Source organism: Podarcis vaucheri, assembly GCF_965113315.1.
Source record: "Podarcis vaucheri genome assembly, chromosome: 3".
Taxonomy (NCBI): domain Eukaryota; kingdom Metazoa; phylum Chordata; class Lepidosauria; order Squamata; family Lacertidae; genus Podarcis; species Podarcis vaucheri.
In genome coordinates this window covers 127,350,270-127,899,909 of record NC_138761.1, presented here as the reverse complement: position 1 = coordinate 127,899,909, position 549,640 = coordinate 127,350,270, and the positions used below count along the sequence as shown (strand labels likewise).

Genomic DNA, 549,640 nt, shown 5'->3' with positions numbered 1-549,640 from the left:
AAGACACCTGAGAGCAGAAGCAGCAAAGCAGGCTGGGAAGTGCTGGGACTGCACAATCATTTGGACCTACTAAAGTTATTCAGGCCTAACTGCTAACTGGGGAGTCACTCTGGCATGGGACTCATTCTCCTTATAAGAGCAGCCATTTTCTCTCTGTGTTCTCTGTAAGATTTCAGTCAGTCTGCCTCAGTTGTGATCAGTATATAATCTCAGTCAAACTGTTTGGAACCATGTTGTTTATGAAGAAGTTTATTTTAATTCAGTAAAGCTTTTATTCTTTAAAACTCTGCATTATTAATTTACACTGCGCATCACACCCAATGAGCAGCAAACAGATTTATTTCTTTTGTCTGAAAAAACTAGTGAGTGACTTTTATCTCTGAGCTTTCTGGATAAGCCCTGTCCTTTGCTTCTGTGTCTGCTGGGCTCCAAAGTGTTTGTCTTCATCTCCAAAAGCCTGTCCCAGTCATAGCTGGGAGCTGAAGGCACAGGCTTGAGGAACAAGACTCAAGGTAGAAGGAATACTAGACATTCATGCGACTCATCCTGGTTCAAATCCCCTGAAGAAGTTCCTGCAATTAGACTAACCTGTCACAAAGGCTGTTGGCAGGCAAATGCCCCAAATGAACCGAGTTCAGTGAGGCTGGTGGGGCAGGATTCCAGGAGCTCAGCAGTAGGTGGTGGTAGAGGCGATGACAGGCAAAACCAAGTGATTCTGGTTTTCCTTAAATCCTCCTCCCTCTGCTGGCTGAGTTCCAGGACTGATAAACAAACCATTTTTCCATGTAGATTTGCTTTCTGGAGTGAGATCTATGAAGGCAGATTCCTTGTCTGCATTGCAGGGCATAGATATTTTGCAATGTGTAACCACTGCCCTGCCCACTTCCTCAGGCTACCGATAACAGCATATTGTAGCACCCTGCTTGTGGTTAACGCTTAGCTGGAATGAAATATTCAACGCAGCAATAGAGAAATTAAAATAATTATTTATTTGTCAGACAAATAAATGAGAGGCACAGTGGTATATGGTTACCAAGCTCTGGCCTGGCCTCCTGCCATTATGGCCAGCACTTATATTCCCTTAATCCAGCCCCCTTTGCTCCTCCTGTGGCTGCCTCTGTCCAATCAGCCTGGTTGAATTTCCTATTGGCTGATTGCTAGAACCAATCCTAGAAGATACACCCATATCCTCCTGTCCTTATATGGAACACAAAGAGCTATATATTGTTACATCTATAAATGACAAATAAGTAGTAATATATCTTACATGTGTCTCAACAAGGCATCTTAATTACCAGCTCACCTCTTGCCCTCCTTGCCCTATTGCCTTCTAAAACAAATGGTTAATCTTAAATTTTTATCTTAAACATATGTCAAGGATCTTGAGTTTCACATCAACATTGAAAGATCTCCTTCATTTGAAGGTTTCTAAACAAATGTCTGACAACTAATATATCAGGACTGCTCGGATGGCGTCTTCCTGTCTGGCAGGGCTAGGCTGGTGGCTGACTTAATTTAACTCTTACAACTATATGAAATCTAGCATTTCTTAAATCCTTTGCATAATTACATTTAAGACAATATATTTAATACATAACATAGGTAGCCTTTTAAAAGGAATAAGGCCTTTGTAAAGTAGAAAAGGAACTCAGTAAAAAGGAACACAGTAAAAAACCGCTTTAAAAGAAGCCTCTTCCCCTGTTTACATTCTCCCCCTTCTCCTGCCAGCTGCTTTTCCCATTAGCTCTTCCCAACATTTATTGCCCTTTAACTCTCTTCAGTTTAAGAAAGAAACAGCTTTAAAAAAAGACTTGCCAAAAAATGCTTTCTTTCTGCCAGCCAGATGCTTCTCCATTTGGTCTTTAACCTTGGAAAGAAGATCTGGCTCATTTTACTGGGAGGCACATTGGCATTATTTTACTATTTACTCATTCCTAATTATTTATTTCTGCCTTTTTTATCTTCTGTAACATATAGGGTCAGTGTCCTCACTCAGTCTGTAATTCCAGCTTTTACGACTTTGAGAATTGTTTTCTGCTATCAATCAAAGGGGCCCTTGTCTAGGAGGATAAACATTACCAAGGTTGTAAACTGCTGGTCTTCTGCCTGGCTTGAAACTTTTGAAAATTTAAGCTCTCTCTTTAATATACAAGTCCTGATCAAACATTAATAAAATGCAGGCTTATGCCTGATGCCTCAATATGATGAGCTCTGGATCACAGCCACGCGTGGCCAGGGGGCATGTGGTGCTGTTTCTTCATCCTTACTGAAGGAATTGACGAAAACTGCACACACAAGTGTTCTCTTGTATTAGGAAACCGGATAATGCTTAGCCAAAATAAGCGCAATACACAAGATTCCATTTGCTTTCCATTGAATAATGAACAGAGAGGAAAAGGGGCTTATTTGAGTAAATGAGTCTGTTTAATATTGTTCAGCATCTGCATAAATGCATCACATAAAGTTAATACTGTAAAAGCTGTCTTTTTTTGAAATGGTCAGAGACTGTCATGGACCAGTTTGCTGCAGAGGAATGGTGGGGGGAACCAGCAGGAGAACCCCCAAGGCAAGAAGGCTCAGAGCCCAGGGTGTCGTGGTGGGAGAACACGGAGTGGTCAGAGGGGGAAGACTGGGAACAAGAGGAGTCAGGAGGGGTTAACGGGTCTTCATCAGCTGGAAGACTCTGGCAACGAGAAGTCAATAATAATAATAATAATAATAATAATAATAATAATAATATATTTATACCCCGTCCATCTGGCTGGGTTCCCCAGCCACTCTGGGCAGCTTCCAGCAGAATATTAAAATACAATGATTCATCAAATATTAAAAGCATCTCTAAACAGGGCTGCCTTCAGATGTCTTCTAAAAGTCAGACAGTTGTTTATTTCCCTGACATCTATTGGGATGGTGTTCCACGGGGCAAGTGCCCTCTGCCTGGTTCCCTGTACCTTCGCTTCTCACAATGAGGGAATCGCCCGAAGGCCCTCAGCGCTGGATCTCAGCGTCTGGGCCGAACGATGGGGGTGAACACGCTCCTTCAGGTATACTAGGCTGAGGCCATTTAGGGCTTTAAAGGTCAGCACCAACACTTTGAATTGTGCCCAGAAATGTACTGGGAGCCAATGTAGCTCTTACAGGTGTTATGTGGTCTTGGCGACTACTCCCAGTCACCAGTCACCAGTCACCAGTCTAGCTGCTACATTAGTTGTAGTTTCCGGGTCACCTTCAAAGGTAGCCCCACGTAGAGCGCATTGCAGTAGTCCAAGCGGGAGATAACCAGAGCATGCACCAATTTGGCAAGACAGTCTGCGGACAAGTGTCTGCGGATGGTGCCTCAGCGTGTGTACCAGATGGAGCTGGTAGACAGTTGCCCTGGACACAGAATTGACCTGCACCTCCATGGACAGCTGTGAGTCCAAAATGACTCCCAGGTTGCGCACCTGGTCCTTCAAACATCCCCTACCATTCTCTGGAAACCATTTGGATCCATCAAGTGATTGGGGTGGACCATCCGAATCGGTCCCACCTCCCTGCAGAGGAGAGGGTCGCAGAGAAGTCCAGAATCAGAAGCCGAAGCTGGCGGGGGAGACGGGGCCAAGAGGCAGAGATGAGTCCTGCAGGTCAAGAGTCACAGGTGTCTCCCCCTCCTGCTGCAACCAGCTCCCCTCCCCTCTTGTCTCCCAGAACTAGAAGAGGGCTGAAATGGGTGGAGGAGAGGTAGGCTGCACACAGACATAGTTTCTGATTGCTTGGAAAAGGCCCTGCAGAGGAGGGGACTTAGACAGTTGTGGGGAGGTGGGGACTTTCAGTCTCAGCAACTGATTCATGGGGTCAGACCTGCTGGGGATGAGCTGCTGTGCTCATTAGGCCTGACACTCAGCCAAGTCTGTGAAGATTGTGCTTCTGCTACTAAACAGTGTGATTTACTGCTGGCTCGCTCTGTGACAAATGCCTTGGGGGTTTCTTTGCAGAGAAGTACTAAGTTAAACTGCCTCAAGTTATGCTGGGGAGACTTGAACCAGTAAGTTGCTTGGGTAGGGACTGAGACATTTTCAACCCTCCATCCCCAGCTTCTCTTTGGCACAGAATGGAAGCTTTGAGTGGTGGTGAGTTCTTCACTGGAGCTGTGGTGTGGTAGAAAAGGGTTAATTCCCATGGCCTTGTCTCGCATTGGGCACCACAGCTGCAGAATGCATGCCACACATTTCAGCATTTGGGCCACGATGCTGGAATCTCTACAGAACTTCTAAATGCATTATAAATGTTGCCAATGGTTCACTTGAATAGTGAGAAAAAGAACAGTCGTCTGGGGAATAAGCCACCCAACACTTCTGTGTGAAGTGTCAGTTTCTGAAATTCTTTCACAGGTTTCCTAAAGCCTAAAATCCCCACAAGATTTGTGATAACATTCTGCATTCAACTTTATAAACTTGTCAACTGAACTGAATCTTAAGATGATGCTGAAACACCCCCCACCCCACGGCACAAAATTTTGCCAGACCCCAGACTAGCAATAGGATAAACTAAATGGGAGAAACTAACTTCAAGGGAAGAGTGGGCACCTGCATGCCAGCCCTGCGCCCAGTGCCCCCCGTCATGCCTGCTCTACCCTGGACCTTCCTGGAAGGTCTCCCCCCCCCCTTGATCAGGAACTGTGCTCCCCTTGGCAAGGGTGGGTGCACATGGGAGAGAGCACCTTCCCACTCCTTCCTAGCTGAAGCTCTCACATATTCTTTAGAATCCTTGAATAGAAGTATATGTTAAATAAAAGCAGGTTAACTTAGATTCAGAGTCCACTCAGCCTTTTTCACACTACCTGCAATACATGGCATTTCTCATCTTTAAATGGAAAGACTTACAGAAGAAGTATATATCAGTTTTGCTACAGATTTTTAAAAATCAAGTAGAATTAATTTGCTAGTCATCTGTTGGTCAATTTTCTTAACAGAAGGCATCCATTAAGAAATAAATAACTTCTGTGTGCTGCCTTGCCTGGTTGAACAAACCAGGGAGTGTTTCACACAAAGGCCTCTGCAGTCCATTTTCAAATTCCCACAGGGTCAATGCAAACCGTCATGAAAAGAAAAACTGCATTACAGTGAAATGACAGTTTGCATTACATTTGCACCTTCCGTGGCTGTCTGGAATAAAATGGCACAGTGCGAACGCAAGGAGAGTGTTGACTTTGTGTAGACCGAAACTCCCTTTATCAAGGTCACAGGCAGCTCAAACTTTGAATGATGCATCTGTAGAGTTGGTCTTTCCTTCTTTATGTTTAAGTACTGCATTACTTAGTGATTTAGCCAAATTAAGCGAAGGAAATCATGGGAAGGAACTTCTCTACTCCCCCACCTCCAGCAGCCGTGGGAACAATATTCCGGGGGAACTGTTCAAATCTGTGGTTTTTTGTTTTGTTCTTATATAATTTTATTAAACAAACATTACAAACATAACATACAAAAAAAGCAAAAACCAAACTAATAGTACATTAGATATTCCTAGATAGTTATTACAGTATACGTAATTGAATTGTCAAGAATCCAAAATAAATATGTATTATATAAAAGAAGTAAAAATAGAGAGAAAAGGAAAAAGGAAAAAAAGAAAACCGAAAAATTAACAAAACTACAACTACCTATTTAAACAAAAATCAATATTTAATTAATTCAAGCTAGTACCAGGGTATTCTACTCACAAAGTCCCTCCTACTGGATTGAGTCCCTTTTTTATTTTGTTGGTTTGTTGATTTCCGTCTACTCTTTGCAGTTTCAATTCAGCCATTTCTATCTTTGATCTGTATTTAATTATTTGTCTCAATCTTGGGATACCTCTATCTGCGAAATTAATCTAAACACAGCCAAGTGTTATTGCTGGAACCATATTTATTCAAGTAATTTTTAAACTATTCCCATTCTTTCTTAACCATATCTATCAATTGATTTCTTATCAACTCTGTCATTTTAGTAAGTTCTAAATACTTGCATAATTTTAATTGCCATTCCTCCCTTGTTGGCGTTAGTTCGTTCTTCCAATATTTCACTGTTAAGACTCTTGCTGCTGTAACTGTGTAGAGGAACACTCTTTTATTTTTGATTGGAATGTTTATTGTGAAAATGCCGAATAAAAATGCTTCTGGTTGGTTTTTTTTGAAATGTGTGTTTTAGCTTTTTTTTAAACTCTTCATAAATCATGTCCCAAAATAATTTAATTTTGAGACAGGTCCACCTGCTGTTCCTACCTGATGTTTACATCTCCAACATTTGTTGTTGTTGTTGCTGTTGTTTATTTTGGCTAATTCTGATGGGGTTAGGTACCATCTAAAGGTCATTTTCATGAAATTTTCTTTAATTAGCACGCTGTAATTTTTAAATTGCTTTCCCACAATTCCTCCCATTTTTGTAGTTCAGTTGGGTATCCAATATCCTGTGCCTTCACCATCACATCTTTAACTTCTTCATCTTTCAAGTTCCAGTCCAGTTGTACTCTCTGTATTTTTGATAATATATTTCTATTGTTTTGTAATAATTCTTTGTCTAAATCCAATATTTTGGTCTCAAAGTCCTTCATTTTTTTGTCTATTTTAAAGATTTCATTTAAATGGTAATTTTGTAACCAAGACATACCTGTCTCTTGGAGTTCCTCTTTTCCTTAAGTTTCAGTTGTTTGTTTCTTCCTCTAGTAGTTCCTTGTATGTTGGCCAGTTATCTTCCATATTATTATTTTTTACTGCTATTGCCTCAACTAGGGACAGCCACCATGGCGTTTTAGGTTCCAATAGTTTTTTGTTTCGTTCCAACACGGTGAATAATAATTTTCTAATTATATGGTTAAGGAATCTTCCGTGGTTTTTAACTTTATCATATCCTAGATAGCCGTGCCATCAGAATCTATTGTCCCAGCCTTCAATGTTGAGTATGTTTACATTTTTAAGAGTCATCCAGTCTTTGAGCCACACCAGGCATGCTGCTTTGTAAAATAATTTAAGATCTGGTAGCGCAAACCTGCCTCTGTCTCTAATTTCTGTTAATAATTTGTGTTTTATTCTTGGCTTTTTACCCTGCCAAATGAATTTTGCCAATCTTTGAAACAATTTACTCCACTAATTATTGGTATTGTTTGGAATAGGAACAACATCTTCAGCAGCACGGTCATCTTAACTGTGGATAACCTTCCCCAAAGGGACAAATTTAACCTTCCCCAGATTTCCATTATTTTTTTTTACTTCTTTCCATGTTTTTACGTAAAGTATCGTTGTAAAGATTTATATTTTTTGTCGTGATCCAAATTCCTAAGAATTTCGTTTATTATTTATCTTTAACCCCATCCTGATTTCTAATTCTTTTTTCTTCTTCATCCAAATTTTTCACTAACCATTTTGTTTTATCTTTATTCACCGGCCTGGGTGATTTCCCCATTTTTGTTTTGTTTTTATTACTTGTCGTAATTCTTCTGTACTTATAGGTGAGTTTAAATACATTTGTTCCTCTTCTATTATTATTGGTAATTTATTTTCATAGAATCATAGAGTTGGAAGAGACCACAAGGGCCATCGAGTCCAACCCCCTGCCAAGCAGGAAATTTTGATTCAAATATTTTACTAGTTTAGTTTCTTCTTTTTCTTCAGTTTTATATAATATTTTGTAATAATTTATGAAGCTCCTTTTTATTTTTTTCTGGATCCTCAATCTCCTCCCTTTGATTATTTATTTTCCCTATTATTTTATCTTTTTGTCTTTTCTTTAGTAACCATGCTAACATCCGTCTAAGCCTAATGCCTAAGCCATTTAATTTTGTTTTCTACTTCTTTGTTAATTAAATTCAAAATGTGTGCTTGTAGGATCTTAATATCTTGTCTGGCCTTTTCATTTTTGGGGTTTTTTGACCAAGTCTTTCTCACACTGTCTGATCTGTTTTGTTATTTGCTGTATATTATTTCCCTCTTTCCCTCTCTTTATTGCTGTCAAATCTGTGTTTGGATCTTAAAACAGGTTAAGTTAGAAAGCATCACAGCCATTTCCCCCGTACCCCATACCTGATTCCACATTGCTCAGGGGGGCTTCTTGGCTGAGCCCAAGTAGACTTTCCAGGGAGATGAATATCTGAAGGAGGAAAGAGGGGGCGAGAAACTTGCAATCCGTCAGTTTCTGTGGGTGACAAGGGTGCAGCATGAGACTCTTCAACTCAGGGTCATGTGTCTGAGTCCCCCATTGGGCAAAAGATTCTTGCATTGCCGGGGGTTGGACCAGATGAGCCTTGTAGTCCCTTCCAACTCTGCAGTTCTGTGATTCTGACTGACATCCAAAGCACAAGTCATGGATGAGGATGTTTTTATGATGGTCCAACCCGAGGGCTTAATGGATGTTGTCATGGGCTCAGGGGCTGAGCCACAGGGGAAGGAGGAGATGGAGAGCGAAGGGGAACAATCTGAGGGGAGTTCAGGAGGGTATGCCAGTGATCAGAGAGATTCCATGAGTCTCTCCAGCGAATCAGAGGATTCCCAGAAGGGGGCCCCCAGAGGCAGGGCAAGGGGGGCCAGTGGGGAGTCTCCAAGCGGCAGCTGGAAATCAGGGGTAGCTTCCCCACCAGAGCGTAGCGAGGGGGAAGAATCCCAAGGGTTAAAACAAGAGCCTCCTGCAGGAGGAGAGAGAGAGGCTGGACTGACCACGCCTCCGTCAGAGAGTGGAGGGGCGGAGGGAAGAGCAGGTCCGGCCAGCCTCCCTGAAGGAGAAAGCAGTGAGGGGAGCAGTGTAGCCGTTAGGAGGAAAGTAGGCAGCTGGGCGCGCGCGCCAAGTTCAAATGTGGAGGCGCGCGGGCCAGCAGAAAACCTGGATTGGGAGCCAGGTCCTAAAGCCCGCCGGAAGGGTGGGGCGGAGTCAGAAGAATCCGCCTCCGAAGAAAGTAGGAAGGAGGTAACCCCAGAGGGCAGGAGGACCCGGAGGAGAAAGGAGCAGAAGGAGGAGAGGAAAAGGTGGAGCAAAGCTCGGGTCTTGAACTGGTGTAGGGGAGGGGAGGAGTCAGACGGAGCTTCGCCGGTCTAAGGACTCAGACGTAGCGCTGCGCGCCACGGATGTCAAACCAACAATGAACCACAATAAAGACTTTTGTTTATAAAGAGCAACTGGCGTTGGTCCTCTGTGAGCTAGGACCTGAGGCAGCGCTGACAGTAAGCTCCGTCTCTCTAAAATTTAACCCTCGCAGCGCGAGTTGGCGCAGCGAGGGGCAAAACTTGGTATTTTGCGAGCTCACGAAGAGAGACAAAGATGACTTCAGAAGGGAAGATGGAACAGCTGGAAAAAGCAGTTGAGGCGCTTTACGCAGAACTGGCAGTTTCCAGGAAGAGAGAGGAGGAAGCAGCGAAGTTCTGAGAGGATCTGCAGACCAGGTGGGAAAGATTGGGCAAGGAGGGGCTGCCGGGACCCAGAGCAACAGAGGGGATTGCCCTCGGAAAGAGGGGGGGCAGCCTAGTAGCCCACTTTGACGGAGACCTGCAGCAGTATCCTAACTTCAGAGCAGATGTAGTTTATGCGCTCAGGCTGCTTCGGAAGGACTTTAGAGATGAGGAGGAGAAAGTAGGATTTATCATAACGCACTTGCATGGAGAAGCAAGATCCTGGCTGCGCAATTTATGGCGCGACAATGATCCAGCCCTCCAGAATGCGGACGCCTTTATGAAGGCTATGGACGCTTGTTTCCAATCAACCACTGATGTAGACGTGGCTAGAAAGGAGATGCACAGTTTGCGGCAGGGGAAGGCAACAGTAAGACAATACCATGCCCGGTTTTTTGCGTTGGTAAATACGCTGCGTTGGGAAAAGGACTCTGTGGTTGTAAGAGATCTCTTCTGGGAGGGGCTAAACGCTTCCGTGAAAGATGAGCTGGCCAGGGGCGATAGACCTAGCACCACTGCAGAAGTGGTCCAGAGAGCACTCACAATAGGAGTGAGAATGGAGGAACGCCCATGGAACAGAGATGAGGGTTGCTTAGCACGCACACTGACCAAAGCACCTCCTTTCATGCCCAGGGAGAGTGGATGCGCCCACTCCACGCCTCCTTTGGGGGAGGGAGTAGAACCAATGGAGTTGGGTGTTGCTAAGGCTCAGACAGCGGCCAGAGCCCTAACGCCAGGAGCAGTCAAGCCGAAAAATCCTAGAGGGAACAGGAAGTGTTTCTTGTGCGACAGTGCACAACACTTGGTCAAAGAGTGTCCCCAGAGGATCCAGCAGCACACTGCAGCCTCCGCAATTATTAGAGGGGGAATTCAGCAGGAGGGGGAGCAGCAGGGAAACGAACAAGCCTGGTTGGAAGCAGAGGCACTGGGGCCCAGCCAGGCAAGGTTTTGAAGCAGTCCCCAGAGATTCTGAAGCCCAAAGACCCCCTCCCGCCCAAACCAGTGGTGCAGCTCACTGCCTCACTTCAACTGCCCAATGGATTCATCTTGGAGGTTCCTATTACCATCGATTCTGGCAGCAATGCAGACTTTGTGGGGGAGGAATTTGTCAAGCAGCACAGCATAGCACTCCTACCTGCCACGCTGCCCCTGAACGTCGTCACAGTCGATGGCAGGAAGCTGCTGGGGGGGCAAGTGGTACAGCAGACACCACCTATGGTGATGCACATTGGGAATCACCGCGAAGTCATCAGTTTCAATGTCACCCACCTAGCCGAAACGCCCATAGTGTTGGGCATGAGTTGGCTGGATAGGCACAGCCCAGCGCTAGCCTGGTACCAGAGGCAACTGACCTTCTGTTCCTCTTACTGCGCGGAACATTGCATCCAGACCAGTCAGGAAGAGGAGGGAAAGGAGGATGCACAACAGCTACATCTCGGCATGGTGCAGGCGGTACCCAACAAGTACAAGGAGTTTTTGGACGTTTTCTGCGAGAAAGAAGCTGACAAGCTACCTCCTCATCGGCCCTACGACTGCACGATTGACCTCATACCGGGAGCGAAGCTACCAACGGGGAAGCTGTATTCCATGTCTGAGGACGAATTGCAAGAACTCAAGGAGTTCATAGAGCTCAATTTGAAGCGGGGATTCATCCAAGAATCCAAATCAGTAGGGGGCAGTCCAGTGTTCTTCGTGAAGAAGAAAGACACGCCCCAACGGAGACTTGTGGTGGATTTCAGAATTTTAAACTCGAGGACAAAGCCCACTGCATTCCCCATGCCCAAGATAGACGATCTGCTAACGGCGGTGAGGAAGGGGAGAATCTTCACCAAGCTGGATCTGCGAGGCGCATACAATCTGATACGCATGCGGGAGGGCGATGAGTGGAAGACGGCCATGTTTACACCCTTAGGCACCTATGAATACAAAGTCATGCCTTTCGGATTACAAAATGGCTCTCACACTTTCCAAAAATTTATGCACCACGTGTTGGCGGGGCTCCTCTACAAGAAGTGTGTCTGCTTCCTGGACGACATCCTGATCTTCTCGGAATCGCAGGGAGCTCACGAGGAGGACGTCAGGGAGGTCCTGCAGAGACTACGGGAGCACAAGCTCTACGCCAAGCTGGAAAAGTGCCAGTTCGACGTGAGGGAAGTGGATTTCCTGGGATACAAGCTGTCGGACAAGGGACTCGCCATGGACAGCGCCAAAGTCCGCTCGGTGCTGGACTGGAAGAGCCCACGCAACAGGAAGGAAGTTCAGAAGTTCGTTGGCTTCGCCAATTTCTACCGCAAATTCATCAAGGGGTTTGCGAAGGAGACGGCGGCTATCACGGACACCCTCAGCTCCAAGAAGAAGAAGTTCATCTGGACGGAACAGGCGGAGCAGTCTTTTCAGAGGCTCAAGCGGCTTTTCGCGTCCGAGGAACAGCTGCTGCACGTCAACCCCGGCAACCCGCTGAGAATTGAGACTGACGCATCAGACAGAGTGGTGGGGGCGGTCCTGTTGCAGCAAGATCCGCAAGAGAACTGGAGGCCCTGCGCATTTTACTCCAGGAAGCTCAGCAAGTCGGAGCAGAACTACACAATCTGGGACAGGGAGTTGCTGGCCATTCATGCAGCCTTCAAAGCGTGGCGGCATTTCCTCGTAGGAGCCCGACACACCGTGTAAGTTTGCACAAACCATAAAAACCTGGAGTACTGGCGCACGGCGAGGTTCCTGAACCAGAGACACATCCACTGGGCGGAGTTCTTTGCGGATTTCGACTTCAGGATAGAGTACATCCCGGGAGACAACAACGTCATGGAGGATGCACTTTCCAGGAAACCGCAGTATCTGGAGGAAGCGGCGCCGGCGGCAGCTAAACACATTTTCACACCGGCAGTGTGGACGTGCTTTGCAGCCACCGTCGACCTGGACGCGGTACGTCGAGCACTACAGACGGATCCATTCGCGCAATCCAAGATGGAGGAGGTGCGACGGGGCACAGCGAAGGACGACGAGTTCCAGATACGTGACGGACTGCTCACCCGCAAAGGGGCGCTCTACGTGCCGGGAGATGACCTCCGCGCGAAAGTCCTGCAGCAGTTGCACGACGTGCCCAGTGCTGGACACTTTGGCAAGGAAAAGACGGCGGAATTGGTGGCCAGAGACTTTTGGTGGCCCCAGATGCGAGGGGAGGTCACAGATTACGTCGCCAGGTGTGACACGTGCCAAAGAGCCAAACCAGTGCACAGGAAACCGGCGGGACTGCTGGAACCACTACAGACGCCGTTCGAACCATGGGAGCAGGTGGCCCTGGACTTTGTCACGGATCTGCCCAGCTCGCGAAGCAAGACAGCGGTTCTAGTGGTCGTAGACCTGTTCACCAAGATGGCGCACTTCATCCCATGCGCGAAGGTAGCCACGGTGGAACAAACTGCCAAGCTGTTCATAGACCACGTGTTCAGGGTTCACGGCTTGCCACGGTCCATTCTGTCTGACAGGGGGCGCCAGTTCATCTCGAGTTTCTGGCAGAAGCTCCTGGGCATCCTGAACGTCAAGATCAACTTAGCGTCGGCGCGACACCCGCAGACCAACGGGCAGGCGGAGAGGGTCAACGCCATCATGCAGCAGTATCTACGATGCTACGCGAATCAACAGCCCTCGACCTGGGTGGACTACCTGCCGCTGGCCGAGTTTGCCTACAACAACACGAAGCACGGGTCCACAGGGGTGACACCGTTCTTCGCCAACAATGGGCGGCATCCCAGAACTTTCCCGGGGTTTGAGAAGAAGGGGGAGGGGGAGTCACGAGGGGGAGCTGAGCACTTGGCAGCAGAGTTACAGGAGGTACATGAGCAGCTCAGGAGGCATTTGGAACTAGCCAAACACGCCTACAAAGTGCAGGCAGACATGCACAGGAGGGTAGGGGAAGACATACAGGTGGGGGACTGGGTATGGCTAGCGGCCCAGGCAGTGCCAGCCAAATCGTTAGCCAAACAGAAGCTAGGACACAAGCAGTTGGGGCCTTACCAAGTGGAGGCACAAATCAATCCAGTAGCTTTCAGGTTGGCGCTTCCGGGGGGGGGGGTTCCAGGATGCACCCGGTCTTTCATAGGTCGGTGCTCACACCCTACAAGGCACCACACAGGTTTCAGGCACAAGGGTCAGCACCAGCCCCAAGCAGAAAATCACCTGAGCGAGGGGAGTCACAGAGGGTGACACCGATCAATGAGGTCACGGAGATTTTGGACTCCAGATGGAGGGAAGAGGGAGTAGAATATTTCCTCGCCAGGGAGGGTACCCCGGCTAGTGCCAACAGATGGGTACCGGACTATGCCCTGGAAGAGAACTATCTCAAGGACGAGTTTCATGCACTCTTCCCCCAAAAACCCATGCCAGCGGATTTTTTTGACGACTGGCTTTTCACACCCACACTTTCCACCAACACGTTCCGAGGGTTTTCGTCGGACGAGGAGGCGGAGCAGGGATGGAGGACGCCGAGGGGGTCTTGTTCGGGGGTCGACACTGACCGCTCCTATTGGTGGGACGATCAACCGGAGGAGCAATGGAGGCGGAAATGGTTGAAGGGACCTTGGCACGCAGAGTCACCCGAGGTATCGGAGGGTGGGACTAACATGGACGAGTGGGGTGAGGAACAGGGGTTTGAGCACGAATGCAAAGAGATGGAAGCGGAGGAGATAGATGTCGATGAACACAGTAAGGACTGGCTGGAGCCAGCGGGAGGGCTGCACGACAGGGGCAACGAACAGTATCCAGCTCTCGCCCCCGAAGCACTGGAGCGCCCGGAACCCACGCCCGGAGAGGGGGAAGGGGGGGCTTCGAGGGGGGGATGGATGTCATGGGCTCAGGGGCTGAGCCACAGGGGAAGGAGGAGATGGAGAACGAAGGGGAACAATCTGAGGGGAGTTCAGGAGGGTATGCCAGTGATCAGAGAGATTCCATGAGTCTCTCCAGCGAATCAGAGGATTCCCAGAAGGGGGTCCCCAGAGGCAGGGCAAGGGGGGCCAGTGGGGAGTCTCCAAGCGGCAGCTGGAAATCAGGGGTAGCTTCTCCACCAGAGCGTAGCGGGGGGAAGAATCCCAAGGGTTAAAACAAGAGCCTCCTGCAGGAGGAGAGAGTGAGGCTGGACTGACCACGCCTCCGTCAGAGAGTGGAGGGGCGGAGGGAAGAGCAGGTCCGGCCAGCCTCCCTGAAGGAGAAAGCAGTGGGGGGAGCAGTGTAGCCATTAGGAGGAAAGTAGGCGGCTGGGCGCGTGCGCCAAGTTCAAATGTGGAGGCGCGCGGGCCAGCAGAAAACCCGGATTGGGAGCCAGGTCCTAAAGCCCGCCGGAAGGGTGGGGCGGAGTCAGAAGAATCCGCCTCCGAAGAAAGTAGGAAGGAGGTAACCCCAGAGGGCAGGAGGACCCGGAGGAGAAAGGAGCAGAAGGAGGAGAGGAAAAGGTGGAGCAAAGCTCGGGTTTTGAACTGGTGTAGGGGAGGGGAGGAGTCAGACGGAGCTTCGCCGGTCTAAGGACTCAGACGTAGCGCTGCGCGCCACGGATGTCAAACCAACAATGAACCACAATAAAGACTTTTGTTTATAAAGAGCAACTGGCGTTGGTCCTCTGTGAGCTAGGACCTGAGGCAGCGCTGACAGATGTGCTTCCTTCAAGAAGGGGGGAGGGATGGACAAGGAACAGATACCAAACACCCAGGTCTCTGCCCAAGATGGCACTCCTGAAATTAGAAAACATATTTGAAACCCCCTGGTACCTGCCCACCCATTTTAGCACCATCATTCAGCATTACCATATACAACTGGGAGATCAGGGCCACAGATGAGAAGCTAGCAGTGTGCTCACCCCACACTCTCAGGAAAAAGGTAGTAAGTCCGCTTCAAGTCTTCCCCCACCAAGTCAAGCTTCCCCTCTGCCAGTCTCTCTCCCCAGGGTCTCACAGGACCGCTCCCATTATGCCTGGCCTACAATTCCATGGCTGGCAGTGGGGGGCGCCCTCCCCTGTGACTGCCACAGGTGCTATCCTGCCACAGCAAAGTCAGGCCCCACACCTCCCACCCCAGCAATATCCATTCAGCCAGCCACCAAACACAGCCCCACCCTGCAACTGCAACCAACACTCTCCTACCTCCAGGCTGGTATCTCAAAGGGCAAACAAACTGATGTGGGCCAAAGACATAATACTCTTCTTGGCTGGGAGAATGGGGACCAGGATGATCCCAACTAGCCTCTCCTGGCTTAGTCCTCTGCCTGTTGGCTACTACAACCCAAGGTACAGCAGAATAGTTGCAGCAAAAGCACTCTAAAACACGCTTTATTGTGATGTTTCTGCACTCACATTTAGGAATGCCACTCCAATTGAAACCCCCCCCCCCCTAGCCACTTGTATGCCTTAAGGACAGCATTTTGTAACTGCTGAGAAGATGGCAAGCCACTAATTAGAGCAAAAACTTCTAATTATCAACACTCTGCGAAGTTAAGACAAATCAGGCTTTTGCTTACATTGTGTACTTTTACATTCAGCCAGATATATTGACGCTCTAGGAGCATTGGGGCCAACTTAAATTATGGTAACATTCTGATAAATGAAAGAGATAACCCGGCAACACAACCTTTATCCTTTCCACCCCAGAGGGAAACTCATAACCAAATTCAGATTGTGAAGAGAGCTGTAGGGGAGTTTTACATTAAAAGTGTTACTTCCAAGAACGAGCATCTGACTGATTTATTTAGCGTTAGGGATTTAATTAAGAACCTATGCACTCATATAAATAGTGACAGAATAGGTCGGGAGATAGATTCTAATTTTGTATTTCCCACACGATACAAATGTCCTCAGGCGGTGTCAGGGATCAGGCTGGGGAGTCCTACTTTGGTGAGAAGTGGTGGGAGCCCCCCCCCCGCACAGAACCAGGATCCTGGGGCTCTACAGGAGCAGGAGAGGAGGACTGACCTGGTATGATGGTTTGCTGAGGGGCACAGTTCAGAGGACGGGAGCTGGGCAGAATTGAGGCAGAACAGGAGGAGAGTTATGTTATGTACTGAAGTTCTCACCCTGGGCCAGCAGGGGGATACTGTAGATAGTTCAAGTCCACATATGCAAATAAGGGATCGAAAGTGATTGGATAGTTACAGAAAATGGTTACTGTTGCGTTCTAGTGGAGCTCTATATAAGCAGGCTGGCTGAACCCTTCAGTTCAGTTCTGTTCTGGCCTCTGAATAAACGAGCTGTTTGGAGAATCGCTGTGTCGTCTGATATATTCACCCACAACTTAACACTGGCAACGAGGATGGGATGGATGGACAACAGAGCACAGCCAGATGCAGCCACCCTCTGAGCGGAGCTGAATCACTGAGCTGAAACATCGAGCGAAATCACTGAACAGAACCAATTCAGAGCTGACTGTTCTGGCTAGAGCACAGTGTTTCATCCATCGCCCTCCATATCGGCATCAGAATCATGGCTTCACTTGTGCCTCTACAGCCGTTTGCTCCAGCCTCTGAATCATGGGACTCCTACCTCGCTCGGTTCGACTGCTACCTCCAAGCCAACAAGCTGACGGAAATATCACAGGACCATAAGCGGGGCCTATTCCTCAGCCTCTGTGGGCCTGAGGTGTTTGAGACGGCTCGAGCATTGGTTGCACCTGTAGCAGTCCAGGCAACACTGTGGGACAAGATTCAAGAGAAGCTCCACAACCACTATGCGCCAAAGCCATCCAAGATTGCTGCCCGCTATGCGTTCTACCACCGGAACCAAGCAGAGGGGGAGTCAATTAACAACTACACCGCTGCTATCCGACAGGCTGTAATGCACTGTGAGTTCCCAAGACTTAGACGATGCCCTGATGGATCGAATTGTCTGCGGGGTCCGGGACATCCATCTGCAACGGCGTCTCCTCGCCAAGCCAGACCTCATGCTGCAGAAAGCCATTGAGGAGGCTGTGGCCTCGGAAGCTGCTGAACGCTCCGCCCAGGAGATCCGCACGGCCAGCAGCCCGCCTCTTGCTAGGAAGCTAGTTCCAGTGCATCACGAAGAGGCCAGCAGTGATGAGGCATCCTCCAGTGAAGATGATGACGTGCACCAGACAAAGCGGGAGCGCAGGAAGTTCCAAAAGAAGTCCAAGGGCCAACCGGAATGTGCCGGCTGCGGAAGCAACCATTCCCGTGCCAAGTGTCGATTCAGAGACGCCATCTGTCGGAAGTGTTCCAGAAGGGGCCACATCGCTAAGGTCTGCCGATCGGCTCCGTCTGACACCCCCCCTTCACCGACTCGCAAGTCCAAGTCTTCACTCCAGTCTGCAAAGGAAAGCTGTTTCGCTCTCACCAACTGCCGTTGCCCGTCTGGAACCACAATTGGCCAAACCGACTCGCCTACGCGATGCAAGCTGAACGTCACGGTGCTCACTGAAGGAGCTCCATGTTACATGGAGATCGACACCAGGTCTGCCCTGTCCATCGTGTCTTGGAGCACCATCAAAAGACTGGTACCCAGAGTGTCCAAAAGGCAACTCGACTCTCACCGCGTACACCTGAGAGACCACCAGGGAAACGACATTCCCGTGGCAGGCGTTGGCTGGTTCCGGATCGCCTTCAAGGATTTTTCAGGCCTGCTCCGACTGGTGGTGGTCGAAGGTCAGTGGCCAAGCCTCCTAGGGCTAGACTGGTTTGATGCCCTTGGCCTGGAAGTCACTGGCATCAACTGCATCTCTAACGCAGAGACTGAGGGTCTGGTCAAAGACTTTGCCAAGGTTTTTGATGGCACTTTGGGTCAATATACAGGTACGCCCATCTCCTTTAGCCTTGATCATAGGCTATCTTATCGATGCCTCCGGCCTTCACCCGACCACATCCAAGATCCGCGCTATCCAGTAGGCCCCCATCCCAAAGAACAAGACGGAGTTTCAGGCGTTCCTGGAACTGCTGAACTTTTATAACATGTTCCTGCCCCACAAAGCCAGGGTGGCTGAGCCTCTTCACCGACTCCTCAGCATGAAGACACCTTGGCCCTGGGGTCATCGGGAGACGGCGGCCTTCAACACGGTCAAGGCTCTCCTTTCATCGGACAGTGTGCTGGTACAGTACAGTGAAGCCAGGCCGCTGGTCCTTGCCTGCAACGCCTCACCTTTTGGCATCGGCACTGTCCTCAGTCACCGTTTTCCAGACAGAAGAGAAGCACCGCTCGCCTACTTTTCCAGGACGCTATCTCTGACTGAACGGAATTACAGCCAGCTCAACAAGGAGGCACTGGCACTTGTGGCTGGAGTGAAGAGGTTCCATGAATACCTCTACAGAAGGACTTTTGACCTCATCACCGACCACAAGCCGCTCCTGGGCCTCCTTGCCGGTGATCGACCAAGTCCACTGGTACTCTCGCCGCGCATGCTGTGATGGACTGTTTTCCTGGTTGCCTACCACTACCTCTATCGCCCGGGTAAATTGATGGGCCATGCTGACGCCCTCAGCCGTTGCCCTCTTCCAGTGTTTGTGGAAGACCCGGCTCCTGCTTCATCGCTCCTCCTGATTGAGGATCTTCCAGCAGCGCCGTATCGGCTGCCACTGTGGCCTCCGCATCTGCCCAGGATCGCATCATTAGTCGTGTGCTCAACTGGGTGTGGAGGGGGTGGCCACAAGGGTCTTTTGCATCGGAGTTCCAGCCCTTTGCAACCAGACAACACGAACTCTTGGCTCATCGCAGCTGTCTGCTGTGGTGATTCCCCAAAGACTCTGTTAACGCGTCCTTGAGGCTATGCACATTGGCCACCCGGGAATCGTCAAAATGAAGGCGTTGGCTTGGTGTTACGTCTGGTGGCCTAACATGGACGATGCCATCACTACCTGGGTTTCCGCCTGTCAAGCGTGCCAAGAATCTAGGCCTGTGCCACCGGCAGCTAAGGGACACACCTGGGAGACTCCCAAGACACCCTGGTCGATGGTGCACATCGATCTGGTGGGCCCCTTTCACGGCCAGAGCTTTATGGTAGTGGTGGATGCCTATTCCAAATTGCTGGAAGTGGCCCTGATGCCCTCCACCCCTACTGAGGCAGTCATCCGGGTGCTTCAAGGCCTCTTTGCAACGCATGGGTGTCCTGATGTCCTCGTCTCCGACAACGGACCGCAGTTCACCTCAGGCACTTTTGAGCAATACCTTTTGGGACTGGGCATCCGCCATGCCCTAACAGCACCATTTCATCCATCCAGCAACGGGCAAGCCGAGAGAATGGTGCGCTTGGCAAAAGAGGCACTGGGGCGCCTGGACCGGGGAGACTGGCATGAGTGGGTCGCTGAATACTTGTTCATGCAACACATCACCTCTCATGCGGCCACAGGGCGGAGTCCTGCTGAACTGCTTATGGGCCGCTGCCTCAGATCTCCGCTCGACCGGCTGCACCCTGACTTTGCCGTGGCCGAACCCCCGGGCTGTGCCAACACGCCACGGTCCTTTGTTCCAGGAAACCAGGTCTTTGCCCGGAACTTTGTGGGGGACATTCCTTGGGTGCCAGCCACAGTAGTGGGAGTCACTGGACCTCGCTCGTATCAGGTGGCACTCAAAAATGGATGTTTCTGGCACCGGCACATAGACCAGCTTAGGCGCAGGGTTGGGGACTTGGACACTACCGCAGTGCCCCCAACTGCACTCGTGGCTCCGTAACAGACACTTACAGATGGCGAGGCTCCACCTACACCTCTCTTGCAAATTGCAGGCACTGAGCCGAACCAAGCCACTTCAGAGGGTCTGCCGGACTTACCACAGACTCAGACCACTGCTGTGCCTGACATTCCACCAATTCCACTTGCAGAGGTTCCACCCACAGCAGCAGATCCAGGGGACTTGATTTCAACACCACCTAGGGTTGCGCCACAGCCTCAGCAAGAATCGGGCGGCCCCCCCAGACCTGGGTACCGGTCCCCGGCAGTCTGGCAGTTTACAAGCACCCAACTTATTTAAAGGACTATGTTGTTGGACATGTAACACTGCCGATCTAATGGAAGTATGTGAAATGTAACCGATATGCTTTTGTGCCTAATTGAACCATTACGTGTAGTGCTGTATATAAGGAAACCATCATAGAATCATAGAATCATAGAATCATAGAGTTGGAAGAGACCACAAGGGCCATCGAGTCCAACCCCCTGCCAAGCAGGAAACACCATCAGAGCACTCCTGACATATGGTTGTCAAGCCTCTGCTTAAAGACCTCCAAAGTAGGAGACTCCACCACACTCCTTGGCAGCAAATTCCACTGTCAAACAGCTCTTACTGTCAGGAAGTTCTTCCTAATGTTTAGGTGGAATCTTCTTTCTTGTAGTTTGGATCCATTGCTCCGTGTCCGCTTCTCCGGAGCAGCAGAAAACAACCTTTCTCCCTCCTCTATGTGACATCCTTTTATATATTTGAACATGGCTATCATATCACCCCTTAACCTCCTCTTCTCCAGGCTAAACATGCCCAGCTCCCTTAGCCGTTCCTCATAAGGCATCGTTTCCAGGCCTTTGACCATTTTGGTTGCCCTCCTCTGGACACGTTCCAGTTTGTCAGTGTCCTTCTTGAATTGTGGTGCCCAGAACTGGACACAGTACTCCAGGTGTGGTCTGACCAGAGCAGAATACAGTGGCACTATTACTTCCCTTGATCTAGATGCTATACTCCTATTGATGCAGCCCAGAATTGCATTGGATTTTTTAGCTGCCGCGTCACACTGTTGGCTCATGTCAAGTTTGTGGTCAACCAAGACTCCTAGATCCTTTTCACATGTACTGCTCTCAAGCCAGGTGTCACCCATCTTGTATTTGTGCCTCTCATTTTTTTTGCCCAAGTGCAATACTTTACATTTCTCCCTGTTAAAATTCATCTTGTTTATTTTTGCCCAGTTCTCTAATCTGTCAAGGTCGTTTTGAAGTGTGATCCTGTCCTCTGGGGTGTTAGCCACCCCTCCCAGTTTGGTGTCATCTGCAAATTTGATCAGGATGCCCTTGAGTCCATCATCCAAGTCGTTGATAAAGATGTTGAATAAGACCGGGCCCAAGACAGAACCCTGTGGCACCCCACTAGTCACTCTTTTCCAGGATGAAGAGGAACCATTGATGAGCACCCTTTGGGTTCGGTCAGCCAGCCAGTTACAAATCCACTGAGTGGTAGCATAGTCAAGACCGCATTTTACCAGCTTCTTTACAAGAATATCATGGGGCACCTTGTCAAATGCCTTGCTGAAATCAAGGTAGGCTACATCCACTGCGTTCCCTTCATCTACCAGGCTTGTAATTCTGTCAAAAAACGAGATCAGGTTAGTCTGACATGACTTATTTTTCAGAAATCCATGCTGACTATTGGTGATCACAGCATTCCTTTCTAGGTGCTCACAGACTGTTTGCTTAATGATCTGCTCCAGAATCTTCCCTGGTATTGATGTCAGACTGACTGGGCGGTAATTATTTGGGTCCTCTCTTTTCCCCTTTTTGAAAATAGGGACAACATTTGCCCTCCTCCAGTCTGCCGGGACTTCGCCTGTTCTCCAGGAATTCTCAAAGATGACTGCCAGTGGTTCTGAGATCACATCTGCCAGTTCTTTTAATACTCTTGGATGCAGTTCATCTGGCCCTGGAGACTTGAATACATCTAAACTAGCCAAATATTCTTGTACTATCTCCTTAGTTATTCTGGGCTGTGTTTCCTTTGCTGAATCATTTGCTCCAAATTCTTCAGGTCGGGCATTGTTTTCTTTATCGGAGAAGACTGAGGCAAAGAAGGCATTGAGTAGTTCAGCCCTTTCTGTGTCCCCTGTTTGCATTTCACCATCTTCTCCTCTGAGTGACCCCATTGTTTCTTTGTTCTTCCTTTTGCTACGAACATACCCATAAAAGCCTTTTTTGTTGCTTTTAACCTCTCTAGCAAGCCTGAGTTCATTCTGTGCTTTAGCTTTTCTAACTTTGTGTCTACACGTGCTGGCTATTTGTTTGAATTCCTCTTTGGTGGTTTCCCCCCTTTTCCATTTTTTGTACACATCCTTTTTTAATCTTAATTCAGTTAAAAGTTCTTTAGATAGCCACCCTGGCTTCTTTAGGCACCTTCCATGTTTCCGTCTCATTGGTATTGCCTGACGTTGTGCTTTTAGTATCTCCCTCTTAACAAACTCCCAGCCATCATGAACTCCCTTTCCTTTTAGTATTGTTGTCCATGGGATCTCACCCAGCACTTCCCTAAGTTTTATGAAGTCGGCTTTCTTAAAGTCAAGAAATTGAGTCCTAGTATGCTTGGCTACTCCTTTCCGCTGTATAGTAAACTTCAGAAGAGCATGATCACTCGCGCCTAATGATCCTTCCACTTCTACCCCACTAACCAGGTCATCAACATTGGTTAGGACCAGATCTAAAATGGCTGTTCCTCTTGTTGCTTCTCCCACTTTCTGGACAATGAAGTTGTCTGCAAGGCCAGTGAGGAATCTGTTTGACCTTATGCTCTTGGCTGAGTTTGACGTCCAACAAATATCTGGGTAATTGAAGTCCCCCATTACTACTATCTCCCTTCCTTTTGCATGCTTGGCCATCTGTTCCAGGAAGGCATCATCTATGTCCTCCGTTTGGCTTGGGGGTCTATAGTAAACTCCCACAATGAGGTCTCTGTTATTCTTCTCTCCCTTAATTTTGACCCAAATGCTCTCACTTTGGCTTTGAGGATCTAAATCTTGGATCTCTTCACAGGTATACACATCCCTGACATATAACGCCACTCCTCCTCCTTTCTTGTCTGGTCTGTTTCTCTGAAATAGATTGTATCCCCCCATTATTACATTCCAATCGTGGGACTTATCCCACCAGGTTTCAGTGATGCCTATTATGTCATATTTAGTTTGCTGTACCAAGAGCTCAAGCTCATCTTGTTTATTTCCCATGCTTTGCGCATTAGTGTACAGACATTGAAGTCCATTAATCATTCCCCCGTGTCTCTTATTTAAGGATTTTTTCCTCCCACCACTAGGTCCGCGTGCTGTTTGCTCCATTTGGTCTATGACATTTGGATGATCATCTTCATTAATTGAGAGACTCCTACCTTCAGGAGCACTGTCTCCCTCCCCCACATTAGTCAGTTTAAAGCCCTCCTGATGAGGTTTCTGAGATTTTTTGCAAAAACATTTCTCCCAACCGTTGTGAGATGCAGCCCATCACTTGCCAGAAGTCCATCTTCAAGAAACTGCAGTCCGTGATCTAAGAATCCAAACCGTTCCTGTTTACACCATTTGCGAAGCCAGCTGTTCACTTCCACTATTTTCCCCTCTCTCCCTGGGCCACGTCGTTCAACTGGGAGGACAGATGAGATGACAATTTGTGCATTTAGTTGCTTCAATTTCCTGCCGAGAGCCTCGTAGTCTCTTTTGATCTTCTGGAGGCTATTGCTTGCAGTGTCGTTGGTTCCCACATGAACCAAGAGGAAGGGGTATTTGTCAGTGGGTTTTATGATTCCTTGCAGTCGTTCAGTTACATCTTGGATCTTAGCCCCGGGGAGACAGCACACTTCCCGAGACATCTTGTCAGGCCCACAGATCACTGCTTCTGTTCCCCTCAGTAGGGAATCCCCTATCACCACTACACGCCTCCTCTTGGGTTTGGTCGGGGTTCTTCCGTGAGCTGTCCGTTCCAAGGTCCCCTGCACATTCCCTGAGGACTGACTTTGCTGCTCGTCTTCATATACCTGATCGACTGTAATGAGGGAGAGATCCTCAAATGGAGTCTGCTCTTCGTCTTCCATGCTAGGGGAGAGGACCTCAAAGCGATTGTGTATTTCTAAGCAATCAGAGTGAACCCTGGGCCTCCTACTTCTTTGAGTCACGTTTCTCCATATATCTGGCTCCTGTGTTGGTGAACTAGACTCCTTCTCAGGGGAGTCCCCTGTCTCCTCCTTGGTGGAGACGGTGTGCTCTGTTGCTTCCAAGAAGAGCTCCAGCTCTCTAATTCTTTGGAGCGTAGCTACACGTTCCTCCAGTTGCTGGACTTTGTCTTTTAAGAGGGCAATCAACATGCAATTGCTGCAGGTAAAGCTGCCTGCAACCTTTGGCAAGATGGCAAACATTGCGCAGGAATCGCAGGCGACTGCAGCTGTTCCCTCCCCTTCCATCTTGAGATCGTGTCGTTGGGGTTGGCTACAGAGGTCCTCCATCATAAAAAGCTTGAAGACAGGACAAATAACTTCCCTCACACAAAAAAACACCTAGATCTCCCCCAACAAACGTTTGAGACTAGCTCCCCTAAATCTAAAAGATGGATCTAACTGCGCGCGCCGGTAGGCGCGCGCTGCTGCCCTACAAACTCTGATAAGCTCCTCCCACAGCTAATCCCCTGCCTCAACAGAAACCCTGCCCCCTCTGACCTTTACACAGGGAAAACAGCTAATCAGCCTCCAAGAAACACACAGACACAAGAAAACCCTTTTTGCTCCTTCTTCAACTGATGCCCTACAAACTCTGATAAGCTCCTCCCACAGCTAATCCCCTGCCTCAACAGAAACCCTGCCCCCTCTGACCTTTACACAGGGAAAACAGCTAATCAGCCTCCAAGAAACACACAGACACAAGAAAACCCTTTTTGCTCCTTCTTCAACTGATGCCCTACAAACTCTGATAAGCTCCTCCCACAGCTAATCCCCTGCCTCAACAGAAACCCTGCCCCCTCTGACCTTTACACAGGGAAAACAGCTAATCAGCCTCCAAGAAACACACAGACACAAGAAAACCCTTTTTGCTCCTTCTTCAACTGATGCCCTACAAACTCTGATAAGCTCCTCCCACAGCTAATCCCCTGCCTCAACAGAAACCCTGCCCCCTCTGACCTTTACACAGGGAAAACAGCTAATCAGCCTCCAAGAAACACACAGACACAAGAAAACCCTTTTTGCTCCTTCTTCAACTGATGCCCTACAAACTCTGATAAGCTCCTCCCACAGCTAATCCCCTGCCTCAACAGAAACCCTGCCCCCTCTGACCTTTACACAGGGAAAACAGCTAATCAGCCACCAAGAAACACACACACACAAGAAAACCCTTTTTGCTCCTTCTTCAACTGATGCCCTGCAAACTCTGATAAGCTCCTCCCACAGCTAATCCCCTGCCTCAACAGAAACCCTGCCCCCTCTGACCTTTACACAGGGAAAACAGCTAATCAGCCTCCAAGAAACACACAGACACAAGAAAACCCTTTTTGCTCCTTCTTCAACTGATGCCCTACAAACTGATGCCCTACAAACATCATGATTGCAACTAACGCCTTATCTCGGTGGGGAGGGGTGTTATGTACTGAAGTTCTCACCCTGGGCCAGCAGGGGGATACTGTAGATAGTTCAGGTCCACATATGCAAGTAAGGGATCTAAAGTGACATTCAGTGACTGGATAGTTACAGAAAATGGTTACTGTTGTGTTGTAGTGGAGCTCTATATAAGCAGGCTGGCTGAACCCTTCAGTTCAGTTCAGTTCTGTTCTGGCCTGTGAATAAACAAGAGATGTACGTTTCTGATGCTGGCAAGAGACTGCTTTATCTTGCATTGCTTATCTACGGTCCAAGTCAGAAGGAATCTGGCCCAAAGCCTGACAGGCATCAGGATTCACAGGGGCAGATCCAGATGTTGATCTTTCTTCCTGCCTTGATCCGAAGGTAGATCTTCCCTCCCCTCTTCTTCCCTGGCAGGGCGTGGGGACACCATTTTGGAGTCTGCCCCAGGTGCCAAAGTGCTTTGGCCCAGCCTTGCACACAGCACCCCCAGGTGGCAGCATCACCCCATTGGCAATTTCTTTTAGTGAAGTATCTCTCACACATAATCCCAGAATATGTTGACGGAGCTTTAGCATTCACATGACAAGTTACCCACCAATCACAAAATTAAGGTAATGGTATTTAAGTATATGCCTGTATTGCAAAGCTGATTTCAACAGATAGAAAAAGCTCAAGGGAAGATGTCCTGCTGTCGTTCCTTCAGAAGAGTCTAAAAGGCAGTGTGCTGGAGAGTAGACAAAGATCTGCAAGATCTTACCCCCTCTTGTTCTCCCAAAATGTCTGCTAAAGGAGCCCCCAAGTATGCCATCTCTGGAGCTCTGGCCACAATTTACCCTTACTTCCCAGTGGGCAAATGTTTTCCCCGGCCTTATGAGGAAAGGTTGAAGGAGCTGCATATATTTAGCCTGGAAAAGAGGAGACTGAGAGGAGATACGATAGCCAATTTCAAATATCTCAAGGGCTGTCACATGAAAGATGGAACAAGGTTGTTTTCTCTTGCTTGAACCCATGGCTTCCAGTTACAAGGAAGGAGATTCCAACTAAACATCAGGAAGAACTTTCTGACAGTAGAGCTGTTAGACAGTGGAGTGGACTCCCTTGGGATGAGATGGGCTCTCCTTTTTTGGAGGTTTGAAGCAAAATCTGTAATGGATGCTCTAGTTGAGATTCCTGCATTGAGGCAGATTGGACTAGATGACCCTTGGGGTCCCTTCCAACTCTACAATTGTATGATCATGTAGCAGGAATAATTAGGAACAGCTGAACTGTTTGGCATTTATTTAAAATGTCATCCAAAGGAGAAAAGGCAATCTTAGTGTTTTATGCTCAAAGCAGCTTTAAGGGAAAATAGTGCTTTGACAACTTCTGTGCAAAACTATCACTGGAGAATAAATTCAGCGCACAGGATTTCCCCCTATACTGTGGTCGGGGAAGTTGGAATACCATAGCAGAACAACTGGAGCATGCAGATGAGCCCCAAGCCATGCCTTGTAAGATAATGAAGAGGAGAAAGTAAAAAAAGCTGGGGGGGGGGAGACTTCACCTTGCTCACTGGCAGGTACCTGTGGGCTCCAGTTCACTATGATCTGAAGGGGCATTAACCAATCAGCTCCATTTGTGTTCCTGCAGTTATCCACAGAGGCAATAATAATAATAATAACTAAAACAATTAATTTTAAACACAGTAAAAAGGATGACAAATAATTATGTATATCACTTTACCAAGGAAGTTTACAATCCAGAATAGCTCGGAGAGCCGGCCCAGGACCGCCTCCGCTACTGGAAAAGTTCCCATTTATATTACACAACAAATGGAACAATGATGTCTCTTGGCACAACGAAGGAAGGGCAAAGGCTCTCACCGGTTTCAGCCAAGGTGTAAAATAGCCCCAGCCGCTTCCTTCTCACCTGCAGGCACCTTGTCCCACTCAGCACACATCCCTTGCCCCACACAGCCCTGTCCTCGGCTGCTGCTCTTCTCTCCAGAGCTGCCACGGGGTGTGCGAAGGAAGTGCCAGCGGAAAGACGGGGCAACATCCCCGGATGCCCATTTCTTTCCAAGTGTGCAGTGCTGGTATTGTTTTGTATGCTTGAACCGCAGAAAGAAAGACATGAGAGGCAAAATGTATCTAAAGAACAGATTAAACATTTTAATAGGCTAATGCCATTTGGCTTTAAGAATATACAGTAAAGGATATTTTCTAACAGTCCCCAGTAGAGCTGTGTTTTTCAAGCTATTACCAAGGGTACTGATCAACAATCCCCTCAAAAGAGAACTTTCTCTCCACTTAAAATCTTGTCATATAGATTTTTTTGTTACATTTAGATTATGAAAACATGCATCTATATTCCTCGTATACAAAAATGAAGGGGCATAAATATATAGCACCACCCTATAGACATCTATGTCTATGGGGAAAGATTTCCAGTTTTGCAGCTAGGTGTATAAATTTGGATTTTTAAAGAAACCCACAAACAAGAAGCCCACGTGACATTGGATTGTCTTTTCCCGTCTGAAAACAAACTGTATGGAGGGCTGGAAATAAGTGAAATGAAAAGAACTCTCACTAGGGATTCTGAAACACCCCCCCCCCCAAAGTTGCACTCAACTTTCTATAGCTTCCAAATGAGAATATTATGGCAGTTAAAAAGGGCAGAACAAAAGAGAACCATAATAGCCATCACCTCAATACAAATAATGAATATCAGTGGTAGCAATATGGTTGAATTATTTCCATATTGCAGTGTGGACTCTTTAAAGCATGGAAATATTTTGTTCTATGTTACATCTAGCTGAATTGCAACTAAGGGGTCTGAATGTTTATGGAGGGAAAATCACATAACATATTAACAGCATATAATTTTATTGTGGAGTTTCAATAGCATGCATAATTTTACAGCACCTGTGAACAAGTCAGTGAAGCATAACTGCTTGAAATAACTTGCATTCTTTGGAATGTCTGCATACGTTCCCTATTCCCATTATACAATATTAATTTAAGACATATCAGTGAGACCTCTATTGCTAAAAATACTCATAGCAGCATCTTTTAGAAGATTATTATTATGAAATCAAGTCATTGCACTTCATCATTTATTGCTGCAGCAAAAAAGGCCATTTAATAATTAACACGTCCGATTTCATTGATTGTCAGGTCCTATTCATCTGCTCTGAGCTTCAAGGCAGACAAAACTGTCATACAACAACTGATAATTAATACCATTTTGCCTTACACTCTGAATTTTATGTGAAGACCACATAAAAGAACTTTTTTCCAGTAGACTCACTTCTTGTTCTGCACAAGAATAAAACTTCAACAAGCTGGGATCAGAGAGGAGCTATTTCATTGCCCATTTATCTGAGACAGCACAGACTAGTATTTCTGATGCAGCTGAACTACCGCCAGGTTGTAAGGACTAGAGGCAAGGGCCCCTTGCCCAGGGCCACGCAAAACGGGTTGGGGGCCCAAACCAGACAGGACAAATGTAGGCCCCATTTCTACACCTATCTATTTTTATCTGCATCAATCTCTTCTGAATCTTTTAAAAATATTTATATTTTGTGCCCTTTACTTTCTTTACAATACCAATTATCTTTACCCAAGGGTCCTCCTTTGCCTCTGCCAGTGGGGCTCAGAGGGCATCCCTTCAAAATCAGAGGCCCAGACCAACTGGCCCCTCTTCTGTTCTGGCCGGCCCTCACCCAAAGTCCGGCAGGTATCTGTGCTTCCACCAAAAGTTCTGTTTGTGGGGAAATACTTCTCCAAGAAAGAACATAAGGATAAGGTGTTTTGCCTCCTACAAATTGGGCTTCTGTTGTTTCTTTCCCCCCTTTTTCTTTTTTTAAAAACCTTTTTGCACCTCATGGTAGTTTTCTGCAAAAACCCAACAGAAATGGAGAGAAACTGTTCCTCTTTTCTTTTCCACAGAGGGTATTTTTTTTGAGAGGCAGTAAAGAAATGCTACTCCTAAAAATTCTTGAAAAGCCTTTTTTATGGCAAAGGAAAGCAGCTGCTGTTTGGCAGGAGACAGCAGGAGAGTGTGGCTGGTGTTTCTAAAAAGGCCCAACTTGCAGTGCAAACAAAATCACCTCCCTTTTCCTTCATGGAGAATAGAGAAGAAAGGAGTGGCAGTTTCAGTCCTGCAAACTGTGCTTTTGTAGAAAGCTCCAGGAGCAAAGTACTCCTGTAGAAATCCCAATGGAAAGGAAAGAAATGGCTCCTTCTTTTTTACATGAACCAGGGCGGTGGAAGAGATGGCTTCTTGCTCCCCCTTTGGGCTTTTCAAGGCTGCAGCAAAAGCACAACCTGTAGGATGGCAGTCACCTGTCTCCTCCGCTTTTCCTTGAGCTTCTGCAGCAGCAACGGCAGGAAGGTGCCGTTTGAACCTTCTGCAGAAAGTCCAACTCTGGGGCAGACGCCCTCCTCCCCACGTCCTCTGTACATGCCAGGAGACTCAGTGGGAGGAGGAATCAATGGCAACACAAGTCACAGGTCTGGCTAGTAAGACAAGACAAAAGTTGTTGAAAAAATTATGAATTAGTACCAGATTAGATTTCCTAGATCTGCCTTTCTTAACCATGGGTCCCCAGATGTTGTTGGACTACAACTGCCATCATCCATAGCCAGCAGCAGTCAGGGATGATGTGAGTCCGGCAATATTTGGGAACTCAAGGTTAAGAAAGGCTGCACTAGACTGATGGTTTGACTAGTAAGTTAGCAAGTGTGAAAAATGGCACAAAAAACCCCCACAAACCATTAACAACTGATTCATTAGATGTTTGTCATTAGTTAAGCACCAATATGGTAACCAAACAGGCATTTTGTTTTTAGACATCCATTTCCGTTCCTACATTTTAATCCACTAATTCACAAGTGATATACCTGCAAGTAGAAATTCAGATTTCTGCACTTGATAACAATTAATAACAATTAATACAACTATGACAAAATACTTTTGTTTAATTAAAGGAGAGCAGATGAACATGAAAACTACTGACACGGGAAAAGTTAAGATTTCACATTATTTTAATTTGGTTAACTAAAAACCACTCTGGAAATATTGCCTTTTTATACTCTTTTAGAAAAGAAATGAAGGAGAAACAAAAGACAGAATGGGTTTTGTATTTTTAGCATTGGCTTGAATGCAATGTGGAGCCTTTTTAGTTTTCCTCCTTTGTAGGAAGAAATGGGGAGGGGCAAAATGACTCCAAAAAGAAGTCTTTTCTTCCAAAAAAAAATCAACTCCTTTCATTTAGGAGCACATTGCAGTACTATGATGTACACAAGAATCCAGTCTCTACGAATCCTCTTGTGCCTTAGTGTAGGTAGCAGCAACCCCGGCAAGATTGCATGTCATCAACAGGTGGGTAGCTCTAAACACTTCACTGTCACATGAAGATTTTAATAATGCTATTATGATTAGTGCTAAAAATCTGTACGAAGCTGTAAGATACTGTAGTGTTAGAATAAAATTTATGAACGTGAAGAATTGCTTAGCATGCCATGTGCTGCAATATTTAGGCACAACAGGGTGAATTACAAGACCATTTCAACCTTATGCCCACATTCCTTGTGGAAATTAAGCATTGACCTGGGTGTGGGGGTTTGTGTGGGGTCCAACCCCAAGTCCCTTTCATGACTCCTATTAGTGCAAGTGACAGAATATTCTTCTCAAACTATTAAGCAGTCGTGACTTTTCTGCTCCATAGCAAGAAAAAACTCCCAGCAACATCCTGAACTATAAAACAGCATATTATTAATACTCTCACTGCAGACAGGCACAACAGTGTAACCCTGGGTAGAAATGCAAAAAAAAATAATTAAAAAAATACAAACATCATATTCCCTTTAGCATTGTGGGGAAAGTAGTGGCTATAATAAGTACAAGGGTAGACCAGGTGCCTCTCTAGAGGCTCCTTTACAGAGTTTCTTTGCAAAGATATACTGCCTTATATATATAGTACAGATCTCTTAAAAATTAGACTATAGATGCTCAATAAAAATCTAATAAGAACCCCTCTTTTTATACAGATTCAGTAGTATTTTCAAGCAAACCAAGGAAATAAAGGTCTGCGATTCCAGCACAGTAAGAAATAAGGCCCCTCCTATATTGCTAAGAAACAAAAAAGCGGTTCATTTTCTTCTCTTAGCTCACTAAATAGAAGATTATATTCATTTATCCTTTTTTATGGAATGCTGCCCATTCATTGGTTTGAAGTAAAAAAAGAAAAGTCAAGTTAGCTTCATTTGTATTTTCTCTGAAGTCCTGGCAAGGCCTATGGCTCTTTCATGTCGTTATGACAGCTTTCTTCAGCTTCTCTATTTCCACCTGTGGATGAGACACATTAAAACTTTTAATACAGAAATGAATAACTTTGTCTGTATTTTCCAGTAATGCTTAAATACGTGCTACATCATCTTTGGTAGGAAAGCTGATCACCAGAGCCGGGATGGGGGAGCCTGTGCCCCCTCCCCAGGTGTGCCCCGACTCCCATCTGCCCCAGGCAGCCTGGCCATCGGTCAGGGAGGAGGGGAGCTGCAGGCCAACAACATCAGGCGCCCACAAGTTCTGTATCTTCTATTGTAGGGCTAGTGAAAAGCTTAAGAATTTCAATTGTATTCATTGAGCCATCCAGCCATTGAAACCTCTTTGTGAAATTAATGTGCATCTAACCTGAGTTAGGTTTTGTACCATAAAACACTCCAGCAGATAAACATATTTGCTCACAACTGAATGCGTTGAATACAAATGTGTATTGAAACTGTGGTTTAAAAAATAATAATTCTAAAGCTTTTCACTAGCACAAATGATAATAATTTCATGTTATTCATTATCTGCTTCTAGACTAATTGCAACTGAGGCTACTTAAGCTTAAGGTGTGATTCATAAAGAAACATGGCAGAAGCCTGGGCTCATCCCCTCAATATTTTGGCACCTAGCACTGTTGGTAGAGCATGAGACTCAATCACGGTCTCGTGGCTTCAAGCCCCCACTTTAGGCAAGATTCCTGCCTTGCAGGAGGCACTAGATGAGCCTCATGGCCCCTCCCAATTCTATGAAAAAACTGTTCCTTAATGCAAACCTACATCAAAGTGATACAGCATAAAATTATGATTTAGTCATGAACAGCTGCTAAACAATCTTAAATGAGGCATATACCGTATTTTTCGCTCTATAAGACGCACCAGACCACAAGACACACCTAGTTTTTGGAGGAGGAAAACAAGAAAAAAAATATTCTGAATCTCAGAAGCCAGAACAGCAAGAGGGATCGCTGCGCAGTGAAAGCAGCAATCCCTCTTGCTGTTCTGGCTTCTGTGATAGCTGCGCAGCCTGCATTCACTCCATAAGACGCACACACATTTCTCCTTACTTTTTAGGAGGGAAAAAGTGAGTTTTATAGAGCAAAAAATACGGTATATACCCAGTTTTCTAGAAAAGGTTTTAGCCATTTTGAATGCCCCCCTTCCTGCTCTCAAAACAACACTCGTGGAAATGGCAACACCTGGATTTCAACCTAAGGACTGGGAGATATCTCAGGAAAAACAATGCTCCATTATTGTTCCCCCAAGTTTCCTATCCAGTCTAGTGTCTCTACTTTGTATTTGGGGGAATTCTTCTCCCCGTCAGCAAAACAATAGAGTCAATGTGTGAAGCATTTTTTAGTGGCAGAGTTGAATTTAGGACAGAGCGAGCCATGCAGTCACACTGGGCATGCCGCCGAGGAGGGCACCTGCTCAAGGCCCAGTAAGTGCTTGCCTGTCTTTGGGAAGGAGGTGTGAGGACTCTGAGAGGGCCCTAGAGTCCTCTTGCTTCCTTCCTCAAGTTGAGCAAGTATTTACCTGTCTTTGGGAAGGAGGTAAATGGCTCTAGGACTCTGCCAGAGCCCCACACCTCCTTCCCAAAGCCTGGCTCTGCAAGGGCAGTGGGAAGCGCATCAAATGGTCTTGCACAGGGCAGCATATTGCCACGGTCCACCCCCTCCCACCCCAATAGGGGCTGCTTTATTAAACAATAGCCCCTCACTCAACTTCTAAAAATAATGGAATTATGAAAAACAAAGCCTCCTACTGCTTCAAATAACTTATTCAAACACATTACCTCTAGGTTACTTCGCATCTGCTTCTCTTTCTCCAACTCCCTTTTCAGTTTTTCCAGTTCCTTCCTTTAAAAGTTAAAGGCAAACCTAGTTAAATTTTGCCATGTGAAATTTTACTTCTTTTTGTGGTTGAAGAAACCTGATAGTATATAAACTGTGCCCAGACTCAAAGCAGAAAGAACGGCCACAGAGGAAAGTTGCGCAAGTGCTTTGCCTCCAGAATTACACAGTGTGGATCTAAATCAGCAAGAACATCGGCTGGTTTAAATCCATCTCATTCATATTGCTTTATATAGTTCCTAAACAATCGTGCAAAATCTGACCACTAAACTATGTTAATTTGCAACTAAAGAGCATTATTGACACTCATTTCATTTTTATAACTGGGCCTTGCACCATAAACATTTTGACTGCTCCCTCCCCTTTTTTTTACCACTAGAGGGAATATATTTAAAATATTACCCTACAGGGTTTCTTATACAAGTAGCACCCATGACAGCTTGTTAGTCAAAAACAATCCTATATATGTTTACACAGAAGTAAGTCCTGATGAGTTCAAGGGGGCTTTCTCCCAGGTAAGAGGGTAAGGGATTGCAGCCAAAGTGTGGGAATATAGGAGCTGGCACACTGGAGAACGGCTTGTCTTCTTTCTGAGGCTGCCCCTTCCTGCTTTCCTCTGTCTTGGCTCAGACCCACCCTCAGAAAAACAAAGAAAGAACTGCCACCACCAACCAATGAAACAAGAAACAAGGAAAACAACCCATGACTGATGGTTCGAAGGAAGGGCTGAGAGGTATGGAGCAAGCTACAGCACAGTAGAATCACATCACATGCAGGAGTTTTGTTCCAGAGGCAGTGCAAAAATGCTTAACGCCAAACTTCTTGGCTGCTGGCTGGCAAGCAGGGGGCAGCCCTGTGTGAATGTCCTACTTGTTTCTCCACTGCCTTTCCTCAGTTCTCCACAACTGCTTTCCCTGCTCCCTGGGTTGTTGAGGCAAGGAGGAGAGAGAGCCAAGAGGCAACCCGGCTCCCTTGGAGAGACACTGAGACAGAAGGGAAGCAAACCCTAAGAAACGCAGGCAGAAGAACAGGGCAGAAACAGATCTGCAATGGAGCTGCACCTTCAGCCTGCATCCCTGTCTTCCTGCCACTCCTCTGCTGCAACCATTGCTTGGAAGTCCACCACAGGAACCAATCACCCCACCACTGCTTCTCTGCTGGCTGTCCCAGCCATGGGAGCCAAGTTCCTGCTCCAGACTCTGTCCTCCTCACTGTGACACCCCAGAGGGGAGGGGAGGGTGCAGAGTGGCCCCCGGCTTCCTCAGCTGAAACAGTGGGAAGCAGCAAGACAAAAAGGGAGCTGGAGGGAGACCCAGGCAGAAGCTGCACTTCCATTCCAGGCTTTTACTTCTGCCTGGAGATCAGCTCGAGCCCAGGAAGTTAAGACTGAATTTGAACAAGTTCAATGTATGTGTGATGTGACTCCACTGTAGTATAGTTTCCTCAAGTCTCAGGGTATCATCTGAAGGCACATGAGACCCACACCTTAAAGCTAAGGACACCTGGGTCTGCTCAGCGTCTCGATGGAGAACCTTAGAAAAGGTCTGCTCCCTTGCAATCCATAAGGGAGCAAAGGTGGAACATTGGGAGGTATTTAAATGGAATGAACAAATAAATGAATAAAATGCTGGCTAGATAAAAGCTGAAGCCTAGCAGGCTAGTGCTTAAATCTTGGGTGGTCATATCCACACACACATCCCAATTTGTCCATTTTATAAAAAAAAATGCAAGATAGATTCTTTTTTAAAACAAACAAACAAACAAACAAACAAACAAACAAACCCTTACTGCCCCTGCTGATCCCCACTTGATGCCAACCCACTCCCCACCCTGCCCTTAAGACATCATATAATATTAATACAGGAGGCTATGCTAAAATCCTTGCCATGACATAAATCTGCTGTATCTTTCATCTACAAATCCAGTGAAATTAGCACTTACCCATGTTCTTTCTTTAGTGTTTCTACGACAGCTAGCAGGTCAAAAACCTGGGACCTGAGGTCTTCCAGAGAAGGCTTCTCCCTTTCATCTATTTCCTGTTTAAGTTTCATTTCCCCAGTAACAGCACCGAGTACAAAAGAATTTGGTCTGGGTGATGAAGTCAGAAGTGGCTGAGCAAAGAGAGATGGCTGAAATAAGAAGGAAGTCATCTAATAAGTAAATGTACACTATGCAAATAATGCAAGCTGTCAAAATTGTATATCGAAGGACAAGCAAAGTCTGCTTAATTGCTGCTGACCCCCACCCCTGCAAAGAAGTGAAGCTTGAAATACTTCCAGTGACCCCTGGGAAGACAGCTGCCGGAGGGAGGGGAGGCTCACCTGCGGCCCTTAGAAGCTGAGGGACTCCCTCCCATCAGCCCCTGACAGCCTGCACAATAACCAAGGGGGGTGGAAGTGGAAGCGCAGCAACATTTGGAGGGCCACAGACTCACTCCTGCCACTCGACAGTGGCTTAAAAAGCTGTTTCTTGTATTTCCCACACAGTGGAAAGCCAGGCTTATTTCAGCGTTTCTTAAAACTCTGTCCATCTGACAAAGAGCATCTCCACAAAAGCAACATATCAGTTATGACCCTCATTACCTTTCCCAAGCAATCTTCTAAGCAAGTTTTAAAAATGTATGTTGCTAACAAAGTTAGTGCTAATACTCTGAGGAAATTTTACTTAGAACAGCAGAGAATACATTCAGCTAAAGTGACTTTTTCTATGAGCCACTCAAAATAAATGTATACCCCTTTTCTGTATAGAATCATATTACATGAGTGGATACAACAAAATTATGACCTGCTATTATTAGATTTCTTATTACAACTAACTTAAGCCATCTTAATTCTGTACCTTTTTAACTTTGGGTGGCTTTACTTTGGCACTTTCTTCCTCCTCTTTATGCTCCTTCCCACTTTTCTCTATGCTTAAATTCTGAGTAGTCTAGAGGAAAAAAGAAAAGGGGAAAATCTGCATTCTGTGTGAAGCAAACCCACCTATTTTAAAAGATAAAAGCACACATTTCCATCTATTACTCCTATTTGTAATATGCATCTAGTACATTCATTCATACATACATTAGACTTGTAAGTGAAAGAATTATGAAACCTGACATTTCTATGTATTATTATTATTACTATTATTATTATTTCCTATTATTGATTAAATTTATGGTATACCCCCCCCCCCAATACACAGAAGACAGACAGAAGACACACAGTTCCCTGTACTCACAGAATTACTGCCGTTGAAGCGAGTGGGAAGCCTCCTGCCAGGCATCTTTGGCCGATTAGCAGTGGGATGTGATAAATTATCTGAGGTAGCTATTATATGATCAAAACTTGAAATTTCTGGAAAAGATTTGAAAACAGAGGTCACAATTAAAGCTCAGAAAACAATCTTAGAGGAGAAGTATAAAATGTTGTCAAAATATATGACAAAAACCATCAACACAATATGACAGCTGGAGACTCTGAAGCTCCACGATGGGCATTGCAGGACTAGATGACCCTCGTGGCCGCTTCCAACTCTACCCTTCTAGGAATCTATGATTCTACCAATATCAGTGCAGAAAATAAAGATTAGAGTGGCAATTAATATGCTAAAAGAGGACTCCATATTAAAAATAAAGGTGACAATGAAAATTGGGAGCAAGACACAAAACTCAACTGACTCTGTAACTTTCTGATCTCTTTCTCAGAATAAGATTGCAATTAAACATTTAGAAAACCATATACAACTACAAGTGTTAAGTAAATGATTCTATGCGATTAAAAAGCTATTCAGCCACTCAAGTCTCAACTTACCGTATCTGTAATGCAGCAACCTGAGTAACAAAAGGATGCATGAATGTATGTATATGAGCAGGGTTGCCACGTAGTGAAAACTATGCGCCTTGAGGAGTTCATTTGTGTAAAGCAGGGGTCGGCAAAGTTTTTGTGGCTTGGGCCAGTTCACGGTCCCGCAGACGCTGCGGTGGGCCGGAGTGTGTATGCGCACATGCGCAAATGCTATTTCCAGTGCTCCTTCCGGCTTCCTGCAGCCAATGGGAAGCGAGCCAGCATCGTGGAAGGCGGTCCCCGCTCTGCTCCGCCCCGGTTTAGCCAGCTGAGCGGGCGGCAGGGGTCCCCAAGCGGCAGCGAGGCTCCACGTGGCCCATGGGCCTTAGGCTGCCGACCCCAGGTGTAAAGTCTATGTGTTAACCTGCTGCAGTAAAAGCAAGCATCATACTATGCCACAGACTAACCCACGCATTTATGTCATTAGCTTTCCTGAACAGAACATTTGTCCAGTTATACTTCCTTTCTTTTTAAAGCTTACCTGCTTCTTTTAAGTTCTTTATTGCAACTGAATCTACCTCTACTGATTTTGGTCTCAGTGGTAACTGTTCAGAATCTAACTTTGGTTTTGTTGCTGGTTCAATTTCCGATTTTGGTCGCCAGGAAACAACATCCCCATTTGTCCTGTGTTTGAAAGAGAAAATGATTTAACATTAGGTATTACAGCAAAATAGGGAAACAAAAAACCCCCAGCATAATTTTGACAATTTAAGGCTTATTTTTTGATACACATGTTCATAAAAATAGGCTCATGAATCTAGTTCTCCAAATCTTGGTTTGGAGGCTCAGGAGTGGATCTGGTCCCACCTGCTTCAGTCTCTCCTCTTGCGCATGGATTCTTCCCTTTCATCATCCTTCTAAAATATTCTCTCAAGGAGAATTACACACAGAATAATTTAAAACAGGTAAAACAACAACAACTACTACTACTACTACATTTAAAGCAAGACTGAAACCCTAACAAATGGATACTTGTGGTAAAGACCCATTTACCCAGCAGGGAAAAGCCTTTGGGACAAAAACATCTTCAAGTGCTTCTGGAAAGAGCAGCTGGCAGTTGCTTGTCATATCTTGACAGAAATGCTGTTCCACAGAACAGGGGCAACCACACTGTAAACCTGCTGAGTTACTGCAGAGGGGGCTTTGGAGAGCTTAGAGCTTGCAGGAGGAGCTCTCCTACAGACTGCAGCGACCTACTGGGTAGATAAGGAATAAGGCAGTGTCTTCAGTAACTGCTAGTTATGACAGCCACCTCCAGGATCAGAGGCTCCCGTCTCCAAATACTGGCCACTGGAGAACAGTGGAAGAGGGCAGTTGCCCTCCTGTTCTACCTGTGGGCTTCCTGTAGGCATGTGGTTGCGGTTGGACTAGATGATCCTTGGGGTATCTTCCAACCCTACAATTCTGTGGCTTTCACATGTAAGGAAAGGGCATACTTACTTAGATATTGGTGGTTGCACAACTGGTTTATCTGGCCATTTTAAAGGCGAAATCCCAGGTCTCAACGCATTATTTGCCTTGTTTGGCGGGATAGGCTTTTTGGGTGGTACTTGAGGAGCTGCTGGTTTAGATATTTTCTGATCCAAACTTGATTTTTCATCTGGCAAATAAAACAGAAATATCTGTCAGTAGTATTTGGGTGACTGGAAGAAAACGACCTTCTACAACTACCATTAGCTATTTCATAAGCTGACATCATACAAAACAATGCAGTTACAATTTATTAGGAGCTTCTCCCAGATATAGGGTGTTCTGTCTGAGCAGAGGGCCCCAAAATGTGTAGCCCTGCTAGGAAGAATTCTGAACAAGGCTGGCTGTGAAAGAAGTAGAGAAAGCCAAAACTGGATTAAGGCCTAAAGCAACAAACTACTCCCTTCTAGTCGGTATTCTCAGATCCAGAAAGTCCCATGGGGACTGAAGCTGGTGTCCAGAAAGTCAAGAGCTGAAAAAAGTTACACTTCTCAAACATCAACATTCATGAACATTATTAAGGTCTCTAAATCAGTAGGTGGGTCAACAAGAGCCCGAGGAAAGGAAGAGCCATCATTTCTAATGGACTCCTTGACTTTTAATCAAAGGATAAAGATGTGTACTGCAAGAATTTCAGAATGATCAGAACAATGAGGAAACTCAAATATATATAAATAGTATCTATATAATACTTAATATAAATTATCAAGAACATTTTTTTTTAAAAAAATCCCACACTCATACAAAATATCCAACAAGAAATACTATGAACCACCAACTACAGGTACCCGGTAAAAAGTCAATTTCAGCTATGAGTCTCTCTCAAGTTTATACAACTGATTGATGGCTTCTAACTTTTTAGGAAATGCTCTTTATCACTTTTCAGCTGGAATCAACAATAAGCCGTAGTCCTTCCAAAATGGCTGTGTAATATGTACAATTCTTCAAACTTGCTGCATCGCTCTTTATACTAAACTGTTTCCTAAAAATGTAATTTTCTCCATAATAATATGCTGCATAATATTAGAATTAGAAATACTAAAACAAGTTTCACATCCAACATACTTGTTATCAACTAGACCTCCATATAAAATGCAAACTGGCTGAAAACCAGTCTTAATTCCACAACCCTAAGGAAGAAAACTCACCCCAAATGTATCTCATTTTACATTAACTGTAACATCCTTAAAATGGCATAGTCTCTATAACAGACATGGCTATTTATTTATTTCCTTTGCCTGTCCCCCTACTCCTGAGTAGGTTGGTGAGGGTCCTGCTGTCCCTGAGGAGAGCCAGGCAACAGCAAAATCCTTCTTGCCAAGGGGCTTCTTCTCTTCTAGGTTTGTGCTGAAACGGGTGGACGTGGTTCATGACAGGCAACGTGCAACAGGCAGCAAGAAATGAGCTAAAGAAGAAGAAGCCATAATCTTTCTCTTATAATGCTTTATAGAAAATTTCTCTAAATTTCGAAAACCTGAGTTTTGTAGTTCTAAAAGCTCTTGGGTCTCCCTAGCTGCTTTGGATACTCACCTGCTAGGAAAGAACAAATCAATTTGCTAAGTGCCCAAAATAAGAGGGTGGAATCTTGTAACTTCTACACGCTGTTGAAATCTCTCCAAGGTTCAGTTTACAAGCTGGCTTGCAGAGCAAGAACCCATAGTTTCTTTGTTTACATGAACATCAGACAATATATTGCCACCAAAAAATACATTTGAAGTACAGAGCCTGCGTGAAGGGGTACATGCCAGCTCAAGGTTGTTAAGTGTTCACATAATGCTTTGATGCTGTGTTTTCATAAGTCCACCATTTGTCGGTCTTGACATATGCGGAGCCCTGAGTTACTATCCTGCCCTTCCTCCCAAAGGAGCCCAGGGTAACAAACAAAGCAGTAGAACACCACACCATGATGAAAAATAAAATAAGGAAAAACATTTAAAAATTGTACGAGCATCAAACAATAAAGACTACTGCATGCCCTTGTAGCTAATACAGTAATCCCACAGTTGCCAGGCTAAGTCTGAGGTCTGAAACAGAACTCGCCCCACCTTCTGGGAGCTACAGTCCAATGGAGCTAAGGTTGGTATGGCAAATAGCAACTGTATCACCACAAAAAAGAGGCATCTATCTCGCCCCCCCCCGCCCCCCGTTCTCTCTCTGCCCTATTCTAATGTTAGGTGACTGGGGGCGGTTTGTCCAAAACACATGGCAGGGCTTACTAGACCTGCAGACTCCCCACTGTTGCCCTTAAGGGCTCACTTCTTCTCTTATGACTGGTTTTAGAATTGGCTTATTCCAGTTTTAGTAATTAACCTTTAATTGTACACCACTGTGAGCATTTTTTAACAGAGTGGCAGACTATAAATGTTTAAATAGAGTAGTGTAAAGTAATTCCATAAAATTCTCAGACCTCTGTAGCACAAAGTCTCAATATAAAATAAACTCGGCATGCTATAAATTAAAATCCTACTATTCAATTAAGAACTTTATTCAAGAGAAGCATTAAAAGGGGGTGGGGGGTGAGAGAAACAGTGAGCATGTGCCAGAAGAGGAAAATAAACCACACTGGATTACTGGTCTTCCTAGCTCTGAACTGGATAAACAAGAAGAGCAAACTTGTCCCGGTGTTGCTTCTGCAGTTGGCAGGCCCTTGAGATGGTTGACAGAGGAGTGACAGAGCATAAAGACAGAATGGCATGTTTTACGAGGCCCTAGTGAGGGGGAAGCCCATGCAGGCGGCGGAGGCACCAAATGTTAAGAATTGGCAAAGATGCAGCGAAGGTTTCCCTGTCAGAGAGCCTTGTGGATGAAGAGGGAAGGTTTCTTGGGGAGTGTAGAGTAGTAGTCAACTACAGAGAAATTGTCAGGCATGGCAGGTTCAGAGACACTGCCCATGTACATTTAAAAAATAAATAAATTATAAACTACTGTGTCAGTCATTTCTTGTCTTGATGTGATCAGGGATCAAACTGGCCTTTACCTTTTTCTTCATTCTTAGGAAGAGGAAACTTCTTCTCTGCCATCAGAAACTCTGGCTTTAAACCTGAATGCAAAGCCAATAATTAACTTAGGAACTATGTTTTTTTCTTTTTTTGGGGGGGGAGGGAGGATCAGAATCCTTATAGTTTTTAAGTTTATACAAAAATGGCAGGCAACACAAGAAAGTAGAAGTATTTCAAAATGTGTGTTAAGTCAACAGTCCTTGTAAAAAAAATAATAAATTGAAATAATTCCATGACATGGTCATGGAAAACCCTTTACAGTGGTGCCTCGCAAGACGAAATTAATTCGTTCCGCAAGTTTTTTCTTCTTGCGAGTTTTTCGTCTTGCAAAGCACGGTTTCCCATAGGAATGCATTGAAAATCAATTAATGCGTTCCTATGGAAACCGCTTGCCAGGCTGGCGGTGCGGAGAAGGGCTTTTCTCCCCACCGCAAGCCTTCAGGACAGGTACGGGAACAGAGGGGAAGGGGCGCAGCGCTTCTCCTCTGTTCCCGGGGCTTGCGGTGGGAGGAGGGTTTTTCCTCCCCACCGCCAACATTCAGAACAGCATTCTGAATGTTGGCGGTGGGAAGGAAAACCCTCCTCCCACCGCAAGTCTTCAGGACAGACATCCGAAGGCTGGCGCGGGGAGAAGGGCTTTCCGCCCCACTGCCAGCCTTCGGAGGAGCCTTCCAAAGGCTGGCGCGGGGAGAAGGGCTTTCCGCCCCACCGCCAGCCTTCGGAGGAGGTCCGAGGACAGTGGGGAAGAAGTGCTGCGCTTCCCCGCTGTCCCGGAGATTTCCCTATGGGCTTTTGTCTTGCGAAGGAAGCCCATAGGGAAATTCGTTTTGCGAAGCGCCTCCAAAACGGAAAACCCTTTCGTCTAGCGGGTTTTCCGTCTTGTGAGGCGTTCGTCTTGCGGGGCACCACTGTATACTATTATATGCATTGCTACAAAGGGAACAGTAGGAAAATGTTGGATACATCACATTCAAGGTATCACACGAAAGCAACTCATGCAACACACTGGTGTTTATGCTTACATACGCACTGTAAGGTAAGAACTCATACAATCTCAGCCATAGCAAGATTTCCCCTACGATCTTTAATACTGGTCAACTGTGTTTAAGTATATTTTAATGTTGGACCACCTTGAGCACTATATTAAACTAAAAGGCAGGGCTTTAGAAACAAACTTGTGTATCTCCAATAGAACAGTGAACCAGCCCCAAATCAATTCTTCTTCTTTTAGTCAAAAGTTAAAGAGATAAAATCTTGGTTTGCATACCTGGACCTTTTGCAGGAGGTGGTGGCTTCTTTGGCTTCTGCAAAGGGGACATGATATCAGTCACCACTGAGGGTCAATTATAATGCTGAATGCTATATGCTGACTTAGACAATGGTCCCCAGGTGTATCCAGCAAGTCCATTTTCTTTGCTGTAGGTTAGCTGCACTTGGATTAAGGACACCTCTGGTTTGCTGGATGTACCCAGGGACAAACTGTGCCATTACTAGTCTGTGAAATGCCACAGGTATTGTAAAATTTTCAAGAGTTGCATATATTTCTGTAACTTAAGTGCTATGACTAAGAAGTAATTTTAAAAGAAATTACCGTATTGCACCTAGGTTTTTTTTTTGGGGGGGGAAATAAAGAAAAAAAAATTATTTCCCCCCCAGGGTAAAATTATTTCCCCTCTCGCTCTCCGGGCTTCAGCAAAAGCCTGCATTCTCCCCATAGGACGCACACACATTTCCCCTTCATTTTTGGAGGGTAAAAAGTATGTCCTATAGGGCGAAAAATACGGTAATAATGAGGCCTAAAGAGTAAAAATGACTAATGAGCTAACTATGTTCAGTATTTGTTCTATCTCTGCCTTGAAGTAGGGGTACATGATTTCTATAAAATGATAGTGAGAACTTACAGGAAAATCTTTATCTGATTCATAAATCTGAACTGCGAAGTTGTCTGGAAAAACTCCTTCTTTTCCACCAAGCTCGCCTTTCCACCACCCAGCCTCTCCAGTATCCTAGAACAACAAACAGTTCTTTGTAAAAACAATTTAAAAAGTTGTAGAATATGTATTTTTCCCCCCAGAAAACACATAGTTTGGAGGAAAATATAATTTACTGCTCAGTTTTCAAAATAAATGCAACTTACACAATGAGAGTCCAGATTTTGTTTCTTTAAAACAACAGCTGTTTAAAAAGCCTGAGCGACTAAGAAAGCCTGGCACCCACAACCGGCCTTTCACTGCCAAGTCTGCTGTATACCTGCCTCAACCTCATTTGGCTGAAACATACAAAGCAGGGACTCTGAATAGGATCTAGAGGTTCAGGCAAGCATATATGGAGGAGAAGGCAATCTCCCAGGTAACCTGGTCCCAAGCCATTAAAGCGTAAACAACAGTACTTTAAATTGGGCCCAGAAATAGGCTGGCAAAACAGGCTCAACCACCCTGTCTGTTAAAAACCTTGTGGTCCTATTCTGGACCAACAGCAGCTTCCAGACCATTCTTGAAGGCAGTCCCACACTCTGAAGGAAATGTGATCAGAGCGCCCAAGCTATTTCCATCTGGCTGTGGTTGCAGCTGGTATATTAGCGAGAAAAGCTGATAAAAAGATCTCTATCTACGAGAGGCCACTTGAGCCTCTAACAACAACGCTGGACCAATAAGCACCTCTAGACAGTGGACCTAATTCTCCAGGGGGAGTGCAAGCCCATCCAGAATGGGCTGAATACCATTCACCTGGGTGGACGACCCGCCCACCAATAGTACCTCCATCTTGTTTGGATTGAATCTCAGTTTGTTCACCCTCATTCAGTCCTTCACGGCACCCAAGCACCGATTCAGGTCATCTACCACCTCACCTGCATCTGATGAAAAAGAGAGATAAAGCTGGGTGTCATCCACATAGTGGTGACACCTCAGACCAAATCCCCAGATGACCTCTCCCAGAGGGTTAAATAGCATGAGGGGCAGGGGGAGAACCAGATCCCCCAGGGCCCCATATCATAAAGGCCAAGGGCTCGATCAGCGTTCCAACAGCACCACCTTCTGCAATCAGCCATGCAAGCAGAAGTGGAACCACAGCTAAGCAGTGCCTCCTACCCCAAACCTCCAGAAGGATACCACGGCTAATGGTACTGAAAGTCACTGAGAGGTTCAAGAGAATCCACAGGGTCTTACTCCCCATCCCTTTCTTGGCAGAGGCCATCCCACAGAGCGGCCAAGGCAGTTTCTGTCCCAAAACCATACTAAAACTCAACTGAAATGATTCTAGAAAAACAGTCTCATCCAGGAGTGACTGGAGGTGGCCAGTCACTTAGGAAGGGAATGTTAGTCACTGGCATAGGATTGTTGACATCCTCTGGGTCCAGACTACATTTCTCCACGAGCAATTATCACTTCCTTTAAAGAAACTGGGGCTTCAGTAACTGATGCACGAGTTGTCATATGAGTGCATATTTATGCATATGCTTACAAGCATTTATGTGAATGCTTACATATTCATATCATGGCAAACAAGTCTAATAGACCAATTAATGAATGATCATCATCATCATCATCATCATCACCACCACCACCACCACAAGAAGTATGTCCAAGCAAACAAAAAATATATATTATAAAGGTTAATTATATAGGGAAGCTCCAATTCAGATGTACAGAAGTCTTAATCATAGTCTCTTATAAAACATATGAACCAAGAATAGTCCAATATTGAATATACTTATTTGTTAGTTTAAGCATTCAAAACTTAATTTTACTGGACAACATCCAAAAACTTTTGAAACTTCACTTTGGCATGCCTAGAACTAACAGAAAAGGAACATGGATTAATGTCTTACCTTGCTTATTATTTGAATAATATCACCTTCTTTAAAACTAAGTTCATCCTCATTAGTACCTTCATAGGCAAATAAGGTCTTGCAATATTCCTTAGCTGAAAAAAGAAGTATAAATATTATGCATGCCCAGTGCACTCCTGTTGCATGAATGCCAGTGTTTAAAGCTCACCAGTAGGACATTGAGGAGATGGATAGCAACAAAATAGCTAGTAAAATATGCTGAATTTACAGTAATTGAACACAAATGTACTTTTAAAATCCAACATGTAATTGCCTAGAACAAGACCACTGTTTAACATTTAGCTGGCAACAATGTGTTGGTGGTTCCTCAGAACATCAGGGATGTGTCCACAAGACTAGTTAGATGGGCAAATAGCAGTGGGAGGGAGCAAGGATTGGTGAGCTGGAGTTGGCGGCGGCGGGGGGTGGGGTGGGGGGAAAGTCCACTGGTAGCAGAAGAGCAGCAAGTAAAATATAGTCAGCTGTGGCTTCTAATTCTGAGTCATAAAGAGAAAGAGGAGGATAGAGGAAGTGAGCTAAAAGGATAAGAAAGAGAACAAGGAGGATATACAAAGATGCAACATGTGGATTTTATATATCGTATTTTTCGCTCTATAAGACGCGCCAGACCACAAGAAGCACCTAGTTTTTGGAGGAGGAAAACAAGAAAAAAAAATTCTGAATCTCAGAAGCCAGAACAGCAAGAGGGATTGCTGCGCAGGGAAAGCAGCAATCCCTCTTGCTGTTCTGGCTTCTGGGATAGCTGCGCAGCCTGCATTCGCTCCATAAGACGCACACACATTTACCCTTACTTTTTAGGAGGGAAAAAGTGAGTCTTATAGAGCAAAAAATAAGGTACCTACCATGTGCTTGCATACATTGTCTTGCAATATTCTCTTTCCTTGAAACCCTCATAAAGCAGAAATGCTGTGTTTGTGTGTGGGTATTTTTCTGTCACCCATAAGCTCCCCCCCCCCGCCAAATTGGTATGGAGACCATGGCGTATGGGGCCCAAGAAGGTGGGCAGCTGCAGGGCTTTTCTTCAGTGGGAACTCCCTGAAACTCAGTCCCGGCACCTCTCAGGTGGGCACCATTATCATTCTAAGAGAACAAGGGAGTCCCAACACCTTTTTTTCTAGAAAAATAGCACTGGGTGGCTGACAGATGGGGGATTAATATGGCAGCAGGAAAGCAGCGTCTTGAGGGAAGGGGTGACGGAAGAGGCAGAATGCTAAACTATAAGCCGAGAGAAGCCTCCCGCGATCAAGTGTGGCAGGCTGGGAGAAAGCCTCCCGCAGAGCCTGGGGCGGGAGGGGCTACATTATCTTGCTGGTAGTAAAGGGACAGAGAGGTGGATGAACAGCCGGACAGGGAGCTATTCCTATTCATCCGTCAAATGAGGAATTCGTGGAAGCGTTTGAGAAAAACACTGGCTTGCTGAAGTTTTGCACAGCCTTAACAGCAAACCTTTCAATAATGGCTTCTATTTTAAAGATTAAACATGAAGATCACAAAACAATATGAAAATATAAAACAATACCTTTCTGTTTGCTTTCTGTTTCTGTTTTTGCTACCTCAGTTGCAATTTCTGTTTTCGTTGCACCAGGAAATTGGGTTACTTTTGGTCCAGATGGATGAGTAAATAATGGCTACACAAGAAATGTGAAGGTTAAAAACGGTCCCTAGGCAAGAGCCAAATATACTTGAATTTGCAATTAAAGCTCCTGCCCATTTGATTAAGAAGGTGTAGAGCAAGCATTATAATGTAATACCTATGGCAAGAATTTTATTCTTGTTTGGAAAATTATTACTTAAGTTTAGGAACAGTAGCAATGTTTCTGACTTGGAAACAGTCACCTGCCAACTAAAATGCTACTACAGTGGTACCTCTAGTTACGAACTTAATTTGTTCTGAGGGTCCGTTCTTAACCTGAAACTGTTCTTAACTAGAGACGTGCTTTCGCTAATGGGGCCTCTTGCTGCCGCTGTGCTACTGGCACATGATTTTTGTTCTCATCCTGGGGCAAAGTTCTCAACTCGAGGTAACTCTTCCAGGTTAGCGGAGTTTATAATCTGAAGCGTTTGTAACCTGAGGCGTTTGTAACTCGAGGTACCACTGTACAGGAATCAAAGCAGTGTTCCTTAAAGGTAATATGCAGACATTTACACAATTTGTACCTGCTTTCTGTGTCAAGCTACCTGGATTTGCATTTATATTTCTATGGCTGCTAGTTTAAGAATTAATCCTCTCCAAATGGAGCACACGAATGTGCTTCCTCCAGCTTGGTCTGTGTTCTAATGGTGCACTCTCTATCCTTAAGAGCTGCCAAGCTCTATGATGAGGCTTCAGCATTCCCAGAGGGAACAGCAGCATTGGCGAATTACAGGTGACAGCACCAGAACCAAGGTAAGTGTCGCATATAGATAATCATGCAGAACAGACAGCTCTCCATTCACTGTCAAATAGCAGAGCAGGAGAAACCTCTATACTACCAGAATGGGATGATGAAACACCCACAGGGGAGAGAGCAAACCTCAACTATGTGAGGGGGTCTTCTCAAGGCAGCTTTGCACCTACACTTACCACATCAGATATCATACATACAAAAACTGCTTTACTACCAAGGAATTCTGGGCATATGGAAAGACTGCACTTTCTCTTTCAAAAGTAAGCCTGGCAGGTTACTGACCAATATACTTCCCGAGGCGAATCTGCCAATTGTGATACGTGTATAGAAGAGAAACAACAGTTTCTAATGCGGCAAGTGCCCACCCAAAATTGCCTTGAGAAAAGCACAGCTACAGCAGGAACTGATTTTATCCAAACGTGTTTCAACAGGCACACTTAGAGGACCACAGATGCGACTCCCTACCCTGACTCTTACCTTGACTATCGGTGGACACAAGAGCGCCAGTCAAACGGGAGGCTGCTCTGCCACCTACAGAAGGGGATTTTTCATTTCATGTAATATCTGAGAACATTTGGCCGTGACTAGTTGATTGGCATCCCAACTTCAGATTTTTTTAAACTGTCACATTTTCAAACTTCTCCCTGTAACGATCAAAGACTAAGGATGTTCCTCTCCCAATGCAAAAAGTGGGATACTGTGCAATTTAACAATTCTGTGCCTGCCACTGCTCTACATAAAAGCCGCCAACAGTAACTGTTGCAGAATGTCGTCTGTGAAGCAGCAACTCTTCAATAGAATAAAAATCTTCAGCAAATAAGTTACAATGCTAATAGACGCTTAAGATGCTGAATAGTAACTAATGTTGCTGTTTTGGAAAAGATGACATCACAAATTACACATGGAAAATAAAATACCTTATCTTGCTTCTTCTCTTCTGAATCATTACTGGGTGATCTTGTCTTAAGCTTCACAGAACCTTCTTTAAAAATATCTCCAAACCCAACTCCTCGGATTTTCTTTGGCTGTGCTATCACTGCAGGCCCAGACTCAGTAATATTCCCTGGTGGGGTTACAGGTGAGAGCGGGTCAGGAAAAACAGGCTCTGTGTGGAAATGTGTGAAAATAGTTAACAAGCAATGTTAAGGAGGAAAATGTCTTAATACGTATGTGACAGCCTGCTTCTAGGACTTGTTTCAAGTTTTACTTTTTGTTTTAACTTGGTTTAAATTTTTGAACTAAAATAGAATTACAGTTGACGGTTGACACCTTTATACATTACAACAGCAAAAAAATCTTGCAGAAATTGTTACATATACCAAGCAACCATTTCCTCAGAAAATAGCAGACCTTTTTCCTTTAGTCTATTAAAATACTGTTTTTATCACTGACCCATTTTGCACGAGTGAAGATTGGAGCTGCTGCCCTCTTCTCCTACCATATAACTGTCTGCAAACACAAGACGCGCTACCTGCATCATCTGGGTCTTCATGGGTTTCTCCGTCATCTATGACCTCCAGCTCTTTTACAAAATTAGAAGGAAATAATCCTAATTTGCCATTTAGTGTTCCGCTCCACCAGCCTTCTTCCACCTGTAGAAAGGATGATTACAAGGGGAAAATTAACTCACAGGTTTTGTAATATGACAATTAAAGAAGACCGTCAGGAATTCAATATTGGATAATATGAATCCAATATTAGCACTGGGGGATCAAACAGAACACAGGTTGCTCACAGCGAGGGTTTCTCCTGCCTTGGTATTCAACAATGGCTTAATATCCTGCACTTGCTTAGGAAGGCAGCAAATAAAGTAGTCTAGCTTTCTGCACTGCAGATTCTGCCATCAGTTCTGCCCCACGACCAAGTTTGAGGCAGAATGCAGAGAGGAGAGAAAAAGAGAAAGAGCCTTAAGCAGGGCAAACCACATGCAGCCCTCGTGAATGGGCTAAAGCAGGGGTCAGCAAACTAAGGCGCTCTGGATTTGGCCCGCGGATGGTCCTGGAATCGCTGCTTGCATCAGCGTGATCGTTCAGGCTGTGCCATTTTTGGGGCATTTTTTTTTCCGGGCGTCAGGGGGAGCTGGGCTTTGATTAGTGCCAGCCAATCTGAAGCCTGTCGCACTGAGGCGCGGCTCAGACTCACCACCCACCCGCCGGCCTCTCCGTCCATGTCCGCGCTGTGGGCATCGTGACGGGCGTTGCGGGGCTTTGGCTGGAGCTTGGCGCGCCTTCTGGCCCCGCGCCAGGGAAAGCTGGCCCGAAAAGGAGAGGCGCCACCACTGTCGCCAAAGTGCAGGCAGAGCAGCGGAGGAGGTAGGAAAGCAAGGGGGAGGGGCCGGGGGGAGAGAGAAGCCCCCCTCCACCACAAGGTCTGAGGGATGGTGAACCGCCCCCTCTCCTAAAAAAGTCCTGACCCCTGTGCTAAAGAGTAGCACCAAAGGCCCATTTCAAGTTGTTTTGTGCCAGCGCCTGAGAGCAGAATATGATCTTGGATACATCCATGCACCTAACCAGAAGGAATCCTCATGGTAAGTAAGTAACAAATGTCCTGTTCTACATTTTAAGTCAGATATCAAATAATCAGGCGCATCACAGTTACATTCTAATTAGGGGGCAGTGGGGGACAGAAAATGAACTTCCTCTGAGGCAAAGAAGCTGATTTTGTGGTGGCCAAGTTGAAATCAGAACACGGAGACAGAGATGTATAAAACTGCTCAGATGGGTCCTCATGATCAACTCACCTGTAAAGGCAGTTCCAAAAGCTAAGGCTGAAGTTTTGTAAGCTTTTTAAAGTGATGGACTAGAGTGTCTCTTGCCCACCAACATGGTGCCGTCAAGTGTTGGATTCCAGCTTGCATCAGCCCCAGCCAGTATGGCCCAGGTATCCGGAATGATGGGAACTGGAGTTCAACCACAGCTGGTGGGCACCGCACTGGCAACTCCTACCTCAAAGTACTTAGAAGTGAGATAAGGCCTGAGGCCAAGGAATGGCTAACAAGGGGAGCAGGAACTTGCTTTGTCCCGGCGGGAAAGAGTCTCCACTTTCACCCTTTCCAAGCTGGATACTGTAACTCAGTGTTTTTCAACGACTGTTCCGCGGCACACTAGTGTGCCGCGAGATGTTGCCTGGTGTGCCGCGGCGGCGGCGAGGAGAGGCCGCCCAGCGCGGGGCTCTCGCCGCCTGCCTGCCTGGCTGCCTGCGAGCTCGGCGGGCAGCGCCTCCATCCGCAGCGCCCGCCTCGCGGCTCTCATCTCTGTTTAACCTTGAAATCCCCCCCCCCGGCGCGCTCTCCTTCCTCGGCGCTCCAAGCGGCGCTCCGGCTCCGGGGGGCGGAGTAAGAAGCTCCCGGGCTCCGGCGTGTCTTCCCGGGCGAGCGCCACTCGAGAGCTGCGAGGCGGGCGCTGCGGACGGAGGCGCTGCCCGCCGAGCTTGCAGGCAGGCAGCCAGGCAGGCAGACGGCGAGAGCCCCGCGCTGGGCGGCCTCTCCGGGGAGCGAGAGGCGCCGAGGAAGGAGAGCACGCGGGGGGGGGGGACTTCAAGGTTAAACAGATGGACGTTGTGACCACAATCAGTTTGAATCCCTCTTTTTTTCCTAAGAAAATAAACATTTTACTGTTTTTAGGTATTCTTGTCTTATACCCATTCATGCAGTCCAGTGTGTTTAAAGAATAATTGGGTAAACAGGGTGGGAGCAAAGCACCCCTTTGGAATTATCCTGTGAGAGGATGTTATTTTAAAGCACCTGTGTGCCAATTTGGGATGTCTGTAGAGTTTATTTTTCCACATTATAAAAATATGATACTCTCTCTTCTCAAAGGCAGATGTAATATTTTTAACAAATATTGTCATGAGTAAAAATAAGCCTAAGGTTTTTTTTTAAAAAAAGTCAAATTTTTGCCCACTAGGCGGGCGCTGGACTGTGTCCACCCTATTTCCCATCTGTCCTGGGTGGGGATCAGATCGGATGGGATCGGATGAGAGCGGACAGGCGGTCTGCTCTCATCCGATTCCCCATAGAGAGCAGCGGGGCTCTGACATCTCCCTCTCCGCACACAGTGGTGGTGTGCCTCGTGATTTTTTTCATGAAACAAGTGTGCCTTTGCCCAAAAAAGGTTGAAAAACACTGCTGTAACTAACACACATCAAACCCGTCCCCTGTCCCTCCATTCACGTTACACCAGAATCGTTCCAGCAATACCTTGCCACAACTTGTATGGGGGAAGCAAATAGCCAGGTGCTGGGGAATTTTAGGCCCACGACCAGACGTGGTCCTCCAGGCTGCTCTCTCTGGGCCTGGAGGCTCTCCCTAGGCCCTGCCTCCAGGCTATGACCCTCGCAGGGTGCTTATCCTACTCTGAATGGGCCTTGAACTGGAGCAGGGGCTCTTGCTTGCCTGGGGGGGAGGATGCCCCTGGAGCTACTAGAAGCTGTATATTCCACGTAGAGGCCCCAAGCCTGTGCCTCTCCCTCTCTACTAAGATTAAACAAGGACCCTCCTTGCTGAACTTCAGGCACACAACTAAGGTTGTATTGTTCCAGCAGGAAGTTTAAGCTAGTGTTCATTTTCATGGTAAGTTTGTGTGTGTGATTTTCTGTAAATTGTTTTTATGCAAACTGCTTAGAAATATGAATAATCAAGCAGGATATAAATGTCTTAAATAAATAAAATAGATAAGCCTGAGGTTTTTTGCAGAGTTCCAATTTATCTTCCTGAGGATGTAGAAATGGAATTATCCAATCTGGTGATTTTAAACAGATTACAAGTGCTTCCTGCATTTTGCCAAGTACTTGGAATCTGTCACGATGGAACACTAAGCAAGTTATTTCCATTATTTTCCCATGACGTTTTATATCCCGAAATGCATTTCAGACCTTCTCAGTCAAGTCTATTTGTTTTATAAAAGAGGCAGCTTCACATCCTCCTCTTATCAAATCTAGCTTCCTCATTATTTCACTATGTATACTACATACTTCCAAAATACTCTAATCCTCTAATTTCTAAGTATCTACTTCTAGGTTATCTTCAACTGTCGACATCTTCATTCTGACTGTCCCATTTGGTTAATTTCCCAATGTTTATGTGGATAGTTCAGTTATTTATTTCTGTGAGAAACAACTTTCATTTTATCCCCCATAATTCTGTAAAATGGCTTACCTCTTCATTAACGTCTATAATATCTCCAAGCTTGAGCTCCAACTCATCTTCATTCTGAGGAACATACTCAAAAAGAACTTTACATCGCCGCTTTTTCGATTCTGTTGAAAGTGAGAAACAAATAACTCAAAGTGAAGTTTACCTTTAAAAACAATTTTATATGTTACATTTTGGAATTAAGTCATTAAGATATGCATTCTTATAGAATGATCAAGGACTCTCATGGCAGCTTAAAGCCTAACATATTGTTTATAGCACAGGCTTTGTGGTCTATATGTACACCATGGCTGAATGTTAAGTGAACAAGCAACAGCAAGCCTTATGGTTCCTGTCCTAAACTAACGGTGATTTGTCATTATGTCCCCAAAGGATGAATTTTTCTTTTTGCATGCAATGATAAACCAGTTAGTTAAAAGCAGGAAGCAGGTGCTTGTAAACTCTTCCTTCTAGTGACACCCTCTGGAAATTATCCTATATATATATGTGCCTTCTTTCTGGTTGCCTAGAACAAGCAATTTTTGTGTGGATCAGTTTGAAATTCATTTGTGAATGCTGAAACGTAGCACAGGTGTTCATTTTAGTTTCATTACTCATTTCTAAACATGAAAAACTGTTGAGAATTGCAAGGGACTCTCAATTCAAGGTGGTGGCTAGGAGACATCTTGAAATTGATGGGGCATTTAACAATGAAAGGAACACAGAACTCATTCAATCAATTGTGTCCTGACTTGCATTTGGAACCAAAATTAAACAGATCTGTAAAAGAAACTATACTTATCATTGCACTTGCTGAAGCTGCGTGTGAACAATGGTTCCTAACTGCAGCTATTCAAGTGCAAATACAGGAAGTGTTATGTGTTGGTTTATTAGCAGAACACATAAATATTTTCAGAAATGGGTGTCCTTAAAATCATTAAAGATGAGTTAGCAGACAGCAGTTTCAATAGAAATTGAGTAAATCCACATGAACAGGCAGATACTTGCAGCACTTAGTATCTGGTTACAAGGCTCCACAATGTAGAGCATAATCCATGTATCTGTTGAAAATGGAATGAAACAAGTTCATGATCTTCTAAAAGTGTGCCTACAAACATGTTTGTTTGGGATCCCTCTAAGGATTTGCACAAACATACTGCCAAAGGGGAAATTTTCTACCCTCTCATTGCAAAGTTGTATGTCATTTGAAGATGCGTTCATTCAGTGAGCCATATTTGTGCATCATCATTATCCTCTAGTCATGAGGCTCTGGAGGAAGGCATTTCAGAACAGTGTCGAGAAATAGCTCTTGATATCAGCACTAATACAGGCCAAATGCAGATATCTGAAGGGATATCTGTAGAGACATTTGGGAAACTTGCTGAAGATCTCTTAAGGACTATTCTCACGGCACCACACACACTTAAGAGAGCAGAAGGAGTGGCATGGAAGAGTTCTGCTAACGGTTCAATAGAAAACATGATGGAAAAAGCAGATACCCTTGCTGGGTGCTGCCAAGCAGATGGAAAATGACTGGAGTCTAGAATGTAAGAAGAGACTGCTGTATCAGGCTAGGAGCCCATTTACCGGGATCCTGTTAATGATTATCTAACTACCAGCACGTACAAAAGGATTTTCCTGTAGTAACTGTACATTCTAACAGCAGTGGGGCATGGCTGTTAGAATTTGTGATCAGATTTCAACTTCTTCCACCAGCTGAATTCAAAAAATAAATGTAAAAAACATGTCAACATGTGAATAAGAAAAGTATGACAGTATTTGAATTATAATGGTTTGAGAGGGCAGTATAATACCTGCCAATGGAGTGACAATGTTATCATATATTAAACAGATATGCTTGCATTATTATTTTTTCTGAAATAATTTAGGAAAACAACCTGCAAGACCTATTTGCACATGATCTGAGAGTACCCCAATGATATCACCACTTAACAAGAGATTTATCTAGCTATGAAGGAAATGATTGCATACTCCTCTTGAAGCTTTTAGACTGGGAAGTGGGCAGGAATCCTCCTGCTGGAAGCCCGTAAGTGCTCATGCGCTGAACAAGGTTGGCAACATTTCCATGCCTTTCCTTCTTGACTGGCAAATCATCATTCTGAGAGTCCGTCTCTTTCTTAACTTCCTAGTAAAGATAAGAACAGGGGGACAGTGGGGTGAGAAGAGAGATTGACTACAGGAGCCTAAAATATTCATAATAAGCTGTAGCCCTGCACTGAAGGAAGGGAAGCCTCAGACAGCTTGCTCCCTCCTCCACGGAACAGCCCTGTAGATATCTGAAGATGTCTCTCATATCTCCTCTCAGCCTCCTCTTTTCCAGGCCAACATACCCGCTCCTTCAACCATTCCTCATAATGTACCAGAAAAGGGTCATTCCTGGTCCAAACCATTTATTTAAACCTCTATATAAACTCAGAGTTATCTAAGATTTGCTTTGCCATAACAAATATAGGAGAGATTTGATTTGAAAACACTTTAAAGGACTGACAAAGGCAAAACCACATTTAGAACTTCTGCACTGACGATAAAAGTAGAGAAGTAAAGTTTTTCCTTACAGCAACTGTCACATTTGGCGCAAGAGTTAAGGAAATAACCAACAACCAGAGTCTATTTGTATTTTCACTTTAGAAGACAGCACCAAAGCAAAATTGTACCAAAAAACCCAGTGCAAGCTTCCTGAACAAAGCAGGAACACTGTGAGGAGCTCCACTCCCCAGTATGTAAATTCAGATGAGCTGCATCTTCATGAGTTCACGAAAAAAATTATTAACAACTTGCCAAAAAATTAAAAGCAGCATCTGAATCCAAGCATAATAAAATTGAACTAAACTAGGCAGTTATGTAAACCTAGGAAACTTCACATAATTTACAGACATTACATCAGACTAGGTCATGAAATTAAACATTCAGCTTAATTGTTTTTAAAAAATCAGAGTACAATAACAGTTTAACCAGGTTCAACCCACTACTCACAAAAGGTTGTGTTTCTCATACTATATCACTGCTTTTAACAAGGGGAAAATGAACTTACTGGTTCTAAAGACATATTTGCTTGAACACACCCAGGTATGTCTGTGCGTATTGTGTATTTTGAACCAAGTTTCAAGCCAAGTTCTTGCTCTGGCCAAAGTTCAAGTATCAACTAGCAGCTTCCTGGTTCATACGATGTTTGTGGCAGCAGCTGCTGCAGCACAAGGAGATCACCAACCTTTTCTCCAGCAGTGAACTGGAGCTCCAATCACAGCTCATGAGCACAAACAATTAAAAATTAAGAAGTTTTAAAATAAATAAATAAAAAGCTCCTTCATTTGCCTAAGTGCCTTGAACAGATAATCAAAGTAACAGTTCAGTCTGCAATATTAATATCAGAAATATTTATGCAAAAGATTCATTTACTTGATAAACTGCTTCACAAAGTCAAAATAAATATTTTTAAGAGAACTAGCAGAAAGAAGAAATGGTGGGGTGTTCATGACCTATTTACTGGAAAGATAAAGGTTGCAAGTTGAATCCAATGCTGTTCCTGCGTGAGCAGAAAAGGTCTCCATTTGCTCAACAGGACTTCTTCTCACAGCCCCCAAAATCTGCTCTGCAGGCTGGACGGGGTCTTCCAGGCCTACAGTAGCTTCTGGATTACCCGAGGGACCACAGGGATGTGGCTGGAATGGGGGGGGGGGCAGAAATAGGAATATAATCCATAGTTTACAAAGAATGACGTTATGCAGACAGAAACATACTCTGTGTTCGAATCATAGAGTTGGAAGAGACCACAAGGGCCATCGAGTCCAACCCCCTGCCAAGCAGTGTTGCTGCCTGATAGTGGAAGGAGTACAGGCCAGTAATCTTGCACTGGGTCTTGGGTTAGAAGTGTTTTTCTTTTTTTGGGGGGGTTGTTGCTGTTTTGCAGGGTTTTTTTGTATCTGTATTTTAGATCTTATTATGATTAGTGTGGAAATGGTTCAATTTGGCTGTGTAATTTTTGATGCTTTCTTTTAATGGTGACTTTTGTTGTGTTTGTAATTTTTTTATGTTGTAAGCCTCCTTGAGCATGGTTTTTACTATGGGAAGACAGCTTACAAATACCTAAAATGATGTATGTATGCTGTACGTAATCTTGGCAGTGACTGAGAAATCAGAATAGGTACTGCTCTTCAGATGTTCACCTTGTGAGTAAAAAGTGGCAGTTTTACAGGGCTGAACTCCCAGCAGTCCAAAAGCTGCTTTCTCCAGAAGTACCGAATTTTTCGCCCTATAGGACACACTTTTTCCCCACCAAAAATGAAGGGGAAATGTGTGTGCGTCCCATGGGGCGAATGCAGGCTTTCGCTCTCCAGGCTTCAGGAGAGCCCCAGCGCCAGCCCCACAAGGTCGGGGGACAGAGAGAGGCAGAATGCCGCCATCCCGCTGTCTCCCGAAGTGGTTTGGAGGCTGACAGCGGGGAGACCCCACCGCCAGCCCCGCAAGCTCTGGGGACAGTGGGGAGGCGCAGCGCGTCTCCCCGCTGTCCCCGGACCTGATCTCAAGGCGGACGGCAGGGAGAAGAGCGCTTTTCCCCGCTGCCTGCCCCACAAGCTCTGGGGACAGCTGGGAGGCGCAGCGCGCCTTCCCGCTGTCCCCGGACCTGATCTGAAGGCGGGCGGCGGGGAGAAGAGCGCTTCTCCCCGCTGCCGACCCCACAAGCGCCTGGGGGGAAAATAATTTTTTCCCCTTTATTTCCCCCCAAAAAAACTTGATGCGTCCTATGGGCCGGTGCGTCCTATGGGGCGAAAAATACGGTGCTCACGGTAAAACAATGTGTACAGCGTGTGGCACTCAGGAAATTCCAAGGTGAAACTCCTGCTTATGTGAACCTTCTTGTTGCAGGAGGAAGCAGGGCAATAATGGTAATGTGAAAATGCTGGTGGGGGGGGCAGGGGGACTACTCAGTTTCAATCTGGAAATGAAATGCTGGGGTGGGGAACATGTCAGGGCTTCAAGTTGGCTTGTTTCTAACGCCCAGTTAGAACTGGATTGACGTTCTAATGGTCAGTCAGTGAAAGGCAGTTTTATAGGCTACGCTTTAGCCTTTCTGAAATGCTCTTCCTTTGCAAACTGTAGCTCTGTGGCAGAGCAGCTGCTTTGAGTGCAGAAGGTTAAACCCCCTGCATCTCCAGGAAGGGCTAGATCTTAAGATGCTCTGTCTTGTGCTGCAGACTTGAGTTCAAAAAGCAGACAACACACATTCAGTAAATCTCACTCACGGTCACAAGTGGGCAGGACCAAAACCCAGAATGGTTTTGTTATCTATTTCAAGATATAAGAATATTTATTCCACTTATACTCTTCTCTCCATACCAAATACGCCATCAGATACACAAAATCAAACTTCAGAATGCACAGGTAGGGCATCCCGCCCCCCGGCAAAAACCCTCTTTTTGTCGTAATTTCCAGTCTGCTCTCCCCACCCCCATGCTCAGCCTGCACTCCTAAAAAGCAAAATGATGCAGCAGAATTCAAATAAAGGGGGGAAACCATTATTCTTCCTGGCAAGCCAACAAAAATATAATTATGAGAAGAAATGAAGGAAAATGCATGAAAAGAGGTCCTTGCACTCTTGAAAAGCAAGATCACTATGAGAAGCCCCTTCAATAATCAACCAGCTCATGAAAGCCTTACAAGTAAAACCTGGCAGCCACAAGGTGTCTCACCCTGAAAGACTGTCTTCAGTTGCTACCTGCAAAGTTCTCGATTTAAGGGGAGGTTTCGCCAAGAGAGAAGCAATCCATTTAACCACATTCACAGCTTGTTTACTTATGCAAATCACACCAGAGTGGAAAGGGTCCCTCCTCAGCACATCGAAAGGCTTCCTGGGAATTTCGAACACTGCCCATCTGCTGATGCTAAGGGAGAGTTGACCCTGCTGAGTTGAAGCACTGCCAAAGCGGGGATCCAGTGCTAAGCAGGATCACTCTCCCTTCAGTCAGTGCAAAGGGGGAGTGAGGCTGCTTGGCACTGGGCTCAGGAGCACAATCAGCTGGTGCAAAAGAGAGGGATGCCCCTTGAAACTGGGTCCCAGCTTTGTGCAGCGCTTCAAAGGCTCCTGACAAACAGCTGGTTGCCAGGCACTTTGGGAGCCGCACAAAGCAGGTTTTGGGCAAGCCCCATCCTCACCTGTATGATGCCAGGTGTAGGGCAGGTAGGTGTGGCTTGCCTGAAATAGCCTCAGCGGACAAAGGTGGAGAAGCCTGAAGGGGCACAAGGGGCATGCAAGCTGAAGGTTCCTCACCCCTGAGCTAAACGAAGCTTTGGGGAGAACAAAGAAAGCCCACTGCTGCTAAGTTCATTATTTAACATCACCTCACCTGGCAGCTGAGGTAACTTACACCTTGCCAGATCCAATTCTCCAATTCTGTTTTAACAGCTCTTTTCACCACACTCAAGTCATGATATCCAGGGGATCAGAATCTTCTCCATCCCATTTCACCACCAGCTGTTTCTCCTTTTAAATTTATATTATATTATGAGATTTCAAGGAGTCATTATGTTAGGCAAAATAACAAGTAACTCATACAATCCAAATTGCAGAATGTCAGATGGTGGTTGCAAACAACAAAGCAGGTAAATATTCAAGAAGGATGAAAACTTCTATACAGTGCAGAAGAATCTCTGCATTGATTGAGAAATATCTTGGCCACAGATATTCATTTTTTATAAAGTCTTTGAACTTTAGCTCCAAAACCACTCTGTACAAGCTTCTGTGCAGAGAGAAGACCCATTCAAATGGAGCAGTGAGGGAGACAAGACCCAAACCCATTTCTGGACCAAAAGCCACTAGTGAGGTACCAAACATAAATGACTCTGTACACTATCCATTTTCCATCCAACTGCATCTAGTACACCATCTTGAAGTCATTATATTGGTAAAAGCTAAATCAGACATAAAGGCTGAGAAGGGGATAACTAGATGCAGGGATACAATTTTCATCAGTCACCTGTAATGTCAAGTTTGGCCCACTGTGATGCAATATGCATGAACCTAGTAACTTTTTCCTTGCACATTTGTTATGTCAGTTGCAGCGAGGAATACAACTGGCATTAAAGAATAGAATGGGTTCCAATTCAGAGCTTTTGCAAGTTGCAACCTTAAGAAGAAAATGCCATAAAATATAAATAGGGAAAGTCGAATAGTAAGCTGCAATACGAAAGAAAACAAATCACAGCCTTAAATTTACAACTCTTCAGAATATTCCCAGCCAATTTTTAGAACTAATCAATGTCTTTCTTCCTACAAAGGTTTTCGCACACCACTCTAGAATTTCAGCTGTATCATTATTGAAATAGTTCTGATCTCCAAGCTTAATGTCAAGTAGTACAGGTATGATTTAATGTTTGAAGTTGCACAACTGTTATAGTGAAGAATTGCGATGAACTTGCCTTAACAAAGTTATCAGGAAACATGCCTCTTCGCCCACTGAGCTCTCCTTGAAGCCATCCTTCTTCTTCTAGTTTTGCCACATTCCTTATGATTTCTCCAACTCGAATAGTTAGCTCGTCATCATGCACTGCATCATAGTCATACTCCACAACATACTCAACTAGGAGGGAGAAGAGAAGAGTCAATAATAATAATAATAATAATAATAATAATAATAATTTTATTTATAGCCCACCCATCAGGCTGGGGTTCCCCAGCTATGCTGGGCAGCTGCCAACAGAATATTAAACAGAATAAAACTTCAAACATTAAAAAACTTCCCTAAACAGGGCTACCTTCAGATGTCTTCTAAAAGTCAGATAGTTGTTTATTTCCTTGACATCTGGTGGGAGGGCGTTCCACAGGGCGGGTGCCACTACCGAGAAGGCCCTCTGCCTGGTTCCCTGTAACCTCACTTCTCGCAGCCCTCAGAACTGGACCTCAGTGTCCGGGCTGAACGATGGGGGTGGAGATGCTCCTTCAGTTATACTGAGCTGAGGCAGTTTAGGGCTTTAAAGGTCAGCACCAACACTTCAAATTGTGCTCGGAAACGTACTGTATGTAATTCAGGCACATGGAAGTACAAGCCCTACTTGTCTGTGTTTTTACCCACACCATTCCTGAACCTGCCTTTGCCCTTCCAATCTTTATCCCTTTTAGGCTCCATGGCCCATCAAAGCTACTGCCACCTGAGGAAGCCACCCTGGCACCCAGTGTTAGCGTTGAGCCCTGTGCAGACCCGAGGTTTCCTCAGATGAGGAGCTGGGCCCTCCAGCAGATATCCACCATGGCCACAGTCTTCATTCCAAGGAGCCATCAGATATGTCTATCTGATGAGGAGAAGAGGAGACTAAGAGCCAGGCAAGAACTTCAAAGCCGCTGGCGAAGTGTTCACCAGCTGTGCATGGGGCTCCTCAGGAGTACGGGAAAGCACACAGTAACGCTTGCTTGGATCAGAACCCAACTGAGAGCCCCAGTTCCTATAGAAGCTCCCAGACTGAAGCAATTGCTCTTATCAAAGCTTCAGTCTTCCTAACCTGGGAAAACAGAAACCCAAATAAGCAGACCAGAGGTTTTTTTAGCACTGGCAGGCAAGTCAATACAAAACAAAATAAATCACTTATCAACTGATTAACGGCTAACAATTCCCCCCCCAAAAAAAAAACACACACATCACCGATGCAGGACTGCTTAGTAAACACTGGACAATGGGAATAGGAATCCAACATGCTCCGGAGGGAGACAGAATAAGTAACATTCCTGTTCACCCAAGGCAGGGTGCTGGCCCTCCAGTAGGCCCTCAGGCCAATAAAGCAGCAAAAAGAAAGAAAAAAAGGGGGGGATAGAATAAAGTGCACTCAAGAAAGAAAAGAACCAAACAAAAGAAAAGAGAAAGCAAAAGAGGTAAAGGACAGGGCAGTAAAAGGGAGGATGAGCTCTCTGGATGAGGAAATAACTTGACAATAGTGCTCTTGTGGTGGCCAGAAGGGAACTTAATGGGAAGATCGTAATTCCTGCCCCTTGAGTCTTGTACACTCTCATGGGGCAGGAGGCCTCTTGTACCCAGAGGTTTGTAGCTCCCTTCCAAATACTGCTTTGTTCTGGTGTGGCCACACAAAGGCCACAATGAAGAATTTAGGTGACAATCCTGTGCATAATCACATGGAAGTACCACATATACTCGAGTATAAGCCGATTTTTCAGCAGATTTTTTATGCTGAAAAGGTCCCCCTCAGTTTATACTCGAGTGAGGCGGGCGGTGGCAGGACGAGCGGCCCAAAAGGAGCTGTTTCGGGCTGCTTGTTCTTCCTGCCGCCTCCGCCACCAGGTCTGTGGTGTGGTGAACCAGCTTATACGCGAGTCAATAAGTTTTCCCAGTTTTTTGTGCTAAAATTAAGTGCCTCGGCTTATATTCGGGTTGGCTTATACTCGAGTATATATGGTAATCTTCATTTACATACGACTAGGGTGCAAGTCCAGAAGACAGGTTTTGTTGTTATTTTAGTTTGCTTGTTTTTTTAAAGTCACAGATTTAGACCTGAAGGTTAAAAGCAAGTCAATAATCAAGAGTTAATTTTAGCCATTTTTGTGTGTCTGCTGTTTTTCCTCCTCTCTGGCTATAAATAGACTGATATAGCGTCACCCACACTACCACAAGCATTTTCTACATATGCCAGCATTTCCCATTTCAGCAACAGGCCGTTTTTTTTTTAAAGAATAAAATGGAAAAAAGGCTTCTGGCTAAACAGTTCAAGCACAGCAATTTACATTTCAGTAACTTTTGGAGATAAAAATATAAATTATTAATAGTGGTCAAAAGTTTTTATTTCATTCTATGCACAAGGGAAATAATGATTACGTTCTGCATTATTTTATTAATACTATTGCCTAATACAAGTTTGTCATGGCTTTTGGCTAGAACAATAAACTTATGAGCTGAACTTGGCAAGCTGCTTTGCCACCACTACACGCCCCCCCCCCCCCGGCTGCTACTTGCTTATTTCTCTCTCCAACTTACGAAGTAACATTCAACCACTTTAGACTAGTGGAAAAGCTTTAGAGATGTTACACAATATGCATATGTATAACACATACATACACACATACTGCATGTTAAACTTTACTTTGTGCCCAAATGATTATAAAAGGATGACTTTAAATTAGGATAATCAAAGGAAATTTTTACTCAATTTTGCACAAGACTATTGTGGAGTAGGTGAGATAAGTATGTTTTGAAGATGTTTCCTACTCATTACATATTTACAGAATGTTAGAAGCATTCTGATGTGTCTAGGCATGTGACTATAGCAAAACATACTTTGTATCACACAGGAAATTCCTTCCCCACCTCATCCCAGTACAGTGGTACCTCGGGTTACATATGTTTCAGGTTACATACGCTTCAGGTTACAGACTCCACTAACTCAGAAATAGTACCTCAGGTTAAGAACTTTGCTTCAGGATGAGAACAGAAATCGTGCAGCAGCAGCAGGAGGCCCCATTAGCTAAAGTGGTGATTGAGGTTAAAAACAGTTTCAGGTTAAGAACAGACCTCCGGAACAAATTAAGTACTTAACCCGAGGTACCACTGTATCACAGCAGAAATCAGCGCACATTTGGGTAGGTAGGCTGTCCTAAACATCTGTTTGGTAGAGAAGATACAAGCATTTATAATATGCAAGAATTTCTGAATCAGAACTTCTAGCCTAGTTCACCTTTCACACTAAATCAAGGGTGGTTAACCTTTTTTGGCCTCGCAGGCAGAAGGAAGTGATGGCTGAACAGCCGCATGTGATTCAGGGACTTAGGAAAAAAGCTTCCCAAGTCCTTCTACCAAGCTGTGCGGGATGAAGAAAGCAGAACATGGAAGCCTGAGGCTCTTGTCAGCTTCCTCCTCCTCCTCATCTTGTTAAACCAGGGTTTAGCAAGACATGCAAATCAGGTCTTTTCATCTTTGAAAACTGCCCAGTTAGCAGGAAACAAAGGTAATTAAAACTATGCAAGCGGTAACGGACAATAAATTTACCTCTGAACAAAGAGAAAGGTGTAACTTGTAGACAAACTCCAAAGAAAAACTTTTCCCTCTTACTAAGAAGTTAGGCACACAGTGCTTCTTTTGCTACACTATGTCAGTGTTTCCCAACCGGTGTTCCGCGGCACACTTCTGTGCCGTGAGACATTGGCTGGTGTGCCGTGGGAGGGAGGCAGGCGAGTCGGGCGGTGAGAGGCGGCGGCGGCGAGGATCCGCGTCGAGCCGGGGGCGGCTCCGCGGTGGTGGTGCCGAGCGGCGGGGCAGCGCGTGCAAAAGGGAGGAGCGCGAGACAGCGGAGGAGGAGGAGGCCGGCATGTCCGGGCAGCAGCAGCAACAACAGCAGCAGCAACTCCCGGCGACGGCTCCTCAAGCCCCGCCGCTGCCCCCTCCTCCGCCCGCTATCGCCGCCACCACCACAACAGCCGCCGCCGCCTCAGTTGCCACCGTCCCTCAAGTCCCTCGCTCTGCTGCCTCCTCCCACCCCCAAAGCTTGGAGGTTCCCCGGCAAGGGGGAGGGAAAAAACTTTCACTTTCGTGCGTCCCTCCCGGCGTGACGCTGCGCGCTGACGTCACGGGGCTGTGCCGCGGTGGTGTGCCGCGAGATTTTTTTCATTAAACAGGTGTGCCGTTGCCCAAAAAAGTTTGGGAAACACTGCACTATGTGATCACTGACAGCATATGCTGGAGTCTTGGGCTTTGCTTCAGTACTTTCCAATTTAGAGGTGGTCAAATGTAGAGCAAAGCCCATCAGCAACAACATCCTCTTCCCAAGGAAGGAAAATAATCAAGTTTTATCAAGCAACATTACAATACACAACATATACTGTATATTATTTCCATATAAAAGAAGCCAGAATCACTGTTGAGCCACGTTTAAAGCAAGTGGTAATTAAAGAGTAAAAACAAGCCATTGGGCACTTCCTCCAGTTATTACATGGCATTTGTTACGTGGATTTTATTATTTTCAATAACTATATACAGTTGCTTTTTGAAATGTAGCCTTCTGTAACTTCCACTGCCACCTCCCAAATGTCTTCTCCAAAGAACTGCATGTCATTAGTTTCTCATTAAATTTTTCTACTCTCTGTGGCTCAATGAATTCTTTCCCAGCTAGCCTCCAACGCTACTCTGGCCACAGGTGTTCTTCTTTCACATGAATATCCTCTCCCTTTTACAATTTTGAAAACATGCATCATTTTGGAAGCGTGCTGTTCCTCAATATGTTCAGGGGGATTCAGGCTTTGCTGGTATCTTTTTGTGGGTTTATTTCCAAAACCATCAAGACATTCAACAAACACAAACATTTGTTTGGAATTAGGTTCCTCTGGATAAGCAATTATTGACTTCTAAATCGTACACAGGATCAGGTTACATGAAATTTCCCAACTGTCCCTTGTAATTCCAATTTAATCTTAAAGGGAACTGTTGAGAGACAGTGGCCCTTCTACTCGACAGAGAAAACCAAACCACCCTTTCACACTCCCCCGCAGGCTGCAGCAACCTTGCCTGAAACTTTCATCTGAAAGCAAAGCGTGGGCTCAGAGGAGCCCGCAGAAGAGCTTCAAGCCGGGGGGGGGGGGCTGCGTGACAACAGCAACGCGGCGCCAGAACCAGGCTCGGAAGAAGCCCCGGGCCGGCGGGCCGGGAAGCAGCGCGGGAGGCGCCAGCGGCTTTCCCGGCCCCGAGCAATGGGCGCCCATCTCTGGGACGAAGGATGAAGCCTTTTGCCTCCTTCCAAAATGGAGGAGGAGGAGGAGAGGCTGCAAAGGGGCCGCCAAGCTTCCCGGCCACTCGCTTCCCGCTTCGGAGGAAGCCCCTCCCGCTTCCCAGGTGGGGCGACCCCTCCGGCTCGGAATGCGGGGGGGGGGGCTGGCTGTGAAGCCCCTTTGGCGGCAGCAGCGACCCCCCCCCCCATCATAGCCGGAAGGCGAGGCAAGCTGCCCTCTCCCTCACGCCGCCAGTCCCTGGTGAGGAAGGGGAGGCGGAGCGGGGGGGGGAGCAGGACCCGCCATTTCCACGAGGCGCCCCCTTCCCCCCCCCCAGGACGCCCCTTACCCATGCTGCGCGGACCCGGCTGGGCGGAGGCGCCGCGCCGCTCGGAGCCCCTCGCCCGGTGCCCGACACCGCTCAGGCCGGACGCGGCGGGTCGCCAGGCGAGATTGGCCGCCGCCAGGAAGGGAAGCCCGGCAGGCCCCGCCGCCGCCCCCGCCCTCCTGGGCGCCGCCTCCTCGCCCGCCTGCGCCGCCCGCCCCCCGAACCAGGCCGCGCCGGAGACGGGCCGGGAGGGGGCTGGGCGGGGGCCGCAGGCCGAGGGAGGGGGACCCCCCCCCGCCGCCGAGAGGCCCCAGGGGCGTCAGCGAGCCAGGTGGCAGGAGGAGAAGGCCAAGGTGTCCTCCTTTTTGCTCTTCACGCACATTGAAATACAGTATAGATTAGAAATCATGCAGACTGGAAGTGTTACTTCATATGAAGTGTTTGAACTTGGAGACAATAAATAAACTAATACAGTAGTTTGTGAGGGATAAATGATTCCAAGCTATTCATATTAACTTTCTCATTAGAGGGTAAAAAATGCAGCTGTTTCCACAGCAAGACAAGGGGAAGGAAAGTCTCCCTCGATAATTTTGCTTTGAGGATTGCGCAAAACCTCTTTAATACTAAAAAATACAGAAGCCCAGGCTTTACAAAGTCTATTCAAAAGCATTCAAAATATCTGGGCAGAAAACATGACCCACCAAAGGGGGGGGGGAATCAAAGGTGACAAATCAAGCAATCCAGGTTATTTTCCCGTAGGAAGGTGGGTGCCTCACGTTTCCAGGCCTTGTGGTGTACAAAATAAATGGATGCCAAACCACACAATGCCTTTAAGGTGTTGCTTTACCTCTTAGTAGTCCAGAAATTATTGGTTAACTCCTCCAGAAGGGCAAAGGTCCCAAGCTCTTGCACGGACTGCCTCCTGTCTGCCTGCCTGCCTCCTTCCAATGGTGTGAAATTGTAAGATGGGCAGCCATTGACATAAAGTTTATCAAGTTACCGTTTTTGTCCATAAAAATGAAAGATGAGCATAGTTCAGGAGCTCCATTTACAGGTGGACCTCACTCAGCAGAGGCTCAGGTGGTACCCACTGCTGGCCATTCCCACCTGAAGCAGCAGGGTTCCTCCAAACCCACATTCCCTCCAGCACAGCTGAGAGCTAGGTCCCATTATTCTGCAAAGACACACGGGTGTGTTGTGCTAGCACCAGAAGATTTTAACCACATTTGCTTGAATTCTAGCAGATCTAGAATGCAGGTGGTTGCCCGTGCCACAGCTTGTTCCCATTTATTTCCCTGTATCTTGTTCCCGCTTCATTTGATTGCTCCAAAGTCTGTTCACTCTCATTTTGAAGAGTGACCAGAAGCTCTGCATGGTCTCAGCAGATTTGTGCCTTGAAGGAAAACTCTGCTCTCTTTCACCTGGAGCCATCCTGCCATCTCCCACAGACCATTCTGGGCACTTATGCTGTAGCCTTTCCTCAATTTAATTGTCCTGGTTTTCTTCCCAGGAAGGAGCAGGGGACAGCTGAGCACTGTGTGCCATCATCTTCAACTAGGAAGCAGAAGCCCCATTTCTAAGGCAGTTTGGCTTCGTGAAGTTAGAGACAACATCTGCTGAGACCAGCAATGTTCAGTGTCAAGGTTTCAGAGCTCACATCCTGCAATGCCAGTAGAGCTGAAACATGGGCGGTTGAGTTTTGACAGTCATAGGCTGCCCGTGCCAGTTTGTATTTGACACTGAACCTCTCAAAAGAAATGATAGCAACTCTGGGCCTGGGGGTAGAGAAGGATGTAGCCTAAGGCCCTTTATGCTCTTTCCAGATCTGCTGCCTTAGTAACAAGGTTCAAAAAATTGCCACCGTTTTGAGAACATTTTAGCAGCTCACAGAAATGCACCCTACCTTTCTGAAGGAAACTTTCAACTCTTGTTGGCATACCTTTTGAGCAGAAGACAAGCAGGCTGGCCTCTTATGGCACTTAAAGGGTAATACAGAAATAACGCTGGAGTAATCCAAAGGGCAGGGGAAATGGGCAGATGGGCAATTTTTAAATTTCATGTAGCCTTTTTTCCACCCATATTTATTGGTCAAAGTGGGGGGGGGGGACTTTAATAAAATATTGGGGTCCCAGGCAAACCTCACTCCGCATAATCGATAACATGATGCAATGCACGGACACCATTTGAACACAATGCCCATCATCTTGTTTGGCAGCCCCCTCAAATATTTAAGGGGGAGGCAAAGGGACCTCAGCCCTTAGAAGTTGGCTCCTGTATATGAAGGCAACACCAGACATTTTTTAATAGAGAGTACAAAGCTGTTATGCTTAAAATTCTACAAGGAAGGCTTAAGCAGTATGTGGACCGAGAACTCCCAGAAGTGCAAACTGGATTTCGAAGGGGCAGAGGAGCCAGAGACCAAATTGCAAACATGTGCTGGATTATGGAGAAAGCTACAGAGTTCCAGAAAGACATCTACTTCTGCTTCATTGACTACGCAAAAGCCTTTGACTGTGTTGACCACAGCAAACTATGGCAAGTTCTTAAAGAAATGGGAGTGCCTGATCACCTCATCTGTCTCCTGAGAAATCTCTATGTGGGACAAGAAGCTACAGTTAGAACTGGATATGGAACAACTGATTGGTTCAAAATTGGGAAAGGAGTACAGCAAGCCTGTATATTGTCTCCCTGCTTATTTAACTTATATGCAGAATTCATCATGCGAAAGGCTGGGCTGGATGAATCCCTAGCCGGAATTAAGATTGCTGGAAGAAATATCAACAACCTCAGATATGCATATGACACAACCTTGATGGCAGAAAGTGAGGAGGAATTAAAGAACCTTTTAATGAGGGTGAAAGAGGAGAGCGCAAAATATGGTCTGAAGCTCAACATCAAAAAAACGAAGATCATGGCCACTGGTCCCATCACCTCCCGGCAAATAGAAGGAGAAGAAATGGAGGCAGTGAAAGATTTTACTTTCTTGGGCTCCATGATCACTGCAGATGGTGACAGCAGCCACGAAATTAAAAGATGCCTGCTTCTTGGGAGAAAAGCAATGACAAACCTAGACAGCATCTTAAAAAGCAGAGACATCACCTTGCCAACAAAGGTCCATATAGTTAAAGCTATGGTTTTCCCAGTAGTGATGTATGGAAGTGAGAGCTGGACCATAAAGAAGGCTGATCGCCGAAGAATTGATGCTTTTGAATTATGGTGCTGGAGGAGACTCTTGAGAGTCCCATGGACTGCAAGAAGATCAAACCTATCCGTTCTTAAGGAAATCAGCCCTGAGTGCTCAATGGAAGGACAGATTCTGAAGCTGAGACTCCAATATTTTGGCCACCTCATGAGAAGAGAAGACTCCCTGGAAAAGACCCTGATGTTGGGAAAGATGGAGGGCACAAGGAGAAGGGGACGACAGAGGATGAGATGGTGGGACAGTGTTCTCGAAGCTACCAGCATGAGATTGACCAAACTGTGGGAGGCAGTGGAAGACAGGAGTGCCTGGCGTGCTCTGGTCCAGGGGGTCATGAAGAGTCGGACACCACTAAACGACTAAACAACAACAAAGCTGTTCCTTTAATCTCCATTTTGGGATCCCAGAACTTTAGCAGCCTCCATTTGTTTAAGAGAATTAATAAAGGTAAAGGTAAAGGTACCCCTGCCCAAACGGGCCAGTCTTGCCAGACTCTGGGGTTTGTGCGCCCATCTCACATTTATTGGCCGGGGGCCAGCGCTGTCCGAAGACACTTCCGGGTCACGTGGCCAGCGTGACAACGCTGCTCTGGCGAGCCAGAGCCGCACACGGAACGCCGTTTACCTTCCCGCTGGTAAGCGGTACCTATTTATCTACTTGCCCCCGGGGGTGCTTTCGAACTGCTAGGTTGGCAGGCGCTGGGACCGAGCAGCGGGAGCGCACCCCGCCACGGGGATTCGAACCGCCGACCTTTCGATCGGCAAGCCCTAGGCGCTGAGGCTTTAGCCCACAGCGCCACCCGCGTCCTAAGAGAATTAATAGGAACATGTTAACCAAAAGATGTAGAACTGGTCGTGCAGTTAATTATTATACACAGGAAGGTGGGGTTTTCCTTGCATTGTTCAAAGCAAATATTTTTCTCCACAAGGAAATGCGATGAGATGTCGGTTATTAAGTGTTTGCCGCCACCTCCTCAGCTGTACTCAGGTTCAAGATAATCTCTAGAGCTTTAGTGTAGCAAGTTTTTGGAAATGTTTGAGGAATGATAGCTGACAGCTTTGGAGCCTTTGATCTTCAGCCCCCCAGCAATACTCTTGACATCTAAATGATGAATCTTTTAGCATCCTTGTCCATTGGGTGACACTCCTGAGATGTAAATAGGCAGAGCAGACATACAAGACTCAAAAGTAGAAGCCTCTGACTGAAGGTCATTTCAGCTCTTTAAAATATGGCGAGTTGAGGACATGTTCAGTCGTTTCCAGTGAGAGGCTTGCTGGTGCGTTCCTGAAGACTGCTGTCAGGGTTGCTTCCAGATCCTAGCTCACAGAGGATCACGCCAGCCAGCGATCATTAAATAAAAGTCTTTATTGAGTTACAGTCTCCATTCTCAAGCTGCTGCGCGCAACTCTACGTCTTATGCTTAGATCGGCGAAGCTCCGTCTGAGTCTCCGCCCCTTGAGCACCAACTTAATATCCTAGCCCTGCTCCACCTTTTCCGCCTGACAGTTCTCCTCTGGGTCCCTCTGCCCCCCGGGGTCTCTTCCTTCTGGGATTCTTCTGACGCTGACCCCCCGGACCCTTCTGTCTCCTTGCGCCGGGCTTTAGGACCTGGCTCCCTTTCCGGGCTGCCTACTGCGCCACCTTCCTGTGCATTTGAACTTGGCGCGCGCGCCCAACCTTCCACTTTCCGTCTAACCGTCTCTTCGCTCCCCGATGGAGGTGTGGCCACTCCTGACTCGTGCCCTCCCTCCTGTTGTGAGCTGCCAGCGCTTGATCCCTGGCGCCCTTCCTCATCCCTGCTCTCTAGCGGTGACGCTGGTCCCGATTTCCAACTGCTCCCCTCTGAGTCCCCTCTGGCTCTATCTTCCTGGGGTGTCCCCCTAGTCTCCCCCCTTGCCCTGGCCACTGGTGCTCCTTTTTGTGAATCTTCTGATTCACTGGAAAGACTCGGAGATCTCGGGTCGTCGTCATCACTCATCTTTTCTTCTGCCTCCTCCCCCTCGCTCTCTGTTTCCTCCCTTGCCCTCGCCTCTGCTCCTGAACCCCTGACATCCATCCCCCCCTCGAAGCCCCCTCTTCCCCCCTCCCCGCCTTCCGGTGCGGGAGCTGGGTGCTGCCGTGTCAAGGGGACGAATGTCGGGTACAGTTCGCTTCCCGTGGCGGGCCTCCATCTGAAGTCTTCCAGTTCTTCCTCCCTGCTCTCGTCGACGACGGTCACCTCTGCTTCCATCTCCGTGCCGCCGTGCTTGAAACCCTGGTCGTCCCCGAAAACGTCCATGTCCGTCTCTCCCTCGCTGCCTTCTGGAGGCGTTGCTCGTCCTGGACCCTCCAGCCACTTTCTGCGCCACTGCTCCTCTGGTCGATCATCCCACCAATACGAGGGTTCTGAAGCAGATCCCGAGGGCGACCCCTCCGGGGAACTGGCGTCTCGTGTCGGTTCCTCATCCGAGTCGAACCCCCGGAACGTGCTGGCTGAAAGCGTGGGCGTGAAAAGCCAGTCGTCGAAAAAGTCCGCTGGCATTGGCCTATGTGGGAAGAGGGCATGAAACTCTTCCTTGAGCAGAGGTTCGTCTAAAGCGTAGCCCGGCACCCAGCTGTTGGCACTGGCCGGGGTGCCCTCCTTAGCGAGAAGGTATTCTACCCCCTCTTCCCCCCATCTGGAGTCCAAAATCTCCGTGACTTCGTTGATGCGCACCTCCTGTGCCACTCCCCGTTGCCCGGTTCCCTCTCGGAGCGGACTCGGCGCCGTTCCTGGTTCCTGAAACCTGTGCGGTGCCTTGTAGGGAGTGAGCACCGATCTGTGGAACACCGGATGCATCCTGGAACCCTCAGGAAGCGCCAGCCTGAAAGCCACCGGGTTGACCTGCTCTTCGACTTGGTAGGGCCCCAGTTGCTTATGCCCTAGTTTCTTCTTGGCCAACGACCTGGCCGGCACTGTGTGGGCTGCTAACCAGACCCAGTCTCCCACATGGATCTCTTCGCCAACCCTTCTGTGTTTGTCTGCCTGCACCTTGTATGCGTGTTTGGCCAGCTCCAGGTGCCGCCGCAGCTGATCGTGGACCTCCTGCAACTCCGACGCGAACGCATCTGCTGTCTGCGGCTCCCCCTCCACCATTCTTTCCAGTCCCGGGAAGGTTCTGGGGTGCCTCCCGTTGTTGGCGAAGAACGGCGTGACCCCCGTGGACACGTGCTTCGTGTTGTTGTAGGCGAACTCGGCGAGCGGCAGGTAATCCACCCACGTCGCAGGCTGTTGATTCGCATAGCATCTCAGGTACTGCTGCATGATGGCATTGACCCGCTCCGCTTGCCCGTTGGTCTGCGGGTGTCTCGCCGACGCCAGGTTGATCTTGACGTTTAGGAAGCCCATCAGCTTCTGCCAGAAATTCGAGATGAACTGCCGCCCGCGGTCGGACAGAATAGACCGTGGCAGACCGTGAACCTTGAACACGTGGTCTATGAACAGTTTGGCGGTTTGTTCCGCCGTGGCCACCTTCGCACACGGGATGAAATGTGCCATCTTGGAGAACAAGTCCACCACCACCAGCACGGCCGTCTTGCCCCTCGAGCTGGGCAGATCCGTGACGAAATCCAGGGCGACTCTCTCCCATGGTTCGACCGGAGTTTGCAGCGGTTCCAACAGTCCGGCCGGCGGTCTGTGCACTGGTTTGGCCCTCTGGCAGGTGTCGCACCTCGCCACGTAGTCCGCGACCTCCCCTCTCATTCCGGGCCACCAGAAATCCCTGGCGACTAATTCCACCGTCTTCTCCTTGCCAAAGTGCCCGGCAGTGGGCGCGTCGTGCAGCTGATGCAGTACCTTGGCGCGAAGTTCGTCTCCCGGCACGTAGATGGCCCCTTTACGGATGAGCAATCCATCTCTCAGCTGGAACCCATCGGTCGCCGCCGTGCCCCTTTGCATCTCTGCCATCTTTGCTTGCGCGAAGGAGTCAGTCTGCAACGCTCGTCGCACCGCCTCCAGGTCCACTGTCACCGCAGCGCACGCCCACACTGTTGGTGCGAAGATGTGCATGGCGGCCGCTGGCGTGGCGTCCTCCAGATACTGTGGCTTACGGGAGAGCGCGTCCGCCTTGATGTTGGTGTCCCCCGGGACATACTCTATTCGGAAGTCGAAGTTCGCAAAGAACTCAGCCCAACGTATCTGCCTCTGGTTCAGGAACTGTGCCGTGCGCCAGTGCTCCAGATTCTTGTGGTCCGTGCAGACCTGCACCGTGTGCTTGGCGCCGATCAGGAAGTGCCTCCACGCTTTGAATGCTGCATGAATGGCCAGCAACTCCCTGTCCCAGATAGTGTAGTTCTGTTCGGACTTGCTGAGCTTCCTGGAGTAAAACGCCCCCGGCCGCCAAACCCCCTGCGGGTCTCTCTGCAGCAGGACTGCTCCCACGGCTCTGTCTGAGGCGTCTGTCTCGACCCTCATCGGCCTGCTGGGGTCGACATGCAGCAGCTGCTCTTCCGACGCGAAGAGACGTTTGAGTGCCTGAAAGGACCGCTCCGCCTGCTCCGTCCAGATGAACTTCTTTTTCTTGGAGCTAAGCGTGTCCGTGATGGCCGCTGTCTGCATAGCGAAGCCTTTGATGAACTTGCGATAGAAATTCGCGAAGCCGACAAATCGTTGGACCTCCTTCCGGTTGCGTGGGCTTTTCCAATCCAACACCGCTCGAACCTTGGCGCTGTCCATGGCGAGCCCCTTGTCAGACAACTTGTAGCCCAGGAAATCCACCTCCGTTACGTTGAATTGGCACTTCTCCAGCTTGGCGTAGAGCCTATGTTGCTGTAGCCTGCTCAGCACTTCCCTGACGTGTCTGTCATGCTCCTGCTGCGATTCCGAAAAGATCAGGATGTCATCCAAGAAACAGACGCACGTTTTGTAGAGGAGCCCCGCCAGCACGTGATGCATGAAAGCTTGAAAAACGTGGGAGCCATTTTGCAATCCAAAAGGCATAACTCTATATTCGTAGGTGCCCAGGGGCGTGAACATGGCTGTCTTCCACTCATCTCCTTCCCGCATGCGAATGAGGTTGTACGCCCCTCGCAGGTCCAACTTGGTGAACACGCTGCCCTTGCGTACTTTTGCGAGTAGGTCGTCGATCCGGGGCATGGGGAAGTCCGATGGCTTGGTCACACTGTTCAAAATGCGGTAGTCCACCACGAGTCTTTTTTGGGGCGTGTCTCGCTTCTTAACAAAGAATACCGGACTGCCCCCCGCTGCCCTGGACTCTCGGATGAAACCGCGCTCCAAATTATGATCTATGAACTCTTTGAGTTCCTGCAGTTCGTCCTCAGACATGGAATACAGCTTCCCTTTGGGCAGCGCCGCCCCCGGCAGCAGGTCAATCTTGCAGTCATATGGTCTGTGGGGGGGTAGCCTGTCTGCCTCCTTCTCGCAGAAAACCTCCAAAAATTCTGTGTACTTGTGGGGAATCGCTTGCAGCGTGCCTAGCAGCAGCTGTGACTCCTCTTGCTCCCCTTCCTGCCGGGGCATGATGCAGTGTTCAGCACAAAAGGAAGAGCCGAAGGTCAGCTGCCTCTGGTACCAAGCCAGCGTCGGGCTGTGCTTGTCCAGCCAACTCATGCCCAATACAATAGGCGTGTCCGACAGTTGAGTGACGTTGAAGCTGATGATTTCCTTGTGATTTCCAAGCCGCAGCACCATAGGTGGCGTCTGCTTCACCACTTGCCCCCCTAGCAGCTCCCTGCCATCCACCGTGACAACCTGCAGGGGCAGCGTGGCAGGCAGCAACTGTATAGCGTGCCGGTCGACAAAGTCCTGCCCTATGAAGTCTGCATTGCTTCCCGAGTCGACGGTGATTGGCACGTCCATGGTGATTCCATTGGGTAGCTGGAGCGATGCGGTGAGCCTCACTACTGGCTTGGGCGGGAGGGGGTCCATGGGCGGTAAATTCCCTGGGGACTGCTTCACTGACACGTCTGGCTGGGCCCCAGTGCCTCTTCCTCCAGCCAGACATCGTCGTTTCCCTGCTGTGGTTCTCCTTGCTGCGTTGCTGCAGTCACCATTGCCGAAGCTGCAGTGTGCTTGTGGAGCCTCCGGGGACACTCTTTCGCCATATGCCCTGGATCCTCGCAGATATAACACTTCCTGTTCCTTCTAGGAGACTTCGCTTTCACTGCTGCCGGTGTTAGGGCTCTGGCTGCTGACTGAGCCCTTGCACTCCCAACCTCCATCGGTTCCACCCCTCCCCCTGTTGGAGGCGTGGATTGCGCACGCGCTGCTTCTCTGGGAAGGAAGGAGGAGCCCCTGGCTGGTTCGCGCCCGCTGCGCCCTTCTTCCCTGCTCCACGGACGTTCTTCCAGCCGCACCCCCACCGCCAGCGCCCTCTGAACGATCTCCTGCGTGGTCCGGGGTCTCTCCCCCCTCGCAATCTCATCTTTAACCAAGCTGTGCAAGCCCTCCCAAAAAAGGTCTCTGACAGGAGCCGAATCTCTGTCCCATTCCAGGGCACTGACCAAAGCGAAAAAGCGGGCGTGGTACTGCCTTACGCTGGCCCTCCCTTGCCTTAGTCCATGCACCTCCTTCCGGGCAAGATCCACGTCAATGCTTGATAAAAAACACCCATCCATCGCTTTAACAAAGGCGTCCGCATTTTGGAGCGCAGGATCCTTATCTCTCCACAAATTGCGCAGCCATGCTTTTGCGTCTCCATGCAAATGGGACATGATGAACCCCACTTTCTCTTGTTCATCTCTAAAGTCTTTGTGCAGTAGTTGCAGTGCACACATTACGTCTGCTCTAAAGTTGGGGTACTGTTGCAAATTCCCATCGAAGTGAGAGACCAGACCGCCTGTGCGTCTCCCCAACCCAATCCCCTCTGGTTTGGGTGTCTGTTGCCCTTGCTTCGTAAGCACGTCCAACCTGACCTGGAGATCCCTGTAGGCGGCAGCTGCGTCCTCCTCTCTCTTCCGGGATGCCAGCGCCTCGGCATTCAGTCGTGACACTGCTTCTCTGAGTTCCGCTATTTGCTGTTCAGCCGTCATATTGTCTGCCGTTCGTGAGCTCGCTTGTAGGCACCCGCTTTCTCTCCTCTCCGCGAGGCCGTGGATGCCCACAATTTGAAGGGACGGAGCTTACTGTCAGGGTTGCTTCCAGATCCTAGCTCACAGAGGATCACGCCAGCCAGCGATCATTAAATAAAAGTCTTTATTGAGTTACAGTCTCCATTCTCAAGCTGCTGCGCGCAACTCTACGTCTTATGCTTAGATCGGCGAAGCTCCGTCTGAGTCTCCGCCCCTTGAGCACCAACTTAATATCCTAGCCCTGCTCCACCTTTTCCGCCTGACAGTTCTCCTCTGGGTCCCTCTGCCCCCCGGGGTCTCTTCCTTCTGGGATTCTTCTGACGCTGACCCCCCGGACCCTTCTGTCTCCTTGCGCCGGGCTTTAGGACCTGGCTCCCTTTCCGGGCTGCCTACTGCGCCACCTTCCTGTGCATTTGAACTTGGCGCGCGCGCCCAACCTTCCACTTTCCGTCTAACCGTCTCTTCGCTCCCCGATGGAGGTGTGGCCACTCCTGACTCGTGCCCTCCCTCCTGTTGTGAGCTGCCAGCGCTTGATCCCTGGCGCCCTTCCTCATCCCTGCTCTCTAGCGGTGACGCTGGTCCCGATTTCCAACTGCTCCCCTCTGAGTCCCCTCTGGCTCTATCTTCCTGGGGTGTCCCCCTAGTCTCCCCCCTTGCCCTGGCCACTGGTGCTCCTTTTTGTGAATCTTCTGATTCACTGGAAAGACTCGGAGATCTCGGGTCGTCGTCATCACTCATCTTTTCTTCTGCCTCCTCCCCCTCGCTCTCTGTTTCCTCCCTTGCCCTCGCCTCTGCTCCTGAACCCCTGACAACTGCCATAGCCTGTAAGAATGTTTGTGGTTTCTGGGCTGCTATTGCCACCTAGGGGTACTGTAAGAAATAAAACAAGTCACAGTGTTCTCATTTAGTAGTGCAATTTCTAGCTAAACCGTTACCAGTCCTAGACACTTCATTTTGACAGCTTTATTATATTGAGTAGTTTGCTTGTTTCCTTACATGTTTCTATCCTACTTTGCTTTATTGAAAAACAAAAACAAAGCAGCATACTAGATTTCCAAAACACACACAACAATCCAAAATCACTAAAAACTGTACCTATGATTAATATTAAATATCACTCAAAAGCATTAAATTACAGCACTCCTGATTTTAAAAGAGAGGGAGCAACTAACCCCTGTCAAAAAGGCCTTGTCTTGTGTCCCAGCCAATCAGTTGTTGTTGGCACCTGTCTCAAGAGACAATGGAGTGTGCCTCTGGAGGCAAAGTCAAACTGCTGCTTCAGCAGCACTGAAGTGACCTCCTCAGCGTGTGAGCCTGGCCAGTGTGTCTGCAGGTCCTGGGCTGCCCAGACAAGACCCCCCCCCCCAGCCTCCCTGATGGGGTCCAAAGTAGAGCAGAGCAATATTTTTGGCAGCAGCACATGCAGAAACTGCCTTTTTGGCCATTGAATCCACTATTGGTCTCATCCACTCAATCCACCGGAGCCTGTCCATAACTCACTGAGGGTTTGAGACCCATCGGCTGCCCTCTCCTGGTTTAGCTGGCCAGTCAAAGCCGTTTCCCAGAGTGTGGCTGCTGTCCCAGGCTAACAGCTTCTAGGAGCCACAGGTGAGAGCTGAGTGCAGTCGGGGGATATTTCTAAATTTGTTTTATAACCCCCAAACCTCCCAAAAAGATTTATAAGCATCTCAGTTTGCCTAATGACTAAATTCCTTTTATGTGCTTTATCTCTCACTGGGTTAATAGAAAATTAGGAAAGGTGTTAAGTTTCACAACTTATTTGCAATTTCCATTGTGAACATTTCTTTAAGCCAGTGGTTTCCAATTAGCTAATTACTGAGGACCCCCAATTTTTCAAAAGCCAATCCAACCCCTACTTTTGAAAAAAAAATTATAACTCTATGGTGGTTACCTCTGCAAAGCAATTTTTTGAAAATGTGGGGGAGCCCCTGATAAGCAAAGGATTTTAGGTATACAGTGGTACCTTGTTTCTCAAACACCTTGGTTCTCAAATGGAAGCTTTCAGAAGCTGAACTTCTGATGCGGCTGTCAGCTATTGTTTCCGGGGCATCTGCACCAATCAGAAGCTGCACCTTGGTTTTCGAACATTTCGGAAGTCAAACAGACTTCTGGAATGGATTACGTTTGGTGCTTTTGCTATTTATTTTGCCTTTTTGTTTTTGAGGCTTTTTCAGTTAATTTGTTTTTGTGACTGTGTGGAAACCAGTTCAGCTACTGATTGATTGTTTGTGCGACTGCGGAAATGGATAAAAGCCCCCATCTAAACAGTGACTATCATCAGTGCAGCTAAGAAAAAAAAATAATATTACTTTTTATCATCTACAATACTGTCTTATTTATTTTATAATACAGTACATTGATTATTGCTTTCATTTTATGGATCAAAGGTCTTGTTAGATAGTAAAATTCATGTTAAATTGCTGTTTTAGAGGTTGTTTTTAAAAGTCTGGAACGGATTAATCTGTTTTGCATTACTTCCTATGGGAAAGCATGCCTTGGTTTTGGAACGGACTTGCAGAACGAATTGAGAACCGAGGTACCACTGTACTAAAAAAAGAGACTAGGGCTGATTGATATCTGGTTTTCAACATTGTGATGTATTAGCAGCTAAACTTTGCAATATTCCAATATATCATGATGTCTGAAATTGGAGATCAGGTGTGGGGATGAGGGAAGGTGCAGTCACGGAGATTAGATGGGTGGGGGAGCCCCACTGCATGCTTTGAGTGGGAGGCGGTGGGGTGGGGTGGGGTGGGGTGGGGGTGCATCAAGTCAGTGGGGCAGCCGGCAAAGATGCCCGTCCACTGGGGCTGCTGTTGCTTTCCTCTGACTGAAGTGAGGGCGACCTGTTTTCCCTCACCCTGAGGGAAGGCTGCAGCTTATCGGCTGCCCTCATCGCCCTTCGTTTGATATCAATGGTGCCTTGAAATCGGCTGCCTTGCTCTCCCTCACACAAGGAGCGATATATTGCTGCGTATTGCCGGGTCAAAATCGTTATCGCGATCTGATTTCAAAAGCAATTTTGGTCAATGTACTGAAAAATCTTACAGCGTTAAAACAGAGAATAAAACTTGTGATATCACCATGCAAAATGACAAAAAATTAGTTGGGGGAGGCAAGAGATGGGGCTGCAGACCCCTGTGCTCCCTGGACCCCCAAATTGGGAACCACGGCCTTAAGCAATAACTTGCATTGACTGCTCTCTTTAAATTAACTCAGAGTTCCCAAGTCGAAACAATAAGCTTTTACAGTTTACGCTTACAGTTTCGGATAATCTTATCAACAGCTACTTAGAACATGTAGAACCACCTCTCCCCAACAGACCATAAACTATTGCAGGTGTGAAGCAATCTCCCATTTCGAGAAACCACAGCAAGACTTTGACTGAGCAATGAAGAATAGGCTTTGTTTAAGAGAAACAGTCAAATACGGTGAGCCCCAAACCAAGCCTACCCTAAAACACCTGGTTTAGGCAGTCAAAGGCGGCACCAGGTTTTTGCGCCAAAAATTATCCCGATCCTACTCCTATGCCCCCTCCCCCTCCCGCTAAGGTTCCCAGATTTTTTTTCAATGAATCCGGGGTCACTTTTCAGCTTTGATGGATTTTGTCTGGGGCTGATTTGTGAATCGGGGGACTGTCCCGGGAAACGGGGGCGCCTGGTCCCCTTCCTCTCGCTCCCTCCCCAGGGATCTGGGAAAGCGGCGGCGCGCATTTCCTGGCGGCAATTTACCGGGGCCAGAAGAGCGTTTCGCGGCTCCTCCTCTCCCGCAGCCCACGTTCCCCCCCCGGGGGGGGCAGTTCCGGCCCTGACGCCACAGGAAGGCGATTGTGCTGCGTCCGAGGCGGGGCGGGGCTTCTGCGGAGTGACGTCATGGGAGGGAGAAGCCCCGCCTCCGCCGCTCCCCGCCCATTCCGCGGCAGCAGCAGCAGGAGCCGGAGCCGGAGCCGGCAGCAGCGCGGCGAGCGAGGCGTCGTGGCCTCGGCTGGGTCGCTATGGGAAGCCGGCCGCGCCCGCCGCCGCCCCCGCCCGCCCCGCGCCCGCCGCCCTCGGAGGCGCCCTCTCGCTGAGGCCCCGCGCGCTCCCTCCGCGGGCCATGCGCCGCCCGGGGCTCTGCTAGCGGCCTCCATGGGCGCCTAGAGGACCCCCGCCCACCCGCCCGCCCTCCGCCATGGGCGCCCCCGGAGCCGCCCTCGTGGCCAGCCTCGTCGCGGTGAGTGGGGCGGGGAGGCGCTCTGCACATGGGCAGAGGCCGCGGGAGAGGGGTGGAGCGGGGCCGGCGAGCCAGACCCCCGCCAAGGGCCCCGGGAGCCGGGCGTATTCCTCCTGCGCATAAGGCAGCCTTAGGGTGCGGCTGGAAGTCCCGCTGGGAAGCTGCTGCTGGGGTTGGAAGAAAGGAGGCAAGAGAGGCGCTTCTCCCGGTTCTGGCGGACGTGGGAGCAGCCCTCCTGAAGGGGCCCTGGATCCTGCCACCCGCTGTCTCATAGTCCCGGCGCCAAGGAACTGGGTTTATTCTGACCCTGTCCAGTACTGTTACAGCAGAACACTTTCATGTTTAGTACATTTATATCCCACCTTTCCTTCAGGGAACTCAAGGCAGCAGCATGGAGGGTTCTCCCCCCCCCCTTATCTCTGCCCCCCCAACCCCTGTGAAGCAGGCGGGGCTGACGGAGTGGCAGAGCGGGGAGTTGAAGCCGGGGCTCTCCATTCTTAATGGGGTGCCCCTAGCCAGCACACAACTTGGAATGGTGTTTTTTCTGGGTATATTGAAAGCATAAGTGTTTGGGGTTCCACATGTGTATCTTTGCAACTGAATCCCTCTGTAATGTGTGTGTACAACTTGTGCAAATTTTGATTGTGTGCAAATAGTAATCCTGAAAGTCCAGCAAAAAGAATTGAAACTGCCATCAGGATACACCGTTTGTACAAAAGCTTTTTTAAAAATAGCAAACAATCTTCTCGGGGTTTTCCTGACCAACAGGCAGAGCCTTTCTGAAGTCCAATTTATCCTTTGCATGGTTCTTGCCACCATGCTATCATTCATTTTAATCTTGCGTGCATAGAAAAATGACTATTTTATTGTGATAGATGCTGGGGCATAGATTTGTTACATTTTCTCCCATTCTTTGAAAACAGTCTGGTTACCAAAATCTCCAGCATGAGTCTTAAAAGGAAACAACAACAACAAATCAGTGGTTTTGCAGAAGTGGAGGATGAGTGCCCTGGTGGAACTGCATCCATTGTGTGCTCATTCTGGAAGGGGGGGGGGCACCCAAGCTGAAAAGCAAAAAATGATGGGGAAATGGCAAGCACTCCCACTGCACCCACCCCCAGCCGTGATTGTGCTTATCTACGTTTTCTGTCAGGGTGAGATTGCAGGGGTGGTCAGCTTTGAGTAAATTTCCCTTTCCATTAAGCTAGTGGGGAGGAGCTTCCCCTGCCACTTTGGAGCTGGAGTGTGCCTGGCGGTTGGCAGGGCAGCCATTGTGCTAGCCTATCTGCCATGCCATGGGCTTCTCCAGCAGCAGACCTTCTAAGTCAACTTAACCGGCTTAGCAGGGGAAATGAGCCCAGGTTTCTCCTACCCGAGTGCAGCAATCTGTACTGGGGGGGGGGGGCAGCAGAACATCTCCTGGGATCGAGTGGTAGATAGCCATGTTCAAATATATAAAAGGATGTCACATAGAGGAGGGAGAAAGGTTGTTTTCTCTGCTGCTCCAGAGAAGCGGACACGGAGCAATGGATCCAAACTACAAGAAAGAAGATTCCACCTAAACATTAGGAAGAACTTCCTGACAGTAAGAGCTGTTTGACAGTGGAATTTGCTGCCAAGGAGTGTGGTGGAGTCTCCTACTTTGGAGGTCTTTAAGCAGAGGCTTGACAACCATATGTCAGGAGTGCTCTGATGGTGTTTCCTGCTTGGCAGGGGGTTGGACTCGATGGCCCTTGTGGTCTCTTCCAACTCTAGGATTCTATGATCCCAGGACCATTTGCCTAAAAGATATCCTTGCTGCTGTGATCACGCCCCCTCAACTCAGGCCCCTGGGAGATGGAGCGGCTGCAGAAAACACTCTTAAGGGGTTGTGGTTGTTACTGAAGAAGGTAAGAAGGCAGGCCATCTGTGGGGCAGGATGAGGTGAATATCTGGGTGGAAGCATTTTGTACTGGGGAGAGATTGGAGAGAGAAGAGGAAATGTTATAAGGCCGCTTCCTATGTTCCTTTCTGCAGTCGAAAAGCTTTTGTAACTCTGCTTCATCAAGGGCTCCCTATTAAATTTCCGTCTCAGTGGGTTTCCACTGTCTTTCCTGCCCTGCCTGAGAAGCCATGTCTGGGCAACCATTAATCAGAATATTAACCCTGGGCCACTCCCCATTTCTCAACTATAAGTACATCACATCTTTATTGGGCCTTGACGACAAAAGCAACAAAATGACCTTCCATTGTTGGTACAGAAATTCTACTCTTAAATCTCTAGAAATCTCCAGTGCAGTTGCGTAGCTGCTAGGATGTGAACAGCTCTGTGACCATTTATTTGATAAACTTGTAGGTTTTAAATTTCACAGGCAGTTGTGGTAGTTTAGTATTTAGGGCCGAATCTTATTTGGGAAGATATAATGGAAACAGTTCTTTGCTCTTCCAGTGACCATCGTGCTCAAAATGCTGCACACCCAAAATTACCGTCACTTGGTTGACTGCTAAGAATTCAACAAAAGTGTTAACCACCTGCATGTGCAGGCTAACTGCAGCTGATCCCAGCAAGAGCAAGAATGCAGGATAACAGTCTTGAAGGGCACTTAATTCCAGTTGCTATAACCATGTGGAGTGGACTTAAACTTTGCAGCCCTGAAAACTGAGCCAGTTTAATTTAGCAACTCTGTTTTGTTATCTACTGGCGAAAATCTTACGTTGCAAAGTATGATTTCAAAATAGATTTGAATTATTTTAATTGACACCTCTTCAGAGATTTATTTTATTATGCCAGCATTAAATCTGATGTGCTGGCATTGGGGCTTCTCCTGACCCCCACCCCTAGCTGCTGCTCATATGGGGGGGGCATGGGGAAGGAAAAGGGGGGAAGGCCCCATTGTACTAGCAGAAGTCTTTCTGCAGGCTTCTGCAAACAGGCCTCGTTGGTTGAATCCAGTGCACAATAAAATGGATATTTGAATCAACAGTCATTAGTGACTAATGCATGGAGATAATAAAATAATAGAACTGTAGAGTTGGAAGGGATCCCTAAGGGCCATCTAGTCTAACCCCCTGCAATGCAGGAATCACAGCTGCTGAATCCCTGGTAGATGGCCATCCATCCTCTGCTTACAAACCTCCAAGGAAGGAGAGTCCACTACCTTCCAAGGGAGTCCGGCCTGCATAGCCATTTTAATGCCCTTCCTTCTAGTTGGGAGAGATGGGTTTAGAGCTCTTTCCTACCTCATTTAGTCATGTGCGTGTGTGTCTCCTCCCCCGAATTATTTGATGTCACCGGCAAGCTTGACCACCCTGCTGTTCACCCCCTTAATGCTAGATAATTTATAAACAAGCTAAAAAGCACTGGCGCCAATATAAATCTCCCCCTCCACACTGACTACATCCCTCTATTAGGAAAGTTGTCAATTAATTCCCAGTCTTTGCTTCCTCTGTTTTAGCCCGTTTCCAATCTATAAGAGGACTTCCTCTCTTACCCCATGTGTCTTTGCTGAGAAACTTTATCTAACACTTTTTGAAAGTCCAAGTATACTGTGTCTTGCCGCTCTCTTGGATCATTCCTTTCCATGTGTTTATTGACCCTGTCACAGAACTGAATGATTCTTTCACCAGTTTACCCAGAAGTTATGCTAACAGGCCTGTAACTTCCTGGATCCTTTTTCCATTGGCTGCTTAATGTTCTCTGGCAGATGAGGGCACTTGGAGAGGCTGTTTTAGGGCTACAGGAGGAGGACAACAGTTCTGGGATGGAGGCAGCTCAAAGGGTCAAAGGCAGCTTCTCCTCAGAGTCTTCTGCCAGTCCTCTGCCAGAGGCTTTCCAAAAGGCAATTCAGAGGGAATGGGTTACACCTGCCTGTAAGAAAGAACCCCACAGGGTCTACACTTGTCTGTCAGGATGCTATGGAAAATCTTTAAAGTGCCATTAGTAGACATTTTGTTGGCAGCTTTTTAGCAGCTTGCGTATTTCTCCCTTCAGAAACTGATGACCTTGCCTAGAGATCAGGGCAGTAAACTTCGGCTCATGGATTGGTAGATGGGCAAAAACTCTTCCAGGCCGCGAGCCGAGCATGTCTTTCAAATGCAGTTACCTAAATAGAGTAAAGCTGATACGGCTTGCTGTGACCTGCCTTATGGTCTGTAGCTAACTTACATTTATCTCTGTGTTTCAGGGATTTATGTTCCTTGGTAGCACTGATGCTCAGTCAAAGCCGACATCTGAACAGAATGCCATAAGCCTCTCTTTTGGCACATACAGCCACTTGGATCGTGCCACTAACACAAAGCTGACTTGTGACAAATGTCCTGCAGGAACCTATGTGTCTAAGCACTGCACAACGACCAGCTTAAGAGAGTGCAGCCCATGTGCCAGTGGAACATTCACAAAGCATGAAAATGGGATAGAGAGATGCCATCCATGTAAAAAGCTGTGTGAGCCGCCGATGGTTGAGAAAACCCCTTGCACTGCTTTGACGGACCGTGAGTGCATCTGTCCACCTGGTAAATTTCGAGACGGTGATGCTTGCAAATCTTACTCTGTGTGCCGCGTTGGGTGGGGCCTAAAAAAGAAAGGAACTGAAACAGAAGATGTCAAGTGTAAACCTTGCCCTCGTGGCAGCTTCTCTGATGTGCCTTCTAGCATGCTGAGATGCAAAACATTCACTGACTGCTCACGAGCAAACATGGTTGTGATCAAACCGGGGACAAAAGAGAGAGACAACACTTGCGGACTTTCACCAGCTTTTCTGACTGGAGCTGGGCTTTTGTCACGACCAGAAGAGGGTGGAGAACATTACAAAGTTCCTTCTACTTTTCCTTCCAAAGGTAAGTGAACAGCATTGTCTGTAGCTAGGGCATGCAAGATAGGGCAAGAAGTATGGTATGTTACATTTTTGTATATATTTGTATCTTTTTTATTATACACATCTTTGTTGTCGTCCCCCATCCCCTCACTTCCCCCCTTTTTTCTCTGTATCACTTTTTCTTTAGAATTGAAATTCTTTCAATAAAATATTAATATTAATATTTAAAAAATTAAGTGTGCTTTTCTGAGAAAGGAGCTGGTAAGGCGTTAGCTGTGTTTTGGAAGGCCTTCTGTACAGAGGCACTTCCAGCTGATGCACTACATGGTATTAGAGACCCTTTACCCAGCTGCCAGGCGGTGCAATTATCTCTTGGGTCAGCTCCACACTGGTCAGGGTCTATTTCTGCCCTGGTGGTGGTTCTGTGTTTAGCATACCATGCCATGACTTTTCTGAGCAGTCTGAAGCCATGGAGATGGGAGAGGCTTTTACAGTGGTGCCCCGCAAGACGAATGCCTCGCAAGACGGAAAACTCGCTAGACGAAAGAGTTTTCCGTTTTGGAGGCGCTTCGCAAGACGAATCTCCTATGGGCTTGCTTCGCAAGATGACAATGTCTTGCGAGTTCCTGCTGTCCCCCCCCTTTTTCTAAGCCGCTAAGCCGCTTATCAGCTGGTCCGATCAGCAGATAAGCCGCTAATAGCGCTAATCCGTCAATGGGTTTGCTTCGCAAGACGAACAAACTGCTAGACGAAGAGAATCATAGAACGGATTCTTTTCGTCTTGCGAGGCACCACTGTATCTTGTAATCCTCCTATGCCTGCATCCTCACAGGGACTCTCATGGAACTTTGTGGGACTTCTGGGTAGATATGCCTAGGATTATATCAAATAAGATCTTCTTTTATCCAAACGCTTCAGACTAGCGCCATCCTGTTCACGATTCTGTTGCTTTGCAGCAGTCAGGAGAGTAGGTGCTGATTGATTTGAATGGTGGCTTGTTCCATTTTGTTTTGCAATTTATATATTGTTATGTAAGCACCTCCATGGGCACACAGGTGGACATCCCTCCTTTGGATACAGTCTAAACTGCAACCTTAGTAGCTCTTGCATAGCAAGGGTTGTGGAATCAGTTTGTACTCAATGTCCATTCACTGTTATGGATCAAAACACCATTACTGCAAATGTTTGCCATAGCATAAAAATCATAATTGGAATAATTTTATGATTAAGTCTATATGTGCTATTTCTTTGGAATGAACTAAAAACTGGGTTGACATGCAATTGGAATATTCCCAATGTTCATCAGATACCTCCAGCCCTTTTCAATGCATAAACTATTGTATTGGGGGGATAAAATGTATTTTTGTTAACTTTCTGGCTGACATAATGTGGCAACAACTAATCTTAGTACAGTGGTACCTCGTGTTGCATACGCTTCAGGTTACATACGCTTCAGGTTACGGACTCCGCTAACCCAGAAATAGTACCTCGGGTTAAGAATTTTGCTTCAGGATGAGAACAAAAATCGTGTGGCGGCGGCATGGCAGCAGCAGGAGGCCCCATTAGCTAAAGTGGTGCTTCAGGTTAAGGACAGTTTCAGGTTAAGAACAGACCTCCGGAACGAATTAAGTACTTAACCCGAGGTACCACTGTATTAATAAAGCTACTGATCAGTTTCGCTGAAGCTTACCAGAAAAATAATAAATCAAGATAACAAACTTTTAATAAAAGAATGGAAATGGTTTATTGAATATCTACAAACTGTAAACGGATAAGAACATTGGGTGGATTATTGTAATAATCTGTAGTTTTATAAGAGTATATATTTGAAATACATGAATAACTTAAGTTAATTTAGAATATGCAGGAAATGTAAAAAATAAATTTAAGGAACCGCAGAAAGAGGAGGAAGTAAGTCAGGGACTTTAAAATGGCTTCAGTGGATCCATCGTATTACCCAGATGTAGCTATTGAAGTCGGATCTGATTGTGGTAACAAAGTATTGTATCAAAAATATGAGGGACTGAATCAAGGTTGTTAAAGTAAGATCCTGGTTCAATGCTGTGCGATACATTATGACAAAGCATGGCTGCCAAACTGAAAGAGGCGAAGCAATAGACGTGGGCGGACTTGAGCCAATATATTCTCTTGGTCTCAGCATAGCATGTTTAGAAAACTTAATTCATTTCTGACACTTTTTCTTTGTAATGAACTATCAATGGCTTTCACCATAAAATCTGGTCATGCTTAATCTATTTTTTTATTATAAATATTTATTAAAGTTTCAGAAAAAGGAATTGCATTAAAGCAAAAAATACAAGAATAAAAGACAAAAATAAAAATACAAGAAAAATACAGAATAAGTACAGAGATTTAAAAATAAAAAAATCAACCTTTCCATATCTTACATTCATATCCTTGTTTCCCTGACCTCCTTATACCTCCCTTTTTTGTATTCCAATTCAGTTAATTAATTCAGCATTTTCTTTCCCTCCTTATTATCCTGATCTTTGATCTTAATATATAATAACATTAAATTTTTACCTATTTAAAAATCCAATTTTCTATATTCTTTTATATCATTACAGCTAGAAACCGCTTAGCTTCATTCAAACATCAGTCTAACATTCATTAATTTTGCAATACTTCCGTAAATAGTCTTTAAATTTCTTCCAATCTTCTTCCACCGACTCTTCTCCCTGGTCTCGGATTCTACCAGTCATTTCCGCCAATTCCATGTAGTCCATCACTTTCATCTGCCATTCTTCCAAAGTGGGTAATTCTTGTGTCTTCCAATACTTGGTCATGCTTAATCTAGAACAAGGAGAAAAAGCATGCTTAATGTCATGTGCATGTTTGATTATTTTTGCAAGTTGGGGATCCCTGCAAAACAATGGCTACACTTTGTCAGAACGATGAGCAAGGTGTTGGTTTGATTTTTGCTGTTTAGTTTTGGTGTTGTAAACATTTTTGAATATTGCAAGACTTAACTGAAAGCTTAATTGTGCCTGTGACATTTGGGGCTTTATTTATAGCCTTCCCCCCACTTTTAGATCATCAAAGCAGCTTGCAAACTTGTTTGGAAAAAATTGTTCAGAATCTCATCAGGGACAGGCTTCCACCTACAGACCTTCTATCCTAGAACTATCTCCCTTGCCCTTTGCAATTATTCGCAACCTCTTCAGTCTGGCTGTCTTGGCCTCCAGCAGTCGAGCAACAGAGCGCCCCTTTCCCAGAAGCGCATTCCCTATTAAACAAAATTTGGGGCTGTTGTTGATACCAATGTATGGTTCATGAGGTTCAACTTGCTCCTTCCACCCAGTTCTTCCTGTGGATGCTGTTATATGTATATTTGTTTGCACTCACATAACATAAATGAGAACCCCCTTTGTAAGTCCTCTAGGAATCAATTGTACTTAAAGGGCATTTGGGCCAGAGCTACAGTAAGAGTGGGTAGGTTCTATACCTGCTGCTCTAACATCACATTTGTTTTTCAGGTGTGAACGCTTCGGTTTCCAATTTTTCTACCACCCCTACCCCAAATGTGTCCGTTGACATGGTGGAGCCAACCAACAGCTACAATGGGACTTCAAAGAATGAGACTGTAGTTGTCAATGTGACTGATATGGGATATGCTACGCCTTTGAATCACCAGCAAACCTATTACCATAAGCTCGCCCCTCCCATCCCGAAAATACAGCCAGCGCTGGAAATGAGTGGCAGTGTGAAATCCAGCATTCCCTACAACCCCCCCAAGAGAGGCTCTCCCAGGCAGGCTGCCCACAGGCATTTTGATATCAATGAGCACCTGCCCTGGATGATCGTGCTGCTGCTGCTGCTTGTGCTGGTGGTGATCGTTGTGTGCAGTGTCCGCAAAAGTTCTCGAACTCTAAAGAAAGGACCAAGGCAGGATCCCAGCGCCATTGTCGAAAAGTCCGTTTTGAGAAAATCTTCCACTCTGACTCAGAACAGGGAGAAATGGATCTACTACTGCAATGGACATGGTGAGTGATGTCAAGCAAATTCCACAAATGAAACCTAGAGAATTCTGTTCATAACTGAAATTGTTCATCCTGTTTAACTTAAAACAAGAGTTTTGCAGCACATTAAAGACCATGCTATTTCAGTTGGGGGAAAACAGCTTTGTGGCAAGATGGGATGGCAACTTGGAGTAGGAAAACAAGCGATGGGGGTAGGATCTTTCCCACCTCCACCTGCCCCAGAACTAGAGATTGGAATCTCCCATGGCTACTTTTGGGAAAGAAGCACGGCCATTCCGAAACAGCAGCTTAAAAGTTGCCTCTGGTTTGATCCTAAACTTAAAGCACTATGGAAGTGGAATGGCGTGCCTTGACGAACTTTGTATTCGTAAAAACTGTTTGCTATTAACTCCTGAGCCTCTGTGATGTGGTAGTTATCTCAAAATGGCTCAGCAGGTTAAAGCAAATGCTGACGTGGTCCATTTCTCTTGCCTGTTTGCTGGCTTATCTGCCTGTGTCTGTGCCAGGTGTGTTCTTGCATTACTTAAGGCACGGTTCTTCAAATAGTTCCTATAAGGATACTAGTATAAGTGCATAACATTTCCATTGTCTTCAGCAGAGAATAAAGTGAGAAAGCCCAGAATGGCTATCATAATAGTGTTGATGGATCAGTCAGCTGAAAAAGGTGTGCAGGCTTCCAAGTTTGTTTTCTTATTCAGCAGAATAGAAATATGCTCAAGGTTGTGGAGAGTCCTCAGACTACTTTGAATTACTGTCTTCAGAGATGGCTAAGCCCCAGTTCAGGGACCCAATCTGCCCCCTTCCCAGGAAAAAGAAATAAAGTAGGCTGTGCTGGGGTGAGCAGAGCCCAGTGCCTGCTGCACAACTGGGACTTGCACAGTTGGGTGGAGATCAGCTGAAGAGAGAGGGTTTATTTGGCTGGTGGGGGGTGGTTGCCCTCTTTTCTGGCTACCCCAGCTGTGTGCATTGTACCCTGCAATGCTGGCAAAGGTAAAATTTAGCTCTTGGGTCAGGAAAGGTTAGCCAGCCCTCCATTAAACTATGCCACAATTTTATGGACCTCTCAGCAGGTTTAATCTTCCTCAAAAATATATTCTGCTACAAAGCTTAAATACAGAATCAGTGATTATACATCACAGATGGTTTTAAGACTTCCACCGCTTTTATATATTTGCAGCAGGAGCTCCAGAGAGAGAGAAAAGCTATGCTCCTGGCCTTTCCCCCCCTCTGATACCCCACCATTGCCATTAGTTTTAGTCTTGCCCACAGTTGGCATGTGACCCCACCCAAAAACCCTAAGAGGATGTGCCTTTTGACAAAAACAGGGAAGGAAATCTATCTAATGTCTTCCTTTCTTTCTAAAATTTATAATAAGAAAATTCTACCTCTAGCACACTTTTGTGCCCCCTTTGGCAGGCCCACTGGCAGCTTCGCCCCCACCTCTGGCATTAAGCCTGAATAGAGAATTCTGCATTCATTCATAAGGCCAAGGCTCTTCTCTCCGCCTCCAGTTACTTTTGGCAAATGGGAACACACAGCTTTTCCAAGTGATTACATGAAAGTGGGGTGCTGACTGCATCTTCCTCAACTTCAAATGCTTCTCTAGAGGCTGTACTCTTTTCCTTTTCTTTTTAAACAAACATAGACGCTGCCTTCACTTCACTCTAGGGGAGGCTCCTTGTTTAACATGAACTGCCTAGTTCCTGGAATATAGATTTTCAAGCAACTTATGAGTCACCCTGCCAGTGCATTCTTTCTCTGGAATTTGCCGATAGCTGCCTCCAAGCTGGCTAATGCTTAATGGCGATATGCAAGTATCCTGGGGCGGGAGCCCACCTGTTAGCCTTTGCTTGCTTGATGCCTTACTCCTCCCCAGGAGGCGGGGAACCAAACAGTAGCCACTCTTAGCAAAACAGGTCACTGTGGCGCACGCTGCCAGAAAGGGCTGCCTTTCCTAGTTGTTTCAGTCTGTTGCTCTTAATTGATCCCTTTGCCCTTAATTTGCCCCTTCTTCTTTTTTTAAAATAAATGTTATTGTTGCAACACAAACACACACGACACTACAAGAATAAACTTAAAAAGAAAATACTGTACAAATACAAGTACGAATATAGACACAAATACTAAACAAATAATAACCATCCCACCATATTTCACTTCTTGCTTTCTTCTAATTGACTTCCTTCGTCTTCAACGCGGGTTTAAAACCAGAGCAGCGCACAGAAATGCCGTTTGCCTTCCTGCTGGAGCGGTACCTATTTATCTACTTGCACTTCGTGCTTTCGAACTGCTAGGTTGGCAGGAGCAGGGACCGAGCAACGGGAGCTCACCCCGTCATTGCAGGGATTCTAACCGCCGACCTTCTGATCGGCAAGTCCTAGGCTCTGGTTTAACCCACAGTGCCACCCGCGTCTACTTTCATATTTAATAAACTGTTTCCTTCTCATTTCATTTTCTCCTACTTTTCTTTCTATTTTAGACTTTTACAGCTTAATTTGTTTTGCAAAAGTTAATCAAAACAAGTCCACGTATTAATTTGAGGACACTGCTTTTTAAGATAATCTCTATTTTCCCCATTCCTTTTGAATTTTTTGTTTAGACTGACCCCTAACTGCATCTGTCATTCTAACCAACTCAAAGTAATCACATAATTTTTCTTACCATTCTTTTTTTGTTGGTCTGACTTGTTTTTCCAATTTTTGGCAATTAGGATTCTTGCCACCGATGTTGCATACAGGAATATTTTTGTGTTTTCCCCAGTGATATCTGAATCTAATATTCCCAATAGAAAAGCTTCTGGTTTGTTGTTTTTTTACGAAAGTTTATTTAAATATTTTCTTCAACTCCTCATATACCAAATCCCAGAAGTTCTTAATTTTATCACAGGTCCACCGCATATGTAGGAGCGTCCCCGCTGCTTGATTGCAGCTCCAGCAGAATTTAGATTTTGTTTTATACATTTTAAATATTTTGCGTGGTGTTAAATACCATCTATAAAACATCTTTAACAAATTTTCCTTTATCATCTCACAAGCTGCAAATCTCTAATTCTCTTTCCATAATTTCCCCCATGATGATAACTGAACAGGTTTGACAATGTCCATTGCCCATTTAATCATTACCTCTTTTACTTGTTCATCCTTCACCTCCCACTCTAGTAAAGTTTCATACATTTTTGAGATTACGTTGTCCTATTTTGTAACAATTCTTTGTCCTATATTCGAATTTCTCTTGCAAAACCTTTTTTGTTATCTGTTCTGAACACTTCAGAACAGTGTTCTGATGGTGGTACTGAGTCCACCCTGTTTGGTGATGTTTTACTTCCTCATATTTTTTCAGTTTCAGTTTGTTATCTTTTTCTTCTAGTAATTAATTTGCCCCTTCTAGGCAACTATGCAAGTTGAGCCCTGAAGGAGAAAGCTGGACTGGGCAGGGCTGACGGGGGCCATGAAGTAGGGTGTTCCTGAGCAGGGGGACAGAGGGCATCTTTCCCAAGCACCCCCCCAAAAAGGGGGGGCTGAAGCCAGCACAGGAAAGGAGGATGGAATCATGGAAATTAAATGGAAAAGAAAACATGGAGGGTTTAGATAAAGGAGGAAATTAATTGGAGCATATGTGATTATTATTTTTTTTAAGATCCATAACCTTGGTTTAGTTGATCCATAAGCCTATAATCTCATGGAAAGTAGTAGCATAGAAAATGTTTATATCATACAAAATGATCATTTTAATATTTTTTTAATAATAATATTTATTAGTTTTCCAACAAATTGAACACAACACTACAAAAAACCAAAAAAGAAAAAACATACAACAATACAATACAATACAAAAAAACACTGCAAAACACTAACATTTTAATATTTTTTCCCAAGTAAATACCACCCAGTCTAATGAGACTTAGTTCACGTACGTAAAAATGAAAGCTTGGGATTTGTGACTTTGCCAACTGCTGCGATTTGGGGGTAAGGGGAAAGCCGATCTGCAATATCTGTTCAATGAGAACGGCAGTCTGCAAATACTCAATAGTTTGCAGCTTTAAATTGCCTTTGTCCTGCTCCCCTTGCCCCCCTCTCAGTCCTCCTCACAAGCTCTTCCAGGTGATTTGTGTTTATGATGTGGTGTTGTTTTCTGTCCATGTTTGGGTTATTGTGTGCTGAGCCTAGTTAGCATTTTGTTAGAGAAAGGCACTCCACGCGTGTTCAGAGGTACTGGCTTGAGTTGGGCTGGTGTTAGACTCTGTAGTGAGGAAGTCTCAAGCTTGTTGAAAGCCTAACGTAATATAGTGAATAAGAGCAATTATTTATCAGCTGGCATTCCCCCTGCTTCAAGTCTCAGCACTATCATGAACTCGCAAGGTGACTTGAGGCAGGCCACAGTCTTACACCCCCTTGATGTGAGAGTCTGCCTAACTTTCCAAAGTACAGTGGTGCCCCGCAAGACAAATGACTCGCTAGACGAAAGAGTTTTCCGTTTTGGAGGTGCTTCGCAAAACAAATTTCCTATGGGCTTGCTTCGCAAGACAACAATGTCTTGCAAGTTCCTGCGGGTTTTTTCCCCTTCCCCCCTTTTTCTAAGCCGCTAAGCCGCTTATCAGCTGATCCGATCAGCCTAAAAGCCGCTAATAGCGCTAATCCGCTAATCCGTCAATGGGCTTGCTTCGCAAGACAAAAAAACCGCTAGACGAAGAGAATCACAGAACAGATTCTTTTCGTCTTGCGAGGCACCACTGTATTGTAAAGATTGCTGTGATATATATTCCAGGGAGTTGTTAGACTGTGGAGAAAACAATCATTTTAAGGAGTAGTAGATTTATTGTGGCATAAGTTTATGGACTGGAGCTCACTGCATGCATCTGTGAGTACTCTGTACTACAAAATGTCATGCTGCAATAAAGCTGTTTGTTTTCCAGTGTCAGAAGATTCTTGCAGTCAGTGGAATTCAGTGAGTTTGGCAAGAGTTCCCTTAAGAGATTCTTTCAATACTGTTAAGGGAACTCTTCTCGAACCCACTGAATTCCACTGATGGTAGCAGATTGGCAGGGCGAATGGAGGTGGATCACCCCCACTTGATGGACGCACTGACAAACACAGCATTCCTCAGATCCAAAGATCTTCCAAAGGACCGCTGCAATGTCCTACAGGGGCAGTGGGAGGGCAGCCCCCCTGGGGCATGGACAAGGCTGTCTGCCTGAGGAAGGGAAGACTGATGAGCCAGAAGAGGCTCTAATGGCCTGTTGGCTTGCTTGATCAAGAACTCCATTCTGAAACTGCAGAGGTGCTTTCTGTGCAGCCAGTTTGCAATGGGGGCACATTTCACAGCTGTGTTCTGAGAGACTTGCAGCCAAAATGCCTTATCATGCTGGGACTTCAGCTCATATGTTGCGTTTGTATTTTTCATCTCTCCATCAGTACTAAACAAGGTACCTGGTCCCTGAGTTTTGTTTTAAAGCTGCTCTTTGAATAGAAAGGTCACTGCTTGCAAAAAAAGGAACGTTTTATTTCCTTATACTAGTGAGTTGGCTGTGCAGTCTCTCAGAATTTGACATCAGCATAAATGCCAGAGTAATTCTGAAATACATTTGAGTTGTAACCAAGTGTTGAAGGTGGAAAGGAAATCATGGCTATCATCTTCAGTCCTCCTCAATTTAATATATATCTTGGTCTTTCAGCTTCAAATTCTTCTATGTGGTGCATGGCTTCCATGCTCCTAGTGGCAACTAACAAGTCTCCTTGTCCTTTGCTCCATTGCCAACGGGAAGCAGAAGCAGAAGACAATTGGCTGGCAGCCTTTGGCAATGAAGACAAATTAAAGGAGCATATGGGAAAGGGATGTTGAGGCCCAAAGTAAGCTGGATCCACAGGTTGCAAGAGGTATTTTCCTCATGTTCTCTCCCCTGGAACTTCACATAGAGGGAAATGGGGAAAGGTGCCTTCTAGATGCCTGTAGAGCCCTGAGGTTCTGTATGGATAGATAAGTGAGACAGTTTCTACTAAGCTTTCTCCAGAGGTGGTCCAGGTCATCCATCCTTTTCAAATCCCAAAACTCTTCCTATTATTATCTTTTCAGTCATGGGGGAATGTTGCTCCCCATGGGCCCAACTCACCACTGCCAGACTCCAGTGGATAGAACTTGGGGTTCTAGTAAAAAACAAAGTAGATCTTGAAAGTCCAAAGTTTACCCATCTCTGCAGTATGGGAATTGCAGAAGCACAAGCAATAATACCAATTTTTTAAAACCCTCCAAATTTAGGTGAACCAAAGTGGCATCGCCATAACAGCATGAGGCAATGATCAGGGCTACTCATAGGATCCCCAACTTGGCACATTTTTGGAGGACATAAGGTGGCACCCTCAACTATTAGGAAAGCTAGAGCATTGGTGTTTGCCTCTCAGTGAACCTTCTGGTTCAGAAAAAATATTAACCAGTAGACTATGAAAAAGCTTTTGAAATGCCGCTGTGAGGGACCTTGTTGCTTGGTCCGAATATGCAACGATGACCCCTGGGAATACTAAGCGAAATTCAATTTTCTTTTGGTTTATCACCCGTCAAACAGGTATTGACATTCTGAAGCTGGTGGCAGCCCAAGTTGGAAGCCAGTGGAAGGAGATCTACCAGTTCCTGTGCAATGCAAGCGAACGGGAGGTGGCTGCTTTCACCAGCAGCTATTCTGCAGACCACGAGAGGGCCTATGCAGCTTTACAGCACTGGACCATCAGGGGCTCTGAAGCCAGCCTTGCCCAGCTGATCAATGCTCTCCGTCAGCACCGGCGCACAGATGTGGTGGAGAAGATCAGGGGCTTAATGGAAGACACGACACAGGTAAGATACACATGTAATGCTTGACTCTGTTAGCTCACGCCCAGCACAATCCTGACCATGTCAGCTCAGAGGTAAGGCCTATTGGATTCAATGGGACTTACTTTCAGGTAAGTGGAATTAGAGCTGCAGCATCAGTGAATTAAGGCTCAGTCCCTGCTTCTGATTTTGAGGCCTACAAACAGGATAGCCCTTTGTAGGGTTTAACTACCTTCACAGCACCATAGACTTGTAGAACTGGAAGGAAGACTGGTGGTCATCCAGTCCGGTCCCCTGCAATGCAGGAATCTTAACTCATATCTTTACATTCCTGGCAAAATGTTGCCAGTTTCTTATGGCCTGAAATATTTTCCTCAACGATCTGATGGAGCTCCACTTACTTTTTTGTGTACTGTGAATTCATGGAACCTGGAGGAGATCATACTTCCCGTTTTGAGAGGTGGCTGTGCTGATAGATAATAACGGAACCCTTGTCTTCTATCCCCCCTTGGACCAGACCTTCGCCTCCTTCAGGCATCCTGGTATTGGTTACAGGTGTCAAGCAGGAATTGTACAGCAAAATACAGGGAGCTAGCAGAAGAATTCCCCTTTCCCCTTGTTTCCTTGTTCCTTGTTTCACTCCATGATTCTGTAAGCAGTTGGAAGCCCTGAAATGACACTAGTACCTACCAATTAAGCAGTGCATAATGTAGTTTAAAGTTGCTTTCTGAAACAGTTGGCCAGTGTCAATCCTATAGTTAAGCAGCAAAGTGGGACTATCTTCCAGCAATCTCTCAGTATTACGGACATCCTGATTATACCACAGAGAGCGCACCATTTCATAATGCCAAGTCAGCAGCAGGTGATTTTCTATACATTTGTTTAAATCAGGTTTGCCTCTGCCTTTTATTTTTAAACTGTATTATACTTTTCCAAGCACATTTCTGAGTACAATTCAAAGTGTTGGTGCTGACCTTTAAAGCCCTAAATGGCCTGGGTCCTGTATACCTGAAGGAGCATCTCCACCCTCCTTGTTCAGCCCAGACACTGAGGACCGAAGGCCTTCTGGCGGTTCCCTCACTGCAAGAAGCCAAGTTACAGGAAACCAGGCAGAGGGCCTTCTTGGTGGTGGCTCCCACCCTGTGAAATGCCCTCCCATCAGATGTCAAGGAAATAAGTAATTATCTTACTTTTAAAAGACATCTGAAGTCTGCCCTGTTTAGGGAAGTTTTTAATGTTTAATGCTGTATTGTGTTTTTAACATTCAGTTGGGAGCCGCCCAACTGATGGGCAGGGTATAAATAATATATTATTTATCATTATTTTTATTATTATTACTTATGGGCATTCATGTTTCCTTTTTGCTGGAAATCTTCTCTCTGAAGAAAGACCTGACTAACGCAATTATGTGGGTTGTTGGTCCAAAGCCAGAGGCTTTTCTGACAACACTGAGCTTTTGTTCTTGTTCCTGTTTTCCCTAGTAAATATACTTTGCAATAGATCACGGTGTATCAAAAAGTTTTGTGTGTTCTTGTGTTACTTTCAGTGGGGCAGTTTTTTTACGAACAGGGTGCTGTATGAGTGACTCCTCCTCAAGTCTGTTTTGTGGTATCTGAAATTTGCTCTCCTAGGCTTCGTTCTTGTGGGTGCAGGATTCTCAGCTGTAACCTGAGCAGAGTCATCTGTGCACCAAGCTTGGCTTCTGATTCATTGTTTTAAATAATGAATACCTTTGTCTCACCATGTTATGCGCTGCAGTTCCTGTTCTAATTTTAAGCAGCAGAAAGCATTTTTCTCTAACCTCTTCTTAACTGTGCCACATACAGCTCTTGTCTCTGTGTTCGGTGCTAGATGAGTTCTTGCATCAAATATTTGTGTCTAAAAGCTTAATGCAACATCACCCTACCTAAAATCATGTCATGAATATGATTCTTTGTTATGTTTCTGTGGGAACTCAAAGGAACTGCAGAATGTGGTAGTGGGTGCAGACTTCAACTTGTATCTTCATTCCTTCGTTCATTCAAAGCTTCACAGAACAGCTTACATATCAATATGATGAACAAAGTCCCTGCCCTCAGGCTAGCAGTGTGAAAAGACCTAGACACACGAGGAAAACCATATGGATTTGAAACAGGTGGAGTTCGAAGCACAGGGCTTGTTGGGCTTTGCCAAGGGAGCCAGAGGTTGCAACGTACCCTTACAAGGTGTGGTCTTGGTCATGGCTTTCATTGGCTTTTCTGGTTGCAAATGTACATTTTCAGTGGGTGATATCCAGCCAAGTCATAGTCTGAGTACTTAAAGTAATTCACTTAAGTCCATTGATTTCAATGGGCTTACTGTGAACATGACTGACATTGACTATTGCTCAATGCCTCACCCATGCCCGATGAAGTCTCCAAAGTGAAAGGAATACAGTGGTACCTCGGGTTAAGAACTGAATTCGTTCCGGAGGTCCGTTCTCAACCTGAAACCGTTTTTAACCTGAGGTACCACTTTAGTTAATGGGGTCTCCCACTGCCGCCACACGATTTCTGTTCTCATCCTGAAGCAAAGTTCTTAACCCGAGGTACTATTTCTGGGTTAGCGGAGTCTGTAACCTGAAACGTTTGTAACCCGAGGTTCACTGTAGTTTCCATGGGGCAGATGGTGGGGCTTCAGTGCCTTGTGTGTAATTAATTCTTTGGCTCATCCCTATGACTACCGGAAAGAGAATAAATTGAGGTAAAATGAGGAAGTGTGTAGATTTGCCCAATTCAAGCCAGTTGCAGAATTTGGTTACTTGGTGCAGAAGTTTGATAACAGTTTTGCATACAGTCTTGGAGGTGACAAAAAATCAGTCCTGGGTTGTTGTGTTCAGTATTCTGTTAGTATCCATTCCTGCTCCAGTAGGATATCAGATAAGAAGTCATCATCGTCTGATCTGGATTTTGCATTCCATTGTCCCAGTGCAAAATCCTGGACACTGTTCATTTGAGTCTTCTGGTGTGGCATGTTTAAAAACCGCTCTGTGCAGTACATGGGAACAGGAGAAACTGCCTTTTGCTGAGCTCGGCTGCTGGTTCATCTCTCTCAATACTGGGCTGGCATCAGCTCTCTGGGGTTTCAGAGGGGATAATCCCAGCCCTGCCAAGAGGGCCTTCTTCTGCATGGCGAGCAGGTGGTCTGCTGCTGAGCTACAGCCAGCCCTTCTCCATCGCTGCAGTTTGTCCAGGAAGATCAAGTGTGTACAGGACTGACTGACTCTTTGGCAGAAAGCCAGCGGTGTTTCATAACAGCCTCCTAGTGTTTTGCTTACAGTACATGTACAGTCAGCAGATTTGCATGACATTTTTCCTGCATAAATTGGGCTTCTAAAAACTATTATTGCATGAATGCCATAAAACTGAAGGAAAGGAAAGCAGTCCCCTTGAGTGCATCTGGCTGGCTGGCTGGCTGGCTGGCTGGCTAGCTAGCTAGGTGGCTCTTTGTGTTCCCAGACCCATGTCCCCATCGCCAGGATACTGTAAGTTGTTAGGGGTTCAAATAGACTAATCATCCCTAATTCTTCCCCTCCCCTTTTAACTGACACTCTCAAGGTTGCATAAGTCCTGGAATATTGGTACTGTCAGGCTGTTCAGGTTCTTGTTTGCAAACTAATACGCTTCTGTGTATATGGGAGGAGGGGGAAAGGGACCTAAGTATGCAGAAATGACTGACTTGTTTTGGGTGGTTTTGCTTTGCTTCCCAACCACCGAAGTTTGGTATTAAAGGTAAAGGGACCCCTGACCATTAGGTCCAGTCGTGGACGACTCTGGGGTTGCGGCACTCATCTCACTTTACTGACCAAGGGAGCCGGTGTACAGCTTCCAGGTCATGTGGCCAGCATGACTAAGCCACTTCTGGCGAACCAGAGCAGCGCATGGAAATGCCGTTTACCTTCCCGCTGAAGTGGTACCTATTTATCTACTTGCACTTTGATGTACTTTCAAACTGCTAGGTTGGCAGGAGCAGGGACCGAGCAACGGGAGCTCACCCCGTCATGGGGATTCGAACTGCCGACCTTCTGATCGGCAAGCCCTAGGCTCAGTGGTTTAACCCACAGTGCCAGCTGCATCCCTATGGATGCTTGCAACAAAATGCTGCAGTGTGACAAATCCCCCAACAGGAATGCTCCTGTTCAAGCTGCGACCAGTCAAGAGCATTATGGGGGCTTCCCTGTGCCCCACCCTTCTGAAAGCTTTCATTCTGTGTCAGAGGGTTTCAACTTTCTTGGGTCCACGGCTCACTTGACCAACGATCTTCTTTCTGCGGGACCCCCGTGGGGTTCAGGAGCCCAGTTAGGTCACCCCTTGCCTGCAGCACTGGCAGCCCCTCACTCTTTTTCAAACACCCTTGTGGAGTGTTCCCTCAGCCTCCTCTCCTCTCACCTCTCCTTGGGATTCTTTTGGGCAGCCACTGCTGCCGCCCCGAATCTCTTGAGGTGCCTCCCAGAGGAGCCTGTAGCCAAGGCTGCTGCAACATGCAGCTGTGGAAGCCTTTGGGAGGCAGAGACGCAAGAGGGCATCAGAGGAGGGAGGGAAGGAAGGAAACAGGGCCAGAGGGCAGTGTTGCCCAAGGCACCCCTAACCATCATGCAAGGCACCCCAGGGTGCCACTGCACAGAGGTTGAAAACCACTGTTCTATGTGATGTAACATGTGGAAACCACCAACAGGGGTACACAGGAACTGGGCCTCCAACCAGCAGCAAACTCCGACTCCTGAAGACTTTTTGTTGTTGTTGTTTGGTCGTTTAGGCGTGTCCGACTCTTCGTGACCCCCTGGACCAGAGCAGGCCAGGCACTCCTGTCTTCCACTGCCTCCCAGAGTTTGGTCAGACTCACGTTTGTAGCTTCGAGAACACTGTCCAACCATCTCATCTTCTGTCGTCCCCTTCTTCTTGTGCCCTCAATCTTTCCCAACATCAGGGTCTTTTCCAGGGAGTCTTCTCTTCTCATGAGGTGGCCAAAGTATTGGAGCCTCAGCTTCAGGATCTGTCCTTCCAGTGAGCACTCAGGGCTGATTTCCTTAAGAAAGGATAGGTTTGATCTTCTTGCAGTCCATGGGACTCTCAAGAGTCTCCTCCAGCACCAGAATTCAAAAGCATCAATTCTTCGGCGATCAGCCTTCTTTATGGTCCAGCTCTCACTTCCATATATCACTACTGGGAAAACCATGGCTTTAACTATACGGACCTTTGTTGGCAAGGTGATGTCTTTGCTTTTTAAGATGCTGTCTAGGTTTGCCATCGCCTTTCGTCTTTTAATTTCGTGACTGCTGTCACCATCTGCAGTGATCATGGAGCCCAAGAAAGTAAAATCTCTCCCTGTCTCCATTTCTTCCCCTTCTATTTGCCAGGAGGTGATGGGCCCAGTGGCCATGATCTTCGTTTTTTTGATGTTGAGCTTCAGACCATATTTTGCGCTCTCCTCTTTCACCCTCATTGAAAGGTTCTTTAATTCCTCCTCACTTTCTGCCATCAAGGTTGTGTCATCTGCATATCTGAGGTTGTTGATATTTCTTCTGGCGATCTTAATTCCGGCTTGGGATTCATCCAGCCCAGCCTTTCGCATGATGAATTCTGCATATAAGTTAAATAAGCAGGGAGGCAATATACAGCCTTGTCGTACTCCTTTCCCAATTTTGAACCAATCAGTTGTTCCATATCCAGTTCTAACTGTAGCTTCTTGTCCCACATAGAGATTTCTCAGGAGACAGATGAGATGATCAGGCACTCCCATTTCTTTAAGAACTTGCCATAGTTAGCTGTGGTCAACACAGTCAAAGGCTTTTGCATAGTCAATGAAGCAGAAGTATTTGTCTTTCTGGAACTCTGTAGCTTTCTCCATAATCCAGCGCATGTTTGCAATTTGGTCTCTGGCTCCTCTGCCCCTTCGAAATCCAGTTTGCACTTCTGGGAGTTCTCGGTCCACATACTGCTTAAGCCTGCCTCGTGGAATTTTAAGCATAACCTTGCTAGCATGTGAAATGAGTGCAATTGTGCGGTAGTTGGAGCATTCTTTGGCACTGCCCTTCTTTGGGATTGGGATGTAGACATCTTCTCCAATCCTCTGGCCACTGCTGCTCCAAACTTGCTGGCATATTGAGTGTAGCACCTTAACAGCATCATCTTTAAAATTTTAAATAGTTCAGCTGGAATACCATCACTTCCACTGGCCTTGTTATTAGCAGTGCTTTCTAAGGCCCATTTGACTTCACTCTCCAGGATGTCTGGCTCAAGGTCAGCAACCACACTAACTGGGGTGTACAAGACATCCATTTCTTTCTGATATAATTCCTCTGTGTATTCTTGCCACCTCTTCTTGATGTCTTCTGCTTCTGTTAGGTCCTTTCCACTTTTGTCTTAGATTATGGTAATCTTCCTACGAAATGTTCCTTTCATATCTCCAATTTTCTTGAACAGATCTCTGGTTTTTCCCATTCTTTTGTTTTCCTCTATTTCTTTGCATTGCTCATTTAAGAAGGCCTTCTTGTCTCTCCTTGCTATTTTTTGGAAATCTGCATTCAATTTTACTAGACTTTTTACTAGCCTGCTAAAAAGGCTAGTCTCTTGTAGTTCGGGAGAGGAAGGGAGGCCTTCCTCTGTGCTGGCCATAAATATAATGTCAAGGCCCCCTGAAACCTGGAACCCATCCTGAAGGTTGGTCACAAGAAACTGAAATATGTATCTGGACCTCTTGTTCATTTTTCCTTGTTGCTTTCCCTACAGAAGGGTATCCTGGCCATTTGGTTGACAGAAGTCCAGCAAAAGTGGTGGAACTCTTTATGTGATGATGCATGTGCTGGCAAAGCATGTTTGTGTTGGCAAAATAGTTATGCCCCTAAAAATTTGCAGCACAGTTTTATTTATCTTAGCAATGGCAGAATTAAGAATGTTCTCTAGTCTCCCCATAAAATGAGTGGGAACTAAGTGTACTCCATTTTTGCCAGATTAGGCTCTTAGTTCCTTTCCTTTGTACATTCTGTGTCCTAAACAGACACACTAGGATGGCACACTAGGAGAATCCCTTTAGGTAATTAATTTCATACTACCTTCTAAAGGAAGTGGTGCAATCATCAGAAGAGAAAGGAAGCTGGCTAAGTAGGAGAACAAGATGCCCAAGAAAATATAAGTTCCCAAGCAGTAGCAAAAAATTGGACATGTTTTTCTTAGGCACCTGTGACCCTAACCCTTTTTTTACAGCTCTGCATTCATCAATTACCAGCAGAGCAAGTTGTGGCTTATGCTAGAAAGTAATGGAATTGGGTCATTAATCTCTTCAGTAAGCTGTACTTAAGTCTTTTCAGTCACTTCCACACACATCTTAATAGCTTCAGGGAAGTACAGCAAGGTCTTTCCTTTGTAAGCTCGCCACGAAAAGTGAACCCATGGAAGGTGTCCCTTTGGTTATGATAACTTCAGACACTTGCAAATATGCCTTTCACAGTATTTCTCCAGTTCAAGCAGTAGCATCAGCTTAGTGGGAAAATGCCAGTTTATTTTATTCCATTTTCCATGAAAGCAATTTCCCCCACATCTTCCTTAGTCAAGGAATTTGCATCTTCTCTGTGGCGCTCAGACTGCAAGGCTGGGACGCAAGCATTCCAGTTCATACATCTTGATTTGAAGGCTCCAGGTGTTAGGGAATAAAGACATATATCCAGTGACTTTGGCACTTGTGCACTTCATTGGCCTCGCTGCCTTGCTATTCTGTGCTCCCACACTCAGAATTCCTAGATCTACTCCCCTCCATTTAAATTTTATCTTCATCCCAAAGGGAGATTTGTTCCAAACCAGACCCTCATTTCTGCTCTGAGTAAAATTTAGTTGTGTGGACACTGGTTTTAGAGGACAGCATAAAGTGGGCAAAATCAAAACCTGGTAGAATGGAGGACGTGATTGTTGTGGAATTTGGCCTCAAAGGTCAGTGCAAATGTGCCTGTTTTTGCGCCATTTTTGCAATTTTCGTGTTCTTTTAGGGCCGCTTTTGCCGCTTTTAAGGCCCACTTCTGCATGTGTGTGCAGTTGTGTGTGCCTTGAACTCACGTAAATGGCAACTTGCCTGTACCAGTTTCTGGGAGTCACAGCTGGAGAGAATGCTGTTGTGCTTCTGTGCATCTCATAGGTAGCTGGCTGGCCGCTGTGAAAACAGGAAGCTGGGGTTTAGATGGGCCCCTCCCTTAATCCATCACATTTGTCCAAGGTCCTTATCTACAAGAAATATTCAGCTAAGAAGGTGGCAGTTGCCTAAGCTGGGCAAAGCATGTTGCAGTCTCCATTGAGCGTGATGAACGTATAACAATAAAAACTGAATGGATCAGTAATACCTGCAAATGATTATTGGTCATTAAAATTGTCCAGAAATCTAAGTCTTAAAAAACATAAAAAGAAAGGTATTACTCTGGCAAATATGGAGCACTTTCCCTTTTATTTTTCAGTGTTATTGGAACCCAGAGAATTCCTGCTTAGGACGCAAAGTATCCTTCTATAACACAGCTGGCCCAATCTGCATCTGTATGGCCTGGCTGTAGAAAAATGTTCCTTCAAGGACAAAGTGCTTTTCAGATTTGAGGTGCATTTTACAATGAGCACAGTTGCACTGGCTCTTCAGATAGCATCTCCAGCCATGCTTGTTCTCAGAGGCATCCATGATGCAGTGTAGGTTAAAGCAGGATTAGCCTTCTAGACTTCTGTGAAATCTGGATCACCAAAGGCAGCACAACCTCACAAGTAGCGCGCCCTCTCTCTCTCTCTCTCTCTGTGTGTGTGTGTCTGTCAGTGGTTCTGGTGGGATTTAGCAGCTAGCAGGTGCAGTTTCGGATATCTGTAATGCAAAGTGACTGTTTCTGGAAACTTAAACTATACACTATCTTCTTGAGCCTGCCCTATTAGGAAAGGGAAGGGAATTTAGTTGAGGACAAATGCAGTTTTGGAAAAGACTCAAGAAATTATGCAAAGAGATTTTCTTTTGCAGAAAATGTTCAATTGTAGTCTATTTCCATGAAAAGTCAATTTCTACAAATGCACAAGACAATGAATTGAAGCAGTCATGGTGAAACTGGGACATTTCAAAGTCTTGTGGCATCCGAATGACTTAACACATTTGTCACAGCAGAAGCTTCCCAAACTGCAGTCCGCTTCATCAAATCACGAAGTTTTAGCATGTGTATATACAGGTGAAACTTGGAAAATTAGAATATAATGGAAAAGTTCATTTATTTCAGTAATTCAACTTAAAAGGGGTTTTCATCAGCTGTATGCCATGATCATCACAATTATAACAAATAAAGGCTTGACATATATCGCTTTGTGTGTCATGAGTCTATCTCATATATTAGTTTCATCTTTTAAGGTGAATTACTGAAATAAATGAACTTTCCCATGATATTCTAATTTTCCAAGTTTCACCTGTAGACATGATGGTGTGAGCGGGGAATTGTAAATAGCAGGGTCTTGGAAATAGTTGAACCTTTCTTTTTTTAAAACACCCACATGTAATATTTCTGTGAGATTTGTCTGCATTACAAACCACGGTTTAGTATTGCATCTGAACTGGGCCATAGTCACCTTGGCTACTGGGCAAGCTGGCTGTAGTTGTTATGCAGGTGCTATAATTAATACAACACTTTCCATTTACACAGCTCTTTATCTCACCTGGCCACCACCTGGTAAGGTGGCCAGCAGAATTGCCATGTGGACTGAGGCTGAAAGAATAGGGACTGGCCCAAGACCATCTACTGGGCTTGTGGCAAATGCGAGATTTGAATGGAAACGAGTTGAGTCCCGCTTGATCGTTTCACTTCCCCAGCTCTGCATGTGGTTGGAAATTTGAGCTTCTAATCTGCTCTTTGGCTACAGAATCCACCCACCTCTGGTGAAAATAAAGGAAGGGGTCAAGTATGCCCCTGGGAGAAATTCTGGCAGACTAGACACCTACCATTTTGATGTTGGCGCTGATAAGGAAAAGTTCTGGGGTGAGAGACTACTCAACAGCCCAGCTTGTCAGGGTACAAGTCCCCCACAGATCCGTGCGGTCAGTAAAAGAAGGAAATTCTAGCCAAACAGTGGTCAGTAGATCATGATCTTTATTGTTGCTCAGCAGGTCCCCACAGGCGTAAGGAACCCCGAGGATGGGGCAACATTGACTTTTAAAACTTCCCACCATATCCCAGAATACAGTTCATACAGCATCATTGATACATCATCTTTACATCACTGACATGTCACAAAAGGGGAGGGGTAGACAGAGGTTACACTAGTTCAGCCTTGGCAAACATGTCCAGACGAGACCTTGGTACAAGATTAGCATAGGCAAGACATGTCCAGGCGTCTCTCATGGGGGTTTGTTTTTGTTCGCATTTTTTATTATGTGTTTTGTGTTTTTTATCTCGTATTTTTTATGTTGTGAACTGCCCTGAGTTCTATGGATCAAGGGTGGTGTACAAATTTAATAAATACATAAATAAAAATATTTTTAAAATACAGGATTTTAGCAGAGAATTGCATGACTGGGATCTGACTGTTTAGCCTGAAGGCTGCCTAGAAGGAGACACACAGAGTCTGGAGAGTCGTGGTGGATTATACTGGGTTCATGGAGATATTTTATTAGCAGTCATGGGAGCTAATTGCCTTGAGTAACTGAGGGTAACAGTATCTGCTCTCCTGGGCGTCCTTTTCTGTCCTCCTATGACCCCTTTTCATTTCCCATTTCCTCCTGTCTCTCCCTTCCCTGCCAGTGCCAGCTGCTCCTGACGCAGGCCCAGTCAGACGTATGGCACAGAGGCAGCCCTTTCTTTGGGAAGGACCAGGAAGCTCTGGGGCCCAGGTGCTGCTCCATGCTGCAATTTAGGGAAGCCACAGGGTGCTCACCTGCTTCTGAGCCCAGTGGAGATTGGGCCGGCTGCTTGAACGAACGGCTCAGAATGTGTTTTTATTGCCGTTAAACCTTCTCAGTTTAACAGCAATGACTTCTGTATATTGATGATTCCGACTGTGGAATATTTACTCATTTTGCGTCTCGTGTTTGGGCCATGTATTGAGGCCTTTTTACTGGTGGTTAGCAATATTAATCTCTCTTGACTTAAACTGCCAGGAATGCCACAGCTACGAATGTTGGGTTGATCAAAAAAGTAGCAAGCTATCTCTAGTTAGCAAAGCAGTATTTGGATGTTTGCGAGACCTAGCACCCTTGACGGAAGGCTTGTGAGCTGGAGGGAGGCAAGCAAGTCCTGTGCTCACCCTGGTCCAAAATAAAAAAAAAATCCATCCAGTAGCACCTTAGAGACCAACTAAGTTTGTTCTTGGCATGAGCTTTCGTGTGCAGGCACACTTCTTCAGATACACAAAAGCTCATACCAATAACAAACTTAGTTGGTCTCTAAGGTGCTACTGGACGGAATTTTTTTATTTTGTTTCGACTACGGCAGACCAACACAGCTACCTTCCTGTAACTAGAACTATGGAAGGCATCACCTTGGTCCAGTGAGTCCCACCACTGAAAGGCCCTTCTACTGACTCTGGGGAATGGAACGGAGGCGGGCAGATACTCCCTGAGCCCAAGCAGAGCAGAGTTTTCTCCTGGGGATGCAACCTGGGGCTCAAATGTCATTCTCCCCAGTGGAAAAGACATGGATAATGTTAATTTCCACCTGGAGCTCTGTGACTCGTGGTCCCGGCAGGAAAAGGTGCTCCACCAGTAGCAGAATACAGTGGTACCTCGGGTTACAAACACCTCAGGTTACAGACTCTGCTAACCCAGAAATAGTACCTCGGGTTAATAACTTTGCTTCAGGGTGAGAACAGAAATCGCGTGGCGGCAGTGGGAGGCCCCATTAACTAAAGTGGTACCTCAGGTTAAAAACGGTTTCAGGTTGAGAACGGACCTCCGGAACGAATTAAGTTTGTAACCAGAGGTACCACTGTACTGGGCTTTGGGAGCAGTCCTTGAACTTTGTGTGACTGTTTCGTTTGAACACTGGCAAATAAATGGACCCTTTTGGGCTGAGCAGTTCAGTTGCTCGTGCGTTCCTATTTCCAGCGAGGAAGGCAGTAGCTATTTGGCGGAAGTGCATTTTTAAGGCTTTGATCATGATTGAGCCTGAGCAAGTGGCTTTTCTTCTAGCTTTAATACAATTCTAATTCCTATTAATTCTCTTTCCTTGCCATATTCAAATATATGTACAGGCCGTAGCTCAGAAGCAAAGCACATATCTGATGCCAACATCCATTGTCCCCAACACCTTCCATCAAAAACATCTCTGGTTGCATGGCTGGAGGTACATGTGGCCACAGGAACATTTTAGCTTCTGCTTTTGGCATTGTCTCTGAGCATGTCTTCTCTCTCACACAGTGTTCTGTATTCTGTAACACATAAAGACCTTGTAGCCTAGCACCTTCTTTAGCATGCTAATTTCCTACCCACAAAGGGAATTTCCAATAGGATGAGCCCCTCCTGCGATCTGGTCCACCTCATTCTGCTGCCTCCTAGCCTCCATTACGTGTGCTCAAGCACAAAACCATGCACAAGGGCGCTCATTCAGAGGGGGAAGAAGAGAAGAGGACGGAGCTACCAATCATCTAAGCTACCAAATATCAAAGCCCAAACAGCTGCTGTGTAGGAAACTTGTTTCTGCTTCTCTATTTTTGCATGTGGAACCTGCACATGCTCAGCTGAGTTCACTTGAGTTTTAAGACATTTTTACATGAATGCTGCTTTGTTCAAATTGAGAATTGAATTGGCTAGCTGAGCACTCTGTGTGTGCATGTGTTTATTCTCCTTTTGTTCTTGGGAACCCCCCCCCCCTTTAAAGCTCTTTGAGTGAGTCAGCGTTCAGCCCCGGCTGCAATAGACTTGCTCTTGATGTCAGAGCATTAGGCAGGATGCTGGCATGCACAGAGGGTCCTAAGAGGCTCTTTGTCCATCTAGTGGTTAAATAATTCAGTTTTGCTTAAACCCCCCCCCCCCACTTTTACCGTGTCCACTTCTTTAAAAATTCACTTAAAAGTATATTACTTTAAAAGCCCCATTGGACGTTCAGGTTCCAAAAGTACATTCTCAAACCAGAAAATCACTTCTGGGTTTACAGTGTTCGGGAACCAAAATGTCCGAGTTCCAGGGCGTTTGACAACCAAGGTACGACTGTATCTTCTTGGGGAAAGGGCAGCCTCTTCTTACTATTCAACACAGGCACTTTTGTGCAAGTTACTGATGCCTCAAAGCCATTTATTAGTTTTAGTGTTTAACGGAAACCCAAATGAGTAACTGTACATTCAAAAGTAATTGTTATAAACTACTATAAGATGGCATGCAGTTTCATAGTGCAATGAAACCAGAGCTTTTGCCCTCCTGAAGAGGGTCAAGCAACTGCCTCAGGCAGCAGCAACAGACAAGGCAACAGGAAGGGAGCTTCAGAAAGCAGAGGGTTGTCTGTTGCTCCCTCCCCTAGTCTGGCGGAGTGGCAAGAAGCCCTTGCAGAGTCCGGCCCCGAGCCCCGCATGCTCAGCAGGGAAGCTTTGCAAGGGGTTCTCCTTAAGGTCGTCCCACCCAGCTGTGAAAGTTAGACCGTGGGGTGCAGAGAATGACCTGGCCCACCAGCCCAGAAGGGTTCTCCACTCCTGCTCAAAACCAGCATTTATTGGCCTGTGATTTTAAACCTGAGTGAGAGAGAACCTGCACTGACTCATCTTGTGTGTGTGTGTGCTCTGAAGTCAGCCCTGTTGCTGCAACCGCTTCATCATGAGGATCAATCATTGCATTTTTTCTGCCCCTGAATGAACAACAACCCCCCCCCAAAAAAAGGTACAGGAAAGATTGGCAATGTCCTGCTCCTTTTATTGGCCCCACACTCAGTTGTGGAGTGGAGAATTTCTTTAGCTAATAAGCTTTTCATGTTAATGCCGAATAATTCTCTGCAAGTGGGTTGTTTTAAGTTCCCCTAGAAGTGGATTGGCTGGTGGTTCTTTTCAGCCCTGCAGGGTGTGACCCTCTTGCACTGCAGAGATGCAGTACTGCTGACTCCTCGTGTCCGATGCATTTTGCGTCCTTGTCTTTCAGCTTGAAGTTGACAAATCGCCTCTTCCTGCAAATCCTGCTCCTCTAAGTCCCAGCGCAGCTCCAAAGCCAGATGCAGCCATTATCCCCGTGGATCCATCTCCCTTGGAGAAGAACAAGTGCTTTTTTGTGGATGAGTCAGAACCGCTTCTGCGTTGTGATTCGACCTCCAGCGGCTGCTCTGCTCTGAGCCGAACAGGCTCCTTTATTACCAAAGGTACTGAATTTTGCCAGTCTGAAATCTCATCTCATGCTTTAGTGTTTTTTGTCAGACTTCAAAGTAAATGGAACAACAGTAACATATTAGGAATGCAGACTTAGATTTTGTTGCCCAAAATACAGCAGTGTGTGTTTCTAAACATTCCTTTTGATGATCATCACCCATAAGGCAAGTTATCTACAAAGCAGCTTTGTTGTTGATTTTATGCCATGCCAAACATTTTAAAATAACTGCAATTGTTAGTTCCATTTTTTCCTGTCATTGCTCAAGGTGCTAAGGGAACCTACACAATTCCCTCCCACTACTTTATCCTAACCAACCTGTATGGCCCAGGTGGTCATCTGGGGTACCATTTTCCATAAGCCAGGCAAAAGGATGCTGAGCTACCGTGATAGAGGGGTTTAGAAGAACCTTAGCCCAAAAATGCTGGAATCTGAGCTGATAGGAAAAGAGGATAGAAATAAGAAGCTCAGGGTATTGCAAACAGGCCTTTAAGTGGGCAGGAAGCAGATTCCACATGAACCAGATATGGATGGATTAATGAGCAGCATTTGCATAGCAAGTTTAGGGATGGGGTGGGCTGATTTGCTGCAAGAATGCAGATTTCCCTGTTGGGTTGGATCCAGACTTACAGAGCAGTGCAAACCCTTGTTATTCCAGGCTGGAGGGGTTTGGGATGAAGTGGAGGTGTCTTTCCATTCAGTTCTGCTTGCTTGTGCCGTTGGAGGTTTCACTGTTTCATCCTTAGTCTCTGTTAGGTACTTGCAGCTATCAGGCTGCCCTTAGGACTCTGGGATAAGCAAGAAGTGGGTGGTCTCCATTTTTCAAAAGATTAAGCTCATCTGTTGCTGCAGTCTCTGTTACACACAGATTTCTGCCTAGGCAGAAAGCAGGTGCAAAGAGAAATATGACAGTCTTAATAGTATAGTAGAATTTCCTTTGATTAAACAGTGTCTGCTCTAAGCACGCTGAGAGCCTGGATTCAATCTCAGGAGTGTAACTTATAGTTTGGCTCTGTGTTGAGGCTTCAGTTTGCAGCTGCAGAGGTTGCTGTGGCCAAGGGACTTCTGGCAAATCCTGGGTTAATAGCAAAACGCCCTCTTTCTTTCCACAGAAAAGAAGGATACTGTGCTGCGACAGGTGCGCTTGGACCCCTGTGACCTGCAGCCCATCTTTGACGACATGCTTCACATACTGAACCCAGAAGAGCTGCATGCCATTGAAGAGATCCCACAGGCAGAAGATAAGCTGGACAGGCTTTTCGAAATTGCTGGTGTCAAGAGCCAGGAAGCAAGCCAGACTCTCCTGGATTCGGTCTATAGCCACCTGCCTGATTTGCTCTAGACTGGCTCACCAAATGATTGCACGCTGCACACATATTCTGGCTGCTACTTGCGCTCGCTTGGTGCCTGTTAAAGTCAACATGCCGGCAGGATATTTTGTAGAACTTGTGGCCAGTATTTTCTTTTAGGTTTTGCTTTTTTCTTCCTTGCCGGAGGAGGGAGGGGCAATGTGACCCTTTCATGTTTATTATCTGAATTAAAAGGTCTTGTTTCCCCCTCTAAATTACAACATTTTTACCTGTCATTCTAACCACTTAAAAACAACAACCACAGATATTCTTTTCAATTTTATCTGTTGAATTTGGACTGGCTTCATCTACTTCTAATCTCATCATCAATTAGGGGTGTTTTTTGTTCTTCTTTTGATGTTTTATGTGTGTGTGTTTTTTTTTTAACTCCAACTTGAAATATATATATTTTTTCTCATGGCAGGTATTTTTAATTCTCATTTACTGCCCTGCTCATAACTGGAGGCTTATGTGAAAAACGGTTGTCAGTTTGATCAGCTTTTCTTAAGACGTTATAAAGAAAAAGCACCTGTACTGCTGGATGATTCCAATTGTTGATGTTTTACGAGCTCCTTGTATGGTTTCCAAGTGGACAAAGCAGATATTGGTGGGCGACTCCTCCAAAACATGTTACATGTAATTTCTCCAGCCTTCAAGATAATGACATTTTGGCCTGCAGATGAATGTAATTCTGTCCACTCAACTCAAGAGGAGTACTTTGCCTTGCCATTTTAGGATTTCAGTAGGCTTGGTAATTTGGGTCATTTTTGGAGTAGCACCTGGAGCTGGACTCTGGAAGGTAAACAAGAACCCTGGCAGGGCCACATTTCTCATTCTACAAGACTTATTGATTTGTGCTTCAAATTTTTGTCTTTTTGTGTGTGTGTGTTTTTTAAAAAATCTATACGGATGTGGCCAATAGGTTTCAAATACCTCACTTGGTCTTTGCATTTCCCCCCTCCACACAGATATCACTTTTTATTAAAAATGCTGCATTGTAAGAAATCTGCCTCTATTATATTTGCAACTACTATGCCAGTAATAAACCAGTCCATGGTAATGCTTACTTTGGAGAGGATGTTGCAAGGTGGAATGTCCTGCCTTGCATGGGGAGGGGAAGGAGAGGATGACGTTGAAAGAAACTTGCCTTCTGGTATACTAATTTATTAATAAATAGGTGTTTGCTATGTGATGATGTTTCTGTCTTAACCGCCATCCTTTGTTGGATACCTTGAAAACAGAGTTCTCAATGCAGTGGCTGGGATTTGAATGAGTAAGTGTCCTGTCCCGTCCCCCCCCCCCCCGGGCCCCACTTGTCCAATCTTGAGACTGCAATTCTGTACTCACTTACCAAGCTGCTTTAGATCCTTTGGGAAATGTTTCTGCCGTGCCTTGAAGTCTTTCTACATCTTCAACCATGAATGAGTTCAGGTATCCATTAAAAACACCAAATACCTGTTTTGCCTTAAACTAGTTGAATTTGGTTTGAGCAGTTACACATTCCTTGTGCTGCTAATCATGGCAAGGAAACCAGAAATATTTTGTGTCGCTGGAGGTTCTGCTAATGGGCTTAATGGATGTTGCAATCCTTGAACAAAGAACAGAGTGAGCACAACTGGAAGGAATGTGGAGGCCAAGTCTCTGTATTGTTTCCTGTCTCTGAGTCACAGGGATCTTTCGGCAGGCTTCCTTGGCTGGCAAGCCAGCAGCCTCATTTCCCCACGCTTCTGTCCTGGCCCTGCATATCCAGCTGGAAAACACAGCTTTTCCTGCACTTTCTAAAATAAAGGTATTCCCTGACATACTCCGCAAGAGTATTAATTAAAGGGGCAAGCATGCTCTAAATTAATTTTGCCACCAATGGGAAGCTAAGAGTTGCCAGGCGTGTCTGTCTGCTTTAGAGACTGCCTTTTGCAGTCCTGGTGAATTCCTCTTCAGTGGACGTAAAAGACTTGGTTGGTGTGTCAGAAGTGAAGAGTCGGTGGGGGGCAGGTGTCCAGAGAGAGCCTGAGACCCCAAGAGGCATTTTCTGGGTTACATTGACAACCTAGCTATACCCTTCTGATCAAGTTGCTGTGGAGTACAGTATACTCAAAACATCAATTTTTGTGGAATCAGCTCAATTTTAAATCTAAAGTGACACTACGTGTGGATGCAAAAGCAACTTTCCACTGACTTTGCAGAATGAAACATTTGTAACTCTGTTGCATTCATCTCAAAGATCCTTTACAGCATTCCAATAAGCATTTATAATCTAATCTGTGAACTAATGATTTCCTCCAGCAACACAGTATAGGAGATGCCGAGAATCTCAGAGGTAGGACTCTAAAGATAGACTCCAAAAAGCATTCCCATTCAGTGCTAGCAGAAAAGTATTATCTGAACAGCAAAACTCATAATGGCAAAAATTCATCTGACCCTGTTAATTGAGCTGACACAAATCCTACTTATAAATCCTACTATCGGCCTCCCTCTTGCACAAAAAAGCTGCCTCTCTATTTTCTAATCAGAATAACCCATGAAATTAATTTGGCATGAGCATGTGACTCAAACTAAGCGATGGGATACTATAGACCAGGGCCTCCCTAGCTGTTGCAAGCGCACATGGAACTGGTCCTCATATATATATAATTTATATAATGCCACCCATAAAGGGGTTGCCAAGTAGGTCATCTCCAAGACTACCCATGAAAGGGTATTAGCAGAAAGAGACACTTGCACCTCTTGGCACCAACAAAATTGCCAGTTAGAATATAAACTAGATAACTTTATAGTGCCCATTGGCTTTAATTTGGATTTTGACCAATTGATCACCTAGCCAGAAATTCTGATATGGATGATTCAGGCCTACTAATAAACTATTCATCTGCATGCATGACTATTTTAAATTCCACTCATTCATGTACAAAACCATCAGCCTGTCTTTAGTGCCTAATTGCACATCCCAATGCAAATAGCAGCCCTTACATCTCTAAACCAGGCAAGAGAAAGCCATTTGGCCTCATCAGTGATTTAGTCCAGGGTACAAGTACAATGGGGACGCAGGCGGCACTGTGGGTTAAACCACAGAGCCTAGGGCTTGCCGATCAGAAGGTCAGCTGTTTGAATCCCCGTGACGGGGTGAGCTCCCGTTGCTCGGTCCCTGCTCCTGCCAACCTAGCAGTTCGAAAGCACGTCAAAGTGCAAGTAGATAAATAGGTACTGCTCCGACGGGAAGGTAAACGGCGTTTCCGTGTGCTGCTCTGGTTCACCAGAAGCGGCTTAGTCATGCTGGCCACACAACCCGGAAGCTATATGCTGGCTCCCTCGGCCAATAAAGTGAGATGAGCTCCGCAATCCCAGAGTCAGTCACGACTGGACCTATTGGTCAGGGGTACCTTTACCTTTACAAGTACAGTGGTACCTCGGGTTACATACGCTTCAGCTTACAGACTCCTCTAACCCAGAAATAGTACCTTGGGTTAAGAACTTTGCTTCAGGATGAGAACAGAAATCATGCGGCGGCAGCATGGCAGCAGCGGAAGGCCCCACTAGCTAGGCCCCACTTCAAGTTAAGAACGGACCTCCGGAACTTAAAGTACGTAACCAGAGGTACCACTGTACAATAGTCTAATCCGGAGGAAACCCAAATTTTTCCTAAGCAATAAAAGCCTTTTTCAGCATGTTGTTGTTGTTGTTGTTTAGTCGTTTAGTCGTGTCTGACTCTTCGTGACCCCCTGGACCAGAGCACACCAGGCACTCCTGTCTTCCACTGACTCCCGCAGTTTGGTCAAACTCATGCTGGTAGCTTCGACAACACTGTCCAACCATCTCATCCTCTGTCGTCCCCTTCTCCTTGTGCCCTCCATCTTTCCCAACATCACGGTCTTTTCCAGGGAGTCTTCTCTTCTCATGAGGTGGCCAAAGTATTGGAGCCTCAGCTTCAGGATCTGTCCTTCCAGTGAGCACTCAGGGCTGATTTCCTTCAGAATGAAGAGGTTGGATCTTCTTGTAGTCCATGGGACTCTCAAGAGTCCTCCAGCACCAGAATTCAAAAGCATCAATTCTTCGGCGATCAGCCTTCTTTATGGTCCAGCTTTCACTTCCATACATTACTACTGGGAAAACCAGAGCTTTTACTATACGGACCTTTGTTGGCAAGGTGATGTCTCAACTTTTTAAGATGCTGTCTAGGTTTTCAGCATAAAGAGACATAATTGCAGCTGTGCCATATCAATTACTGTTTGAAGCAATTAAATTTGTTAAAAGGGAAAGGTAAAGGTACCATTAGATCCAGTTGCGGATGGCTCTGGGGTTGCGGCGCTCATCTCACTTTACTGGCCGAGGGAGCCGGCATTTGTCCACAGACAGCTTCCAGGTCATGCAGTCAACATGACTAAGCTGCTTCTGGTGAACCAGAGCAGCGCATGGAAACACCATTTACCTTCCCGCCAGAGCGGTACCTATTTCTCTACTTGCACTTTGACGTGCTTTTGAACTGCTACGTTGGCAGGAGCTGGGACAGAGCAACAGGAGCTCACCCCGTCATGGGGATTTGAACCGCCGACCTTCCGATCGGCAAGCCCAAGAGGCTCCATGATTTAGACCACAGTGTCACCCGTGGTCTAACAAATTTGTTACTAGCCTTAAATTATCTGCACTCTGCCTATGGTGAATAAAACTCACCTGACCTGGGTGAGCTTGCAGGGCAGCAGCTGAAGGAGGAGCAAAAGGGTTTTCTTGTGTGTGTGTTTCTTTGTGGCTGATTAGCTGCTCTCCCTGTGCAAAGGTCAGTTTGATCCATCTTTTAGATTTAGGGGAGCTAGTCTCAAACGTTTGTTGGGGGAGACCTAGGTTTTTTTGGGGGGGTTATTTGTCCTGTCTTCACGCTTTTTAGGATGGAGGACCACTGTAGCCACCCCCAACGACACATTTTCAAGATGGAGGGTGAGGGAACAGCTGCAGTCGCCTGCGGTTCCTGCGCAATGTTTGCCATCTTGCCAAAGGTTGCAGGCAGCTTTACCTGCAGCAATTGTATGTTACAGAATCATAGAATCATAGAATCATAGAGTTGGAAGAGACCACAAGGGCCATCGAGTCCAACCCCCTGCCAAGCAGGAAACACCATCAGAGCACTCCTGACATATGGTTGTCAAGCCTCTGCTTAAAGACCTCCAAAGTAGGAGACTCCACCACACTCCTTGGCAGCAAATTCCACTGTCAAACAGCTCTTACTGTCAGGAAGTTCTTCCTAATGTTTAGGTGGAATCTTCTTTCTTGTAGTTTGGATCCATTGCTCCGTGTCCGCTTCTCCGGAGCAGCAGAAAACAACCTTTCTCCCTCCTCTATGTGACATCCTTTTATATATTTGAACATGGCTATCATATCACCCCTTAACCTCCTCTTCTCCAGGCTAAACATGCCCAGCTCCCTTAGCCGTTCCTCATAAGGCATCGTTTCCAGGCCTTTGACCATTTTGGTTGCCCTCCTCTGGACACGTTCCAGTTGGTCAGTGTCCTTCTTGAATTGTGGTGCCCAGAACTGGACACAGTACTCCAGATGTGGTCTGACCAGAGCAGAATACAGTGGCACTATTACTTCCCTTGATCTAGATGCTATACTCCTATTGATGCAGCCCAGAATTGCATTGGCTTTTTTAGCTGCCGCGTCACACTGTTGGCTCATGTCAAGTTTGTGGTCAACCAAGACTCCTAGATCCTTTTCACATGTACTGCTCTCAAGCCAGGTGTCCCCCATCTTGTATTTGTGCCTCTCATTTTTTTTGCCCAAGTGCAATACTTTACATTTCTCCCTGTTAAAATTCATCTTGTTTGTTTTTGCCCAGTTCTCTAATTTGTCAAGGTCGTTTTGAAGTGTGATCCTGTCCTCTGGGGTGTTAGCCACCCCTCCCAGTTTGGTGTCATCTGCAAATTTGATCAGGATGCCCTTGAGTCCATCATCCAAGTCGTTGATAAAGATGTTGAATAAGACCGGGCCCAAGACAGAACCCTGTGGCACCCCACTAGTCACTCTTCTCCAGGATGAAGAGGAACCATTGATGAGCACCCTTTGGGTTCGGTCAGTCAGCCAGTTACAAATCCACTGAGTGGTAGCAGAGTCAAGACCGCATTTTACCAGCTTCTTTACAAGAATATCATGGGGCACCTTGTCAAATGCCTTGCTGAAATCAAGGTAGGCTACATCCACTGCGTTCCCTTCATCTACCAGGCTTGTAATTCTGTCAAAAAACGAGATCAGGTTAGTCTGACATGACTTATTTTTCAGAAATCCATGCTGACTATTGGTGATCACAGCATTCCTTTCTAGGTGCTCACAGACTGTTTGCTTAATGATCTGCTCCAGAATCTTCCCTGCTATTGATGTCAGACTGACTGGGCGGTAATTATTTGGGTCCTCTCTTTTCCCCTTTTTGAAAATAGGGACAACATTTGCCCTCCTCCAGTCTGCCGGGACTTCGCCTGTTCTCCAGGAATTCTCAAAGATGACTGCCAGTGGTTCTGAGATCACACCTGCCAGTTCTTTTAATACTCTTGGATGCAGTTCATCTGGCCCTGGAGACTTGAATACATCTAAACTAGCCAAATATTCATGTACTATCTCCTTAGTTATTCTGGGCTGTGTTTCCTTTGCTGAATCATTTGCTCCAAATTCTTCAGGTCGGGCATTGTTTTCTTTATCGGAGAAGAATGTTGATTGCCCTCTTAGAAGACAAAGTCCAGCAACTGGAGGAACGTGAAGCTACGCTCCAAAGAATTAGAGAGCTGGAGCTCTTCTTGGAAGCAAAAGAGAACTCCGTCTCCACCAAGGAGGAGACAGGGGACACCCCTGGGAAGGAGACTAGTTCGTCAACACAGGTGCCAGATATATGGAGAAACGTGACTCAAAGAAGGCCCAGGGTTCGCTCTGATTGTTTAGAAATACACAATCGCTTTGAAGTCCTCTCCCCTAGCATGGAAGACGAAGAACAGACTCCATTTGAGGATCTCTCCCTCATTACAGTCGATCAGGTATATGAAGACGAGCAGCAAAGTCAGTCCAATGACACTGCAAGCAATAGCCTCCAGAAGATCAAAAGAGACTACGAGGCTCTCGGCAGGAAATTGAAGCAACTAAATGCACAGTCATATCATCTGTCCTCCCATTTGAACGACGTGGCCCAGGGAGAGAGGGAAAAATAGTGGAAGTGAACAGCTGGCTTCGCAAATGGTGTAAACAGGAACGGTTTGGATTCTTAGATCACGGACTGCAGTTTCTTGAAGATGGACTTCTGGCAAGTGATGGGCTGCACCTCACAACGGTTGGGAGAAATGTTTTTGCCAAAAATCTCAGAAACCTCATCAGGAGGGCTTTAAACTGACTAATGTGGGGGAGGGAGACAGTGCTCCTGAAGGTAGGAGTCTATCAATTAATGAAGATGATCATCCAAATGTCATAGACCAAATGGAGCAAACAGCACGCGGACCTAGTGGTGGGAGGAAAAAATCCTTAAATAAGAGACACGGGGGAATGATTAATGGACTTCAATGTCTGTACACTAATGCGCAAAGCATGGGAAATAAACAAGATGAGCTTGAGCTCTTGGTACAGCAAACTAAATATGACATAATAGGCATCACTGAAACCTGGTGGGATAAGTCCCACGATTGGAATGTAATAATGGGGGGATACAATCTATTTCAGAGAAACAGACCAGACAAGAAAGGAGGAGGAGTGGCGTTATATGTCAGGGATGTGTATACCTGTGAAGAGATCCAAGATTTAGATCCTCAAAGCCAAAGTGAGAGCATTTGGGTCAAAATTAAGGGAGAGAAGAATAACAGAGACCTCATTGTGGGAGTTTACTATAGATCCCCAAGCCAAATGGAGGACATAGATGAGGCCTTCCTGGAACAGATGGCCAAGCATGCAAAAGGAAGGGAGATAGTAGTAATGGGGGACTTCAATTACCCGGATATTTGTTGGATGTCAAACTCAGCCAAGAGCGTAAGGTCAAACAGATTCCTCACTGGCCTTGCAGACAACTTCATTGTCCAGAAAGTGGGAGAAGCAACAAGAGGAACAGCCATTTTAGATCTGGTCCTAACCAATGTTGATGACCTGGTTAGTGGGGTAGAAGTGGAAGGATCATTAGGCGCGAGTGATCATGCTCTTCTGAAGTTTACTATACAGCGGAAAGGAGCAGCCAAGCATACTAGGACTCAATTTCTTGACTTTAAGAAAGCCGACTTCATAAAACTTAGGGAAGTGCTGGGTAAGATCCCTTGGACAGTAATACTAAAAGGAAAGGGAGTTCATGATGGCTGGGAGTTTGTTAAGAGGGAGATAGTAAAAGCACAACGTCAGGCAATACCAATTAGACGGAAACATGGAAGGTGCCTAAAGAAGCCAGGGTGGCTATCTAAAGAACTTTTAACTGAATTAAGCTTAAAAAAGGATGTGTACAAAAAAATAGAAAAGGGAGGAAACCACCAAAGAGGAATTCAAACAAATAGCCAGCACGTGTAGACACAAAGTCAGAAAAGCTAAAGCACAGAATGAACTCAGGCTTGCTAGAGAGGTTAAAAGCAACAAAAAAGGCTTTTATGGGTATGTTCGTAGCAAAAGGAAGAACAAAGAAACAGTGGGGTCACTCAGAGGAGAAGATGGTGAAATGCAAACAGGGGACACAGAAAGGGCTGAACTCCTCAATGCCTTCTTTGCCTCAGTCTTCTCCGATAAAGAAAACAATGCCCGACCTGAAGAATTTGGAGCAAATGATTCAGCAGAGGAAACACAGCCCAGAATAACTAAGGAGATAGTACAAGAATACTTGGCCAGTTTAGATGTATTCAAGTCTCCAGGGCCAGATGAACTGCATCCAAGAGTATTAAAAGAACTGGCAGATGTGATCTCAGAACCACTGGCAGTCATCTTTGAGAATTCCTGGAGAACAGGCGAAGTCCCGGCAGACTGGAGGAGGGCAAATGTTGTCCCTATTTTCAAAAAGGGGAAAAGAGAGGACCCAAATAATTACCGCCCAGTCAGTCTGACATCAATACCAGGGAAGACTCTGGAGCAGATCATTAAGCAAACAGTCTGTGAGCACCTAGAAAGGAATGCTGTGATCACCAATAGTCAGCATGGATTTCTGAAAAATAAGTCATGTCAGACTAACCTGATCTCGTTTTTTGACAGAATTACAAGCCTGGTAGATGAAGGGAACGCAGTGGATGTAGCCTACCTTGATTTCAGCAAGGCATTTGACAAGGTGCCCCATGATATTCTTGTAAAGAAGCTGGTAAAATGCGGTCTTGACTATGCTACCACTCAGTGGATTTGTAACTGGCTGACTGACCGAACCCAAAGGGTGCTCATCAATGGTTCCTCTTCATCCTGGAGAAGAGTGACTAGTGGGGTGCCACAGGGTTCTGTCTTGGGCCCGGTCTTATTCAACATCTTTATCAACGACTTGGATGATGGACTCAAGGGCAGCCTGATCAAATTTGCAGATGACACCAAACTGGGAGGGGTGGCTAACACCCCAGAGGGCAGGATCACACTTCAAAATGACCTTGACAGATTAGAGAACTGGGCAAAAACAAACAAGATGAATTTTAACAGGGAGAAATGTAAAGTATTGCACTTGGGCAAAAAAAATGAGAGGCACAAATACAAGATGGGTGACACCTGGCTTGAGAGCAGTACATGTGAAAAGGATCTAGGAGTCTTGGTTGACCACAAACTTGACATGAGCCAACAGTGTGACGCGGCAGCTAAACAAGCCAATGCAATTCTGGGCTGCATCAATAGGAGTATAGCATCTAGATCAAGGGAAGTAATAGTGCCACTGTATTCTGCTCTGGTCAGACCTCACCTGGAGTACTGTGTCCAGTTCTGGGCACCACAGTTCAAGAAGGACACTGACAAACTGAAACGTGTCCAGAGGAGGGCAACCAAAATGGTCAAAGGCCTGGAAACGATGCCTTATGAGGAACGGCTAAGGGAGCTGGGCATGTTTAGCCGGGAGAAGAGGAGGTTAAGGGGTGATATGATAGCCATGTTCAAATATAGAAAAGGATGTCACATAGAGGAGGGAGAAAGGTTGTTTTCTGCTGCTCCAGAGAAGCGTACACGGAGCAATGGATCCAAACTACAAGAAAGAAGATTCCACCTAAACATTAGGAAGAACTTCCTGACAGTAAGAGCTGTTTGACAGTGGAATTTGCTGCCAAGGAGTGTGGTGGAGTCTCCTACTTTGGAGGTCTTTAAGCAGAGGCTTGACAACCATATGTCAGGAGTGCTCTGATTGTGTTTCCTGCTTGGCAGGGGGTTGGACTCGATGGCCCTTGTGGTCTATTCCAACTCTATGATTCTATGATTCTAGGTTAAGAACCATTTCAGGTTAAGTACGGACCTCCGGAACGAATTAAGTACTTAACTTGAGGTACCACTGTATGACAAGACCTGGCCCTGCAGCTGTGCCTTCCAATCTAAGGAGCACGTTGCTGCTTGGATTAAACATGGGGGGGGGGGGGCTGTTAATAAAGGGGGCTTGCAAAGCCTCTTTTTTTTCCAGAGAAGTTGGCAAGTTCACTTTCAAATGGGGATGTTGCCTCTTCTAAGACTTCCTTTCAGCTGCACTGAAACTCTTGCCAGCAGTTTGATATTCACAGAAGGAAGCAGCTCTTCTGGGATCCAAAGGGGGAGGAAGCACTGACTCATCATTTCAGCAAAGATCAAGGCAGCAGCAACTAGTTGTAACCTTTACGGGAGGCTGGTCCTTGCTCCCGAAATACCTCCCCACGTGTGAGGTGGACGCCATGGACTCCTCTTGAGTTTCTGGGAGTGATGCAGACGGCAGCTGCCATCCCTCCAGGTTACCTTCTCTCCTCATTTGCTCCCAGATTCCTCACTTGTCATGGCAAAGTCCAGGACACTGATGAAAAGAGCAATATTTAGACACAGGAGCTATTTCTGAGAAGCTACAAAGAGAAAATAGAAGGGTCTGGGGAAAGCAGTCTGAGGCAGGAGGCCAGAAGACCAGTTGCAGGAAATCACATGTGAGGAGAGGGCTTCTGGGCTTCAATCCTGCCTGTGATTTCCCCACAGAACTCTGGTTGGCCCCTGTGGGAACTGGATGCTGGACAAAATGGGCCCTTGACCTGACCAGGGCTTTATTCCAGCCTAAGTTGTTGCTCCATCGCATCCTGGTCACTGTCTCTTCGAGCTCCTGCCGTCGGGACGGAGATACAGGACGATGAAGACAAGAACGAGCCGTCTTAAGAACAGCTTCTTCCCCAGAGCGATCTCGGCCCTGAATGGGAAGCCTGGACTTTGAAAGTCATCTAATCTTCCTTGCTGTTTTATACTGTATTGTTTTAATTAGTGTTTTTATAGTTGTTTTGATTTTGTGTGGAGTGCCCTACCTGGGTGGATGGAGCAGCCAAGTAATTTCGTTGTCCCCAAGAGGGGGCAATGACAATAAAGATATTATCATTATTATTTAACATCGTGTCATCGTGTCTTCAGTCTCATGCTTCTCTTCTTACTCTTGGAAGCCACACTTTGTGGTGGGATGTCCGCACATGCAGGCCTATGCACAGGGGGGTTTTCAGCGGGGACTCAGTTCCAGCACCTCTTTTTCTAGAAGAATAGCCCTGGAACTGATCCTGTAGACCCTTCCTATGTGAAACCGCTCATGAGGTCTACCTTAGCCGTCAGTGCTGTAGAAATCTCATGAATATGCCATAGGAACTCTAGCCGGTGGGTTATTTGTCCGCTGCCCCCCTCTCCAGTGGCTGAAAGGAAGAGATGGCCTTCCGTACGGCTTATTGAGAAACAAGTGTCCCAGATCTGTATTGTTCAGATGCATTTTAGAAACAGAGATACACTCTTCCTTTTTGCAAGTGAACTTATACAAATTCCTCTCCTATGCCTTGTGAAAAGTCTTGTGAAAAACACAACACAAATGTGTTTCTGGCATCACTTTCACACCCCAAACTGAAACTGAGCACAAAGATACCAAATCCTCTACTGACTCTAGTTTCTGTGGGCTGGTGCATCATTGCGCCTCAGAGGTTGAGCTACTGCGGACCCAGAAGTCACTGGGTCCCAGGCTGCCCATGGGAAGCCCTGCCTCTGAAAAAGAGGGGGAATAATCTAACATGATTATCAAAGCCTATCGTAGTGCAACAGGGAAACTGGAATGGAATTGGAATAATATATGCTTAGCCCTTTGAACACAACACTGTAAAACTGTAGTCCTCCTCCCTAGGCTCCTAGCAAGGAGTACGCCTCACTGTAGGCAATGGGCTTTGCTTTTGAGTAGATTACATCCTAAACACTATAGAAATGCAAATAGCAATGGTAATAGCACTGCCATAATTCCCACAAAGGTGACCCCGGATTGAGTGTCAATTTCTCAGTTTGTGGGGTGGCACAAAACATGGGGTTTGCCGTATAAAACTAGCACAAAAGCTTGGCACTTGTTTGGAGTCAGTCAGACAAGACTGGATTTTCTGGCATTAACTTGTAACCTTAATTTGTTTTGTCAATTGCTTGATTTGGGGGGTGGCACAAAATGTAGGATTCATTACACAAAAGAGCACAAAACATGCGCAGAACTTTGGCAACAGTTTGGGGGTCACATGTTAATGAAGGTCTCTCTATTTGGCAGCTCCACAACCTTTGTGCCAGGGGGGCATATCTGAAACACAACACCCCCGTTTTGATTTTCTCTGTCCTGAGAGCAGCTGCTGCACATATATGTCAACAAGGACCAGTACACCCCCCTGGACCTCTGCCCTGCCCCCGGCAGCGATGAGGCAGATACTGACCCTCTCACTTCTCCGGGAGTCCTTGGCAGATCAGGGTGTCCCAGAGGCATTTGCTAGAATTTTGAAAGGGCAAAGTTGCATATTACAGTACGGACTTGGAACCATTTTTAGCTGCATGGGAATTCATTTGCCAGCAATGAGACCATTTCCAGTGGCGTGCCTAATCCTGCAACGTGGAGAAGGTGAGTGACTGACCAAAGCTGCCTGCTTACTCTGACATACGTGCGCTTCACTTTATAATGAAAACAGAAACAGCCGAATCCTTGACAGCAGGCAAAATATTTAGAATATTTAGAATACAGTGGTACTTTGGTTTACGAACTTAATCCGTTCCGGAAGTCCGTTCTTAAACCGAATCTGTTCTTAAACTGAAGTTTGCTTTCCCTAATGAGGCCTTCCGCCACCGGTGCCCTTCCACTGTCCTTATGGCATAGCACGTAGTAAATTTCCAACTATTCTTCCACAGGTTTTCCTATTGGGACATTGTTATAACATACCCAAAATCTTGAGACCATTTTATCATGGCTGTCAGGGAACTGCCATCAGTACTGGAGGGAGAGCGCAAAAGCCAGAGGGATTCCAGAGAGCGTCCAGGGATCGGGAGAAGCAGCCCATCTTCTGGGGAAGAGAATCAGCGTAGCACCAGTGGAGAAGGGGGGCAGGTGGGGGAAGTGGCGAGGCGGTCCCATGACTCCTTGCCTGGGACCAGCGGGGAGAGTAGGGGTCCTCCGTTGCCCACGCCCTCCCTGCGCAGAAGGCTTTCGCGCAGAGAGGGTAGGCGGAGACTAGACGTCAAAGAGCTTCTTTGCTGGAAGTTTAAGAAACGCCCACTGACGGATCCTGCCAGTGATTGAGTCAGCCACGGGTGAGTGGCGTCCGGACAGAAGAGGTTCACTCTGGCAGCCCAGCCAGGTGATTGCACCCAGCCAGGGAGATGGGCACCTGCTTACGCACGGACAACCCCTTAGAACCATTACAATGGCTGGTGTAACTTCCTCCTCCTCGACTTTCCAGTCAAATAGGAGGCGATAAGCTTTAGAGAGGGTTTTACTTTTTGAATTTATTATGTCAGATTCAAATCTTGAGGTTTCCTTGGTGAACCCTTTTTGTTTATCTACTTTAAATCTTTTGAATATTTGATAATATTGGAACCAATCTGTAATGACATCTCTTAATTCCTCAAAGCTCTTAAGTTCCAATTGGTTCTCTTCTTCTTTTAAAAGTGTTTTATAGGTAGGCCAATTTTCCAACAATTTTTCTTCTTCCCCACTGTGGCCTCTACTGGAGAGGCCCACCTGGGATTTTGAACTCCAACCAATCTTTATGTTTTTCCCAAATTTTAAGAAGTGATCTCCTTATGATATGATCTGAGAAATCTCTGTGTATTTTTGCCTTTCCATATATTAAATAAGCATGCCAACCCCAACGGTTATTATGTCCCTCCAAGTCCAACATATCCATATCTTTCAAATTGCACCATTCCTTCACCCACGTGAGGCAGGCTGCCTCGTAATACAATTTCAAATTGGGCAGGGTGACGCCACCTCTATCCTTTATAGCTATTAAAAATCGATGTTTAATCCTGGGTCTACTGCCCTTCCATATAAATTTAGATATTTCTTGTTGCCATTTTTTGAGGCAGCCTACCTCACTCAGAATTGGGATCATTTGAAATAAGAAAACCAGTCTAGGGAGAACATTCATCTTTATGATCAAAATCCTACCAAGGAAGACAACTTCAGCTGAGTCCAGGTTTCAAGGTTGTTGTTTTTTATTTCTTGCCAAGTTTTTATATAGTTATCCTGTATTTAATTTAGATTTTTGGAGGTAATCCAGATGCCCAAATATTTTACTTTCTGGCAAATCTTCAGTCCCGTAGCTTCTTCTATGCCTTTCTTTTCAGTTGTAGGTACATTTTTAACTATTAACCTAGTCTTATTAGTGTTCAACTTAAAGCCTGCAACTTCTCCAAAGTTGTTAAACAATTCTATTACTCTTATCAAACTTTCTTTGGGATTTTCAGTCATGACTAGCACGTCGTCTGCAAATACTCTGATCTTATATGTGTTATTGCCTAAGGTGATACAGTTGTCTTCCCTAATTTGGTTATTTAATCCTCCCAATTCCCCCCTGGGAACTTTCCCCTCCCTGTCTCTCACCTGGGAGATTTCCTCTTTCCTTCCTGAATGTTAACTGCTGTACATGTACAGCATCCATGAACATCAGTTTGGCCTCATATAGATCCAGGATACATAGATGATTCTTTTTCTATTTCAAATGCATGCATCCACTCAATAGTTGCCTGTAACTCCCATCCTGCTTGCCTATGGCTGCCCTCCACTGAATATCCCTTTCAGGAAGAGGGAACTAATTCAAGGGCCCCGTTCACTAACGGCAACTCAGGTCTGCACAGCAATACAGCACCTGGCTCAGCTGAAAGACGTCATCACAGTGCTGCTGAATCAAACTGGTACTTTGCCCAGTTCTACCTTCTGAGTAATTGGCCCTCTGCTCCTGAGAGTGTTGAAGCTGGTAGGAGAGAGCCTTCCTCCAGAGACAGCTGTCATGGGAGTAAGACAGACAAGGAAATGGAAGGATGCTCAGAGATGAAAACAAAACAAGAGGGTAAGAAATTAGGAAACATATTATTCAATCACTGCTTCTCAAAACAGCTTACTGTGCATTAATATTGAAAAGGTCACAAAATTCACCAGAATAAAGAGAAGAAAAGACTTTACTTTTAATTAAGAGAGAAACATTTGGCCCCTAGGAGAGTGAATATATTTCTAATAACTTGATTACTAGGCAGAAAAGGGATGGATCCACATTACAAGGTTAGTTCTTTGTCCTACAAACAGTTGTGATCCCATCATTCCATAGATCATGGCAAGAGCCATGCAGACATTGGCTCATGTAGACACACTGGCAATGGTGAAAAATCTTATTCAGGTAAAAAAACAACCCCAACCTTAAAAAAATTGACATAATTATGTGTTGATTCTCACTCTAAGACAGAGGGGAAATGACAGAAGTGATATGAAAAAAAAGAGTTATGTTAATCAGCTCCATCCTGGGCTCATGGGAAGAATCCTGCCCAGGTCAATGCAAAATCCATTCTTGGGATGTATGTTGTTTATGCTCAATAGCCCATGGATTCCTGTGGGCCACACAAAACTGCATGGTGTCTTCTATGGAACTTGAAAGCAGCTCAAGTCAACCACATATGGGTTGGTTGGAATCAGTGCTGACTGAGTTCTGCCCCCTCTTGATGATGGCTTTCCCCCTTTGGTCCAAAGGGACCCCTCCAGGAACAAAGCCTGGCTTCTTTCTTCTAGGCTACTCAGACTTTGACCTAATTCTGGAGTCTGCCAGTAATGCTAATATTTACTGGGGCAGCTGGAGTCTTTGCACTGTACATGTGGAACCATATAATAACTAGCAGATTGCTAGTAAAAAGCAGCCTGGAGGAATTAAAAATACAACTTTCTGATGGAGGAAGTGACTGTTCAGCTCTCCGTAAATAAGGCAGTGCTTGGAAAGTGAAAACTCTTGTTTGCAGGCCCAGCTGGTGCCAAGTAACAAGGCTGCTTTCACCTGCCAGCAATATTTTTCCATGGTCATTGCCTCACAAAAAGCCGCTTGTTTGCTTCTGATGGCGAGATCCTGACCAAGTGATCCAAAATAAATGAGGGCATGTTGACACACCAATGAAAGTTTGAAATGTGGATGGCTAACGTAAGGTATTGTTGACACAACTTGGTCAGTTATGGGTGGCAGGCGGCCGGGTTCTCCTTGTACCTGAAATTTGCAAAACTGATCTTAACATTGTGAAATGAGCACAGAGCACACGGGATAAGATGCAAAAGCTCTGGATGAGGTCTGTATATCCTAAAGGACAAAATGAAGGGTGTGGTGGGTTAGTCGTGTGAGTCAGCTTTTGGACCTCAAGTTCTTTGGAGGAAGAGTTGGACACACATCCAGTATAGAAATAAACCTGAATCTAGAGGGCTTGAAAGGGGCCAGGGAGGCACTGGATTAGAGCTAGTTTAATTTTGCTGCTAAATATTTTCCTCCAAACTAATGCTATTGTCAAATACATTATAGATATTGCCTAAATCTTCACATATTTACCAAAATATTTGTGTTTTATTTATGTTTTAGAGTGCAATCCTCTATGTGAGTTAGGCATGAGTTACTTTCAGGCAGTTCTACAAGCACACTTTGCTGTGAATGTGAGAAAGAATATGCAGCTGATGACTGGAATGCATATAGAGCAGTCATGGCCCTGACAAGTAGGAAATGTCCAGAGGGAGGAATCAACTCTTCATTGTGGAAAATCAACTTTCAAGTTAGGGAAAGGCATGTCCATCAGTCCTCTGTCTCTCAGCTTCTCCTAGGTGTACACCCAGTGAGGCAGTGGCCGCAACAGAGAGGCCTCGCTCTTGCCCCCGCCCTTGGCTTGTGCATCTCCCCCATCCGAGCTGTGTGCAAGCAGTGCCGACTCCACCTACGGGTCACCTGCTTCCATCCTTGCCTGGCCCTTGGAGGCAGTAGAGCAGGAGAGGTGGGGGCAGGGAAGGAGGATGTGGGGAAGCCCCTGACTCTCCACCCACAGACCCATCTCGCCCTCCTCCTGTCCCTGTTCCTCACTCTCCAGTCCTGCAGCTTCTCTGCTCAGATCACTGCTCCCTTCTTCCAAGCCGGCCCTGACCCCCACCTTCTTGTGCTGCCCACTCCTCAGTATCCAGGCAGGACTCCTCAGCGCAGGGGCGAAACTGGGCCAAAGACCCCTGCACACGCATTTGTGTACACATACACCCCGTGTGGGAGGCCATTGGCTCTGCCTCAGCATCCAGACAGGCCTGGAAACAGCTAAATGAAGAGCAGCCAGCCATGCAGAAGGATATTGAGGATAAGGATAAAGCTGCTTTTCTTTTCTCTTGCTTTCTGTCTTTTTCTTTTTTCTGCCTTTCTTTCCCTCCCTCCTTCTTAATTAAAAAGGAACGTGTCCTCTACAAGATGGCATTGACTTGCATCTAACTCAATGCTGAAGATTTTGTCTCAGTAGCCAATCCTACGCTATCATAGAATCTGATGTCTCTAGAAATAGAATGTGGGTCATGGTGATCTGGACTGGAAGCTGACTTTAAACTACCAGAGAGAGATTTATGGACCAGACATCTGCAATAATAGAATTTGACACTGACATTTTTGGCTTGGGCCATTGACCAAAATATTAATGACTATAGAATGACACTGACAGGGAATGGCCACACAGACAGAGGGCAAGTTATCCACAAAGTTCCTTTAACTTGATTCACTGCATAGGGGGAAGTTGCTTCAAGGTTGCATTTGCACTGGCATCCAGAGCTCTGTTGCAAGAAGTGCCACGACTCCCCTGAACATATTAAACTCCTGCAACAACTCCCCCCCCTTTTTAAAAAAAGATATTTATTAAAGTTTCAAAGAAAGGATTACATAAATAAAAAGAGAAGAAAAAGAAAAAGAAACAAAAAGGAAAAAAAATACAAAATACAAAAAAAGATAAAAAACACTTAAAAACACATCAGTCTTTCCATGCCTTACATTTCATTTCCTTACTTCCCTGACCTCCTCACACCTCCCTTTTTTGTATTCCAGTTCTGTTAGTTAATTCAGCAATTCCTTTCCCTCTTTGTTTTTGTCTTAATCCTTTAACAATATATTATAACTTTAGATTTTCACCTGTTAACAATCCATTTTTACATACACCTTTATAACATTACTGCTAAACAACTTCCCACAGCAACAACTTCCCACTTCCTGCAACAACTTCCCACAGCAGTCTGGAGCACTGCAAGGACTGCAAGCACTGCCTATTGTGGAGCAATTACGAAATTGAGGCTACCTGAATTACTTTTTAAAAAATGGAACTACTGTATAGCAGGTTCTAAAATACAGTGGTACCTTGGGTTAAGAACTTAATTCATTCCGGAGGTCCGTTCTTAACCTGAAACGGTTCTTAACCTGAGGTACCACTTTAGCTAATGGGGCCTCCTGCTGCTGCCACACGATTTCTGTTCTCATCTTGAAGCAAAGTTCTTAACCCGAGGTACTATTTCTGGGTTAGCAGAGTCTGTAACCTAAAGCATCTGTAACCTGAAGTGTCTGTAACCCGAGGTACTACTGTAGGTCTAACCAAATCTGAGTGGATGGCTTTCGCTCAGTATGGAAAGGACAGTTAATGCTAAGTTAGCAAGTACTTGTTTAATTCCATGTGTGGAAGCATCAATAAGATATCTACCCACAATACAAAATAAGGGAACTGAGCATTCTATGTTCTTGTTTATAGTATATATTTTAATGCTGTGAGCTGCCCTGAGATCTAGGTGTATACAAATCTAGGCAGTATACAACTGCATTTAATAAATAATAAATATGTTGTTGTTTTCCCAGGACAGGTTACAGCAATTTAAATTCCAGTATTAAAAACAAATTACACTCACAGGCATAGGGTGGGTCCTGAAAACAGGGCAGCCGGGTGTATCTACAGCATTGCTGAATGATGAGGTCCTCTTCTTTGATTGATCTGGCGCGACCCCCGCTAATTGATTTGCGATCCTCAATTAGCTCTTTACTGCCCGGCACACTTCTCCTGCCGCACGCTCTGCTCCGAGCTCTCAGTCACGCCGTAGCAGAGATATCACAGCGGTGTAAAACTGTCATGTAGCTTGGCTTCCAGACAAACACACACAGTCCAGGTTTGTCTATTTACAGCTTTTATTCCAACATTTCTCAGGAATTTCCAGGACTATTTGCAGCCATGACAAAACTGCATCCTTTCCCCACAAAGTACAGAGTGGGACTGGCATACTCTTCCCAAGCTCCTCCCAAGCTTCCAAAATTGACGTCAGAATGGTGTGGCATCATGGGAAGAACTTAACCTGTTAAGTTCCAACCTCAACACCCCCCCTTGCTGCACCTTCTGACAAGACCCTTTTGAGCCCAACACCTTACCCTTTGCCTTGTGCTCCTTCCCAGCATCTTTCCCAGGCACCTGTTGAACCCTTTCAACACTTCCAGAATCACACTGTGCGAATTTCGCCCACGCACATGTTGCCTGGTACCTTTCAGGTGGAATGCCCTTTGTTGTGCGACTAGATCTTCTGGGCATAAACTCAGATGTTACCTCTGACTCACTGCCACCAGGAAATGTGTCCTCAGCATCACGGGATTCCCCCTCTGACTTAAAACGTTTTCGAATCCTCTCCATTACACTCACAGGGGAACTGGGCTCGCTTTTGGCCTCCCTTTTTACAACTTGTGGAGATGCTACAGATACCTCCTCTTGTTCCTGACTTTGGTCAGTTACCTGATCGTCATCATCAGACTCAGCCTCTCCTTCCTCCCCCTCAGAATCTTCCTGTTCTGAATCAGAGAGACACTCTGAAAGAACATCACGCTTGACAGCAGCTTGTGTCTTTTTATCCTGCTCATAGAACTCAGCGTGTTTACTGATCAGTAACTTACTCTGATCACCTGATGGAAATGCAAACCTCCATGCACTCGCTGTTGGCTCATACCCACAGAAGATCATTTTTCGGAACTTGGATCCATCTGGCCCCTGCAAAGCAGCAGGTACCGGCACAGACGCACGTGACCCGAACATACGCAAAAAATGAATCTGGGGTTTCCTGCCATGCAACAAACCAAATGGTGTGTCCCCTACCATGGAATTGTAGGTGCGATTCCAGGTGAAGCTTACATACTTGATTGCCTCCAGCCAAAACCTTGGAGGTAACCCAGAATCTTCCAGCAACACCTGTGCAGTTTTAACCAGAGCCTGACACTTTAGCTCTGCCACCCCCCACTGATTGGGTGAAGTCACTGTGTGACGTATCCCTTTCTTGCGAAAGTACTTCTGCAAAGCAGAACCTGTAAACTCAGCTCCTCTGTCACTTGTGACAGCTTGCACTTTGGTGGAAAACCTTTGTTCCACCCCCTCAATCCACCCTTTGATCAGCTGTGCTGCATCATCCTTGGATTTGAGACCATGTATCCAGGAATTCTGAGTAAAATCCTCCTGCATCATAAGCAGAAACCTTGACCCTCCCAGACTTGGTTCCTTCACAGGACCCAACAGATCTATATGAATCAGTTCAAAAGGCCTAGTGGTTATCCTTTCAACCTTTGGATAACTGCATCCTTTTACCTTTGCCAGTTTGCAAGTTTCACAACTTACAGCATGTCCACATTCTGAGATCTTACAACCATTGGAAACTTCTGGCAGCACCTGTAGTTCTTCTAGAGAACTATGAGCTGTACGTGTATGCCAAGCATGTACGCATGAATCATGATTGGGAATTGTAGCACGCAGTGCTTGTGCTTTCTCAACCTTCCCACCACCCTCCAGAGACGTTTTAAGAATGAAGAGATCATTTTGCCCCTTTTTAACCTTGGCAAGCATCCTCCCTCCTTTGGAGATTGTGCAAACATCACCCTGAAAACAAACCGTAAATCCATTTTTCAGTAAATAAGGCACAGATAAAAGACAGTAGTGCATCCCAGGAACAGTACAACACTCCAACGTTTCCTGTAAAATACAAAAATGCAAATTTACAGCATTAGTCATATTTCTTTTCTGTCCATTTGCAAACAGTACAGTTTTCCTGGCCGGAATTGCCGTGCAGTTCCACCTCTCGACAGCAGGTGTCTCTGGAATCAAATTGCGATTAGCTGCAGAGTCAATAACAAAACTTAGCTCTTGGCTTGCCCCACAGCTGTCTTCAGCCAACGCCAGACTAGCCGTGATCTGATAAATCTCCTCACGTTGTTTTCCTCGTCCTTCTCTTGCGTTCCCACGCTGACCTCCCCTTCCAGACTGGTTCCCATGGAAACCCGACTGATTCCCATGGAAGGTGTCCTTGAAGCCTTCCTGTGCAGCTGCTCTCACTTTCTGTGGGCAGTCTCTTTTGAAATGACTGTGGGATCCACACACGTAGCACCGACGAACTCCAGTGGAAAAACACTGCCTGGTGCTCCTCCCAGCTGGCCTCCTTCTCCTTCTTCTGGAAAAGCACTCCTTGCCAGCTCCGCCCCCCCTGAACTGCCGCTCCATTCCAGCAGATTCAGTGGAAAACTTTTCAAACTTGCCTTTGGAACTTTCCGCCCCCCCGACTTGCTCACTAGCACTCCTTGAGGCTAAATCATCAGGAACAGGGGCTCCAGCCATCTCTAGGCTTTCAGCTTCCATCTGCCCTAGGCCTCCTGCTGAGCCTTCACACAGACGTTTCAGCACACTCCAGGCCTCACACGCAGATTCAATGCCATCCAGGTGATGTTGCAAATTAGCATGAACACCTGCTCTCAACATGCAGACCTCAGCTCTCATAGCTTTCTCCCTCTGCATTTTCTCCTCCAGAGAAACAGACTTCAGCTTTCCTGCATCTCTGTCCACCAGTTGCACTGGTTCCCTCTGTGAAATGTCCCAAACTTCCGTGGCTATGAACCACGCTCTCACCCATCTTGCCCAGGTATTCCACGCTTGGGCGGTGAGTTCCTCAAGCTGTTCAAACGGAGCTTGAATCACCTCCTGGCCATCTGCCATGTTCTCCCGTTCTCCCAAGTGGCCCCAAGCTGTACTTACAAAAGCACCAGCTCCTCTGGCGTGGAGAAACGATTCCTTGCTGCTCTCAGCTCACAGCTCCCCAGCATTCAGCAACAGCGTCTTTCAGCTTGCTTGCTTGCTTGCCTCCGCCTCCTGCCGTGCTCCTCTGCTAGACACCGCAGATTTCACAGCTCCCGGCAGCTCTTCCGTGACGGTTTTACGATAGGTGATTTAGGTTACCCATAACCTGTGGAATTTGATTGATCTGGCGCGACCCCCGCTAATTGATTTGCGATCCTCAATTAGCTCTTTACTGCCCGGCACACTTCTCCTGCCGCACGCTCTGCTCCGAGCTCTCAGTCACGCCGTAGCAGAGATATCACAGCGGTGTAAAACTGTCATGTAGCTTGGCTTCCAGACAAACACACACAGTCCAGGTTTGTCTATTTACAGCTTTTATACCAACATTTCTCAGGAATTTCCAGGACTATTTGCAGCCATGACAAAACTGCATCCTTTCCCCACAAAGTACAGAGTGGGACTGGCATACTCTTCCCAAGCTCCTCCCAAGCTTCCAAAATTGACGTCAGAATGGTGTGGCATCATGGGAAGAACTTAACCTGTTAAGTTCCAACCTCAACAGCCAGCACCACACAATTCTGAGGGCACCAAGAGTCCCTCTGTTGATCTCAATGAACTGAGCATCACTAAAGCCCAGCTGAGTTTAAACCAACAGTTGACTCCATGAATAAAACACTAAATACATCACAACCAGTTACACACCCAAATTTAAAATTCCATTATGCCAGTTTCTATTTTTAGTTTTCATAACTATAACAAAGCATATAAAAATAAAAGCAACGTAAGTGAAATAATCCAGTCTCTCCAACAGAATTCTTACACTGATCTTATAAAATTCCACACATGCCTTGACTAGTGTTATTAGGAAGGTAACAGCTCTTTTCAATCTTGTTATTATTTACCCGACCTTCAACCAGATGTCCCAAGATGGATTACAATCTAAGCACAATACTAAAAACATTTTAAAACAACTTGCTGCTGGCATCATCCATCCGTCTTGAGGGACGATGGGGCACCCCTCCCAGGGCAAAGTCAAACCACCAGAGAATCACAGCACCCACTGCGGCTGTAGAGACCGGCAACTCATAACTGCTGCCTCCGGTTTTTGCACTGTAGTGACGTCTCTGGGGTGCAAGTCTGGGCCCTGTGTCTGGAGGTCCTGGGCTGCCCAGATGACAAGTCCCCTGGCCTTGCAAAGCAGAGCAAGATGTTTGGCACCCACTTGGAGGCGGGAGTTGCTGGAAGGGGGCATATAAGGCGCCACCCAACCGCTCCACTCCAGATATGTCTGGGTTTTACTCCTTAGCCTTTTCTTCTTGAGTGCCAAAGTCCAGGGCACAGAGCTGTGCCTTCAGCATTTCCTGGGAGCCATATAGTGAAGATGCTACACAGACCTCTGTGGAGAGTGGAACTCACAATTTAGGAGGCACCACAGAGAAGGCCCTCTCCAGGGCCAGCCCCCAGCCTCCGAGGGGGGAGGAACTACCAAGAGGACCCCCTCGGTCCATCTTTGTACCCCAAAAGGTCTGTAAGACTATCTTGATATCCTTATTAAACAGCAAACAAGAGGACTATACCATATGCATTTAGTAAGACAGGTTTCCCCCCTCTGGTTGCTGTAGAAAAGACTATTTTATCATTCATATAATAAACATGATCAATGCATCAAAAGCAAGGTTTCAAATCCCCAAATGCTGCAGACAATCATCTCTTTCTGCCCTTCAGCACAAAACCATGAAAAGTAGAGAAATTACTATTAAATCCTGCCTGTTCTTCCATGAAGATATTGTTTTCCTCATCATATTTGATTTTAACCTCAGCTTCTTGTCATATCAAACAAAATGATCAATTATTCACTGCCATACATTCACTTTTCCCCTCCAAAAATGAAGGGGAAATGTGTGTGCGTCCTATGGGGCGAATGCAGGCATTCGCTGAAGCCTGGAGAGTGAGAGGGGTCGGTGCGTACGGACCCCTCTCACTCTCCAGGCTTCAGGAAGCTATCCGCAAGCCTGGGGAGCCCCGTGGGCTCCCCAGGCTTGCTTGTAGCAGCCTGCATCCCGATTAGTGCAGATATCGGGCAGCCCCACAAGCTCGGGGGACAGCGGGGAGGCGAAGTGCTGCCATCCCGCTATTCCCCAACCTGGTTTGGAGGTTGGCGGTGGGGAGAAGCAAGCTTGCTTCTCCCCATAGCCAGCCCCACAAGCTCGGGGACAGCGGGGAGGAGGAGCGCCGCCACCCCGCTATTCCCCGACCTGGTTTTGAGGCTGGGGCGAAGCAAGCTTGCTTCTCCCCATCGCCAGCCCCACAAGCTCGGGGGAGAGCGGGGCAAGCCGCTGCCCCACAGAGGCTAGGGAGGCTGTCCCTGAAGGTGGAAGAGGGAGACGGAGCGCTCCGTCTCCCTCTTCTAGCTTGGGGATGGCTGCGCAAACCTGGGGGGGGGGGAAATAAATTTTTTCCCATTGATTTCCTCCCCAAAAAACTAGGTGCGTCCTATGGGCCGGTGCGTCGTATAGGCTGAAAAATATGGTATATTGCAAAGGAAAAATAATTCTAGTTAATAGTTCCATCTTTAAAGCTACAATTTTGCCTTTAGAATCATAGAATCATAGAGTTGGAAGAGACCACAAGGGCCATCGAGTCCAACCCCCTGCCAAGCAGGAAACACCATCAGAGCACTCCTGACATATGGTTGTCAAGCCTCTGCTTAAAGACCTCCAAAGTAGGAGACTCCACCACACTCCTTGGCAGCAAATTCCACTGTCAAACAGCTCTTACTGTCAGGAAGTTCTTCCTAATGTTTAGATGGAATCTTCTTTCTTGTAGTTTGGATCCATTGCTCCGTGTCCGCTTCTCCGGAGCAGCAGAAAACAACCTTTCTCCTTCCTCTATGTGACATCCTTTTATATATTTGAACATGGCTATCATATCACCCCTTAACCTCCTCTTCTCCAGGCTAAACATGCCCAGCTCCCTTAGCCGTTCCTCATAAGGCATCGTTTCCAGTCCTTTGACCATTTTGGTTGCCCTCCTCTGGACACGTTCCAGTTTGTCAGTGTCCTTCTTGAATTGTGGTGCCCAGAACTGGACACAGTACTCCAGGTGTGGTCTGACCAGAGCAGAATACAGTGGCACTATTACTTCCCTTGATCTAGATGCTATACTCCTATTGATGCAGCCCAGAATTGCATTGGCTTTTTTAGCTGCCACGTCACACTGTTGGCTCATGTCAAGTTTGTGGTCAACCAAGACTCCTAGATCCTTTTCACATGTACTGCTCTCAAGCCAGGTGTCCCCCATCTTGTATTTGTGCCTCTCATTTTTTTTGCCCAAGTGCAATACTTTACATTTCTCCCTGTTAAAATTCATCTTGTTTATTTTTGCCCAGTTCTCTAATCTGTCAAGGTCGTTTTGAAGTGTGATCCTGTCCTCTGGGGTGTTAGCCACCCCTCCCAGTTTGGTGTCATCTGCAAATTTGATCAGGATGCCCTTGAGTCCATCATCCAAGTCGTTGATAAAGATGTTGAATAAGACCGGGCCCAAGACAGAACCCTGTGGCACCCCACTAGTCACTCTTCTCCAGGATGAAGAGGAACCATTGATGAGCACCCTTTGGGTTCGGTCAGTCAGCCAGTTACAAATCCACTGAGTGGTAGCATAGTCAAGACCGCATTTTACCAGCTTCTTTACAAGAATATCATGGGGCACCTTGTCAAATGCCTTGCTGAAATCAAGGTAGGCTACATCCACTGCGTTCCCTTCATCTACCAGGCTTGTAATTCTGTCAAAAAACGAGATCAGGTTAGTCTGACATGACTTATTTTTCAGAAATCCATGCTGACTATTGGTGATCACAGCATTCCTTTCTAGGTGCTCACAGACTGTTTGCTTAATGATCTGCTCCAGAATCTTCCCTGCTATTGATGTCAGACTGACTGGGCGGTAATTATTTGGGTCCTCTCTTTTCCCCTTTTTGAAAATAGGGACAACATTTGCCCTCCTCCAGTCTGCCGGGACTTCGCCTGTTCTCCAGGAATTCTCAAAGATGACTGCCAGTGGTTCTGAGATCACATCTGCCAGTTCTTTTAATATTCTTGGATGCAGTTCATCTGGCCCTGGAGACTTGAATACATCTAAACTAGCCAAATATTCTTGTACTATCTCCTTAGTTATTCTGGGCTGTGTTTCCTTTGCTGAATCATTTGCTCCAAATTCTTCAGGTCGGGCATTGTTTTCTTTATCGGAGAAGACTGAGGCAAAGAAGGCATTGAGTAGTTCAGCCCTTTCTGTGTCCCCTGTTTGCATTTCACCATCTTCTCCTCTGAGTGACCCCATTGTTTCTTTGTTCTTCCTTTTGCTACGAACATACCCATAAAAGCCTTTTTTGTTGCTTTTAACCTCTCTAGCAAGCCTGAGTTCATTCTGTGCTTTAGCTTTTCTGACTTTGTGTCTACACGTGCTGGCTATTTGTTTGAATTCCTCTTTGGTGGTTTCCCCCCTTTTCCATTTTTTGTACACATCCTTTTTTAATCTTAATTCAGTTAAAAGTTCTTTAGATAGCCACCCTGGCTTCTTTAGGCACCTTCCATGTTTCCGTCTCATTGGTATTGCCTGATGTTGTGCTTTTAGTATCTCCCTCTTAACAAACTCCCAGCCATCATGAACTCCCTTTCCTTTTAGTATTGTTGTCCATGGGATCTCACCCAGCACTTCCCTAAGTTTTATGAAGTCGGCCTTCTTAAAGTCAAGAAATTGAGTCCTAGTATGCTTGGCTGCTCCTTTCCGCTGTATAGTAAACTTCAGAAGAGCATGATCACTCGCGCCTAATGATCCTTCCACTTCTACCCCACTAACCAGGTCATCAACATTGGTTAGGACCAGATCTAAAATGGCTGTTCCTCTTGTTGCTTCTCCCACTTTCTGGACAATGAAGTTGTCTGCAAGGCCAGTGAGGAATCTGTTTGACCTTATGCTCTTGGCTGAGTTTGATGTCCAACAAATATCCGGGTAATTGAAGTCCCCCATTACTACTATCTCCCTTCCTTTTGCATGCTTGGCCATCTGTTCCAGGAAGGCATCATCTATGTCCTCCGTTTGGCTTGGGGATCTATAGTAAACTCCCACAATGAGGTCTCTGTTATTCTTCTCTCCCTTAATTTTGACCCAAATGCTCTCACTTTGGCTTTGAGGATCTAAATCTTGGATCTCTTCACAGGTATACACATCCCTGACATATAACGCCACTCCTCCTCCTTTCTTGTCTGGTCTGTTTCTCTGAAATAGATTGTATCCCCCCATTATTACATTCCAATCGTGGGACTTATCCCACCAGGTTTCAGTGATGCCTATTATGTCATATTTAGTTTGCTGTACCAAGAGCTCAAGCTCATCTTGTTTATTTCCCATGCTTTGCGCATTAGTGTACAGACATTGAAGTCCATTAATCATTCCCCCGTGTCTCTTATTTAAGGATTTTTTCCTCCCACCACTAGGTCCGCGTGCTGTTTGCTCCATTTGGTCTATGACATTTGGATGATCATCTTCATTAATTGATAGACTCCTACCTTCAGGAGCACTGTCTCCCTCCCCCACATTAGTCAGTTTAAAGCCCTCCTGATGAGGTTTCTGAGATTTTTGGCAAAAACATTTCTCCCAACCGTTGTGAGGTGCAGCCCATCACTTGCCAGAAGTCCATCTTCAAGAAACTGCAGTCCGTGATCTAAGAATCCAAACCGTTCCTGTTTACACCATTTGCGAAGCCAGCTGTTCACTTCTACTATTTTTCCCTCTCTCCCTGGGCCACGTCGTTCAACTGGGAGGACACATGAGATGACAATTTGTGCATTTAGTTGCTTCAATTTCCTGCCGAGAGCCCCGTAGTCTCTTTTGATCTTCTGGAGGCTATTGCTTGCAGTGTCATTGGTTCCCACATGAACCAAGAGTAAGGGGTATTTGTCAGTGGGTTTTATGATTCCTTGCAGTTGTTCAGTTACATCTTGGATCTTAGCCCCGGGGAGACAGCACACTTCCCGAAACATCTTGTCAGGCCCACAGATCACTGCTTCTGTTCCCCTCAGTAGGGAATCCCCTATCACCACTACACGCCTCCTCTTGGGTTTGGTCGGGGTTCTTCCGTGAGCTGTCCGTTCCAAGGTCGCCTGCACATTCCCTGAGGACTGACTTTGCCGCTCGTCTTCATATACCTGATCGACTGTAATGAGGGAGAGATCCTCAAATGGAGTCTGCTCTTCGTCTTCCATGCTAGGGGAGAGGACCTCAAAGCGATTGTGTATTTCTAAGCAATCAGAGTGAACCCTGGGCCTCCTACTTCTTTGAGTCACGTTTCTCCATATATCTGGCTCCTGTGTTGGTGAACTAGACTCCTTCTCAGGGTAGTCCCCTGTCTCCTCCTTGGTGGAGACGGTGTGCTCTGTTGCTTCCAAGAAGAGCTCCAGCTCTCTAATTCTTTGGAGCGTAGCTACACGTTCCTCCAGTTGCTGGACTTTGTCTTTTAAGAGGGCAATCAACATGCAATTGCTGCAGGTAAAGCTGCCTGCAACCTTTGGCAAGATGGCAAACATTGCGCAGGAATCGCAGGCGACTGCAGCTGTTCCCTCCCCTTCCATCTTGAGATCGTGTTGTTGGGGTTGGCTACAGAGGTCCGCCATCATAAAAAGCTTGAAGACAGGACAAATAACTTCCCCCCCACAAAAAACACCTAGATCTCCCCCAACAAACGTTTGAGACTAGCTCTCCTAAATCTAAAAGATGGATCTAACTGCCCTGCAAACTCTGATAAGCTCCTCCCACAGCTAATCCCCTGCCTCAACAGAAACCCTGCCCCCTCTGACCTTTACACAGGGAAAACAGCTAATCAGCCACAAAGAAACACACACACGCAAGAAAACCCTTTTTGCTCCTTCTTCAACTGATGCCCTGCAAACTCTGATAAGCTCCTCCCACAGCTAATCCCCTGCCTCAACAGAAACCCTGCCCCCTCTGACCTTTACACAGGGAAAACAGCTAATCAGCCACAAAGAAACACACTGATACAAGAAAACCCTTTTTGCTCCTTCTTCAACTGATGCCCTGCAAACTCTGATAAGCTCCTTCCACAGCTAATCCCCTGCCTCAACAGAAACCCTGCCCCCTCTGACCTTTACACAGGGAAAACAGCTAATCAGCCACAAAGAAACACACTGATACAAGAAAACCCTTTTTGCTCCTTCTTCAACTGATGCCCTGCAAACTCTGATAAGCTCCTCCCACAGCTAATCCCCTGCCTCAACAGAAACCCTGCCCCCTCTGACCTTTACACAGGGAAAACAGCTAATCAGCCACAAAGAAACACACAGACACAAGAAAACCCTTTTTGCTCCTTCTTCAACTGATCCCTGCAAACTCTGATAAGCTCCTCCCACAGCTAATCCCCTGCCTCAACAGAAACCCTGCCCCCTCTGACCTTTACACAGGGAAAACAGCTAATCAGCCACAAAGAAACACACACACACAAGAAAACCCTTTTTGCTCCTTCTTCAACTGATGCCCTGCAAACTCATATTCCATTCTATCTTATATTCCATTCTATCATTTCAGCTGTTGTAGTACTTCATCCTTAATGAAAAATACTATTCTCAAATATTTTATAGCTAATCAGAAATCTAGATATTTCTACCAGTCATTTTATTTCTAATTATGATCTATACAAATTATTATTCAGTTTTCTTTACATTAATCCAATATTGTCAATTCTTCCAAAACCTTTCAGACAGTTTAAAAAAATTATTCTGCGACTTCTGGAGGCGGCGTGAAACGGCAATGGCGGTCTCCTTCGCGCTGTGAAGGGGAAGCTCTGCAGAAACGGGTCGTCCGCTACGGCGAAGCGGAGACCCACACCGGAAAACCACAGGCAGAGTGAGCCTGTGGCCGTGGGACTCGGCGGGCACCAGAAGCGCCCCCCGAAACGAAGAAGGAACCCCGTAAGGGGCTCCGGAACGTGGAAGGGCTGGCGCGGTGCTGTGAGTCGATCGCTCTTTCTGTGGAGTGAAGCCGCATAGCTGCTGCCGATGAGCGCTGACCTTTTTTCCTGGAACATCCGATTTGAAAACTACCAACCCGTGAGTAAGAGGGACTGAAGGAATTGGGGACTAAATTGATATAAAATTCAGCCAAAGCGGGAGACGCAACCAGGAAGTCCGTCTCCGGGCTCTGCTTAAAGTTTCAAAGCAAAAGACTTTGATCTGTTGGAAGCCTTTGAAGTGGCATTAAAAGTTTTTAACCCGTGCATCATTTGAGCTGTTTTAAAGAGACTAAGGGATGTAAATTCTTTTTTCTTTTTGGCTTTGGACTTGGCTTTACCTCTTCCTTGTGGATTTACAAATGCATTAAGAAGCCCAAATACTCGGGCTGTCAGATTAAACAGAGCTGTCAAATTGCGGACTTTGCTTGGCTATTGGAACTGCTCCATTTGAGCGTTATTGGACTAGATACATTGAAATATTGTTTCTCGCACTCTTCAGAGACATTGTTTCATATTAAGGATTTACTCTGCTTACTATAAGAGAGCTGAAGGTCTTCTTTAAGGCTGTCGGGACATTATGGAGTAACAAATTTATTCCTTTCCTCGAGATACTTTTACACTCCCCCTAGAGGACTTTGGATTTACAGCTGTCTGGGACTTGCTTTTTGTTTCTATTCTCTCCTGTCTTGTTGTTTACTCTCTGGACTTGTGGATTCGCAGGGGACCATACACGGTTTGACCTTGGCACGCAGACAGGAGTGGAATGAGTGGCTTTGGGAAAACAAGATCGGTTAAAGCTAAAGCTAAACAATTAACACAAACAACTTTGACTCCACAGCCGCGTAGATCATCTGTCCCTGCTATTTTGGGGGCACAAGAGGAAGAAACTGAGCAGACTTTGCTAGAAGGTATGGCTGCAGGAGGATCTGCCTCAGTATTAGATAAAATTTTGGGAAAATTGGAAAGTTTGGATAAAAAGGCAGACGAGCATTCGGCTAAAATTGATCAAACCACAGCCAGTGTCAATAAATTGACTGAACAAGTTGCTCAGCACGCACAAGCAATTGGGAACCTCCTTGAAGCCACCACAGAAAATCGTAAATTAGCTGTGGAAGCTAATCAAAAAGCTGAAGCATTAAAGGAAGAAGTAAAGCCACTGCATAAGCAGATTGGTGAACAGCAGGCCTACCTGTCTATGATTGAACTAAGAAATAGGGAAAACAACCTCAGACTGAGGGCAATTCCAGAACTTGAACAAGGGGACTTAATTGACTATTTGACAAAAGAATTTTCCAAGTTCTGGCCTCTAGAGGAAGACAAGGATTTTAAAATCGTGAGTGCCTTCAGACTGGGAAGAGTGGCAAGGAAAGATAGACCCAGAGACTGTTTGATTATTTTGAGATCCAAGCAAGAAAGAGATAAAATATTAAGCCTACACTACGAAAAGTCACTTGTAATTCAAGACAGGAGAGCAGAAATCTACAAAGACATCCTGAAACATTTGGACCTTAGATCTACCTATACAGAGCTAGCAAGATTGTTGAGGAGTAACTCAATTCCTTTCAGGTGGGAATTTCCCCAAGGATTATCTTTTAATTTCAGAGGGAAGAAAGTGAAAATTAAAACAGCCGAGGATCAAGAAAAGTTCTTGAACGACTACGGAGAAGACCTTCAGAAAGGGATCACAGGAATTCCAGGGCCTGGACTATTGCCAACACCTGCACCCTTGGGGCTGGAGGACCAGAAGAAAGAGACGCCACCACCAAAGGAATAACAGATTTGCCCAGGATGTCTCTGCAACTTTTCAGTTGGAATATTAATGGCGGTAATTCCCCGGAAAAAAGGAGAAGGATATTTCATTTATTAAAGAAAGAACAATTGGACATTATTTGCTTGCAGGAAACACATGTGACTAGGCTCCACAGAAAAGTGTTAATCAACAAGAGATTAGGCCAAGAATTTGTTTCATCGGACTGAGTTAAGAAAAGAGGAGTGGTGATATATGCAAAAGAGAGCCTATCACCAAAATTCCTATTTAAAGATGAGCAAGGAAGAATTTTGGCAATTGAGATACAAACTCAAGGTGAAAAGTTTTTGATATTGGGAATTTATGCACCGAACGAGGGGAAATCAGAATTTTACAAGAAGCTGCATGAGACAATGCTGGACTATCTGGACTATAGCAACATCATAATGATGGGAGATATGAACGGGGTGGTTTCTACAAACATGGATAAGTCACAAAACCAAAATTTGACAAAAGATGGCAGACTACCCAAAACCTTTTTTGAGCTAACTGACAATATGGACTTGATTGATATTTGGAGGACTAAGAACCCCCTAGGAAGAGAAGGAACATTCTTTTCTGAAGCCCAACTGACATGGACAAGAATCGACCAAATATGGATAACTAGAGGACTGGCACCTAAGACTAGAAAAGTGGAAATCTGCCCAAAAACCTGCTCCGACCATAATGCAATGAAAATGGAAATGAGACTAACTCCAACCGGCTCCTTCAGATGGAAAATGAATGACACCTTGTTAAGAGACCAGGAGATTATTAAGAAGGCCCAAAAGACACTAAGAGACTATTTTGAAATAAATTTGAACACCACCGTGGAAAAAAGAGTAATCTGGGATGCAAGTAAAGCTGTTATGAGGGGGTTTCTGATACAACAGAATACGATAAAGAAAAGAACACAGAATGAGAAAAAGGACAAGATTCTGGAGAAAATTAGAGAAGGTGAGAAAAAATTAAGACTGAAACCAAAGTCACAGGAGATTCTGAGAGAAATTAAATTTCACCAAGCACAATATGTTAAACTGATAAATCAAGAAGTTGAGTGGAAATTAAGTTAATGAAACAAAGGACATTTGAATCAGCAAATAAATGTGGGAAACTGCTAGCATGGCAGTTGAAAAAGAGACAAAAATTGAATACGGTCACAAACCTAGAGATTGAAGGGAGAAACATCCAGAACCCTGAGGAAATCAGAAAGTGCTTCCAGAGATACTTTAAACAACTTTATACGCAAGGGCCACAAAAAGAGATTGAGATAGACCAATTTTTAAAAAGAAATGGATTACCAAAACTATCTCAGGAAAAGAGGACAATTTTGAACTACAAAATACCACAACAAGAAATTGAAGGTGCCATTCAGAATATGCAACTAGGCAAGTCTCCAGGGCCAGAAGGACTTACCTCCAAGTATTATAGGACATTGAAAGACTATTTGATACAACCATTAATGGAGGTCTGTAACAAGATTATGGAGGGGAAGAGGGCACCGGAATCGTGGAAAGAAGCTTTCATCACATTGATACCTAAATTGGAAACTGAAAAGACACAACTTAAGAACTACCGTCCCATCTCGCTCCTGAATGTGGATTACAATTTTTTTGCAGATATTTTGGCAAATAGACTGAAAAAAGTGTTAAAGGAAGTAATTCATAAAGACCAGGCAGGTTTTCTCCCAGGCAGACACTTGTCTGATAACACAAGGAATATCATTGGCAGGGGGTTGGACTCGATGGCCCTTGTGGTCTCTTCCAACTCTATGATTCTATGATTCTATCATTGACATTTTGGAACTTTTGCAAACGAGCATCAACACAAAAGCAGTGTTAATTTTTATAGATGCGGAGAAGGCCTTTGACAATATCTCATGGAAGTTTATGAAGAAAAACCTTGAAGGGATGGGAGTGGGACGGGGGTTTGAAAATGGTATAGATGCAATTTATTCAGAACAAAAAGCTAAATTGATAGTTAACAATGTGGTGACAGAAGAGTTTAAGATTGAAAAAGGAACACGACAAGGTTGCCCTATCTCCCCTTTGCTATTTATCTCGGTCCTGGAGGTGCTTTTGAATATGATTAGAGGGGACCGGTTGGTTGAAGGGATTCAGGTCGGAGCCAAACAGTACAAACTTAAAGCTTTTGCAGATGACCTAGTTTTGATATTACAGGAGCCAGAATCTAGTACGAAAAGAGTTCTAGAATTGATTCATGAGTTTGGTCGGGTGGCGGGATTTAAATTAAACAAGCAAAAAACCAAGGTTTTGGGGGGGAGATGACACCTTTGGAATCAGAAAGGTTTCAGAAAGAGACAGATCTAAATGTGGTTAAAAAGGTGAAATACCTAGGGGTTAATATGACTGCTAAAAATCTGAATTTATTTAAGGATAATTATGAAAAGTGTTGGTCAGAAATTAAAAAGGATTTGGAAACTTGGTCAAGATTGAAACTTTCCTTGTTGGGCCGAATTGCTGCTATAAAGATGAATGTGTTGCCAAAGATGTTGTTTTTGTTTCAAACCCTACAGATTGTGGACAGGGTGGAATGTTTTGGAAAGTGGCAGAGACATTTCTAAGTTTGTCTGGCAGGGCAAAAAGCCCAGAATAAAATTTAAAATATTAACTGATGCAAAGGAAAGAGGGGGGTTTGCCCTGCCGGACTTAAGGTTGTACTATGAAGCTGCAGCTTTCTGCTGGCTGAAAGATTGGCTACTTCTTGAGAACACTGATGTCCTGGATCTGGAAGGGTTTAACAATGCTTTTGGGTGGCATGCTTATTTGTGGTACGACAAGGTAAAAGTTCACAAAGCTTTCAGGAATCATATTGTCAGGAAAGCAATATTTAAAGTCTGGATAAAATACAAAGACTTATTAGAAAACAAGACCCCAAGGTGGTTGTCACCAATGGAAGCCAAGGCTCGGAAAAGACTCAATATGGAGGCTGAATGGCCGAAATATTGGGAAATAATAGAAAAAATTGGAGATACCTGGAGGTTGCAGAGTTTGGAGAAATTAAAGGACAAAGTGCGAGATTGGTTACATTATGCTCAGATTAGGGAGATTTTTAACTTGGATAAAAGAAGAGGTTTCCAGGTGGAAAAATCGAAATTAGAAACAGAATTGTTAGAACCTAAGATTAAGGTACTTTCAAAAATGTACAACTTGCTGTTAAAATGGAATACTCAAGATGAAACGGTTAAAGCAGCCATGATAAAATGGGCTCAGGACATTGGGTACAACATTATGTTTGCTGACTGGGAAAGAAGTTCACGGCTTATAATGCCTTGAAAGAAAATATTATGAAAATGATATACAGGTGGTACATGACCCCAGTTAAGCTTGCAAAAATATATCATTTGCATGATAATAAATGTTGGAAATGTAAGGAGACTGAAGGAACATTCTTTCACCTCTGGTGGACTTGTCCGAGAGTGAAGGCCTTCTGGGAAATGATCTATAATGAGTTAAAAAAGGTATTTAGGTATACCTTCCCTAAGAAACTAGAGGCCTTCCTTTTAGGCATTGTTGGCCAGAAGGTGTTAAAGAAGGACAGAACTTTCTTTTTGTATGCAACAACAGCAGCAAGAATACTCATCGCAAAATATTGGAAGACACAAGATTTGCCCACACTGGAAGAATGGCAGACGCAACTGATAGACTACATGGAGTTGGCTGAAATGACTGGCAGAATCCGAGATCTGGGAGAAGAGACACTGGAAGAGGACCGGAAAAAGTTTAAAGACTATTTACAAAAACATTATAAGTTGTATGAATGCTAAGAAAATGCACGAAAGGAAGTAACATGGCATCAGCAATTTAGTTGAAAGATATACGAGATTAGGTGGAATTTAATGATAAAGATGAAATTTGAAGTAATGTTATGTTTAAACCAAGCAGTTAAGTATTTGATAAAAATAATTAAAGTTCGAGGCATAATATATGAGAACTATAAAATAAGAAGGGACGCGGGTGGCGCTGTGGGCTAAAGCCTCAGCGCCTAGGGCTTGCCGATCGAAAGGTCGGCGGTTCGAATCCCCGCGGCGGGGTGTGCTCCCGCTGCTCGGTCCCAGCGCCTGCCCACCTAGCAGTTCGAAAGCACCCCCGGGGGCAAGTAGATAAATAGGTACCGCTTACCAGCGGGAAGGTAAACGGCGTTCCGTGTGCGGCTCTGGCTCGCCAGAGCAGCGTTGTCACGCTGGCCACGTGACCCGGAAGTGTCTTCGGACAGCGCTGGCCCCCGGCCAATAGATGTGAGATGGGCGCACAAACCCCAGAGTCTGTCAAGACTGGCCCGTTCGGGCAGGGGTACCTTTACCTTTACCTTTTATAAAATAAGAACTGAAATAAGGTAATAAATTGCTGTTTGTAATTTTATTATGGAGAACGCAGGAAAGGGAGATGTGAGGAAGTCCAAATAGTTATGAAAAAAATGAAGTATTAATGGCTGTGATTTCCCCCCCCTCTTTTATTCTATGTCTATGTTTTTGTATACTTATGTTTCTTTTGTCTGTTACTTTTGGGTGAAGGTATTGTATACGTATATGTTTGGTGATTTCTTTTTCTGTTTAAAACTTGCAATAAAAAATATTTTTTTAAAAAATTATTCTGCATTAATCTATGTTACAGTCACAGATCTTGATTTCTTGGTCTTACGTCTTCTGTCCTAATCTTTTACTATTATTTCTTCCTGTTAAAAATGGTTCTAAATATAAATCAGTTAAGCAGAGGAATGAGCAAATGAACTTTTGCTGTGAAGGGTTCCATTTACACTGCTATGAAGGAAAGCATGGCAAAGAGACAGAATACTTTTTCATTATATTCATTAATTTATACTGTGAATACTACCTTCCCTCAAGTTGTTGTTGTTGTTGTTGTTGTTGTTGTTGTGTGTGTGTGTGTGTGTGTGTGTATACAGAAAGAGAGAGATTTCTATGCCACAGTCACACATCTTGACAGATAGTGCTGCCTGCTATGTGCATGATTCACAAATGTTTTGGTTCAAGTTCGAAGAAGGGTCATTCTGTCCACTGTTGTGTGTCTACTCAGAATTCAGTTCCACCCTGTTAACTTCCCAGGCAGTAGGAACAGAACTGTAGCTGGATGGACACTGTCTGGTGCATTCAACAAATTTTAGGGTTCATCCAGGGAAGGAAAAGTAAATCTGTTTTGAGCTGCCCAGCTGCCTCTGTTTTTCTCCTCTACCAGACGATACACTCTCTATTCTCTTCTCAGGTGTTCCACATTAGTCACGGATAATGTTTATTGAAAATTTAGCACCAAGTAGTGATGTATTATTATATATTTTCTGACTGATGCAGTTCCCAGAGGAAAGATGACAACAGGGCCTCTGTCTCTGTCTCAAGGGCTTCTATCCCCATCTGGAGGCAGCCTGGAACAGCAAAAACACGGAATGAAAAGGTCAGCCAGCTCTATTGTGATGTCAATATAAACACAGAAACAAACCCTGAAATGCAATATTCCTTTATTATCATATCCTACATTTCAGTTTATTTCCTGTTAATTTTTTATTCTTGGTTCAGTGAAGCAGAGCTTGCAATGGCTGATGATGAGGCTCCTGTGAATTGCTTGGAAATTGCTTTAAAACTCCCAGGACTTCAAAATGGCATGCGTTTTGTAAGCAGAACTCTGAGAGGTGTACCTAAGGGAGGACAACTCTACATAGAAAAAATTGGAGCATGTTTATAATATATTGGTAGGTGCAGTAGAAGTAATTTATTAAAGTCACACACACATACACACACACGGAGACCCTTCTCCCCCCCTTATCACCCAAGTCATCTACTGCAGGTGTCAGGGGATGATTAGCTGCTTGTGCTTAAAATTGTGCCCCCTCAGAGTTTGTGCGGCTCCACAAACCTCTGTGTGTGACAGAGCTCCTCAGACATGTCTGCTCTAGTCACTAGTAGTGTCTGACAGTGGCTGCCTGCGGAAGCGTTTCCAGCAAAGAAGCTCCTTAACGGAAACGCGTCTCCTGGACTCACGACGTGGCCACGCAATTCTTGTAGAGCAAAGTACGTGGTTCATGAATGATTGAAAACACGCGGAGCCTGTTTGTAATCCAAAAGGCATCACGAGGTATTCAAATGCCCCCAAAGGGGTGAACATGGTGGTTTTCCATTCATCCCCTTTCCTTATACGTATCAGGTTGTACGCCCCCCTTAGGTCCAGCTTTGTAAAAATCTTTCCTTTCCGCACCCTGGTCAAAATATCATCAATCCTGGGCATAGGAAAAGCCGCCGGCTCTGTCACTGCATTTAACCGCCTGAAATCACATACAAGTCTCGGCTTGTCCGTGTGCTTTTTATCCACAAAAAACACTGGGCTACCCCCCGCTGCCTTGGACTCTCTGATGAAGCCTCTCTTCAGGTTCTTGTCAATGAACTCTCGCAACTCCTGCATTTCCCTGTCTGACATGGCATACAACTTGCCTACAGGAAGCTGTGCTCCAGGGAGTAAATTGATCTGGCAATCAAAGGGCCTATGCGGGGGTAGTTGGTCAGCTTCCTTCTCGCTGAACACGTCGCTGAGATCAGCATACTGTGGTGGCACCTTCCCCTTCTCCATTACTTCAGTCCCTGCCAGGGTGGCTTGGGCCCCTGCTGACCCCTTTTCCCCCCTGCAGTGTTCTAAGCAATGTGCTGAACCGAAGGAAACCACTCTTTGATGCCAGCCCACCAGCGGATCATGTAGGGCTAGCCAGCTCATTCCCAAAATAATGGGAGCGCCTCCCAAGGTGGCCACATTAAACGCTATCAGTTCTGTGTGCCTTGCCACCCTCATTATCATTGGGACGGTCTGCAAGCTGACTCCTCCTCCCAACAGTTCCCTGCCATCGATCGTGGTCACCTGAAGGGGGTTGCTTAAAGGGATCGTCTGTATCTGGTGTTCAGCAGCAAACTCCTTGCTCATAAAATTGCAGGAGCTGCCTGAGTCCAACAGCGCCTTTATTTTTAGGGGGTGTCCATTTTGCAGCTCTAGCGACACTTCAATCACTAGAGCAGGTCGAGGAGCTTCTGGCACGGGCACTTTCACTGCTCTTTGGCCTGGCTGCAGTGCCCTGACGGTGGCAACCAGGCGTTGGCTTTTACCTGCTCCGTTTCTCCCTGCTCTCCCCCCTCAACAGCTCCCACCATCCCTTGCCATTCCTTCCTCTGGGGGCAGACTCTGGCAAAGTGGCCTGGCTGTTGGCAGAGATAGCATTTCCGGGCTCCTTTTCCCTCCTTCTTAGCCCCCTCACTGGGCTTTGAAACTGCGCGCGCGCAGGCTGTTCCGATTTCCATCGGCTCTGCCGGCGGGAAAGCTGGCTCAGGAATGTCTGGAATGCGGAACTCCTTCCAACGTTCCCCTCTCCCTTCCCGCCTCTCCAAGGCTCTTGCCTCCTGGCGCGCTCCAATGGTCAGCGCAGATTTGGTCAGCTGATCCATAGACACCGCCCTGGGGCTCCGGGACAGCTCGTCTTTCACAGCCGAAGAAAGACCTTCTTCAAATAGCATCTGAATGGGTGCCGCCGATAAATCCCACCCCAATCTGTGAATCAGCATGGTAAATTCAGTCCAGTACTCACGGACAGATCTGCTTCCCTGCTTGCAAGCCATTAGCTGTCTGCGCACCACCCCTTCCTCAATATCGCTGGAAAACATGATATCCATTGCACGAAAGAACTTCATAGTGTCCTTTAGGATATCATTGTGCGTTGCCATCAGGGGTCGAACCCAGTCTCGCGCCCCCTTCTCAAGATGCCCAATTACGAAAGCAACTCGCGATTCCTCATCAGGGAACTCATCAAACTGCACATTAAGGGCATATTGCATCTCTGTCCTAAAGGCATGGTAATCCTTGGGGTCCCCCCCAAACTTCTGCACCAATCCTGGTACCTTTCTGGGGAACTGAGTGGTTCTCCCCTTCTGCATCCTGAGCCCTTCTCTCCTCGAGCCTCGCCGTCTGCAGCGCAAGTTGGACCTCCAAAGCTTGATACCTTTCTTCCAAGCTTGGACCAGCTCCAACCCCTGCCTCTCCGGTTCCGGCTGGGTTGCTCATGATGCTTTCTCCTGCACAGGCAGCGTACAAAGACTGTCAGACTGCTGTCAGGGGATGATTAGCTGCTTGTGCTTAAAATTGTGCCCCCTCAGAGTTTGTGCGGCTCCACAAACCTCTGTGTGTGACAGAGCTCCTCAGACATGTCTGCTCTAGTCACTAGTAGTGTCTGACAGTGGCTGCCTGTGGAAGCGTTTCCAGCAAAGAAGCTCCTTAACGGAAACGCGTCTCCTGGACTCACGACGTGGCAGCTTCCGGCGAAGTATGGGTCTCCCTACGGTTGCTTCTGACACCTCCCCGCTGTTTTCGCTGGACGTGTCTCTCACCCCTTTCTCTCCCCTGCTAGTTCCTGCCTTGGCTGCTGCGTCTCTCTCAGCATCCCTGAGATCCTCCTCCAGAGACCCCTCGCTCCCCCTGCTGGTCCCTGCTTTAGCTGCTGACTCCCTCCCAGCCTCTGGGAGCCCTACCACCTCCCTTTCCTCTGATGTCAGTTCCCTGACATCCGGCAAGAGAGCCCTCCTCTTTCCTCCTGCCCCCCCCCCGCCTCCAGCCTTGGGCAGGATCTTGGGCAGGGCCGTCTTAGGTATATCCGGGGCTGTGGTGCAAAGATCCCTCTGCCCCCCCCCATTTCCCAAAGTTGTTGACCTTTTTAAGGAAAGGAACAACTCTCCCCAGAGTTGTTGACCTTTGTTTTGGGAGCTGACACCATGCTTACACATTATCTTGAACAAGCCCTTAGAACAAAATAAAATGAAAAGGCAGAAGAAAATCTAATGAAGTCCTCAATTCCAAAGCAAGACTCATTCAAGACTCAGCAGTTCTTCTAATTCATCCTCATGATTCAAATCACCACATATCAAAAAGTTAAAGCAATCACCAGTTTGTTGTTCTTTAAATAAATTAATAAAGACACAGACAATGAAGTTCCCGGGCAATTTGTGTTGTTACGGAAGGGGGGGGGCATGTCTTCTTCACTACAATATATTTGCTCAATTTCTCTAGGACTCCATCACCCCTCCCCTGTCCTCCATAATCTCTCAAGTAATCCTGTCAAAATCACTCTGCCAAACCTTTCCTCGGGCAATGCCAGGCGTACATGGACCATTGTCTTCTCAGGATGTGCTTATCTGCGCATATCTCCAGCTCTGCATATTCCCCCCTCCCTCCTCCATATGTTAATCCAGTGTAACCCAACCTCTCCTTAATGTATTCATGATGTAATCTGTGTAACCCAACCTTTCCTTAACGTATTCGTGATGTAACTGGGATGTATTTTGCACTGTATTCTGGGACATGGAGGGAAATTTCAAAAGTTCATGTCACCCCTTTCTCTGGGTTCAATCTCGCCTTGAACCTGTTGCGCAATAAACTTGGACCTTCTGCAGTTTGCTCCTGCGTCCGGCTGAGCTCATTTTCTTCCGCAGGGACCCACGGACTTAGTCCGATGAGCTGGGTGGCAGAGTAACCCCGCACCCAGATTTTAGCCGTAACAGTTGGCGCCCAACGTGGGGCTTGTGGTTCTCCCGAGCTGCTGACTGGGGGCCCCGAAATCTTCAGCCGGCTCCGGGCCATTTTGCCTGGGAAGATCCTTTTGGACCCCCAGCCATCTTCTGGGCGGTAATCGAAAGCCCTAGGAGTTCAGCCGGGGAGCAAAAGAGGGATCCAGCCGGCTTATTCATCGATCCCGGGATCAACGTTGAAGACGCGTGAGTATAGGAAAGAAATCCAGTGCACTGGTGGGAAGGGGGTGGAATCTCCTGGCAACTGAATTCTCTGCCCTCCTCTCTATCGCTCCTTCTCACCTTTCTCTTGGTCCGGTTAGTGAGAGAGACCGTGGACCGCTGCTCAGCCCGAAAAGGGGGGGCTCTGAGCTCTATCTCTTTCTCTGAACCCCCCAGCCAGCCGCACCAATTGGGAGTCCGAAAGTAAGACGGAGAGAGCCGACTTGAAAGATAGCCGACTCTCCGCAACGGACATCCCAGTTGAAAGCAAGGGGTTGGGGCTCTCTTTCCGAACTTCTCTAGCGCCCGGCAAGGGGGCGGGAAGTGGTCTTGCTTTCTATCACCAATCCCAGCCGCACTGGTCGGTGCCACGTAACCGTGCGTGAGCCCGCTTCCAAAAGCAAGGGGGATTTTCAGTTCGAAATTCTATCCAGGGACCACCCGATCTGGCACCGCATGGCGCGGGCGTCCAGTAGGGCCCCTTTTCCTGAGATGTGACGATAGGTAGGAGGTTGCCAGGAGGGATAGCCCATGGGGAATTGGGCAGGACCGGCAGAGTGGAAAGAGACCCCAGGTTATAGGAAATAAGGAAATAAGGAAATAAGGAAATAAGGAAATAAGGAAATAAGGAAATAAGGAAATAAGGAAATAAGGAAATAAGGAAATAGGAAAGGGAACGCAAGGAACCGGATAGCTAGAGCTCTCTAAAACCCACTAAGGAAGTTGCCAGGCAACTAGAAGCCCCTTCTCCTCTTTACTATACGTCCCTGTACTAAGCATACCAAACCCCTAGACATACCAATCCTAACCAACCCCTCCTTTTTCCCCTTCTCTATCCCAGACACACACACCCCCAAAAAAGGAAAAAGCAAAAAAAGCAACAACAGCAACGCATGCATCTATAAAGGGGTACCCAGTCGACCAAGCGTTGTGAGCCCTACCAGTCTGATTACCTGGTGGTGTGTTTGAAGAGGCAAGGAGGCTCATAAAACCATGTGGGACCTTCAGGTTGAGAATATATATGTTTACATGTTGTCTGTTATGTGTGTTGTCTGTTAATACATATAGGAGAATATGTATGTTTACATGTTGTCTGTTATGTGTGTTGTCTGTTCCTTCTGTCTCTGGCAGACTGCCTTTCTTAAGTGTGCATAGTTTAAACTGCAAGCTTGCTTCAAAATTTAAATCTAAGGAAGCCATGCTGGATCTTAGCAGTCCTAAATAAGACAAAAATTGAGAATGAAGTGTGCAAATGTTTACCCCACCTCTTGCTTTGCCCCAACTTTTGAGATTGTGAGTCTACAGTCTTATTTTGGAAGGTGCTGATAACCTAATGTTTCTGCTGCAAAAGCCTAGTTGAGCCAACTGCTCTCTCAAGCTGAAATGCAGTGTATGTACTTCATTAAGCATATGCCTATGAAAGTATGGTGCTCGTTCTAAGAAAAATATGTGAGTCCAGTTTTAACTTTGATTTGGTTGGACAGAAGAGTTATTGTAAGGCTCCTGATATCAGTCTCTATAAGACGTCCTGGCCTCTTTTCTTAGAAAATGCCCCCCTTGTTTCATTCTGTCTCTTTCAGTTTTTTTTCCCTTCTCCTTCTTATTCTGTGCCAGGTAAATTTACTCCCGAGTAAGCTTCCTTTAAAGGAAACTGCGGGGGGGGGCATAGATTAGGCTTACTATTCCTCTGCAAGTTCAGGAAAAATTGTTTACTTTTGTATTCCTTTTAAATCAAATCTATGGCTGTTTTAACTATGCTTTATAAGAGATCCTCTCCCTATCTTAGGAAAAATGTTCACTTCAGTCTTTAAAGATAATTTATCTAGGAACTTTCACTCTTTAGTCTAAGGAAGTAAACTCTCACTCAAACTAGCTTCAAGATCTGCTAAAAGGGTTCTGTAAAGTTGGGTACTTTTATTTTCCTCTTCCTTAGTACATGATAGGCGCATGGCTTGTGATCTCTTCTCCAGTTGTGTCTGTGTACATAAGTATGTGTGTGTTTCTGGTAGTACAAATCTTGCTATGAACCCTGTATTTTAGGGTTGGACTAGATGACCCCAGGTCCCTTTCAACTTTCCCAATTTGTGGCTGATGAGTTGAAATTCAGCCCAGATTTGCTCTTTGTTTTTTAAAAAGCTGTGAGGTGAAGCCATGATGTTTGAAGCAGAACTGGTGATATCAGGCATTTAAGTGATTACAGTGTTTATCATTTTGTCTATTATTTACAAAAATCAGACTTAAAAGTCTACTCAAAGTTTAAGCACATACAAATGAATAATCAAGTAGAATTAGCCTTGACCATCCATCCTGTAAATAAAGGGCAGAAAATTTTGTCTGCAAATGGTAAGGCTGAGAATGTTTTTTTTAAAAAAAATCCTATGAATTCTAACTCTCTGGCCATTTTTACTCATAAATAAGAGAGCGGTTGATTGTTCCGCGAATGACCAGATAAAATGACCAATAATGATAGCCCTTTCCTGTACATAAAGGAAGCACTCCTTTTGCTGGGGCTGACATTGCTAGCTTTGGTGAATACTTAAATTGCTGAGTTTCTCTTTTTTGTTTTAAAATCTAACCCTATTTTTAAAATATTTTTAAAATCTACCCCTTACCTTTCCCTTCCTTATTGAGCCAAAAGATGCAACATTTTCAATGGTATAAAAGGTTTGCTGAGACATGAACTCTGCACATGCACAGAGGCTAGATCAGCTTTAAAAAAAAAGAGAGAGAGCGAGAGAAAGGAGGGGGGAGAGAGAAGGTTTGGAGAGCGTGAAACCTATACAAATTTCCTTATGTAAAACTTGGAACCATTGGGGGAAATCATCCTTAATGTGTTTTGCTCCAGGGGCTACTTAAGACAATCGAGTTAAGTACTGGACATGCCAAATTCTTTTCACAGGTAAATATCAAAGCACTCCCACTGTGAGTTCCTCTCTTGAGTAGTTTCCCCCCCCCCATGGGATTTAAATTTTATAACAGTTTTCTTGTGTGTGTGTGTATATGCCTATGCATGTTAGGAACAGCATTTCCTGACAGACCTCTCACATGAAATAATTTTCCCTTTTAACAGAGTGTCCTTTCTGAGGGGATGCAAACAGTGATTTAAATACTCTATAAAAGTAATTGCATTTGTTTTCCTTTTGTCTTTCTTCCCTTAAAGCCAAACAGTCACTTTCTTTCTGTTCAGCAAAACAAGTCTGAATCCCTGCTATATTAGTTGATTTCCTTCTATCTCTTTGTGGCTTTTTTAGGTTACAAATAATCTGTTTTCCTTTATTAAGTTCGTTTTATCAGTTCTTCCATTATATATATGAAATTAATCGAAGCACAACCAAACATTGTTTGTGGAATGGTATTTGTTTACCTTTTTGCCTGAGCATTTCTTAATTCTGTCATTTTGGCTAGTGCAAGGTACCTGCACAACTTTAAATTGCCATTCATTTTCTTGGTATTAACTCATTTCCCAGTATTAACATTACAGCTGATGTCACATCAAGAAACACTTTTATTTTCATTTGGGATGTTAGAATGCCAAAACAGATTACTTCAGGTTACTTATTAATTGTGTGTCTTAGCATTTATTTATTTTTGGTTCCTCATAGCTCATTTTGTGTGTTTGTGTTTTACTTTGGGGACATGTTCATCACATGTTGAAAGTCAGTTTCATGAAGTTCTTTTATCAGATAGCACATGGTGAATTTTAAGTTTTTCCCCATTGTTTTCCCATTTTTTTCAGTCTAGTAGTAATATGCGTGGTTTTGATAATATATTTAATAATAATTCTTTTCTAAATCTGATGTCCTTGTGTCAAGTTTGTTTTCATCTGACTGGTAATCTAATTTTTTGCTTTCTTTTGTATTTTTTAACCTTTGTATTTTTTACAGTTCTCTTTCTATACATGTGAAGTAATTTTATTTTATAATATGAAAAGAACAACAACAACAAAAACTAAGTGAAGGAAAGCAAACAAACTTAGCAGATAATAACAGTAATTATATGGAAATGTGATAATAAATAATACTAAATAATAAATTTTATTTCTATCCTGCCCTCCCCAGCCGAAGCTGGGCTCAGGGCGGCTAACAACAATCAAAATAGTCCAATAATGATAATGAATAAAATGTTTAATCCACTAAGATTGTTATTATTTGCAGCTTCCCATGGAAACTGGAGGACATCCTTTTTGCCTTTTGCCCCTTCCTTGTCTAACTGTGTTTTTTAAGTCACCCCAAAACCCTGCCCCTTACAGGATATCACTTCTACAGATGTGCAATGATGAAAAGCAGCAACAACCCCTCAACAACCCCTCAACTCAGTTCTTCGCTATCACAAGACCTGCAACACCAGAGTTTTCAAAGTGGCCACAGCTATCTCTTTAAAATGATATAGACTGACGGGGGGGGGGGGGCTGACAAAGGGGGGAGGAGTTGAATTGCAAGGACATTTTTTCACTTGAACCTCAAGCCTCTGCTCCAAGATTCAAAAGATACATACGTAAAAGATCACAATGGTGTCAAGATATGCAACAGATATTTAATTATTTTGTTTTGTATTATGTGTTATTATGTAAGAATGTTGAAATGTGTCTGACAGTGTGATTTCCACAAAGGGGGGCAATTTATTGTGTGTAACTGTTTTTATGTTTAATGTCTTATTCCTTACACACCAGTGGAGAATTCTCATGCATTTTATACTTTCTAATAGCTCACACTATTGTGTAGTCCAATGTTTAGATAACCACAATTCGTTGCCCCACCTGGCACTATGCCAACCTTCCCTACCCATTTTAGAAAATGTGCTAAAACTTGCTTTACCAAGGAGAAGCTTCTAAGAAACATGAAGGTGGATATGCTTTGGTTTAGCAGGAATGATTCCTTATAGACTTAAATTGACTTATTTGGACAACTGCCCTTGTTAAGAATGGTTTTCTTTTAACAGATTGGTTTGAAGAGTTGAGAACCATGGGGCAAGATAAATTCAAATTGGACTCAGTTTGAATTGGGCAAGTGTATCCAGGCTGCAATTAGCTTTTTGGTCCTTTAAGTGCAAGTGAGCAACTTCCATGAGTACAAGACCACAGCCTATAATAAAATCCCATAGCTAAAGGCCAAGGCGAAGACCTCTCCCTCACGAGATGCCCAAACCTGTGCCAGCTATGGTGAATGCCAGGCAACATGGTTAATTGAAATCCCTGAGGGGATTCAACAGACAGGATGTGTTGCTGTAGCACTATGTCAGTGTGAGACCACAGAAGAGCTACCTTGACACCTGAGAACACAAAAATGGCGGGGGGGGGGGAAAGCAAACTGCATTTTTTTCAGTCAGTAGTAGACCTTCCTGCTAAATGTAAAGCATAAACCACTATTGAAAATGTTTCTCCCAAGAGCTAGGGTGCCACAAGTAATTTAGTAACAAAATACAACAGATGTTCTTTTATATAATACCCTATATCCAGCTATCTGCACTGCTATACTTGCAAATGACCGTAAGAGGCATGGCTTGCAAGTCCCTTTCAGGTTTGCATAAACCCACACATCTGGTACAGTAGATAAAGGTAAAGGTAAAGGTACCCCTGCCCGAACGGGCCAGTCTTGACAGACTCTGGGGTTTGTGCGCCCATCTCACATCTATTGGCCGGGGGCCAGCGCTGTCCGGGGACACTTCCGGGTCACGTGGCCAGCGTGACAACGATGCTCTGGCGAGCCAGAGCCGCACACGGAACGCCGTTTACCTTCCCGCTGGTAAGCGGTACCTATTTATCTACTTGCCCCCGGGGGTGCTTTCGAACTGCTAGGTGGGCAGGCGCTGGGACCGAGCAGCGGGAGCGCACCCCGCCGCGGGGATTCGAACCGCCGACCTTTCGATCGGCAAGCCCTAGGCGTTGAGGCTTTAGCCCACAGCGCCACCCGCGTCCCTCGGTACAGTAGATACCAAGTTATTATTTAGCGCATATATATAACACGCGTGTACATTGTATTCGTCCGTGTTGCTCCCTCTTTTGCTGCCCTGCTCAACCCACCTCCTTTCCATTAGAGCGTATTCCCACTCACAGAGAACGCCTACATTCACCGAGATTTAGGGTGCGGAGAAAAGATTTGCAAGTTCTTACAGAACTTTAATGCAAATCTATCTCCGAATGGGGGACTGTTACGGAAGGGGGGGGGGCATGTCTTCTTCACTACAATATATTTGCTCAATTTCTCTAGGACTCCATCACCCCTCCCCTGTCCTCCATAATCTCTCAAGTAATCCTGTCAAAATCACTCTGCCAAACCTTTCCTCGGGCAATGCCAGGTGACAGACTATGCGTACATGGACCATTGTCTTCTCAGGATGTGCTTATCTGCGCATATCTCCAGCTCTGCATATTCCCCCCTCCCTCCTCCATATGTTAATCCAGTGTAACCCAACCTCTCCTTAATGTATTCATGATGTAATCTGTGTAACCCAACCTTTCCTTAATGTATTCGTGATGTAACTGGGATGTATTTTGCACTGTATTCTGGGACATGGAGGGAAATTTCAAAAGTTCATGTCACCCCTTTCTCTGGGTTCAATCTCGCCTTGAACCTGTTGCGCAATAAACTTGGATCTTCTGCAGTTTGCTCCTGCGTCCGGCTGAGCTCATTTTCTTCCGCAGGGACCCACGGACTTAGTCCGATGAGCTGGGTGGCAGAGTAACCCCGCACCCAGATTTTAGCCGTAACAGTGTTTAAGTACAAAGCTGACGTTTTCAAATGTTGTGTGTTTGTGTGTGTGTAAAGCAGTGGCATCCTGAACCTAAAAAGGACCCAATACTTGGGTCACAAAGGCTGCAGCCCTAACTGCACTTACCTGAGAGTAAGCCCTGCTGAATCTAATAGGACCTTACTTCTGAGTAGACAGTAGGAATGCAGCAAGAAACACAGCTTGGGAATTAGGGCTTTCTGTTTTAAGTCTCAACCAGATGAAAATGTAATATTGGAGATTAGGGAGAAAGGAATATGAATAGATTGGGGGGGGGAGGGGGCTGACGAGAGACCAAAAACCACAGGTAGCAAGACAAGGCACACTTTCTGGGGAGCAAGTCTCACACACAGCTGCTTGGGGCGAGGACTGCAGAGGGACCAGAGTTGGGTTGTGCGTGTGTGTTTTTCAGAAAAATGTAGAATTGGAAGAGACCCTGCGGGTCATCTAGCCCAACCCCCTGCAATGCTTTTTAGCTTGCATTGATCTCAAAAACCATCAGTGCCTTTTTTTTTTTTAGTCGGATAGGCAATTAACAGGCTTGTTTCACAAATAAGGGAGAAGGAGGGTTGCTGGCTTGGTTTGGTTTGCCTTTGTTCTAGTTTCTAGCACGTGCTTAGTACCGTAATTTCAGGCTGTGAGCTGCCCTGATATCTATGGGGGGAGGACAGTAGTAGTAGTAATAGTAATGGTGATGATATTTTTTGCAGGGCTTGGAGTGGGTGATGGCCAGCTGCTGGGATGAATGGGGTCGGTGCTAAATGGTCTGGCTTGCTTTACAACCCCTAGGGACCCTGTTGGGGGGGGCACAGAAGGAGCCCACCCCCCAAGAAGTAGTAGAAGAAGAAGAGCGATGGGAGGAGGCTTCCCTTCCCCGGGATAGAGTTGCCCGTAACATTAAACACAGGGCACAATTCCAGAGAGAGAGAGAAACCAGGGCAGCAGCTGGGTAAGGGGACCCTGCAAGCAGAGCTGCAAACCCAGGAAGAAGAAAGGGGGCAAGTGGGGGCGCGCCTCTCTTCTTCTTCTTCTTCCTTCCTCCTTCTCCTCGCGCTCCGCTTCCCCCTCGCCATTGCCCGCCTCCCTCTTCCCACAGGGCAGGCGACAGAGAGAGAGAAAGAGAGCGCTGCACACCAGCCAGCCATATAGTTGGCGGGTGCAGGGAAGGGGGAGGCCAGGGCAAAGCCGCACAGCTCCCCCACTCGCTGGGGCGCCCCTGAGAGGCCAGCGCCCTGGCACAAGGCGCCAGTAAGCCCAATAGGAAAGACGGTTCTGATCTTGGGAAACAGCCAATAAAAGCAGTGCAATGACAGACTAGTGCAAATAGAGAGCTTCTTTTGTACACACACACACACACACACACACACACACACACACACTTAAATATTTTACTTATTATTCTTATAATAACTTTATGAGAATTAGAAACAAATTAACAACAGCAAGGGAAATATTGAGCCAGCTGTGGGGTTGTACAGCCGTGGAGGGCTGCAGCAGAGAATTTTTTAAGTTTGTAAACAATTAAAGGGAAGTTCACAAAAAGCACAACAGGAATGGATTTGGGAGAAGTATGTAGTTTCTTAGGAATGAAATATTGCACTGACACCAGACTTAAAGGAAATATTGGTACTTCATCTGGAAGAAATGTCCCCTTTTCGCAAAAAACGAATTCATGTGGAAAGACTTGGAAAGGACTAGTTGTGCCTTTCTAATAGTGGCCATTTGTGTATCACACTGTGGATTCAACGGCATGAACCTAAAAATATGGAAGGGATCATAACATTCTGTATAAACCTTCTGCGGTTCAAATTATTTACAATGGACACTTTGCACCAGTAGGTGGTGGCCACGTAGCAAATCTAGAGCATTAGCACCTCTCTGGTGTCTCATCCTGGGGAAAGTCTGGTTTTAGCCAATGGCTGCTTAAAAAGTGGGCAGGGGGCAGTTCTTTTCAGCTGCAGTAGCCTCTGGCCAGCTATGGGCCTCCCTGATCCCCATGCCAGCACAAAGTCCCTTTTCTCTTTTCCTTCTGTCCGGCCCAGGGGGCTTGTGTGGATTCCCTGCCAGAGAGGGGCAGGACAGCCGTGGCAGGGCTCCATCATAAATGGTTGCAGTGCCCCTCAGCAAAATGGCATTGCTACTGAGCCCTGTGGGAAATTACAGAGGTGGCCGCTATATAGCTGCAAATAAAATGTTTTAAATGTGAACAAGAACGTCAAATACATGGAGTAGGCTTTGCTATCAAAAATGATCTTGTGAAGCTCTTGTCAGAAGTCCCTACCAGCATTAATGAACGACTCTCAACCCTTCAAATAAAGCTCACCAAAAGCCAACAGGCTATTATTCTAAGCACTTATGCACCAATACTGGGTGCCGATGAAGACATTACAGAAAAAAATTACTCTCAGCTGGATACCATCCTATCAGAGACGCCTAAGGAGGATAAAATTATCCTCCCGGATGATTTTAATGCAAGAGTTAGATGAGATTCCGATCTGTGGCCTGGGACTTTTGTGAAAGAAGGAATTTGCAATAGCAGCCAGAACGGAATCTTACTTTTGATGATATGTGTAGCGCACAACCTTGTTATTACCAAAACACTCTTTCGACAGATTTTTTTTTAAAAAAACTTCATAGAGGCATCCTCGGTCAAACCACTGGCACCTCTTAGACTATGTAATTGTCTGAGCTGAAGATTGCTGTGATGTGCTCCTTACCACAGCTATGACGAGTGCTGATGATTGCTGGACAGATCAGTGATTAATACAGATCAGGATTAATACAGATTAATAACAGATCAGGAGAGCCAGTGTGGTGTAGTGGTTAAGAGCGGTAGTCTCGTAATCTGGGGAACCGGGTTCGCGTCTCCGCTCCTCCACATGCAGCTGCTGGGTGACCTTGGGCCAGTCACACTTCCCTGAAGTCTCTCAGCCCCACTCACCTCACAGAATGTTTGTTGTGGGGGAGGAAGGGAAAGGAGAATGTTAGCCGCTTTGAGACTCCTTAATGGGAGTGAAAGGCGGGATATCAAATTCAAACTCTTCTTCTTCTTCTTCTTCTTCTTCTTCTTCTTCTTCTTCTACACTCCACGATGGCTATCAGGATTATACATCAATGCAGGGTTCAAGGAAGGAAACCAAGGCGCAAAATGAACACCCAAGCCCTTCAAGATCCTATTAAGCGGGACTGCTTCCCAACGACTCTTAAGGACCATTTGCTTTTGGAATTCCCTGATAGCATCAAGGGACACAGGACCAAGCTAAAAACATCCATTATTGCAGCCTGTGAACAAACTATTGGATACCAAACCAAGAAACCCCAGAACTGGTTTGATGAGAATGACTGTGAGATTGAACACATGATTGGCAAGAAAAGAAGGCCTTTCAGAACTGGCAAAGAGACAGAAACTGTGCCACTAAGAAAAAAACCTATGCCAACGCTAAAGCTGAGGTTCAGAGAAGAACCAGAGAACTAAAGAACACCTGGCGAATTAAAAAAGCTCCAGAGATCCAGCACTTAACCGACACTCATGATGCACAGAGTTTCTTTAAAGCCACAAAGACCATCTATGGGCCAATAAATCATGGCATATGCCCCCTACGCTCAGCAGACGGTACCACACTTCTAAAAGATAAAGAAGCTATTGCACTGCACTGGAAAGAACATAACCAGCATCTCCTTAACTGCAACTCCCCCGTAGATGCTGAGGTACTATCACAAAGTCCGCAGAAACAAATTAGAGATGAGTTTGCAGTATCTCCAAATCTGGGAGAGTTGTGTACACCTATTAACTAAATGAAAAATGTTAAGTTGTGGGTGAACATATCAGACGACACAGCGATTCTTCAACAGCTCTTGTTTATTCAGAGGCCAGAATAGAAATGAACTGCAGGCAGTCAGCTTGCTTATATAGAGCTCCAGAACAATGTAACTGTTGCAACTTTCTAAAACTAGCCAATCACTGAACGTCACTTTTGATCCTTCATTTGCATACAAACTATCCAATCACTGAACGTCACTTTCAATCCTTCATTTGCATAACTATCTACAGTATCCCCCTGCTGGCCCAGGGTGAGAACCTCATTACATAACACCCCTACCCACCGAGATAAGGCATTAGTTACAATCGTAATGGTTTCCTTATATACAGCACTACACGTAATGGTTCAATTAGGCATAAAGCATATCGGTTACATTTCCCATACTTAGACCAACAGTGATACATGTCCAACAACATAGTCCTTTAAATAAGTTGGGCGCTTGGAAACTCTGCCAGACCGTCGGGGACTGGTAGCCAAGTCCGGGGGGCCACCCAATTCTTGCTGAGGCTGTGGCGCAACCCTAGGTGGCGTTGAAACCAAGTCCCCTGGATCCGCTGCTGTGGGTGGAACCTCCGCAAGTGGAGTTGGCAGAATGTCAGGCACGGCAGTGGTCTGAGTCTGTGGTAAGTCTGGCAGACCCTCTGAAGTGGCTTGGTTCGGCTCCACGCCAGCAGTTTGCGAGAGAGGTGTAGGTGGAGCCTCGCCATCTGTAAGTGTCTCTTCCGGAGCTACGAGTGCAGTTGGGGGCACCACGGTAGTGTCCAAGTCCCCAACCCTGCGCCTAAGCTGGTCTATGTGCCAGTGCCACAAGCGTCCGTCTTCGAGTGCCACCTGGTACGAGCGAGGTCCAGTGACTCCCACTACTGTGGCTGGCACCCAAGGAATGTCCCCCACAAAGTTCCGGGCAAAAACCTGGTTTCCTGGAACAAATGACCGTGGCGCGTTGGCACAGCCCGGGGGTCCGGCCACGGCAAAGTCAGGGTGCAGCCGGTCGAGCGGAGATCTGAGGCAGCGGCCCATAAGCAGTTCAGCAGGACTCCGCCCTGTGGCCGCATGAGGGGTGATGTGTTGTACAAACAAGTATATGGCGACCCGCTTGTGCCAGTCTCCCCGGTCCAGGCGCGCCAGTGCCTCTTTTGCCGAGCGCACCATTCTCTCGGCTTGCCCGTTGCTGGATGGATGAAATGGTGCCGTTAGGGCATGGTGGATGCCCAGTCCCAAAAGATACCGCTCTAAAGTGCCTGATGTGAACTCTGGCCCGTTGTCGGAGACAAGGACATCAGGACACCCATGCGTTCCAAAGAGGCCTCGCAGCACCGGATGACAGCCTCAGTAGTGGTGGAGGGCATCAGGGCCACCTCCAGCCATTTGGAATAGGCGTCCACCACTACCATAAAGGTGAAAGGGGCTGGCCGGGGGGGGCACTAGGGGTGCATTGGAAGATGGCTGACAATAACATCTCTCCGACCCACACAAGGTAATTAAGAGGCTGTGATGGGAGTAAACAGCCTCCCTGCCCCCCAAGGGAATGGGGGGGACTGCCCTTGCCTGCTGTGCCCATATATACCACCCCCGAACTTGAGGGGGTGGGGGCACTAGGCAGAAATCCCTTGTGTGGAATTCGGCTCTCCTGGACGCTGTCTCTGATTCGCGCCACTAGCTGCAGCAACTTCAAAAGAAACAATTAGGAAGAAGCGAATGCACATATTTCAAGGAAGAATGGGGAGTAAAGACTGCTAATTGAAGGGATCTCTGAGAAAGAAGACGGGTCGGATAAACAGGAATATATCATGAGAAGACACACCAAGGCTCGGTATTTTGGCAATGGGCCTGGATGGGGGGGGGACTTTCCTTTCTTTCTTCTATGTGATTAACCAATAACACCCCCCACAAGTCAGAAATGCCGGTTAAATGACCTAAGCTGGAAGATTTAAGACTGTGTGGAGATAATTTCTAACCAAAAGCAGGTTTTTAAGGAGATCGTGGAAAAGTACAAGAGCTTTGGGATGACACAGTAAAAAACAGCGTCGCCATTTTGGCAAGTTCTGTCAAAAGATTTGTGTCTGGGAGGAGGAATGCATTTGTTTTCATATTGCGGGAGAACCTCCTCAGAGGACTAAAGAAGGCGACAGATTTGTGAAGATTAATGATGGAAAGAGTGCTTTTATTTATCAATAGGAGTATAGCATCTAGATCAAGGGAAGTAATAGTGCCACTGTATTCTGCTCTGGTCAGACCTCACCTGGAGTACTGTGTCCAGTTCTGGGCACCACAGTTCAAGAAGGACACTGACAAACTGGAACGTGTCCAGAGGAGGGCAACCATATGTCAGGAGTGCTCTGATGGTGTTTCTTGCTTGGCAGGGGGTTGGACTCGATGGCCCTTGTGGTCTCTTCCAACTCTATGATTCTATGATTCTATGATTTATGGAAGTGATGATATATGATATATGGATTCCCGGGTGGCCAATGTGCAGAGCCTCCAGGACACGTTGACGGAGTCTTTGGGGAATCATGACGCGGTCTCCCCACAGCAGACAGCTGCGATGAGCCGAGAGTTCATGTTGTCTGGTTGCGAATGGCTGGAACTTTGATGCAAAAGGCCCTTGTGGCCACCCCCTCCACACCCAGTTGAGCACATGGCTGATGGTGCGATCCTGGGCAGATGCGGAGGCCACAGTGGCAGCCGATACAGGCGCTGCCGGAAGCTCCTTAATCAGGAGGAGGGATGAAGCAGGAGCCGGGCCTTCCACAAACGCTGGAAGAGGGCAACGGCTGAGGGCGTTGGCATGGCCCATTGATTTCCCTGGGCGATGGACGAGCCGGTAGTGGTAGGCAGCCAGGAAAACAGTCAATCGCAGCATGTGCAGCGAGAGGACCGGTGGAGTTGGTCGATCACCGGCGAGGAGGCCCAGGAGCGGCTTGTGGTCAGTGATGAGGTCAAAAGTCCTGCCGTAGACGTGTTCATGGAACCTCTTCACTCCAGCCACAAGTGCCAGTGCCTCCTTGTTGAGCTGGCTGTAATTCTGTTCAGTCAGAGATAGCGTCCTGGAAAAGTAGGCGAGCGGTGCTTCTCTTCCGTCTGGAAAACGGTGACTAAGGACAGCGCCAATGCCAAAAGGTGAGGTGTCACAGGCAAGGACCAGCGGCCTGGCTTCACTGTACTGTACCAGCACACTGTCCGACGACAGGAGAGCCTTGACGGCCGCTGTCTCCCGATGACCCCAGGACCAAGGCGTCTTTGTGCTGAGGAGTCGGTGAAGAGGCTCAGCCACCGTGGCTTTGTGGGGCAGGAACATGTTATAAAAGTTCAGCAGTTCCAGGAACGCCTGAAACTCCGTCTTGTTCTTTGGGATGGGGGCCTGCTGGATAGCACGGATCTTGGATGTGGTCGGGTGAAGGCCGGAGGCATCAATACTCCACCTGTGGAACAGCGATCTGGCACTTCTCCCTCTTTACCTTGAGCCCGTCCTCCTGGAACCTGGTCAGAACAGCACGGAGGCGCTTGAATAGCTGCTGGTGTGAGTCTGCAGACACCAAGACATCATCAAAATATGGTACCACGCCCGGAGGCCCTTGCAGGAGACGCTCCGTAAGGCTTTGGAAGATGCCAGGAGCCACACTCACCCTGAACTGCAACCGGCGGCAACGGAATGCCCCTCGGTGGGTGACGATCGTCTAGGCTTCAGCAGTGGCATCATCGACGGGAAGTTGTTGATAGGCTTGGGCAAGGTCCAGCTTAGCCTCACCCAGGGAATGCAGCAGGTGTTGGACAACAGGAACGGGATAAGCGTGCTGCTGAAGTGCCTTGTTGATCGTGCAGTTGTAGTCAGCGCAGATTCTTACCGACCCATCTGGCTTGACAGGTGTGATGATGGGGGTTTCCCACTTGGTGTGGACAACCGGCTCCAAAACTCCTTGGGCGATCAGCTTGTCCAGTTGTTCGTCCACCTTAGCCTTGAGAGCAAACGGAACCCAGCATGGTTTTAGCTTGATGGGGGTGACTTGTGGATCAAGGCTAAAGGAGATGGGCATACCTGTATATTGACCCAAAGTGCCGTCAAAAACCTCGGCAAAGTATTTGACCAGACCCTCAGTCTCTGTGTTAGAGATGCAGTTGATGCCGGTGATTTCCAGGCCGAGGGCATCAAACCAGTCTAGCCCTAGGAGGCTTGGCCGCTGACCTTCAACCACCACCAGTCAGAGCAGGCCCGAAAAATCCTTGAAGGCGATCCGGAACCGGCCAATGCCTACCACGGGAATGTCGTTTCCCTGGTTGTCTCTCAGGTGTACGCGGTGAGAGTCGAGTTGCTTTTTGGGCACTCTGGGTACCAGTCTTTTGATGGTGCTCAAAGACACGATGGACAGGGCAGACCCGGTGTCGATCTCCATGTCACATGGAGCTCCTTCAATGAGCACCGTGACGTTCAGCTTGCGTTGCGTAGGCGAGTCGGTTTGGCCAATCGTGGTTCCAGATGGGCAGCGGCAGTTGGTGAGAGCGAAACAGCTTTCCTTGGCGGACTGGGTGTCAGGCGGAGCCGATCGGCAGACCTTAGCGATGTGGCCCCTTCTGGAACACGTCCAACAGATGGCATCTCTGAATCGACACTTGGCACGGGAATGGTTGCCTCCGCAGCCGGCACATTCCGATTGGCCCTTGGACTTCTTTTGGAACTTCCTGCGCTCCCGCTTTGTCTGGTGCATGTCATTGTCTTCACTGAAGGATGCCTCATCACTGCTGGCCTCTTCGTGATGCACTGGAACTAGCTTCCTAGCAAGAGGCGGGCTGCTGGCCTTGCGGATCTCCGAGGTCACGGCCTCCTCAGTGGCCTTCTGCAGTGTGAGGTCTTGCCTGGCGAGGAGACACCGTTGCACACGGATGTCCCGAACCCCACAGACGATTCAATCCATTAGGGCATCGTCTAAGTCTCGGAACTCACAGTGCATTGCAGCCTGTCGGAGGGCGGTGGTGTAGTTGTTGATTGACTCCCCCTCTGCCTGGTTCTGGTGGTAGAACGCATGGCAGGCAGCAATCTTGGACAGCTTTGGTGCGTAGTGGTTGCAGAGCTTCTCTTGGATCATGTCCCACGGTGTTGCCTGGACTGCTACAGGCGCAACCAATGCACGGGCCATCTCGAACACCTCAGGCCCACAGAGGCTGAGGAATAGGCCCCGCTTATGGTCCTGTGATACTTTCGTCAGCTCTTTGGCTTGGAGAGGTAGGAGTCCCATGATTCAGAGGCTGGTGCAAATGGCGGTAGAGGCACAAGTGAAGCCATGATTCCGATGCCGACGTAGAGGGCGATGGATGGAACACTGTGCTCTAGCCAGAACAGTCAGCTCTGAATTGTTTCTGTTCAGTGATTTCGCTCAGTTATTCAGCTCAGTGATTCAGCTCAGTTCAGAGGGTGGCTGCATCTGGCTGTGCTCTGATGTCTATCGATCCCATCCTCGTCGCCAGTGTTAAGTTGTGGGTGAACATATCAGACGACACATCGATTCTTCAACAGCTCTTGTTTATTCAGAGGCCAGAATAGAACTGAACTGCAGAGCTCAGTCAGCCTGCTTATATAGAACTCCAGAACAACGGAACTGTTGCAACTTTCTAAAACTATCCAATCACTGAACGTCACTTTTGAGCCTTCATTTGCATAACTATCTGCAGTATCCCCCTGCTGGCCCAGGGTGAGAACATAACAAAAAACAACAAAGCCAGTGGATACCTGCCAAAGTCTTCAAAGTGGGTGGAATTCAACTTACACAACAACTTCACAAGCTCTTTGAAAAAGTCTGGGAGAGACTTCCTGGGTGGCGCCATCGGCAATGGTGGACTCCCTCTGAACTGGAGGGACTAGCTCTGCGGGACACGGGTCTTCTCCACTACGGCGAAGCGGGGACCCTTTTAAAAATCACAGGCGGATGAAGCCTGTGACCATGGGACTCGGCGGGCACCTTTAGCGCCCCCCAACTCACTAAGGAACCCACTAACGGGCTCCGAAGTGAAGAGGGGGAAGTGGCGCGGTGCTGTGAGTCAACTGCTATTTCCGCGGAGCGAAGCCGCATAGCCGTTGCCGGAGAGCGCTGCCTTTTTCCTGGGACAATTTGGACTCTAAAATAAGCACCCGTGAGTACTTAGACTTTGAACAACTGGACATTAAATGGGGACTTGTGAGCAGAAAGGAATTGGATCTTAAAAATCTATTTTAATTTGGTACGGAACGGGAAGGTCTAAACAGGAAGTCAGCCTTCTGTTCTTTTGTAGACAGAATAAAGCAAAGACAACGTAAACTAGAGCTCAGAAAATCGCCTTTAAAGGATTGGATTTCATCATTTAAAATTGTGGAAGCCCCCTTCGACAGCAGGAGAAGAAGGGGGATCTTTTTCGGACTGTTTAAAGTGAGTTTAAAGTAAAGCAACTTTCCTCCGTCCTGATCCTGGAGCGGGGTGTCAGGACTGACATTTGAAGTTCATTGACCAGAGACAAACGTTTTTGACAGATAGCTAAAAGAAGAGAAACATAGTGATTCCACTGCTTCCCTTCGCACTTTAAAGGAATAAATATTGACAAAGTATCTCAAAAAGGGAAACTTTGTTATAAGAACAAATAGAAGTTTTCCCCCTAGAGGGAGACTGTGAAACTGTAACCAACTCCAGGGAGCTGGTGAGTGTGTCCTGACAGAACAGGCCCAACAGGAATATGAGTTTTCGGATTTGACAAATGAACTTGGAAAAAGCCAGATTTGGAAAGAAAAAGTTTGGTTTGGCTTGGAAATGGGGGGCTGGATTGACCCCCCTATGCTGGGATGTTTGGACTTTTCAAATCTGGCAATGGGCCGTGAGATGTTTGGGATTGTGGAGGCTCTTAATTTTGGAGGGTCTTTGAAACATGCTTTTAAATACCATATGGAATTCAGTGTTGAATATGGAAAAGGGGCTGATCTGTCGAGAAGGGTTAAAAATATTGCCAAGCTGGAGTTACCACGAGCAGGAGACAAGGGAAAATACAGTTACAAATATGAAGAAGAGCTGTGGAAGGGACATGGAAGAGACTTGAGGGCCTCGGATATAAGGTTGCCAGGTTAATGGGCTAGATCGATGGGATAATAAGGACTGACAAAACCCGGAACCAGGAGGAAGGGATGTTGGATGAAGATTGGATCTGTTTGTATTTCTTTTTTTTACCATTAGAACTGTTTTATAAAATTGATGAATGTCAGAAAAATGTTGGAATGAAATTACTCGGCTTTAGTAAAGATGTTTAAAGAATTATGAAAGAATATTATGGTTATGAGAAGTTGGTAAGGATAAGATTTAAGTTTTAAGCTTTAAGGTTTATTTTTCTATAGAAAGATAAGATTAAAACAGTTTAGGGTAATGTAATGACAGAATATTATGAAATATGGAAAGGATTTGCTGGGATAATTAATAACTAGGATACAAAGAAAGGGAGGAGGAGGAGGTCAAAGAAAGAAGGTAATGACAGTTGAGGATTGGAGAATAATGAATTTGTTTTTAAATGTTCTTAATTGTTTGTGGTGTATTTTTGTATTTTTTTTCTGTATCTTTTTCTAATTTTTGAATTTGTATTCGTATGGTTGGAAGGGGTTTGTTTTTTTTCCTTTTTCTACTTTGTTAACTATTTTTATTTTGTATTTTCTTCTGCTTTTATTTTATTTTGTAACACTTTGAAAATCTCAATAAATATCTTATATATAAAAAAAAGAAAAAGTCTGGGAGAGAGAGGAGATTCTAGCAGACTTTAGGGATGCCAAAATTATAAATCTCTTTAAAAAAGGTGACAGAACGGATTGCCAAAACTATCGAGGTATCTCTATTAGCTGCGGCTGGCAAAATTATTGCAAGGATCTTAGCAAACCGTCTCTTAACAATATCTGAGGTGACCCTTCCTGAATCCCAGAATGGTTTTTGGCCATCTAGGGGGAAAGTGGACATAATTTTCACCACTCAACAGCTTCAAGAAAAATGCAGAGAGCAAAACCAACTCCTGTATATGGTGTTTATTGACCTGACTAAGGCTTTCAACACTGTAAATCGTAATGCCCTGTGGACTGTCCTTCTGAGAATTGGCTGCCCAGATAAATTTGTGAACATTATTCGCTCCTCCGTGATAATATGACAGCAACAGTCACGGATAAGAATGGCTCTCAAAGTGAACCATTCACAGGGTTGTGTTATTGCCCCAACTCTATTTATTATTTTCATTGCCATGATCCTACCCTTTGTCAAAGGGAAACTCCCCTCCGGAAAAGAAATCATATATCAGACAGATGAAAAGCTCTTCAATCTGAGCAGGCTGAAAGCAAAGAGTAAGGTTACCGTAACTTCTGTCATAGAGCTTCATTATGCTGATGACAACGTAGTGTGCGCACACTCAGAGGATGACCTCCAAACCATCCTAAATATCGTTGCAGAAGCTTACGAAAAGCTTGGCCTGTCACTCAACATCCAAAAAACCAAAGTGCTGCACCAACAAGCACAAAACAATCTCTCTGCAGTGCCACAAATGTAACTCAATGGAGTAACATTGGAAAATACTTCTCCTACCTAGAATCATAGAATCATAGAATCATAGAGTTGGAAGAGACCACAAGGGCCATCGAGTCCAACCCCCTGCCAAGCAGGAAACACCATCAGAGCACTCCTGACATATGGTTGTCAAGCCTCTGCTTAAAGACCTCCAAAGCAGGAGACTCCACCACACTCCTTGGCAGCAAATTCCACTGTCAAACAGCTCTTACTGTCAGGAAGTTCTTCCTAATGTTTAGGTGGAATCTTCTTTCTTGTAGTTTGGATCCATTGCTCCGTGTCCGCTTCTCTGGAGCAGCAGAAAACAACCTTTCTCCCTCCTGTATGTGACATCCTTTTATATATTTGAACATGGCTATCATATCACCCCTTAACCTCCTCTTCTCCAGGCTAAACATGCCCAGCTCCCTTAGCCGTTCCTCATAAGGCATCGTTTCCAGGCCTTTGACCATTTTGTCAGTGTCTTTCTTGAATTGTGGTGCCCAGAACTGGACACAGTACTCCAGGTGAGGTCTGACCAGAGCAGAATACAGTGGCACTATTACTTCCCTTGATCTAGATGCTATACTCCTATTGATGCATCCCAGAATTGCATTGGATTTTTTAGCTGCCACGTCACACTGTTGGCTCATGTCAAGTTTGTGGTCAACCAAGACTCCTAGATCCTTTTCACATGTACTGCTCTCAAGCCAGGTGTCACCCATCTTGTATTTGTGCCTCTCATTTTTTTTGCCCAAGTGCAATACTTTACATTTCTCCCTGTTAAAATTCATCTTGTTTGTTTTTGCCCAGTTCTCTAATCTGTCAAGGTCATTTTGAAGTGTGATCCTGCCCTCTGGGGTGTTAGCCACCCCTCCCAGTTTGGTGTCATCTGCAAATTTGATCAGGATGCCCTTGAGTCCATCATCCAAGTCGTTGATAAAGATGTTGAATAAGACCGGGCCCAAGACAGAACCCTGTGGCACCCCACTAGTCACTCTTCTCCAGGATGAAGAGGAACCATTGATGAGCACCCTTTGGGTTCGGTCAGTCAGCCAGTTACAAATCCACTGAGTGGTAGCATAGTCAAGACCGCATTTTACCAGCTTCTTTACAAGAATATCATGGGGCACCTTGTCAAATGCCTTGCTGAAATCAAGGTAGGCTACATCCACTGCGTTCCCTTCATCTACCAGGCTTGTAATTCTGTCAAAAAACGAGATCAGGTTAGTCTGACATGACTTATTTTTCAGAAATCCATGCTGACTATTGGTGATCACAGCATTCCTTTCTAGGTGCTCACAGACTGTTTGCTTAATGATCTGCTCCAGAATCTTCCCTGCTATTGATGTCAGACTGACTGGGCGGTAATTATTTGGCTCCTCTCTTTTCCCCTTTTTGAAAATAGGGACAACATTTGCCCTCCTCCAGTCTGCCGGGACTTCGCCTGTTCTCCAGGAATTCTCAAAGATGACTGCCAGTGGTTCTGAGATCACATCTGCCAGTTCTTTTAATACTCTTGGATGCAGTTCATCTGGCCCTGGAGACTTGAATACATCTAAACTAGCCAAGTATTCTTGTACTATCTCCTTAGTTATTCTGGGCTGTGTTTCCTTTGCTGAATCATTTGCTCCAAATTCTTCAGGTCGGGCATTGTTTTCTTTATTGGAGAAGACTGAGGCAAAGAAGGCATTGAGGAGTTCAGCCCTTTCTGTGTCCCCTGTTTGCATTTCACCATCTTCTCCTCTGAGTGACCCCACTGTTTCTTTGTTCTTCCTTTTGCTACGAACATACCCATAAAAGCCTTTTTTGTTGCTTTTAACCTCTCTAGCAAGCCTGAGTTCATTCTGTGCTTTAGCTTTTCTGACTTTGTGTCTACACGTGTTGGCTATTTGTTTGAATTCCTCTTTGGTGGTTTCCCCCCTTTTCCATTTTTTGTACACATCCTTTTTTAATCTTAACTCAGTTAAAAGTTCTTTAGATAGCCACCCTGGCTTCTTTAAGCACCTTCCATGTTTCCGTCTCATTGGTATTGCCTGACGTTGTGCTTTTACTATCTCCCTCTTAACAAACTCCCAGCCATCATGAACTCCCTTTCCTTTTAGTATTACTGTCCAAGGGATCTCACCCAGCACTTCCCTAAGTTTTATGAAGTCGGCTTTCTTAAAGTCAAGAAATTGAGTCCTAGTATGCTTGGCTGCTCCTTTCCGCTGTATAGTAAACTTCAGAAGAGCATGATCACTCACGCCTAATGATCCTTCCACTTCTACCCCACTAACCAGGTCATCAACATTGGTTAGGACCAGATCTAAAATGGCTGTTCCTCTTGTTGCTTCTCCCACTTTCTGGACAATGAAGTTGTCTGCAAGGCCAGTGAGGAATCTGTTTGACCTTATGCTCTTGGCTGAGTTTGACATCCAACAAATATCTGGGTAATTGAAGTCCCCCATTACTACTATCTCCCTTCCTTTTGCATGCTTGGCCATCTGTTCCAGGAAGGCATCATCTATGTCCTCCGTTTGGCTTGGGGATCTATAGTAAACTCCCACAATGAGGTCTCTGTTATTCTTCTCTCCCTTAATTTTGACCCAAATGCTCTCACTTTGGCTTTGAGGTTCTAAATCTTGGATCTCTTCACAGGTATACACATCCCTGACATATAACGCCACTCCTCCTCCTTTCTTGTCTGGTCGGTTTCTCTGAAATAGATTGTATCCCCCCATTATTACATTCCAATTGTGGGACTTATCCCACCAGGTTTCAGTGATGCCTATTATGTCATATTTAGTTTGCTGTACCAAGAGCTCAAGCTCATCTTGTTTATTTCCCATGCTTTGCGCATTAGTGTACAGACATTGAAGTCCATTAATCATTCCCCCGTGTTTCTTATTTAAGGATTTTTTCCTCCCACCACTAGGTCTGCGTGCTGTTTGCTCCATTTGGTCTATGACATTTGGATGATCATCTTCATCAATTGATAGACTCCTACCTTCAGGAGCACTGTCTCTCTCCCCCACATTAGTCAGTTTAAAGCCCTCCTGATGAGGTTTCTGAGATTTTGGCAAAAACATTTCTCCCAACCGTTGTGAGGTGCAGCCCATCGCTTGCCAGAAGTCCATCTTCAAGAAACTGCACCTGGTCAGTTACCTTTCCACATGGGCCAACATTGATGTCAAAATCCAACATTGCCTGAGCTCTGTGATTACAGCTTTCTCCTGATTGAAGTGTTGAAGCAATGATTCTTCAACATCAACTTCATTGGACTGGTCATGTTGTGCGGATGCCTGATTATCGTCTTCCAAAGCAACTACTCTACTCTGCACTTAAAAGTGGAAAGCATAATGTTGATGGTCAACAAAAGAGGTTCAAAGATTCTCTCAAGGCAAATCTTTAAAAATGTAGTATAAACACCGACAACTGGGAAACACTGCTTGCGAGTGCTCCAGTTGGAGAGCAGCCTTTACCAAAGGTGTCTTGGGTTTTGAAGATGCTTGAACTCAGGACGAAAAGGGAGAAATGCGCTAAGGGGAAGGCACACTTGGCAAAACCATACCGTGATCATCTCCCACCCGGAAACCTATGTCCCCACTGTGGAAGGACGTGTGGATCTAGAATTGGCTTCGACAGTCACAGACTCACTGTTAAAACCGTGTTCATGAAAGACAATCTCACTTGGCTATGAGTGATCGCCAAAGAAGAAAGTGCAATACAAATGTGACACTAGATGGTGACAGTGAGCTAGGCAAAATTCAATGTATTTTTCAATTTTTTTTAATAAAACATATGTGTGTAGATTCTGCCAACGATTCCAAGGGGAGCACAGGGCAGTGGTGTGCCCGCAGCAGCTGCCCACTTAGCAGCTGGAGTGGATGAGCAGTTCTTCAAACCCCTGGAGCGTCTGAATTGAACAGGAAAATATGAGCACCATGCAGCCAACATGAAGCATCTTTAAAGTCTCCCTGGCAAAAGGGAGTCAGTCTGACGCTGCATTTTCCCACTGAGGTCAACAGAACTTAAGGACAGGATTCACCGATCACATCCCATCAACGGAAGCCCTTATCTTCTCCTGCTCCGCCCTCTGCAATTGGCTCTGGGCGGCAGGAGAACCCCAAGAACAGCACACAAGGAAAGGGGGGGGGGTTGTAATTCTTTTGCAAGCAGAACAATCAAAATAGAGCAGCTGTTACGTCCCCTCTAAGAGTGCTTAAGCCATGCTTAGGAGATTCTGACTTAAGATTAGGTGCCCACTTTAAAGTTATTTCCTTTTCTCCCAGTTTTGGGAAGAGTTGGTTGACACAGACTTTTCATTACTAAAAAAGTTTGTAGTCTTTTGTTTTTAAATAACACCAGCAGCTTCTCTGGGTGACTTTTAGAAGACATCTGAAGGCAGCCCTGTATAGTGAAATTTTTAATGTTTGATGTTTTAATTTGTTGGAAGCTGCTCAGAGTGGTTGGGGCAAACCAGTCAGATAATAAATTATTAAATAATAATATAAATAAATTATTATTATTATTATTATTATTATTATTATTATTATTATTATTATTTACAGATTCCCTGCAGACAGAAGCTGAAGGAAACAGATTGGGTTGCATAACAAGGAAGAAGAATGCTCTGTGGGACAAACCCCTGTCAAAGGAAATGAAACTGTCACTTGTTTGCTAAATGTTGGCTACCAAGTGTATATAAAACTGAATTAAAAGTAACAGAATGAGTTTCATCTCCAGTACAGTATATTGGATTTCTTTTTTTTTGCTCAATCTCAGAGTCCAGTGCGTTCTCAATAGTTGCTCAGTTTGTTGCTAAGAAGGGGGAAATAAATAATCACTCTAGCTGTTATAGTTTTCATAAAAAGACTAAAACCTGCAATCTATGGGCATGAAAAAAAAAATGTTCCTGTTGGCTGATGTGATTCTGCAGTGTTGGCCTTGCACTTCTCCTTAGTCTTTCAGGTCCAAATCTAACTGCAGAGGATATTGTGCCTGAAACAAGCAAAGCCTCTGTCTTTTTTCACAGGAAGTCCCTGTCCCTCACCCAAGTGGAGAAGTGAAGTCAATTTTGTAAACAAGAGTCTCCCATGGAACCTTGTCAAAACCCTTGCTGGTATGCTATTTAAAAAGCCTTCCTTGATCTACCAGATCTGGTGGCTAAAAGAGAGAGAAGACTGGGCTGACATGACTTGTGATAGAGAAACCCAGACAATGTTGTATCCATGTAGTATGAGGACAACAAAAACCACAGGACAACAAAAATGGCCATGAAGGATACCCAGAAGACCTTAATACCTTTGCTGCAGTTGAGCACATTTTCTTTTAATTTTGTTATTTTAAGCTGACACCATTTTAATTATCTTTTTTGCTGCTGTTTCACTTTAACATTTAATTGCTGCTCATTTTATTGCCTTTTGATTGCTATTAGCCGCCTTGAGCATTGCTTTGGTAAGTGGGAAGGCAAGATAGTTTTATTTCCCTGGGCCCAGGATCCTTAAGGCCGAATCCTGAGGATTCCCAAGGGCAGCAGGAAGCCAAGGGAGGACAAATGCCTGGAGAGAACTCCTCTGATTTCCTCAACTGCGAAGCAACCGTTGCACTCAGCCAAGCTACAAAAATCATTTACCTTCTTTAATGTAATAACCGGGCCTGGAAAGGAATGGAAAAAAATCCAGTCTGGTCTGAAACGGACAACAGTTAATTCCATGGAAGCAGAGGATGCAGGTTTTCCTATGACAGGAAGAGCTCTCAGAAATAATAAAGAGCAAGTTGTCATGCTCACCTAGGAGTGCGTGTCTGGAATGTGGAATGGCAAATTCTTGACATTGTATAAACATCAAGGTGGCGCATTCCTGCCCTTCAGATTCTGGCGTGACATCCTGGCCTCTCAACAGTCCTTGTAATACTGTTCCCGTAACCAAAACTGAAAGTCAGCATTTGCACCCAGAGGGTGTGTCATTTTAGGGGGTGAAACTTAGTTTTTGCAATTTTTTTTCAGTGAGAGGTCTTAAAAAGATGGTTTGGGGTGTGAGTAATTCAAATATGCTATTATTTTTGTGATTGGACAACATTTAGCTTAGTAAATATATGTTTGATGTTTGATTAAAAAGCACATAAATGGCTTTCAGAAAACCAAATAATTTTAAGTTTCCCTCCTGAAAATGTCAGGTAATGCTATTTTAAACATTTTCTTTCTCTATATAAAACATATCCTACTAAGCACACAACATTAACTTGCAATCATAAAACAACATTAGAAAGTAATAGATAGGTAGCCGTGTTGGTCTGCCATAGTCAAAATAAAAAAATCCCTTCCAGTAGCACCTTAAAGACCAACTAAGTTAGTTCTTGGTATGAGCTTTCGTGTGCATGCACACTTCTTGTGTGCATGCACACGAAAGCTCATACCAAGAACTAACTTAGTTGGTCTTTAAGGTGCTACTGGAAGGGATTTTTTTATTAGAAAGTAATGACATCAGTTATTAAGAAATTTAAACAAGTTTAATCAAGTCTTGTTTTGATATCAGCCTCCAACTTGCTTCTTGGCCTCTGATGTAGCCCTTACGTTTCTCATGCGTTGCCCTGAAGATATTCAATAGCCACAGGGCAGTGGAAAGATCTGTTTGTTTGTTTGCTTGATAATGATAATAATAATAATAATTATTATTATTATTATTATTATTATTATTATTTATTTATACCCCACCCATCTGGCTGGGTTTCCCCAGCTACTCTGGGCAGCTCCCAACAAAACACTAAAATACAATAACTTATTAAACATTAAAAGCTTCCTTAAACAGGGCTGCCTTCAGATGTCTTCTAAAAGTCTGGTAGTTGTTGTTCTCTTTGACATCTGCTGGGAGGGTGTTCAACAGGGCGGGCGCCACCACCAAGAAGGCCCTCTGCCTGGTTCCCTGTAACTTGGCTTCTCGCAGTGAGGGAACCGCCAGAAGGCCGTCGGAGCTGGACCTTGTTTGTTTCACAGACTTAAACATTGAAATAGTCCACAGCAAGACAAAAATGAGATAAAATACGAAAAGACAGATTCTGAAAACAATAAAACCAGTCCCACAACCTCTAAAAACAATAGCACCATTTCTACATCATCATCATCATCAACCCACCTTTTTCCCTGACAGGAACACAAGGACTTAATGTGAAAGGAAAAGAAAAAGTTACTGCCATTTTTAGATTATTCATTATCTTTTTTGGATAAAACTGATTTGCATTTGGACTCCAATAATGAACTGACACAAAGTGACTGTCGGTGGTTTTTTTTTTTTTTTTTTTTTGTATCTTCAAGGGCTATGCCAAGGCAATGTTAGCAATATTCCTATATTTCATTGGACTACAACTTTTGCACTCAGTGCCAAGTCTAAACTATGCAGTAACTTCCCACGCCCAGGATTTTGCCCCACTTTCCTCCTCTGAATAAGCGAAGAAGATAAAACAAGAGCAGAGCAGAGCTGGCTTATTGACACCTCATGCTAATGCATGTAAATTCCTTTCCTTGTTTCCGTCCCTTTGGGATTATCTCTTCTGGCAATTGTTTTAAGGTTAATGCTGCTGAATGAGACTCTTTCTTTATACTCCATTCAACCAGAAATATGACACTTTTTTAAGAAAGCCAGCAGACATAATTAAAAGGTAAGGAAGAACAGATTTTGGGATCCAGGCCCTTTGGGTGCCTTTTTAGATCACTCTCTCTTTGCGCTTGACATAAGCCTGTGACACATATACTCCACACAAGAGCAATGCAATTCTTAATGGGCCAGCATCACATGCTATATTGCTGGAGGGCTTTTGTCATTCTGGGTGGGATTCAACTGATAAGTCCCACTAGTGGGAGCCCCCACAAGGACTTCTGCTAGCATAAGGGGGCTCCTGTACCCCCTGAAATTGGCTCTGGTGGGGTTGGGGGGGAGGAGCCCATTCCCTCTGGAATGCCAAAAAGCTTGCACTGACAGAACAATGTGACAGATGAATATATGAATTCAGTTACCTGAAAACTCTTGCCATTAGTTTGGGGCAGCCATGGGGCTTTTGTCCTTTGGCTTGTCAAAGAGCAGCCCAGCCCTGCCCCAGCCCCTGGGTGCCCCTGAAGCAAGCTCTCCCCAACAGGAACTGGGTTTGGGAAGATAGGAAAGCTCTGTGGTGACTCATCAGTGGCGCCATTTCTCCCATCATTATTTGATATTGCTGCCATTTCATAGTAAAAATGCATGTGTTCCCTAAAGAACATTTCTCGCCTTATGGGATGGCATGCTATAAAGCCAATAACACAAAAATTATTTCCCTATTGTTGGCTGGAGGAACCAACAAATAAAATAATTTCTTTTTGTCATTTATAGCTGACTAATTTCCCCCAGTTAGGAGAATAACTTTGTTAAGACCAGCAGAAATGTCACAAAATAGCTTTTATGAGTTCTCCAGAATTGTATATTTTTTCTTTCTTTAAAGGCCAACTTTTTGCCTAATTTTCCTGTCACGGCAGTAACAGGGAACCGTAATGGGCATCCTATATCTGCCCCTTACTATTGCAAGCTGGAACCTGAATTAAGGTGGGGGGTGAACTCCTGTGCTGTTCCTGTGGCCACTTCAGCTGATGACCAGCCTCCACATTTCATTGGCTTTGTTTACTCCATTTCACTCGTGAGATTCCTGCTGACCACAGGAAAGGGCGGTGGGGTTAGGAAGTGGTCTTTTGTTCTGTTGAATGTTTTATGTTTCGCACACTTGAAAACTTGAAGCTATGCTCTCTGATCACAGCTTTCAAAATATTTGACCCATTTCCCTGGACCTGTAATTAATGTGGAAGAGAATCCGATGTGCCTTGTTGATTTCTGGGGGTTTTGCAGGGAAGGTGGGGAAAACCATACAGCACACAGAGCCGAGAGATGCACAGCGGCAGGAACGTCCCACAGCCTGCAAAAGAAAGAATAGAGATCCATTAGCTGGGACCTCCGTGAAAGCGGCCTTGGCATTTCTTTCAGGTAAGGATTAATGGAGCAACAACTGTAAATATCATTCAAATCACAATAAAAGGAGGCAACTCTCCCAAAGACCTAGAAACGTCCCACTATCAGCTAATTGTTCTAGGTTAATCCTTGATGAATCCAATTTTAAAGGAAGAGAGGCCAGCACTCCTGCTTCTCCTTTCCCTCCCTCTTCTGTTTTTATAGCTAAGAACAGATAATGCCATCAAGACTCTCTGTACATGGGCTGGGACACATTGTTCTTTTCGTTGTTCCATACAGGCCAGGTTAGTGTCTGGGAAGTACTGAGTGAGAATCTCATGAGGAAGGCACAAGGCGAGATCTACTGATGTGGTCCTCACTCCCCCCCCCCCAAAAAAAAAAGAATCTGGTTGTTTAAAAACAGGATGTGGTTTCTTTGGTTTAAAATAAAGCCCTCTGCACATACACTTGTGTGAAAAAGAGGGGTGATCATTTCATCTGGCGAGCTCTTTGGGGTGTGACCCAAAGGGGAAGGACCTTAGGCTGACTAATCCCCTCCCCCCAGGGGTGGAGTCATGGACGTTTGTGATGAGTTTGTGGGTGCCGGACTCCTCTCTTCTCTGGATCCAGCAAGTGCTAAAAGCTAATCCAGCCAGGCTGATCCTGAACCCCTGGATCCAGCAAGGCTGGTTTCCTGCTGAAGTGATTGCTTGGGTGATGGGCTCTGAAGAGAACAAAGGAAAGGGGCATCTGTGTAGGGTTGCCATGTGTCCAGGAAAACCCAGACATGTCCTCTTTTTTTGGGGGGGTGTCAACATGCCCACCTGGGCAGATTTTTACATTTTAAAGGAAATGTCTAGGTTTTGGAGTTGGTGGGCTTGGGCTGCTCTGCAGCCACTGCCAGCCTGAGCCAGGAAAAGAAGGGCCTGGGCGCTTGGGCTGGCAGTGACTTAGGCTGCCCCTTTTTTGCTCTTCAACAGGGGCACCAGCTATAGGGGGCTCTGGGTGCCCGAGCATCCACAAAAATGTTGTTGTGGGTGCTCATCCCCCACACTGCAGGGCCCTGGCACAACTCTGGAGATGCTTTCAGAGGTCTCGGAACCCGACTTGCAATGCCACCGGAAGTCAGGTGCCAAGGCTGGGTGGCACAGGCTTGACATCATGACATCACATGCACGGGCACCCATAACCGGGGGGCCAAGCTCTTCCAGATATGGCAGCCCTACCTGCGTGCCAGATGCCAAATGAGTGGGGGCCCTCCTTTAACTCTCAGACAGTTTGAAAAACAAAGCCTGAGTTTTAAAGCAAGGTTTGCAGGGATGTGACCTAAAAAAAGCAAACCAGCAAGCAGAGGATCAGAGAGCAAAGGCTTGATTTCTGTGTGACTCCAAGGCTGCAGTTATGGGAGAAGCGGATGCCGCGCACTCCTCCCTCGTAGGCTCAGGCTGTATAGATGTGTCAATAAACCATTAGGACATCACAGCAGCGGCGTAGCGTGAGTTGTCAGCACCCGGGGCAACGCAAGTAATTTGCGCCCCCTAGCCCGGGGCAAGGCAAGTAATTTGCGCCCCCCGCTGCCGCCCAAACGACGCCGCTTGCCCGGAGGAGGAGGGGGCAGAGAGGCGAGGAAAATGCAACGGCCCAGCAGCTGCAGCAGCACCGGCGGAGGCGGGGCTGTGAGGAGGGGTTGCCTGGCGCGTCCTCCGCGGCGAGCGCTGAGAGCCACTGCCTGCCGGGCGCCTTCAGCCCGGACGCGCGCACAGCTCGTCAGTTCCGCGAGACATGCGGCTTCGCTACAGCCTGCGCCCGAGGCTCTTCGGCGACTCCGGAGGCAGCGAGCGCGCCCCCCCAAAATGTTGCGCCCGGTGCGGCCGGCACCCCTGGCACCCCCCACGCTACGCCACTGCATCACAGTCTCTGCTGTGCCTCATCCCCAAAGGAAGGGCTTGGAAGCCCCGGCCTCTCGCGCGGCTCAGAGACTGGGGGGCTGGCAAGAAGAAGAAGAACCTGCTGCTTCAGACCAGTGACCCACCTAGTCCACCATCCGGTTCTCACCGTGGCCACCCAGATCATAGAGTTGGAAGGGACCCCGAGGATCATCTAGTCCAACCCCCTACAAGGCAGGAATCTCAGCTCAAGCATCCATGATCTACTGGTAGATCCCTGGCTGATCCTAGTAGATCGTGGGATCCTTATTGTGTGGAAAAAGTTATGGGAATAAAGCTAAAAAACTGTGCAATCATCCCCCAAAGAAGCTCAACAACTCTGGGCAACCCCCCCCCCCGCTCCTCCTCCCTCCAGTGACAAGGGGTGGATCACTGCCAGTTTTTTTATACCAGGAGCAGATCGCAGTCTCTTGGGAGCTGGACATGCCTGCTATGAAACAATGACGGAAGTGGAGGTTTGCCTCCTTATTTCGCAGTGAAGATGGCTGGGCATCTGTAGCACCCAAACTGTTCCATGGCGTATCCATTTATTTTTTTTAATTTTTCTTTTAAAAATGTTCAAATAGATGTAATGTATACAGATAGTTATCCTATCCAGGATCCCCCCCCCCACTTGTTTGGCTCTTTCTGTAAACATATCTGATATGAGTTTAAGAAAACCATTTTCTAATGTCTGAAGTAGAGGCGTGGGAAATTCCTCAAATAAGGCTGAGCTTCCTCTGATTGTTAAAGCACAAAGGAAAAGGCTGGAACTGCAGTCAAGTTCCTGTCTCTCTTTAACCCATTCATCTAGATTGGAAAAACAGGCCCCAGCATCACGGCTGCTTTGGGGTGCAGAAAAATATTTTTGTTAGAGAACAAATCAAGGTCCAGGCAGTGAAGTAATAGCAAAGAGCGGCATATAAGGAGTCAGTGAGAAGATTTCATGAGCAAAGCTAGGAGGCTAAAAGGTTCAGATAAAGTGCATATGGGTGTGTTCTGTATATAATGCATATTGTAACAGGTAAAAAAGCATGAGCTGTTGAATAGTGTAGAATATAATCCAATTTTGGAGATATATGCATAGTTCATGATTAATATTTTTATTTATTGTTTTTTCAATAGTGGCTTGTTGCTGATTTTTTTCTCTGGATCTACTTTTTATATTTTATGAATATATCAGGGAAAAAAATAATTGAGACAAAAACCTCATTTAAAAATATGTTTTAAAAAACAATATTTAAGAAACATGGTATATAGACGTCCATATTTAGCACAGGGTTCCCCGTGTTTACTTTTCAAAATGAATGTGCTCAGCTTTACTTTATTTGATAGTTTCAAAGCAACATGAGGCCACTTTTAAATTTCCTTGCTTTTCCCACTGCTTGAATGAATGCAGAATGTGTGATGTGACCATGTTTGCAAAGGATGGCGATTCCCAGGCCTCTGACCAATCTCCTTCTGGCTTATCCCTGCCTGCCCAAATCCTTCCTCCCACTGTGATACGGAATCTGACAGATGGAAGGAGCTCAGCTTGTCTAGCACCAATCTCTCGATAGGATATCCGGTGTCTAATTTTCTTGTCCGGAGGCTGTTTCCGTATCGCTGTAGGATTCAGATCATGGAAATATAGCGGCATCTTCTTAAGAATCACCTGAAGGAAGGGGCCAGTGAATAGATCCCTGACCAAATAGTAGGGGTTTGGACAGACCCCCAGAGTCGGCCTGTCTCCAGCCCTTTAGAGAATTCCACTCTGCCTTCTGAGCGCCTCTTCTCTCTCCACTCGGACCTTACCTTTGGCAATGGCCCACTCTGCCAGACGCTGCAGCAGCCACACACAGGAGAAGCAGAGGCCAGGCACGGACCTCTGGATCTCTCATTCTGCTGCACTTACTGCACGCTTGGTGTTTGAGGTGGGCTACAATTCTTCTTCAGTCCCTTTCACACTAGAGGATGCATCACTCTCATCCTCATCACTCTCATCAGGACGTTACACCACCGCAACTCAAATGAAACAATAAAAACAAACATAGAATAACTGCCCAAACTTTCCCCATGCTAGGGTGAAAGATGGGTAATCCTTGGGAGCAGGACCAACACGCAAGTCCACAGCAGAATAACTGAATTGCCATTTCCATGGGTTGGATTCAGAGACCTGCTGAGAGGGGACTCACTGAGGAGACTTGTCCCCTTCTTTTCAATGGGCCTCTTCTCGGTGCTTAGCCACACTTCCTCTTGTTCTTCTGCCTTCCCCCTGGGGAATCAGCTCTTGAGTGCTCAATCAGAGCAAACAGCAATTTGGGTTTTCTCTGGATTGACAGGCCTGTCCACACTGCCGCTTGTCCTGTGCCTAGAAAGTGTGGGTCTGACCAGTTTCCCCCTTGCCCCAATGCTTTCCCAGGGAAAACCCACACTTTAGTGCTAAATCAGAACAAATGTCAATCCAGAGGAAACACGAATTGCTCTTTGCTCTGATTGAGCACTAAAGAGCGGCTTTCCTCGAGGGGAAACAGGGATGAGAGGAAGGGTGGATGAGTGCCCACTATTTAGGTCCAGTTACTATTGTCCCCCGGGTTGTCGTATAAATGGCCTTCAAACCAGGGCCAACTGTATATGATGCTTATGCTTATACAAGCTTTCTAAAAGGCTGCCTAAGCTGGACAGTTTTATTTGGAGGTCTCCCCTGCCCTTGTTGCAATAAACTGCTGTAATCCTATATATGTTTGCCTGGGAGTAAGCCTCATTAACTCATGCCTGATACTTGTCAGGAACTGCACGCTAATTTGTTCTCTGATAATGTGGTTTCTAGGTGTGGCAGGAATAAGGTTTGTTGAGGAAACTGCTTCAGTCTCTGCTGTTTGAGTTATGTAAATGTGGAACAATCCACACCTGCAGGACCCGCTTCCTCCAAGGCCTGGCTGCCTTGATGTCTTTTCAGTAACTTTGCCGACAATAACAGGAAAAGGGTTTTCGAAAGGTTAATGAGCTGCAATGAGTAGGAAGCATCCTGCCATTGGACTTTCTAGGACTCCAGTGCTTAGCCAAGTATCCAGCTTTCACTTGCCCTAAGAACCTGGTGGACACGCTTTGTCTGTGACTGATGATGTGCAGCTTACAAGTGCAATTTCAGGGCAGGCAGAGTCCCAGGGAGTCTCCAAGGGGCAGAGTGAAGGAACTGGGTCTTTGTCTCAGTTCTGGAAAAGGGAAACTGGGGTGTCTTCCCTCCCATCTCCTGCCTCCCTCAGCATGGGAGCCGCTGGGGGGAGGGTAAGGGAGAAGGACTGAGTGGCTGAGTGAGTAGACCTAAGATCTGCAGGATGTTCAAGGGGTGCTTGCTGACCCACTTATTCAATATTATATGGTCTCCAAAACAATGTGCTTTAAAAGCATATGTAATAATAATAATAATAATAATAATAATAATAATAATAATAATGCTGCATAGTAACTTGAGGTAGTGACTACAATGGGGTCAGGGCCAGCTGTTCCCTTACCGCCCCTGCCTCCTAAGGCGCCTTCCTTTCTCCCCAGCTAAGGCCAAGTGACATGATTTGGGAGGGAGTGCTATTCCAGTGCTATTCCCCCACCCCCAACCGACGCTAGGAGTGCTTCAAACATCAAAGAAATTCGAGGGCATGTGCTTGTAAAATAAATATTAGGGAAAGAGAATGCTGGTTTTTCTGTTTCTAATTATTCTAATTTTAAGCTCAGTTCTCCTCATTTCTGCATCACTTTGTGCATTTTCATGCACATTTCTTCCTAATACACAATTTTGTATTATATATAATATTTGAAAGTGATTTCCCCTATTAATCTGCATTTTTGTGTTTTGTTTCCAAAAATATATGCATCTTTATGTGCAGTTCCCACAATATACATGTATTTGTACACAAAAATGTGCATATTCTTTCAAGCCCCCCCCCCCTAAAAAATGCTCCTGGTATTTGCTTAGCAAATGCATTAAAGTTTCCCCTTTTTTATTTTTAACCTGAACTTGTGTAAAGACATTCCCCTGTAGTCCACCCTTTTGCATGAGTGGGGAACCCGTGGCCACTCAGACACCAACAGCCCCCAACCCCCAATATCCCTGACCATTGGCCATGCTGGCCATTAAGAAGGGGGGGGGGTACATACATTACAAATAACAAATGGCAATGGCACCTCAAAATGCACTGTTTTTGGAACTTAACAGTACCATCCTGTCCATACCTACTCAGAAGCAAGCTCCATTTAACTCAGCAAGACTTACTCCCTGGTTAGTGTACACAGCAGGGGTAAGTAACCTTCTGGTATGACATGGGTGGGTGTGCCTTTGATTGTGAGAGCCTTGCACAAACAAATGTCCCCCTCCCCATAAATGATTTGTGCAAGTATGAAGGGAAGAGTTTATAGCGGACTCAGCTACACTGGCAAAGAAAAAGCGCTTTATAGGCGTTGTTCATGCATTCTAACACTATGACACCAGATGGCGCTGTGGAGTTCCGTTTTTGCCAACCCAATTTCTCATACTGTACAAAGTTTGCAATGCGATTAACTTAAATGCTTCTTTGCTGTGTCTAGATCCAGCCGGCCTCCTCTCCACTCATCCAAAGCCAGATCTGATGAGCAGGGAGGGACTTCTTTGCATCTGCATCTAAACCTCCCCCCCTCCAAGCACTGGGTCTTTCTTTTTTCTTTTTGCTCCGGCTGCTGCCACAAACCATGGAGTTTTGGGAAGTCAGAAAAGTTTGCAGGGTGTGTGTGTGTGTGTGTGTGTGTGTGTGTGTGTGTGTGTGCATCAGGCACTGGGCATTCCCTCTAAATCTGAAATTGCATTCCTAACCCTGTGTGTGTGTCAAAGCCCCAAGCGAAAGCAACTCAGTCCATGTGCAGAAAAGTCACTGCTGTGCCCCATGCAAAGGGCAGAACAACTGAGCTGCTGTTTCTGCCATGTCTGGAACTGGAGTCTCCCACTGACGACTGCTCTCCTGTTCCAGCACACTGAAGCAGGAAATACGTCAATGCCTGCTTTTTAACCTCTAAATCCTTATCACTGCAAAAGTTGACACTTCAATCCTGGCTTGAGAGCAGTACATGTGAAAAGGATCTAGGAGTCTTGGTTGACCACAAACTTGACATGAGCCAACAGTGTGACGCGGCAGCTAAAAAAGCCAATGCAATTCTGGGATGCATCAATAGGAGTATAGCATCTAGATCAAGGGAAGTAATAGTGCCACTGTATTCTGCTCTGGTCAGACCTCACCTGGAGTACTGTGTCCAGTTCTGGGCACCACAGTTCAAGAAGGACGCTGACAAACTGGAACGTGTCCAGAGGAGGGCAACCAAAATGGTCAAAGGCCTGGAAACGATGCCTTATGAGGAACGGCTAAGGGAGCTGGGCATGTTTAGCCTGGAGAAGAGGAGGTTAAGGGGTGATATGATAGCCATGTTCAAATATATAAAGGGATGTCACATAGAGGAGGGAGAAAGGTTGTTTTCTGCTGCTCCAGAGAAGCGGACACGGAGCAATGGATCCAAACTACAAGAAAGAAGATTCCACCTAAACATTAGGAAGAACTTCCTGACAGTAAGAGCTGTTCGACAGTGGAATTTGCTGCCAATGAGTGTGGTGGAGTCTCCTACTTTGGAGGTCTTTAAGCAGAGGCTTGACAACCATATGTCAGGAGTGTTCTGATGGTGTTTCCTGCTTGGCAGGGGGTTGGACTCGATGGCCCTTTGTGGTCTCTTCCAACTCTATGATTCTATGATTCTATGATTCTAATTTTTGCTGTTGTTGTTTATATTAAGCTGCTTTATCTGTAAAGGTCAGAGCAGATTTGCTCTCATTCTCACAGCTTCTCCCCTTGATTCTTGCTTTGTGTAGGGTTTTGTTTCTTACAAGTCATAATAAGCTGTATCATACCCTCCAACATTCCTCAGATGAAAATAGGGACATTTCTCACTCCCCCTCCCAACTGATCCTCTTCAACCCCCTGTTTTGTGCCCCTTCCTCCCACAGAGCATTTCCTATCAGAAGAATGGTGAGTGCCCCCATCCCGACATCAAGGGGACCCGGGACACAGGCCCTCCACCATCCTGAGAAAAACCCATAATCCTAATTTTATTTTATTTTATTCTTTGGTAGATTGACAAAAAGAAAAACACACCAATAAGCAACTTTTAGAAAGGGGCAAGTTTAGATGTGGATGCACACATTTATTTTTAGATCAAGACTCCTTCCACTCCTCTCTGCCCCATTTCTTCCTGCCTAAGGGGGGCCTGCCCTCTGTCTGCCCCTCAGAGCCCCCTGCTTGGGGGGGGGGGGTCCTGCATTGGACTCGCAGCTGCCTGTGACCAAGCGCCACAGAAAAGCGAGGAGCCAGGAAACAGCCTCTTCCCTTGCCTTGCAAGTGCCTCAGGACCACAAGACCTCAAGAACCGCCTCTCCCCTTCTTTGTTTCCCTCCTCCATGTGAGGTCCGGAGGGTGGCAATGTAGCACCCTGCTTGTGGTTAACGCTTAGCTGGAATGAAATATTCAACGCAGCAATAGAGAAATTAAAATAATTATTTATTTGTCAGACAAATAAATGAGAGGCACAGTGGTATATGGTTACCAAGCTCTGGCCTGGCCTCCTGCCATTATGGCCAGCACTTATATTCCCTTAATCCAGCCCCCTTTGCTCCTCCTGTGGCTACCTCTGTCCAATCAGCCTGGTTGAATTTCCTATTGGCTGATTGCTAGAACCAATCCTAGAAGATACACCCATATCCTCCTGTCCTTATATGGAACACAAAGAGCTATATATTGTTACATCTATAAATGACAAATAAGTAGTAATATATCTTACATGTGTCTCAACAAGGCATCTTAATTACCAGCTCACCTCTTGCCCTCCTTGCCCTATTGCCTTCTAAAACAAATGGTTAATCTTAAATTTTTATCTTAAACATATGTCAAGGATCTTGAGTTTCACATCAACATTGAAAGATCTCCCTCATTTGAAGGTTTCTAAACAAATGTTTGACAACTAATAAATCAGGACTGCTCGGATGGCGTCTTCTTGTCTGGCAGGGCTAGGCTGGTGGCTGACTTAATTTAACTCTTACAACTATATGAAATCTAGCATTTCTCAAATCCTTTGCATAATTACATTTAAGACAATATATTTAATACATAACATAGGTAGCCTTTTAAAAGGAATAAGGCCTTTTGTAAAGTAGAAAAGGAACTCAGAAAAAAGGAACACAGTAAAAAACCGCTTTAAAAGAAGCCTCTTCCCCTGTTTACAATTCCCCCCCCTTCTCCAGCCAGCTGCTTTTTCCATTAGCTCTTCCCAACATTTATTGCCCTTTAACTCTCTTCAGTTTAAGAAAGAAACAGTTTTAAAAAAAGACTTGCCAGCTAGATGCTTCTCCATTTGGTCTTTAACCTTGGAAAGAAGATCTGGCTCATTTTACTGGGAGGCACATTGGCATTATTTTACTATTTACTCATTCCTAATTATTTATTTCTGCCTTTTTTATCTTCTGTAACATATAGGGTCAGTGTCCTCACTCAGTCTGTAATTCCAGCTTTTACGACTTTGAGAATTGTTTTCTGCTATCAATCAAAGGGGCCCTTGTCTAGAAGAATAAACATTACCAAGGTTGTAAACTGCTGGTCTTCTGGCTTGAAACTTTTGAAAATTTAAGCTCTCTCTTTAATATACAAGTCCTGATCAAACATTAATAAAATGCAGGCTTATGCCTGATGCCTCATTCCCCCCTTTCAAGCTCAAGGACCTTCATCCCAAGTGTCCTTGATAGCTTGACCTTCATCATGTTCCTGAGGTAAAGCTCTGTATAGGGCCATGATATGAGGTAGAGTTTCATTTGAAACCATCTTGCTAATTGTACTTCTAAAACATGAAATGATACATGGCATCATACATAAAACCATTACCACTACTGTCAAGAAAAACAAGCAAGACAATAGTATCCCTTTGAGTCCTGTGACATTAGGTAACCAATTGGTGAGCCATCCCATATCCCATCCTTCCCATGTTTGTACTGGGACATGTGCTATATTCTCCATCTTTGTGGCCAACACACGGATTGCCTCACCATTATCTGAAATGTTAAAGCAACAGGCATTCCCTGTCAAGTTCAAGACTCCACATAGGCCTCCCTGCTTGGCAAGTACATAATCCATTCCCATTTTCAGCTGCAAAATGGCGGCTCTACTTTCATCCAACTGTTGTGCAATAAGTCTCAAACTCTGGGCCGTTGCATTGGTTACAAGTTCCACTACTGCTTGCAATCGAATTATTCTGTTTAGATTATAAATAGGATCCCGTGCCCCTTGTATGAGCTCACCAGGATTCCAGGAGGCAGGATCATAATAGGCTATAATGCGCTCTGGTGGCCAATCATCAGTACCGCTCCAACTTTGGGTACTTCCTCCTGCTATATGAGAAATATCAGCGTTTCTTCGTGTACGCTTGGCCAAATTAGTGGGCATAATCCACATTGGTGGTAATACCCATCCCAGGAAACAAGTCCCACTCCATTTGGAGGGGAGTTTCTTGTATGCCCATTCTCCACATATCCACCACAACCATCGGGTCTGAGGTTTTTGGTACGTGGAGTACAGAAGGCGAAATAGCAAAAGAGGTAGAGAGTTCACAGTGCAGTATGTTAGATTGCCTTTTTCTGTCACAGTTATGTTCCATACCACTTTCCATGCATGAATAAAAGGAGGTGCACAGGGCAAGGCATTCCGAGTTCGATAGGTAGTACCGTGTGCCCAGGTATTCTTAATATTATCCCAAGTATAGCGACAATGAGAAGAGCCTATCATGATAGAATCAGCTGCATCTGATGATTTATGTACACAGAATTCCCCTTGTACAGGTATAACTCGTATTGGTTTAGTTGAGTTCCATCCGGGGAAATTCTGTATTTCTGTTTGGTGTGGTATTTCGCTTACCATACCAATGGCATCTAATGGTATCGGTAATAAGGGCATACCTCCCTCTGAATCATCTGGCCCAAGAGAGCAAACAAGGCAATTGGTCCTATTTGCAACATTGGCTACCATCTCAGCTAAACCTACCCACATATTGTGGTCATGGCGGAATCCATATTTAGTCAATTTGGTCAGATTCAAGGACCCTTCCCCTTTCCAAGGGATCAGGATTAATAATAAAATCATGTTGATGTCTAGCATATGCATTCCTTCCACAAAAGATTACCTTATTGTGATAGCAGATAAATATTAGTCCCAATATAATTCCCCCAGTGACAGAAATGGGGAACCACCAAGACCAAAACATATATCCCGAGGATCCCCAATGAGTAATATCTCTGATAATTATTCCACAGGGGGGGGCAGTCAATTAATTGTATAAGAGAATCTTTCCTTTCACAATCGCTGGTTCAGATGCTCCTCAAGCTTCAGGCGTGCGCAGGTCAGCCAGCTTCCAGGTTGTGGCTGCAGCAGGCCGGTCGTCTAATGTTGCCCGTGACCTAGCCCGTTCCCGGTAGGGCTAGATACAGGGGTTTTTGGAGAGAGTCAGTTTAAGAGGATTAGAGGGGTCACCTTTGCACGTCCAACTGCCTTCGGACTTCTTCAAACGGGAGTGATGAATCCAGGGGGTCACCTCAGCTACCTTCACCGCTGTTGGAGTAGAGAGCAAGACGGTGTAAGGTCCACGCCACTTAGGTGCAAGTGGATCACGTTTCCACTCTTTCACCCATACGCTATCGCCAGCCTGGAACTGATGAATCGGCTCGGCAATGCTGCACGGCGTGCGCTCGAGGGCCCACCTGTTAAGAGAAACAAAAACACGGGAGAGAGATTGCACTTGTCCCTGTGTCACATGGTCTCCTATTTGTTTAAGGTCAACTGAAATATCCTGAACAAAGGAGGGCGGTCTCCCATACAGGAGCTCAAAAGGTGACAACTTAAGTCTTTTTGTGGGTGCACACCGAACACGAAACAGTGTTATGGGTAACACATCTACCCATCCCAATCCCGTTTCCTGGGTTAATTTTGCCAATTGGGTTTTCAGAGTCCGATTCATTCTTTCAGTTTTCCCTGAACTCTGAGGCCTATAGGCTGCATGCAGTCTCCATTTCACTTGTAGGACTCGACATACTTCTTGTACTACTTGATCAATGAACGCTGGCCCATTGTCACTTCCAATGCATCTAGGTAACCCAAATCTCGGGATCAATTCAGTGAGGAGTCTCTTAGTTACCTCTCGTGCCTTTTCAGTTCGGGTGGGAAAAGCTTCAACCCATCCGGTAAGAGTATCCACAAACACAAGGAGATACTTGAATCCCTTAGAAGGGACCAGCTCTGTGAAGTCCACAATTAGGCTTTCCATGGGGACATATCCCACATGTTGGATTCCAGGAGGTTGTACCGGTCCCTGCCTGGGATTGTTTTTAGCACAAAGAACACATTTCTGTGAAATGCAAGTTGCTAATTGTGATAGATTAATAATATACAACTTCCGACTGAGACTCTCTCTGGTTGCAGTACCGCCAAGGTGAGTAGATTCATGATAATTTCTTACAATTGTGCCTGCTAGATGATGAGGTACATAAATCCTATTGTCTGGCAGGATCATCCAACCGTCCTTCACAACCGCTCCTTCCTGTTCAGCCCACTTCCTCTCTTCTGGGGTATAGTGAGGTTTAACTTCTTCTGGAACTACCTCTGGTATGAGGGCTGCTATAAATCCTCCCACAGGCTTTTGGGCTGCCTCTCGGGCTGCTTTGTCAGCAGCATGATTTCCTCTGGTTATTGGATCCCTTCCTCGTCCATGACCTTTGCAGTGCATTACAGCAATCTGTTCTGGAGCCCATACTGCTTCTAACAGGATTTCTACTTCAGGTCCATATTTCAAGGCCTTCCCGTGGGCTCCTATTAGACCTCTTTCTTTCCATAGAGCTCCATGTGCATGCAGGGTTAAGAAGGCATATTTAGAATCAGTATAGATGTTTGCCTTACATCCGGCTGCCAATTGCAGAGCTCTAGTTAAACCTATAAGTTCAGCTTTTTGTGCTGAGGTGCCAGCAGGCAAAGCTTCAGCTTCCACAACTTCCTCATTGGTGACCACAGCATATCCTGCTCGTCTGGCACCTTCATGCAGGTAACTGCTACCATCAGTATAATATACAACATCTGGATTTTTCAATGGTTCATCTTTCAGATCAGGTCTACTGGAATAAACTTCATCCATTATTTGGAGACAATCATGAGATTCTTCATCATCTACCTCTGGTAGGGGCAGCAAAGTCGCTGGATTGAGCATATTCACTACTCGTAGATGAATCCTGGGATTTTCACACAATAGGCCTTGGTACCTAGCCATCCTCGGGTTCGTTAGCCAATAACTACCCTTATATTCCATGAGTGTCAGAACAGCATGAGGTACATTCACGTACATCGTCTGGCCGAAGGTAAATTTATCAGCTTCTTTGACAAGGCTTGCAGTGGCCGCTACTGCCCTTAGGCATGGAGGCCATCCTTTTGCTACTGAGTCCAATTGTTTTGACAAATAAGCTACTGGACGGTTCCAACTTCCTAATCTCTGGGTCAGGACTGCCGCTGCAATCCCATTCTGTTCATGTACATACAGCTGAAAGGGTTTTTCTGAATTAGGCAGTCCAAGGGCTGGGGCCTCCATAAGTCGTTGTTTGATAACTAAAAAGGCTTGTTGCTGCTCAGGTCCCCATACGAATGGGTCCTTTTCTGCACCTCGAGTGCTTTCATGTAAGGGCTTGGCCAGACTGCTGAAATCAGGTATCCATAGTCTACAAAACCCTGCTGTTCCCAAGAATCCTCTGAGTTGTTTCCTTGTGGTAGGTTCCTTGATAAGGCAAATAGCTTCTTTCCTCTCTGGTCTCAATGCTCGTTGTTGGTGTGAGATGTCAAAGCCCAAATATTTGACCTTTTCTAAACATAACTGTGCCTTTTTCTGGGAAACTCGATAGCCAGCTTGCCAGAGCAAGTGGAGCAGTTCCTCTGTACCTTCTTTACAGGTATCAAAATCCTTTGCTGCTAGTATAAGGTCATCTACATATTGCAGAACCACCTTTTCTCCAGGTATTGAGGGGTAACTTGTTAGATCCTTCGCCAAGGCAGTGCCAAATAAAGTTGGGGAATTTTTGAATCCCTGGGGCAATCTTGTCCAGGTTAGCTGGCCTTTTGTTCCTGTCAAAGGGTCTTCCCACTGGAAGGCAAATATAGGTTGGCTCTGTGGTGCCAGCCGGCAACAGAAGAATGCATCTTTCAAGTCCAATACAGTAAAAAATGTTGCTTCTGGTGGGATCAAACTCAGCAAGGTATATGGGTTTGGTACATTTGGGTGCAAGGTCTCGATAGCCTGGTTTACGAGCCTCAAGTCCTGCACTGGCCTGTATTCATCTGTCCCAGGTTTTCGAACAGGCAAAAGGGGTGTGTTCCATTCTGATTGGCAGGGCTTAAGCAGACCATATTTTAATAGGCGGTCCAAATGTTTCTGGATGCCCTCTGCTGCTCGCCGGGGTAAAGGATATTGCTTTACAGATACAGGGGTAGCCATAGGTTTTAAGGTTACTACAATTGGAGCTATATTCTTGGCCATTCCTGGTGGGCTATTTTCGGCCCATACTCCTGGTGGCACCTGTAGGGTTCGGAGGAGCTTGTTTAACTCTGTATCCAATGTGGGTTGGACTTGCAGGGCTGACATTAGGCGCCATGATTGTTCCTTAGGTACTGAGAGGGAAATTATTCCTGCTGCCTTTGATGGCAGTTTCATTTCTGGACCTCGAGGAGTGAAGGTGATTTGGGCCTGCAATTTGGACAGCATATCTCTACCTAAGAGAGGTATTGGACACTCAGGTATATACAAAAACTGATGGGTTAAACGATGTCCCCCAATCTGGCATTCCAAAGGTTGGAGGAAAGACCTCTTAGCTGACTGACCAGTGGCACTTTTAATGACTACACTTTTGGATGCCTTTTTCTGCAATAGTTCTGGGAGTACTGAGTATTCAGCCCCAGTATTAATCATAAAGTCTATTAAATGGCTTCCTAATTGAATCGTGACCGTGGGCTCCTGGAAGCCTAACTTTATGGAGTCCGGTCTTTCCTAGTCTTGGGTAAAATCCTCCTCTGCCAGTCCAATGAAATTGTCTCTACTCTGTCCTTGTCCAGGTCTCTGATATCTTCCATTTCGGATCATTCCCCATCCCCGTCCCTGGTTTCTTGGGCTGGAGCCTGGGCCTGGGCCTGGGCCTGGGCGTACTTCTTCCAACCTCAGAGGTTCAGGACATTCCCGCTTCCAATGACCCTCCTTCTTGCAATTCGCACATTGATTCCTTCCCAGTGGTGGATTCCTTCCCCGCCCTCTTCCTCCATTTAAGGGGCGGTAGTCTTGCTTCACTGCTGTGGCCAGCATTACCATCTTTTCCTTCTGCCACTTCTTCTTCTCTTGCTTCTCAGCCTCATCCCTATTCCGATAAACTCGGCGTGCAATGGCCATAATTTGGCTCATCAGCATCCCTTCCCATCCTTCTGATTTCTGAATTTTCTTACGAATGTCGGAAGCGCACTGGGCCACAAATGTAGCAGTAATCATTCTACTGTTTTCAGGGGCTTCAGGGTCAAAAGGAGTCCATATACGATAGGCTTCTTGCAGCCTCTCTAAAAAGTCTCCTGGACTCTCATTTGATTTCTGTTCTACTTCTGAGACTTTAGACATATTAGTGGGCTTCTGGCATGCCCTGCGGATACCTTGCACAAGCGTCTGGCGATAGGTGGTAAGTCTGGCCAGGTGAATTACATTGTTTGGATCCCAATTAGGATCTTCCAAGGGAAAGTGGTCTTGGAGATGACGGTCAATATTATAAATATTTCCCACTCTGGCCTGCTCACGCAAATATATCTGTGCCTTTTCAATTATGTCTCTCCTTTCCTCAGTGGTGAACAGAGTATTCAGGAGCTGGCGGCAATCTGTCCAAGTAGGACTATGAGTGTTTATTATTGAAGTCACCAAGTCCATCATAGCCTGAGGTTTTTCTGCAAAAGATGGGGTGTGTGTTTTCCAGTTCATCAGATCCGTAGTTGTGAATGGAATGTACTGGAGGGTCGAAGTTCGAGGTGGCCGTGGTCCGGGTTGCCCGTTAACCAGCACAGGCTCCTCAAGTGCATCAAATACTCTTCTGAGAGGGGCTAGTACGTGATCTTTCTCTTCGCTTTGCTCTAGGGGCCTCAAATCATAGGGGATGGTATTTGTCCCAAGGCGTTCTTTTAGCAGCCTTATACGCCTGGCTGTATTGCTTGCTGACCGATTAAGGTCTCCCTGTAACTTCTGTAATAATTCTCTAGGACTTGGATGTACAGGAGTTTGGGGTAGGCAATCAGTTATTCCACTAAAAGAGACTGTAGATGGAGTTCTACTGGGACTCACAGGTGGAATAACCACTTCTGCTTGGGCTTTATTATAGGCCTCCAATGCCTCCTGAAGATATTTATCATAATCTATCAAGGAATCAAGTTCTGTGACTCCAGCCCCATTATTCATTCCACTTTCTTGCCTTGGGGTTACAACTGGTGGAGTGTTTGGATTAGGCTCCCTTCGATGTGGAGCATAGGGTGGAGGTGGAAGCAGCTCTTCCTCTGGTCCCTCAAAAATGGGTTTGAGTTTATTTGGCAAGATTCCTTTCCTAGCTTCGGCTTTTACAGCCAATAATTTGCATCGTTGGACTTTGCATTCCCTTATCCATGGAGGATTTTTATTTAATGTGCTCAGCCAAGAATCTATATATGAAAATTGTTCTGGGCACCCTCCAGTTTCTTTGGCGATGTTAGACCAAAGTTTGCTTACTAAATTTATATCAAAGGTTCCTTGAGATGGCCATTCAGTATTTTGCTTCAGCCACTCTAATTCACATAACGTTCTCAGGCGCTCTGGCGTCATTTTGACTCCATACGCCCCTGAGAAGGCTTTCTTAAAATTATTTAACATACATTCAAGAGGTGTATTTCCCCCCTTTGAACCCCCAACTCCCATTGTATGGCCCTGTGAAGTATCCACTCAGTCACTCACACACACGCTTCGTGGGTTTCCTTGCCTGGTGAAGTCGCCTTACCAGGAACCGAAGTACTGCCCACTCCACACTCAGGTCAGCTACAGATTGCTCTGTACTTTCTCACACATACAATGCGCTAGATACTTCACCACACACTACCTCCCATTCTTCCCTTTTCCCCCACCAGACCACCATCTGATATACCCAACCACCTAGCGTACTCAGTTCCCACTTACTGAGACGCAGAAGTTTGATCAAGACTTCTCTTCCTCCCAGTTAATTGGAGGGCCAAAAAATCCCTTTGTGCACTTACCCTTGGTTGGTTCCGTTTCCCCCCGGTCCGTCGCCGCCAGTGAGCAGGGTATCAGACAGATGAGACTTCTGCGTTCCCCTGGAAAAAAACTTTCCAGTGCGCGCTGGGTAGGCAGTGAGTGGTCCTCTCTCTTGTACCCTGCCCAGTAGGGCGAAGGGGCTGCGTTCCAGCAGACCACTTATCCGAGTCGCAGGCACCATAAAATGTAGCACCCTGCTTGTGGTTAACGCTTAGCTGGAATGAAATATTCAACGCAGCAATAGAGAAATTAAAATAATTATTTATTTGTCAGACAAATAAATGAGAGGCACAGTGGTATATGGTTACCAAGCTCTGGCCTGGCCTCCTGCCATTATGGCCAGCACTTATATTCCCTTAATCCAGCCCCCTTTGCTCCTCCTGTGGCTACCTCTGTCCAATCAGCCTGGTTGAATTTCCTATTGGCTGATTGCTAGAACCAATCCTAGAAGATACACCCATATCCTCCTGTCCTTATATGGAACACAAAGAGCTATATATTGTTACATCTATAAATGACAAATAAGTAGTAATATATCTTACATGTGTCTCAACAAGGCATCTTAATTACCAGCTCACCTCTTGCCCTCCTTGCCCTATTGCCTTCTAAAACAAATGGTTAATCTTAAATTTTTATCTTAAACATATGTCAAGGATCTTGAGTTTCACATCAACATTGAAAGATCTCCCTCATTTGAAGGTTTCTAAACAAATGTTTGACAACTAATAAATCAGGACTGCTCGGATGGCGTCTTCTTGTCTGGCAGGGCTAGGCTGGTGGCTGACTTAATTTAACTCTTACAACTATATGAAATCTAGCATTTCTCAAATCCTTTGCATAATTACATTTAAGACAATATATTTAATACATAACATAGGTAGCCTTTTAAAAGGAATAAGGCCTTTTGTAAAGTAGAAAAGGAACTCAGAAAAAAGGAACACAGTAAAAAACCGCTTTAAAAGAAGCCTCTTCCCCTGTTTACAATTCCCCCCCCCCTTCTCCAGCCAGCTGCTTTTTCCATTAGCTCTTCCCAACATTTATTGCCCTTTAACTCTCTTCAGTTTAAGAAAGAAACAGTTTTAAAAAAAGACTTGCCAGCTAGATGCTTCTCCATTTGGTCTTTAACCTTGGAAAGAAGATCTGGCTCATTTTACTGGGAGGCACATTGGCATTATTTTACTATTTACTCATTCCTAATTATTTATTTCTGCCTTTTTTATCTTCTGTAACATATAGGGTCAGTGTCCTCACTCAGTCTGTAATTCCAGCTTTTACGACTTTGAGAATTGTTTTCTGCTATCAATCAAAGGGGCCCTTGTCTAGAAGAATAAACATTACCAAGGTTGTAAACTGCTGGTCTTCTGGCTTGAAACTTTTGAAAATTTAAGCTCTCTCTTTAATATACAAGTCCTGATCAAACATTAATAAAATGCAGGCTTATGCCTGATGCCTCAGCAACACGAGAACGGGGCCTTTCTGCAGTGGCTCCCTGCTTGTGGAGTGTTCTCCCCAGGGAGGTTCGCCTGGTGCCTTCCTTATACAGTGGTGCCTCGCAAGACGAAATTAATCCGTTTCCACTAGTCCAGTTGTGAAACTTTTTTTAAGAATGAAAGAAAGACAGAGAGAATACTGAAAGCAAAGGGAGCCCCATGATTCCATCTCTGCTACTTACTGATGACACAACCATCTCCATACGAGTTGGCAGTGAGGGCCGTCAGTTTCACGGAGTGGTGCACATGATGACGCAGAAGTCAGCCCCACCACCCACGGGGAGAGGCCAGAGCTCTCCCCTCTCCCCAGAGGGAGTGGCCACCGGTTCTTTCTAACCAATGAAAGACACAGTCATTTTTATTTTGTTTTTATTGCCTGGTAGGTCATATTTCCCAGGTAAGCATCCTAAGGCACCTTGGGGCTTTGAAGACTTGGTGGGAGATACCTGAGATACAGGATTCCTTGGCTTGCAGGAAATGGTGGTGGCAGGAGACCAGTGCCCCGTCTTGCAGGGCTCACCGGATCAAACTCTTCTGGCTACAAAAAATGCCCTGGACACTGAACACTGGCATGTTGGGGAGAAGACGAGGCTTGACACTTTATCCCTGACTAAACAGCTGCAGTGACTGCTAAGTACATGGAGGGGGTTGTCTGGGTTGGGTTCCCCATTATTTTAATTCTTGGCCTTGGAAAAGGGTCTGGTGGTGGGAAAGCTGCAGCGACCGCCCAATGACCCGGGCAAGGAAGGCTTCTAGGGGCAGCTTTCTGGAAAGGGTTACAATACACACAGGTTCTGCTAGATGAACACAGTGCGTTCTCAGGAAATGGTTTGTTAGGCGAGCAGTCACATAACAAGTCAATGATTTCCATTCATTCCTATGGGGAAATTTCTAATGCATTCCTGACCCCAAATTTTGACGCCAAAGGACAGAAACCCTGCCCAGAAAACTCCAGGAAAACCCTCTGAAACCCTGCAGAAGGCAAACAAGGAAGGAAAAAAAATATTTGTCTAATCTCTTCCCCCACCCCCAGTTTCTGGTAAAACAGCTGTCACGGATGAATAAAACATAAAGAGTAAGGCTTGTTTAAGGCTGCTTGTTTTTTGTTTTTGTGTTTTTTACAGTACTACCCACATACCTGACTGCCTGGATATCTGAATCTGTGGTGTGCAAGGTGAGGTTTGGGTGCTTACTTCCTTGTGTTTGGATAAGGGACTTTCCATATCGCAAGTGCTAGTGGGACCCTTGTGTTCAGTCCTGCTTCCCTCTCTGCCTGCACTAAAGGACAGGGCTTTAACAGCAACTTTAAAAAAGAAATGCTGCTATATATTATTGTGCCTTCCGTTGCTGTGAGAGAATTAAATATATTATTGTGCCTCCCGTTGCTGTGAGAGAATTAAACTATTCCAACAATATATTAGTTCTTAATTTAAATATTTGGCATCATGCTTAGAAGCAAATCTGGCAGTAGAAGTCCTCTTTAGCTATGCTTGGAGGCAAGGCAAGGCTGAAGCTTTTCTGCTGACGTTTTCTCATCCATTTCATTGGTAACAAAAACCCCAAACAAACAAACATGACAAATGCATCTCTCAGAAGTAAAATGCCTGTGGAACATGTTTGCCTGCTTGCTCAGATAAAATAAACTGAAAAGCTTAGATCAGGTGAATGGCATCAGGAAATAACTTTGACAATCCCACTGAACAGACAGTGAAATTCAACTTCCTCCCTTGCCCAGATCCTGCCTGCGCAGCAACGCGCAGCTCACTTTCTTTAACTTGCTGCCTTGGGCATGACTTCCCTTCAGTAAGCAGCAAAGCAAGAGCCCCGGACTGCGCAGGGAAGGAGATGTCCACAGATCCCAGATCTGCATAGGAAGGCTGCGTCCAGAGAAAGCTGATCAGGTAAAAAAGCAGAACTGTATCTTATGTGCCTTAGGAAGGAGGAATGACATCAGAGTGAGGGGAACCCAAGAGACAGCTGTAGCATCACTTTACTAGGCTCTCTCCAGGAGGAAAGGTGAAAAGTCTGAGTAGTGTCTGAATAGAGTATTTGCTCATTGGGAACCATTTGTCAACCCCAGGTCACAGAGTCTGAAATCTACGACAAACGAACTTACCTAGGAATAAGTCTCACTGAACTTAATGGCACTTGTCTGGGCAGCCAAGCCTAGACTTGCTCTGAGATTGTTTGCTTTATAAGAGGAGCTGGATTAAGGAGGAGCAATAGTCTTGTCTTTCTCCGTGAATGAATCCAAAACCAACTTTGAAGACACAGCTAGTACAGTTTTTGGAGAGGAGACACTGCTTTGAATGGTATGTTTTGGGGGGAAAGAGGAAAGGCCAACATTAATTCCATGAAAACATCAATCTACAGACCCATTTTTCATTTTCATATATAGTTAAAGTGTTGTGTATCATTTTAAAGAAAATATATATATGGCAACAGATTTTCAAAATGGTAATTTACACATGAGTAAAATAATCAGAAGTATGACACACAAGATAACTCAGAACTTCTCTAATTGTTTTCTAAAGTTCAGTTAAAGACCTCTCCAGGAAAACAGATACTGTAATAGGTTAATGACACTTTATTGTTTTGATAATATTTCTCATTTGGTGAACTGACAATAAATTTTATCCTAGGAGCAGAATAAGAAGACCTTCAGATAACAAAATTTATGTTGGGCATGCCTGTTACATTGGTCACAAAAACATGCACCTCCTCTGCCAACGAATGAAAAGAAAAATCTACATGATTTAATTTTATTTAAGATTCATAACCTTAAGCAAATATGATAAGATGTTACCTGAAACTTTTTTACATGCACCATTTCTTGTGACCAACATAACAACACAATGAGCAACTTGAGTAGCATAAATGTTCTATCGAGTGTGTTCACCACATGCCAGAAATCAAGAAGCCAGGATTCTTGTTGCTCAAAAATGAAAATCACAGGAAATTCCAACAGTATCGGAGGAAATTCCAACAGTATCGGACTGGCAAGTTAAACTTTTTGAGTATATAGAATTGGCCAAAATGACCTATAAAATCCGAGATAAAAAAAGGTCAAAGTTTGAGGAAGAATGGGGGAAATTTGTTGCTTATATAAAGATAAATTGCAGAAGTTTAAAAACTGTAGCGGGTCTGACATAAATCATGTGATGTGCACAAAAAGGGAATAAGAATCTGTAGGAGAAGATATGTATTAAGAAAGCTGATGCGGGGTAGGAGGGAAGTCAAGGCGTGAGTATGCGCTTTGTAAAGAAGACGGTACAAAATGTTGATTTTAAAAGATTGCTTTATTTCTCTTTTTGTTTTTTTTTGTTTTTATAATTTGTATCTTATGTTTTTCTTTATTCTCTTTTGTTTGTGAAAATTAATAAAAAGAATTTTTTTAAAAAGAGTGTGATAATATAAACTGTGGCAGGAGGTGGCGGCGGCAGCAAGCTCTGCCATTCCTCCAGAGAGCTTAGGTGCCCTTCGATATTGCAGCAAGGGAGAGCAAAAGGGCTTCTGGACTTCTTTGTGAGGATTATGCTGAACTTAATTCAGCAAATAAAACTAGTGGAGGAGAGGGGTTTCCGGTCACAGTCTTTCCCCCCAAATCAGATCTGCCTCCTGTGCTTTGAGCATCACTTGAGCCCAGACTCTTACTTACTGAGGCCTCATCCCCACTGACCTTTTGCCCCCTGCTTCCGAGGCACAGCTCCACACTTTCCCAGCCTGTGTCTGAGCGCCTCTCGCCAGGGGCGTAGGAAGGGGTGTGTGGTCTGCCCCGGGTGTCACCCTTGGGGGGGCACTTACTGAGGGGTTTGGCCTGCAGTGCTCCTGAGCCACACGTCTCTCTTGGGAGTGACGCAGTGGCTTGGGGCCCTGCGCTGCCCTCATGCACAGATTGTCCCGTCCCCGCCCCACCGGCTGCCAGAGCAGCTAGGTATGCCCCTGCTTCCTGCCCCACCCTGGTTTCCCCAGGAAAACCCGCTCTTTAATGCTGAATTGGGACAAACAGCAATTCAGGGTTTCTGTGGAATTGTTTTCAGTGGTAAAAAGTGGGATTTCGCAGGGAAAGCGCTGTGGGGAAGTGATCAGATGCAGAGCTTTAAAGCGTGGACCTGTGCCTAGAAACATGGCTCAAAAGGACGTCTGGAAGAGCCCCGGGGAGGAGCCACAAGTGTCCCACAAGCACCAATTAGTTCCCGTATTGCAACAATTACAGTTAAGCACGTGCTGCAGCTCCAGGCGACGTGTCAGTCAGGCTTAGAGGTGGATGTAGAGGAGCGTGAACTGTTTGGTCTCACGGGGTGCAGAGCCTCACGGGTGCCAAACTATGTTGTAGAATGGGAGGGGGGGCGCTGCATTTTGGTGTTGTCCAGGGCGCTGCTAAAATGTGAGAGCCCAAGGTCCACCACGGTCAGGCTGCTTTGCAGAGAGAGATATGGGGCTCCCTCATCATCACAGGGCACTACTGGTCTCCTCCACTGACTGGCTTTCTTTCCCTCCTCCACTTGCATCACACTAGTTGTCTAGAGCCACTTCAGTCTGTTTTCTGGCCTGGTTTTGGCATCAAAATAGCTCCAGTTGCTCCGATGGATGCCTTACACCAGACAAGAGGCAGTCTCCCTGTGAGCTCTTCTGGACCTCTTGGTGGCTTGCGATACCATTGACCATGGTCTTCTGCCCGACTGGCTCTCGGAGGCTGGTGGCAGTGAGTTGCAGGGGTGCTGATGGGATCCAGAAGGGGGCTCTGGGGTGCCTTGAGTTAATGCTATGGGATCCTGTCCCCCATGTTGGAAGGCTTTAAAGGAAAGAAGGATTACAAACAGGAAGATTGTAAAATAAGAAAAGGAATTTGCCACAGAACAGCAGCAGCAGCAGCATAATGAAGGAACAGTGTGTATATAGGATTCTTAAAAAACAAACGTGCTAACTTTCTCTACAGCCTATTCTTCATAGGACTGACTCTTTAGAAGGGAAACTATGTTAATTTTATTTTAAAATAATAGTAGTATATCATATTTTGATTTCCTTGTAGGTTCTACAGCAACAAAACACGGGGAAAATGCTGCCTTGGAAGATAACAATGTTCTGTACCCTCGTAGCTGTCAGCACAGCTTCCCAAAATTTTAATTTTGGCTCGTTCATCCATTCACCTGTGAGTAATGTTTTCTGTGTGTAGCTTCACAGTTATCTATGAGCACATGGCTGTTCTTTCAATGCAGAGACACTCTGGAAAGCATGGCAGGGGTGGCCAGAGCTATCCTCCTGTGGCTACACTGCTGAAGCCAGCCATACCACAGGGGGAAGGGGCGGAAGAGCCCCTGCAGAAACCGTACCAGGACTTGAGGTGGCCCCCCAATTCACCCCTGTGGCTTTCTGACTCCTACTTTAGAGAGCTCTGAAAAGGCAGAGGCCCACATTTCTTCAGATCTTGCTTCTTTCTGAGCACACTCTGACTTTTGAGACTATTGGTTCACTAGGGATGAGTGGGTTTAGCTCTTCTTGGAACCCCTTCCCCCCATTGTATTGCTCTTAACCAATTTTCCTAATGTTGTGATGTTGTGGGTGCATCTCTTTCAGATTTACAGCAAAGGTAACGGAGGAGAGGAACAGAGAGAGTTGCACAGGCAGAAACGGCAGGGTACGTTAATATTTCTCAACAGTGTGTTTTGCTTGAAGGCAGAATCTTTGTTCTTAGATATGCAGTCAGGGTACTCTGGCCTGAACACAAGAAATCCTTTTCATCATGAAAGTATTCAGATGAACTGTTTGCTAAGAGCATAGTACAATTCAGGCAGAAGAATGGAAGCATCAGAGATGAACAGGTTTATGCGTGGTTATTTTAACTTTAACAATACTTTCCACCAGTTTCCCCCAAACAGAGACTGAGCTGACTGACTTGTAATTTCCAGGATCCCCTCTGGATCCTCTAAAAAAAAAAAAAAGGTGCTCCATTGGCCACTTTCCAGATCTAGAACTGTCATTCGCTTTGTCATGCCTGGATTGTTGGGGGGAAAGTGGGGTTTAATACCCAACCCACAACAGTGGTACCTCGGGTTACATACACTTCAGGTTACAGACTCTGCTAACGCAGAAATATTACCTTGGGTTAAGAACTTTGCTTCAGGATGAGAACAGAAATCGCACGGTGGTGGCACAGCGGCAGCAGCAGCAGGAGGCCCCATTAGCTAAATTGGTGCTTCAGGTTAAGAACAGACCTCCAGAACGAATTAAGTTCTTAACCTGAGGTACCACTGTACTGTAGTTCAGGCTGGACAGCTAATAGGATCCAGACTCCAGCTGTCAGTCAAAAGGACATTTATATGGGCATTGCAAGTCAATGTGAGACAACCTCAACCAGCAAGTAGCTGAGGGGTGAAGCCCTTACAACTTCTCCAACAGGAACACCTCTGTAGCCAGTCTCTGTGAGGATACCAGGTAACGCCACCCAATACCACAACATTTCCTCCTTTGGACATTTCCTTGATTTCATTTATCATCTCAATATCTCCCAGCATTTTCATCAAGAGGATGACAGCATGTCCTCGTTACTAATTATCACCCAAACTGATTCTGTGACGGAGTCTGCCTTGGGGGATTCCTTGCTTGCTGGAATCCTTCTCTGTCCTTCCTATATCGCTTAGATCCAGAGATAACTGTGTCCTACACGTTGTCTCCATTTTCCGTTGTGTCCACTATGTCAATGTCATCCTCTAAGACCAAGCACTCCAGTTCACCCATCTGGGCTCAGCGTCTTCTAGCATTAGCGTACGGTGTCTTTGGCACTTGTGTTTTGGCCAGAGGTATTTTGGCCTCTCTAAATTGCTATCCTGTGCCTCTGCAATCATTATTTTTATGGGGCTTCTATGGGATTTTTATGCCTCCCTCATTTGAATCATCATTTTAGAAATCTTCATCCAAGGGCTGAAGGATCTTGGCTCACCACATGGGAGAGAGAGGGAGAATGAGAATGGAAATGAACACATTCAGGCTCCAAACCGTGGAAATTTGTTGGGACAAGGAGAAAGCCAGCAGCCCCCTGGTCCACAAATGTATTCTCAGGCGAGGCCTCCTTGTTGCTGATCCTGAGGCTGTCTTACATATAGAGAGATATAAACGATTTGTGAGAAGGAAATGGAGTTTGTGATTGGTAATTATAACATGCCTAACTTATCAAATTGTTTTCCAGATGTGACATTAGGCATCTCACCTGTAGAATACACGATTGCTGTTGAGATAAGTCTTCCAGATTCCTCCCTCCTGGAGACCTTCAGAAGTTATTTAAACAGCCTTAGCTTCCCAGTCTCAGTAAATGCTTCTGATCCAGCTGTGAACATTTCAAGCATTGATATCACCACAGGTGGGTTATATGTCACTAGTTTCCACTTTTTAAATTGGCTTTCTCTGGTTTTAGGTTATTGTTTTGTTTTTAAGAAAAGGGGGGAAAGTCCAATGAGAAGAGGCTAGATTTAAAAAATATCTGAATTAGACTAATGTAGCTGGCATTTTGTGATATTTCCAGAGAAATTTACAGCTGTACTGTAGGGTTTTCTACATTGTAAAAAGAGATGGTGAGCTCTGCTACTACAGTTTTAGCCAATATTAGAGAAACTGTCCAACTGTCTGGTCAAATAATGTTGACAACTTTCAAAGAACTATTTGTGCAGTGTGAATGTCATGCACAGAGGGAATTATAATTAGGAAGCAGACGTTGCTCAGCAAAATACCCTGTCTCACCTGCAGCCTTCTTGCTTCCTGCTTTTTTACCTTAGTGTGCAGCTCAGGTGGCCCCCAGGGCACCCACTGCTCTTGTGAGTCGGGCTATGAATGGCCGGCCAGCGCATGCAGAGCTGCTCCAGCCTGTCCCAGTGCTGCGCCGGCAGGAGAGAGCTGCACCTGCCTTGCACAGCGGCCTCCGCAGGGGACCTACTGTCAAGCGCAATCTGCAGGTAGGAGGGGGGGTAATGGGCAGTAAATGAGGACAACCATACTGTAGCAGCTAGGTGGGAAAAGGAGTATTTCACATTATGACATCTGATTTTGACGTCTGCAGAATTTGAAATTTGCTGGATTTTGACATTTCATTGAAAACACTTTTATCCCTTTCCCCAAGGAATTCAGGGCAGGGCCATCTCATGAAATTTCATTTCAGCTTTAGAATTCAAACTTTGCTTCCCAGTGCTTTTTGTAACATTTGAACCCCTCACTTGTCACACATTTACCATGTGAATTATCTCAAAGACTGACTGCAATGCTATACTCGCTGACCAGGAGTAAACCCTGAATTCAGTGGAACCTGCTTCTTAAAGATAGCCCAGCAACGACTCTGGTCTCTCTTGCCTGCACCATGAATTAGGGAACTCCTTCCTGAGAGAGGTCTTCCGCAGGACTTGCCTCTCCTTTTCCCTGCCCTCCTTTATTCTTATTGCTACACTCTCTGAGGTCTCCTCCCCAATTTTATTTACAATCTTATTCCTGCAGCCAAGCTGCTCTTCCTCTACATGCAATTCCATGTCCTTCCAGTGCTGTGATTTAGTCTAAGGTCTCTCTTCTTTGCTGTGTGCAAAACAACAAGACAGGAACAGATATTTAAGATCTGAGGACAGATTGAAAGAATTTTATGGTGATTTTTTAAAAACAAAATTTATCGCTGTGTAGTAATCAGAAGTAGTTGCTACTACTAGTAATACTACTTTTCCGGTTCTTTTCTGCACTAGGTGTTCCATTTATATACATTATAAAAATGTCTGTCCGGCTTAACAAAGACTTTGAAGATGATCTGAGAAATCTGTCCTCTAGCATGTTTAAGCGATACAAAAGTGATTTGGAGAAAGCGGTATGTTTGAGCTGGTTCTGCATGTGGCAGAGATATATTGCATTTCTGTTATTATTACAAGATCACAGGGCAGTTTACAATATAAAAACCCCAAAATACATTGTTGCAAACAAAATGATTCCCCTCCCCCGCCACCGTTAAAATGGCCATAGATTGTTTAATTAGTCAAAGGCCTGGGAGAAGAGGAATGTTTTTGCCTGATGCCTAAAAATATGTAATGATGGTGCCTGGCGAGCCTCCCTGGGGAGAGCATTCCACAAACGGGGAGCCACCACAGAAAAGGCCTGTTCTTGTCCTGCCACCCTCTGGGCATCCCACAGAGGAGCCACACAAAGAAGGGCCACAGCCAAGGACTGCAGGGTCTGGGTTGGTTCATATGAGGAGATGCATGTCAAACCTAACAAACACATATTCTTGCTAGCTAGCATACGGTAAAGGTAAAGGACCCCTGACACTTAAGTTCAGTCGCGAACAACTCTGGGGTTGTGGTGCTCTTCTCGCTTTACTGGCCGAGGGAGCCAGCGTTTGTCCACAGACAGCTTCCGGGTCATGTGGCCAGCATGACTAAGCTGCTTCTGGCTAACCAGAGCAGTGCACAGAAACACCATTTACCTTCCCACTGGAGAGGTACCTATTTATCTACTTGCGCTTTGATGTGCTTTTGAACTGCTATGTTGGGAGGAGCTGAGACCGAGCAATGGGAACTCACCCCGTCGCGAGGATTCAAACCGCCGACCTTCCGATCGGCAAGCCCAAGAAGCTCCGTGATTTAGACCACAGTGCCACCCGTGTCCCTTGCTAGTTAGCATAAGAAGGGGCTAATACTACAGAGCTATATTGCTGATAGGCAGCTACTCAGACTACAGAAAATGTAGTTGGCAGAGAGGGCTCTATGTGATGTCATTTCCCCTCTTCCCCTCTTCCCTCCCCTCCCTCCTCTCTCCTCAGCCAGCCATGAGGACAGACGTGTCCAGTCTGTCCAGTTCCAGGCACAAGCCTGAGACTGTTTTTACTGTAAATATAAGTATTTCCCCTGCATAGTTTTTACTGATGCTGTAGCTGAAAACTAATGCAAGACTATTGAGTAAATAAATCATATTTTGAGCTTACTTGCCAGTTGTCCAATTAAATCTTAAGCAGTGCAATAAAGGGGGAAGCCAGCTTGATTTGTAACTGGACTTAATTAAAAGAAGGCACCACTTACTGCCAATTCTGACAGGCCTCCATGTTGCTGCCGAGGATGGGACTTCTAAAACTCTGTTCAGCCCATGCATGTGAGACCTGGAGAGGTAAATTGCAATTCATATATCCTCTCCCAGCTATTAAAATACCTCCTACAAGGTGATCCTTGAGGTATGGCAGGCCTGAGGTTTTCATAGGTCAAAACTTCACGGTACATGTTATAGTGCAACATACCTGCTGAGATTATTCTAATAGCTATCTGCAGAAGATAGATTTAATATCTTCAAAAATATCTTAAGGAATCCTTACATGGGCTGCTTTGGAAAACTGCTCAAAAACTGATTAGTGCAAAATGCAGCTGCCATGTTATTGACTGGGCGCTATTATCATGTTACAGCAGCACTGTGCCAACTGCACTGATTCCGAGGGTGTTTTGGATGCCCTTAAACGGGGCACATTTAGTGAGTTGAGGTGGGTGAAGGTTATCCATTCCAAAATGGTTTGGAAAGGGTCAAAAAACTATTGAGCCCCCAACATACTCCTGATGGTGACACTGGGATCCTGATATGGCCTGGCAGCCTTGCTGATTTGGAAATGATTTAATTAAAAAAGAGATTCTAATTGCAGAAGCTGAGTGGAAGTATTTTTAATCTTTAATGGATCATTTCCAAATTGGGTGCAGGTGGGCCATCCATAAACAGATTAATAAAATCAGTAACAGAGTAATAAAGTAATGTAATAGATTCATTTCATTTCATGCATGAAGTAGGCATGTTCAAAGTCTACCAGGTGAAATAAAGCAGTCCAGTTTCCTATGAGGTTTTAATTGTCTCTTTTAATTTAATTTTTAAAGATGTCATAATTTATATTGTTGGTTTTTTTTTCAGTTTACCAAGGGATACAAATCATTGCCAGGCTTCAGAAGTGTAAAAGTTGCAGGATTCAGGTATAGAAAACATTCACCTTCTTTCCCTTTGCACTCACATGGATTACAGGAGAAAAAAAAAATGCTTTGATCTTTGTACATTAGTCAAATTTAAATGTTTTAGAATTTAAATGTTTTAGAAAAGCACTTCCGAGAAAGAAGTGCAATTTGGAATGGGCTTCCTCAGAAGGCGGTGGACTCACTGGAGGTTTCAAAGCAGAGGCTGGATGGCCGTCTGTCACGGAAGCATGAGCAGAGATTTCCCAGTTGGGGGGACTTGGACTAGATGCCCTCAAGGTCCCTTTGAATTCGACAATTCTATGATTCTGTGGCTGTGTGGCCATTCCAAGTGCTGCCCATCTGTAAAGAGCCCGACACCCTGCAAGTGACCACAGGGCTTTCTTAAAGGATTCCATCTGGACACCTTGTTAATTTTAAAAGGTAGGCGCAGCACACACAAACACATGCCTGGTCCCACTACATGTTTCTTTTTTTAAAAAAAAATAATATTTATTAAAAGTTTAAGAATTAAAGAAAAAAGTAAAAAAGAAAGAGAGAAGATAGACAATACAAATCAATACATTATAATACATATAAAAAAGCAAAAGACACAATACATCAAAACAAAAACAAAAGCAAAAACAATTAAAAACACATCCAATATTTCCATATCTTTATCTTTCATTAACTTGTTTCATCGACCTCCTCACACCTCCCTTTTTGTGTTTTAGTTATTAGTTATTTCAGCAAATCTTTTCCATCTTTCACTGTTTTCTGTCATTTAATTATCTTAATTTATTTTAACCTTATCTTACCATTAAAACCCTAAAACTTATTTATACTTAACTCCTTATAACATTTCTACTAAAACCATATAATTTCATTCCAGTATTTTTCTAACACTCATTAATTTTGCAACATTTCTTGAAATAATTTTTTTAACCTTTTTTTCCAATCTTCTTCCACCGTCTCTTCTCCCTGGTCTCGGATTCTGTCAGTCCTTTCTATCAATTCCATATGGTCCATCAACCTGGTGACCTTCTGTCTGAGGCTCTTAACTCTCTTCCATGTCCCTTCTGCAGGTCTTCTTCATATTTATACATGCACTTTACTTTATCTTCTGCAGATCTTGTTCTTAATTTCCTTCCTTTGTCACTGAGGAGTAGATCTCGGGGAAACTCCAACCTAACAATGTCTCTATTCCTTCTCGACAGGTCAGCCCATTCTCCATAGTCAGAACTAAAGTCCAATAGATATTTCAGAGCGCCACTCTCCCCTTGACCCAAATCCAGATCCCAAAGGCCAGAGCATCCCTGCATAGGAGGATCTATCCAACTTTCCTTCTCCCTTCCAAGCAGGGCTCCATCCCACCAAATCTGGCTTTCTCTAGATTCGATCATAAAGGGCAGCAGCTTATGCTCATCAAATTGCCTCTGGGAGGCCGGGGCTCTCTCCACTTGAATTACTTGAGGTTCAACAACAACTTTCTCCTTTGTCTTCTCCACAGCTTGCCATGTCAAAACAGATTCCTGGGTCAATTCCTGGGTAATTTCTGTATAGATATTCCCTTTTTGTCCCAACTCAGTCATTTTTTCCCCAAATTGTCAATTTTACTAATCCACACATCCGTCTTCTCATGAAGCTGTTCCAATAAAGCACTTGTCTTGCAAAATGCAATCACTAAGGCTTCTTCTGTCAACATTCTTGTCTAAGGTCAAACTCTGATTCTCACGCTCTTTAATCTCTGCAGCTGGAAAATTCCCCAGCTCCACTCCTGCAACAGTTTCAAAAGCTCCCTCTAGGGGAAACAATTTCTATTTGTATCCATCAAACGCAGATCCAGCGACAGAATTAGTTTCGATTTTCAGTTACTTTTTTTACTCCTCTTTAAGTGCAAAAGGAAACAATGGAAACAATATATTTCTCTTATTTAACTATCTGTCAACATACGTTTTATTCACAGTCAATAAACTTTCCCAAAACGTCAATCTTACTGGCAGCCCGTTCCCAGGTTCGAAACGGTGGTGATTTATCTTTCTTCACTCTCTCTCCTGCAGGCTTAAACGATCTAGAATTCCCCCACCCCTCTTCTCCTGCTTCCAAGGGTTTTTTTTAGTAATTTTAACAAATGGAGATTTAATCCTTTACAAAAGACTTTCCAGGCTTTAGCTTGCGACGTCTTTGCTTCAATCTATTTACAAAAGAGGAAGGCGGACTTCCTGTTTGAAACCTTCCCGTTTTGATGCCAAATTAAGAAGTTTAGAGATCCAATTTTCCGCTCTACTCACGGGTAGTTGTTTAGAGTCCAATTGTCCACAGGAAAAAGTCAGCGCTCTCTGGCAACAGCAATGCGGCTTCACTCCATGAAAGAAGCAGTCGATTTGAAGCACCGCGCCGTTCACCCCACGTCGCTCCGGATCCCCGAAACCGGGTTTCCCTGCAAGTAGGGGAGGCGCAAAAGGTGCCATCCGAATCCCACATCCATAGGCTTCTCCCGCCTGTGGTTTTTAATGGGTCTCCGCCTCGCCGTGGCAGTCAGACCCTGATTTCCACGGAGCGGATTCCTCCCGATCAGAGGAAATCCGCCATTGCCGGAGGTGCTAACCCGGAAGCCACCATATGTTTCTTGACCCCCCCCTTCCCCTTTTGGGAGGAGGCACCTTCGTTTTGCCTCCGCCCCCTCAAGCAGTTGACATTAAGGGTGTTTTTACACTTCTGTTTATTGTATGCTCACTGCATTTCCAGTGCTTACTTTTAAATCCATGTTAATACAATGTTATCCAAAATGCAAGTGAATCCTGCACTTTGTTATGATATACTGCTCTTGGATGTGCTGTTCATCATACCAGTTTCACACCGAATGGAGTCCTGCTTGGTCTCTAGCCACAGTGTGAACACCTTTGCATGTAGGTGCAAAGCCAAAGCAAAACATAATATTTATTTGAGTGTAAAATAACCTCAGCACCTACAAATTTTATTCCACATCCTGGTTAGCATGAGGTTGGGATGCCAGAGCCTAATTAAAATAGCTTTTGGCAGGGGCTGCAACTTGCCCATCATCAGTATCAATACAAAAATGTGAATATTTACTAGCATTTAAAATAGGATATGGACAATTTTATTTCAGTTTTAAAGCCTTTTATGTTTTTAATATTTTGCTTTCCTCTCCATTGGCCAGGTGGATAAGGTGACAAAGAAGCTGTAGCTGAAACTAGTTTCTCCTTTTCCTTCCCAATATCCATAAAAATCTTTTTAAAATGTTAAAAACATCATTAATTTTTTCATTATTTATTACATAGAATCCTAGAATGATAGAGTTGGAAGGGACCTGAGGGTCATCTACTTCAACCCCCTGCATTGCATGAAGACAGATGCAAAGTTTATCAGTTCTGCCTTCTCCCTGTCACCCAATCGTATTTCTCTGTCTTCTCCATGCAGAGAACCTGCCACTTGCTTGTTCTTCCTCTTGCTTCAAGCATAGCCAAAGAAACCTTTTAAAAATTGTTTTTAACCTCTCTTGCAAGCCTGAGTTCATCCTTAGCTGGACCCAGCTAACCTGCTCCTTGCAACTGTTTGCTCCTCCTTTGTGATTTCCCCTTTCTTCTATTTCTTATACATGCCGTTCTTACATCTCAGCTCATCTGTAAGCTCCTTAGATGCCTCCCACTTTTCTTGCTTGTTGGTATTGTCTGCATTTGGGCCTTCAATATTTCTCCTTTAAGAAACTCCCATCGATCTTGGACTCCCTTCTTTTTGAGTATTTCTGACAATATAACAACAACAACAACAACAACAACAACAACAACAACAATAACAATAATAATAATAATAATAATAATAATAATAATAATAATTTATTATTTATACCCTGCCCATCTGGCTGGGTTTCCCCAGCCACTCTGGGCAGCTTCCAACCAAATATTAAAAACAATACAGCATCAAACATTAAAAAACTTCCCTAAACAGGGCTGCCTTTAGTTGTCTTTTAAAAGTAAAATAGTTGCTTATTGCCTTGACCTCTACTGGGAGGGCGTTCCACAGGGCAGGTGCCACTACCGAGAAGGCCCTCTGCCTGGTTCCCTGTAACCTCACTTCTTGCAATGAGGGAACTGCCAGAAGACCCTCGGTGCTGGATCTCAGTGTCCTGGCTGAACGATGGGGGTGGAGACGCTCCTTCAGGTATACAGGACCGAGGCCGTTTAGGGCTTTAAAGGTCAGCACCAACACTTTGAATTGTGCCCAGAAATGTACTGGGAGCCAATGTAGCTCTTACAGGACCAATGTTATGTGGTCTCGGCGACCACTCCCAGTCACCAGTCTAGCTGCCGCATTTTGGATTAATTGCAGTTTCCGGGTCACCTTCAAAGGTAGCCCCACGTAGAGCGCATTGCAGTAGTCCAAGCGGGAGATAACCAGAGCATGCACCGCTCTGGCCAGACGGTCCACGGGCAAGTAGGGTCTCAGCCTGCGTATCATGGGATCTCTCATACAGTGATGCTTAAGCTTTTTGAAATTGGCCCTCTTAAAGTTCAGAGTGCATGTCCAACTACACTCCTTGTTCTCTTGCCTATGTAACATGAAACCCAAGAGGACAGGGTCACTTCCTCCCAAGTTTCTGAGTACTTCCACTTGGTCAATTAGTTCCTCCCTATTGGTGAGGATCAGGTCCAAGATAAATGATCCCATTGTTGCTTCTTCCACCTTCTGAGAAATGAAATTGTCAGCAAGGCAATGGAGGAATTTGTTGGACCTTTCATTCTTGGCAGAGTTTGAGTTCCAACAGATATTTGGGTAGTTTTAGTCTCCCATGACTACTATATCTCTTCTTTTTCGAAAGTTGGTAATCTGCTCTAGGAAGGTATAATCTAAGTCTTCAGTCTGGCTTGGCATTCTATAGCAGACCCCCACAGTAAGGTCACTGTTGTTTTCCCACTCTTATCTTACAATTTATAGCCATATACTAATAATGAATCTGAAATAATCAGGTATGATATCCTTTTTGCATAGACCTGGAAGCGTCATGGTTCAATATGAATTAACATCAGCAGTGAATATGCCGCCTGAAAGTGCAAATACAGATGCAGCGGAAGCCTTAGATCGTTCCTACAAGATTGTGCCCACATCATTTGCGGTGTCTTCAGTGGAAGTGCATGGTAATGTCAAAAGCCTGCTTATTGAGATGTATATTATCATTTTAATGGTAGAAATGCCATTTTTCTCCCACACATATAAAACACCCTCCAGACCACCCCATTTTGATTATGAGCCCCTCACACTCTGCCTTTAAAGCACATTCAAAGCACATTCTCTCCCTCAAAGACTTTTGATCCCTGCAGTCTGCTAAAGAGTTGCTGGTAATAGTAGCACCCTGAGGAGGAAGCTGCAGAGCCCAGAATCATCTGAGGGGAAAGTGTGTTTCAAAGTTACAGCATGTGCACAGCCTGTGTCCCGGGTGCTCAGTAGCCTCTGGCGTGCTGCAGGGTGTCTTAGGAACTTTTTGGTGGAAGCTTCATGTTCTGGTTTCACAGAGCTCTCCAAATGGTTTCATGCAAGGAACTTGTCGTTCTGTTGTGTGTGCAGACTGATGCACCTTCCCCAATATACGTGTATGAATACATCTGCACTCCAAGGGGGAAAGTTTAACCTTGCTAGGCCAGAAGGATCCTGCCATCTAAAGTTCTGTGTACTCTGCACCATGGCTTCTGGCTGTGGAAGGGGTCTTCCCTGCATCCACACAACAGTAAGAATCAAGTCAAATCTACCTGTCTTTGGTGGACGGGTTTTTAATAGTCATTAGTCAATGGGACGTGGGTGGCACTGTGGGTTAAACCACTGAGTCTAGGGCTTGCTGATCAGAAGGTTGGCGCTTCGAATCCCCGCAATGGGGTGAGCTCCTGTTGCTTGGACCCTGCTCCTGCCCACCGAGCAGTTCGAAAGCACATCAAAGTGCAAGTAGATAAATAGGTACCGCTCCAGCCGGAAGGTAAACGGCATTTCCGTGCGCTGCTCTGGTTCGCCAGAAGCGGCTTAGTCATGCTGGCCACATGACTGTACGCCGGCTCCCTCGGCCAGTAAAGCGAGATGAGCGCCCCAACCCCAGAGTCGATCACGACCGGACCTAATGGTCTGGGGTCCCTTTCCCTTTCCCTAGTCAATGGGTATTAACTGCTGATGTGGGAAAAGCAGGGCTCTAGCTGCTGGTGGAGGAAGGGATAAACTCAGCTTCCTGTCAAAGAGCAATGTTGCCAGCATCATACATGGTTGTCAATGTATCACATTAGGAATATGTATTTGGGTTGCAATTGCAGCTGATACTCTGCCAGTGAAAAATGGGAATAGAGATTCCTCATTTGCCCTGGAAGGTGGGAAGCACGCCTGCCCTTTGGTGCTGCTTTCATTCTAAACATGGAGAGTTTAAACCCACTCAGCTAAACGGCCATTGGTCACTTTGGAAAATCCCACTTATAAAACTCCATGACAGGAAAGCAAGACATGTTCACTTTTGCTGCAACCACCTTTGGCCAAAGCCTTGTCTAGACTCTGCAAACTTTTCCAAAGCTTTCCTGGGTGTGTTCAGAACAACAGCAAGTGAAGCTGTGAAATGAATAGTTGATGCATTAGGTGAGTGGCACTCTGTATATGTAGCAAGAAATAAAGCTTTCTTTTCGTTGGTTTTGAGAACTTCTCTTTTTGCCTTGCAGGTGGAACAAACATCTCCATTTCTCCTGACGACATTTTTGAGGGTGATACAGTAACAATGACATGCGAGTCAAATTCTTCTTCGGGGGCAATCTGGCACTTCCCAGAAACTTTTAGCCGTGGCAGGGAGCTTCTTAAAAATGACACTATAGATGGAAAGTCAACATCAACACTGAAAATTACAAACATTAAATTGGAAGATGCCGGTAATTCTAAATAGAAAAGTATTTAAGTCAAGAGTGTAAGAATTGCTATACTGAGCAATTCTATACTGCTATACTGAGTCAGACCTGGGCTTTACAGTCACCTCCTACCAAAGTGAGGACAGGGGAAGTAGTCTGTCACTAGGGAACATGGGGAACAAATACAGATTATTACCCTCTGTAAGACAATACTCCAAAGAATAAAACCACATCAAGCAAACACTGCAATATTCTGCATCAAACAAGGCTGGGAGTGAATTGGGTGGCCTGCAGTGACCATCATATTCGACAACAATGACCATCTTATTCTAGGATTGTAACATACAAAGTGACATGCAATGGAAACCTAGATTCAGAGAAGGGAGGCAGCCATGACTGGGGCTCCACAGCTTTCTCTGTGTCTTGTTAAATCAATTCTGCAGGTGTCCTTGCCATTCTCAAGAGTCATGCACATCTAGTTGTCTGACCATAAAATAGGTGTGTCCCCTGGGATCTCAGGTGTACCAGGAGGGGTCATGCGACCTGATTATCTCTCATGATTAGTAAATGTTTCTTTAGTGAGTTGGCAATATTTATGTTACCTATGATCTCCATTCTGTGGAAGGAACTGTGGGAAATCCAGAGCTTGAACATCTTCCACAGATGGCTACCCAGCCTTGGCTTGAAAATCTCCAGCAAGGGAGAGTCTGCCACCCTCCAGGCAGAGGCAGCTAATGCCCATTGCACCTGTGCCAAAACTGGACATAGTCAAAACACATCAAGTGCCATGGGGGCGTGTGGCCAAAGTCTTTCCCCCCGAGGCCTGTCCCCTTTTAATTATTTTATTTTATTTTATTTTGCCAAGTGCATAAAGCTGGATGGGCACAAGGTAAATGTGAGTATTTTTGCGGTCTTACTGTATAAGAAATAAAAGAATAAAAATTGGATTTAAAATGTAGCATCTAGCACAGCATATCACAATTGTGCAACAAGCAGAAAAACCCTTAAAGGGTCTACCAAGACCACCAGCCATTTTCACTGAGAGCTGCTGGTCTATCTCCTCCTTAAAGTAAAACGCCCAGAACGGAAGGCAGTTCTCCAGAGCAGACCAGACCAGAGCGGAATAGAGAGGAACCAAAGCTTGGAAACCATTAATGCAGCCTAAAATTGCCCTTTCAGGGGAGCTGCTCCACGCACAAAACGGCTGACTGTTATGCAGATCCTTTGCACATTCAGATCACCGGTGTAAATGTAAAGGTTTTGCCACTCATTTAATGCTTTGATTCAATTGAGTTAATTTTATCATGGAGATGAGACAAGCTGGAAGGTTCACAGTTGGATCTGGAAATGTTTGAGCACATTGCTTCAGGGAGCTAAATACCAGATTTTTGTCTTTTTTGCAGGTTATTACCGTTGCAGCTTTATGGAATGGATTAATAATGTGTCAGTCATACATGTTGCTGGGACTAATATAACAGTCTCTCCAATCAAAATTGTGCCCTCAGAGGACGTTGTGATTGTATGCAATGGTGACACTAAAGAACTGAGTTGCTGCACAGACAGAGATATGCAGTTCTTCACTTATTACTGGAAAACAAATGGAGCAATAAATATTTCAGGTATGAAGTGCAAGAATCTCTCTCGGCTCCCAAGTGTGCCTAAAATGTTTTCTTTGCCCAACTCCACACATGCGTCTCTCTCACAACATTTGCAAAGCACAAGGAGACCTGTCAAGAGCCAGGCTCTTTCTCCCGCGCTGTCATTGCCGGCTCCACAGAGTGGTGAATCACAGCAGTGGTGGACTTTGGGCTTTTAAATTCCAGCAGCACCTCCACCCTGGCCACTCACCTTCCATTGCTTGTCATTGTGGCTCCCAGTGAAGGTGAGCTGGTCCTGTTCCCCTAAATCCGCCTCAGATTGCAGGCAGCGCCACAGCAGCCTCTGGAGTCAGCCAGGAGGGCCAAGGCAATGCTGCTGCCATTCACTGCTGGTATCCCTTTGCATCCTTCAGAAGGAGAGGCCCTTTTTTTCCTTGTGAGGAGGGTGGGGGGAGAGAAAACTGCAAGGGGGAGGGGGGTTATTGATTTGTTTTTGTTCTTATTTTTATTATGTACTTTGTGTTTTCTATATTGTATTTTTATGTTGTGCTCTGCCCTGAGATCTACAGATGAAGGGCAGCTACAAATTTAATAAATAATAATGATAATAACACCTTGGTTTTGTAAGCATTCCTTGTGAGTCCTTGCAAAACACTTTGAGGGTTTTTGTTTGTTTGCTAGTGTATGCAAGAAATGACCACAAAGCGAAAAGCTTTTGATGGGAACTGGGGGTGTTCATTCATTCCTTGTCACAAATTCCTGCTGCCTCTCCTTGTCTTCCAGTGGCTCAGTCAGTAGAGCAGGAGACTCTTCATCTCTGGGTCGTGGGTTTGAGGCCCACGTTGGGCAAAAGATTCCTGCAAAGCAGGGGGTTGGTCCCTTCCAGCTCTACAGTTCTGTGATTCTAAGTGTGGTATCTTTGGCCTAGAGCAGCTTTGGATATGGCCGGGAGCAATTGTCTGGCATGTCCCTGAAAACATCCTTCTGGAATTAAACAGGCCGCTTTGGATAAGTTTGTAGGACATGTTAGACCCAAAGTCTCTACTGGGAGTAGGAGCTGATAACATACTGGCCAACTTCTAAATGGGGGTGAGCACCCAGCGACACTGACACTGGAGCAACTCTTCAGCTTTGCCTTGAGTCAAGTTGTTGACCAGTTTTCAGCCTCAGGTGCAGGTAGTGCTTTGACCTCTTCTAACTCATTTCCCTTCCTTGCAGGGACCACCACTGCCACTCACAACTGTACCACGTACCTCCTTCAGGCTAATGAATCTCAATGCCCAGCAGACAAGTCTGGGACCAAAACGGATTACACATGTGAGCTGAACACTACCAATGGTGCCTGCAAACACAAAGTTATCAGTGTTACATATTTTCGAGTGGGTAAGCATCTCTTTGGGAAGGACTTTCCTCTTTTGATTTCTTTGTGTGTGTGCTATTCTGATGTTTATGTTTCTGCTATTTTACCGTAAGCCATGTTGAGACAATGTGCAAAGTGGGAGACAATCTCCCTAAATAAACAAAATAATGAACTCACAATCAAATCCCCAATGTTTATGTTTCACCAGCAAAGGTGAACATATCTTCTAGAACAAGTGGCAAGGTTTCTGAGGGACAACATTTCTCTCTAAGCTGCAACAGTGATGTGAGCAACTTTGACAGCGTCACCTGGCAAATCCAAAGTGGAAGCTCTACTAAGCAGGTTGACAGCGTGTGGTACACCACCAGGCAGAGCGGAAACGGGGCAGAGTCTGTGCTGACTGTCGGCAGTGCTAATCTGGACTGGGCTGGTGAGTGAATTGCATCCCCACTGTCAGAATCAAAAACAAATAAAGCAATGAAAACCACCTTCACAATACAATTTCCACCATGTGTGTACCTGTATTGTGTTATTATAATAATAATAATTTATACCCTGCCCATCTGACTGGGTTTCCCCAACCACTCTGGGTGGCTCCCAACAGAGGACTAAAAACAGAATAAAGCTTCAAACATTAAACTTCCCTAAATGCGCTGCTGTGGCTGCTGGTGCTAATTTAGAAAGATCTTAGTTACTTGCTTGCTTGTGCTGTTGGCTAAAGAGCATCTGGTTTGATTGTTTTTAGGCAACTATACCTGCACCTTTTCCCAAAGATTTCTGAACAGCTCTGCACACATGCAAATCGACGTGTTTCCTTTGCCACTGAAAAAAGACATTATAACAGATCCCATAAATGCATCCATCCCTTGTCCAGGGACTCAGGTTCTAAGGTGTTGTACAAGCAAGACAGGAAATTACACCGTGAAGTTCTCTGTTCAACAAAGGCCTCAATTTGTTCAGGCAGGTAAGCAACCACTGGCTGGGTGGCAACCTGAATGGCAGTGGCGTGACAAAGGTGCGCTCTGGACAGAGGGGCCAGTGGACAACCACAGGTTCTAGAGCTAGAATTATTTTAATGTTTTCTCTTCAGTCCAGACTTAACTTTTCAAGGCAGTCAGTGAAGAGCTTAGAGGTTTAATGTGGGTTTTGGGTTAACATAGAGCAGCTTTTTGTAGGGCAGAAAAAACTTGTTGACCTACTGAATACCACTGGAAGGCAATGAGAAAACAGGAGGCGACAATAGCAGGCAGCAGCTGCCTCCAGTTTTTTTGCATAGCAGCTTCTGAGCAGGAGTTTACCTGAGAAATGGAAACTTGGATTTTCAGCAGGAGCTCCCTTAAACCATCCTTCACTCAGCTCAGTGCTGATCCGTTTTGAGTTAGTGCCCTGCCTTGGGCACAGAAAAGACTAGTGAGAGCACATGCCATGTGTGCAGGAGGGAGAAGGTAATTTTGTATTATTTTAAATGGACCACCTCAGCGTCACTTGTCACCTTAGTTTTGCCCTGCACCATTCAAAAACGTAAATCAAGCCAATGGCTCTATTTATGTTTACAATATTTAGTGGCAGCTCCTCATTCCAAGCTCCCAAAGCAGTTCACAGAGAAAAAACAGTTACATTTCTGACACAAAAGTCGTCTCTCACTAATTCTACTTGCTGTCTGAATTTACCTCATTCTATACAAAAGCTTTTCCTACAGAAAGAAGAGGAAAAGGCTGCTATCAACACACAGTAAATTTCACAGAAGCTGACTGCAATTCTAGGGAGCACATTGTGCATTGTGAGTTCAGGAACCAAATTGATGGGCATGTTCAGAGTTCACCAATGGTCCTAAAACTTTTACTAGGTAAGGAGAAAATGTGGGCAATGGTATATGATATCTTTAGAGTTGCCATAGCCCAGTTATATTTGCAAATTGTGCAAAATGTTTACTAATGATGCAAATAAAGTATATTAATTTGGGCATTTTCTGTCAGTTAATTTTATTTATTTACTGTATTTCTATCCCACTCTTCAGTCAAGTATTGTCTCTCAAAGTGTCTCACATCAATAAAAAAGGGAAAAGGAAGAGAGACTCTTTGCATTTGTAGACGGCTGGTGTCCTTTCTTGGTATTAATTTTGTATTTCAACTGAACAAAAAAAGTAACAATAAAATAAAAAGTGCAGAGGAAAGTATACTCTATTGCTACGTATATATGCAAATCTTATTATTATCCGTGTGTGTGTTTATTTGCAGCTTACTATATTTTGTATCAATGTGATCCAAATGTCCTTATACTTGTCCATACATGACACTTGTCTACACTGTGTGGTGTCCTGATGTTTCAAGAGATAAAACAACGTCTCTTCTCCTTTCTTTCACAGCAAAGAAGGTAGCATGCAATTCTTCAGAGATTGGCACCGGAGAGGATGGAGCTGAGCTCACAAGGCCTTGCAGGAATGGGGCAAACCACCCTGTCAGAGGAAGTATCACCTATAAGTGCAAACATAATTTGTGGGAAATTGTGAGAAATAGCTGCCTAGCTGTCCCAGTAGACAACCTTCTCAGCTCTGCAGAGGTAAAAGCATCCCTTTGTCTGAGCACAGCTTGCCTCCAGACTATTCAGAGAAATAGATTTTTAAAACTAAACATTATACACTGCAACAACTCAAATTAGCAGCTTTGTGCAAAATGAGTTGAGCACATATGTAAACAGAACATTGCTGGGATATATCAGCATGTTTAATAGCTTTTAAAATGGTGACAGAGAGGGCACAAAGTATGAAGCATTCATTTGGAGGGAACACATAGGAGTAGAACAACAACAACAACAACAACAACAACAATTTATTATTATTTATACCCTGCCCATCTGGCTGGGTTTCCCCAGCCACTCTAGGCAGCTCCCAACAGAATATTATTGTGATAAAACATCAAACATTAAAATATATCAAAATATATTAAAATATAAATAATAGAATATATTGTGATAAAACATCAAACATTAAAAACTTCCCTAAACAGGGCTGCCTTCAGATGTCTTTTAAAGAGAAGATAGCTACTTATTTCCTTCACATCTGAAGGGAGGTCATTCCACAGGGCGGGCGCCACCACTGAGAAGGCCCTCTGCCTGGTTCCCTGTAGCTTGGCTTATCGCAGTGAGGGAACCGCCAGAAGGCCCCCGGAGCTGGACCTCAGTGTCTGGGTAGAATGATGGGGGTGGAGACACTCCTTCAGGTATACTGGACCGAGGCTGTTTAGGGCTTTAAAGGTCAGCACCAACACTTTGAATTGTGCTTGGAAACGTACTGGGAGCCAATGTAGGTCTTTCAAGGTCAGTGTTATATGGTCCCGGCGGCCGCTCCCAGTCACCAGTCTAGCTGCCGCATTCTGGATTAGTTGTAGTTTCCGGGTCACCTTCAAAGGTAGCCCCACATAGAGCTCATTGCAGTAGTTCAAGCGGGAGATAACTAGAGCATGCACCACTCTGGCCAGACAGTCTGCCACTCTTGCCGCCTCTGCCAACTGGCCCTGCTGCCATGCCCCCCACTGCCACCCTCCACGCTGCCTCTGCCACCTGCAGGGGAAGTGCCTTGGGGGCTTCTGCTGCCCAAGATGCCTCGGCTGGGCTGCCCTGTACCTCTGGCAGGATGAGTGCTTATTATTTTATTAGTAGTCCAACATGTTTTGTCTCTGGTAAGCTTTCTCAGGGGCTGATCTCACTTATTTTTTGTAAGCTCTTCAAAGACTTCAAGGGCTGTATATACTGGGCTATCTACACTTTATGACAAATTGAAGACACCTGAGTGAGTTTGATTGCAAGTATATCATTTTGGGGTTTTGTGTAAGTCATAGCTGTCAACTTTTCCCTTTTCTTGTGAGGAATCCTATTCGGAATAAGGGAATTTCCCTTTAAAAAAGGGAAACGTTGACAGCTATGGAGTAGGTTCTTTAGAAGCTTTGCGCTGTCCCTTAAAACAGATGGTCTTTGAACAGCTTGCAAAGAAATAAGTGAGATAAGCCCAGGAACAGGTTTGTTTGTTTGTTTGTTTGTTTATATCATTAATATAATAATAAGCATCTATCCTTTCCCACATCTCCCATGACTGTTCAGTGGGGGAGGGGGAGTCAGAATCATGGGGGAGGGGATCTTTATTCCTTCGCTGCCATCGCAGTCCCTGAGCTTCTGTGAGAACAGGGCGAAGGGCAGCCTCCAGCTCTGTCCGGGGCCCACGGAGGAGAGTTTCTTGTGGGGCTGCTGCTCATGCATTGGGATGTGGGCTTTGTTTTGCTGTCACAGCAGCCACACAACCTTGTCTGCATCAAAGTCCCAAACTGCTTCTTTTTTGCATTGAACCTGGGTTTTCCCTTTCAGCAGAAAATCTAACAAGTTAAAAAGACCTCAGTTTGTGGTATCTGAACAACCCACTTGCAATATTAACCCCCCTTCGGGAAGCCCCCAGAATGGCAATGGAGCCAACACATTAGGCAGCTGCATTAGCACAAAACTGCCCACCTGATGTGATCTCCAGCTATGGATGTTATGGAAATGAATTTGGCACTGGGGCTGTATCTACTCCGACCGGTTTTAATGTTATTAGAATGATATTAGATCAATCGTTCTAAAATGTCCCAGGGCATACTTATACTTAAAAATGGTTTATTTATTACTTGCTCTGCAGCGCCCTCTGGTGTCACATTTTAATAACAAATTAAGAATGTTAAAAGCAACAAGTTATTTGTCCCTTTGCGTTATCACAACTCTTCCTTAACCTTTCCTAACATTAAACACACAAGTGTAGATGTGCCCCAAGTTGCATACTGCTGATTAGTGTTTCCACCTCTCTGTAGCAAGGCTCCCAGGGCATCCAAAGCTTTTCGAACAGAAATCCACTTTCCTCCCCCAGCTCCGTCCTATTTCATTGAACAAAGAAACACCAAGAGAATCCTGGCCTGTTCAGTGTGTCTCTATCATTTAGCTGCTGAAGCCGCGGGAGCCAAAGCAGGAAAAGATGGTTGTGCCACAAGTGACGGTCACCTAGGAAATCAGAAAATTGCACTTTTGTGAAGCAAGATTCCCTTCTTGAATTAATTTCACAACATTCTGTGCATCTTCCAGCTGTCTGAAGAGAATCTGTGGGCTTTCTATTTAATAACAAGCCTTAAGTGCAATTTACTCTGTGTTTAACACATTTAACTTTAATTCTAGTCTTTGGTGTCTAGTCCTGAGCAAAAGAAGAATTTGCCTGAATTCCTCAGCCACCTGAACCGTACCATCAAGCAACAGCAGCAAAGTATGAAAGCTGTTGCAAACCTGAAAGCTGTTGTGGAAATTTTGAATATGGTTTCAGTCGTGCCGGTAGCTGCTGAGCAGGAAACAATGGAAGTAAGTTACAGAAGACTTTGCAGAAGTTGAGAACTCCTTTCTTTTCATCTGCACTCGTTGGATATGCTTAGCCTGGAAAAGAGGAGACTGAGAGCCATCTTCAAATATCTAAAGGGCTGTCACATGGAAGATGACGCAAGCTTGTTTTCTCCTTCAGCTAGTTTTGTTATGCATTTGAATTCATCCCAGAATTTCTGCCTGCTTCTCACCTCGCCCATCTTGCAAATTAAATGTTTGCATGAAAGTCATCTTAGTGGGCTGTGGCTGAACTGGCTATCTTTTGTCTGCTGACTCCCATTCAGGAGTTGAATAGACAGCTTGATTTATGCAAGGTTTGAGGGTGTTTCTCAGAGTGCCTTTAGGACATGTTTTGAGATGAGGCTGGTATCAGGTTTGTACCAAGGTCAAGGAAGGTTCGTGGTGGAGAATCTCATGTCATATTTCAGTTATGTCAAGCTTTTATTTCAATGCTATTAGATAAACCATAGGAATAAGTTCAGATTCACACATCTATTCACAAGAGCATGACAGAGTAGATCAGGAAAGAAGAAAATGAGAAAGCATCAGGATCAATGTGGAAATATCAAGAGTTTGTTCCAATAATTCTTACAGAAGTTAAATCAAGAACTATACTTTTCCTAAATAATAATGAGCAAACTGAGGCAAAGCTTCAGTTTCTACCATGAAACAAATCCCTGTGCAGGGACCTCAGACTGTTCTATACCACAGCCTCATGGCTTGCGGTGGATGTTATAGGTTGATTGACTGTTGGATATGACAGCATCACAATATGATAAAATCAGTATCTGTATCTAATAATGTATTTGAAAAATGAGAGGAGCTTGAGCTTTCAACCATTTGACCTTCCAAATGGCTAGTGAAACAATCTGTGGCCTTTAAGACGAGAGGGTGGGTGGCTGGGTTATTGTTTTGCTTGTTCTTATGTTATGCATTTTGGGATTTATATATTGTAAACTACCCTGTGAACTTTGAATGAAGGGTGATATATAAATTCAATAAATAATAATATAATAATAATAATATGAAAAGTTGGTAGGTGGATTAATGTTAAATGAAAAAAATGAAAAGGGATTGGAATTTCTAATGCACACTGATAATTTTGTTACTGGACTTTAGTAATATCTCTTTATTCTCTTATTATTGCAGAATTTTTTATCCACAGTAGACACAGTTATCAGCAGTCCAACAAAAACTTGGAAGGATTTTGCGAATGGAACTTCTCAATTACTGGCTTCAGTGGAGCAATTTTCTGACTCCCTTCAACCTATTAACAATTCTATTCCTTCCATCAGCTATGACAACCTCCAGCTCAAGGGTGTGGTCATTGACAAAAGCAAGGTTTCAGACTACAACGAGAGCTTTACATTCTCCAAGCCCTCAAACCTCAGTGGTAGTGTGCTAATTAACGAAGCAAAAATTAAAACTGGAGACTCCATCTCCACCATCATCAGTGTGGCTTACTCATCTTTGGGGCCTATTATTCCACAGTATAAGAAGATGGATGCATTCATAGTAAATGGTTTGGTGATGACAACACTAATCAATGCCAACAGCAAACTAAGTGAAGATTTCAGGATCATTATGACATTTACGAAGGATAACAAGACCCTGAAAAATCCTCGATGTGTATTTTGGAATTTCAGCTTCTCAGAAGATGGTGGAGGTTGGGACGTTACTGGCTGTGAAAGCACAGAGAATGGGGACAATGTCACTTGCTCCTGTAATCACTTGACTTCATTCTCCATTTTGATGTCTCCCGGTCACGATCCATGGGACACGTTGGATTACGTGTCTTACATTGGTGTGAGCATTTCTATATTGAGCCTGGTGGCCTGCATTGGCATAGAATTTGTCGTGTGGAAATCAGTGACCAAAGCAAGAATATCCTACATGCGCCATGTTTGCATACTGAACATAGCGATTTCTCTCCTGATTGCAGACGTCTGGTTCATTGTGGCAGCAGCAATGCATGACACAAACACAAAAATGGACCAGGCCTGGCTCTGCGTAACAGCAGCATTCTTTGTTCAGTTTTTCTACCTCTGTGTCTTCTTTTGGATGCTAACCTTGGGCCTCATGGTGTTCTACCACATAGTCTTTATCGTACATAATGCAAGCAAGACCATCATGAAAGCTCTTAGCTTCTGCTTGGGATACTTTTGCCCACTAGCTATATCTGCTATCACCGTAAGCAGCACCCACCCACATTACACAAGAAAAAAGGTCTGTTTACTCAACTGGGATGAGAGTAGAGCTCTCTTGGCCTTAGTCATTCCTGCCATGATCATTGTCGCTGTCAATGTGATTGTTACCATTGTGGTCATAGCAAAAATGCAAAGACGTTCCATCGGCGAAAAATCAATAAATAAAGAAAAGAGCTCATTGTATCGCATCACCAAGTGTATCGGTGTTCTGACATCACTCTTAGGCCTCACCTGGTTATTTGGTCTTGCTACAGTTATCCCTGGAAGCCCTAGAGCATTCCACTACTTATTTACTCTTTTCAATGCTTTTCAGGTAAGTAGATAAAAGATACTAGCTGTTTGCTATGCTTAACTGATAAAAAAATATTGTCAACATTTCTTGGGACTCCTCAGTACCACTGTACACACGAGGAGGTGATTCATATAGTTACTTTTCATGCGGTAAGAGTCTGGCGATGTCACTGAACTTGGACTTGTGTGCTAAGCCTGGCCCCGTTCTCCTCCTGCCCATCCTAGAGAGGAAATGGCTAATATCTGGTGGAATACTGTGATAGTGAGCCGTTAACTGAACCTGGCCCTATCTTTGTTGCTCTATGTCTTAGACTGCTACCCCCCTTACCTTGCCCCCCCCCTTCAGGAGTTTGAATAGACTTTGCTAGCAATGTAAGTGCAGATTCACACACTCCTGTTGACACAACCCAGGAGGAGTGAAGGGGCTGCAGTCTCCTTTCCTAGAGCCTGTGCCATCACATGACCTATGACCCAGGCCTGTTTCTCCTGGGCATATTCCTATTAAACTTACTATAAGTATATATTTCCTGACCTGAGAAATGCTGAGATCAAGGCACTGTAGTGCCAGCCCTGATCCTAAATTAACACCTGTGACTGTGAGTTCAAAGTCACCTCTAGATTGAATCCAGAATTGCATGCGGAGCAAATGTTTGTGAAAGATTCCTTGTTCCATTATATATGTGTTTGTTTGTTTTTGTTTGTTTAATATACTGCCCTATACCTGGGGAGGTCTCATTCCAGGATCAAATCAGAAACTGGAACTGACCCTGGAAAAATAGGGGTACTTGGAGGGTCTGTTATACTACAATTTTGATCCCACTTAACAGGGACTAAGTCTCACTGAACTCAGTAGGAAACGCATAGGATGGCAATGTGAGGTCTCTTTCCCCAGTATGTTGCTTGTTGACCTTTTGAAGCTTGTTATCAGGATTAGTTTGTAATCCCCAGAATGTAATCCAAAACTTCTCGCTTATTTTTCTCCTAGGCTCCATGTTTCCCCCCATACACTTTGGCAATCAGTGTTCAGAAATGCTGTTCTTTCTTTGGAATTACATTAGAGAGATCCTTTGGCCTTTAGATTCGGGCATCTAGAGTGCCGTTTCACAAATGTGTATAATATTAATATGAAAATATTTTGCAGGGATTATTCATTCTGCTGCTTGGAATCCTCTCAGATAGAACGGTAGGAAATGAATTTTAAAATATTAAAGCTTTATTTTATTATATTGAATTGCAGAGATTATTTGATATTGGCTTTCCTCTGTTTCAAATGTGCAGGTATGGGAAGCCCTGTGGAAAAAGTGTTCCCTCTCCAGCTGGAGTTCACAACACACAAAGGTAGTATTATTTCCAGGAATAAATAGTGGGTTGGAGCCAAAGGTGCCCTTCTAATTGCAGAAGATATCCACTGCTAATGGAAGCACTGTTTTAAATCTTGTACTCTGCCTAATTTTTAATAGACTCTCTCTGATTTTAATCCCTCAACAATGAATGAGAAAACCTTTATTTTATCAACCTTTATAAACAGTATGTGTTTGAAATTGTTCACAATAAGGAAAAGGGAGGGAATGAGGGAATGGAAAAAACATATCACCATCACCACCATCCTCATCAAACAGGATTTTGTAATGGACTGTCTTTCTTATGTTTAAGGCATAATGGTTTACAGCAGGGGCTGCTAACCTTTTTGAATCAGTGGCAACATTTGGATGGCTGCTGTGCGGGCATGGCATAACACACGATTAGACAGAGTACTGTCATGGAGAAACTTTTCTCATAGTTGTATTTCCTTACTAAAAAAGGCTTGATCTGTTGAATTTCTGCCTGCCATACAGCCGCTAAAAGCATAAGAACCCAATTCCCCCGCCCCATGCTACCCCTAAACCAAAGGCTAGGCTACTATTCAGCATCCCTGAGTAAACATGCATGCCACTGCACTGTGAGTTACCTATATGGTGAATTCTTAATTTAGCTCCTACATAGCAGGACCTAACAGAAGCAGAAGACATCAAGAAGAGGTGGCAAGAATACACAGAGGAACTATACCAGAAAGATATGGCTGTCTCGTACACCCCAGGTAGTGTGGTTGCTGACCTTGAGCCAGACATCCTGGAGAGTGAAGTCAAATGGGCCTTAGAAAGCACTGCTAATAACAAGGCCAGTGGAAGTGATGACATTCCAGCTGAACTATTTAAAATTTTAAAAGATGATGCTGTTAAGGTGCTACACTCAATATGCCAGCAAGTTTGGAAAACTCAGCAGTGGCCAGAGGATTGGAGAAGATCAGTCTACATCCCAATCCCAAAGAAGGACAGTGCCAAAGAATGCTCCAACTACCGCACAATTTCACTCATTTCACATGCTAGCAAGGTTATGCTTAAAATTCCATGAGGCAGGCTTAAGCAGTATGTGGACCGAGAACTCCCAGAAGTGCAAACTGGATTTCGAAGGGGCAGAGGAGCCAGAGACCAAATTGCAAACATATGCTGGATTATGGAGAAAGCTAGAGAGTTCCAGAAAAACATCTACTTCTGCTTCATTGACTACGCAAAGCCTTTGATTGTGTCGACCACAGCAAACTATGGCAAGTTCTTAAAGAAATGGGAGTGCCTGATCACCTCATCTGTCTCCTGAGAAATCTATGTGGGACAAGAAGAAACAATTAGAACTGAATATGGAACAACTGATTGGTTCAAAATTGGGAAAGGGGTACGACAAGGCTGTATATTGTCTCCCTGCTTATTTAACTTATATGCAGAATTCATCATGCGAAAGGCTGGGCTGGATGAATCCCTAGCCGGAATTAAGATTGCTGGAAGTAATATCAACACCCTCAGATATGCAGATGACACAACTTTGATGGCAGAAAGTGAGGAGGAATTAAAGAACCTCTTATTGAGGGTGAAAGAGGGGAGTGCAAAATATGGTCTGAAGCTCAACATCAAAAAAACGAAGATCATGGCCACTGGTCCCATCACCTCCTGGCAAATAGAAGGGGAAGAAATGGAGGCAGTGAGAGATTTTACTTTCTTGGGCTCCATGATCACTGCAGATGGTGACAACAGTCACGAAATTAAAAGACGCCTGCTTCTTGGGAGAAAAGCAATGACAAACCTAGACAGCATCTTAAAAAGCAGAGACATCACCTTGCCAACAAAGGTCCGTATAGTTAAAGCCATGGTTTTCCCAGTAGTGATGTATGGAAGTGAGAGCTGGACCATCAAGAAGGCTGATCGCCGAAGAATTGATGCTTTTGAATTATGGTGCTGGAGGAGACTCTTGAGAATCCCATGGACTGCAAGAAGATCCAACCTATCCATTCTTAAGGAAATCAGCCCTGAGTGCTCACTGGAAGGACAGATCCTGAAGCTGAGGCTCCAATACTTTGGCCACCTCATGAGAAGAGAAGGCTCCCTAGAAAAGACCCTGATGTTGGGAAAGATGGAGGGCACAAGGAGAAGGGGACGACAGAGGACGAGATGGTTGGACAGTGTTCTTGAAGCTGCCAGCATGAGTCTGACCAAACTGCGGGAGGCAGTGGAAGACAGGAGTGCCTGGCGTGCTCTGGTCCAGGGGGTCACAAAGAGTCGGACACGACTAAACAACAACAAAGCAGGAGATGTGCCTTAGCATTTTTTGTAAAGTATTTACATTTGTTGGGGGTGGGGGAAGGGTGATTATTCAGCATTCATTCACACTTATTGTGTAGCAGTTCTTGCAGGAAATAACTCCTAGGGACTACCTGATCTCGGACAAACCCACTCCATGGAAGATGCATCCTAGCATCTAGGGGAAAGGAAGGGCAAGCAATGTAGGGTCCAAGAACTTGAAAGTAAGACAAAAGCAGGAAGCGTTCACTACAGATGGGGAGAAATTAGCGGCTCTTGAGGACTCTTGAGCAACTTATCAATTGGAGCAGCCAGCCTGTCTCATTTCACAGAAATTGCCTTGAAGAGGACCTGCAAGTTTTGTTTGATAACTTCCTAAGATTGCTAAATACTTAAAAGAAAGCTAGCAAGCTCAGAGTGGCCCTCCTGCCCTGGGGGGCCAATGAAGGCCTTTCTGAGCACCACCACACCTTTAAATGCCCTGTTGGCAGCCCCCAGTGTGCAGGGGGGGGGGCTTCTTTCAGACAATGTTGGATCCTTTTTCTTTGGTTGTATAGAAAGTTCTGTGTGCAAATTCCTGTTTGTGTGCGGGGGCTGCATGTGAACAGGACCCTTGGACTTTGTCAGGATACATATGCACCATGGGGAATAGTTAAAGGGAGGAACACAAAGTTTGGGGTGGGGCTAAAAGTGCAGCTGCCCTCCGTGGTCCATATGGCTCTGCCATACATACTCTGGTGCAAGGGACATGTTTGCTATCTCCAACACTTTTCTATCTGTGCTTATGGTTTGCACTAGGACTGTGCAAGGGCCCCCTGATTTGGTTCAGGGCTCAATTTGACAATCCTTAGTTTTAAGTTAGTTTAACTTAGTTTTAAGTTTGAGGTTTTCTACAATTGCCAGATTAAAGCTAAGACGAAATAAAAGCCTGTCCTATAGAAAATGCTGCTTGCTCTTCACTAATATGTGCTTGTGTCTTACAGTCAACATCCCAAGGCATGTCAGCGCCTATGCTTTCCATCAGTTCTCCATTCTCAAAAACTTTAAACAACTGGTTTGGCAAAACAGGTACAGTATGTAATCAGCAACCAACTTCCTTGTACAATTTCAAATGTCCTTCTGTATGTTGGGCCTTCAGATTCATGCCATTTCAAGGCACTGCAAGGCCAATTGCTGTGCTAAAACATCAGCAAGCCAGATATGCCGTAGAAGCCAGATGCGCAAAGCATTGCTTGCTGGAAGTGATGCCCTGATGGTGCAGTTCATTAAGAGGGGAAGGCGCTTTCCAAGCATGGTTACCATCAGCCTCCAAAAGCAGTTGGGGGCCTCTGCGATAACAGTGCCTAAAAGGCTGCACTTCAGCAATGGAGACCCACGTACAACATTGTCTCAGCCCAACAGCTCAGCCCAACCCCTCTTGCCAGAATAAGGGTGCAATCCAAACTCCCACCCTTAGAGGGCACCACTGCAGTGGCAGCAGACAGTGAGGGAGGGGAGGGGGCCTGGGCTCTAAACAGACCCCGATGGCCGCATGAGCTTGAGTCTGGGCACAGATCAGGTCAAATGCTGCCACTCAGCAGCAGCGAGAGACTTGCAATCCAGCATATCCCAGGCTGGATCAGCGCCACCCTCTCTCTACCCCAAGACCTGCCCCCCATTTCAGGGTCTTCCTGTGGCTGCGGGGACCCTGGCCCCAGAGGGACAGCTCTGCCTTAATCGAAGCCACCCTTCTGCCAGGCATAAGGCTGGAGTGTGCTGGATGAGGCCCTGCCCAGCTAGACCAGCACCCTATTGCCACGTGGCCAACCAGGTGCCTGTGGGAAACCAGGGAGCAGAACATGAGCCCAAGAGCAGCTCCCTCCCCTCCCCTGGTTTCCAGCAAGGGGTGGGCAGGAGCATTGCAGTCTGCATCTGGGCAGGCAGAGCCGAGCCATCCTGGCTGGGGGGGGGGCGCCGATAGCCCCCTCCTCTGTGAATATGGCTTTGGAGGATAGAAAGGACAAAGCATACTGTACACGGCAAGGAAACCGATGGTGACTGCAGTACAATTGAAGGTGGTTTATTCCTGCACACTGTTCAAGCAGTAATGTTTCGCTTTATGCTGTGTTCTCTTAAACAAGCAAGAAGAGCGCTTTCTGGCAACAGCCAGCCACATTGACAGTGGCAGAGCAGGGGTTTGTGTGTGTGATTTACATGTCCAATAATGAAGCAACATTTTTTGAACATTACTTTGCCTTTGTGTCCTGCAGGAAAATATCAAGTCTCTTCTACAGAACCAGCATCTTCTTCAGCTTCTGAAAGCACTTCAAAGGCATATTCTTTGCTAAACTGAGAAGCTTGGAAGACCTCTGGGCTCTTTCCCCTGATGTGGCAATAAGCATGGAAATAATTGGTGAATAATGGAAGCATGGACTTCGTATAGGCTGTAAAGAACTGTGGCGTATTAGTTTAACAAAATATTTCTTCGATATACCATGCACTGTCTGGAAAGTTAATTATAATATCTGCTTGATGCTAGAAGAAATTCAGTGATGAGGGTCCCAACGCTGTAAGAATCTGAATGCCGTCTTGTGCCAGAGCCCCGCTAATCCTTCAGCACATGTCGTGTTTTCCCCAGCCCTGTTGCAGTCATGGGACCAGGAGATGTGCCAGAGCAACTGGGCGCTCTGGCTTTCAGGGCAGAGTGAGAGACACAGCACAGCAAAGTAGGTATCCAGACCTCAAATGAGTTCCTTGCTGGATTGTAGCATTTCTGGGTGGGTTTGTTTTTTGTGCTTTTTGCAATGTTTGAAGTAGGACCGCCCAAACTTTTCATACATATAGGCACATCTGGAAAATCAGAAAAACTGTTGTGGGCCCTCCTACAAAATGGTGGTTTGAGGGCCTTGCTAGTACAAAGCACAAGTAAATTGCTCAAGAAGCTAACGCAGTTAAGTTTGAGCCAAACAATGCATTTGTTCTCACAAAGCACAATAAAATACCAACTTCACTGGAAGAAAACTGATGTTCAGATACGCATGTGGAAACACGGACGCACCACAGACAAACCCCAGCAATTTGCATTGCAACAGCCAATTGAAAAATGTGAAACATGTTCTGACTGAAATGAATTAGGCTGCTTTCAGCACTAAATGGCAGGCCCAAGGGGCTGATGTGCATCAGGACCCTCATATGTGGGGCATAATGTGTTTTCACCTTTTGCTCCCTGTTGGAGTCTCAGTCTGGATTGTAATTTGCACTACCATTAAGCCCCCACCACCACACAGTGTAGAGCCCCCTGCAGTGGCATTTTATGGAAAAGAAATTCCCCCTGGGCTCTGTGGCTTCCCCTCTTTCCCTCCCCAGCTCATCCCCTCTCTCCTCACTCCCTCCGGTTTCCAAAGGTGCTGGGCAGCACAGGCCTTGTCTCCTGAAGGCCGCTGGGGGGCTCCGCTTCCAGGAGCAGCCCAAGGCCGAGCAAAGCGTGGCAGGTGGACAGAAGAAGAGTTTGGACTTGATACCCCGCCTTTCACTCCCTTTAAGGAGTCTCAAAGCGTCCCACAATCCAGTGGCGTAGCGTGGGGGGTGCCAGGGGTGCCGGCCGCACCGGGCGCAACATCTGGGGGGGCGCGCTCGCTGCCTCCGGAGTCGCCGAAGAGCCTCGGGCGCAGGCTGTAGCGGAGCCGCATGTCTCGCGGAACCGACGAGCTGTGCGCGCGTCCAGGCTGAAGGCGCCCGGCAGGCAGCGGCTCTCAGCGCTCGCCGCGGAGGACGCGCCAGGCAGCCCCTCCTCACAGCCCCGCCTCCGCCGGTGCTGCTGCAGCTGCTGGGCCGTTGCATTTTCCTCGCCTCTCTGCCCCCCTCCTCCTCCGGGCAAGCGGCGTCGTTTGGGCGGCAGCGCCAGCGGCAACTCGCGGGTTGGGGGGGGGCGCAAATTACTTGCCTTGCCCCAGGTTAGGGGGCGCAAATTACTTGCGTTGCCCCGGGTGCTGAGAACTCACGCTACGCCCCTGCCACAATCTCCCTTCCCTTCCTCCCCCACAACAAACACTCTGTGAGGTGAGTGGGGCTGAGAGACTTCAGAGAAGTGTGACTGGCCCAAGGTCACCCAGCAGCTGCAGGTGGAGGAGCGGAGACGCGAACCCGGTTCCCCAGATTAGGAGACTACCGCTCTGAACCACTACACCACGCTGGCTTTGAGGCCTTGAGGGGGCGAGGACGGGATTCCTGTGGCACCCACAAGGGCCGATGGGACACCAGGAGACAAGGCTACACTGACCTGCACAGGAAAGAGTGAAGCTGAAAGAAGTAGGACTTCTGCTTAAGAAAGAGTACTGGGACTAGCAAGTCAGTTGTGTAAACTGCCCTCTATAAAGCACTTTACTTTTATAGTAGAGAACAATTTCCAGTTATACACCTTGCTTTACTAAAATGAAGGGGAAATTTCTAATTTTTCTGTAAACATGTAAATATATATTTATTTATGGTCATACTTAATAAAAGGTGCTTGCACCATGTTTAAACAAACACCTTGCCCTCCGTTAACCATTTCTTTTAAAACAGCAACTATAGATAGTTGCTGAATTGCTACTTGCCAGCTTTTGTTTCATGCCAGCAGTTTCCCCTTGAGGTACGCAGTTCACAGGAGACGCTGCTTCAGGTGGTTCCGTTCTACATGCCACAACAGTCAGTTCCACAGATAAATTCAGAGATGGCTCTTAACTGGCACTGACAAGACGGAGTAGGAGTCCAGAAAACATTATTATTCTACTCTGTATTCCTGGTCCAAACTGGAGGCGTACTGGAAACACTGTGTGACTTCTATCTCTTTGTGAACTTTTCTCATGCCAGAACGTCCAGGGCCTCCACGACAGCTGCTCAGGCAGCTTATTTCTAAGTGGGTCACACCCACGTCGCAAAGGTTAAGGTTTGAGAAGAGGCCTTCTTTTGAGAAGCAGAGTGTGTTTTTAAGCAAACCAAACCAGAAACAAAACAAGCTTTTTAAAGGATGAAAACCTAAAAAAGGTGCCTTTAACTTATGAATCCATTTCTGTAATGATAGGAAGCTGCCTTCTAATGAGTCAGACCACTGGTCTGTACTGCCCAGTGCTGTCCACATGGACTGGCAGCGGCTCTCTAGGGTTTCAGGCAAGGGTCTCACCTTGCTCTGCTTAGAGATGCTGTGGCGATGAAGCCTTCTACATGCAGAGCAGAAGTTCTACCGCTGAGCTAGGCACCTTTTTCATCCCTAGTACTCAGGTTGAAACTCAGTTTCATTCCTTTGGCATTCTATAGATAACTATTGTACCACACATTGTGTCACAACTTTAATCTGGAGTTAACAGTAATTCACAAGTAACCTTTCCCCATTGTCTTTGGTGCTGAGGACTACACACCCATAAAAACCAACAGCAAAGCATTTTAGGAGGAAAGGAGAAAGGGTACTGCGACATTCCTATGCCTGGAATAGAACTGTGCAGTGCAAACGCTCTAAGAATGCAAAGCCAACTTTGAAGAGGTCTCCTCCGCCTTTTAAACCAGGCACATAATATCTGCTCGCATCTCCACAGACTCTGCTTGCACAATGAAATCAACAGAACTCCAACAGAGGCCGTAATCATGTTTAATGCTCCATTGAGATTCTAAGGGCAGTTATCTGTTATGTCAAGTTAAACCAAGACAAGGAGTCGGGACCTTCTATCACTTCCCTGTTTGGCCTCCAGTTTTGGAGCACATGACTGAGGTGACAGGAGGTGATCATGTTATCACTTTCACATAATTCAGATGATCAAGTTCAGGTGAGTTGGAATTACAACAAAATTCACGGAAAGTATGAAATCACTGTAAAACTACACTCTGGAAAAAGGAAGACTATTGCCTAACTAATAAGGAAATCGTAACTATGGTTAGTGCTACAGCTCCAGCAGCTAACAGGCCAAGGGTGTTCCAGTGGACATGTGTCACCTGGCATCTCACTCCTGTGTAGAAGAAGAGGCAGCTTGTAGCACACCTGTAAACAGAAGAAGGGGAAATGTCTATTTTGGAGCTTGGGTTGTAAACAGGAGGCTTCTTTGAACATTGATGTGAGTTCAGGAATTCCCAGTGGAAGGTAGTTTGGAGCTGCTTCGTTGCCTCAAGGAAAGGTTAGCCTCCATGCCCCTTATTAGTCTTAAAGACCAGAAAATGTGTCACCACCATAAGCCCAATATGAGCTGTGACCCAATGCATGTCTCCATGTTCAGAGCAACCAGACTGCCATTGCCCATGTTGGCCCGCTTCAAAGACTGCCAAGATTTTAGGGACAGAGGTAAATGCTAAATTAAGAGCTTGAAGGATGGTGTTCTGGGGCCTTTAATAGCTGCATGCTATTTATTATTGTTATTGTTTATTAAATTTATATACCACCCTTCATCCGTAGATCTCAGGTAGGAGAAAATTCAACAGGTGTAGCTTCTGTTGACATTGCTTCATGGAGAAAAGCTGTACCTATGCTTCCAAAGAGCACACAGAGTAGCCTTCCTCTGCTAACTGGCACCCCAGGGGCTGTAACTGAGCCCCCGCCAAGTCTTTTGGTGTGTTTGCAAAGACCCCCATAAATTTGTAATTAAGAAACCCCCTTAAATGATTGACTGTTCCTGTGATGCCACAAAGTTTTATGTACCACCCCCATGGTCCCTGCAATTCTTTTTTTTAACAGGCTGCTCCAGTAGATCCCCTTTGTGATACTAAAATGAGTTTTGGGACTCTTCCTTTGTTCCTTAATAAAAAATTAAAAATAAATAAATTAATTGCTGCTTTTTACTGACCATGCGTCCCCTGCTGCAGTACAAATGGCTTTTGTGCCCAAATTTTCTGCCCAAATTTGTATAATAGTAGTAGTAGTAGTAGTAGTAGTAATAATAATAATAATAATAATAATAATAATAATAATAATACATTTCTTTTGGCCATGCTCACTTTTGTACTTTGGCTATGGCCACTTGACTTGCAGCTCTTGGCGAGAGGTCCATGGCTCAGTGCAGCCCTCAAAGAAAGGTGAGGCACTCTGGCACAAAGTCCCTTCCCTATCCAAGTGCAACATCAATGGGCTGGAATTTTTGCAAGAAAAGCAAAGGCAAAACAGATAATGATGATATAATATTATTTATACCCTGTCCATCTGGCTGGGTTTCCACAGTTACTCTGGCTAGCTCCCAACAGAATATTAAAAACACAAGAAAACATCAAACATTAAAAACTTCCCTAAACAGGGCTGCCTTCAGATGTCTTCTGAAAGTCAGATAGTTGTTTATTTCCTTGACATCTGATAGGGGGCGTACCACAGGGAGGGTGCCACTACCGAGAAGGCCCTCTGCCTGGTTCCCTGTAAAATCACTTCTCGCAGTGAGGGAACCACCAGAAGGCCCTCAGAGTTGGACCTCAAGTGAACAATGGGGGTGGAGACGCTCCTTCGAGTATACTAGGCTGAAGCCGTTTAGGGCTTTAAAGATCAGAACCAACACTTTGAATTGTGCTTGGAAACGTGCTGGGAGCCAATGTAGGTCTTTCTAGACCAGTGTTATGTGGTCTCGGCGGCCACTTCTAGTCACCAGTCTAGCTGCCGCATTCTGGATTAGTTGTAGTTTCTGGGTCACCTTCAAAGGTAGCCCCACATACAGCGCATTGCAGTAGTCTAAGAGGGAGATAACTACAGCATGCACCACTCTGGCCAGACAGTCTGCGGGCAGGTAGGGTATCAGCCTGCATACCAGGTGGAGCTGATAGACAGCTGCCCTGGACACAGAATTGACCTGAACCTCCATGGACAGCTGTGAGTCCAAAATGACTCCCAGGCTGCGCACCTGGTCCTTCAGGGGCACAGTTACCCCATTCAGGACCAGGGAGTCCTCCACACCTGCCCACCCCTTGTCCCCGCAAAACAGTACTTCTGTCTTGTCAGGATTCAACCTCAATCTGTTAGCCGTGATCCATCCTCCAACCACCTCCAGGCACTCACACAGGACCTTCATCGCCTTCACTGGTTCTGATTTGAAAGAGAGATAGAGCTAGGTATCATCATACTGATGAACACCCAGCCCAAACCCCCTTAATGATCTCTCCCAGAGGCTTCATATAGATGTTAAAAAGCATGGGGGAGAGGACAGAACCCTGAGGGACCCCACAGGTGAGGGCCTAGGAGTCTGAAAACTCATCCCCCAACACCACTTTCTGGACACGACCCAGGAGGAAGGAGCGGAACCACTGTATGACAGTGCCCCCAGCTCCTCTAGATGGTCCAGAAGGATGTTATGGTTGATGGTATCAAAGGCCGCTGAGAGATCCAGCAGAACTAGGAAACAGCTCTCACCCTTGTCCCTAGCCTGCTGAAGTTCATCGACCAGTGCTACCAAGGCAGTTTCAGTCCCATGGTGAGGCCTGAATCCTGACTGGAAGGGATCCAAATGGTCCGCATCCTCCAGGCGTGCTTGGTAGTTGTTCGGCAACCACCCGCTCAATCACCTTGCCCAAGAATGGAAGATTTGAGACTGGGCGATAGTTGGCCAAATTGGCTGGTTCTAAAGATGTTTTTTTAAGAAGCGGTTTAATGACCGCCTCTTTCAGCGGGTCTGGGAAGGCTCCCTCACAGAGAGAAGCATTCACTACCCCACGAAGCCCATCGCCCAGTCCTTCCCGGCTTGCTTTTATAAGCCAAGGGCAAGGAACAAGGAGACAGGTGGTCGGTTTCACTCGTCCAAGCAGCCTGTCCACATCCTTGGAGGTAACAGATTGGAATGCAACTTGAGTAGACAGGACTCTAGCACTCTCCCACCCTGGCCCTGCTCCCACGGTGGAGTCTACCTTTGAAGTTGTTGTTGTTGTTGTTGTGATCTAATCATGTGGCACATAAATGAGAAAGAAAAAAAATGCCATGAAAGCACAGGATACCTGCAGCTTGTTTTTCCTTTTAGTTTTACACAAATGCCATCATTTTGGCACGGATTTGGGTCACACTGTTCTCTCAGGTAGGACTGCCAGTCTTCCAGAGAGGCTGATCTTTTTTCCCGTTCCAGGGAGTCATTCTGTTCCACAGGCCGTTTTTCTGGGAAAATGTGTTCCGTCTTCTTGAGATGTGTTAAATCTTACTCAGAAAGAGAGAAAGGACTGGTCCAAACAAATGTGGCACATATTTTTTTCAACCAAAATTGAAACGAAAACTTACACCTACTAATTTATTTAATTTTATTTAAAGCAGCAGCAAAAAACCAGAATGCATAGGTTAGAGTAGGTTAAAATGAAATGAAATGAAAAGAAAATTGTAACTAGGCTGAGCAATGCAAACTAAAATTAAATGTCTTTGTCAAATGTTGCACTAAAAAGAGGTAAATAACCTTTATACACAATTGTAATTTTCTCATAAAATACTAGGTGGCTGTTTGTAAGAATCCTAGTCCTCGGTTGCGGAGGGTGGGTGGAGAGAAACCCAAACATATTGAGAAGCTGGAGCCATTTGTTATATATAATACACACTCTATTGGATAAAAATCTATCTATATAAATGAGAACAGTGGTGCACATTGCTTAATTTCTAAAAATGAGACTTGTATGGCGTTACCCCTCATTGCGAGAAGTGAGGTTACAGGGAACCAGGCGGAGGGCCTTCTCGGTGGTGGCGCCTGCCCTGCAGAACGCCCTCCCAGCAGATGCCAAGAAAATAAGCAACTATCTGACTTTTAGAAGACATCTGAAGGCAGCCCTGTTTAGGGAAGTTTTTAATATTTAATGTTGTATTGTTTTTAACACTCGATCGGGAGCCGCTCAGAATGGCTGGGGAAACTCAACCAGATGGGCAGGGTATAAAAAATAAATTATTATTATTATTATTCCCTGGAGGTTCTTTCTGCTAATTCCAGATGTGTGGCTACTCAGTGATGAATGAAAAACATTATGTACTTGTTCACTAACACTTTTTTACTATTACTCTTCAGAGTAAATCCCAGGAACTGAATGCTAGGTTTTGTAGAATCTTAGCTCAAATGGAGCCCCAATAATACTTTACTGTTATTTCCTTTTCCTTACTTAAGAAAAAATAACTTTTTGTTCTTTGTTTTTAATAAGTCAAAACTGAAAAGACTCTGCTTTCCCTTTTCTAATAGAATCTTTTTCCATACCGTCAAACTCTGCAAAGATAATAAGATCATCATTTTTCAGATAATTCCTCCTTCTTAGGTGTGCATGGGACACAAAATTGCTCCATCCTCGATCTATGCTCCGGTGGCATTTGCATGAAGTATCAAATTTCCCCAGAAGAGAAGGCTTCCCCCATCGGGAAGAATTGTTTTGTTCTACAAAATAGTACAAATTACGCAGTAATACTGGTTGCTCTCTGCACACAAATTCTAAATTAAGTCGGCAATCCCATGACTGACTATAGTCGTGATGATTGTATCCAGGAGCACCCGAGCCGGGGGGGGGGGCTTTTCCCTCCCCAGGCTTCCTGTCTTGCTCCCTCCCTCGGAGGCTTCCTATCAAATGTGACTTGTAAGGCGGGGGGGGGGGGAGCAACCTCTGCCTTTTAAGCTGCCAACGTGCACATACCCTACTTTGGACTACTGCAATGCTGCCTGCGCAGGCCTTGAAGAGCATTCAGAAACTTCAGTCGGTCCAGGAGGCATCAGCCCGACAGCTGACAGTCTGAGAGACCATGTGATCCACTCTGTGAGGAGCTGCAAGGATTGCAACTTAGATTCTAGGCTGACTTGGAAGTGCAAGCCCAAAAATAATCTGGGTCCTGGATACTTGAGGCCTTGCCATGAGTGCCCAGGACACCAGAAATTTGGCGGGCCTTCTGTTTGAGTGCCTTCCCTGTGACACCAGAAGCCAGCTCACTTTCAAAAGGAAACACATGACAACCACTAACAGTTTTTCAAAGCAGAGCTGTCCTGCATTCCCATCTTCGCAGGCTCATACCCTAAGGGTACCAGATTTTTTTCAATAAATCCGGGGACACTTTTCAACTTCCTGCTAAATAGATGGATTTTGTCAGCGGATGGGGGCCACTAGGGGGCGCACTGGAAGATGGCCGACAATACCATCTCTCCGGACCACACGGGGTAATTAAGAGGCTGTGATGGGAGTAGGCAGCCTCCCTTGTTGCCCCAAGGGGATGGGGAACACTGCCCTTGCCTGCTGTGCTCATAAATCACCCCCAAATTCGAAAGAAGGGGGTGAGGGCACTAGGCAGAATGCCCCCGTGAGGACTTCGGCTCTCCTGGACGCTGTCTCTGATTGCGCACTAGTTGCAGTAATTTGGAATAATTAATTACAAAAGAAGCAAATGCACATATTTCAAGTGAAGAAGGGGAGTGAAGACTGCTAATTGAAGGGACCTCTGTGAAAAGAAGATGACGGGTTGGAGCAACAGGAATATTTTACGAAGAAGATACATCAAAGGCTGGGTATGTCGGCAACGGGACTGAATGGGGGCGGGGCAGGAAAACCTTTTATACTTTTCTTCTATGTGATTAACCAAGAACCCCTCCTCATTAGAACCATCGGTCTAACTGACCCAAGCAGGATGAATAAGTATGCTTTATGGAAATCGAGTAGGAACAAGAGCTTTTGGAATGGCACAGCAATTAATTCAGAGACGCCATCTTGCCGAAGGATTTATAGCCGGGAGGAAGAATGGACTTGTTTTCAGACTGCATTCCTGGTGAATCTCCTTAGAGGTTTGAGAAAGGCGACAGATTTGTGAAGATTAATGACGCTAAGACTGTTTTGATTTATGGAAGTGATGTTATACGGAAAACATCAGGATATGGCTACTGGATTAAAAAAAAAATCCACACAGGATTACAAACTGTTTTAACCCGCTTGGGGAGACTATCAGAGGTCACAAAGAGAAAGGAAAAATATATGAAAATAATAAGAAGAGATGTGGAAAAACAACAAGAAAGGACTGGATAGTACTGTGAACATCATATTGTCAGATTTGTGGACATTAAAACAGCAGCAAGAAGCAAGAAGATGATTGGACCCCCTTCGGAACTTGAAATATGGGTACCCCCAACAAAAATTTAAAATTCGGCTGTGTAATTTGGAATTTATGTAATTTGGTTTGATTTGATGTGATTGGTCGGTTAATAAAAATTATTCTTATAAATAGATTTTGCCAGGGGATTGATTTGTAAATCCGGGGACTGTGCCTGGGAAACGGGGACGTCTGGCAACCTTATCATACGCCACTTAGCACTATGTTGAATTCCAGATAGAGTTTTCTAGCTGGGAGAAAAAAATACCCTTCCTTTGTTAAGCCGTTGTGTTGGTTTTAACTTTAGCATGCTGCCTTGAGAACAAATTTGGTGGGAAAGCTGCAGGGGATGAATCAGATGAAAGAATGAGTGAGGCATTGCAGAGGGAAGCTCTGGCACCAAGAGCAGATTCTCAGCCCCCGCTAGCCCCCCCTCATGGCTTCCTCCTTGCTGCTTCTGCTACTTTTCCAACTGCCCCCTCAGAGCATGTCAAGAGGGAGGAGGAGCAGCAGCAGCTCCCTCCTGTGATTTGCTATATTGCTTTCAGTTGCTTTATGTCCTTCAAATGTCATAGTATTATTATTACCTGAAGGTATCAATGTGCCTTAAAGGAAGCATTTTATACCAAAGATTTGTTCCAGTTACAAACTTGTTTCTGTGACGGGTTTTTTTAAATCACAGTTTATGCTTCATTCCCTGTCTCCCTGGATTGTTAAAGAGCAAATTCGTCCTTTGCTGAATTAACAGCACACAATTAAAGAATTTTACTCTCAGCATCTTCTGTGACATTTGCTTGTAATCTTGAGCAAAAGCTCCGACATTTTGTATTCCAGCATCTCAGGGAGGCAAAAACATGGAACCACTCACTCCCCTCTTGCCTTATCAGGCAGAAGCGACCTACCTGGCAGAACCTGTGATTCATCGGTTGTGAAGCTCCTCTCGATGGACCTCCTTTCCTTGATATTGGTATGCTGGTCCAGCACCTTGATGGTCACCTGCCTGTTCAGAGCTGGCCACTCGAGGACACCATCGTTTTCTCCACTAGCCAGGTGAAAAGAAATCCTTGTGTAGTTTGCCGAAGCAGAATCACTCTGGCCTCTGGGATACAACGTTATGCCAAAACCATAGCCTTCAGAGCTATAAAACCGGGGACTGAGCATGGCATAGTTTTCGGGGGCAGTTCTAAGAAGATGAGAGAAGTTGCGAATAAGCCAGACGGCACTGGGGCACCGCGTTTCACTCAGGGTGATGTCATCAATGAAAATTCCTCCAGATGAGTCATCGGGATTGCCTTTTAGGCCATGGAAGAGATACCTGAATTTTATTTTATTTTTCAGAGTCACATGGGCAATTTTCCAGTTATGGTCGCTGTCTCCTATGGGAAGTAAAGACAGACACTGTGACTTCTGTGTTGGCATATGAAAAAGATGACCATGTTGGCGCTCATATCAGAGTTTTATGTGGAATTCTTCTTAAAAAAACAAAAACTAAACACCTGCACATTATTGCTGAAATTGGACAAAAGAGACTCCAACCCCCCAAAATATGCAGAAGTGGAATGACCCAGAAATTATCTGACTCATTTATCCCTAAAACCTGCTGTATCTGCTGATAGCAAAATTGCCATTAACTGTAAAAGCATAACTTATTTCCTGGAACCCATTGCTGCTTGACTCCAGCTCTTAGTAATGCTGTATTAACCTAGAATAATTCACACATGTGCCACTAACAGAGGCAGTAAACTGATGAGGGGACAGCAGGAAGAAGCAGCTTGCCTCTGTGGCCAAATGGAAGGTGGTTATCTGATGCAGGGTTCTGTGCATTTTAGAACCCTGGAAAATCTGGTGAAACAGACACTTGCACAGTCTGCATAAAGGATGTTGCTCATATTTCCTATATCTTTTTCCTGTGCAGGAGTTATTCGTGAGTGAGAATCTGCTCCAAATATATGACCACCAAAGTCCTTGGCCATTGCAGTCACTGCCAAAATGATATACAATCTTGCTGTGGTCTTAAAACAAGGTACACTGGTACCTCGGGTTACAGACGCTTCAGGTTATAGACGCTTTGGGTTACAAACTCCGCTAACCAGGAAGTGGTTGCTCCAGGTTAAGAACTTTGCCCCAGGATAAGAATGGAAATCGCATGCCAGTGGCAGCAGAAGTCCCCATTAGCACGCCTCAGGTTACGAACCGTTTCAGGTTAAGAACGGACCTCTGGAACGAATTAAGTTCTTAACCCGAGGTATCACTGTATGCTTAGAACACTCCAAAAATCTTTTACTGGTTTTCAACATTACCTTGAAATGTTTTGGCTTTAACCAGCCTGCGGACTTCTCCGGTGCCGTCATCCTTGACCACCTGGATGAAAAGCCTGTCCCAGAGGCTTCCTGTCATTTTGAAGAAGAACTGGAGACACTGGTTTCTCCTCTTTGGGTACAGAATACGGGATTCTAAAATCGCTGTTTCGCCTCTCTTCCCAAAACTGGTGTTAAAGTACATGAAATAGCCGGCATCTATGAAGAAGAAGCTAGCGCTACTGAAGGTGTATCAAGCATTATTATGCATATGCTACCTCTTAGAACCACAGAATAATAGAACTGGAAGAGACCACAAGGATCATGTAGTCCAACCCCTGCAATACAGGAATCATTTGCCCAACGTGGGGCTTGAACCAGCGACTCCAAGATTAAGAGTCTCATGCTCTGCCCAATGAGCTATGTACAACCTGAATCACAATGTCTGTAATTTTTTATAACTTACAAATACTGAGAATTTTATTTTCGCTGGGTTCCAAAAATTTGAAAAAACTGAGCACTTAGGGGCATATCTGCTTCATGGTATTAAAATGGCTGAGCAGTCATTGGCTTTCCTAAGAGTCCTGGGTATTATGGCTCTTCGAGGGGCTAAGGGTCTTTGTTAGAGTCTTCTTACCAAGCGAAGGCTTCCAAGGCCCTCATTCACTTCAGTTATCAAATGGAATGGAACGAATTCCATTCGTTCGGGCCCGGTCTTATTCAACATCTTTATCAACGACTTGGATGATGGACTCAAGGGCATCCTGATCAAATTTGCAGATGACACCAAACTGGGAGGGGTGGCTAACACCCCAGAGGACAGGATCACACTTCAAAACGACCGTGACAGATTAGAGAACTGGGCAAAAACAAACAAGATGAATTTTAACAGGGAGAAATGTAAAGTATTGCACTTGGGGGAAAAAAATGAGAGGCACAAATACAAGATGGGGGACACCTGGCTTGAGAGCAGTACGTGTGAAAAGGATCTAGGAGTCTTGGTTGACCACAAACTTGACATGAGCCAACAGTGTGATGCGGCAGCTAAAAAAGCCAATGCAATTCTGGGCTGCATCAATAGGAGTATAGCATCTAGATCAAGGGAAGTAATAGTGCCACTGTATTCTGCTCTGGTCAGACCTCACCGGGAGTACTGTGTCCAGTTCTGGGCACCACAATTCAAGAAGGACACTGACAAACTGGAACGTGTCCAGAGGAGGGCAACCAAAATGGTCAAAGGCCTGGAAACGATGCCTTATGAGGAACGGCTAAGGGAGCTGGGCATGTTTAGCCTGGAGAAGAGGAGGTTAAGGGGTGATATGATAGCCATGTTCAAATATATAAAAGGATGTCACATAGAGGAGGGAGAAAGGTTGTTTTCTGCTGCTCCGGAGAAGCGGACACGGAGCAATGGATCCAAACTACAAGAAAGAAGATTCCACCTAAACATTAGGAAGAACTTCCTGACAGTAAGAGCTGTTCGACAGTGGAATTTGCTGCCAAGGAGTGTGGTGGAGTCTCCTACTTTGGAGGTCTTTAAGCAGAGGCTTGACAACCATATGTCAGGAGGGCTCTGATGGTGTTTCCTGCTTGGCAGGGGGTTGGACTCGATGGCCCTTGTGGTCTCTTCCAACTCTATGATTCTATGATTCTATGAATATTGGCAAGTTATGTGTCTTTTCCTTCTTCTTAAATTGTATGCAATGAAGGCTGCAGCCCTAAATCCAGCCAAGGGCTGTTGGATGTGACAAAAGGGCTGCTTTGCTGGCAGAGAGGCAGTGACTTGGCCCTGGTCCCACTTGCAGAGGGAACCAAAGAGGTCAGGTCGGGGGGGGGGTGTTTGTGTGTGTTGAGGAATAGTAGAGGATCTGCAGAATCCTCATCCCCCGGCCACTCCTGCTAAATGGTTCCTCAACTATGCCAGCCCTCAAGCTGATGTGGTGAATTCTGACCTACTGGCTGCAATGTGAGGGGGTGAACTGGGAGACAGGGGAGTAAAGGCCCACCCCCCACCTCACCACTGGCAGGGCTTAAGCCACTGGCTAGGCTCCAGAAGCGGAAGTAGCCCCACAGATCTGAAGTTCAGTGAATTCTATCAAATGGAGGAGGCAGATGCTTCCCTGTTTTCCCTTCTCCAGTATCATCTGGTGCAGCACTGGGGTCACCCAGAATGGAGTCCTTCTGCAAGACGGTTCTCTCCCTGGCATCTCTTTTGTGGAGTCAGGTTTCTGTCCTTTTATTCTTTTGCACACAGATTCTATGCAAAACAATAAATTGATGCAAGTCTGGCATCAAGGAGTCCAATTCTTTCACTTGGGGGTTGAACAGGACACTCTGCTGCTGACACAAATGTGGTCCTTCTCCAACACCACAAAAACTTCATTGCATTAAAGCTGCCAGAGTCCAGCTCCTTAAGTGGCCTCATTCAATTCCCTTTCACTTGAATGATGAACACAACAAATCTAGGATCATAGAAGTGCAGAACTGGAAGCAATTGCTCCTGTTGCAAATGCTCCTTACGTTAGTTTTGCACATTTTAATTGACTAGTCTCAGACTATTCTTAGAAGTATAAAATGTAACTACTGGAACCGCTGTCTGGATTAAAGACTCATTTGGCATGTCTTCCACTTCACTTTGGGCCAAGATGATCGGAAGCTCAGGAAAATGGCAAAGCCAAGAGTTGTGACAGACTTTCCACTGAGTCAGCAGGAGATAACACAGTGACCAAGAAGCAAAGAACTGGTCCCATGAAAGAAGGAGGGGATTGTCCCCAGTTTACCTTTGCAGCGTCCAGAGAGGGTATGGTCTTGGCCACTCTTCTTATGAATCCAGCTGGTATCTCCACTGGTTTTCTCAACCAGGCCACATATATCAGCTGACTCAAAATCACATTGGTCCAAAAGGGTGACAGTTCTCGCTGGGGCAGGAGTGAGGGGAGAGTAAAAATACAGAAAGAAATATTTAAAAACTAAAGAGAAGTGCCTTTCCCATTTCCATTTAACAAAACCATTTAATCAGTTTTATTCAAAGGCAATGGATTCAGTTTCACTCTGCAAATTTCACTGTCTCATCATGACTTACTGCAGTTGTACATTCGATTGAGTCTTTCCAGGTCAGAAGTGCTGAAATCCAAGCGTTGGCCAATAATGTTATTAAATTCTGGTATTTTCGTAGTAATTGTTTTTAAGCTTTCATTTTTACTAAATGAAGATGGACCATAGTGCATGATGGACTCGTAATCATAAGGAGTATTCAAGTCTGTTATATCGTCATCAACCACTTTCTTAAAGTTGTACTCTTGATCTGCATGCAGAATAAACACCACACAGTTACTTTCTGTTAGTGCTCGGAAAGGGCTTGCAATCCACGCTCTGCCAGCTGACTTGATTATGGAACAGGATGCCATGATTTCCTCAGGGCCATGGCTGCCACCTTCGACTCGTAAGATGACTTGGGGGGGGGGGTGTCACGCTCTGAACAAATATGTGTAGAAAAATTATGACCTCAACTAATGTGTGCTAGTTAAGAGCATGAACTATGTTGCTAGAGTTCACAGTTTCAAATCTCTCATCAACCATCAACTCACTGCTGTTACCTCTTACGAGAAAGCACTGTTTTTCAACTGCAGAGGAATATGCATGAAAATGTCACGCCAGAATGTTTAAAAAAGTGCACATGGCTTTTACAAGAAAAACATATAAACAGGAATCTAATACACATCAGCCTATATTTTTACCATGGTTTAGGGGTTTTCCAAATCTTCTTTCTAAATTGCCCAAGAGTTTTGTTGTTTGTGGCACTGAACATTCAGTTACAAGTGGCCTTGGACTACAGAAGGGAGCCAAGCTTCTACTTCTACGAATCTTGGCTCCCTTCAACAGTCCAGGGCCACTTGTAACTGAATGTTCAGTGCCACAAACAACCAAACTCTTGGGCAATTTAGAAAGACCCTCCCACCAATGGGCATGCTCAAAAAGTCTGAGAATTTTGATTCCCCAAAGATCAATTCCATTGTCAAGGGACGAGACATTTCACCCTGCCCCCATGAATATTTGAGTCCAGTTCTTATAGAATCATAAAACAGTAGAGTTGGAAGGGACCTTAGGGTCATCTAGTCCAACCCCCAGAAATGCAGGAGTCTCAGCTAAAGCATCCATGACAGATGGCCATCCAACCTCTGCTTAAAAGTCTACAAGGAACAAGAGTCCACAATCTCCCACTGTCCAACAGCTCTTACTGCCAGAAAGTTCTTCCTGATATTTAGTCAGAATCTCCTTCCTTGTAACTGGAAGCCCTTGTTGGGTCCTACCCTCCAGAGCAGGAGAAAACAAGCCTTCATTTTGATCTATAATGTATGTTTCCTTGCACACCTTGCTCAAATAAAAACCAGGTTTAAATGTCTGTCTCTTCAGGTAGAGGCATGGGCAAAGTCAAGATTTGGGGGGGGGGGGCAGAACCAAGCTATCTGTGACACAGTTGGTCAGTTAGTTAAATATTTTTATTTATTTACTTGATTTGCTTATTTTTAGCTGTAAGCCACCTTGAGTCCTGACAGGGAAAAAGGCAAGGTGTAAATAAACAATATTTTGAAACAGGGACCGCCAACATGGTGCCCTCTAGCTGCTGTGGGCTACAACTCCCATGGTGGCCAATAGCCAGGAATTAAAAATATGGATCACTTACTTTTCAATAATGATTCCAGGATAATGAAAAGTTGTCATTTTTAATTGTCACTAGCCAAGGCATGAATGTACTTTAATTAAGCTAAATGGGATTAATTGTGTTGCAAATGTCAGACTGTTCTTCATGATAATAATAATAATAATAATAATAATAATAATAATAATAATAATTGTATACCACTCTTCATCTGAAGATCCTAGGGCCATTCAATTTTGTTTTTAATTTAATTTTTGGTAATTGGTTATGGCTAATGACTAAACTTTTTTAAAAAATTGACCACAAAAGTAACAAATTAGTTCTTGAAAACATGTGCATCATACATATATAATAATCAGAGAATTGGGATTGTCTGTTGAGTTACATTTAGTAGAAAGCCTGGTTTTGTGGGCATATAATGTGTGAATATTACAGTATATTTAGGGATATATGAAATTAAAGGCGTTTACAAAATGTTTAATATTGTATTTTTACATTGTTGTAACCAATCTTGGGTAATAATAATAATAATAATACCACTTAGGAAGATGGACAATTGTAAAGCCATTTCAGTAGCTTCAAATTTCTTGACAATAAACCATTTCAATTGTTCTAACTCAGGCATACGCAAACTCAGCCCTCCCGATGTTTTGGGACTACAACTCCCATGACCCCTAGCTGACAGGACCAGTGGTCAGGGATGATGGGAGTTGTAGTCCCAAAAAACATCGGGAGGGCCGAGTTTGCCTATGCCTGTTCTAACTGCTGAGCATGCATATGTATATTCTCTTGAATGAATGTTTCGTATAAGGCAGAGGAATAAGACATAGCACCAGAGGCGAGATCAATCACCCATCTGTTCTCCAAAGGACTTTCCCCCATTTCCCCTGGCATCTGCAGGAGGAGAAACAAGGCAGCTGCAATGTCCACATCCCAACCCATTTCAAGGGCCTGAACACCCACTTGGAAGCACGTGATCCCACCAGATCTCGACATAATCATCTCGGTCTGGCCGTGTCTGCTCATGGATACGTCCCAAAGCATGTAAGATCTCATGAGATATGATGCCTTTGGTGTCACATCCTGCACCAACAGAAAGGTTCTGGCCTCCTTTCACATCTCCAATTTTAGACCAACATCTGAAAAACGCAAATGAAAAGTAAAGGTGCTTGACAGGGATAAACTTTCAGCTTTTCATTTTGGACAACATTCTTTATATGTGGAAACCAATAACAATTTGTAACTATTTTTGACTACACCTTTTAAATTAATTTTAATTAGTGAAAAAGGTGAAATACTTGGGTATTTGGATATCCACAAAAAATATAAACCTAGTAGAAGACAACTATAATAGAACTTGGAGAGAGATCAAAAAAGACCTAGATAGTTGGAGTAGATTAAAACTCTCATGGGCAGGAAGAATGGCTACCATTAAAATGAGCATCCTCCCAAGAATGATTTTCTTATTTCAAAACATCCCAGTGATCAGGGGCACGACAATGTTTAAAGAATGGCAGAGGACCCTGTCCAGATTCATCTGGCAGGGGAAAAGAGCAAGAATCAAATTTAAACTGCTCACAGACCGAAGGGAAAGAGGCGGGTTCGCTGTCCCGAACCTAAAACTATATTATGAGGCCTCGTGCTTGTGTTGGATTAAGGACTGGATAACCCTGGGAAACACGGATTTGCTGGATTTAGAGGGATTTAATGCCAGATTTGGTTGGCATGCGTATATATGGCAGGATAAAGAAAAGGCGCACAAGGGATTCTCCAACCATGTCATCAGGGGGGCGCTACTGGAAGTATGGAATAGAAATAAAAGGTTGATAGAGGGGGGCACACCTTGGTGGCTATCACCGGTTGACATCTTGACAATCAAAAAACTAAACATGGAAAGCCCAAGATGGACCTATGAAGACCTTCTGGTTAAATCAGATAAGGGATGGAAAATGAGACCATATGAGGAATTAAAGGATAAACTAACGGGGTGGCTTCAATATCACCAAATTAATGCCCTCTGGAGTGAACATAAAAAAGGAGGGATGAAGGAGAAAAAATCTAGATACCAGGTAGAAATAATAGAAGGAAACACCAAAATTTTGTCCAAAATGTATAATCAACTACTAGAGTGGGACACCAAGGACGAAGAGGGGAAAGAGGTCATGATTAAATGGGCTATAGACCTGGGATACAATTTGGATTATGATAGATGGGAGAAACTTTGGAATAAAGATATGAAATTCACAGCATGTGCTGGACTCCGAGAGAATATGGAAAAGATGATGTATCATTGGTATATCACTCCAGTGAAACTAGAAAAGATGTATAGAACAGGGGACAAAACCTGCTGGAAATGTAAAAATAAGGAGGGTGATTTCCACCATATGTGGTGGACATGCGAAATAGTGAAAAGGTTTTGGGGTCTCATTTACGATGAATTAAAAAAGGTTTTGAAATATAACTTCCCTAAAAAACCTGAAGCCTTTCTTTTAGGAATGGTCGGAGATGAGATTAAGAAGGAAGATCAAACCATGTTTCAATATGCAACAGTAGCAGCCAGGATATTGCTAGTGCAAAATTGGAAAACACCTAACATCCCAACTATCAGAGAATGGCAAATTAAGTTATTCGAGTATATAGAGTTAGCAAAAATGACACAGAAGATCAGGCATCAGAAAAACACAAAATTTATTGATGATTGGAACAAATTCATATCATACATGGAAACAAATTTAGGAAATATTAAAATTGCAGTAGGTGTAACATAAAACCTGCGATGTAGAGATAAAAGTGGTAAAAAGATACTGCAGAAGAAAACATTGGGATATAGCTCAAATCGTGGTGGAGGGAAGTCAGTTCAACAAAACAGTATGAATCTAATGTTTTTGTTATGTGACTTTTTTGTGCCTTTGTATTTTGCTTTATTTCTTTTCCCCCCCTCTTTTTTATCCTTTTTGGATTGTTTGTGGTTTTTTATGTTGGTGTATATGTCAGAAATAAAATAAAAAGAATTTTCAAAAAAATAAATTAAAAAAAATTAATTTTAATTATTCCTTTGCCTTCCGGTTCCCTCTTATTTTTGTATTCAGCATTCATAGGGCCAAACTGCATGTAAAATACAGTTTTTAAAAGAAAAGAAATGAAATAGTGATGGGCTGTATCAAGGCCAGCTCCTGTCATCTGGTTTTGTTGAACCATAGAATTGTAGAGCAGGACATGGGTCCCAGGGTCATCTAGACCAACCCCCTGCAATACAGATGCAGTAGCTCAATAACCTCTGACATGCGGAGCCCTGTTTGGCCGGATCCAGCAGCCAGACTCTTCCCATGTTCCTTTTTCCTCTGGACCACACTTCCTCCCACCATCCGCACGTCCCCTTCATGGCAAAGTATCTGAAGGGGTGGAGAGTCCTCCTTATGTCCTCTGCAAACTCACTCTCTGGCCCTCCTTCTGCCTCTGCCCTTTTATCATTCCTCTCCATTTTTCTTTTTCCATGAGGCTGTGAGCACACAAGATCCACCCCACCCCCAACACATTCACCTTATCTGCACAACTAGAAGGGTGATGGTACAGCTGGAAATCTCCATTCCACACAAGGCTAGAGGCAGAGGAGGGAGGAGCAAAGCAGGTTCAGGAAGGTGGAAGGAAGTACAGGAATAGGCTTATTTGTTGTGTTCTGGTGCAGCGTCTCAGGGATCAAGCCAGCATGGCCAGCCAAAGCACTTCTCCAGACAGAAAATGCTTTTGTATATTAGGGGGAAGAGCACACAAAAAAGCAAATATGGGTGAAAATATCATTCAAGCAGCTTTATAGGGGAGCTGCTGGGGGGAGCTGCTTGCAAAAGTGCCTCTATTAGACAAAGTTACATACAAAAAGTGTACAAATTTTCATGCAACTTAAACAAACAACCTCGCTGCTGAAGTTAGATGAATTGAGAGAAAATGAAATTCACAGGTTGCCTATCTCTACAAGATTGTCCAAACAAGAGAGTACTTGAGCAATGATTCACAGCCAAGATTTCATAAGCTTCCATCTCTTTGGAAGAAACTAGAACAATATGATTCACTGCCCCTTACCTAAATGTCTCTGGAAAATGAGGTGATCATTCTGTGGTTTTATGGCAGTGCAACCTTTGAATAAATGTGTTTTTAATTTTAAAAATTAAAAAAGAAAAACCCCAAGCACCAATGTGTTTTTACTTACCCTTCTAACTTCTGAAATATTATATACGACTGCTCCCCATTATATGGTTTGAAATCCACACAGGATTTTAACTGGAATCCTTCAAGCGTTCTAAGAATTACCCCTTTGGCATTCAGATCTTTAAAAAAAAGCAGTTCATGAGAAATCTATGAGAATCAATGAGAAATTGATTGACTGCCACTATCAATCAATCAATCAATCAGTCATTTTTATTGTTTATAGCCAATGGCCATCACAATACAATATGAGCACAAATCACACAGCTACAAAACAAAAGACATTCCATGCACCAGACCAGGACAAATCTACGGAGAGGAATGGCCTTAGCTCAGGAGCAGGGCTTGTGCTTGGAATGCAGAAGGTCCCAGGCCCAACCCCGAGTGGCATCCCCAGGTGGGGATGAGGCCCACTGCCTGAAACCTGGGGGAGCCATTGCTGCCACTCAGTGTGCAACACTGAGCTCAATGGACCGGCCTAGGACAGGGGTCGGCAAGGTTTATCTTGCCTGAGACGGATCGGTCCCGTGGAGATCCCTCCGTGGACTGGATCGCGCTGGATTGCATGCGCGCATGCACAAGCGAGCGTGCCCATGATTTCTGGCGCTGCAGAAGTGAGTTCCCACTGCACCAGTTTAGTGCAGCGCGCGGGCAGCTCGGTTCTGGGGTGGCTCGTGGGCCGGTTAAACGGCCTCCATGGGCTGCTTCTGGCCCATGGGCTGCACGTTGCCGATCCCTGGCCTAGGATGTAAGACAGCTCCCCATGTTCCTATGACTACTGCAGTTTAAAGAGGGACATCAGATTACCTTTCCGTAAAAGGCAGGGAATTGTTCAGAGGAACTGCTTAACAGGTTGAGTTATTTATTTGTGCAGGACAGGGATCTTCCGAGTCATAGAATAAAAGGATTGTAGTGTTGGAAAGGACCCCAAGAGTCATCTAGTCCAACCCCTGTGCAATGTAGGAGGCACAGCTAGAGGAATCACAACAGGATCAGATTTTAACCCCGGCAGTATTGTAGTGATACAAAGGCTGTATTACCAAGGCTGTCACCCAGAATGAACGGAATAGGGAACTGCCATCGGTAAGCCTCATCTCTGAGCGCACTACGGCTTCTCTATTGAAAATGGAGAAAGGTTAAGATTAGATGCTTTACCTTTGGGCACACAAATAAGAAGAAAAAATGTATGACCTAAAACAACAACAACACTTACAGGCAGTACAATATCCCCCTGGAAGAGGGTGAGTCCAGCAGCTAGAAGAAAATAAAAAAAGATGGCATAATCAAAATGCAAAAGATGATTCATCAGATATTTAAAATAATGTGTTCACTCTTTGAATATGCTTACTATAAAGACTCACAACATGACTAACAATTCTATTCAAAGCGCACCAAACTAATATCTGCAACATGGCCATATGCGTTTAGCAACACCACTCTAAATTCACTTATGGCTTCTAACGGGGCCTCTCTTCCTTCCGAGGCAACCTTCCCTGCCAGGTCCTGACTGCTTCGCATTTCCTTCCAAAAAGAAAGTCTTAACTGTAAATGCCATTTCTGTGCGTGTTCATAATCTTCATTTCCTACTCAGAGTACCAATCTTCCTTTCAAAGGTAAGTGGTTTTGCTTTGCTTTGTTTTGCTTTGATTTTGCTTAAGAAGGGGGTGTGGGAAACACACGCACACAACTTTTGTTGAAAAGCTCAAAAATATTTGAAGTTTTTTTAAAACTTGGGAGAAAAGAAACACATTCAGAGGAGAGATGAAAGGAGTTAACCCATGGCTAAAAGAACATGTCCACTAGGTAAACTTCTTGAATTCTGTTGAGAATATTCCCTTTGGATTCTTTTCAAAGTTTTATCCGAACAGTTAAATGATCTCTCGGCCAGCAAGAACATTTATCCAAGGGGCAGGGAGAGAATACGGTTTCAGCTTTTGGATCTTGGGAGTGTTACCCCAACACACACATCAAACTGCACACCACAAACCCAAAGAATGCCAAAGAAAGGAGCAGAGCAAAGTGCCAAAATATTCATAGAGCCAACTTTATTTGAAAAAGAAAAGTTTTTTGGGGTTGGGAGTATGTTTATCCAAGTGTTAACTGTCTCACTGCAACCCACCTGAATTTATTTCAGGGATGTCCTTTCTCAGTTCACCAGCATCGGCATCAGCATCTAATCAATACAAGTAATAATATTAAGTTTCAGACACAAAGAGTAAACGAAATAAAAAATGTTTTACTCTGAGCGTCTTAATGAGTTCCAGCATCCTACCATCATCCGGTAGTAAGCGGTCGACCTAAAAAAGAAGGAAAATTATTCATTGTGTTTAGCAATCACCGAAAGAGGCAACGAAGAGGGAGGAGTGTCGCTGGATCGAAACTTACTGAAAATGAGGCGCAATGTGCAAAAAGCACAGTGAGACTGAAAAACTGGAAAGCTGTACTAGAAGCCATGGCAGAAAGAAACAGACCTTCTAATCCCTTCTTGTCAATGCACAAAGCCGCTTGTCGCAGAAACACTTTTAAATGAGGCTTGGAGCTTATCCTCCCACCCCTCATTGAACATTAACAAAACCAGAGGCAGAAACATCTCAGCAAAGCAGCTGAGATGTCAAGGCTTCTCTGCGCTGCTTTGCAGAACCCAGGTGAGGTGTGCTAAAAGCAAGCAGAGTTCAGTTAGAATCCATCCTGAAAAAGCCAGCCAAAATATGTTCTGACTATTGCTGCCATCTGCCTGCCTGTCAGTCCCTATTCCACAACATCAATGGAATTAAAATCTTGTTTTATAGAAGAGAATCTCCTACAAAAAGACTCTGATTACAGCGGTCCTCTTTCACAGAATCATAGAATCGTAGAGTTGGAAGGGACCCTGAGGATCATCTAGTCCACCCAGGTTAGTAAGTAATAGTGAGTTCAAAGAAGCTAATGAGGACCTTTTAGATGCATGTAGAGTTATTGGCTGCCTGGTGTGTTTTACTTGTTTCATTTTGAACTTCTTGCAAAATCAAAATTCAATTAATATTGTAATTACAACACAGAAGCAAACAGAATCCTATGACTATAAGATTAAATCTGAACTCAGTGTCCATTGCCGACCTCCAGTGCTCTAGATGTCCTATGAAACGTGATTACACTGGCTGAGTGGGCAGAGCGTCCCACACACTATGTCAGCGAGTTCCTTCTTGATAGTAGGAGAGGGACTAACAGAGAGAGCAGTCTCCTCAGGGAGCTTGTTAATAACTACCCTGGAGCTTAAAATCGGGCTCCATTAACCACAGTGCTAAATATATAGTCCAGCTGGGGGTTTTGCTTTCCTTTATGTATCTTCAGGATCCTGATATTCCTCTGAAATGCTTTCTCGGGGCTCAGTGACTCCACTGTCGGCCCTTCTGCATCCTTCCTTCTCCTTAAAAAGTAACAGGAACACGGCCCAGTGCTGCCTGTATTTCTCTCCCTCTTGCTTCCCCTTCAACAAGACATTGTTGAGTGATTTGTCCATCGGGGGTGGGGGTGGGGGTCTTTGAAGAAGAAGAAGAAGAGTTTGGATTTGATATCCCGCCTTTCACTCCCTTTAAGGAGTCTCAAAGCGGCTAACATTCTCCTTTCCCTTCCTCCCCCACAACAAACCCTCTGTGAGGTGAGTGGGGCTGAGAGACTTCAGGGAAGTGTGACTGGCTCAAGGTCACCCAGCAGCTGCAGGTGGAGGAGCGGAGACACGAACCCAGTTCACCACCGCTCTGAACCACTGCACCACACTGGTGAAGACACCCATATCTCTATACTTGGGAGTCTGTGGGATCTTGCTATTTCCCCCTGTAATTGATGCATCCTAGCTAGGCTCAAGATTCTGAAAATCAGAAAATCACAGTGACAGTGGGTGTGAAAGTGCCCCATCTGCTCAAGGCTGCACGCTAACATCACAGGCAGCATCTAGCAAGTTAGTTGAATGACTAACAATTAAGGCCGGCTATCCAAACTCTTGTTGTACGAAACCTTGCCATACAGATATCCAAACAGTCGGACCTGTGCGTGTAAAAGAATAAGAGCCTTAAACAACCTTTTTGTGAATTGCTGGTCCACAGCAGCCAATCTTCCAGAAACCAGAAGGGAGTGGGGAGGAAGGGGGTGGAGAGATTGGAGTAATAATACAACATTTTTTCCTCCCTTGTCTGCCTTTTTGAAGGTTGCAGAGGGTTTCCCCAATGTTTCTTTTGTCATCTTGGGGTTAACATTCTGTGGTCATGAATGCATTATAAATTTTCCCATAGGAATCAATGGAAATCATTACCTAACAATTTCCTGAGAATGCATTGTGTTCAGATAGTGGGATCTGCATGTACTGTATTATTAGAGCACTGAGGCTGATCTGAATGTATCATTGCTGAAACATGACATACCAAAAATCTCTGCTTTAAAACCTCCATGGAGGTCCACCACCTCTCCTGGGAGTCAAGCAGCTCTTACTGTGAGAAAGTTCTTCCTCCATGTGACAGCATTTTAGATATCTGAAGATGGCTCTCCTATCTCCTCTCAGCCTCCTCTTTCCCAGGCTACACATGCCCAGCATCCTCAACCGTTCCTCATCAGGCTTGCTTTCCAGACCCTTGACCATCTTCATGGTCCTCCTCCACACACTTTCCAGCTTGTCAACATCCTTCCAAAATTGTGGCACCCAGAATTGGACACAGTATTCCAGGTGTGGTCTGGAATAGAGTGGTACTCCAAACTGCGGGAGGCAGTAGAAGACAGGAGTGCCTGGCGTGCTCTGGTCCAGGGGGTCACAAAGAGGCGGACACGACTAAATGACTAAACAACAACAACATATCTTGAAAGCTTATATTTAGTTGATCTTTAAGGTGGCACTGGAATTATTTAAAAAGATTTTTTCATCTTTCATCTTGTTATTTATTATGACTATGTCAGATCAACACAGCTGTCCACCTGAATCATCCTTCCTGGGTTCTTCTCCTGCATGAGCAGGAGGAGCAGGCAAGGGAGGCAGAACTAGTAAGGCCAGGGGTGACCCCCGAGGCTGAGCGGCCACAGGAACCAGACCCATGACTGAGCAGACTGGCGGCGCCCGACCAAAAGGCCCCGGTCACAGCCGGTAGCGCCGGAACGAGAGCCAGAACCAGAAACCCCGCCGAGGGACACCCCTGACCACAGCGCATAGGTAGGCACCCGGCGTACCTTGGCGACTATGAATGCTAACCTCCCGGGTGCCAGGGGAACATAGAGGGGAGGGGTGTTATGGTAGGGTCCTAGAATGCAACACCTGACTGGCCTGCAGGAGAAGACCAATCAAGCTCCAGGAGGGAAGCAGAATCAGCCAATCAGAAGGAACCCATTGTGTAAATAATGTTTATAAAGCCTGAGGTGGGGGGGGGCATGCATTCACTGTTTTAGGAGCTGCAATAAAGAGCATGAAATCACTGGGCAACTGAGTATATTTCACCCTCCCTTAAAGAATCCTGCCTACGCCGATGCCTGCTACTAACAATTTTTTTCCTTGCCATATTTTCCTCCCGCGCCATATAGTACTTAGAATTTGTTACTCAGGATTTGAATGTAGAGCGGATAAATTAAACTTTTGAACATCACACTTTCTGGTTGCTCAGCAATTTTTGTTCTCACGAACTTGCTTTGAGCCTGCAAATCTGCTTTGGATGCTGGAAGGGCTCGGTGCGGGGAGCGTGTTTTTTTTGGGGGGGGGCACTGGCGGAGGAAGAGGAGTGCGGGGGGAGCGCCCCGGCCCAGCAGCGCGAACCCGGCCGGCGCCATCGCGGCTGCCCCCCCCCCCCGGGCGGGGGCTCCTCTGGAAAAGAGAGCTCGGCCGCTGCGAATCTCCCAGGGTCTCTGCAAAGGGTTCCTTCGCAATTTCAGAACCCGCGGCGCACGTTGGTGTCCTTTGCTTCGAGCTTCTTCCGTGCCCCCCCCCGGCAACGACTAACCTTGCCTTGCCCCCTTCCTCTCTTCTGCAGCCTTGCTTTGGCTCCCCCCGCCCCGCCCCGCGCATCTGCTGCATCTTCTTCCTCCCGCACGAGGAAGCGACGAAGCAGGCGGCTCCCTTTCCGCGCAGGCATGAAGCCCCCTCCCTTCCTCCCCTGCGACGCTTCCCACTCTTCCTCTCCCCGGATCCCGCCTTCAGCTGCCTCCCCATCATCGTGCCCCCCACTCCTCCTTTGGGGCCGCCCCCGCACCCCTTTCCCGTCTCCGCTCCTCCTCGCTTTCCTCCATCCTCCCTGCACTCCGATCAGCCCCATTTCTGCGCCTTTCCCTCTCTCTGGCTCAGAGCCCCTGGGGCGCACAGACGCCCTTCACCTCCTCCAGCCCCTTGCCTCCTTCCTCCTCCTTTTTCCGAGTCCCCCTTGTGTGCAGATGCCCCACTTCCATCCCGCCTCTTCATTCCCTTCTTTGTGCGCACTCCCAGGCGCATACATGTTGCTGTAGCATTAAAATTAACAAACTCTTCCGGGCAAGGCTGTCGGCTTCTTCACTTTGAGAAAGTTCAGTTCAGTTGATGGGCATTGTATGTGTATGAGTGTGTGCTTGTTAATAAAATAGATATTTTAAATTACTACGTTGAATCTGGAATTTCTCATGGAAGACGACACATGGAACCAAAAATGGAATACACTGTGGGAAGGTATGATGGAAGAAGAATAACAGCCACCCCAGCCCCCCTTTTAGAAGTGTTTTCAAATATTTTCAGGTTTCAGACGCTGCCCTGGATAAAACATGTTCCCATTCTGCCTTTCGCCGGATGTTGGAAGCTGCCCTAATCTGTGCACAGAAATGCCATCTGAAAGGCAGCCTGAGCTACGCACAGAAATGCCACTACCCGGCAGCAAATCAAAGCAAATTAAACTTGTGACTGTAATGGAATATTTCCCACATTTACATGCGTAGTGATGCTAAATGTGGACTAAGAAAACAAATATTCACTCATACAAATACTAGAAATATTGTTTTCCATACCCAGCCTACTGGGTAAAAGCATTATCACTGGATATTTCTTCTGTTCTGTTCTGTTCTGATGTTGATTTAGGAAATTTGGAACAATAGGGGGAAATGTATCACTATACACTGGTCACAACACAATAAACATTTCTGCAATTTCTAAGGTGAAAGGGGATGCCCAGATGCTTTTCTCATACTTGTACTGCTGTCAAACCAGATGTCCCCTATCCTATAGTTGTCTGTCTGATTATCCCTGCCTAAGTGTAGAATCTACATTTGCCCCTATTAAAATTCATTTTGTTTCGTTTGGGCCCAGTTCTCCAAAGTGTTAAGGTCATCTGTCTTCAGCATCATCTGTCTTCAGCGGCATTAGCTACCCCTCCCAGTTTAGAGTCCTCCGCAAATTGTACGAGTATCTCCTCAATTCCTTCATAAAGAGAATCCTGCACTTGTCCCTTTCATCCAGGATAATGAAGAACCATCGGTGAACACTTTTGGGGTCGTGCCAGTCAACCAGCTACAAATCCACTTAATAGCAACCTCATCTAGCATGACTAAAGCCTTTGAACTCCAGAAGCTATAAGTGATTATTCCTTGCCTTCCTCCTTCACTCTTGAACTATGCAGAAAGTCAGCCAGGGCACTTGAGGACATCTGGGAGCAGCCTGAGAAGTTTCAGCTGGAAAACTGGTGCACAAGATGTGGCTCTGGAGTGTTTCCTGGCATAGGCTGGTGTCAAAGCTCTCCCCTGTGGAAAGAGGTCTGAGTGCACCCTTAAAGTCAAAGCCACAGCTCTAAGGAATGGTTTGGCAGCAACCAAGCTCTACCAGTATCACTAAATATTAGGTTACACTTCCCTCTGATATTTGCCTAGGGTTTCATACAATTCTTTAGCAAGAAATAATAGGTGCAAATTGTCCATCATTTTCAAGTCCTGCAGAAATGCATCAGTTTCAGATAAAAATAGAATGCATCTCTACATAACCTTGAAAACAAATGCTCTGGGGATTGTGAGTAAATGTCATGTAAATCATTGCTTTTTTGCCACAAGCTCTTGGCAAAAGAGTTGGTTGTTCTGCACCCCATGAAAAGAAGAATGCAAATCAGAGTGCAATAGGTGCCCTATGACAGCATCACTTCTCAATTTCATGGATAATAAAGCATGTGCTATCCAAAAGTTAAAGACTACAGCCTTTTCAGACTGTGTATCTGGAAGAATGGAAGACCAAGGGTGCAACTATCAAAGAGCGGAGCGTTTTCCACTCCCAGTTATACTCTACATAGTTTGCTCATCAATTGAGGCTGTTGTTGGGATGTCGTTGAATGCTTTCATTGCTGTAGTGAATTGCATTGATGGGATGAGAAATGGACATCTGAAATCCATTGATAAAATCTTGACTGCTTTTGGTGTCTCCAGATGTTTCTACATGTGCTTGCTAGTTATCAAGATTTTCTGGATAGCATTCTTTCCTTGGATACTTGAAGACACAAGTTTATACCAAACATACAAAGCTACAACGTGGTTTCTAAATTGTACCAACCTCTGCTTCACTGCCTGCCTGTGTACATTTTACTGTGCAAAGATTGCTAACTTCCAGCACTACATTTTCTTCCTCCTGAAGACGAGAATCTCCAGATTGGTACCCTGGATGCTTCTGGCTTCTTTGCTTGGATCATTGGCAACTACGTCACCTTTCTTCAGAGATATTTACATCTTTACATGCCAAAACAATAGTAGTTTTGATATATTAGGAAATGTCACGCTTGAAGGCTTTACAGTAGAAACAGATTTGGTTCATTTGTTTCTGTTGTGTGGTCTGGGATTCACAGTGGCTTTCTTCATCTCAACCACATCAACTTTTCTCTTACTCTTTTCTCTGTGGAGACACACCCAGCAGATGCAGAACAGTTCAGCCAGTTTCAGCAGCCCAAGCATGGCTGCCCATTTTCAGGCTGTGAAAATAATCATTTCTCTCTTGGTCATAAATGTCATTAATTTTGTGTCTTTGATGGTCCTTCTGTCCAATATATTTCCAGACAGCAGTCTTGCAAGCCGGTTTTGTGCCATCATTCTAAATGCATGCCCTTCCGTGCAATCTAGCCTCTTGATTTGGGGAAATCCTAAACTGGAAAGGGAATTTGGTAGAGTTGTGCATTATATCAGGTACATGTTCTTATTTGGAAAAGGTGTGATGAGAGATGCATTCTGTCTTCCATCAAAAATGATTGGAAGCGTGAGCTGCATCCTAAACACACATTCATATTCGTGTAATCCAGAAGTGAGACAAGTGACACATGAGGAACTGCATTAAATTAAAATCCTGTGGATGGAGAAGATGATAAAGCAATTTTGTTGTTTGACTGAGCCTGTATTCTAGCCTGATTTGCCTGCTGTGTACTTAAAAAAATATTGAAAATAAAATTGTGTCCCTATAGAATAAAATGATAGTGGAGTCTTTCGATGAAGTAGTGAGCCAACTGAATCTTTCTATGTAGAGACAGATTCTTGAACTATGCATAACCTTTCCACTACAGTATACAATGAGTGAAAATATGCATTACAATTAGGCTATTAAAGAAAACACCAATCATTATGATGGACTGGATGAAAGGGCAAGAAAATTAAGAATATTTGTGTCTGTATGAGGGAGCCTGCCAGGAGCAGAGAGTCAATCTTGTCTGAAAATCATACCTTGGGCCCTCTTGCATAGAAGTTCTTCTTTCGTCCACAGATGTGCAGAGGATAATGGACTTTTAGTCAGTGGCACTCTACTCATGTGAAATCACACACATTCCTGAATAAGTGCTGTGCAAGTCTTACTGTGATGAAAGCAAAAAGCCCTAAGTAGTCAAAGTGTTATGAGCTGCCACTGACTAGAATATGGGGTTGCACCCATTTAAGCTACTTTGCCACTGTTTTTCCCAGGCTTTGTAATACATACTTCTGCAGTAGCAAGTATATATATTACTAACTTTTGGAATAACATTTTGAGAAAACTGTTTTTCAGAGAATAATTCTTCAGATTATAATGAAAAGAATTCTTCATCTTAACTGGATCATTAAAAAAAAAAGACAATTCAATTTACAATTAAAGAACAAATTTAAGAATAACATTCAATAAATAAATATATTGGGGGCCGCTAGGGGCGCATTGGAAGATGGCCAACAATACCATCTCTCCAGCTCACACGAGGTAATTAAGAGGCTAATATGGGAGTAATTAGCCTCCCATGGTTTTCCCAGGGAATTGGGAAAACACTGCCCTCGCCTGCGGTTGCCAATAAATCACTCCTGAGTTCGAAAGAAGGAGGGGGTGAGGGCACTAGGCGCACAGCTCTCGTGTGGGGTTTTTTTTCCTCTCCCGGACACCATCTCTGATCGCATGACCTGGTTGCGGGAGCTCAAAATAAACAATTAGAGAGCAGCAAATGCACATGTTTCGAGTGAGGAAAGGGAGTTAAGACTGCTAATTAAAGTGACCTCTGTGAAGCTGAGCGATGGGCTGGATTCAACAGGAAAATAAATCAAGAAGAAGATACATCAAAGATGTCGGTATGTCGGAACGGGACGGAAAGGGGGGGAAAACTTTTCTTTTTTTCTCTATGTGATTACCTAACAATCCCCCCCCCCAAGAAGAACTGTTGCAACAATTGATAATAAGCAGGATGATTATGAACTGTGTGTGGAAATGAATTATTAACCAAAGGATTTGTTTGTGGAAGATCTGGAAAGCAATGGAAGGCCTTTGGAAAGGCGCAGTTTTAAAAAGAGATTCACCATGCATGACAGACAGGCTTCGTTGCAGGATTGACGATCAAGAGGGGGAGGAAGCCGTGGCTTTGTTATTATATTGGACTCTGTGTCTGACCTGGCAGAACCCCCTGAAAAGATCGAGGTGGGAGTGACAAGCCTGCGAAGATGAATGAGCAGACGCTAAGCCTGTTTTCTATGGAAGTGCTGGAATGGCGTCTGCTATGTGAATATGACCTTTGGATTAATGCGAAAACACACACAGGACTATAACAATGTTTGTTTTCAACTCACTTGTGGAGTCTATCAGAGGTTACAAAGAAAGGAAAAATATACGATAACAACAAGAAGAGATGAGGAAATAATAGAGAGAGGAATGGACAGAACTGTGAATACTAATTGGATAGAACTATGAACATCAAAGCAGCAGCAATAAAGATGATTGGATCCCTTTCGGAGCTCAAAGCATGGGTACCTACCCCCACCAAAAATTTAAAATTCGGTTTTGTAATTTGTAATTAATGTGATTTGATTGGCCTGTTAATAAAAAATATTTTTAAAAAAACCAATAAATAAATATATTGGGCTGGAGCCAAATAAGTTGTTGAGGTAACAGAAGCCAGTGCAATGATCCCCCCCCCCGTCTCTTCACATGCCTCTGCACCCTCCTCAAATTGGCTCAGAACCGTTGGGAGAACCCCCGAAAAGTGTGTGCCCATGTGGAGTAGCGGTGAGAGTATTGGACTAAGACCCAGGAGACCACGGTCCAAACCCCTGCTCAGACATGAAAGTCAGTGGGTGACCTTGGGCCAGTCACTTTCTCTCACAGGGTTGTTGTGAGGATAAAATGAGGAGGAATACCCAAGAGGCCCATGTGTGCCACCCTGAGCTCTGGGAGGAAAGGTGGAATGAATAAATAAATATATAAAATAGTGTGAGGAGGGAGAGGAAAGAGGAGAAACATTCCTTCTAGAAAGCAGAAATGCTTGTGCTTCTGGAACAGTCACCTTAGCACAGAGGTTGTCAACCTGTTTTGGGTCCACAGCTCCCTTGACCAACTACATTCTTTCTGCAGCACCCCTGTGGGGCGCAGGACGGAGCCCAGTTACCGGCATGTCCCCCCTTGCCTGCAGAACTGGCAGCCCCTCAACCCTTTTCGAACACCCTCCCTTGTGGAGTGTTCCCTCAGCCTCCTTCCCCCTCTCCTTGGGGGTCCTCTGGGCAGCCGCTGCTGCTGCCCCTGGTCTTTGGGTGCCCCCCCTGCCCCAAAGAGAGGCACCATTCGCCTGGGGAGCTTATAGCCAGGGCTGCTGCAATAAACAGCTGTGCAAGCCTTTGAGAATCAGAGAGGCGAGAGGGCATCAGAGGAGGGAGGGACAGAAAGAGGGACAGAGGGTCTACCTCTCCTTCAAATCAGAATCAGTGAGGGCTGTGAAGGTCCTGTGTGAGTGTCTGGAGGCAGCTGGTGGATGGAAGGTGGCTAACGGATTGAGGTTGAATCCTAACAAGACAGAAGTCCTGTTTTGGGGGGACAGGAGGCGGGCGGGTGTGGAGGACTCCCTGGTCCTGAATGGTGTAACTATGCCCCTGAAGGACCAGGTGTGCAGTCTGGGAGTCATTTTGGACTCACAGCTGTCCATGGAGGCACAGGTTAATTCTGTGTCCAGGGCAGCTGTCTACCAGCTCCATCTGGTATGCAGGATGAGACCCTACCTGCCCACAGACTGTCTCGCCAGAGTGGTGCATGCTCTAGTTATCTCCCGCATGACTCTACCTTTGAAGGTGACCTGGAAACTACAACTACAGTAATCCAGAATGTGGCAGCTAGATTGGTGACTGGGAGCAGCCGCTGGGACCATATAACACTGGTCCTGAAAGACCTACATTGACTTCCTAGTACATTTCCGAGCACAATTCAAAGTGTTGGTGCTGACCTTTAAAGCCCTAAATGGCCTCAGCCCAGTATACCACCTCCATCGTTCTGCCTGGACACTGAGGTCCAGCTCCAAGGGCCTTCTGGTGGTTCCCTCACTGCAAGAAGTGAGGTTACGGGGAACCAGGCAGAGGGCCTTCTCGGTAGTGGCGCCTGCCCTGTGCAACTCCCCCCCCCTCCCAATCAGATGTCAAGGGAGAAGAAAACTATGACTTTTAGAAGATATCTGAAGGCAACCATGTATCAAGACGTTTTTAATGCTTGATGTTTTAGTATGTTCTTATATATGCTGTGAGCTGCCAAAAGTGGCTGGGGAAATATTATTATATTATATTATATTATATTATATTATATTATATTATATTATATTATATTATATTATATTATATTATATTATATCATATCAGATCATATCATATCATATCATATCATTTTATTTTATTTTATTAATATTATATTAAAGGCGCCCCAGGGTGCCATGGCATACTGGTTGAAAACCACTGTCTTAGCATGATGTAGGATTCCACACTTTAATTTAAGCTTCAATCCACTGTTACTTATTATTTCTATTTATATTTCTGAATATTTATAAACTGCCCTCTCATGAAACTAACATCACTAAAACATCGTAACACTATAAGATTATAAAACGAAGAGAAATGACCAACATTGAATCAAATTAATTATCCTAAAATGCTTGGTGGAAAAAGAACATTTTCAGCAGGTGACAAAACGTTAGAATGGCAGCTTCCTGCTTGGCTTCCAGAGGAAGTCTTCCAAAGGTGCCACCACCTGACCTGCCGGTTGGTGTAAAAACGAAGGGCTCGTCCACACTTCCCTTTCTCCAAGGAAAACCCATGACATAGCGCTGAATTGGAACAAACGGCCAGGGGTTTTTCCGCAGATAGCTGTTGGTTCTGAATGAGTGCTGAAGAGTGGGTTTTCAGGGGAAAGAGGCTGGGCCAAGGCCACAGGGCTGGGACAAGTGGGAAACCGCTCAGACACTTGCTGCTTTCTAGGCACAGGGCAGCAAAAGATGAGTCCTAATAGAAGTCAGGAGGCCTTCTCTCAAGGATCCCAGGGATCCGATACACCATTCTGGATGGTGCATAAGGGACATGGGAGTCCTTCAGGTTAAGACTTTTAAAAGCAACCCTTTAATGAGGCAGTTTCATTCTTTTGCTTGTCTGTCATTTTTCTTTTCTCCCCTTCTATATTGCCAATGGAAGGGATCCCCCCCGCCCCCCAGTGGAGTAGAAATGAAATTGAAGAAGAATAGGAGGAAGGAATCCTTTGTTTAGAAAGACTTTGTCTCACTGCAGCTCTAAGGGAAAGGGTCTACTTCTTGAAACTCCTAGGATGTCTGGTCACATCCACAAAATGCATTTTAATCACATTTAAAGCAAAAGGCTAAAGAATCAAAGAAACCAAGCTACGATTTCCAGTAACCTTAGCAAACTGTGGTTCCAATGATTGTTTAGGGGAAGTCAAGTGTGTCCAGAATATATCTAAATGATGTATCAAAATGTCCACAAACTTTTGAATATATTTGCTACCAAACTAATTCAGATGGTGAGTCCAATATCAGTTTAATGGTAGCAGGGAATTAAGAAGATTGACTTATTCATATATTTTTTCAAAACAACAACAAAAACAATTTTAAACTGTGTGAAGCATAGCAAGATAAGTTTTTGTTTATTATAGCATCTGGAACTCCAACCTTCAGGTTTCCACAGAGTTAATGAAACTCACCATGTTTCTCATATGGTTTTTAAATGCTGTTATCCATGGTACTTAGCTTTTCTACATAAGCATGCAAAACTGAGCATATGACACCATGCCTGTGAAAAGAATACTCTCCATATTTACATTTCTCAGAAACCTGGAGCTTCATTATGATGGATATAACTCAGTGGGTTTGTTTTCTCTGGACAAGTCTGAAAGCTCAGTGGCTGTTCATCCAACTTCCATATTCTAAGGATGTGGCATGAAGATTTTCCTCCTGAGTGGAAAAGCTGTTTTAAAGGATAACAGTTGTCAGGAGCTGGACTGAGGAGGAATGGTGGGAGCCCATCCCCCTTTTTCTGAACCTTCCCAAGGGCAGGAGGACAGTATTGATTTAGAACAGTGGTTTGCAGAGGGACATAGTCCAGAGGGAAAAGCTGGAAAATACTGAGGGAGGAACAGCTAGAAGAGGAAACGCCAAGAGAGCTGGCAGATTCAGTGTTCCTGGACAGCATTCCTGACCCCCCTTCGTCTGAGAGTGATAGAACAGAGAGCTCAGCAGCAACAAGCTCAGATTACCCAACGTAGGAGTGACGTAGATTAATGGGGATGGAGGGGTGAAACTTTACTGGGAGCAACGCCATTTTTTAGAGAGATATGCATTCCTTTGTCTCTTGCTGTGATCATTAAAGAACTTATTTGGTAAGAACGCTCCTTTCATTTCATCTGCTTATTTGCTGCCACAGGGGGAGGGATCCGATCCCCCAAAGTCTGACAACAGTCAATTGTTGCAGTTTTCTAAATTTTGGGCATTGGCACAACCATTAATTGCGTTGCTCGTACTTGGAAGTCAAACTATAATTGGAGACACTAATTGTAATTTATAATTGGAGACAATTTAGAAAATAAAATATGGGCTGTTACAGCAATCTACATGTTTCTTGCAAAGCTATAGAAATTGCACAAAGGTGGTCTGATTCTGGACCTGCTTTACAAGCTCTAACCATGTCAATAATCCAGTGCTATACTCTGGTTTTCCGTTGTAATGACCTCCGATTTGCTGTTTGCCTGAGCATTTCCACAGTGGGAAGGTTTGCAAACTTCAGTCCCTTCCTTTACATTCATCTCCTGGATTCTTTATCTCTGATCACCAGCATCTCTTTCTTCAGTGTGATTTATCCAGCAATGTGTTATCTCCTGTTGCTAGAATTCTAAGGTCACAAATATAAAATAAATGTTCATAAATGTACATGGCAAACACATACATAAGTATATAAACCTTGTGTCTGAAACATCACCACCACAGGCACCAACCTCTTGGCATTCTGCACCAGCCGCTCCGGTTTCACCTCTAATTTTTACTAGATATGCCCAGTAAATGGTTTGCATCGAACCAAAAGATGCTGTAAGCGCTGCTCAAAAAGGAAGGTGTCCGTGTTGCTTAGCTAAGGCAGCTGGGCTGCATCTATAGAGCTCTGCTCATTACTTACTCTAGGAGTTGGATCGTCGTCTTTCCCCACATGCTTTTTTGTGGGTTTCTTTTGTGTGTAGGCTTTATTTTTCAAAGTTTCTGCTTTTTTACACTCCCAATCTTCGTCCTCCAGGTCCAGCTGAGTCCCCTTTAATTTTGCTCTCTGACAGAACTCCCTACACTCTACCTCTGCCCTAGATGAAAGAGAAAGGACGGTCATCTTCACCAAATTCAACAAAACCTCTCAAGCCATCTGGAATTGATATGGCATATTTATTCAATAGGGAACGTGAGTAGCGCTGTGGGTTAAACCAACGAGCCTAGGACTTGCCGATCAGTAGGTTGGCGGTTCGAATCCCCGCGACGGGGTGAGCTCCCGTTACTCGGTCCCTGCTCCTGCCCACCTAGCAGTTCCAAAGCACGTCAAAGTGCAAGTAGATAAATAGGTACCGCTCCGGCGGGAAGGTAAATGGCATTTCCGTGCACTGCTCTGGTTCGCCAGAAGCAGCTTAGTCATGCTGGCCACATGACCCGGAAGCTGTATGCCGGCTCTCTCGGCCAGTAAAGCGAGATGAGCGCCACAACCCCAGAGTCGGTCACGATTGGACCTAATGGTCAGGGGTCCCTTTACCTTTACCTTTAATTTATTCAATAAAATATAATATTCTTAGTGTGCTGTTTGGTTCTTTTCAATCAGTAACCCAAACCACTTATTTCTATATTACATTTTGTTTGTCCAGGACAACAATGGGTTGGGATCTACTTTTTGCTCTGGTGTGGACAAGCCCCTGGTTGGAGTGGGGGTGGACTGAAAATCCTTGGTTCAGATCTAGGATGCCAGGAAGGGGAGGCAGGCCATTGCAGAGCTTATGTGAGGCTGGGGTGCGAGTCTTGCTCTTCGCATGACAGCAGAGGTCCGGCAGGCCTGGAGGGGGGGGGGCGCTGAAAGGAGTCCTGGCCAGGTTAGCTCTCCAAGGCCTGGGGCAAGCGTACCTGGCTGCCCCCCCCCCCGCAGGCCAGAGAGGCATAGTGGAGCCCACCAGGACAGCTGTGTGGATCAACAGCTGGCTTAACTATGGGCCAACCAGCCCTCATGGCAATGCACCCCCCCTATATGTTGCCTGGTCAGTCCGTCCTCCTGGCTGGCACCCCCAGGACTCCTTGACACTCGCCTTCAGCCTTGCACAGCCAGGGCAGCGTCACTGAACTCCCCTGGGGGTCCTGAGGCACCTGCACAGGTTGTGGCACTGGAGCTTTGGAATATCCCTCCAGGGGGGATTGGGCTGCCTCTTTATTGTCACTCAAACACTGTTATTTTTAGAGCCTCGTCTTCTTAATCTGATTTTTATACTAATCCCTGCTTTAAATTGCATTCTTTTAACTTGATTTTTTAAAATAACAACTTTTTAATTTTGTTTTGAATGATGTAGTTTCTTTGCTCTACCAGCTGAGGAGTGGGATATAAATCTAGCTTATAATAATTGATTTATCTGTTAACAATTTGTTGATACTCACACCTCTAAGAACGTGACACAATCTTTGTGTCCGTAGATCTCTGCGATCCTCTTTGGTGTGTCCCCATAGAGATCTGCAGCATCAATAGGCGCATGCAGAGAATGAAGGGTTCTCAGCACTCCTAGTTTCCCTGATTCAGCCCCAAAATGAGCTGCAGTCCATCCTGCTTCCGTTCTCAAGCACAGGCGAGCACCATGATCCACAAGCAGTTTTATTATCTTTGAGTGCCCTGGAGAAATACAAGTATGGGAGCAAAGTGGGTGAAATGGATCACAGTGGGATTTCTTCATTATAGACAAGTTCCAGTTGCAGCCACCTGCTACCTGAGGCAAATCACAAAATAGTGTCCCCCTCCCTGCCAGGTAAGAAGGGTGAGGGAAGATGTACAACAGGAACAAGGGTGGAGGAGAAAATAAAGATCTCCATCAGGACCTGCTGCCCCCTGGATCCTGCCCCCCCTTGCCTCGTGAGTGGGCCAGCCTCGGTTGCTGCAAATATGCCCAAGTCTCTGTGGCACCTGAAGGGGGGTGTGTGTGTGTGTGTGTGTGTGTGTGTGTGTGTTAAATGGTGGCTCCCCACATGCTGGCTCTCATCCACCATTCCTGGCCCTCAACCAGGCTGGCTGGGGCTGATGGGAGTTGGAGTCAAAGACCTGGAGGGCCACACGTTCCCCCCACCAGCCTTTAAAACGAACCGATTTATTGTAAGCTAAGCTAAGCTTTCATGGCTCAAAACCATTTCATCAAATGAACAAAGTGTAATGCTGTGTTGATGTGTAGACATGCGCATGAAAAGACAAGAATTGCAAGCAGTGCTGTTAAATGGCCAAGATAGGCAACAGATGAGATTTGGGGCAATTCAGTAAATACAGTGACCATTTACAAAAGCAGTAATTGGTCATAGTGCAGTCATCTTAACACTGTTATGTTATTTCCTACTCCTAGTGGAAAAGGAAACCAACAACTCACATAAGGCCTATGTGAACAGAAACTAACCTCTCAAGAGCTGTCATTCAGACATTTCATGCTGCAGCCTCCCTTTGGAATTTCTTTCTTTGAAGAATGTCACTTTTCAGGTCAGGTCAGCAGCAGAGAATCTTAGGAGACTGAAATGTTCTATTTGTTTCTGAATTCTGCTGTTTTCTTCTGTGAGATTAGTACCCTCTTTGTGAATGCAGTTGTTGTTGTTGTTGTTGTTGTTGTTGTTGTATAGTCCTTTAGTCGTGTCCGACTCTTCGTGACCCCATGGACCAGAGCACGCCAGGCACTTCTGTCCTCCACTGCCTCCCGCAGTTTGATCAAACTCATGCTAGTAGCTTCAAGAACACCATCCAACCATCTCATTCTCTGTCGTCCCCTTCTCCTTGTGCCCTCCATCTTTCCCAACATCAGGGTCTTTTCCACGGAGTCCTCTCTTCTCATGAGGTGGCCAAAGTATTGGAGCCTCAGCTTCACGATCTGTCCTTCCAGTGAGCACTCAGGGCTGATTTCCTTCAGAATGGAGAGGTTTGATCTTCTTGCAGTCCATGGGACTCTCAAGAGTCTCCTCCAGCACCATAATTCAAAAGCATCAATGAATGCAGTAGAAGAGATTTATTACTTACCTTTTGCTGCGGCCCAGTGCAGTGGTGTTCTGTCACTCCAATAAATATCTTTGCAATTGGGGTCACACAGCCCTGTCTTGAGAATCTCACCCACCAAGTCACAATTGCCCAATGCTACAGCTTCGTGCAGCTCTGTCATGCTGTTACATTAAGCTCTGTGCAAGACAAAATAAAAACAAAAAACTGAAAACCCAAATCCTGCATGATTTTGTACTTTTTTATCCAAATGAGACACAGTTATTAGTGGTACAGTGGTACCTCGGGTTACATATGCTTCAGGTTACAGACTCCGCTAACCCAGAAATAGTGCTTCAGGTTAAGAACTTTGCTTCAGGATGAGAACAGAAATCGTGCTCTGGCGGCTTGGCAGCAGCAGGAGGCCCCATTAGCTAAAGTGGTGCTTCAGGTTAAGAACAGTTTCAGGTTAAGTACGGACCTCCGGAACGAATTACATACTTAACCCGAGGTACCACTGTAGTAAGAAAGAAAATATTTACGCGCAGTCTTTGCTGAAAATGAATCACATGCCTACCGTCTGTGCTCATGCTCCAATCCTATGTCCCCTTGTTTGGGCTTAAGTCCCACTGACATTAGGAGAGAAAGACAACATGAGATTTTGCCCCTGCAATGAAGAAAGCAAAGTCTGTCTGCTGATGACAAAATCCCCCTGTCTGTTGTTACTTACTCTCTATGGGAACTGGCTCCTCCCTTGTTAAAGCTGCAGAGCTTTAAAGGAGAAATCTTTACAGGAATGTTTTCAGCAGATGCATGTCACACAGGCTTAGGCATTGAATTTTAGACAGCCTGTGCAAATAAGGTAAAGGGTCAATATTGCACGATAAGAGAATTGGGTTGTAAGGTTTCGTGATGCTGCAGATTTATTAAATATTTTAAGGAAGGCATCGTTTCCAACTACTCTTCCCTATCTGAAAAAAGGATGGCCTGAACTCTTTTGAGGGATGCTTCCAGATGGGTAGCACCTGAGGCTTCCCAATTGTTGCTCTTCTCTTGCAAGCGGCAGGCGGAATTGCAAGCAACTCTCCATACTAATGAACATATTGTGCTTTTTAAAATGTGTACAGTCTGCTATGTTCAGTCCTACACACCAGCAGGCTTGACACGGCTGCTGTCTATGTCAAAGGGAAGGTCCCAGTTGACCTGAGCTGCCCTTGACTCTAAGCCCACATTTGCTGTTGAATGGTTTCTTTAAATGTAAAGGTTCATCATTGTTCCACTCCATGTGTATGTCTTTAAGGGGCCAGAGCAAAATAATGAGACCCAGCTTTACAGCTGTGAAACATAGCAGGTAATTGGGTGTGGTATATAAGGAGCAGCACCTAGCTCTCCCATTACCCTGGGGGATGGGTTGGTGGTTGGGTCTGGTTTGTTGCTGATGTATTTAGTGTAAAAGGAGTTTTTGTTTTTGTTATTAAAACCTTGTTTAAGTTATTTTTGAGTTTTGAGTTTAAGTTATGTTAATGCATGGTCTCCCCAGCAAGCTCTCTGCAGCGCTACCATACTGCAAATAGCCAACATCTGCCACAGTGGCTGTTGTTTTATCAGACATTGGGGTTTTTAATCAATCTTTTAATTAACACAAAATGCTTTGTTTAGTTATAATTTTAAGAATGTTTTAAAATATGGAAATGCCATTTAAATGAAAGTATAGAGCTGTAACACTATAATGCTAATTCTGAAAAGAAGGGGGACTTTCTGGTCACCACCACCTTACAAAGGTAATAAATGATGATGAGAGAAATGGTTTTTTAAGAAACATTTTTATAATAGCATAATATCAACATATTTTAATGCTGTAACACTTTCATTTAAGTGGTATTTAACTAATTTTTTAATATTAAAAATTATAACCAGTAATGCACCAGTAATGAAAAGATAGATTAAAATGAACAATACAGTATAAAATGGCGCCCACTGGAAATATTATGGTGATTGTGCTCTGTGATCGTTCACCTGCCTGATACATTATTGTGCTTCTTCAAACCATGGCCTTCAAAAAACACACCTGTGCAGTTGTGCTGCTCTTCTGAAAAAAGGGAGGACTTTTTGTTGCCAGAGGAAAGACAGGAAAAAGTCCAGGATTGCAATGATTGGATGTTGTGTGAGTATCCCATAATAACTGAGCAAATTCTGCACTAAATGCCTAGTGTACAAGATCTGCTTAACTATTGTTGACTGTTGGCTGTTATGTTTTTATGGTGTGCTGCTACTATAAGTTGTCATTTTATTACAGTATTTGTTTTTAATATTAGTTTCAAATAAAGTATGACTATCTTTCTGAAATTTGAAACTGTTGCTTAATCTAATAAAATAAAAGACAACTTCCCTGGATGTCTACATCCAGGTTTGGGGCAAGTATTTGATGATGATTTAAAATCACAAAACATGCAGCAAAGCATGAGAATATAGGCTGTTAGACCTCTAAAACAGACTATTCTAAGTTAATCCCGAAGCTCCCCAGTTCCCTTAGCAAAGAAAGAAACCACACATTTAGTAAGGAACCAGGAGAACAAAAACTTTTAAAAAGAATGGGAAAAATTATAAGTTATCTAGGAGACCACTGTAAGCAGATGGAAACATTAGCAGGATTTTAATTCCACTTATTCTACAAGGAAGGCTTAAGCAGTATGTGGACCGAGAACTCCCAGAAGTGCAAGCTGGATTTAGAAGAGGCAGAGGAACCAGAGACCAAATTGCAAAACGTGCGCTGGATTATGGAGAAAGCTGGAGAGTTCCAGAAAGACATCTACTTCTGCTTCATTGACTATGCAAAAGCCTTTGACTGTGTCGACCACAGCAAACTATGGCAAGTTCTTAAAGAAATGGGAGTGCCTGATCACCTCATCTGTCTCCTGCGAAATCTCTATGTGGGACAAGAAGAAACAGTTAGAACTGAATATGGAACAACTGATTGGTTCAAAATTGGGAAAGGGGTACGACAAGGCTGTATATTGTCTCCCTGCTTATTTAACTTATATGCAGAATTCATCATGCGAAAGGCTGGGCTGGATGAATCCCTAGCCAGAATAAAGATTGCTGGAAGAAATGTCAACAACCTCAGATATGCATATGACACAACCTTGATGGCAGAAAGTGAGGAGGAATTAAAGAACCTTTTATTGAGGGTGAAAGAGGAGAGCGCAAAATATGGTCTGAAGCTCAACATAAAAAAATCGAAGATGATGGCCACTGGTCCCATCACCTCCTGGCAAATAGAAGGGGAAGAAATGGAGGCAGTGAGAGATTTTACTTTCTTGGGTTCCATGATCACTGCAGATGGTGACAGCAGTCATGAAATTAAAAGATGCCTGCTTCTTGGGAGAAAAGCAATGACAAACCTAGACAGCATCTTAAAAAGTAGAGACATCACCTTGCCAACAAAGGTCCGTATAGTTAAAGCTATGGTTTCCCCAGCAGTGATGTATGGAAATGAGCGCTGGACCATAAAGAAGGCTGATCGCAGTCCCATGGATTGCAAGAAGATCAAACCTATCCATTCTTAAGGAAATCAGCCCTGAGTGCTCACTGGAAGGACAGATTGTGAAGCTGAGGCTCCAAGACTTTGGCCACCTCATGAGAAGAGAAGACTCCCTGGAAAAGACCCTGATGTTGGGAAGGATGGAGGGCACAAGGAGAAGGGGACGACAGAGGACGAGATGTTTGGACAGTGTTCTCGAAGCTACCAGCATGAGTTTGACTAAACTGCGGGAGGCAGCGAAAGACAAGAGTGCCTGGCGTGCTCTGGTCCATGGGGTCATGAAGAGTCGGACATGACTAAACGACTAAACAACAATGTGGATTGTTATAATTTCATAATTGTAAAATCAAATAAAAATGTTATGGGTTTTTTTTTTTAAGGTTTTCAACTCTTCAAAGGTCAAACTCTTCAAAGGTCACATTTATGTGCTTTTCCATACAGCAGTCTGAAAATGCAGGCAGTAAAACTTAGGTTCCAAAGTGGTGAATGTTTCTAGATTATTTGTATAGAAACACAAGATGGCTTGCTTAAGCCACACTGTCTAAGCTTGGAGCACCCTGCTTAAACCTCCTTACTGGTGGAATCACATGGTGGAATGGCTTGATAACCTTTCCTCCCAAGGCGAGGGGCAGTGACTTAGCTAAGGCTGGCAGGACAGCTTACTTTATGGTCTTAACCCCTTCATGCATTAGTGTTAAGCATGTTGGTTATATGAGGCTGATTTATCCCACAGAAAGGATAACAGTTCATAAAAGTTTTTTAAAAATATGTTGACCATTTAATTAGGGTTGGACAATTTCATCTATTTCACTATTTCATCTCGGGGCTGCTAGATTCTCCTGCTTTTGAGATGTACTTTAGCAATCCTTGCATCTGTTGTCAGTACCACTAGGTTTTCACATAGAATATAAGTAGCTGTGTTGGTCTGCCATAGTCAAAATAAAAAAATTCCTTCCTGTAGCACCTTAAAGACCAACTAAGTTAGTTCTTGGTATAAGCTTTTGTGTGCATGCACACGAAAGCTTATACCAAGAACTAACTTAGTTGGTCTTTAAGGTGCTACAGGAAGGAATTTTTTTATTTTGACATAGAATATAAGCGAGGGAGGGGGGAACAACCCTGGGAAATAAGTGTAGACTGCTGTTTACGCCAAGGTTGTTAGTGGCTACATCAGGATGACATCACAATGCTTATGTAAGGGCTTGACTTCCTTCTGTTGAACTGACACCCACAAGGTATTTATAAGAATGATGTGCACATAGGGATAGGGAGCTACTCTTAGCTTACATATATTTAAATGTAGCAACTTACTGCAGTAAAGTTAGTAGACGAAACAGCTGCAAATATGACACAGGATAAACGGGGGAAGCTTGGTGCCAGAACAAATTATACCTCAGCAAAGTCAAAAACCTGTGATCAAAGGGCCAAGAAGAAACTTTCTGCCACTCTGCTGTAAGTCCAGCATCTTTACTTCTAAGCTGAGGGCAGGAATGGGCCCCACGGCTCTCAGTCCTCGTTGTGTTTCATCTGACCCAAGAACACGGCCTGATCAGAAGCTTGCCACTCTTTCTTTTGGCTCTGACAGCTGTTTCAGTCACATTGTCCAACCCTAGTTAAATGGTCAACATATTTTTAAAAAAACTTGCGGTATATATGACTTTTATAACAGAAGCTGCATGAAAAGTCCAAAATCCACACTTGGACAATACTTTTATTAGGACCAACAAGTAAGATGTTACACAAATTGGGAGGGGAGAAGGAAAAACACTAATCCCCCAACCAAAATACATAAATTAGGCTGGATGTAGGAGCTATGAGGTCCTTAGATTGTAATCATCTTAAATAAGAACTGCATATCATTGGCATTATTCCTTTTATCAATCTCCAAACACAGATTAGAAATCAATAGAAAATGTCGAAAATTGTGTGCTGGTTACCTCAATTCCCATCCACTGCCATTTTGTTATGGCTGCACCCTGGCACCTCCATCTTCTGTTGTGTTTTGCTCTCTCAAGTGAGTCCTAGGGATAGAAGTTTGAGAACCCCTGAACTAGGACACCTGGGGAATGGCAAGTAAAAGAGAAATTCCCTAACCCTGGAGATCTAGGCCAAACGTTGCTGTGCTCCAACTCCCATCAGCCTCAGCCAGCATGGCCCATATGGTCAGGGGTGATGGAGGGCCCCAAGGGCCACAACCCTAATGTATCCCATCGATAGAATAGTGTGACCAGAAAATAAAAAAATAAACATGTTAAACCAGGCCACTAATATCATTCTGATGGCGGTGGTAGACAGGATGATAGCATTTATTTATTTATTTATTGGAAGGCATTTTATAATTGATTTTGATGTTTTAAGTTGGTTTTGCTGGTATTTCTGTTGGGCATTTTATATTTGACTTTTAGAATTGCTTTTTAAATTGTTGCTATATTTTAATCTTTCTTTTAGCTACTTAACTTATTTGAAAACTGGGGTATATATTATTTAAATCCATATCTCTGTTCCTTGCAGGAGCCTTTTGGACACTGAGGATGACCTCTCTAATATCCAGTGGGGATCAGTGCCTTTAGAAGTACAGGACTGGCTGACTGTTACCTTCGCAAGGAAAAAAGAGGCGTACAGTATCAAACCTGAGGATCAGCCAAGCATTCGAACTATTTCATATGCAGTCCAGGCTAGTGTTTTGGTAAAAAGGTAAGCATGGGCCACAGAACAAGTAATGAGCCTAAACTCTGTAGCTCATGATTGGCGGAATTAAAGGTGCAGTCCCTTCAAGATGTGTTACATCCGGAATCTCATTCACCAATTTACACATACGGGTGTTCATTATAAGACCATAAACACAGGGAGTCTTGGGGGGGGGGCAGGACCAGATGTGAAGCAGCACCAGCAAGCTCACCCAGCGGGGGCTGGAGTGGCCCTCTGCTTCCTGCTCACTCCAGCAGTGGCACCACCAGGGTGGTCTGAGCTGGGGCTGCGGGGAAAGGCGCTGCTTCTTCCCATTAAACAAAAGATCCCCAGAGGGAATTACGGCAGGTGTCACTGTGACTGAGAAGATATTCTCTGTGGCACACTTAATGGAATATGCAAAATAAGGTCCGATCAAGGGCTGGTTGTTAACGGCATAATGCAGGGGTGGGGAACATCCCCTCCCACACCAAGAGCCACCAGCACCCGCACATCCGTTGGCATCAGAATCACCACAACCCTAAACCCGTTCTCTATGAAGAGAGAGCGCGGGAGATGGGAGATTTAGGTGAGGCAAGGTGAGGCGACTGCCTCAGGCAGCAGGATCCAGCAGGGCAGCAGATCCCCAGGTCTATCTTTCTTCCCCACTTGCCTCTGATGCAGGACAAGGAGTTGGGGCTTTTGTCTCTGTTGGTACTAAAGGGTTAAGAGGTAACAAGTCGCTCTAATCACTGAGCAGCTGGAAGTCATTAAGCATCCAGGAATGTGAGTTAGTTTGTATAAATAGTCAGTTCACCCGTGTGTTCTCTGCCGCTCCCCCCCCCCCTGTTTGCTGATATGAGTTAAGTTTAGAGTAACATTTTCTTTATGCCGGAGATAAAAGCATGTGTGCTTTATCACCAGGGTTTTTTCTTTTGTAAATAAAGTTTTTTTCCTGAGTTCCAAAGTGCTTGCTCCAGGATTCTTCATTGAAAGGTACTGACTCTCCTGCCTTCTTCAACCGCTGCACGAAATTCTCTGCTGAGATAGGATTTATGGCGTTGGAAGCGCACTGGACGTTTACTTAACATTAAACTAATTAAAGTTTAATGGACAGTCTCCATCTCACTGCTCACCTTTCCTGAAGGCAAAGGCTCCAATGCACCCCACATTCACCCCACTTTCCCAGCCCAGTGAGAACAAGCAGCCTTGAAGTCACAACACACACCAGCATTAGGCTGGGGAAAAAGCTTCTGTTGCCTCAAGGCTTCTTGCCAGACCCATTTCACTGGGAGGAGGGGCGGCAGGACCATGCAAGCTTCTCAGAGAAATGGCCCAGGGGCAATTAGCTGTCTATAACGCTTGACGGAGCAGCCCTGTCCAGTTGTGGGGGGGGGGCAACATTTAGAGATCATCCAGCGAACTTCATGGCCATGTGGGGATTTCTACCAGGGTTGCCTCATCAGCCCTAGTCCAACCCTCTTCCTGCTTTGCCACATAGAGTCTCCCCCACTACTTGACTTGACCTACTCTAAGGGTCTTCTTAGAAAATAATCTATGGCTTACATATATTTCATTTGTTCTCCTAGGATGTTCCGTACACCCACCAGTGCAAGTGGTTTGGCTTATCCAGAGCAAGTAATTGCAGCTTTTCAGGTGAAAGTGGTTTTTTAAAAATAATAAAATAAAATGGTCTCCTCGGGAGGTGGTGGACTCTCCTTCCTTGGAGGTTTTTAAGCAGAGGTTGGATGACCACCTGTCAGAGTTGCTTCATTTCTTAAATCAAAGAAAGAAAGAAAGAAAGAAAGAAAGAAAGAAAGAAAGAAGCCATTTGTATTGATGGCAGAAGTCATTGGTCAAGAGAGCCTTGTTGGAAGGATGTGAGGATCTTCTCAAGGGAGCCGGGGGGGCTGCTGTGGCTGGGTGTCCAGAGAAGGAGGAGGTCATTTGGTTGAGGGAGTTCATCTCTCTGCATCTCTGGCTTGTAGGTCTGAGGCCCTTCCTGCTCTGAAATAGGGGTTTCGTTTCTTGTGTGCCTTGAATCCCGTGAGTCTCCTCGGCATAGTTAGTGGTGGTGGGTCTGAGAATTTTGCAGCCATAAAATGAAGATCTGTAATAAACTATTATGACCAGCCATAAGAACACCTAATAAATTGCTCTTTTGATCTCTGTAAACTCCCATATCTATAAGCCAAATGTGGCAAACAGGTTGACTTTATTTAGTGGAAACTGCAGTTGGAGGAAGAGCAGTTTATTATCTACACGCTTTCAATAATCTGTCTTAACTACATTCATTGGTACTACATTTTTTACTCACGTGACTTGGGAAACGAAAATGTTTGCATTTATATTTTTACATTTTACATTTTATATGTTGTCCAGGAACCTAGATTAAGAAATAAAAGTGTTTTTTTGTGTGTTTTCAATTACCAACAGGACATTGATAAATGGGATTTTGATGTATTTGCCTTAAATGAAACTTGTGAAGGGCACAGCTTAAAATACCTGATGTGTGATCTGTTCAACAAGTATGATCTTCTGAGACAATTCAAGGTCAGGAACTTATCTAGTTAAATCTTAATATGTTAACAATTCAGTGTTTCCAGACTTTCTTTTAACAGAGCAAATTCCATGTTCTTGAAGGGCAAATTATAATACGGCAGTGTCTAAGCAAATGAGAAAAAATTATGATAGGTGTGAAATAAAGCACATAGTGAAGCAAAGGGGCGTGTTCACAGAGTGAGTGTGTGGCTGCACTGGGAGAACGGGGGGGGGGGGGTTGCCCTGCAGAGAAGTTCCCCTTTCCAGATTATCCCAGATTGGGAAAATCCAAGTTTTGTGTTGGAAAGCTGTGGGCTGCCAGTTGGATGGATGACACCTAAAAAATCAATGCACATGGAGCTTCCAATCTACATTAAACTCCCATGTGGACGAGCCCTAATTCTTGCCTTCATCTGTCCATTCCATGCCATGGTGCCACCATGGATGTTTCACTTGCTTCTGTGCACCTGCACCGTCCCCAAATCTGTTCTGGAGGGTTGCTGGAAAGCTAGAAGAGATCAGGGACGGGGCAAGGGGGGGGGAAAGAGGGGAAGTCCTATTGTGAGTGTGGCTGTTGCTTTCCATGCACAATGGTTTGGTTGGAAACAACCCAGGAACATTTGACCCCTGAATGTCTGGACCTAAATCTTAAGTCTCCTCTGTCACGTCCGAATGATAATTTCAGAAGGGTGTTTGTCATACAACTGGTCTTGCCAATGGTTGCAATAAAAATGTTTATTTCCAGTTCTAAGCATGTCCTAATTCTTGCCTTCCATAGATCCCAATTACCTGCCTGATTTCATTTGCAAGTGCTCTGGAAGTTGGCTACAGCAAGCACCAAAATCCATATCACAATGTGATCCATGCTACAGATGTTACCCAAACTGTGCATTGCATAATGCTTCACACTGGTATGATGGTAAGAAATGCCCTACAGTGAAGGGAAAGAGCATTTGGGATTCTTAGGTCCTCCTTTTCTTGACCTAGGAAAGCCTTTTGTTGGAATAATTTTAGAAACTCACATATTATAGTTCTTTACTAAGGTCTATATTCATTATTTACTAACACATCAGTAGCCATTTCACTCATAGGATATAGCTGACCCAGAATCATAGAATCACAGAAGTGTAGAGCTAGACAGGGACCCCGAGTGTCATCTAGTCCAACCCCCTGCAAGGCAGGAAATAGAATCTGGGAACCAGTGAATTATACATGGTGTTGCCATGCCATTGACCCCAGTATTGTGAGAGGAAGCGGAAGCTGCTTGGCCCACAGGGCAAAATGTGCACCATGATCCCAAATAACCCCCCACCCTGGCAGCTGCTATTGCCACTTAAAAAAGAAAAACTACTAGAGGAGATTGTAGTCGTAGATCATTCTGCATCATGTCTAATTGTTAGTTGCATGCAGGACATGACTGACTTTTAATTCTTCTCACTAGCATTGGTTCACTGACCTGGAGATATTAGCAATTCTTTTCAGCACGTCAATCCATGATTATGAACATACTGGAACCACAAACCATTTCCATGTTAGGACAAGGTAAGTCTCTTTTGTCATTTTCCAGTGTGACCATTGCAGCTCCACCTAAACTGAAATGGTAGAACTACCATAAGTGGCTGAACCAGAAGCCGCTCGGGAGAAGCAGTGGAGTGCTTGCTAACAGATGTCAGATCCCCAGAGCACAGTGTGAAAACCAGTACTCTAAAAAGTCAACATTTCCCCCCTAAAAATGGTATATTTTCATCTCTGGGGATGACCTGGCACCAGGAAAAAGAAATGTTCAATCTGTGACTGTGCAGCCCTTCCTAGGTCTGTTCTGGGTAATATGGCTAGTTTTTGTTTTATTCTAGGTCAGAAATGGCACTTTTGTACAATGATAAATCAGTTCTTGAAAACCATCATGTGAGTGCTGTTTACCAACTCATGCAAAATGAAGATATGAACATCTTGGTCAATTTAACCAACGAGGAATGGAGGTGAGATAATATAGGGGTGCTACATAAGGTGTAGTGATGCTTGTGCAGTTACAGGCCTTTCAAGAGTCACTCAACAATGCTATGATTCTATAAGTAAGGATTGCCTTTACAAGCACTCCAGAGTTAACAGGGAGACTTTACTAATTTCCACCTTTGCAGCTATGGCTTATAGGCCACAAATGACAAATACAGTTTTGTATATGGGTGGCTTTCCTTCTCAGGGTAGCAGACAGCTTAATTCAGATAACTTTGGGCTCTGAAGGAGGGCAGAATGCATGGAAATCCTTGTTTTAGAGAACTCACAGAACTCACTGTTAAGATGTGGGTGAACATATCAGACGACACAGCGATTCTTCAAACAGCTCTTGCGGAGCTTCTCTTGGATCATGTCCCACAGTGTTGCCTGGACTGCTACAGGCGCAACCAATGCTCGGGCCGTCTCGAACACCTCAGGCCCACAGAGGCTGAGGAATAGGCCCTGCTTCCGCTCCTGTGATACTTGTGTCAGATTGTTGGCTTGGAGGTAGCAGTCGAACTGAGCGAGGTAGGAGTCCCATGATTCAGAGGCTGGCGCAAATGGCGGTAGAGGCACAAGTGAAGCCATGATTCCGATGCCAGTGTAGAGGGTGATGGATGGAACACTGTGCTCTAGCCAGAATGGTCAGCTCTGAATTGGTTCTGTTCAGTGATTTCGCTCAGTTATTCAGCTCAGCTTAGAGGGTAGCTGCATCTGGCTGTGCTCTGATGTCCATCGATTCCACCTTCGTCACCAGTGTTAAGTTGTGGGTGAACATATCAGACGACACAGTGATTCTTTAAACAGCTCTTCTTTATTCTGAGGCCAGAACTGAACTGAACTGAAGGGCTCAGTCAGCCTGCTTATATAGCGCTCCAGTAACTTGTTACTGTAACAACTTTCTAAAACTATCCAATCACTGAACGTCGCTTTCGATCCTTCATTTGCATAACTATCTACAGTATCCCCCTGCTGGCCCATGGTGAGAACTTCAGTACATAACACCCCTCCCCACCGAGATAAGGTGTTAGTTACAATCGTAATGTTTTCCTTATATACAGCACTACACGTAATGGTTCAATTAGGCACAAAAGCATATTGGTTACATTTCACATACTTCCACATACTTAGACCAACAGTGTTACATGTCCAACAACATAGTCTTTTAAATAAGTTGGGAGCTTGGAAACTCTGCCAGACTGCCAGGGAGCAGTACCCTGGTCCGGTGGGCTGCCCGATTCTTGCTGAGGCTGTGGCGCGACCCTAGGTGGCGTTGAAACCAAGTCCCCTGGATCCGCTGCTGTGGGGGAACCTCCGTGAGTGGAGTTGGCGGAATGTCAGGTACGGCAGTGGTCTGAGTCTGTGGGAAGTCCGGCAGACCCTCTGAAGTGGCTTGGTTCGGTTCAATGCCCGCAATTTGCGAGAGAGGTGTAGGTGGAGCCTCGCCATCTGTAAGTGTCTGTTCCGGAGCCACAAGCGTAGTTGGGGGCACCACGGTAGTGTCCAAGTACCCAAGTCCAAGTCCGTCTTCGAGTGCCACCTGGTACGAGCGAGGTCCAGTGACTCCCACTACTGTGGCTGGCACCCAAGGAATGTCCCCCACATAGTTCCGGGCAAAGACCTGGTTTCCTGGAACAAATGACCGTGGCACGTTGGCACAGCCTGGGGGTTCAGCCACGGCAAAGTCTGGGTGCAGCCGGTTGAGCGGGGACCTGAGGCGGCGGCCCATAAGCAGTTCGGCAGGACTCTGCCCTGTGTCCGCATGAGGGGTGATGTGCTGCATGAACAAGTATTTGGCGACCCGCTCATGCCAGTCTCCCCAGTCCAGGCGCCCCAGTGCCTCTTTTGCCGAGCGCACCATTCTCTCTGCTTGCCTGTTGCTGGATGGATGAAATGGTGCCGTTAGGGCATGGCGTATGCCCAGTCCCAAAAGGTACCGCCCAAAAGTGCCTGACGTGAACTGCGGTCTGTTGTCGGAGACAAGGACATCAGGATACCCATGCGTCGCAAAGAGGCCTTGCAGCACCCGGATGACGGCCTCGGTAGTGGTGGAGGGCATCAGGGCCACCTCCAGCCATTTGGAATAGGCGTCCACCCCTACTATAAAGGTCCGGCTGCGAAAGGGGCCGGCCAGATAGATGTGCACCCTCGACTAGGGTGTCTTAGGCATCTCCCAGGTGCATCCCTTAGCTGCCAGTGGCGCAGGCCTTGATTCTTGGCATGCTTGACAGGCGGAAACCCAGGCAGTGATGGCATCGTCTATGTTAGGCCACCAGACATAACACCGAACCAGTGCCTTCATTTTGACGATTCCCGGGTGGCCAACGTGCAGAGCCTCCAGGATGCGTTGACGGAGTTTTGGGGGAATCACGACGCGATCTCCCCACAGCAGACAACCGTGATGAGCCGAGAGTTTGTGTTGTCTGGTTGCGAAGGGCTGGAACTCTGATGCAAAAGGCCCTTGTGGCCACCCCCTCCACACCCAGTTGAGCACATGGCTGATGGTGCAATCCTGGGCAGATGCGGAGGCCACAGTGGCAGCCAATACAGGCGCTGCTGGAAGATCCTCAATCAGGAGGAGCGATTACGCAGGAGCCAGGTCTTCCACAAACGTTGGAAGAGGGCAACGGCTGAGGGCATTGGTATGGCCCATCGATTTCCCCGGGCGATGGTAGGGAGTGGTAGGGAGCCAGGAAAACAGTCCATTGCAGCATGCGCGGCGAGAGGACCGGTGGAGTTGGTCGATCACCGGCGAGGAGGCCCAGGAGTGGCTGGTGGTCGGTGATGAGGTCGAAAGTTCTGCGGTAGACGTATTCATGGAACCTCTTCACTCCAGCCACAAGTGCCAGTGCCTCCTTGTCGAGCTGGCTGTAATTCTGTTCAGTCAGAGATAGCGTCCTGGAAAAGTAGGCGAGCGGTGCTTCTCTTCCGTCTGGAAAACGGTGACTAAGGACAGCGCCAATGCCAAAAGGTGAGGCGTTGCAGGCAAGGACCAGCGGCCTAGCTTCACTGTACTGTACCAGCACACTGTCCGATGAAAGGAGAGCCTTGACCGCGTTGAAGGCGGCCGTCTCCCGATGACCCCAGGACCAAGGTGTCTTCGTGCTGAGGAGTTGGTGAAGAGGCTCAGCCACCGTGGCCTTGTGGGGCAGGAACATGTTATAAAAGTTCAGCAGCCCCAGGAACGCCTGCAACTCCGTCTTGTTCTTTGGGATGGGGGCCTGCTGGATAGCGCAGATCTTGGATGTGGTCGGGTGAAGGCCGGAGGTATCGATAAGATAGCCCAGGAACTCCACCTGTGGAACGGCGATCTGGCACTTCTCCCTCTTTACCTTGAGCCCGGCCTCCTGGAATCTGATCAGCACAGCACGGAGGCGCTCAAACAGCTGCTGTTGTGAGTCTGCAGACACCAAGACGTCATCAAAATATGGTACCACGCCTGGAAGCCCTTGCAGGAGACGCTCCATAAGGCTTTGGAAGATGCCAGGAGCCACACTCACCCCGAACTGCAAACGGCGGCAACGGAATGCCCCTCGGTGGGTGACGATCATCTGGGCTTCAGCAGTGGCATCATCAATGGGCAGTTATTGATAGGCTTGGGCAAGGTCCAGCTTAGCAAAGACCTTACCCTCACCCAAGGAATGCAGCAGGTGTTGAACAACAGGAACCGGGTAAGCGTGCTGCTGAAGTGCCTTGTTGATCATGCACTTGTAGTCGGCGCAGATTCTCACCGACCCATCTGGCTTGACAGGCGTGACGATGGGGGTTTCCCACTTGGCGTGGACAACCGGCTCCAAAACTCCTTGGGCGATCAGCTTGTCCAGTTGTTTGTCCACCTTAGCCTTGAGAGCAAAAGGAACCCGGTGTGGCTTCAGCTTGATGGGGGCAACTTGTGGATCAAGGCTAAAGGAGATGGGCGTACCTGTATATTGCCCCAAAGTGCCGTCAAAAACCTCGGCAAAGTCTTTGACCAGACCCTCAGTCTCTGCGTTAGAGATGCAGTTGATGCCGGTGACTTCCAGGCCAAGGGCATCAAACCAGTCTAGCCCTAGGAGGCTTGGCCGCTGACCTTCAACCACCAGTTGGAGCAGGCCCGAAAAATCCTTGAAGGCGATCCGGAACCGGCCAACGCCTACCACGGGAATGTCGTCTCTCAGGTGTACACGGTGAGAGTCGAGTTGCCTTTTGGACACTCTGGGTACCAGTCTTTTGATGGTGTTCCAAGACACGATGGACAGAGCAGACCTGGTGTCGATCTCCATGTCATATGGAGCTCCTTCAATGAGCACCGTGACGTTCAGCTTGCGTCGCGTAGGCGAGTCGGTTTGGCCAATCGTGGTTCCAGACGGGCAGCGGCAGTTGGTGAGAGCGAAACAGCTTTCCTTGGCGGACTGGAATGAAGACTTGGACTTGCGAGTCGGTGAAGGGGGGGGTGTCAGACGGAGCCGATCGGCAGACCTTAGCGATGTGGCCCCTTCTGGAACACTTCCAACAGATGGCATCTCTGAATCGACACTTGGCACAGGAATGGTTGCCTCTGCAGCCGGAACATTCCGATTGGCCCTTGGACTTCTTTTGGAACTTCCTGCGCTCCCGCTTTGTCTGGTGCACGTCATCGTCTTCACTGGAGGATGCCTCATCACTGCTGGCCTCTTCGTGATGCACTGGAACTAGCTTCCTAGCAAGAGGCGGGCTGCTGGCCTTACGGATCTCCTGGTCGGAGCGTTCGGCAGCTTCCGAGGCCATGGCCTCCTCAGTGGCTTTCTGCAGCATGAGGTCTGGCCTGGTGAGGAGATGCCGTTGCAGACGGATGTCCCGGACCCCGCACACGATTCGATCCATCAGGGCATCGTCTAAGTCTCGGAACTTGCAATGCATTGCAGCCTGTCGGAGGGCGGTGGTGTAGTTGTTGATTGACTCCCCCTCTGCCTGGTTCTGGTAGTAGAATGCATGGTGGGCAGCAATCTTGGACGGCTTTGGTGCGTAGTGGTTGTGGAGCTTCTCTTGGATCGTGTCCCACAGTGTTGCCTAGACTGCTACAGGCGCAACCAATGCTCAGGCCGTCTCGAACACCTCAGACCCACAGAGGCTGAGGAATAGGCCCTGCTTCCGCTCCTGTGATACTTGCGTCAGCTCGTTGGCTTGGAGGTAGCAGTCGAACTGAGCGAGGTAGGAGTCCCATGATTCAGAGGCTGGCGCAAATGGCGGTAGAGGCACAAGTGAAGCCATGATTCCGATGCCAGTGTAGAGGGTGATGGATGGAACACTGTGCTCTAGCCAGAATGGTCAGCTCTGAATTGGTTCTGTTCAGTGATTTCGCTCAGTTATTCAGCTCAGCTTAGAGGGTAGCTGCATCTGGCTGTGCTCTGATGTCCATCGATTCCACCTTCGTCACCAGTGTTAAGTTGTGGGTGAACATATCAGACGACACAGCGATTCTTTAAACAGCTCTTCTTTATTCTGAGGCCAGAACTGAACTGAACTGAAGGGCTCAGTCAGCCTGCTTATATAGCGCTCCAGTAACTTGTTACTGTAACAACTTTCTAAAACTATCCAATCACTGAACGTCACTTTCAATCCTTCATTTGCATACAAACTATCCAATCACTGAACGTCACTTTCGATCCTTCATTTGTATAACTATCTACAGTATCCCCCTGCTGGCCCAGGGTGAGAACTTCAGTACATAACACTCACCATGAACAAATTATTTATTTGCCTTCAGGGAACTGCGCCGGCTGGTCATTGAGATGATTTTAGCTACGGACATGTCACATCATTTCCAGCAAATGAAATATCTGAAACACGTTCTGAAATGCCTTCAGCATGTAAAAAGGTTGGTTGTATTGGGAAGGGTGTGTGCGTGTTGGAAATCTGAATTTTTGTTGGTGGTATGAATTCTTTAAATCATCTCTCATTTAATATGAGAAACAATCCTACTCTTCTGCTGAAGTAATTCAATAATGCCCTACATTTGACAGGACAGATAGAGATAAACTCATGTCCATGATTGTCCATGCAGCTGACATAAGTCATCCATCAAAGCCCTGGAAATTGCATCAGCAATGGGCAAATGCGCTAATGGATGAATTCTTCAAGCAGGTACCATTTTCAAAAGTTCATTGGTAGGCTAGATTCCTTTGCATGTTTGAGATAGATATTAAATTCATATCTTACCTGCCCAGAAAATCCCAAATGGCCTAAAACCTTTATAAAAAATATGCAAGCAAACATGCATAAGATAACACTTGGCATTTATTGTTGTATGTAATGTAACATAACCTACCCTTGTTGCTTGCACCCATCGTCACAAGAAACCACTGTGAAGCGCTGTCTCAATTCACATGTAGTACTAAACCAAATCATGGCTAAGTGGGAACAAGGCAGCGCACACAGAGCGGACATGGAAGCCACTTCCCTCTTCCCTCTCCCAGAGCTGCTGCCGCTGCCTCATTACTCAGGATGCACCATGGTTTGGCTTAGCATTACATCTGAATCCAGGCTTGTGGTTTGTCTCATGCCAAATAAATTACAAGCTCTTTGCTTTAGGCTTACTGAGTATGGTTTCTCTGAGGAGGGACAAACCCGTTTATGTAATGCCAAGCCAACTCATGCCTTAGCAGTGGGTAGCAGCAGGACTAGGGAGGAGTGTTTTTTTGTTCTGTGCATGCTTCCTCGGTCATGCTAAACCATAGTTGAGTTTAGGGTTCTGTGCAAAGCAGGCCAGTGAGTAGCTCCGGCTTCTCAGTCCAAGCCATTGAATGTCAGGCCTGAACGGGAATTAGAGCTGCAGTCTCTCTGGTCCAACATGTTATCTGATTCACCACACTGCTTCCCAAAAACCTTTCCTAAGGAAAAAGGGGCACTTCTCTCCAAATTGGGACACACACGTCCTCAAGAGCTTTATACATACAGTGGTACCTCTGGTTACGAACACTTCTGGTTATGAACATTTCAGGTTACGAACGTTTCAGGTTATGAGCTCTGCTAACCTGGAAGTAGCTGCTGCTTGAGAACTTTGCCCCAGGATGCAAACAGAAATCACGCGCTGGAAGGCCGCATTAGCGAAAGTGCGCCTCAGGATAAGATCAGTTTCAGCTTAAGAATGGACCTCCGGAACAAATTAAGTTCGTAACCAGAGGTACCACTGTATTACAAAGCTCAATAATCTGGCTAATTATAGTTGTTCTAAAGCTTCTTCTGCCAACAGCCGAAGCAGCATCCACTGTAAAGGAAGCAGGACAGGTCTCTCCTGCTGTGCTGCATACTAGTAGCAACCCCATTGGAATGCATTGCTCCCAAATAGCAGGCTCTGTTGTGGCTAAAATATCTTCAGGAGGACTGATAGGTGTGCCCCCATCCCTGTATCTGTACACTTGAGGATCCCTTCTGTTGTATTTTAAGGATAAGTAGGTGTGATTAACAGCTTGGTATGAAAGATTAACACCCACATGTTTCAAACTCTGTGTCAGAATTTGAAAATGTTGCTTTTCAAGATGATTGGAGGAGCAGAATTTTCAACTCTTAGGTTTTTGCTTCACACACTTGCAGGTTGACAATAGGAAGGCACAAACTGTCCCACATTGTGCTTCATATTAAGAATTTGGGGCATGTTCAGCCCAAGGTCAAGTAACAGCGCAGTGATTCCATTCTGGCAGTGAAGCCAACAATAGACAATTGCAATGATTGCAATGATTTATGAGATTCATGTGATTCACCTGCATTTCCCACCCCTGCTATATGTGGGGACTGGAGGTTTTTTTTACTGATATTGTGACTGGAGAGAAAAGGCTTAAACAGCACAACACTGCGCTCCTGAGGACAATCGTCCTGTGCCTAGTATTTAACTTTATCAAATCCATGGCGTGGTTGCTGATTGTGTCATTTATATTATGTTTCATTTGGCCCTATGTCTCTGAAAACAGGAGTATCTGTTATGTTAGAGGTTCTCAGACTGTGATCTGCAGAACATCGCTGGTCTGTTGAGCTTCATTCAGGTGGTCCATGATTTGTCTGTAGAAAAATAACTAAAAATAATGTGTCATCTAGTGCAGCGCATGACAATTGCTACGGCAAGCAGAAAAAAAATATTAAGTGGTCAACCAAGACCCTCAGCAATTTTCAGGTGGCTTTGTGGTAAGGAAAGTTTGGGATCCATTGCATTATGTTATACCAAATACTGTAATGTGTTTAAATAAGGAAAACACCTTGAAATAAAGGTTGTTATTTATTTCTTATTGGGACTTGGTAGAATCTTTGAAATTCCGAGTGGAGGGCTCACATTGCACTCTTACAAATAGTGTCTCTTTTTACACACTTATCTTTTCATATTACATACGTTCTCAGAGTGTAAGGGGTAATTCAGATGCAACAATCTTGTATAGCCCATGGTTTTATTAAGTCAGAAATGACTATTGAGCCTACACTCTCCCCTCTCATTTCTCCCTCCCATGTACGAGCTTTAAAGCTTTTATGTTGGTATCTTTAAGCCACAGTTGCCCATTATGTCTGAAACAAGAAACTGTGGTTTAATGCTGGTTTTCTAAGCGGTAGGAAACCTGTGGGCCTCCAGCTGCTGCTAAACTGCAATACCCATCAGCCTCAGCAAGCAGGCGAAAGATGATGGGTTCAGCAACATCTGGAGGGGAATCAGTTCCCCACACCTGTTCTAAGCTGCTTCATAGAATCATAGATTTGGAAGGGACCCCAGGGGTCATCTAGTCCAACCCCTGCAATGCAGGAATCTCAGCTAAAGCATCCATGACAAATGGCCATCCAACCTCTGCTTTAAAACCTCCAAGGGGGGAGGGTTCACCGCCTCGCGGGAGTCTGTTCCACTGTTGAACAGCTCTGTCAGAAACTTTTTCCGAATGTTTAGTCGGAACCTCCTTTCTTGCTCCTTGAAGCCATAGGTTCGAGTCCTACCCTCCAGAACAGGAGAAAACAAGCATGTTCCCTCTCTTCCATGTGACAGCCCTTCAGATATTTGAAGATGGCTCTCATATCTCCTCTGTCTCTTCTTTTCCAGGCTAAATATACCCAGCTCCTTCAAGCGCTCCTAGTAAGCCTTAGTTTCAAGAGTTTCATATCAAAATAGAAGTGAATTTATTGGATATCGTTCACACTGTCTTATATCTCTGTGCATTCTTTCCCCTCCAACTCAGGGAGACAAGGAGGCTGAATTAGGATTGCCTATTTCTCCACTCTGTGATCGTGGGACTACCAATATTGCTGAAACTCAAATAGGTAATGTGAGGGAGGGAGCCAATCTTTAGTCCTTCCTTTCAATCCTTTTCTTTTTGAAAATCAGATGTATGCTTTTCTCTCCCCCCCTTTTAAAAAAATATTTTTTATTAAGTTTTCCATTTAACAATACAATCATATCACATTAGTTAATCCAAATTATGCCAATACATATCATAAAATCCAAATATTTTGCCGAATTTTTTAAATTTTTGTTGGGCGTACCCATGCTTCGAGTTCAGTAAGGGTCCAATCATCTCATATTTCTGCTGCTTTAAAGATGTATGCTTTTCTTTCTCACCACAGCAAAACAAAAAACAAAACAAACAAATATGCCATAGGTGCTAGAAAATGTCCTGGCTGGATCACCATTTCCTGAAGTTCAAAAGCAGATCCAGAAATCACATTAATCATATTATTATTATTACTATTATTATTATTCAGTGCTATGTCCCTTTCACCACCAAACCACCTGACTCGTTGTCAAATTCCCCCACTGCACTGCTTTGTGACGTTTTTATAATCCCTTGCAAGCCATGTGAATGCCTTTGAGCTTCATTTGCGTCTTGCCTTTCTTTCAGTTCTAAGCAGTGCAGATTACTCAGCAGTTTCAAAGCCTACACTACTTCACCATTTTAAAAAGTAATAAATTTTGGCTCCTGGTAAACTATTTCTTGAGGGAGTTAATTCTATAGTTAAATTATGCACTGTGTGAAAAAGTATTTTCTTTTGTCTGTCCTAATCTTCCAACATTCAGCTTTTTTGATGTCCACAAGCTCTCGTGTTATGAAAGGAGAAACTTATCTCTGCCCACTTTCTCCACTGTTTTCATGTATGTGCTCTTTGAATTCTTTAAGGCATCCCTTATTGCCTGGCTGTATTTCATAGAATCATAGAATCATAGAATCATAGAGTTGGAAGAGACCGCAAGGGCCATCGAGTCCAACCCCCTGCCAAGCAGGAAACACCATCAGAGCACTCCTGACATATGGTTGTCAAGCCTCTGCTTAAAGACCTCCAAAGTAGGAGACTCCACCACACTCCTTGGCAGCAAATTCCACTGTCGAACAGCTCTTACTGTCAGGAAGTTCTTCCTAATGTTTAAGTGGAATCTTCTTTCTTGTAGTTTGGATCCATTGCTCCGTGTCCGCTTCTCTGCAGCAGCAGAAAACAACCTTTCTCCCTCCTCTATGTGACATCCTTTTATATATTTGAACATGGCTATCATATCACCCCTTAACCTCCTCTTCTCCAGGCTAAACATGCCCAGCTCCCTTAGCCGTTCCTCATAAGGCATCGTTTCCAGGCCTTTGACCATTTTGGTTGCCCTCCTCTGGACACGTTCCAGTTTGTCAGTGTCTTTCTTGAATTGTGGTGCCCAGAACTGGACACAGTACTCCTGGTGAGGTCTGACCAGAGCAGAATACAGTGGCACTATTACTTCCCTTGATCTAGATGCTATACTCCTATTGATGCAGCCCAGAATTGCATTGGCTTTTTTAGCTGCCGCGTCACACTGTTGGCTCATGTCAAGTTTGTGGTCAACCAAGACTCCTAGATCCTTTTCACATGTACTGCTCTCAAGACAGGTGTCCCCCATCTTGTATTTGTGCCTCTCATTTTTTTTGCCCAAGTGCAATACTTTACATTTCTCCCTGTTAAAATTCATCTTGTTTGTTTTGGCCCAGTTCTCTAATCTGTCAAGGTCGTTTTGAAGTGTGATCCTGTCCTCTGGGGTGTTAGCCACCCCTCCCAGTTTGGTGTCATCTGCAAATTTGATCAGGATGCCATTGAGTCCATCATCCAAGTCGTTGATAAAGATGTTGAATAAGACCGGGCCCAAGACAGAACCCTGTGGCACCCCACTAGTCACTCTTCTCCAGGATGAAGAGGAACCATTGATGAGCACCCTTTGGGTTCGGTCAGTCAGCCAGTTACAAATCCACTGAGTGGTAGCATAGTCAAGACCGCATTTTACCAGCTTCTTTACAAGAATATCATGGGGCACCTTGCCGAATGCCTTGCTGAAATCAAGGTAGGCTACATCCACTGCGTTCCCTTCATCTACCAGGCTTGTAATTCTGTCAAAAAACGAGATCAGGTTAGTCTGACATGACTTATTTTTCAGAAATCCATGCTGACTATTGGTGATCACAGCATTCCTTTCTAGGTGCTCACAGACTGTTTGCTTAATGATCTGCTCCAGAATCTTCCCTGCTATTGATGTCAGACTGACTGGGCGGTAATTATTTGGGTCCTCTCTTTCCCCCTTTTTGAAAATAGGGACAACATTTGCCCTCCTCCAGTCTGCCGGGTCTTCGCCTGTTCTCCAGGAATTCTCAAAGATGACTGCCAGTGGTTCTGAGATCACATCTGCCGGTTCTTTTAATACTCTTGGATGCAGTTCATCTGGCCCTGGAGACTTGAATACATCTAAACTAGCCAAGTATTCTTGTACTATCTCCTTAGTTATTCTGGGCTGTGTTTCCTCTGCTGAATCATTTGCTCCAAATTCTTCAGGTCGGGCATTGTTTTCTTTATCGGAGAAGACTGAGGCAAAGAAGGCATTGAGGAGTTCAGCCCTTTCTGTGTCCCCTGTTTGCATTTCACCATCTTCTCCTCTGAGTGACCCCACTGTTTCTTTGTTCTTCCTTTTGCTACGAACATACCCATAAAAGCCTTTTTTGTTGCTTTTAACCTCTCTAGCAAGCCTGAGTTCATTCTGTGGTTTAGCTTTTCTGACTTTGTGTCTACACGTGCTGGCTACAGTGGTGCCTCGCAAGATGAAATTAATTCGTTCCGCAAGTTTTGCCGTCTAGTGAATTTTTCGTCTTGCGATGCACGGTTTCCCATAGGAAACAAAGTCGCGAAAAGTTTTCGTCTTGCGAAGCAAGCCCATAGGGAAATTCATCTTGCGAGGCAAATCGAAAACGGAAAAACCTTTCGTCTAGCGAGTTTTTTGTCTTGCGAGGCATTCGTCTTGCGAGGTACCACTGTATTTGTTTGAATTCCTCTTTGGTGGTTTCCCCCCTTTTCCATTTTTTGTACACATCCTTTTTTAATCTTAACTCAGTTAAAAGTTCTTTAGATAGCCACCCTGGCTTCTTTAGGCACCTTCCATGTTTCCGTCTCATTGGTATTGCCTGATGTTGTGCTTTTACTATCTCCCTCTTAACAAACTCCCAGCCATCATGAACTCCCTTTCCTTTTAGTATTACTGTCCATGGGATCTCATCCAGCACTTCCCTAAGTTTTATGAAGTCGGCTTTCTTAAAGTCAAGAAATTGAGTCCTAGTATTTATTTTGCCAAAGTTTATGTTCCTTTTGGTTCTCCTCATTTGCACAAGTTTCTAAAGGAAACTTCCTTGCCTCTGATGAGTTCTTTGACTCTACAGTGGTACCTTGGGTTAAGAACTTAATTCATTCTGGAGGGCCGTACTTCTGTTCTTAACCTGAAGCACCACTTTAGCTAATGAGGCCTCTTGCTGCTGCCGCACCGCTGGAGCACAATTTCTGTTCTCATCCTGAAGCAAAGTTCTTAACCCGAGGTAATATTTTGGGTTAGTGGAGTCTGTAACCTGAAGCGTCTGTAACCCGAGGTACCACTGTACTCATTACAGCACCCTCTTGGCGCTGATGGTACCTTTCTTAATCTGTGGTATAAACGCTTATGAGATAAAAGCTTAAATGATATGCACTTACTGTTTATCCCTTTATTACAACTGTTGTTTATTTTTTTACACCATCAGATACGGGGTTGCACATTTCACGTTGCTTGCTCTGGTGCCTGCTGGGTCTACTATATGCTCACTGGGCTGTGCTTCTCTCCAAATGCCAAACCTGTTCTGGCAGAGCTGCACTTCTACCAATTTTCTGCGCCTCACCCACCAGGTCCCCTGCTTGTGGCCTTCATGCTGGCCTTCGCCACCAAGCTCAACATCTCCACTCAAGGCCTGAGCACCCCAGGCCTTTTCCTGTGCTGACGACTGCAGGGCGACTTGGCCTGCCTCTAAAGTGAACTGGGAGCTACCACTGGGGTTGCAAGCTGTAGGCTGAGCTTTGCCATGTCTGAATCCCATTAATAGGTATTGGTGCTTCAAGGAGACTTGGATATGCTGAGGGTTTATGCAAGACATTCTCGCCACTCTCTCATTACTTTGGGAGACCAGGCCTCCGCCAGGAGAAAACTGGAATGGCTGTGGCAAGACCAGCTGAACTTACCATATTGCCCTGGTGCTGACATGCTAAGCCAAACTTTGACTTAGTGAGCTTGCGGAGGGGAGCTCACATCCACTTTGCTGTTCCCAGGATCCCCAAGCTAAGTTAACATTTGGCTTAGGGTGCTGTCCAAACCGGAACTTGTGGTTAAGCTCCATCCTTATTAGCCATGATGTCTTAGGTCAGTATGGAAGCAAAAAAGAAATGGGAGGAGGCAGGCAGCTGCAAGCTCCTCCCCAGGAACCTGCATGTTCACAGGGACTCAGGGCCTGATTCACACATGACCCTAAACCATGTTTATTAAACCATAGCTTAGTGTACTGCCACTAGAAATAATAATAGTAATAATATTATTAATAATTTAACTTGGGGGGGGGGAAACTTGCCTCTTTAGAATCCTTTCCAGATTTATCATAGTTTTAGCCGAAATATCTGCACTCATCTCAGACCAGGGCTGGATCTACACAGCTATAAAAATGCTATGAAAAAAACATTTTAAAGCTCACAATGGAAATGCTCATTGACTTTGTATTTCAGTTCTACAGAGCTATCTGATGTCACATTGTTATAACACATTTATAACGTTGTAAGTACACTAATGTAGCTGAGTCCTAGACCCATAAGCTCTGTACTGAAGAATGTTTCTTCATCTAGGACAAGAAATTGAAGAATTATGTCTGGATGTTTTCTTCTTTTCAGGCTTTATTGATGTCATAGTGAAACCAATCTTTTCTCTCATAATTGAAGCAGCTGAGAAAATTGTTGAGCCTCTTATATATGAAGCTTTTGAAACTGGATGTTCCTCTAGCAGAGATTCTGGGTATTTTTCTGGGTATGACTGTTCTTCTTGCTTCTTTTGTTAATGTTATCCTTATTTTTTTACAAATTGCTCTTGTCACCATGGTCTTTGATACTGGCAAGATATTAACTCATTTTCAGTTTGTTTCAATAATTGTTCTTCATTTAACTCCCCAACCTTTCATTTTTTAATTATTTATTTTTTTGTTTTGTTCAGAGCCCCGTACTTCATCTAGGCATTTCTTCTCTTTTCTCCTCCAGGGCTTCCTGATAGCCCAATGAGGAATTTTAAGTTAAGACTGTGAGTTTACTGCATTCCAGTAACTTTCATGTTTTTGTAATGTGAGATTAGTTTTTGAAATGTTGAAGTGCAGTAAAATTTTGATATCAATATTTCACTTTTATTTCCAGTGAAAGGGTGAATTGGACTCCACTAGCAGATTGATAGGTCTTTAAAAAGTCCCGTAATAGCTGCATTTGATTGTCCCAGTGTTCATTTCTGTTCCTGAAAAAGAGGGCATTGATTTTCTCTCATTATTATACTATATATATTTTCTGGTGTTTTAAAATATATGCTGGTATACGTTTGAGGAAAGACGCAAACCCCCAAACCCAAGAAATTAATGTATGCCAGATTCTAACTAATATTTGGGATAGGAAGGGGAAATGCAAGCTGCCAAATTCATGCAAAGCAGCCTGGCCAGGCTAATTAAGTGTAGCTCCATTAAGAACCATTGGCAATGCAAGAGAACTGTCTTTGCCAGCAGGAGAAATGGCAGGTTACCAAGGTGAACTATTAGGAAATAGTGTCTTAACATAAGGTTAGGGTTTTTGGTGAGAGATTTACTGGGGGGGAAGAGGACAAGGGCAGAATGATCTTGGCTGCTGACTGGAGAGGTTGCAACCCAGAGCCTGGGGAGCCTGGCTGGCTGCTCTGGACTCCAGCTGGCTGGTGCTCTGAGAGAAGCCCGGGGAGACGGGCAGCTGCTCTGCCGTAGCCTGAATTCACAATGGAAACATGACCCTGGGGGAGGCCCTGGAACCCCTGGGTCATGCTACTGCTTGGTACAGATTGGCGTGCCATGTAGCAATCGGTGCTTTTTTCCATGCCAATTTTAGATGTCAGTTGCTTCTCCAGAACTCTAAAAACCTTAAAAATTACTTTAACAATTTCAGCCTGACTCATTACTTATGGTTTTCTTTCCTTTTGTAAAGATCAGGGTCAATTGAAGATGAACCAAAACTTAGTGGGAACAGTTTTGAAGAGGAAGAAAATTTTAGTCTGGGAAGCGTCAAAAGTGAAAGTGGGACTTGCACAGAGAGAAATCTCTTAATTTCATTGGATATAGCAAGCTTTGAAGAACACTTGGTGCATAATATTGAAGCAAACAGGAAAAAGTGGAAAGAGAGCCAGGAGCCCAAGAGCAAAGGTAGGAGGATCCATTTCTGCAGACTCTGAGCCCGCCATACACTGCAATAACCATTTCCCACATTTGTGTCCACGCCATTCTTGCTGCTCTCCACAAAGTCCCTTTTAGAAGGAAGAGGCTGTTTTCTGGAGCAGAACAGATTGCAATTTATATTTTCCTTCAATAAAAATGTCTTACTATTATTAAAAACAATGACAAGGTCTTAATTTGGCATTTCAATTCTCCTAGACTAGCCCTAACCCTCTGTCCAATTAAACAGAATCAATACTGGGAACAATCTCAGCTCATTGCTATTATATGTATAACTATGGGCTGCACCCGAGCTCCCTCCCCTCACCCCCCCATCCCATAGAGCTCCCCTTCCCACCCCATGCAGCTAACTACTAACCTTACTTCTTACCTTCCCAGCCCCATTTCTGAAGTCACTTCTTTCTCCTCTTCTGCAGCACTGCTTTGCACCCAGTTTCACCTTCACCACGTTTAGGGAAGTTTTTAATGTTTGATGTTTTATCGTTTTTTAATATTCTATTGGGAGCCGCCCAGTTAGATGGGAGGTATACAAATATTATTCTTATTCTGATGTCCGTGCCTCCTCCCTCTCTTTTTGTGCAAGTTGCCTTCACAAGCCACACCTCGGTAACCTCCCACATCTTCCTCCTCCCACACATTGCAACTACTTGGCACACTTGTCACCATTTTTTCTTATTCTTCAGACCCTGCCATGCTCTTGCTTTCATCTCCAGCCCCAGTCCTATGTCTCATACACCCTTGTTTTTTGCAACCGTCTTTAGACCCCTTTTTTCACCTTCACTTTCACCTTCACTTTCCTTTTTCCTCATCTTCCTCCTCTTCTCAACGCATCACCCCCATTTCCATGCCTTTTCCTCTTCTTTTGTGCAGCCCTCTTTGCACAGGCACACAGTTAATCACCTTCCCTCTCCATGCTGCCTCCTCTCTTATTCTGCAGCTCTCTTTGCATGCACACCCCCATGCTGGCACATGCAAATTTATCTTTCAGATGTATTTGCATTAAGAGCAAGCCTGTCAGTTGACCTGTTCAGTTAGAGAAGGTTCGGTTCCCACTGTATCCAAACAACAAAAGTTTGGGTGTGCAGATTCCCCTGAAAGTCTTGGGTACCAGTTTCTCTCCCATAATTTGAGTTAGCAGAAGTAGGAGATGACTAAAAGCTTGAAGTCTTCACCCAGGTGCGAGACAGCTTAGCAGTGTACAAAGGCTGATTCTGATACTTTTGTACATGTAAAAAACAAGAACGAAAGCCTAAAACGAGTGGTCCACAAAGTGGTTGTGCATAAACCACATTTTTTAAAAAATGAATATTGGGAAATGTTTCATAAATATTTATCTGTCTTTCTACAGATGAAATTATTTTAAGGGGAATATCTTACATTTCCTTTGTTTTTAGAATCACCAATGAAAGAAAGTAACAAGGCCAAAGACAAAGTAAGTAAAGATAAAAAAGAGGGGGGGAAACCCCAGAAAACATCAAAGCCCAAACACCATCCTTCAAAGTCCAATAAACTTTGTATTGCACCACAAAGTCCTACCGTTTGCGATTGTGAGCTTTGCCACAACAGAGCATTTGAACCAATGGATGTCAGCTTCATCGTTTACAATGCAGGGGCATCAGAACTGTTTGAGCCACAGCCAGATGATGAGGTCATGGATGTCACAGAATCATATGGTATTCAAAATAACTTTTCTATCCAGATTGTTGTCTTCATAGATCCATTATTTTTATTTTGCACAAAAATGCATTCAATTTATCTTTAGGTAGTGCGCTCTCTCTCTCTCCTGTATATCACTCCCCAACCAATTTTCCTTGCATCCTTTCCCCACATTTAACAAATTCCAGTTCTGCAAAACCTCAGATTTTGCAGCACCAAATTAAGAGTTTTGTTATTTGCATTCATTCCCTCATTAATAGAGATAAAAGGATTTGTCAGTTTTGGTCCTCTTAGGTTTTGATTTTTCGGATCTTAATTTTGCCACATTTCTGCAGCAATTTGAAAATGAATCAGCATTCTAGTGCAAGTGTTATCTAATAAATACATTTTTGTAATCTATTTTTATTAATGTACATATTTTTGCAAGCAATGTGTCCTAATATAATGCATTTTCATTAATATATGAATTTTTAATGCACACTTTTACCTAAATATGCATTTTTGTAAACATTGGTTGATTGGAGAACTGCATTTCAGTATTCAGAAAAATACAAATTTTTAAGGATGGTTATGTTTTGATTCTCATATTGTTTCAGAAAAGGCAAATTTGAGAAATTCGGCTTTAAATGCAAACTGAATTTTACTTCTCCCCCATCTCTATTCATTTCAGTAACAGAACCTGTTATTTTCTGTTTACAAATGTGTAGCAGGAACTGATGTAGAAATCTAGACATACCGTCTGCAGCTTCCAGATGAGTGTTGCTTCCTTGAAAAATTGAGTTCCTGAATTGGAAGGCACTTGAGATAAGGGAGGGTATATCTGCATTGATTAAGCCTCAAATAAGCCAAAATTGCAGGCAGTTCCAAACAATGTTCATATGCTTCACAAGTAATTACAAGGACCCAGTGCTTTTGATCAAAGACGACAGTGCATGAATGTAATACCTTATTTTTAACACATCACAGTAATTTAGGAGACAAATATTTTATGGGAGTGGAGTATTAGGATCAAGTTCCTAGCACATGAACAGCAAGCTGATTAGATATTTCCAGTTATGTTTCTACTTTAATATTTTTGCTGGTCTCTTCTAAGGAACTAGTTTAAGGAGTTCCTTGTAATGCAAATCCTAAATTTTTCATTTTTATCAAAAGTTGTCTAGATTACAAGAATGTAAGCAGAAGTGGCATTTTCATTTGAGAAATAGAATTTTTCATTTGAGAAGATTTAGCTGACTGTCCCTCTTTTTGCTTATTTGTTTTGTAGAGGAATTGGTGGATAATAAAAGTTCCTGGAGGAAAGCTGCTGGCCAGGATACGGATAAAAACATATACGAGATGAGAGGCATGGTTCCAAAAACAAAGCCTCTGCGTCCTAATGAAAGCGATGATGTGATCATTGAGGAGTTCATACCAGATGATCCTGAGCCCCCAAAAGAAAGTGAACACCCTGCCGTCCCTGATGACAATGGTGCCCAGCTGTCACCTGGTCTTGGCTTTATGTCAGAGCTAACCAAAAGTGAAGTCAATTTCTTTTCCCTCTGGAACGGTAATTGGCCATTTCTGCTCAGGCTTCAGTGATGATTAATAGGTAGTTTTAGCACAAACCTCAATGAACCGTCAACATTTCACAGATGAAAATGGTCACTTATTGGCTGGTGCCATTGGTGAACTGTGACAAGCCAACATCATACAGGTGGTGGAGGAAATAGCAGTGCCAACACAACCCAGGCACTGTGTGCCACAAATAGAGATGGCAAAAGCAGTACATTGCACTTATACAGTGGTACCTCAACCTTAATCCGTTCTGGAAGTCTGTTCTTAACCTGAAACTTCTTAACCTGAGGTACCATAGAATCATAGAGTTGGAAGAGACCACAAGGGCCATCGAGTCCAACCCCCTGCCAAGCAGGAAACACCATCAGAGCACTCCCGACATATGGTTGTCAAGCCTCTGCTTGTGGTCAACCAAGACTCCTAGATCCTTTCCACATGTACTGCTCTTTTTTTTTTTTTTTGCAAGTAAATTTTTATTCAGAATTTGTAAAAGAAAAAAGAAAAAAGGACAAACAAATACAAAAATAAACATTTTGACATAAATTATTCATCCTATTTTCATGCTATACAAAAAGTAAGCGTACAATCATACAAAAAAATAATATAAACATTAGGCTCTACTTAGCCTTTGACTTCCCTTCACCCTTTTGGTAAGTATCAAATAAATCCCGGGTTGCGTAATTAGTTTATTAAAGTTTATAATTATTAGCTGATAAAGTTTTTCTAATACCGCCAGTTCCTCCTATATATCCGTTCCAATATATTTCCAAAATTTACTCCAATTTTTTTGAAATTTCTGGTCGTCTTGGTCTCGTATTCTGCCTGTTAATCTATCTAGCTCGGCATAGTTAATCATTTTGACCTGCCAGTCACTTACGTTAGGTATAGTTTCTGTTTTCCAGTTTTGTGCCAGCATAATTCTTGCGGCTGTGGTGGCATAGAGAAATATTTTTTTATCTTCATTTTTTATTTCCTTACCCATAATTCCCAGCAAAAAGGCCTCAGGTCTTTTGGGAAAAGTATATTTAAAAACTTTTTTAAGTTCATTATAAATTGCTTCCCAAAAAACCTTCACCTTGTTGCATTGCCACCACATATGGTAGAGGTCTCCCTCCACTTCACCACATTTCCAGCATGTCTTATTTTCTGATCTATAGATTTTAGCCAATTTTGCCAGCGTAAGATACCATCTATAGAGCATTTTCCAAACATTTTCTCTCAAACTCGTACAGGCCGTAAATTTAATATCTCTATTCCACAATTTCAACCACTTTTCAAACTCGATGTTATAGCCGAAGTCAATTGCCCATTTAATCATTGCCTCTTTGACTTCCTCGTCTTTTGTATGCCATTCCAGTAATATGTCATATAATTTAGACAATGTTTTGTTTTTACCTTCTATTATTTCTATATTGAATTTTGATTTCTTGTCCTCAAAGCCCATTTTTCTTTTGTCTTGCTTTAACATATCATTCACCTGATGATATTGTAGCCAACCGGTGAATTGATCCTTTATTTCCTCATACGGTTTAAGTTTAAGCCCTTGTTCTGATTTTCTTACCAAATCTTCGTAAGTGGCTGTCTTCCCTTCCATGTTGGTTTTTTTTATTGTTAAGACCTCTACCGGTGAGATCCACCATGGTGTTTTTCTTTCAAGAAGGTTCTTATTTCTTTCCCAGACCTGATATATTGGTCCCCTGAAAATATCACATGTACTGCTCTCAAGCCAGGTGTCACCCATCTTGTATTTGTGCCTCTCATTTAGCTAATGGGCCTACCACTACCGCACGATTTCTGTTCGCATCATGAAGCAAAGTTCTTAACCCGAGGTACTACTTCTGAGTTAGCAGAGTCTGTAACCCAAGGTACCACTGTAATCTCATTTTACAGTCAAGGAAGACCATCTGGTGACACAGAATTCTTAGGAGAAACAATAATAGAGTACCTCCCAGCCCAGGGATCTGCAACCTTTAAGACAAAAAGAGCCACTTGGACCCGTTTCCAAAGAAAAAAAACCTGGGAGCCGCAAAACCATTGCGACATTTAAAACAAATATATCTCAGCCGTGATCTGACAGCGGGCGGGAAGGTGACGTCGGGACGATGCGTGACTAATGCACGCACCGCCCCCATGCGACGTCACAGCCAGTACAGCGCCCACCACAGTGGGGAGTGTTGGGGCACACAATGCGCCTCCTCCCCTCGCTAGTATCCGCCCCGGAGCCGCGGCAAAGGTGTAAAAGAGCCACATGCGGCTCCGGAGCCACGGGTTGCAGACCCCTGTCCCAGCCTATACAGAGTTCCTTCCACTTGCCAAAATGACGACAGCTTCTCCCTCCCCTATGCATTCCTTCCTGGTTTAAGGTATGCCCTCATCAGGACTCAGCCTAGAGTTTCAGTGCCAAGACTGTGAAAGTCCTGGAAAATAGCAGTCCAATTATCTGATTATGTGACTTTCATCACCACTGAATAACTACAGTTTCTTGCTTCCCCTCAGAATTCAGAAGGATGTTGCCTTTCAGCACATGCATGGCAACAAAATTAGAATTTTTGATCATTTTTGACAGTCCTTTCCCTCCACAAATTCTACAACTGGTTCCCCCTTTCCCCATCCCTTCTTCTATCAGTACAACAGACGCGTTGACAAAATAAAGGTGTGTTTTAATGACTTTTAAACATGCTGGAAAAGTGCGTTTTTTTAAAAAAAATTATGTTCAACTTAATGTTTTATCAATGAGCTAAAAAGCAAAATTTGGAAATTGAATAACTCATTATCGTATGAAAAAGAATAACGGAGAAAGTTTAAAAAAAACCTGAACTGAAATCCTTTCTTCAAAGTAGCAAAACAAAGGAAGTACCAATCTTAACCATGTGGGATACATGTAAAGCTTGAGGATGTTCATAAGTATTTATGGATTATTCATACTTTCAGTAATTTAGTAAGTCAAGACAACAACAGAAAAATACAAGGACAAAATGAATTTGATTTTGAAATGAAACGTAAAGAAACAGAATCTAAGGGACTTTTTTATAAGTTTTTAAGAGCAAAACAAAAACTGCAAACAGTAGATACTTATAAAACGTGTAAAAACATGTGCATACTAAACAGAAATGCTTTGAAATAGTAGTAAAAACAGGCAGACTACATGACCTACTATATATATATATATATATATATATATATATATATATATATGCTTTCGTAGATTTTCACGGGTACAGGAATGCAGGTTTTGGTGTCTTCGGGTGTCTTCCCGTGTAAGAGTCGGGGTGTCTGTGCGACGTTTCGACGAGGTCTCACTCGTCATCTTCAGGCTGGTGCTTTCGGCTTCTTGTTACTGGAACAGAGCAGAGTCTGGTGTTTGAGTTCCTATAAATACTGTTGAGGGGTGTGGTGTATAGCCTCCAACGTTCTGGGCTGGCACAAGGCACAAAACCACATCTGTGTAGGGATTGCAGGGGGGTGCAGCATCCGGAGGTGCCACTATAGTTTGGCTACTGGATGGAGTCTGTAATATGTCTGTGGAGAGGGTCTGGGTTTGGGTCTGGTGTGGTTGATTGGTGACGGCGTTCTGTGTGCCTCTGGTTCTGGTGTCTGCAATCCCTACACAGATCTGGCTGGCACAAGGCACAAAACCACAGCTCGCCCCTATACACGAAGCCAAGCCAGAGCACAACTAAATGCAGCACAGCCATCTTCTCAGAAAAACTCTTCACAAGCTCAAGAGGTCAAGACACGAAAGCTTTAGCAACTAATCTACACTTAATGACCCACCCAGTGGTATTCAGAATATCACTCATGAAATCACCCAAGATATCCCTCAAGTAATTAAGGAACAAAAGAAGAAAAGGCACACTAATCTAGGAACTTCCTCTCTGCCCAGAACGTTGGAGGCCATACACCACACCCCTCAACAGTATTTATAGGAACTCAAACACCAGACTCTGCTCTGTTCCAGTAACAAGAAGCCGAAAGCACCAGCCTGAAGATGACGAGTGAGACCTCGTCGAAACGTCGCACAGACACCCCGACTCTTACACGGGAAGACACCCGAAGACACCAAAACCTGCATTCCTGTACCCGTGAAAATCTACGAAAGCAAATATATATATATATACACACACACACACACACACACACCAGATATTGGCACTCGATAGAAACAATGGTGGCGTACACCCTCAGATCAGGACCGGCCCACCCATGAGGCAAGATCCACTGGGGCAGCAGATCCTGACATCGATCTTTCTTCCCTCTTGTTCCTGTTGTTGATCTTCCCTCACCCCTTTTTCTCTGGCGAAGAGAGGGATACCATTTGACGTCCGTCTCGGGTGCCATAATGCCTTGGCCCAGCCCTCCCTCAGGTTCACTATATCATTATACCTCTCAAGCCCCAGAACTAGGCAAATAACATATTTTTTTAGAAAAGTCTGAAATTCTGAAATTAATATATGACGATGGAATGTTTCTTGATGACCCTGACTTGAAACAAGTGATATTAGAGACTAATAATTTCCTAAAAGTCAGTTGCGTGTCGAGGTCCCCAGGGCCACCCCAATAACTCGCACATCACACTGAATTTTTTGTTTAAGGTTTTTGGCATAATTTTGGCCACAACTTTATTAAAATACAAAAATGCGAGTGGTTGCTTAGGCATTGGTTGCGACTATCTGCCCCCACCATGGGGGACAGACTGACATTCTGCACGATGCAAAAGTCAGAAAAGGGGAATACACTTGGGGGTAGCGACGGAGCAGGGAACCTGCCCTCAGCCCTCCCCAAATGCAACCAGGAGCTCATTGCTATGGCCCGAGCCCCCTCGACAGAGTGGACAAGCAATAGTTAGCCCCTGATTCCTTTAACGGATTCCCTTGCAGCAGCAGCATTAGAGGGGCAGGCACAGCCAATCCATGCCCCTCAACCAACCAAACCATAAACCAATGCCTAACCGCAACCTTACAACCGTTGTGACGATTTGCTACGCAGTAGGCAAAAACCAAATGGCCCCAGCCAATCAGCCAGATGGACAAAATTCCTACCGGGCCCCTGCCCCAAGAGCAGACCACCCCATGACAAGCATAGCAAGGTCAAAGCGAACAACCCTAATTCTAGGGGGGGGGGGACGGGCAATCCGATGCACAGGCGAAGAGGAAGCCCTAGCCTCGTGCAAGGAGTTTTAGCATTTCTGGCTGTCAATCAACAAATGGCAACATTAACTTCTTCCAACAACAAGGGAAGCCCCAATCGCATCAGTGGCCAACGATCAATTAGCCCGCCCCCAACTTTGGAGTGTCCTGGTGGCCCCCACCGCAACACGTGCTCTCCATGAAGGAAAACACGCTTTGCCACAATTCAACACACAGAAGGATGAGCAGATCTCAGCCTTTAAAGCAGAGATCAAACATTGAGTTGGGTGAGGATAAAAAATGATGGCATTGCTAAATAGTATGAAAAAACAAAATTAAATTTTAATCCCACATAAAAATGTTGAAAAGTAACAATAAATTTATTAAAATGTAACATTAAATGGACTCATCTATCCAGCTCAATGCCTGGTCAACAAACTAATGTGATAAATACTGGTAATTAATAAATTATGTGTATGAGAAGAGAGAAAAAGCTACATGTGGATCATCTTTTTAAATGGCATATACAGAACCTTCATCAGCACATGTACATGCAATGAAATATGTTTATGTGGACTTGTCAAACATGGATGCTTCCACACATTTTCAATATGCTGTGATTCACAAACTCTAAGCATGGTTTTTCCACTATGTTTTACTCAGAATAGACCTAATTTAAGTCATGTTTATTAATGTTAATAGATCTACTCTGAGTAACACTTAGTTAAATACCACCCTCAATCAGGCGAAATGCATGCAAACATAGTAATATATTCTCTAACAATATACTTTTTTCTCCCTCTCTGCAGAAGAAATTATGAGACGTGCTGCGGAGCAGCAGAAACAAGACCAAAGCAGAATGGCTGCTGACGCTGCGTTACAGGTGGCAATATCAGCAAAACAAAATGAGGGTTGTCAAGCAAACTCAGCTGATCAAAACTTTGTTCTACAAGTAATCTCTATTGACACCCCTATTGTAACAAACAGGACAGAATCAGGACAACATTGTGACCCATCCCAGAAGGAAGTTGCCAATACTTCTGCCCTAAAGCAAGATATCACCACGCCATCAAATGCATGCCAACAAAATGAAACAACCCCACGTGGAGCTGCAGCTGCAGCTGTATCTGTCACATCCTTGAGCTATGGGGTATTTAAAATACCCCAGTAGATTATTGATCTAACTGGTAGGCTAAGATTGCACTGTCTTCAAGCTTAACAGAAACCAAGACCTGATCAAATACAAGGCACCTGACTCAAACATAGAACTTCTGATTGCTGAATGTTCAAAAGTTAAGGGGGAAATGCTTATTGTGAGATCAGTTGACAGAAATCTGAAACACGCATTGGTCGCTACAGAATAGGTAGAGGTAATTCTTAATAAACCTTTTTATTGGTGGAAATGAAACCCACCTCTTCCCCTTCCCCTTCCCCTTCCCCTTAAGATTTTGAGTTTGTGGGACTTTTCAGGAGGCTGAAATAGAAGTGTGAGAGAAAATATACAAGGAGAAGAAAGGCATGTCTATGGGATGGAATTAGTAGCAGTATTGTGTGCTAAAGAAACAGATGTTAAATATTTATCTTGATGCCATTTTTAGTCAGACTACAGAGTTTGTGTTTGGGATAGAAGAATGGTGAAGGGGCAGAGAAGGGGTATAAAGATTGCACATATGGTCTTGAAGAGGGAAAAAACCTTTTCAGGAGCACTTTGAGACTTCCTAGCCATCCTGCACACTAGGGACCCATCTCAGGATCTGGCAAAATGCACGTGGCAGAGCGAGCACACTCTCAATCCAGTGTTTTGTTAGGGGATGTGATATGTTGGGGGAGTTCTTACTTGTTCCTTTGAGATGGACAGATCATTGCCTGGTCATTCCCAGTGCTGGTGAGAAACATAGAATCATAGAGTTGGAATAGACCACCAAGGGCCATCGAGTCCAACCCCCTGCCAAGCAGGAAACACCATCAGAGCACTCCTGACATATGGTTGTCAAGCCTCTGCTTAAAGACCTCCAAAGTAGGAGACTCCACCACACTCCTTGGCAGCAAATTCCACTGTCGAACAGCTCTTACTGTCAGGAAGTTCTTCCTAATGTTTAGGTGGAATCTTCTTTCTTGTAGTTTGGATCCATTGCTCCGTGTCCGCTTCTCTGGAGCAGCAGAAAACAACCTTTCTCCCTCCTCTATATGACATCCTTTTATATGGAAGAACATGGAAGAACTCTCCCAGATCAATTGACTTACAACTTTTCTAATTTCCTGTGACACTCAAATGGTGGCTGTTTCTGTTCCTCTTACACAGCAAGCAAACAAACAAACAAACAAACACAAATATCTATTTTCAGACACTGAGATGTAGGGTGCAGACTTTGTAAGCCTAGCCTATCAGTGCAGTAAAACTCTGCATCCTTAAAAAAAGTCCTCTTAAGGTTTAAATGTTATGTTAACTTTGCAGGAAGGGTGTGGTATACTATTTTTGTCCATAGTAATTTACTATGGAATTGCTATGTTCCTACATCACAAAGCATCAAACTATGTAAAATATGAAACATAAAAGTCAACATTCTGCTATGCTCATCTAGAACGACTATTGTTACATCCTAGAGGAATCAGTCTTGAGTAGACAGTTTTCAAATTCATGTGTTCTTTTGAACAGCAATGCCTGGCCATAGTAACTTTCTCAAGTTGCAGTGTCCTCCAAACTAACAAGGACAACTTCATAAATATTTTTCCTACATGGAAAACATATCAATCAGCCTAAGAAAATCTGTGCAACCTGCATGTAATCAGCCATGTGTGGCAATCAGTCGGGATTCGCTTTTACTTAGTGTCCAATCCAGTCGGGATTCAGGCCTCATCATGGGACTGAAACTGCCTTGGTCACGCTGGTTGATGATCTCCGGCGGACTAGGGACAAGGGTGAAAGCTGTTTCCCAGTTCTGCTGGATCTCTCAGCGGCGTTTGATACCATCAACCATAACATCCTTCTGGACCGTCTTGAGGAGCTGGGAGCACAGTGGTTCTGCTCCTTTCTCCTGGGCTGTGTCCAGAAAGTGGTGTTGGGGGATGAGTGTTCAGACCCATGGACTCTCACTTGTGGGGTGCCTCCGGGTTCCGTCCTCTCCCCCATGCTTTTCAACATCTACAGGAAGCCGCTGGAAGAAATCATCAGGGGGTTTGGGCTGGGTGTTTACCAGTATGCGGATGATACCCAGCTCTACCTCTCTTTTAAATCGGAACCAGTGAAGGTGGTGAAGGTCCTGTGTGAGTGTCTGGAGGCGGTTGGAGGATGGATGGCAGCTAACAGATTGAGCTTGAATCCTGACAAGACTGAAGTACTGTTTTTTGAGGACAGGGCGCAGTCAGGTGTGGGGGACTCCCTGGTCCTGAATGGAGTAACTGTGCCCCTGAAGGACCAGATACGTAGCATGGGAGTCATTTTGGACTCAGTTATCCATGGAGGCCTGTGTCCAGGGCTGCTACTAGCTCCACCTGGTACACAGGCTGAGACCCTACCTGCCCGCAGACTGTCTGGCCAGAGTGGTGCATGCTCTGGTTATCTCCCGCTTGGACTACTGCAATGTGCTCTATGTGGGGCTACCTTTGAAGGTGACCTGGAAACTACAACTAATCCAGAATGCGGCAGCTAGACTGGTGACTGGGAGTGGCCGCCGGGACCACATAACATCGGTCCTGAGAGAGATCTGCATTGGCTCCCAGTACGTTTCCGAGCTCAATTCAAAGTGTTGGTGCTGACCTTTAAAGCCCTAAACGGCCTCGGTCCAGTATACCTGAAGGAGCGTCTCCACCCCCATCGTTCAGCCTTGACACTGAGGTCCAGCTCCGAGGGGCTTCTGGCGGTTCCCTCATTGCGAGAAGGTAAGTTGTAGTGGCACCCGCCCTGCGGAAGGACATCCCAGCAGATGCCAAAGAGAAGTACCAGACATCTGAAGGCAGCCCTCTTTAGGGAAGCTTTTAATGTTTGATGTATTACAGTATTTTAATATTTTTTTGGGGGGAAGCCACCCAGAGTGGCTGGGGCGGGGTATAAAAAATTATTATTATTAATCATTCTTTTGAAGAAGAGAAAATTGCCTTTTTATTATATATCCTCAGTTTTCCCTTTTTCCTAGTGGCGTTTTTTTTAGTGGCCGCCCCGGCCCCCTCACTCGCGGCCACTTCAGTCCTTCCTCGCCTGCCTTTCCTGTCTGGGAAAAAGGTGGGGCAGAAGCCGAGGAATAAAAGAGGATCCCGCCTGTCCTCCTCTCTGGCGCGAGGCGGCCAGACCCGGAGCGGCGCCTCCCTCCCACGGGCCCCGGGCGGCCGGGCTGCGCGGCTTCTCCTCGGGCGCTGCTGGCGAGAGAGACCCCCCCCCCCGGGCGGAGGAAGGAGGAGGAGGAGGAGGAGGAGGAGGAGGAAAGGTCGCTCGCTTCGCAGCAAGGCTGCTGCTACGCATTGGTATCCTTCCTTTTCATGTTTATTCTGCGCCTCTGCCGAGGGCGGGGCGGGGCGGGGGGGAGCCGCGGAGGCGGCAGCAGAAGCCGGGGTCCCCCTTCCCCCGGGGAGAGGAGGAGAGGCGGGTCGGGGCCTCCTCCTCCGCACCGTCCCCGGCGGCGGCGGCGGTGCCTCTGTCCCGGGCTGGGAAGGGCCGGCGGAGGGGGAGGCCGAGGAGGCGAGGCCGGCTGGGCCGGGAGTCCCTCTGGGAGCCGGCCGCCCTTCCGCGGGAGGGAACCGAGAGGGTCGCCGGGGGAGGAGGAGGAGGAGCCCCTTTCTGGGTCCCCACGTGCCCCGAGGCATCCCAGAGCCATTGCAAAGCCAGGCCAGGGGAAGAGATGCCCAAAGGGCTCCGGGATCCGGTCCCTCTTCCCTCCGGGCAGGCGGAGCAGCCAAGCCCAGGGGAGAGAAGCGCCTTTGCCCGGCCTGGAAGGAGGGCATTTCACACAATCCTGTCGTCATTTCAAAACTTAACAGTCAACGTTTGTGATTTAAAAGAAGAAAGTAGCCTTGTGAAATGAAAGGGTAGGATGATAAAGATCATAGTTAAAAGTTATCTAAAATAGCTAAAAGTTAAAATAATTTATTTCTTTGTAACTAGCACACTTAATACAAGAGACAGTTGGGCAAATAAAGCATAATACCCTTTTGGCACAGAAGGTATTTAGGATGATTTTTTTTTTAGTACTGAGGACATTAATATAAATGTTAAATCCTCTCTTTATTTGAGATGATGCTCACTTTAAAAAAATTCATATGTAGAACAGTGGGTGCATTGTCTTGTATAAAACATGGTACATGTATTCAAGATTCCGCTTAAAAATATGTAAATGTGAGTGACTTTTCTATTTGTTATAATCTTGTCTCATGTGTCTCTGTACGTAGTCAAAGGTAGTCAAATTTCTCACAAAGGAAACCGTAGTGCTGCTCCTTAGGCAACCAAGCTTAGGTCTGGACACAGCCTAGTTTAGGGAGGGCCACCACTTATTAGCAGAAAAGCACCAGTATACTGAGTTTATTAGTGGGGTTTATTCTGATATGGCTGTGTGCTGTTTGTTATATTGTTATGCTTAGAAGGAAAGGGAATCTGGTCTAGTATCGCTTCCAAGGTCCTGTGTACATTATTCATCCATGTATGCATGAAAAAGGAAATATCAGACCCAGAGGCATACCTAGACACCCCCACATCTCCTCCCCTCAAAAAAACACCACACACCCCGGGATGTAATTCATAATCACAAATGACTCTTAAACTGGGTGTTTAAAAGCACACACCTGTAAATGTCTACACATAAGTAAAGCCCACCAAGTTCAATGTTTCCTGCTTGGCAGGGGGTTGGACTCGATGGCCCTTGTGGTCTCTTCCAACTCTATGATTCTATGATTCTATTCTATGATTCAATGGGGCTTACCATGCTTGGCAGGGGGTTGGACTCGATGGCCCTTGTGGTCTCTTCCAACTCTATGATTCTATGATTCTATTTTTCGCTCCGTAAGACGCACCTGACTATAAGACGCACCTAGTTTTTAGAGGAGGAAAACGGGGGGGGGGGGAATATTCTGAACGAAACAGTAGATGTATGATTTTTGTGGTTCATGCTGTAGCCATGGACATGCTATGTGATCTGATGGTGAATTTGGGGTAACCCAATGCAAAAATCCTGAGGATCCATGTGGATCCATGCTTTGTAACCATGTTTTTGCGCCATTGTGGTCCCAAGAAACAGTGGATGCATGATTTTTTTGGTGCAGGCTATAGCCATGAATGTGCTATGTGATCTGATGGTGAATTTGGGGTGACCCAATGCAAAAATCCTGAGGATCCATGTGCTTTTACCTTCCCCCTCCCAGGCAGCCTCCTTTATCGCTAGCCTCCCTTATCTCCCTCATGTTGCTTGCCGATCAGCTGCTCAGCAGCTTAGCAGCTTGCTTTCAACACCCCCTTCCCTCTTGTTTGCCTTAGCGTCTTTTCCTTAGCTAGAGCAGTTTTTTGCTCCCCCTTTTCTTCTAATTTCTCTCCTCATTGCTTGTTTTAGTATTCCTGTCTCCTCTCCTTGCAGGTTCGCTGTCTTTACCTGCCCCCCTTCCCTGGCAGCCTCCTTTACCCGCAGCCTTATCTCCCTCCCGATCGCTTGCCAAGCACAGCTTCGTTTCAATACCCCCTTCCCTCTTTCTAAAAAAAGAGAAAAAAAGAGCACGATCTGTTTTTTGCCCCTGGGCAATTCGGCTCCAGGGACCACGCATTCGTTCCATAAGACACACAGACATAGAACTAGTCTAAGTCTGGCAGGAACTTTTGACAACACCCTGCTTGTCTGTGCATGACTTTCAACAAGGCGCCAGCAGAAAGGCACTAACTTGAAGGTTGCGCCCCAGAGTTCACTTTACTTAGAAGTAAGCCCTGCTTCGGTCAGTGGCCCTTGCTCTCTGGGGTAAGCATGCAACGGCATGTGTGCTGAACATTGGTTGAGGCAGGAGAGAAACCGGGGAAAGCTTGGCTGTCTAGATTAAGAAGCGCCTTGCCTGACACATCAGCCGAAAGGCTGCTCTGGGGCAAGCAGGGGGAGCGGTGGGTGGGGAGTTAAAAAGCTGTGATGTGCACAGGCCGGGTTGTGTGTTGCCCTCTGAATCCTAGCCAAAATGCTCAAGTTCTAAAGTTTCAAGAATTCTAAGCAGAATCAGACTGCTTCACACAGGTTTGCTGCATGTCATGCAAAGTCATACTAAATGTGTGGTTTTCCAGAAATGTATTGAATTGGAAAATGAGCCATGAAAGTAAATGTCATTCTTGAATTGAGCATCTTGATCTTCACCTATGAAGAACGTTAAGGATAGTGTTCTCAACACTTTAAATTCTCATATTTCAAAGAATTGGTCAGAATAATAATTTGTGGAGTTAATAATCTCATGAGCTTCCTGTGGAATTTGTTTGGCATAACTTCATTTTCTTTGTGACAGGTTATGATGGATTTTGGAACTGTTGGTGGCTAAAAAAATTGTCTTTATTTTTATCAATTCAACATTTGCAGACCTAAGGGGAGATGTAGGGAGATGCTTCCCTGCTGACCTGCTGTAGCCAGGTTGGGAGGTGAAACAAGTTTTTCTTCTTCTAATGTGTGGGGTTTTTTTTTAAGTCCCAGGAAATTTATCCAGGGATTGTTGGGAGAGTGAGCAGGCATTGGAACAAGCAGATCCAATTCCATGCCAACACCCAGAGAGGAGGAGAATTAAGCATTCTGTTTTGTTCCTTTCCCATCTCTCCTGGTCTCGTCTCCCTTTTCTTTCTTTCTGCTTCCCTGCCTTCCTTTCCAGTCACAGTGTTTTCTGCCTGGAAAATGAGAGAACTGAAAGAGGAAGGGGGAAGGAGCAACAGGCCTCCTGACAAAGGAGACAGTGAGGGGGAAGGAATGCAGATGCTCCATGGGTGCCACATTGGGGGCACTAGGCCTAGAGGCATGCCTTAAGCGATGGGCACTAAGGAAGTGTATGTATTTGAGGGGTTCCCCGTGCCTTGTCTTTTATCCAGGCCATTGTCGTGGGTTGTTTCCCCCCTGCAGAGATGCTTGTTTGTGTTTTTGTTCGTGTTCTGGCCCAGCCCCAAGGTCACCAAAGCAGCAACAGTAGTCCCCTGGAGAAGGAGCTGAAGAACTGTTGGCAGTCACCCAAGGAGCTGGTTTCCAAAGCATAGAGGGCAAAGTTTCAAGAGTACGCCATTCCTAACTCTACAAAAACTAGTAGTGTTGCTGTGGGAAGGGCATGAGGGATGCAATGCATATACAAAATGTTTCCCAAAACCAAATCATGGGTGTTGCACATTCACCTCTGAAGTAAGACCCTTGGTTGCAGGCGAGAGAGGCAAGAATTCTTTAAAAATGGTGTCTTTCCCCAACCAGTTCTCAGTGTGACAAAGACAATGAACATTAGGAATAATCTACGTTGTTAATGTTGTTATTTTAGACCAACTTTCAATTTGAAGTTCCCAGAACACTAGAATAATTGCAGTAAAATATCAGAGCCACATTAAATTTGTAAGATTATCAAGACGCACAAAACTTCAACATGATTTAAGCAGTGCATGATGCACAGCAAATAGAACTGCTCAGCCATCTTGATGGTTAACTGAGGGCAAATGGAGGAAGTAGGTCGGGGGTCAGCAACCTAAGGCCCATGGGCTGGAAGTGGCCCACAGAGGTCGTTTGACCTTTCCCTGAGCTGCCCCCAAACTAAGTTGCCCACACACACACCACACACACACACTGCGCTAAACTGGCACAGCACGGTGTGAGGACTCGCTTCTGCGCCCTGGAAATCATGTCTGTACATGCAGATGCTGCAAATTGCATCTGCGCAGACGCAGGAAATCACAGGTGCACGTGCGCACGCAGTCCGATGTGCCCCAGGCAAGTTAAACCTTCCAACCCCTGAAGTAGGTCTTCAGCAGCTCCTGACTAGAGTAGATATTCTGTGGGCTATATTATCGCTTTGAAGTCCTTTTCAGTTTCAGTAGCACTTTATATTGTTTTGGAGAATCTTTACTGATTTTAAATGTTCAGTTCAGCATAATTAGTTATTAATATTTACTAGCTGCATGGCCTATTTCTTTCAATTGAATGGCAGACAGCGTATTTAGACTATGTCCAGACACTGACTGACCAAGCCTCTTTAGTTTCCGCATGGTTGACAATTTTCTTGTAAACTGCTTTGAGGTGGTTGGTTTTTTATAATCAAGTGGTATATAGATTTTATGAAATAAATCAATAATATGCCTTTGCAACATACCCATAGTTATACCCACACACTCATAAGATTATCTTGCTTTTCAGACTTGCCTGTCAAAGTGCCAAGGAAATGGGGAGCAACCTTGAGAGGATTCCTGAAGGGAAAGGCCCTTACTCAGTTGGATGCACAGATCTTATGACCGGCCACAGCATTCAGGTATCTGCAGCTGTTAAATCACCAGATTTTCTTTTAGCACCCAAAGCAGCTTACGCTAAACAAAATGAAGGTGATCCAAAGTACAAGTTTATAGATTTAACAGCTATATATGTAGAATTATGTATAGTGCCCCACAGTCACATTTCAAAGGTAGCCTCTCAGTTAACAATGTATACTTGGGGCCCCTCAGCTGAAGGGCCCCTTAAGTCTACACATATTATGCATACCTATATATCTGCCACTGCATTCTTCTCTGTTAAAACTTTTGAAAGCAGCTTTGAATAACTTGATTTTCTTATTCATTGCTAGGGAAGTTTTTTGCGTCTCTATTACCCATCCCAAATTGGTACAAGTGATGAAGAAACAATATGGATTCCCAATAAAGAATATTATTATGGACTATCTGATTTTCTGAACATAAATCGGACATTAGGAGGGTTCTTTTTCACATGCAACTTTGGTAAGTTTTGAAGGACATTTTTAATACAGTTGGACTCAATGAAGAGCATGTTTTACTGCATCCCTTGTGTTTCAGTTCCTTTCTTTCAAGTGAATGCATGTCAGGGATTCAAACTGGGACATTCTACATGGCTTTACCCCTGAACTATGGTCCCTTCTCGGGTCTTCTTCTGAGAAAATCATTTCATGCATTCATTAACATATGTAAGGCCTGAGTTATAATTTCATTTATTTTGATGACATTGTTCTGAAAATTCATATAATAGTATTCTTGTGATCACCATATCTCCTATCAGACGAGTTTGCTTATTTCACTTAATATTTCGAACTTAACTGTAGGGCAGGTTCTTTTATCATAGAATCATAGAATCCTAGAGTTGGAATAGACCACAAGGGCCATCGAGTCCAACCCCCTGCCAAGCAGGAAACACCATCAGAGCACTCCTGACATATGGTTGTCAAGCCTCTGCTTAAAGACCTCCAACGAAGGAGACTCCACCACACTCCTTGGCAGCAAATTCCACTCGCGAACAGCTCTTACTGTCAGGAAGTTCTTCCTAATGTTTAGGTGGAATCTTCTTTCTTGTAGTTTGGATCCATTGCTCCGTGTCCGCTTCTCTGGAGCAGCAGAAAACAACCTTTCTCCCTCCTCTAGGTGACATCCTTTTATATATTTGAACATGGCTATCATATCACCCCTTAACCTCCTCTTCTCCAGGTTAAACATGCCCAGCTCCCTTAGCCGTTCCTCATAAGGCATCGTTTCCAGGCCTTTGACCATTTTGGTTGCCCTCCTCTGGACATGTTCCAGTTTGTCAGTGTCCTTCTTGAACTGTGGTGCCCAGAGACGTGGAAAGAAGCTTATATCACACTTATACCGAAAACTGAGTCTGAAAAGACACAACTTAAGAACTATCGCCCCATATCCCTACTTAATGTGGATTACAAAATCTTTGCAGACATTTTGGCTAGAAGACTGAAAAAAATATTGGCAGAGGTGATACATAAAGACCAGGCCGGCTTTCTCCCTGGAAGACATCTATACGAGGAATATAATTAACATTTTAGAAAAGCTGCAGGTGAACATTAACACAAAAGCAGTCCTGATTTTTATAGATGCGGAGAAAGCCTTTGACAATATTTCCTGGAGTTTTATGAAGAAGAATCTTCAGGGGATGGGGGTTGGACAAAACTTTGAAAATGGTATAGGTGCGATATATTCTGAACAAAAAGCTAAATTGATTGTAAACAATATGGTCACAGAAGAGTTTAAAATAGAGAAAGGAACACGACAAGGTTGCCCAATCTCCCCATTACTTTTTATTTCGGTCCTGGAGGTTTTGCTAAATATGATCAGAAGGGACCAGTTGATTCAGGGTATCCAGGTCGGAGTTAAACAATACAAACTTAAAGCTTTTGCAGATGATCTTGTTATGACATTACAGGAGCCAATGTTAAGCACTAAGAGGGCCCTAGAAGTGATCCAGGATTTTGGTCAGGTGGCAGGCTTTAAATTGAATAAATTGAAAACTAAGGTTTTGGAGAAAGATTTATCGTCGATAGAGAAAGAGAGGTTTCAGAAAGAGACAGACTTAACACTAGTAAAGAAGGTAAAATACTTGGGGGTGAATATGACATCCAAGAATGTGAACTTATTTAAAGACAACTATGAGAAATGCTGGTCAGAGGTGAAAAAAGATCTAGAAATCTGGACGAATCTGAAGCTTTCCTTGCTGGGTCGAATTGCTATCATTAAGATGAATGTATTGCCGAGAATGTTATTTTTGTTCCAATCACTGCAAATTATTGATAAGATGGATTGTTTCAAGAAGTGGCAAAGAGATATATCTAGATTTGTCTGGCAGGGCAAAAAGCCCAGAATAAAATTTAATATTCTTACTGATGTTAAAGACAGAGGGGGGCTTGCCCTGCCGGACTTAAAACTTTATTATGAGTCAGCAGCTTTTTGCTGGCTGAAGGAATGGCTACTTCTTGAGAATACAGATGTTTTGGATCTTGAAGGATATGATAATATATTTGGGTGGCATGCATATTTATGGTATGGCAAGGTAAAAGCACATAAGGCATTTAAAAACCATATTGTCAGGAAAGCATTGTTTAATGTCTGGACAAGGTATAAAGACTTTTTGGAGAGTAAAACCCCAAGGTGGCTATCACCTATGGAGGCGAAAGCTTTGAAAAAACTCAACATGGAGGCCAAATGGCCAAAATATTGGGAAATTTTAGAACAGAAAGGTGACAAATTGAAATTGCAGAGTTATGACAAACTTAAAGAGAAGGTGCGAGACTGGTTACACTATTTTCAAATAAGAGAGGTTTACAATCTGGACAAAAAATTTGGTTTTCAGGTGGAAAAATCAAAGTTAGAAACAGAACTGTTAGAACCCAAGGCTAAGATACTTTCAAGAATGTATAATCTGCTGTTGAAATGGAACACTGAGGAAGAAACGGTAAAATCTGCAATGATAAAATGGGCACAAGATATAGGACATAATATTATATTTGCTGATTGGGAGAAGTTGTGGACCACCGGGATTAAATTCACGGCATGTAATGCCCTAAGAGAGAATATTATGAAAATGATGTACAGGTGGTACATGACTCCAGTCAAGCTTGCAAAAATATATTATTTGCCCGATAATAAATGTTGGAAATGTAAAGAAGTTGAAGGCACTTTCTTTCACCTTTGGTGGACGTGCCCAAGGATCAAGGCTTTCTGGGAAATGATATATAATGAATTGAAAAAGGTATTTAAATATACTTTCCCGAAGAAACCAGAGGCCTTCCTCCTGGGCCAATCAGTGTTAAAGAAGGATAGAACTTTTTCATGTATGCTACAGCAGCAGCAAGAATTCTCATCGCAAAGCATTGGAAGACACAAGACCTACCCACCTTGGAAGAATGGCAGATGCAACTAATAGACTATATGGAGATGGCGGAAATGACTGGCAGAATCCGAGATCAGGGAGAAGAGTTGGTGGAAGAAGACTGGAGGAAATTTAAAATTTATTTGCAGAAATATTGTAAAATTTTTGAATGTTGAGGACATTGAAATGAATTGCAGGGGTTTTAGCAACAAGGTAAAATGCAAGATTGGATTAATAGATAGATAGACTAACAGGACATGAATTTGCTGAACCAACTTTTAAAAGGGATACAAAATTGGGAGACGTGAGGGAGTCAGGAAAATAAGTTAATCAAAGAGGAGAAATTAAGAAAGGGAATTTTTGTCTTTTTATATGTGTTTTCCCCCCCTTTCTTTTTGTGTTTAATGTCTGTGTTTATTGTCAAAACCTAATATTATAAAAAAAAGAGAACTGGACACAGTACTCCAGGTGAGGTCTGACCAGAGCAGAATACGGTGGCACTATTACTTCCCTTGATCTAGATGCTATCTTTAATTCCTTTCAGTGGCTCCTGTCCTAGATGCTAAACTCCAGACACAACAGGTTCAGTTGATTTCCCCCCGTCCGAAACAAATTTGTGCAAGATGTTACAGCACCTATCAGTCTTCTTACTTGAAGTAAACATACTGTAAATAACTGGGGTGATAGCTTCATGTCACACTGCCCAGACTCCTTACTCCACAAACAAATGCAGCTCTTCAACATTTATGATAACAGCTAGCAAGCCATATCTGAAAAACACACAAGTCTACTGTCCAGATCAAAGGAAGTCATAGTACCATTCTATTCTCCCTTGGTCAAACAGCACCTGGAATATTGTTTTATTTAGGTAGGAATAAAGGCAAACTCATTTTCATAAACAGATATATATTATAACTCTAGCCAAAGGTCCCAAACCTCTTGCAGATTTGTGTATGAATACGTGAGTTCTGGACATGCATGTGGCTTCAGATACATACTGTAACAACTGCTGCTACAGGCTCAAACATGTGTGAGCTACTGTTTGGGGTGGTTGAGGAAGAGTAATTTCAGGTGTGAAGTACTATTTGCATGAGAGCAACAAATTGACATTTCCCAAATTCATAATACATACAAACACATATTCTATTCAATTTAGGCTCAGTGACATGTCCTGCAAAATGGAACGCTGCATTCAAGCTTGGAGAAAAATACCCCCTAATTATTTTCTCCCACGGACTTGGAGCTTTCAGGTAGTGTTGCATTTTGGTAGTAGAGTGTTTTCTAATACAGTGGTGCCTCACAAGACGAAAAGAATCCGTTCTGTGATTCTCTTTGTCTAGCGGTTTTTTCGTCTTGCGAAGCATTGACGGATTAGCGGATTAGCACTATTAGCGGCTTTTAGCGGCTTATCGGATCAGCTGATAAGCGTCTTAGCAGCTTAGGAAAGGGGGGGGGAGGAAAAAAACCCCGCAGGAACTTGCAAGACATTTTCGTCTTGCGAAGCAAGCCCATAGGGAGATTCGTTTTGCGAAGCACCTCCAAAACGGAAAACTCTTTCGTCTAGCGAGTTTTCCGTCTTGTGAGGCATTTGTCTTGCGGGGCACCACTGTACAGTGGTACCTTGGGTTACATACGCTTCAGGTTACAGACTCCGCTAACCCAGAAATAGTGCCTCAGGTTAAGAACTTTGCTTCAGGATGAGAACAGAAATTGTGCTTCGGCAGCGCAGCGGAAGCAGGAGGCCCCATTAGCTAAAGTGGTGCTTCAGGTTAAGTATGGACCTCCGGAACGAATTAAGTACTTAACCCGAGGTACCACTGTATAGATGATTGCATTTAAGCAACATAATATATCAAAATATGTGTTTCATGAAGTTGACAGTCCTCAATAATGGTTTCAGCCTACAAAAATTATTACTACCTGACTGGGATGTGACTACGAATTGCTGCCATCCAACCCCACCCAAGTTGCTCACCCTCCATCAGTTGGAGAGCGCAGCCTGAAGTGCAGAGCCCACTCTGCCCATGGAGGCTTCCGACATGCGGTGACTAGATCCCTGCAGAACTGGGGTTCTAAAGCATGTGGGGAGCCTCCGTGAATGAAACGGGGCTCTCCTTCAGACTTTACCTTAAGTTCATTTGTCCCCTGCTCACTGGGCTCACATGTAGGATTTACCTGCAAGTGGAACAATTGGGTTTTTAAAATCTGTGTACAGCATCTAAAAAACTTCATCATCATCAAGATGTAGTATGCACATGAATTATAAATTCTGTCAGGACTGAACTAGTCTGTATAACTAATTTGTCGTGTTTTTATTTACAGAACTCTGTATTCAGCAATTTGCACTGAAATGGCATCTCGGGGTTTTGTTGTTGCTGCTGTTGAGCATAGGTATGCTGACTACACATCTTGAGTTTTGTATTAGGTGAAGAAGAAGCATGTACACAAATATCTGATTAAGTACTAACTAGAATCACAGTAAATAAAGAAGACGTATGGACTAGATTTAGAAAGTAGAAAATAGGCACTTTAGAATTAGATTTTAGAAAGCTTAATTTTACTACACAGACTTTCTTTTTCTTTGGGGGTGTTGAATGATACTCAGAGGTGTGGACAGTATGACATCAGAACTGAACATCTTCATGGATCTTTTAGGAATGAGTGGCACTCTAGTTATTTGAGTATTCTCCAAAACGGTTGGCCTAATAACTCCTGGTCAACAGCAGCATGGGCATGCATGTTTGCCTCAAGTGTGCTGAGTTGACTTATGGCCTATAGATCTAATTTGTTTGCTTTTTAACTGGAACCTCAGGATCTACCAGTAAGAGCCAGGTGCAAAGCACATACATTTAGGAACCAAGATTAAGGTGCCTTTGAGCATATTCTGAGCCTGGGATTTGTATTCAGTAGCAAGACTGAACTGAGCTCACTGTCATTTCACATACAGTGGTGCCTCGCAAGACGAAATTAATTCGTTCCGCAAGTTTTTTCTTCTTGCGAGTTTTTTGTCTTGCGAAGCACGGTTTCCCATAGGAATGCATTGAAAATCAATTAATGCGTTCCTAGGGAAACTGCCTTCAGACCAGGTCCGGGGACAGTCTGTCCCCCGACCTCTTCTGAAGGCTGGGGGGGGGGGGGAAACAAGGGCTTTTCTTCCCACCCCCAGCCTTCAGAAGGCTGTTCTGAAGGCTGGTGGTGGGAAGAAAAGCCCTTCTTCCCACCTCCCGCCCCGCAAGCTCCGGGGACAGGAGGGCTTTGCTGCCGACCGCCAGCATTTTAAAAGCCCCAGCTGTCCCGGCGCGATTTTAAAATGCTGGCGGGCGGGAGCTCTGCTGTCCCGGGGAGATTTTAAAATGCTGGCGGGCTCCTGCCATAGGCGCGCGTCACCTCTCCAGCCAGGAGAGGGTCGCAGGGGGCTGCTTTAGCCCCGCGCGCGCTCTCCCAGCTGGAGAGGTGACGCGCGCCTATGGAGGCTCCTGCCATAGCCGCGCGTCACCTCTCCAGCCGGGAGAGGGTCACGGGGGGCTGCTTTAGCCCTGCGCGCGCTCTCCCGGCTGGAGAGGTGACACGCGGCTATAGAGGCTCCTGCCATAGGCGCACGTCACCTCTCCAGCCGGGAGAGGGTCGCAGGGGGCTGCTTCTCTGCTGTCCCGGGGAGATTTTAAAATGCTGGGGGTCGGCAGCGAACGCTTCGCTCCCGCCCGCCAGCATTTTAAGATCGCCCGGGGCAACAGAGAAGTCTCCGCTGTCCCGGGAAGGCAGGCGGGGGGAGCAAAGACTTTTGCCCCCCGCCGGCCTTCAGAAGAGGTCCAGGACCTCTTCTGAAGGCCGGCTGTGGGCGAAAGTCTTTGCTCCCGACCGCCAGCAATTTAAAACAGGTCCCCGGAGATTTCCCTATGGGCTTTCGTCTTGCGAAGCAAGCCCATAGGGAAATTCGTCTTGTGAAGCGCCTCCAAAACAGAAAACCCTTTCGTCTTGCGGGTTTTCCGTCTTGCGAGGCATTCGTCTTGCGGGGTACCACTGTACAGTGGTGCCTCGCAAGACGAAAAGAATCCGTTCTGTGATTAGCGGCTTTTAGCAGCTTATCGGCTTATCAGATCAGCTGATAAGCGGGTTAGAAAAAGGGGAGGGAGGAAAAAACCCCCCGCAGGAACTCGCAAGACATTTTCGTCTTGCAAAGCAAGCCCATAGGATATTCGTTTTGCGAAGCACCTCCAAAACGGAAAACTCTTTCGTCTAGCGAGTTTTCCGTCTTGCGAGGCATTCGTCTTGCGGGGCACCACTGTAGATGTCCATTCCTTGTTAGCTTTCCTTATTTCAGAAGCCAAATTTAGGTGGGGAAAGTTGCTTGGGAATCAAAACTCCATACCTATATCCTCCAGAGGTCTACCAGTGTGTCCCAATCTATCCTCTGACCACCACCATTCTACACTGGCTGGCAGCAGCTCTCCAATGTTTCAGAAGCCTTTCCCAGCCCTGCCTGGAGTTGCCAGAGATTGAACAGGGGACCTTCTGCATGCAAAGTAGAATAACAACCATTTTTAATAGAAGTTTCCTTCAGTACTATCATTCTTCAAGGTAAATTGTGAATTGGTTTTTCAGTATTTCTACTTGAACATAAAGGCAGAATATGGTGCTTGAGAGGAAAGGAGTACAGCTATCTCAAAAGGGAAGTCCAGAGGCTTCAGAACAGCATTTTTCTTTTTATTAGAGACCAGTCATCTTCAGCTACATATTACCTTAATGAGAAACCTGCTTTAGGAGCAAAGGGAGAAGCCTCAGAACTGCACAAGGAGTGGATCTATTACAGGAAATTAAAAGCAGGTGAAGATGAAGTTGCTTTACGTCAACAACAGGTATTTGTTTGAAGAAGTTCTCTATCTTGGACCAGTATGCTTTTGTGGCAGTGGAGAGTTCTCAAGAAGGTTGAAGATGACATGAGAGAATCATTGGCTATGGTGATTATGTTTGCTTCCCTTGTCCTGGAAAAGGACAAGCTCCTTTTCCAGGTTTTTTTTTTAGCATTTTAAAAAGGGAAATGTGAACTTACATTAAATGGGGTGTCTGGGGTTTGGGATAGAGCAGTCTTGGAAGCACTTCCTTTTCGTTAACAGGCAGGGCTCTCTGGTAATAATTTACCCCAGAGGAAGGAACCTTTCCACAGATCCCAGAGCAATTCCAGGGCTTTTTTCTTTTCTTGGGGGGGGGCACTCATTAGTCCTAGAAAGTGAAAATCATGTAAGAAAAACAAGAACAAAAACCAGCCGTGCTAAGTGCTGTAAGTGGTGCACACTGGATAGAAGGAAACAGGAGGAGGTTCTTCTGGATTCAGAATATCTGAGTTGGATGCTGAGAAATTCATATATCCAAGAACAAGTCAGAGGCCGTGGACTCTTGCTTCTGCCTCTGAATGTCAGGTTTTCTTTTCTTATAAAATAGGGTGGTGGGAAGAGTGCCCCACTCGAGACCCCATGAGAAGAGAAATTTAAATCAAGCTCAAGGGTTCATTTCTGCAGCAGTTCTAGAGGGGTGACAGTCATTATTTCTGGGATTTTTTTAAAAAAACACCCCACATCCATACACCCAGTGAGACTATCATCTTTCATTTGCTAGATAGAACCTTTTGGAGGATGTGGAGAATCCTGTGAACTGTAGTTTGTTTAGGGTGCTGGGAATTGTAGCTCTGCAAGGTCAGTTCCCAGGACTCTCCATGACTGATGAAGTGGCATTATACATGAAAATGTGTAATATTTCTTTCATGTATGGTGTGCGTGTGACCTAATTGTGAGGTTCTGGGACTAATGGAAACTAGATTGGAAGTACTGTACCTCTGCGGAGTGATCTGACACTTGCAGTTCTAATGTCAATTAACAAAGTCTACTGTTTCTATAGATGAAGTCCAGTACTTGGTTTAAAAACGCTTTTGACCACATTTCTTAGGTTCTGTTGATGTCAGACTAGATCCAGAGGAAATTTCCTCTGCTTATCAAATCAGCGTCTTGGTGCATTGGCTGCTTTAAGTCCAAAAGGATAATGATTTATGTTTGCTTTTTGTGTAGGTGCAACAAAGAGCTGATGAGTGTGTTAGAGCCCTTGACCTCATGCTTGATATTAATTCCGGAAAACAAATAGTTAATGTGCTGCCATTGAACTTTAACTGGACGCTTTTAAAGGTAAAGAAACTTGTGGGCTCCTAATACAAATTGAGTAACTACATGGGCTAAGCTGTTCGCTACAGACTTTCCAATTTCTTTCTTTGTGCTGTTTGCTACACTTCCCAGCTGTTGAAACATGGCGGAACTGCCTTTGTACATGGCACAAATGTTCATTTTTTCAGTCTGCAATGAAGCTGGTTTTGTAGAGCTCTTCAGCAGTGTGTCAAGTAATACCCAGAAGCTGAAACTAGTGCTAGCAGTTCAGCCACCACCACAAGAGAACTGCGTTGTGTTTTGAGGTGACTGTCAGAGGCACCTACTGGTTTTTGCTCCTTTTAAGTATGGCGATTCACTCCTCTTTTCAGTTACCAACTCTCGGTGCCCTATAAAGAGAAGTGCAGTGCTGCCTGCCTCTCACAGCAATGTCCCACCATTGAAGATTCTTTCTTGACTTTCCCTTAGGAATGAAGACTAAAAGCTGGTTATTGACTCACTATCCTCACATAGGTAAAAGGTAAAGGGACCCCTGACCATTAGGTCCAGTCGTGGCCGACTCTGGGGTTGCGGCGCTCATCTCGCTTTAGTGGCCGAGGGAGCTGTTTGTTCCACAGACAGCTTCCGGGTCATGTGGCCAGCATGACCAAGCTGCTTCTGGCGCACCAGAGCAGCACACGGAAACGCCATTTACCTTCCCGCCAGAGCGGTACCTATTTATCTACTTGCACTTTGAGGTGCTTTCGAACTGCTAGGTTGGCAGGAGCAGGGACTGAGCAACGGGAGCTCACCCCGTCATGGGGATTCGAACCGCCGACCTTCTGATTGGCAAGTCCTAGGCTCTGTGGTTTAACTCACAGCACCACCCGTGTCCTCCTCACATACCTTTGTACAAATACCAGGGTACTAATACTTCATGATCAGTGCCACAGCAGTTAAGGGAAACTGCTCCCATTGTTTCCCAGAAATTATAATCTATAATCAGCTTTAATAGGGTCAGAGCCAGCTCCCAGCAGGAGTCACCATTCTGAGACCCCATGATTAGCCAAGGGGGTGGAGGCAGAACTGAAGGGGGACTGGACAGGCTCATCTTCTTCTGCAGGCAAGATTCCAGATGTTGTTGGACTTCAGTTCTTCTTCTTATGATGATGATGTTGTTGTCGTTACTAAATTTATATTCAACACTTCATCATAAGATATCAGGGCGGTTCCCAGAATAAAGTACAAGATAAAAACACAAGTAAATAATTAAAACAAAACAGTGAAACAATACCCCCCTTCCCACAGCCACATATTAAAAAAGGCTGTACAATATTAATCAGCCAAAGGTCTGGTTGAAAAGGAACATTGGGCATTTAAGAGTTGTATGTATTAGCCTCCTGGTTTCTGTAAGTCTAAGCATGTTTAACTCTGTCTTGGACTGAGTGCGTTCAGTTATTCCCAGCCAGATGGGCGGGGTATAAGGAATAAATTATTGTTGTTGTTGTTGTTGTTGTTGTTGTTGTTGTTGTTGTTGTTGTTGTTAACCAGCTAGAAGAGCAACAGTTTCTCTTATCTTTTGTATTTTTAGGATTCTATTGATGTACAGAAAATAGCTGTGATGGGACACTCTTTTGGTGCTGCTACAACTATTGAGGCCCTTAGCAAAAATGTCCAGTTCAAGTAAGAACTGTCATCTTAAAAGCCTGTGAATGTTTTCTGATCCCCACCCCCTGCATTAACAACCGAACTCTGTTCAAAAGGTAGGGCTTAACCCCGTGGCACCAAGAACACACACTGGAAGCGCTAATGGTGACATGTGCCATAGCATCTGGTAAAATCTGTGTAAAAAGCCATTATGGAACTTAAGAACCGGTACCAGGCTTTATATCACTTTTATTATTGTGCGTCTTAGGATTATAAAACTGTGGGGAGAGGTTGTCTTGTTTTTTATATCACTTCAGTGCCTAGAATATTGAAGGCACTTTATAAAATAAAAACACAACTACAAATACTGGGAGGAATTCAGTGATGCACTCTTCTGATGGTTCTGTAGTGCAAGCATTTCAGTTTGCCAGACAGAACAATCCCTCTCCCCCCACCCCCGCATATTGTTCCCAGGGTTCTTCTGACTGCCCCCCCCCCACCCGGGCTGCAGGGCCAATTTCGAGGGGCACACAGAGGGAGGAGGAAGCCCTGTTGCATAAGCAGAAGCCCCTGTACAGAGCTTTCATGGATAGGACTCATTAAAAAAATAAATATATATTTATATCCCGCCCTTCCCAGCCGAAGCCGGGCTCAGGGCGGCTAACAACAATAAAATAGTACAAGATTCTAAAAACATTTCATTATAAAAATTAATTAAAATCAAATTGTTGGCAACCATCAAGCTAAAGTTCTGTGGAGATTGCCAAAGGAGGCAGTCAGGCTGCGCCCTGACCAAAGGCCTGGTGGAACAGCTCTGTCTTGCAGGCCCTGCGGAAAGATGTCAAGTCCCGCAGGGCCCTGGTCTCTTGTGACAGAGCGTTCCACCAGATTGGAGCCGCAGCCAAAAAACGCCCTGGCTCTAGTTGAGGCCAGCCTAGCCTCTCAGTGGCCTGGGACCTTCAGGATGTTTTTATTTGAAGACCGTAAGCTCCTCTGTGGGACATACCAGGAGAGGCGGTCCCGTAGGTACGAGGGTCCTAGGCCGTATAGGGCTTTAAAGTTAAAACCAGCATCTTAAACCTGATCCTGTACTCCACCGGGAGCCAGAGCAGCTGGTATAGTACCGGGTGAATGTGATCTTGCAGTGAAAGCCCCGTAAGGAGTGTCGCTGCGGCATTCTGCACCCGCTGGAGTTTCTGGGTCAGTCTCAAGGGCAGCCCCATGTAGAGTGAGTTACAATAATCCAGTCTGGAGGTGACTGTCACGTGGATCACAGCTAGGTCGGGGCGAGAGAGGTAAGGAGCCAACTGCTTAGCTTGGCGGAGATGAAAAAATGCCGCCTTTGTTATAGCTGTAATCTGCGCCTCCATGGAGAGGGAGGTATCGAAGATTACACCCAAACTCTTAACGGACGGTGCTGGCACTAATTGCGCCCCCGCAAGAGATGGGAGTCCCCCCCCCAACCCCATATCGTCCCGACCCAGCCAAAGGACCTCTGTCTTCGAGGGATTTAACGTCAACCGGCTCCCACGTAACCATCCAGCCACAGCTTCCAAACATCTGATCAGTGTGTCTGGGGCTGAGTCAGGATGGCCATCCATCAACAGATAGAGTTGGGTGTCATTGGCATACTGATGGCAACCCAACCCAAAACTCCGGACAAGCTGGGCGAGGGGGCGCATAAAGATGTTAAAAAGCATTGGGGAGAGTATCGCACCCTGAGGCACTCCACACACCAAGGAGTGGCGTGATGACAATTCTCCCCAAGCGCCACCCTCTGTCCCCGACCAGAGAGAAACGAGCGCAGCCATTGAAGGACTGTGCCCTGGATCCCCACGTCGGCAAGGCGGCGGTCCAGGAGTTCGTGATCGACCATGTCAAAGGCTGCTGACAGGTCATGAGTTGAATCCCACTCATTGGAACAAGATGTGGCTTTGAACAGAACATCTTCCTAAAGCTTGTATTTGTAACATCTCTGAGAAACCTGTGGAAAAGCTGAATGAGGTGCAGTATATATAGAACTAGTGTCCCACGTCCTCTGCAGATCTCGGAATATAGTCTCACCAAAAGTAAAGAATAGACCTTGTGCAACTAATACCAACATGCCCCACACTTGCACTTTCCCCCCCGTACAGGTGTGGCATTGCCCTTGATGCATGGATGCTACCCCTTTGTGAAGAAGTGTATCCTAGAGTTCGTCAACCATTGCTGTTTATTAATTCAGAAAAATTCCAATGGGCTTTAAACATTCTAGAAATAAAGAAACTTAACTACAAAGACAGAGAGAGAAAAATGATCACTATCAAGTAAGTGCTAAATTGCAACAGTATTAGTTTATTTTCAGAGGAACTGGAATTGTCTGTGCATGTTGTGAAGGCAGCAAGCTATTGCAGGGAAAAAACAGCACTTTGCTAGATCACATAGCTGTTTCATCTTCAAATTCTATTTCAGTCCTACCTGTCCTGTGGCAAAATGGTTCTATCAGACTAGCCCATGCGACAACGCAGCCTGTGACTATCCAAGTTCTAGCATGCCCTCCAAAAGAGCAGGAAGAATCAAGGTGCATCCTCTTAGGGCTAAACTACATGTGATGTTAAATGTATTGTTGCATTTATAATGCACAGGTTCTTAAAAATGTGAATAGTTCTTAGCCCCCACCCCAAGATTTAAGCAGTTTCCTGGGAAGAAATCAATTATTTATTTCCCTGCTGCAGCCCCAAGCAAAACTCTGAAGCTGCGTTGAGAGGCAATTTTCACCCATGGAGCATTTTCTCCTCTCTATATAAATAAATGCTTCAGATGATGGGTTTTCATCAGGACCACAAGGGAGAGGGAGAGAAAGACTTAAACTCTCCCTATTTTTGCTTCTTTCCTAATAATGATCAGTCCCCTGCTCCAGGTGTTACTATTTGCTTTTAAAAAACCTGCATGTTTCAAAAAACAGAACCAGCAAACTGGAGGGAAAGGGAAACTTTCTTCTGAATGCAAAATTTTGCAAGTTCTGAAGATTCTCAGCACGACAGCAAAACCTAAATAGTGGGCTCACCCTTCTCCTGTCCCTAGAAAATGTTCATGAAAAAGCTCCCATCCACTTTATTCTATATCCCAGTTTCCGTTGTGTCAGTCTGCAGCGACTTACAGAAAAGAAAGAGTAAAGATTTTAAAGCAAATCCTTTTCAGTATCTGCCTGTCATCCATTGATGAGCAACACATAAGGGCAAAAAGATACAGCAAATTACTAATCTGTAATTTGGGACGCATATTCGCTTGAATAAAATGTTTTGATTGGTGGGGCAAAGATGTCAGGTGACCTGCTTTTGCACAGCACTGTGCATTGCAACCCTAACTATCACGGAGCAATGGATCCAAACTACAAGAAAGAAGATTCCACCTAAACATTAGGAAGAACTTCCTGACAGTAAGAGCTGTTCGACAGTGGAATTTGCTGCCAAGGAGTGTGGTGGAGTCTCCTACTTTGGAGGTCTTTAAGCAGAGGCTTGACAACCATATGTCAGGAGTGCTCTGATGGTGTTTCCTGCTTGGCAGGGGGTTGGACTCGATGGCCCTTGTGGTCTCTTCCAACTCTATGATTCTATGATTCTATGATTCTATCTGTATGCAGCTGTAATTGATTAAAATTAACCTTATTAGCCTACTTAGATTTAATTGGGTGAGAATCACATGCAGTTGTGATAAGAGGTGCTCCTTTGCCATCCTAAGGAAAAAACCATTATGCTTTACTTTTAACAAAAAACTTAATTTTTAAAGATGTTATAACTGTACAATTACCCTTTTGTGGCTGTAATGTAGTTGGGAAATATCTTTGCTATTTGCAGAGGAACGGTACATCAGAGTTTTCCAGACTTTACATTTTTGACTGGCAACATTGTTGGAAAGATGTTTGGACTGAAGGGACAATTAAATCCTAATACAGCCATTGATGTTAGCAACAAAGCTTCATTAGCCTTCTTACAGAAACATTTAGGTAAGTTACTACATTTGCTACATGATTTTTATATGTGATTTGTTGTCTACCCCATCCGAATGGTAATATCTGAAAGTCAAAAGATGGAATTCAACATCAAGCCATGATGAATGTTCCATCTGCACAAGTATTTCATCTTACCAGGCGGAATGATTCCCCCCCCCCAGTGCACTGTTCTGAGGTCTCTCCTGACCCCCAGCCCTCATAAGCCATTTGGGGTGTCTGTGCAGGAGAAGGGGGGAGCCCCATTGCAGAATCTGAAATCCTTGGGCAGGCGCTGAGGGGGCCTGTTAGCTGAACGTGTAATTCCATTCTCCTGAAGGGGAGAATTGGGATCCATGATGTGGGTTGTCTCCACCCATCTCACCACTGGCAGGAAGTCTTGGGGGGGGGGGAACCTGTGGAATTGTTCAGGGGAGAGACGGGGAAAGCATGGAACTGTGCCTGGAAAGCATAGGGCAAAAAGTAAGTGTGGAGAAGCCCATTTGGACTTCTTGCCCTTCTGGCTGTTCTAGCCACTCTATACTATTTATTAATATGCGCAGCAGATTGAAAATTTAAAATAAATTTCAATCCCCAACCTAACACTGATAAAAGTCATAAAATAACTGGTAGGAGCAGAATGTCAGACATCTAAAAGATGATCAGTTTTAATATAATGCAACTCCAACATGTCACAAAAGCTTGATATTAAAAGGTAACACTGATATGTTATTTCACCATATCTGATTTTAATCATTCTTCTGCCCTGAGATATGTTTTCATTTGATTTATGCCTCTGTTCTGTAGGTCTCAATAAAGATTTTGACCAGTGGGACTCTCTCTTAGAAGGCAAAGGGCATGATGTCATTCCAGGCACCAACATTGATCTACCTCCAATGCCACCTCAGTCCAAACAATAAAGACAGAATGGAAATTGTGGACCCTTTAACAATTGACAAGGAGCTCTTGATTGTTGACTATCTGCAAATTGAGAGCTTGAAGAATAGTTTTGTAACATGAAGGCAACTGTGCAGCAAATTATAATTGGTTTATTGTTACAACAGCAGTATATGAAGGTGCCACCACTCTGCTAATTTACTTTCCAGAGCCAAGAAATATACCTAGTAAACATCAGTTAATAATGTGCCTTCTGTTACCTGAAGATGACTTTGTGTAGAACAGATCAGATCAAGGTCTGTGTTCCTAACGTGCACAAACATTGGGGTGGGGAGCTAAACATGAGATTAGGAGGCCTCCATTTCAGTTATTGATAGCACATTTTTTGCCACTCATATGTAATGCAGGTTTTGATACTGTGCAGTTTAAGTCTTTAAAGGACATTATCTCTACTGTATGAAAAACAAAAACAGGCATCGCTCTAACACCCACTTCCACACAAGTGGAATGCTTGACTAGGTGGGCTGCAGGCTTCATCCAGCCTCATCATCTTAGGCTCTATTTATGTTAGCATGGTAGGGGTCCCAGTAGAAGAATCAGACCTATTACGTGAAGTTCAGTGTCACTGTGGAGTACACTACCATGGGCTCTTTTTCTTCCCACTGCCATCAAGCTGGATCTGCCCAGGAAGGCCTATATTCCTAGCCAATAAAATTGCATTCCTAGCCAATGAAGCCTCCTGGGCTTCAAGGAGTAGCCCCAAGCAACAAGCCTCCTCTTTGCAGAGGAAAGTCATGACATCCAGAACAGGTGCGCTCACTTCCCAAACTCAACTACCCACAGTGGCTCGCATGAAGCTCATTACTTTCCCCAGGTAGTGGTCCAACACCTCAACAGCCTCTCCTGATTCAGATGGCACAGGTAGAGTTGCATGCCAGCAACATACTAGCGTAACATTCTAAAACCCCAGTGGCTTCATACAGATGTTGAACAGCATGAGGGACAAGATTGACTTCTGGGAGACACAACTCCCATGATGTAGCAGTCCCCCACTACTACTCTATGGAAATGATTCCTAAGGTAAGAGAGACATCACTGCAGCACATTGTCTTCCCATTTCCAACCCCCAGCTGCTCCAAGAAGCTACCATGGTTCATGTTACTTGTGCTTGAACTCATCACTGGTATCATGAGTGCTGAGGTGGGACCAGGCTTGGGCATGGAATAGGAGTTTGAGAAGAATGAGGGAAGGGCTGAGATAGGGCAACAGAGCCTGGAGATAGTGGGTGCTTCTCCCTTGCAGAAGATGGCTGTCTCAGCTGGGGGAAAGAGCATGGGAATGGAATCCGAGGGGCGGGGGAGAACCAGACGTAGCCTCAACACATGCTCAACCATCTCACAAGTGAGCCAGCCTTGCCTCTTCTTAAAAGGGAGTGCAGCTACCAACCCTCTGGAACGGCACCACTGCTTCTGTGCAGTTGTGAGCTCCTTGCCCTAATCTTGGGACTCCATAAACTTGGATCGCTGCTTCTAGTCTGGCTAGCCTTTTCTTTCCTATTGCCAAACTTGATCATGGTGGCTGCTGGGACACATTACCTGTTGCTAAGCCTCTCTCTGTCATGGTGGCCTGGACAAGAGCCAAGAAAAATCACTTCTCTTGCTGGTGGCAGAGGTGCTGGGCCTGGTGTGGGATAAGCATCCTGCTTCCTACTGGGAGATCCCCTTGAGAAAGAGTGGGCCAGATTACCTCCAACCCCAAGGACCACTTCAACAGATGGGAAAGGGCTGCACACCTACCAATTACCTAATGTTAGCTGAAGGGTTTTCCTTTGCCTGTGTTGTGGCACAAGCTTGGCTGCAAACTTTGTTTCCTTTGGCCACAAAGTCTGGAATCAAACCATGTGGGCAGAGGAAGTGCAGCCAGCCATCACCAACAATGAGCTAATCGAGCTGCCTAGTGATTGGTGTCACACAGGGCAGGGAACCAAACTTGGCGAGCTGTAACTAACAAAGCTGTAACTGTTATAAACCCATTGCAAACTGGGCAGACTACCATACCTACCATACCCCTAACTCTGCATTGTTGTACAAAAATCCTATACAGTGGTACCTCGGGTTACATACGCTTCTAACCCAGAAATAGTACCTCGGGTTAAGAACTTTGCTTCAGGATGAGAACAGAAATCGTGCTCCGGCAGCGCGGCAGCAGCAGGAGGCCCCATTAGCTAAAGTGGTGCTTCAGGTTAAGAACAGTTTTAGGTTAAGTACGGACCTCCGGACCGAATTAAGTACTTAACCTGAGGTACCACTGTATACAGTATTATAAGTTATATTACAAGGTTTAGCATAGTTCCACATCTCTGTGTACGGTCAATCATGCATGTAGCCTATTTATAATGGCTGAGATCACACACCATCCGTGAAGCAGGAAAATGAAACGGCAAGAATGAATACTACCCACACTATAAACTTTATTCTTGTTTCATTACACAAAACAAAAAAGTAACAAAACACAAAGCCTTTCATACAGCTAAGGCTTAAAAAAAAATTTGGTTTGAATGGAAGTGCACTCAAAATACGCAAGGAAGAGTATTTCTCTTACAAAGATGCTCCAAAGCTTAAACAAACTTTAACATTAAAGATAATGAACACATATTTGAGGTTTGCCAAAGGGTACCATTAGAAAATGAACATACTTGAGTGGAACATATTTTAAAGACTCAGAAGTGGCATTCTCCTGGTTGGAAGAGGACATGCCCATTAAACGCTTGTCATCAATGCCAAAAACAGAAGAGCCTTGTGTGCAAGACTCCTCCATCTCTCAGGTGCAATTTAGTGCAATATCCACTGCCATCTGAAACGCCACTCACTTCCTCCACTGTAGGATATACAGGCAAGTTAACCGTTTATGCCATAGAGGGTTGTGTGTGCTCTCAAGTGTATTAAATACACATTTCCTTTACAGACGTTAATCTGCCAGTAGCAACAGCTGTAAAGAGACAATTTTTCTGAAATCAGTTGTCATTGAAATAATGAGGGACTTTATTCATATGACCAGTTCCAATAAATTTAATTCTACTGATCTGAAACTCCAGCAAAATTGAGAGTGGGAGAGAACTCTCGTTCACAAGTTCCACAGCTAACAGAATAGTACCCGAGAATGACAAGGCAACAATCAAGACTGAGCAGAGATGAAAGCAAAGAAACAAAAGCACAGGGGAGACGTAGACCTTGGCCTCTCTGCCAACTGCTTCACAGTTCTGACAACAGCACTTCTCCCCACTCCAATTGATGGGCGAGTGAAGCAAATCCTCCCCACCCCCTGCAGAAAATTAATTTATCATGCTGAATCCCACATTCTATTTTCCTGCAACAGAGGAGGGGCTCCTTGGATGGGATATATCACTGTGGTCCATTTATAATGGGAGGGACAACTCATCCAGGGATCTTCTCCTCTGCTCCAGGAAAATGAGTGCCACGCCAGTGCAGGCTGCTCCAAAGTTTATGCTTTGCTTCTCTCCTCCTCTTTTTTCTGCCTCAGGAGGTGCAGTGCATTGCCTCTCGAGACAGATAGCTGCCAACCATAAGCTTCCTCAGGTGTCTTTGGGTAACAGTGGCGTAGCGTGGGGGGTGCCAGGGGTGCCAGCCGCACCGGGCGCAACTTCTGGGGGGGCGCAGGCTGTAGCTGGCAGCGGCTCTCAGCGCTCGCCGCGGTCCCCGCGCGTCAGGGCCACGGAGGGCGCGCCAGGCAGCCCCTCCTCACCGACGGGCAGCGTTCGCCTGCGGGGCTTGGCCAGCGCGCTGGGCTGGCCACGTGGAGTCGCCGAGGAGCCGCTGCCGCCTGCCATGCCGCCCTGGCTGCTTCAACCGCGTCCGACAGCCGGCTCGAGGCTCCTTCCAGCCGGGTCTCCCGATGGGGCGCTGCGGGCGGAGGCTCCGGCACCAAGCGTCACGCCGCCCAGGCTCGGGTCGCTGTCTGGACGCGCGCAGCCCGCCAAACGTGCCATCGGCGGCGCTCTAGTGCCTGCGCGCCAAGACCGCCCACCCGCCCCGACGGGGCCCCCCCACCCGCGCCGGAGGCCGGCCAACGCACTGGCCCCAGAGCCACCCCCTCCCCGCGCCAGAAAGAAGCCGCGTCAGGACTAGCCGGGCCGGGGAGGGAGACCGAGAAGGCTGCGCCGCGGCGCCCAAAGACGCGCGTCTTGACGTATTAATGACCATGGTTAGGTGTTAGGGGGCGCAAATTACTTGCCTTGCCCCGGGTGCTGATAACCCACGCTACGCCGCTGTTGGGTAAGGTATTTTCTCAAAAGCTTTTAGGCATTCCAGGTATGCTGTGTCAACTGGATCGTCTCTATGTTCTTGTTGACACTCTCAAAGAACTCTTAATAGGTTTGTGAGACAGGATGTCCCTTGCAAAGCCATGCTTCACATCCCACACCTCTGAGGTGTTCGGGAGGCCCTGTGAATCTAAATACAACCAGACAGTTGAAATTATATGACAAAAGGGGCCATGCACTGCCCCTCCATAGCCAGGCAGCCATCATCCCAGCCAGGACAAAACAAAGCACTAGCTCCAAAGTATGTGCTACATGAATGGGGTTCAGTCCCACATGGAGGCCATGGTATCCTGGGCCTCTCTCAGCCATGGAAACTCAGCCTGAATGCTGAAATCACCCAGTTCAATCAAACTGGGAAACTGAAACATGACATGCAAGACCACAATGGCCAGCCAGCTCCAGTAAGGACACTGTTGAGCAGCAGAGGGGTTGGTGCACCAAGGAGCCACTATTTTGCTCTGACCCCTCACTCTCAAGAACACTCAAAACTTGAAGTATGCTGAATGCACACTTGGTCAAGGAGGAGGAATCCTCACAGACGACAGCAACCCTTGGCTAATGATGCGTAACAAACTGTGGCAGGCAAAGCTGGGAGAGGATCACACCAGGTCCATCTGCTGCGGACGCTTGCCCTCCAAAGCACGAAGGGAGGCAGGGCTGGCAGCACGAGAGGCTGCAGCTAGCTAGCAATCCTCACTCTTCCCTCACAGAATTCTAGCTGCATGAAAAGAAGACTTGCAAAAGGACTAATCAGCAGCAAGAGGGAGCGGAAGTGAGGCAAGGATTAAATATACGATACACATAGAAGATTAGATATTATTTCGTACAAGTTACAAATTCAAACATTTTCTAAATATCTTACCTTCTGTGCCAACAGGTGGCTTGACAGTTGAATGCACAGTATCCCTTTTCTTGTCTAATATCTGTAGTAAAAGGAAGGGGAAATAATTATCTCAAGAACAAAATAATATTTTGATAGCTGTTTCCAATGTATTGCTTAATGGTATTGTAAGATAGTACTGAACTACAATTCACTGACAAGTGCAAAATATAGAGAGTGCTCCTCATTTTACTCATTTATGCAAGGGCTTCTGTTACAGGAGAGAACTTGCAGTAAGCCTTTATTAGAAACCAGCATTCAGCAACAAAAATGTTCTTCCTAAACTCTGAATCAGTTTCCTAAACAAAACTTACTTCAAAAGAATTTTACTGAAATCACAGCATCATAGAGTTGGAAGAGACCACAAGGGCCATCGAGTCCAACCCCCTGCCAAGCAGGAAACACCACCAGAGCACTCCTGACATATGGTTGTCAAGCCTCTGCTTAAAGACCTCCAAAGTAGGAGACTCCACCACACTCCTTGGCAGCAAATTCCACTGTCGAACAGCTCTTACTGTCAGGAAGTTCTTCCTAATGTTTAGGTGGAATCTTCTTTCTTGTAGTTTGGATCCATTGCTCCGTGTCTGCTTCTCTGGAGCAGCAGAAAACAACCTTTCTCCCTCCTCTATGTGACATCCTTTTATATATTTGAACATGGCTATCATATCACCCCTTAACCTCCTCTTCTCCAGGCTAAACATGCCCAGCTCCCTTAGCCGTTCCTCATAAGGCATCGTTTCCAGGCCTTTGACCATTTTGGTTGCCCTCCTCTGGACACGTTCCACTTTGTCAGTGTCCTTCTTGAACTGTGGTGCCCAGAACTGGACACAGTACTCCAGGTGAGGTCTGACCAGAGCAGAATACAGTGGCACTATTACTTCCCTTGATCTAGATGCTATACTCCTATTGATGCAGCCTAGAATTGCATTGGCTTTTTTAGCTGCCGCGTCACACTGTTGGCTCATGTCAAGTTTGTGGTCAACCAAGACTCCTAGATCCTTTTCACATGTACTGCTCTCAAGCCAGGTGTCACCCATCTTGTATTTGTCTCTCTCATTATTTTTTTTGCCGAAGTACAATACTTTACATTTCTCCCTGTTAAAGTTCATCTTGTTTGTTTTGGCCCAGTTCTCTAATCTGTCAAGGTCGTTTTGAAGTGTGATCCTGTCCTCTGGGGTGTTAGCCACCCCTCCCAGTTTGGTGTCATCTGCAAATTTGATCAGGATGCCCTTGAGTCCATCATCCAAGTCGTTGATAAAGATGTTGAATAAGACCGGGCCCAAGACAGAACCCTGTGGCACCCCACTAGTCACTCTTCTCCAGGATGAAGAGGAACCATTGATGAGCACCCTTTGGGTTCGGTCAGTCAGCCAGTTACAAATCCACTGGCTGGATAACAAGGAACAAGCTCAAGTCTTTTCAATTAACAAATAATGTACATTATTGAATAAGGTTCTAGTTTTTCACACAACAAGTAGTTATATTACAACCCCAACACACTTCACAATTCTAAAAACCCTTACAGAGAAGCAATATCCTATTTATTATTGCAGAAGCCATGTTAATTCTTCATCAGCAAGGCCAAATGCTTAATTCCAGGATAGACATTAAGGGTATAGATTAGGGCAGAAAGAAGAGAAGCATCTGAGAAGGAAAATGGGATAAAATATAGATAGAAACAAGTTTTTACCCTCAGCATTCAATGCCCAGGTCATGTTTTTCTTACACCACTGTGCAAGATAGTGAGAAAGCAAGAAAAAGGGTTCTGCTACTTTCACGTCATCCTGCCTCTATAATGAACTCTCTTAGCCTCACCCCTGCTAGTGCAGAAAAAAGGAGGAATTACTGCTGGACATGAGTGAGAGGAGAAATGAGTACGAGGTGTGAGCTACTGCTAACATGGGGCAACTTTGTTGGATAAAATTATATTAATGCAAGGACTTCTGCTTGCACAACTGAACATCCCCATCCTCTCTCTACAGCCCCCCCCCATCTACTGCAGAGGATTGGGGAGCTCCCAAAACAAATCTGGTGGCACACGGAGGAGAGAAAGGGAAAATTAGGTTACACAAGCAGAGGTCCTTGTGCTAATGAAACAATTTTGTTGGCTACAACCCATCATTCTGCTTGGTCTAGGCAGTGGAGCATTCTTACTGCAAAAGATAGCCACTAGTTTGAGGGAGGAAGAGGAAAAGGATTTGAAATGGAAATATGGGGCAGAGGACATTCAGGCTGAGAGCCAGAGTGCAAAGCCAAGCAGGAGACTTACAATACTTGTACATGGTACTCTTTGTTGGCTCTAACAGTGTCCTATGCTCTAATAGGTTCACTGCATGCTTCAGAAGCATAGCAGCACACTTGCACCTTCCTGCTCCCTGGTGGAGTCAGAAGTCAAAAAAAGAGCCTGCAGGAGGGCCTGCCTATTTCTAGCCCAATGCACATCACAACGGGGAAGACCAATTCTATGCCCCAAACAAAAGCGGTCAAGATACCTGGGATTATCTCAGGCTATCAATAATAATAATAATAATAATAATAATAATATTTATACCCTGCCCATCTGGCTGAGTTTCCCCAGCCACTCTGGGAGGCTCCCAATCGAATATTAAAAACAATACAGCATTAAATATTAAAAACTTCCCTAAACAGGGCTGCCTTCAGATGTCTTTTAAAAATAGGATAGTTGCTTATTTCCTTGACATCTGATGTGAGGGCGTACCACAGGGTGGGCGCCACTACTGAGAAGGCCCTCTGCCTGGTTCCCTGTAACCTCACTTCTCGCAGTGAGGGAACCGCCAGAAGGCCCTTGGAGCTGGACCTCAGTGTCAAGGCTTGAACGATGGGAGTGGAGACGCTCCTTCAGGTATACAGGACTGAGGCCGTTTAGGGCTTTAAAGGTCAGCACCAACACTTTGAATTGTGCTTGGAAATGTACTGGGAGCCAATGCAGATCTCTCAGGACCGATGTTATATGGTCCCAGCGGCCACTCCCAGTCACCAGTCTAGCTGCCGCATTCTGGATTCTACAGTTTCTGAGTCACCTTCAAAGGTAGCCCCACATAGAGCACATTGCAGTAGTCCAAGCGGGAGATAACTAGAGCATGCACCACTCTGGCAAGACAGTCTGCGGGCAGGTAGGGTCTCAGCCTGCGTACCAGGTGGAGCTGGTAGACAGCTGCCCTGGACACAGATTTGACCTGTGCCTCCATGGACAGCTGTGAGTCCAAAATGACTCCCAGGCTGCATACCTGGTCCTTCAGGGGCACAGTTACCCTATTCAGGACCAGGGAGTCACCCGCCCGCCCCCTGTCCCCCCTAAACAGTACTTCTGTCTTGCCAGGATTCAACCTCAATCTGTTCGCCGCCATCCTTAAAGGCTATCTATAAGAAACCAGATCTAAATAATCAGGTCTAACCTAACCAACAGGGGTAGATTGAGGATATGCTAGTTGTCTGAACAACTTAAAACCATTTGAGCCTCATCATTTTATCAGCTGATTCACTTGTGTTAGAGAAAAAGGGAGACACACAGGAGCAGAGAGAGACAGTCAAATCCTATTTCATTCAAATAGGATTTGGTCTACCAAATCCTTTGGTTTGCAATTTCAGCACGTGAGAAAATACACTATAAAAGTGATCGGCTTCTTACCCTGACACATGACACGGGCAAGCTCTCTGCCTTCTGGTGTGGCTGCACTGAATGGTGGACTTACAAGCATTTGTGGCAGGACTTTAACTATGTTCATAAATTTGGGGTTTCAATAGTGCAGGGAATTTGACAGTTTACGGGAGAAAGGTTAATGATGGACCCCAGTTTATATTTACTTTCTATGTTTGTCAATGAAAATGTTAATGCAATTTGTAAACTTCTAATGTTCCATATTTTGGTTGCCGCCATCTGGTAATGGCTCAGGGTTGGAAGGATGTCTCAACTTTTTCTCTGGACATTTGGCTCAAAAATCTTTCTATATTGCCATATCTCATCATCTGTGAGCCATTGGGGGGGGGGGAGGCTGACCCACAAGACTTTGCAGCCACTTGGTGGCTTTTTGAGACTTAGATGACAAGACCAACATATGGTTGCACAAAGTAGGATTTTATTTGGAGAGATGTGTAACTTTATTTATTATGTACTACTGTCTTTTTCTTTTCTTTTTAAAATAATTTTTATTAACAGGCCAATCACATCACATTATCCAAATCACATTAGTTCCAAATTATACAGCCAAATTTTAAATTTTGTTGGGGGTACCCATACATCAAGCTCCGCACGAGTCCAAAACTCCAAACGAGTCCAAACATCACTTATATTACTGCTTTGATTAGACAGTTCTATCCAGTTCAATCCAGATAGTCCTTTATTACTTTCTTTCTCATCTTGTTGTTATCGTATATTCCTTTCTTTGCGATCTCTGATAATTTTCACAAGCAGATTGAAAACAGGCATCCTCTGTGTGGGTTTTGTACTCTCCAAAGATCATATCGCTCAGGGACAGCCTCTGTTCAACGCTTCCATAAAAAAAATATTAATCTTCGGTCTGTCCTTTACTTTTCTCAGGCTTGCCAAATAAATCAAATGAATCAGGAGGCTCTGTCAGGTCAAGCTTGCGTTCCAACATTCCTTCTCTTTTGAATGATCCTGATTCTCCTCCCCCTGTCCTTCTTTCTCCAGCAAGCCTGTCTTGGTGAGACGCCATTTTTTAACTGCGTCATAAAATTTTTCCTCTTTCTCACCGTTCACCAATCCTCTCTCCTGTTATAATCCATCCCACACAGTTCTTGAATTCCTGCTTGTGATTAGTAAAAACGCAATGATCTTATTTCTATCTGGGGTGAAGGGTTATTAATATCACATCGTGCAAAGAAAAAAAAGTTTTTTCCTCCACCCCCCCTTCATTCCAAACATACAGTCTCCTAGTGGTGATTCATCAGAAGATTTACTTATCTATCCGTCACTCCCGGTCACAGAGATCCATTAATCAGCAGTCTTATCTCTCGAACATTACTTGATGTATGTGCTTCAGCTTCATTCTGATCGTATGTTTCCAATTATAATTCCGAGCTGAAGCTAACCAGCACACGCTAACTGGAATCGGCGTCAGACTAACCTGATCTCGTTTTTTGACAGAATTACAAGCCTGGTAGATGAAGGGAACGCAGTGGATATAGCCTACCTTGATTTCAGCAAGGCATTTGACAAGGTGCCCCATGATATTCTTGTAAAGAAGCTGGTAAAATGCGGTCTTGACTATGCTACCACTCAGTGGATTTGTAACTGGCTGACTGACCGAACCCAAAGGGTGCTCATCAATGGTTCCTCTTCATCCTGGAGAAGAGTGACTAGTGGGGTGCCACAGGGTTCTGTCTTGGGCCCGGTCTTATTCAACATCTTTATCAACGACTTGGATGATGGACTCAAGGGCATCCTGATCAAATTTGCAGATGACACCAAACTGGGAGGGGTGGCTAACACCCCAGAGGACAGGATCACACTTCAAAACGACCTTGACAGATTAGAGAACTGGGCAAAAACAAACAAGATGAATTTTAACAGGGAGAAATGTAAAGATGGGTGACACCTGGCTTGAGAGCAGTACATGTGAAAAGGATCTAGGAGTCTTGGTTGACCACAAACTTGACATGAGCCAACAGTGTGACGCGGCAGCTAAAAAAGCCAATGCAATTCTGGGCTGCATCAATAGTATTCTGCTCTGGTCAGACCTCACCTGGAGTACTGTGTCCAGTTCTGGGCACCACAATTCAAGAAGGACACTGACAAACTGGAACGTGTCCAGAGGAGGGCAACCAAAATGGTCAAAGGCCTGGAAACGATGCCTTATGAGGAACGGTTAAGGGAGCTGGGCATGTTTAGCCTGGAGAAGAGGAGATTAAGGGGTGATATGATAGCCATGTTCAAATATATAAAAGGATGTCACATAGAGGAGGGAGAAAGGTTGTTTTCTGCTGCTCCAAACTACAAGAAAGAAGATTCCACCTAAACATTAGGAAGAACTTCTTGACAGTAAGAGCTGTTCGACAGTGGAATTTGCTGCCAAGGAGTGTGGTGGAGTCTCCTTCTTTGGAGGTCTTTAAGCAGAGGCTTGACAACCATATGTCAGGAGTGCTCTGATGGTGTTTCCTGCTTGGCAAGGGGGTTGGACTCGATGGCCCTTGTGGTCTCTTCCAACTCTATGATTCTATGATTCTATGAAGATCTGACTTCACCGAGGGCTCGTGCCAAGTGTTCGGCACCCCCATCTCTCAGATCAGGGGGTACATTGTGAACACCGCTGGCAAGGTGGTGGAAGGAAGGACTGGGGGGGGTAGGAAGACTGCATACTTCCCATAGCAGCCCCTTAATTACCTCGTATGGGTCAGAGAGATGTTATTGTCGGCCATCTTCCAACGCGCCACCTGGTGGCCCCTGTACTACTGTTTTTTTCAACAATGATATTCGTTTTGCTCTGTGTAACTTTTTGCACAACCCCAGTAGTAGGTCTGGATTTTCTCTATTATTATTATTATTATTTTTATTGACTACCTTTGGATTTAACAATTCCATTGTTTTGGTTTGTATTATACCGTACAATTCTTTCTGGGTTTTGTGTCTTACTGCTCTTGGGTTCTAATGAAAATGTTTTTAAATAATTAAAATAAAGCAACTTAGCATTTTAGGAAATACTTTACCTCAGTTGGACTTGCATCCTGTTCAGGAATCCGATTCCAAACATTGATAGGACTTACTACCTCTTCATTTCCACTTGAAAGATTCAAAACCTTTATGTAAAAAGAATGCAATCTTTACAGACGTAACTTTTATAGGGCACCTTAATGGACAAGTATCATTGACATAACAAGATCCAGTTACATGTGGCAATTTCATTCACCATGTTCAAGCTGACTTACCTTTGTACCTTCAGCAGATACGCCTAAAATCTGAGCCTTGTACCAATGAATGCCAGACCACACCATGCATTTGGAACCAATATCAAAGCCATTTAAGTTGCAAGTAGTTTCATTTTTTTCTGAAACAGAGAATGTGCACTATTTTTCTAAGATGTCACACTGCAAGGCATAAGCAATTTAAAATGAAGCTCTAAGGTTCCCGATTGCAGTCCTTCTATCTACCTGCAATAATAAAAAAAGGAAGAGCCCTACACAACATTCTATTCAACAACTTTAGCTAGAGCCCACCAAGAGATGACAAATATGAATGGGCCTTTCCCTTAATGCATGTTTTGCATTGTCAAGAATTCCCGAAGGGAGCAGCACACCATGTGACTAGAAATGTTACAACAGGTGTAACTCAAAAAGCCAATTTTTTTCTTTTACTTCAGTATATATCTATACAGTATTTACTAACCAGCCCAACAATTTTACAATGTTTTGTAAAAGGAAAATAATGTCATTACTCATTCTATATTCAATAATACATTTCAGTTTTGACAAATAGTACTCCTAAGTGGTGGTGATTGCAATCCTTGAAACAATTTTTACATTCATTTCTTTCTGTACAATTCCTCCTCCTAGCGACCACTTATTACAGTATTCTTACGTAACAAAACCTGCAAAGTAAGAGTAACTCTCTTCAGCGAGAGACACCATATGCACCACAGGTCACCTGCAACACTTAAAAGTAAGCAATGTAAAAACAAGCACTGTCTTACCTGTACTGTGACTTGGAATGTCAACTGCTTCTTCATCTAGCAGTGTGCTTCTCAAAAAATCCTCTCCAACCAAATTGCTCTCTTTAAATCTTTCACCCGCATCATGGCTCATCTGTGTTTCAATGTGGTTCTTCAGCAGAGTTTGCCTTGCTAGACAACAGTAACCTTCGCTTTCTTGTCCTGTTTCACACACCTCCACAATGTCCTCACGGCAAAAGAAGTCTTGCAGTTTGAATCCAGTTTCTGAAAATGGTAACTGGATTTCATTATCCGCAGGCAGCTCCAACAACATATCCTCCCTGATTTCACCAGCTTGTAAAAGATACACTTCAGGTGTAACAGGTTCCAGCAGTAAACAGTCACTTTTATCCTTTAGTGAAGAGCGCTGTTCTAACTCCCCTTCTGTATGTGTCATGTCAAGCAAGTTCAATTCTGCTCTCTCTCGTGTTTCCTCACGCAGGGGAGGACTCACCTCAACTGTCTCCAGATCCAGTGTGTCTCCAGATGGGTGCATCTTCAGTTGAAGAGGCAGCTGATTTGTATCTGATAAAGTCACCACCTCAACAGGCACCAAATCTGACACACTCAGTGTTTCATCCACAGCTAAATGTACTTCACGTGTATCCAGTGTTAACATTTCTGCTTGGCCTTCAGTCTCTTTCAGAGTTTCAAACAAATCTAGTTCTAACACCTTAGATTCACCACCATTAGGAAGCTGTGTTTCAGTAACATCAGCAAAATTTGGTATATCACTTTCTTTTGCAAATGCAGAATAGTCAGTTCCCTTTTTAAATGTTTCAGACACAGTGTGTTGGTCTCCAATGTCAAGTACTTCAGAAGTGGTTTGGTGGTGCTTGGTTTGAGATTTGGGTGAAGAAGTTGGGGAAAATGCTCCAAATGAATTACCACTCCCTGTAGCAACTAAACACTTATCTGCCGGTTGGAATGCCTCTGAACAACGTAACAGATCTTCTGAAGGCATTAGTGCACAGGCAGATACTATGGTTTCATTTATAACCACCTTTGAACTATCTGTCCCTACATCTTTAATCTGTTCTTCAGGTTTGTGAATACTATTCGTCAAAGTTAAGGCACAGTCTTCAACAACAGGCTTCCAAAAGGGTTTCATTTGTTCATTAATGCTGATTTTTTGACATTCCAATTGAACAACAAATAAGGGGATTTCAAAAGGGTCATCATTTTGTATTTCCATGATGGTAGTGTCTAATAGAGAGTCTGCCGTGACATCACAGAAGATCTTATTTATTCCTTCAGCCCACAAACCTTCAGCAGAGTTAAAGCCAAACAAACAACAAAGAAATGCTTGAGGTGGTATTACCAGCAGGTCATCAGGAATTTGCCTGATCATCTCTGCACTGGTAAGTTCCTCGGTTCCATGGTCAATATGAATGAGACTCAAGGTTTCCCCCTCTACACTGCTAATAACTGCTCGGTAAAAGGTATTATCTTCGCTATTCTTTGCTAGACAGGGACAGCCACTTTTTATATCCTCAACATCTATGCCCATAAGCTCTCCAGCTTCCTGAAGCTTTGTTTCAATTAAACCAATATGATCTGAGTCAGCAAACTGGCACCAAAAATATCCTGGGCTCTTTGCAACTATCAAAAAGGTTTTCAAAGTTTGACCCACCTTAGGAATCTTCCAGAGGAAGGATTTGGTGTTTGACATATTGAAAGGTTTGATATACTTATCAGGAACAGCAACTTCACACAGGTTTATCAGATCAGTGTCACTCTCCATTTTGTCAGATGTTTCCCCCAAAGGAGGTTGTTTGTACTCAAGGTAATTATAAACCAAATCCACTGCTATATTACCATCTTTGTCACAGAGATGAATGTTCCATTTGCTTTCAGTTTTCTCCACAAATTCGCCATTTAGCTGAGTATCACTTGTCCTTTGGGAGAAATACAGCACTGCTTCCTGTGTCCATTCTGAAAGCTCTGTGGTCTTAACTCCATACAATGAACAATGAATGCTCATCACTGGGACTGATGAACAGTCTTCAAGGAGTCTACCTGTTTTGCAGATGCTAACCAGTGCAGTATTGCCATAATCAATATACTGCACCCGCACCAGTTTACCAGAGGGTTTTTCAATAACTGCAGCTCGATACCATAAGCCATCTTCTGAAAACAATGCACACATTATGTCTCCTATGTGAAGCTGTTGCCCATTCAGGGGCTCAATATTTTCAGATTTATTTAGCTTCTCTGAAATGCTGTCAAGCAAGGGCTCATCTTCTACTAGGTGAACATAGAAGTCGGATGGATTATTTATATGAGAAACATACACCAAAGTTTTAAGACCAAGGCTTATGATTTTTTGAGGTAAAGCACAAATATTTTTAAGTGAAAAGTGTGTATTAGTTTCAGATTGATTTCTGCTTTTCATGTTATCAGGGGGAGTTTCTCTGCTTAGCATGGAATCTCTCTGACTCCTATCTGTTACAGGATCATTTCCATTATTTCCCCCCCCTGGTCCAGGAAGCTTAATTGTCACCTCTCTTTTTGTTTTCTGCTGAATTGTCACCTCTCTTTTTGTTTTCTGCTGAAATTGTCTTACTTCTCTACATACAACAGTGTGTTTGCTACTGCCTACTATGTCCAAATTTTCATTGTTCCACGTCTCGTCCTCAAAAGTTGGTTTATCCATTTCTGTCAAAGATAGCCTTTTTTCAGTGTTTTGTTGCCTGGTGAGCAGATATCTGGATGCTGAAGCTCCATTTTTTGTATATTTGGCCGTCCCTCTGCTGTACTGCAAACTCTCTTTCAGTTTTGCATTGATCTGCATCTTACCATCATATAGTTCAATGATCAGTTTTCCATCAGGTTCTTTTGCTACAATTAAAGCCTTTAAGGGCTTATCTAGTACTGCTTTTTCAAACCATGCAGAAACTTCTTTTGGAACATCAACAACATCAGATAGAGAGCATTTTATGGCTTGCATTGGCAAAAGCAGTAACTCATAAGCATCATTTGGTACTAGGACCAAGTCTCCATTCTTTAGCAACTGCCTATTCCCAAAATCCACAAAGAAAACTTCTTTGGTATCTTTTGCTGAAGTTACTACTGCCCTGTACCAGCAGCCATCCATATACTTTGCAAGATACACATTTCCAGGGCCCTGTGATGTTTCCAAATTGTACTGCATTTTGCTGAGTTTAGCAATACTAGTAGTTAACTGCCCAATAACATTTGCATTTCTAGCAAGATGGCAGTAAAAGTGACAGGGATCATTAACATGTGTGATATAAACCACCTCTTCACTTCCTATTTTAATGTCATGTGTAGAATAATAGTATGACAGAAGATGAACAGAAGATATTAGAGGTTTTTGAGGCTGCACACATCTGGCTAGACCCTTCTTTGTTAAAAAATGGCACACACTTTCAAAAGGGGTAATCAAGTCCACAATATTGATGAAATCTGTATTGTTTAATGCTGCAAAAGCAAATATGGTGCATTTCAGTTCTAATGTGCTTGCTGACTCCACAAATTCATGAAACGCTTCAGTGGCTTTTTCATCCCACACAAACGGATCCTGACCATTTGGCTGAATTAAGTTGTAAAGGCTACATCTGAAAGCTTGAGCTTTCAATGTCAGAAACTCTGTCTTAGTTGCACGGACATTCTTTAGTGAAACACGCTCTTTGTTCCCATAGTCAACATATGCAACTTCCACCTCTTCAGCACAACATACTTTACTAGTAATAAGAGCTCTGTACCACTTCTCATCCTCAGAATACTTAGCCAAACATACAGAATTTGGCCATTCACGGGGTTGTGCTGAATGCATACAATAATCTTGAATTTTAGCCATAAGTGCTCTCAGGTCTTGGGAACTTTTAGCTAGCTGACACCAGAAAAGACTAGGACTTTCTGTATAGGATACTACCACATCTACTGTATTTCCAACTTCCAGATGCCCTTCACTAGAAAACTCTGGCTTTATTTCAGAGTAGTTTTGCATAACATAGAGTGAAGGGGTTGGGGCAATGCTAGAATCCTCTTTTGCAAATGCTTTGCATGACAAATAGCAACTACCTTCACTGGGCTGCTGCTTGACGATCAAAGTTTCAGTAGGATAAGAGGCTGAACTGTGACGTTGTGGCGAGGGTTCATTTTTTACTGAACTGTGACGTTGTGGCGAGAAAATTTTTCTCACAGGCTTCTGCCCTATGCCCTCTATTCCAGACGTGCTCCTCAATGGCTCCTTGGTCACTTTCTGGAGAGTCTCTAATTCCTCACCCTTATGATGCTCAGCATACTTCTGTTGAGACATGATTTTGCCCAAGTTTTTTTCTCCTGCTAGTGAATGATCAAAAAGTTCCACTATGTACATGTCCCCTTGCATGCCTAAGACCTTGATTACCAGCTCCTTGTTTAGCACGGCTTTCCTGAAATAGTCTACAGCATCTGGGCTCCATGACTGGCCCGGCGGGAAAGGATTAGCCAATGCACATCTGAGTGCTGCAGCAGGAAGTTCTCTGAACTGGGGAAGCAATTCCTTCACCTTATGCAAGTCAATAATTTCAGTGTTTCCTCTGTCTACCAGATAAACTTCAATTCCTTTTCCCAGCATCTTGGTGACAACAGCACGGTGATAGCAGTTCTCCTTCAATGCGACACAGCACAGGGATCCTGGTTTGGGCTGAATCAGAATGCCCTCTAGTTTTTTACTCTGAGAATAGAAGTCACTTAAGTTCTGTGTGAGGCAACGGAGGGGTTGGCGGTGCTCCTGCAAGCGCACCCAGAAGTCTGTGGGATCCTGGAGGAAGGACACTTGAGCACTGTGGTACTCACCAGCCTTCAAACGCACAACAGGAAGTGTGTCAGCGGCAAGCATGGCCTGAACTCCCAACAGAGAGGCACGTTCTTCCTTGGCTGTGGCACCTACCTTCTTTAGTTCAGCCATTAAGTCAGAGGAATGCTCTTGACTGCTGTGAAGGAGGCTCTGCTCCAGACAATGGGCCTGGACCCCATAGAGGCAGTTAAGGTTCAGGCCATCTTCTCCATAGAGAGTAACATAGTAGAGGTGCTCAAAGGGACAGTAGGCTTCAATGTGGGCTTGCACCACCTTGCTCAACAGCAATGTTTTAAGCTGACTTATCTGAGAGCGGGTCCAGCCACAGCCTCCATCGGTAATACCTTGCAATGAACAAGGATAGGTCACCACCGGCATTCGGAAACACTCAGCAGGCAAATTGCGCAGGTTTTGCTTTGTCACAAATTCCTTCCTCCCATAATCCACACAGATCACCTGCGCCACCTCTCCAAGCTGCTCCTCCGGGTCACCCAGAGGATCTACTTTCAGCAGCAGGGCCCGGTACCAGCAGCCATCGATGCCCCGCGCGGCGCAAGGGGATCCTGGGGCCGGCAGGGGGTCCTGCAAGTCTTTCCCAGCGGAGGCCTCGAAAGCCTGGCGCATGGTGTCCGAGAGCAGCTGGATCTCTCTGGAGAGGCTGCGCAGTTGACAATATATCCTGCCGGGGTCGGACACCTGGGTCACCAGCATGGGCTCCGTCACTCTCATCTGCAGCTGCGGGTAGAAGTAGTCCAGGGCGGTGGGGTCCTCCTGGGTGCGGGGAGCGGCAGGTGCCTGGGGGGACGGCTGGGGTGGGGCGCTGGGGGCCCCGAGGGAGGTGGCGAGCAGGCCGGCGAAGGTGCTGGGAGAGAGGTGGCCGGCGAGCCCCAGGTGGCGCATCTGGGCCAGCAGCCAGGGCAGCTCCAGCACCACCATGTGCTGCGCCACCAGCACCTCCCTCACCAGGCCCGACACCTCCTGGCCCTGCAGGCGGCCCAGGAACTCGGCGGCGGCCAGCGTCCAGCTGCGGCGCTGGGGCGGCGCCAGGTCGGCCAGGACGCAGCCCAGCACCTCGGAGGGCAGCTGGAAGAGCTCGGCGGGGCCGCGCGCCAGGGCCTGGGCGCCGGCGCTGAGCGTGCGGCCCTCGTCCAGCAGGAAGACGCGGTAGGCGGGCGCGGGGCCGGCGCGGAGGAGGCCCAGCACCCGGCCGCGCCGCCAGCGCCCGCCCGCCTCCGCCAGGCACAGCTCGCCCGCCGCCAGGGGCCCCGCGCCCGGCAGCGCCGCCAGCCGAGGCCCCGCCCGCGCCTGCACCTCCTCGGCCAGCCGCAGGTACTCCTCGCGCCGCTCGCCGCGGAGGCCCCACAGCCGCACCAGCGGAGCCTCCGCGTGGAGCTCCACGAAGGACACGCGCAGAGACAGGCAGCTGCCCGGGCTCGGCAGCGAAGAGCACATGGCGGGCCGGCGGGCGGGCGGCGGAGGGGCGGCGGGCGGCGGGCGGACAGCGGCGCCCTCACGCGGCAGGGCCAACGGCGGAGGAGGAGGAGGGGGAGGGGGAGGGGAGGAGCCCGTTCCTCGCCCCGCCCACCGCGCGCGCGCCCCTCCCTGCGGGAAGGAGCCGAGGAGCGAAGCGGGCGCGGGAGGGCAGGGACCTCACGGGAAGGCGGCAGGAGGCGGGGCAAATGGGGCGGGACAGGGAGGGTCCCGCCAGTCCAGCTGCCGAGGGCGGCCTGCCGGAGCAGCCGAGCTTGCTTGGCCCGCTTGTTTCCGCCCGCCCCCCGGGCCGGTCTCCTCCAGGGCCGGAGCAAAAGGTGTCCGTCGTCTTCCTCCTGCCTTGCCCTGCGGGGAGGAGCGAGCCTTCCTTGCCCCCCAGACAACACCTCGGAGAAGTTGGGCAGGCGCTCCCTGCTTTTGTGGCTGAGCTGCCTTCAGAGGGAGCGAACATTTGGGTTGCCAGCAGAAATCAGTCTGTCAAGTGGAAGCAAGGAGAGGAGGCTTCACGGGGCCAAGTCACAGGCAGGCAAATTCCCTTTGCCCTAAGGGGCCTCCAGTCCAGTCGCCTGCATCTTCGCTGAAGCATCCAGGACAGATGGCCTTCCCTCCAAGGAAACCTCCCAAGGGAGACCATTCCGCTGTTGAACAGCTCCTGGAGTTTAGTTGGAATCTCCTTTCCTGTGATATGAAAGCATTGGTTCCAAGCCTGCCCTCCAGAGCAGGAGAAAAGAAGCCATGGGACTGCCCTGGAGAGAGTAGAAGATAGCTATCACATCTCCACCTCCTCTTTCCCTGGCTCCTTCAACTGTTCCTCATAGAGCTTGGTTTCCAGGCCCTGGATCATCTTGGGTGCCCTCCACTGCACATGTACCAGCTTGTCAATAACTTTACATTTTTGTGCCCAAAATTGGACGCAGTATTCCATGTATGGTCTGACCAAGGCAGAATAGAGTGGTATGATGACTTCCCTTGATTTGGACATACTTATCTTGATGCAGCCTAGGGTGGCGTTAGGCTTTTCTGCTGCTGCATGACACTGTCAACTCGTGTTAAGCTTGTGGTCCACCAAGGTCCCTAGATCCTTTTCACATGTAAGCCAGGTGTCCCCCATCTTATATTTATGCATCTGGCTCTTCCTGCCTACTAAGTACAGAACCGTACATGTGTCCCTATTAAGATCCGTTTTGTTAGTTTGGGCCCAGTTCTCCAATCTGTTAATGTCATGTTGATTCCTGATTCTGTCTTCTGCGGCATTAGCTACCCCTCCCAGTTTGGTGTCATCTGCAAATTGGATGTGCATCCCCTCAATTCCTTCATCCAAGTCGCTTATAAAGACACTGAACAACAAGGGGCCCAGGAGAACTCTGCAGCACCCCATGTGTCACTTTCCCCCAGGATGACTAGGAACCATTAATGAGTACTTTGGGTTTGGTCTGCCAACCAGCTACAAATCTAACAGTTGCCTCATTCAACCCACATTTTACCAAGTTTCTCACAAGAATATCATGGGGGACTTTGTCAAAAGCCTTACTGAAATCAAGATACACTATGTCCACAACATTCCCCTGATTCACCAAGCTTGTAACTCCATCAAAATGTAATGAGATTCATCGGAATGACTTATTTTTGAGAAACCCACGATGGGTCTTAGTAATCAGAGGCTGGCAAAGCATGTAAGACAGACATTGCATGGAGGATTCCCCATTGCAGAGATCATGAGAGGGGAAACAGTATTTCTGAAGTTTCATGGAGGAATTATAGAAAAATTAGCTGAAGGCAGATGTGCAGAAGAGGGACCGATTGAGGAAAAGAGAGGGAGGGGCTAAGAAGGGTGGCTGGAAGAAAAAGAACCCAAGAGACCACAAGTAAGTAAAACGGAGAATGGGGCAAGGAAGTTGCATCAAAGGGAGTTTATACCAGTTTTGTTTTTAATTGAAATGTAGTCTGGTGTGTGTGTTTTTAATTGTATTATACCAGATTTTGGGGATTTTAAAATTTACTCATAAGTTTGATAAATGTATTATAAGCAAGGACAACAAACAGCATCACATTTAGTAAGCAGACAAATGTTTTGTGAAAAAAAATGTAGCATATACTCATTAATGATTAGCCTATAGTGTAGCTTGATTCAAAGGTCGTGTTTTATCACCAAATCTTGCTAGGTCAGCATGATACTAACAATCAGCTCACTTTGGGAAGCTCAACTATACTAAGATGAATCCAGTATTTTTTCAAGATTGCCTATGAATGTAACAACAGTACTTGGATATTATAGCTCCATCTACATGTATGACAGCTTGGAAGATAAACAGATATTTTACTCAGTTCATGGTCAATTAATTTATATACCACGTTTCTCACAAATATGTATGTGCTGAAAGCAGTTCACATAAAAATGTTTTAAGTACATTATTGAGATGTAATAAAAAATATAATCTCATTACAAAAGAATCCAGCATTAGCATTCATTAAAATTTAAGTGAACATAAGTTCACCAATTTTAAAAGCAAGGCTTTCCAATAACCTCCTATCCAAAAGTAGCCCAAAAGCTGATGATGCTAGTACCTGGCACCCCTCAACCTATGCCTCAAACCAAAAGCCCAGAAAGCCCATGGGCGTAGCCAGGATTTATTTTAGGGTGGGCAGACATTTTGTGGGGAGGGGTGCAGAATGAGTTATATGCGACGCAGTCAGATAGTTAAGTATTTTTATTTATTTACTTGATGGGAGGATAGCTGCCCCCCCCCGCCCTCCCCGCCTACAGAATTCTTCTGGGAGGCTCTCAGGCCTGGAGCGTGGGGCAAGGCAGACAAAAGCAGTCATTGCCAAATGACACACACAGAGTCTTTCTCCCCTCACAGTTCTGGAAGCAGGTCCCTTATGAAACACAAGTAGAAACACAAGTTCAAGTGTAAATGGCGAGTGGGATTGCCAAAGTCTTTCCCCCCACAGCCCATCCATTTCTGTCCTCTTTAAAGAATAAAAATTTAAAAATAAAATTTTGCCAAGGGCATAAAGCTGAATGCACACAAGTTAAATGTGCATGAGTTGCAGGTTTACTGTACACCACTTAGAAAATCTGAATATTAAAAAGTATATAAACACCTAGATAAATAAATCATAGAATCATAGAATCATAGAGTTGGAAGAGACCACAAGGGCCATCGAGTCCAACCCCCTGCCAAGCAGGAAACACCATCAGAGCACTCCTGACATATGGTTGTCAAGCCTCTGCTTAAAGACTTCCAAAGAAGGAGACTCCACCACACTCCTTGGCAGCAAATTCCACTGTCCAACAGCTCTTACTGTCACGAAGTTCTTCCTAATGTTTAGGTGGAATCTTCTTTCTTGTAGCTTGGATCCATTGCTCCGTGTCCGCTTCTCCGGAGCAGCAGAAAACAACCTTTCTCCCTCCTCTATGTGACATCCTTTTATATATTTGAACATGGCTATCATATCACCCCTTAACCTCCTCTTCTCCAGGCTAAACATGCCCAGCTCCCTTAGCCGTTCCTCATAAGGCATCGTTTCCAGGCCTTTGACCATTTTGGTTGCCCTCCTCTGGACACGTTCCAGTTTGTCAGTGTCCTTCTTGAATTGTGGTGCCCAGAACTGGACACAGTACTCCAGGTGTGGTCTGACCAGAGCAGAATACAGTGGCACTATTACTTCCCTTGATCTAGATGCTATACTCCTATTGAGGCAGCCCAGAATTGCATTGGCTTTTTTAGCTGCCGCGTCACACTGTTGGCTCATATCAAGTTTGTGGTCAACCAAGACTCCTAGATCCTTTTCACATGTACTGCTCTCAAGCCAGGTGTCACCCATCTTGTATTTGTGCCTCTCATTTTTTTTGCCCAAGTGCAATACTTTACATTTCTCCCTGTTAAAATTCATCTTGTTTATTTTTGCCCAGTTCTCTAATCTGTCAAGGTCGTTTTGAAGTGTGATCCTGTCCTCTGGGGTGTTAGCCACCCCTCCCAGTTTGGTGTCATCTGCAAATTTGATCAGGATGCCCTTGAGTCCATCATCCAAGTCGTTGATAAAGATGTTGAATAAGACCGGGCCCAAGACAGAACCCTGTGGCACCCCACTAGTCACTCTTCTCCAGGATGAAGAGGAACCATTGATGAGCACCCTTTGGGTTCGGTCAGTCAGCCAGTTACAAATCCACTGAGTGGTAGCATAGTCAAGACCGCATTTTACCAGCTTCTTTACAAGAATATCATGGGGCACCTTGTCAAATGCCTTGCTGAAATCAAGGTAGGCTACATCCACTGCGTTCCCTTCATCTACCAGGCTTGTAATTCTGTCAAAAAACGAGATCAGGTTAGTCTGACATGACTTATTTTTCAGAAATCCATGCTGACTATTGGTGATCACAGCATTCCTTTCTAGGTGCTCACAGACTGTTTGCTTAATGATCTGCTCCAGAATCTTCCCTGCTATTGATGTCAGACTGACTGGGCGGTAATTATTTGGGTCCTCTCTTTTCCCCCTTTTGAAAATAGGGACAACATTTGCCCTCCTCCAGTCTGCCGGGACTTCGCCTGTTCTCCAGGAATTCTCAAAGATGACTGCCAGTGGTTCTGAGATCACATCTGCCAGTTCTTTTAATACTCTTGGATGCAGTTCATCTGGCCCTGGAGACTTGAATACATCTAAACTAGCCAAATATTCTTGTACTATCTCCTTAGTTATTCTGGGCTGTGTTTCCTTTGCTGAATCATTTGCTCCAAATTCTTCAGGTCGGGCATTGTTTTCTTTATCGGAGAAGACTGAGGCAAAGAAGGCATTGAGGAGTTCAGCCCTTTCTGTGTCCCCTGTTTGCATTTCACCATCTTCTCCTCTGAGTGACCCCACTGTTTCTTTGTTCTTCCTTTTGCTACGAACATACCCATAAAAGCCTTTTTTGTTGCTTTTAACCTCTCTAGCAAGCCTGAGTTCATTCTGTGCTTTAGCTTTTCTGACTTTGTGTCTACACGTGCTGGCTATTTGTTTGAATTCCTCTTTGGTGGTTTCCCCCCTTTTCCATTTTTTGTACACATCCTTTTTTAATCTTAATTCAGTTAAAAGTTCTTTAGATAGCCACCCTGGCTTCTTTAGGCACCTTCCATGTTTCCGTCTCATTGGTATTGCCTGTCGTTGTGCTTTTACTATCTCCCTCTTAACAAACTCCCAGCCATCATGAACTCCCTTTCCTTTTAGTATTGTTGTCCATGGGATCTCACCCAGCACTTCCCTAAGTTTTATGAAGTCGGCTTTCTTAAAGTCATGAAATTGAGTCCTAGTATGCTTGGCTGCTCCTTTCCGCTGTATAGTAAACTTCAGAAGAGCATGATCACTCCCGCCTAATGATCCTTCCACTTCTACCCACTAACCAGGTCATCAACATTGGTTAGGACCAGATCTAAAATGGCTGTTCCTCTTGTTGCTTCTCCCACTTTCTGGACAATGAAGTTGTCTGCAAGGCCAGTGAGGAATCTGTTTGACCTTATGCTCTTGGCTGAGTTTGACGTCCAACAAATATCCGGGTAATTGAAGTCCCCCATTACTACTATCTCCCTTCCTTTTGCATGCTTGGCCATCTGTTCCAGGAAGGCATCATCTATGTCCTCCGTTTGGCTTGGGGATCTATAGTAAACTCCCACAATGAGGTCTCTGTTATTCTTCTCTCCCTTAATTTTGACCCAAATGCTCTCACTTTGGCTTTGAGGATCTAAATCTTGGATCTCTTCACAGGTATACACATCCCTGACATATAACGCCACTCCTCCTCCTTTCTTGTCTGGTCTGTTTCTCTGAAATAGATTGTATCCCCCCATTATTACATTCCAATCGTGGGACTTATCCCACCAGGTTTCAGTGATGCCTATTATGTCATATTTAGTTTGCTGTACCAAGAGCTCAAGCTCATCTTGTTTATTTCCCATGCTTTGCGCATTAGTGTACAGACATTGAAGTCCATTAATCATTCCCCCGTGTCTTTTATTTAAGGATTTTTTCCTCCCACCACTAGGTCCGCGTGCTGTTTGCTCCATTTGGTCTATGACATTTGGATGATCATCTTCATTAATTGATAGACTCCTACCTTCAGGAGCACTGTCTCCCTCCCCCACATTAGTCAGTTTAAAGCCCTCCTGATGAGGTTTCTTAGATTTTTGGCAAAAACATTTCTCCCAACCGTTGTGAGGTGCAGCCCATCACTTGCCAGAAGTCCATCTTCAAGAAACTGCAGTCCGTGATCTAAGAATCCAAACCGTTCCTGTTTACACCATTTGCGAAGCCAGCTGTTCACTTCCACTATTTTCCCCTCTCTCCCTGGGCCACGTCGTTCAACTGGGAGGACAGATGAGATGACAATTTGTGCATTTAGTTGCTTCAATTTCCTGCCGAGAGCCTCGTAGTCTCTTTTGATCTTCTGGAGGCTATTGCTTGCAGTGTCATTGGTTCCCACATGAACCAAGAGGAAGGGGTATTTGTCAGTGGGTTTTATGATTCCTTGCAGTCGTTCAGTTACATCTTGGATCTTAGCCCCGGGGAGACAGCACACTTCCCGAGACATCTTGTCAGGCCCACAGATCACTGCTTCTGTTCCCCTCAGTAGGGAATCCCCTATCACCACTACACGCCTCCTCTTGGGTTTGGTCGGGGTTCTTCCGTGAGCTGTCCGTTCCAAGGTCGCCTGCACATTCCCTGAGGACTGATTTTGCTGCTCGTCTTCATATACCTGATCGACTGTAATGAGGGAGAGATCCTCAAATGGAGTCTGCTCTTCGTCTTCCATGCTAGGGGAGAGGACCTCAAAGCGATTGTGTATTTCTAAGCAATCAGAGTGAACCCTGGGCCTCCTACTTCTTTGAGTCACGTTTCTCCATATATCTGGCTCCTGTGTTGGTGAACTAGACTCCTTCTCAGGGGAGTCCCCTGTCTCCTCCTTGGTGGAGACGGTGTGCTCTGTTGCTTCCAAGAAGAGCTCCAGCTCTCTAATTCTTTGGAGCGTAGCTACACGTTCCTCCAGTTGCTGGACTTTGTCTTTTAAGAGGGCAATCAACATGCAATTGCTGCAGGTAAAGCTGCCTGCAACCTTTGGCAAGATGGCAAACATTGCGCAGGAATCGCAGGCGACTGCAGCTGTTCCCTCCCCTTCCATCTTGAGATCGTGTCGTTGGGGTTGGCTACAGAGGTCCTCCATCATAAAAAGCTTGAAGACAGGACAAATAACTTCATCCACACAAAAAAACACCTAGATCTCCCCCAACAAACGTTTGAGACTAGCTCCCCTAAATCTAAAAGATGGATTTAACTGCGCGCGCCGCTAGGCACGCGCCGCTGCCCTGCAAACTCAGCTAATCCCCTGCCTCAACAGAAACCCTGCCCCCTCTGACCTTTACACAGGGAAAACAGCTAATCAGCCGCAAAGAAACACACACACACAAGAAAACCCTTTTTGCTCCTTCTTCAACTGATGCCCTGCAAACTCTGAGCAAGCCAGCTGCTAGAATCCCTGAATACAGAGACCCAGAGCACTTTATGAGTACACACTGCTCTTTTCAGCCCCAAAATACAAGGGGAAGAAAAGGGGAATCTTCCAAATATCTCCCGTGGCTGGACGCCTGCAGATAAAATGTGGAGAAAAAGCTGAAAGAGCTCAAGTCATCACAGTAGTCATGTGGTGAGCTTCTCTATAGTCTATGTGATGGTGGATGTGAGGAAAGTCCTGTCCTGTTGAACTACTGGAGTGCACAGAGAGAGACAGAAATGAGTAATGATCAGCAGTTGTGACACATTGCTCCTGGACCTGTATGCATTGTGTCTGTTCCTAAATGTCTGTAAATACCAAATGCGCTCAGGCTCAGGCTCTGTGGCTCCAAAACTATAATACTGTCTATTGATATAAAAACATATCAAGGCAATGTATGTACAGTTAAATAACAAAGGATCTATTTTCATTATTTGGAACAGAATAGCTTACAACAGTTAATATTGGACAACTTTGTTGTCCAGAAACTGTGAGAAGCAACAAGAGGAACAGCCATTTTAGATCTGGTCCTAACCAACGTTGATGACCTGGTTAGTGGGGTAGAAGTGGAAGAATCATTAGGCGCGAGTGATCATGCTCTTCTGAAGTTTACTATACAGTGGAAAGGAGCAGCCAAGCATACTAGGACTCAATTTCTTGACTTTAAGAAAGCCGACTTCATAAAACTTAGGGAAGTGCTGGGTGAGATCCCATGGACAGTAATACTAAAAGGAAAGGGAGTTCATGATGGCTGGGAGTTTGTTAAGAGGGAGATAGTAAAAGCACAACTTCAGGCAATACCAATGAGACGGAAACATGGAAGGTGCCTAAAGAAGCCAGGGTGGCTATCTAAAGAACTTATAGCTGAATTAAGATTAAAAAAGGATGTGTACAAAAATGGAAAAGGGGGAAAACCACCAAAGAGGAATTCAAACAAATAGCCAGCACGTGTAGACACAAAGTCAGAAAAGCTAAAGCACAGAATGAACTCAGGCTTGCTAGAGAGGTTAAAAGCAACAAAAAATGCTTTTATGGGTATGTTCGTAGCAAAAGGAAGAACAAAGAAACAGTGGGGTCACTCAGAGGAGAAGATGGTGAAATGCAAACAGGGGACACAGAAAGGGCTGAACTCCTCAATGCCTACTTTGCCTCAGTCTTCTCCGATAAAGAAAACAATGCCCGACCTGAAGAATTTAGAGCAAATGATTCAGCAGAGGAAACACAGCCCAGAATAACTAAGGAGATAGTACAAGAATACTTGGCTAGTCTAGATGTATTCAAGTCTCCAGGGCCAGATGAATTGCATCCAAGAGTATTAAAAGAACTGGCAGATGTGATCTCAGAACCACTGGCAGTCATCTTTGAGAATTCCTGGGGAACAAGCGAAGTCCCGGCAGACTGGAGGAGGGCAAATGTTGTCCCTATTTTCAAAAAGGGGGAAAGAGAGGACCCAAATAATTACCGCCCAGTCAGTCTGACATCAATACCAGGGAAGATTCTGGAGCAGATCATTAAGCAAACAGTCTGTGAGCACCTAGAAAGGAATGCTGAGATCACCAATAGTCAGCATGGATTTCTGAAAAATAAGTCATGTCAGACTAACCTGATCTCGTTTTTTGACAGAATTACAAGCCTGGTAGATGAAGGGAACGCAGTGGATGTAGCCTACCTTGATTTCAGCAAGGCATTTGACAAGGTGCCCCATGATATTTGTCAAGGGGATGATTAGCTGCTTGTGCTTAAAATAGTGCCCCTTCAGAGTTTGTGCGACCCCACAAACCTCTGTGTGTGACAGAGCTCCTCAGACATGTCTGCTCTAGTCACTTGTAGAGTCCGACAGTGGCTGTCTGCGGAAGCGCTTCCAGCAAAGAAGTTCCTTAACGGAAACGCGTCTCCTGGACTCACGACGTGACAGCTTCCGGCGAAGCATAGGTCTCCCTGCAGTTGCTTCTGACACCTCCCCGCTATTTTCGCTCGAAGTGTCTCTCACCCCTTTCTCTCCCCTTCTGCTTCCTGCCTGGGCTGCTGCGTCACTCTCAGCATTACTGAGATCCTCCTCCAGAGACCCCGCACTCCCCCTACTGGTCCCTGCTTTAGCTGTTGACCCTCTCCCAGTCTCTGGGAGCCCTGCCACTTCCCTTTCCTCCGATGTCAGTTCCCTGACATCCACCTCCCCTCCAGGGCCCCCCTCTCCCCCGCCCCTACTCTCTCCTCTGGGCGGTGAGGAGCTGAAACCCCTAAAAGAATCCTCCTCATCTTCCGACGTCTCGAACATTTCCCTCCATCGGTCTTCGTTCCGACTCGCTGAATCCTCCTCCACCTCGGAATCAGCGAACCCCTCCAACTCTTCTTCTTCGTCGGTGGTGGCGAAGTATTCCCTCCGGAACCTCGCCACTGGCTGGGGTTTCCGAGGGAATCTCTGATGAAAAGTTTCAATCAAAACCTCGTCATCTACATCCTCTGCCCTGACCCAGGTGTTTTCCGACTCCGGCTCCCCTTCCCACATTACCAAATACTCTACTTGCTCTCCCCTCCACCTGGAATCGAGAATCTCCGCTACATGGTAGCTGTGTTCCTTTTCCTCCATAGCTGGTCCCCTATTGACCCTCCCCTCTCTGTCCCCTATATACGGTGACAGCAATGATCTGTGGAACACTGGGTGCAACTTCATGTGGTTAGGTAACCGGAGTCTGAAAGCCACTGGGTTGACCTGTTGCGTGACTTCAAATGGGCCCAGTCTTTTGGGTCTTAACTTCTTACAACCTCCTTTAAATGGTAACCCTTGGGTGGACAACCACACCTGATCCCCCACCCTAATGCTTTCTCCTTCCCTTCTGGTTTTGTCTGCCTGCCTCTTATATTCCTCCTTCGCCCTGTTTAAATTAAGTTGGAGCTGGCGATGGATCGCTTCCATTTCTTCCACGAACTGTTCTGCGGCTGGAACGCTCCAGTTCTCCCCCTCCCCCCCTGGGAAGGCTCGGGGATGACACCCGTGATTGGCCAAAAAAGGGCTCATTCCCGTGGACACGTTCTCCGCATTGTTATAGGCAAATTCTGCCAACGCCAGCTTCTCCACCCAATCATTCTCTCTGTCATTCACATAACACCTCAAATATTGCTGGAGGACACCATTAGCTCTTTCCGCCTGCCCGTTGGTTTCTGGATGACGGGCAGTTGAGAAATTCACCTCTACATGCAATAAGCTCATGAGCTTCCTCCAGAACCTGGAAGTAAATTGTTTCCCTCGGTCCGAAACCACCCTCAAGGGGGCACCATGCAATCTAAACACATTTTCCACAAACAATTTAGCGGTTTCTTCTGCTGTGACCGCATGTGAGCAGGCTATAAAGTGGGCCATCTTGGTTAACAGGTCTACCACAACCATGATGGCTGTCTTCCCTTTGGACCTGGGCAGATCAGTCATAAAATCTATTGCCACTGCCTCCCATGGTCTTTCCGGCGTGGGTAGTGGTTCTAATAAACCTGCCGGTGCCCGCCTCTCCCCCTTGGCTCGTTGACATCGGTCACACCCTCTCACATACTCCCGCACATCTTCCCTGACCTTGGGCCACCAGAATTCCCTGGTAACCAGCCACATGGTTTTGTGTTGCCCAAAATGCCCTGCTGTGGGGCTATCGTGCAGTTGCTTGAGTACCTTTTCCCTCAATTCTCCTTCAGGTACGTATAACGCTCCCTTGTAGTACAACGCCCCGTTTCTCTCCTCAAAACCCCCGGGTTTGTCTCCCTCCCTCCTGAGACCCCTGAGTTTGTCCTGGGCATATTCATCCTGCACCGTTCCCTCTATCAGTTCCCTTAGCCCCACCAGTGCCGCCCCACACACCCAGCGATCCTCGGGAATGACATGGGTCTCTTCGGGTGCACCCTCTCCCTCCAAATATTCGGGTTTGCGTGATAGAGCGTCCGCCCTAACGTTCTCCTGGCCTGGTACGTAACAAATCTCAAAGTTAAATTTGGAGAACTCCTGGGCCCATCTCAACTGCCGTTGGTTGAGCACTCGCGCAGTTCTCCAATACTCTAGATTCTTATGGTCCGTGCGTACTTGCACCTTCTGTTGTGCACCAATTAGTAGGTGCCTCCATCTCCGGAAGGCCTCATAAATCGCAAGAAGTTCCCGGTCATACACCGTGTAGTTTCTCTCCGATTTGTTCAGCTTTCGCGAAAAGAAGGCACACGGTCGCCACTCGGACCCCTCCTTCCCTGGCTGCAGAAGAAGCACCGCCCCTATGGCTCTGTCAGAAGCGTCTGTTTCGACCCTCAGCTTTTTTTGTAAATCCACATGTAGAAGTTGTTCGTCAGAGGCGAAGGCCTTTTTCAGTTCCTCAAACGCTCGCTCCGCCTCCCCCGTCCAAACAAACTTCTTTTTGCTGCTGAGACAGTCCGTGATGGGCGCCGTCAGGTGAGCGAAGTTTCGGATGAACTTACGATAAAAGTTTCCAAACCCTAGGAACCTCTGCACATCCTTCTTAGTCTTGGGGGTTTTCCATTCCAGCACCGCCTGAACCTTGCCGGGGTCCATGGCCAACCCCTTGTCTGACAAGCGGTACCCCAGGAATTCCACCTCCTTGGTATGAAACTGACACTTCTCCAGTTTCACCCACAGTCTGTTGGCATGCAGCCTGCTCAACACTTCTCTGACGTCTCTCACATGTTGCTCCTCATTCTCCGAATACACCAACACGTCATCTAAGAAGGCCACGCAATTCTTGTAGAGCAAAGGCCCCAGTACATGGTTCATATAGGCTTGAAAACACGCGGAGCCTGCTTGTAATCCAAAAGGCATAACGAGATATTCAAATGCCCCCAAAGGGGTGAACATGGTGGTCTTCCATTCATCCCCTTTCCTTATACGTATCAGGTTGTACGCCCCCCTTAGGTCCAGCTTTGTAAAAATCTTTCCTTTTCGCACCCTGGTCAAAATATCATCAATCCTGGGCATAGGAAAAGCCACCGGCTCTGTCACTGCATTTAGGGCCCGAAAGTCACATACCAGTCTCGGCTTGTCCGTGTTCTTTTTATCCACAAAAAACACTGGGCTACCCCCCGCTGCCTTGGACTCTCTGATGAAGCCTCTCTTCAGGTTCTTGTCAATGAACGCTCGCAACTCCTGCATCTCCCTGTCTGACATGGCATACAACCTGCCTACAGGAAGCTGTGCTCCAGGGAGTAAATTGATCTGGCAATCAAAGGGCCTATGCGGGGGTAGTTGGTCAGCTTCCTTCTCGCTGAACACGTCGCTGAGATCAGCATACTGTGATGGCACCTTCCCCTTCTCCATCACTTCCGTCCCTGCTAGGGTGGCTTGGGCCCCTGCTGACCCCTTTTCCCCCCTGCAGTGTTCTAAGCACTGTGCGGAACCGAAGGAAACCACTCTTTGATGCCAGCCCACCAGCGGATCATGTAGGGCTAGCCAGCTCATTCCCAAAATAATGGGAGCGCCTCCCAAGGTGGCCACATTAAACGCTATCAGTTCTGTGTGCCTTGCCACCCTCATTATCATTGGGATGGTCTGCAAGCTGACGCCTCCTCCCAACAGTTCTCTGCCATCGATCGTGGTCACCTGCAGGGGGTTGCTTAAGGGGATAGTCTGTATCTGGTGTTCAGCCGCAAACTCCTTGCTCATGAAATTGCAGGAGCTGCCTGAGTCTAACAGCGCCTTTATTTTTAGGGGGTGTCCATTTTGCAACTCTAGCGACACTTCAATCACTAGAGCAGGTCGAGGAGCTTCTGGCACTGGCACTTGGGAAAGGGGCACTTTCACTGCTCTTTGGCCTGGCTGCAGTGCCCTGCTGGCAACCAGGCGTTGGCTTTTACCTGCTCCGTTTCTCCCTGCTCTTCCCCCTCAACAGTTCCCACCATCCCTTGCCATTCCTTCCTCTGGGGGCAGACTCTGGCAAAGTGGCCTGGCTGTTGGCAGAGATAGCATTTCCGGGGTCCCTTTCCCTCCTTCTTCGCCCCCTCACTGGGCTTTGAAACTGCGCGCGCGCGGGCTGTTCCGATTTCCATCGGCTCTGCCGGCGGGAAAGCTGGCTCAGGAATGTCTGGAATGCGTAACTCCTTCCAACGTTCCCCTCTCCCTTCCCGCCTCTCCAAGGCTCTTGCCTCCTGGCGCGCTCCAATGGTCAGCGCAGATTTGGTCAGCTGATCCATAGACACCGCCCTGGGGCTCCTGGCCAGCTCGTCTTTCACAGCTGAAGAAAGACCTTCTTCAAATAGCATCTGAATGGGTGCTGCCGATAAATCCCACCCCAATCTGTGAATCAGCATGGTAAATTCAGTCCAGTACTCACGGACAGATCTGCTTCCCTGCTTGCAAGCCATTAGCTGTCTGCGCACTCCCCCCTCCTCAATATCGCTGGAGAACATGATATCCATTGCACGAAAGAATTTCATAGCGTCCTTCAGGATATCGTTGTGCGTTGCCATCAGGGGTCGAACCCAGTCCCGCGCCCCCTTCTCAAGATGCCCAATTACGAAAGCAACTCGGGATTCCTCATCAGGGAACTCATCAAACTGCACATTCAGGGCATATTGCATTTCAGTCCTAAAGGCATGGTAATCCTTGGGGTCCCCCCCAAACTTCTGCACTAATCCTGGTACCTTTCTGGGGAACTGAGTGGTTCTCCCCTTCTTGTCTGCATCTTGAGCCCTCCTCTCCTCGAGCCTCGCCGTCTGCAGCGCAAGTTGGACTTCCAATGCTCGGTATCTGTCTTCCAAGCTTGGACCAGCTCCACCCCCTGCGGCTCCGGCTCCTGCTGGGTCGCTCATGATGCCTTCTCCTGCACAGGCAGCGTACAGAGACTGTCGGACTGCTGTCAAGGGGATGATTAGCTGCTTGTGCTTAAAATAGTGCCCCTTCAGAGTTTGTGCGACCCCACAAACCTCTGTGTGTGACAGAGCTCCTCAGACATGTCTGCTCTAGTCACTTGTAGAGTCCGACAGTGGCTGTCTGCGGAAGCGCTTCCAGCAAAGAAGTTCCTTAACGGAAACGCGTCTCCTGGACTCACGACGTGACAGCTTCCGGCGAAGCATAGGTCTCCCTGCAGTTGCTTCTGACACCTCCCCGCTATTTTCGCTCGAAGTGTCTCTCACCCCTTTCTCTCCCCTTCTGCTTCCTGCCTGGGCTGCTGCGTCACTCTCAGCATTACTGAGATCCTCCTCCAGAGACCCCGCACTCCCCCTACTGGTCCCTGCTTTAGCTGTTGACCCTCTCCCAGTCTCTGGGAGCCCTGCCACTTCCCTTTCCTCCGATGTCAGTTCCCTGACAATATTCTTGTAAAGAAGCTGGTAAAATGCGGTCTTGACTATGCTACCACTCAGTGGATTTGTAACTGGCTGACTGACCGAACCCAAAGGGTGCTCATCAATGGTTCCTCTTCATCCTGGAGAAGAGTGACTAGTGGGGTGCCACAGGGTTCTGTCTTGGGCCCGGTCTTATTCAACATCTTTATCAACGACTTGGATGATGGACTCAACGGCATCCTGATCAAATTTGCAGATGACACCAAACTGGGAGGGGTGGCTAACACCCCAGAGGACAGGATCACACTTCAAAACGACCTTGACAGATTAGAGAACTGGGCCAAAACAAACAAGATGAACTTTAACAGGGAGAAATGTAAAGTATTGCACTTGGGCAAAAAAAAATGAGAGGCACAAATACAAGATGGGTGACACCTGGCTTGAGAGCAGTACATGTGAAATGGATCTAGGAGTCTTGGTTGACCACAAACGTGACATGAGCCAACAGTGTGACGCGGCAGCTAAAAAAGCCAATGCAATTCTGGGCTGCCTCAATAGGAGTATAGCATCTAGATCAAGGGAAGTAATAGTGCCACTGTATTCTGCTCTGGTCAGACCTCACCTGGAGTACTGTGTCCAGTTCTGGGCACCACAGTTCAAGAAGGACACTGACAAACTGGAACGTGTCCAGAGGAGGGCAACCAAAATGGTCAAAGGCCTGGAAACGATGCCTTATGAGGAACGGCTAAGGGAGCTGGGCATGTTTAGCCGGGAGAAGAGGAGGTTAAGGGGTGATATGATAGCCATGTTCAAATATATACAGTGGTGCCTCGCAAGACGAAATTAATCCGTTCCGCGAGTCTCTTTGTCTAGCGGTTTTTTCGTCTTGCGAAGCAACCCTATTAGTGGCTTAGCGGATTAGCGCTATTAGCGGTTTAGCGACTATTAAAGGCTTAGCGGCTTAGAAAAAGGGGGGGAAGCGAAAAAAATCGCAAGACTCGCAAGACTTTTTTGTTTTGCGAAGCAAGCCCATAGGGAAATTCGACTTGCGAAGCGCATCGAAAAACGGAAAACCCTTTCGTCTAGCGGGTTTTTCGTCTTGCGAGGCATTCGTCTTGCGTGGCACCACTGTAAAAGGATGTCACATAGAGGAGGGAGAAAGGTTGTTTTCTGCTGCTCCAGAGAAGCAGACACGGAGCAATGGATCCAAACTACAAGAAAGAAGATTCCACCTAAACATTAGGAAGAACTTCCTGACAGTAAGAGCTGTTTGACAGTGGAATTTGCTGCCAAGGAGTGTGGTGGAGTCTCCTACTTTGGAGGTCTTTAAGCAGAGGCTTGACAACCATATGTCAGGAGTGCTCTGGTGGTGTTTCCTGCTTGGCAGGGGGTTGGACTCGATGGCCCTTGTGGTCTCTTCCAACTCTATGACTCTATGATTCTAAGAAGGAAAATGAAATATGGCTTCATGTTTCAGGGAACAGAGAGAAGAGAAGTCCATTTTGAGGGTCAGTTAGAAAGTAAAACTAGCCTCTCCCAGAGATAAGCTGAACTATGTAATAAACTTGTCTTTTATCATAGCATCCACAAGAAGGCAGCAGTACAAACAAGATTTTTTTGAATACTATCCTGAAGTAACCCGTAGCAGCATTATATTTTACAGCGGCAGCCTGTGTCAGAAAAGCAACTGCTACAGAGGAAAGAAGATGGAAATCATTTTGGCTCTCCTGTTTACAGTGGTTCTAGGTTTTGTTGTCAAGCATATTTTCTTTCCATTCAGAAACGTCAATGAGCCACCTTGTATCCATGGCTGCATCCCTTGGTTCGGAGCTGCCTTCAAATTTGGGAAAGCTCCTCTGGAATTCATCAAACAAGCCAGACTGAAGGTAATAACTGTGGGAGCCAGGGATGGGGAGGGAGAATGAATGAATGAAACCATTTAGTACAGTCACAGACCAGAGATCGGGGAGGGAGAGGATGAAAAGGCTTGAGCTGAACAAGCCAGGTTTCTAACTTACCGTATTTTTTGCTCTATAAGACTCACTTTTGCTTGCTGTTCTGGCTTCTGAGATTCAGAATTCTTTTTCTCTTGTTTTCCTCCTCCAAAAACTAGGTGCTTCTTGTGATCTGGTGTGTCTTATAGAGCGAAAAATACGGTACTTTGCTTTTTACAATTTAATATGCTTTGTGTTAGCTGACTGTTATCAAACAATTTATATAGTCTGAATTACTATGATAGAATAACATGCTGAGAGAAATGCTAAAACACGTATTTGCTCTCTCTCTCTCTAGCTTTAGGGTGCTGTTCAGAACAATGTGGCTGTTCTTGTCTAACAGGACAGTTCCCCTTGAACAAGCCAAGTGTTAGGTTGTGCTTTTCAAGCTGTCCTGAAAGCTACTCAGTATTGAAAGAATGCATTAAAATAGAATTCTACGAGAGTCTTATAAAATGAGTATTTTCAAGCACTATGTATACAAATGTGTTTTTTATAATAAATTTTGCAACTTCATTGTAATGCAGTCTGCTTTTCCCCCCTTTCACAACAGTATTGCTAAGAGATTTTAGATAATACTGTTTTCTGCATTTTCAATGCAGCCTTCAGTGCTGATGGCATAAGTAGGCAGAATAACACCGGACATGTAAAAGTGGGAGGTCTCTCTCTTTCTCTCTGTACTCAGGTGATCCCCAAATTAGCAAAAAAAGAAACCTAATAGGGAAAGTTAGAACTGTGCATCTGTTCCCACATGCAGGAAAGAGGTAGAAACAGAGTATAAACCACATTCATAGTGTGGGAAAGATTGTGCATAAGGAGGAAGGAGGAGGAGTAGCAGAAACGCAGAGTGAAACTGGGTAGGAGAGGCAAGCAAGGACAGAGACCAGAGAGGAATTGAGGCTTGTGTGGACCACAAAGCACTTTTAAATCAGAGCCATGTAGGGGAAAGGCGATGTGCTCGCAGCCCAGCAAGGAATGAATGGCTGTGGCAGCCAGTTTGTCTTACTCTATTTCATCACAACAACCACACTTAGCATTTTGTTTTTTGTATATCTTCCACCCCAACTATTATCCTGCTGATCATCATAAATGGGTAACAGGGTGGAGATACCTTATGGGTGCATTGCCTCGCCCTTGTTCCCTAGAACAATGTTTCTCAACCTGTGTGCCGTGGTATATTGGGGTGCCTTGAATGATAGTCAGGTGTACTGCAGGCAACACTGGCCTCTGTCCCTGTTTCCTCCCCTCCCTCCTCTGATGCCCTCTTGTGTCTCTGCCTCCCAAAGGCTTGTGTGGCTGTTTGCTGCAGCAGCCCTGCCTATAAGCTCCCCAGGCGAATGATGCCTCTGGGGCTGGCCAGGAGGTGTTGGTTGCCAGGAACTGAGGCAGCCTTGGAGTAAGCAAGCAAGCAATTGGGTGAGGCAGCCCAGCCAGCCGGTCTACCAGCCCTTGCTGTTGGGAATACAGTGGTGCCTCGCAAGACGAAAATAATTCGTTCCACGAGTCTTTTCGTCTTGCAATGTTTCTCGTCTTGCGAAGCACGGTCCGTCGCAACTGCGCCTCTTCAAGCGGCTTTAAAAAAAAAGCGCAAGATGTTTTCGTCTTGCGAAGCAAGCCCATAGGGAAATTCGTCTAGCGAAGCAATGCAAAACCGAAAAACCCTTTCTTCTAGCGAGTTTTTCGTCTTGCGAGGCATTCGTCTTGCGGGGCACCACTGTAGATGGAAAAGTGGAAGGCTGGGCATGCAGGCAGGTGCTATGATTGCTTTTCTGTGTGCAATGTCTGCCTGGGAGCTGAGTTTCTGGTGCCAAAGGGGAGCCAATGGGCAGGACCCAGTGGCTCCCCCTAAATGTAGTTGTATTAAACTACTTAACTTTTTTATTATAAAAATTACATACCGATATTTTTATATATAAAAGATTACATATAATCACATTACGTAACATCGTACCCTCTTATTTTATCTCTTTGGCTCAACTGAGCCTAATGACTTCCCTCCCTCCCGTCTGATGTTTACAAAATTAAACTTTACATCTTTACATTTCGCTTCGTTTCCTATCCTTGTTGTATCAGTACCTAAAATATTATATTACTCAACCTGCATAGGTAGCAATTTCACCTTACAGATCTTCAGATAACCCTGCCAGTGATGTTAACTGCTTACAGTTGTCTTTCAAATATAATATAAATTTGTTCCAGTCCTTTTGGAATTCTTGGTCTCGCTGGTTCCGGATTCTTCCTGGCAGTTCGCCAGTTCTGCAAAGTCCATCCGCTTCATCTGCCGCTCTTCTTTTGTTGGTAACTCCTGTTGTTTCCATCTTTGGACTAACAAAATTCTTGCTGCAGTTGTTGCATAGTCTATTCTTCCTGCAGAGTGTGTGTGTGTGTGTGTGTGTGTGTGTGTGTGTATATATATATATATTTGCTTTCGTAGATTTTCACGGGTACAGGAATGCAGGTTTTGGTGTCTTCGGGTGTCTTCCCGTGTAAGAGTCGGGGTGTCTGTGCGACGTTTCGACGAGGTCTCACTCGTCATCTTCAGGCTGGTGCTTTCGGCTTCTTGTTACTGGAACAGAGCAGAATCTGGTGTTTGAGTTCCTATAAATACTGTTGAGGGGTGTGGTGTATGCCCAGAACGTTGGAGGCTATACACCACACCCCTCAACAGTATTTATAGGAACTCAAACACCAGATTCTGCTCTGTTCCAGTAACAAGAAGCCGAAAGCACCAGCCTGAAGATGACGAGTGAGACCTCGTCGAAACGTCGCACAGACACCCCGACTCTTACACGGGAAGACACCCGAAGACACCAAAACCTGCATTCCTGTACCCGTGAAAATCTACGAAAGCATATATATATATATATATATATATATATATATATATATATATATATAAATACTTAACTTTTTTAACACTATATTTTTCAGTATGGACCAGTATTCACAGTGTATATGCTGGGAAAACGATACACATTTGTAACTGATGAAGAAGGTTTTCAAGCATTTTGTACATCTAAAGATGTGGATTTTGAGCAGGCAGTGCAACAGTCTGTCCAGCGTACAGGTAGGTAAATGATATTTAATTTCAGTGGGGAAATGATTTCTTTCTATTTTAGTTGATAAAGGGTTGAAACATGTGAAGTGGGATATCTTTTTACTTTAATGTAGCTTTGGGGACTCCAGTTTTGACTGGAGCAATGTGCTGAGGGAGCAAGTATTTCTCTCTCACACACACTCATTTTTTTAAAAAAATATTTAATCATTTTTTCAATATAAACAGCAACCACAAAAAACACATAGAACAAAAACCACAATAACACTAATAACACAATTTAACAATTCAGATTTGGATACACTGATATACCTATGACTACACCTTTTTAACAATATTTCCCCTCCTCTCCTCCCCCTACTTCCCACCACTGTCTGCCTTACCGCTTAAGTATTCCTTCCAGATTTCTTCATATTTATCCATTCTTAGTTTGTGTCAATATGCAATTTGTTCGTATGTCGCTAGTCTGTCCATATTGTCAATCCATGTGCTCAATGGAATCTTTTTGCGGCTCTTCCAATTCATCAAAACAAGGGGTTTTTTTTTGCTTCTAATATGGCACGATACATCCATTTTTTTTGACCACTTGTAATCTCCCACGTTTCCGGTATATAATTTAGAATTAAATTCAAATCCCCTAAATTACAATTTCTTTTTATTACTCTTGCTATATATATCCTCACCTCGCACCAAAATGATGCTATCATCGGGCAGTTAATCATCATATGTACTAAGTTCGCATTTTTACTTCCACATCTCCAGCAGTTGTCTGCATTTGTTATTTTCTTCTGGTAAAGTTTTGCTGGAGTCCAGTGGACTCTGAATATTATTTTCTGCTGAATAAGTCTTAAATCCATAGAAGCTATTTCTGTTGATTTTATACTTGACTCCCATATATCATTTGTTATCTGTACCCCTAACTCTTCACTCCATTTTTGTCTATCATATTCTAAATCATATTTCTTTCTGTTGAGTAGGGTTTTATATAGTGCAAGTATAGAATTCTTTGTTTTTGTTGCTGAAATTAAATCTTGTAGGTGTTTCCGATGCTGCTATAGCATCAGGGCCAAACTGCCTTTCCAACATATGTTTCAATTGGATGTATTGCCATTGTGTTTCACTGGTTAATCCATACTTTACTCGCAAGGTCTTATATTCCACAAATTTGTAATTTTCATCAATTAATTGATTCAATGTCAAAATACCTTTTTTCATCCAATTTTGCCAAATTATTACTTGATTTCCAATTTTTAATTTTGGGTTAGCCCATATTGTTAATTTCTCATGCTGAAAGGGGTCATCCTTATTATTTTTATTTATATTCTTCCAATTTTTTATAGGTGCTTTAATAGTCTCCAGGATAATAGGATATTTCATAAAATTGGAGCCCAGTTTAGTCCACCCTACAAGAGGTTCAAAGAAACTATATTTGAGAGTAGCCCAGTTGGGATTCCTGCTAGCTCTCCAGTCGTTAGTCTTACTCAGCAGGCAGGCCTGGCGATATAGTTCCAGATTTGGGAGACCAAAGCCACCTTCCTTAGTTGGAAATTGCATTTTGTGTAGTAATATTTTTGGTGGCTTTGTACCCCACAGGCACGATCTAAATAGCTGATTTATTTTTTGGAAATAAAATTTGGGAATATGTATTGGTAATCCTCTGAGAATGTATAAAAGCTTTGGAACAACATTCATTTTGATTCAAATTTAATTTTACAGTTTGGTCTATATCCAATTGTCAGGGAACTGCCATCGGAGGAACAGGTGGTGGAGGGGCTCAGGGAGGAAGGAAGAGACTCAACAGCCGAAGCAGGGACCAGCAGGGGGAGGAGTGGATCTCTGAGGGAATGCGAGCAGGAGGGAGGGCTCAGAGACGCTTCCAGCGAGAACAGTGGGGAGGTATCTGAAGCTCCCATAGGGAGACCCACGCCTCGCCGGAAACTGTCACGCCGTGAGTCCAGAAGGCGGGTTTCCGTTAAGGAACTCTTATGCTGGAAACGATTCCGAAAACAACCACTGTCGGAATCTGCAAGCGATTAGAGCAGACATGTTGGAGGAGCTCTGTCACACACAGAGGTTTGTGGCGTTGCACAAACTCTGAGGGATTACGATTTTACGCACAAGCAGCTCATCATCCCATCACAGCATTCCGACAGTCTTTGTACGCTGCCTGTGCAGGAGAAGGCATCATGAGCGACCCAGCCGGAACCGAAGGAGCAGGGGTTGGAGCTGGTCCAAGCTTGGAAGAAAGGTACCGAGTGTTGGAAATCCAACTGGCGCTGCAGACGGCGAGGCTTGAGGAGAGAAGGGCTCAGGATGCAGACAAGAAGGGGAGAGCCACCCAGTTCACCAGAAAGGTACCAGGATTGGTGCAGAAGTTTGGGGGGGACCCCAAGGACTACCATGCCTTTAGGACAGAGATGCAATATGCCCTCAATGTGCAGTTTGATGAATTCCCTGACGAGGAATCGCGAGTGGCTTTCGTGATTGGGCATCTTGAGAGGGGGGCGAGGGACTGGGTTAGACCCCTGATGGCAACGCATAATGACATCCTAAAGGACACCATGAAGTTCTTTCGTGCAATGGATATCATGTTTTCCAGCGATATTGAGGAGGGAGTGGTGCGCAGACAGCTAATGGCTTGCAAGCAGGGAAGCCGATCTGTCCGTGAGTACTGGACTGAGTTTACCATGCTGGTTCACAGATTGGGGTGGGACTTATCGGCGGCACCCATTCAGATGCTATTTGAAGAAGGTCTTTCTTCGGCTGTGAAAGACGAATTGTCCCGGAGCCCCAGGGCGGTTTCTATGGATCAGCTGACCAAATCTGCGCTGACCATAGGAGCGCGCCAGGAGGCGAGAGCCTTGGAGAGGCGGGAAGGTAAGGGGGAACGTTGGAAGGAGTTACGCATTCCAGACATTCCTGAGCCAGCTTTCCCGCCGGCAGAGCCGATGGAAATCGGAACAGCGCGCGCGCGCGCAGTTTCAAAGCCCAGCGAAGGGGGTAGGAAGGAGGTAAAAGGCGCCCGGAAATGCTATCTCTGCCAACAGCCAGGTCACTTTGCCAGAGTCTGCCCCCAGAGGAAGGAATGGCAAGGAATGGTGGGAGCTGTTGAGGGAGGAGTGGAAGAGATATCGGAGCAAGTAAAAGCCAACGCCTGGCTGCCACCGTCGGGGCACAGCAGCCAGGCCAAAGAGCAGTGAAAGTGCCCGCGCCAGAATCTCCCAAACCTGCCCTAGTGATAGAGGTGTCACTAGAGTTGCAAAACGGAAACCCTCTGAAGATTAAGGCGCTGTTGGACTCAGGCAGCTCCTGCAATTTCATGAGCAAGGAGTTTGCAGCTGAACACCAGATACAGACGATCCCTTTAAGCAACCCCCTACAGGTGACCACGATCGATGGCAGGGAGCTGTTGGGAGGGGAAGTCAGCTTGCAGACCGTACCAATGACAATGAAGGTGGCAAGGCACACAGAACTGATAGCGTTTAATGTGGCCACCTTGGGAGGGGCTCCCATTATTTTGGGGATGAGCTGGCTGGCGTTACATGATCCACTGGTGGGCTGGCATCAGAGAGTGGTTTCCTTCGGTTCCACACATTGCTTAGAACACTGCAGGGGGGGAAAGGGTTCAGCAGGAGCCCAAGCTACCCTAGCAGGAACGGAAGTAACGGAGAAGGTGAAGGTACCACGACAATACGCAGATCTCAGCGACGTGTTCAGCGAAAGGGAAGCTGACCAACTACCCCCACATAGACCCTTTGATTGTCAAATCAATTTACTGCCTGGGGTGCAGCTCCCCGCAGGCAAGTTGTATGCCATGTCAGACAGAGAAATGCAGGAGTTACGAGAATTCATTGACAAGAACCTGAAGAGGGGTTTCATCAGAGAGTCAAGGGCAGTGGGAGGTAGTCCAGTGTTTTTTGTGGATAAAAAAAACACGGACAAGCCGAGACTTGTGTGTGACTTTCGGGCCTTAAACGCAGTGTCAGAACCATTGGCCTTTCCCATGCCTAGAATAGACGACATTTTGAACAGGGTGCGGAAGGGAAAGATTTTTACCAAGCCGGACCTAAGGGGGGCGTACAATCTGATACGTATAAGGAAAGGGGACGAATGGAAAACCACCATGTTCACCCCTTTGGGGGCCTTTGAATATCTCGTTATGCCATTTGGATTACAAGCAGGCTCAGCGTGCTTTCAATCGCTGATGAACCACGTACTAGGGCCTTTGCTTTACAAGAATTGTGTGGCCTTCCTGGATGACGTGTTGGTGTATTCTGAGAATGAGGAGCAGCATGTGAGAGACGTCAGAGAAGTGTTGCGCAGGCTGCTAGACAACCGGCTGTGGGTGAAACTGGAGAAGTGTCAGTTTCATACCAAGGAGGTAGAGTTCCTGGGGTACCGCCTGTCAGACAAGGGATTGGCTATGGATCCCGGCAAGGTCCAGGCAGTGCTGGAATGGAAAACTCCCAAAACAAAGAAGGATGTGCAGAGGTTCCTAGGGTTTGGGAACTTTTACCGTAAGTTCATCCAAAACTTTGCCCACCTGACGGCGCCCATAACGGACTGTCTCAGCAGTAAGAAGAAATTTGTTTGGACTGAGGAGGCGGAGCGAGCTTTTGAGGAGCTAAAAAGGGCCTTCGCCTCTGAAGAACAACTTCTGCATGTGGATTTACAAAAAAAGATGAGAGTCGAAACAGACGCATCAGACAGAGCCATTGGGGCGGTGCTTCTCCTGCAGCCAGGGGGGGAGGAGTCAGAGTGGAGACCGTGTGCTTTTTTTTCGCGAAAACTGAACAAATCCGAGAGGAACTACACGGTGTACGATCGAGAACTTCTCACTATTCATGAGGCTTTTCGGAGATGGAGGCACCTGCTAATTGGCGCACAACATAAGGTGCAAGTGTGCACTGACCACAAGAACCTAGAGTATTGGAGAACGGCACGAGTGCTCAACCAACGGCAGTTGAGATGGGCCCAGGAGTTCTCCAGATTTAACTTTGAGATTTGTTATGTGCCAGGCCCAGAGAACGTTAGGGCGGACGCTCTCTCACGTAAACCTGAATATTTGGAGGGGGAGGGAGCACCCGAAGAGAGACATGTCATTCCAGAGGACCGCTGGGTGTGTGGGGCGGCATTGGTGGGGCAAAGAGAACTGGTAGAGGGAACGGAGAACGATGAATACGCACAGGACAAACTCAGGGGACTCAGGAGGGAGGGAGATAAACCCGGAGGTTTTGAGGAGAGAAACGGGGCGTTGTACTACAAGGGAGCGTTATATATACCTGAAGGAGAGTTGAGGGGGAAGGTACTCAAGCAGCTGCACGATAGCCCCACAGCGGGGCATTTTGGGCAACACAGAACCATGTGACTGGTGACCAGGGAATTTTGGTGGCCTAAGGTCAGGGAAGACGTGCGGGAGTATGTGAGGAGTTGTGACCAATGCCAGCGAGCCAAAGGGGAAAGGCGGGCGCCGGCAGGGTTATTAGAACCGCTACCCACACCAGAAAGACCATGGGAAGCAGTGGCCATAGATTTCATGACTGATCTGCCAAGGTCCAGAGGGAAAACAGCCATCATGGTTGTGGTAGACCTGTTAACCAAAATGGCACACTTTATAGCCTGCTCACATGCGGTCACGGCAGAAGAAACCGCTAAATTGTTTGTAGAAAATGTGTTTAGGTTGCATGGCGCCCCCTTGAGGGTGGTTTCAGACCGGGGGAAACAATTTACTTCCAGGTTCTGGAGGAAGCTCATGAGCTTACTGCATGTGGAGGTAAATTTCTCGACTGCCCGGCATCCTGAAACCAATGGGCAGGCGGAAAGAGCCAATGGCATCCTCCAACAATATTTGAGGTGTTACGTCAATGACAGAGAGAATGATTGGGTGGAGAAGTTGGCATTGGCGGAATTTGCCTACAACAATGCGGAGAACGTGTCCACGGGGATGAGCCCCTTTTTGGCAAATTACGGGTGCCATCCCAGGGCTTTCCCAGGGGGGGAAGGGGAGAGATGGAGCGTTCCAGCTGCCGAACAGTTCGTAGAAGAAATGGAAGCTATCCATCGCCAGCTCCAACTTAACTTAGACAGGGCCAAGGAGGAATATAAGAGGCAGGCAGACAAACACAGGAGAGAAGGTGAAACCATTAGGGTGGGGGACCAAGTGTGGCTGTCAACCCAAGGGTTACCCTTCAAAGGGGGTTGTAAGAAGTTAAGACCCAAAAGACTGGGCCCATTTGAAATCACACAACAGGTCAATCCAGTGGCTTTCAGACTCCGGTTACCGAACCACATGAAGCTGCACCCAGTTTTCCACAGGTCATTGCTGTCACTGTATAAAGGGGACAGAGAAGGGAGGGTCACTCGGGGACCAGCAATGGAGGAAAGGGAACAAAGCTACAAGGTGGCGGAGATCCTCGATTCCAGGTGGAAGGGAGATCAAGTAGAGTATTTGGTAATGTGGGAAGGGGAACCGGAGTCGGAAAACACCTGGGTCAGGGCAGAGGATGTCAATGACGAGGTTTTAATAGAAGCTTTTCATCAGAGGTTCCCAAGTAAACCTCAGCCTGTAGCGAGGTTCCGGAGGGAATACTTTGCCACCACCGACGAAGAAGAGGGGTTGGAGGGGTTCACAGATTCCGAGGAGGAGGAGGATTTAGCGAGCCAGGACGGCGATCGATGGAGGGAATTGTTCGAGACGTCTGAAGATGAAGAAGATTCTTTTCGGGGTTTTACCTCCTCACCTCCCAGAGGAGAGGAAATGGGAGGGGGTGAGGGGGGCCCTGGAGGGGAGGTGGATGTCAGGGAACTGCCATCGGAGGAACAGGTGGTGGAGGGGCTCAGGGAGGAAGGAAGAGACTCAACAGCCGAAGCAGGGACCAGCAGGGGGAGGAGTGGATCTCTGAGGGAATGCGAGCAGGAGGGAGGGCTCAGAGACGCTTCCAGTGAGAACAGTGGGGAGGTATCTGAAGCTCCCATAGGGAGACCCACGCCTCGCCGGAAACTGTCACGCCGTGAGTCCAGAAGGCGGGTTTCCGTTAAGGAACTCTTATGCTGGAAACGATTCCGAAAACAACCACTGTCGGAATCTGCAAGCGATTAGAGCAGACATGTTGGAGGAGCTCTGTCACACACAGAGGTTTGTGGCGTTGCACAAACTCTGAGGGATTACGATTTTACGCACAAGCAGCTCATCATCCCATCACACCAATGAAATCATTATACCCAAATATTTAATAAAGTCTTTGCACATCCGAAATTGATGGTTTCTATACAATGTAGCCCTTGGCCCAATTGGTAAAATCTCTGATTTTGTCCAATTTATAGAATATCCCGATATTCTGCAAAGGTTTTAATTTTCTCCATAATTTTTGGAATTGTATCTTCTGGTTTTGTAATAAATAAAAGGATATCATCCACAAATAATACAATTTTGTAATTATCTTTGTTGTGTTTTACACCCTTGATATGCTCATCCTGAATTATTGCTCTTGTTAATGGTTCCAGGCACAGATTAAATAATAATGGAGAAAGAGGACATCCTTGTCTCGTTCCTCGATTTAAACTAATCAAATTTGAAATTCTTCCATTTGTAACGACCCGGGACGTTGGGTTTTTATAAATCATTTTAATCCAATTACAGTATTCTATAGGGAAACCAAATCTACATAACACACTCATGTTTTTCACTTCAAAATTATCCTCCCTCAGAGATGTTGTTAGCCTTACTAAAGACAGTTCCAGTAATACAGGCACTATACAGGTAGTGATGTAAGAAGGCAACAACTTCCATTCTCGTCTGTGTTCATAAACATTAGCACTGCTTCCATTCCACTGCAGCTTGTTTCCACTAAATTTGTTGTTGTTGTTTAGTCATTTAGTTGTGTCCGACTCTTTGTGACCCCATGGACCAGAGCACACCAGGCTAATGTCTTCCACTGTCTCCCGCAGTTTTGTCAAATTCATGTTCGTAGTTTCAAGAACACTGTCCAACCATTTCACCCTCTGCCGTCCCCTTCTCCTTGTGCCCTCTATCTTTCCCAACATCAGGATCTTTGTGTGGACAGGCGGAGTCCCCCCAACGCCAGGCGACCCCTGAGTGGAATAATGACTTAAGAAATGTGCTATGGGATCAAAATTGGCCACAACTTTATTAAGTTTTAGATGTAGGGAGACCTTGGCTCAGGCATTGGGCATTTATCCTTCTCAGTCCCCAGCCGGGGATCTGGGAGACTTCAGGGTTATCCGGAAGGTGTGGGGATTGGGCTGGCTCTGGAAAACATATGTTCAAGCAGAGAGCCCGCCCCCTGTTTTGCCACCTTCGCAGGGGAAAGCAATGACAACCTCTTGGCGTATGGCCAATGCCTCTCCTCAAGACCCCTTTAATGGGGAACCCTAGGATCACTGCCGCAAGGGGGGCTTGGGACACCGCTTCACCCCCCCCCCATTTAGGAAGATAGACTAAAGGATTCCACCCAAGGCCTGAAACCGCCAAAGTTGTAACATTTTTGCTACGGGAAAGGCAAAACCTGCCAATGCAGGAAAATTCCTTTCCGGCCCTTCAACAGTGACCCTGACGTAGCAGCGCCCACGTACCTGTGGAGAAGAGGTTAACCTGCAAAAGAAGGCTTAACTGAGGGAGGGCAGGATGGGAGAAGCTCTGGAGCCAACTGACGCTTCGCAGGTATAAGATTCACTTTCTGTTGTGTGGGCAGGACGGTCCCTCCCCCTACCTGGCCGATCCCCTGGCAATGCCTCCCCAGGCAGGATTGGGCGATTGGCTGAGGTAGGCAGAGATCTCCAGGTATCCAGTCTGGGGAGGGTGAAGCCAGCCCATACTACCGGGAGCCTCACTGGGATCCGGGGGCTGCACGCAACCACACAAAAGGCGTGTGGGGAGCGGTCATTTCCAGGGAGTCTTCTTTTCTCATGAGGTGGCCAAAGTATTGGAGCCTCAGCTTCAGGATCTGTCCTTCCAGTGAGCACTCAGGGCTGATTTCCTTCAGAATGGATAGGTTTGATCTTCTTGCAGTTCATGGGACTCTCAAGAGTCTCCTCCAGCACCATAATTCAAAAGCATCAATTCTTCAGCGATCAGCCTTCTTTATGCATGTGACATGATCCATGCGACGGTCACCTCCAGGCTTGCGGGACTGCCCTTGAAACTGTCCCAGAAACTCCAGCAGGTGCAGAATGCTGCAGCGAGGCTCCTCACGGGGTCCTTGCCATGGGAGCATATTCACCCAGTGCTTTACCAGCTGCACTGGCTTCTGGTGGAGTGCTGGTTTTAACCTTTAAAGCCCTATGCAGCCTAGGACCCTTGTACTTACGGGACTGCCTCTCCTGGTACGTTCCGCAGAGGACCCTAAGGTCCATGAATAATAATAGCTTAAAGGTCCCGGGCCCTAAGGAAGCCAGACTATCCTCCGTCACTTTTTCAGTGATGGCTCCGACCTGGTGGAATGCTCTGTCCCACGAGACTAGGTCCCTGCAGGACTTGAGCTCCTTCCGCAGGGCCTGTAAGACAGAGCTATTCCACCTGGCCTTCAGTTTGAATTAACCTGAACCTCTACTCCCTTTTCCCTTTCCTCTTCTATGAAAAAACCCTTTCTGGGACCCCACGTTTAAATTCTTCCCTGGTCTCCTTGCTGGCCCTTGTAGGACCAACTGGGCCAGTTAACCCTGGTGATCATTTGATGTCTACTGACCGGGTTCCCCCCCCCAAAAAAAAATGACTCCTGAATTTTTGAATTTTATTGATATTGATGCTGTATTTTATGTTGTATTTTATGCTGTTTTAAAGTCGCATTTTAATCAATGTTTTATATTTGCTGTTAGCCGCCCTGAGCCCAGTTTTTAAACCGGGAAGGGTGGGGTATAAATAGAATTTATTATTATTATTATTAGCCCAGCTTTCACTTCCATACATCGCTACTGGGAACTAACTAACTAACTGGGAACTACCTACCTAACTCCCACATGCCGCCTAACCCTGTGGAATGCAGGATTTAACCCCCACCTAACAACTGATCACTATCTTCCACACCCCAATGTAAAGGAAACATGCTGAACATGCCATTAAATACTTATTGTTTGTGGACTTAACACACACTCCACAACAATGAATTCTGATCCTATTCACTTTACTGGTTCTAGAACACAGATTAATATGCAAACTACAGCAATATGCACTTCCATGTACACTTCCGTGACATACAGGTACCTGTATTTTTCCACTGGGGGGGGCATGAAATTTAGATGGAAGAAACAGTGTGGGAGTGCCATGGCATCAGACTCGGAGGAGTCTGCCGTTCCTATATATGCCATTAAGAAATTCTCAGTTGCTTATTCATGCTATAATGAAGACATATTTAGTGAAGACAAGGAAGCAGCCAACTTTACCAGGGCACATTATGTCAAGACTCTGTATCTACACATTTTTTATGTCTAATCAGAAAGAATTGCCTATTTTGAAAGACAACACAACATGGACTATAGAAACAAAACTGTTCATGATGCCTGCACAGATTCTAGGGTATTTTAAGTAAAACTTTACAGCTTATTCTGACTGATGTTATTTTTCCCACTTGGATTTTGAAGCTTCAATTCCTGAAGAAATATTTTACAAGAATAGGAGCAGGTTATATATCATGATGAAGGGAAGACTGAGTACATCTAATCTGCAGCATATGCCTAGGAGTCTCTGTCAGGAACTTCAGAAACACATGGAGGACTTGGGTCACGAGGGGACTGGGGAGCTCAGAGATCTTGTAAGGTAGGTGATTTTGCAAACCAGCCAGAATGGCACAGGCCTCCATTCATTTCATTAAATAAAATTAATATCAAGAATAAGCCATAAATGTTGCATTTTAGAAGAAAATAAAATATAGTTTAAACACTACAAGAGAAAGCGGAAGGGTAGGGCACTGGTGGAGTTGCCATAAACCCATTTTACTATTGGATAGGATATTCTTGTGAAGCCAACAGTAGCATTATCCTTGGTATGTAATAGCAAGGGAGTGTGATAAATATGCTCTTTGAGGCTAATTTCATAGAATCATAGAATAGAGCTGGAGGGGACCCCAAGGAACATCCCCTTCAACCCCCTGCAGCGCAGGAAAAGGCAGCTGGCCATACAGGGATCAAACCATAATGCATACTTGTACATGGGAACAATTTGACTTTGGATCGGCTTTGGATCCATTCCAGTCTGGTTTTTGCTCTGGTCATGGGACCGAGACGGCTCTGGTTGCCATAACAGATGACTTCCGTAGGCAGCTGGATTGAGGCGGGTCAGGGCTGTTGATTCTTTTAGATCTGTCAGCAGCCTTTGACATGGCCGACCACAAACTTCTAGACCACCACCTCACCTATGAGGGGATTCAGGGCGCAGTCCTTCAATGGCTGCACTCATTTCTCTCTGGTTGGGGACAGAGGGTGGCACTGGGGGGGGGAGGGAGTTGTCGTCACGCTACTCCTTTGTGTTTGGAGTACTGCAGGGTGCAATTCTCTCCCCGATGCTTTTTAACATCTATCCAGCTTGTCCAGAATTTTGGTTTGGGAGCATTGGATTCTAACATTACAGTGGTACCTCGGGTTACATATGCTTCAGGTTACATACGCTTCAGATTACATACGCTTCAGGTTACACACTCCGCTAACCCAGAAATAGTGCTTCAGGTTAAGAACTTTGCTTCAGAATGAGAACAGAAACCGTGCTTTGGCGATGCGGCGGCAGTAGGAGGCCCCATTAGCTAAAGTGGTGCTTCAGGCTAAGAACAGTTTCAGGTTAAGTACGGACCTCTGGTACGAATTAAGTACTTAACCCGAGGTACCACTGTATTAGAATGACATATCCTGATGACATCCAGCTTTATCTGTTAATGGACGGCCACCCTGACTCGGCCCCAGACACACTGTTTAGATATCTGGAAGCCATGGCTGGATGGCTACATGGGAGCTGGGTAAAGTTAAATCATAGAATCATAGAATCCTAGAATCCTAGAGTTGGAAGAGACCACAAGGGCCATCGAGTCCAACCCCCTGCCAAGCAGGAAACACCATCAGAGCCTTCAAAGACAGAGGTCCTTTGACTGGGTCGAGATGATATGGGGTTGTGGGGCCAACTCCCATCCCTTGCAGCGGCGCCACTAGTGCCAGCGCCTTCCGTCAAGAGTTTGGGTGTAATTTTCGACACCTCCCTTTGTAGGGAGGTGCAGGTTACAGCTACAACAAAGGCAGCATTTTTTCATCTCCGCCGAGCTAAGCAGTTGGTCCCTTACCTCTCTCGCCTTGACCTCGCCACTGTGATCCATGTGATGGTCACCTCCAGCCTTGATTATTGTAACTCAATGTGGGGCTGCCCTTGAAACTGATCCAGCAGACTTCCGGGTTAGCGCCATCGGCGAATGGCGGAGTTCCTTTGACTGGAGGAACTGGCTCCGTGGAAACTGGGTCTTCCCGCCGCGGCGAAGGTGGGGACCCACTAGAAATCCCAGGCGGAGGAAGCCTGGGAACGTGGGGTTCGGCAGGGCACCAGGAGCGCCTCCTACTCACGGGGAACCCCATTTCGGGGTTCCGGAGTGAAGTGGGGTGAGCGGCGCGGTGCTGCGAACTGATTGCTACTTTCACGGAGTGAAGCCGCATAGCCATTGCTGGAGAGCGCTGACTTTTTCCTGTGGACAATTGGATTTAAAACAAGTACCCATGAGTAGAAACGGAAAATTGGATCAAGAAATATCTTAATTTGGCACCGAAGCGGGAAGGTTCAAAACAGGAAGTCCGCCTTCCGCTTTTTGTACATAGACTGAAGCAAAAACCTTGTAAGTTAAAGCCTGGAAAGTCGTTTAAAAAGTCTAAATTTCCTTCATTTATAACTACTGAAACCCCCTTGGAAGCAGGAGAAAAGGGGGGGGGACTTTGTTTAACGCCTGCAGGAGAGGGAGTGAAGAAAGATAAGTTTCTACTGTCTCTAACTTGGGAACGGGGTGTCAGAGACAGAAATTGTTGGAGAGGTTTATTGACTGTGAATGGAATACTTTGACAGATAGCTAAAGAAGAGAAATAAACTGATTCCAATGTTGCCTTTTGCATTCTAAAGAAACAAAATATCTGAAAAATGAAAGTAATTTTCCTTTGTTGGACTTGCTTTAAAAAGATGGATACAAATAGAAATTGTCTCCTCTAGAGGGAGCTTGCTAAATTGTTGCTGCAGTCTACTTGAGGACACTACAGCTGTGAGATTAAGATCGTGGGACCAGTCCTTTTTGACCTTGACTAAATATGACCTGGGAGGAGGTTTTGGTGCTTGCTTTATGCAAGACAAGTGCTTTGTTGGAACAGATGCATGAGAAGGTGGATTTGATGAATGAGAAAATGGATTTGATGACTGTTATGGTCAATAACTGTGGACAAACAGGGAATATTGATACAGAAACCATTCAGGGACCAAATCAGGAACCTGTATTGATTGGGCAAGTGCAGAAGATAATGGAGGAGGTTGCACCTCAAATAATACAGATGGAGAGACCCGAGGCCCTACAGGAGCATAAGCCACTGTTTTTGAAGATTGAAGTTGGAGTGGGCCAGGGGGAGTCTGGAGCTGAGGAGGTTCTTAATTTTGGAGAGACTTTGAAATATGCTTTTAAATATTTTTTTTGATTACATTGATGACTGTGGGGAGTGGGATTGTGGGGAATGGGCTGGTCTGATGAAGGGAGACGGAGATAATTTTGGGTTGGAACCTCCCAGAGACCTACTCCTCAATGAGAAAGGAAAGAAATTAAGAAAGAGACCAACAAAATACAAGGAAAAGTGCAGGTATAAACAAGAAGAAGAAGATCTGCAGAAGGGACATGGAAGAGACTTAAGGGCCTCAGACATAAGACTACCAGGTTGATGGACTAGATGGAATGGACAGTAAGGACTGACATGACCCGAGACCAGGAAGAAGAGACGTTGGATGAAGATTGGAAGAAAATTTATAAAGAAAATTTTTTATTTAGGGAATTATCCTAAAATTAATGAATATTAGGGAAAATGTTGGAATGAAACTATATGGCTCTAGTAGAAATGATATCAGGAGTTATGTATAATTTAGTATTAAGTTTCAAGCTCTAAGGTATTTTATGGTAAGATAAGGTTAAATAAATTAAGGTAATTTGAATAACAGAATATGGGGAAAAGATGGAAAGGATTTGTTGAGTTAATTAATAGGTTAAATTGTTAAGATAAATTATTTAATAAAAATTGAGAAAGATGGAAATAATTTGCTGAAATAACTAATTAAACTAGAACACAAAAAGGGAGGTGTGAGGAGGTCAATGAAACAAGCAAATGGAAGTTAAAGATATGTAATATGGGATTTGTGTCTTTTCCCCCCTTCTTTTTTATCTTTTTGCTGTATTGTTGTATTGGTTTTTATGTTTTGCTTTTTTTCTTCTTTTCTATTTATTGCAGTGTTGTTTTTTATTTTTTATTTTTTTCTGTAACTCTGAAACTATTAATAAATTATTATTTTTTTAAAAAAAGAAACTGATCCAGCAACTCCAGCGGGTGCAGAATGCCGCAGCGAGACTCCTTATGGGATCTTCGCTGTGGGATCACATTTACCCAGTGCTATACTAGCTGCACTGGCCCCTGGTGGAGTACAGGATCAGGTTTAAGGTGCTGGTTTTAACCTTTAAAGCCCTATACAGCAGAGGTTTATCCACTACAATCTATTTCACCTATTTTTACTTTTTACAGCTGACCATTCCAAGTGGATTCTAACATTAATTTCCTTCAGTCCACAACTATACCTTTTCTCCCATTGCAGGCACATCATGTTCCCATCAACAGTGAACACCCTGTTTGGAAAAGACATATTTTTGACCGCCAGGGATAATGTCAAGGAGTTTGAGGAGCACTATCAGAACTTTGATGATGATTTTGAATATGCTACCCAACTTCCAAAATATTTTTTGAAGTAAGGGAGTACTGTTTCTGTTTGACAATATAAATTTACCCAGAAATTCACGTTCTAGCTTAGACTGTCCACAGATTCCTGTTGTTTATGTCTACAATATTATGGGTGTAATCCATAGACATTTTACCATATATGATGGCATGCTTTCCCTCCAACTGGCATACTCCTGTAGTCATTGGATCCAAGACTGCTTGCAGTAGCTAGTTGGGGAGCCTAACTAGTGTTCACAAAGTTCATTTTTGATTTGCTAGATTTACACTACAACAAAGAGGGGACCCTGCATTCTGTGAAGAGGTGTGAGCACAGAGTCAGCTTAGTGTGATGTTATGGAACAGGGGCAGTGCATCCTGTTTTACTCCCGGAGGAGAAACGTAAATGTGCCACCTTGCTGCCCCACCTCTGATTACGCTCCTCTCCCCCGCCACTGCTGAAGCCTGCCTTACCCGCATTGCACAGCGGCACTCACAAAGCACCAGCAGTTGTGCTGGCTTCTGGCGAGATCTCGCTGAAATCTCACAAGTTCTCATGTGCTATGTGAGATCTTTGCAGAAACCATTGCTGCTCTGGGTGCCGCTTCTCCAGAGGTGGCAGGACTCCACGGGGCACTGCCTGGTGGGCTTCTGCCACTCAAGGCGAGCTTGCCTCATGGCCCTGCTATGGAACCTGCTTGAATGGGAGCAAATTTCGGCCAAGTGCAGTTTTGGCTATCTGGAAACATGCTAAACATTTTTCAAAAAATAATTGTGGTCATTTAATCCTCACCTCAATGAAAATAGAGATAGGTAGTAAGGGAAATCCTGGTTAACCTTAACTGCATCATGAGTTGACAAACTGCCTGAGCAGAGTGGAAGGATGTTCCAAAGATGGCTCTTTCTTTTCTGGGAGTTAGCTGTGAGCCAGTCTGCAGTAGCTCACCATGTATTTAGAAGTGCTTTTGTATCCCTAAGAAATCCTTTAGACCCTGGCCTGCAGCAAGCCCTTATTGGGTCTTCCCCCTTCTTGTAAGGTGCTATGTATTTAGTGGTCTGTGTTTGCCTGAGCTTGAGTCTGGACTAAGGATTCTGAGCTCCTGTATTCTGATTCGATACATGATGTCCAATCACAGAACATTTCAGGATTTGGGCCTCTGTCATTGGCCCTTGAACTCGTGAGTCATGATTCACAGTTTGGAAGTTTAGACATCCAATCACATTGAGAGTGGGAGTGGCCCAGGCTTTCAGGAATGTATATAAGCAGTTTCTTTGCCCCCGTTTCCCAGTTATGTAGTTCAATAAAGGTTCTTGCTGTTATCACTGCATCTTGCCTTGTGGGCACCCACCTACACTTCATAAGGCTCTTCTGAGAAATCCTGCAGGGCTTCTCATAAAAGTGAAAGTACTCGCCCTGTGATCAGAGTTGGGATTAGAAGTGGTTCTGCCTCAGGCAGAAAGCCTTCCCTGATTCTGCTGGCAATTCTCCCGGGGCAGTGGAGGGGACTATGCCTTCTTTTTCAACGCACCCTGTTCATGAAGGCCAGCATGGCAGGTCCTTTCAATCTTACTGACCAGCATGATCTGGGAGCATCTTTCTTTCTCCTCCTGTGGGGTGTAATGGCTCCATTAATTATTGTGAGGAAAGGGAAAACCCCAGTGGGAATGAAAGAGAGTGGGGGGTGGGAAGAGAGGTGTATTTCTTTTTCCTTTACATATCGTAAAAACATTTAAGTGGTTTACAACAACAGTATCTATATACAGTAAAACCACATAAAAATTAAAATTGAGAGACTACCCTCTGAATTTGTCCCCCTAGAGTTTTATTCCTTATATTCACTGACAGGACATCACCACTCTTTCTTCTGGCAGCACACTCTCTTTATGCCAGCCAGTTAGGAGAAGAACCATTCTTCCTAGCCAGAATAAACAGAAAACAGCACCTTAATGTGGTGGCTTGAACTGTGAGCGGATGTGGTTGCTCAAGGGCTCATCCACACTCAACTTTTGCCCTGATCTTTCCAGGCATAGGTCCACACTTTAAAGCCTGAGTGTTGGATTTTTTGCCCCAGAGTTTTCCCCACAAAACCGCACTGTTTAGTGCTTAATCTGAGCAAATGTCAATTTGGGTTTTCCACCAGTTGCCATTTGCTCCAATTGAACTTTGAAGAGCAGGTTTTGCCTGGAAAGGCTCTAGAGCCCAAAATAAAATGGCACTTGGACATGGGGCTTTAAAGCATGGGATGAGCCTGGAAAGAACAGAGCAAAGGTCAGTGTTGCTGAGCCCTTATTGCCCAAAAGCAGGGCAAGCACCTGCCACTGCCATCTGCTGAATTTCTGCAACTGAGCATTACTTGAAAGTTAAAAAAATGATGGGAAAATTGTTTAAAATTATTTCCTGAGTACAGATAATCATATATATTTCATAAGGGTTTGTTTTCCATTTTGCTTCCTAGAAAATGGTCTAAATCAAAGAAGTGGCTCCTAAAAAGTTTTGAAAAAGTTGTCTTGCATGCAGAGGAAACTAATCCTTCAGATGACAGTTCTAAGGTAAACCTTCCATAATGCTTTTCATGTTAATATTATTATTTATAAAATACTAAGCCAGGTGCTGCGCAAGCCAATGAAGTGTCAAACCTTTTGTCAAAATTTTGGGCAGTTTTGGGAGGGCTGGGATTGAAGTGAGGAGACTGGGGAATGGGAGGACTTTTGAGAAATGTCACAGAGTGGGAGTGAGGTGTTGCTTTGACGCCAGAGAGGGAAAGGGAGCCTGTGGTCCTCCAGCTGGAGTCCAACAGAATCCCTCATCATTGCCTAACAGGCTGTGGGGGGGGGGGCAGTCCCATGGGCCACCTGTCATCTAAAGCCTGAGGCGTCTTCCTAGACTACAAGGTGGTAACAGGGGTGCCTTTTTTTCTTTTTTTTCTACTGGCTCTTCTGTGAGTTTATCTATAATAGCCTGTAAAAAATAAGTTGGTGAAGGCTATACTCGTGTGTGTGTGTGTGTGTGTGTGTGTGTGTAAGACTAAACTTGAGCACAGTGGGATTTCCTTCTAAGTAGAAGAGATATGAGCATGAGCGATAATTGTACCAATGTTTTAGGGTTCCAGAAGTTTCACTTAAACAGCTGTCTGATGTAGGAGCAAGGGGTCCATCTGATGTTATCGTCCTTGCCTCTGCCCCACCAGTCCTAATGGGAAGCAGTCACCACGACCTGGGCATCGGACAAGCTGATAATTAGGCAACCTATAATTAGTAACTCCCCAAGTTACTATTAGTTGGGCAACTAAATAACACTGTGGCTATATGGAAAAGAAGCATATACCATGCATAGCTAAACTAGCTAGGAGCCTGACCCTGCTATCTGTAACCCACAAAGTTCCCCAGCTGTGGTTATATATGAAAAGCAACAGCTGAGGTGATGCCAGTTGGAACTCAGAGCACTGACATCAGGATGAAAGCACCCTTGTGATCTCAAAGGCAGGCCTTACTTCTGAAGGTATAATCCTGCTCTTCCTATTGGCAGCAGCCTGCAAGGCAACTTGCAAGCATGAAATAAAAACCACAGTCAATATCTAATTCTGGTGACCTCGCTGTAGCTTGGTGGTTAACTCTAATGCCAAAGCAAAAGGAAACTTGGGAATTGCAAGAGCAGAGATGGAGTTTGCTCTTCATAGGGTCAGCCTTATGTGGCGACTACTGGAATCAAGGTCGACCAAACATTTAATAATAATAATAATAATAAATAATAATTTAATAGGATAATTTCATTTATACAGTGAAAAAAAGGAGGAAAGAAAAAAGTGAGAGAGAATATTAAAAAATACTGTTATATTACTATACATATACCATGCAGATATGTATATTCTTATTATCCTAATACACATATATTCATCAATAACCTAATATATTCTGTGCTAAGTTGCAAACTCATTCGAAATATCATTGTATCTATTCAAAAAAAGTCTGCGTCTATAAGCTGTCTGTTCATATGTTGCCATGTTGTCAAGCCATTGATTAAGGAGGATCGTATCTGTATTCTTCCAATTCATAAGTATCAGTCTAGCTCAACCAACCGTGGGAGCAGCTGACTGTAAGCCTAGTTTATCAGGAGCAACTGGCTGAAGGCTTCACTTTTCTGGCTGCTCTGCCCACCAAACAATGCTCTGGGGATCAGCAGGCTGTCACTATTTCGGCAAAATAAAAAATTCCTTCCAGTAGCACCTTAAAGACCAACTAAGCAGTGGCGTAGCGTGGGGGGTGCCAAGGGTGCCGGCCGCACCGGGCGCAACATCTGGGGGGGCGCGAGTCCAGAGGGAAGGGACAAGTTCCTTCCTCCGCCGGGCTCCCCGCAGCCACCGCCAGCCTTGCGCCCTAGCGCGCGCGCCCCCCGCCGCTGCTGCGACTGCGCTCCACTCACTGCTTGCAGGAGGAGCAGCCGCTGCAGCAGCGCCGACGCCGCCACCGATGCCTGGCCGGCACGGGCAGCCTCTGCACCCCGACGCGCCGCCGGGCCTCGCCGCGCCCTGTGCTCCCCAAAAACCTCTGAGAGGAAGCCGGTGGGCGGGCGAGGCCCAGCTAAGCCTCTCGCCAGCGGGTTAAGGGGCTTTCGGTTTAAAAGGATTAGCTTGGGAAGGGGCGGGGGGGCTGCTCGCTGGCAAGCGCCTGCTCCGCGTTTCCAAAGGCGCTCGCCATCCGAGGGACACGGAGCGCTTGCAAGGAACGGGCTCCATGGAGCAGGTTAGGAAGAGATCCCTTCCCTGGCAGGCCGCCGGCTTGGCCAGCTGTTTCCCATTCACGATCAGGAGGAACTTCAGGCTGCTTTCCGCTTTGGTAGAGGGAATCTAAGCAAGGGGACGGAGCCGGTGCCCTGAGGAAAGGCGGCAGCATGGGGTTTGTTTTTAGCTTAGAGAAAAGGCAAGCAAGAGGCGACAGGAGAGAAGCCTGCAAAACTAAGGCATGGCAAGGAGAGAGTGGACAGAGAGCAAAGTTTTTATCCCTCTCTCTGTACAATATAATTCGTGGGCATCCAGTGAAGCTGAACGTTGGAACAGTGGCGTAGCGTGGGGAGTGCCAAGGGTGCTGGCTGCACCAGGTGCAACATGTGGGGGGGCGCGCGCTCGCACTCGGGTGCTAAAATCCACGGGTTAGGGGGCGCAAATTACTTGCCTTGCCCCGGGTGCTGACAACCCACGCTACGCCACTGCAACTAAGTTAGTTCTTGGTATGAGCTTTCGTGTGAATGCACACTTCTTCATTTCGGCAGAATGCCAGATAGGCCACTAGCCATTCTGCTAACAGAGATACGTTGGTGGAGCAAATGAAGGGGTTGAGCTGTGGGAAGCATGCGGGTGAGAAATATGGGGAGGAACACATTTGAATCTAATGCTACGCCCTCATTCCATTGCCACATACCCCATCAATTGCAGAACATTACACAAGCTCCAGAGCTGCCATAAGACATTTTCCTCACATGGTTTTTGTATGTTCTGGTTGTGTATTTCCCCATTCCAAGACTCAGCATGTACTGGATCAAGGGTTCTTTCTAGCAATGTCGCAGTGGTGTTTCTTTAGTTTTGGCATAACGAGAGCACAGATTTACCATACTTTTCCATGTATTAGACGAGGGTTTTTTACTCCAAAATAGTGTTTAAAAACAGAGCTCGTCTAATACACGGGCAGTACATTGGGGGACTGGGTGATTGGTTGCAGCCGCAAGCTGCAGCTTGTAAATGGCGATTTGGTGAGTGATTGGTTGCTGCGTCAAGGCCTGCCTTGGATTGGCTGCCGCTGCGGCAATTGGGTGTTTGGTTTCCAGATTGTGTTTGCAAATGGGCAGGTGCTTGTCGGCTTTTGCGACGCGAGCAATTCTGAGCTCGTCTTTAGGGTTAGTGATTTTCTGCACCCCCCATGGGCAATCCCCCCAAAAGCCCAACAACTCTGCACAATCCTTCCCAAAAGCAACCCCCCCCAGAGACTCAGCAACTGTAGGCAATCCCCCCCAAAAAAGCTCAGCAACTCTGGTAATATAGCCATCTCCCCCCATTTTCTTAAATTATAGCACCCCAAAATAGGGGGCGTCGTATACATGGGGGCACCCTATAGACGCAAAGGTACGGTACTCTGGCAATTAAAAGCAGCTAGCAGCAATAAAACATACAATGACAATGAACAAGGGCGTGTGGGGTGTACACATTTCTTCCCTACTGTCATCTTGAAGATGTAAAATGTACCTATTTCCATTTAACAAATATTTAGAAGCATGGGATCATAAAAAATAACTCTTGTGCTTGGGCTTCTTTGTGGTCTGACCATCAGTGCCTATCTCTCCCACCTGGGTTGCAGTTAGGATGAAAGAATAGGTCAGTTTCTGAATCAGTTCCCAATCAGTTCAGTTCAGAATCATTTTGCTTAAGGAAAAAAGTCCTCATGGAAAACAGCCAAGCTTTTAGTGCAAATTTGTTCAAATACATACATGCATGCAATTTTGCCCACTCTAAACATTCCCCCCCAAGAGATCCATAATAATAATAATAATAATAGTCAATGCATTTTAGTACAATAATATTTTATATGTTATTTTCACTAATATATGCATTTTTATGCACCCCTTCCCTTAATATACACATTTCTGTACACATTATTTGACTGGAGAACTGCGTCACACAATTCAGAGAATTTTTACAAAATTTGAAGGTTAACTGTGTTTTGGCTTGGCTATTGTTTCTTAAAGTGTGGATCAGGCAGGGCTCACATTAAAATCCAAATGAAATTGGTGATGAGCAGAGCACGGGGAAATACCAGCTAGCATGAGGCAACAGATTTGACACTTGCATCTTTCCCCATCATCTGTACCTGAAGGAAGTGTGGTCACTTGGGCATTCTAGAAAATGGTGTAAGGAAGGAAGCTTGTGTGTGTGCAGAGCCTCACACCTCTGCAAGAGAAGGCAGGGCCACCTCTTCCATAGTAAAACTTGCAGTGCAAGGGGAAACAGCCACACACACATCTTCCTCCTCCTCATCCCCTGCCCCATGAAATTTCTCTCACCTTCCCAGCAAAAGAGGCCTTAAAATAGCCTCTTTCACAAGGAGGAAAGATTGTCATTAAAATTTCATATAAATTGGTTAGAGCATGGTGCACCATGATAACAGGTTCGATCCCCATCTGGGACAGCTGCCTGTTCCTGCCTTGCAGGGGGTTGGACTACATGATCCTCAGGGTCCCTTCCAACTCCATGATTCTACAATTCTACAAAATTTGAAATAAAAAGCACTCGATAGCCAGTGGCCGGTGTAAGTCAGCTTGTTATAGAAATAGCTTGTGTTCAAAGTAAAATATGGCTGCTCTGTGAGAATGACTTGTTACCCCATTAGTGTATGCTATTTTTATTTGGTCTGTGTTCTTTTGATTTTTATTTGGTCTGTGTTCTTCTGATTTTAACAGACACTTTGGCAACATGTCCTAGACACTTTGCAAGGAAAGACTTTCAGTGCTAATTATGGCCTCTTACTCCTTTGGGCATCTCAAGCTAATGCAATTCCTGTAAGTATGAGACAGAAAGTATGCTTCCTTCAGTGAGTAAAGTGAATCAAGGAGCCACTGGCAGGCAGTTTTCTGAGCCTTCAGTTTCTTAGAAAAGTACTGCATTTTTCGCCCTATAGGACACACTTTCCCCCCTCCAAAAACGAAGGGGAAATGTGTGTGCGTCCTATGGGGCGAATGCAGGCTTTTGCTGAAGCCTGGAGAGCAAGAGGGATCGGTGCGCATCGACCCCTCTCGCTCTCCAGGCTTCAGGAAGCTATCTGCAAGCCTTGGGAGCCCGTGGGAGTTCCCGCCGGGCACCCCCAGCTTGCGCAGAGATGCCTCTTATCCAGAAGCCCCGTCGCGCTGAGCAGTCGCGTCGGGGCTTCAGGTAGCTCTGCGCAAGCTGCGGGAGGTCTCCCACGGCTTGCGGAGAGCAGCCTGTTCCGGGGGCTGGGGTTGGGGGAAGCTCGGGCTTCCCCGCCCCAGCCTCGCGCCGGGGGGGGGACAAAAAAACCTCTTTACCCCCCCCCCCCTTATGGGCCGGAGCGCCCTATGGGGCGAAATATACGGTAAGTCTCTAGCCCTTCGAGGAAGAAAGTTATGGAACAATGTGCAATTTCTATGTATTTTCTTTCCAATGACCTGGGCTAGCTGCTCCTGTGTTGATGTTTATAGCCAGTGAGTGAAGTCAGGCATGTGACTGATAAGGTGATTTGTTTGAACACCAGGAAATCACAATAATTGCACCAGGGCCCATGCCAGCAACTGGGGCCCCAGACTCTGAGGTCGCATTTTTTAAAAGAGTAAGTCTCTTGTCCTTATAGAAAGAAACGTATTAAGCAACCTTCTAAGTTGGGGTCTGATGCAAGCAGAGACTGGTGTAACTTTTTCTCACTCTGTTTTTTTTTTAAAAAAATGATATTTATTGAGAATTTAAAATTACAAAAAAGAGAAGAAAAAATAAGAAAAAGGAAAAAAGATAGACAAAAAAAGGAATTCAACAATACAAGTCAATAAAAAGAAAAAAGGGAAAAAACAAAACACACAATACATCAAAACCAAAAACAAAAGCAGACAAAAAATTTAAAAACCAAATCCAATATTCCCAAATCTTTATCTTTCATTAACTTGTTTCATCAACCTCCTCACACCTTCCTTTTTTGTATTCTAGTTATTAATTATCTCAGCAAATCCTTTCCATCTTTCACTATTGTCAGGGGATGATTAGCTGCTTGTGCTTAAAATTGTGCCCCCTCAGAGTTTGTGCGGCTCCACAAACCTCTGTGTGTGACAGAGCTCCTCAGACATGTCTGCTCTAGTCACTAGTAGAGTCTGACAGTGGCTGCCTGCGGAAGCGTTTCCAGCAAAGAAGCTCCTTAACGGAAACGCGTCTCCTGGACTCACGACGTGGCAGCTTCCGGCGAAGTATGGGTCTCCCTACAGTTGCTTCTGACACCTCCCCGCTATTTTCGCTGGACGTGTCTCTCACCCCTTTCTCTCCCCTGCTGTTTCCTGCCTGGGCTGCTGCGTCTCTCTCAGCATTACTGAGATCCTCCTCCAGAGACCCCTCGCTCCCCCTGCTGGTCCCTGCTTTGGCTGCTGACTCTCTCCCAGTCTCTGGGAGCCCTATCAACTCCCTTTCCTCTGATGTCAGTTCCCTGACAACTATATTCTGTCATTAAATTACCTTAATTTATTTTAACCTTATCTTACCATAAAAAGCGCTAAAGCTTAAAACTTAAAACTTATTTATACAGAATTCCTTACAGCATTTCTACTAAAGCCAAATAGTTTCATTCCAACATTTTTTCTAACACTCATTAATTTTACAAAAATTCTCTAAATGAATTTTTAAAACTTTCTTCTAATCTTCATCCATCGTCTCTTTTTCCTGGTCTTGGGTTTTGTCAGTCCTTTCTATCCCTTCCATCTAGTCCATCAACCTGGTGACCTTCTATCTGAGGCTCTTAAGTCTTTTCCATGTCCCTTCTGCAGGTCTTCTTCATATTTATACCTGTACTTTGTCTTCTGCTGATCTTATTCTTAATTTCCTTCCTTTCTCACTGAGGGGTAGATCTCGGGGAGACTCCAACTTGACAGTATCTTTATCCCTTCTCGACAGGTCAGCCCATTCTCCATAGTCAGCACTGAAATCCAAAAGATATTTGAAGGCATATTTCAAAGTCCCTCCAAGGTTAAGGGCCCCCACAACTCCAAACTCCCCCTGGCCCAAAACCAGATCCCAAATGTCAAAACATCCCTGCATAGGGGGGTCTATCCAACTTCCCATCTCCAAACCAAACAGTACTCAGTCTCTCCAAATCTGACTTTTTCCAGGTTCAGTCGTCAGAAACAACAACTTATGTTCCTGCAAGGCCGCAACTCTCTCCATTTCTATTACTTGAGGTTCAGCAACAACCTCTTCCTTTGTCTCCTGCACAACTTGCCCTGTCAAAGCAAATTCCTGGATTGGTTCCTGCGTGGTTTCTATATAGGTATTCACTCTTTGTCCAAAATTGCTAACTGCAACAGTCATCAAATCCATCTTCTCATGTAGCTGTTCCAGTAAAGCGCTTGTCTTGCAAAAAGCAAGCACTAAAACTTCTTCTGGGCACATTCTTATTCAAGGTCAAATGTCTGGTCTTATGATCTTAGCTGGTATGCTTGTTATTGTATTAGGATGGAAAGAAAATGATAAATGGACAATGAAAAAATGGAATGACTATGTTTTTGAATATATACAATCTGATATATTTGAACAGGTAATGACAGAAGATACATGGGAAAACAAATGTCAAAAGATTTTGGATAAAAGGACAAGTTATAGGAACTGGATAGCACGGGGGAAAGCCAACCCAAGCATCCAAATTAGAATGAATAATCTGTGCACATGGTTAAAGATATGAAGAAAGAACAAGTTTTGGGGGGAGGGGTAAAGGGGAGGGAGTAAGGGGGGGAATAAAAAAAATAGGATAAATGAGTAGGGACAAAAGTATATACTGTTATGTATAACTAATAGAAGGATGGTTTTGATGCATGTTATTGTTAGATTTTCAACTGAATGATTTTTTTTTGTAAATTATTCGACATCCCTAGATGAAAGTGTGATCATAAAGAATGGGGGGAAATAATAATAAGAAGAAGAACTTTAAAAACAAACAAACAAATGTACATACTGTTTAATCATTAGGAAGAGAATAAGAGGAGTCCTGGCTGTTTAGTCCCATCGTGTGCAATGAGATGCTCCTGAAAGCCCACTAGAAGGACATGAGGGTCATAGCCGCTGATATTCAGAGACTTGCTACCTCTGAATATAGCAGGTTAGCCACTTAAACTAGGAGCCATTGAAAAACCCATTCCATGTGAATCTTTCCAATCCCACTTTAAAGACATCTGAGGTAGTGGCTGTCAGCACTCACAGTGACAACAAATTCTATGGGTTAATGTGTAATTTCCTCAGGTCATTCTATGACCATTTCCTCTGGTCTTTCTTTAGGTTTCATTCTGGACACTAGCATTTATTCTATCTCAACCTTCTGTTTACAAAAAAGTCATGGATGAACTAGAACCGGTTTATAGAAAATCAGGTGAATATGCCTAAATGCCTTACTATGACATCGGAACTGTTTGGAACAGTCTGCATATCTGCATCTATGTGCATCTATCATAGGCTTTGATCTGAAGGATTTCACCAAATTAATTTAGACATGGCAGTAAGCAGTGAATTGGTATTGGGTGCAATCTGAGGATCACAAAATGCTTATTGTTTTAGTGTTGAGACATATGCCCCAGGTACTTCTTGATATTGAAGTAGACATTTGTATAACTACACTTATGTTCCAACTGGGATTAATCTACGCACATATCTTAGTTTTTTTTTTTTTAATCACATGGGAATTGGCCAGAAGAATACGCTTGTGAAGAAGTGTCAAATCCTGCCTATTATTAAACATACATGTCTATTGGAAAACCTTGTGTATGAACCTGTCGCCCAAGTATCCCTTTAAACACACCTTGAGAGGAGGGGGAACTTTGGGTAGAGATGAACCAGGCACTGTCCTTGAATGGGTCTGAGTAGTTTGTGTGTAACCCAAGAATGTAGGTCCAGACCTGACTAAAGCAAAGCTTTCTTTTATTGCAAGAAAAGAGAGAGAAACAAAATTATTTGGGTGCGTGGCAGCATTAATTATGAATATTGTAATCTATTCATAACTCTAAACTAAGACATAAAAGGTCCCTACTGCTACAAGAAGTAACGGGTGCCAGAAATTATATCTTCTAGACTGAAGGGTGTAGGGAGTGGTATACAGTAGCATCTGTGAAGAATATACCATATTTTTTCATGAATAAGATGCCCCCATGTATAAGGCGCCCCCTATTTTGGGGGACTCCAAATTAAGAAAACATCCCTCAGCACTACCTGTGTATAAGACATGCTCCAATTTTAAACCTTGTTTTTTTGGTTAAAAAAAAACCCTAGTCTTATACACAGAAAAATACGGTACTTTCTAACACTATAGGCCAATGACTTGTTCTGCTATCTTGAACAATGGGATTTCCTGCCAAGCATGAGGGAAGCTGCCAGGGAGATAAGATAAAAACTCTTGTCATGAACTCATTGTATTTTGGGGAACTCACAAATTTATTAATTAATTTATTGCAAGTTGAAATGCCTGAATCCTTGTCATGTCAAATGAGTGAAACCCACAGTGGGTAAAAAAAGGGAAAGGGTGCCTGTTATGAACCAAGTGCTCCAAATGAACCAAGAGCTGGTCTGCCAAAGGCATCCACCCAGCACTGCCTTGCACTTTCTAAGCAAGCAAGCAAGGCCCAACCCTCTACTGCACTTTACAACCCACTTGTTGAGTAAGATTATAGGGCATTTGATATGGTAGGGCTGCCAGAGAGGAATCATAGAATCATAGAGTTGGAAGAGACCACCAGGGCCATTGAGTCCAACCCCCTGCCAAGCAGGAAACACCATCAGAGCACTCCTGACATATGGTTGTCAAGCCTCTGCTTAAAGACCTCCAAAGTAGGAGACTCCACCACACTCCTTGGCAGCAAATTCCACTGTCGAACAGCTCTTACTGTCAGGAAGTTCTTCCTAATGTTTAGGTGGAATCTTCTTCCTTGTAGTTTGGATCCATTGCTCCGTGTCCGCTTCTCTGGAGCAGCAGAAAACAACCTTTCTCCCTCCTCTATGTGACATCCTTTTATATATTTGAACATGGCTATCATATCACCCCTTAACCTCCTCTTCTCCAGGCTAAACATGCCCAGCTCCCTTAGAGTGAATAAATATTGTTTCAACTGTTTAACATTTGTAACTTCTCCTCCAAAATTTGATCGTAGTCACACCATCTTTCTCTCATTATACTTAACCTGAGTTCTACTGCTCTCATTAAGAGTTCCCACTCTTGCATGACTGTGAATTCACATAAAGATATGGGAAAGCTTGCAGTGTTTCAGTAACTGGGCTTTTGTATGTGACTTTTGCAGGTAAAGAAAACATCCAGTTATCTGAAGATGACCTAAAAAGGTTCCCATTTATCAAGTGGTGTATTTTGGAAACAATACGATTAAGGGCACCAGGTGCCATCATCAAGAAAGTGATCGCTCCAATGACAATTCAAGTAAGGTTTTCTTAATGACGGTAATAGTGTACCACAGTTCTTCATTCAATAATCTTCAAAATGAATATGTTGTTGAATGTATGAAACATACAGATACACATAGAAATTCCTGTCAAGTCATCTATTTAGCACAAAGGACACCCTCTCCAGCCTCTTTCCCTGTCTTGAAGATAACGAGGGATGCTGAAATTTATGTGAGATTCTACTCCAATGAAGGCATCATAGGCGCCGACTCCATGGGGCTTGAGGGGGCCCGAGCCCCCTCAAAAATTCGTTTGGGGGGGCTCAGCCCCCCCAATAATCTCGGGCGCCCCTCCAGCAGAGCGCCGCCGCCGCGCTGGCTCTGCCTGTCGACGCTTGGCGCGTCCGCGGCTTTTATAGGGCGCCCGGCGCGCACCAGCTCGATAACGGGCACCGGCGCGGCGGGGGGCGGCGGGCCGGGGGCGGGGGGCGGCCGGCCTGTCTCCTTGGCAACCCCATTGAGCTGCGCCGGCTCCCCCGGGAGGGCCATCCCCCCGCGCCGCCGATCGCCAACACCGCCGACGCTGTGGCTGCCCGAGCCAAAGCCCGAGCCAGATCCCGAGCCCGAGCCCAAGCCCGTCAGTCAGTCAGGAAGGAGAAATGGGGAGGGAGACGAGGGAGGAAAATTGCGCGCAGGGTGAAGAAAGGAGAAGGGCGAACGAGACGAGCTTCCAACCCAAAAAAGGGCTGGAAGACTCGGAGGATGAAGGATCGGGAAAGAAAGCGACGCCTTCCCCGCCCGCGACGTCGCCCACTTGTCATTGGCAGCGCAGCGGGCGCCCAGAGGGGCTGGGCACCGGTGCAGGGCCGCTCCGCAGCCGCGGAGGACAGCTGCGCGGCTAGCAAGGTGCGCCGCGTAGAGCGCGGCCCTTGTGTGGCCCGGTGGCCACGCAAGCTCGGGCGGGGACCCCCATGCGAATCTAAGACGGGAGAAGAGGGCAGAGCAAAGGGGGTCCCTTCCCCAACCTCTGGCTCTGAGACTTCCCTGCGCCCCAGAAAAGCGAAATGATTTTCTCTCTCTCTTTTTTTTATAAATATTTTATTAAGTTTTCAAATACAAAGTTAGAAACATACACTGAAGAAAAAAGTAAAAGAACAAGAAAAAGAAAAAAAGAAAAAGAAGAAAAGAAAACCAACCATTCAACACATTTTTTATATAACTAACTGGACTTCCTTGCATCTCCCTTACCCTGCATTCTTTATAATAAAGATATCAGCAAATTATTACCTTGTTTCGTACCTTATTTTGTACTTTTCAAATACTATACCTCTAAATTTAACATACTTTTCATCAGTTACTTATATCTTAAACATAGTATTACCTTAGATTTTGACCTTTCCTTACTTAAAATATAATTTCCTGTTTCCCAAATCTAATTGCTGAAGCTATAGTTTCCGAATCGTGTAAATTTTTAACATTCATACAACTTATATTGTTTTTGTAAATAGTCCTTAAATTTTTTCCAGTCCTCTTCCGTTGTTTCTTCTCCCAAATCTCAGATTCTGCCAGTCATTTCAGCCAGTTCCATGTAGTCCATCAATTGCGTCTGCCACTCTTCCAGTGTGGGCAAATCTTGTGTCTTTCAATATTTTGCGATAAGTATTCTTGCTGCTGTAGTAGCATATATAAAGAAAGTTCTATCCTTCTTTAACCCTTTCTGGCCAACAATGCCCAAGAGGAAGGCCTCTGGTTTCTTGGGAAAGGTATACTTAAATACATTTTTTAACTCATTATAGATCATTTCCCAGAAGGCCTTCACTTTTGGACAAGTCCACCGGAGGTGAAAGAATGTCCCTTCAGCCTCCTTACATTTCCAACATTTATTATCAGACAGGTGATATATTTTTGCAAGCTTGACTGGGGTCATGTACCACCTATAAATCATTTTCATAATATTTTCCTTCAAGGCATTACATGCCGTGAATTTCATTCCGGTGGTCCATAACCTTTCCCAGTCCTCAAACATGATGTTATACCCAATATCCTGAGCCCATTTTATCATGGCTGATTTGACTGTCTCATCCTGAGTGATTTTCTCTTCAACCTGCCCTCCATCCTCTTGCGGAAAACTCTTTGCCTGCCCTGCCCGTATCTCGTTTTTGCTTTTTAATTCCACACACGCACCCTTCGGACTTCGTGGCAATCGGGCGCGCGGGCGCGTTTCCTAACCGCCTCCTCCCCACCTGCTCCCTCGCCAGCCAGCCAGCCAGCCGCGTGCCCTAGCCGGAGAGCCCCGGCCATCCCCGTCGCACAATCGGCTGGATCTCCCTTCAGCAGGCCGGGCTCACAACTCGGCCCAGGGACCCCCCAGCAGCGGATCTCCGGCCCAGCTGAAGAATCCGGCAACAAGCCCCCTCCTCCCCAATCGCTCCGCCGAAATACACTCCAAAACCCCCCAGATAGGCCGCCGGCCGCCAAGTCTCGTGGCGCCCTGAGCGAGGGTCTCTCCCCAACACCGCCACCTCGAACTGCGTTCTCCCGGCTACCCGAGCGAAGCAGCGACAGGACCCCGGTATGGGCCCCCCCCAATATTTTTTATAAGTCGGCGCCCCTGGAAGGCATCATAGATAAAAGCTAGCAAGCACAGTACATCTTCGTGTTTAGGGTCTGGCTAACAATCAATTATTACCTAAGTGCATCACTTTATTAGTGACCTCATATAGACAGGATTATCTGCTGTGTTCTTGTGAAATAAATATGTTTATAAATGACTGGCTTTGTTGGAACAGAGTTTGAAGTGTGCATTAGGCAGCCCTGTTTAGGGAAGTTTTTAATGTTTGATGTTTTATTGTATTTTTAATATTTTGTTGGAAGCTGCCTAGAGTAGCTGGGAAACCCAGCCAGATGGGTGGAGTATAAATAAATATATTGTTGTTATTATTGTTATTATTGTTATTATTATTATTATTAAGAGCATGTTCTTCTGCTTTTAGAATTTTGTTATCCCTGCTGGTGACCTGCTGGCCTTGTCTCCATATTGGATTCATAGAAACCCCAAATATTTTCCTGAGCCCAATACTTTTAAACCAGTAAGTTATAACATGGGAGCCATTTGTTTTTCTCTTTTCCCACTAGCTGATGTGGAGTGTAGTATGTATGTATGTATGTATGTATGTATGTATTTGATGCTGGTTGCATTGTTAGCCCACCTTTGCCAAAAAACTTGAGCACCTCTGTGAGGAAGGTTAGGCTGAGTGGCTGTGTGTGGAGACATCGCCCCTTTAAGACTGGTTTATGGGAATGGGTTAGGGGCTTCCAATCCCGCCTGCCTTAATGGAGGCAGCCCCCCCCCGACAGCAGGCAAACAAAAACCAAGGATGACAGAGGGCAACTCTTCCTTGCAAATTACCCCCAGGGACGGGGGAATGGACTTCCCTTGCCGTTCATCTCAGCACCTGCCTCTCGCTCCAGCGTGGAATGTGGGAGGCAGGGAGGCGCCGAGTGCAAAAGGACTTCTGGCAAGAACCCTCCCACGCTGCCGTGAAGAAGCAGAGGTTCTCGGTTTCCGGCCACACCCACGATTCATGGCGCTAGCTCTCCTCTGCCCTCTGGGATTTATGAGGCAAAATTCCTGGCAATGCTCCTGGGGGGTTCTGGGGAGTTGACTGCATCCTGCGGTGCCGCTTATTCACATCTCTGCCTGGGAGTGTGTCCCTGCCACGGACGAGCCGCCATCCATCGGCAGCAGGATTGGAGAATGGTTCCTCAAGAATTCAGAATATTGGCATTAATTATGGGGCGCTCCTGAAGCGGCATATGATAATGGGCTGCAACTAACCGTGAGCTATGAAGGTATCTGAATGACTTTGAACAAGCACGAAATTTCTTACAACAGTAAGGAACAATGATGGGGGGGGGCAATGTTTGCTTTCGTGTTTTTTAAGGGTCTTTTATTTTCTGACCACCTCCTCACAAAATGGAAGAATCGTGTGCAGGCGTTATGATGTTATCTGATATCAAGAAATGTGGGAGCCATTGATTTATGCTCTATAAAGGGTTTTACAATGCTTTTCTATACCCTCCCCTCTCGAACGTATGTGTCAGAGTTGCTCCCCGATCCTAGCTCACAGAGGATCACGCTAGCCAGCGATCATTTAGTAAAAGTCTTTATTGAGTTACAGTTCCCATTCTCAAGCTGCTGCGTGCAACTCTACGTCTTATGGTTAGATCGGCGAAGCTCTGTCTGGGTCCCCGCCTCCTGTACACCAACTTAATATCCTAGCCTTACTCCACCTTTTCCGCCTGACTGTTCTTCTCTGGGTCCCTCTGCCCCCCGGGGTCTCTTCCTTCCGGGACTCTTCTGACGCTGACCCCCCGGACCCTTCTGTCTCCTTGCGCCGGGCTTTAGGACCTGGCTCCCTTTCCGGGCTGCTTACTGCGCCACCTTCCTGTGCATTTGAACTTGGCGCGCACGCCCAACCTTCCACTTTCCGTCTGACCGTTTCTTCGCTCCCTGATGGAGGTGTGGCCACTCCTGACTCGTGCCCTCCCTCCTGTTGTGAGCTGCCAGCGCTTGATACCTGACTCCCTTCCTCTCCCCTGCTCTCTGTTGGTGACGCTGGTCCCGATTTCCAACTGCTCCCCTCTGAGCTCCCTCTGGCCCTTTCCTCCTGGGGTGTCCCCCTAGGCTCCCCCCTTGCCCTGGCCACTGGTGCTCCTTTCTGTGAATCTTCCGATTCACTGGAAAGACTCGGAGATCTCGGGTCGTCGTCATCACTCATCCTTTCTTCTGCCTCCTCCCCCTCGCTCTCTGTTTCCTCCCTTGCCCTTGCCTCTGCTCCTGAACCCCTGACAGTATGGATTTTATATAAATTATTCTTGGACTTGATCTGTAGTGAGATGAGATTTGCAAGGACGAGGGTCTGCTAATTGCACTGGGGGGGGGGTTTATATGTGTCTTTGATTTTTAACTGTGGGCTGTGGAAAATAATCCCCAGAGTTTTAATGGTGGAATGGTCATCTTGTCGGGGATTTATTTATGGCTCAGTGTGTCCTTGAAGAACGGAAGGACTGCTTTCAAAGGAGTCCTTAAAGGAGAGGAATGTGAATGGACAATGAATCATGGCAGTTAATCCCTCTACACACCAGACCTGAGAAAAGAGTGCCTGAAGGGCTGCACACGGGAAATGGACTTTTATGTATTTGGGAAACAACAGAAGAACTGACTGCAAGGCAACAAGAGCGGATAGCTATATAAGTGGATTAAAACAAATAGAAGGATGAAACGATGATTAAATAAGAACAATGAAGCAGCAACATCAGGAAGAATTGGACATATTTGCAACTGGAGCTGGAAGCCTATTTTTCTTTATTTAAAAAATGTTTAAATAATTTGGATTGATTTGTTAAAATTTGGAAAACAAGTTTAAAAATTTAAAAAGAAGCAGAGGTTCTCCATTTAATTGGATCTTTAATTGGCTTTAAAGTACAGTGGTACATCTGGTTACGTACTTAATTCGTTCTGGAGGTCTGTTCTTAACCTGAAACTGTTCTTAACCTGAAGCAGCACTTTATCTAATGGGGCCTCCCACTGCCACCATGCAATTTTTGTTCTCATCCTGAAGCAAAGTTCTTAACCCAAGGTACTATTTCTGGGTTAGCGGAGTCGGTAACCTGAAGCGTCTGTAACCTGAAGCGTATGTAACCCAAGGTACCACTGTACCAGCATGTGATGGAAAAGGGTTGCAACAACATACTGCTGAATATACTAACTACAGGGATCAAAGGTTTGAATTAAGATTTTCTTTGGCATGAGAGTCGGTTGGAGAGAAGGAAGCATTTATATATTTATGATCTGGCAACCCTTTGTGTGTGCTACTGATGGAATGTAATCTAAGATGAAGTTTAATTGAGCCATAAATCTCTTGCTGGAAGGAAAAGAATTTAGGAACCGTGATAAGAACACTGCAGAGATTCTGGGAGCTGGAAAGGAGTATTAAATCTTCAGCACATTCGAAAACTGCTCACCTTTTCCGAGGCTGAGGGGGAAATGGCAAAGATCTGTGGCGTGTTTTACTAGTGAGACAGAATGGTTTCTAGCAGACTGCTGCCTGTTCCGAGACATCGAAGCAAGGGACGGAAAGATAAGACCCCTGAGAAACTTGGAGATTCAGTTCTGCCCAGAGCCATGATGGGAGAAAACAACAGCTAAGAAGTGAAAGAGACAACACCATATATGGACAGAAGAAATATCCATGGATATAACAGTTTTCATACGCAGGGCAGAATAAAGATAATAGTTTGAGTTCCTCACTTGAAGCTTTATAAATTTATATATTACAACATCAAAAATGGAAACCATTAATTATGTAGCTGTTGACTAAAGGATTATTATTATAACTGAAATGTAATTGACAATTAAGTTTATGGGACGCAGTGATATAGGATTGGAAATGCACCCAAACCACCATGCGGGGAGCCACTTTAACTAAAATGTATTAATTGGAAGTTGATTGGCACTTTGATAATTGTATAATTTGGGATTTAATTGTTATCATTATAATTTGGCTATTATTGGGGGTATATTGGAAAACTAATTAAAAAATGATTCTTTAAAAATTATATGGAAATGAGTTAGAACCTCAGAGATTCTAACTTAGATACAGCTGTTTCCCGTTAAGGCTTCAAGACCGGTGTCACAAGGTAATTGGGTGGAAGAGGTGAACGCCCATGGTCTAAGTCCCCATAAAACCTGGGTTGGTGGGAGCTCTTGGCAGCCAGCCAAGCAGAGGCTGGGCTTCTGACAGCATCTTGTTCCGTTGCTCAGCCTACTGAGATTTAAGTGTGTTTATGTTAATTAGCTGGATAAGTTAGTGTTTGTTGTTTTCTTACCTTTTGAGCTATTTGGAGTTTCTCTCTTTCATAGGGTTTTGTTTTAGTAAAATCTGTGGATGATTTTATGAAATTTGGTCTGGTCTGAACTCCTGAACCCTTTAATTTTGACCATGTTTTTTGGAGCAAGGGTCATCCACCACACCGTGACTGACCCAAGGGAGCCAGGGAGCTTCATGGTTGACTGGGAATTTGAACACTGGTCTTCCAGCTTGTAGTCCAACATGAATCACTACAAGGCACTGACTTTCTGTGTGGACATGGTTCTCATGGAGCAGGCATTTCCAACACACTGATCACGATTGACTTGGGAATCACTGACCAATTTTCATCAGTCGCAGGCTGAGAAAGAAAAGCCTTTCTCTGCAGCCTGGGACGCAGCAGCAGCCGCTGCTACTGTCAGTCTCATGCAAGCCTCAGCTCCTCCTCCTCCTCCAGCAGCCATGGAAGTAGGCTTGCCTTCCTTCCCCAATGCCTGCTCTGCACTGTGCTGGGGGGGGTAGAGCGCCAGTGGTGGTGTGAGGGGGACGCAGTGCCCTGAGGGAGGGCTGGGATGTTTGTGGGGGCAGGGTGTTCCTGCGGGGTACTAACTTAGGGGTGGGTGCAATAACATGATTGAATGAAAAGCTCCAGAAGCAGAAGACTGAGGTGGAGGGAGAGAGTGAGGGTGCTGTGTGTGGGGGAGGCAGGGGGAGGGAGGGAGGGAAAGAGTTAACACACAGAGAGAGAAGCTGGTTCCTCAGATCTGTGCAAACCAGTGGCGTAGCGTGGGTTCTCAGCACCCGGGGCAAGGCAAGTAATTTGCCTAACCCTAACCCCCAGATGTTGCGCGCGGTGCGGCCGCCCCCCTGCACCCCCCACGCTACGCCACTGGTGCAAACTAATATAAAAATATAGTTTGACTTTTCTCACTTGTTTAGTTACGGCACTTGTTCATATTTAATAAACTTAAATGACTTTGGAGGGTGGTAGATCACTGCCAGTTTTTGAGACTTGCTGGTAGATCGCAGCCTACTTGAGTTTGGACTGGCCTACCCTAGAGGAACTTGAATGCTTCTCCTTAGGCATGGCTAAAGGTCATAACAGCTTGTACTGCCATAATAGTTTGCACTGAAGAAAGTATTGGGGAAAGGAGAATTATTTAAAACATAACCACAACCATGGGTATTGAAAGTACACCTTTTATTCAAATGAGAGCCAAGTTCTTGTTTACATTGCTATCACAAGGATTCTTGGGGTTCTAAGAGAAGCTTTTGAGCGTTAAAACATCTGCAGCTGCACTTGCTGCACTTTAAGCTTCCCTACTATCTCTCTTCCGGATCTAGAATTTATGAATGTTTAAAATAAACTCACAAAAGTAGCTTCTTACTCCATGCTTAGCCAAATAGAAGGTCGTGTTTGTTATTAAGCTTATTTACCACAAAGTTGATTTTGAGAAAGGGAATTTTCATCACACAGGATCGTTGGAAAGAAGCAAATTTAGAGAAAAATGTTTCCTTGGAAGGTTTTGTGGCATTTGGAGGAGGAGGACACCAGTGTCCAGGAAGGTCAGTAAAACAGCTGGAGTTTATTTCTTAAACTCTTTAGAGAGCGACTCTACTCCTATAACTTCATTCCCTCTTAACAACAAAACTGCACAGATGATTTTGTTTTTTCAAAAAGGATTGAAAAGTTTATTACTGTTACAAGCTATTACAGCAGATACCTTGATGGAGGTCTTCCAAAGTTGAATGGTAAAGGCAATGCTGGATAATGTGACATGTAGGAATGTCTTGCAGTTTCTCTGAATTTACAGTTTCCTTGCCACCTTCTGAAGCTGTGTAAAGTTAATTTCAGTTGCTCCATACAGTGGTACCTCGGTTTAAGAACAGTCCTGTTTATGAACTATTCGGTTTACGAACTCCGCAAAACTGGAAGTAGTGTCCCGGTTTGTGAACTTTACCTCGGTCTAAGAATGGAATCCGAACGGTGGAAGGGTATGGATTGGCGGGAGGCCTCATTAGGGAAAGCGCACTTCAGTTTAAGAACAGATTTGGTTTAAGAACGGAGTTCCAGAACGGATTAAGTTCGTAAACCGAGGTACCACTGTATACTTATTTCAGTATTTGGTCACAATGCATTCTGTTGATGTTGCAGGATGCAATGTTAAACATTAGCTGAAACAATAGCTTTTGCATCCATTTGTATAGGTGTAAACCAATTTTCTCACAAAGTGCACTGTGTCAACATTCTGTTGTTGATGGCTTTCACTTCTAAGAATTAGAATACAACCAACATTCCATGATGTAACAGTATATTTTTAAAAATTGTGGGAAAGCTTGCAAAGTTAAATTGCAAAAAAGATGCAACCATTTTTTTTTTCAAGTTTGAAATTTGAATGTATCCAAGAGCAGGTCTAAGAAACTTACTGAATTTTACTTCTAGTACACCGGCTCCCTCGGCCAATAAAGCAAGATGAGCGCCGCAGCCCCAGAGTCGGTCACAACTGGACCTAATGGTCAGGGGTCACTTTACCTTTTAGTACAAAACAAGCACTCAGATAAACACACTACTCCTTTTTTTTAAATATATAAATAATTTTTATTGAGATTTAAGATCACCCACCAACACCAATAAAACATCAAATCTTATTACATATATCCTACTTTATGCTCAGTAGAGCTGTTGACTTCCGTCCTTCCCTTCCATCAGTTTTCCTATTCTATTCTATAGTTCACAGTTTCTTTGATTAGATATTACAACATGACATAAGATTTACTTCAATCCTGCCAAAGTTTTCAAATTTGTACAGTTCTCACTTATATAGATCAAAAATTTACACTATTCTTTTTGGTACTTTGTCTCCTCCTGATTGCGAATTCTGTGTGTCAATTTAGCCATCTCAGCGTATTCAACCAGCTTTATCTGCCATTCTCCTATTGTCGGCATCTCCTGTTGCTTCCACTTTTGAGCTATCAGAACTCTAGCTGCTGTTGTTGCGTACAAATATAATCTTTGATCAGTCTTCTTAATATCTTCTCCCACCAAACCTAGCAAGAATTCTTCCGGCTTTTTGGGAAAGCTATACTTAAACATCTTTTTTAACTCGTTATAAATCGATTCCCAGAACTCTTTTAATTTATTACATGACCACCACATATGAAAGAAGTCACCATCCTTTTCCTTGCATTTCCAGCAAGTTTTACTACTAGTTCTGTACATTTTTGCCAATTTGGTGGGAGTAAGATACCAATGATAGACCATTTTCATAACATTCTCTCTCTCTTTTTTTTAAATGATATTTATTGAAAAAAGTATAATTTTTTTAAATTACAAAGAAAAAAGACAAAACAGAAAAAGAAAAAGAAAAAATAAAACCACCATTTTCAAATTCTCCACTTTCATTACCTTCTTTCTATGACCTCCTCCTCCTCCCTTTTCTTGTATCTTGATTAATAGTTGTCACAGCAAATCCTTTCCATAATTCATAGTATTCTGTCATTATATTACCTTACTCTGTTTTCATCTTATCTTATAAAAAACCTTAAAGTTTAAGACTTAAATCTTATTTTTACCAACTTCTCATAACCATTACCTTTTTACCTAATTCTTTAAACATTTTTACAAGAGCCAAGTAATTTCATTTCAACATTTTTCTAACATTCATCAATTTTATAAAACATTCCTAATGATAGAAAAAAGAAATAAGAACAATCCAATCTTCTTCCAGCGTCTCTTCCTCCTGGTCCCGGGTTTGTCAGTCCTTTTTATCCCATTAGTCTGGCACATTTAACCTGGTGATCTTATATACGAGGCCTTCAAGTCTCTTCCATGTCCCTTCCGCAGCTCTTCTTCATATTTTCCTTTCACTCGTGGGAACTCCAGCTTGGTAGTGTTTTTGACCCTTTTCAACAAATCAGCCCTTTTCCCATAGTCCAGACTAGACTCCATGTGGTATTTTAAGACGTGTTTCCAATTCCCTCCAAAATTGGAAGCGCCCACAGCTCCAAACATCTGACGGCCCATTGCCAGACTCGGAAAGTCCAAACATCTCTGCATAGTCCAACCCCCCATTTCCAAATCAATCCAAACTTTATCTTTCCAGTTACAGGTAGGTAGCCGTGTTGGTCTGCCATAGTCAAAATAAAAAAATTCCTTCCAGTAGCACCTTAAAGACCAACTAAGTTAGTTCTTGGTATGAGCTTTCGTGTGCATCTTCACAGATACACTGTGTGTATCTTCGTGTGCATGCACACTGTGTGTATCTGAAGAAGTGTGCATGCACACGAAAGCTCATACCAAGAACTAACTTAGTTGGTCTTTAAGGTGCTATTGGAAGGAATTTTTTTATTTTATCTTTCCAAATCTGGTTTTTTCCAAGTTCATTTGTCAAATCCAAAGGCTCATTTTCCTGCAGGGCCAAAAGTTCCTCCCTTTCTGGCTCCCAAGATTCAGCAACATCCTCTTCTCTCAACTGTTCTGTCATGGCACACTCCTGTTTAAGTTCCTGGGTGGGCTCCATATAGTTTCCCACTACCTGTTCAAATGTTCTGGCCGCATTAGTCATCAAATCCGTCTTCTGACTTAACTGATCCAATAGGGCATTTATTTTACAGAAAGCACCCAACAGTGCTTCTGAAAACATTGTCCTGCAAGGTCACAAGTCCTTTCCCACAGTTGTAATCTGTGGCAGCTGCAAACTCCCTAGAATTAGTTACAGTTTCACAGTCCCCCTCTAGGGGGAAAACTTCTGGTTGTTCTTTCTTTTAAGGACAATAGCAACAAAGTTTCTTTTTTAAATATATTTTGTCAATATTTGTTCCTTTAAAATGCGAAAGGAAACAGTGGAATCACAATGTTACTCTTCTTTTAACTGTCTGTCAAAAACATTTGTCTCTGGTTAATGAGCTTCAAACGTCAATTCTGACACCCCGCTCCAGGATCAGGACGGTGGAAAGTCACTTTACTTTAAACTCACTTCTGCAGGTTTAAACAGTCCAAAAAAAGATCCCCCTTCTTCTCCTGCTACCGAAGGGGGGTTCAACAATTTTAAATGGTGAAAACCAATCCTTTGAAAGTGATTTTCTAGGCTCTAGTTTACGTTGTCTTTGCTTTCTTCTGACTACAACGAAACGGAAGGCTGACTTCCTGTTTAGACCTTCCCATTTCAGTACCAAATTAAGGTAAATTTTAAGTCCAATTCCTTTCTAATCGCCAGTTCTTATTTGAAGTCCAATTGTTCAATGTTTAAGTACTCACGGGTGATTATTTTAGATGCCAAATTGTCCCAGGAAAAAGGCAGTGCTCTCCAGCAACGGCTATGCGGCTTTGCTCCACGGAAAAAGCAATTGACTCACAGCACCGCGCCACTTCCCCCTCTTCTCTTCGGAGCCCGTTAGTGGGTTCCTTTGCGGGTTGGGGGGCGCTAAGGGTGCCCGCCGAGTCCCACAGTCACAGGCTTCATCTGCCTGTGATTTCTAAGAGGGTCCCCGCTTCGCCGCAGCGGAAAAGACCCGTTTCGCGCGGAGCTGGTCCCTCCGGTTCAGAGGGAGTCTGCCATTGCTGATGGCGCCACCCCAGAAGTCCCTTCATAACATTCTCTTTTAAGGCAGAACAAGCGGTGAATTTTATACTCTCATTCCAGAGTTTGGCCCATACATGTCTATGTTGTGTCCTAGATCAATAGCCCATTTTATCATAGCCTCTTTTATAAGTTCATCTTTTGTATTCCATTCTAATAGGAGATTATACATTTTTGAAAGTAGTTTAGACTTACTTTCTATAATGTCTATTTGAAATTTCGATTTTTTGTCTTCAAATCCTAATTTTTTGTCCTCTAAAAACATCATTGACTTGATGGTATTGCAACCATCCTGTCAATTTTCCAGCAATGCAATCATAAGGCTTCAATTTCTAACCTTTTTCGGCCTTCATCAGAATCTCCTCATAGGTGGCCCCTCTCCCTTCTATGTTCAGTTTTTTAACTGTTAACATATCAATTGGTGACACCCACCACGGTGTTTTCCTTTCCAACAAATTCTTGTTTCTGTCCCAGACTTCAAATAGAGCACCCCTTATCACATGATTTGTAAACCCTTTATGCACTTTTGCCTTACCATACCAAAGATAGGAGTGCCATCCAAATCTATTGTTGTGCCCCTCCAAATCTAACAAATCTGGGTTCTCCTGGGTTATCCACTCCTTTATCCAACATAAACACGCTGCTTCATAATAGAGTTTCAGATCAGGTACAGCGAACCCCCCTCTTTCTTTCTTATCTGTCAGTATTTTAAATTTGATCCTTGGTCTTCTCCCTTGCCATATAAAACGCGAGAGAGTCTTTTGCTACTCTTTAAATTGTCTTAAACCTCTTATTATTGTGATTGTCTGGAACAAAAATACCATTTTCGGTAATAAGTTCATTTTGATCGCTGACATTCTTCCAGTCATTGACAGCTTTAGTCTGTCCCATATTTCTAAATCTCTTTTAATCTCCTTCCAGACTGGTTGGTAATTGTCACTGAATAAGTTTATGTTCTTTGCCAACATCCAAATTCCCAAATATTTAACTTTTTTGACCACCTTGATTTCAGTTTCTTGTTCTAACCTTTCTACTTCACTTTTTTCTAAATTTTTGCCTAACATTTTTGTCTTTGTCTTATTCAATTTAAATCCTGCCAGTTGCCCAATTTTTCCCATTTCTTCCAATGCTATTTCTACACTTTCTTGAGGTTCTTCTAAGGTTAATACCAAGTCATCCGCGTAGGCCTTAAGTTTGAATTCTTTGGCGCCTATTTTGACCCCTTTTATCTCTGTTCTTCCTCTCAGGCAATTTATTAGTACTTCTAATACACTGATAAAAAGCAGCGGAGATAGTGGGCAGCCTTGTCTGGTACCCTTTGTAATGTCAAATGAGTCTGTTAAGGTGTTGTTCACAATTAATTTTGCTTTCTGCTCTGAGTAAATTTCCTCAATTCCTCTTAAAAAGGTGCCACAGATCCCCATCTTTTCTATACTCTTCTTCATAAATGACCAGGATACATTATCAAATGCTTTTTCAGCATTGATGAACATCAGTATGGCTGGCTTATCATTTCTTACTTCCAGGTATTCCAATATATTAATAATATGTCTCACATTATCCTTCAATTGCCTACCTGGCAAGAAACCTCCCTCGTCTTTATGAATTAAATCATTTAATATTGTCTTCAATCTGTTAGCCAAGATGTCCGCAAAAAGTTTATAGTCATTGTTTAACAATGATATCGGTCTGAAATTTTTAACACTCTGATGGTCCGTATCTTGTTTGGGGATCAACGTTATGTAAGCCTCCTTCCAGGAGTTTGGTATTTTCCCTTTTCCTTGTAAAATAGCATTCATTACTTCCCCTAGAACCGGTACTAGCTGCTCACCAAGTGATTTATAATACTTAGAGGTTAACCCATCCGGTCCTGGGGCTTTACCTTGTTTCATCTTCTTAATTGACTTTTGGATTTCTTGATTGGTTATTGGGGCGTTTAATTGTTCTCTTTCCTCCAATGATATCTGTTTTCCTTTGTAAATTTCCAGATATCTTTCTATCTTTTTTATATCTTCTTTTTCTTTCCTGTAAAGTTCCTTATAGCAGTGTTTTTCAACCTTTTTTGGGCAAAGGCACACTTGTTTCATGAAAAAAATCACGAGGCACACCACCACTGTGTGCGGAGAGGGAGATGTCAGAGCCCCGCTGCTCTCTATGGGGAATCGGATGAGAGCGGACCGCCTGTCCGCTCTCATCCGATCCCATCCGATCTGATCCCCACCCAGGACGGATGGAAAATAGGGTGGACACAGTCCGGGTCCCGCCTAGTGGGAGAAAATTTGACATTTATTTTTTTTTAAATCTTTCGAATTTTTCAATTTTTCCCACGGCACACTAGGCAACATCTCGCGGCACACTAGTGTGCCGCGGAACAGTGGTAGAAAAACACTGCCTTATAGAATCCTTGAAAGGCTCTTCTTATTTCTTTTGGATCTTCCGTCAGCTGTTCCCCTATCATGATTTTATTAATTAAATTTTGACTTTGGCGTTTTCTCAACTGCCATGCCAGAAGCTTCCCAGTTTTATTTGCCGATTCAAAGATTTTTTGTCTCATTAACTTTACTTTCCATTCCACTTCTTGATTCACCAACATGGAATACTGAGTTTGTAGCAGATAAATACACTACTCCTAATACAAACTGGGCTAATGTTTTGAAACTATCCCATCATTGACAAAACTGTCTTACCCATGAAATGAGCCCACACAGACTACCCTCCTCCCACATTGTGCAACCAAAGGGGGCATTGTGCAAATGGTTATCTACACACAAGTGGCTGAAAACATCTGCTTTAAGATAAATCAAGTCTGCTGTATATTTTGGAAAGTTGTTTCTTTGCTATATGCCTCTTTAAAAATTGGGGAGGGGTATTTTTTATTATTGTTATGTTATGCATTTTGTGTTTTTATGTTGTAAACTGCCCTGTGATCTTTGGATGAAGGGTGGTGTAAAAAAATTAACAAAGAATGAAGCATTGTAACAGAATTTTAGATGATGTTTCCTGAGATCCAGTCAGTTTTTATCTACTTGTACTGTTTGCATTTTAGATGGTTTGCTATCATGGAGATTCAAATTCTAGTAGCTACGTTGCTTTGCAAATATGAATGTCATCTTTTGGATCCACTACCAAAGGAGGTAACATATTCATAATGAAAATTAAAGTTCATAGTATGTAACTTTAATTATCTTTCCTCTCCTCTGTTAAGCTTTTGTAACTTTTCTAACTAGATAAAAGTTCACCATGTAGTGCCTTTTCTTATGCAGCAGTTTTTTTAAGTGGAGAGTATCTGTGGAGGAACAGACATGAAAAACATTGCAACAGATGTCAACCAATACAGATTTTTGATTTCAGTCTGTTGCTTGTGTATCTTTCCAAAGTCACAGAAAAACATATCACTTGGGACAAATGCTCCACAATAAGGACTCAGCTTAATCGATTATCAAGCTGATAAGATAAAACAAGATATATAGTCAACATCTATTTCCGGCTGAAATGGTTACATTTCAGTGAGAATACATACATCGTATATTAGCTGCATAGTGAAGTCTTAGTAGTAAACAAGCAATAGCTTAGAAAACTGGACAAATCTATAAAGATACAACAAAATGACAATATTATTACTCTAATTGCAAAATGGTGGGAAGAAACTCTGAGTTTACTGGAACATTGTCTGGATGTTGATTTACAAGTTGATGTTACTTCTATCAAATACATGAGGTATTGTAAAGAAAAAGATTACGTCTCTGTTGTCTGCTTGTCTGTACTCCTTATTGTTCTTGGTGATATATTTTTCTGTAACTTTGCATTCTGCTGTTATATCACCATCCTCTGTATTGTCTGTTGTGTATCTTTTCTGCAAGATTCTTATGGATTAGGAATTTGAATGTAATAATTTTTCACATATACTCCTCCATAGGTATTTGTCAGTGGACTATTAAGTTGAAGCTGGCACCCTAGTTAATTTAAATGGAAGTTAAATATGCTTACCTGAGTTCTGGGTTGCAGCCATAGGCTACAGGCCTGCATCCAATTAGTCCATGCTACAGTAAATTCTCTTGAAACCTCCACATTTACTAGGTGCAGGCTTATAATCATAGTGGACAGTCTAGCTTCATGGAACTAACAGGAATTTTTTCATCCTCTTTTATTATTTGAACCAACATGCAGCAACCTTGTGATGTCAATAAAGTTACTGTACTATTTTAACATCCCCTATTATGTTATAACAGACTTTTATTCCCATAGTTTTTTGAAAGATCCTTAAAAGTATATGTTCATAAGAATTCCACTAAATATAGATAATCTCTATTTAGATCTCTACGTCTCCCTTACAGTTCATGATTAGATAATATGAAATGTAATCCTTGTTTTAAAATGTGAAAGCTTGTATATGCTCCACTTTTGAATAACTAGCATCCCAGATTGTTAGCTGTGTCCCTTGTTAGAATATTTATGAAAAACATTTAATCCCACTTTTCTGTCCCATTATGAGGAATGGAATCATAGAATCATAGAGTTGGAATAGACCACAAGGGCCATCGAGTCCAACCCCCTGCCAAGCAGGAAACACCATCAGAGCACTCCTGACATATGGTTGTCAAGCCTCTGCTTAAAGACCTCCAAAGTAGGAGACTCCACCACACTCCTTGGCAGCAAATTCCACTGTCGAACAGCTCTTACTGTCAGGAAGTTCTTCTTAATGTTTAGGTGGAATCTTCTTTCTTATAGTTTGGATCCATTGCTCCGTGTCCACTTCTCTGGAGCAGCAGAAAACAACCTTTCTCCCTCCTCTATATGACATCCTTTTATATATTTGAACATAGCTATCATATCACCCCTTAACCTCCTCTTCTCCAGGCTAAACATGCCCAGCTCCCTTAGCCGTTCCTCATAAGGCATCGTTTCCAGGCCTTTGACCATTTTGGTTGCCCTCCTCTGGACATGTTCCAGTTTGTCAGTGTCCTTCTTGAACTGTGGTGCCCAGAACTGGACACAGTACTCCAGGTGAAGTCTGACCAGAGCAGAATACAGTGGCACTATTACTTCCCTTGATCTAGATGCTATACTCCTATTGATGCAGCCCAGAATTGCATTGGCTTTTTTAGCTGCCGTGTCACACTGTTGCCTCATGTCAAGTTTGTGGTCAACCAAGACTCCTAGATCCTTTTCACATGTACTGCTCTCAAGCCAGGTGTCACCCATCTTGTATTTGTGCCTCTCATTTTTTTTGCCCAAGTGCAATACTTTACATTTCTCCCTGTTAAAGTTCATCTTGTTTGTTTTGGCCCAGTTCTCTAATCTGTCAAGGTCATTTTGAAGTGTGATCCTGTCCTCTGGGGTGTTAGCCACCCCTCCCAGTTTGGTGTCATCTGCAAATTTGATCAGGATGCCCTTGAGTCCATCATCCAAGTCGTTGATAAAGATGTTGAATAAGACCGGGCCCAATACAGAACTCTGTGGCACCCCACTAGTCACTCTTCTCCAGGATGAAGAGGAACCATTGATGAGCACCCTTTGGGTTCGGTCAGTCAGCCAGTTACAAATCCACTGAGTGGTAGCATAGTCAAGTCCGCATTTTACCAGCTTCTTTACAAGAATATTATGGGGAACCTTGTCGAATGCCTTGCTGAAATCAAGGTAGGCTACATCCACTGCGTTCCCTTCATCTACCAGGCTTGTAATTCTGTCAAAAAACGAGATCAGGTTAGTCTGACATGACTTATTTTTCAGAAATCCATGCTGACTATTGGTGATCACAGCATTCCTTTCTAGGTGCTCACAGACTGTTTGCTTAATGATCTGCTCCAGAATCTTCCCTGGTATTGATGTCAGACTGACTGGGTGATAATTATTTGGGTCCTCTCTTTCCCCCTTTTTGAAAATAGGGACAACATTTGCCCTCCTCCAGTCTGCCGGGACTTCGCCTGTTCTCCAGGAATTCTCAAAGATGACTGCCAGTGGTTCTGAGATCACATCTGCCAGTTCTTTTAATACTCTTGGATGCAATTCATCTGGCCCTGGAGACTTGAATACATCTAAACTAGCCAAGTATTCTTGTACTATCTCCTTAGTTATTCTGGACTGTGTTTCCTCTGCTGAATCATTTGCTCCAAATTCTTCAGGTCGGGCATTGTTTTCTTTATCGGAGAAGACTGAGGCAAAGAAGGCATTGAGGAGTTCAGCCCTTTCTGTGTCCCCTGTTTGCATTTCACCATCTTCTCCTCTGAGTGACCCCATTGTTTCTTTGTTCTTCCTTTTGCTACGAACATACCCATAAAAGCCTTTTTTGTTGCTTTTAACCTCTCTAGCAAGCCTGAGTTCATTCTGTGCTTTAGCTTTTCTGACTTTGTGTCTACACGTGCTGGCTATTTGTTTGAATTCCTCTTTGGTGGTTTCCCCCCTTTTCCATTTTTTGTACACATCCTTTTAAAATCTTAACTCAGTTAAAAGTTCTTTAGATAGCCACCCTGGCTTCTTTAGGCACCTTCCATGTTTCCGTCTCATTGGTATTGCCTGACGTTGTGCTTTTACTATCTCCCTCTTAACAAACTCCCAGCCATCATGAACTCCCTTTCCTTTTAGTATTACTGTCCATGGGATCTCACCCAGCACTTCCCTAAGTTTTATGAAGTCGGCTTTCTTAAAGTCAAGAAATTGAGTCCTAGTATGCTTGGCTGCTCCTTTCCGCTGTATAGTAAACTTCAGAAGAGCATGATCACTCGCGCCTAATGATCCTTCCACTTCTACCCACTAACCAGGTCATCAACATTGGTTAGGACCAGATCTAAAATGGCTGTTCCTCTTGTTGCTTCTCCCACTTTCTGGACAATGAAGTTGTCTGCAAGGCCAGTGAGGAATCTGTTTGACCTTATGCTCTTGGCTGAGTTTGACATCCAACAAATATCCGGGTAATTGAAGTCCCCCATTACTACTATCTCCCTTCCTTTTGCATGCTTGGCCATCTGTTCCAGGAAGGCATCATCTATGTCCTCCGTTTGGCTTGGGGATCTATAGTAAACTCCCACAATGAGGTCTCTGTTATTCTTTTCTCCCTTAATTTTGACCCAAATGCTCTCACTTTGGCTTTGAGGTTCTAAATCTTGGATCTCTTCACAGGTATACACATCCCTGACATATAACGCCACTCCTCCTCCTTTCTTATCTGGTCTGTTTCTCTGAAATAGATTGTATCCCCCCATTTTTACATTCCAATCGTGGGACTTATCCCACCAGGTTTCAGTGATGCCTATTATGTCATATTTAGTTTGCTGTACCAAGAGCTCCAGCTCATCTTGTTTATTTCCCATGCTTTGCGCATTAGTGTACAGACATTGAAGTCCATTAATCATTCCCCCGTGTCTCTTATTTAAGAATTTTTTCCTCCCACCACTAGGTTTGCGTGCTATTTGCTCCATTTGGTCTATGACATTTGGATGATCATCTTCATCAATTGATAGACTCCTACCTTCAGGAGCACTGTCTCCCTCCCCCACATTAGTCAGTTTAAAGCCCTCCTGATGAGGTTTCTGAGATTTTTGGCAAAAACATTTCTCCCAACCGTTGTGAGGTGCAGCCCATCGCTTGCCAGAAGTCCATCTTCAAGAAACTGCAGTCCGTGATCTAAGAATCCAAACCGTTCCTGTTTACACCATTTGCGAAGCCAGCTGTTCACTTCCACTATTTTTCCCTCTCTCCCTGGGCCACGTCGTTCAACTGGGAGGACAGATGAGATGACAATTTGTGCATTTAATTGCTTCAATTTCCTGCCCAGAACCTCGTAGACTCTTTTGATCTTCTGGAGGCTATTGCTTGCAGTGTCATTGGTTCCCAAATGAACCAAGAGGAAGGGGTATATGTCAGTGGGTTTTATGATTCCTTGCAGTCGTTCAGTTAACGGCATGATAAGATCAATTGCAGGCAAAAGAGAAAAAAGCATGCATGAATAAAAACACTTTAAAAACCCAGATTATTCATAAAGTGCAAAAAATAGACAACATCAGTCAAGGAATAAGGGTGATGGTTTGTAGCACACCTTTCCAGTTACAACTGCCCAATATCTACAACCTGAGCCCTCCTGCCTTCTTCCTCTGCCCAATATCTACAACCTCGTTTACTTAGGTTTTATCTTGTCATAAAGTAGAATTCAACATCACTCTCTTCCAGTTGTTCTATCTGTGCAAACATTATGGCTTGCCAGATAGAAAACCCCCCTTCTCCTCCCACACACTGTTCTGGGGATTCTCCCAAACTACCCCCCCCCCAGTTAATTTTGGGGAGCGGGGGAAGGAGCCCTGTCACACAAGCAAAAGTCCTTTGGCAGGGCCTCTGTTGACAGGAATGGCTATGTGAGACTTGCCCACAGAGTTTAATTCTAAACTGCTTTGGAGACTGATTCTGGCTCAAAATAATGAACATTGGGGGGGGGGGATATACTTAATTGTTGGTAAAATTCTTGTTTCAATTACACTGATATTATCCCTTGTATTATCATCTGAAGTGTCTGCTTGTAACTTCTTTTCTGTTTTTGCAGAGCCTTCTCCACTTGGTCGGGACACAGCAGCCTGAGGGACCATGCCGAATTCAGCATAAGCTGAGACTATGAAGCTGAGCATTGGTGCCCATCCCGATTCCTTAACTGTCAGACTGAGAATCAGAATTGGAAGGGACCCCAGGGGCATCTAGCCCAAACCCCGCAATGCCAGATGGATCGGCTCCATTCCTTTTTTTAATTTTTTAAAAATATTTTTTATTAAGTTTCATATTACCAAATTAAACACATCAAATCAATTAATCCAAATTATAACAATACATATCATGTAATCCAATTGTTTTCCAAATTAATTTTTTTTGTGGGGGGTACCCATGCTTCTCGATCGGCAAGAGTCCAATCCTTGAATATTTGTGCTGCTTTCATCTTAAGAATGATATTTCCAGTCCCGTCTTCTCAATCCTTGTCATTCCTCATTTTCCTTTTCATTCACCTCCAAGTTGCTCCGCAAGTGAGTTGAAAAAAACAACAGTCTTATTTGTGTTTCTATGTGGGCTTTGTACTGCTCTCTCGTAAATCGCTCTCATCCAATAATCCAGGCATTTCTAATCGAGCAAGGAATCACCATTTTGTCATTCCGATGAAATACAGTCTAAAAGCTCGCTCTTTAACTTTCCCGACCTGTTGCATCGTAAATTAGTCTTTTTCCAGGAGGGCTGCCCCTTCCAGATCACAATCTCCTTGTAAGTAATAAATCTTCGGCTCGCCCTCCCCAAGACCAAACCTCTGCAACACAGGTCTCGTATCAAATCTCCATTCTTACTGCATCACAAGAGAGCCCTTCTTCTTTCCAAATCCTTCACAGAGTAAAACCTTTAAGTTCAAATTATTCCCCCACAATTCATATTTAGTCCCATTTGCAATTAGTTGCTGTGACGGATCTTCTAAGAGGGAGGGTTATTAGTTAATCACATAGAGCAAAAAAAAAAAAAAGTCATTCCCCCCCCCTTTCAGTTCCGTCGCATTCCATTCCACGTATCATGTCTGTTGTACTTTGATGTAATCTTCCATCTCAGTCTTCTTCATTTCAGTGGTAAAATTGTTAGCAGATAAGAACCTCCTGCCTCTCTTGAAGCATGTGCATTATCTTTCACCAATTTTTTCCTTTTTAGTAACGCAACTAGTTTCGCACCTGGAAGCAGCTTCGGAGGAGTTCCGAGGCCCGCCGAGGGTTGTGCACCCAGTGCCTCATCCCCTCCGTCTTCTGAACTCGGGGGTGATTTATGGCAACAGCGGGTGAAAACTGCATCTCTCCCCCCTGGAGAGATGAAGGGAGACTGATTTACTCCCCATAATCAGCCTCTAATTACCTCGTGCGGGCTGGATAGATGCTAATATCCGCCATCTTCCAAGGCGCCCCTAGTGGCCCCCCCCCCTGGATCGGCTCCATTCCAATGTGTCCTGCATTCTCTGTTACCACCTTTGATCATCAGAGGTTTAAATATACCACACAATCCACTTCAATCCACTTCAATTGTTTTTATAGGATGCCAATTATACTTCCAGTTTTGGGCTAGGCTGTCAGGGAGAGGCAAAAGGGAAAAGATGAAAGGACAGAAACCAGCAGTTATAGAGAGCCTAAAGAGATCAGCAGCAGCTTGTCGTCTGACAGTCAGTCTGACGTAGAGTGGGAGGAGGATGAGCCTGGGACAAGTCATGCTGTACACAGAGGAAGTAAGGGGAGGAGTTTTCACAGAATTGCATGCTGGATGCGGAAAAGGAGGAAGTAACTTTAGAGGGAGCAACTGCGCTCAAGAGGAAGGAGGTTAATGGAAACGCTGGAGATGTACATTTGAACTTTGTCAAATAAATCAATTGTTTGGAACTGGCTGGGAGCCCGGAGTCTTATCTATGGCCAGCTGGACAGCACTAAGCCTCTGACATTGGCTATCCAGAGAACTGCCAACTTCTTTTAAGTAGACACATTTTATCGTCATTGAAATACCCAGTTAATTAGAAACCCCCACAACCAAGCAAGTTAACTGAGGGCAAATGATTTCTCTCAGCCAAACAGAGTTCCTTTTAAATATACTGTAGGTTGATTAGTTCTTGTTCTTCAGCTGCATGAGCGCTGATAAAATTAAGAGGGTGTCAAATACTACCAAAATTTGAAGGGAAATATTTGCTTTGTTAGGTGCAGGGCATTGGTAAATTAGACTACACCTTCTGTGAGCTGACTGAGTATGATCATTTAGCACAACTAAATGAAAACATACAGTGAACTGCCCCGTGTTTTCTCCTGAACACTGTGTCTTGTAGCGGCATCACTCACCCAAATTCTGGATTGCGTCCATCTTGGTGAGTGGGTATTCTTGTAATGCAGCTTCATCTTTCCACATTGTACAGTCGTACCTTGGAAGTCGAATGGAATCCATTCCGGAAGTCCGTTAAACTTTCAAAACATTTGAAAACCAAATCACAGCTTCTGATTGGCTGCAGGAAGTTCCTGCAGCCAATCGGAAACTGTCGAAGCCCTGTCGGACATTCGGGTTCCAAAAGAACATTGGCAAACTGGAACAATCACTTCCAGGTTTGCCGCACTCAGGAGCCAAAATGTCCAAGTTCCAGGGCATTTGGGATGCAAAGTACGACTGTACTTGGAAACTCACTGCACAGAGCTCTTGTGAGAGACCCTCTAGGCTAATTTCTAGAATACGCTCTGTGGGCATTCTGCCCATCTGGATCTCTTTCTTCAAGAATCAAGTTTCTTACAGCCCACTCTTAAGCATCTTTGTAGAAGTTAAGTGACACTTTGTTCTCTTGAACTTGCTCTTCATGTACACATTTTGGCATAGCTGAGAGGGGCCAGCAGAATGTCCACCCAGAAGGGAGCAGCAATTTACAAATGGGATAGTCTGCCTCCCTTGAGCTGGCCAGGTTGTGCTAACTTGGCAGGAAGCTGTGCTCTCCTCCCCTGAGGCTAGAGCATCTCTTACCTGTGCCTCTTACGCAGGGCTGAATGACAAAGTAAGGTCTCAAGCAGCTGAGGGCAGCAGTATTCCAAGCCCTTTCAAGGGTATGCTGCTGCTTTGCAGCATCTCAAGTTGCAGAAAACTGCACAGCCATACTCAGTACTTAGTACCACTCTGTACCACTAAGAATCTGACAGGAATACACACACACACCACACACACACCACAACAACCATGTATGTTCCAGATAGAAAGCATTCCAGTTAGTTTTTTACAATTACACTTTTTTTAACCGCAGGTACATTAAAGCCACAAGCAACACGTAAGTAGTGTGTGGAAGTAACACACACAACATTTAGGAACATGTTTCTCTTTTTAGATTGGAACATTACTGTGGTAGCTGGTGCCCCATCCCCAAAGTCTACCATCTGACCTACCTATGCAACTACTTCAAATAAGGAAGTTTAATTTGGCAGATATCTGCACAGCAGCTTTGTGGCTGTGAAACATGACAAGTATGGAAATGGATTAAGGTAGAACAGATCACACACACACACACACCCCAGTATACCTTTATCTCCAGAACATGGAAAACTTAAAAATCACCAGTCCATCAGTTTCCTCAAAATTGAAAATGGAACACCACCAGATTTGGTCATTGAGCAGGAAAACTAAAGGCAGAGTTTGGATTTTATCATGCCCAGATTATCTGGAAATCATTTTACTGATGGAACAGCTGACTGAAATATTTTATATAACAAGTCATTAAAATAAGGAAAACTGAGACTTGATGCAGGAAAAAGTCTGCAAGGATGTTCTGGTGGTACCAGTACTTGAATATTTAACAGAATAATTACCTAAAGCTGAAGAATAGTTGCATTGACAGATATAAATGGGGATGACGTAGCTAAAGAAATGGACAAGAAAATAATAAAATGATTTGCAGAACTTCCAAATATATTTCATTTAAACACATGGACACAATTAGAGAAATAAGTACCAAGCAAACAACTGATTAAACTATTGAGTCAGCCCTTTAGAGATTCCCCTTCATTGCAAAATCTAGCAGCATTTAAGAAGAATGTTGCATCAGATTCAAATTGTGGTTACACCCAACATCCTTGTCTTGACTTCAGCTTATTTTTCCAAAAACAAAATAAATTACTTCATACTATTCAAATACTATTTCGAACAGAAAATACTATAGTATGTAGGCCAGCAAGTGGAATAACATTTGTGCTGGATGGGGGCAGAGGGGAGCGCTCTTCTACATGGGATCCAATGAAACTAACCATATTCAGCCATCTTGGAATAGTATTCTACTTAAGTGTACAAAAATATGTGTGCACATGTTGCCCAAGAACTACAATCGTGGTTGATGGATATACTAATACCAATGATCTCCCCAGGTTTTGTCCCTCAACACTGGATAGGCTGGCTGGGGATGCAGTCCAACCACCTATGGGGATGCAGGGTTGACAAAACACTGCAGTACAGTATCAAGGACATGTTGTATAGCAGAAGAGAAGGTCGAGAAATCATATTCATGGACAAAATACAGATTCACAAATTGTTTTCATGCAAGTCAAAAGAAACAATGACCCATCAGTGCACTGACAACAAGCAATTTACAGTATCTCAGGCTAATGGTGGTGCTGGTGGTGTTTTGCTTTTCCCAGCAGCTGTCAAGCTAGCTCAGTCCACCAACACTACAGTTGCATGGGAGATGACACCAACCTGTTCCCCCTGCTTTGTTTTCATGTTGCCAGTCTAGCAAGGCACTGTGTTTTTCTGCAGAGCCACCGAAGGGAGGGGAACCAAAGGTATTGAACATTAAAAGTGTCCAGCAGCAGTTTAGTGAAAGAACCTCCAGGGTTTATGGATCTGGGAAAGGATTTCATGTGAGCACATTCATGTACAGTAGTGAATTAATAAACAAAGTGAAACAGGCAGCGCTGTTTCTTAACCACAACACAGCACTAAGGCAAAGTGTGTAAAGCCAGAGGCAGTTTGTTGGAATACTAACAAGGGAACTGTGATTAAGTCAGAACATTACGACGATCACTGCTGATATAAAAGAGAGTTAAAACTAAATGCTGATTTAACAAAGCTGGATGTCCACAACTTTTAGTATGCAGTTTCTTATGTTAGTCTATTGTTCTCTCTCAAAATAAAATACTTCTGCAGGAATTTTACAGTTTAGCCTTATTTTTACAGGACCATAAACAGTATTGCTTTGAATAAAAAATTGTCCAGTGGCACCTTAGAGACCAACTAAATTTGTACTGGTTATAAGCTTTTGTGTGCATACACACTTCTTCGGATACACTGAGACAGAAGTATCTGAACTGGACAATTTTTTATTTATTTCGACTTTGTCAGACCAACACAGCTATCTACCTGAATCTAGTATTGCTGTGGTTACTGTTTAAGAATTTTTACAGGAAAATGAACATTTCTGTATATTGATAGGGAAATTATTTTGGTACTTGAATGATTGGCAGAAAGATGGAATAAGATAAAACATATGAGAGCTGGATTCCTAAGTAAAATTGCAACAGAGGTTGCAATGTCATAGGAAAACATGTCATAATTTCTTTTTTATTGTGTGTGTTCTACTTAAAGTTTGAAATGCTTTTTGGTTTTTCAGTTCTTTTTCAGGCTCCAATTGAAGGGCAGTTCAGTAATGATGTGTGCTCCATGGTGTCTGTGCTGTAGCCTAAGCAAAAGAAACAGGAATCTACACTTCAGTTTTATAGTGTCAGATTCATTTTGCTGATGCTGCCGAACCAAAATCTTTGTGCTCCTAAGTGCAACATCAGCATTACGGAGCATGAAAGAGAACAACTGAACCCATCTCCCTGAGCTACTTCTCAGTTTGCATTTTATTTTTAATCCCATTGGTCAAAAGGCTTTGAGGACAACCAGGCACATTCTGACAGACATTTCTGTGCTATAAGAAAGCAGAACGTTTACCATTCATTCTATTACTAAATTCAAGGGCAACTAAGGTATAGAATGATGGACTTTGCAAGTCAAATGAGTTTTGCTTTCAAAAGACAAAGCCTGCAGCATGTGTGTGTGTGTGTGTGTGTTTGTAGTACATGACTGGATATAAACACTGCTGTTTATTTGCTGTGAAAATTAATGTTTTCTAGCCTAGAAAGTACTGGATTTGGCCATAACATACAGAGCAGTCCTGTACTTCTATAACACCAGGATCAGAGATATGCTGCCACTACATTGCCACATCCAGTGCAGGCTCAGGCGAGGAGGGGAGAAGAAAACACTCAATTGGAACATACAGAAGCAGAGTAAAGATGGCAGACCCACATGCCTGGAAAGGCCCACCTCTCAGGAACTCTTCAGAGACTGCCTGGCAAACCAACCAGGGGGGGGAAGAAGGGCAGGTGTGCAAAGTGGAAGTAAGGAAGAAAAAGGAGTGGGTGGAGTGGCGTCCTTTGTATCTGTTGCAAGCTGTACAGAGCGGCTGGTCCTGTTGCAAGTGCCCGGCCTCAACCTGAGACTACAGAGCTACATGGGCTACATGGCCGTCCGGGAAGGCATCCAGGTAGTGGCTCATGTTGTCTCCCTGGGCTGATGGTTTCCTCTGCCCCGAGTCCCAGAGCAGCCTGTGACAGGAGCCTGCCTGGTCTGAGGTGAGCCTGTCTTTTGCAGTAGCAGCTTCCTGGGGGCAAGTTTGTAGAAGAGGGTAATTGATCTGAGGCATGGCCCTGCTTTACAAGCATTCAGTGCAATGCCCACCCCTCTTATTCTCCATGATAGCAGAGAAACTTTTGGCATTATCGTAGGACCTTCCAAGCATATTGCTGAGGAGCTCTCATCTGTCACCACTGGCTCTTTCAGATTCTCCTGGTCAGCCATGTTGGCCACCTGGAAGGGAACCTGGAAGAGGGTTAGGGAGGACTCGTGGGGTCTGTGCATGGGATCCATTTAATTAGGTCATCAGGACATGAAAGCATTCCCAAACGCTTATAGAGATTTGTCTTCTGTGTACCATTATTCTGCCACCATTAATTCTGGTTCAACTTTAATTGCTATGTTGCAGGGAGATGAATATGTTCCAAGCATGGGGGGGGGAGGGGGAAATTGCTGAATTTCATGCAGCTATTAAAGACACAGGAATTATGTTGAGGGAAAGTGGTGGCAACTGACAACCCTATCAAAGGGGGATCAGTAGCAGCGTTGCTGCATCACAGGTTGTGGCTGGGACAAAAGATGGGATGTTGGCTTTTAACAATGGCTGAGGGTTCTAGTGAGTATCCAGAAAAGCAAAATACCTTGGAGGACGTTCATGTTTTGCCAACACAAACTATGATGATTCCGTTGCCATTCTGTGCTGCCTACATTGATTTAGTCTGGGTTTATTATAATCATATTCTGTTTGCTTCAGTGTGCTGCCTGGAGTTGATAAAACGTGCGAGTTGGGGGTGAGGTAGCTTGTGTCAGTCCTTGTGGTGATGTAATTGCAATGCGAAATGGAACAGCAGCGCTTGCAGAGCTGGAAGTTGTGTTGGAGGCTAGAAACAGCTCAGGCGAGAATTTGCATCTGTGCTTCCTCCGCTTTAAAGCCGCTGCCTTTAGCCCTGGAGGAGCGTCCGGAGCACTTAGGAGGCATCAGCGGCGAGGCTGCGAAGCTCCTTCCAGACTGGCACCGGGGGAGGGGGGCATGGACTGTGCGGCCGCCTCTCTGGCTGCCTGCGCTCTGGACCTTGAGGTTTTTGCCATCCAAGATGTGAAGGTATGGACCTGCCCCTCCGGGGGAGAGGGGACGGAGGGCAATGGGAGTTACTGAAGGGCTGCAACAAAGCAGATAAGATGCTGGCATTCTAAGCACAACAACTGGAGCGCGTAGGTCTGTTTATATGAAGAGAATATGGGGCTGTTCCTTAGTATGAGCTTTTAAAAACATAGCTTTTGAATTACCTTTGTGAGAGTAACAATTTTTTTTTTGCATCTTAATGGAAAGCTGATTTCTTAGCAAAATGTCCTTGTTCTTTATTTACCAGTCTTTTAGCATAAACAAAATTATCTTTGGTTACTCTGCATTTTTTGGACAGCATGATAAGGAAATGAATAGTAAATGCCATGTGAGTCCAGGAGAGTGGGTCCTCTGGATTTTCTTCCAGTATGCCAACTGTTCTAAGCGCCTGGAGCACTCACTTGGAAAAACCCATAACGCTGACTAAAAATTATCAATTGTAAAGGGCTAGGTTTTCTGTTTAACCCTGGCGATTGAACCATGGTCAACTTAAATATAATTTCCCTTTTTTTCTTGAGCTGCCAAAAAAGCAATCCTAAAAATAAAGATCAATTTTGTGAAAATGTATAATTTTAAAAGGCAGTGAGATAAGCCTTCATTTAAAGAATAGTTGCAAATGGCATAATTTGGACCAATGAAGCATCCCGGATGCAGCGAGAGGCGACACAGGGCTGAGGGCGCGAGTGAATGTGACAGGCCCCCCCCCCCCGGTGGGTGGTCACCATCGTATTTGGAGTAAGTAGACCACTATGGGGTATCTTGTGATTTTTACTATTTTATATTATTTTGAAGATTGTGACTGCATTTATTGTACTTTTATTGCACCCTTCTTTGAATTGATATACTGTTCACCTCTTTGGGCCAAAAAGGTAAATATGTAAATGAATCCTTAATGTAGCATATGTTGTGCCCCACATCCCACATTTTGTGATGGAAGAAGAGGCAAAAAGAAAAACGTTGTTGGCTTATTCACATCCTGTGGGTGCTGCACAGTACAGGGAGTCTGTAAGTCAGTCTTTAATATTTTCACCATAGCGTACAACAGAGGATAAAAACAATTAACAATAATTACAAAAAATGATATTCAAAAATCTTATGTACTAATCACATTATGTACAACACAAGTAGAAATTTGGCTTAAACTTTGGCAGCTGCCAAAGCAGATCTTACGGCAGCTTACGGTTGCTTGGTTACAAGATGCCACAGCAGAGGAAGCATGAAGTTTAGAATATGTCTCTTTAAAGCTTTCCAGTTGAATCTGAGCTGCAGTTCTGAGACCAGTAACAAGCAGAGTGAGTCAGTGGGGCCCCTCCAGGCGCTGCAGGACCCCCAGCCAAAATGACCAATGGCCAAGGACGATGGGAATTGTCCAACAACATCTGGAAGGAGGCCCATTGGTTGCCCCTGTTCCAGGGCATGTGCAGAGTTCAAGCTAAGTGTCTCAGTAACACACAAACACACACCTTAAAATGACTGCCTCACACTGTTTCTTTCTTTTCCCCTCTAAAACAATGTGGGCTGAAGCATTGGATGTCACCCCCCCTCCATCCCCCCCTCCACACTCACATCCACACATCCGTTCCATTTTCTTCCCCCCCCCTCCGCCCCCTTTCCTTTCTCTCTCCTTTTGCCTGGAACATCAAGCCTGGCCAGTGGCTTCCCCCACAGCCTGGAGCCCCTGTGTCGCTGCCCCCCCCCCTGAGCCTGCTCCAGACTGTGCTCTGCAGACACAACCCCTCACAGAGGCACATCTGTCGGACATGAGAGTAGGGTGGGCTGCCTCCAGGTGTTTTTGGACAATGTATTAAACTGTGATGAGAAGGCAAGTTTGACATTAGAAAGCTTCGTTTTGTGGTGGTCCACCGTATCGCGGTTTTTTGCTGCATTAGTTGGTTGTGGCTTGCTCTTCCCTTGGCTTCAGCTCTATCTCAGGTAGATGTCTCTAATTTTACTTTACAGCCAAATGGTTTTGTTCATGGACTGCTGGAGCAGGGTTATTTTATTTTCCCCCTGTTACTTACTGATTGTTATTTGGCATTTGTATTGATCATTAACTGCATTGATTATTGTTTCATAGCATTTGCCTTTTGCTAGAGCATCTGTTTCTGTGCTTTGGGCTTCCTTTGGGGTGGACAAGCAGAGTGCAAAAACAGGGATGAGATCTGGCTCTGCAAGTTTGTCCAGGTTCTTTGGTGCCCTGTAATTCTTTGGTTGTGGGATTGCCTCCATTTTACATTGTGTCCATTTTAGTGCTTCAGTCGGCAGAATTGGCGCTACTGCAGGTGATACATAATCCCCATTCCACATTTGTAAAAACTCAATCATTTTGTGAGGCAGCCGCTAGGCTGGAACTCCCTGCCTTTGACATCACGCAGGCGTATTCCCTGCCCTCCTTTTGGTACCTGCTTCTTCTTTAGACATTCTTCTTTAGACAAGCCTACTCAGATGCTTAGGAAATTGAGGTAATTTTAATCAGTTTTAATATTTTAACTTTTGTATGTTTTAAATTATGTTTGTGAATATTTCTTGATTTTACTATTTTATCTTTTGTAAACTGCTTTGAGGTCCTCTACAATCAAGCAATGTATAAATGTTATGAAATAAATAATACAATAAATAAGATAAATAAATAAATGAAGAAGCTCAATGCAGGCAATAGATTGCTTTCCACGAAGGCTCCATTTTTCAAAATAAACAGTCCTGACTCTGCTTCCCTGTTTCCAAATCTTGTATCCAGCCAGAGTGGAAGTGTCTTCACTATTTAGAAACTACAGTATCACTCTTCTTCTTCTTCTTCATAATAATAATAATAATAATAATAATAATAATAATAATATGCCTGAGGTAGGAAATCAGAATGAGCCACTTGCATTTTGGCCATGCCATCCTTTCTTCTAATGTAATGTCTGCATTGTCTTGAGGGCCTCCACCCATTAATATAAATGGCACTACAATTAACGTGCCTGTAGTTGAAGGCTTGCTTTGTTTTTAATTTGATATGTTTATTCTGAATTTTAGCTCCCATAGCAAGGTTTAATTTTCTTTGCAATGTGTGGGGCAAAAGAGCTTGTGACCTCTGTAAAGGCAATACATGACTGCACAAGAAACTATGGAAAATTTAATTGATCTGATCTGATCTGATCAATACCCTAATCTTTTGTTCTGTTTATACCACAATCAGCCCTGCTGGGACATGGAAACACTTCTCATATAAAGCTTACTGGAGCAGTAAATACAAAAATGCAAACAAGTTTGTGCATCTGGGGAGATGTGCAACCACATAAAAATACAATAAAAAGACCCATCAAGTAATAATTATTGCATTTAGTACTGTTACAGTATGTGTCTGAACCCACCTGCATGTCCAAGCCCCCAGCCACCCATGAGAGATTTGGGGTATTTTGCTTATGAACGTGCACTTTGTTAGAAGAAAAAACTGCTCCTTTTCCCATATGGGTGTCCTAGAGTCCGGAGAGAGTCCTTATGTGGGTTCCCTATCAGTGGGAGAAAATAACAGAGGCCAACCAGTGAATGCTGTTCACCTGCTCCATTTGTTGCTCCAATGAAGACACTGAGGAGTCCAAGTAAATAATTATTAGGGATCTCTTCCAGTACTCTAAAGGGCTGGACGTTGGAGGGTTGGAGCCATGTTGCTGTCTTCTAATAAATCTCGACACTCAAGTCCACTCCAAATTCCTTGGCCATCTTGTAGGTATCCTAAATGAGCTCTGTAGCAACTTGCACTGCATCACTGCGGTGAATTGTCATCACTCCAAGAATCTGTTTGATGCACTCTGAACATTGGAGCAGGTCCAGGTTTTTAGAGCATTTACCACAAGTTCCAATAAGACAGAATACTTGGCTATCGGAGCGACAGCAATGATGAATTGAGCTTTGGTGGCAGCAGAATGTATCTGTAATACCTATTTCCACATGTTGCCATTTCTTTCTGGTGATAATCTCACCAACCTTTCAATGATGCTCACAAAATGCTCTTTGAAAATGGCAATAATTTTGTACTTTTGGGACCACCGCATCTCACAGAGGAGTGGAATGTTTGGGGCATATTTTCTTCTCAACACTGACTCATAGAATCATAGAATCATAGAGTTGGAAGAGACCACAAGGGCCATCGAGTCCAACCCCCTGCCAAGCAGGAAACACCATCAGAGCACTCCTGACATATGGTTGTCAAGCCTCTGCTTAAAGACCTCCAAAGTAGGAGACTCCACCACACTCCTTGGCAGCAAATTCCACTGTCAAACAGCTCTTACTGTCAGGAAGTTCTTCCTAATGTTTAGGTGGAATCTTCTTTCTTGTAGTTTGGATCCATTGCTCCGTGTCCACTTCTCTGGAGCAGCAGAAAACAACCTTTCTCCCTCCTCTATGTGACATCCTTTTATATATTTGAACATGGCTATCATATCACCCCTTAACCTCCTCTTCTCCAGGCTAAACATGCCCAGCTCCCTTAGCCGTTCCTCATAAGGCATCGTTTCCAGGCCTTTGACCATTTTGGTTGCCCTCCTCGGGACACGTTCCAGTTTGTCAGTGTCCTTCTTGAACTGTGGTGCCCAAAACTGGACACAGTACTCCAGGTGAGGTCTGACCAGAGCAGAATACAGTGGCACTATTACTTCCCTTGATCTAGATGCTATATTCCTATTGATGCAGCCCAGAATTGCATTGGCTTTTTTAGCTGCCGCGTCACACTGTTGGCTCATGTCAAGTTTGTGGTCAACCAAGACTCCTAGATCCTTTTCACATGTACTGCTCTCAAGCCAGGTATCACCCATCTTGTATTTGTGCCTCTCTTTTTTTTTTGCCCAAGTGCAATACTTTACATTTCTCCCTGTTAAAATTCATCTTGTTTGTTTTTGCCCAGTTCTCTAATCTGTCAAGGTCATTTTGAAGTGTGATCCTGTCCTCTGGGGTGTTAGCCACCCCTCCCAGTTTGGTGTCATCTGCAAATTTGATCAGGATGCCCTTGAGTCCATCATCCAAGTCGTTGATAAAGAAGCCTTCCCATTTCAATGCCAAATTAAGAAGTTTAGAGATCCAATTTTCTGTTCTACTCACGGGTAGTTGTTTAGAGTCCAATTGTCCACAGGAAAACGTCAACGCTCTCCGGCAACAGCAATGCGGCTTCACTCTGTGAAAGAAGCAGTCGATTTGAAGCACCGTGCCGCTCACCCCACGTCGCTCCGGATCCCCGAAACCGGGTTTCCCCGCGAGTAGGGGAGGCGCAAAAGGTGCCAGCCGAATCCCACGTCCACAGGCTTCTCTCGCCTTTGTTTTTTGGTGGGTCTCCGCCTCGCCGTGGCGGTCCAGACCCTGATTTCCACTGAGCGGATGCCTCCCGATCAGAGGAAATCCGCCATTGTCGGAGGCGCTAACCCGGAAGTACCTCTGAACTGTTCTTATACATCTTGGCCAGTTTGGCTGGGGTTATGTACCATCTGTATAACATCTTCATCACATTTTTTCTTAATATTATAACATGCGGTGAATCTGATGTCCTCTTTCCACAGTCTTTCCCATTCATTCATGTATATATTGTGTCCAATATCTTGGGCCCAACTTATCATGACAGCTTTCAGCTCCTCCTCTTTTACTTCCCAATTGAGGAGGAGGTTGTAAATCTTTAATATATGCCTCCCTTTGGCTTGAATTAAATTCTCTTCCAATTTAGAGAATTGGAATCTGAAGATTATCAAGAGCATGATCTTCTTTTTTTTCTTCCATTACTTACTTGTGACCAGATGCCACCTAAACAGGCACTTCTTTCATGAAGGCTTTGGCTGCACTGACTGCAGCTTTGTGCCAGTGGCTGGAAGCATGAATTTTGCTATATTCATGTAAATGCTTTTATTGTGTGAAAGACCTCACAATGAAGGAGTCTAGGACACCCTTAACTGTGCTGGTAGGTGGTGGGAACAATACAGAAAATTTGAAGAGTCTGCCTTTTAGCTGCTTCTAATATGCTAGCCAAGGGGAGCATGTAGCCAACTGAGGTTGAATTTTTCTTTAAGAACCCCAAATCAGCTGTCCATGCCAGAACAGAACTTCATGAAACACTGTTCTGAGGGAAGAAGTTAAAACTATACTTTGCAATGTCTCTGTAATGGTTGGGTCTCTCCTACAGAAGCGAGACAACTCCAGCAGCAATGAACTCGGGTTTATTGCTCAAAACACACAAATCACTCTGGAGCTCAGTCACTCAGCGTCTGCTTCCAAATTAGCTGCTGCCGGGTCTGAGTTCTGCCCCTTCTTCTTCCCCCATTTAAAGCCCCACTTTTGCTTCCTTTCCTGTTCACACCTCTCATTAATTCTTGCTTGCCTGCGCGTCATGGGATGGGCTATTTCCAATGGCCCTCCCTCTGAGTCAGAGCTTAAACTGTCAGTCTGTGTCTTCCCCCTTGACCTCCCCCCTTCCTTCTCCATGTTCTTGGAGCTCAGGCTTCTACTGCCACTAGGCTGCTCCTCTCTCATTCTGCATTCCTGCCTAATTACCTCCTCCTGTCTCTCCCTCTGTCAGCGATGGGATGCAGCTGACAGTCTCCAGGATGAACATGTTTCACATGTATATATCATATGTTGAATTCTGTTCAGTTGTATCCGTTGCAAATAAGAATAATGCAATAATGATGATAACAGTGGGGTAATCTGCAGGGCTAAACAGTAAGTTCAAGCCACTTTGGGCAGCTCCCAACAAAATATTTTAAGCACAGTAAAACACCAAACATTAAAAAGCTTCCCTATACAGGGCTTCCTTCAAGTGTCTTCTAAAAGTCACACAGTTATTTCCTTGACATCTAACGGGAGGGTGTTCCACAGGGAGGGCGCCAATGCCAAGAAGGCTCTCTGCCTGGCTCTCGTAGTGAGGGAACTGCCAGCAGGCCCTCGGAGCTGGACCTCTGTGTCTGGGCCGAGCAATGCTTTTTCATCCCACTGTACTGTGGGAAAAGGCTCCCAGAGCAGCTGATAAATATCACTGGGAAGACAGCCCCTGCCCTCAGGCTCACAATCTAAGAGACATAGCACAAAAGGAAAAGAGACAAGGTTGGAGGAGGAAGGAAATAAGCTTGGGCCCTTCCAGGGTGTTGCTCTTTCCAAGTGGGATTTGGCCACACACTGGGGAATTCAGACAGTGCTGGATTTAGGGAGATCCAGGGGATTCCCCCGCACAGAGCACTAAGATGAGGGGACCACAAAATTGAGAAGATCCCTTTGGGGGCACCAAACTTTGGCCTGGCACAGGGTGCCAGATTACGAAAGGAATTAGTACAGTCCACCCCTGCTTCAGGCTGTGCAATTAAAGTTGATTTGGAGCTCTTGTGAAGCAAACTCAATAAGGAAAATGATGGAAGGATGCACTGGGAAGCAAGGATTAATACTCGCTTGAAGCAAAAATTCCTAACCACTCCACAAACTAATGAGAATGAATGTGCAATAAATTTGGATAAAAAGCATGAGAGGGTAGGTTTGCTAAGATGCAAAGCAAAGCAAAGCAAAACAAAACAAAACAAAAATGCCACCACTCAAAGCTGGGTAGTTTGGACCAAGACAATCAGTGCATTATTTGGTTGAGTGGTCTATGTTCCTCTCACCAGCAAAACATGGTTTCTCAGTAGATAATGGTTGAGTTTCAAGACATCTGGCATGGTGCTGCAGCTTCTCATATAGCAAAGAACTAATTCCAGCCTCCCTAGTGTACTTAACCTGTGTAAAGACTTTACAAATATTTAGTCCCTTGATAATACACTACATATTGTTTATGTTACATTTTTTTTGAGCTGGTATGTAGTCTGTGGATGAGCTCATATGTTTTAGCTACGCTTGTTTCATGCTGTGCAATAGTAGATTGGCAACAGAGTCTCATATAATCTGTAAGGGTCATGGTGTGTGTGCGCGCGCACATGCAACCTTATTCTTTCACATTCTACCCCTGACAACCAATTTGAATATGAACATGTGAGACCACACATAATCAGGTCAAGGAATTGGCTACACTCACTTACCCAGCAGCAGGCCCTTTTGGATTCAGTAGGCCTTAGTTCTGACTAGACATGTTTTGGGTTGCATCCTTAAGATTGCGCTCCATTGAACTTGGCATGCATGTATAAGATTGCTCTCTGTATACACCTTTGAACAACTGAAACTTGCAGGTTTCCTGTGAAAGTGCAATGCACAGCGTTGCTGGCTGCTTGCTTGGGGTGCTGAATGGAATGTTTAGCACAAGCATATTGAATCATACCTAGAATATTCTATTGGTGTTTTAATAAATTTTGACTTGCAGAAATGAAGTCTTATAACAATATGAAGCTGCTTTTTCATATGCACCTTATTCAGATTTTGTTCCATAGAAAAACAACATCAACAATAACAGCCAAGAGTGATGAGGTACATATTTTTGCTTATGTTGTAAATTAACTGGTATCCATGTTAATCATAATGTTTTTCATTACATTCCAAGTATTTTGAAGAGTTCAAGAGGGTAAGTAGTAAGGCTGCAGGAGTATAGTCATTGCAGTTCATGATGTAGACACTTTCTGCATAAGATTTAAACATAATGTGGCTGTATAACTGAGGTAAATAAAGTGCACTATTGCATAAATGTCTTCAAGATCTTACAAGTAATTCTTATTTAAAGAAAGGATTTTAAAAATCCCTTTAATCCCTACTAAGGTTAAGAAGGTTTAATTTTCTCTATAGTAGATTCAAGCATGCACACCTATCTTTTAATAAATATTTCACCTCCAGAGCCTTGAAAAATATTTATTAAATGAACATTTAATACACAGAAACCTTGACACAACTGGGGGTGATGGTTAAACTTATAGTTAAACACACAACCCAGTGACTGCTAGAAGTCTACCACCTATTTCCCATCTCTTCAGATACCAACCATAACAGAAATCTTTTTAACCATGACTCATCTCTGGTGGAGAACCGCTTTGGTGCAGAGAGTGCCCCAAAAGTGCACCAAGGGAGCGCAATGTGTTGGATCGTACTGCTTTCAGTCAGTGTTCATTATTGTGCTTTACATTTCTATGTTTATATTGTACTGTTTTATTTTTCACGTTGTAAACGGTTCATGGGCATATTGGCTGAAGAGGGAGGGAAAGAAATAATAAGTGAATTGTTTTATCATTTATTATTATGAAATTACTCTTGTATAATGTTATGCTGACTTAACTAGAATCATATGTCAGTGTATCTTCAAGACCACAGTAGGACTTAATCTTGATCCAATACCTTCCAGCTGCCATAACTGGAGTATAGGATAACCAAAGAAAATCCTAGGCTCCTGTTTGCATTCAGGACAGAGACAGGGGGGAAATGATGGGCAGATAAGGGAGATGGCTGGAAGGGATCAGACATGTAGAAAGAAGTAAAAAAGGACAGTGGGACAAACTGGACAACATCTCACTACTACATTTCTCAGCTTCCAGAGAGACTTATCACAAAATGTGGGGTTTCCATTCCTCCCCCCCCCCCATTTTGTGCAATGAACTTCTGAAAAGTGGCTCCACTTAATGGTCATTGGGTGCCAACAAACTCAGTTGGTAGCAGCCCAGCAAAATTCAATATCAATGATATTCTGAAAATGGCATGATATACTGCATTGCTAGCACTTATTGCCAAAGTGCTGTCTTCTCTTCTTTAGTGAGACTCTTTCTTTCATCCATGTAAAGGTCCGGAGTTCTGAGATCGAAGGGGACAAACTGCATTTGGCTCCACCCCAGCCATCAAAGCAGTTTCTTATCTCTCCTCCAGCCTCTCCTCCTGTAGGTTGGCACCCAATGAACGATGCAACACCTGCTGCTAACTATGACCTCCTTTATGCAGTGTCTAAACGGGAATCAGGTAGGTATTCTGAAATTTCAGGTATTTGAGTTTAAGAAGAGAAGATGAACTGAGCCAATAGAGACATGAATACCTAAATTCTATCTATCGTTAAGTTCACCAAAGTTCTCTTTTTAATCACTTGTGTGCAAATCTTGGGTAGGTATTGTAATAAATCTATATGGATAGCTTCAGTTTCAGCCTGAGGGCATTTTCTGTGTGCTCCAAGGACATGAGTTTTCCTACTTCTTGTTCTGAGAGTAGTTCTGAAACTGAAACATGTACAGCATCACAGAACTTAATACCTGCATTTCATGAGTTTTTCTTATCTAAATGAAAAACGTGATGTATGGTTGCATGCTGCAGTTTTCAAGAGAAGTAACCACTGACCGTATTTCTCCATGAGACCTCGACTTGGTCTGAGATCTATAGCATTTCTACCTATATCCACATTTTTTTCACAACCAAGGACAACTAGAAAGGTGGCTTAAAACCCCCCAAAAGCTCAGGTTTTGAGGCACCATGTTCAGGTTTTGAGGCACCATGGCATGATTGTGAATAGAACCACCAGCAGGATCTTTTATGATTAGCTGTGCCTCTTCTGGAATCCTTCCATGCACCCACACAAATAAATGGAGCAATGCAACCATGCTAAACACCTTCAGCAAGCAGCCCAGTGATCTATGCATAAGATCAGCTCATGGCTGCTGTCTGAAGTTGAGGAGATGGGCTGTTGTGTTCTGGAGGAGGGCACAGTTCTTTCTGCTAAGAAACATCTGGCCACCTTTCTTCCCATCTACTGTATTCTATGACATATCCTCAAATACATAGGTGTTTGTGCGCTTAATTAACAGCTAAGAGGATGTGATGGCCAAGTAATGAACCAACTTGCAGAGCAATCCTAACCATGTCTATTTAGAAGTTAAGTCCTGTTGAATTCAGTGGGGCTTTCTGCCAGGTAAATAGGGTTAGGATTGCAACTGTTAAAACAAAATGAATCTCAGTATAAAGGTGCTGTATCTTGGGGGTAGACAACTATGTCGACAGACTCAAACAATTTGCTGTGCGTGTGTGGACCTTTGTTGCAGAGCAGCAAGTAATGACCATCAAGGCCTTGGAGCTGACCAACAGTCATCTCAAATCAACTGATGCCTGCAGGCAAATAAGCACTTGTAATTTCTCCCTTTGTATTTTATCCTGTCAACAAGCCCATTAATGTTTTATTACACATGAATTAGTAGATAGCAATCCCAAGATATTCTTAAATTTCAAATTTGATATAGGCACTGTGATAAAACTCATCAGGAAGATAGATTTATAGACACTGTCGGCAAAGCTTGCTAATCAAGTTTCCTCCCATCTGCTACACTGAGAGCTGCCTCTTTCTGTTTGGGAATGATCTCTGCTTGTGCAGAAAGTCATACTATAAAGTACAAAGGGCAACCTAGTATTGCGCAGCAGGTACACAGAGCAGGCATCTCTCGTATTGCCCAAGCGCGCTCTCTCTTCTAAAGACTTTTACAGTGAAGGAGAAAACGCACGCACATGGAACAGCACAAAGGCCACTTGAACTGGTTGCCAGTTTACAGCCGAATATGGTAAGTGCATTTGTGCAAAATGCTCCTCCACAAACTAAACAATCACACACTGCCCCCTGGGGAGAGGTTAGGCAACAGCATGCTCAATTACAGTTTGTGTCCCAAATGGGATACTTAAACAATAGTGGCATCATGAAGGTCTTGAGTCAATGTCCAAAATCCATTCATGCCATTTTTGCATTTATATCCTACATTTTCATTTGATTCTCACCCTCCTCATTTCATTCCCGCAAGAACCCTGTGAGGGAGGTTAGGCTGAGAGGCAGCGACTGATCCAAGGTCACACAATGAGCTCCATGGCTCAGTGGGGATTTGAACCCTGGTCTCCTAGGTCTTATTCCAACACTGTAACCGTGATGCCCCTCTTGACTGTCCAGTTGAGCAGTAATGTATTCTAGTGGGGCTCTATGATGCTAAATAGCATTTAGTCTAAATGTTTGTCTTTGCTTGCAGGTGAGAAATACGAGCTGCACGCGGGTACAGAGTCCACCCCAAGTGTCGTGGTGCATGTCTGTGACACGGATGCAGCAGAAGAGGGAGACCCAAACAATTCACCCAAGCCCAAAATTGTTCAAACTCGACGTCCTGATGTGCCATCTTATGTGTCTAACTGATTTTCTCCAACAAGAGCACCTCTTTTTTATTCCACTTCTGTAGTCTTCCCATGCATTTTAATTTCTATTGGCTCTGTTTGTCTGGTAAAAATATATTGTGTGTTTCTGGATATTTACCTTATTGGAATACACTCTTTGCTGCAATGAAATCTTACCAAAGAGTATATGTTGTTGTTGTTGTTTGTGGGGGGGCTACAGTAATCATATTGCACATCACACAGAACAATTGGCATGGGTCAGATAATGCAAGGCTGGTAAGTTAAGTTGACTAGGCAATATTTCATTGCTCACTTGAATGTCAAGCATTGTTCAATGAACAGTACCAGTGATTTGCAGTTCAGGATCCACAAGTTAGTCTTCCAAGTAAGCTTCCTTTTCAAACAGGATCCCCATATGCCCGGCTTAACTACACGGCTTATGACTTACAGAAGCCATATGCACGGCTTATGTTGACTTACAGAAGGCAATGGCTTTGCAGCCTTTGTGGAGCAGGGAACAAGTTACATTCAACACTATCTAATCACTTCCCCTTCCGATATATCTAGTCCTATCTAAACCTTCAGTTTTGGGTCTAAGATGGGAGGTGCCTCCACGCAGTGAAAGAACACGAAAAGATGCTATTAGAGGCAACAAAGCTTCCTTTAGGAAAACGGAAGTCTTGTCCAAATGAGAACAAAAGAACTGCAGGTAATTGCAGACAATAAGAGATGCAACAGTAACAAGGACAAAAATCTGAGAAGCACAACGCTAAAAATATTAAGATCAACAGTAAAACAAAAAACAAAACAAAAAACTTTAGATAAATTAGAAGCAGGAAACTAGCTGGACCTTTGGATGACAAAAGCGTGCTAAGGGACAAAAAGGAGATTAATAATGTACTTATTTATTTATACAAATATTTAAAGACCACACCTTCATATAAAATATCAAATACAACCAAACAACAAATACCGTAAAAACTAGAAAATAATTATAAAAATGACTGATTCTTCTTGAAAGAGTTTAAACAAATTTGCTCTTTTGGCATAAAAATCTTTAAGAGATGCCTGAAAGCTAGCAGCTAAGATGGCCTGTAGAATCTCTGCTGGAAGAGTATTCCACAACATGGGACCATAGAACCAAAGAATTGTGGAGTTGGAAGGGATCCCAGCGGCTGTCTAGTCCAACACTCTGCAATACAGGGACACTAAATGCTCTACTTTTAGTTGAAGCCAGTTGAGCTTCTGAGTCACGGGGGGTGGGGGGTGGAACGATAGCACTGATTTCAGTGACTTAGCTGGGATGTATGAGCTCAGCTGGCCCTTAAGGTAGGGTCACCAGACGTCCCCGTTTCCCGGGGACAGTCCCCAGATTTGCGAATAAATCCCCGGACAAATTCCATCCCCAGAGTGTCCCTGGATGTCATCAAATGTCCCTGGGAAATGCAGCAGCGGCAGTCTCAGCAGCCCGGAGCAGTTGGCTCTGGCTGGCTTCAGGAGCTGCTCAGAAGTCCCCATATGATGGTGGTGCAGGGGCTCAAAGACGCAGCTTCCGGGCTGCCTCCACCTTCCCTGACCCCAGCAACTAAGCTGTGAAGGGAGGCTTCGTGCTGCCTATCGGACAGTCCTGATCCCAACTCCTACTTTCGTGCAAGCAGGAGTGGGGCGGGGATCTTAGCTGTGAAGGGAGGCTTCATGCTGCCTATCAGAGCTTGCGTGCAAGCAGGAGGGGGCAGGGATCTCTCAGGAAACGGGAAGCCTCCCTTCCCAGCTGAGGGATCCCCACCCCCTCCTGCTTGCACGCAGGTAGGAATGGGATTGGGGCTGCTCTGGTGGGAAGGGAGGCATTGGGCTGCTGAGCCTTGCTGCTGCTCTTGGACCTCCTTCTCTGCCTTCCACGCCTGACCCACTGCGCACCGCTTCCCCACCACCACCACAGAACCAACAACTCAGGGGCTGCCCAGGCTCATGAAGAAAGGAGATAGAAGCCTCAGAGGAAGGGGAAACGTGGTGGTTGAGGTCAAGGCGGCGGCTGCCCCTCTGCCACCGCCATCACTGCAGCATCAACATCCCAAACGTGTAGTATTTATTTATTTATTTATTTAAAGTGTCCCCGGATTCATTGAAAAAAATATGGTTACTTTACCTTAAGGAATCTGCCTGGCTTGTGCTCTCCCCAAAGCTGCTCTGGCAGGTTAGGGGGGAATGCAGAACAGACGTAGTGGGAGGGAAAAGTCCCATTGCTCAAGTTGACATGACAGTTACTTAACACTGCAGTAGATGCAGCTGGACACCAGTTGTTCAGGGCTTTATATATAGAAACCTTTAGCCTGGCCTGGTTGCATAGAGGCAGGCGGTACAGAAGTTTTAGCAGAGGTGTTCCCTGTTGTCGGCTAGCTGGCGCTTCGAGGCAAGGCCAAGGTTCAGCCCCATGTAGAACTCTTTGCATTAATCCAGTCTTGAGGTTGCCCATGCACAATCCAGATGCAGTTGTAGCTGGCATATACTGTAACAGGCAAAGGTGGTAAATGGCACTCCTGGCCAGTGTAGTCACAAAGCTGTATCTGGGAGTCATCCCATTCCCCCCAAGCTCTTTCTTTCTTTCTTTCTTTCTTTCTTTCTTTCTTTCTTTCTTTCTTATACTCTGCCCATCTGGCTGGGTTCCACAGGGCGGGCGCCACTACCGAGAAGGCCCTCTGCCTGGTTCCCTGTAAACTCCCTTCTCACAGGGAGGGAACCGCCAGAAAGCCTTCGGAGCACACACACACACACACACACACACACACACCGCCCCGGTAGAACCTGCCCCAGCCAGGAAACAGCCTGCCTGCAATTTTTTTATGTTAAGTAGTTTTTATTAATTTTCAATTACAAAAATCCAATATGTGCCAAATTATATTAATACCAAATAACAATACCAATTCAAATACAAATAAATTACATAGCCAATTATACATTTTGTATGGCTTACCATGCGCTGTACTTCAGGTTCTGATTCCCTTTACCGTAATTCTGCCTCCAGACTGTTGCTCAAACCAAATACAATTCATTCTTTTCTTTTTTTAAAAGTGTTTATTAATTTTCCAATAAGAGCATCCAATTAACATATCAAATCAAATCCAATAAAAAATAAATACATTTTAAAAAGTCCAATTGTCTTCCAAATAGTAATCTTTTTTTTTTTTACTTCCTGCGGTCTGAATTCCGAAGGATTTTCCACATTGTAGTGTGATAGGAATTTTGAGGTCTTAGATATATAGCAATGTTCATAACCGCACGTACATAGATCAGCACAGGAAGACCGACCTGAAGCCATTTTGATTCCTAAGCTGAGCAAATGTTTTCTCTGCATGGTCAAAGTGGAAAAGCCTCCCCATTGTCTTTTCCTTCACAAATCCTGTCTTAAGGGTATGTCTGTGTTTGAATAGGGTGTGAGCCTGTGACCTGGCCCAGGAACTAAGTACAATATTTATTACTACAAAAGAATGGCCGGGCTCCCCAGGCAATCCAATCAAGTAACCTGCCAGACAGGAGATAAACAACAACAGGAGAAAAACAATATTCAAATGTACTGTTTTAGACTGCCTTTTTTGTGATGTAAGTGTGATGTATCTGAGGAATGGTCTTAGGTTATGCCCCTTCTGTGATGTATGTATGATGTTTCTGGGGGTGGTCTTGATCTACAGGGTGGCAATTTCAAAAGTCTTTATAAGGCCTTGCATGCCTCGGTGGCCCTTGTGATCTATTCCAACTCTATGATTCTATGATTCCATGCCATTTTTCTGGGTCCCTCCTCTCTCCTGCGTGTGAGGGGAGCACCCTGTTGCAACAGATCAATAAAGATCAAGCTTACTAGCTACTTTGCTTCTCAATATTCTCTGGTTGGCCTCTGTTATTCTCTCCTACCAATAGGGAACCTATGTAAGGACTTTATGTGGGCTCTTGGATACCCCATAAGGGAAAAGGGCAATTTTTATTTACAACAGTAGTCCTGCCTTTCATCATCAGTGTTTTCATAATTCCATACCATGATTTTATCCTCCACGTTTGTCTCTGGCTCTGTGATCCTCATAAATACAATCCATTCTTGATAAAACCCCTTATACTACAGCTACAATGATTAATTTCAGTTTGCATTAACACATATAGTAATTTGTAAATTCACAAATGAAGTTCTCCTTTCTTCTTCCTGTATGAGGTTTTAATTTCCATCAATTGTTCCTTTGCTCTTTTATCAAATATTATGTCCCCATTAATTATTCCTGATCTCATCTGTTGACTTAGAGTTACTCTGGAGAGGTCTCTCTCTTTGTTCTCAACTTTTCTGATGCAGCTGTAAAATTCCACTTTCGATTTCAAACAGGGAGTCACCCAGCATCCTGCCAAAGTCCTTGCAGGCCTCCAAGTTCTCCTCTCCACATCCATTCAAAGCAATTAATTATAATTATTCGTAGCAGAATGATATGTGCCCCGCCAGAGCCCCGGCAAGTCTTAAAAGTCCAGTCCCTCCTCCCCTCAATGAGGGGGTAAGTGAAAAAATTAACTCCGCAGAGGCTCCAAGCCCTTTTTGTAATTATTCCAAACATTAATTTTTCACTCACACAGTCCCATTTGTCATTATGATCCATATTAGTACTCCCATCTCTTTTCTTCTTCATTAGGTTTAAAGAACAATTTTTTGGCATTGTCAGGCATTCTTAGGGGTGGGGTGTGCCGAGTCATTGATGTAACAAAATATTTATAATGAAGCAATTGGCTCCCCCCCCAACACATACCTTCTTTTTGAAGTCATATTTCCAATTTAAATCTGTGCAGCCTTGTAACTGTTTCAATTTGGCAGTCCTTAATCTTGTCCTGTCATTACCAACACGTTTCTGTGCATTAATTCTAATTAATCCTTTAATGAACAGAAGCACCACTGCTCTCAATGGCAGCATTGGGGGGTTACTGAGAGGCAAAGTGCTTTGCACCCAGCGTCTCCCTGGTTCCCACCTCCATGTAGGAGCAAAAGCCGGGTACTGAGACGATCTGTGAGTGTAGCTCACTCCCCCCAGGCCCTGGGGGGAGTTTACAAAGATATTTATCCTCTTTCATCTTTGTTCATTGTTTCATCAACAGTCTATGCTGTCGTGGGAGCCATTAAGGCAACCGGAAACTGGAAGCCCAGCCTGCCTACAAATTGTGCATCCTTACTGCAGGAGATAAAGGTCAGATTCCTATGCCGGAGCTATGGTAACTTTCTCAGAGACAAAGTTCTAGGCCTTTGTTACGGAAAAATCTGGGTGCGTGGTTGCACTTCCACCCAGCTCGTCGGACAGAGTCCGCGGGTCCTTGCGGAGAAGAAAGGAGCTCAGCCGGACACAGGAGCAAAATACGAAGATCCGAGTTTATTGCGCAACAGGTTCAAAATGGCATTGAACCCCGAGAATGGGGTGACATAGGCTTTTAAAAGTTCCCTCCATAACCCAGAATACAGTGCAGGAAACGTCATGAATACATTATGGGAAGGTCATGTTTCACGAATTACATCACGAATATATTTCACACGTCATGAATAGATTAAGGAAGGGTGGGATTACATTCATTAACATTTCGGATGAGGGAGGGGGGAAATATGCAGAGCAAGAAATATACATAGATAAACATTTATTGAGTACCGGTGGTGGCAAGACAATGGGTCAGAGATATGCATCGTCTGCCACCTAATATTGCCTAGAGGAAAGGTTTGGCGAAACGATCTGACAGGATTAGGAAGTTCCTGCGTACGTGACCTGCCGCTTCGGGGATTATGGAAGTAGGGACAGCATCATGGAGTCCAAGGGGAACTGAGTTGAATGACACCGAGAGCGAAGAAATCGGAGTTGCGGTTGATTTTATATCAATTTCTAAAGATTCCAATGATTTCTAGCCCATTCTGTACTATAGAGAAAAGCAGAAACAGAATGGATACATTGTAGCAAGATTTTGACAAGCGGAAACAGAATGGATACATTGTAACAGGATTTTGACAGTTTTACGAGGTCCTTGGTTTCAGATCCATTGTTCTTGCAGTGGGGGGGGGGGCCGTCAGTAGCTTGTCAGGAGTGAAATGAGGCGTGCAGGAGCTCCCTGAGCTAGCTTCTGCAGAGCGAATGCATGACTCTGATTGGCTAAAGCGCGACTTCCGGAGGCGGCGCGAAACAAGTAATGGCGGTCCTCTTTGCGCTGCAAAGAGGGGCTCCGCAGGAAAGGGTTGTTCGCTGCGGCAAAGCGACGACCCATTAAGATAAACCACGAGCAGAGTGAGCTCGTGGCCGTGGGATCCGGCGGGCACCCAGAGCGACCCCCAAAACGAAGAAGGGACCCCGTAAGGGGCTCCGGAAGCGCGGAGGGGAAGCGGGGCTGTGGATTCATCGCTCTTTCTGCGGGAGTGAAGCCGCGCGGCTGTTGCTGATGAGCGCCGACCTTTCTTCCTTAAGCATTGGACTCTAAACCATCTACTCGTGAGTAAGAAGAGTATTAAATTCGGGACTGTAAATTGATAATTTGGCTGAAAGCGGGAGACGAGAAAAAGGAAGTCCGTCTCCCGGTAGTGCTTAGTGATCAAAGGCAAAGGAACTGACAAGCTGGAAGCAATAGAAAGGGATTTTAAAACGGGAAGCATCATGCGTCTGGTGGAGCTAGCAACTGAAGGGAAAGGCAAGCCTTCTTTTTATTCTTTGCTATTGTGTTGATTTTATTCGGAGACCTTCTCCTTTTGTGGACTTTAAAAACTTTAAAAACCCCAGCTCCGGACCTGCAGGGGGAAAAGGGCTGTTTTGCGGATACATATACAAAGTCGAAATGGATACATAGAGGCATCATTGGAGGATACAATTAAATAACTGTATCTTGCACCTTCAGATAGACTATTGTGGTAACATTGAAAGGGCTCTGCCAGTGGAAAAAAGTCTTCTTTAAGGACTATTGTTAATTTATTTAACTGCTGGAACTTTAATGGCGACTGAAACTTTGTTTCTTCTTTCCTGAACTGTAACAATACTCCCTCTAGTGGAGTTTGGGATTTACAAATTCCTGAGAACCAACTTTGTTTTGACTCTCTGTGGTTTGGTTTTCTACTTTGAGGCATGTCTTTCCCATGGAATATTTGACAGCTTGACCTTGAATCCAAAGACAGGTGTGGAATGAGTGGCCCACCAAAAACAAGAGCTGCGTCGAAAGCAGGGAAAGGCCAATTGGTACAAACAACTCTGATTTCTCAGGCTCGCAGATCTTCAGTCCCTGCTGTTTTACAGGGAGCTGTACCCTCAACAACAGCTCCATCTAAGGAAGCTGAACAGCCAACAACTGAGGATATGGCAGCAGGGGGATCTGGCACTCTTTTAGAGGAAATGCTACAACAATTTGCAATTTTGAACAAAAAGGTTGATGACCAAACAGCAAAAATTGACTTAGCCACATCTTCAATTACCAAACTCTCTGAACAGGTGGCTAAGCATTCACAAGACATTGGGAATTTAAAAGACGTTACATCTGAAAATCGGAAATTGGCCGAAGCTGCGAATGAAAAAGCAGGTCAAGCAATCCAGAAAGTGGATGAATTGAAAGGAGAGGTAAGGCCGCTACACAAACATATCAGCGACCAGCAGGCCTACCTGTCTATGGCGGAACTGAGAAACAGGGAAAATAATTTAAGATTACGCTCTATCCCAGAGATTGAGAAAGAGGATTTGACCGACTTTTTGACAGCAGAATTCTCTAAATTCTGGGGTATAAAGGAAGATACAGATTTTAAAATAACAACGGCATTCAGACTGGGAAGAGTTGCCAGGAAAGACAGGCCTAGAGACTGCTTGATTATCTTAAGGACCAAGCAGGAGAGAGACAAACTACTTGACCTACATTTTAATAAAGCACTTGAGATCCAGGACAGAAGAGCACAAATCTACAAGGATATTCCTAAACAACTACTGGATCTCAGGTCTAACTACACTGACCTAGCTGGACTTCTGAGAAGTAGTGGAATACCTTACAGGTGGGAGTTTCCACAAGGCCTATCATTCAACTACAAAGGAAAGAAGATTAAAATCAAAACGAAAGAGGATAGCCAGAAGTTTCTACACGATCACGGAGAAGACCTACAGAAGGGAGCAGCAGCCCTTTGGCCTCCACCAGAGTCTGGAAAAGAGCCAGCACCCTCGGATTTGGATAAAAAAGAAGACGCCCCATAAAGAGCAACAACAGATTGATACAGGATGTCTCTACAGCTGTATAGTTGGAACATTAATGGTGCAAATTCCCCGGAAAAACGCAAAAGGATTTTCCATATTTTGAAGAAAGAACATCTGGACATAATCTGTCTGCAAGAAACCCACGTGACCAGGTCCCATAGGAAAGTGTTAATAAACAAAAGATTAGGCCAAGAATTTATTTCATCAGACAGAGTTAAAAAGAGAGGCGTGGTGATCTATGCAAAGGAGAATTTATCACCAAAATTTTTGTTTAAAGATGAACAAGGAAGAATCCTGGCAATTGAAATACAAATCCAAGGAGAAAAAGTTTTGATATTAGGAATCTACGCACCAAACGAGGGGAAATCAGAATTTTACAAGAAGCTACATGAGACACTACTGGACTATTTGGACTACTCTAACATCATCATGATGGGAGACACGAATGGGGTTGTCTCTACCTATATGGATAAGTCACAGAACCAGAACCTGACCAAAGATGGAAGACTACCAAAAACTTTCTTCGAACTAACTGACAATATGGATTTGATTGATCTATGGAGGACAAGAAACCCCCTAGGTAAAGAAGGAACTTTCTTTTCTGAGGCCCACCTGTCATGGACAAGAATCGACCAAATTTGGACAACTAGAGGGCTGGCACCTAAGACTACAAGAGTAGAAATCTGCCCAAAGACTTGCTCCGACCACAACGCTCTGAAAATGGAAATGAGATTTACTACTGCCGATTCCTTCAGATGGAAAATGAATGACAACCTGTTAAGAGATCAAGAGATTGTAAAGAAGGCCCAAAAAGCTTTAAAGGACTATTTTGAAATTAACTTGAATACCTCGGTGGAAAAAAGAATAATCTGGGACGCAAGCAAAGCTGTTATGAGAGGGTTTCTGATACAACAGAATACGATTAAGAAAAAATTCTGGAATGGGAAAAAGGATAAGATACTAGAGAAGATAAGAGATGGAGAGAAAAAATTAAGATTGAACCCAAAATCAAAAGAGACTTTAAGAGAAATCAAATTCCACCAGTCACAATATATGAAATTGATCAACCAAGAAGTGGAATGGAAAATCAAACAAATGAAACAAAGATCTTTTGAATCCGCGAATAAATGTGGGAAACTGCTAGCCTGGCAGTTGAAAAAGAGACAAAAATTAAATTATGTTACCAACCTAGAAGTTGAAGGGAAAAATATTCAGAAACCGGGAGAAATTAGAAAGTGTTTCCAGAAATACTTCAAAAAACTGTATACACAAGGGTCCGAGGAAGCAACTGAGATAGAACAATTCTTGAAAGACAATGGCCTACCAGAACTATCTCAAGAGAAGAGATCAATCTTGGACTGTAAAATAACACAACAGGAAATCGAGGATGCCATTCAGAATATGCAACTAGGCAAATCTCCAGGCCCTGATGGACTTACCTCCAAGTACTACAGGATGTTAAAAGACTACTTGATACAACCATTAATGGAGGTTTGCAACCAGATTATGGGGGGAGGGAGGGCACCAGATACGTGGAAAGAAGCATTCATCACACTGATACCTAAAGTGGAAACTGAAAAGACTCAACTTAAGAACTACCGTCCCATCTCACTCCTAAACGTGGATTACAAAATATTTGCAGATATTTTGGCTAATAGATTTAAAAAAGTATTAAATGAAGTAATCCATAAGGATCAAGCTGGCTTTCTCCCAGGTAGACATTTGTTTGATAACACTAGGAATATTATCGATATTCTGGAACTCTTACAAACAAATATTAACACTAAAGCAGTGTTAATTTTTATTGATGCGGAGAAGGCCTTTGACAACATTTCTTGGAAATTTATGAAGAAAAACTTGGAAGGGATGGGAGTGGGAAGGGGGTTTGAGAATGGAATAGAAGCAATCTATTCAGAACAAAAAGCTAAGTTGATAGTGAACAATGTGGTGACAGAAGAACTTCATATTGAAAAAGGAACACGTCAGGGGTGCCCCCTTTCCCCTTTATTGTTTATTTCAGTCCTGGAGGTTTTGCTGAACATGATAAGGAAGGATCGGCAGGTACAAGGAATATGGGTCGGAGCGAAACAATATAAACTGAAAGCATTTGCAGATGACTTGGTTCTAACATTACAGGAGCCAGAATCTAGTACAAAAAGAGTTTTGGAATTGATTCAGAAATTTGGTCGGGTGGCGGGTTTTAAGTTGAACAAACAAAAAACTAAGGTGTTAGGGAAAAATTTGACAGCTATTGAAACAGAGGGGTTTCAGAAGGAAACAGAACTAAACATTGTCAAAAAAGTGAAGTACCTGGGGGTCAATCTGTCTTCTAAGAACTTGAATTTATTTAAAGATAACTATGAGAAATGTTGGTCAGAAGTTAAAAAAGACCTAGAAATCTGGTCAAGATTGAAACTATCCTTGTTAGGCCGAATTGCAGCTATAAAAATGAACGTTTTGCCAAAAATGTTGTTTTTGTTTCAAGCCTTGCAGATTGTGGACAGAGTGGAATGTTTTGGAAAGTGGCAGAAGGACATCTCTAAGTTTGTCTGGCAGGGCAAAAAGCCCCGAATAAAGTTTAAAATACTAACTGATGCAAAGGAGAGAGGGGGGGTTTGCCCTGCCAGACTTAAGGTTATATTATGAAGCTGCGGCCTTCTGCTGGATGAAAGATTGGATTCTATTAGAAAACACTGATGTCCTAGATCTGGAAGGCTTTAATAATTCGCTAGGTTGGCATGCGTATTTGTGGTATGACAAGGGAAAAACACACGGAATGTTTAAAAACCATATTGTCAGAAAAGCAATATATATGGTCTGGAAAAAATACAAAGACTTATTGGAAAGCAAAACTCCGAGGTGGATATCACCAATAGAGGCCAAGGCTCGGAAAAAACCCAATATGGAGGCCTGCTGGCCGAAATATTGGGAAATAATAGAAAACATTGGAGGTAATTGGAGGTTGCAGAGCTTTGAAAAACTAAAGGATAAGGTGCAAAATTGGTTACACTATGCCCAAATTAATGAGGTCTTTAAGCTAGACAAAAAAACAGGATTCCAGGTGGAAAAATCGAAACTTGAGACAGAGTTGTTAGAACCAAAGACCAAGTTATTATCGAGAATGTATAACTTGCTGCTTAAATGGAACACTCAGGATGAGACAGTTAAATCAGCTATGATAAAATGGGCTCAGGACATTGGTTATAATATCATGTCTGAAGACTGGGAGAGGTTATGGACCACCGGTATGAAGTTTACTGCATGTAATGCTCTGAAAGAAAATATTATGAAAATGGTATACAGGTGGTACATGACCCCGGTCAAGCTGGCTAAGATATACCATTTGTCCGATAATAAATGTTGGAAATGTAAGGAAGCTGAGGGGACATTCTTTCACCTTTGGTGGACTTGTCCAAGATTGAAGGCCTTCTGGGAAATGATCTATAACGAGTTAAAAAAGGTGTTTAAGTACACCTTCCCCAAGAAACCGGAGGCCTTCCTTCTGGGCATTGTCGGCCAGAAGGTGTTAAAGAAGGATAGAACTTTTTTCATGTATGCTACTACAGCAGCAAGAATCCTTATTGCTAAGCATTGGAAGACTCAAGATTTGCCCACACTGGAGGACTGGCAGACGCAATTGATGAACTACATGGAACTAGCCGAGATGACTGCAAGGATCCGAGATTTGGGAGAAGAAGTAATGGAGGAGGATTGGAAAAAATTTAAGGACTATCTGCAAAAGTATTATAAGTTATATGAATCTTAAGATGCCGCGTGACTTGGAATGTTAGCCCCAGCAATGAAAGTGGAGTATATATGAAATTGGATAATATTTATGAAAAAATCAAAGTTTAAATGGGTAAAAATGATAATGTGTTACATTTTTAGAATAAGTGGAAAATAAGAGATTTAAACTTAAACTGCAATTGAAAGTACAAAGAAACACATGAAACAAGGTTATAATTTGCTGATAATTTTATTGTCAAGAATGCATTATGTGGGAGATGTGGGGAAGTCCGATAGAAATTCGAAATAAGTTGTTGAAATGGTTGTGATTTTTTGTTTTTTCTTTCTTTCTATTTTCTATGTTCTTTCTCTTTTCTGTTCTATCTGCAATTTGGAAAAAAATGCAATAAAAATTATTATTAAAAAAAAAATGGCATTGAACCCCGAGAATGGGGTGACATAGGCTTTTAAAAGTTCCCTCCATAACCCAGAATACAGTGCAGGAAACGTCATGAATACATTATGGGAAGGTCATGTTTCACGAATTACATCACGAATATATTTCACACGTCATGAATAGATTAAGGAAGGGTGGGATTACATTCATTAACATTTCGGATGAGGGAGGGGGGAAATATGCAGAGCAAGAAATATACATAGATAAACATTTATTGAGTACCGGTGGTGGCAAGACAATGGGTCAGAGATATGCATCGTCTGCCACCTAATATTGCCTAGAGGAAAGGTTTGGCGAAACGATCTGACAGGATTAGGAAGTTCCTGCGTACGTGACCTGCCGCTTCGGGGATTATGGAAGTAGGGACAGCATCATGGAGTCCAAGGGGAACTGAGTTGAATGACACCGAGAGCGAAGAAATCGGAGTTGCGGTTGATTTTATATCAATTTCTAAAGATTCCAATGATTTCTAGCCCATTCTGTACTATAGAGAAAAGCAGAAACAGAATGGATACATTGTAGCAAGATTTTGACAAGCGGAAACAGAATGGATACATTGTAACAGGATTTTGACAGTTTTACGAGGTCCTTGGTTTCAGATCCATTGTTCTTGCAGTGGGGGGGGGGGCGTCAGTAGCTTGTCAGGAGTGAAATGAGGCGTGCAGGAGCTCCCTGAGCTAGCTTCTGCAGAGCGAATGCATGACTCTGATTGGCTAAAGCGCGGCCATAGGAATAAGCGGAGATACAGCAACACACGGTCTACTCGTTATAAGTATGGAGCGCGAACAGGCATAGCAAGAGATAGGGATATATACATGAGCTTATTTCGCTCGTAGAAAGAAGGGGAAAGGGGGTTCTACTGGGGTCTGGGAGAAGTGTGGTGCTTATGCAACGGTGAGGGGGCTGAGGGTGAGTGTGTGGTGGGCACCCTCGAGGTCATCGCCTCAGATGTTCCTAGAAAGAGGGGAGGAGAGGAGCCCCCCCTTCCGTTCCGTATCACCTTGTTGACAAATTAATGAATTTCTAGAGGCATATGGCATTCAACTCAGAGTTCCTAAAAAACTGAATGTGAAATTGCTGATCTTCTAAGAAAAACATGTGACTTATTCCTAGCAACAACCACCATACCAGACGACTAGGAAGTAGCTAATGTAACACCATTTTTTAAAGGGGGCTGTTGTTGTTGTTTAGTCGTTTAGTCGTGTCCGACTCTTCATGACCCCCTGGACCAGAGCACGCCAGGCACTCCTGTCTTCCACTGCCACCCGCAGTTTGGTCAGACTCACGTTTGTAGCTTCGAGAACACTGTCCAACCATCTCGTCCTCTGTTGTCCCTTTCTCCTTGTGCCCTCCATCTTTCCCAACATCAGGGTCTTTTTCAGGGAGTCTTCTCTTCTCATGAGGTGGCCAAAGTATTGGAGCCTCAGCTTCATGATCTGTCCTTCCTGTGAGCACTCAGGGCTGGTTTCCTTCAGAATGGATAGGTTTGATCTTCTTGCAGTCCATGGGACTCTCAAGAGTCTCCTCCAGCACCATAATTCAAAAGCATCAATTCTTCGGCGATCAGCCTTCTTTATGGTCCAGCTCTCACTTCCATACATCACTACTGGGAAAACCATGGCTTTAACTATACAGACCTTTGTTGGCAAGGTGATGTCTCTGCTTCTAAGATGCTGTCTAGGTTGGTCATTGCTTTCCTCCCAAGAAGCAGGAGTCTTTTAATTTCGTGGCTGCTGTCACCATCTGCAGTGATCATGGAGCCCAAGAAAGTAAAATCTCTCACTGCCTCCATTTCTTCTCCTTCTATTTGCCAGGAGGTGATGGGACCAGTGGCCATGATCTTCGTTTTTTTGATGTTGAGCTTCAGACCACATTTTGCGCTCTCCTCTTTCACCCTCAATAAAAGGTTCTTTAATTCCTCCTCACTTTCTGCCATCAAGGTTGTGTCATATGCATATCTGAGGTTGTTGATATTTCTTCCGGCAATCTTAATTCCGGCTAGGGATTCATCCAGCTCAGCCTTTTGCATGATGAATTCTGCATATAAGTTAAATAAGCAGGGAACTCTCTAGCTTTCTCCATAATCCAGCGCATGTTTGCAATTTGGTCTCTGGTTCCTCTGCCTCTTCTAAATCCAGCTTGCACTTCTGGGTGTTCTCGGTCCACATACTGCTTGAGCCTTCCTTGTAGAATTTTAAGCATAACCTTGTGCTCCTTGCTATTTTTTGGAAATCTGCATTCAATTTCCTGTATCTTTCTCTATCTCCCTCGCATTTTGCTTGCCTTCTCTCCCCCGCTATTTGTAAGGCCTCGTTGGACAGCCACTTTGCTTTCTTGCATATCCTTTTCATTGGGATGGTTTTTGTTGCTGCCTCCTGTATAATGTTGCAAGCCTCCATCCATAGTTCTTCAGGCACTCTGTCCACCAAATCTAAATCCTTAAACCTGTTTCTCACTTCCACTGTGAATTCATAAGGGATTTGATTTAGATTGTATCTTACCGGCCCAGTGGTTTTTCCTACTTTCTTCAGTTTAAGCTTGAATTTTGCTATAAGAAGCTGATGATCTGAGCCACAGTCAGCTCCAGGTCTTGTTTTCTCTGACTGTATTGAGCTTCTCCATCTTTGGCTGCAGAGAATATAATCAATCTGATTTTGATGCTGCCCATCTGGTGATGTCCACGTGTAGAGTCATCTCTTGTGTTGTTGGAAAAGCGTGTTTGTGATGACCAGCTTGTTCTCTTGACAGAACTCTATTAGCCTTTGCCCTGCTTCGTTTTGAACTCCAAGGCCAAACTTGCCAGTTGTTCCTTTTATCTCTTGACTCCCTACTTTAGCATTCCAATCCCCTATAATGAGAAGAACATCCTTCTTTGGTGTCACTTCTATAAGGTGTTGTAAGTCTTGATAGAATTGGTCAATTTCAGTTTCTTCAGCACCAGTAGTTGGTGCATAAACTTGGATTACTGTTATGTTAAAAGGTCTGCCTTGGATTCGTATCGTGATCATTCTATCATTTTTGAGATTGCATCCCAGTACAGCTTTCGCCACCCTTTTGTTGACTATGAGGGCCACTCCATTTCTTTTGCGGGTTTCTTGCCCACAGTAGTAGATATGATGGTCATCCAAACTGAATTCGTCCCTTCCCGTCCATTTTAGTTCACTGATGCCCAGGATGTCAATATTTATTCTTGCCATCTCATTTTTGACCACATCCAACTTACCAAGGTTCATGGTTCTTACATTCCAGGTTCCTATGCAATATTTTTCTTTACAGCATTGGACTTTCCTTTCACTTCCAGGCATATCCGCAACTGAGCGTCCTTTCAGCTTTGGCCCAGCCGCTTCATCAGCTCTGAATCTACTTGTACTTGTCCTCCGCTCTTCCTCAGTAGCATGTTGGACACCTTCCGACCTGAGGGGCTCATCTTCCAGCGTCATAACTTTTATATGCCTGTTGTCTTTGTCCATGGAGTTTTCTTGGCAGGGATTCTGGAGTGGCTTGCCGGTTCCTGCTCCAGGTGGATCACGTTTGGTCAAAACTCTCCACTATGACCTGTCCGTCTTGGGTGCCCTGCTCGGCGTAGTTCATAGCTTCTCTGAGTTCTTCAAGCCCCTTCGCCACGGCAAGGCAGTGATCCATGAAGGGGAAGGGGGCTGTTACCAGAATTTTTATAAAGGTTAGGGGGGGGAGGTTGTTTCCAGTTAAATGGGACACTGCACCCCCAGACCATCCCCCCAAACCAACACCATTCAATATTGTAAATATCCCCATAAAACCCACCAGTTTTGCCACATTGTATCTTGTTCAAAGTTACATGGTAGTCATCTTCCCTTGTGCAGCAAAACACCATCCCAGCTTCATTTTACTCAGGGAACAAAGGACTGCCAAAGGGGGGACTTGGGAAAACTGGTAAAGACAGCCATACTCCCTGCAACTTGGGATCCTGTACACAGCAGTCTCTTGCAGAAGAGATAATCACTGGCATCCAGGCAGATGGGTGCCAGACGGGTAGCCAGCACACGGACAATAGCAAACCATCCAAGAATGGACTGTGCTTTCGGTCAGGACAAAGAGGTGTGATTACCTGACTGGGAAAACCAGGAACTTTTAAATATTTCCTTTGTATCACTTGATGGGTGTAAGATAGAGGGCAAGGGAGGGTTGGGGGCAAAACCTGATAAATTGATTTCTGCCAGAGACCCCTCCCTCATACATACATACCCCATATGTATGATGTATCTATGATGTGTGCATGATGCGCCACCAAAGATGTTTATGGGGAAAAGGGAAAATTTATAAGAGAAGGAGCCATCTTTTCTTCAGGACTACTTCCTGCTTCTTCTATGGGGTGGGTGGAAGTCATAGAATCATAGAATCATAGAGTTGGAAGAGACCACAAGGGCCATCGAGTCCAACCCCCTGCCAAGCAGGAAACACCATCAGAGCACTCCTGACATATGGTTGTCAAGCCTCTGCTTAAAGACCTCCAAAGTAGGAGACTCCACCACACTCCTTGGCAGCAAATTCCACTGTCAAACAGCTCTTACTGTCAGGAAGTTCTTCCGAATGTTTAAGTGGAATCTTCTTTCTTGTAGTTTGGATCCATTGCTCCGTGTCTGCTTCTCTGGAGCAGCAGAAAACAACCTTTCTCCCTCCTCTAGGTGACATCCTTTTATATATTTGAACATGGCTATCATATCACCCCTTAACCTCCTCTTCTCCAGGCTAAACATGCCCAGCTCCCTTAGCCGTTCCTCATAAGGCATCGTTTCCAGGCCTTTGACCATTTTGGCTGCCCTCCTCTGGACACGTTCGAGTTTGTCAGTGTCCTTCTTGAACTGTGGTGCCCAGAACTGGACACAGTACTCCAGGTGAGGTCTGACCAGAGCAGAATACAGTGGCACTATTACTTCCCTTGATCTAGATGCTATACTCCTATTGATGCAGCCCAGAATTGCATTGGCTTTTTTAGCTGCCGCGTCACACTGTTGGCTCATGTCAAGTTTGTGGTCAACCAAGACTCCTAGATCCTTTTCACATGTACTGCTCTCAAGCCAGGTGTCCCCCATCTTGTATTTGTGCCTCTCATTTCTTGAAAGAGATAAAGTTATATCAAGTACAATACATGAAAATGATGAACCAGGAAATAGAATGGAAGATTAAACAGATGAGACAAAAGACATTTGAATCAGCAAATAAGTGTGGGAAACTGTTGGCTTGGCAAATGAAAAAAAGACAAAAACTTAATACTATCACGAATTTGGAAGTGGAAGGTAAGAATATACAGAACCCAGTGGAAATAAGAAAGTGCTTCCAGATGTATTTTAAACAACTTTATACACAGGAGAAGCAGAAAGAAATGGACATTGATAAATTATTGAAAATCAATGGACTACAAAAAATTTCACAAGAAAATAAATTAATGCTGAATTACAAAATAACAGAACAGGAAGTAGAAGGGGCCATTCAGAACATGCAACTGGGTAAATCTCCAGGACCGGATGGACTGACTTCTAGATATTACAGATCTTTGAAAGAATGGTTAATACAACCTTTAAAGGAAGTCTGTAATGAAATACTGGAAGGGAAAAGGGCACCAGAGTCGTGGAAGGAAGCGTACATCACACTTATACCGAAAACAGAGACTGAAAAGACGCAGCTTAAGAACTACCGCCCCATATCATTGCTTAATGTGGATTATAAATTCTTTGCAGACATTTTGGCAAAAAGATTAAAAAAGGTGCTAACAGAAGTAATTCATAAAGATCAAGCGGGCTTTCTCCCGGGCAGACACTTGTCTGACAATACGAGGAATATAATTAATATCTTAGAAAAACTACAAGTCAAGATCAATACCAAAGCAGTTTTGATATTTGTGGACGCGGAGAAAGCTTTCGACAACATTTCCTGGAGTTTTATGAAAAAGAATTTACTAGGGATGGGGGTTGGTCAAGGTTCTGGAAACGGTATAGGTGCAATTTATTCAGAACAAAAGGCTAAATTAATTGTGAACAACGTAGTGATGGAAGAATTTAAAATTGAGAAAGGAACACGACAAGGTTGAAAGCATTTGCTGATGACTTGGTATTGACTTTACAGGAACCAGAATCAAGCACTGAAAGAGTACTAGAACTGATTCAAGAATTTGGTCAGGTAGCAGGATTTAAGCTGAATAAGATGAAAACGAAAGTCTTAGAGAAAAATTTAACTGAAATGGAGAGAGATAAGTTTCAGAAAGAGACAGGATTATCACTGGTTAAGAAAGTAAAATACCTAGGGGTTAACATGACCGCCAAGAATGTGAATTTATTTAAGGATAATTATGAAAAATGCTGGGTTGAAGTGAAAAAGGATCTAGAAATATGGTCAAATTTGAAGTTATCATTGTTAGGCCGAATTGCTGCGATAAAAATGAACGTATTGCCAAGAATGCTGTTTTTGTTTCAAACTTTGCAAATCCTGGATAAAATGGACTGTTTCAAGAAGTGGGAGAGAGATATCTCTAGATTTGTCCAGCAGGGCAAGAAACCTCGAATAAAATTTAAGATATTAACAGATGCCAAAGAAAGAGGTGGATTTGCCCTGCCAGACCTTAAACTTTATTATGAATCAGCCACATTTTGCTGGCTGAGAGAATGGATGCTCCTTGAAAACTCGGATGTGCTGGATTTGGAAGGTTTCAACAATGTATTTGGTTGGCATGCATATCTGTGGTATGATAAGGTTAAAGCACACAAAGCGTTTAAAAAGCATATTGTCAGAAAAGCATTGTTTAATGTTTGGATAAGATATAAGGACTTGTTAGAAAATAAAACCCCAAGATGGTTGTCACCAATGGAAGCAAAGGCACAGAAAAAACTCAATATGGAGGCCAAATGGCCGAAGTATTGGGAAATTCTGGAACAAGAGGGAGTCAGATTAAAATTGCAGAGTTTTGAAAAACTAAAAAATAGAGTACGAGATTGGCTCCACTATTATCAAATAATGGAGGCATACAATTTGGATAAAAAATTAGGCTTCCAGGTGGAAAAATCAAAATTGGAAACAGAATTGTTAGACCCTAAAGTTAAGAATTTGTCAAGAATGTATAACTTGCTGTTGAAGTGGAATACTCAAGATGAAATGGTGAAATCTGCTATGATTAAATGGGCACAAGATGTTGGACATAATATCATGATGGCTGACTGGGAACAGTTATGGACCACTGGTATGAAGTTTACGGAATGTAATGCCTTAAAAGAGAATTTAATGAAAATGATTTACAGGCGATACATAACACCAGTCAAGCTTGCAAAAATTTATCATCTGCCCGATCATAAATGTTGGAAATGTAATGAAACTGAAGGCACATTCTTTCACCTTTGGTGGACATGCCCAAAGATTAAGGCATTCTGGGAGATGATCTATAATGAAATGAAAAAGGTATTTAAATATACCTTCCTGAAGAAACCAGAGGCCTTTCTCCTGGGCATGGTCGGCCAATTGGTGCTAAGGAAAGATAGGATTTTTTTTATGTACGCCACAACAGCAGCAGGAATACTTATCGCAAAGTACTGGAAGACACAAGATCTACCCACCAGGGAAGAATGGCAGATGAAGCTGATGGACTACATGGAACTGGCGGAAATGACTGGCAGAATCCGAGACCAGGGAGAAGAGTTGGTGGAAGAAGATCGGAAAAAATTTAAAGTATATTTACAAAAACATTGCAAAATTAATGAATGTTAGAAGGATGTTGGAATGAAGCTATATGGTTTTAGCAGAAATGTAATAAAGAACGCGGGTGTATATATGTAATAGGGACGCGGGTGGCGCTGTGGGTAAAACCTCAGCGCCTAGGACTTGCCGATCACATGGTTGGCGGTTCGAATCCCCGCGGCGGGGTGAGCTCCCGTCTTTCGGTCCCAGCTCCTGCCCACCTAGCAGTTCGAAAGCATGTCAAAGTGCAAGTATATAAATAGGTACCACTTTATAGCGGGAAGGTAAACGGCGTTTCCGTGTGCTGCGCTGGTGCTGGCTCGCCAGAGCAGCTTCGTCACGCTGGCCACGTGACCCGGAAGTGTCTGCGGACAGCGCTGGCTCCCGGCCTCTAGAGTGAGATGAGCGCACAACCCTAGAGTCAGACACGACTGGCCCGTACGGGCAGGGGTACCTTTACCTTTACCTTAATAAAGAACTAAGTAAAAGCTGATTGATAATGGGCCAAAATGAAAAAAATTAAGGTTAGACCGTTAAGATAAATTATAGAACAAAAATTGAGAAAGATGGAAAGAATTTGCTGAAATAGTTAATTGAACTAGAATACAAAAAGGGAGGTGTGAGGAGGTTGATGAAACAAGTAAATGAAAGGTAAAGATATGGAATATCGGATGTGTTTTAATGTTTTTTTTCTTTTTTGTTGTATTGCTGTATTGTTTTTATTTTATGTTTTTTCTTTTCTTTTTATATGTATTGTGATGTATGTTTTGTTAAGTTTTTATTGTTTTTTCTTTTTCTGCTTTCTGTAATTCTTAAACTCTTAATAAATATCTTTTTTTAAAAAAATAGAAAAAAAGAAGAAGAAATAAATGGATCTTTATTTCACAGATACAGTAGTTATGTTTGGATATCATCATGACAGATCCAAATAGTTATTAGATGGACAAGTAACTAAACAAGTGAGAAAAGTCAAACTATATTTTTATATTAGTTTACACAGATCTGAGGAGCCAGTCAGAGTGCACCAGGCTTCTCCATCTTTCTAATACTGTTCCTTTAAATCGCAGTCGACTTTGGGTCAGCACCCCCATCCCTCCCCCCCCCTTTCCCCTGCTGTTGGATTAAAGCCTTTCCCTCCCTCAAACTCATGGAGGGGGCATGAAGGGGTTTTTCCCCATGTGCTTTGTTCTTTGCCTTCCTCACTGCTTGTGGGGGGGGGGCGCTCCTTTCTTACTCGTTTCTTTGCATTTGAATTTGCATTTGAACTAGCGGGTGAGCAAGTGCAGAGCTTTTCTTTTCCTTCCATATTTTTGTACAAATACATTAGTTCTGTACTTCAGTGGAAAAGCAATATTAAAGTTTGGTGGGAGTGGTGATTCTTGTCTACGCTCTACTCCTCATATTATTTTATGCATTCATAATGTTTGTAAGAACGCCTAGGCACTTTGGAAAAATGATCTATACAGGGAATTGTTATGTACTAAAGTTCTCACTCTGGGCCAGCAGGGGGACACTGTAGATAGTTTTCACGCAGGTCCACATATGCAAATAAAGGATCGAAAGTGACGTTCAGTGATTGGATAGTTACAGAAAATGGTTACTGTTGCGTTCTAGTGGAGCTCTATATAAGCAGGCTGGCTGAACCCTTCAGTTCAGTTCTGTTCTGGCCTCTGAATAAACAAGAGCTGTTTGAAGAACCGCTGTGCCGTCTGATATGCTCACCCACCACTTAATAGGAATGCTGCCCCCCATCCTGCAGCCTGAATTCCCTTCTTGTATTGGGCACCCACCACCTTCTCCGCCACAGAGATGGCTGCTTCTTCTTTCTATACAGGAGTCCCTGCGCCAGGCAAGAGGAGGCTCTACTAAGGAGGCCGGATTCCATCGCATGAAGCTAAGAGACAAGATGGGGGACCCCCCCCCCCACGAACCTGGGCTGCGGTGACACTTCCATGGGTGTAGCCAGGATTTTTGTTGGGGGGGGGGGGCAGAACCTCAGATTTGTATTGATTGGGGGGCAGCTGCTCCCTGCCCCCCGGCTACGCCCATGGACACTTCTGGGGGGGCATAGCACCCAAAATGCCTGAAAGGGCACCCCCAGCCAGGCAGGGGCCCCAGACTCTGAGCTTTCCTTTACAAGAAAGTAAAAAGAGAGGAGCGGGGGGGGGGCTGAATCACGGGGCAAACTGCCTCCCTCCAGGATGAGACGGGGGGGCTGCTGCGTCCCTGCGTAGGGCGGGGGGGGGCACACACACCCTGTCTTCTCTGTTCAGCATCCCAGCCTTTGTACGCCTTCACGGCTGGCTGCGAACTTTCCTCCGCTTCCCTCGCTTCCTGGTTTCGCGAGCTTCTCCCGCAGTCAAGCGCGGGACGCGAACTCGGCCAGGCGAAGAGGGGGGGTCCTCCTTCACCGCGCAGGCGCGCTCAGAGGAAAGAGGGGGCCTTCCCCCCCCCCCGACCTCCTTCTCGTCCCGGGCGAGGCTCGCGCCCCCAGAGGCCCCGGAGCTTCGCGGGCCGGATCCCGGGCAAGAGGCTTGCAGGAGCGGGTCTGGCGGGCCACGAGCAGCAGGGATGCCGCTAAGGAGCGGGGCTGGCCGGGGTGGGAGCTGAAGAGAGCCGCCTTGGGGAAGGACAGAGTGGCGGGACCTGGTCGGGATGGAGAGCAGAAGGATCAGCTGTTTCACCAGAAGGAGGCACGACATGACCATGACAGAGGATCAGGACCATTTCAAAACCCGCAAGGAATGATGGGATGCAGCATTTTATCTAGAATTAAAAGAACACCTCTTAAAATATTGCAGTTGGGCTAGAAGCTTAATAATAATAATAATAATTCATTTATAGCTTTTCAAACTGACTTGTTCAGCAGATTACAGGGAAATTGTTTGGGAACCTTATAGTAACTAGAGCAGTGTCGGGATATTTCGGTGAGAGCCATAAGTATTGCTCGTTTCGAGATTCTCTTCAAAAATCTTAGCAGTGATGTTCATATTTCTGTGGTGGCCATAAGGAATAAGCAAAACTGAGCCCATAGCGACTTGGAAAGTGTGTGCCTGCGATTCAGCCATAATCTAGTCCTGCCTTCCCCAATGTGGTGCCCATGGGCGCCACAGCAAGGTCTTCTGCCCCGCCAGATTTTTTTAAATTAAAAAAACCAATGCAGTTGGTGGGACTCCAACTCCCCCTCCCCCCCCCGCTTACTTTCCCACTTGGGCCATGAGGCATTCTTGGGGAATTGGGGCGGCAGGTGGCTGAAGCCTCTCCAGCCCTTTGCTTTGAAGCACGTCCACCTGACTGCAACAAGTGTTCCCACCCCCTGGCCCCTTGTAAGAAATTAAATAGTGACACTCCCTGCCCCCACCTGTGTCTCATCAGCTTCGCAGAGTGCGGAGGGCAGCTGGTGCCACTGACTTGCTCAGGCTGGGAAATAAGAGCGCCTTTGCCTGTGCCGTCCTTGAAGGATGTGTCGCCTGCAGAAAGCAGCTGGCTCCATTCCATGAAGATTGTGCACTTGGAATGCACTTTGAGCTCTTTACCTTTCCCAGCCTAAGCGTAATCCTAAACTTACCCTAAACCAGGGGTCAGCAACCTTTTTCAGCAGGGGGCCGGTCCACTGTCCCTCAGGCCTTGTGGGGGGCCGGACTTTATTTTGAAAGAAAAATAAATAAATGAATTCCTATGCCCCACAAATAACCCAGAGATGCATTTGAAATAAAAGCACACATTCTACTCATGTAAAAACATGCTGATTCCCGGACCATCCGCAGGCTGGATTTAGAAGGCAATTGGGCCGGATCCAGTCCCCGGGGCTTAGTTTGCCTACCCATGCCCTAAACTTAATCTTGAGCATGACTTTCATTTCAAAACAGAAGGAGGGCAGTGCTGGAACACTGAGCATGAAGTGGGCCATCTTTCCCAGTCAGTGTTCTGTTTTGTTGTTGTGAAGAGAGCACACGTTTTCTTTCCGTCTGAGTTGGTGACTGAGGAGCAGGCTGACTGCAGCTGTTTTGGCAGAAATGAAAGTCTGGTGACCATGGTAGGCTTGGTCCCTTTAAAGACCAACTCCCTCTTATCAGACGCCAGAGATTGGTCATGGAAGGGAGTGGTGATGGCGTAATGAAGGGAAAGAAGACCTTCTAGGTCTTGGCACCTTCTAGGCACCTGGGGGGAATGGTGAGCTAGTCTTGGCTGGGCTCTGGCACCTGGAAGGATTTCTACCCCTCCCCCAACTAGCAGCACTTCTTCCTCTCGCCCCATGTGTGCGCTTTATACTGCTTGGGGACCCTTGAACTAGTCCATTATTACTACCTGAGAAATACTCGCCTAAGGCTTAACTGGGATACTGGGAGCATGCAACTAGTAATTATATACGGGTGGCCTGGAATTGCATTTAAAGGGCTCTGAACCTATGCGCCAATATGTATGTTCACAGAATTTACATGCCCCACAGCAAGGCGGGGAACTGGTGTGACATGTAAATGCTGCATACATACAGGCCTGTGTTTATGTAAAAAACCTTACATATGATGTGTGATTTTTGCTCATCACTTGTCTTGTTTAAATTCAGCTTGAGTTGCGGTTGGTATATCATACCATGAACTGGCCTTACATATTATGTTTATTGTGACAATTCGCTTTATAGCATAAAGCTGTAGCTGCTTAACACTTTATGCATCTGATGAAGTGAGCATTACAGGGGAAAACTGTATAGGTCAACTCAGAAAAAAGCCACATTGAATTCAGTGGTGTTTACTTCCAGGTAAGTGCATGTAGGATTGAAGACTTGGACTATGAAAGCTCATGCCACAATAGATTAATTGGTCTTTACAGTGTTACAAGACTATGCACGTGTGCTTAATATATTATGGTTGCAATGGTTGTCAAGTTAGGCTGCTTAAAATCCTATTGAAATCTGGGAGAACAGCAAGCAACTGACCACAATCTTGCAGTAGGTGGATTTGTTTATCTATTAGCTACACATTTCTTGACCACCAGCTTCTTCTTTGTGCATGTAAACCAAACAATTTCTCAGGATCCTTCTATTAAAGCCTTCTTTTTGGATTTTATCTGAAGGGAAATTTGCTGAAGTATAAAATGCATTAGCCAATGTTCATCCTCACATGCGTGTTGATAAGAAGGAGGATATCCCAAGTAGACTGCATTTCCAACACAGCTGTAGAATTCAACCCATTTTAGCAGTTGCTATGAAGGATGGGAAATCTTGCAAAACAAATCTGAATTTGTATGTAAGTATTCTTTCATTCACCTTTGAACCTGCTTTGTGGAAAGAAAAAAAAAGACACCAAACTCACAATTGAAAACCAGTGTGATTCAGTAACTATAGTATGTTGTGCTTAGCCAGAGTTAGGTTATCCCACTTTACCCTACAGTGTTACAGATTGAGGTTGAATCCTGACAAGACAGAAGTACTGTTTTGGGGGGACAGGGCGGGCTGGTGTGGATGACTCCCTGGTCCTGAATGGGGTACCGTATTTTGCGCTCTATAGGACACACTTTTTCCCCTCCAAAAATTAAGGGGAAATGTGTGTGCGTCCTATGGAGCGAATGCAGGCTCCTTGGCTTCAGCGATAGCAACGCGAAGCCTCTGAAGCTTTGTGTTGCTTTCGCTGAAGCCTGGAGAGCAAGAGGGGTCGCCTGAAGCCTTTGGAGCGCAGCAGGACCCCGCGCTGCGCTCTGAAGGCTTCGGGTTCCTTTTGCTGAAGCCGGGAGAGCAAGGCTCTCCTGGCTTCAGCAGAGAGGGAGAGCTGCGCAGCGCCCCTTCAGCCAAGCGGGAGGAGAAGTGGAAGGGGCTCCGTTTCTCCTGCCGCTTCGCTGAAGGGGCGCTGAGCAGAGAGGGGAGAGAATCCCCCCCCCCCGTTCTCCCCCTCTTATAGTCCGGTGTGTCCTATAGAGCAAAAAATACGGTAACTGTGCCCTTAAAGGACCAGATGCGGAGGCTGAGAGTCATTTTGGACTCACAGCTGTCCATGGAAGTGCAGGTCAATTCTGTGTCCAGGGCAACTGTCTACCAGCTCCACCTGGTACACAGGATGAGACCCTACCTGTCTGCAGACTGTCTGGCCAGAGTGGTGCATGCTCTGGTTATCTCCCGTTTGGACTACTGCAATGTGTTCTATGTGAGGCTACCTTTGAATGTGACCCAGAAACTACAACTAATCCAGAATATGGCAGCTAGTCTGGTGACTGTGAGTGGCCGCTGAGACCATATAACACCAGTCCTGAAAGACTTACATTGGCTCCCATATATTTCCAAGCACAATTCTGTTGGTGCTGACCTTTAAAGCCCTAAACAACCTCGACCCAGTATACTTGAAGGAGCGTCTCCACTCCCATAGTTCAGCCCGGACACAGAGGTCCAGCTCCAAGGGCCTTCTGGTAGTTCCCTCACTGCGAGAAGTGAGGTTACAGGGAACCAGGCAGAGGGCCTTCTCAGTAGTGGCACCTGCCCTGCGGAACACCCTCCCATCAGATGTCAAGGAAATAAACAACTATCTGACTTTTAGAAGACACCTGAAGGCAGCCCTGTTTAGGGAAGTTTTTAATGTTTGATGTTTTATTGTGCTTTAAATATTCTGTTGGGAGCCGCCCAGAGTGGCTGGGGAGGCCCGGTCAGATGGGCGGGGTATAAGGTACACCTCAATACAGTGGTACCTTGGGTTACATACGCTTCAGGTTACATACGCTTCAGGTTACAGACTCCACTAACCCAGAAATAGTACCTCAGGTTAAGAACTTCGCTTCAGGATAAGAACAGAAATTCTGCTCCAGTGGGAGGCCCCCATTAGCTAAAGTGGTGCTTCATGTTAAGAACAGTTTCAGGTTAAGAACGGACCTCCGGAACAAATTAAGTACTTAACCCAAGGTACCACTGTACTACAATTGTTCATCCTTCTATTCCCCTGCTAATAATGTAACATTGCTGTAAATTAATGTTCAGAAATGAACTTTGAGAACATGGGACTCTGACTGCAAATGAGATCTTTGGTTATCAACTTGCTAATGTTTCATTAAAAAAGCAAAGTGCCAAGATACACACCTGGCAGCTATGGTAGTAATGTCCAAATAAGCTCTTAGAAGGTTTCTGTTGCTTCAGGAAGCTTTGCAATGCTTCATAATCTAATAATTCTTAGAAATGTGTTGTGCTCTGTGGAGATCTAGGTAAAATACTGCTTTTGTAGAGAAACCCAACAGTGGCATTGTCTGCCTCTGGAAATATGTAAATTGGTAAGTGTTTCACATGTATCTTGTGCCATAGGATTTTATCAGTCATCTTAATCAGTTCAAACTTAATAGCCACATTAAAGTCCTCATATTGTGCCAGTTCAATAACTCCTAGTCATAGTGATACATAGTGAGTTAGTGTGGTATAGAATGGTAGGCTAGGACATGTGGAGACCAGGGTTCGAATCCCTCCTCTGCCGTGGATCTCACTGGGTGGCCTGGGCCAGTCACAGTTCCCAGTCTAACGTACCTCACAGGGTTGTTGTGAGGTTAAAGTGGGGAGAAATAGAACCATGTACTTGGTGGGTTATAATAAATAACTAAATAATAAAATCTTGATGTCTGAGAAGTTTGGGGACTAAAAACCCAAACTTATCTATAGAAGTATATCTGTTATTACTGTTATAACCGAGGTCATATGACTGCATGTTCCAGTAGTTGTTGTTTTTCTGGGAAAGAGGTCTAAAGAGTCTAATAGCCTCTTGAAACATAGCTGTATACATATGAATGTCAAAAGATGGCAGTAAATGATAATTTGTTTGTTCTTTTTCAAGTGAGTAACCACGGATGTGACAATGTGCTACCAGATACGCAGCCTATCTTCTTAGCTCATGGGCCTGCCTTTAGAAAGAACCTCACCAAGCAAGCTATGAATTCCACAGATTATATCCCCTTTTGTGTCATCTCTTGGATATTAGTCCACTGCCCAACAATGGGTCGCTTGACAATGTGAAGGATCAGCTTGTTAGTGCCGTCCCAAAAGAGCCACAACATATCAGCAAGAATCATATGCCTGTTTTATTGGAGTTTTTCTTGGCAGCATACTTGTCTTTGTCTTTCTTCTAGTGTTCATAAAACATTTAATTCACAGTGACTTGCCAGGTCTGTGGGTACAAAATGCTGAAATAATTGAGCCATTGCTTTAGACTTAATGCTTTCTTAAAATAAAAGTATTGCTCATAAGAAGCCTTCTTAAAAATTGTATATGTGTATGAACAAGAGCAATACCATGTGAAATCTCCTGTTCAGCTGGGGTAGACAGCAGAACATTTGTGGGAAGGCTTAAAAGCTTTTATAGAGAAACATGGAAGGCTAAGTCACTGGAAATCTGAGATGGAAATAATCTTAAATGCGCTTTAAGCTTTCAGTCTTCTAACTTAATCAAATAATTAATTTTATAACTTGCAGTTCTGCAAGTTGTAAAAAGTGGAAATCACACGTTCTATATCATGCATGCACAGATTGGTTTAAATTGCTATGTATATGAATTTTTAGGGGACGCGGGTGGCGCTGTGGGTAAAATCTCAGCGCCTAGGACTTGCCGATCGCATGGTCGGCGGTTCGAATCCCCGCGGCGGGGTGCGCTCCCGTCGTTCGGTCCCAGCGCCTGCCAACCTAGCAGTTCGAAAGCACCCCCAGGTTCAAGTAGATAAATAGGGACCGCTTACTAGCGGGAAGGTAAACGGCGTTCCGTGTGCTGTGCTGGCTCGCCAGAGCAGCTTCGTCACACTGGCCACGTGACCCGGAAGTGTCTGCGGACAGCGCTGGCTCCTGGCCTCTTAAGTGAGATGGGCGCACAACCCTAGAGTCTGGCAAGACTGGCCCGTACGGGCAGGGGTACCTTTACCTTTACTTAAGAATTTTTATTTTAAAAAATTCTCTTACAGAACGCTAAGGGTTGAGCTATGTAGCAATTGCATATGCTTTAATAAGATCTAAATGAAAATAAAGGCAAACTTTATGTTAAGTTATTGAAGAAATGTGATGGCTTAATCTAATATAAGCAGCAAATTTTCCATTTACTGATTCAAAATTATTTTGTCACAATCCTTTTCCTAGTGTATATACAGCAGAGGAACTAGCAGTAGACTCAGCATATACCGGTAGTTAAAATTTCTAGATCTACTCTCTCCTACATGGTCTCTGCGTTAGAGTACATGAATAGGTGTTTTACTTAATACCTATTATTATACTAATTTCCTTCCTGTAAAGCTTGAATGATCACATTCCTAAACAAAGTTATTTCCAAGGAAGTGTCTTCTGATAGTTTCCTCTATCTTCAGTGCATGCTAAAACAAGGAAAAGTGAGTGCCAAATCATATCCATATCAGTTTGAATTTCACAATTTTTTGTGTAAAGCTTTGTATGTACTGGTATATATGTGTGTATATTTACAGTGGTACCCCGCAAGACGAACGCCTCGCGAGACGAAAAACTCGCAAAACGAAAGGTTTCTTCGTTTTCGAGTTGCCTCGCAAGACAAATTTCCCTATGGGCTTGCTTCGCAAAACGAAGCTTGCCCCGGGGACAGCGGGTCTTCTCTTTTGAAGCAAGGGACGGCGGGGAGAAGCGATCTTCTCCCCGCAGCCCCTTGCTTCAAAAGAGGTCCGGGGACAGCGGGGAAGAAGCGATCTTCTCCCCGCAGCCCCAGGTCTGGGGACAGCGGGAAGCGCTTCCCGCTGTCCCCGGACCTCTTTTGAAGCAAGGGGCGGCGGGGAGATCGCCGAAGCCGGGCGGGGGGGAGGGAACACCTTCTGAAGGCGGGCGGGGGACGAAAGTCTTTGTCCCCCCTGCCTGCCTTCCCAGGGGCTTTTAAATCGCCCCGGACAGCGGAGAAGTCCTCCGCTGTCCCGGGGTTTTTTAAAATGCTGGGGGTGGGAAGAAAAGCCCTTGTCCCCCCCCCCCAGCCTTCAGAAGAGGTCCGGGGACAGACTGTCCCCGGACCTGGTCTGAAGGCGGTTTCCCTAGGAACGCATTAATTGATTTTCAATGCATTCCTATGGGAAACCGTGCATCGCAAGACGAAAAACTTGCAAGACGAAGAGACTTGCGGAACGAATTAATTTCGTCTTGCGAGGCACAACTGTAAATGCATTCTAGAGTCTGCTACATTTTGGTTTATGCTGCAGGCTGTCTTTCAGGTTTCAGTCCTGAGCTGCCTAGAGCTTTTTATGTCAAAATGTGAACTATAAATGTGCTTCAGTAGTGCTACTGAAGTCAGTTGGCAGTCAGTTCAGAGCTTTCAACACCTGCATTGTTTGTGAGATGTCCCCAAAAGTGTTCTACACCAACTGCAGCTTCTGAGCCAGACCTTAAGGCAGCCTTGTAGAGGGAATTGTGCTGATTTCAGCCATGAAATCACCAATAGTAGCCAGACACGGCCTGTTCAGGGACAGCCATACGGGGGGCCAGCCAAAGCTGGTGAAAGGCACTCAGCTGTGGTTTCCACCTGGACTTGCACCAGCATAGTTTTCTCAAACTCTACCCACAGTCTACAAGGGGGAGTGCAGTATCATGGAGAACAGTCCCCAGTTCTTAGAAAAGGGAGTAACCCACCAAGGCTCTGTCTTTTCAAGATTCAGGTTTAGCTTATTCACCATCACCAAGCCCACCACTATCCAGGCACCAAAAAGCTGCACAGTCTCTCCCAACTCAGGTGTTACAGAGAAAGTTGTGTGTTATCAAAACATCTGAATTGTGATTCTGTTCCCCCCCACCCCTATCATATGAATGTACCCCAGTCCTAATTGTTTGGGAATGTTTGTAAGAGTCCTCGTGTTTGTCTTACAAACTTGGTTAATGCAGTTTTTCTTGCACACTTGTGGAACAGCGTCCCATCAGATGTCAAGGAGATAAAAAACTATGGAACTTTTAGAAGACATTTGAAGGGAGCCCTGTAGTGGGTAATTTTTAATGTTTGATGTTTTATTATGTACTGGAAGCCACCCAGAGTGGCTGGGTATAAATAAAACTATTATTATCTGAGACTGGCGTGATACTGGGTCCCTACAATGAGATGACAAGGGAATTCATCCTATATCCAGAACAGAAAACAACCCAGCAAACATTTGCTGCTGTTTCTTTCAGTCTTCAAATGGTAAAAGTGTGTGTGTGTTTTGATAGATAAGAGATCAATCCCAACAAAACCAGGTGAAAATAATTACATTTTATTAGTCCTCCCATTTTTACAAAAACCATGATGTAAAAATAGAACATTAAATTATTTTGAGAATCGTGTGTAGGTACTTTGAACAGTGCAAGGGTTAAAGGGGAGCAAGTCAGGAGAGTGTTGATTTAAAGCTGTCTGTAAATGATTGCTGGTAATCTGTCACGTGTAACAATGCATTCAGAAAGTATACCACAAACATTGCTTACTCTCACTGTTTATTTGTCACGGTTGCCAAGTTAGTTCCAAGTCTCAGAGATCACCGAAGCAGCTGATTTAACTAACTGCCCAGCATGGAAAATGTGGGAAACACAGAGAATGCTAGGCTGTGTGGAATTCCAAATTCAGAGGAAGCGGAACAAGTTTATGATCAAATCAGTGAAGACCTAGCATGCCTTTCTTTTAAGGCTGTGGCAGACTTCATGGACATGAGAAGTGGAGAGAGCCTGGAAAATAGCTATGTGGGTTCTCTGTCATCTCAGTATAGCTGCAATGGGAAAGAAGAACGAAATTCCTTTCAGAGAGAGATTTTTGCTCTGGAAGGTCAGCAACATCAGGAGGAGGTGCAGCTGCTTAGCCCAGCACAAAGTGACAAAGGGAGCTCCTCTGCAAATAAAGCATCTTCAACCGATCACATTCTAAAGAAGATCCACAGCATGGCCAGAAATGCTCAAAATACCATCAGATTGCCCGGCAATAATAATTCAGAAGAAAACAACTTTCAGAAAGAGGACCTTCAGCTTTTCCTCATCATTAAGGCAGGTTCTTTTTCCAAGTATATACACAATTATGTGAATGAGACTAAGATTTCCCTAACTGGAGGGGTGGGGGGGCTGTACACGGGGGGAGGGGAGAATGTCTGTATTAGATTTGCTTGTTTCCTTGCTGTTTTGTCTGATGAAATCTTTTTGTAACTCAAAAGCAAGCTACTCAACAATTGCCCATTGCTAACTGGTTTGGACAGTTGATCAGCCTGTAAACTACCATAATAATTGTGATCATCTTTGAGCTATTGGAGGACTTGTGCTTTGCAGAAGAAAATAACACACTTTAGAGCTTGTGCTTTCCTACAGTATAACTTCAAATTATGTAGTAGTTATTGGTTATATTAAGTATGTGCATGATTTGTCCTTGTGAATTGCTCAGCCCAGCTTGGAGAGGGGTCTTAGGCAGTCTTCTGTCCAGGCAGTTTGCACAGCCAGACCTGATTGGCTTCAGCCGTAGAACTGTACCTGTGTGATTTCAGACTGTCCCTCTGCTCTTTCATGGCTATTTCCAGGGTCACTTTTCTGACAATGCTCTCTTGAGAAAAGCTTATACTTTGCTATGTTTGCCTGGTGTCTGGGCAGAAGTGCTTTTGTGCCATTGTGCATGAATTGAGAAGCCATGGGCTGTGCTGGCTTCCTAAGTGATGCCTCTGTTGCAATCATTCATGGTGAGGGAATGGGCAAAACACTTCACAGATCCCTGATGAAGAGCCTTCTCTCTATCAGAAGACAGAATGCGCAAGGAATCCTCTTCTCCCTCCTTTGAGCACTAGGTAGATTACCACGAAACACTTGCAGGGGCAGGATCCATTGGTGCATATATCACATATAACAGAGTAATCCAAACTATAGGAAATTCTTTTCAGTGGATTACACTGGGGTAAATGATGCAACTTCAAACTTCCTTCAGGAGAAGGGCTGCTGCTGAGCAGGGCTGGCCCAATATATTTTGGCACCCGAGACAAACGACAAAATGGCTTTGGCTTCCCTCACCAGGGAAGGAGGAGGGAGTAAAGATCTACATTGGGAGCAAGCAGGGAGTCAAATAAGCCTTAGCTGACAGCTGAAGAGGGAAGCAAAGCCATGGGGGGGGGGCCTCTCTGAATCGTGCTGGGCAGGTGCAGACCCCAGGAGACCCCAGAGGGCAGCCCCTGCCTTTTCTTGCCTAGTGGTGGAAGGAGACCCACAGCAGCTCCTATTCGCCGAGAGGCTGCTGTGGAGATGGCACTGGGGGCAAGGATGGCAAGGAGGCAGCAGATCTGGGCGCCAAAGAACATTCTGCAGCAGGCAATGCATTCATTGGAGGCCAGCTGTGTTGCCCCTGTGAATCCTGCCGCCTGAGGCAGTTGCCTCACCTTGCCTTATGGGAGGGCCAGCCCTGTCGCTAAGCCTAGCAGAGGGAAAGCAAGCCTTTAGACACCACTCTTTTGCCAGTGCACCTTCTGCTGGGTTGCTAGATCGTGTCACCAAGCTGAACAAAGTTTGGCACAGGGGTCTGTCTGCCCCATCCCATCCATGCCCCCTTTTCAGCATTTATCCTGCCCTCGGCTCAGCCTGCTTTGCTGGAAGGAGGACTTATACTGATGCGTCTCTGGCTGAGGATGTAGAACTTCATCCGGATGAGCCCCTTCTGAGCCCAACCAGAGATGTGCTTGTTCCGAACTCCACACATCCTGCTTGATCTGATTTGGATTGCTCCCTTACTTCTTTACTGAAAGGAAAATGTATACTAACAGAAAAAATAGTTTTAAAGCATGCCTATTGTGTTTACTAATGAGAAAAAGTGTTAGGGGAACCTAAGCTAGGATTGTTCATGAAATGTAAAATAAATAAAGACAACAGCACCAACCTGCTGTCCATTTGTGGGGACAGAGTGATGGAGCCTTAAGGGGTGGTGCTGGTTCCCCAGCAAGGGGAAAACACCTCCACCAGTGAGCTCTGTCCAACATCTGAAAGCCATGCGCCCTGGCCTGGAGAGCTTTGAGGGTCCTGCCTTGTGAATACTTCCTGGGAGATGCACTGTGCTCATTAGTGAACTGGCATGTTGGCAGCTCCCAGTGCCACTCTGACAGAAAATGTATTTTTATTTTGTAGCCGATAAGAGTGCTCTCGACACTACTGAACAGATATGATAATATTGGCAGAGCACCTAAGAGATAATAATGCAAATGCTAATTCACACCAATCATTACAGAAAATCCCTGAAAGTTCTGTGGGCATCACATGCACATACCTGAGATACACTTTTAAATATTTTATATGTAGTGATTAGCAATGTTTACTTTCAAAGTTATTTTATTTATTTAGCATATTTATATGCTACCAAACATCCACAGATCAGAACGGGAAACAATAAAAGTCCATAAAACCAAGCTCTTAAAACACAGAAACATCATTGTTTCCTGCTTGGCAGGGGGTTGGACTCGATGGCCCTTGTGGTCTATTCCAACTCTATGATTCTATGATCATTAAAGTGCAATAGAAACAGCAGTTTAACTATTCTCAAATAATAATGGCACTATTGACCTCACTCAATAGCTTCATATAGTTAAGTAGCATTGGGGACAGAATAGAGCCAAATAAATCAACTGCCATGGGGGGGGGGAGGTCAAACAGAAGTCTCCCAGTGCTACTCTCTAGTACCAGTCTGGTGTACTTCCCTAATAAAACAGGATAGTGAAAGATACATTTTACAAGGAGAAAACTCACTAGGCAATCAACATTGATGGACCTTGATATACAGATATTTGCATGCGAAGCCTATGCATGTTTACTTGGCAGTAACTTCTGCTCTGTTCATTGGTGCTTACTCCCAGAATGTAGGATTGCAGCCTATGATACCAGTTGTTGAGGGTGGGAAGGATGCCCCTGTGAACATCTCCCCCCACAATATAAGCCTGGCCATTTAATGGCCATTTTTAGCTGACTTGATTTATGGTTCCATAATTTTAACACTGTGTCCCACACACAGGCCTGTCCCATATCACACTAGTTTGCTTTACAAAGACTGTTTCGGGAGAAACCCACAAAGCTAACAAATAGTTTCTGAGTGTTTTTGGCATGTCTGAACTTGCAGAGAATGAACAAAGGTTTCCATGGGGTGTGTTTTATACACAAAATCAAGTGATTCTCAAATCTCTCTATGCTTGCAGATCAGACCTTACATTTTCCCTCACCTGCTCTTTTGCATATCATATTTTATGATGGTATGACCACTTTTAATTGTGAGCCACAAGTTTGTATATTGAGCCAGGGTAGGTATTATAAAAATAGTAAAAATTGCTTATGGTGGGTTGTTTACATTAAGCTGCATGCATATTAAGAGCATTGCAGCACTGCTGCATTGTTTCTGCCTGGACAAGAGTTTTGCAACAGTTTTCTTCTTTGGCGATCACTTGTAGTCGAGTAAGATTGTCTTCCATGAACATGGTTTTAACAGTGAGTCCATAAGTGACTGTGAGGGCCAATTCTGAATCCACACGTCCTTCCACAGTGGGGACATAGGTTTCTGGGTGGGAGTTGATCATGGTGAGGGTTTGCCAAACATGCCTTCCTCTTAGCACGTTTCCCCCTTTCATCCTGAGTTCGAGCGTCTTCAAAGTCTATGACACCTTTGGTAAAGGCTGTTCTCCAATTGGAGCACTTGTAGGCCAGTGTTTCCCAGTTCTCAGTGTTTATACTACTACTTTTTTTTTTTAAGAATTGCCTTGAGAGAGTCTTTAAACCTCTTTTGTTGACCACCAGTATTACGCTTTTCATTCTTAAGCTGGGAATAGAGTAATTACTTTGGAAGATGATAGTCAGGCATCCGAACATTATGACCAGTCCAACAAAGTTGATATTGAAGAATCATTGCTTTGACACTGGTGATCTTTGCTTTTTCCAGTACACCGGCATTAGTTTGCCTGTCTTCCCAAGTGATGTGTAAAAATTTTTGGAGACACCATTGATGGAATCTTTTGAGGAGTTGGAGATTGTGTTTATAAGTGGTCCATGTTTCACAAGCATACAGTAAGGTTGGTAGTACAATAGCTTTGTAAACAAGCATTTTGATTTCCCTCCTCAAACTCTCTGCCCTTCAATCGGGAAAAGCTGCATTCACAGAACTCTGGCAATGCTGGATTTCGGCATCAATGTTGGCCCTTGTGGAAACGTAACTGCCCATGTAGGAGAAGTGATCAACACTTTTGAACATTACACCATTGAGTTGGATTTGCAGAGGGGTTGTTTTGTGCTTGTTGGTGCAGCACTTTGGTTTTTTGGATGTTGAGCAATAGGCCAAGCTTTCCTTAAGCTGTGAATATATTTAGGATGGTTTGGAGGTCACCCTCTGAGTGTGCACACACTACGTTGTCCAACTGCGTTGGAAGTTATGGTAACCTTACTCTTTGCTTTCAGCCTGCTCAGATTAAGGAGCTTTGATTTCTACCGCAGTGGGGAGTTTCCCTTCGACAGTTGTAGGATCATGGCAATGAAAAAAATAGAGTTTGGGCAATAACACAACCCCATTTAACACCTGGTCCCACTGTAAATGGTTCACTTTGAGAGCCATTGTTATCTGTGATTGTTGCTGTCCAGTGGCGTAGCGTGGGGGGTGCAGGGGGGGCCGGCTGCACCGGGCGCAACATCTGGGGGTTAGGGGGCGCAAATCCACGGGTTAGGGGGCGCAAATCCACGGGTTAGGGGGCGCAAATCCACGGGTTAGGGGGCGCATTACTTGCCTTGCCCCGGGTGCTGACAACCCACGCTACACCACTGTTGCTGTCATATTATCATGGAGGAGCTGAATGATGTTCACAAATTTATCTGGGCAGCCAGTTTTCAGAAGGACAGTCCACAGGGCATTACAAGTTATAGTGTTGAAGGCCTTAGTCAGGTCAATAAACACCATATACATAACCAAGTCTTGACTGTGTAATTGCTTACTCAGAAGAAACATTGAAAGTTCTGAGGAACTATGCTCATTCAGCATAAAGTATTATTTAAATGGCTGCTTCATTGTTTTCACTGCCATTTTGAGGTGCTATATCCTTCCTTCTCATAAACTTGAAGCACACTGAGATGGCAGTAAAGCATGCAGCAGTTTGATCAGAAGCAACTAAGAGCAATTAATTTCACATATTCATTCCTCTGAACGTTGCATTGCTGTTGATTCAGCTGGTGTCCATGATAGGTCTAATTACTGACAACTGTAGCAATAAAGCCTTTTCTTTGGCTCCTTTCTCTGCTGGCTCTGAAAAACAGTTGAGCAGGGGGCAAAGTTTCTCTCAGGCCTCAAGAGCTGATTGGCTGTGTGCTCGATGCTTGATAATATCTAAGAATAGCAAGCGTATAAAAGCTCCAAGCACAGCAAATCAGGGAACTTATTCAGGCATTAGGTCTCCTGCGATGACACTCACACGAGAGGAAGCATGAGGCTTCACTTGCAGGCCTTGGTCCGTCACCCCACCCTCGCCTTCCTCGCCCCCCGCTCCACCCCCCACATGGTGTGTGTGTAAAGCTCTGCAGAAGGGAGCCTGCTTGCACGTTGAGGCTTCCTGTGTGATTATGCGCCCTTGTCAGGGTTCTCCACCATGTGGGGAGTCCCTCTGTCTGCCTACTTCAGAGCATCCACTCCAAAACAGGACCCGGCCAAAGGGGCTGTGACAGAGGAGGCCGGCCAGTGAGCCTGGTGCTGCTGTGCACCTCATGTGAGCGCAGTTGTGTGAGCACTGAAAGGTGCTTTTTCAAACATATTGCCGGTAGCATTGTGCTTATTTCATGTCAGGATGCACCCAGGAGTGATGAGCCCACGCTGGAACTGCATCCATCCCATTTTGGGCAGCCCTCAACTGCCTCCATCTTCCAGCTCTGGGGATGCCAGGGGCTGTGGGGCTTGGTGGACAGCTGGTCTTTGTGGCAAGCAGTGTGCTGCAGACTGGCCACTGGACCCTCCTGGACAGGAAAGCTCTCCTGTTCCCATTGAGTTGTGATTGAGCAACAAGGCCTTCCTGTCGTCCTGCAAGTTCCTCTTCCATCCTGACTGCTGGCTTTCGGTTTCCAACCTCTGGCTAATCTCGGACTGCTGCCCATGGCTCAGCCTTGACAGTAGAAACCTGTTATTCCTTCCTGAAGCTAAAGGGCTCTGCACTAAGTGGCCTGTGTGAAAGGCCTCTTTCCAGTGTCACTCACTTCCTGAGAACAAATGACTGTGCTGACTCCCAGAGAGGAACTTGTAGTGTCCAAACCTTCGGCTCACATTTAAGCTCTCTCTTCACCACAATCCTGGGGTCAAACTGCATACTAAGCCAGACCTTGACTTAGCTGCTGCTGCACCTAAAAGGCTCAGTGAGGAGCAGAGTGCCTGCAGTCTCCTCTTCCTTTGGAGCCAGCAGGTTCATGAGTTATTGTTAAGCCATGATTTGGACATGCAAACGCGGCCACAGTCCCTCACAATTGCTACAACAGTCAGAAAAACCATTAAGTGGTCCACCAAGACCCTCAATGGTTTTCAAGTGGTCCACATGAGGGGTTGGAGTTAGGGAACCATGGTTTCAGATTGCTTTAAAATGATATGTGAAAAAAGGACTAATTAGACTGGCAAAGTTTGTGGAAACTTTAGCACAAAAGTATCAAGGTGTGACATTAAAAATGAATAAGGGCAGCAGATCTCGAAGGAGAGCAAGAGAGTGATACTCCTCACTAGGTCAGCAGTCAGGATATTATTCATTTATGGAAGGTATGCAGCACTGCCAGCACAAGGCCAGTCAAACCCCTGAGCTCGTCATGCTCACTGAGCAGGCTCAGTCCTTACTGGGCTGTCAGGGGTTCCCCTCCTTCGCAGGACATTCCCTGCTGCGCTTCTGCAAACACCCCAGTTCGCCAAAGGCTACTGGTGCCTCTTCTTCTGGATGGTTGATTCTATTTTGGCCACCAGAGGATCCATACTTGGTCAATGAGTCCTCTTTTAGTAGAATCATAGAATCATAGAATCATAGAGTTGGAAGAGACCACAAGGGCCATCGAGTCCAACCCCCTGCCAAGCAGGAAACACCATCAGAGCACTCCTGACATATGGTTGTCAAGTATATAGGACCCTGTACACTGGCTCTTCTCACTCTGTTGGATCTGTGCTGGAAGGAATTGTGAAAGAAGCAGGAGATGACTATTTCTGATCTGCATGGATGTCGATGGTCATGTGATACTTGCACAGACTGGGATAGGCACAAGCCAGGAACTTCAATGTAGCGTTATGTACGTAAGAGAACGCAATGGACTCAATGCTTCTGACTCAAAGGCTACAGTCCAAGATTGTCGTGTCCATCAGCCAGATCTCTAGTGCTATGCAGATTAGTGCAGCCGTGTGTCATGGAACTGATTGCCTAGTGGGGTAGCTTCTCTTTGTCAACGGCAGTCAGTCCTATGGGACCGCCTCTCCTGGTGTGCCCTGCAGAGGACCTTAAGGTCCACATATAACAACACTCTGGAGGTCCTGAGCCACAAGGTGGTTAGATTGGTCTCAACTAGGGCTGGGGCCTTTTCAGCACTTGGTGGAACGCTCTGTCACAAGAGACCAGGGCCCTGCGGGACTTGACATCTTTCCTCGGGGCCTGCAAGACAGAGCTGTTCCGCCTGCCTTTGGTTTGGACTCAGTCTGACCCTTATGTTTCCCTCCCCTTATGGTTTTGATTTATGGGCTACTACTAAAATGAGACCGCATTTTAAATTGTATTTTAACCCATATTTTAATTAACGTTTTTTCCCTTTTCTTCCTATTACGTTTTATTGTAACTTCATTGGTGTTAGCCGCCCTGAGCCAGGGAGGGCAGGGTATAAATATTATTATTATTATTATTATTATTATTATTATTATTATTATTATGATAGGACTGGCACTATATGCCTGGCATCCTACTGGGTTCAGATTTCTTCTGTGCTTTTAGTACCCGCCCTTAACATGGGGGGGGGGGTTCAGAAGAAGACGAACTCAGGTGTGGAAATGTACTTCTGTGCCCAAACCATTTTAAACTAGAGGCTCATCCAGACTTCCTTTTGCACGTACTTTCCAAATAAAACTCTGTATCTCTACCCTTAACATCCAGTTTTCTAAGTGGATCCTTCCTGGCAGGTATTTGGGGGAGCATTCAGTCAAGTGAGCATTCAATCCAAAATAATACATCCCTGCTGCAGGTGAACCACCAGCCCATATTATATGAAAGATTTGCAAAGTTTGTCATCAGGTTTCTTTTCCTTTTCATTCATTCGGGTTTTTTGGCCACTGGTATAAAACAGCAAAATAGTGCCCTCTGGAAGCTGTAACAGGAAACAGCAGGAGTGAAATGAAGACTTGCTGCAGTGCTATTTAAATGCATGTGTATACAGTTAGGTTCTAAATACCAGTAATCACATTAGTAGGTTTGCCAATACATGAACTACAATCTTGTGGCTTCTATATATCATAGAATCATAGAACCGTAGAGTTGGAAGGGACCCCAGGGGTCATCTAGTCCAACCCCCTGCAAGGCAGGAATCTCAGCTAAAGCATCCATGAGAGATGGCCATCCAGCCTCTGCTTGAAAACCTCCAAGGAAGGAGAGTCCACTACCTCGCGAGGGAGTCTCTTCCACTGCTGAACAGCTCTTACTGTCAGAAAGTTCTTCCTGATGTTGAGTTAGAATCATAGAATCATAGAGTTGGAAGAGACCACAAGGGCCAGAGGACAGGATCACACTTCAAAACGACCTTGACAGATTAGAGAACTGGGCAAAAACAAACAAGATGAATTTTAACAGGGAGAAATGTAAAGTATTGCACTTGGGCAAAAAAAATGAGAGGCACAAATACAAGATGGGGGACACCTGGCTTGAGAGCAGTACATGTGAAAAGGATCTAGGAGTCTTGGTTGACCACAAACTTGACATGAGCCAACAGTGTAACACGGCAGCTAAAAAAGCCAATGCAATTCTGGGCTGCATCAATAGGAGTATAGCATCTAGATCAAGGGAAGTAATAGTGCCACTGTATTCTGCTCTGGTCAGACCACACCTGGAGTACTGTGTCCAGTTCTGGGCACCATAATTCAAGAAGGACACTGACAAACTGGAACGTGTCCAGAAGAGGGCAACCAAAATGGTCAAAGGCCTGGAAACGATGCCTTATGAGGAACGGCTAAGGGAGCTGGGCATGTTTAGCCTGGAGAAGAGGAGGTTAAGGGGTGATATGATAGCCATGTTCAAATATATAAAAGGATGTCACATAGAGGAGGGAGAAAGGTTGTTTTCTGCTGCTCCAGAGAAGCGGACACGGAGCAATGGATCCAAACTACAAGAAAGAAGATTCCACCTAAACATGAGGAAGAACTTCCTGACAGTAAGAGCTGTTGGACAGTGGAATTTGCTGCCAAGGAGTGTGGTGGAGTCTCCTACTTTGGAGGTCTTTAAGCAGAGGCTTGACAACCATATGTCAGGAGTGCTCTGATGGTGTTTCCTGCTTGGCAGGGGGTTGGACTCGATGGCCCTTGTGGTCTCTTCCAACTCTATGATTCTATGATTCTATGATTCCATAAAGCATCCATGGCATGTGGCCATCCAACCTGTTTAAAAACCTCCAAGGAAGGAGAGCCCACCACTTTCTGAGGGAGTCTGTTCCTCTGTCAAATGACTCTTATCATCAGAAAGTTATTCCTGGTGTTTAGTCAGCATTTCCTGTCTTGTAACTTGAAGCCATTGGTTTGAGTCCTACCTTCTAGAGCAGGAGAAAGCAAGCTTGCTCTATCTTCCTTGTGACAGCCCTTGAGATACTTGAAGATTGCTCTCATGCCACCTCACAGTCTCCGCTTATCCAGACTAAACCTATGCAATTCCCTCAACCATTACTCATCAGGCCCTTGATCATCTTAGAATCATAGAATCATAGAATCATAGAGTTGGAAGAGACCACAAGGGCCATCGAGTCCAACCCCCTGCCAAGCAGGAAACACCATCAGAGCACTCCTGACATATGGTTGTCAAGCCTCTGCTTAAAGACCTCCAAAGTAGGAGACTCCACCACACTCCTTGGCAGCAAATTCCACTGTCGAACAGCTCTTACTGTCAGGAAGTTCTTCCTAATGTTTAGGTGGAATCTTCTTTCTTGTAGTTTGGATCCATTGCTCCGTGTCCGCTTCTCCGGAGCAGCAGAAAACAACCTTTCTCCCTCCTCTATGTGACATCCTTTTATATATTTGAACATGGCTATCATATCACCCCTTAACCTCCTCTTCTCCAGGCTAAACATGCCCAGCTCCCTTAGCCGTTCCTCATAAGGCATCGTTTCCAGGCCTTTGACCATTTTGGTTGCCCTCCTCTGGACACGTTCCAGTTTGTCAGTGTCCTTCTTGAATTGTGGTGCCCAGAACTGGACACAGTACTCCAGGTGTGGTCTGACCAGAGCAGAATACAGTGGCACTATTACTTCCCTTGATCTAGATGCTATACTCCTATTGATGCAGCCCAGAATTGCATTGGCTTTTTTAGCTGCCGCGTCACACTGTTGGCTCATGTCAAGTTTGTGGTCAACCAAGACTCCTAGATCCTTTTCACATGTACTGCTCTCAAGCCAGGTGTCACCCATCTTGTATTTGTGCCTCTCATTTTTTTTGCCCAAGTGCAATACTTTACATTTCTCCCTGTTAAAATTCATCTTGTTTATTTTTGCCCAGTTCTCTAATCTGTCAAGGTCGTTTTGAAGTGTGATCCTGTCCTCTGGGGTGTTAGCCACCCCTCCCAGTTTGGTGTCATCTGCAAATTTGATCAGGATGCCCTTGAGTCCATCATCCAAGTCGTTGATAAAGATGTTGAATAAGACCGGGCCCAAGACAGAACCCTGTGGCACCCCACTAGTCACTCTTCTCCAGGATGAAGAGGAACCATTGATGAGCACCCTTTGGGTTCGGTCAGTCAGCCAGTTACAAATCCACTGAGTGGTAGCATAGTCAAGACCGCATTTTACCAGCTTCTTTACAAGAATATCATGGGGCACCTTGTCAAATGCCTTGCTGAAATCAAGGTAGGCTACATCCACTGCGTTCCCTTCATCTACCAGGCTTGTAATTCTGTCAAAAAACGAGATCAGGTTAGTCTGACATGACTTATTTTTCAGAAATCCATGCTGACTATTGGTGATCACAGCATTCCTTTCTAGGTGCTCACACACTGTTTGCTTAATGATCTGCTCCAGAATCTTCCCTGCTATTGATGTCAGACTGACTGGGCGGTAATTATTTGGGTCCTCTCTTTTCCCCTTTTTGAAAATAGGGACAACATTTGCCCTCCTCCAGTCTGCCGGGACTTCGCCTGTTCTCCAGGAATTCTCAAAGATGACTGCCAGTGGTTCTGAGATCACATCTGCCAGTTCTTTTAGTTGCAACCTCCTTTCTTGTAACTTGCAGCCATTGCTTTGAGTCCTGCCCTCCAGAGCAGGAGAAAACAAGCCTGCTCCCTCCTCCATGGGACAGCCCTTGAGATATCTAAGACGGCTCTCATATCTCCTCTCAGTCTCCTCTTTTCCAGACCAAGCAGACCCAGCTCCTTCAACCGTTCCTCATAAGGCCTCATATATACTGAGATTCACATGAGCAGGGGCTCTGTCCACACAGGCAGAGTGTTTTTCTCTTTCATAGCTGTCAACGCTCCCCCTTTTTAAAGGGAAATTCCCTTATTCCAAATAGGATTCCTCGCAAGAAAAGGGAAAAGTTGACAGCTATGTTCATAGTAGAGAATGGAGAGCCCTTGCGTATTTTAGGAGGTCTGTATGTGCCCCAAGTTACAAGGAGAAGTGGAAAACTCTCAGTATTTGCTAGGCAGGTTTTGCTGCTAACAAGGCATTTACAGACAAACGAGCTTCTGAGAGGCTTGAGAGGTGAGATTTCCCCCCTTTCTTTCCTTTTGTTGAAATTGGGCAGGCTTCATCCCCTCAGAAGGGGTAACTATTTGTGTGAATTGCATCCAAATTCTTCAAAAAAAATCAAAAAGTTATATAGACTTTAGTTTTACTTAAAAAAAAAATTAAAGGTGCCCTGCACCTGAAGACTTGGATAGGTTTAATCCATTCTGAAGGGGCGTCTGTGTGTGTATTTCATGCACTTTGGCCCCAAAGGGAAAAGCCTCCTTTAGCATCTCCATTATGATGAATAGGTAACACTGAAGCTTGTTTTACATAGAACAGCTTGGAAGCAGAGAGTGGTAAAGAGAGAATTTTTTTAAAATGTGCAGATACAAGGTGAATTGGGGGGGGGGCTGTGCTCACTTCAGCATATACAGGACTTTAGGTAGTAGTTACGCAACTGCTGAAAAGCTTTAATAGTTTTCTTTACAGTGCAGCAAGCACTAAGTGGAGCTGGCCATTTAATCTGGTTTCCCCATAGTGACCATTGCATGATAACCAGCCCGTGGCCTTGGTTTTAACAACTGGCCAAGGGCTTCTTTTACTGCAGCTTTCCTATCTGTTCTCTGTGAGCAGATAGTGGAGCTGGCCAGGCTCCCTCCAGGGCTGCCTGCTCCCTTGCTGAGCTGCCGCTTGGTGAATGGGCTCCAGGAAGAAAGGGGTCCACGTGGCCCTGCCAGGGCCCCTCTTTGCTGTGGTTGCCTCTCCAGCTGCTCTCCCCAAACAAATGAGCAGGGAGAAGAAGCAGTCGCCTTGCCTCCTTTCCCTCTTCCACGGGGCAACGCAGCAGAGATGTAGCCTTTGCGTAGAACCCCCAAGCTAAAGGTGGTTGTTCTTTTTTAAAGAAAGAATTTTGTTGTGCAGTGATGTGCTTTATGCTCGGCCTTGCGCTCACCTTATCAAAAGTCTTTGCTGTGAAGTCGTACTTAGCTCAGGCCTATGAAAGATGATCACACCTTAAAGATGAAGTACAATGAAGTTTTCTTGCACAGAATGTGATTATTCCATTTCTTGAGCAGCCTTCCTGTTTTATTAATGTGGTGACATGATCATATTCTGCTGTGTACTTCATAAGGGCAAATGCCGAAGCCCTTGCGGAGCTGAGTTTATATTCATTTATATTGTGTAATCTGAAGCCTGGATTGGTATAATAACTAATTGGCCTTGCTCACCAGCCTTTTCTGATGCAGTAAGATGAGCATGCACTCATATTTGTTTCTTAGTAGATTATTCTGAATGCATTATCAAAAGAAAAAATGGTCACCAATAAGACAGATGTGACCGAAGTTTCATCCCTTTGACCCTTGTCCATCTTGGCTGCTTAATGAGTAACTCCTTGGGTTATTTGTTGCAATTTTTAATGTCTTAATATATTTTACACTTGCTGCCCCTAGGCTTGTGTTTTACTTTGTTTTAAGGGTTAACTGTATTTTGCTATTGCTTTTAGAAATTACTGCATTGCATTTTTAACGATTACATTATTTGGCTTCATTATTATATTCTATGCTGCTCTTCAGAGTTGGATACAGTCAAGCCTTGGTTGTCGAACGTAAACAGTTCCAGAAGCCCATTCAGCTTCCAAAGCGTTTGACAACCAAGGCGTGGCTTCTAATTGGTTGCAAGAGCTTCCTGCACTCAAGTGGAAGCTGCGCTGGACGTTCAGCTTCCGAAAAATGTTCAAAACCAGAGCGTTTACTTCCAGGTTTTCGGCGTGTGGGAGCCGAAATGTTTGAAAACGGAGCTGTTCAGGAACTGAGGTTTGACTGTATAAATGAACTGTTGCTCTTAACTGACATTTAAGTGATTCATGGTTGTAATATGACAACACTTGGGCTATCTTCATAGACCGGTCAGGGCTGTCTATGAAGTGTTGTGTACATCACACGGGAGTTGGGATAGCAAAAATGGGACAAAAGAGCTAAGATTTGGATGTTAGTTCCAATTAAGAGTTGTCACCAGATGTCATTCAAAGCAATTTTACCCTATTCTTCAGCTAGAAGTACTCCCAGAGTGGCTTACAGATTAATGAAAACAACACACCTGAAAGCACCTGAAGCAAAAATGTTAACATAAATTAGGAAGTTCCTACTCAGACTATTTGAGTTTTTTGATGTAAGCCAAAAGAGTTTCCACAAGGTTAGGAATATTTCTTAGTAGGGGTCTGCATAGCTCTAGTTAAAATGGGTTTCAGTTTGACAAGGGAAGAGGGCAGGCTTCATTGGGGGGGGGGGTTGCCTCAGGTGCCTCCACATGGGCAAAATTATTCTTCTACACCAAACCTTTATTAGGCAATACAAATATAAGTTATCATAAAACATCCATATATAAATGTTTAGAATATATACAAATAAACAGCCATGTAAAAATATGTAATGAGGATTTTCATTGGACTTTCTTCCCACTAAATAGTGCCATTCACCACTCTACGAGATACAAATGATAAAAACCCTTATTGGCAAAATTCAGGAAAACTTCCATTCAAGCCCTCCTCCAATGCACAAAACTGAACAGACAAATGATGTTAAATTATTTGGAAGTAAACAAAATATATGTGTAAACATAGTTATGATTGAGCTGTTAACATGTGGTGTTAAGTATAACTTGAAAGTAAGTTTTTAATACTTTGTATTCATTTATACAATTATTTGGGTGCTGCTTTTGGGTGCATAGCCTTCCCATGGCAACTCACAATATTGTAAAAGCACCGTGAATACAATAATATCAAATAACCAAAACTAACAAAAGCAGCAACATTGACAGGGCCAGTTAAAACAATTAACAGAGCCTGTTAGACCAACTAAGCAGAGCTATAGGCTGTAACATAGCGCTGTAGGAAAAGCTGCACTCAAGAAAAGGTGGTGGTCTTTTTAAAGGTGGGGTTGGAGGCCAGACCCCCCTCTGGGAAGAAAGCCTGGCCTGCTCAAGCTCTGTTGAAACAGGTGGGACTTTCTTCCAAGTTAATTGTGGCACGAATGGCATTCTTCTGAATATGTTATCTTGCAGAGAGGCACCTGATAGCTGTTTCCATTAAGGCTCCATGGAGGGAGGATCATGGTGTTTCATTATGGCGTTTAGATAACTCCTAGCATTTGAACAACAACACCTTCCAAATGAGCATTACTGTTAAATTAAAAGTCTTTCCAAAAGAAACTGATGCCCCGCAGGAGCATTTTGTCCCCCACACTTCAATTATTGGGATTTTGTTGTTCTTGTTAGAAGCAATGGCAGTGAAACATAGTTCAGATTTGTTCAGCCACAATTCAGATGAGCTCTGCGTTGACATACACAGAGGAGGTGACAGAGAAGGTCGGGGGCTGGAAGAGACCTTGTGTTGATCAGAACAGGCTCACTGACGGGACTTCTAGGCAGAAGAGTTCTCATTCGGCAGGTTTGTACTTTGCACTTGTCTCCTTGTCTCCGGCCCTGGTCCCTCTTCCACTTCTTGCTGCCTATCCACACGGCTCTCCAGGTGTTGAGGAAGAGGTCTAAGTGTGGGGCCTGGAAGCTTCCCTGTGACTTCAAACCTGAGGGAGGAGGCAGAGCTTAACCAGCGTGGTGTTGTCATTCACCTTCACTGAACCCTATAACTCTTTGAAGGAAGACTGTGTGAGACGGGGATCATAGATCCACAGAACTGCGCATTGGAAGGGAACATGAGGCTCATGTAGCCTAACCCCCACAGTGCAGGGATTTTTCAGCCCACGTAGGGCTCAAACAGACAACCCAGAGATTAAGAGTCTCAATCTATATTTTTCATATGTATACACCCAGAGGACTCCAGGTCATCCATCCCTGCTTTAAATGAATGGGAATAGCCAATTTATACATTCCAGTTGTTTTTCTGTAAAAATGCAGAACACAGGATGAAGTAAGAACAGTATAGGAAAAAAAACATTATAGTTGAAATGTAATACCTAAAAAAGATGGATTATGTTCTTATTGCTAAATAAAGTTCAACTAGTAATATGCAATATAAATGGCTTGCAGCCTCTTCCCACCACCACCCGAGAATTCTAAGAAATCAATATATCAGTGCAGTTTTGAAAGCTTCAATCTCAAAATGTAAGACAAAAAACTGCAGGAAGATTCCTTGCCCACCTTCCCACTCCCCACTTCATACACACATTCTATGTTCCCCAAGTGGTCTCCTCTTCCCTGCTGCATTGCATTTTATGCATATGTCACATTACTCTATGAGTTTGCAGAGACCCTCTCTATAGCCAGCCTCTGAATAGGAGAATGAATGAAAGGCAGAGAATGACATGTTTTGTTTTTAGCTCTGTGAGCCAGCAAAATGAGCAGCGTCGGCAGGAACCTTGGGGTGCACGTCTTTAGGTCCCCTCGAAATGTGGGTAATGGAAATAATATGCTTTGGAAGATAACATTGAGATTTAAGGAAACACTCTGATATCATTTTGTAAAAACTGTGGCAGAGGGAAACACATGGGGGATGGATTTCCATATAATGCTGAGAAGAAACTATTTGTCCTGAGGTACCAATAGCTCTCTGCTCTCCTGTGAGCTAACTCCACCCTCTTCTCTGGCACGGGGCTATTTTGGGCTGGCTGTGTGAGCCAGAGCTCTGACAGATGAGCACTCTGAAACACAACGCAGCACAGTTAGCACTTGTTGCTCCTGTGAACCATTAAACCGTAGCAGAGTCTTCTGATAAGTCCTTTCTCAGCTAGGAAATTTATTTTCTCTGGTAACAGAAGTTTCAGAAACAGCAAAGAGATGGTTTAGAGGAGGGGAAGAAAGCATTGCAAGCCTTCTCTTTCCCCCCTTATTATAAAAGGAAGCATAGCTGTTGTGGAGCTGGAACCTTTTTTTGCTTTGTGGTGTAAGCAGAACACCTCCTAGCTTGGGGGGGTGGGTGGGTAAAAAATGACAGATGCATCTGCAAATGGAGAAGGAAAGGACCCTGAAATCGAGCTCTTTGTAAAGGTAGGTGAGACATGGAAATGTTTTAACTCTCTTGTCAGCTGGGCTTCCACTGAATGCACTGAACTCTCCTGCTGCTGCCTGGCAGGGCTGACTTTGACAGCTCGGTGTTCCCTTGGAGGTGTTTCAGTTTTGTGCTTCTGTTCTCTTGATTGTTCTTTTGTGTCCTGTTTGCCTTCCTTCCTGCTTATTGCACTAGTCTTTGTTGTCTACGGTGCCACGATCTCCTCACTCGCGTGGGCCAGGCATACCACAAAGAGCCACAAAGAGCCTTGCTTCTGTCTTTTGAATTCTGTATTAGTGTGAGAGAGAACGTGTCCCTCTGAGGAAACAGGAGGGAGGGTCTCGTCCCAGAAACCCCTTTGTCACTGCACACATCTGCATGTCAAAAACTCTGTGAACCCTCTCGCCTTCAATATATATTTGCAGTGTTACCACTGTCCATGCAGAAGTAAAAATATAGGCAGATTTTGTTATTGTGTGGAACCAGTTCACGCTGCTCGAGTGTTTTGGTCATAGCTTGGTTCCACTTGTGTGAACTTCACTGAAAATGGTACTGACTGGGACAAAATGAAAGCTTTTGTGGCTTTTTATATGTGAAGTATTTTCACACATGTTACGTCACTACATGTACCTCAGGCAGGTAGAAGAGCAGAAGTTCATCAAGCCGCTCAGCTTGGAAGCAGCAGACACAAGACACCTGCAGGCAGACAAGACCAGCATGTTCCTCACCCTCCGTCTCCACGCTGAGGAGGGTTGCACTTGTCACACAGCTTGCAGTCACAGGGCCTGCAGAGAAATGCTACTGGTCAAACCGTGCGCTCCCGTGTGGTCTGGGCAAGTGGTGCTGCCCCTTTTGCTGCTAGACAGGGCCCTGTGGAGAGCAAAGGGAGAGCAGGAAGGCAGCATCAGAAAGCAACCAGCAGTGGCTGCAGCACATGGAGGAGGCGATGGGTAGAGAGCGCTGCCACTTGTGTGCTCTTTCCGTTTCCCTGCCTCAGCCTTCCTCCCGTGGAGCCTTCCCTGAAGAAGGTGGAGTGTGTCTTGGGACTGCTCTGTTCTGTGGGCCCAAAGCAAATGTCTCCAGTCGTTGCAATGGCAGGAGGGGAGATGCTGTTATTTACCCGCAGGTGAGAGCACCTGCTTAGCCTTGTGTCTGCTGCCTGGGAGACCCCATTCCCAGCTGTTGGGGGCAGGGCACAGTTTTCACACATGGCAAAGGAAGGGGGACACATCTGCAGCAGTTCTGCTTTGTAGTGTAGCTCCCCCTCTTCCCTTGCTTATAGGAACGGGGGGGGGGGGGTTCATGTGTTGGATACAAGGTATCCATAAGCATTCTGGAAAGAGAAATGTTATCAATATGCTCTTATAGGTACAGTGGTACCTCGGGTTACAGACGCTTCAGGTTACATACGCTTCAGGTTACGGACTCCGCTAACCCAGAAATAGTACTTCGGGTTAAGAAGTTTGCTTCAGGATGAGAATAGAAATCGTGCTCCGGCGGTGCAGTGGCAGCAGGAGGCCCCATTGGCGAAAGTGGCACCTCAGGTTAAGAACAGTTTCAGGTTAAGAACGGACCTCCAGAAGGAATTAAGTTCTTAGCCGAGGTACCACTGTATGTCACGAGACCAGGCTGCTTCTGTCCAGTGCCCTTCTGGTTGCCCCCAGCCAAGTCTCCCCTTGCGTGGTCAGTGTGCAAGTGAGAGGCCAGAGAGAGATGGGCTCATGCCATGCACTCCGTCCTGCTGTTGATGTACTTTGGTTGGTTTTAGAGTTTGTCTGAATCCTGACAGCGTGGGCAGGGGAGGAGGCAGTGGGTAGCACTATTGAGTTTTTTACCTTTACCACATCCAAAATCAGTGTAATGTCATGCCAAGAATCGGGGCAGGACCAAGGTCTGGTGAAATACAGGAATTGGCTCACGTTGACCCTCATCCTGGCATGTTCTGTCCACTCTCGGTTGGCCTGGTGGTCCATAGTGTGACCTGGCACCAGGGCATTTCTGCTGGTGGGGGCATCTCTAGAGGGGGATTTTATTGCAGGGCTGCCACCCAGCTAGCACTGAGACTTTGGACCCCCTTCCTGGGGAAATATGGCTGGTCCCCCTCATTTCCCTACTATTCTTCAAGAGCCACTTAAGATATATTTATTCACTTGGGTCTTTTGAGAATTAAATATATCGGGGATCCAGCAACTGTAAATTTGACACTGTCGTTTTTAAGAATTGATGCATTTTTAATTTTGTTGTTATTGTGAAACATTTTGTAATAGTGTTTTAAATACATTGTACACCATCCTGAGCTCCTGTTTGGGAGGAAGGATGGCATAGAATGAAAATAAATCTGGGGTATAGGATTGCACCCACAGTTTCCTGTCTCTGCAGTGTGAGTGCAAATCTGTAACTGATATAAAATTAGGGCCGAGACAGAAGTTCTTCTGTCTCCAACTGGTGGTGGTATGGGAGGATCAAAACCGTGCACGCTCCATGGCCTATTTTTTCCACAGTGGCATGTTTTGTGGGCCTGGGGGTGCTGCTGTTCCTGGAGCCCGATGAGCCTGGGAAAACACCAGTGCTTTTTTCTGATTGTACTCAGGGGTAAGCAGTATTGGCACCTTCTTTTTCTAGATGAAAAGCAGTGGAAAACATCATTTTGTTTTCTTCCCAGCAGCCTCCAGAGTGAAGGGAGAATGCTTCCTGTCCTCATTCTGTAGTCTGCTGGAAAGAAAAAATGAGGGTTGCCTCCTGCTCCTGAGACGCTGAGGAGAGCAGTCACTGTTGGTGGTAAGTTTGGAGCATCTCCCATGATGGCAGCAGGGGAAAGCATGGCTCAGTGTGGGGAGGCATTTCAGCTCATCAGCCCTTTTTTAGGTAGGCTCTTTTTAACTTCCCCATCCATCAGTGTGTGAGAGAGGAAAGGGGGTGGGGGAGAGGATAATGGTGAGTACCAGCAACGTTTTTTCTAGAAAAGAAGCATTGCAAATACATGTTATGATTCATAGTGCAAGTGATGCTGAAAGGTGCTTTAAACATCATTCGTGGAAATTCTCATATACACTTAGAATAGAATCATAGAATCATAGAGTTGGAAGAGACCACAAGGGCCATCGAGTCCAACCCCCTGCCAAGCAGGAAACACCATCAGAGCACTCCTGACATATGGTTGTCAAGCCTCTGCTTAAAGACCTCCAAAGTAGGAGATATTTATCTAGATATTTTGTATGAATGGAGAATGTTTTGGCAGAAACAATAGTAAAATAATCCACCTAGTTTGGGAGACAGATCTGTACAATTGTATATTAAGGCCATTATGACAAACTCCCCCATTGTATTAATGCAGAAAAGCTGCTAAAATGTGGGTAAGACAAGGTAACTGTTAGGTGGATTTGTACCGGTAGCTGGTTAACTGACCAAACCCAAAGAGTACAATGGTACCTTGGTTGTTGAACTTAATCTATTCCGGGAGTTCGTTCGACTCCCGGAACTGTTCGAAAACCAAGGCACGGCTTCCGATTGGTTGCAGGAGCTTCTTGGACTCAATCGGAAGCTGTGGAAGCTGCATCGGACATTCAACTTCCCAAAAACATTCACAAATCAGAACACTTACTTCCGGGTTTGCAATGTTCGGAAGCCGATTTGTTCGGGAGCCAAGCCATTTGAGAACCAAGGCACCGCTGTACCCATGAATGGTTCCTTATCATCCTAGAAAAAGTGACCTGTGGAGTGCCGCAAGGTTCTGTTATGGGGCCATTGTTGTTCAATGTCTTTATAAATGACACGGATGAAAGAATTGTGGGGATGCTCATCCAATTTGCAGATGACACCAAACTGAGAAGGGTTGCTAATGCTGCAGAAGACAGAATCAGAATGCAAAATGATCTTAACAAATTGGAGAAATGGATCCAAGCTAACAAAATGAATTTCAATAGGGACAAATGTCAGGTTCTGCACGTAGGCAGGAAGAACCAGATGCATAAATATAAAATGGGGTACACTTGGCTTACTAGCAATACATGTGAAAAGGATCTAGGGATCTTGGTGGACCACAAGCTTAACATGAGTCAAGAGTGTGATACAGCAGCATAAAGAAAGAAAGAAAGAAAGAAAGAAAGAAAGAAAGAGAGAGAGAGAGAGAGAGAGAGAGAAGCAAGCTAATGCTATTCTAGGCTGCATCAACAGAAGTCTGTTGTCTTGATGAAGGTAAGTAATAGTCCCGCTCTATTCTGCCTTGGTCAGATCACACCGGGAATACTGGGTCCTGTTCTGGGTCCCACCATTTAAGAAGAATATTGGCAAGCTGGAACGTATATAGTGGAGAGCGACCAAGATTCAGTCTGTCTGACATCAATAGCAGGGAAGATTCTGGAGCAGATCATTAAGCAAACAGTGTGTGAGCACCTAGAAAGGAATGCTGTGATCACCAATAGTCAGCATGGATTTCTGAAAAATAAGTCATGTCAGACTAACCTGATCTCGTTTTTTGACAGAATTACAAGCCTGGTAGATGAAGGGAACGCAGTGGATGTAGCCTACCTTGATTTCAGCAAGGCATTTGACAAGGTGCCCCATGATATTCTTGTAAAGAAGCTGGTAAAATGCGGTCTTGACTATGCTACCACTCAGTGGATTTGTAACTGGCTGACTGACCGAACCCAAAGGGTGCTCATCAATGGTTCCTCTTCATCCTGGAGAAGAGTGACTAGTGGGGTGCCACAGGGTTCTGTCTTGGGCCCGGTCTTATTCAACATCTTTATCAACGACTTGGATGATGGACTCAAGGGCATCCTGATCAAATTTGCAGATGACACCAAACTGGGAGGGGTGGCTAACACCCCAGAGGGCAGGATCACACTTCAAAATGACCTTGACAGATTAGAGAACTGGGCAAAAACAAACAAGATGAATTTTAACAGGGAGAAATGTAAAGTATTGCACTTGGGCAAAAAAAATGAGAGGCACAAATACAAGATGGGTGACACCTGGCTTGAGAGCAGTACATGTGAAAAGGATCTAGGAGTCTTGGTTGACCACAAACTTGACATGAGCCAACAGTGTGACGCGGCAGCTAAAAAAGCCAATGCAATTCTGGGCTGCATCAATAGGAGTATAGCATCTAGATCAAGGGAAGTAATAGTGCCACTGTATTCTGCTCTGGTCAGACCACACCTGGAGTACTGTGTCCAGTTCTGGGCACCACAATTCAAGAAGGACACTGACAAACTGGAACGTGTCCAGAGGAGGGCAACCAAAATGGTCAAAGGCCTGGAAACGATGCCTTATGAGGAACGGCTAAGGGAGCTGGGCATGTTTAGCCTGGAGAAGAGGAGGTTAAGGGGTGATATGATAGCCATGTTCAAATATATAAAAGGATGTCACATAGAGGAGGGAGAAAGGTTGTTTTCTGCTGCTCCGGAGAAGCGGACACGGAGCAATGGATCCAAACTACAAGAAAGAAGATTCCACCTAAACATTAGGAAGAACTTCCTGACAGTAAGAGCTGTTCGACAGTGGAATTTGCTGCCAAGGAGTGTGGTGGAGTCTCCTACTTTGGAGGTCTTTAAGCAGAGGCTTGACAACCATATGTCAGGAGTGCTCTGATGGTGTTTCCTGCTTGGCAGGGGGTTGGACTCGATGGCCCTTGTGGTCTCTTCCAACTCTATGATTCTATGATTCTATGATTCTAAGATGATCAAGGGCCTGATGAGTAATGGTTGAGGGAATTGCATAGGTTTAGTCTGGATAAGCGGAGACTGTGAGGTGGCATGAGAGCAATCTTCAAGTATCTCAAGGGCTGTCACAAGGAAGATAGAGCAAGCTTGCTTTCTCCTGCTCTAGAAGGTAGGACTCAAACCAATGGCTTCAAGTTACAAGACAGGAAATGCTGACTAAACACCAGGAATAACTTTCTGATGATAAGAGTCATTTGACAGAGGAACAGACTCCCTCAGAAAGTGGTGGGCTCTCCTTCCTTGGAGGTTTTTAAACAGGTTGGATGGCCACCTGCCATGGATGCTTTATGGAATCATAGAATCATAGAATCATAGAGTTGGAAGAGACCACAAGGGCCATCGAGTCCAACCCCCTGCCAAGCAGGAAACACCATCAGAGCACTCCTGACATATGGTTGTCAAGCCTCTGCTTAAAGACCTCCAAAGTAGGAGACTCCACCACACTCCTTGGCAGCAAATTCCACTGTCCAACAGCTCTTACTGTCAGGAAGTTCTTCCTCATGTTTAGGTGGAATCTTCTTTCTTGTAGTTTGGATCCATTGCTCCGTGTCCGCTTCTCTGGAGCAGCAGAAAACAACCTTTCTCCCTCCTCTATGTGACATCCTTTTATATATTTGAACATGGCTATCATATCACCCCTTAACCTCCTCTTCTCCAGGCTAAACATGCCCAGCTCCCTTAGCCGTTCCTCATAAGGCATCGTTTCCAGGCCTTTGACCATTTTGGTTGCCCTCTTCTGGACACGTTCCAGTTTGTCAGTGTCCTTCTTGAATTATGGTGCCCAGAACTGGACACAGTACTCCAGGTGTGGTCTGACCAGAGCAGAATACAGTGGCACTATTACTTCCCTTGATCTAGATGCTATACTCCTATTGATGCAGCCCAGAATTGCATTGGCTTTTTTAGCTGCCGCGTCACACTGTTGGCTCATGTCAAGTTTGTGGTCAACCAAGACTCCTAGATCCTTTTCACATGTACTGCTCTCAAGCCAGGTGTCACCCATCTTGTATTTGTGCCTCTCATTTTTTTTGCCCAAGTGCAATACTTTACATTTCTCCCTGTTAAAATTCATCTTGTTTATTTTTGCCCAGTTCTCTAATCTGTCAAGGTCGTTTTGAAGTGTGATCCTGTCCTCTGGGGTGTTAGCCACTCCTCCCAGTTTGGTGTCATCTGCAAATTTGATCAGGATGTCCTTGAGTCCATCATCCAAATCGTTGATAAAGATGTTGAATAAGACCGGAATAAGATGGAGATTCCTGCATTGCCGGGGATTCTCACTATGAAGCAAAAGACTTGTAAACATGGCATGGGAAAACTCAGGGCCATCCGATGAAGCAGAATGTTGTGAGATTCAGGACAGATTCAGGAGAGAGGGAGACTTGGGAATGTATGAAGAAGCTATGAATTGCAAGCAAATTGGTAAAGAGGCATCTTTAAAATTTGAAGTTGGGAGAAATTGGCCATGTATTTTAAAGAGCAGCTTCTTACTGCTACGTTCGAGAAAGATAATGGTCCCTTCATATGGGATGCATTTAGCCTTTCCTATGAGGCATTGACATTTTACTATGGTGTGAATACAGAATTGCCCCTATTGTAATGTTAGAAACTGTTGGGTTATGGGCAGCTGGTGCTAAAGCAAAAGTCAGTAACAATGTTCCTAACATTTGGCTTTTAAATGGCATATAAAAGGCCTGCACAATTTGTGGCCCACAAATTCTAAAAGCATTCTGACAGATATTTATCGGAGCCCAGCAGAAATTGCTCTTGCTGCTCCCCTGGTACTGCAGAAACATGGGCTTGTGTAAGGGATGCTTTCAAGCCATCTGCAGGCCACAGGACAGGGATATCGAGCTTTCTTTCGATTGATGTGCCACACATTTTACAGACATGCCCCCATCCTGAAGTTGTATACACCACAGTTCACAAGCCTCTTTTGCTTGACAAGCCCCTGTCCCAATGGAGGAACAAACTCCCAGTGGCTGCATTTCGTTGTGAATGTTTCACCTCCTCTTTCAGAAGCCTCTGCAGGCTGGTTGTTGGGAATCCCAAGTGGGGAAAGTGTTGCTGCACTTGTGGGCGTCTCGTTGGCCACCGTGTGCTGGACTTCATGAGGCCTTGGCCTGGTCCAGCAGCGCTCAGCGCTCTTCTTGTGCTCTTACGTTAAGTGTGCGGCTACTTCTGAAGTGTACGCTTAGAGACAAGGCACTTCAGTGCCCCCCAGGTGTCGCCCCTAACAATTGCCCTCGCTGCCTGGGGCTGATGGAAGGGAAGAAGGGTGGGGGAGGCTGGTCTAGTGGTTAGAGTCCAGGACCAAGGGAGACTCAGGTTCAAATCTTCACGATGCTCATTAACCTTGGACCTGCCACTTTGCCAGCCTGTGTCCTCCGGTTTGGAGATGCCTAAAGAGGATATTATTTCCGTTCCTGTTAAAACACTTCCTACCAACTCTAATTTTTTGCTAATTATAACTGCTTTAATAAAAGCAATAAAATATAGAGGGAATGAATAGGTGTGTAATATCCAGTTGCTTTGAATGAAAACAGCACATCTTCCCCTCATTTCCAACAAATATTGCTGATTTGAATATATGTGGTTTGCCAGTTTTAGTAGAGTCATGCATCAAACAATACAAAATAATGTGGAAATTCTCTTTTAAAGTAATGCATAGATAGATATTTGGCTCATTACAAAAAAAATTGTTTCCATTGAGAAATAGAATCTGAAATTTCTGTACCTTGCAGTTTCACTATCTTGAGCTAAATTGGTTAGCCGATCATTCAACATCCCATCCTTGTCTAATGATTTTTCCCTCCCCAACAAAGTCATTTCCCAACATTTCTATTTCTTAAATCTTTATACCTGAAACTCTTTCACTGGTAATACTCTCATTAAATCTACCAGTTAAGTCATTATTATTACTTTTACTTAAGTTTATTATGTCAATGGGCTTGTAATCTTAGTTAATCAAGGTTGTAGTTTTACTTTTGGCCTGAGAACTGAACATTTAAAAGTCATCTCAATGAGTCTTTTGGTCCTTCTAACCCAGGAATGGTTACAGGCTGTGGCTATTTAAGATCTCAGGCGCTGGTTTTTCGTAGCTTTGCTTCCTGTTATCTTTTAACTGAAGAAGCAAGTGACTGAACCAGAGACCTTCTGCACACAGAGTACATGATCTGCCCACTTGAAACCCCGTCCTTGTTCTTGCTGTCCCCTAACTCTCCTTGTATCACTATCTGCCCTAAATCTTATTTGCCTGTTTTGCCGCTAGCCTTCCTCTCTTGCCTAAATATACAGGTCTCCAGTGCAATATTTATAGACCACTTTGGTCATTCTTTTTGGTGTATAATTCAACCAAATTAATAAAGTCTTGCTGGCCGGAGCAGACGGAAGGGAAGGGTTTACAAGGGGACTAGAGAAAGAATGATGGAGGAGCCTCAGCAGCCTCAGGGGGCTGACCTGTGTAAGCAGCATCACTGGACGGGGAACTGGCTTCCCTAGCAGGAGACATTCAGAAGACTTTAATCCAGGCAATCTATTGGTTGTTTTCTTGTAGTGAGAATTACACAGTCAAACCTCGGCTCCTGAACATCTCCGTTATCGTACGTTTTGGCTCCTGAACACCGAAAACCCAGAAGTAACTGCTCCAGTTTTTGAATGATTTTCGGAAGCTGAACGGCTTCCGGGGAGTTTTTTCTTTTTTCTCCATTGACTTTGCCGACCGCCCTTTGATCCTCGGTTGTCAAATGTTTCGGAAGTTGAACAGTCTTCCGGAATGGATTATGTTCAGCAACCGAGGTTTGACTGTAGTAGTGCAAAGGACAGGTATTTGGCTTTGGATGCAAAGGTTTCAAGACATGGAGAGGTTCCATCCTACTATTGCAATTGCTGCAATCATTCACAGTAGTTTCCAGCAATTTTACTTTTTCTGTGCACACTTGTGCTTGCGTGGTGTCTGTGTCCCTGCTATCTGCATGCTTCTAAACTGTAGTGCCGGTTTTTGTGTCATGATGCTGTAATGGAAGTGAAGCTCCTGGAACTGTATGAGGCTAAGGAGAAGGCAGAGGTCATTCCACAACCGTAAATGTCACAGGGATCATTTGACATTGCATCCCAAAAATATACTGGAGGGATTTTGCAGAAGGTCAGCAGAAAGCACTCTTTCTCATGATAGGAAGTTCACGGTCACTGTCAGTTTTGTTGACAATTACATGGTCACTTGGTGAGTGGACTACTCTGAAGTAAATGGCAAATGTTAACTTTGGCTTCAAGTGAGGGAGGATGAAACTCCGGTTCAGCAAATATGCCAGGGGAGAACATTGCTTCTTAACATGCACTTTTCACTAAAAAAACATAAATAACTGATAGAAAACATTGCTGTTTTATTGCTATAGTGTAGTATGTTTGGCAGACCTGATTTTGCAGACGCTGTCATAATCTGCAAGGGATTCCCACATGACAGGGTTCATGTTGCCAGCCTTCATGTCACGTTTGCAGACATTTTTGCAATACAGGGTGTGCAGGACTAGCAGGATGCTCGCAAGTGTGCCCTGGGGGAAGGGGGGGCTGGAGTCTGACTTGGGAGAGGGGGCCAGGGAATTGTGGGTACCTGTACTAGCCAGGAGGCAAGAGAGAGGCAGGGGAAGCTTCAGAGTTGGAGGATGGAGCCCAGGATGGGTCAGAAGAAGAGGAGGAAGAGGCAAGTCAGGCAAGGGAAGGGCTGGGTGCTGTCTCCCAGAACCAGGAGGGGATTGAAGGGGGAACGTCCATGCAGGGGTAGTCTCTGGCTAAGTGCACACAGCCTGTCTGCGGCAGATACATAAACTGGTGGAGGGGAAGTGGCCCCCTGTTGCTGCAACTGCTCCATAGAGCGCAGACCCGGGAATAGCTGCCTAGATGCTCGATGTGTGTGTGTGTTGGGGAGGGGTGTTTGGAGCCATAGGAAATGTCCCCTTTTGGCTATCTGCTGTGTGCATTCCTTTGGCTGGGCAGTGGCTGTGGCTCAGAGTTGGCCTGCCAAGAGGCCTGGTGCCTGAAGCCAGCTCCCCATTCAAAGGACATGACCAAAGCAGCACTGGCATCGCTGAGACAAGAATGTGAACATGCTGGGGATGTGGGCTTGGGACAAGAGATGGATCTTCAGGATGAGATTTGGAAGCTGCAGTATCCAGGCAGGATTGATCAGCACCTCTTCTTTCAAAAATTAAGCAAGGATACACTGTGGTAGTGGCTTCTCTAGCAGTATTTAGGAAATAAGTGTAATTGCCAACAGCAAAACCTTCATTTCTGAATCCATTGTTGTAAACCGTATTTCTTCTGGAGTTACAACTTTCAACACTGCTCTGCACTGTATTGATATATACTGTGCAATTAACAAAGTTCCCGTTACTGTGGTGACAGCTGGTAATGAATGATATATCTTGCAAGGACTCCATGGGAATCCAGTGCATTTATTTATTGTTTATGGGGAAGTACCATAGTTCATTTCATACAAAAGGTCCCAGATTTGATCCCTGCCACCTCCAGGAGGAGCAGGGAGTGTCCCTGCGATGAAACTCTGGAAAGGCCTAGTTAAAGAGGACCATTAAAACCAGCCCTTTGAATTGGGCCGGAAACTACAGTGGTACCTCAGGTTAAGAACTTAATTCGTTCTGGAGGTCCATTCTTAACCTGAAACTGTTCTTAACCTGAGGCACCACTTTCACTAATGGGGCCCCCCGCTACCGCCACACTGCCAGAGCACAATTTCTGTTCTCATCCTGAAGCAGAGTTCTTAACCCGAGGTACTATTTCTGGGTTAGCGGAGTCTGTAACCTGAAGCATCTGTAACCCGAGGTACTACTGTAAAACGTCATTAAAAACTTCCCTAAACACATTGCGATCTTTTTCTGCTGATATATCACAGTGTTGAAAATAAGCCCTAGTCTGTTTTTTTAAATACTTAAAATTCTTTGCTTATTGGAGGCTACCCCACATTTTGCTCAAAAAATTGCAGAGGTAACTACCATTCAGTTATCAAGATTTTCAAAAGTAGAGCATCCATGGCTTGAAAAAATGGGGGTCCTCAGTAATCAGCTAATTGGGAACAACTGATATACAGCACATGCAGAAACCATCTTCTTGACCATTTGACGTGGTATTGGTCTCATCTGCAGGGGAATCTTCGCATGCAGGGGAAGCCCCTAGCCCACTAAGAGTTTGAGACCCAGCAGCTGTCCTCCCCTGGTTTAGCCGGCCAGTCATGGAACTTTGAAGTGTCAGGCATAGCTCTAATGGCTTTAGCCCAAACGTAGCAGAGTTTTCCTGCACAGCGAAGAAGCTAGTTGAGGTGGTAATGACTAGTCAGCTAGACTCAGAATAACTATTTACAGGATTTATTAAAAGGAAAAATAAAACCAGCAGAGTTTCTGCATACAAAACAAAGCAAATAAATCCTTTCTTTCTCTCTCTCTCTTAACCATACACAGCACTTCTAACTCCTAACACACCTAACACCAAACTGTGCTAGCATTCCCAGATAACAGAGTTGAGTGCTGGTCGTTAACCAATCAGAGTAAGTAGTTTCTAGGTCAAGCAGACCTTGGCTTTCTGCCAAGAGTAAATTGACACTGCCTTGAGTTAATTGTGTGAAGCCAGAATCTGCAAGTTCCCATGAGAATCAATTAACAGAAACTGAACAATTTCTTGGGTTGTGGCCACTGTGCCATGCTGACAAGCTTCTAGGAGCCACGGGGGAGAGCTGAGTGCAGGGTGGGGCCAGAGGTGGACCAACTGCCCCTGAAAGAGCATGACACCTCACAAGAGGCACTACCCCTCCCCTAACAACCCCCCACCCCATTTCATCCATTGAATGATTTCATTAATGTTAGAATCTTTTAAGTTTTAGGAGTTGAGCTGACTGAGACAGGCCTGTGCCTCAGTGGGAAGAGCCTATTTTGGCAGGGCTGGGAGAGGACCCTGCAAGAAACCCTGGAGAGCTTTTGCCAGTCTGTAGATGATACTGAGCCGAGACAGGAAGGTGGTCTTAGACGTAGGTGCTTCAAATTCTTAGCGTCCTTTATGTAAGTCTACTTCTGTGGCACATGGCTTTTATTTTCTCACATTGTTTTGGGTGGCATCTAGAATGAGTTGGAAGTATCTTGACTGTAAGTTTCACATCTTTTAAAGCCATTTATGTGTGTCCTAAGAAACAGAACGCTACAACTTCACAAAATAATTTAACAGTTGCTCTTTTGAACTTCTCATTTTGAGAGGTTGCTCTTTTAAATCAGAACCAGTGAAGGCGGTGAAGGTTCTGTGTGAGTGCCTAGAGGCAGTTGGAGGATGGATGGCGGCTAACAGATTGAGGTTGAATCCTGACAAGAAGTACTGTTTCGGGGGGACAGGGGGTGGGCAGGTCTGGGGGATTCCCTGGTCCTGAATGGGGTAACTGTGCCCCTGAAGGACCAGGTGCGCAGCCTGGGAGTCATTTTGGACTCACAGCTGTCCATGGAGGCGCAGGTTAGCTCTGTGTCCAGAGCAGCTGTTTATCAGCTCCATCTGGTATGCAGGCTGAGACCCTACCTGCCCGCGGACTGTATCGCCAGAGTGGTGCATGCTCTGGTTATCTCTCGCTTGGGCTACTGCAATGCGCTCTACGTGGGGCTACCTTTGAAGGTGACCTGGAAACTGCAATTAATCCAGAATGCGGCAGCTAGACTGGTGACGGCCGCTGAGACCACATAACACCAGTCCTGAAAGATCTTCATTGGCTCCCAGTACATTTCTGAGCACAATTCAAAGTGTTGGTGCTGACCTTTAAACCCTAAACGGCCTCAGCTCAGTATACCTGAAGGGTAATCTCCACCCTCATCATTCAGCCCGGACACTGAGGTCCAGCTCTGAGGGCCTTCTGGCAACCTGTGAGAAGTGAGCTTACAGGGAACCAGGCAGAGGGCCTTCTCAGTGGTGGTGCCCACCCTGTGGAACGCCCTCCCAGCAGATTTCAAGGCAATTCGTTCTGGAGGTCCATTCTTAACCTGAAACTGTTCTTAACCTGAGGCACCACTTTCACTAATGGGGCCCCCCGCTACCGCCACACTGCCAGAGCACAATTTCTGTTCTCATCCTGAAGCAGAGTTCTTAACCCGAGGTACTATTTCTGGGTTAGCGGAGTCTGTAACCTGAAGAGTCTGTAACCCGAGGTACCACTGTAATGGGCAGCCAGGGCAGGATCAGTGCAATATGCTCAAACAATCTTGCTCCAGTGAGCATTCAGAACAACAGTTGAGTTTACCACATTTTCCCATGTATGAGACGACCCCTATTTTTGTAAACCCCAAATTAAGAAATTAATATTTTTAAACATCCACAGAACAACTTTTATATTTTACTAAATATTCAAAGCACTGGCACAGGCGTAGCAGCCCCTGCAGGCGTGTGAGGCGGGTTGTGTGTGTGCACACGTGGGCAGCAGCAGAGCAGGCCCCACAAACACCTGAGATCGCCCAAAGTTCCGGAAGGACAGTGGCTCCACGCCCTGCAGCCCACGTGCCACTTGGTGCGCGCACACACACACACACACACACACACACACACACACACACCTGCCTTCTTATGCTAATGAGCACCAGTATATTTAGTGGTAAGTGTGATGATTGGCAGTTCCAGCCCCCATGTGCATTCACCATCCATGTATAAGACAACCCCCATTTTTGACTAATTTTTTTTTAGCAAAAAACCATTGTCTTATACACGTACAAATATGCCACTTTATCAGAAGCTGAAAGTGGCCAAGGAGATGATGGACTATTAGATGACAAATGGAAGCTACAGGAGAAGAGAGCAATGGCGTGTGCGTCTTGGGGGTCCATCTGCCCTTACCTGGTCATTGTCAGCAGGGCTGCATTCCTCCCTAGAGGCTGACCTTGGACAGAAATGCTGCCATTGTTTGCCCCTGTTTTTCTAGTTCCCTGTTCCTTTTGTGATGGACAACAGGCATGTGGTGCGAATGTTTTCCTTTTTGCTGCTGAAAGGGCAGATTACTTCACACAGATGTGGACGCATATCAAAAGAATAAATATTCCCCCCTCTGTCTGTTGTAATGAGCCATTGTTAGAGATTATTATGCAAACTGGGTTCATTTGGTGTTTTAGTCATAGCGGCTGATCATTTGACACCTGAATAGAAAAGAGTTGCACTGTAGAAAATTCTCACAGGTTGTGGGAGCCCCAGGAAAGCGAGTTTCAGTATTTTTATTAATCTCTACTTTCTTTTCAGAACGTCATCTCCTGATCATTGCATGGTCAACATCTTTTACCTCTCACTGTATATCTGCCTATTCTCTATTCTACTAAGCTTTGGCTTCAAGCAAACACTAGCTGAGTAAAAGAAATTAGTTTTCCTCCAACTTCTGTCCCAACACAAAATGTCATTTCTGGAAGAGGGAGGAGGAGAATCACAGAATCATAGATTTGGAAGGGACCCCAGGGGTCATCTAGTCCAACCCCCATGCAATGCAGGAATCCCAGCTAAAGATCCCTGACAGATGGCCATCCAACCTCTGCTTGAAAACCTCCAAGGGAGTCCACAACCTCCCAAGGGAGACCGTTCCACTGTCTAAAAGCTCTTACTGCCAGAAAGTTCTTAATGATGTTTAATTGGAATCTCCTTCCTTGTAACTTGAAGCCCTTGGTTCAAGTCCTACACTCCAGAGCAGGAGAAAACAAGCTTGCTCCATCTTCCACGTGGCAGCCCTTAAGATATTTTAAGATGGCTATCATACACCGTCTCAGTCGCCTCCTTTCCAGGCTAAACATACCCAGCTCCTTCAACCTTTCCTCGTAAGTCTTGGTTTCCAGACCTGTGACTATCTTGGTTGCCGCCCTCTGTGCATGTTCCAGCTTGTCAATATCATTCTTAAACTGTGGTGCCCAGAACTGGACACAGGACTCCAGGTTTGGCCTGACCAAGGCAGAATAGAGTGGTATTATTACTTCCTTTGATCTGGACACTAGACTTCTGTAGATGCAGCCTAGAATAGCATTAGCTTTTCCCCCCCCTCTTGCATCACACTGTTGACTCATGTTAGGCTTGTGGTCCACCAAGACCCTTAGATCCCTTTCACATGTACTACTAGTAAGCCAACTAATAGCTCTGTAAGCCAGCTGTCCCCTGTCTTATATCTATGCAGCTGGTTCTTCCTGCTGAAGTGCAAAACCTGACCTTTGTGCCTATTGAAATTCATTTTGTTAGTTTGGGCCTAGTTCTCCAACCTGTTAGGGTTGAATCGTGATTCTGTCTTCTGTCGCATTAACTACCCCTCCCAGTTTGGGATCATCTGCAAATTTGATGAGCATTCCCTCAATTCCTTTGTCCAAGTCTTTTATAAAGATGTTGAGCAACAATGGGCCCAGGACTATGGTCCCTGCAGCACCCCACATGTCACTTTCCCCCATGATGACTAGGAACCATGAATGAGTCCTCTTTGGGTTTGGTCAGTCAATCAGCTACAAATCCACCTAAAAGTTACCTCATTCAACCCACATTTTATCAGCTTCCTTGCAAGAATATAATGCAAATTTTTGTCAAAAGCCTTACTGAAATCACTATGTCCACAGCATTCCCCTGATCAATGAAGCTGGTGACTCTATCAAAAAAAGAAATGAGATTTGTCTAGCACAGGGGTAGTCAACCTTTTTATACCTACCACCCACTAATGCATCTTTCTTGATGGTAGAATTTCTTTACCGCCCCCCAGTGCTCGATGGAAGGAGGATTCAGCTTGTGGCGTAGAACCCCCTACTGCCCACCCAGAATCCTGAAACGCCCACTAGTGGGCAGTAGGGACCAGGTTGACAACCCCTGGTCTGGCATAACTTATTTTTGAGACACCCATGCTGAGTCTTGGTAATCACAGCATCCTTTTCTAAATGCTCACAGCTATTGAATTATCTGTTCTAGGATCTACCCTGGTATCAATGTCAAGCTCACCGGTCCATAGGTACCTGGGTCTTCTCTCCCCCCCCCTTTTGAAGATGGAGACAACATTTGCCTGCCTCCAGTCTGCAGAACCTCACTTGTTCTCCAAGAATTTTCAAAGATCATAGACAAAGTCTCTGACATTACATCCACAAGCTCCTTTAGTACCCTTGGATGCAGCTTATCAGGCCCTGGAGATTTGAATTTATTTAAAGTAGCGAGGTGTTGCCTTACTACCGCTTTTCATATCTTGGGCTGCAGCTCCCTCCTTCCATCATTTATTCTGTTATCACCAGGTTGGGCATTGCTTTCCTTTTGGGTGAAACAAAATAAAAAAAATCCTTCCAGTAGCACCTTAGAGACCAACTAAGTTTGTTATTGGTATGAGCTTTCATGTGCATGCACATTTCTTTCATTTCTAAACCACAGAGCCTAAGACTTGCTGATCAGAAGGTCGGTGATTCGAATCCCTGCAACAGGGTGAGCTCCCATTGCTCAGTCCCAGCTCCTGCCAACCTAGCAGTTTGAAAGCACATCAAAGTGCAAGGAGATAGATAGGTACCGCTCTGGTGGGAAGGTAAACGGCGTTTCCATGTGCTGCTCTGGTACACCAGAAGAGGCTTAGTCATGCTGGCCACATGACCTGGAAGCTGTCTGTGGACAAACAGCTCCCTCGGCCAGTAAAGCGAGATGAGCGCCACAACCCCAGAGTCGTCCGTGGCTGGACTTAATGGTCAGGGATCCCTTTACCTAAGACACACTTAGGCTGTGTACACGCTACCAACTGGAATCCTGATTTTCCTGAAGGAGCCTTCACGAGCTCCTTCAGACAGTCGCAAGGGTGATGGGGATGACAGCTGGAGTGCTTGTTTCTGCACCCTCTCCCTCATGTGTAATAGTTCTGGATTCATAGAATGCCTGAGGGCTGTGTGTGCAAAGGTTTGGCCATCCTCTAAGGGAGCATAATGTGGGGCCTGTGTGACCTAGCCTCCTGCTGCAAGCCTCTCCTGCGAGGGATGGCCTCATGGTGGGGCTTCCATGTTGCTAGAAATAGGATAGCAAAAGACAACCCCTGCCTGGACACAGCACCCAAGTTATTTTGGCTCCTGAGGCAGAAAATCCCATGAGACTTCTCTGTGGGAGTAAAACCTCTGTGGAAGTAAAACTACAACCACAAGACTAAATTAAATAACTAACCATTTGCTGACCTTCATGGCACAGACCTCAGACAGCTGCCCCACTGGCTAGGACTGCATCCAGAATTGTGCCAAACCCTGCTTTGTCATGGTGACAATGAGGGGAGATGGGGCAGTGGGTTTTCAGAACTGTTTCCACCCTTGCTCCATTGAGCTCAGTGAGTGAAATGTGCCTTTTGCCCGACCTGTGGTGGTGTGTACATACATGCAGCCATCATTTTATTTGTGTGCCGCATTCCCACAGTCAAAACCATGCTCAGGGTGGCTTATAACAAGGGAAAAAATGCATTTCAAAACACAACTAGCCATAAACAATATATAAAACATCAAAAAGTACACAACCAAACTGAACAATTTCCACATAAATCATAATATACTAAAAATTAATATCAATAACAGCAACACCCCCTCCTCAAACACACCCACCCCACCAGCAACACCTGAGCCCAAGATTATGTTGAGTGACCTCAGCCTTTGTAGCTGGAGTCAGTCAGGGCAGCCCCTGCCCAAGCCAGCAAGGCAGGGAGGAGATCTTCCAGGACCCACAGCCAAGGTGGGTGTAAGATCTGGGGCAAATCTCCTCCTCCTCCTCTGCTCCATCCACATCTCTGGCCACTAGTGCAGATGTGCTCCTGTGTATCTCCAGTCGTGGGGGGGGGGGAGGGTCTCTCAAGTGCCACCCACACAATAGGAATCCTGTATTCCCCCAGCCAGTTCATCTTTATAGGCATGCACTCTTAGGCTTCAATATTACTTGGATGTAAATCCCATTGAAATCAGTGGGACATACTTCTCAGGAAATGTTTCTGACTGGAGTGCCAGAGTCTGTGCTTGTTTCTCCCGTGAGCAAAAGGTTCTTCCTCGGTATTTGCACTCGCTGCAGATTCACCCGGCTTCTAATACGGCAAGTAATGTAATGGAATTTCAATAAATAATTCAAGCTTATCTCCAGTTACATTTTCAGGGTTAACTTTCAGCACCTGACTGCCATTATTTTTTGCTAGCTGAATTTTGTGCTTAGAGGTATGGAAATTTGGCTGAGGGTCACCAACATTTATGAGGCTACAGGCATAACCAGATTACTGATCCCAGTCTATAGATTTTAAAGAGAAATTTGAATTCCAGATGTGGATAGCTTTCTATTTTGCATAAACTCAGTTGAAATTATCTTGCAGTAAGTTTTAGCTCCTTGTTATATTGGTATTATTCATGTTTTATGCACCTGGCCTTTTGTGTTTTTACTTGGTGTTTTATTGCTGTTTTACTGTATTGTATTCACAATATGGCTGCAAAGGGCCTTGAGACCATTTAATAAACAAATAAACAAACAAATTATAGCATCTCATTTCCAGAAACTTCTCTTAGATTTGTAGCTGTACTTCAATGAAAAATACTGTGCTCTTCTTATCATCTGACGATGTTAATTTGCCACATCTCCCATAACAGTAGTTCAATTTCCAAGCAACTGGGCAGTATTCAACTAAATTAATGTGCAAGCAAAACGACTTCTGCTTGTGCAGTGAGACTTCCCTTCCTTCTTACTGTGCTCACTTGGTACCTTTTCCAAATCTGTGGGGGGTGGGGGGCAGGGAGAGAGAGAGGGGAAGTGTCCTCTTGCACAAATCAAAGTTGTTCCAATTGCACAAACTGCTACTTAACACTATGTTAGGTGTTTAACCTTGGCTTTGAATTGGAAGCATTTAATCAGAAAAAGTTGCTCAGATTTGTTGGTGGGTTGGTGGGGTGGCAGGGAAGGCCAGATCTCTGTGAAGAAGAGACTTAGTGAAAGCTATGGAGAAGATCGTGTTGAGATGAGAAACCTTTGGGAGGGCCAGGAAAGCTGATTTTCTTAAGGAGACACAAATACATGTGTTTAAGAGTCCTGGGGGACTTCTGTGCAGAGCCAAATTCACTTCACTGTCCTTGGTCTATGTCTGGAGACTTGCCCAGGACTGCAGACTCAGCTGCCAAGCAACTGGCAAACTGCGTATGTGGCTGGTGGGCAACCTTCACCTGGCAGGGTCACAAGTTGTGCAGGTTCTGCTGTAGTTCCCAACTGTGTAGGGAAGCCAAGGGAGGCAGCACAGGAGCCCCATACTCCCAAAACAATCTGCGTTTGCAGTGGGAGAGTGAAAAGATAAGTCTCTCACCCTTGTGTGTTGCCTTCCCAGTAAGAATGGCACCCGCCATGTAATTACCATATTTTTTGCACCATAACACTCACTTTTTTCCTCCTAGAAAGTAAGGGGAAATGTCTGTGCGTGTTATGGAGGAAATGCGTACGGGTGGCATGCCTACGGATTTTCCTCCTCTAAAAACTACGTGCGTGTTATGGTCGGGTGCGTGTTATAGAGCGAAAAATACGGTATTTAAAGAAAAAGAAGACCCAAAGCTGCCATGTCCAGTTTGGCCCTGAAAAACAAAGTACGAGAAGTCTGGGAACAAAGTGGAGCTGAGCTGCTAGGAGGTGGATGGAGATGGGATCAGCAGCTTGGAAGAACTTGACAAGGATTTTGGGTGGACTCAAACTGGCATTGTGATGCTTGCAGTGATAGGAAAAATACACCTCCAGATAATTTTCTTCTCTATTTCTTATTTCCTCTAGGCTGGTGTAGATGGTGAAAGCATTGGGAATTGCCCTTTTTCACAGCGTCTCTTCATGATACTTTGGCTCAAAGGGGTTGTGTTCAATGTCACCACAGTTGACCTGAAGAGGTAAAGGATCTTGATAAAAAATATTTGATGAGACACAATGGCGTTCGTGTTTCTTGTGTTTATTTATAAGAATTATAATAAGCCTGCCTTTCACCAAAGAATTATGTAAACCTGCCTTTCACCAAATGGTTCTACACCTGGGTAAAATTGGATTTAAAGACAGTATGAACAGCCACAAAAACCATGAACCATAAAATTATCAGCATTTAAAGCCCGCTGAACCAGAACTGACTGGCAGACTATTGCTCTGCCAGCAAAAAACTTAACAGCACCACCTCAGAGGAGAGGTCATTCCAGGGAAGTTTGTAATGGTTGATGTTTTCTTGCATTTTAATAGTGGCTGGGGCAACCCAGTCAGATGGGTGGCATATAAATAACAAATTTATTGCTATTGTTATAAAATGGGGCTTTGCCTCCCGGGAAGCCCTCTCAGCTGGTGGAGGGAGCAGCAGCAGAGCTCTCTCAGCTGGTCTTAATGCATGGGCAGGTCTGTGAGGGAGGAGATGTTCTTCAGAGAGCTGTACTCTTAAGTCACTTAGGGCTTTGTATGTTAACACCAAAACCTTGAGTTGGGCTTGGAGCATATTTGCAAACAGTGCAATTCTTTCAAGACCAGTGTCATCCAATTAGCCATACCAGTTAACTTTCTGGCCACTGCAATAAGTTCCAGCTGCAGTTTTCAAACCGTCTTCAAGGGCAGTTCCACGTAGAACGTGTTACAGTAGTCTGATCTGGAGGTCACTAGAGCATGGGTTACTGTGACCACATTTATTTCTGACCACAAATGGCAGTAGCTGGTGAACCTGTTAGAGCTGGAAACCAGCACTCCTGGCCACTGAAGCCACCTGAGCTTCAAGTGTGGGAGGTGGCTCTATGCACCTGCTATGCACCTGCTCCTTCAAGGGGAGTGCAACCCCACCTAGAGCAGGACCCCTTTCTTCTCTCACCTCAGATGGAACAGAGAAGCAGAGTTGAATGTCATCCACATACTGATGACACCTCACCTGAATGCTCCTGATGACTTCTCCCAACAACTTGATATTCCTTCTGATCACTTTATTTGGATTTTCTGTTGGGAACTTTAATATTTCTCATACAGACAGCGATTCCTACTTTGCTTATTATTCTGCACTCTTTAAGTACAGGCAACTCCCCATTTGCACATGAGCAACCACCGATGCAGGCCCTGTGTTTGCCTTGGCGTACAACCCTTGCATAAATGGAGAGAGGCCTGTATATCCTATATGTAGCTTAAAAAGCAAAGGGCTGATTTTCTCAGTAGTACAAAACCAATGGGACTTCCATGGCATATATGATTAGTAATTTCTTGAACTTTCTTTTTGTTTCCACAGAAAGCCAGCTGATTTACATAATTTAGCTCCTGGGAGCCACCCACCATTCCTGACATTCAATGGGGAAGTCAAGACAGATATCAACAAAATTGAAGAATTTTTGGAGGAAACGCTTTCTCCTCCAAAGTAAAAAATAAGACTTTTTTAGAATTATGGCTTAGGTACCACATGAAATGGGTAAAAGTAAAGGGCAAATTGATATCTGCTTTGTGTTACAATGAGCCTGCTTGCCTCTTAGCTAGTCAACCTAGAAAAATACATATTTCTAAAACTTGCCTCTCCTCCTCCTCTGGTACTAATTTGAGCATGAGCTAAGGACTTTTAACCATGGGACCTGATTTCATGACCCCCCCCCCTTGTATAGGCCACAATTTGTTCTTTCCTCTCTCCCCATTTCCCATCCCACAAAATATAACTTCTTAAATGCAGCACTTAAGTTGTTGTACTAAATCAGGCTTCCACAACCTTGGCCCTCCAGATGTTTTGAGACTACAATCCCAGCATCCCTGACCACTGGTCCTGCTAGCTAGGGATCATGGGAGTTGTAGGCCAAAAACATCTGGAGGGCTGAGGTTGAGGAAGCCTGTACTAAATCCTTGTACCTGTAAATATAATTTGTATGACTCTGGGTTGCAGGACTCCCTGCCTGCCCCGCTTTGAATGCAGTGTAACAAGAGGAGGGAATACTATGGGATGGCCTCGCCTTCTGTAGCAGGTTTGCCCAACATGTGATCCACTAAACTGAACCCAGCTTGCCAGCATTGTGTTGAGGTTTGTCAGGTCCTTGACGCCTCCCTCCGGGGTTGTTGTTTCAAGGTAGGGCAGACCCAAACGTGCAGAGGTTCTGATGGGCTGGCTAAAACCTCCCATAAAGGGGGGTGGAGGACAATGGATGTGTGGGGAGGTTGCAAGGCAGGGGGAGAACGTTCTGCTTGGGGGGTGGTTACAATTTGACGAGGGGGCTGGGTGGCCTTCCTCCTCACCCATAAGGAAAAAAAATAAGTGTAGAGAAGGCGCTGTTCTCTGCAGCTGGCTGCCAGTCACTTTTAAAATTGTTTTTTAAAATAGCCAGGGAGACAGCCATCTTCTTTTTGGTACAGCATGTCTGGGAACCGTGCCATATACAGTAGTACCTCGGGTTAAGTACTTAATTCGTTCTGTAGGTCCCTTCTTAACCTGAAACTGTTCCTAACCTGAGGTACCACTTTAGCTAATGGGGCCTCCTGCTGCCGCCGCGGCACAATTTCTGTTCTCATCCTGAAGCAAAGTTCTTAACCCGAGGTACTATTTCTGGGTTAGCGGAGTCTGTAACCTGAAGCGTCTGTAACCCGAGGTACCACTGTAAATATAGCATCAGTCCCAGCACCAACCTTAATGGCCTGCTACTGAGCAGAGCAGCTTGCTGTTGTTTAAAGTGAAAGAGGCGTGTGCCTGTGGGGAGGCAGCCTGGTAAGCAACCCCCTGCCCGACGGTGCTGTGGTCTTTGCGGGCCCCCTTTGCCAGCTCACAGAAGGTCTCCTTGCCCATTGCTACAGGGTGGAAGTGGTGGTAGCCGAGGGGGTTGTGCCCAGCCCTGGCGCTGAGGCTGGTAAGCAGCTTTCTGCTTCAGGGTCACGGGTTGCCCAGGGCTGTTACACGGCCGTGGTGTTTCATTATTGCTGGAGGAAGGCATTTTGATTGGACGGACCCCTTGAGGTCCCGACTCACAGAAAACAGAAACCTTTCCAAGAAGCACAATACCCTTTTCAACAGCCTGCACGGATTCATTGTTGCATTTCAGCTCCGTATAGACTCCTTTTTGCCAAGTACCTCTTTATATGTGCCATTATATCCTGGAATGGTTTTCTCCAAAGGCCACCATTCACACAGTGAAGAGAAGCAGCTGCTGCTGCCAAACGCCTCTGCATCTTTTGAAAACATATGACTAGTTCTGATTTAAGGATGCTGTTTCTCGGTTCCTTTCACATTAAGCCCCGGTACAATTAACCTTGTCATAAAACCATCATTGTGTAACTTTTTAAAATTCTTGGCTCCCCACAGTGGTAGCAGTATTCAGTTAGGGTCCTGAGAGGCTGACATGCTGAGATAAGAGACAGTTTTAAAAGCAGTACTTGATCTGCAAGAATAGCACTAGAAGTAAGCAACATATGCCTTTTTGTGGTATTTGTGTGCAATTTCTTTGCTTTTAAATTTCTGCAGAGGCCTCCTTTTTAAAACCACTCTTCTGTTTTCGCAGGTATCCCAAGCTAGCTGCCAAGCACCGTGAATCAAATGCTGCAGGCATAGATATCTTCTCCAAATTCTCTGCGTTTATCAAAAACACAAAGCAGCAGGACAATGCGAGTAAGTTTGTGGGTGGTGAGGCTACTCTTCCAGTACATCCCCATCCTTTGTGGGTGATGGGAATGGGAGCACTCTACAGGGGAAAGGGTTAAAGACTGTCTCACCGGGTCCCTAATCAGAAGTGTAGCTGACAGAGGCATAGACCACTTGAGTCACGTCTGCAGATACGTTTGTTTGGGAGGAGGGTTGTATTGCTCTCTGCTGGCCACTATGAAATGTACAGATCAGGGATGGGGAGAGTGTGGCCCCCAGGTGCTGCTGGGCTATGACTTGCACCCTTTCCTAGTGCTACTCATGTCAGGAGTGATGGGATCTGGAGTCCAACAGGAGTTGGAGGCCACAGGTTCCCCACCTTGGGCATTAAAGGAATATTCAGAAGAAGGTTGTGAACTGTAGAAGACATGCATCACACACACCTCACAGGTACACAGGGAACTGCCTCAGAACCCTGGCCCACCTAGCTCATTAATGCTTGTTGTTTTTTGAACTTAGAAAAGGCTTGTTTCCTTAGATACCTCATCTTATTGCTCCTTACGAGGAGGAGGATGCAGCTGGTGGCAGCCTGGCTGCTTGCAGGGAAAGGAAGCCCCACCCCTCCCCTGGCCACAGGAGTGGCGCTGGCCAGGGCAGGAGCCAGAGGAGGCCTGGTTTAATAGTCTGCAGTATAGTGACTTTTATATCCACAGGGAAACGAAAACCATTTATGTGATGCGCTTTATAGCCATATTTGCTTTATTGCGGTGGTCTAGAACCTGAAATATACAACCAACCACACTCACTGGCGACTCCACTCCAGTGTTTGGGGCAGGGGATGTTTCCATCCCTACCTGGAGATACCTGAGATTGAACCTGGAACCTTCCACATGCACTGAGTTCCAGCCCTTCCTCTCTCCTTCGTATTCTGGGCAGGTTATATATATATGGCAGTGGCAAATGTCTTTTGCTCACTTTACCTGAATAGTAATTTATATCACCACCCCCTGCGCTTTTGGACCTTTTCTCCCATTTGTTTGGCTAGCTTTCCTGCCTTGAACATATGAAAGGTTTGCAGCAGGCTGGTTGGGGCTGTAAGCCCAGAAGCAAACACATTTCTTCCATATCAAAGTTCCACAACTTTTAAGCATCTTGAAAGAGAAGGAATTGATTCCAGATTCTCAGGATGTGGCAAGCTGTGTTTGAAGAAAGTGTGCATATTTATTATTTCATGCCAGTTCAATTACAGCCAACTTGATTCCTTCTACCCCCAACATCACCCAAATCATTTTAATAACAGGCTTTCCTCGAGGCGTGATCTTCGCCACGTCCCATCTCAGCACGTAGCGTGACTCTACGCTTCGACTTTTTCCTGCAAAGTCCTAGTACTGTGGTTGACATAGCTAGAATTTGATTTCCTCACATCTGATACAAGAACAAAGAACACAGAGAAGATACAAATGAGAAGGATCTTGACATCCGTTTCCTAAAATCAGCTCTTTGAATTCCTATCTGATGGAGGCATATCTACACACAGACTAAAATTGACTTAACGGGTATTTCCTCTCCCCTGGGAACCATGGGAACTGTAGCTCTGGAAAGAAGGAAAGAGATTGCCAGCAGGTTTCTCAGCGACCCCTGCAAAATGAAATAAAAGACTTGGGATGCGTTACAGGAAGCCATGGGCAATAAAAACGGCACTAAACTGCTAATACATGTAATGAGGTTGTGTCCATTTCACAGGAGTTATGCAGGCTTCTCTGCAGGTTCTGGGCTATTGAAGGTTGACTCTTTATTACATGACATGGACCGAGACCAATCTAGTTCTCTGAGGGTGTGATGTCCTGGCCTATCACTTGCCAGCCCACAAAGTTTGCTGACCCCTGGATTAGGGCCTTGCCCCATCTAACGTCTGCTTCTTCCTTAGAAAAGCAGCTTGTTAATCAGAAATTAGTGCCATTTGATATCCTCAGTATACCTGATCCCCCTAGTCCAAAATGGCAAATGCAAAGAATCCAACTGATTTCTGACAACTGCACAGGAGATGCAGGTAAAAGCAGGCATTTATGTGCCAATGATCAGCTGAGTACTCAGGTGCTTCCCCCACACACACCCCCGGCTGTTTATTTGCTGCTGAAGGAGATGGTGTAGAGAGTAACTAGCTGTTTGCAGCTGACTAATCTTTCCTAAAATTGTACTCACCTTGACTGAGAGAATGAGCCCTTTGGTTTCATATGAGGGTTGTTGTTTTTTTAATTTGTACTGAATTGAATATTTAATGGTGCCCCGTGTTGGTGGCCACCTTCATTAAGGTGTTCCAATGTTCTGCTCTTCGCTGAGCTGTGAGACCACCAGCATCGATTTCATTCTGTGGAATTTCCAGCTGTCTGCCCAGAGGAATCCACTGGTGTGGCCTGGATTCAGATCAAGGCCCTAAAAATAAAAGAACATTATATCATTAATTTACATATGATTAACCCCCTCCCCCCTCCCCGTTTCTGCATCATGTGGTTAGGTAAGAGAGGCGGGAAATGCCTATTGGCTATATATAGCAAAGAGTATGCTGCCAGAAGTCTCTGTTGGATACGATTCCCAGGAATACCTACATCAGTTTGACTCTAGCTTAGCAGTACTGACGTTGGCACATTTGCAGGAAGGCAAGTGGTGATTTACAGTGCTTGTTGTGTGCGTTTTAAGTGTGCTCTTTCCTTTATCAAGCAACCACCAATTTCTGAAAGAATTTGTATTACTTGGAAGGTAGAGTTAACAGGTCTAGCTAGACCTGAAGCGGAAACCTTTGCATTGAAGAGTTACAGTGCATTGCACGGAGAATTCTCTCAAGTACAGCTTCTCCCGTCACTGTGATGGGAAGAACTGCGCAGCACAGGACAGAGCTTAGACATGGGAACCTGACTAGGAAGCAGATGTGCACTTGAAGATGGTCAGAACCTGGTGGTTTATTATTTAAGGAAAAGGTTTAAAGTTACAAGGGATTTGATTTCAGGCTTTGCAAAAAGGAATTCTATTCACTTTTCAAAAGTGGGTAATTGAAATACAAACAAATTTTTCTCAAATATTTTTCAGGGATTTTGTTGTTTCATGTTTCTGAGGATTCTGTGGGAAACTGAGGATTTATTCAGAGGCAGAAGTTGTCACTGTCTGTCAAGCATGGTAATTAACGCTGTGCCTGGAGGCTGCTAGTCAAATAAGGACTTGGCCAGCACTGATCCTGCCAAATCCAAGGTGAAGGGAATAGAGGAGAGAGGGCAGGCAGGACGGGCCCAAAGAGGGACCACAGCGCTGCATCTCCATCCCAGCTGCTACCTTTCCGTGGCTGGATCTTTCACCTTGCTTTGAAAGACGTAAAGGATCGGTACTCCCCCCCCCCCCGTTAAATGGCTGAAAACAAGATATGAAGCAAAACTAATGACAAGAAAAGTACAGTGGTACCTCGGGTTAAGAACTTAATTTGTTCCGGAGGTCCGTACTTAACCTGAAACTGTTCTTAACCTGAAGCACCACTTTAGCTAATGGGGCCTCCCACTGCCGCCATGCATTTTCTGTTCTCATCCTGAAGCAAAGTTCTAATTCTGGGTTAGCGGAGTCTGTAACCTGAAGCGTGTGTAACCCGAGGTAACAAGTGTTTCCAGTTGGGTTGTCAGCTTAGCCCTGCCTCTGGGATTTTGAAAACAGGCCGATGTGGAGAAATTAACAGAGGAAACCGGCCTGTCATGATGGGGCAAACTTTGAATGCAGAAAGTTTAGAATCCGAGCTCCCCACGCCTGCCCCTCATTGATGCCATTCACAAATCTTCACCCCATTTCGATTTGGGTCTTGACTGCTTTCAGTCTGGATCTGGCTCAAGTGGGTCTACCCTTCCTCAGTCACCCTTTCCGTACCATTTCAACTGGCTTGTCAGTCAGGGCCTGTATTTAGGTGAAGCCATTTCTTCCTAGTGGACAGAATTGAATTGGGAGGCAGGAAAAACTGGACATGCCACAATCCCAAGATGGCAGTAACCCGTATTGATGGGGCCCCCTCAGGAATGTCATTTCTAAGGGCAGGTCCCACAGGACCTCTTGGGTGTCTTTCTAGCCCTCCCTGGTGCTGACTACATGTCTGCACAGGAAGAAGGTTTTGTTGCCTGGGAAGGAAAGGGACTGGAAAAGGTACGCAGGCCATTGGGACTTCTTCACCATCCCTGCCAAATGCTCAAAGCAGCCAAACGGTTTTTGGGGTGTGCCACGGATGGTAGGTGTGTTGGCCTTGTCTCCATGGCAGATCTGCTTAATTTGTGTTTCAGGCTTCTGTTAAAAGACATAGAGAAAAAGGCAAGAAAACATATCAGGCCTAGTTTCCAGAAATGTACTGTGATATATATATTTAAGCTTTTAAAGTACAATGGTGCTGGCTGCCCATCCCATACTTTTTGTGCCTGTCTTTTGGTTTGTGGTCTGAGAGCTGATCCATATTTTCTCTCATCCCTCTGCTCTCCCGCTGGAAGAAAACGGTTCTTTGGTGCTCAGCCGGAGCAAACAGCAATTCGTTTTTTCTGTGGACTACCCTTTGCTCCAATTAAGAGTTGAAGAGCTGGTTTTCCCTGAGAAAAGAGCCAGGCAAGAGGGAAACCACTTGGACCTGTACCTAGAAAGCGTGGGTCAGCAGACGTGGGGGTCAAGCCCTGACTGTATGTGTGTGTGTGCCCCCTCCAGCGCAGCATGGTCAAGGCCGACTGGTCGTGACTCTCCAGGGGGCAATGGAGCGTTTTGGTTTTGGGTCTCGCTCATGTACTTTTTTCTGTTTTATTCCAGTACAAATCAAAAGCAATTTATAGAGATATCAGTGGTGGTTAAAAAAGTAAGTGATAAAAGCTGTCTTCAAGCTTTTTATGATGGAGGACCTCTGTAGCCACCCCCAACAACACGATCTCATGATGGAAGGGGAGGGAACAGCTGCAGTCGCCTGCGATTCCTGCGCAATGTTTGCCATCTTGCCAAAGGTTGCAGGCAGCTTTACCTGCAGCAATTGCATGTTGATTGCCCTTTTAAAAGACAAAGTCCAGCAACTGGAGGAACGTGTAGCTACGCTCCAAAGAATTAGAGAGCTGGAGCTCTTCTTGGAAGCAACAGAGCACACCGTCCCCACCAAGCAGGAGACAGGGGACTCCCCTGAGAAGGAGGCTTGTTCACCAACACAGGAGCCAGATATATGGAGAAACGTGACTCAAAGAAGTAGGAGGCCCAGGGTTCACTCTGATTGTTTAGAAATACACAATCGCTTTGAGGTCCTCTCCCCTAGCATGGAAGACGAAGAGCAGACTCCATTTGAGGAACTCTCCCTCATTACAGTCGATCAGGTATATGAAGACGAGCAGCAAAGTCAGTCCTCAGGGAATGTGCAGGTGACCTTGGAACGGACAGCTCACGGAAGAACCCCGACCAAACCCAAGAGGAGGCGTGTAGTGGTGATAGGGGATTCCCTACTGAGGGGAACAGAAGCAGTGATCTGTGGGCCTGACAAGATGTCTCGGGAAGTGTGCTGTCTCCCCGGGGCTAAGATCCAAGATGTAACTGAACGACTGCAAGGAATCATAAAACCCACTGACGAATACCCCTTCCTCTTGGTTCATGTGGGAACCAATGACACTGCAAGCAATAGCCTCCAGAAGATCAAAAGAGACTACGAGGCTCTCGGCAGGAAATTGAAGCAACTAAATGCACAAATTGTCATCTCGTCTGTCCTCCCAGTTGAACGACGTGGCCCAGGGAGAGAGGGGAAAATAGTGGAAGTGAACAGCTGGCTTCGCAAATGGTGTAAACAGGAACGGTTTGGATTCTTAGATCACGGACTGCAGTTTCTTGAAGATGGACTTCTGGCAAGTGATGGGCTGCACCTCACAACGGTTGGGAGAAATGTTTTTGCCAAAAATCTCAGAAACCTCATCAGGAGGGCTTTAAACTGACTAATGTGGGGGAGGGAGACAGTGCTCCTGAAGGTAGGAGTCTATCAATTAATGAAGATGATCATCCAAATGTCATAGACCAAATGGAGAAAACAGCACGCGGACCTAGTGGTGGGAGGAAAAAATCCTTAAATAAGAGACACGGGGGAATGATTAATGGACTTCAATGTCTCTACACTAATGCGCAAAGCATGGGAAATAAACAAGATGAGCTTGAGCTCTTGGTACAGCAAACTAAATATGACATAATAGGCATCACTGAAACCTGGTGGGATAAGTCCCACGATTGGAATGTAATAATGGGGGGATACAATCTATTTCAGAGAAACAGACCAGACAAGAAAGGAGGAGGAGTGGCGTTATATGTCAGGGATGTGTATACCTGTGAAGAGATCCAAGATTTAGAACCTCAAAGCCAAAGTGAGAGCATTTGGGTCAAAATTAAGGGAGAGAAGAATAACAGAGACCTCATTGTGGGAGTTTACTATAGATCCCCAAGCCAAACGGAGGACATAGATGATGCCTTCCTGGAACAGATGGCCAAGCATGCAAAAGGAAGGGAGATAGTAGTAATGGGGGACTTCAATTACCCGGATATTTGTTGGACGTCAAACTCAGCCAAGAGCATAAGGTCAAACAGATTCCTCACTGGCCTTGCAGACAACTTCATTGTCCAGAAAGTGGGAGAAGCAACAAGAGGAACAGCCATTTTAGATCTGGTCCTAACCAATGTTGATGACCTGGTTAGTGGGTAGAAGTGGAAGGATCATTAGGCGCGAGTGATCATGCTCTTCTGAAGTTTACTATACAGCGGAAAGGAGCAGCCAAGCATACTAGGACTCAATTTCTTGACTTTAAGAAAGCCGACTTCATAAAACTTAGGGAAGTGCTGGGTGAGATCCCATGGACAGCAATACTAAAAGGAAAGGGAGTTCATGATGGCTGGGAGTTTGTTAAGAGGGAGCTAGTAAAAGCACAACGACAGGCAATACCAATGAGACGGAAACGTGGAAGGTGCCTAAAGAAGCCAGGGTGGCTATCTAAAGAACTTTTAACTGAATTAAGATTAAAAAAGGATGTGTACAAAAAATGGAAAAGGGGGGAAACCACCAAAGAGGAATTCAAACAAATAGCCAGCACGTGTAGACACAAAGTCAGAAAAGCTAAAGCACAGAATGAACTCAGGCTTGCTAGAGAGGTTAAAAGCAACAAAAAAGGCTTTTATGGGTATGTTCGTAGCAAAAGGAAGAACAAAGAAACAGTGGGGTCACTCAGAGGAGAAGATGGTGAAATGCAAACAGGGGACACAGAAAGGGCTGAACTCCTCAATGCCTTCTTTGCCTCAGTCTTCTCCGATAAAGAAAACAATGCCCGACCTGAAGAATTTGGAGCAAATGATTCAGCAAAGGAAACACAGCCCAGAATAACTAAGGAGATAGTACAAGAATATTTGGCTAGTTTAGATGTATTCAAGTCTCCAGGGCCAGATGAACTGCATCCAAGAGTATTAAAAGAACTGGCAGATGTGATCTCAGAACCACTGGCAGTCATCTTTGAGAATTCCTGGAGAACAGGCGAAGTCCCGGCAGACTGGAGGAGGGCAAATGTTGTCCCTATTTTCAAAAAGGGGAAAAGAGAGGACCCAAATAATTACCGCCCAGTCAGTCTGACATCAATAGCAGGGAAGATTCTGGAGCAGATCATTAAGCAAACAGTCTGTGAGCACCTAGAAAGGAATGCTGTGATCACCAATAGTCAGCATGGATTTCTGAAAAATAAGTCATGTTAGACTAACCTGATCTCGTTTTTTGACAGAATTACAAGCCTGGTAGATGAAGGGAACGCAGTGGATGTAGCCTACCTTGATTTCAGCAAGGCATTTGACAAGGTGCCCCATGATATTCTTGTAAAGAAGCTAGTAAAATGCGGTCTTGACTATGCTACCACTCAGTGGATTTGTAACTGGCTGACTGCCCGAACCCAAAGGGTGCTCATCAATGGTTCCTCTTCATCCTGGAGAAGAGTGACTAGTGGGGTGCCACAGGGTTCTGTCTTGGGCCCGGTCTTATTCAACATCTTTATCAACGACTTGGATGATGGACTCAAGGGCATCCTGATCAAATTTGCAGATGACACCAAACTGGGAGGGGTGGCTAACACCCCAGAGGACAGGATCACACTTCAAAACGACCTTGACAGATTAGAGAACTGGGCCAAAACAAACAAGATGAATTTTAACAGGGAGAAATGTAAAGTATTGCACTTGGGCAAAAAAAATGAGAGGCACAAATACAAGATGGGTGACACCTGGCTTGAGAGCAGTACATGTGAAAAGGATCTAGGGGTCTTGGTTGACCACAAACTTGACATGAGCCAACAGTGTGACGCGGCAGCTAAAAAAGCCAATGCAATTCTGGGCTGCATCAATAGGAGTATAGCATCTAGATCAAGGGAAGTAATAATGCCACTGTATTCTGCTCTGGTCAGACCACACCTGGAGTACTGTGTCCAGTTCTGGGCACCACAATTCAAGAAGGACACTGACAAACTGGAACGTGTCCAGAGGAGGGCAACCAAAATGGTCAAAGGCCTGGAAACGATGCCTTATGAGGAACGGCTAAGGGAGCTGGGCATGTTTAGCCTGGAGAAGAGGAGGTTAAGGGGTGATATGATAGCCATGTTCAAATATATAAAAGGATGTCACATAGAGGAGGGAGAAAGGTTGTTTTCTGCTGCTCCAGAGAAGCGGACACGGAGCAATGGATCCAAACTACAAGAAAGAAGATTCCACCTAAACATTCGGAAGAACTTCCTGACAGTAAGAGCTGTTCGACAGTGGAATTTGCTGCCAAGGAGTGTGGTGGAGTCTCCTACTTTGGAGGTCTTTAAGCAGAGGCTTGACAACCATATGTCAGGAGTGCTCTGATGGTGTTTCCTGCTTGGCAGGGGGTTGGACTCGATGGCCCTTGTGGTCTCTTCCAACTCTATGATTCTATGATTCTATGATTCTATGAAAGAAGAGAATCTTGTGTCGTCATGAGGAATATTAAGAAATACATTCCGGTAACTGCTGAATCTTTGTAAGACCTTGCACATACATTTGACTTTTGTTCTTTTTGCAGTTGCATTCTTCTTCAGTGTGTACACAAAATGTGTCTTGTATCTAGTAATGTGTCATCAAAAATCGTAAGCTAGCGTGTGACATGATCCCAGTGACAGGATGCTCCCCATGTGTCAAATGTGGTAGTTTTCTGGCATGGGGAATGCAGCAACAGCAAAGCCACCCGCTAAAATATGGAGTTTCCTTTATCAGAAATGGATTCTTTATCAGTTTGTACATAAGCATAAAATAGAATATAAGAAGATGAAACCAATGGGACCTTCTTTTTGCAAATTGTTAATTGTTCTCTAGAACTCCAGGGGGCACTGTAGTCCAGGCCAAGCACACTAGAAGATATTCCATTTTCCTGTGGCCATGGCCTAACACGTTTAGTAAAAATCTGAAATTACTTTGGGATGCCTGGTTTTTGAGGTATCTCCCGCTGCTCTTTGATCATTTAAATTGCACTGCACAGTCTGTGTAAACACACAGCAGCTTAATTTGGAATGCTGTAATGATCATCTTTCATTTATAAAATGTGGCTTTACATTTAGGTCTTGATTTTTCTCTTGCAGCATTAGCAGTCGGTATGTGGTGTAAAGACATTTTTAAAGGAGGCAGATAAAGGGCCTTATCTACTAAGCACAGTTTCTTTCCAGAAAAGAAGCAGCAGCGCTTTCTGGGCCTGAGCATGTGGCTGCTAGAGAAATTCAAAGATTTGCACGAGATGCTTCACTCACTTGTTCCCCTCTGTTTCTGGCCCAGTTTCTGGCCCAGTGGCAGTCCTCACACGAACACGGTACAAGCAAGGCACTGGTACAAGGAAGGCACTGCTTGTTTGAAGTGGGGCTTCCATGAGGGGGCTGTGCTTGAATGTGGGGTATAAAGTCCTTTTCTACTCATGGTTTTGTTGTTGTTTAGTCGTTTAGTCGTGTCCGACTCTTTGTGACCCCATGGACCAGAGCACGCCAGGCACCCCTGTCTTCCACTGCCTCCCACAGTTTAGTCAAACTCATGCTGGTAGCTTTGAGAACACTGTCCAACCATCTCGGCCCCCTTCTCCTTGTGCCCTCCATCTTTCCCAACATCAGGGTCTTTTCCAGGGAGTGTCTTCTCTTCTCATGAGGTGGCCAAAGTATTGGAGTCTCAGCTTCACGATCTGTCCTTCCAGTGAGCACTCAGGGCTGATTTCCTTAAGAATGGAGAGGTTTGATCTTCTTGCAGTTCATGGGACTCTCAAAAGTCTCCTCCAGCACCATAATTCAAAAGCATCTATCCTTCAGTGATCAGCCTTCTTTATGGTCCAGCTCTCACTTCCATACATCACTACTGGGAAAACCAGAGCTTGAACTATACGGACCTTTGTCGGCAAGGTGATGTCTCTGCTTTTTAAGATGCTGTCTAGGTTTGTCCTTGCTTTTCTATTTGTTCCTCAGAGTACTTTTTCTGCTTCAGATGAGCCAGTAGAGGAAGTGTGCTAGACTAGGGGAATGGATGGAGGTAGGGCAGGTGGGGGTGTCTGCTTCAGACAGGTAAATACTCGTCTTGCAAAATTTCGCCTCGCAAGACGAAAATAATCCATTCCGCGAGTCTCTTCGTCTAGCGGTTTTTTCGTCTTGCGAAGCAACCCTATTAGCGGCTTAGCGCTATTAGCGGTTTAGCGGCTATTAAAGGCTTAGCGGCTAAAAGGCTATTAGCGGCTTAGCGGCTTAGAAAAAGGGGGGGTTAGCGAAAAAAATCGCAAGACTCGCAAGACGTTTTCGTTTTGCGAAGCAAGCCCATAGGGAAATTCATCTTGCGAAGAGCATCGGAAAACGGAAAACCCTTTCGTCTAGCGGGTTTTCCGTCTTACGAGGCATTCGTCTTGCGGGGCACCACTGTAGTAGTGGGAGGGTTCAGCTTCCCCTACCTGCATGTGCTTTAGCTACCCTGTATAATAATGTACCTCCACCTGCTTTATATGTGGGTCAGCCAAACTAAGGTTAAGCAAATGGGACCGTTACATCAATTTGGTCCTAAAAGTCTATAAATTGTATCCCAGATATTGCTTCACCCTGCACATTTTAGGATCTCAGTAATTTCACCCACAATTATATTACCTACATGGAAACTTTTAAGAATTTGATAAATACCTCTAATGGAAGTATCTTTTCATGTCTGATTTAATAAGGGCTTTTTTTCTCCAGCTGGAACTCAGTTGGGTGCCATTGTCATTATAAGAGAACAAGGGTTCATGGTGAGTTTTGGCACCTCTTTTTCTAGAAAAATATCAGATGATTTAATGTTTAAAAATTATAATTATTTGATTCAATTCTACCTGCATGCAAGGAGGAAAATAAATTTCAGAGCAGTTTGTAAGGAGCAATTGTTATATTTTATTATTACAACTTTATTTATATGTTGCCCTATACTCAAAAGGCTCAGTGTGACTTACAAAGTAAAAAATAAAAGGTTAAAAACTTACAACAGCAATAACAATTAAAATAACCATTGAAAGTGATCACAAGGAGCCTCTCTCCAGGTATACTTTTCCTGGTTGCCATTCTGAGGCGAGCGCTGGACTAGGTGGGTCTTAGATCTCAGTTATATTTATATGTACGGATTACTCGGTTGAGGAGTGGAAAGAGGGGAAGAAACCCCCAAGTAAATCAAGGTGTGTCTGTGCACATGTGCTCCGTAACAGAAGCGCTTTCTGCTGGGTGCTGGTGCCAACTTACTTCTCAAGCTGACTTCTCATGGTCTCCACTCGAGATCTGCACGGCTTCAGCACAGAGACTCCTGAAGCTGCCATCCAAAGCAAGATTAGCCAAGGGTACAAAACCTGCCCCAGGGCAAAAACAATATCTAGATGAGCAGTTTACTTGCTGAAGATGAATTCATAAAGAAAACTAAGGGGGTTGAAATTTGCATTAGGGTATTACTTGTCCAGATTATGTGAAGTTTAACTAAGATGTGGTCTTTAAATCAGACTGCCTAATGAAGCGGAATGGTTTGATTTTGTTGTATTTTACCTTAATTTTCTGTTCCAAAGTAGTGGGAAGAAACCAGAAAAATGCAATAGACCTCATGCAATACTCTATGAATCTGGAAGTGATCAAGAAAGGTGGTGTGTGTGTGTTCTAAGGAAAAATAAATCTCAGATTGTTTGTGTGAGACTGAATATTTATGTACAGTTTCCCCTTTTCACTCATTGCATATTTCATCCAATTCATTTGTGTGTGTTATGGGATAAATCTTGTGTGGGTGGAAAAGAGCAGTAAAAAGAAAAGGCATCAATCAGTGGCCAAAGGTAGCAGCAGTCACGATTCATTTTGTACACAGGTCATAGTTTGTTAAACATGCCTCCGCGTGACAATTAAGCAGCTTGCAGGTTTACAGAGGTCATTTTGGGGTGGCTTCATATTGCAGCCTGAAAGGAGGTCTGCTTGCCTTAGGGAAAAAGAGAGCTCTGGAGCGTTGTCAGGAAGGCTTCAGCCATTCCCATATGTGGCTGCATGAACTACTTTCCCTCATAACTAGTAAGGAGTTACACAACGGAGGCAGAAGAACTCACCCTCATTTGTTTGAAAAGTGGCTTCTGTTCTCAAGAATTGTTGGGTCATTGCCTGGAAAGGTATTCTTGTTGGTCCATGATGCTTCTATCCAGCCCTGTCCATCAAATGGTTAACACGGAGGTCCAGACCCTCAAGGCAATGAGTAGCTTTGGGCCAGTTATTCTCTCTCACCCTCTCCGACCTCACAAGGTTATTGCGAAGATAAAATGAATTGTACGGGTCGGCCTCTATTGTGCACGCTGCCCTGAGGAAAGGGTGGAATAGAAAATAAAAGAATGGATCAGGCTCAAGGCCCGTCGGAACAAAAACACCTTGGGCTGCTTCTGGAAGGTCTTCAGGCTGAAAAGAGAGGCCTCCCTGGCCACCGAGAAGTCCTGAAGATCCTCAAACTGGGCTCATAGGACGGAATGCGGTCTTTCAGGGAACCTGCTCCCAAGCCATTTGGGGCTTTGAAGGTTATACCTAGTTATTTGGATTGTACCTAGAAACAGATGGGTAGGAAGGCTGCCGTGCTGGAGTCAGGCGCGTCCTAAGACCGTCCCAGGCAGTTGATGGTGGCAGCGTTCTGAAATTTCTGGACATTCTTCAGACATTCACACAGAGTGTGTTACAGTCCAAATAAGATGCAATTAAGTTGTATTGCCTCACCATAGCCAGATCGGACATTTCTATACCACTGCTCCCACACTGCCAGTTTGTTTCATTTCTTCCTCCCATAACAGCGTCCCTTTCTTATCCCATCCCCCCCCTCTCTCTCATAAATGTTCCCCTTTTATGTCCAATTTCCTTTAACAAGTCCTCCAGCCTTCCCTCTCCCCCCCCAAAAAAAGGCTATGGCAAAACTAGGGGGGCAGGCAAGCAAGGGAGAGAGTCCTTGGGCAGACTGTGGGGCCCTGGGTGCTGCTGCTCCCCCCCTAAAGTGGCCCAAGGTTCAGTGGCAGGGATGCACTGCTCTATCCTGCGTGATTTGGGGGGGGGGATATGCACCTGTCTTATGCAGATGTCTGAATAGCTGTGCAAGATGCAGTTAATATAATTGGAGGCTTGGTATCTAGTTCCCGGAATAGTGTTGCCGTCATAAAAACACTGCTGTTTCTCTAAAATGGGAATGGCCAGTTGGCGACACGGGGCCAGACTCATCTCCAAAAGCAAATTTTATCTGCCTCTTCAGTGGCACACCAAATTGTGAAAATTATGAAATCTTTACATTTTGAAAAAAAGTTACTCACCGGCAGTATTTCTCTTCTGGATTTTATATGCACCGCCTGAGCAGGTGTGCCCCATAGCTTTAGAAACCTGGAGCGCTGGGTGGTTTCTTCTCTATTGTGGAGCCAGAGAAGAGGTGAGGGCGAAGGAGTCAGACTTGCGTGGAGAAATTTGCACCGTCAGGAGATCAGAGAGGCTCCCAAGAAGGCAGGTGTTCTAGGAGACAGAATATAAGCCACGCTCTCCATTTCCTCTCCACCACCTCCTCAAATGGGAAATAGGAAGCAGATGGGCAAGTGCAGGCAAGCCTCTCGGAAGACGGCCACCACTGAAAAATAGGTGGTTGAGCCAGGATTTCAAAAATCCAATTGAGTTAAATTAAGTAAATAACTTGATTTTGATGGGACAGTAAAACAATTTTATTCTTTGCTTACCGTGCAAGGAAAACCTTTTATTCAATAGGTGTTAATAGGTTCGAAAAATTAAAGGGAATTCTCCATATTTCCAGGGGTGCCCTAATAATAGTGTTCTATGCACGCTGCCCATATTGTCATTTCAGTGTGGCTTGCATAGAAAAATGCAGCCAAAGGAGATTAATCGGGCAGTAGAATATCAAGTGCAAAAATTAAATTTAGGGTTTATTAAATTAGAGATAGTAACACTTTTGTCTGAGAAATGGCAATACTTCAATCACTTTATATCACTGCTTTAAAAAATGATAAATGGGCCCTTGTTCTGGTGTGTGTTATAGTTCCTTAAAAGGCCTGTGCATGGCTCGTCACCAGCCTTGAACACAAGCCTTGCAGAGTTGCCCCAGTCAGAGGGGGAGATGTTCCAGGAGGGGAGGACGTGGAAAAGACCCTTTCCCACCACCACCTCCAGGAAGACAAAGCTGACAGCCCAGGGGCACCTCCTGGGGGCCCAGCCGGTTCACCCTAATGCCTTTGAAGACCTGAAGAAATAGGTTTTTGTCTCACCCCCCCCCCCTTTGTACTTGTGCACCTTCCCTGACAGGTTAAGGCCAGGAGATGTCATTGAATCCCATGGAATTCAATTGTGACATGGATTGATTCCTCAACCTGATTCCACCAATATATGATTCATTTGCGGTCATTGGGATACAGAGTTTCATTCACAATTTTTCCAAAATGCTCCCCCTTGCCCATCCCTGGTCTTCCCTGTCATCTCTCTCAGCCCTGAAGGATAAATATTTACAATTTAAATCTAAAAGAAGAATGTGGTAAGAGATCATGTGTTGTAGTAGGAAACGGGTTGCTGGGCATTTTCATTAAAGTGATTTCAGCAGAACCAATGCAAAGGGGCAACTTTGGAAGTAGGAAAAGTAGAGCCATTGAGCAGAAACAACATATTCTCAAATTTTAGAAATGGAAAAAAGAAGAGAGTTGTGATGACAGGCAGCTTGGGAATAAGGATCTAATGACAGCTTATTTAAGGCAGGTAATATGCTAGACAATAAAGTATTTATTGGTATAAATAATCTTATTAACTTATCCTGGTGCTTTAACCTTAAGTATTACTGTCGGTTCTTCAATATACAAAAGACTCCGTAAGTGTGTATAAGAGGGGGAAGGCTCAAAGTGGTCCAATATTAAGTTATAAGTTTAAATCAAAAGAGATTTGCACTGTATGGGAACGGCACTGTTCATTGATATCTTCATTCTCAGTCTCCACTTTGTCTCCCCTTCTCTTGCCATACAGCTAAGGTTGCAGTCAGCCCCATCCCTCCCTCCCTCTCATTTATCAATCAGCCTTGACTAGTGATATAATCTGTGATGCTGTCTCACTTTGTTCATTTTCTGTGAATTATTCAGCCCACCCCACTTTGCAGCTTGTTCACTTTTGAAATTTTGATGTTCTTTTGTAAGATTCCATAATCGTTTTTGAAAACTTCAATGTGTGTTTCATCACATTAATTCCAGCCATATAACAGATAACATATTTCTGTTTGTGTAATTTTGCTTAATTTTACTATGGTCTATGTTTATGTGGAAAGGAGATTACCTGTGGAAAGTGGTGCCAAGCACTTTTATTATTATGAAAATGGGTTTTACAAATATATCATTTTGTGAATAATATAGTTCACAGCATCATCATTTCTCGAAGGCTCCTGGAATCTTGCTCAGTGTGTGCTTGCTTTGATGAGAGCATGAAATAGAGAATTATGTGGCATTTTATAAACAATTTTTTAAAAGATGAACTTCACATTTTTAGCTTTGACTTACAACAGCAGGACTTTGTGGGGTTTGCCTGATCATTTGAGGGGGGCTCAGCCCTCTCCCCCTGGAAATTTAGCAAAAGCTCTACCTGCCTCACTCTGGCCCTCTGGCTTTTGGGGAAGTTTTTATAAGGTAAAAGATAACAGTCTCTTGGTGTGTTTTTTAGTATAGGTAAGATCTGTCATTTATAGCTTGGATCCCCCCCCCAAAAAAAAAAAAACAATGGAGATTCTCTGTGTTTGTAAAGCTTGATCACAGCTTTTGTCTGTTAGTCAACTAAAGGTTCAGTTGTAACTGCAATGCGTTATACACAGGGCTGCCTCTGGAGACAGTTCGGAAACTTCAGCTGGTGCAGAATTCGGCAGCCAGGTTGCTCACCAGGAACACATGGCGCCGATCCTGGCCTGACTGCACTGGCTGCCAGTTAGTTCCCAGGTCCAATTCAAAGTGCTGGTTTTGACCTATAACGCCTTAAATGGCTCAGAACTGCAATGCCTCAAGGACTGCCTCTCTCCATATAAACCACCCCGGACCCCACAATCATCCTCTCAGGCCCTCCTTTGTGTGCCGCCTCCATGTGAAGTCCGGAAGGTGGCAACAGGAGAACGGGGCCTTTTCTGTAGTGGTTCCCCATTTGTGGAATGCTCTCCCTAGGGAGATTCACCTGCCACCTTCATTTTACATATTTAGGCACAAGGCATCAGTCTTTGGCTGATTAATATTCTGCAGCCTTTAAAATGTGTTTGTGAGAGGGGGGAATTTAAATTTGATAAATCACCATCATCATCAAAATCTACTGGATATATACTGTGTTGCAATTACTCAGAAGTAAGACCTATTGAGTTTAATGGGATTTATTCCTAGGTAAATGTGCATAGTATTGAACCTTAGCCCCTGTTTGTCTGTTGTTGACTCCCCACGACTCTTTCATAGCATTTGATTTTGTTGTCAGATTACTCGTCTGATATATTCTAAGATCCTGGTCATGCAAGGACAGGCAGTTGGGCATCACAGACCCCTCTTTGAATCGTCTGAATGTTGTGAAGGCAAAGATACTGAACTAAGTTTTCAATACCTTTTTATTTTTTTAAAGTGGCACAGAGATTTTTATAATTGCAAAGTTTTAGAAGGAGAGAGAATGGCTGGAGCAGAGAGATGAGATTCATTCTGCATTTTGGGGAATGTCCAGAAATAACAGTGCCATGATGAAGTGCCAAGCCAACAGCAGGGTTGTGATTGTATGAGACCAGAAGCTCAATGTAATAGTCCCAAGTATCCCAAAAATGCTCTAAGGTTTCCAGGGTGGGGTGTAGAAGATAGGATTTTTGACTTTCCTTTTCTTTTGTCTGTCCCACAGTCAGTCTTTATTAGTGAAGACTAGGATTCATCACCCCAACAGTACATAGGCCAGACACACAACTATCACAAGCTTTGCCAGCAGACTAGGTCCAAAGTTTTCTGTATATGGCTGTGAACTTTTTTTTTTTAATTTTTATTTATCAAATTTTCAAAAACAACAGAGAAAAAAACATTCCATTTAAGTTTTACATCCAATTCCAATCTTTGTACTTTTCTCAGCTTGTCGGAGAATTTTTCATATTATCACTATTATTCACATTTCTTCAATCTATATTGCCTTTTAACAATCTTAGAAATATTGTTTTATAAGATTTGATAAGACTATCAATTCCTATCATGGAACTTCTTGAAAACCTACAAACGTTAATTGCTCTTCACATATACTTTTACTATACTCTGTAAATTTATTCCAGTCCTCAGTGAATCTCTGGTCTCGTCGTTTCCGAATTCTCCCCGTTAATTTGTCCATTTCTGCGTATTCCATCAGCTTCATTCTCCATTCTTCTTTCGTCGGGATTTCTTCCTGTTTCCATTTTTGGGCCACCAAAATTCTAGCTGCTGTTACTGCATATAAAAATAACTTTTCATCTTTCTTCTTGATATCATTCCTTAATATTCCTAACAAGAAAGTTTCTGGCTTCTTAACAAAAGTATATTTCAACATTTTTTTCAATTCATTATAAATCATTTCCCAGAAACATTTCATTTTTTTACAATCCCACCACATATGATAAAATGTTCCTTCTTTCTCTTGGCATTTCCAACATTGATTACTAACTTTATACATCTTCCCAAGTTTTACTGGTGTTACATACCATCTATATATCATTTCGTAACATTTTCCTTTATTATAGTACATGCAGTAAACTTCATTCCTTCCTTCCACAATCTTATCCAATCATCAAACTGTATGTTATAACCAAAATCTTTGGCCCACTGAATCATAGCAACTTTAACTTCCTCATCCTTTGTATGCCACTCAAGCAATAATTTATACATTTTAGATATTATTCTTACATCATCATTCAAAATTTATTTATGAAACCTAGATTTTTCTTCTTGAAAACCTTTTTCTAGCAACTCTTTTTTAAAAAGAGTTCAACTGAACTCTGAAGAGTTCAACCTCGCATTCAACTGAAAATAATGTAACCAATCATTCACATATTCTTTAACTTCTTCATATGGTTTCAATTTCCATTTATTTCCTTCGTTAACTATTAAATTCTCATATGTAATCCATCCCCCCAGTCATATTGATCTTCTTTACACTCATTACCTCCAGTGGCGACAGCCAATAAGGAGTTTTAAACTCCAATAAATTTTTGTACCTATTCCATACTTCAATCAACGGACCTCTAAAGATGTGGTTTTCAAAGCCTTTATGCACTTTTTTTTTCTCATACCATAAATATGCGTGCCAACCAAATCTGTTGTCATAACCTTCTAAGTCCAATAATTCCATATTTTCTAACTTTATCCATTCTTTTACCCAGCAAAGACATGCAGCCTCATAATATAACTTTAAATCTGGCAGGGCAAAGCCTGCTCTATCTCTTGCATCTGTTAATATCTTAAATTTTATTCTCGGCTTTTTGCCCTGCCAGATATACCTTGAAATAATTCTTTGCCATTCTTTAATTATCAGTATTGATTGAAATAAAAACATCATTTTTGGTAGCGCGCTCATCTTAATCGTTGCAATTCTTCCCCAAAATGATAACTTCATTCTCCCCCACACCTCCAGGTCTCTCTTAATCTTATGCCATGTCGGTACATAATTGTTTTGAAAAAGATCAATACTCTTTATAGAATCATAGAATTGGAATAGACCACAAGGGCCATCGAGTCCAACCCCCTGCCAAGCAGGAAACACCATCAGAGCACTCCTGACATATGGTTGTCAAGCCTCTGCTTAAAGACCTCCAAAGAAGGAGACTCCACCACACTCCTTGGCAGCAAATTCCACTGTCAAACAGCTCTTACTGTCAGGAAGTTCTTCCTAATGTTTAGGTGGAATCTTCTTTCTTGTAGTTTGGATCCATTGCTCCGTGTCCGCTTCTCTGGAGCAGCAGAAAACAACCTTTCTCCCTCCTCTATATGACATCCTTTTATATATTTGAACATGGCTATCATATCACCCCTTAACCTCCTCTTCTCCAGGCTAAACATGCCCAGCTCCCTTAGCCGTTCCTCATAAGGCATCGTTTCCAGGCCTTTGACCATTTTGGTTGCCCTCCTCTGGACACGTTCCAGTTTGTCAGTGTCCTTCTTGAACTGTGGTGCCCAGAACTGGACACAGTACTCCAGGTGAGGTCTGACCAGAGCAGAATACAGTGGCACTATTACTTCCCTTAATCTAGATAACTGTTGGGAGTTAACATAATCCCAATATATTTAACTTTCTTAACCACTTCCATCTCTACTTGTGCTATATTCTTTCTATTATCTCTTGATCCAAATTCTTAACCATTATTTCCGTTTTATTCTTATTTAATTTAAAACCAGCTACTTGTCCAAATTGCTCTATCTCTTCTAATTCTTCCTTTACACTTTTGATAGGATCTTGTATTGTTATGAACAAGTCATCAGCAAAGGCTTTTACCTTATATTCCTTACAACCAACTGTCACACCTTTTATCTTTTCATTACTTCTTAAAGCTCTCAAGAAAACTTCCAGGACCGATAAGGGACACCCTTGTCTTGTAGCTTTAGTAATAGCAATATTTTCTGTTATTACATTATTAACAATTAATTTTGCTCTTTGTTCAGAATATATTGCCTTTACCCCATTCAGAAATGATTGACACATATCCATAAATTCCAAATTCTTTAACATAAAGTCCCAAGATATATTATCAAAGGCCTTCTCCGCATCCACAAAAATCAACATCGCTTGCTTATCCTTCTTATTAGATATTCTATTATATCTATTATATTTCTTATATTATCTTTCATCTGCCTCCCTGGAAGTAATCCTGTTTGATCTTTATGAATCATCTCCTTTAATATCTTTTCCATCCTATTTGCCAAAATGTTAGCAAACATCTTATAGTCATTATTCAGTAGCAAAATTGGCCTATCATTTTTAACCTTGGTTAAATCTGAGTCCTGTTTGGGAATTAATGTTATATAAGCTTCTTTCCACGTCTCAGGTATTTGTCCTTCTTTCAAAATATTGTTCATAACTTCAGTCAACGGTGCAAGTAGGGTGTGTTTCATTTCTTTATAATATCTTTATAATAAATCCATCCGGTCCCGGAGTCTTCCCACTTTTTAACTCCTTTATCGCCATTTTAACCTCTTCTATTCCAATTGGTTAATTCAATTTAATTTTATTAGTCTCCGAAATTCTCTGCACCTCTTTCTTTTTTAAATATTCCTCCACCATCTTTATCTTGGATTTCTCTTTTCTTTTATAAAGATCTCTATAGAAGTCCACAAAACCCTTCCTTATCCCTTTCGGATTCTCAATATCTTGATCTTCTACTTTGACCTTATTAATTGTATTTTGTTCTTTCCTTTTTTTAATTTGCCACGCCAAACATTTCCCTGATTTGTTCGCAAATTCAAAATTCTTTTGTTTCATTCTTTTTATGTTCCATTCCACTTCTTTATTAATTACCATGGCAAATTGTGTCTGAAGCATTTTTATACTTTGCTTAACTTTTTCATCTTTAGGCCTGGTAGCTAATTTTTTCCCGTTCTCCATTATTTGTCTTAAGGTTTCTTTCCCCCCTCTTTCTCTCATTCTATTTTTTATTGCATTTTGTTGAATAAAGAAACCTCTCATCACCGCTTTGCTAGCATCCCAGACTGTGCTTATCTTTGTTCCCTTATTTACATTATTCACAAAGTAGTCAGTTAAACATTTCTGAGCCCTATCCACAATCTTCTGATCATCAAAAAGATTTTCATTTATTCTCCATCTAAAGGATATTTCTTCAAATCCTTTCAAAATACCCTTAATAGCATTGTGATCGGATAGAACTTTAGGCTGAATCTCTATCTTTACAAATCTTGGAGTTAACTCGTTAGAAATCCAGATCTGATCTATTCGTGACAATGATTGATTAACTTCTGAGTGAAAAGTGAATTGTTTTTCTAATGGGTGTCTCAATCTCCAAATGTCTATCAAGTTACAGTTTTCAACCATGTCAAAAAATGTTTTTGGTAATTTCCCTTCCTTTGTTTTGCCTTTAGCTCTTAATCTATCCATCTCCATTGAAACCACTCCATTTAAATCACCCATTATTATAATTTTTTGATCCATATACTCAAGTAATTTCTCCTCTAAACCCTTGAAGAATTCTGCTTTACTCCCATTTGGTGCATATATTCCAATAATTATCAATTTTTCGCCCTGCCAGTTGACTGCTATAATTTGGCCTTCTTCATCCTTAAATAGTTGTTGTGCTTCCAATTTATTTTTTATGTACAAAACCACCCCTCTTTTTTGCTTTTATTTGATGAAATAAACTCGTCTCCTAATTTTTTGTTGATCAAGATTTTCCTATGAGATTTTTTAACATGAGTCCCCTGTAAACAAATAATGTCCAAATTCTTTTGCTTTAAATATTGTCCCACTTTATTCCTCTTTTTTTATCGTTCATTCCATTCACATTCCAAGTCCATAATTTCAGTGCCATAGTGTCTGTCAATTAAATATTCTTTTTATTAATCTCTTATTTCTCCTCCTCTTCTTGATCTTCTTCTGTTTCTTCTTCTTCATCCAATTTTCTCCCCTTTCTTTTCTTTTATCTTTCCTACTTCTTTCCTCTTCCTCTTCCAGCTCCGTAGAGTCTCCTTCACCGTCTTCTGCTCCTGCCACTTCTGATTCCACTCCTTCCCTGGTCAGTCCCTTATATCTTCTAAAAAAATTGTCGACTTCATCCGGTTTTGTCAGTCTGTGCCTTTTCGCTTTATAAGTAAATGCAACACCTTCTGGAAACTCCCATCTGAATTCAATGTTGTTTCTCCTCAACACTTGTACTATCTGTTTGTATTGGTCTCGTTTTTCAAAAGCCTCAATGGCACATCTTTAAAAATAATTATGAAACTCCCATCTATATTTAGGCGTTTCTCTCTCTCTCTCTCTCTCTCTTTTTTTTTTTTTTTGCAAAATTAGATTTCTCATTTCTCTGTCCTTAAAAACAATTAAACAGTCTCCTGGGAATTTCTTCACTCTAGTCGTCTTTGTTTTAATCCAAAAAGCATTTTGGATCATTTTTTCCACATCCTCTAACCATTGGGCAATCTCCGCCGTCAACTTCTCTTTAATCTTTTCACCCTGAACCTCCAGCTCAGACCTGAACCTCAGATTTGTTTCCTTTTGTCGAAGTTCATTCATTGCAACCATGTCCCACAGCTCCTCTTGCGCCTTGTTCACCTCTGACACGTCTGCTCTAATTTTTTCCTCCTCCTTTCGGACCTCTCTCATTTCTAATTTCGTTCTCTTCATTCCTTCTTCCAGATTCTGCGTTCTTTTAGATTCTGTCCTTTTAACTCATTCACTATAGTATCTATTTTTTTGTCCACTTGTTCCAATTTAGTCTCCATTTGGCCTAATTTACTCTCAATATTTTTCTCACTGCTCTTTATATCTGTTTTTAATTCTGTTTTTAAATCTGCAAACATCTTTGCTATATCTGTTTTTCAGTCTGGTTCCTGTCTTGAACCCCTTCTTTCCCCCGGTGTTACACCTTCACTCTTTTTCTGCAAATGAGTCATTTTTAACTATTTTTACCATTCTTCTCCCACTTACTTTACCAACAGTTGTTGTCTCCCCAATATAAAATACAAAGAAAAGAGAACCAAATTTTGCAAATTTAAATTATAGACTTCACTATTATTAAAATCAGATCCTAATTCAATAATAATTTCAACTCTTTTTAAATTCAAACAACCCAGTGAGATACAAAAAAAAAGAAGTAACAAAATACTCCCCAATTATCTTTAAACTCCAAAATAAAAAAGAGAGAGAAGGGGAAGGGGGGCTTCAAAATTTTCAGCTTTAAGCCAAAATAATAACAAATTAAGAGCTGTGAAGTTTACACCTTTAACAATGAAGGTATCAAAAAAAAATATATAAATAAAAATACAAAGTGCAGTAATGGTGCCAAAAAAAATTTAAATGCAATAGGAGCTTCAAAAACCACCAAAGTCTTATTAACTCCCTCAAAAACCTCCTGCCACTTGCATGGCTAAATCCACTTTATCGGTTGCGAAATAATCCATCAAACCTAAAGGTAAGACCAGGTTTGAGATTTCTTTTGTCCTGCAGAATCCTCTATACTTAAAGTAAAAAAAAAAAAAAAAATGGATGAAGGAAAAACCCAGAGCTCCAAAAGAGGAATAATCCAGTTAACCACGAGAAGGGGATTCAGTTCAATATATCCACTAGTTGTTTCTAAATGTAACAGTATTCAGCAACAAGAAGCGAGAGGAGAAGCAACTCCGCCAGTGGCAACAAGATGGCACATTGTATCTCTCCCTTATAGTCTCAGGTGGGGGGGGATTTAAACCTCCAGAAAGCAAGAGTTTTTGTAGCGTTACAAATCTCTTAAACAAAAACTCCAATTAAGGCAAAGCAATTTGGTACATCCAAAATTAAGTTTCTATTCTTTTTATTGAGTCATACCGTTATTTTAACTTTTCCTCCTTGTCTTAACCCCGATAACTTCTATTGCGCAGTTCTTTTGTTCAAAAGCGAAAGTAATCCGTCCCGCTGTCTCCAACAATCACCCCGACGCGGCCAGCCGATCCTCTGAGACCATTTTAAAAATGCTTTTCATCTAGTTTTTTTCTCCCCTAAATATAATTCTGGAAATATTCTTGTGAAAAGCCTTTAAAAGAAGAAGAAGAAGAAGAGTTTGGATTTGATATCCCACCTTTCACTCCCCTTCAGGAGTCTCAAAGCGGCTGACATTCTCCTTTCCCTTCCTCCCCCACAACAAACCCTCTGTGAGGTGAGTGGGGCTGAGAGACTTCACAGAAGTGTGACTGGCCCAAGGTCAGCCAGCAGCTGCATGTGGAGGAGCGGAGACACGAATCCGGTTTCCCAGATTACGTGACTACCGCTCTTAACCACTACACCACACTGGCTCTCTAGAAATAAGAAATAAGTCTTTTGGTATATCCACTAGAACTCCCTGTTTACCGTCACTTACGATTTTTTCTGTTCCGTGAATTCTTCTTGTGTCCAAATATAAATTCCCGGCAAGGCTGACCTCCTTTTTCCCACCTTACCGTCACGAATTAGTTCCAATTAAATCTGTAAATTTATACTTTAAAGTTCCAATTCGTTTTCTTCTTTTTGAGAACAGATCGCTTAGTGCACAAGCCTGGAGCTTCGCTATAGAGAGCTAGAAATGGCTTCCCGCTGCCAACGTCTCAACCCCGCCACACTCGTCACCTCCAAAAAGGAGGTTACTTGGTGGCCGGAGGAGTGTTAAAATGGCAAAGCCAGGACCCCTGCCTCTCAGATCCCCTTCTGAGAGTATTTGGGGGGCTGCGGTACTCTTACAACCCCCCCTTTTGGCTCTCTAAAGCTGGATACGCTCGCACCCGAGCGATCCTGCTTGCATTCCACTTTTGCGATCCGCCGGAAGTCCGTATATGGCCGTGAACTTTATTGGAAATTCTGTTTTATTTATCTTCTCTTTATTTGTTTCTTGACACAGGCCTGGAGAGAGGTTTAACAAAGGCTTTGAAGAAACTGGATGACTATCTGAGAAATCCTTTACCTGAAGAGATAGATGCAAGTAGCACAGAGGTGGAGAAGGTGTCGAAACGCAAGTTCCTTGATGGGGATGAGCTGACTCTTGCCGACTGCAACCTTCTGCCCAAACTTCATGTTGTCAAGGTGAAAAGAATTTGTCTTCAGAACAGGCACCTTTTTGCCACCATTCCTCTCATGGTTTTACATGCTTTGCATTTCCCTGAGCAGTGAGAAGCCTAGGAGAATGAGCCCTACATAAACCTTTGGATGAGAGGGAGACTTGTCTTATTTACAAAAGTCCCAGCAGAGCACACTGCAAACACGGCAGATTGCTCAAGCTGGCAGCATAACTGCTAAACCTGCATGAGATCCCCAGGTTCCCTGCCCGAGATTCACAGGTGGGGACCTCCAAGCCACCTCCAGACATGCTAAGTTCACAGCTGATGCTGCTCAAATTCAGTAAGCAGCCTCCATGACTTCTGCCTACACAGGCAGACTGCAGCCTGCAGGAAGATTTCCCCTTGAGAAAATATCTTCACCATTGAGCCCATTAAGGAATATCAGCTGATCGCTCTTGATAATTAACAAGCAATCAGCTTAGCAAAGGATGGTCAGCAGTTCCTTGGTGCTCTGACCACACTTAGCTTTCAGTGTCTTACTACTCTGCAGTATCTTTTCAATCAGCAGCATCAGTAGAAACCCAATACACTTCTGGTACTCGGGGTCAGGTCAAAATTTTGATGCCAGCAACATAAAAACCAAAAGGGCACTTCTAACTGAATCAACATGGCACACGGTCTAAACATACCCAGCTCCCTCAGAAGTCTTGGTTTCCAGACCCTTGACCGTCTTGATCGCCCATGTTTCAGCTTGTCAGTATCCTTCTTAAATTGTGGTGCCGAAAACTGGACATAGCATTCCAGGTGTGGTGTGCTCTGGCCGCAGCAGAATAAAGTGGCACTATGACTTCCCTTGATGTGGACACTAGACTTCTGTAGATGCAGCCTAGAATAGTATTAGCTCCCCCCCCTTTTTTTTTGCTGCATCACACTGTTGTCTCATGTTAAGCTTGTGGTCCACCAAGACCCCTAGATCCCTTTCACATGTACTGCTAGTAAGCCAGCTGTAAGCCACATTAAGCCTTATATTTGTGCATCTAGTTCTTCATACCTAAGTGCATAACCTGACATTTGTCCCCACTGAAATTCCGTTTTTTAGTTTCTGCCTGGTTCTGCAACCTATTAAGGTCATTTTGAATCCTGATTCTGTCTTCTGCGGCATTAGTTGCTTCTCCTAGGTTTGTGTTGTCTGCAAATTTGATGAGCATCCCCTCAATTCCAAATCCACCTAACAGTTTCCTCATTCAACCAACATTTTGCCAGCTTCCTCGTATGATGGAACTTGCTTGTTCTTCCTCTTGCTTTGAACATAGCCAAAGAAAGCTTTAAAAAAAAATTCTCTTTTTTTTAAATAATAATTTTTATTGATTTTCCATACATATAATAAAACAAACAATAAGACAAAACTATACCAAACATACAAACAAATAAACATGTATAATTTCTTAAACCTGTTTTCATACACTTTATTTCCCGGACTTCCCCATACCTCCCTCTTTCTGCATCCTTATGTTATCCCTTTTTCAGCAACCCTTCGTTCAATTAATTCGCTCATTTTCATTTTCCATTCTTTAAGGTTATGATTTACAGCTGCAATTCTCTATTTCTTATGACCATAACATCTCATCCATCATTAATCTTACAACAGTCTTTAAGATATTTTTTAAATTTCTTCCAATCTTCTTCCACCGTCTCACTCCCCTGGTCACGGATTCTGCCGGTCATCTCTGCCATTCCCATGTACTCGATCACCTTCGCTTGCCATTCTTCCAGAGTGGGTAGCTGCTGCATCTTCCAATACTTTGCCAGAAGAATTCTTGCCGCTGTAGTAGCATACATAAAAAATGTTTTGTCCCTCCTTGACACCAATTGGCCCACCATGCCCAGGAGAAAGGCCTCTGGTTTTTTCAAAAATGTCCCTTTAAGGACTTTTTTTATTTCATTATAGATCATTTCCCAGTAGGCCTTTACCCTCGGGCCGGTCCACCAAAGGTGGTAGAAGGTTCCTTCAGTCTCATTACATTTCCAACATTTATTACTGGGCAAATGATAAATTTTTGCAAGTTTGACTGGGGTCATATACCACCTATAGATCATTTTCATTATATTCTCTCTCAATGCATTACAAGCCGTAAACTTAACTCCTGTATTCCATAGCTGTTCCCAGTCATCAAGGATTATGTCATGACCTATGTCTTGTGCCCATTTGATCATAGCTGGTTTTACTGTTACCTCTTGTGTATTCCACTTCAGCAGCAAATTATACATTCTCGACAAGTTCTTAGTATTGGGTTCTAACAATTCTGTTTCTAATTTCGACCTCTCCATCTGGAAACCTATTTTCCTGTCCTGTTTAAATACCTCGTTTATCTGATGGTAATGCAACCAGTCTCGTACTTTGGACTTTAGTTTGTCATAACTCTGCAATTTAACTCTTTCACCGTCCTGTTCTAAGATTTCAGAATATTTTGGCCATTTGGACTCCATATTTAATTTTTTTATCTCTTTAGCCTCCATTGGTGATAACCACCTGGGAGTTTTGCTTTCCAATAGATCCTTATATCTTATCCAAACATTATACAGTGCTTTCCTAACAATGTGATTTTTAAAGCCTTTAGGCAATTTTACCTTATCATACCATATATATGCATGCCAACCAAATTTATTGTCATACCCTTCCAGATCCAAAATGTCTGTATTCTCAAGAAGTAGCCATTGTTTCAGCCAGCAAAAAGCTGCCGATTCATAATAAAGTCTCAAGTCCGGCAGGGCAAAAACCCCCTCTATCTTTTGCATCAGTTAAAATCTTGAAGTTTATTCTGGGCTTTTTGCCCTGCCAGACAAATTTTGATATGTCCTTTTGCCACCTCTTGAAACAGTCCATCTTATCCAAAATCTGGAGTGTCTGGAACAAAAACAGCATTCTAGGCAATACATTCATCTTAATAACAGCAATTCGGCCTAACAAAGAAAGTCTCAACCTTGACCATATTTCTAGATCTCTCTTCACCTCTGTCCAACATTTCTCATAATTGTCTTTAAATAGGTTTGCATTTTTAGAAGTCAAGTTCACACCCAGGTATTTCACCTTTTTTGTTATTACTAAACCTGTTTCACTCTGAAATTTCTCTTTTTCTGCCACTGTTAGATTTTTCTCCAACACTTTAGTTTTTTGCATGTTCAGTTTAAATCCTGCTACTTTACCGAATTCCTCAATTAATTCTAAAACTCTTTTGGTACTAGTCTCTGGCTGTTGCAAAGTCAATACTAAATCATCTGCGAATGCCCTTAATTTATAACTTTTAGCTCCGAGCTGAACACCTTCAACCAACTGGTCCCCTCTGATCATGTTTAACAAAACCTCCAGGACTGTTATAAAAAGTAAGGGTGATATTGGGCATCCCTGTCGTGTACCTTTTTCTATAGGAATCTCTTCCGTAACCACATTGTTCACAATCAACTTTGCTTTTTGCTTAAAGTATATAGCACCTATACCATTTTCAAATCCTTGGCCTACCCCCATCCCTTGAAGATTCTTCTTCATAAAGGTCCAGCAAACATTATCAAAGGCTTTCTCCGCGTCCACAAAAATTATCACTGCCTTTCTATTAATATTTACTTCCAGCAACTCTAAAATGTCTATAATGTTCCTTACATTATCTGACATATGTCTCCCTGGGAGAAAGCCTGTTTGGTCCTTATGAATCTCCTCCACCAAAACTCTCTTCAGTCTTTTTGCCAAAATGTCTGCAAAAATTTTGTAATCCACATTAAGTAATGATATAGGGCGGTAGTTTTTAACCTGGTTCTTTTCAGTCTCTGTTTTCGGTATAAGTGAAATGAAAGCTTCTTTCCACGATTCAGGTGCCTTTTTCCCTTCCATAATCTCATTACAGACCTCCTTCAATGGTTGTATTATCCATTCCTTCAATGCCTTGTAATATTTAGCAGTCAAACCATCTGGTCCTGGAGATTTTCCCAGTTTCATCTTCTGAATGGCATCCTCTATTTCTTGTCCTGTTATTTTCTCATTCAAAATCCTTTTCTTTGCTCTGAGATCTTTGGTAATCCATACTTTTTAATAAATTCTTCTATATCTTGCTCATTAACCAGCCCTTGTGCATATAGTTTCCTAAAGAAGCTTTGGAAGCAATTATTTATCTCATTTGGTTTGTGGATAATTTTTCCCTCCATTTCCAAACTTGTCACAGTATTCAATTTTTGTCTCTTCTTCAGTTGCCATGACAGAAGTTTCCCACATTTGTCTGCCGATTCAAATGTTCTTTGTTTCATTTGTTTTATCTTCCATTCTATCTCTTGATTCATCAATTCCATATATTGGGTCTGAAAATACTTTATTTCTCTCAAAATCTCATGAGACTTTGGTTTAGACCTCAATTTCTTTTCGGCTTCCTTTATCTTTTCCAAAAGTTTTTCTTTCCTCTCATTCTGTTTTTTCCTCTTTATGGAATTTTGTTGTATTAGGAAACCTCGCATCACGGCCTTACTAGCGTCCCTAAAAAAAAAAAATTCTCTTGCAAGTGGGACCTTTGGCCCACCTGAGCTCCCCACCGCAACTGTTGGCTTCTTGTGTATACTCCTCTTTTGTGATTTCCCTTCTTCCATTTCATATATACACCCTTCTTAAATCTAAGCTCATCTATAAGTTCCTTATGCATCCACACTGGTATCTTTAGATGCCTCCCACTTTTCTTTCTTGTTGGAATTATCTGCATTTAGGCCTTCAATATTTCTCCTTTAAGAAACTCCCATCCATCTTGGACTCCCTTCTCTTTGAGTATTTCTGACCATGGGATCTCACCCAGTAGCTCCTTCAGCTTTTTGAAATTGGCCTTCTTAAATTCTTTTCTCCTGCCTCTGTATCATGAAACCCAGGAGGACATGATCACTTCCTCCCAAGTTTCCCAGTACTTCCACTTGCATGGTCCCACAGTTCCCTTATATAATAAACACACATGGACATGGATAATTTAGGTTAATGGGCTAAAATAGGGCACAACTTTATTGGTTACAGATGTGAGCAATTTGACTTAGGCATTGGATAAGACCAGGCTATATCCTGACTCCTGTCCATCTGCAAGGAGTCACACTAAGGGTAGACATACGTCAAATCGGGGCGTCCCCAATGGGTCGTGGCATGGCCCTAGCCCATGGATCCTTTTAACAGGATGCCCTTATTGAGGAGGGGCAGGCAGAGGTTACAACATCCCCTCCCATCACAAAGGCTTACCTCACAAAGTTGTGACAATTGCTACGAGGTAGGTGAAACCCAAATGGCTGGTGCCAATTTGCCAAGTGGAAAAATTCCTACCTGGCCCCAACAGCATGGCAGCCAACCTAAGTCAATAGCAAAGTCGATGTCATAGCAACGCATAAAAAGAAGGTGGGTGGCCTGGGAAATCTGGCAAGGAGGTGAAAGGACACACACCCCGGCCATGCCGCAGTTTAAACGGCAAGTGGTCACCCCCCCAGCTGTGCCAATTGGTCAGCTGGGGGGCGTGGCACGACCGGGAGTCACAGTGACGCGGGCAGCATCCCTCCACCCTCCTGGCGGGTCACTGGGAGGTCCCAGGTGCCCTCCTGCAACACCGCCCCCCAGGAAAGGGGAGCGGACTTCTCCAATTAGTTCTTCTGTTTGTGAGGACCAGGTCCAAACTAAATGATCCCCTTGATGCTTCTTCCACCTTCTGGGAAATGAAATTGTCAGCAAGACAATGGAGGAATTTGTTGGACCTTTCATTCTTGGCAGAGTTTGCGTTCCAACAGATATTGGTTAAAGTCTCCCATGACTATTTTATCTTGTAGGGCCATCCAAGATCTCCCGATCTCACAAGATCTTGGACAGCGGGGGGGGGGGGCAGTTTTGTCCATATGTTACAAAACGTATTAATAATATTCAAGTATTAAAAGCAGGTTTTTTGGGGGGGTCTTCATTCTAGATTGTAACGAAGAAATATCGAAACTATGAGTTTCCAGCAGAAATGACGGGACTTTGGCGATACCTGAAAAATGCTTATGCTCGGGATGAATTCATCAACACTTGTGCTGCGGACAAAGAAATTGAAATAGCTTATGCTGATGTAGCCAAACGGCTCAGCAAATTCTAATCAAAATCTATTTCACTGGATGGCTGGAAATGAACTTGTCTGTTCCCTAGAGAAAATGCAAGGTGGCAATGCAGAAGAGGAAACATTACTTCTGAAATGTGTAATAATTCGCTGGAACAAATTTTATCATTTATGACCAGTGTTTTGAAATCACCATGTTTGATTTAGCCTCCTGCTAACAGTACATTCTATAGCTAGAAATTTCAAAGTTAAGTAGAACATGAATGTAAAGAATTATTTGGGTTTGGGGTATTTCTACCTTTTTTCATGGACCCTTGAAGTGTTCTATTTAAAAATACACCATCAATAGCATTGGAGGGAAAATAGGACTGACAGTAAGAAAGGGGACGTTGTCGTGCGGGGAGCATAACTTTAGGGAATTGGAAGCATCTTTCGAAGCATGTCCTGCCCTCCTAGAGCAAGGAGAAGTTCTGAGAGAAGTCTCATGCTTGTGGGGAAGCCTGAGTGAATGCGGGCGCAGGACGCAGATTTGCTCAGCAGAGGCCCCAGCAGTGGGGAAATAGTGAATGCAATAACTTTGTCTACAGATATGATTCAAGGATATTTGGAGGAGCAATAGTAATACAAAAACAGCGTAGGTAATATTGAAAAGAAACTCGGATAATACTGAGATGGAATTTATATATATATATATATATTGAATGGCTCTTCACAGCTAACTCACAATCTATAGTATCCTTTCGAACATCTCAGCATGTTAAGAAAAAAAGAGAGCATGCAACAGAAATCTGATTCCTCATATGAATGGATAAGAAATGGAGTTCATTGTCTATTCCTAAGTCGTCATTTGGTCTAGAAATCCTGAAAACAGCAGTTTGTTTTTTTAAAAAGTTATTCCCCACTGCCAACACTAGCTTGAAGTTTGGCAGGTATATAACTGCTTCTGAGAGTTGGTGGGTTTCTTTGTGCTGACAGAGGGTAACATCCAATTGTAACTTCCCACTGGGTAGCAGATTCTGTGTCCACAAACAGGAATTCCCTTACATTCTCTCCTACAGCTCCCTGCGTGCTCTTAAAAACTATTGTGGGGTTGAAGGACCCCCCAGAGCAGATGGGGGGGCAGGGGTGAGGGGGTGAGAAGCAGGGTTCAGAGGAAGGGAAATTCTGCTGTGTCTGTTGGCATGAAGTTGGACTTCACCTAAACTGATTTTATGAAATGGATTATTCTGTGCTCGATCTAGCCTTTGTATTAAGAGTTCTGCTTGAAGCCAATGGATATTTTGTTCCATAAATTACTTTAAAACATTGATTGATTGATTGATTGATTGATTGATTGAAATTTAGGTGTTTTAGCTCATATTTCCTAACATTTTCGAAGGCAAAAGGTTTGGCTCTGAATCATAGAGAACAAGTCTGCAAGTAGGTTCAACGGTGTTGCTGTTCTGCTTTTTTCTCCACTGCAGTTCCTTAAGCTACACCTTTTTAAAAAGAAAGAAAAGGACACCCGGTGCTTGCAAAGAGAAGGTAAATGTCACATTTTGCGATTGGGGTTCTTTAGCATTCCCTGGATCTATTTTGCAGAAACTGGGTTTGCATGGCGAGGTCCCAAACCATCCCGAGATGTAAGAATGAAACCAATATTTTAAGGTTAATGGGCTAAAAAAGGCCACAACTT

At 44.9% G+C, this 549,640-nt stretch overlaps 11 protein-coding genes and 3 long non-coding RNA genes across 38 annotated transcripts; 8 read left to right on the top strand and 6 right to left on the bottom strand.

Annotated features, from left to right (window-relative positions):
• Positions 1-28,497: 28,497 nt before the first annotated feature.
• On the bottom strand, positions 28,498-66,679 carry CD2AP (CD2 associated protein). Of its 2 annotated transcripts, none has more exons than XM_082215771.1 (18): positions 66,534-66,679; positions 60,903-61,067; positions 55,465-55,614; positions 53,497-53,597; positions 49,813-49,933; positions 49,259-49,446; positions 47,474-47,582; positions 45,934-46,028; positions 44,006-44,110; positions 43,372-43,408; positions 42,083-42,145; positions 39,076-39,235; positions 38,117-38,259; positions 37,031-37,146; positions 36,650-36,739; positions 35,753-35,940; positions 33,754-33,817; positions 28,498-31,980 (listed from the first exon to the last, which is right to left on the bottom strand). In XM_082215771.1, exons 1-18 carry the CDS (start codon positions 66,535-66,537, stop codon positions 31,939-31,941), a joined length of 1,941 nt encoding a protein of 646 aa, XP_082071897.1. In that variant the 5' UTR covers positions 66,538-66,679; the 3' UTR covers positions 28,498-31,938. The 2 variants fall into 2 exon arrangements, with proteins under 2 accessions (XP_082071897.1, XP_082071898.1); XM_082215772.1 differs by having other exon boundaries at positions 49,259-49,404.
• Positions 66,680-80,837: 14,158 nt separating this feature from the next.
• Positions 80,838-113,413, top strand: TNFRSF21 (TNF receptor superfamily member 21). Its single transcript, XM_082215773.1, has 6 exons — positions 80,838-80,991; positions 85,155-85,806; positions 89,282-89,788; positions 96,342-96,607; positions 110,654-110,867; positions 111,985-113,413. The coding sequence occupies exons 1-6, from the start codon at positions 80,950-80,952 to the stop codon at positions 112,212-112,214; spliced, it is 1,911 nt and encodes a 636-aa protein (XP_082071899.1). The 5' UTR covers positions 80,838-80,949; the 3' UTR covers positions 112,215-113,413.
• A 68,648-nt stretch (positions 113,414-182,061) lies between these two features.
• On the top strand, positions 182,062-235,851 carry ADGRF5 (adhesion G protein-coupled receptor F5). 7 transcript variants are annotated; one of them, XM_082215735.1, is made up of 24 exons: positions 182,268-182,349; positions 202,231-202,280; positions 202,842-203,007; positions 203,187-203,418; positions 206,139-206,258; positions 206,684-206,744; positions 208,293-208,463; positions 208,876-209,052; positions 209,821-209,939; positions 212,009-212,067; positions 217,054-217,199; positions 218,748-218,951; positions 220,331-220,546; positions 221,744-221,908; positions 222,094-222,315; positions 222,631-222,849; positions 223,573-223,731; positions 224,251-224,444; positions 227,076-227,252; positions 228,420-229,790; positions 230,910-230,951; positions 231,047-231,106; positions 234,360-234,444; positions 235,626-235,851. In XM_082215735.1, exons 4-24 carry the CDS (start codon positions 203,416-203,418, stop codon positions 235,706-235,708), a joined length of 4,053 nt encoding a protein of 1,350 aa, XP_082071861.1. In that variant the 5' UTR covers positions 182,268-182,349; positions 202,231-202,280; positions 202,842-203,007; positions 203,187-203,415; the 3' UTR covers positions 235,709-235,851. The 7 variants fall into 7 exon arrangements, with proteins under 7 accessions (XP_082071859.1, XP_082071860.1, XP_082071865.1 ...); XM_082215736.1 differs by lacking the exon at positions 202,231-202,280 and having other exon boundaries at positions 182,257-182,349; XM_082215737.1 differs by lacking the exon at positions 203,187-203,418.
• Positions 235,852-238,962: 3,111 nt separating this feature from the next.
• On the bottom strand, positions 238,963-261,770 carry MEP1A (meprin A subunit alpha). 4 transcript variants are annotated; one of them, XM_082215759.1, is made up of 14 exons: positions 260,920-261,770; positions 258,795-258,819; positions 258,642-258,695; positions 257,736-257,776; positions 257,563-257,638; positions 256,527-256,644; positions 253,286-253,461; positions 250,745-250,966; positions 250,443-250,580; positions 247,666-247,881; positions 246,268-246,741; positions 243,504-243,677; positions 242,281-242,473; positions 238,963-239,365 (listed from the first exon to the last, which is right to left on the bottom strand). In XM_082215759.1, the coding sequence occupies exons 1-14, from the start codon at positions 260,944-260,946 to the stop codon at positions 239,227-239,229; spliced, it is 2,073 nt and encodes a 690-aa protein (XP_082071885.1). In that variant the 5' UTR covers positions 260,947-261,770; the 3' UTR covers positions 238,963-239,226. The 4 variants fall into 4 exon arrangements, with proteins under 4 accessions (XP_082071885.1, XP_082071884.1, XP_082071886.1 ...); XM_082215758.1 differs by lacking the exon at positions 260,920-261,770 and adding an exon at positions 258,908-259,485; XM_082215760.1 differs by lacking the exons at positions 243,504-243,677; positions 260,920-261,770 and adding an exon at positions 258,908-259,485.
• A 10,022-nt stretch (positions 261,771-271,792) lies between these two features.
• Positions 271,793-276,139, bottom strand: ANKRD66 (ankyrin repeat domain 66). Of its 3 annotated transcripts, XM_082215834.1 has the most exons (5): positions 276,012-276,139; positions 275,480-275,634; positions 273,877-274,105; positions 272,381-272,555; positions 271,793-272,101 (listed from the first exon to the last, which is right to left on the bottom strand). In XM_082215834.1, the coding sequence occupies exons 2-5, from the start codon at positions 275,616-275,618 to the stop codon at positions 272,081-272,083; spliced, it is 564 nt and encodes a 187-aa protein (XP_082071960.1). In that variant the 5' UTR covers positions 275,619-275,634; positions 276,012-276,139; the 3' UTR covers positions 271,793-272,080. The 3 variants fall into 3 exon arrangements, with proteins under 3 accessions (XP_082071960.1, XP_082071959.1, XP_082071958.1); XM_082215833.1 differs by having other exon boundaries at positions 271,793-272,555; positions 275,977-276,139; XM_082215832.1 differs by having other exon boundaries at positions 271,793-272,555.
• A 4,050-nt stretch (positions 276,140-280,189) lies between these two features.
• On the top strand, positions 280,190-311,641 carry LOC309528392 (dual specificity calcium/calmodulin-dependent 3',5'-cyclic nucleotide phosphodiesterase 1A-like). 4 transcript variants are annotated; one of them, XM_082215756.1, is made up of 15 exons: positions 280,190-280,427; positions 281,487-281,669; positions 283,232-283,298; positions 284,079-284,195; positions 284,962-285,102; positions 285,625-285,725; positions 286,037-286,162; positions 291,904-292,014; positions 292,160-292,280; positions 295,343-295,424; positions 300,699-300,738; positions 301,653-301,867; positions 303,292-303,570; positions 304,818-305,099; positions 311,043-311,641. In XM_082215756.1, exons 1-15 carry the CDS (start codon positions 280,321-280,323, stop codon positions 311,402-311,404), a joined length of 2,334 nt encoding a protein of 777 aa, XP_082071882.1. In that variant the 5' UTR covers positions 280,190-280,320; the 3' UTR covers positions 311,405-311,641. The 4 variants fall into 4 exon arrangements, with proteins under 4 accessions (XP_082071882.1, XP_082071881.1, XP_082071880.1 ...); XM_082215755.1 differs by lacking the exon at positions 300,699-300,738 and adding an exon at positions 300,390-300,471; XM_082215754.1 differs by lacking the exon at positions 300,699-300,738 and adding an exon at positions 300,387-300,471.
• Positions 311,642-315,169: 3,528 nt separating this feature from the next.
• PLA2G7 (phospholipase A2 group VII) lies at positions 315,170-335,897 on the top strand. Of its 4 annotated transcripts, none has more exons than XM_082215802.1 (11): positions 315,230-315,252; positions 319,551-319,662; positions 319,972-320,122; positions 324,166-324,259; positions 325,332-325,400; positions 327,721-327,865; positions 329,069-329,182; positions 330,729-330,820; positions 332,920-333,090; positions 334,621-334,769; positions 335,559-335,897. In XM_082215802.1, exons 1-11 carry the CDS (start codon positions 315,245-315,247, stop codon positions 335,669-335,671), a joined length of 1,218 nt encoding a protein of 405 aa, XP_082071928.1. In that variant the 5' UTR covers positions 315,230-315,244; the 3' UTR covers positions 335,672-335,897. The 4 variants fall into 4 exon arrangements, with proteins under 4 accessions (XP_082071930.1, XP_082071928.1, XP_082071931.1 ...); XM_082215803.1 differs by lacking the exon at positions 315,230-315,252 and adding an exon at positions 316,360-318,432; XM_082215804.1 differs by lacking the exons at positions 334,621-334,769; positions 335,559-335,897 and adding an exon at positions 333,236-333,422 and having other exon boundaries at positions 315,170-315,252.
• Positions 335,898-338,098: 2,201 nt separating this feature from the next.
• On the bottom strand, positions 338,099-354,811 carry TDRD6 (tudor domain containing 6; the record flags this gene model as incomplete). 2 transcript variants are annotated; one of them, XM_082218470.1, is made up of 5 exons in its annotated part: positions 338,099-338,636; positions 340,850-340,910; positions 347,555-347,644; positions 347,774-347,892; positions 348,535-354,811. In XM_082218470.1, 5 exons carry the CDS (start codon positions 354,809-354,811, stop codon positions 338,590-338,592), a joined length of 6,594 nt encoding a protein of 2,197 aa, XP_082074596.1. In that variant the 3' UTR covers positions 338,099-338,589. The 2 variants fall into 2 exon arrangements, with proteins under 2 accessions (XP_082074596.1, XP_082074595.1); XM_082218469.1 differs by lacking the exon at positions 338,099-338,636 and adding an exon at positions 339,943-340,117.
• A 782-nt stretch (positions 354,812-355,593) lies between these two features.
• Positions 355,594-443,654, top strand: CYP39A1 (cytochrome P450 family 39 subfamily A member 1). Of its 5 annotated transcripts, XM_082215794.1 has the most exons (13): positions 362,343-362,848; positions 371,082-371,518; positions 374,558-374,693; positions 385,278-385,452; positions 389,494-389,643; positions 392,069-392,162; positions 397,057-397,155; positions 400,634-400,724; positions 402,640-402,773; positions 405,729-405,824; positions 411,085-411,173; positions 418,233-418,320; positions 423,717-423,977. In XM_082215794.1, the coding sequence occupies exons 2-13, from the start codon at positions 371,339-371,341 to the stop codon at positions 423,786-423,788; spliced, it is 1,404 nt and encodes a 467-aa protein (XP_082071920.1). In that variant the 5' UTR covers positions 362,343-362,848; positions 371,082-371,338; the 3' UTR covers positions 423,789-423,977. The 5 variants fall into 5 exon arrangements, with proteins under 5 accessions (XP_082071922.1, XP_082071919.1, XP_082071921.1 ...); XM_082215796.1 differs by lacking the exons at positions 362,343-362,848; positions 411,085-411,173; positions 418,233-418,320; positions 423,717-423,977 and adding exons at positions 355,594-356,715; positions 441,128-441,299; positions 443,330-443,654 and having other exon boundaries at positions 371,413-371,518; XM_082215793.1 differs by lacking the exons at positions 411,085-411,173; positions 418,233-418,320; positions 423,717-423,977 and adding exons at positions 441,128-441,299; positions 443,330-443,654 and having other exon boundaries at positions 362,340-362,848.
• On the top strand, positions 402,785-405,672 carry LOC309528438. Its single transcript, XR_014217744.1, has 2 exons — positions 402,785-402,998; positions 405,363-405,672. It is a non-coding gene; the product is annotated as an uncharacterized lncRNA (long non-coding RNA).
• Positions 423,907-429,739, bottom strand: LOC309528434. The gene is made up of 2 exons (XR_014217739.1): positions 425,617-429,739; positions 423,907-425,247 (listed from the first exon to the last, which is right to left on the bottom strand). It is a non-coding gene; the product is annotated as an uncharacterized lncRNA (long non-coding RNA).
• A 23,756-nt stretch (positions 443,655-467,410) lies between the features above and the next one.
• Positions 467,411-471,901, top strand: ENPP5 (ectonucleotide pyrophosphatase/phosphodiesterase family member 5; the record flags this gene model as incomplete). The annotated part of the gene is given in 7 exon segments (XM_082216309.1): positions 467,411-467,480; positions 468,636-468,652; positions 468,656-468,764; positions 468,767-468,808; positions 471,359-471,466; positions 471,469-471,576; positions 471,579-471,901. Coding segments are annotated over 7 exon segments (606 nt in total). The 3' UTR covers positions 471,731-471,901.
• A 3,054-nt stretch (positions 471,902-474,955) lies between these two features.
• Positions 474,956-549,270, top strand: CLIC5 (chloride intracellular channel 5). Of its 2 annotated transcripts, none has more exons than XM_082215806.1 (6): positions 474,956-475,508; positions 512,844-512,953; positions 514,306-514,431; positions 516,542-516,648; positions 541,720-541,901; positions 547,837-549,270. In XM_082215806.1, the coding sequence occupies exons 1-6, from the start codon at positions 475,044-475,046 to the stop codon at positions 548,002-548,004; spliced, it is 1,158 nt and encodes a 385-aa protein (XP_082071932.1). In that variant the 5' UTR covers positions 474,956-475,043; the 3' UTR covers positions 548,005-549,270. The 2 variants fall into 2 exon arrangements, with proteins under 2 accessions (XP_082071932.1, XP_082071933.1); XM_082215807.1 differs by lacking the exon at positions 474,956-475,508 and adding an exon at positions 492,008-492,362.
• LOC309528440 lies at positions 517,819-520,973 on the bottom strand. The gene is made up of 3 exons (XR_014217746.1): positions 520,522-520,973; positions 518,824-519,054; positions 517,819-518,259 (listed from the first exon to the last, which is right to left on the bottom strand). It is a non-coding gene; the product is annotated as an uncharacterized lncRNA (long non-coding RNA).
• Positions 549,271-549,640: the final 370 nt, after the last annotated feature.

Bases quoted from the DNA above. Each gene is read 5' to 3' on its own strand.
- CD2AP (XM_082215771.1), bottom strand. The intron at 49,447-49,812 runs GTAGCGCGTCTT...ATTTCCACACAG, and splicing joins TGAAGACCCAGATGATGCAG to AGCCTGTTTTTCCTGACCCG. The intron at 46,029-47,473 runs GTATTGTTTTAT...TTCTTTTTTCAG, and splicing joins AACAGAAAGCAAACAGAAAG to CTAAGGAATATTGCAAGACC.
- TNFRSF21 (XM_082215773.1), top strand. From the start codon at position 80,950: ATGGGCGCCCCCGGAGCCGCCCTCGTGGCCAGCCTCGTCGCG. The intron at 85,807-89,281 runs GTAAGTGAACAG...TTTGTTTTTCAG, and splicing joins TTCTACTTTTCCTTCCAAAG to GTGTGAACGCTTCGGTTTCC. The intron at 110,868-111,984 runs GTACTGAATTTT...TTCTTTCCACAG, and splicing joins AGGCTCCTTTATTACCAAAG to AAAAGAAGGATACTGTGCTG.
- ADGRF5 (XM_082215733.1), top strand. From the start codon at position 182,166: ATGTGGAAGAGAATCCGATGTGCCTTGTTGATTTCTGGGGGTTTTGCA. The intron at 206,745-208,292 runs GTACGTTAATAT...ATTGTTTTCCAG, and splicing joins GCACAGGCAGAAACGGCAGG to ATGTGACATTAGGCATCTCA. The intron at 223,732-224,250 runs GTAAGGAGAAAA...TTTCTTTCACAG, and splicing joins GGTCCTAAAACTTTTACTAG to CAAAGAAGGTAGCATGCAAT.
- MEP1A (XM_082215758.1), bottom strand. From the start codon at position 259,081: ATGAGGGGTGGGAGGATAAGCTCCAAGCCTCATTTAAAAGTGTTTCTG. The intron at 258,696-258,794 runs GTAGGATGCTGG...TGTATTGATTAG, and splicing joins CCGCTTACTACCGGATGATG to ATGCTGATGCCGATGCTGGT. The intron at 246,742-247,665 runs GTAATGTTGAAA...TACTTCCCATAG, and splicing joins TAAAGCCAAAACATTTCAAG to GAGACAGCGACCATAACTGG.
- ANKRD66 (XM_082215833.1), bottom strand. From the start codon at position 275,618: ATGACAGAGCTGCACGAAGCTGTAGCATTGGGCAATTGTGACTTGGTG. The intron at 274,106-275,479 runs GTAAGTAATAAA...GTATTTCTCCAG, and splicing joins GCACTGGGCCGCAGCAAAAG to GGCACTCAAAGATAATAAAA. The intron at 272,556-273,876 runs GTGAGTATCAAC...TCTTTCATCTAG, and splicing joins TGTGTCACGTTCTTAGAGGT to GGCAGAGGTAGAGTGTAGGG.
- LOC309528392 (XM_082215753.1), top strand. From the start codon at position 280,321: ATGACACAGGATAAACGGGGGAAGCTTGGTGCCAGAACAAATTATACC. The intron at 280,428-281,486 runs GTAAGTCCAGCA...TGTTCCTTGCAG, and splicing joins AAACTTTCTGCCACTCTGCT to GAGCCTTTTGGACACTGAGG. The intron at 295,425-300,338 runs GTAATGTGAGGG...TCTTCTTTTCAG, and splicing joins TATTGCTGAAACTCAAATAG to GCTTTATTGATGTCATAGTG.
- PLA2G7 (XM_082215802.1), top strand. The intron at 320,123-324,165 runs GTAAGTTTTGAA...TATTCAATTTAG, and splicing joins CTTTTTCACATGCAACTTTG to GCTCAGTGACATGTCCTGCA. The intron at 325,401-327,720 runs GTATGCTGACTA...TCTTTTTATTAG, and splicing joins GTTGCTGCTGTTGAGCATAG to AGACCAGTCATCTTCAGCTA.
- CYP39A1 (XM_082215793.1), top strand. From the start codon at position 371,339: ATGGAAATCATTTTGGCTCTCCTGTTTACAGTGGTTCTAGGTTTTGTT. The intron at 371,519-374,557 runs GTAATAACTGTG...TATATTTTTCAG, and splicing joins TCAAACAAGCCAGACTGAAG to TATGGACCAGTATTCACAGT. The intron at 441,300-443,329 runs GTAGGTATTCTG...CTTTGCTTGCAG, and splicing joins AGTGTCTAAACGGGAATCAG to GTGAGAAATACGAGCTGCAC.
- CLIC5 (XM_082215806.1), top strand. From the start codon at position 475,044: ATGGAAAATGTGGGAAACACAGAGAATGCTAGGCTGTGTGGAATTCCA. The intron at 516,649-541,719 runs GTAAGTTTGTGG...TTCTTGACACAG, and splicing joins AAAGCAGCAGGACAATGCGA to GCCTGGAGAGAGGTTTAACA. The intron at 541,902-547,836 runs GTGAAAAGAATT...TCTTCATTCTAG, and splicing joins CCAAACTTCATGTTGTCAAG to ATTGTAACGAAGAAATATCG.